General features: G+C 41.9%; 3 protein-coding genes and 1 non-coding gene across 4 annotated transcripts; 2 read left to right on the forward strand and 2 right to left on the reverse strand.

The window, feature by feature from the left end:
* Positions 1–63,344: 63,344 nt before the first annotated feature.
* LOC126163182 (uncharacterized) lies at positions 63,345–96,803 on the reverse strand. Its single transcript, XM_049920133.1, has 4 exons — positions 96,625–96,803; positions 88,336–88,475; positions 75,448–75,547; positions 63,345–65,229 (listed from the first exon to the last, which is right to left on the reverse strand). The coding sequence occupies exons 1-4, from the start codon at positions 96,779–96,781 to the stop codon at positions 65,087–65,089; spliced, it is 540 nt and encodes a 179-aa protein (XP_049776090.1). The 5' UTR covers positions 96,782–96,803; the 3' UTR covers positions 63,345–65,086.
* A 41,283-nt stretch (positions 96,804–138,086) lies between these two features.
* LOC126163181 (DNA replication complex GINS protein SLD5) lies at positions 138,087–139,126 on the forward strand. The gene has a single exon (XM_049920132.1). The coding sequence runs from the start codon at positions 138,214–138,216 to the stop codon at positions 138,841–138,843; it is 630 nt and encodes a 209-aa protein (XP_049776089.1). The 5' UTR covers positions 138,087–138,213; the 3' UTR covers positions 138,844–139,126.
* A 31,523-nt stretch (positions 139,127–170,649) lies between these two features.
* LOC126163184 (ATP-binding cassette sub-family C member 4-like) lies at positions 170,650–463,655 on the reverse strand. The gene is made up of 25 exons (XM_049920135.1): positions 463,573–463,655; positions 439,171–439,281; positions 399,163–399,300; positions 348,833–349,037; positions 332,860–333,085; positions 323,311–323,467; positions 312,459–312,597; positions 312,256–312,366; positions 305,145–305,342; positions 284,839–285,125; positions 279,678–279,861; positions 277,039–277,194; positions 265,982–266,181; positions 257,371–258,161; positions 246,724–246,803; positions 246,072–246,222; positions 242,858–242,964; positions 225,456–225,579; positions 216,500–216,670; positions 202,915–203,042; positions 187,124–187,369; positions 186,862–187,022; positions 184,756–184,885; positions 171,736–171,846; positions 170,650–170,765 (listed from the first exon to the last, which is right to left on the reverse strand). The coding sequence occupies exons 1-25, from the start codon at positions 463,647–463,649 to the stop codon at positions 170,715–170,717; spliced, it is 4,440 nt and encodes a 1,479-aa protein (XP_049776092.1). The 5' UTR covers positions 463,650–463,655; the 3' UTR covers positions 170,650–170,714.
* On the forward strand, positions 352,763–352,837 carry Trnas-cga (transfer RNA serine (anticodon CGA)). Its single transcript has one exon. It is a non-coding gene; the product is annotated as a tRNA-Ser (tRNA).
* Positions 463,656–574,574: the final 110,919 nt, after the last annotated feature.

A 574,574-nucleotide genomic window follows, 5' to 3' on the forward strand; every position in this document is an offset into this window, starting at 1 on the left:
CTATATCTAACTTTAACCTATCTATTTCCCTTTTTAAATTTTCTAACCTAGTTGCCCGATTAAGTCATCTGACATTCCACACTCCGACCTGTAGAACGCCAGTCTTCTTTCTCCTGATAACAACGTCCTCCTGAGTGCTCCCCACCTGGAGATCCGAATGGGGGACTATTTTACCTCTGGAATATTTTACCCAAGAGGACGCCATCATCATTTAACTATACAGTAAAGCTGCATGCCCTTGGGAAAAATTAAAGATAAGAATAATATAATAAATGTCAGTAACACTAGAGAGAAATATAGCAGTAATGACGATGGCCCCCATAAAAAAAATTACTCACCAACTTTGTGTTTCAAGATAGGTTATCTCAATATTGAAAGTATAAGTGGGAAACACGTAATTTTAAACGAATTTGAAAATGAGAACTTATTTGATGCATTATGCTTAAGTGAGCACTGGTGTAAAGGAAATGGAATATCTTTTCATGTACTAGATGCTTTCCACTTAGCAAACAGCTTTAGCAGAGAGCAGTATATTCGTGGGGGTGTATCAATATACATTAAGAAAGGATTAATAAATTGTAGTAATGAACTAGATCTAGGATTTCTGTGCAGTGAGATACATTTTGAAGCCTCACGTGTATATACGGATCATTTAAAAATTCCTATTATATCTCTAAATAGATCACCTGATGGAAGTCCAATAATATTTTTAGAAAAACTTGAGACTTAACTAAATTTCTTTCTAAGCAGGGATGGCTAGAGGATAAATGTAAGGATGTAGAGGCTTATCTCACTAGGGGTAAGATAGATACTGCCTACAGGAAAATTAAGGAGACCTTTGGAGAAAAGACTTGTATGAATATCAAGAGCTCAGATGGAAACCCAGTTCTAAGCAGAGAAGGGAAAGCAGAAAGGTGGAAGGAGTATATAGAGGGTCTATACAAGGGCAATGTCCTTGAGGACAATATTATGGAAATGGAAGAGAACGTAGACGAAGAGGAAATGGGAGATACGATACTGCGTGAAGAGTTTGACAGAGCACTGAAAGACCTGAGTCGAAACAAAGCCCGAGGAGTAGAAAACATCCCATTAGAACTACTGACGGCCTTGGGAGAGCCAGTCCTGACAAAACTCTGCCATCTGGTGAGCAAGTTGTAGGAGACAGGCGAAATACCCTCAGACTTCAAGAAGAATATAATAATTCCAATCCCAAAGAAATCAGGTGTTGACAGATGTGAAAATTACCCAACTATCAGTTTAATAAGTCACAGCTGCAATATACTTACGTGAATTCTTTACAGATGAATGGAAAAACTAGTAGAAGCCGACCTTGGGGAAGATCAGTTTGGATTCCGTAGTAATATTGGAACACGTGAGGCAATACTGACCCTATGGCTTATCATAGAAGCTAGATTAAGGAAAGGCAAACCTACATTTCTAGCATTTGTAGACTTAGAGAAAGGTTTTGACATTGTTGACTGGAAAACTCTCTTTCAAATTCTGAAGGTGGCAGGGGTAAAATACAGGGAGCGAAAGGCTATTTACAATTTGTACAAAAACCAGATGGCAGTTATAAGAGTCGAGGGACATGAAAGGGAAGCAGTGGTTGGGACGGGAGTGAGACAGGGTTGTAGCCTCTCCCCGATGCTATTCAATCTTTATATTGAGCAACCAGTGAAGGAAACAAAAGAGAAATTCGGAGTAGGTATTAAAATCCATGGAGAAGAAATAAAAACTTTGAGGTTCGCCGATGACATTGTAATTCTGTCAGAGACAGCAAGGGACTTGGAAGAGCAGTTGAACGGAATGGATGGTGTCTTGAAGGGAGGATATAAGATGAACATCAACAAAAGCAAAACGAGGATAATGGAATGTAGTCGAATTAAGTCAGGTGATGTTGAGGGTATTAGATTAGGAAATGAGACACTTAAAGTAGTAAAGGATTTTTGCTATTTGTGGAGCAAAATAACTGATGATGGTCGAAGTAGAGAGGATATAAAATGTATACTGGCAATGGCAAGGAAAGCATTTCTGAAGAAGAGAAATTTGTTAACATCGAGTATAGATTTAAGTGTCAGGAAGTCGCTTCTGAAAGTATTTGTATGTAGTGTAGCCATGTATGGAAGTGAAACATGGACGATAAATAGTTTAGACAAGAAGAGAATAGAAGCTTTCGAAATGTGGTGCTACAGAAGAATGCTGAAGATTAGATGGGTAGATCATATAACTAACGAGGAGGTGTTGAATAGGATTGGGGAGAAGAGGAGTTTGTGGCACAGCTTGATTAGAAGAAGGGATCGGTTGGTAGGACATATTCTGAGACATCAAGGGATCACCAATTTAGCATTGGAGGGCAGCGTGGAGGGTAAAAATCGTAGAGGGAGGCCAAGAGATGAATACAGCAAGCAGATTCAGAAGGATGTAGGTTGCAGTAGGTACTGGGAGATGAAGAAGCTTGCACAGGATAGAGTAGCATGGAGAGCTGCATCAAACCAGTCTCAGGACTGAAGACCACAACAACAAACAACACCATTCCAAGCGATTTTTTACCAGGCGTTCTAAAGTTTTACCGATACAGGAAGAAGTAGAAATAGATCTATCTTATTTGGCCTGCCCTTCATCCTTATGAGGTTTCAGTATAGGTACCACTACTTGAGTTGTCCAATCTTCTATTAGTGTGTCATTGAACCATATTTGGTTAAATATCTGTAACAGTTTTCTGAGTGCTATATCTAGGAGATTTTCTATCATCTGATAGTGTATATCGTCCTTACGGGGTGTGGAAGTTACGCTCTTTTTAACACCATTCATCAGTTCTTCATACGAAAACGGTACCATGAGCGGATGATTGTAATCCCGTTGCTCCGGGAGGCAATATGGTTGCTCGGCTACAAATGCTGGTGAGATTAAATTCACTAAGTGTTCAAGCTATGCGTCAATTAATGGCTGATGCATAGTGGAGTTTTTGTTTTTGAAAAATATTTTTTTCTGCCAAACCTCAGCGATACTAACATTGTTATTTAAATTTCACAGAAATTTTGTCAGCTATTCTTTTTACAGTCTTTTACCGCCTTCTAACCTTCGCTGCTATTTTCTGACATGCAATGAAGTTTTCTACATTTTGTTGTTTACAGAGGTTTCTGTACGCAAGTTTGCGCTGTGCTATGGCTCTAGAGCACTCTGGTGTCCATCAGACTGGGGGACGTTGTTTCAAAACGATAACTTCCTTTTTTCTTGGAATGGAAATTATTGCAGCGTCTTCAATAATTGAAATTAGCTGTTGGTAGCCTCTTCCGGAGCTAACAAACTGTTAAAAGATTGAAACTTCACCTGGACTGTGGCAGTATACTTTGGCCACTCAGCATCCTTTATTTTCCACCTGATGATTGGGTAGATAATGTCTACTTTATTTATGGTAAGTCTATTGTGATTTCCAGAGGGAAATGAACTGAACCAGGAGGGTCTCGTTTGACCGTCCACTCTGTTACACGGCTGAAGTCAACAGAGCACAATGTCAAATCGACGGCCGACGGTCGTCTGTTGGGGTTATGTATCATAGTAGGGGAACCATCATTTAGAGGAATCAAATGGAACTTTTCAAAAAGTGTAACTAACTCTCTGCCATCCACGTCATCTGTTACACAACCCCATAGTGAGTGGTGTGTGTTGAACTCTGCACAAAGGAGAAATGGCGTTTGAAGTTGGGCTACAATCTGATCCAGTGAAAGATCTTGTATTTTACACTTAGGTGGTTTATAAATGGTGACGATGGTGAATGCGCCGTTAGGAGTGTAAATTACAGCAGCAACTTCCTGGCGTTATGTTGTCCTAATACTGATGTCCAATTTTTTTTACTTAATCGTTTCTGTGATCAACATGGCTGCTCCTCCTCCTTTTCCGTCGTCTCTGTCGTTTCTGAGAACAGCATATCCTTTGAATTGCATTCGTTGGGTTGGCTGAAACCAATTTTTCCAAATACAAGCTACCGGTATGTGGTTGCTGCTAAGCTCCCGATAAAGACTTTCTCTGTTCGAGATGCTGACCGTGCATTCCACTGGAGTATTTTAAAAGCCATTGTTAGATTTGCAGAAGTCTTCAACAGCATTACGTATAAGAGCCTGTGTAGTTACCATGTCTGTTTCATTTTTAAGAGAATGAAAGATCTGCATTATTAAAGCACAAAGGCTGTTAATAGTAGTTTCTGGACCAGTATAAGATGTTGCCAGAGGAGTGGGAGGGTATTGATTGTTCTGTATTGAGTTCTGTGGACCCTGAAATTTGTATAACATATCAGAATAACCCTGCTTGTATGGACTGCGAGTAAATGGTTTATTTTTGTAAGACGTGGGAGCTGGAGCCGACATAACTGCATACTTAGGTCCCTGTTATAACCTTCTGTCCATCATGTTCAAACCTTTTAGTTTCTCGCATATTTTAGGCCAGTCACTAGGAGAGAGCTCTCTTGTAGAGACACCGACAGTAGTCTGCGCAAATGATGGTCGCGTTGACGAGATGGCAGTTGCGTAAGAAGTGCCATAGGCTTCGCTGCTGATAAATTGGGCAACAGCGATCAGTAGCGGGGTGGTTTCCGTTGCAATGCAGACACCTGGGCTCTCCAGCATGTGAGCACTGTGAGGTCTCGTGGGCTCCCTTGCATTTGACACCGACAGTAGTCTGCGCAAATGATGGTCGCGTTGACGAGATGGCAGTTGCGTAAGAAGTGCCATAGGCTTCGCTGCTGATAAATTGGGCAACAGCGATCAGTAGCGGGGGGGTTTCCGTTGCAATGCAGACACCTGGGCTCTCCAGCATGTGAGCACTGTGAGGTCTCGTGGGCTCCCTTGCATTTGGCACAGAGGACACTACTACGACATTGCAAATTTAAATGGAAATATAATTATGAGATTCAAAACTGACTGGACACACGGTGCAACAGGGCACCACACACCACACAAATATACATACTGGGGAAGTTGTTGAGATTTAAATGTTACAACACATTTCAGTGTGGAAAATACTTTCAACTCTCCATTTTCTATTACTTTCTTTGTGAACCTTCAGACGTTGGTTACTAAAAATTCTGTCTTTATTTCCACAAGGATGCTTTGGTGGGATAATGCAATATCAACATCACAGATAACTCCCCTTCTCTTTGTTAGGAAATTTGGAATATAAACCTCCATATTCTTCAGCTGAAAAACATCAAGCAACTGCAACCTGTTTGCAGACTGCCTTGTTTTGGTTTCAATTTTATACCTGTTTTCTACCAATACCTGAGATATTAACTATTTCATGTCTTAATTTATTACTTCCTGTAAACAACATTCTTCCAAGAGCCATCGGATGTAACTTTCCTATATTACCTCTCTCTACAAAGACGACGTAGGGACCCATGTCTGTTGATTGGTATGTATTATCTTTACTAGCATATTTGTAGTTACTAGGAAACGTGTTATTTCCTCTAGGAGGTACCGTTATGATCACTGAATTGTCCAAGGTTTTACGACTAATAGACTTTTGGGAAGCACTCTGGTCACGTCCCCTTCAACATTACTGTAGTGCTTTTCACTTTCCTTTGCGTTCTTCAGAGCATTTGCATCAGGAGATACTGCCTGTTGGGGTGATGGTGACTGGTGTCTTGCCTGTTGTCGCTGGGTGTTGTTTGTCCGACACTGCGACAAGACAACCGAACTTGATGAATGCTGATCCACCTCCATCTGATCATTCTGAGGACAGTGATCTTGAGAGCACATTTCGATGGCACCCAATTGATGCTTATTTGTAATTAACACTGTTGAAGGAAGGTGCATCATGACAGTCTCGTTGTTGTGACTCGTATGCAAAGCGATAGCCGACCTTTGGCCGGTATCGACTGGGATTTCGTCATTAGTTTCCATTTTGAAAATAGCCGCTGAGAGAAATCTCTCAGCGACGATATCTGACACTTGTTACTAACTACTTGTAGTTAAAATATACAGTAGACTACACTAAAAAACTTGATAACAGTTCCACAAAACACCTGCTGGAGTCGGTGCCGGCCGCCGCACGAAACGACTGCTCAGCGCGGCTACAAGCAACAGTTTGTCGTTACCCGCTCGTCGAAAAGTTTTTCACTGCAGACAACACAGTTTAGAGTCGAACTGTTAGTAATTAATCATCCTTTCTCAATATTCTTGAGAGCGACTTGAAGAACAGCGTTGTTTATTTCGTTGCTAACCGAAGATTCTCGTAACTGAAAGTAGCAGTCACAGTCTAGACCACAAGCCTACACCTCAATGTGAAAGGGAAGGGTAAACTGGCAGGGTTGTTAGCGAAATCCATAAGAGGGGACACTAGTACTCATGGATGTAGCTCTTTTTTAGACTAATATCAGTTTCCAATGAGAAGTTCAGGCAGGCAGGTGCTAAAGAGGTCCAAAACTCACAAAATTCTCACAACAGGAAAGTAAATAATAATGTTACGATATTTAACCAAAATATTGATGGATTAAAGAAAAAAGTAGATTCTCATCAAAGTAAAGTAAAAAATAATGTTACCATTTTTCACCAAAATATTCCGGGACTGAAGAATAAAGTAGATGAGCTCCTGGTTTGTTTAGATGACATTGAATCTGATAATGTAATAAATATACTATGCCTGTCTGAGCATCACATTGTGTCTGATATGGAAAAGGTAAATATCAGTGGTTATAAACTAGCTGCACATATGAGTAGACAGAATGAGGTGAGAGGAGGAGTTGCCATATATGTCAAAAGTTATCACCGTGTAAAAAGCTTAGATAGAAAAAGGTTTTGTCTAGAGCAACATATAGAAGCATGTGCCTGTCAACTTAAACTGAAGGAGGGCTCTTTAATAATTCTAACAGTATATAGGTCCCCTTCAGGAAACTTTCATTTATTCCTGGAAAACTTGGATGCCTTGTTGTGCTATCTGTCCGATAGGGGATAGCAAATTATTATTTGTGGGGACTTCAGTGTTGATTCACTGAAAGAGTGTAATAGGAAGAATGACCTGGAAGTCTTGCTCGGTTCTTTCGATTTGACATCTGTCATTAATTTTCCTACTCGGGTAGTAAAGGACAGCAGTACATTGATAGATAACACTTTTATAGACCAAGATAAGTTTAAAAACATAAATTCTTGGACTGTTGAGAATGGCCTTTCTGATCAGGGTGCTCAGCTAGTTGCAGTATATGACATAGCTCCATTCAGTAATTCAAAACTACCCTCCAAAGTTGTGCGTTCAATTAATGACTCAACAATTAGAAATTTCCGAGAAAAATCTTCAGCAGTTAGACTGCGATGAGGTGTACAAGGAACCCGATGCTAATTTAAAATATAACTTATTTCATGATACACTTGTAAGATAATTTGAAAACTGTTTCCCCAAGAAAGTAGTTAAATCTAATTATAAGAAACCATGAAAAAAACCTTGGCTTACTTAAGGAATAAAAATATCTTGTAACCACAAAAGCGAACTGTATTTAACAACAAGGAAGGGTAATGATCCAGAAACAGCCAAATATTATAAAAACTACTGTGCTACATTAAGAAAGGTTATTAAAAAGTCCAGAAGCATGTGGATCATGTCTGAGATTAATACCTCTGATAACAAACTCTAAACAATTTGGAATATTATTACAAGGGAGACAGGGCAACCAAGAGTACAGGATGACAGTATTACCATCAAAGCGAATGGAAACTTGACAAACAACAAGCCGATAGTCGAAAACATTTGGAATAATCATTTTTTAAATATTGTAGAGAAAATAGGATCTAAATGTTCATTAGAAGAAGCAAGGCAGTTAATGGAAGAGGCCTTACCTACACCATTTGATACAATTGAAATTCCATCCATCTCTCCTTCTGAAATTAGGAAGATAATAAACTCTCTCAAGAATAAAAGCTCACATGGAATTGATGGCATTTCCAGCAGGATAATAAAAGCTTGTTCCCAAGAGATAAGTGGGATTCTTAGCCACATAGTAATAGCTCTCTGAAGCAGGGTATTTTCCCAGATAGACTGAAGTATGTCATTGTTAAACCACTGGATAAAAAAGGGGATATAGCTGATGTCAACAACTACTGCCCAATCTCTCTTGTGACTGACTTATTAAAAATTCTTGAAAAAGTAATGTATTGTAGAGTAGCTTCACACCTTTGTAAAAATAAAGTTTTAACAAAATGTCAGATTGGTTTCCAGAAAGGTTTTTCAACGGAAAATGCTATATATACTTTCACTAATGAAATATTAAATGCTCTGAGTAACCGGAAGTCACCCTTTGGGATATTTTGTGATCTCTCAAAGGCTTTGTAAATCATGGAATACTTCTAGATAAGCTCAAGTACTGTGGTATGAATGGGACAGCGCTCAAATGGTTTAAATCATACCTAACTGAAAGAGTGCAGAAATTTGAAATAAGCAGTTCACATAATATGCAAAAAACTTGTGATATTTCAATCTGGGGAACAATCAAGAATGGGGTGCCACAACGTTTGGCCTTGGGTCCTCTGCTGTTCTTAATATATATTAATGACTTGCCATTCTATATTCACGAAGATGCAAGGCTGATACTTCTTGCCGATGATACAAGTATAGCTATCACACCCAACAGACAAGACATAATTGGTGAAATTGTAAACGATGATTTTCAGAAAATCATTAAGTGATTGTCTGCAAATGGACTCTCATTAAACTTTGACAAAACACAGTACATACAGTTCCACACAGTAAATGGAACGACACCCTTAATAAATATAGACTTCGATCAGAAGTCGGTAGCTAAGGTAGAATATTCAGAATTTCTAGGTGTATGCATTGATGAGTGGTTTAATTGGAAAAACACTCTGAGGACCTGCTGAAGCGTTTGAGTTCAGCTACTTATGCTATTAGGGTCATTGCAAATTTTGGCGATATACATCTCAGCAAATTAGCTTACCACACCTATTTTCATTCTCTGCTTTCATATGGCATCATTTTCTGGGGTAACTCATCATTGAGTAAAAGAGTGTTCATTGCACAAAAGCATGTAATCAGAATAATTGCTGGAGCTCATCCAAGACCATCCTGCAGACACTTATTTAAAGAGCTAGAGATCTTCACTGTAGCCTCACAATATATATATTCACTTATGAAATTTGTTATTAACAATCTGAACGAATTCAAAAGTAATAGCAGTGTACATGGCTACAACACTAGGAGAAAGGATGATCTTCACTACTCAAGGTTAAATCTAACATTGGCTCAGATGGGGGTAAATTATGCGGCCACAAAAGTCTTTGGTCACTTACCTAATAGCATCAAAAGTCTGACAGATAGCCATATAGCATTTAAAAGGAAATTAAAAGAATTTCTTAATGGTAACTCCTTCTACTCATTAAATGAATTTTTGGATGTAGTAAGTGGGTAATTTCCCCAACCCCCACCAAAAAAAGACGTAAGTGTCATGTAATATTTTGTGTAATGTAATATCCTGTTTAGACACCTTTTATTAACCTGACATGTTCCACATCATTACGAAGTGTTGTATTCATGATCTATGGAACAAGTACTAATCTAATCTAATATAATCTAATCTAACAGTCTGGCATTACAGTAACGACACTTCGCCTCGATTTTGTTGCCTGCTGCACCAGTAGCGCGCCAAGCGACCAGTAAGTTGAACTGTTGAGATTGGCGCGATTGTGAAAGCGAAAGCGAATAGTAGTTGTTTTTATGGTTTGCACAATGGCTTTTACATATGTGAGCGTAGCGTAGAGCAGTAGATTGCAAGAACAACAACAAGAAGATACCACATGTCTTTTTTTAGGTTTGCAAAGGTCCCTGAGAGGTATATATCATCATGTTGCTAAACTGTATCGTCAGGATTCGCTTGCAAACTACGTGTATATTGATGATTACTGTTTCGTTATAGGAGCAGAATATGGCTAGTGAATAGCACACAAGAAGATCTCTATGCTTCTGTGATTCTGGAAAACCACTACTGGTGTAGCAATGACTTATGGCTTGATGACTAGATGCCCAGCCAAACCAGCATGCTACACGTTCTCGTCATACAGTGAACTTCCCAAACAAATACCACAAAGTTATCACTGGGAAGTGAGTAGTATGTGGTTCTTACTGATGCAGTGAAACAAGCTCTGTTAAAAATATCGCTACACTTCGGAGTAGTTAGTCTTTTGTTTCTGTGTATCGTATCCACTGTCAAAATGTACGTGCATATATTATGGTTTAGTTTTTGTGGCGCCATATAAGTAGTTGTTTTAACTAGGACCACTGTAGCTAAGGATATGTCTATTAGATTTTGTTTTATTCATGTGAGAGCAAACAGTAAACTCTACTAGTTTTCATGTGAGTGCACTCGAAAATATTTTTTGCACTTCACATACTCATTCGGATCGGATTTTATTCTTGTTTCATAAACTGAGAAAGTACATAACAATTTAGATCCAACTGGTTACTAAGGCTCGAGGCAGATTTATACTAGACGTCTGCGTAATGGAACGGCCCGGCAGGCAATATTAAAAAAAAAAAAAAAAAACTGTGGTGTGTTCACATTAGACAGAACGTCAGTTCAGCGTTACTTCACTTACCCGAGAAAGATGGAAATGAGGTTATGTGATACCATTTGTGACACAAATATAATATCAGAATAAAGAGACACGGTTGTTCTTCCTATTACAGAAGTTTATTCCACCGGATCGCATAAAAATACACAATGGTTACTAGTTTCAGCGAAATTAAATAGCCGTCTTCAGATCATTTGCATAGAGAAAAACTTTTACAGGGCCAATCCATTTCGTCGTCTGTTCACATTAATTGGACACAACACTAGAGGAAGTTGATTGGACTAGTAAAAATTTTTTTCCATCATATGGTTTGAGATGGAGATTTAATTTCGCTGAAAGTAGTAATCATTGTGTATTTTTATGCGATCTGGGTGAATAAACTTCTGTAATAAGAAGAACAACCTTGTTTAGATTCTGAGATCGCCTCCAATACAGATGGAAATGTCAGGAAAAAAAAATCGGGAAATTTGTGGTACGGGCTGTGGGACCAAATGGCTGAGGTCATCGGTCCCTAGGATTACACACTAATTAATCTAACTTACGCTAAGGACAACACATACACCCATGCCCGAGGGAGGACTCGAACCTCGGAGGGGAGGGGGGGGGGCGGGGTTGAGGGAAGGGGCGAGCAGCCGCGAGAACCGTGACAAGACGCCCCAGACTGCACGGCTAGCCATCGCGGCGGAAATGTCAGCTAATCATCATAAAATTAAGCCGCTAATAACAATAAAGTTTATTCATCTCCGAAGCAAACTCTAAAACAGATGTTCTAGATAAAGTTTCTACGATAAACTGTTGATAACTGTAACAAACGGGCTCTGATCACTATGGGACTTAACATCTGAGGTATTCAGTCCCCTAGAACTTAGAACTACTTAAACCTAACTAACCTAAGGACGTCACACACATCCATGCCCGAGGCAGGATTCGAACCTGCGACCGTAGCGGTCGCGCGGTTCCAGACTGAAGCGCCTAGAGCCGCTCGGCCACTAACAAACAGGAAGTGTCATCAAAACTAGTGGGGTTGTGCCAGTCTCGGGCCACTAGGCATCCGGACTGGCTGAAGTATCTCGACGTAGAAGTTTTTGACGCAAGTTTCTGTAATATGGGTTTCAGTACACTTGACTGGAAGGGCCGCATTTTTCCTACACTGGTGCGAGTACAGCGATGACTGCTTAATTTTTCATTGGAGAAACGAAAACGTTACTTTCTAATTGGCAGTTGCTGCTCGAGACGTGAGGAACGTCCGCAGAACTGACTTGCTCTGCGCTTTTAAGTTCACTCTGGAATTTGCTCCGAGTAGAGAGGGGAGAGTTTGGCCTCTGTCTGCAGCAGAGTCACTCAGCGCCTGTACAGACACTCCGGGTTCCTGGCACCCCTTGCGGTCACGCTGCTCCAGGAGAGACTCGGCCAGCAGGCCGCTGGGTCAGACCTCGTCCACACAGCGGCGCTCGGTGGGCCATCCGCGCCCCCCGCAGCCAGCGCATTCGCACTCCGACGATGGCGAGATTTCCATAACCGTCAATAATTTCACAGATAGATTCTTACCTGGCCACTGGGGCAAGCACAGCTCCTCGACAACTTCACACACATTCCACCGAGTATGAATACAAATCACTATTGTCGGGTCGCGGATCTGAGTCAGATTTGCTAATATGTTAGAAAGCTGAACTTACCATCACATGCTTCCCTTCCTGACCTTTGCCAACCGTAAGTTGTAATGTTGATGCATTAAGTTGTTCTGAAAGTGGTGCTGATATTCGAGACAATAACAGCAGGTTAAAAGCCGTAAGCTATCTGTGGACCCGAATGATCTTCTGAAGCTGAAAGATGCATCTTTCGACACCCGTTTATGCATTATCTGTCTTCGCGAGCAGTCGTTTTGCTCTGCTTCCACGCTGCAGTCCCATGCACAAGTCTTTGCTGCCTGTCCCCCGCTGTGGTGGATGAAACGGACCCGCTGCCGCCAATTTCCTTCGTGCAGCCGGTTTTCCCGCACACGACGGCAGCGATCACTCTGACTGTGCGGGTGTGTGTACGGCACTCCTCCCACTTTCCAAGTGGACACGGGGTCCTCCACCACCATGATCTATGGGGGTTCCCTCCATCAATTGGGTTCAGCGGCACTTCATTTGTTCCATACTTCACTGAAGAGCTACAGCAACCGTGTCATCCGACTACAGGGGTGATTCTTGGCTCAAATCCAGTACCTCACACAAGGTTTTTACCAAAAATGACCTGCTGAACGCCTACCTCCAGTTGCCATTGGACAAGTCATCGAAAACGGTCTCGGTAATCAGTACTCCTTTTAGGCTCTTCCGTTACAACCGCTTCCCATTCGGAGTCGCCAGTGCTTCGGACATCATCCAGTGCTATTTGGAAACATTGATGACAGACATTCCAGGGACGGCTAACTACCTCGATGACATCTTAGTGGCTGGCGTCTCCACCCTGGACTTGGCCTGTAAGGTCCAGCACCTCTTCCATGTCCTTCAGGTTGACAGCTTATGTTGCAACACGGTGAAATTTTTTGTTCCTCAGGTGACCTACCTCAGCCATATTTTGAGCGCTAATGGCATTCCACCAATGTTCCGGTATGTAGAGGCTATTCAGCAGCTGTCGCCCCTGAAGGACGTCTCCCAGCTCAGTTCAGTCCTGGGTCAACTCAATTACTACCGCCGTTTTATCCCACATGCTGCAGCTGTGGCGGAACCCTATCACTGCCTCCTCCATAAGTATGTTACCTGGGACTGGTCGCCAGCTTGTGATAGGGCGCTCCGCCGTCTGAAGTCTTCTCTCCTGACACCAGCTTGCCTTGTCCCTTATGACCCCACCAAGCCTCTCATCTTGGCTGCCAAAGCGTCAGACTACAGTGTGGGGGCCGTCGTGTGTCGTATCATCGACAGAGGCGAGTGCCCGGTGGCCTTTGTCTCCAAAACACTATACCCGGCTCGGCATAACTACAGCCAAATTGAAAAGGAGGCCTTGGCCATCATCTTTGTGTTTAAGAAGTTCCACGATTTCATCTACGGACGTCGCGTCATCTTATACACCGATCAAAAGCCTCTGGTCTCGTTGTTCAGCGCTATTTCCGCCATCCCCACGAGGGCTGCTCGCTGCCTACAGCACTGGGTCTTGTTCCTCACGGGATATTCCTACGAGATCCATTTTTGGGCCACAGCTCTCCATGCCAACGCAGATCTTCTCTTTCGTCTCCCAGTAGGTGCTGAACCTGAGTTCGATGCTGGCCCGGTTGCCTGTTTCCACCTGGATGCTGCTGCTGCTGAGGCAGTGGCTGATTTGCTGCTGGATGCCAAGCTAGTCGCACATTGCACAGCAGACGACCCAATCCTCTAGGCGCTGATGCACCACGTTCAGCATGAGTGGTTGTCAGACCCTCATCAGCTGCCGCAGCCAGAGGTCTGGGCCTACTGGTACCACTGCCAGGACCTGTCTGTCAGAGATGGGGTCCTCCTCATCTTCAATAATAATGATTCTTGGCAGGTTGTGCTGCTGCCCTCCCTCCACCAGCGAGCCTTGGAACTCCCACACGTTCATCATTGGGGGATTGTCGTGACATAATGGCTTGCCTACCAGCATATCTACTGGAGGTGGATGGACGCTGCCATCACCCGCATGGTAGCCTCACGTCTCTCTTGTCAGCGGCACCAGTCAGCGCCCCCTAGCCGCCTGTTCCTGTGGCCTCCTGCTCCTTCTCCTTGGTCCTGTTTGCACTTGGATTTCACAGGTCTGTTCCTCAGCTCCTCCTCGCTTATCCTTGTGGATGCGTGCAGTGGGTTTCCTTATGTCACCCACATGTCCTCCACAACATACACCCATACCATCCAAGCTCTTTCCCACATCATTGCCATTGAGGGTCTTCAGGATATGTTGGTGGCCGACAACAGCCCTCAATTTACATCTGCTGAATTTACGTGATTCTACACCACCCTGGGCATCCAGTTGATTCATACCACTCCCTTTCATCCTGCATCTAAAGGATTAGCCGAACGATTTGTCTGTACATTCAAAATCCAGATGTCGAAATTGCGTCCCCAACACACCCTGGACTACGCCCTTACCATCCGTCTTTCCTCCTACCGGTCCACTGTTCAGGATGGGTCATCCCCAGCTGAAAAACTTCACGGCCACCCTTATCAGTCCCCCTTGTCTCTCCTGTTTCCATCTTCTCCCTGCCCAGCTCCTCTGCTTTCGGCATGGCCCCGATTTCCTCTGCAGGATCCGGTCTGGGTGATGGTGTTCTACTTTGATACACCAGGCACGTGATCGCAAATGGTTCCGGCAGATACACCCGACAAACGGGCTTTACAGGGCGGCGCACCGCCGGCGAAGGGCATTTCGACGCCTGCTTGGAAGTACTTGTATACAGAGCTACCACCCCGGCAGCCACGGCCAGACACCTCTTCCAGCTGGCCAATCTCTTGCAGATGGACTTGGTATAGTTGACGAACATCTGGATATTGTAGAATTGTTTGATTGTGATTTCTCCCACTGAAGAGTCGGTTCTTTTCTATTGTTATTTGTTATTTTATGTTTGTGAAGATCAGCATTGGGATCGACTCTGTTGTTCTTTTGGATATTGAATTATTGTTTCGTTTTGGTGAGTCCAATAAATTGTTCCGAACTAGTGTTTTCCCCATTTCTATTCTGCTAGCGTAGATACTTCAATGATCCTACTCAGCTCGTCCTGATGACTGCAATAAACTCCCTTCCTCTTCAGAGGCAATTGTTATTAAAAGTTAAAACTCAAGATGTAGGTACAGAGTTCAATACAAAGTTCTCCTTTAAAACAATGATTGTACACTAATTCAACTTACTTCATTGTCATAGACAACTCTTCTTCCTGTATGATACAGCTGTGAAAATATGTCCTGTTTTGAAATTTTTGTCACGAAATGTATTCTTACTCATTCTGCAATATGAATAAAAGATTTTCAGTAACTTTTTCAAGTTCTTTATGGAAGAAAAAAACTGTCCCAAATGTCAGTCACCATTCATGGTGTGGGTCCTTAAGCACACATTTCTTATGTGCTTCTTGCTGCACTAGTGTTATCTTAGACCGTCAGCTGCTGAGTGAGGATTCGTTGTTGCTGGCGAGTATCCCACCACAGGGGGGGAATGGAACCACACAGGAACAGAAGCAGACAGTGGCACCAACATCTCATCCCTTAAACTGGTTTGAACTACATCCAACATAACAATCGACAGTAATTCGTTTACCTGTTCTGCAGTGTTTGGGGCTGCGCTGAGCCCATGCATTTTTCTTTCAGTTTAAGTAGAATAATCGAACTAGAAGCACCTTAAAGACAAAGAGCACTTAATAATTTTGTCATCGAATGATCCAGCAAAACGTCCATTGAAATGCAGTTCTATTTAGCCTTGATTCCATTACATTTAATTTCATAAAATAAATACTACTAAGAAGAGCTATGCAGGTTCTTTGAAAGTGGGGCTAAGGCCGATCTAGAGCATGTATTTTTTGCACCTTGTGGTACTATACTTTCCCAGAAGAATGAAAGTGAAAATATAAAAAATGAACATCTTTCATGCTACTCAAACTAAAACATAGAAGCATCTATAAACGTAATTATATTTTTAATCATCTGCCATTTTTCATCACCAACTACAAAGGCATTACGTAAAATATTGCAAGCTTTTATTTCCGACCATCCACAGCAAAGTCTCATTTAGACTAAATATTACTTCTCTTCTGGTTCCAAATACGAAATGTACATTCTATTAATTGTAGTATGTGGGCACAGAGTAATCGTTCGCCTTTTATAATGTAAAGTGTGGCGCATTGTAAAACCATAGAAGATGATTGTCCAGTACAATCAAGCATCGTCGACGGAAAAATTAGTGTGTATTTGGATTTTTCTAGACGTTTGTCATTAAAATAACACGAGAGACAGACACAAGGCCTGCACTGATCGCTTATATTTCGTTCATTTTCCATCCTGCAGTGTTGACACTACGCTAAATCCGCAGGAACTCTGTAGGTTTCTGATCGCCATTCACGCATTTATTGTGAATGGCGACATACGAGGTATCTCAGTCTATTGGTTCAAATTGAAACAGGTAATAATGGATCCATAACCAGTTATATAGAGATAGGAAACCAATGGTTGGAAACGCATGTTTATTGTGTTACAGGTGTACACAGCTACTGCATAATTATGCCGATTTGCAGTGATCTTCATGATACTGGGAAGCGCAGATGCAATTTGAAACGACTCACAACAATGATAGACAATATGTTGTAATGTTTGAGAGCATAAGATCCGACGATGACAGCATAACTCTGCTTGGTTTGTGAGGTTTTCTTCAGTTACCAAATACTAATTGTGTGTGTTTTACTTATTTTGCTTTGGGACAGGTATCGGAATCCTGCTCCACACGGCATTGTGTCTCCCATTTTGTAATATGAACTCCAATGACTTCTTAACTTTTGAATACACCTTCCGTCTCATTTTCTGTCAGCGCTATTGCACATTAGCACTATTGCACATTCATCATTCTCATTGTCAATTAAATTTATGCCATTAAGATTAGATTAGATTAGATTTACTTTCATTCCAATTGATCCGTAGTGAGGAGGTCCTCCAGGATGTGGAACATGTCAGAAAAACAACAATACAGGACAAATATTTACAACTAAAACAAATAAGCTAAAGTACCATTCCACAGGTCCCAAGTGGAATGATCGCCATTTTTAATGAACACTAACAGTCATTTTACAAATACTAATGCACTGAATTTAAAATAAAAAGTTTTTTATTTATTTATAAGGTAATAAATATGTAATATAACTACTGTAATACTTATTTACAATGAACACATTACTGCACTGAAATGGTGCAGAAGTTAGATTATACTTACACACACACACGCACAAATTTTCAATGAACACATTACTGCACTGAAATTGTGCAGAAGTTATGTTGTACTTATATACAAATCAGTTGGTTTTACTAAGAAATTCATCAATGGAGTAGAAGGAGTTGGCCACCAATAAATCCTTTAGGCTTCTCTTAAACTGAATTTCATTGGTTGTTAAGCTTTTTATGGCTGCTGGCAAGTTATTGAAAATGTGTGTTCCTGAATAATGCACACCTTTTTGTACAAGACTAAGTGACTTTAAATCCTTGTGAAGATTATTCTTATTTCTAGTATTGATTCCATGAATTGAGCTGTTGGTTTGAAAAAGTGATATATTTTTGATGACAAATTTCATTAAGGAATAAATATATTGGGAAGCAGTAGTCAGTATCCCTAGTTCCCTAAACAGGCTTCTGCAGGATGTTCTTGAGTTCACACCACATATAACTCTTACTGCACGTTTTTGCGCCCGGAAAACTTTGGCTTGGCTTGATGAATTACCCCAAAAAATAATCCCATATGACATTATGGAATGAAAGTAAGCATAGTATGCCAGCTTTTTCATTTTTATATCCCCTATGTCAGACAAAATTCGCATTGCAAACAGAGATTTGTTAAGACGCTTCAGCAGTTCTGTGGTGTGCTCCTCCCAGTTGAATTTATTATCAACCTGTAATCCCAAGAATTTAACACTGTCCACTTCTTCTATCTTCTTGTCTTCGTATGTTAGACATATACTCTTGGGACACCCCTTACAAGTTCTGAACTGCATGTAGTGTGTTTTTTCAAAGTTAAGTGACGAAGAATTGGCTAGGAACCAGTGATTAATGTCCACAAGTATTTTATTGGCTGATCTTTCTAAGACTACACTTGATTTGCTATTTATTGCAATGTTTGTATCATCGGCAAACAAAACAAACTTGGCATCTGGTAATGTTACTGATGAAAGGTCATTGAATTACACAAGAAAAAGTAAGGGCCCCAAAATGGAACCTTGTGGGACCCCACATGTAATTAGTTCCCAGTTGGATGAAGCCTGATAGCTTGATACATGTCTCTTTCCTAATAATAGCCTTTGTTTCCTGCCAGAGATATAAGATTTGAACCATTTTGCAGCATTTCCTGTTACACTATAATATTCTAGTTTACTTAAAAGGATATTGTGATTTACACAGTCAAATGCCTTTGACAGATCACAAAATATACCAGTTGCCTGCAATTTTTTGTCTAATGAATTAAGCACATTTTCACTGAAAGTGTAGATAGCCTTCTCAATATCAGAACCTTTTAGAAATCCAAACTGTGACTTTGACAGTATGTTATTTGAGATAAGATGGTTATAAAGACGACTGTACATTACTTTTTCGAAAATTTTTGAGAATGCTGGCAACAGTGAAATTGGACGGAAATTTGATGCTATTTCTTTATCTCTTCTCTTAAACAGTGGCTTAACTTCAGCATATTTCAGCCATTCAGGAAATATTCCACTGATAAACGACTGGTTACACAGATAGCTTAATATGTTACTTAGCTCAGAATCACATTCTTTAATTAACTTTGTTGATAATCCATCATACCCACTAGATGTTTTTGATTTTAAAGATTTTATGATGGACATTATTTCTGTTGGGGTAGTGAGGGTCAAATTCATATTATGGAAGTTACTTGAAATGTCTGGTCTAAGGTAATCCATAGCAGCATCTACCGAACCTGACAACCCCATCTTTTCAGTAACAGTTATAAAATGTTTGTTAAAAAGTTCTGGAACACTATACACATCTGTCACCAATGTATCATTTACTCTTAATGGTATTTGTTCCTCTTCATGTCTGGTTCTACCGGTCTCCTCCTTCACTATATCCCATATTCTCTTTATTTTGTTATCAGATATGACTATCTTTTCCTTGTAATATATTTGCTTTGACATCCGTATTACAGTCTTTAATATTTTGCAGTATTTCTTATAATGTGCTATAGCATCAACATTGGAAATGTTTTGGATTGACAGATACAGTTTTCTTTTTGTTTTACAAGATACCCCTATTCCTTGAGTAATCCATAGCTTCTTTGTAGACTTTGCTCTAACCTTGGTAAGTTTTGGGGGAAAGCAGTGTTCGAATAAGGTAAGCACTTTATTAGCAAAAATGTTATATTTTTCATTCATGCCATGAGCACTGTAAACATCAGTCCAGTGAATGTCTCTGAGGAGTGTCCTAAAATAATCAATTTTTGGCTTACTGATTACCCTCTTGAGCTCAGATTTAACAGATTTTATATCCTGTTCAGTATTAACATTTAACAGAAGGAACTGCATGTCATGGTCTGAGAGGCCATTGACTATTGGTTTTCTAAAATAATTTTGTTCATTGGACTTTTCTATAAAGATATTATCAATGGCTGTTTGTGAGCAAGTGGCTATCCTAGTGGGGAACCTTACAGTGGGAATTAAGTTGAATGATAGTGTTACTAACTCAAATAAGTTCTTATTGGGAGAGTCTTTAAGGAAATCTACATTGAAATCACCAGCAACCACTATTTCTTTGTTTTTGGTTGTTAAATTGGCCAGTACAGCTTCAAGGTGGTTTACAAATAGATTAAAGTTACCTGCAGGTGCTCGATATACACTTAATATTATGAAGGATTTTTTGTGAATTCTAATTCTGTTGCACATGCTTCCATATGCCGTTCTAGGCAAAAAATTTATGAAGTCTATGTTCTTAAACCCCCCATGAACCATGGACCTTGCCATTGGTGGGGAGGCTTGCATGCCTCAGCAATACAGATGGCCGTACCGTAGGTGCAACCACAACGGAGGGGTATCTGTTGAGAGGCCAGACAAACATGTGGTTCCTGAAGAGGGGCAGCAGCCTTTTCAGTAGTTGCAGGGGCAACAGTCTGGATGATTGACTGATCTGGCCTTGTAACATTAACCAAAACGGCCTTGCTGTGCTGGTACTGCGAACGGCTGAGAGCAAGGGGAAACTACAGCCGTAATTTTTCCCGAGGACATGCAGCTCTACTGTATGATTAAATGATGATGGCGTCCTCTTGGGTAAAATATTCCGGAGGTAAAATAGTCCCCCATTCGGATCTCCGGGCGGGGACTACTCAGGAGGACGTCGTTATCAGGAGAAAGAAAACAGGCGTTCTACGGATCGGAGCGTGGAATGTCAGATCCCTTAATTGGGCAGGTAGGTTAGAAAATTTAAAAAGGCAAATGGATAGGTTAAAGTTAGATATAGTGGGAATTAGTGAAGTTCGGTGGCAGGAGGAACAAGACTTTTGGTTAGGTGATTACAGGGTTATAAACACAAAATCAAATAGGGGTAATGCAGGAGTAGGTTTAATAATGAATAAAAAAAATAGGAGTGCGGGTTAGCTACTACAAACAGCATAGTGAACGCATTATTGTGGCCAAGATAGACACAAAGCCCATGCCTACTACAGTAGTACAAGTTTATATGCCAACTACCTCTGCAGATGATGAAGAAATAGATGAAATGTATGACGAGGTAAAAGAAATTATTCAGGTAGTGAAGGGAGACGAAAATTTAATAGTCATGGGTGACTGGAATTCGAGTGTAGGAAAAGGGAGAGAAGGAAACATAGTAGGTGAATATGGATTGGGGGGAAGGAATGAAAGAGGAAGTCGCCTTGTAGAATTTTGCACAGAGCATAACTTCATCATAGCCAACACTTGGTTCAAGAATCATAAAAGAAGGTTGTATACCTGGAAGAATCCTGGAGATACTAAAAGGTATCAGATAGATTATATAATGGTAAGACAGAGATTTAGGAACCAGGTTTTAAATTGTAAGACATTTCCTGGGGCAGATGTGGATTCTGACCACAATCTATTGGTTATTAACTGCAGATTGAAACTGAAGAAACTGCAAAAAGGTGGGAATTTAAGGAGATGGGACCTGGATGAACTGAAAGAACCAGAGGTTGTAGAGAGTTTCAGGGATAGCATAAGGGAACAATTGACAGGAATGGGGGAAAGAAATACAGTAGAAGAAGAATGGGTAGCTCTGAGGGATGAAGTACTGAAGGCAGCAGAGGATCAAGTAGGTAAAAAGACGAGGGCTAATAGAAATCCTTGGGTAACAGAAGAAATATTGAATTTAATTGATGAAAGGAGAAAATATAAAAATGCAGTAAATGAAGCAGGCAAAAAGGAATACAAACGTCTCAAAAATGATATCGACAGGAAGTGCAAAATGGCTAAGCAGGGATGGCTAGAGGACAAATGTAAGGATGTAGAGGCTTGTCTCACTAGGGGTAACATAGATACTGCCTACAGGAAAGTTAAAGAGACCTTTGGAGAGAAGAGAACCACTTGTATGAATATCAAGAGCTCAGATGGCAACCCAGTTCTAAGCAAAGAAGGGAAGGCAGAAAGGTGGAAGGAGTATATAGAGGGTTTATACAAGGGCGATGTACTTGAGGACAATATTATGGAAATGGAAGAGGATGTAGATGAAGACGAAATGGGAGATAAGATACTGCGTGAAGAGTTTGACAGAGCACTGAAAGACCTGAGTCGAAACAAGGCCCCGGGAGTAGACAGCATTCCATTTGAACTACTGATGGCCTTGGGAGAGCTAGTCATGACAAAACTCTACCATCTGGTGAGCACGATGTATGAGACAGGTGAAATACCCTCAGACTTCAAGAAGAATATAATAATTCCAATCCCAAAGAAAGCAGGTGTTGACAGATGTGAAAATTACCGAACTATCAGTTTAATAAGTCACAGCTGCAAAATACTAACGCGAATTCTTTACAGACGAATGGAAAAACTGGTAGAAGCCGACCTCGGGGAAGATCAGTTTGGATTCCGTAGAAATGTTGGAACACGTGAGGCAATACTGACCTTACGACTTATCTTAGAAGAAAGATAAAGAAAAGGCAAACCTACGTTTCTAGCATTTGTAGACTTAGAGAAAGCTTTTGACAATGTTAACTGGAATACTCTCTTTCAAATTCTGAAGGTGGCAGGGGTAAAATACAGGGAGCGAAAGGCTATTTACAGTTTGTACAGAAACCAGATGGCAGTTATAAGAGTCGAGGGGCATGAAAGGGAAGCAGTCGTTGGGAAAGGAGTAAGACAGGGTTGTAGCCTCTCCCCGATGTTATTCAATCTGTATATTGAGCAAGCAGTAAAGGAAACAAAAGAAAAATTTGGAGTAGGTATTAAAATTCATGGAGAAGAAGTAAAAACTTTGAGGTTCGCCGATGACATTGTAATTCTGTCAGAGACAGCACCGGACTTGGAAGAGCAGTTGAAAGGAATGGACAGTGTCTTGAAAGGAGGATATAAGATGAACATCAACAAAAGCAAAACGAGGATAATGGAATGTAGTCATATTAAGTCGGGTGATGCTGAGGGAATTAGATTAGGAAATGAGACACTTAAAGTAGTAAAGGAGTTTTGCTATTTAGGGAGTAAAATAACCGATGATGGACGAATTAGAGAGGATATAAAATGTAGACTGGCAATGGCAAGGAAAGCATTTCTCAAGAAGAGGAATTTGTTAACATCGAGTATAGATTTAAGTGTCAGGAAGTCGTTTCTGAAAGTATTTGTATGGAGTGTAGCCATGTATGGAAGTGAAACATGGACGATAACTAGTTTGGACAAGAAGAGAATAGAAGCTTTCGAAATGTGGTGCTACAGAAGAATGCTGAAGATAAGGTGGGTAGATCATGTAACTAATGAGGAGGTATTGAATAGGATTGGGGAGAAGAGACGTTTGTGGCACAACTTGACTAGAAGAAGGGATCGGTTGGTAGGACATGTTTTGAGGCATCAAGGGATCACAAATTTAGCATTGGAGGGCAGTGTGGAGGGTAAAAATCGTAGAGGGAGACCAAGAGATGAATACATTAAGCAGATTCAGAAGGATGTAGGTTGCAGTAGATACTGGGAGATGAAGAAGCTTGCACAGGATAGAGTAGCATGGAGAGCTGCATCAAACCAGTCTCAGGACTGAAGACCACAACAACAACATGTTCTTAAATTTATGACAGTTCCTGATGAATGTGGCAACTCCTCCTTTCTCCATTTCCGACCTACAAAAGTGAGATGCTAACCTAAACCCTGTAACACTTAAAAGTTCTATACCAGTGGTCACATGATGTTCAGAGAGGCAGATTATGTCAGCTGGGTTTGAAGACTCTAATTCATCTATGCAGATAGTTAATTCATTAATTTTATTTCTCAGTCCTCGAATATTTTGATGCAATAAAGATAGCTGACATTTCACATTGACTGAGTTAAAATTGGGTGGAGTTAAAATATCTGCTGACAGTTGAAAATTCTTAACCAATGGCTGTTTATGCTGATGTAATAAGCTGGAATTATGTTGTTTGATTTCTTTCTCAAACTGAAGGTTTGTCTCAGTTCTAACCTCTCTTAAAATTTGTTTTCTAACTGTCCTCCCTACCCTAAAAAAGGGTCTTTTCTGAATCCTATAACCACTGCTATTTTACCACTCATGACAGTGCCTCCCCCCTTTAACTTTCCTGCTATTTACCCAGACAATTTACCCTTCCCCTTCCTGTTGAGGTGAAGGCCATGCCTAGTATAATCCCACCTACTCAGAGAATCAACATGAACCACACCAATGTGTGACCCTGCACCTGACATAAGCAGCTGTTCCAACTCCAAATTAACTTTCTTGACAGAAGAGTTCAAATGAGGTCGGTCATGGCGCCCAAGAACAGATACAAACTCAACACTAGTATGCTTCGATGCTGATGCAATCTTCACCAGGTCACACTCTATACTGTACCCAGGATCTCTGTCAATACTGTTACCTGCCCCACCCACTATAACCACGGTGTCTTCTTTAGTGAAATCTTTGCAAAGTGATCCTAAATCCTCTGTCACCTGCTCCAGACCAGCACTAGGTTTAAAAAAATTGGTGACCTGGTATTCTGATCCTAGTTCATCCTGCAAAAGTTGGCCAATACTTCTTCCATGGGAACTACCGAACAACAACACTTTCTTTCTCTTTACTGATTTCCCTACATTCTTACTTTTCAATTTGCTGCTGAAAGTTTGTTGTGCCCTGTCTACACCTGCAACTGCTTGAGGCTCACCAGCTTCTAACTGAAGCAACAGGTCAAATCTATTTTCCACATTCACCATAAAGCTGTCAGACAAAGTTCTAGGCCTGTTCCTCCTGTTGCCTGTTGCCACTTCCCACCTCTCTTTACCCTTCTCCCTCCTTAACCTGTCAAGATCTCCCTTGGCCTTGTCTAACTCAGCCTGAAGGGCGGCAATTTTCCTCTCCTGTTCTAGTATCTTCCTATCTCTACTACAAATCCTACAAAACCACTGATGAGTCTCATTTACTTCCCCTAATCCCACGCCTCTACAGTCACCCACATGGAAAAAACTACAGCACCCATCACACCAAAGCCCCGACCTAACAATTCTACGGCAAGTCAAGCACTTTTCACTCGTGACAAACGTAATAGTTTATTAAGAATAAGTCAGTTAAATTACAGATAAACACGAAAATATGGTTACACAAATTTGGCCTATACGCAACTGTGTGTAAACAAAAACAAAAGTGCAAAGTTTCTGAAGCAACAACTTAAACTTCACGCTACTTTCCGGAAATGGCTGGCTCTGAGCACTATGGGACTTAACATCTATGGTCATCAGTCCCCTAGAACTTAGAACTACTTAAACCTAACTAACCTAAGGACAGCACACAACACCCAGCCATCACGAGGCAGAGAAAATCCCTGACCCCGCCGGGAATCGAACCCGGGAACCCGGGCGTGGGAAGCGAGAACGTTACCGCACGACCACGAGATGCGGGCTTCCGGAAATGCTAGTTAAATAATGAAGAGGTACGCTAAGTTAAATTGCTGGAGAGAGCAAGGAACAACTAAACGAAATTCTATAGATTTGCTGCTGCAGAACGTAAACAGAAAATACGACTGTACGGTCTTTTCGCGTTTTCTGCTATATTACGTAAAGAAAAATGAAACCTTTAATGGTACACTTAAACGGCACACTAAACACCAAGTTGTTGCGGCTTCCTGCGAAAGTATTCTCCGTCATCACTTTTCGTGCTCACACAGCGTGGTAGCAAATACCAGCGTATCGAAGATCAGTATCACCTGTATGCTAGAGAATTCTGTCATGTTTGTTTAAGCATGATGAATGCAAATACAGACACTGCTTCTCCCTTTTCCTTGTCTCGTAGACTCTTTTTCAAGAAATGATGATGGAGGGCTGTCTTTTCAAACTGGCGAAAGTACTCGCAGAAATGTCCATGTTAAAATGAATGCTTGTTATAGTTTCATTGTCTCTCTGTTTTTTTATTTCGTTCCACCTCTGAAGGAGATGGTTCGCTGTAGGAGATCGTAGCCCCTTTTAGCCACTAGTGCTAATTTATGCCGTTGTAACGGAATTTATTTAGGACAATTGAGTGCTTATTTTATTTTGCAGGATTAGTAACTGCATATAGATGGACAGTTGAGAGGAAGATGTTATTCATTAAGTCTCCTTCATTTCGAATCCTGGCATTTGCCTTACGCTCGAAGGAAAAATCTCTTGGACGAAAAAACCTCAGCTGGAATTGCTTGGCTGTTGTTCAACTTATGCATCTTCATATTACATCAGTGGTCTTGATAATGTGATATTGTGATCTTGGAATTTTGTTGATGCAGAAAATTTCCGTCTCATTCTGTAGAAGATGAAAATCTGAAAATCTAGTCGATCTGGAGAATATATAGTCTTCTTTTATAGATGATGACTGAGGTACTTTTCTCTATAAGTTGTTCTTTCTGTGTTAGTCTGCTACATCATCCGTACTGCTTCGAGAATAATGCAGGGAGGAAATGCATATTTGAATTTCGGAAAATTAAACGTTGTAAAATTATGCTGCAAGAGTGATTTTGTAAGTCTATCATTACGTAGTCTGTTGAGGCTGCATCTGATGATTGTTCTTTTATTCTGTCTAGCTTGTTCCTGGTATTAAGTGTGCCGTGAAGGGAGATTGTTGGGAAGTCATAGCGTAAATCTCCAGTTATTCGAAGCATCCTCCCATCAGCAGATGGAATTATTTGTTTGTTTGGATAGATGACATAATGTGTGCTTGATATTCATATTCACGAATGGGTCGGACAAATATTTTGTATGTAAGAATGGCAACTGGTTGGTCCACTCCAAGTTTTCGATAGTTCATGAGACGTAATAAATGAAGTCGGCTTTAATCTTCCTTAATCTTTTCAGTCGTATTTTTCTGTCAATTTAAGAGACCACCTAGATAGATTACAACATATTTGACATCTGATTTCTGGAGTAATTTCTTGTCGCTAACGTCGAATGTTGAGTTTGTGCCGATCCTGTTGTTGACGAATAGTAATATTTCTATGTCTGAACATAATAATCTGACTTTTGGTTGGATTAGGTCGGATTCTCGATCTACTGAACCAGGTGTCAAGTTTGCTTATGTGGCTGCTGACTTGTTCATTGATTGCATTGCAGGTGGGTGGTGTCATCCGCGTACACTTCACTTCACCACCTGGGTCTTTTTATGTCAGCTGTATATGTCGTATATAACAATGGGGAGACGACGGCATCCAGAGGGACTCCAGCTTTTGATGTGAACAGGGACGATTATTGATCCCCAACTCGTACTTGTACTTATTTTAAATGAGGTTAGCTATTAATTGTATTATTTCAGGCGGGAAATTATATTTGGTCCCGGTGGAGGTTCGAGTCCTCCCTCGGGCATGGGTGTGTGTGTTTGTCCTTAGGATAATTTAGGTTAAGTAGTGTGTAAACTTAGGGACTGATGACCTTAGCAGTTAAGCCCCATAAGATTTCACACACATTTGAACAAATTATATTTTAGCATTTTGTGAAGAAATCCTGCGTGCCATACCTAATGTTAATGATGGATCAGCGGTACTGTGGCTGGTTCTGAAACCATCTTGTTCATGTAATACAATGCTGTTGTCTTCTGCATACTGTTGTAGTTTTATGTTAATTATTGTTTCAAAGGTGTTGCCAATTACTGGAAGTAGTGCGATATATCTGTATGAATTACGGTTGTTTTAGGGTTTTCCGGGTTTCAGAATCATTCTTTTATGAGCATGTTTCCTTTGGGATGGTACAGTTAAGGCTGAATTAAATAAAGGTTTTAGTGTTCGATCAAGTCCCTGTGATGGAAGCGATTTGAGATGAAATCGTCTGATGCCGTCTTTTCCAGGAGTTATATTTCTGCCGCTAAGTATGGCAGAGGCTATATCATATTCAGTTATTTCCTCAGTAGTGGATGATCGGCTGGTATGGTAGTTTTGTATAGAAGAGAGTGAAGCTCCCTACTAATAATTTCCTCGTGGTTGTCGTCAAATTTGGGGTCCTGTGGATGATAGTGTATTTTTTCGAATAAATGGTGAAATATTTCAGCCTTCTTCCTTTCTTCCGCCGTGACGAATTCATTGATTTGTAAAGAGGTCCTTCGGTGATGGTCTTCCCCATGATTCTCTTGAATCTGTTCCAAAAGACAGTGGGGCTACGTGGGTCAAGTCCTTGAACTCACATTTCCAACAGTTTGCTCTGAATTGGCGAATCTCTGATCTAATTTGATTGTTAAGACGGTTCCATTCCATTTTAGCCCTTTCATTAGGATGTCTTTTAAATTGTCTATATGATTTTCTTTTTTCTTTGATTAGGTTAAGAATATGTGTAGAAAGTCGGTCCTTACGTCCTGTGATGGTTTTCTCTGGTGCATTGTGAAACGTCCCCTTAGGACAATTATACATGACTGTGCTTAAACTGACACACAATATTTTTTAGCGCAACGCAATCTGACTTTCAATAATCCCTACAAAAGAATGGCCCTGACTAACATTAACCTATACCTTTCACAAATCACTTACCTCACAAAAATCTTCGTTACTCGAACTACTGCAATACAGCGAGCGCCACTACTGCCAGCTAAATAAAAGATTCAAACTACGGAAGGCACTAACTACTGATACGGATAGTTAGCAAATGAAAGATTTTAATAGAGAACAAACAAATTATTTACCTTAATAGTCATAATATATATAGCAGTTCATGACATCCAGTCTTACAAATTTCAAAACTCCGCCATCTCTCTCCCTACATCCACCACTGCTGGCGACTTACCTCCAACTGCGCAACGCTACGCACTGTTAACAGCCAGCTGCCCAACACTACAATGGCAGACAACAATGCAAACTAGCCACAGACTACACACAGCACAGACAGTGATTTTCATACAGAGCGCTATGTGGCGTTACCAATAAAAGAACCTATACAGTCTACTTACATAGCCCCCATGCTCCCCACAAAAAATTTTACAAATTGGTTTGGGCACTGGCCAATAATCTACATCTACATCTACATTTATACTCCGCAAGCCACCCAACGGTGTGTGACGGAGGGCACTTTACGTGCCACTGTCATTACCTCCCTTTCCTGTTCCAGTCGCGTATGGTTCGCGGGAACAACGACTGTCGGAAAGCCTCCGTGCGCGCTCGAATCTCTCTAATTTTACATTCGTGATCTCCTCGGGAGGTATAAGTAGGGGGAAGCAATATATTCGATACCTCATCCAGAAACGCACCCTCTCGAAACCTGGACAGCAAGCTACACCGCGATGCAGAGCGCCTCTCTTGCAGAGTCTGCCACTTGAGTTTGTTAAACATCTCCGTAACGCTATCACGGTTACCAAATAACCCTGTGACGAAACGCGCCGCTCTTCTTTGGATCTTCTCTATCTCCTCCGTCAACCCGATCTGGTACGGATCCCACACTGATGAGCAATACTCGAGTATAGGTCGAACGAGTGTTTTGTAAGCCACCTCCTTTGTTGATGGACTACATTTTCTAAGGACTCTCCCAATGACTCTCAGCCTGGTACCCGCCTTACCAACAATGAATTTTATATGATCATTCCACTTCAAATCGTTCCACACGCATACTCCCAGATATTTTACAGAAGTAACTGCTACCAGTGTTTGTTCCGCTATCATATAATCATACAATAAAGGATCCTTCTTTCTATGTATTCGCAATATATTTCATTTGTCTATGTTAAGGGTCAGTTGCCACTCCCTGCACCAAGTGCCTATCCGCTGCAGATCTTCCTGCATTTCGCTACAATTTTCTAATACTGCAACTTCTCTGTATACTACAGCATCATCCGCGAAAAGCCGCATGGAACTTCCGACACTATCTACTATGTCATTTATATATATTGTGAAAAGCAATGGTTCCATAACACTCCCCTGTGGCACGCCACAGGTTACTTTAACGTCTGTAGACGTCTCTCCGTTGATAACAACATGCTGTGTTCTGTTTGCTAAAAACTCTTCAATCCAGCCACACAGCTGGTCTGATATTCCGTAGGCTCTTACTTTGTTTATCAGGCGACAGTGCGGAACTGTATCGAACGCCTTCCGGAAGTCAAGAAAAATAGCATCTACCTGGTAGCCTGTATCTAATATTTTCTGGGTCTCATGAACAAATAAAGCGAGTTGGGTCTCACACGATCGCTGTTTCCGGAATCCATGTTGATTCCTACATAGTTGATTCTGAGTTTCCAAGAACGACATGATACTCGAGCAAAAAACATGTTCTAAAATTCTACAACAGATCGACGTCAGAGATATAGGTCTATAGTTTTGCGCATCTGCTCGACGACCCTTCTTGAAGACTGTGACTACCTGTGCTCTTTTCCAATCATTTGGAACCTTCCGTTCCTCTAGAGTCTTGCGGTACACGGCTGTTAGAAGGGGGGCAAGTTCTTTCGCGTACTCTGTGTAGAATCGAATTGGTATCCCGTCAGGTCCAGTGGACTTTCCTCTGTTGAGTGATTCCAGTTGCTTTTCTATTCCTTGGACACTTATTTCGATGTGAGCCATTTTTTCGTTTGTGCGAGGATTTAGAGAAGGAACTGCAGTGCGGTCTTCCTCTGTGAAACAGCTTTGGAAAAAGGTGTTTAGTATTTCAGCTTTACGCTTGTCATCCTCTGTTTCAATGCCTTCATCATCCCGGAGTGTCTGGACATGCTGTTTCGAGCCACTTACTGATTTAACGTAAGACCAGAACTTCCTAGGATTTTCTGTCAAGTCGGTACCTAGTATTTTACTTTCGAATTCACTGAACGCTTCACGCATAGCCCTCCTTACGCTAACTTTGACATCGTTTAGCTTCTGTTTGTCTGAGAGGTTTTGGCTGCGTTTAAACTTGGAGTGAAGCTCTCTTTGCTTTCGCAGTAGTTTCCTAACTTTGCTGTTGTACCACGGTGGGTTTTTCCCGTCCCTCACAGTTTTACTCGGCACGTACCCTTCTAAAACGCATTTTACGTTGCCTTGAACTTTTTCCATAAACACTCAACATTGTAAGTGTCGGAACAGAAATTTTCGTTTTGATCTGTTAGGTAGTCTGAAATCTGCCTTCTATTACTTTTGCTGAACAGATAAACCTTCCTCCCTTTTTTTTATATTCCTATTAACTTCCATATTCAGGGATGCTGCAATGGCCTTATGATCACTGATTCCCTGTTCTGCACTTACAGAGTCGAAAAGTTCGGGTCTGTTTGTTATCAGTAGGTCCAAGATGTTATCTCCACGAGTCAGTTCTCTGTTTAATTGCTCGAGGTAATTTTCGGATAGTGCACTCAGTATAATGTCACTCGATGCTCTGTCCCTACCACCCGTCCTAAACATCTGAGTGTCCCAGTCTATATCTGGTAAATTGAAATCTCCACCTAAGACTATAACATGCTGAGAAAATTTATGTGAAATGTATTCTAAATTTTCTCTCAGTTGTTCTGCCACTAATGCTGCTGAGTCGGGAGGTCGGTAAAAGGAGCCAATTATTAACCTAGCTCGGTTGTTGAGTGTAACCTCCACCCATAATAATTCACAGGAACTATCCACTTCTACTTCACTACAGGACAAACTACTACTAACAGCGACGAACACTCCACCACCGGTTGCATGCAATCTATCCTTTCTAAACACCGTCTGTACCTTTGTAAAAATTTCGGCAGAATTTATCTCTGGCTTCAGCCAGCTTTCTGTACCTATAACGATTTCAGCTTCGGTGCTTTCTATCAGTGCTTGAAGTTCCGGTACTTTACCAACGCAGCTTCGACAGTTTACAATTACAGTACCGATTGCTGCTTGGTCCCCGCATGTCCTGACTTTGCCCCGCATCCGTTGAGGCTGTTGCCCTTTCTGTACTTGCCCGAGGCCATCTAACCTAAAAAACTGCCCAGCCCATGCCACACAACCCCTGCTACCCGTGTAGCCGCTTGTTGCGTGTAGTGGACTCCTGACCTATCCAGCGGAACCCGAAAACCCACCACCCTATGGCGCAAGTCGAGGAATCTGCAGCCCACACGGTCGCAGAACCGTCTCAGCCCCTGCTTCAGACCCTCCACTCAGCGCTGTACCAAAGGTCCGCAGTCAGTCCTGTCTACAATGCTGCAGATGGTGAGCTCTGCTTTCATCCCGCTAGCGAGACTGGCAGTCTTCACCAAATCAGATAGCCGCCGGAAGCCAGAGAGGATTTCCTCCGGTCCATAGCGACACACATCATTGGTGCCGACATGAGCGACCACCTGCAAATGGGTGCACCCTGTACCCTTCATGGCATCCGGAAGGATCCTTTCCACATCTGGAATGACTCCCCCCGGTATGCACATGGAGTGCACTTTGGTTTTCTTCCCCTCCCTTGCTGCCATATCCCTAAGGGGCCTCATTACACGCCTGACGTTGGAGCTACCAACTACCAGTAAGTCCACCCTCTGCGACCGCCCGGATCTTGCAGACTGAGGGGCAACCTCTGGAACAGGACAAGCAGCCATGTCAGACCGAAGATCAGTATCAGCCTGAGACAGAGCCTGAAACCGGTTCGTCAGACAAACTGGAGAGGCCTTCCGTTCAGCCCTCTGGAATGTCTTTCGCCCCCTGCCACACCTTGAGACGACCTCCCACTCTACCACAGGTGAGGGATCAGCCTCAATACGGGCAGTATCCCGGGCAACCACAGTCGTAGTCCGATCGGGGGATGCGTGGGACGAGCTGGCCGTCCCCGACAAACCCCCATCCGGACCCCCACAGCGATGCCCATTGGCAACAGCCTCAAGCTGTGTGACCGAAGCCAACACTGCCTGAAGCTGGGAGCGAAGGGATGCCAACTCAGCCTGCATCCGAACACAGCAGTTGCAGTCCCTATCCATGCTAAAAACTGTTGTGCAAAGAACGTCTGAACTAATCTACAGAGAGCGCAAACAAATCGACACAAAATTTAAACGATTATTAAAATACAAGATTGCCTAGTAAATGCAGTAATGCTGCCACTTGTGCACTGCTGACACACTGCTCGGCGGCGGAAGGAGACTACGCGATTTTACACTATTCAGGTACTAAAACGCGATGCTACTCTCTCAAATACTATAATACGCCCGAAATTTATTAATTAAACAATGCAAGTACCAAAAACACGCAAAGAGATTAAGAATTAAACTATGTAACAAATGAGAGAGCTAGGAGTATACGAAATGCTGCTGCAGCTGCTTATCCAACGGCGGCAGGGAGCATAATGATTTGATAAAATTTTTCATAATTACAATAACAAAGATATCAAATGCACACACTTATTGATACAATGTTGGTCAAAAGCTATAATTTTCTCACAGTCCCATAAAGACAGTCCTGATCATTCATCACAGTAAAATTACAGTGTTTTTTTTTTCTCAAAGTCTGAGTAGTAAAAGAGAATGCACACGGAAGTAGTGGATTTCCATGCCATCTTGAAGAAGTAGTGTTGTCCTTCCAACGGAAAGACAGTGCTGCCTCTTGCATGCTGACAGGTAATGGGCCACAACAGAGCAAACCCACAGCAGAGTCATTCGACGTTTTGAAGAATATTGGTAGGTAGGTCATCACAGAGCAGACCCACTGTAGTCCTGGTAGAGATTACCGTATTGGTGGGCCACCAGAGATGCAGACCCACTGCAGTCCTTGTAGAGATAATGATATTGGTGGGCCATCAGAGATGCAGACCCACTGTAGTCCTTGTAGAGATGGCCAGCAGCAATCTGTTGTGACTGTGTGGGTGCACAATCAGCATTGAAGAGTCTTGCAGATAATATAGCAAGTCCATAACCACCACTTGTGCACTCACAAAGTTTTTGGAATTGTCCTTAGAACCAGCAATGCTGTTATCCAGTCCCTTGCTGAATTATTAACACACGTGTAAACACTAACAGTCCCAACTTCTCACATATTGTCCATATACTACGACCAACAGAAACGTGTGCAGTGAAATGTAACTTACGAGTTAATAATATGATGAACTGGTGTCAATTACAATTTTATAACAATAGAATACAATTACAAAGGTACAAAATACATCGTTAAAGAACATAACAATACAGATAACATTTGTAGTACAGGCTTTCCAAAAGAATCGAAATAACATATACATAAGTGTTACAGGAATTATGACGTGAGTACATACATAAAAGATCAGAATAACTTTCGAAACATCAACTTCACACATGAGCATTAAAACAGAACAGAATAAATAATGTCTAAACATCTTTACAAAGAAAATAACATAGTATTTGAAAAATTCTACAACATAAATCTTATTAGCTAAACACACAAACACAGGAAAAAGACAAATACACAAGGATACATAAACACATAGCGGAATAATACGAAAGGAAAGACAGGGTTCGTTTTCAGGGTAACATTTGGTACTGCAGTCCAACCCAAAACTCCATTCCATAGATCTTTCGTCTTATTTCAACATTTGTTTCCAGCAAAAAAAAAAAAAATCCTATCCAAGCATGCTTTCTGTATTCTGTTCACATCCTCTTTCAAAAATAGTTTTTCTCCACTGTGCACTACTTTTTTGGCCAAACTATTTTCTTATAGCTTCTCAATGCTTTTCTTCCAATTCATCGTAGTTAGTTTCTTATATAGTCTACCCCCTCTTAAGCTAACTTAAATCTACTGAGCTCAGATATATATACCAAGGGACGAGCTAATGCAGCAGCACATAACAAATTAACACAAACAGCAAGGACAAAAAAAATACAAATTGGCAAAGTAAGCAACAATATTACAACTAATATAAGGCAATGAGCAGCAAACAAGAAAAATAAATCAGTCGTAAACTGGCTTAGCAGAGTAACACAAAGTCAAATTCAGTAACACTATGCCTGACAAACAGCAGCAGCAAATGAAATAACTTATATCTAAACATGACATAGCTCAAGCAGAAAAAATATTACAGTAAAAATGGCCATGTTTAATACCTATGTCACATCTTAACACTAGGGTGATGCATCACCTTAAATTACACTACTAAATAAGTTACCCAGTCATTGACAAAAATTATGTATGCAATTCCTGTGAAGGGAATGTCTTTTTGTGCTCTCTCGTTTTTTTGAAGTTGATTATAAAATGGTTATTTACTGGATCTGTAGGCATAAAATATCTATATTAGTACATCTATTAAATTTTATTTTAACCAATGCTGTAGTGCAGCTAGAAGCTAGATATTAAACAAAATGAGCAATCTCTCAACTAGAAAGACAATAGATGTAAAATGTTTCTCATCATTTCATTAGGCATTTTAGTAAATATCATAAATTAAGAGCTCCACAGTGTAATCATATATTTTCAAGTTTGAGCGTGTCGTATTTGCGATGCTTTCTACAAAGGAATGTTAACAGCAAGGATAATGGCTACTTTTTTTTACCTGTGCCTCTGAAAAGGCACCCACTAATGGCTTTTTCACCAGGCGTCTGACACAGCTGGCCGCTCAAGACGCATTATGTCAAGGTCACTTAGCTTTCTTACCGAAATATTTACGACAGCAGTTTCCGCTACAGTGACAGTCTCATATACAAAATTTCACGGGTCGAGAATTTGCGTTGCAAATGTGTAGAAACAAAATCTTATGAATATAACAGTGTCTAAAAAATTTTCGTCGGCATTGTAATACATTCACGCATTTACATACATTTCATAACTCTTAAAGTACGATTCTTGGTTTCCAACAACCTTTTTCACAAACCAGAGTCCCTAACCACTATTCATTACTCCTTACCTTATTACACATATATATATATTCGTCGACACGTCGATCTTGCGACGACACTTCAATATTTCATCATACATATCATAATCAAATTCCTCATATAGCATCAGCTTATTGATCATAAACATACCGCAACAGCATAATACACATAGTCATCGTAATAATAACATCATAACACCTCAGTCAACTCTCAAAATCGTCGTAGCTTCCTCCAATAATTAAAAAAAATTCTCTGCTCATGTCAAAAGTGTCATCTGCCTCAAACGTACTTTAAAAATCATGATCTCATACCAAATATATCATTCAAAGTTTTCATAGTATCACAATGGTTCCAAAAAAATATGCACAGTTCACAAAGTACAGACAAAATACAATTTCCTAAGTGTGAAGTTATCCAACGGTGTAATTACGTAAACATCTGTCACTGCCGTAGTAAAAAAGTTTGTCTCTCTCAGTTAAATGATCAGATAGCTGTGTAATTATGTGTTAGAGAAATATGGTACCGATTGGTAAAGTTGTGTAAGCAAATACCATATTAGCTAGGGCTCCTTGTGCTTGCCAAACACATGAAACACAAAGTAAGCGTGTACCCCCCTGAGGATTAATGTAATTATACCCTCAGGTGTTACAGATTACAACAATGGAATGAAATGTATTATGGAAAACCTTTGTATCATTGTACTTCAAATATCTTTAAAAATAAATGATTTAAGTACAAAATTAATCACTCAAATACGTGTCCTATAGTGCTAAATGTGCGTCTTGCTGTAAGATAATCTCTGTGGAAGTGTCATAGTTATCGTCCTCCGAAAGCTAAGTTCTGCAGAAGCCAATGTACTTACCTCATGATAAACAAAAGTGAAATGCTTTGCGTATAGATATCTTAGTTATTTCGCTTATTGCCGTGATGAAGAAAGTACTGTGCTGTAACGTGTTGTTGTGCTACGGAAAAGGCTGTCTCATTGTAGCTATACCACAAAAGTTACTACTAAAACATGTTTTACTTTCCAGAATAATTCAGAAAAACTGTGCAGATATAAAACAGAAACACCACAAAAGCAACATTGTAAATTGTCACTCATTAGTAGTGTCGTGATAAAATCGTGTAGCTGTCACATAAACTAACCACTGTGTCATCTGGTATCTCACAGAAAGTACTTTAAATCCAGAATGTATTTTCAAGTAAATGAAAATGTTGCATTAAAATCTCATTAGCAGTACTGGTAAATGTTCTAAGTATGTGAGCCTTATAGTCGTTATGTAATCGTGCATCTAACAAGCAAGAATGTACACACACAATAACACTGTGTCGTCTGTTCACAATAACAATGCATTCGTAATTTCTGTTTAAATAAGTTCTCTTGGTTCTTGACTGGATATTTAACTTCAAACATTGTTGCATGGTAACAGTTTCTAAGTCTGACAATGCATACTAGAAATGTGAAGTGAAAAGTTTTATGGAAAAGACAAAGTTAAAAAGCAGACTATCTTTCAATAAACGGTTTTACATGTGAAATGTGGTGTAATCCTTTACTCTTCCTAGTACGCAGAGTTTCGACTTGAACGCAGTTATCATGCGGTATACGTTGGTAAAGAATACTGGAATTTTTCTCAATGTTAGCGTCTATGCTACTTTTCTCTGAGCCAGCCGGCGCACGTGGCTGCCTGCGGTGCGAGTCATTGTCTGCTATCTCTTTGTTGGCGTGCGTCGTTATTGGGATTAGGAGACCTAACTTCTACAAATTCATCTTGACGAGAAGGCCCTGCCCTGTTTGAAGCTCGCCAGTTCTGCTGGAATTCAGGTCTGTCGTTTTGTCGGTAGTTTACATAGCTTCTTGTTTGTCGGTCATGTGATAGAGAATTTCTCCCGGAATCGTAACTGCATGGTGGACCATTGCATCTGAAGTTATTCTGTCTCCCGTGATAATAATAGTTCTGGTTGCCATATTGTCTGTTTCTATGATTGTCTCTGTCATATTCATTACTACGGAAATTCAATCTTTCTCTGTAATTATTACTACTCTGCCAACGGTTATCATACGGGTGGTGTCTGTTTTGGTCACGATTTGTGTTGTGAGAATAGCCTTGTCATGTCCAGTTATTATTTCTTTAATCGCGGAATTGCAATGGATGTGACCTGTAATTGTTGTGTTCCTGTTTTCGCGTTCCGCGATTGCCAGTGTCAATTTCTAATTCTTGTAAGAGTCCCTGAAAAGCTTCAATGTCGTCTTTTCAACGCCCTGCCAAAATAATACACTCCTGGAAATTGAAATAAGAACACCGTGAATTCATTGTCCCAGGAAGGGGAAACTTTATTGACACATTCCTGGGGTCAGATACATCACATGATCACACTGACAGAACCACAGGCACATAGACACAGGCAACAGAGCATGCACAATGTCGGCACTAGTACAGTGTATATCCACCTTTCGCAGCAATGCAGGCTGCTATTCTCCCATGGAGACGATCGTAGAGATGCTGGATGTAGTCCTGTGGAACGGCTTGCCATGCCATTTCCACCTGGCGCCTCAGTTGGACCAGCGTTCGTGCTGGACGTGCAGACCGCGTGAGACGACGCTTCATCCAGTCCCAAACATGCTCAATGGGGGACAGATCCGGAGATCTTGCTGGCCAGGGTAGTTGACTTACACCTTCTAGAGCACGTTGGGTGGCACGGGATACATGCGGACGCGCATTGTCCTGTTGGAACAGCAAGTTCCCTTGCCGGTCTAGGAATGGTAGAATGATGGGTTCGATGACGGTTTGGATGTACCGTGCACTATTCAGTGTCCCCTCGACGATCACCAGTGGTGTACGGCCAGTGTAGGAGATCGCTGCCCACACCATGATGCCGGGTGTTGGCCCTCTGTGCCTCGGTCGTATGCAGTCCTGATCGTGGCGCTCACCTGCACGGCGCCAAACACGCATACGACCATCATTGGCACCAAGGCAGAAGCGACTCTCATCGCTGAAGACGACACGTCTCCATTCGTCCCTCCATTCACGCCTGTCGCGACACCACTGGAGGCGGGCTGCACGATGTTGGGGCGTGAGCGGAAGACGGCCTAACGGTGTGCGGGACCGTAGCCCAGCTTCATGGAGACGGTTGCGAATGGTCCTCGCCGATACCCCAGGAGCAACAGTGTCCCTAATTTGCTGGGAAGTGGCGGTGCGGTCCCCTACGGCACTGCGTACGATCCTACGGTCTTGGCGTGCATCCGTGCGTCGCTGCGGTCCGGTCCCAGCTCGACGGGCACGTGCACCTTCCGCCGACCACTGGCGACAACATCGATGTACTGTGGAGACCTCACGCCCCACGTGTTGAGCAATTCGGCGGTACGTCCACCCGGCCTCCCACATGCCCACTATACGCCCTCGCTCAAAGTCCGTCAACTGCACATACGGTTCACGTCCACGCTGTCGCGGCATGCTACCAGTGTTAAAGACTGCGATGGAGCTCCGTATGCCACGGCAAACTGGCTGACACTGACGGCGGCGATGCACAAATGCTGCGCAGCTAGCGCCATTCGACGGCCAACACCGCGGTTCCTCGTGTGTCCGCTGTGCCGTATGTGTGATCATTGCTTGTACAGCCCTCTCGCAGTGTCCGGAGCAAGTATGGTGGGTCTGACACACCTGTGTCAATGTGTTCTTTTTTCCATTTCCAGGAGTGTATTTCTTAAATGTTCAGGCAATTTCATTAAGCAAATGCGGATGAGTTCTGAAGGGCTGTATGGGTTTGAAAGATATTGATTCTTGTGCAACATGTCTTCAAAATATTTGACAAGACTGGAAAATTCAGATTGTTCAAAGTGTTTCATCATCATGATGCTATGTTTTACTCGGTCTTGTGTAGCTTGAGACCAATATGCTGAGAGGAAGGCATGGTAAAATTCTCCTTCACTGTGACAATCGTGAATGACAGATCGCATTCTTACAGCTGGTTCATTCTCTAAATAGCCACACATACATTCTAATCTGTGCTCTAATGACCAGTTGGGAGGAAAACAACGAGAGAATTGATGGAGCCACGCTTGTGGATGAATGTCGTTGCCAGAATTCTTAAATGTTTTAAATTTACATGTAGTAATGAACAGCTTATAGTCAAAATCATCATGTCGGCGAGTCGCATATCGGTCATTGTTACGTCGTTTCGGCGGTTCCATTTCAAAATTCGGTGCACCTTGCCAATTTCTTCCATAATTTCAGAAATGCGCTGTGTTATTATTTTGTGGCTGTTCCGTATTTCTATGTCCCTCTTCCCGTATTGGGGCACGAGTGTCCTCTGAAATACGTAATTCTTGTATTACCTGTGTCAGCTGATCTTGTACTTCCCGGATTTCTCTTTGGTGTTGCGTATTAATTTGATTCTGATTTTGTTTGAATTTCCTAATTTGTTCACACTCTTCTGTGTCATTAAAGACTACCGGTTTTGTGTCATTCAGATTATCATCTACCTTCGTAGATAAATTATTTAGCGGATCCGAAAGTTCAACTACTTTCTCTGATAATGAACTAATTTCCTCCATGTGTCTTTCTGAACCAATTTTCAGAGTATCTACTGTGTCCTTTAAGTTTTCCTGAGTTTTTGCAAGTTGAGTAACCGAATCGGTAGATGCAACTGAGTCAATTTTAGTTTGCAAGGTCTCATGATTTTCATGAACAATACTTTGCAGTTCTTTTATGGCTGCTTCGTGATTCTGTAATGCATTTTCATGACGCGAAAAAATTGGTTGGAAATGCTCACAAATTTGTGTTTTTACGTCATTGCAGACTTTTTGACATTTCGATTCAATGTTACGTAACTCAGCAGTTAAATCTTCACGTGTTTGTTCGAGAGTTTGTTCCAATGAGTCTAACTTTTGAAGCTTTTGCTGTGTTTGTCTCTGATTTTGTTCCATTGTATGTAACTGTTGCTGTGTTTGTCTCTGGTGTTGTTCCATTGTGTCTAACTTTTGAATATTTTGTTCCATTGTGTCTAACTTTTGAAGCTTTTGTCTCATTTGTTGCATTAATTGTAATAACAATGCACTGGTGTCTGAAACATGTTCCTCAGTGCTATTCGGCAATGCATTTGAACCGCCATTATTCGCATTTTGAAAAGCAGAAAATGTGTCTTGACTAATTTGAGAAAACGGCGAGGACGCAAAACCTGAATCTACAGTATTTGCAAGATTGTGTCCTGTCATTTCAGATTCCTGAGGCAAGCTGTTGCCGACCGATCGATCGATAATGCTTCCCTGTTCACTAATTGTTTCACTGCCTACACCATTATTTGCAGCCCGCTCCATTTCCCTATGTACAATTACCAAATTACTACTTTGAACATTAGTTAATTCATTACACAGTGGCGCTAACACACTGCTTTCGTCTTCACTGTCATTTCTCAGTTTACTTTGGAGCCTAGTATTACGTTTTTCACACGCCATTATTGTCACAATATTTCACACGATAACACAGAAAAGCACAATTTGAAGAGCAAAAATAAGAGAACACATTAACATAGCACTGAAAATAATATCTAGTTAATTGCAGCTGCGAAATACTTGGTGCAAATCTACATGCATGCCACAACTGTTTTACTGTACAACAATAAAAGACTGCAACTACAAAGGAGATTTTCTCTACAATTACGCGCTAGCAATTAACAAAAGCTACACTAATTACACAAACTACAAGAAAAAATCAGAAGATTCCAGTGAGGTATCCTCGGCTAAGGGTCGACATATGAAACATCCCCTTAGGACAATTATACATGACTGTGCTTAAACTGACACACAATATTTTTTAGCGCAACGCAATCTGACTTTCAATAATCCCTACAAAAGAATGGCCCTGACTAACATTAACCTATACCTTTCACAAATCACTTACCTCACAAAAATCTTCATTACTCGAACTACTGCAATACAGCGAGCGCCACTACTGCCAGCTAAATAAAAGATTCAAACTACGGAAGGCACTAACTACTAATAGGCATAGTTAACAAATGAAAGATTTTGATAGAGAACAAACAATGTATTTACCTTAATAGTCATAATATATATAGCAGTTCATGACAAATTACAAAACTCCGCCATCTCTCTCCCCACATCCACCACTGCTGGCGGCTCACCTCCAACTGCCCAACGCTACGCGCTGTTCACATCCAGCTGCCGCTGCCCAACACTACAATGGCAGACAACAATGCAAACTAGCTACAGACTGCACACAGCACAGACAGTGATTTTCATACAGAGCGCTATGTGACGTTACCAATAAAAAAACCTATAGAGTCTACTTACAATTGTTAGTGATAATGGATTGTATCGTTTGTACGATTAGCTGGTTATAGGTGTCAAGGTCTTCTGCGGTATTAGTGGCTGCCGTGTTGGGCTTTTTCCTTAAAAATTCTGTTCTGTGGCATTCTGTATTAAGTTTTTTGGGGCTGATGAAAGTTTTCATATGGTGGTTTTCATTTTCGACGTGGGTAATAGCCGTTGTTTTTGTGCCAATTGGAAGGTGGTCGCTAAAAATGCTATCACCTATCAATGGGTAGAGTTATGCAAGATGGTATGAGAAATATAGCAGATAGTTTTGAATTAATCTAGATATGCCAATGTGAGCAATGCAACAAAATAATGGGAGTCCATATTATAGATGAATTTTGCATTATGAGTGACAAATTAGTTGTACTGTCAGACAGGTATGTTTCAAGTGAATGAATTATACATAGTGTAATTAAAATTGCGAAATGAACGTTTCGATTATGATTGAAGAGAATTCAGTTTCAGTGTCATGTATTTTGTTAGACCACAATGAGTACAATTTCGTGGGAACACAAACAACTATTTGGTAAGCTTAGCTATCATCTAGCTATATTCAGTAAAGCAATCGCATTAATAATTGGACTGTGAATTATCGGCAGTACTACTCCACTTTCTTATCATGTTGCTAGTCTTCATAATGTTTCAATTGGAGCTGTAACTTTCATCTTTAACATTCCACACCATCAAGAGGTTCAAATGGCTCTGAGCACTATGGGACTCAACATCTTAGGTCATAAGTCCCCTAGAACTTAGAACTACTTAAACCTAACTAACCTAAGGACATCACACACACCCATGCCCGAGGCAGGATTCGAACCTGCGACCGTAGCAGTCCCGCGGTTCCGGACTGCAGCGCCATCAAGAGGTAATAAGGCCTCAGAGGACATTCACCCTTTGCATTATCAAAGGTGATCAACAATCACTAGATAGCCACGTTATTGGCAATACTACTTCACTTTCTTTCCGTGTTGTCAATTCGCCCTCTGCTCTCATTCTGAACTATGCCTGTCACAAATCACATTCTTCACTACTGGGAAGAAGTAAAGCGTCATCGCACGTGCATTATTTCAGTTTCAGCTGTCTGTAGGTCACCACTTGCCCAAGTTATTGACTACACTTCTTCACTTTCCTTTCAGGTTGACAGCCTTCCTCTTCTGACAGTCTGAGCTGTATCTTTCGTCTTTAATGCTCTTCACTACTGAGGAGCGGGCAGGATATGTGGATGGGAAGTGAGCTACAAAGCGTAATTGTGATCATATGGGAGAAGGTGAATTGATTTGGGAAAAAGAATAAAGAGAAGAAATCGTGTAACAGAGAAAAAGTTGTGCAGTGATGAGTGGGAAGAAGTGATAAGTACTGAGGAGTAGTATTGTACGGTCATGTGTAGTAGTTCTCGGAGTGAGAAGACTAGAAATTCGCTCACTGGACCTTTATGAGAATTAGCAGAACGAAGCTATATACGAGGGTCGTCCACAAAGTAAGTACCGTTTCTATTTCTATCCGCGGCAGCGCTACGCTCGCAGTTCCGAGCATGCGAAGCAGTTACTCTGACTCGAGGAGAAGACATGTATGCCATTTTCAGATCGCTGCTGCCAACGTGTGCTTTGTAGTGCTTCTTTATAATGTCAGCGGTAATTGAAAATGCCGCCGGGTGTGAAATCAGATCTGTGATTCGTTTTCTAAATGCAAAGAAAGTTAAACCAAAGGAAATTCATTGGCAAATCTGCAAGGTTTACAGACTAAATGCTATGAGTGATTCAATGGTTAGAAGATGGGTCAGACTGTCCAATGAAGGACGTGATCAAGTGTACGATGAGGAACGAAGTGGGCTCCCGTCTGTGGTTACTGATCAAATGGTTCACACAACTGAAGAGAGGATTAAGCACAAACGTAAGTTTACACTTAGTGCCCTTGCTATGGAAGTTCCGCAAACCTCATGATCACTAATTCATGCAACTGTTACTGAAAAACTGAAATTTCGAAAACTTTTCTCACGTTGGGTACCCAAAATTCTTACTGAACAACACAAAAACAACGGATGGGCAGTGCACTTCAGTTTTTGACACGCTGCAATGAAGAAGGCCATGGATTTCTTTCTCGGAAAGTCACGGGGGATGAAACTTGGGTATCATACGACACCCCAGAAACAAAACGGCAATCAGTGGAATGGAGGCACACTTCATCCCCAACGAAGGTTAAGCCTAAGCAAATGTTGACGACTCGAAGAATCATGTACGCCGTTTTTAGGACAGAAAAGGCATTTTGCTGATTGATTTCCTACCACGAGGCCAAACAAACAATGCACATGTTTACTGCGAGACCATTAAGAAATTGCGCCGCTCAATACAGAACAAGCACCGAGGATTACTGTCAAAAGGTGTTGTCTTTTTCCACGATAACGCCCGACCTCACATGGCGAATGTGACCAAACAACTCTTACGGGAATTTCACTGGGACACCTTTGATCATCCTCCGTACAGCCCGGACCTCGCTCCTAGCGACTTTCATCTCTTCTTACACCTGAAATCTGTCCTTGGTGGTCAGTACTTCAACGGTGATGACGAGCTGAAAGAACATGCTACAACATGGCTGAATACACAGGCGGTAACCTTCTATGAAGAAGGTATACAAAAACTTGTGCCACGATATGACAAGTAGCTACAAAATTTCAGAAGCAATGTAGAAAAGTAGTTTAACAGTTGTAGACTTTTGTACAATAAATATTTTTTCTGTATCTGTACACGTTTGTTTTATATAACCAAACGGAACTTACTTTGTGGACGTACCTCGTAAATATTTTGAGCCACTAAGCAGTGTGAAGCACCTAAAACTTGCACCGCAAATATTACAGAAATGGAAAGCGCTGTTAATGTGCGATTTTCACAGAATGAATTGATCGTGAGAGGCTCATACTGTTAGCCAATAAACAGAGTGTAATAATACACACATCAAAAACAGTTTTGCATCACCTCGGTTCCAAGAGTTCCGGAACCTGCACAGAAAACTGGAATAGAGATCAACATAAACATCATTTCTGCCCCTTTTATTGCTCATGAAAACCACACATTGGATGTTGTACCACCATACAGTGAGACACTCAGAGGTGGTGGTCCAGATTGCTGTACACAGCGGTACCTCTAATACCCAGTAGCATATCCTCTTGCATTGATGCATGCCTGTATTCGTCGTCGCGTACTATTCACAAATTCATCAAGGCACTGTTGGTCCAGATTGTGCCTCTCCTCAAAGGCGATTCAGCGTAGATCCCTCAGAATGGTTGGTGGGTCACGTTGTCCACAAACAGCCCTTTTTAATCTACCCCAGGCATGGTCGATAGGGTTTATGTTTGGAGAACATGCTGGCCACTCTAGTCGAGCGATTTCGTTATCCTGAAGGAAGTCATTCACAAGATGTGCACGATGGGGTCGCGAATTGTCGTCCATGAAGAAGAATGCCTCGTCAATATATTGCGGATATGGTTGCACTATCGGTCGGAGGATGGCATTCACGTATTGTACAGCCGTTACGGCGCCTTAAATGACCACCAGCGGCGTACGTCGGCCCCACAAAATACCATCTTAAAACAGCAGGGAGCTGCACTCGCTGGGTAGTGTGTCTAAGGCGTTCAGCCTTACTGTGTTGCCTCCAAACACGTCTCCGACGAGTGTCTGGTTGAAGGCGTATGCAACACTCATCGGTAAAGGGAAGGTGACGACAATTCTGAGCGGTCCATTCTGCATGTTGTTGGGACCATCTGTACGGCACTGCATGGGCATGGTGTCGTCGTTACAAAGATGGACCTCGCCATGGACGTCGGGAGTGAAGTTACACATCATACAGCCCATTGCGCAAAGTTTGAGTCGTAACACGACGTCCTGTGGCTGCATGAAAAGTATTATTCAACATGGTGGCGTTGCTGTCAGTGTTCCTGCGAGCCATAAACCGTAGGTAGCGGTCATCCACTGCAGTAGTAGCCTTTGGGCGGCCTGAGCAAGGATTGTCATTCACAGTTCCTGCTTCTCTGTATCTCCTCCATGTCCGAACAACATCGCTTTGGTTCACTCTGAGATGCCTGGGCGCTTCCCTTGTTGAGAGCCCTTCCTGGCACAAAGTAACAATGCGGACGCGATCGAACCGCGGTATTGACCGTCTAGGCATGGTTGAACTACAGACGAGCCGTGTACCTGCTTCCTGGCGGAATGACTGGAACTGATCGGCTGTCGGACCCCCTCCGTCTAATAGGCGCTGCTCATGCAAGGTTGTTTACATCTTTGGCGGGTTTAGTGACATCTCTGAACAGTTAAAAGGACTGTGACTGTGATAACAACATCCACAGTCAATGTCTGTCTTCAGGGGTTCTGGGATCTTGCGTGATGGAAAACGTTTTTCAACGTGTGCACTTAGAAAGTGTACTTTTTGTACGAACATACATTTTTTTAAAATAGAACATTGCCTATTGATATTAACAAGCTAAAAGTATGGTAAATTAGAGTGTCAGGGGTGTTTACTGCAGGACTGTAATGCTAGTCCTTTACGAGATATCGTTTCCTTAGCGACATTTCTTTGTGGCATTCAACCTGCATAGTTGCTAGGTACGACGGTGTTACCTTTGTTTGCAGTGTGCTTAGTGACCCCTTGAGTGCATTGCGGCTTGCTGGTCAGCGTGTGGCAGTCCAAGCTGCAGGCCGTGAGTGGGCGATGGGATTTATCAGTGCAGAAAATGCCGACATGCTCATGTTATATGGAGAGAGTAGGAACAATGCAGTTCGTTCTTGTACGGTGTATGTATGGAGCATGATATCCCAACAGACGTCAACCATTTCGGCAACTATTTATCAGCTTCTTCAAATAGGTACATGAAAGTGGTAATATAACTCCTAGACTACGTAACAGAAAGAAAGAAGTAACGACGGAAGAGCGGGAAATTAATTTTCTTCTGCTGCTGCAGTTGATCTGCACATTAACTCCCGCGCAATCACACGAGGAAGTAACATGAGTCAGGCAAGAGTTCTACACGGTCTCCATTGGCATCCTATTTTCTCTCTATCCATCAAGAGCTGCATGGATACAATTACGAGAATGCTTTTAACTTCTGTACCTGAGTATTAAGACAGAATACTCCATATGCATCATTATCTTGTTTATGATCAAGCCACATTTACCAATCGTGGCCAAGTAAAGAGACGAAACATGCTCTATCGGTCTGCTGACAATTCCTGTTGGCCTCGTCAGGTGGAACGTCAGCGTCCATGGAGTGTAAACAGGTGGTCTGGGATAGTGAACCATTAGCTTACAGGCCCGTTTCTCATAAATGAAACACTGAACGCCCAAAGGTGTCACAGCCTCCTAACGGACCTTCTTCCATCGAAGCTAGAAAACGTTTCTCTACAGACTAGCAAGAACATGTGGTACAAACATGATGACTGTCCAGCCCATAGTGCACGAAGTATTACAGCATAGTCTTCACGAATTGTTTGTGAATCGCTGGACTGGACGCAGAGGACCTAAACTGTACCTTAGCCGGCCGGTACCCTGCATTTGACGCCTGAAGACTTTTTTCTGTGGGGAAAGCTGACAGACGCTGTCTACAAGAACATACCAGCTACATCTGACGGTATACAACGATGTATTATTGAAGCCTGCTGGGACATCTCCACTGAAATGCTACCACGTGTGCAGCAGTCGTTCAACAGCAGATCTGAAGGGTGTATCGCCACTGGTGATCATTTGGAACACAGCCTGTGATGGTCAGCTGTCTCGTTATTAGTCAGAATCTATATAACTAGCGTAAGTACTTGAGCTGTTTTTTAGCATTTGCTATCACAGATATTGTATAAGTGTCGATGTGGGAAGTTTTCAAAATACAATGTCTCAAACGACTCGTACTGAAATCATGCAACAAAGACCCCTGACATTCTGATGTACGCTACTTTTAGTTTGTTAATGTCAGAGGGCATTGTTCCATTTAAAAAGTGTATGTTTACACAAACACATTTTGTAATAATTATTATTACAATCTGGTTATTGACTAACAATACGAGCCCCTCAATACCAATCAATTGTGAAAACCGTACATCAATAGCACTTTCCATTTCCACAATATTTGCGGTGAAACTTTTAGGTGATTCACTCTGTATAGTGAGCCGCATATGTGATGTTCTCAGACTACATGATAAAGAGTCTTTTGAAGACATAACCAGTGTTTGTAAGTAAAGCAGGTAATGGTGAGGTGAGGAGGTAAGTTGTTACAGTAATAACAGCAGAATATTACACTTTTATTAGATGACGTTGTCGTTGATGGTTCCGGGATAAACTAGACAGAAAATAGGAGTTTCTATTTTATTGACATAAACTACATGAGTACGAGAGTGAGAATGAGAAAAAAACATGGTGGAATTTTTTGTAAATATTTATGTTTCCGTGTGTTTACCGTACGTCTGTCTCAGCTGAAAACTTACAAAGATGATGGCAGTTAGGCGTTGTCGTCTGTCCACCATATTATGTAACTGCGCATAAGTTAAGAAAAGGAACAGGAATCATGTGGTAAGTATGTTGTACTTTATTTGTTTAAATGTGTGATTTTTCTTGGGTGCAATCTTTGTGCAGAACTATATAAAGAAAGTATTCAGAGCTAGTCAAATAAGAGCAAGGAATCCTTTCATTATCACCCTATTTTTGCTAAAGTTGTTTGCATTCTCACTCTCAGAATGATACTTTCAAGTACCGGTAACTCCTATTTGCGTGCCATGTGGGAGCACCAGTAACTGAAACTCTCTGTTAATTCATTTTTCTTGAAAACCATTGTAGCAGTAGTAATATTAAATTTTAAAAACAGCGGAATACGTTTTAGAGATGTGGTGTGTACTAAACCTGATTTTACTGGCTGTATAGTAGCTAATAGTGGTCTCGAACTATACTGTGTTTGTCAGAAAAATGTGTAGAAAACTTGATATAAACCTTTATGGACTTCATACAAACAGTAGGTGCCAAGAAAAATGTAATGAGAATTACAATCATGGATGTAATAAAAAGGAAAAGGGATCTTATGGATGACAAGAACAGAATAGTGCTAAACGATCAGTAATGTATTTAGAGAGGAAAAGAACATGGTGGAAGCGCCTCTTTAGAAGTAGGACCGAAAGGTCGGGCATTATTAAAGCGTGTTCGGCTGCTCACCACAGTGATGAGATAGTGAAAATAACGCAGAGGCTTAAGGGGTAACAGTAGTTAAGGGAATGAAGAACTAATCTTCATTGAAAATTGGTATCGGAAAGGCAGCTTAAAACTAAAAACCTTGTTTACTAAACGTGTGTAATAACGTACTAATAAGAAATTTAGCTTTGTTTCAGTAGGCCTTGTTACATAACGTAACAGAAAGATTTGGAAAAAAAAGTGACTCTGTAAAAAATATTAAAAAGTTTTGTTAAGTGTGCGACCGTTTTAGTGTGTAGAGCTGCTAAGTATCGAGTACAGATTTTGTTTCGAAACAATTTTTTTTCTTTACCTATAATTTGCAGTCTGAAAGTTATGATGTTCTGTGTCATTTGCGTAATTGACGATGAGAAATTTAGGAATACCAGGGGTTGTGTGGTGTGGTGAAGCGGGAACGTGTGGCGTCTCCGCTTACAGTCACTCGCGTGCAGTGAACCGGCTTTATCGCCGCGCCCACGCACTATGCTCAAGGGAGAGGCTCGGTGACAAAAAACGACTAAAGCTGTTTCGGGTCAGGACACATTTATTCTTCCTAGCGTTACAATAAATGCCAAATACCATTCGTCGCTACTGTCCGTCCGTACAGGTGCGTTGCACTGGCGGCACGGCTCTATCACCGATCCCGGAGGGTGTGCACTCCAGTGACGAGCCGCGGCGCGACCCCGTGGACCGAGCGAGGCATAAAAGGCCGCGTCACAGAATGCTCTGCTCCTGGCGCGACTGGGGGCGAAAGACACTTTAACAGTATGGTGCACACTGCGGAACGGCGACTGCGCTTACGACCGCGCGTACGCATTTACGGCAAGACTCAAGTTTCACACGGAATTTGCGGTCTCCCCTCCACAACGGCCACGTGATTCCACCTCCACGAGGCGGGGCGTGACTGCCAGCGCTCCTGGTTTTACTTGAGTGTACTATGTTGCCTTTCCCGCCAGAAAACAAACACTATCGCCTGCTTTGTGTCTGTAATAGAGATGGGCAAACTGAAACACGTAACAGTTCCGAAACAAATGAAACAGTACAATGTAATGTTCCGATACGCTGTTTCGAAACAGTGAAACAGTTTGTGTTTTGTAATCTAATAAACCTACACATTTTATCATCTTGAATGTCTACTGTATAAGTATGTCCATATAAACACAAACGAGGTGCGAGAGCGCTATTCATGTAGCAGAAAGTATGAAACTATCACTTGGGCGTCTTGGCAGTTTCGTACTTCCTGCAGCAAATGCGCTGCTTTCGTGCCGCGTGACTTACATACTTTTCATTTGGCTGAGGACAGCCATAGCTGAAGACAGAAGAACCACCACGATCGGAACTGGAGATGAGGGCAAACTGCAGAAACAACGGATATTCTACCGGGAGTCCCACATTCCGTTAGTATGGGTAATATACCCATCCTGCTAATTTCCATCTACACAAAGGGAATCATTGTGGATAATAGGCACAGTGACTATAGACTCACAAATAACGCCAAATAATTCGAATAAATAACAAAATATAACAGAAAATTTTTTTGTCTTTCAAGGTGTTTCGAACCGTTACTATAAATTCGCCATGCTTCCCAGCCCTTCCCGTACACCATTACACTACCAGTGATTTGTCAAACAGATTGCTTGCAATTATACCTACATCAAATTTATGCATATGTCTAATAACTGTCACTCTACGCCTTTTTTTATTCAAAATGTTGTATGCTTACTTGCGTTTCTTAATATGATTACTGTACATGAGCAGAGAAGCGTATGTTATAAAAAAAGTGTAATTTAACTGAATGATTTTCACATATTTATTATTTTGAATGTGAATAGTATGCGTTGTTTTATTGTTTGGTTAGTGTTTATAAAGCAGATGTTACGCCATTTCGAAACAGGACAGTCAGCTAGAAACGAAGCTTTATTTTCGGATATCTTAAGCTTCATGCTATTGCTTGTCAAAAAGATTTCGACACTCTTGAATGAGTTTCAGGAAGTGGTATGTTGTGTTTCAGTACCTGTACCGAGCCCGAATCTCGTCCGACACAGAGTGGAATGAAACATCACTGTTTCGATACAATTAGTCCGTTCCAGGCACAGGTGGACTGAAACAGCCTTATTTTGAAACAACGATAGAGTTTCTGTGTCTGGCTCGAGTGTGTGTTATTAGTTTCGGAAACTTGTTCTTTTGAATAACATTGCACAGAAGTATGTTTCTAGTACACACTTATATTTATCTAAAGCAACGAAAAATATTGGTGGCCACTACATGAAATTCAAATAGCAAATGCGCTTTAATAACTAATTTCTTCTGGACGGATTACATTTAACAAAGCAACTAGCCCAAAAGAATGTGGACTTTGAAGCACGAATTCTTGCCACTGCCCTTCAACAATACATTTTCGAAGTTTAGTAAACGCCTATACAAGTTAGTACAACCATCTGCACGAACAGTTCGACGACATTACCCTTGACGCTGCATCACAGACAGGAACACCTGCGATGGTGTACTCAACATAGTACACTCAAGTGAAACCAGGAGCGCTGGCAGTACACCCCTCCTCGTGGTGGTGGAATCACGTGACCGGCCTTTGGCCGTTGTGGAGGGGAGACTGCAAACTCCGTGTGAAACTCGAGTCTTGCCGCATTTACGGCGGAGTCACGTTGCCTCGACGCACGTGGTCCGCGGCGGGAGAACTGAGAGACGTGTGTCGCGTCGCGTCGACTAGCTCGCACCGTCCGCCTGCTTTTGTCCCCGTGCGGTCCGGTGTGCGACGCACCGTTGCCGAAATCCGGCGTAATGGTACAGCTGCCCCTACCTGTGTCGGCAGTGCCGTAGTTCAGCCCTTCGTGCGTTGGACGGTGCTGCCGCCACAGTAGTAATATGCATTGACGATTATGGAGCTGTAAGATTTTTCTTGCTGCTGTTCAGTGACCTACAGAATGTGTGCCAACGTTGGAAAATTTGCCCTTGTCTGTGCTTGCTTTTCATTAAAAGAAACATCGTGACAAATTAATACGTGTTTGAAGATATATCAGGGTCTAGTTTAAGTTAAACACTTCCTCGTTGTACAATTAATTAGAAAGTAGATTTTTATAACAGTAAAATTTACGTAATGTTTCAGTTTTCCAACAGTAATTACTATTTTTTATTTCTCTGACATCGTTAATTTCATTTAGTATGATGTCAGATTGAATCAGGTGGCGAATGTAGCGTGTTGTGACACATAAATCTTGAAATTTATTAATAATTAATGATGAATGAGAGTGTGAATCATATTGTGTAACAATCAGGTAGCCGCGTACATGGTGTTACGTGCTTAAGGCAAAGTAGCCTGCGAAATCTTTACTTCTGTCCTTAAGACTATCAAATATAAAATTATTTTCAGTTTATTTTCTTTTCGCAAAATACTAGGAGTTCAAAATGCTTAAAGTAAATTCAAAGTTAGGGGTTCGTCAAGGAGGGAAATAAAGTGCTGTCTGCGAATATCTTTGTAGCTGATTGGAGCAGTATGTAGCAGACAATCAGAGCAGATAACGGTGTTCCGTGAGGGAGAGAGATTTGTTGCCACTCATCTCGAGAAGAAATTTTGTAAAAATGTTTCTAGTTGCTGCGACGGAGAAGCAGATGATTTCGATAAATGACAAGAATCTGGGATAAGCAACGTTTCCATAACTTTTGAGAATTACAGAACATTTTATAAACTTTACATGGGCTACCAAAATTCTGCGTCAAGATTCGGAAATTTCAGATGACTGAGTAGTGGTGAACTGTGCAGTATTGAGCGAGCATACGAAATTTGATAAAAAGTTGCGATAAATTTTCAAACTGTTTACTGGTCAGAAAAAGCTGCAGTTCTTGAGACCGTACGTCACAAGTTCAATAAGTAAGCTGGCTACTACTGAGAGAATGTGCTATGTGCATCAACTTTATAGTACAAACCAAGAGCATGTATATGAAACTTCATGGCAGACTAAATCTGCGTGCCAGACCGAGACTCGAACTTGTGAACTATGCCTTTCACGGGCAGGTGTTCTACCAACTATTTTTAATTTTTTTTTTGGTAACCACTTCTTTAGATGCTCTATTCGAATTTTTCTTTTTTTATTTTACTTTCGCGAGCAGTCACCTTATCACTTTTTATTTTTTATTTTTATTTTATTTTTTTTACCCAGGATCGCAAAATTGTTGATCCATCTTCTAGACCATTTTTCTGCATATAGTTTTTTAGTGAAAAAAGGGGAGAGAGGTTTTGTTTGCTTGATGGCAAAAATAATTGCTTCATTTCTTCTACCTCATGTATACCGAAACTGAACAGTAAATTAAAAACAAATACATCGTCTGGGAATCGAACCCGGGGCGCCTTCCAAGTGTTAGGCTGGCAGGCGTCGAATTCCGAGCCGTGGCGACGATGTCTCCCTCCTCCTACCACCGAAGAGCATCATCACATTTTTTTGAAATATAATAAGCAACAAAAACAAGGGAGCCATACGTCAAAAGTTATGACGATAATGTGAACTAAAAAGGGCCATCTTGCTCTTGCTGGGATCACCTTATCGAAGCGGGCGGCTATTAAGAGGCAGTCGTCATTACAGTGGGCATCAGCAGTCATCAACTGTCGAAGCGTCCGGGGCTGCTGCACACAGTCGGACACTGTTTCTGTTACCGTAGGGGAATCTTGGAAAGCCGGCCGCTGTGGCCGAGCGGTTCTAGGCGCTTCAGTCCGGAACCGCACTCCTGCTATGGTCGCAGGTTCGAATCCTGCCTCAGGCATGGATGTGTGTGATGTCCTTAGGTTAGTTTGTGTGGTGTGCATACTGTAAGACCTTCAGTACACACACCATCAGATTATTTGAGTTGTCACTCTAACGAAGTAGGCGAGTGTCAGCAATATATCTCGTGGTCTTATCGTGGCATGTTAATCTTCTGCCGTTAAGTCAGATGATAGAAATGCCACTTGCACGTTTAGAGTAGCAGATTGACAGTGACCAACTTTAAACAGAACTTGATTAATTTTCACACACATTTATTAAAATAATAACAAGCCTTCAGAATACTTAACTTGGGTCTGGATGCTATTTACAATTGACAGTCTGAAGTTTCTTTGGTATTGGTACATTAATCTTATTCTCACAAATACCTCTGATTCTTGACAAAAGTGTCTATACATTTATCTTCATGGCTATGTACAGGAATATGCTAATCTTATTAGGGGCAGACTGAAACTTGATTATAGACTGGTACAGACAAATGTAGAACTCGTGCAGACTGGTACAGACTATTGCAGACTGGTACAGACTGGTGCAGACAAATGCAGACTACTAATTGGAGGTCTGTACACTCGTAATAATACCTCACGCGTTCATGTATCATTGCGTGAGTGTGATCCGCGAGGAGAAAACGTTCTACGTTGGCAGCAATCTCATTGGCTGCGTTACATATTAATAAGCGGATCGGCGGAAGCAGAATTTGGTCCGTCTCTATGGCAGCGCCATCTCGTAGTTCGGAGACGGACGAGCGCTGCTCCTGCTCTGTTGTGCTTAGCAAGGCGCGCTCAAGTGGGAAAGTTGTGTACGCGCTGACTACGCGGAACTATGTACACGACAGTTAGGTTAAGTAGTTCTCAGTTCTAGGGGGCTGATGACCTCAGATGTGAAGTCCCATAGTGCTCAGAGCCATTTGAACCATCTGAATCGTGGAAATATCACGTCTGCAAGTCAACTTCTTCTCACACCCGGCACACCCCAAATTGTTTGCGATAAGGTTCCGGTATCGCATTCTGTTTGTTAAGACCAGGAACTCGCCGAAAATGTATTGCCACAAATCGGGAACTTCCTTTTCGCCGTCGCGGTACATGTAGTGTATCACTATTCATCGTATCCAATTGACTACATTCATCCGGATCATCGGGAAATAGACTGCGTCGGGATGAAAGAAGTCCAGGGGCACAATCGAAACGTAAGGGCAGCGTAGTAGCAAAGCCCGTATCTGGCGGATCAGTTTCCAGCACTCGCGTGTGGGGCAACAGTTCAGTCTGTGTTCGTCCGGGTCCACCTTCGCGCAATGGGGGCACATAGGGTCGTCAGTCGGGTGAATGGTATGTAGCCTTCGTCGGGTCGGAAATTTCTCGTTAGCGACCACATACCACGCCGACTGCACTGAAGTTGACAGGAAGGGCGAGTGGATGGCTGGTCAGATCATCGTCCAGTCGACCATGGGGTGGCGTCTGTAACGCTGGAGATGCATATCCTTCTATTTCCATCTATTGTACTATAGATTTTTCCTTATTTTGTCACCTGAAGATATGACATTTCTGTGTCTTTACATAATGTAATTGTTTTACTGTTTGTGTATATATATATATATATATATATATATATATATGCATTTATGTTGGTTTGTTTTGTTAATATTATTTGTATTTATACGCTGGGTCTGGCCTAGGGAAAACTATGCTATCGAACGAATACATCGATAGGTCGTGTGGAGAACCAAAGTGTTTAAGATCTTTGGTAGTGTTAACTCTGTCACGTGGAGCGCGGGCAGAGGGAGAGTCTGGCTGGAGTAGTGCAGTGGAGCAGGTGTGTTGTGTGATGCTCCCGGGAGTTGCCGCGCTTTCGGGGTTTGGCAGCATGTAATTGCGCTCGACTTGCTATGATACTTTCTGAAACGGTGTCGCGGACGGGAAGCATTAGCTGGCGCACATCAAGAGTCCGTTTCGTCTTGTGACCGTGTCGAGAAGAAGGCACGCCAACATCCAGCTTCTACAACAGCAACGGCCGACAATGAGTGACTGTCGCCACCTCCTCGATCGACGGCTTCAAACCTTCAATCAACCAACAAGGAAGACTGGAAGCACGTAAAGTTTTAGAACTGTATGGCAGACCTCGGCTTTTCAAACTTTTAAAATTGTTGCATCACAAAATTACAGCAACTTAGCATGAACGTTTGTTGTTCATTGTCCCAATTGCATTACCAAGCAGGGTCCCTTCCTTTTCCGGAATGAACCCGAGTGTCGATGAAATTCAAACGCCAGCATCATTCGATTTCTCTGCTTTAATTTCAAAGTTCAGTTAAGGTATTCATAGTTGGCTACAATATTTAGATTACACAAGCACAAATTAAGAGTGCAAGTTTTGTTACCGTATTTTAGCTTACCTGTGACTGCAGCTCAGCTTGGTACGTACTAAATTTTACTATTGTTAATTGTTCAGAATCATTTAATTCAAGTTCAAAGTTAAATCTCTTATTTCTAAATTGCGTAGATTCAAGTAGCTTTTGAAATGATCGTTGAGGTAGCCCAAGACTAACCATATTTTACTGAATTTCGATGTGCTTCAGAAAGAAAGCTCACTATTAATTTCAGTCACTAAATTAACTTTCGATTTTCCGGTTTTATTAATTCTTTGCTAAATTAAGTCAGAGTGTAGCGAAATTTATTACTTCTGACAAACTTTCAGTTTTCACACTACACGTGTCAGCCTTCAGTTGCCAAGCTTCTAGTGCTAATTATATATGTAATAACCTTTCTTTTTCAGTTACTATAGTAATTGTCCTTACGACTGGCGACCGTAATTTCCCCCAAATCTCAAATATCTAATTACCGCTAGTTGATTGTTAACGTAATGGCCACACATTTACTTTCTTTATTAACTTTACCCCTTTTGAAAATTAATTTCCACCAGTTTCATTAGCATTTTTCCTTTCATTTAGATGTAACCCTTTCCTCCCTCTTTACTGACAAATTAACTTCAGTGACGACTGCTTTTCCCAAATTTCCATTAGGTACACGCAGTTTAATTTTTCACTGTCATTAAGGTCGATAAGTGAGGGGGAGGTTACACGTTGTACAATGTCGCTAGCCGGATTCCAGCGTTGGAGGACACTATAGTAAGTTTTTGCTGTCGGATTCCGTGTCTCCTGTATAACCCCGAACATGTAACTGTGCTCCACGAAAAACTTCCTAATATGTGATAGCGAGGGCGATAAATGTCCAACAGGTACGGGTGGGCACAGTGTGTGTGGGGCCACCTATGATATCGGGAGGCCAGGTAGGCGGTCTGCTGGTGAAAGACAGAGTCGCCGCACGGAGCGAAGGTACAGCGCCAACACCCTGTGCTTGGCGTGAGTGAGTCGGACACCTCCTTCGTGGAAGGGTAAAGTAAGAATAACAAACTGATCTTAAAAACTGCACCAGCGTTCACCACATATCCAAACAATGCCTGCATCCTGGAAGCTATTGTGTCTGTCATCGGTAAAACGTGGGCGCAACGGTTAACGTAAGAAGCCATGTACACATTGATATATTGAGCACCTTACAAAATGTCCAACAATCTGAATTTATTGACGCGAGCCCCTATGCGGATTCATCGTAAGACCTTACGATACGTAAAGGCGGCACAGTACGTTGTATTTGTCGATGGAGCTATATCCCTAAACATTTGAGCATTGGGACCTTTGTCACGGGTACATCCAGTTCTGCTGGCATGCCTCGTCCCACCTCCATGTAGCGTGATTTCCGGAGGTTTATCACACTGCCGGCCACTGCCCCACACAGTTGGAGCCAGGAAAGCGCCTTTCGCCATGCTAAGAACATCACATCATCGGCGTATGCACCACATAGAAAGTTCGCGGAGTGGAGGCTAACACCTTCCAAGCGTCTCTGCAGTCTGTGAAGAGCTGGTTAGAGGGCAATGGCGAATAACATGACAGAAAGGGGACAAACCCGTTTGATGCACCTGTCGATATGGACGGGGGCGGACAAATAGCCGTTTACCATAATTCTCATGACCGCTCCATGGATCGAACGAAGCACAACACTTGTCATCATGCATGGGATACCGATGTGTTTCATAACTGCAGGCAGGAAACCGTGTCCGACGCGATGGAAAGCGTTGTCAAAATCCAGTTCAACAAATGCGCCTGGAGGCGCCATGTTTGCATCACCGGCGCCACGTCTTTATACGTGCTCGAAGTCGTAAACACATTAGTGTTGCCTCTGAGGCAGGTGTGATCAGTGTGAATGGCCGCCATTACCGCAGATCTGAGCCTCTCTCGGAGGATCCGTGCCAACAGCTTGTAGTCTGTGTTTAGCATTGTCAATGGTCGGCAATCAAGTGGGCCATAGCCTCCTGCAGGTTTGGGCATCGGAATCAAGAGGCCCTCATTGAATTCAGATAGTACTTGAAAACCGGGGTTCAGGAGTTCTCTGTACATCCTGACCCACACTGGACCCATAAGGTCAAAAAACCTTTTGTAAGTTTCAAAAGGGAGTCCGTCAGGGCTCAAATGGCTCTGAGCACTATGCGACTTAACTTCAAAGGTCATCAGTCGCCTAGAACTTAGAACTAATTAAACCTAACTAATCTAAGGACATCACACACATCCATGCCCGAGGCAGGATTCGAACCTGCGACCACAGCGGTCGCGCGGTTCCAGACTGTAGCGCCTTTAACCGCTTGGCCACCACGGCCAGCGGAGTCCGTCAGGGCCTGGCGTTTTGTTGGGGGCACCACACAATATAGCCTCTCGCAGTTCTTCCAAAGTCACATCCGACAAGAGCGTAGCATGATCCTGCGGGTTCCGAGAGAGGGGTAGGTCGGACAGGACTTCCCTGACTCCTACATCCAGGTTGTACTCTCGCTCCTAGAGAAGTGTATATGACTGTGTCAACGCTCGGACGATGTCCATTTGCGTTTCAGATCATCGTTCATCCTCCGTATCGACATCCGTAATGAGCTGCCTCTTGCGTCTTCTTCTATCTCGAATGATATGGTGGAGGGAAGGTCGTCCTCCTCTGACATCATCAGTTGACCTCGCCCCCACCCGCAAAACGTACGGCGGTGATACGTAGCAACTGCGCCTTAAAGTCATGTTCTGCCGATTGTCGTTCCGCTCACAGCGGTTGCACAGTCAGTTCGTGGAGCGCAGTGTAGTAGAAGCCATTGGTCGCGGTATACCAGCTCGCTCTATCTCGTCCATAGCTGGCTAATGTTCGGCACAAGACGGGCTTGACACACCATAAGCACCACTGAAGTATGGAACCGTAGGTGGGTAATCGCCGGTGGCATTTGCTCCTTCTGGACTCAGTTTCGTGCCTCCAGTTCACCTCATCAAGAAGGGCCATTGGCGGGGGAGGGTGGGAGTACACACATACGCTAGGTGGTCCGTGTACGCTGCCGGCCACGTCTTTGCGTCGACAACTGCAGGTCGCGTGTGACGAAAACTCGATCCAAACGGCTCCCGCAATGACTAGTAAATTAGGTGTACGCCTCTCGGTCGCCGTGTTTTGTACGACCCACGTGTCCGACAAAGCCAGGTCATTTACAAGCGCCTGAAGTGCTGGCCATGTGGTATAGTGTGGCATCTGGTCGGATGGTCTGAGCACACAACTGAAATCTCCGCCTATTATCAAGTGGTCGGCATTGCCTTGAAAGAGCAGTCTTCGGCAAAACAGGTGCGACGTTCTCCCCTTCTCTCGGTGCCTGAAGGAGCGTACAGGTTCACCAAATGAACTGTACCAACCGTGAGTGCGACCCCCTGGGCCGACGGTAAATAAAATACATCAGTTACCGTAATCCCTTCCCTGAGCAGAATAGGAGTACCTCTTGCTCCCCCATCTGAAGGCACAGCGTAGCCGTCATATCAGTAGGTGACGATACAGAGTCCTGACGGGCTTCTTGAAGGAAAACAACGTCCAGACCCGCAGCTCGTAACCTGTCTTGCAACATACGGGTTTTGAGATCAGAAGTAACGCCATTGACATTGATTATGGCGTGGCGGTACGCCTGTTATATCGAGTCGTGGGGGCTGTCCTTCGAATTACAGGTTGGCAGTAGTCGCAGTGTGGAGCGTTTCCATGGCATAGATATGGGAGGCGACTTGTGTGGGTCATGCCGGTCTAGGCGGGGCATCTCCCCCTCCTGTGCCCAGTCTCCCAAGGATGTCGACACCACTGGATCTCGAGTGGCAGACGTAGTCGTGGGTGCACGCCCGGGGGCGGGGCTTCGGTGATCTCCCACATCCCCACAGCGCGCGGACCCACCGGCAGTCGGAGGAGGCAACGAACCGTGTGATACGTCAGTATCGGCCGCGTCGGATCGGTTTATCGGCTGACGCACCTCGTCTTCCATAGCTGCTTCCTCGGGCCTTTCTATTCTGTCGGTTGTTACGCGCCATTTCTTATGACGCTTCGGCGATTGCTGTTTACGCTGTCTCTCCTCTGTGTCCGGCGCAGGGCAGAGGGTGGACGCGCCATCCTGTTCTTCAGCTTCCACCGCACCGTCGGCTTGTCGTCGTAGCGGTGCGCCCGGGCTCGACGGTAGGCCAACAGAGGCATCGGCGCTGGAAGACGTTGGGGGCTCCTCAGGAACTGTTGCAGGGACCTCCGAGGCTTGCACCAATATAGAAGGGTCGTCATTAACAGCTGGTGTCCCCCGTCTCGCCACCTCAACATAGGTCGCTATCGACGGTCGAATCTGATCGGATGAGGGCGTCTGCACGAGACGGAGTTGCAGGCCTTCGGTGCGCATGTGTCCTACCTGTCCACATCCGGAGCAGGTCCTCGGCTGACCGTCATAAATAATTATCGCCCGGTAACCAGCGATCGTGAGATACAAAGGTATATGGCGGTGCAATTCGATACGGACCTGCCGCACCCCGTTAAGGACACGGTAAGTTTCGAAGGTCTTCCATTTTTCGGCCATATGGTCGAGGTCTGTGCCATAGGGTCGAAGAGCAAAGGTGACCAAATCCGCTGGAACTTCAAATGGTAGCTCAAACACGAGCACGTTTTGTATTCCCAGTCCAGCACGTTCGAGCGATACCACACTCACGTTTCTGTCAGAATGGCAGAGCCTATAACCTTCCGTCGAGGGTCTGAGAAGTTTGTCTCAGACCTCATCGTCAGTGAACTTAAGGTTCACAACGCTGGAGACGATATATAAATGGATATCCAGCAGCTCTTTCCGGTCAACATGTATCACGTCGCGTAAAAATCTCTCTACTTCGTGGGCCTTGGGTCTAGAGCACGTAGTGTCAAACTGCAGCTTGATCGTGCCTTTCCGATACTAAAGAGCCACCGGTTGTCAGGAACGTAACTACGACACTCAACGCTGGCGCGGTGGCGCGGCAAACAACACCACACCTAGAAACGCGGCACAGAGCGGCCGGGACGTACCGCACCGCTCCACAGCCAAAGGCCGACTGACCATCTGAGCTACCCAAGCACGGCTCAACACCCGTCCTCGCAGCTTTACTTCCTCCAGTACCTCGTATCCTACCTTCCAAACTACACAGCAGCTCTTCTGCGAACCTTGCAGAACTTGCACTCCCGGAAGAAAGGATACCGCGGAGACATGGCTTAGCCACAGCCTGGGGAATGTTTCCAGAATGAGATTTTCACTCTGTAGCGGAGTGTGCGCTGATACGAAACTTCCTGGCGATTAAGACTGCGTGCCAGAACGAGACTCGAACTCGAGACCTTTGCCTTCCAGGAGCAAGTATACGTTTTTACGTCAATAACGGCGTGGAAGGTTTGTCCTTGCAGCAACATGTGCATTGTTAAAATCAGACTACAGCACAACTTGTTTTTTTCAGTAGCCTCAGTTACACTTGTTACATAAAACCCTCTTTGCAGCAGAAAACTGAATGTTTTATGCACTCTGCTGTCGCACATAGTACAATCTGTCTTTCATAAATATTTTCCCCGTTGGACCACGTTAGACGTTACTTCGGGGCAGACCGTAGTTCCAAGAAACTCACTAAGGTAAATGAGTAATGTTCCATTAAGCAGAACGACTCCACACCGCCGCAAACAATACGGATCTTAGTTGCATAATTTTAAGTAGCTGATATTAAGTACTGTTAAAACATTATTTTTTGTATTCCTTCAGCCAGTTCAGAATACGAGCTGTTTAAATAAAGTAGTGAGACTGGTAGCGTTGTGTTGGGTGCTGCCACACCAGCGATGCCGGACGTGGACGGAAAGGTGAACACGTGATGCCACATCAGTTTACGTTAAACAGCGCTAGTGTTACACTCGCTGTCTGTAGCACTTTTTTGTGAAGAACTCTTTAACACGAATTGTGATGGTGTGAGATTAGATTTTACTTCAGACTTGGACACAGAACGAGGGAAACATTTGCAAAACCTTGGCGGGCCTACGGAGACAGCGCTTTGTCAAGAGTCCAGGCGCTCAGTAATTCCAGGCGTTCGTAGAGGAAAGACAGTCAACTGGGGATGCACTTCATAGTCGAAGGCCCTCGGTTTCAAGAACTTATGTAAATGCCGACAGAGTCCAGGATCTTGTGAGTGCAGATCATCAGTCAGAATGATTGGGGTAGAGTTGAATTTGAGTAACACCACCGTTCGCCAGATATTGATCAATGAATTACGGACGGGAAAAATCTGCTCAAAATTGGTTCTGAGAAACTTCACACAGGACCAACAGGACATGAGAAGGGACGAGTGGGTTGACTTTTTTGGAATAGAATGGAAATCCCCCCCCCCTCCTTTTCCATTTTTTTAAAATGTCTCATTAGTGGTGACGAGATAAAGGTGTGTGGATACAAACCGGAAGCCAAGCTCCAGTCCACCGAATGGCACATTCCAATCTCTCCAAGGTCAAAGAAAAGCAAGAACGTAGCCAAGGAATCGTTCATAAGGAGTTTGTGCTTCAAGGCCAAGGGATTAATCAACATGTTTACCAAGAGATTCTGAAAGACTCTTTCAGTCATGCGTGTGTAATCAAACATCAAAAACAATTTTGTGTTGCATTATGGTAATGCGCCTAGTCACAAAGCGATTTCAGTAAGCAGTTTTTGGGCCATATGGACATTTCTGTTGTTCCACAGCCTTCTTTTTTACCCGAGTTGAGTCCTTGTGACTTTTTTTTATCTCTCCGAGATTGAAAACACGCCTCAAGGGACGTCGGTTTGGGACCCTGGACAATGTTCAAAAGGCTGTAACAGATCAGCTGTAGATTATTCCAGTATCCGAGTTCCAGCACTGTTATGAGGAGAGGAATAAGCGTCTCCGACGCTGTGTGACTCCTCAAGGTAAGTACAGTGAGGGGAATAAAGATCTACTGTATCGTTATCGGAAACAAAGCAGGTGGAAAAAATCACTCTCATTATTTTATTTACATACCTCATGTCTCCCGCCATCATGTTAACTCCACGATTCTTTGAGTCCATTATGTTTCTGTAAAACATAAACTTTCAGAATACTACAGCTTCAATTGGCGCTTTGCAAACTGTGTTTTAATATGCATTCGACTAGTCATTATACATTGGTGAATAATGATGTACATTGTTGTTTAGAAGTTGTTACACGTTATCACTTCCTATTTTCATATATACTTGCTTTGCAGTACTCCTTTGATCAACGTTATCTAAGTGTTCAACATTGAAACAATACTGCATGAAAAATTTCTCTGTAATTGCAAAATTATCTGTTTAGATTATTCTTTAACAAAGCAAAATCTGTGAACAGTGCATGAAGTGAACTGTTACAAAGTTTAATAAATTTCAGTTCATTACTCACATGTTATATATTGTAGTTCATCATTCTTGTATTAATGTCAGTATTATTTATTTAAAAGTGTGTACTGCTATATTTTGAATCATGTAACTACAACATATAATACATCTTTCAAGTGATACAATAACAGTAACGAGGCACAAACATTCCTGTCGGTGGAACAACCGCTACTGAGCACTGTAGCAGAGGTTGAAAATACCGCTTCAGTTGTATGGTTCTTTTTATTTAGAACACAACCGGTTTCTGGCTCTTTTGTGTGTTATACTGAAAATAAACAAGAGACCGGAGCTAATAATAGTTTTTACGCGCAGCAGTGCACATAAAAAAGCAAAAATGTATTCCATGTAACATTTTAGAAACCATTATTTGGGTGGCCCTTAATTAGGATTAGCGAACGTACGGCATACAAGTGTCTCCTATAGTGAGATCTGCAAGGTCCACCCACATTATTTTACATGGCTGTAAAATTTCCTCTTTTAGTAGGAGTTTGCTTGTTTTTCATTTTTTATCCTGTGACTGTGGCGCATTGTTGTGCGTCATTATCGGTATCCTCACTAATTTAAAATTTACCTGTCTTTCATGATGTAAAATTTGTCTCAGGTCTTATCTTATGTAAACCTTGTTTAGTCGTCGACTTTTAGTTAGCAGGTTTAAAATTGATCCTACTTTTAATGTGTCCCTTTAGTGCTTTGCTGCTAGCTACTAGGTGGCATAGTAGTTTTCGACAGTGTCGACTGTAAGGTTTTGCTACCTTCCATGTTGTACAATGACGAGATGGTTTTTAATAGTCATGGCACAGGTTCATGTTGTTTTAACTCATGGCTGTGGCGCGTTGTTCGACGTCGCCTACATATCCCCAGTAAATTAAAAGCTTGAATGCCACTCGCCGAAAGGGAAAAATTTTCATTGTGTTTTACGGTTTATACACAAATTTTATGTCGCCGGATTCTAGTCGGTTTTACTACAGTTCCGTTCTGCCCAGTTCAGTATGTTCGTTTACCACTCATAATGTACTTTAAACGTTTTTCATGTAACATTCTATGTAATGATTTTTTTGTCACTTTGAATGTAAATCACTAATTCAAATCGTGAACGGCTAGGCATTCTTCTTCCTGTCAACAGATGGCGCAAAGTGTAAGTGTCCTGGTGTTTACTGCATATTTCTTTACCCTGGCAGTCGTCTGTAGTGTTATCTGGTGTCACTTCACCATTCACTTATGTTTGACAGGACCTACCCCGACCGCTAGTTTCCAAAATGTTATATGGAACTACTTTTTAGCTTTTTTTATGTGTACTACTGCGTGTAAAAGCTATTATCTCCGGTCTCTTGTTTATTCTCAGTGTAACACCTGATACTGGGCATGTAAGAGTCCGAAACCGGTCGTGTTCTAAATAAAAAGAACCCTACAACTGAAACGGTATTTTCAACCTCCGCAGTACCTAAACAATTAAACAGAGTTAATATGATTATCAGTGACCTTTTCATAGAAAAACATGATGTCATCTGGATACACGTCCCCTTCATGCATTTTCACAACAACACTCTTCAAATTTTCTCCGGCAGCCAAAAAATAGTTTCTCTTCCGTAAACCTAAAAACAAAAGCATTATGCAAGAATTTAAAAAAATCTTGAGATGAATATCTCTAAGAATACCAAAGGTCGTTAAAACGTTAAGTCTCTTCAAAGCTACTTAACAACATATAATTTGAGAATCCTCAAAACACTAAATGTTATTGGTGGAAAAAATGATTTTCATTTTATGATTAACACGTAACTTTTATGAAGGTTCCTCACAATTAAAATCGGTCATGTGCAAATGCTGTTAATATAGTTACTTCTTATTACTTAACAATATTCCTAGATTCCAGAAAAAGATGCCAATGAACAAAAGTGTAATGTGTAACTCGGCGATGGCTGAAGTGTGTCATTACATTTATAATTCAGTTTGACAGTCTTCTTCATTTATATTTCCTAGCCTCTAAAGTACTTTATTCTGGTAGGCATCCAACTTCTCCTTCTTAGGTCTTCAACCGTCAGACAGTGTAGCAACACCATGCTTTTCTTCCCTTCAGCTTTTTTTTTTTTTGAGAGCAGTATAGGTGGTGCATCTCGTATTCTCCGTGATCTGGTTGACATACTACAGTTTCAGTCTGCCTGTCGTGCTTTCCCCTCTACTGCCCCTTCAGTGGCACCATCACGTCTCAGTAGATGGCAGCCACGTGGCTCTTCAGTGCGGGATAAGCTGGTACGGTTTCTCTTCCTCCACTCTATGGAGCACATCTTCATTTGGTAGCATATCTCCCCAGGAAATCTTCAGCGTTCTGCGGTAGCACGGCAGGTCGAAGTCTATTATTTTGTGTTTTTCTGCTTCTCCGAGTGCCCATGTTTCACTCCTGTACAGCAGCACACAGCAAACAATGGTCTTTATGGCGACTTTCCTGAGATTTTAGTCTGTGCAGCTTGATGTCAAAAGGCTTCTCCTTTTGTTGAAAGCAGCCTTTACCTGGTAGCTTTGACTTGCAAGAGTCTTATTTGGTTTTCCAGCTTACGTAATTTTACTCCCTAAGTAGGCGAAGTATAGCCTCCAGTCGCTCATTGTTAAGTGAGTACTGAGCAGCGGTTTTCTTCTACTCATCGCTAAGATTTTTGTGCTAGCTGTATTCATTTTCATAATTTAGCAGGAGATGAGGGTGTTTTCTATGTGGGGCTGCACTGCTTCTAGTTGTTCCACGTCTTCACTTAACAATGCAATATTATCAGCAAATCTCAACATGTCTGTTTTCTTACTACGGACATTAGTTACTTCTGTAGCTCCTAGTTTCTCTCTGACTTAATCTATTGCCTTCTGAATGTATCCACTGAATAAGGCAGGAGCGTACGGGCAACCCTGTCGCACACCTTTCATTTTGATATTCTCCATATCTTATCACATCCACCTCTTCTCTAGACAGACTCTGCACTGTTCTTCTGCCCTTATGCTTTATGCCACTCTCTCTCAGCGTCTCAAAATCTCTCGCCATGCTTTTACTAAGTCAACGAAGGGAATATACACTCCTGGAAATTGAAATAAGAACACCGTGAATGCATTGTCCCAGGAAGGAGAAACTTTATTGACACATTCCTGGGGTCAGATACATCACATGATCACACTGACAGAACCACAGGCACATACACACAGGCAACAGAGCATGCACAATGTCGGCACTAGTACAGTGTATATCCACCTTTCGCAGCAATGCAGGCTGCTATTCTCCCATGGAGACGATCGTAGAGATGCTGGATGTAGTCCTGTGGAACGGCTTGCCATGCCATTTCCACCTGGCGCCTCAGTTGGACCAGCGTTCGTGCTGGACGTGCAGACCGCGTGAGACGACGCTTCATCCAGTCCCAAACATGCTCAATGGGGGACAGATCCGGAGATCTTGCTGGCCAGGGTAGTTGACTTACACCTTCTAGAGCACGTTGGGTGGCACGGGATACATACGGACGTGCATTGTCCTGTTGGAACAGCAAGTTCCCTTGCCTGTCTAGGAATGGTAGAACGATGGGTTCGATGACGGTTTGGATGTACCGTGCACTATTCAGTGTCCCCTCGACGATCACCAGTGGTGTACGGCCAGTGTAGGAGATCGCTCCCCACACCATGATGCCGGGTGTTGGCCCTGTGTGCCTCGGTCGTATGCAGTCCTGATTGTGGCGCTCACCTGCACGGCGCCAAACACGCATACGACCATCATTGGCACCAAGGCAGAAGCGACTCTCATCGCTGAAGACGACACGTCTCCATTCGTCCCTCCATTCACGCCTGTCGCGACACCACTGGAGGCGGGCTGCACGATGTTGGGGCGTGAGCGGAAGACGGCCTAACGGTGTGCGGGACCGTAGCCCAGCTTCATGGAGACGGTTGCGAATGGTCCTCGCCGATACCCCAGGAGCAACAGTGTCCCTAATTTGCTGGGAAGTGGCGGTGCGGTCCCCTACGGCACTGCGTAGGATCCTACGGTTTTGGCGTGCATCCGTGCGTCGCTGCGGTCCGGTCCCAGGTCGACGGGCACGTGCACCTTCCGCCGACCACTGGCGACAACATCGATGTACTGTGGAGACCTCACGCCCCACGTGTTGAGCAATTCGGCGGTACGTCCACCCGGCCTCCCGCATGCCCACTATACGCCCTCGCTCAAAGTCCGTCAACTGCACATACGGTTCACGTCCACGCTGTCGCGGCATGCTACCAGTGTTAAAGACTGCGATGGAGCTCCGTATGCCACGGCAAACTGGCTGACACTGACGGCGGCGGTGCACAAATGCTGCGCAGCTAGCGCCATTCGACGGCCAACACCGCGGTTCCTGGTGTGTCCGCTGTGCCGTGCGTGTGATCATTGCTTGTACAGCCCTCTCGCAGTGTCCGGAGCAAGTATGGTGGGTCTGACACACCGGTGTCAATGTGTTCTTTTTTCCATTTCCAGGAGCGTATATGTTATGGGTCTTCTTTATTATCTCAATAATTACTCGTAAGCCGAGTATCGCTTCTCGTGTATCCGGACCTCTTCTCAAATGAAACTCGTCGTCCAGAATCACTGCATCTATCCCGCCTTCGATCCACCACAGAATGATAGAGGTCAAACCCTTGGAGGAGATGTTACCGTACTGAGGATCCTACTGGGTTACATCTGTTTGCATTCTGGCACTGTAATACATTTTTTTCAAGTCGGTTGTGAGCTCCATTGTTTCGTATATAACTCGAATGAGATGGAGCAGTTCGTCACGTAGCTGTTGTCTCCAGCAGGTTGATGAGTCCTGCTGGTATATCATCAACTCCAGCGGCTTTCGCAGGGTTTTGATGCCTGACTGCCAGGTCGAACTCATAGCAGAAAATATAGTCTCCCTTGTCTTTGGGATCGACTTTCCCAGTCTTCTTCAGTTTCTGAACTTCATTATTTCCCACATACAGTTTTTCTGCTATGTCTTTCCGCTCATATAATACCATTCCATTTTCCTTTTGAACTGCATTGCATTTTATTTATCTATTTCTAAAGAACCATTTAAGTGATTAATATGCACATTAACTTTCTGTACCTTGAACGTTTCATTAAATCCTTTACTTTGGCCCTCCAAAAATTGTTGTTTAGCCGTTCTTGACTCTCGATTGATTACATTTCTCAACGCTCTGTATTGCCTTCGTCCTTCCTCGTTGTTGTTTCAGCAGACGCCTTAAATTTATTATTGTCATTATTCTTAATGTACCCCATTCTTGTTTATACTTAAACTTTTGTCTGCTGACTACTTCATTTACTGCTTGTTGGATATTGCTTTTCAAGGACTACGAGTTTTCTTCAACATTTCTGTTGTTGTCCATAACTCTATGCACGTTTACTTACAAAACTGTAATTTATAACTTTGATAAAGTAATAAGCTGTGCAAAAGCAATGTAAAATTACTAAAGATGTGTCTTCTGGGAACCCCTTCAATACTTAGAATTTGGAATGTGTTCCACAGTTTGATCTTATAGTCATATGAGAAGCACATTGACATGGCATGAGAGACAAGAACATTTTTTATATAAACTATGTACTACTGAACAACTGAGTGGAACAAATTTTATGAAAACAGATACAGGAAATAATGCTGGGTAGACATACATTTAGAAATATTTGAAATTTATAACTTATCAGCCAGAACTGCTATAAATTACGAAAATACATGATATCCATAGCAGCCATCAGCCTTTGTTGGTGAAGCACCAAGAGACTAGCGTGTAGCATATTTAACTTTTTTGTTTGTTTCCGCACCTTAATTCATAAATACTTTGCATGTTACTGTGTACTTGTAAAATTTAATTCTTAAATTCATTGTGTACTTTTGTATTTCAGAGGTACAGTATCGCATTTTAATACCGCTAACGTGTACATTCGCGCAGTCTACAGCGCAGCAGCCATTTGTTTGTTTGCTTTGGACGGCCTGTGATCTCTGATCACACCTCATTCAGCTGGCAGTCTCCATTGACGAAGCACGAGGAGACTTGCAAGTCACACGTTTAGCTCTTCCTCCTTGTTTTTTTTTTTTAAATTTGTAGTGCCAGGATGTATTATGTGTGTGCCTGCTGTGTGCGGACGCAGGAGAATGTGGCCACAGTTCGCAAGTAGCTGAAGACGCTTATGCCCACGGTCAGCCGTCTGCAGGCTGCTGCCTCGGAGTGTGGCGGCAGCGGAGAAGCTGGTGCATCGCACGGGACACGTCCAGCGTCGCTCGTTTCGCCCACGGGCTGTGCTGTCGAGACATCTTCCAGCATACCCGACGAGGGGGATCGCGCTCACTGGCAGAATGTGTGGCGGGCTGTTAGCGGCCGCGTGGCCCGAGCTGGAGAATCAGTGTGAAGGCCGATAGTCTCGCGTCGCCCATTCACTTTGTGAGTGGACAGGTGGCCGCTCCTTCAGCAGGGTCCCTGCAGGCCAGACACACGGGGAGAGAGGGGGCTACCAGTCATCTGGAGCTCCAGTGCTAGTCGCGTTATGGAACGAACCCCTTAGGGAAATAGTGTCCAGTGGCGGAAAGAGTTCAGTGTGCACTCGGTGTGTCTCCTGGGTGGGCCTCATCTGAGATGTGGAGGAGGACCTGCCTGCTGCTATCGAGAGTGCAGGATGCGAAATAAGCAGACAAGCTTCAGCTGTCAAAACTTTAGCAGTAAATTGTCCAAGTATTCGTTCCAAAGTTTCTGTGCTTACTGCCCTCCAGGGAGGTTGTCGCACTTAAATTACTCTCGGATCCGGGAGCTAGCTGAAACCTGAATAGAAAGCTCCAAAATATTTAGCAACATAGTCTAGGTAAGATTATGGTCAGCACTACAGACAGATGGTGAAAGATGTTGCCTCAGTTCTTTCACAGCCCAAAATAGGGAGCACCTGTCCTCCATGCAATGTCCATAAGGCACTAGTTTACTCTGAATTCTTGACTAAGATACACAAGAAGAGACAAGAATGCAGCTTGTGCATCGCGATTTTGGGATGTGTTTCTCTGTAGCCACCCCAAAGGTCCGACATGAGTCACGCCGTGGCGTCTAAATATATGCAGAAATCACAATCATTTGTAAACAACTGGGTAACACGCTATAAATTGGTTAGAAACGTGGATGACGTTGAAGAACGTGGCTCAATCGGTAAAGTCACCCCAAAAATAGAAAAAATTATTATTAACCGTTTTTCGGAAAACCTATTCTTAACACTGTGTCAAACGCAAGCAGAATTCACTTTGAAACAGCTCTCAACGCAAATTCGACGCATTTGCAGGTCATTCCCACGTGAATATGCGGAAAAGTTGGTTTCAAGCATGGCTCGGACTGTTGCGGGTGACTGGACGTAGTATTAATTGAAATTACATATTTGGTTTGTTAATATATGACGCATATGTATGCTTTAGTTTGTTGTCAAATACATGTTTCTACTGATTAACCTAACAACGATCTTACTTAACTGGCTGTGTATCCTAAAGACATATCAGACGCCACAGGAGGGGGACTGTTCATTGCTGTCTATCGAGGTCAAAATTGAGTCTGACTGTGAAACTATTTGGACTTGAGCACCACGTCTAGGTGAACTCAGGTTGTTCCACAAAATTTCTGGCGAACTGGCGGATGTTTGCAACTTCCTGCCACAATATTTCGACGCAGCGTCTTCTGGCCATCTTCAGGTGATACTGGCGAAAACTCCCTGAGTTCTGGTATCTTTCACCACCCTGCAAAACTTTCGTCGCTGTTGGGATATGTCAGACGCGACGCAGAGCTGCTCAAGGCAGGTGTTTACACGATTCCGTCTGAATGCGGCAAATCTTATACAGAGCACACGACGCGTACTGTGCAGGATTGCACTGTACAAGAGTAGCGGCATACTCGCCTCCTTCAGCCTTGTAAGTCTACCATCGCCGAACACTGTATTTTCACTGGTCATGCCATGAATTACAATGAGACAATAATTGTGGCCCATACGTCTAACTTTTGGAGTTCTATTACTAATGAATCCGTGGAAATACGGCTGTCTGACAGTGAGTCTCTTATTAATCGTGACGGCGGTTACCAATTGAAATCGGCATGGAATCCGGTCGTCTAAGAATTTCGTGTCCTCCGTAGTCGCCGTAGTTCTGTGATGGAACCGCGGCAAGACAATCGAATTGATATCGATGCGGCGAGTTTTCACCACGGAAGGCGCGCGGCGCAGCAGAATCGAACGCGCTCAAGTAGCGCACACGCAGCGCCAAGTGAATCCACCGCGCATGTCCTGGAGGGCCCTTAAATACCAGAGTTATCGCCAGTATCACCTGAAGATGGCCAGAAGACTGTGCGCCGAAATATTGTGGCAGCAAGTTGCAAACATCCGGCAGTTCGCCCGAAATTTTATGGAACAATATGTACGCCGGGAAAATTTGAAATCTGAACTCAGGTTAATTATGGGATGTTCTTACCAGCCAGCCGATTCTACCGGAACCGTTGTAGAATCATTCAGAGAAAGTATAACGGACATCTCCTGATCATGCATTATTAATTGGAGGCGACTTCACTATGCCGAGTGACGTCTGCGGATTCATTGCAGATGGTATGGACAGAAAGCCTTGTGAAGCGCAGAGCACGTTTTCCAAAAACTGTCTTCAGCAACTGGTTAGACAACCCACACGCAATGGAAATATTTTAGATCGTGTAACCAGAGGCAAACTTGACGTTGTCGGCAGTGTCAGTATAGAGGCACGGCTTACTGATCATGATGTCATCACAGCGACGATGGTTCCTAAAGTTAATAAATCTGTCACGAAGGCAGATTCCACATTCCTAGATTTCCATAAAGCATTTGACACGGTGCCACCACACTGCTGACTGTTAAGAAAGGTACGAGCATACGGAATGTGTTTCCAGATACGTAAGAGGCTAGAGGACTTCCTGAGTAACAGAACCCAGTACGTCCTCGTCGACGGCCGGTATTCGTCGAATACAACGGTATCACTAGGAGTGCCGCAGGGACGCGTCCTAGGACCACTCGTTTTCTGTGACAGACGCAGTGACCGGCAACCCGCGGCTGTTTGCTGAGGACGCTGTGGTGTGCGGAAAGGTGTTGTTGTTGAGTGACTGTAGGAGGATGCGAGATGACTTGGACAAAATACGTAGCTGGTGTGATGAATGGCAGCCTTCTCTAAATATAGAACAATGCAAGTTAATTCAGATGAGCAGGAAAAACAATAGAGTGATGTTCGAATACAGCATTAGTGGCGTACTATTTGACACAGTCACGACGATTAAGTACCTGAGTGTAATGTTGCGAAGTGATGTGAAATGGAACGAGTACGGAAGGACGATAGAATGGAAAGCGAATGCTTGACTTCCGTTTATTGGGAGAGCTTTAGGAAGTGTAGCTCATCTACGAAGGAGACCACGTATACAACACTAGTGCGATCCATTCTACATCTACATCTACATCAATACTCCGCAAGCCACCTGACGCTGTGTGGCGGAGCGTACCTTGAGTACCTCTATCGGTTCTCCCTTCTATTCCAGTCTCGTATTGTTCGTGGAAAGAAAGATTGTCGGTATGCCTCTGTGTGGGCTCTAATGTCTCTGATTTTATCCTCATGGTCTCTTCGCGAGATATACGTAGGAGGGAGCAATATACTGCTTGACTCTTCGGTGAAAGTATGTTCTCGAAACTTTGACAAAAGCCCGTACCGAGCTACTGAGCGTCTCTCCTGCAGAGTCTTCCACTGGAGTTCATCTATCATCTCCGTAACGCTTTCGCGATTACTAAATGATCCTGTAACGAAGCGCGCTGCTCTCCGTTGGATCTTCTCCATATCTTCTATCGACCCTATCTGGTACGGATCCCACACTGCTGAGCAGTATTCAAGCAGTGGGCGAACAAGCGTACTGTAACCTACTTCCTTTGTTTTCGGATTGCATTTCCTTAGGATTCTTCCAATGAATCTCAGTCTGGCATCTACTTTACCGACGATCAACATTATATGATCATTCCATTTTAAATCACTCCTAATGCGTACTCCCAGATAATTTATGGTATTAACTGCTTCCAGTTGCTGACCTGCTATTTTGTAGCTAAATGATGAAGGATCTGTCTTTCTCTGTATTCGCAGCACATTACACTTGTCTACATTGAAATTCAATTGCCATTCCCTGCACCATACGTCAATTCGCTGCAGATCCTCCTGCATTTCAGTACAATTTTCCATTGTTACAACCTCTCGATACACCACAGCATCATCTGCAAAAAGCCTCAGTGAACTTCCGATGTCATCCACCAGGTCATTTATGTATATTGTGAATAGCAACGGTCCTATGACACTCCCCTGCGGCACACATGAAATCACTCTTACTTCGGAAGACTTCTCTCCATTGAGAATGACATGCTGCGTCCTGTTATCTAGGAACTCCTCAATCCAATCATACAATTGGTCTGATAGTCCATATGCTCTTACTTTGTTCATTAAACGACTGTGGGGAACTGTATCGAACGCCTTGCGGAAGTCAAGAAACACGGCATCTACCTGTGAACCCGTGTTTATGGCCCTCTGAGTCTCGTGGACGAATAGCGCGAGCTGGGTTTCACACGACCGTCTTTTTCGAAACTCATGCTGATTCCTACAGAGTAGATTTCTAGTCTCCAGAAAAGTCATTATACTCGAACACAATACGTGTTCCAAAATTCTACAACTGATCGACGTTAGAGATATAGGTCTATAGTTCTGCACATCTGTTCGACGTCCCTTCTTGAAAACGGGGATGACCTGTGCCCTTTTCCAATCTTTTGGAACTTTACGCTCTTCTAGGGACCTACGGTACACCGCTGTAAGAAGGGGGGCAAGTTCCTTCGCGTACTCTGTGTAAAATTGAACTGGTATCCCATCAGGCCCAGAGGCCTTTCCTCTTTTGAACGATTTTAATTGTTTCTCTATCCCTCCGTCGTCTATTTCGATATCTACCATTTTGTCATCTGTGCGACAATCTAGAGAAGGAACTACAGTGCAATCTTCCTCTGTGAAACAACTTTGGAAAAAGACATTTAGTATTTCGGCCTTTAGTCTGTCATCCTCTGTTTCAGTACCAATACTACTCGAGTGTTTACGATACCCACCAGATCGGACTAAACCGAGACATCGAAACAATTCAGGTTACCGGTAGGTTCAATCAGCACACGAGTATTACGAAGATGTTTTGTGAATTCTGATGCGAATCCCTGGAGGGGCTACTGAGAAAATTTAGAGAACCATCTTTTGAGGCTGACTGCATAACGATTCTGCTGCCGCCAAAATACATTTCGTTTTAAGGATCACGAAGATAACATAAGAGAAATTAGAGCTCGTCGGAGGCATGTAGACAGTCATTTTTCCCTCGCTCTATCGGCGGGAGGAAGAGGAAAGGAAATGAGCACTGGAGGTACTGTGTACCCTCCGCCATACATCAAACAGCGGCTCGCGGGCAATCTTTCTATATGTAGATGTAGAATAATGAAGTTCTCTTTTACTTACAAGTGTGGAAATATACATTTATATGTTTGCGTTGTTCTCATAAAAGGAAATGACAGCGAACGTTGTTAATTTTCTATTTAAAACGAAGGTATTGATACAGAGGTACCATTCATTTCTCCACATTTAATTCATCCATGAAACTGTCACTGTTTTCCTCGCAAAACAGTGTGTGGTGCCTGTTTCTTGGCGTATCACTTAATGTAAGGCTGTGACGCCCAGTCACATTCAAAACTGTTGCGCAGCACAGTATATTAGTTCCAAAGGAATTGCTGCTGACCTAAACAATCGACTTACCATTCATTCCCTCTAACAATACCCTTGTGGCGTCCCCTTCAGGGAATTTTATGTAGAAGAACCTGTTGTCAGCTTCCTTTAATTCCTCTGGAGAACGGGGCTGTAAATTGAAATATATACACAAAACCAATCTCCTTGACGCCAAAATTAAGTACACAGCATATGAACTACAAATAACCTGCAAAATTAAATAGTAATATTATTCATTTCAGTAACTTGCCATTTATATTCACAATTTCACAATATTATTTTCCCTGCTTACAAGCACAAAAACATAATCGTATGTACACGAGATTAAATGTGCCGTGGCTTCCAGCAACATCAGCCGTTCCCTCTCACTGTGCGTTGCTGTTCCTTTCACTTTATGATTAGGCCTACTGTGTTGTTCATTTCTGACTTTTGGATACTTTTCTTTTTCTTTATTGTGATTTCATTTCCCTGCCCCATATGGGCAGGGGAGGCCTCGCAATGGCACAGTCCACCGCTCTTCAGCCAATTGGCTTTACAAAAACAGAGAAGGGGGATTACATAAAAAGGGGGGCATAAAAAACACAGTAAATGGAGATCATAGGAGTTAAAATATACACTAAGGTGAGGACATGCACTGGGGGATAGTTAAAAAGTTGACATAAAGTTAAAAGAACACAGCCGGCAAATCAAAGTGCATTATAAAAAAAAAAAAAAAACACTGGAGGCAAACACAAGTTAAAAGTCTGTTACAGGATAAAAATCACACAGAGCACGAAAAATCACTGGAAACGACAGAGCACACGTGAAGGGAAAAAAAACCGCTGGTAAGGACCTGCCGAGCGACTGGAGGCTGGAGAGGAGGGAAAAAGAGAGGAGGAAGGTGCGATGGGGAGAGGGGGGGACTGGGGGGGAGGAACAGGAAAAAAAGGGGGCAGGAGACACACCAAGGGGCAGGAAAAGGGCAGGGCAGGAGATGAAGAAGGAACACAAGGCAGGAGGGAGTGCAGAGACACTGAAGTGGAGCACAGGGGAGGGAGGGGTGTAGGAGGGGGGGGGAAGCCGCTCAGGAGAAGGGAGGAGGAGGAGAGGGAGCCCTGAGGAGGAGGCAGGAGGAAGGTGGGGCTACAATTGGTAGGAGGGGTAGATGTCAGTGCGAAGTTCATCATCTGGAAAGGGTAGGAGCTGGAAGTTGTGTTGGGAAAGGAGGTGGAGGGTGTGGAGATGGAGAGAGGGCGGGACACAACGGTCAAGGCGCGGCAACAGGCAGGGGGTGGAGAGGAAGGGGGAAACCAGTGGGTGGGGGAGGTCGAGTCGGTGGGCAATATACAAGGTGTGAACATGTTCAAGGAAAAGGAGAAGGTGGGGGAAAGGGATGAGGTCATAGAGGATGCGTGTTGGGTATGGAAGGTGGATACGAAAGGCAAGGCAGAGTGCATGGCACTTGAGGATTTGGAGGGCGTTATAGAACCTGGGAGGGGCACAAATCGAATCAAAACTGGCATAACAAAGGATGGGGCAGATCAAAGATTTGTAGTTGTGAAGGATGGTGGCAGGATGCAGTCCCCATGTCCAGCTGGACAGGAGTTTCAGGAGGCGGAGTCTGTGGTGAGCTTTGTGTTGGATTGTAAGGAGATGGGGAGTCTGTGTCAGATGACGGGCGAGGGCGAGGCCGAGGTGTTTGAGGGTAGGAGCGAACTGGATAGGACTGCCATAAATGGTGAGGTAGAAATCATATTTTGGACACACGCAATCATAGATATACAGCTCTTCTTTGTATCCTCAATTAACGAGTATGGAATATCAAAGCCGTCTTTTCAGCACTTTCAAGAATTAATACATGGAAAGGTACACTGTTCTACAATTTACCAGAAGAGTTATTACAGGTGATGTTTTCAAACCATTCGTAATACAAGGATGTTACAATTTATCAGACCTGATAAACTCTTAGATTAGCTGGATCGAGAACATACAGGAAATTCCTGTTACAGACTTCTAGAACTTATAGACGAGAGACTATACATGATATTTTGAATAGAAATCCATGTGCGGAAACGCACCGTTTCCGTGCTACAGCCATTTGAAAACATGTTTGCTAGGTAGGTATACAACATGTTGGTGGTGAATGGTTACATCGGATCGGCTGATATAGCCCGTGCACAGTGACCAGGCTTCGTCCAAAGCGCTGGGCGAGTTCATCCGCTTGTTCAGAAGGGGAGGCCGATAAGGGTTTTCCCACCTTTCGGCCGGTCGAGGCGTGCACGCTGCAATCTTTCTCAAACGATTTTACAGAAACTATTTGGTAAAAAAAATAATTTTTGCTTTGCTTGTAACTTTATGTGTCAGGTTCATGATGTTCAAATCATTTCGTTAATGGTCATAGTTATTGTGAAATTTATGTGAAACTAAGACACTGCGCGAAGTTCGGAAAAGTGTATGGTGAAAAATAGAGGTCGCTGTGATTTTGCGTTTGGTGCATATACAGGGCTATTACAAATGATTGAAGCGATTTCATAAATTCACTGTAGCTCCATTCACTGACATATGGTCACGACACACTACAGATACGTAGAAAAACTCATAAAGTTTTGTTCGGCTGAAGCCGCACTTCAGGTTTCTGCCGCCAGAGCGCTCGAGAGCGCAGTGAGACAAAATGGCGACAGGAGCCGAGAAAGCGTATGTCGTGCTTGAAATGCACTCACATCAGTCAGTCATAACAGTGCAACGACACTTCAGGACGAAGTTCAACAAAGATCCACCAACTGCTAACTCCATTCGGCGATGCTATGCGCAGTTTAAAGCTTCTGGATGCCTCTGTAAGGGGAAATCAACGGGTCGGCCTGCAGTGAGCAAAGAAACAGTTGAACGCTTGCGGGCAAGTTTCATGCGTAGCCCGTGGAAGTCGACGAATAAAGCAAGCAGGGAGCTAAACGTACCACAGCCGACGGTTTGGAAAATCTTACGGAAAAGGCTAAAGCAGAAGCCTTACCGTTTACAATTGCTACAAGCCCTGACACCCGATGACAAAGTCAAACGCTTTGAATTTTCGGCGCGGTTGCAACAGCTCATGGAAGAGGATGCGTTCAGTGCGAAACTTGTTTTAAGTGATGAAGCAACATTTTTTCTTAATGGTGAAGTGAACAGAAACAATGTGCGAATCTGGGCGGTAGAGAATCCTCACGCATTCGTGCAGCAAATTCGAAATTCACCAAAAGTTAACGTGTTTTGTGCAATCTCACGGTTTGAAGTTTACGGCCCCTTTTTCCTCTGCGAAAAAAACGTTACAGGACACGTGTATCTGGACATGCTGGAAAATTGGCTCATGCCACAACTGGAGACCGATAGCGCCGACTTCATCTTTCAACATGATGTTCGGCATTTCTTAAACAGGAGATTGGAAAGCCGATGGATCGGTCGTGGTGGAGATCATGATCAGCAATTCATGTCATGGCCTCCACGCTCTCCTGACTTAACCCCATGCGATTTCTTTCTGTGGGGTTATGTGAAAGATTCAGTGTTTAAACATCCTCTACCAAGAAACGTGCCAGAACTGCGAGCTCGCATCAACGATGCTTTTGAACTCATTGATGGGGACATGCTGCGCCGAGTGTGGGAGGAACTTGATTATCGGCTTGATGTCTGCCGAATCACTAAAGGGCACATATCGAACATTTGTGAATGCCTAAAAAAACTTTTTGAGTTTTTGTATGTGTGTGCAAAGCATTGTGAAAATATCTCAAATAATGAAGTTATTGTAGAGCTGTGAAATCGCTTCAATCATTTGTAATATCCCTGTGCTTTACTTTATATGTGGCAAGGGCCTTATCGACCATACGCCTGCACTATAAGCCTCTTCCACTTCTGCCTGTCCAATGCGCTGTTTGTCCAGTTGCTGTTGCTGTTCATCCTAGTTGTGTCCTCCCGAATGTTATCCCGCCATCTGATTCTGGGTCTCCCTCTTCTTCTCGTTCCTTCTATTGTTCTGCGGAATGCCATTCTAGGTAGTCTATTCTCTGTCATTCTTGCTATATGGCCTGCCCAATTCAACCTTCTCCTCTTGAGCACTTCGACGATGTTACGGTGTTTGTACGGCGCTCTTAATTCTTCATTTCTTCTTATTCTCCATTCCATGTTATTTTCGTCGTATACAGGTCCAAAAATTTTCCTTAGTACTTTTCTTTCGAATATTAACAGTTTTTCTTCATCTTTCTTTCTAAATGTTAATGTTTCACATCCATATAACATCACAGGTATAATGGTCGATTCATATAAGCGGATTTTGAAGTTACTGCTAAGTGATCTTTTTCTTAGAATTTTGATGAAACTAAAAAGTGTCTTGTTTGCTGTTGATAAACGGGTATCTATTTCTATATTACATATTGAATTTTTCTTTAGACTTGGTAGAGGTATCTATGTGTCACCAATCACAAGAAAATTGATCTGATGTAGCACACTCATTGACTATCGCGCCGCGCGAGCGATAAAGCCAGTGTGAAATATCCATAATATTCAAAAATGGCTCTGAGCACTATGGGACGTAACTGCTGAGGCCATCAGTCCCCTAGAACTTAGAACTACTTAAACCTAACTAACCTAAGGACATCACGCACATCCATGCCCGAGGCAGGATTCGAACCTGAAACCGTAGCGGTCGTGCAGTTCCAGACTGTAGCGCCTAGAACCACAACATTCCTCATATTTCATAAACGGTTTCAGATATCGAAACGAGATTTTGGCAAATGATAGCACGCAAAGAGGAGAGTATTTTACCATATCGTTATTATGTCAAACTTCATTATCTACCACGTTATTCTAATTGGGTTTTGGAACATATGTTAAGACATTACACATTTTTTTTTTTTTAAACTGAGGATGTGCTTTTCCATAAGCTACTGACTTTACCTTTCCTCAGTTCCTCACTTAATAAACCTCTGTTTCAGAATTCTTTCGCAGTCGCCGACGCACGACATGTTAGTGAGGTGAGCCTGTAAACTCCCCTGTGTTTTCGCAAAAGAAGCAAATTTTAACATGGCAACCAAAGAAATGTATAGATTTTAATCAAAATTCGCCACTCATGGCGCTTCTCTGAAAGTTACAAATCGTTAACAAGCCAGGCGAGAATAAGTCGCTGCGTTTTCGGTGGTGGTGGTGGTGGTTAGTGTTTAACGTCCCGTCGACAACGAGGTCATTAGAGACGGAGCGCAAGCTCGGGTTAGGGAAGGATTGGGAAGGAAATCGGCCGTGCCCTTTCAAAGGAACCATCCCGGCATTTGCCTGAAACGATTTAGGGAAATCACGGAAAACCTAAATCAGGATGGCTGGAGACGGGATTGAACCGTCGTCCTCCCGAATGCGTTTTCGGCGGAATTCTTTTTATATACTAGCGAAAGCAGAGGTCACAGTACATCTTTTTGAATGACCACCATGCATGTGTGGACGTGAAGAGGACTCACTTAATATTTACAAAAAAAATTGAGCGTAGGGTTCGTTTTAGAACGGCACTTTCCCCTCCATCGTTCAGCATTTCCCCTACAGCGCTATGAGCGACCCCCCACCATCGCCCTCTCCCCATTCTTCCCCAGCCGACTGCACATCTAGCGGCCACGGCATTTTGCGCGCACTTTATCATTTGATCTGAATGCTAACTCTCTGACCTGGTTCGAGACTCGGTGACGTATCTGTGAGTGTTAGAGCAACATGGCTCAGTACCCGTTAGCAGAGTACACCGACATGATCCTTCTCAATGGCGAAGCTTACGGTTTTTGAAGAGCTGCTCGTTGCCTTCTTTATCACGATGGTTCTCCACAACGTTCGACTCCATTGTAGTACATCCTTTTCGCCACAATTACGTAACAGCTTCGAACAGGGTCCCTCCTTCGTCAGCAGCCGACACCCGAACTGGAAGACGCCGTACTGCATCAGGCTGAAGACAACCCGTCAACGAGTATACGAGCAATTTCTTTGGCTATTAATTAGTCGAAGTGTAAAATAATTGATGTACTGGGTCACGCCTAATCAGTTACTTGTAAAACTAGTCGCTTTACCAAAATATTTTCAAATGGTCGTGGCACAGAAACGGTACGTTTCCGGACATGACTTCTAACTCAAAATATTATCTATTTACTCCCCTCTACAACACCTAGAAGTTCATAACAGGGACTTCCGAACACGTTGTATATTTATACTCTATGGCTAACACATAACACACAGGTTATAGTGCTCCTTGCGGCGACTGGTGTTAACTCGACCGCTATTTCCACAGTGGTTAGAACATTAAGAGCAGTCCAACGAGTTAAAACAAAGCTCGCCAATTCCTGCTTTTCATTAAGTCCGCAGACACCAATGGATCCTAATAATTTCTATTTTTATACATTAAAAATATTAGTATATCCTTGTGGTGGAATTTCGTGAGCAAGTTACCACCCTAAGGGTAATGCCTCAAGTTGGCCTGATTTGTGGAAGCTTTAAGGTAAGAGTAGTTGTCTCTTTTGCTCCAACTCTTGCAAAATGTGGTCCCCACAGCAGCGCTCTATGTTTTCTTCTGCTTTTTTCATTGGATTTGTCAACAGCTTTGAATGCAACATTTTTTGAACATATGATTCATTGGCAGAGCTATCCAGTTATTTTAAATTGACACGGCTGACGTTGGCACACATATGGTTGTGCATCTTGAGATAATTAAAAGCGACTTGCATGATTTTTCATCGAATGTCGAACTTCCACTCCGTATTAATCTAAGGCAACACTTGTTCGGCCACGATGATGTCAGCACCCATAAGACTGCTTGACCATTGCTCGAATACATCCTCCATGATTTATGGAAAGTGACAATGAACCCAATTTTGCTTTGTTTGAAATACTCAATGGCACTTTATGATGTTGATAAAGGCGTGGAATAATGTCGGAAGATGTTGTTCTGTGAATGACAAGTCAGTGAAGACAGAAGGTATATATTCCAGTCCCATTCTATTGCACTTTGCTCGAGAAGGAGTGCTATGACCGATCAATGATTCACAGTGTCTTGCACATAATTTTCCGTCGTCATTGACAAGCATATTGTTATCTCTCAGCAACTTACGGATCTTACTGTTATCTGCACGCCATAACAAAAGATTTGGGAGCATTCGGCAATAGCAAACGCAACAAGATTGGGTGGCGAAGTGTCAGTGCCCGCAAAGAACTTTCTCGCCACTTTTTCAGGAAATTCCGCTCTCCTGTACGATATTTTCCGTTCTCGGTCTTTCTCACACGCTTCGTAGTCGGCCATATTTGGGCACCTCAGGTGATGCTTGAGACATCCTGCAGTCGAATGGATGTAGGAAATTCCCTGAAAGCTATGGGCGCTGTCGCCAGCTTTCAGTTGTGAGCCGCTAACAGATCCATCTCCTCCACCTGCTCCTACTCCTCTCCTTACTAACAGCCCTAACTGTCAGTTGGTTTCTCGGGGTATTTCCTAAAGTTGTTTAGTTTGGCCTCTCAATTTTTGTGTGCCGCCTTTACTTTAGAGTAAGCGTTTTGCATACTGTTTTACTGCCACTACAGCTCGGGAAATTTTATTTCCGGAACAAGAGCAAACAGCTCCAGGAGAAACAGTATATAGCTGCGACAATATGCAGGCGTTACCACAGAGACGTTTAAAAAATCACTCTCCTGCTGCCTATTGTCCTCGAAATGTTCTGAGTTTAGTAGCTGATTCGAAGGAAGCCACTTCGGCAGTTACATACCACATCATTGCAAATTTTTATGCCTGAAACAGCTGGGCCTCGAAGAGATGAACTTTCTGACACCTCATTTGCCTTCCTAGTTTCTTCTGGTCTCGAAACGCCCCAATTTTTGTACTTGATTCGAAGGAAGGCTTTTTGGCAGTTAAATACCACACAAATTGTAAGTAAGCTGTTTAGGTTTTTATGTTGGTAACGCATGACGCTCTATATGAAAATCACTGACTGTGCTGTGTGCAGTCTGTGGCTGGTTTGCATTGTTGGAATTTGCTGTTGTAGTGTTGGGCAGTTGGGTGTTAACAGCGCGTAGCGTTGCGCAGTTGGAGGTGAGCCGCCAGCAGTGGTGGATGTGGGGAGAGAGATGGCGGAGTTTTGCGAGCGGATGATCTAGACGTGCGTCCATCAGACACAGTAAATTTGTGAGACTGGATGTCATGAACTGATGTATATATCGACCTTTGAACACTATTAAGGTAAATACATTGTTCGTTCTCTATCAAAATATTTCATTTTGCTAACTATGCCTATCAGTAGTTAGTGCCTTCAGTAGTTAGAATCTTTTATTTAGCTGGCAGTAGTGACGCTCGCTGTATTGCAGTAGTTCGAGTAACGAAGATTTTTGTGAGGTAAGTGATTTGTGAAAGGTATAGGTTAATGTTAGTCAGGGCCATTCTTTTGTTGATGCCGAGTGCTCGAACGCTATCGAAGATAGAAAATTAGCAAGGGAAAAATTCCTACAAAAACCAATAACACAAAACAAACTTATTTTTGAAGAGAAACAGATACTTGCCAGGAAACTCATTAGGAAAAAGAAAAGGGATTTTATGAATTACAAATTAAAAAGAGCTGAGAATGACCGTACCACAGACTCCAGAGGATTTTTCAAGAGCATAAATATGTTTAAAAGTGGGAATATAAAAAATTATGGACAGTTCATAACAGACCCAGATGGCTCCTTGCTAACAGAAAGAAGTGACATTGCTAACAGATGGAAGGAATATTTTAATGAGTTACTAAATGCTCCAACTATAAGCGTCTCTCAGGAAGATGACAATGAATATCTTACTGCTGACCCATCGGACGAAGAGCCCAGCTTAGCAGAAATTAAAGAAAGCATCAAGAGGCTGAAGAGACATAAAGCTCCTGGAAGTGATGGTATAGACACAGATATATGGAAGCTCAGTAAATTTCCTTTTGTAAACTGCTTACACAAAATCATCACCAACATCTGGAAGCAGGAACAGGTCCCACATGATTGGAAAGAAGTAGTTGTGTGCCCTATATACAAGAAGGGGGACCCAACAAATTGTTCAAACTACAGAGGAATTGCGTTACTAAACACAACATATAAAATTCTGACAAATATACTGTTAGCAAGGATAAGCCCTTACGTTGAAGACTCCCTAGATGATGCCCAATGTGGATTTAGACCTAACAGATCGACTATTGACAATATATATGTCCTAAGGATGTTGGGTGAAAAGAAATATGAATTCAATCAAAATGTACATATGCTTTTCATTGATTTTAAAAAAGCTTTTGACAGTATCAACAGGGAATATTTATGGAAGTGCATGAGGCAGATTGGCATCCCTAACAAATTGATAAATTTAATAAAAGCTTGCACTTTAAACTCAAAATACAAAATAAAAGTAGCTGGCAAACTTTCTGAAGACTTTGAGGTTAAAACTGGAGTCAAACAAGGGGATTCACTCTCACCAGTTCTCTTTAACATAGTAATCAATAGAATAATCCAAAAAGTAAAGCTACTACAAATTGGAGCACAACTGGAAAGCAAAATTAACATTGTAGCATACGCTGATGACATTGCATTATTATCTGACAGTGAGAATGATTTGAAGCTTCTTACAGCACAATTAATTAAAGCCACAAATGGCACAGGCCTCCAGCTGAATACAGACAAAACAATGTACTTTATCTTATCCCGCTATCCATCAAATAATAATGTACTGCAAATTAATAACACAGCTTTCACAAAGACAAATGAATTTAATTACCTTGGTACAATAGTAACCTCTGACAACTCCATAAAAATTGAAATAGAATCACGAATTCAGAAGGCTAACAAATGCTACTATAGTCTCTTGACAGTTTTCAAAAGCAAGTTAATATCTAGGAACACCAAACTACAAGTATACAAATCATTGATTATACCAGTACTCACCTATGGATCTGAAACCTGGACTCTCACAAAAAAAGAGGAAAACAGATTAAGAGTATTTGAACGAAAAATTTTGAGAAAAATATTTGGACCCATAAGAGATAGGATCAGTGATGAATGGAGATTGCTAAATAACAATGAAATTTACAAATTATATAAAGACTCCGATATAGTGGCCAAAATTAAAGCCAAAAGACTGAAATGGATAGGGCATGTCATCAGAGCACCACCAAACAGGACCATCAAGAAAGTGACTGAAGAGATTCCCACCGGAAGACGACCTCTTGGACGCCCACGCATGAGATACTTGGACAATATTCAAGACGATCTCAGAAAACTAGGACATGACAGACAGTGGCAAATTACTTGTAAAGACAGAGCAAAGTGGTTCAACATTGTCCATTCTGCAGCAAAAAGCCTTCATGGATTGTAATGCTTAATAATAATAATAATAATTCTTTTGTAGGGATTATTGAAAGTCAGATTGCGTTGCGCTAAAACTATTGTGTGTCAGTTTAGTGTTGATCAGAATAAGTAAAGAGAGAAATGTCTGAGTACGTTCAGTTCTGCTCAGCTGTTTGAAAATCAAATAACGTAGAGGTTTATCAGCACAGTAATTAATTAATTTTTCTAAGGGGACGTTTCAAAATGCAACTTTTTATGTGCAAAATGGCTGGGTCTTGAAGAGGTGTCCTTTTCGACACTACAATTATATGCACTGGCGTCCACCATTAAAGCAAAAAACGGTAATTTTGCAAAGCTGCGTTTATTTTGCCTCAAAACACTATAAACAGATGATAGTAAAGTGGAAACAATGTAAAGAATACAGAACGTAAACAACTGCAACATGCATAACGCTAGACAAAAATGTTCTTCGTTTTTTCCAACTTAACGGATTTGCACCCACATTTCGGCAACTGGTGAATGTGCTGAGTATGGGGTATGACAAGCTCTGGCAGCAATACAGGCCTGACAGCGAGCAGGCGTGCTGCGAATGACGTCATCAGTCTCGTGTTGAGGCAATAACGCCCATTCTTCCTACAGAGCTACTCGTAGCTTTAAAAGAGTGTTTGGTGGATGCTGACACGATGCTAGCCGTCTCCCCAGTGCATCCCAGACATCCTCTATGGGATTCAAATCGGGAGAGCAAGCAGGCCACGCCATGCGCGCAATATCTTCCATTTCCAAGGAAACATCAACCAACCGTGCTCTAAGAGGTCGAGCATTACCACCCATCCGCAAAAACAACATTGCCCCCCCCCCCCCCCCCGTGCGACCGCCCCACTCCATCCTAGACGTTCCTTCTGTGAATATGCGTCAGCGGTAGACATGTAGCAGGTCTCTGACAATAAAGACCACTCTGTCGAAGCCTTCTGCACAACGTTTACCTCGACACGACACGTCCAGTGTATGCTGCGAGGTCAGATGCCAGTTGCCATGCAGGACTAATCCGGGACTGTCGTGCCCTTATAGCCAAATAACGGTCCTCACTTCGGAAGTCACAAGTGGGGGGATCTCGGCTCTGCCCTGGTACTCGAGATACAGTTTCGGTCTGTGTACACTGTCGCCACATCCGAGAAACGACAGAACGATTCACACTAAGCTATCGGGCCACATCAGTTTATGACTGTTCTGCTTCCTTCCTGCCTCTGGCCCTCAACTGCAGAGAATCTAACAGGCATCTTCTCTGTGCCACACAGCACCGTCTGTGTCGGTGTATCCGATGAACGCTACCTCGTTTCACAGGCGCACTGACGTCATCGTTGACATGGTTTTCCGTTGACCGGAATGCCATCTTCCGCGCAAAATACGATCGAACGGACATGTGGCTGACAGTTTTTGCGATTATGTCGTGAATTATACACAGGACGGGGAAATAGCGGTTTTTTGCTTTAATTTTTGACACCAGTGTAGATAGCAGCAGACGTTCGTGAAATATTTTAATTATCCCTCAAATCAAGTTTCTCTCAATTGCCCTGATTTCTTTCGAGCAGTTGAACCCTTTTCTGCAACACTAGACACCTCAGTCATCAGTTTGATACCTCATTTGCCAGTTTCCCACTCTTCGTTTGGCTATGAAAATTCGGCAAAATCTTTCCCTTGTATCACTGTTTAAGGGTTTCTAAACTACTCCGATTACATTAAATCAAATAAACCCTTGTTTGCGAAACTGGTCATCATTCTGGTCAGTCTGATACTCCATTTCTCCATTTTCTACTTTTCTTTTGCGTAGGACGGTTCAATCCCGTCTCCAGCCATCCTGATTTAGGTTTTCCGTGATTTCCCTAAATCGTTTCAGGCAAATGCCGTGATGGTTCCTTTGAAAGGGCACGGCCGATTTCCTTCCCCATCCTTCCCTAACCCGAGCTTCCGCTCCGTCTCTAATGACCTCGTTGTCGACGGGACGTTAAACAACACTAACCTAACCTAACCTCTTTTCGTATGAAAATTCAGACAAGAAACTGTCTAGCAATTTACATGGAGTCGTGTTTTCTTTACATTCGGGTATTTGCCGGCCGGAGTGGCCGTGAAGTTCTAGGCGCTACAGTCTGGGACCGAGCAACCGCTACGGTCGCAGGTTCGAATCCTGCCTCTGGCATGGATGTATGTGATGTCCTTATGTTAGTTAGGTTTAATTAGTTCTAAGTTCTAGGCGACTGATGACCTCAGAAGTTAAGTCGCATAGTGCTCAGAGCCATTTGAACCATTTGAGCCATTCGGACATTTGACCAAAAATGGGTACCACACAAGAAAGTACTACAGTTAAGAACTGGATCACTTTATACTTACTAATAATAACACAACTATAAAATCAATACTGGAACAAAGTGTAGTTAAATTGCAGAGTTGCTATTATTTTCATGGCAGCTCAGTTACGCACAGTTCTATTAACAGAGAATAATTCTTCAATACTGTACAAAAGTTGCTCTTTCAATTTACAGTGTTTAACGGAATATTTTAATTGTCTCTATCAATTATAAACTGGATTGGCTTAAAACCAGATACATGTGATCTTACCGTCTCATATGGATCATCTTTAAGATTTAGTCTGTATTTCTTGTCCATGCTTATATATTTCTGGGTAGCTTCATGTCTTGGTAGAACAAGCTGCGTGTCTTCAATGTCAGCTGTTCTATAGAAATGAAATTTGAATGTAACTGCAAAGTAAAAAAAGAAAAAGAATTCAGTCTCAAATTAGTGAAATAATCAGGGAAATTTGTCTCTCTTCAAAAATTGATGTAAGTAAGCCACTTAAAATGTTGAGACAATGTGGCGTTAATGTAATGACAGCGTGACTCTTTAGCTTTATCCATTTTACTGGACACAAGGTCGTTGTAATGTCAAGTTTTGAAAGTTATTTAAATCGACATCAACCACAGTGTCTAATAATCCTAGTTACATATTGAAACGGACGTCTCAGGAAAAAACTTAATTACGAATTGTAGCGTAAAACGCAAAATGAGTAAAAATACTTCACCTATTCTATAAACTATAACAATAATTGTCTTAGTCTTATATACGAGGCTGTAAGATTCCTGCCATATTGTCACACTTCGCTGATAATTATTCTTCTCTTTGTCGATAAAGCATTGTTTCAACATTAGTATTATTTAATAATCGGTTGTGTGAGGTTCATTAGACACAATGGACTTAGATAACACTCAATAGTTTATTATATCATTTGTCAAAAGATATTACTGAATGAAAGTAAATAAAATCAGACGAAGAAATTCGAATAAAAATTCGTCTTTCGTGCATGCTTCAACACTGGACAGCGTTTCCTATGTGCAAATTACTATTCAATGTTCTTCCAACATACAACCGTAAAATTCGGTTCACTACTTGGTTTTCTACATCTGAAGACTTCACATTAACAACTGCAATACTGATGAGCGTTCAAAAACAGCAACCGTAAAACTCATTGTAGAGCCCAGAGCGGTTACACTCCACAGCGATCGTGTTTTTTTTTCTCGTACTAATCGAGCTGCAGCAACAGTTGTTACCTCAAAAGCTTGAGCGCTGCTAAGACACACTGCACTCGCATTTAGGAGGACGGGGTTCAGATACACAGCCAGTCACCCAGATATAGGTTTTCCAGGTTTTCCTAAGTCTCTTAGTGCCATGGCGTTCCCTCTGAAAGCGATACGGCCAATTTCCTCCCCCATTTCGAATGTGTTCCACATTTAATGACCTCATCAACAGCGGTAAACTAAACCGTAATAGTGTTGTGCCTGCCTGTAGTGTCAGCTTTGTCATAATACCACCATATTTATTCTACTACACGGTCTTCAATGTAAACAATACTTTATAATTTTTTTAAATTTTTTCCATGCTCTTTACTGAGAAGTTGTGTGCCATTTTTCAAGCAGACCTGTATTTACTTGTCTTAGCTCACAAGTGATGAGTCGGAAAGACAAAAATCCAACGAATTCACACTCAAATGGTTACATTACGAAAGTTTTAATGTGCTTCTTCATCGAAACAAAGTGCATAGTGCATATAATGCACCAAACGTTGAGTAGTGAACCAAGAAAAAGTGTAACTTTGGAAACCCCTCATGTGTGTGAGTAAAGTTTGTCGTATAAAAACTATTTGTGATACAGACGCACCCATGAGACCCAGTGCTGGAATAAATGTACTCAACGAAATGATTAGCGCTATGAAAGTTCGTAGCTCTAGCAGTGATCCTTAAGGTGGGGAATATGCGTTTTATCATTGAAAAATACACACATCAAAAAACTTTTGCATCACCCCGGCTCCCAGAACTCCTGGAGATAGACGTTGACTGTGGGTATGGTACCACAGACACAGTCCCTTTGGCTGTTCAGAGATGTCACTAAATCCGCTCAAAGATGTGAACAACCATGGACCATGCATGAGCAGCGACTATTAGACGGGGGGGGGGGGGGGGGGGGGAGTTCGACAGCCGATCAGTTCCAGTCATTCCACCTGAAAGGAGGTATACGGCTCGTGTTGTCTGTAGTTTAACCATGCCTAGACGGTGAATACCGCGTTTCAATCGGGACCGAATTGTTACTTTGTGCCAAGAAGGGCTCTCAACAAGGGAAGTGTCCAGGCATCTCAGAGTGAACCAAAGCGATGTTGTTCGAACATGGATATGGAGAGGCAGGAACTGTCAATGACACGCCTCGCTCAGGCCGTCCAAGGGCTACTACTGCAGCGGATGACCGTTACCTACGGATTATGGCTCGCAGTAACCCTGACAGCAACGCCATCATGTTGAACAGTGCTTTTCGTGCAGCCACAGGACGTCGTGTTACGACTCAAATTGTGCGCAATAGGCTGCATGATGCGCAACTTCACTCCCGACGTCCAAGGCGAGGCCCATCTTTGCAACCGCGACACCATGCGGGGCGGTACAGATGGGCCCAACAACATGCCGAATGGACCGCTCGGGATTGGCATCACGTTCTCTTCATCGATGAGTGTCGCATATGCCTTCAACCAGACAATCGTCGGAGACGTGTTTGGAGGCAACCCTGTCAGGTTGAACGCCTTAGACGTACTGTACAGTGAGTGCAGCAAGGTGGAGGTTCCCTGCTGTTTTGGGGCGGCATTATATGGAGCCGACGTACGCCGCTGGTGGTCATGAAAGGCGCCGTAACGACTGTACGATACGTGAATGCCATCCTCCGACCGACAGTGCAACCATATCGGCAGCATATTGGCGAGGCATTCGCATTCATGAACGACAATTCGCGTCCCCATCGTACACATCTTGTGAATGACCTCCTTCAAGATAACGACATCACTCGACTAGGGTGGCCAGCATGTTCTCCAGACATGAACCTTATCGACCATGCCTGGGATGGATTGAAAAGGGCTATTTATGGACGACGTGACCCACCAACCACTCTGAGGAATCTACGCCGTATCGCCGTTGAGGAGTGGAATAATCTGGACCAACAGTACCTTGATGAACTTGTGGATAGTATGCCACGAGAAATACAGGCATGCATCAATGCAAGAGGACGTGCTACTGGGTATGAGAGGTACCGATGTGTACAGCAATCTGGACCACCACCTCTGAAGGTCTCGCAGTATGGTGGTACAACAGCAACGTGTGATTTACATGAGCAATTAAAAGGGCGGAAATGATGTTTATGTTGCTTCCTATTCTAATTTTCTGTACAGGTTCCGGAACTCTCGGAACCGAGGTGATGCAAAACTTTTTTTGATGTGTTTATTAGATATGACCAGGGAGAAACTATCTACTCGAATCAAAGACATGATTTAAGTGAACCTTTAAGTTTATTACAAAAATGCATGAGAATGAACAAGCATCTCAATAAGTCATCAAATTACGAAAATTACGAACATAGAATATTAAATACAAGATGTAGGTAAGTGAACTATCTGTTGGCAAAGTTACTTGGTAGGGGTCGGTTTTAGCTCATGATCATATACCTGAGTTCGTGAAGGTTAACTCGAGCTAGCTCCACATCTGTTAGAGTGATTGTCAGTAAAATTATTGAGTATATGTGAGTGCATTTTAAGCAAAACACCCTGAGGAAGGCCATTTGCAACAGTGGCAGAAACCTGGAATAATTTTACATATTGAAAATACAGACACATACACAGAAGAATTGTATTGACGGTGACAACTGACTCGGAAGCCTGCGCTTGTAATTACGGTGATTATTCTGACTGGTGAAACCGAGAAGCCCACGCAACGGAGCGTGCACTTGCGAACGTGGTAAATTAAATCGGAACACGATTCTGAATTTCTAGTTCATATGGTCCTAACATGCCAAAGATACAAATTATGTTGAACATCTACGTCGGTGCGATAGGAGCAGATCGGTGACAGCTACTACGGCCATCAACTACGGCACTAGAACAGCTCTCCCGAGGACTCGAACATTGGACCTCACACAGGTAAAGGAGTCTGTTGTTCCAGTTGAGAGAGAAGCCAGCGGAGTGCCCACACGTTTAGCTAACTGTCCAGAGACAAAGTCTTTAATTTGTGGTCAGTAAAGAACTGATTGCTCACCTATTTCCGTCAAGAATGTCGGCGACCAATCAGCTTAAAGTTATACCAGTCCGCCGATGCTGTAGTTGTTTCTTTGTAACTATATCTGCCACAAAGATAGGCGAATCGTTAAAAACCAATTGTCTCGATTTCCTGCCCACTTTTGCCAAAACTTAATATGTATGTATACAGGATGGTCCACTGATCGTGACCGGGCCAAATATCTCACGAAATAAGCGTCAAACGAAAAAACTACAAAGAACGAAACTCGTCTAGCTTGAAGGGGGAAACCAGATGGCGCTGTGGTTGGCCCGCTACATGGCGTTGCCATAGGTCAAAAGGATATCAACTGCGCTATTTAAATAGGAACCCCTATTTTTTATTACATATTCGTGTAGTACGTAAAGAAATATGAATGTTTTAGGTGGACCAGTTTTTTCGCTTTGTGATAGATGGCGCTGTAATAGTGACAAACATATGGCTCACAATTTTAGACGAACAGTGGGTAACAGGTAGGTTTTTTAAATTGAAATACAGAACGTAGGTACGTTTAACATTTTATTTCGGTTGTTCCAATGTGATACATGTACCTTTGTGAACTTATCATTTCTGAGAACGCCGGCCGGAGAGGCCAAGCGGTTCTAGGTGCTTCAGTCTGGAACCGAGCGACCGCTACGGTCGCAGGTTCGAATCCTGCTTCGGGCATGGATGTGTGTGATGTCGTTAGGTTAGTTAGGTTTAAGTAGTTCTAAGTTCTAGTGGACTGATGACCTAAGATGTTAAGTCCCATAGTGCTCAGAGCCATTTGAACCATTTGATTTCTGAGAACGTGTGCTGTTACGGCGTGATTACCTGTAAATACCACATTAATGCAATAAATGCTCAAAATGATCTCCGTCAACCTCAATGCATTTGGCAATATGGGTAACGACATTTCTCTCAGCAGCGAGTAGTTCGCCTTCCGTAATGTTCTCACATGCATTGACAATGCGCTGACGCATGTTGCCAGGTGTTGTCGGTGGATCACGATAGCAAATATCCTTCAACTTTCCCCACAGAAGGAAGTCCGGGGAAGTCAGATCCGGTGAACGTGCGGGCCATGGTAAGGTGCTTCGACGACCAATCCACCTGTCAGTACCGCTTCAACCGCACGCGAGCTATGTGCCGGACATCCATCATGTTAGAAGTACATCGCCATTCTGTCATGCAGTGAAACATCTTGCAGTAACATCGGTAGAACATTACGCAGGAAATCAGCATTGCACCATTTAGATTGATACCGATAAAATGGGGGCCAATTATCGTTCCTCCCATAATGCCGCACCATACATTAACCCGCCAAGGTCGCTGATGTTCCACTTGTCGCAGCCATCGTGGATTTTCCGTTGCCTAATAGTGCATATTATACCGGTTTACGTTACCGCTGTTGGTGAATGACGCTTCGTCGCTATATAGAACGCGTGCAGAAAATCTGTCATCATCCCGTAACTTCTCTTGTGCCCAGTGGCAGAACTGTACACGACGTTCAAAGTCGTCGCCATGCAATTCCTGGTGCATAGAAATATGGTACGGGTGCAGTCGATGTTGATGTAGCATTCTCGACACCGACGTTTTTGAGATTCCCGATTCTCGCTCAATTTGTCTGCTACTGATGTGCGGATTAGCCGCGACAGCAGCTAAAACACCTACTTGGGCATCATCATTTGTTGCAGGTCGTGGTTGACGTTTCACATGTGGCTGAATACTTCCCGTTTCCTTAAATAACGTAACTATCCGGCGAACGGTCCGGACACTTGGATGATGTCGTCCAGGATACCGAGCAGCATACATAGCACACGCCCGTTGGGCATTTTGATAACAATAGCCATACATCAACACATGATCCGCTACAGCCGATTTATCAATATGTCCCAGGCGGCAGTTGCTTTTATGTTCGCCCAGACGGGTGTTTACGCTTCTTTTTACTGTACCTATATAGACCTGTTTCAGGAAGGTGATCATGAAATTAAGTTTAGTGGGACGACCGTCATAGCAAAGACGTCGCTTTACTATGCGCGAATGTACAGAGAGGCTATTGAGATTGCCAAACACGGCAATAATTTCAATAGAAAAGATGAAGGCATGAAGCTGGATAAGTTATCGATGTCAACATTGCAGCAAAAGCGTGACGATCGATTAATTTCAATTGAGAAAGTTGGCAATATCGGAGATGAAACTTCCTGGCAGATTAAAACTGTGTGTCGGACCGAGACTCGAACTCGGGACCGTTGCCTTTCGCGGGCAAGTGCTCTACCAACTGAGCTACCCAAGCACGACTCACGCCCCGTCCTCACAGCTTAACTACCTTCCAAACTTAACAGAAGCTCTCCAGGAGAACTTCTGTTAAGTTTGAAAGGCAGTAAAGCTGTGAGGACGGGGCGTGAGTCGTGCTTGGGTAGCTCAGTTGGTACAGCACTTGCCCGCGAAAGGCAAAGGTCCCGAGTTCGAGTCTCGGTCCGGCACACAGTTTTAATCTGCCAGGAAGTTTCATATCAGCACATACTCCGCTGCAGAGCGAAAATCTCATTCCGAATATCAGAGATCATAGCACAGCCGACGTCACGTGATTGACAGCGGCGCCCTCTGGATGGCTTATATAAACGGCGCTCAGTCGCGCTCTCGTTGCAGTTCGCCGCTTGTCCTCGGAGGATGCCTTCCGCAGTCGAAGGCGAAACGTCAGGGGAGAGTTTTACGTATGGACCACGGCATCTCAGCCCGGAAGTGGTAAGTGATGACAACACCTGCCGTGAAAGCCTTCATGCTATGATCAATAAATTATGGTCGGAGTCCACATCTGCCCCTGAAATGTCTTACAATTCAATGGTTCAAATGGCTCTGAGCACTATGGGACTTAACATCTATGGTCATCAGTCCCCTAGAACTTAGAACTACTTAAACCTAACTAACCTAAGGACATCACACAACACCCAGTCATCACGAGGCAGAGAAAATCCTTGACCCCGCCGGGAATCGAACCCGGAAGTGGGAAGCGAGAACGCTACCGCACGACCACGAGCTGCGGACTCTTACAATTTAAAACCTGGCTCCTAAATCTCTGTCTTACCATTATATAATCAATCTGAAATCCTCCAGTGTCTCCAGGCCTCGTCCCCGTATACAGCCTTCTTTCATGATTCTTAAACCAAGTGTTAGCTGTGATTAAGTTATGCTCTTTGCAAAATTCTACCAGGCGGCTTCCCCTTTCATTTCTTGCCCCCATTCCATACTCACCTACTACTTTTCCTTCTCTTCCTTTTAGTCCCCTATGACTATTTAATTTTCGTCTCCCTTCACTACCTGAAAGATTTCTTTTATCTCATCAAACATTTCTTCAATCTCTTCGTCATCTGCGGAGCTAGGTGGCATATAAACTTGTACTATTGTGGTAGGCGTGGGATTCGTGTCTATCTTGGCTACAATAATGCGTTCACTATGCTGTTCGTATTAGCTTACCCGCGCTCCTATTTTTTATTCATTATTAAACCTACTGCTGCATTACCCCTATTTGACTTTGTATTTATAACTCTGTATTCACCTGACCAGAAGTCTTGTTCCTCTTGGCGCCGAACTTCACTGATTCGCACTATATCTAACTTCAACCTATACATTTCCCTTTTTAAATTTTCTAGCCTACCTGCCCGATTAAGGGATCTGACATTCCACGCTCCGATCCGTTGAACGCCAGTTTTCTATCTCCTGATAACGACGTCCTCTTGAGTAGTCCCCGCCCGGAGATCCTAGTGGGGGACTATTTTACCTCCGGAATATTTTACCCAAGAGGAGGCCATCATCATTCAACCATACAGTAAAGCATGCGCTTGGGAAAAATTACCGCTGTAGTTTCCCTTTCGTTTCAGCCGTCCGCAGTACCTGCACAGCAAGGCCGTTTTGGTTAGTGTTACAACGCCAGATCAGTCAGTGATCCAGACTGTTGCCCCCGCAATTACTGAAAAGGCTGCTGCCCCTCTTCAGGAACCATACGTTTGTCCGGCCTCTAAACAGATACCCCTCCGTTGTGGTTGCACCTACAGCACGACTATCTGTATCACTGAGGCACGCAAGCCTCCCCACCAACGGCAAGGTGCATGGTTCATGTACGCATAGCTAAAAACGAGATTGGGCAACAGAACTAACTTAAGAGTTATTTATGTTTTGCAAAATCAGACGGAACCGAAGTCTGTAGTTTGAATATTATAAATTTTAAGACCCATTCCGAATATTGAACGCTACCCAAATTCATTTTATACTGGATTACTTAAAGCTTTCGCACATACCCTCTTCGTCGTCGAGCACGTGCAGCGGCTTCGCCTCCAGACTGTGTTTCGCCCCCACCGAGCGCACGCACACGTAGTGTTGCGTCTTGACGTTCTTGAGCCTCACCGCCTCACTCCTTTCGAACTGGACTTCGGCAAACTGACTTGTGGCCGACATACTTGTGGTGTTCAGCACGGGACAGTCGCTCCGGTCAAATTATTTAAGGCTGTCCATCTATCACTCGGATGCATCGCTTCCTGCCACAGCATGCAGGACATCCTCATTCCGCTTCCTTCCAAGGGAAACCGTGATGTAATGTGTGTACGGTTGGCTGTACTCGGAGGAATTACTTCGCCACACACTTCTTCTTTTTTAAACTTCGAAACGCCAGGGAGTCGAGGGGCTGTTACCTCTTATTACAGATCTTGACATGCAAAGAAAAATTCTGTGCTCCTCATCAGAACAAACAGATATGGTGTTCTACCAGGTCATGTCATATATTATTAGATTTCTTAACTACGTAGATAGGACCACCACAGACTTCGAGAAGAGCGTAATAAATCCACTCCACATAAGACACGCACTGTCAGTTGGGAATATTACCGAACCAACAGTTTAGTAAGTCATGGTTATAAAATACTGACTCTAAGTATTTAGAAAAGGATGGGGAAAATGGTGGAAGACAACATCGCGGAAGATCGGTTTGGGTCCCCGATAATGTAGGAACACATGAGACAATACTGACCCTACGACTTACCTTAGAAGACAGAATGAAGGAAGACAAACCTACATTTGTAGCTTTCGTCGATTCAGAGAAAGCGTTTGACAGTGGTGAATAGAATACATAGAACTGAAATATTTTAAGTAGCAGGGATAAAATACATGGAGCGAAAAGTTATCTACAACTTGTAAGACTACGGAAATCGGACTGCACTTACACTACTGGCCATTAAAATTGCTGCACCACGAAGATGACGTGCTGCAGACGCGAAATTTTAACCGACAGGAAGAAGATGCTGTGATATGCAAATGATTAGCTTTTCAGAGCATTCACACAAGGTTGGCGCCGGTTTCGACACCTACAAAGTGCTGACATTAGGAAAGTTTCCAACCGATTTCTCATACACAAACAGCAGTTGATCGGCGTTGCCTGGTGAAACGTTGTTGTGATGCCTCGTGTAAGGAGGAAAAATGCGTACCATCACGTTTCCGACTTTGATAAAGATAGGATTGTAGCCTATCACGATTGCAATTTATCGTATCGCGACATTGCTGCTCCCGTTGATCGAGATCCAATTACTATTAGCAGAATATGGAATCGGTGCGTTCAGGAGGGTAATACGGAACGCCGTGCTGGATCCCAACGCCCTCGTATCACTAGCAGCCGAGATGACAGACATCTTATCCGCATGGCTGTAACGGATCGTGCAGCCACGTCTCGATCCATGAGTCAACAGACGGGGACGTTTGCAAGACAACAACCATCTGCACGAACAGTTCGACGACGTTAGCAGCAGCATGGACTATCGGCTCGGACACCATGGCTGCAGTTACGACGCTGCATCACAGACAGGAGCGCCTGCGATGGTTACTCAACGACGAACCTGGGTGCACGAATGGCAAAAGGTCATTTTTTTCGGATGAATCCAGGTTCCGTTTACAGCATCATGATGGTCGCATCCGTGTTTGGTGACAGCGCGGCGAACGAACATTGGAAGCGTGTATTCGTCATCGCCATATTGGCGTATCATCCGGCGTGATGGTATGGGGTGCCTTTGGTTACACGTCTCGGTCGCCTCTTTTTCGCATTGACGGCGCTTTGAACAGTGGACGTTACATTTCAGATGTGTTATGACCCGTGGCTCTACCCTTCATTCGATCCCTGCGAAACCCTACATTTCAGCAGGATAATGCACGACCGCATGTTGCAGGTCCTGTACGGGCCTTTCTGGATACAGAAAAAGTTCGAGTGCTGCCTTAGCCAGCATATTCTCCAGATCTCTCACCAACTGAAAACGTCTGGTCAATGGTGGCCGAGCAACTGGTTCGTCACAATACGCCAGTCAGTACTCTTGGTGAACTGTGGTATCGTGTTGAAGCTGCATGGGCAGCTGTACCTGTACACGCCATCCAAGCTCTGTTTGACTCAATGCCCAGGCGACTCAAGGCCGTTATTACGGCCAGAGGTTGTTGTTCTGGGTACTGATTTCTCAGGATCTATGAACCCAAATTGCTTGAAAATTTAATCACATGTCAACTGTAGTATAATATATTTGCCCAATGAATACCCGTTTATCATCTGCATTTCTTCTTGGTGTGGCAATTTCAATGGCCAGTAGTGTATAAGAGTCGAAGGGAAGCAATACTACTGAAGGGAGTGAAACAAGATTGCAGCCTCTCTCGGACGTAATTCGTCTCTGCGCTGAGGGAGCAGGTAAGGAGAAGAAGCAGAAATTTAGAAGAGGAATTAATGTTCAGGGAGCAGAAATAAAAACTTTCAGTTTACAGATGACATTGTAGTTGTGTCAGAGATGCAAAGGACTTGTAAGTGCAGTTGGAAGGAATGGATGGAGTCTTGAAGAGAGGTTACAGCACGAACATCAGTGAAATTAACACAAGAGTAATGCAATGCAAATGAATTAAATCAGCTGATACCGATAGAATTGGATTAGGAAACGAGACACTAAAAGTAGTCGATGACATGTTATTTAGGCAGTAAAATACAGTCTGCACCAAAAAAGACTCAGCGCGAAGGAGTTATACAAGTTGGTGGGAAATTCATACCCACACAGATATAGATGGAAAATGTGAAGCTGTAAACTTTGGTGAGAGAAGAGTGAATGTGTGGCGCGTGCTGCGCAATTTCATCGCGCTGCTGTCAAGGATAGTAAACAAGGGATCTGTGGATACCAGGACAAAAAATATTTGCTAATTTCATACCGTGTACTCAGTTGGACGGTAGCAAAGCGTCGCTCACTGGCGCTTTGACGATATATCCAGGTATCAGCGTTTGAGTGAGGACTTGTAGTTGGGCTCAAAGAAGCCGGTGGAGTATTCGGCGAATCGCTCGATATTTGATCTGAAGCGATGTCACTGTTCGACGATGTTGCCACGAATGGGTGAACTATGGCCGAGAAGAGCGTTAAGAAGGAAGCGGTCGACTTAGAGAGACGAGAGAACCCCAGGAAGGAACAGTTGCCAGTGATGCACTCAGAAGACTAGATTCATCTTTCTCACTGGGCCGGCGTGCAGCTGGTGCTTCAGTGACCACGAGGGTAGTTGATAGGCGGCGCACAGACAGTGGGCTGAGCTCATGGCGCCCGTTTTGCGCAGCGGTGCGCCGACGATATTCTCCTTCCAGTTTTGTTGCCACTCGTGGAAAGCCTCCCTGGGATTGCATTTCAGCAAGATAATGGCCGCCCGCACACGGCCAGCTTCTACTGCTTGACAAACCCTACCGTGACCAGCAAGGCTGCCGGGTGTCTCCCGAACTGATAACGTTTGGACCGTTATGGACAGGGCGCTCCAGCAGGCTCGGGATTTTGACGTCTTACTGCGCCAGTTGGACAGAATTTTGCACGATATCTCTCTAGGGGACATCCAACGACTCTGTCAGTCAACGCTAAGCGGAGTAACAGCTTTCACAAGGGCCAGAGATGGACCAGCGCGTTATTTATTGCTCAATTTCTGAAACACTTAGTCTCGAACAAATCGTCCAGTTTTTCTGAAATTTGTTTGTTTGTACGTGTACATCACTTCTACCGATTTCCGTCCCATTCGGATAAGTCTTTCGTTTTTTATTTGTCTTAGAGTGTCACTGACTATGGTGACGTTGTTAGAATATAAAATATAGACTGCCAACAGCAACAAAAGTACTTGTGATGAAGAGAAATACACTGAGGCGACAAAACTCGTGGGATACCTCCAAATATGCTGTGGTACCTCCTTTTGCCTGGGGTAGTACAGCAATTCTAAGCGACATGGACTCAACAAGTCGTTGGAAGTCCCTTGCAGAAACATTGAGCCACGCTGCCGCTGCAGACACCCATAACTGTGGAGGTGTTGCCTGCCCAGGATTTTGTGTACGAACTGAACTGTCGATTGAGTCCCACAAACGTTCGATGGGATGCATGTCGGGTGACCCGGGTGGCCAAATCATACGCCCAAAATGTCCAGAATGTTCTTCAAACCAGTATCACACAGTTGTGCCCTAATGACATGGACCATTGTGATGAAGTCCAGGAATGGTTGCAAATGGTCTCCAAGAAGCCGAACACAGCCATTTGAACCGGTCAATAAGAGGTTCAATTGGACCAGAGGACCCAGTCCATTCCACGTGAACACAGTCCACGCCACCATGCTTCCATCAGCAGCTTGCGCAGTGCCTTGTTAACAACTTGTGCCCATTGCTTCATTGGGCCAGCTCTTCCAACTGAAATCCGGACTCATCTGACCAGGCCAATGTTTTCCATCATCTAGGGTCCAACAGCTACGGTTACAAGCCAAGGAAAGACGCTGCAGACGACGTGGTTATTAAAGTCACTCACCTTGGTCGTCTGCTGCCATTGCCCGTAAATGAAAAAATTTCGGTGCACTGTCCTAACGGATTCGTTCGTCATACGTCACACGTTGATTTCTGCAGTTGTTTTATGCACTGTTGCTTGTCTATTAGCACTGACGACTCTACGCAAACACCGCTGCTCTCGGTCGATGAGTGAAGGCCATCGGCCACCGCGTTGTCTGTGGTGAGGGGGAATGCCTGACATTTAGCATTCTCAGCAGACTCTTCACACTGTAGATCTCGGAATATTGAATTCCTTAACGATTTCCGAAATGGATTGTCGCATGCATCTATCTGCAACTATCATTCCGAGTTCAAAATCTGTTAATTCCTCATGAGTCACTCGAGTGCAAATGACACCTCCGCCAATGCGCTGCCCTTTTGTACCTTGTGTACGTGTATGTGGCAATACCGTCATCTGTAAACGTGCTTATCGCTATCCGATGACTTTTGTTACCTCAGTGTATTTTAACATGCAAAATAAATTTAATTTATAAATGATAGAGCGCAGCAATCAGAAGTCTTTTTTTTTTTTTTTTTTTGCAGGTTTTATTGCGCAAATCCAGATTTCGGCTAGTGCCTAGCCATTATCAATGCACTATTTTTTTAAACTCGATGCATGTTAGTTTCCTGTTCTACGGGCGTCAGTCACAGTTCTTTGAATACTACAGTAGTACTTAACACAGTATATACGTGCACACCGTCGGCAGGTGTGTAAATGGGTAGAATTGCAATTCTTTGCCACAGGTAGAGCGACCACGAGAGTGCATTAGTGGTATTACTTGGAGTGGTAGACTGTATAAGAGGCTTGAAGAGCGCCAGATGTTGGTTACCGTGAAGTACGTGGAAATGCCGCGTACTCGTTTGAGTCATATATCAGCATTTGTCAGAGGCCGGCCCGAGTGGCCTAGCGGTTCTAGGCGCTACAGTCTAGAACCGCACGACCGCTACGGTAGCAGGTTCGAATCCTGCCTCAGGCATGGGTGTGTGTGATGTCCTTAGGTTAGTTAGGTTTAAGTAGTTCTAAGTTCTGGGGGACTGATGACCTCAGAAGTTAAGTCCCACAGCGCTCAGAGCCATTTGAACCATTTGTCAGAGTTTGAAGGGGGCCTCATTGTGACTTGAGTCGTCGGCCGGTCAAATCGCGCAATATCCAGATTTGTGGGGCATTCAGATGTGAGAGGGGCCACGTGTTGGACTGCGTGGGAATGTGAGAGCAGCCACATTTGTAGTCATGGTTCCAGTCGACCACGGCTAACCACCACAAGGAAGGATCGACGTGTTGTGCGACAAGCACACCGTAACCTCCTCTGAGCTGCGCCTGACATCTGAGAACAAGTAATGGACGCCTCGCTGCACAATTCTGTGTCGTTCTGCGCGATTGGTTGGAGACTGGCAGCAGCCTGCTAGGGAAACATCGTCACATGTGGTGACTCCCATTAACACCACAATACGATTGGCTGTTTTTGGAGTGGTGCAATGACAGCAATGCATGGCATTCTGATGAATAGCCTCGCGTTGTGTTCACCAGTGAATCGTGGCTATGCATTACATCGGATGACCAGCGTCAGCGAATATGGTGGCGACCTGGGGAGAGGCCCCATTCTTCCATTCTGTTGGGGACGCTCAGCCACGTTACTCCTGAGTCGTTGAGTGGGGAGCCATCAGACATGACTTGGCTCACGGATGGTATTGACTGTGGAAACTCTGACGTTGCAAAGCTATGTCACAGACATCCCGAGTCCCTGTGTTGTGCCTCTTGCGATAGTGTTGTGGTGCCATTTTTCAACAGGACAATGCTTATTCACACAAGTCATGTATTTCTATCAATTGCCTACGTGACGTTGAGGTATTCCTGTGGCCAGCAAGACCCCAAGATGTGTCACTGATGGAATGTGTGTGGCACCGACTCAGGCGTCAGATCTGTACCAGTGCCAGAGTCCAGGATATCAAGGCCCAATAACAAAACAGTTTGCGCCACTTGCTTCAGAAGGGATACAGCGATTTTTTATGACACCGTTCCCACCTGAATCAGTGCATCCAGGCCAGAGGGGTGCAGCTTCATACTGATAAGTGGGTTCATACTGCCAAGTTCTTTGTAAATTTGACACGAGTTTGTAATTACTGAAATAGCATCATACGAGGTGCATTCAAAGTTCTAAGGCCTCCGATTTTTTTTCTCCGGACTGGAAAGAGATAGAAACATGCGCATTGTTTTAAAATGAGGCCGTGCTCATTGTCAATATGTCCCAGAGATGACAGCACCGTACGGCAGATGGAATTTTTACCGCCAGCGGCGAGAAATGAGAACTGTTTTAAATACTTAAAATGGCGACGTTTTCCCTACTTGAACAGCGTGCAATCATTCGTTTTCTGAATTTGCGTGGTGTGAAACCAATTGAAATTCATCGACAGTTGAAGGAGACATGTGGTGATGGAGTTATGGATGTGTCGAAAGTGCGTTCGTGGGTGCGACAGTTTAATGAAGGCAGAACATCGTGTGACAACAAACCGAAACAACCTCGGGCTCGCACAAGCCGGTCTGATGACATGATCGAGAAAGTGGAGAGAATTGTTTTGGGGGATCGCCGAATGACTGTTGAACAGATTGCCTCCAGAGTTGGCATTTCTGTGGGTTCTGTGCACAGAATCCTGCATGACGACCTGAAAATGCGAAAAGTGTCATCCAGGTGGGTGCCACGAATGCTGACGGACGACCACACGGCTGCCCGTGTGGCACGTTGCCAAGCAATGTTGACGGGCAACGACAGCATGAATGGGACTATCTTTTCGTCGGTTTGTAACAATGGATGAGACGTGGATGCCATTTTTCAACCCAGAAACAAAGCGCCAGTCAGCTCAATGGAAGCACACAGATTCACCGCCACCAAAAAAATTTCGGGTAACCGCCAGTGCTGAAAAAATGATGGTGTCCATGTTCTGGGACAGCGAGGGCGTAATCCTTACCCATTGCGTTCCAAAGGGCACTACGGTAACAGGTGCATCCTACGAAAATGTTTTGAAGAACAAATTCCTTCCTGCACTGCAACAAAAACGTCCGGGAAGGGCTGCGCGTGTGCTGTTTCACCAAGACAACGCACCCGCACATCAAGCTAACGTTACGCAACAATTTCTTCGTGATAACAACTTTGAAGTGATTCCTCATGCTCCCTACTTACCTGACCTGGCTCCTAGTGACTTTTGGCTTTTTCCAACAATGAAAGACACTCTCCGTGGCCGCACATTCACCAGCCGTGCTGCTATTGCCTCAGCGATTTTGCAGTGGTCAAAACAGACTCCTAAAGAAGCCTTCGCCGCTGCCATGGAATCATGGCGTCAGCGTTGTGAAAAATGTGTACGTCTGCAGGACGATTACGTCGAGAAGTAATGTCAGTTTCATCGATTTCGGGTGAGTAGTTAATTAGAAAAAAATCGGAGGCCTTAGAACTTCAATGCAACTCGTGTACCTTCTCACGCACTCGTTTCCTCCTCCCCTGCTGCGTAGTGTTATGTCAGGCAGTATAGTTCTTGGCAATTAATTGTAGACACAGCATTAATTGCATTGGAAACTTGCAGACGTGCATTTAATTTGTAAGGTACCAGAAAGCAGTGCCTGGAAAACCAAAAGGGTGTACATAGCAAAGTTTCGAAACAGCCGTCGTACTAACTCGAAAAATATTAGCACAGTGCATAGAAACTTACGAAAGACAGTGTCGTTCAAGGCACAGATATACGGCCAAGGTACTGTGATGTATAAAGCAGGACGGGCCGTCGTCACTTTGAACAGTTGCTGTGAGCTTCAGTTGTTGCTAAAAGGTATAAGATACTGAAGTGTAAATCGTTTACGCCAATAAAATACTACACTGTATATTCAGTTTCTCACATTACAGTAGAGCTGCTCATCACATGCGGTTAAGCAGCGAAGAAGTCGGAATTTCTAAGGTAACGCCCGCGGCTTAGAAGCAAACAGAGCGAGTGTAGCCAGTCAGCGAGCCTCGTTAACTGGAGAGTAAGTCGAAGCCTCCGCTTAGTACGCTTCCTCTGTTTATTTACGTACAGTGCTATCGTAGAACTTGACGAGGAAATGGGTGAATCGATAATTCGACGAAAGAGACCTGATGGACATTGACACTGTGTACTCTAATAGACTTTATGTGTCATAAATACTGAGATGACAAAATTCAGGGGATAGCAACTTGTAGACATACAGGTGGCGGTAGTATCGTGCACAGAAAGTACAGGGTTATTACAAATGATTGAAGCGATTTCACAGCTCTACAATAACTTTATTATTTGAGATATTTTCACAATGCTTTGCACACACATACAAAAACTCAAAAAGTTTTTTTAGGCATTCACAAATGATCGATATGTGCCCCTTTAGTGATTTGGGAGACATCAAGCCGATAATCAAGTTCCTCCCACACTCGGCACAGCATGTCCCCATCGATGAGTTCGAAAACATCGTTGATGCGAGCTCGCAGTTCTGGCACGTTTCTTGGTAGAGGATGTTTAAACACTGAATATTTCACATAACCCCACAGAAAGAAATCGCATGGGGTTAAGTCGGGAGAGTGTGGAGGCCATGACATGAATTGCTGATCATGATCTCCACCACGACCGATCCATCGGTTTTCCAATCTCCTGTTTAAGAAATCATGATGGAAGTGCAGTGGAGCACCATCCTGTTGAAAGATGAAGTCGGCGCTGTCGGTCTCCAGTTGTGGCATGAGCCAATTTTCCAGCATGTCCAGATACACGTGCCCTGTAACGTTTTTTTCGCAGAAGAAAAAGGGGCCGTAAACTTTAAACTGTGAGATTGCACAAAACACGTTAACTTTTGGTGAATTGCGAATTTGCTGCACTGATGCGTGAGGATTCTCTACCGCCCAGATTCGCACATTGTGTCTGTTCACTTCACCATTAAGAAAAAATGGTGCTTCATCACTGAAAACAAGTTTCGCACTGAACGCATCCTCTTCCATGAGCTGTTGCAACCGCGCAGAAAATTCAAAGCGTTTGACTTTGTCATCGGGTGTCAGGGCTTGTAGCAATTGTAAACGGTAAGGCTTCTGCTTTAGCCTTTTTCGTAAGATTTTCCAAACCGTCGGCTGTGGTACGTTTAGCTCCCTGCTTGCTTAATTCGTCGACTTCCGCGAGCTTCGCGTGAAACTTGCCCGCACGCGTTGAACCGTTTCTTCGCTCACTGGAGGCCGACCCGTTGATTTCCCCTTACAGAGGCATCCAGAAGCTTTAAACTGCGCATACCATCGCCGAATGGAGTTAGCAGTTGGTGGATCTTTGTTGAAGTTCGTCCTGAAGTGTCGTTGCACTGTTACGCCTGACTGATGTGAGTGCATTTCAAGCACGACATACGCTTTCTCGGCTCCTGTCGCCATTTTGTCTCACTGCGCTCTCGAGCGCTCTGGCGGCAGAAACCTGAAGTGCGGCTTCAGCCGAACAAAACTTTATGAGTTTTTCTACGTATCTGTAGTGTGTCGTGACCATATGTCAATGAATGGAGCTACAGTGAATTTACGAAATCGCTTCGATCATTTGTAATAGCCCTGTATAAAAGGGCAGTGCCTCGGCGCAGCTGTCATTTGTACTCAGGTGATTCATGTGAGAAGGTATCCGGCGTGAGAATGGCCCCACGTCGGGGATTAGGCTTTGAACGCTGAATGGTAGTTGGAGGCAGACGTATGGTACGCTCCACTTCGGAAATTGCTGCGGAATTCAATATTCCGAGATCCGCAGTGTCAGGAGTGTACCGAAAATACCGAATCTCAGACATTTCCTCTCACCACGAACAACGCAATGTCCGATGGCCTTCAGTTAATGACCGAGAGCAGCGGCGTTTGCATAGAGTTCTCAGCGCTAACAGACAAACAACAATCCACGAAATCAATGTGGGACGTACGATGAACGCATCCGTACCCGTTAGGGCATTGCGGCGAAACGTGGCGCCGATGCGCTATGGCAGCAGACTAGTGACGCGAGTGGCTTTGCTAGCAGCACGACGCCGACTGCAGCGCCCCTCCCGGGCTCGTGACCGTGTACGAGGTGTGGCTAGAAAAAAACCGCACTAGTACTGGTGAAACAATAAAACGAATGCAATAAGGCTGAAAGTCGCGTGGCCTGTCACGTGACTCTCGCTCCGCCTACTGCTGGAGTTTCATCTGCCTCCTGCACTCAGTCTGCCCGTGGCGTCTGTTTTAAGTAGTTGACGTTTTGTCTGTGCGTCGGAAAATGTTGAGTGTACAGAAAGAACAGCGTGTTAACATCAAATTTTGTTTCAAACTAGGAAAATCTGCAAGTGAAACGTTTGTAATGTTACAACAAGTGTACGGCTATAATTGTTTATCGTGAACACAAGTGTTTGAGTGGTTTAAACGATTTAAAGATGGCCGCGAAGACACCAGTGATGACACTCGCACTGGCAGACCATTGTCAGCAAAAACTGATGCAAACATTGAAAAAATCGGTAAACTTGTTCGACAAGATCGCCGTTTAACAATCAGAGCAGTGTCTGAGTTAACACGAGTTCACAAGGAAAGTGTTAGGCAGATTCTTCATGAAAGCTTCAACATAAACAAAGTGTGTTCAAAAATGGTTCCAAAGTGTCTCACAATTGAACAGAAGGAACACCGAAGAATGATTTGTTCTGACATCCTGGAAAACATTGAAAGTGATCCCACCTTCTTACAAAATGTTATTACTTGCGATGAATCGTGGTTTTTTACTTACGATCCCGAAACTAAACGCCAATCGATGCATTGGAAAACTGCTGGTTCTCCACGACAAAAAAAAGCACGAATGTCAAAATCGAAATTCAAGGCAATGATGATTGTTTTTTTTTTGACATCAAAGGGATTGTGCACATTGATTGGGTACCAGAGGGACAAACAGTGAATCAGCATTACTACATTAGCGTCCTGGCTACCCTACGTCAGCGAGTACGGAGAAAACGGAACGATTTGTGGAGAAAAAAGTCATGGATCCTTCACCAAGACAATGCCCCAGCTCACAGTGCGTTGTCAGTGAAGACGTTTTTGGCAAAACACAACATTCCCATCTTAGATCATCCACCCTACTCACCTGATTTGGCCCCCTGTGACTTTTTTCTTTTCCCTAAAGTCAAGTCAGCTTTGAAAGGAACTAGATTTGAGACTGTTGAAGCAGTAAAAGAAAAAGCGACGGAAGTAATGTATGCACTTACCGAAAATGATCTGCAGCATTGCTATGAACACTGGAAAAATCGTATGGAGCGGTGTAGAGACCGAGGAGGAGAGTACATTGAAGGAGATAACATGAAATTGTAAATAATTGTAAATAAATGTTGTTTTCCAGCATCAGTCCGGTTTTTTTCTAGCCGCACCTCGTATGTTGGATCGCAGACAAATGGAAAACTGTGGCCTGGTCAGGTGAGTCGCGACTGCAGCTGGCGAGCGCCGACGGTTGGGCTCGAGTGTGGCGCAGACCTCACGGAGCCACGGATCCGAGTTGTCAACAAGGCGCTGTGCAAGCTGGTGGTGGTTCCATGGTGGTGTCGTCTGCCTTTACACGGAATGGACTGAGTCCTTCGGTCCAATTGAATCAATAATTGACTGGAAACGGTCATGTTCGGCTACTTGAACACCATTTCAATCTACACTCCTGGAAATGGAAAAAAGAACACATTGACACCGGTGTGTCAGACCCACCATACTTGCTCCGGACACTGCGAGAGGGCTGTACAAGCAATGATCACACGCACGGCACAGCGGACACACCAGGAACCGCGGTGTTGGCCGTCGAATGGCGCTAGCTGCGCAGCATTTGTGCACCGCCGCCGTCACTGTCAGCCAGTTTGCCGTGGCATACGGAGCTCCATCGCAGTCTTTAACACTGGTAGCATGCCGCGACAGCGTGGACGTGAACCGTATGTGCAGTTGACGGACTTTGAGCGAGGGCGTATAGTGGGCATGCGGGAGGCCGGGTGGACGTACCGCCGAATTGCTCAACACGTGGGGCGTGAGGTCTCCACAGTACATCGGTGTTGTCGCCAGTGGTCGGCGGAAGGTGCACGTGCCCGTCGACCTGGGACTGGACCGCAGCGACGCACGGATGCACGCCAAGACCGTAGGATCCTACGCAGTGCCGTAGGGGACCGCACCACCACTTCCCAGCAAATTAGGGACACTGTTGCTCCTGGGGTATCGGCGAGGACCATTCGCAACCGTCTCCATGAAGCTGGGCTACGGTCCCGCACACCGTTAGGCCGTCTTCCGCTCACGCCCCAACATCGTGCAGCCCGCCTCCAGTGGTGTCGCGACAGGCGTGAATGGAGGGACGAATGGAGACGTGTCGTCTTCAGCGATGAGAGTCGCTTCTGCCTTGGTGCCAATGATGGTCGTATGCGTGTTTGGCGCCGTGCAGGTGAGCGCCACAATCAGGACTGCATACGACCGAGGCACACAGGACCAACACCCGGCATCATGGTGTGGGGAGCGATCTCCTACACTGGCCGTACACCACTGGTGATCGTCGAGGGGACACTGAATAGTGCACGGTACATCCAAACCGTCATCGAACCCATCGTTCTACCATTCCTAGACCGGCAAGGGAACTTGCTGTTCCAACAGGACAATGCACGTCCGCATGTATCCCGTGCCACCCAACGTGCTCTAGAAGGTGTAAGTCAACTGCCCTGGCCAGCAAGATCTCCGGATCTGTCCCCCATTGAGCATGTTTGGGACTGGATGAAGCGTCGTCTCACGCGGTCTGCACGTCCAGCACGAACGCTGGTCCAACTGAGGCGCCAGGTGGAAATGGCATGGCAAGCCGTTCCACAGGACTACATCCAGCATCTCTACGATCGTCTCCATGGGAGAATAGCAGCCTGCATTGCTGCGAAAGGTGGATATACACTGTACTAGTGCCGACATTGTACATGCTCTGTTGCCTGTGTGTATGTGCCTGTGGTTCTGTCAGTGTGATCATGTGATGTATCTGACCCCAGGAATGTGTCAATAAAGTTTCCCCTTCCTGGGACAATGAATTCACGGTGTTCTTATTTCAATTTCCAGGAGTGTATTCGTGAACCTCATGCTCTCAAACAACGATGGAATATTTATAAATAACTATGTGCCGTGTCACTGGGCCATAGTTGTTGGTCGGCTTTAAGAACATTCTGGATATTTCGAGCGACTGATTCGGCCGCCCAGGTCGCCCAACATTAATTCCAACGTGCAATCGAGAGCTCAGTCCGCGCACAAAATTCTGCATTGCAAACATCTTTCGCAATTATCGACGGCTATGGAGGCAGCGTGGCTCGTTATGTCTGCATGGGACTTCCAACGACTTGTTGACTTCGTGCCACATCGAGATGCAGCACTGCTCCGAGAGAAAGGAGCTCTGACATCACAGTAGGAGGCGTCCCATGTAGGTGTCATACAGAGAAGCAGGTATTACTCTCCTGGTACCAGTAGCCGCCACGCGGGGTAGCCACGCGGTCAGGGCTGCCCTGTCACGGTTCGCGCGGCTCCTCCCCTCGCGCATGGATGTGTGTGTTGTCCTTAGCGTAAGTTTGAGTTACATTAAGTACTGTGTAAGCCTAGGGACCGATGACCTCTGCAGTTTGGTCCCATAGAAACTTACCACAAAAATAAAAAAAAACGCTAGCCACTGTTGTTTTTTGACCTCGTCGAATAACTAGCCTCCTCTAAAGCGTTGCGTCCTTGGTATCTTTTTCCCTTAATCCATCTATCTGAAGATCCTTAGCGACAGGATTTCTTCATCTAATTTTCTGCCTGCCTACAGGTCTGAAATGTAGATTAAAACTGAAGAAACTGCAAATAGGTGGGAATTTAAGGAGATGGGATCTGGATAAACTGACTAAACCAGTGGTTGTGCAGAGTTTCAGGGAGAGAGTAAGGGAACAAACGGCAGGAATGGGGGAAAGAAATACAGTAGAAGAAGAATGGGTAGCTTTGAGGGATGAAGTAGTGAAGGCAGCAGAGGATCAAGTAGGTAAAAAGACGAGGGCTAGTAGAAATCCTTGGGTCACAGAAGAGATACTGAATTTAATTGATGAAAGGAGAAAATACAAAAATGCAGTAAATGAAGCAGGCAAAAAGCAATACAAACTGCTCAAAAATGAGATCGACAGGAAGTGCAAAATGGCTAAGCAGGGATGGCTAGAGGACAAATGTAAGGATGTAGAGGCTTATCTCACTAGGGGTAAGATAGATACTGCTACAGGAAATTTAAAGAGACCTTTGGAGAAAATAGAACCACTTGCATGAATATCAAGAGCTCAGATGGAAACCCAGTTCTAAGCAAAGAAGGGAAAGCAGAAAGGTGGAAGGAGCATATAGAGGGTCTATACAAGGGCGACGTACTTGTGGACAATATTATGGAAATGGAAGAGAATGTAGATGAAGACGAAATGGGAGATACGATACTGCGTGAAGAGTTTGACAGAGCACTGAAAGACCTGAGTCGTAACAAGGCCCCCGGAGTAGACAACATTCCATTGGAACTACTGACGGCCTTGGGAGAGCCAGTCCTGACAAAACTCTACCATCTGGTGAGCAAGATGTACGAGACAGGCGAAATACCCTCAGACTTCAAGAAGAATATAATAATCCCAATCCCAAAGAAATCAGGTGTTGACAGATGTGAAAATTACCGAACTATCAGTTTAATAAGTCACGACTGCAAAATACTAACGCGAATTCTTTACAGACGAATGGAAAGACTAGTAGAAGCCGACCTTGGGGAGGATCAGTTTGGATTCCGTAGAAATATTGGAACACGTGAGGCAACACTGACCCTACGGCTTATCATAGAAGCTAGATTAAGGAAAGGCAAACCTACATTTCTAGCATTTGTAGACTTAGAGAAAGCTTTTGACAATGTTGACTGGAATACTCTCTTTCAAATTCTGAAGGTGGCAGGGGTAAAATACAGGGAGTGAATGGCTATTTACAATTTGTACAGAAACCAGATGGCAGTTATAAGAGTCGAGGGGCACGAAAGGGAAGCAGTGGTTGGGAAGGGAGTGAGACAGTGTTGTAGCCTATCCCCGATGTTATTCAATCTTTATATAGAGGAAGCAGCGAAGGAAACGAAAGAAAAATTTGGAGTAGGTATTAAAATCTATGGAGAAGAAATAAAACCTTTGAGGTTCGCTGATGACATTGTAATTCTGTCAGAGACAGCAAAGGACTTGGAAGAGCAGTTGAACGGAATGGATGGTGTCTTGAAGGGAGGATATAAGATGAACATCAACAAAAGCAAACCGAGGATAATGGAATGTAGTCGAATTAAATCGGGTAATGTTGAGAGTATTAGATTAGGAAATGAGATGCTTAAAGTAGTAAAGGAGTTTTGCTATTTGGGGAGCAAAATAACTGATGATGGTCGAAGTAGAGAGGATATAAAATGTAGACTGGCAATGGCAAGGAAAGCATTTCTGAAGAAGAGAAATTTGTTAACATCGAGTATTGATTTAAGTGTTGGGAAGTCGTTTCTGAAAGTATTTGTATGGAATGTAGCCATGTATGGAAGTGAAACAGGGAGGATAAATAGTTTAGACAAGAAGAGAATAGAAGCTTTCGAAATGTGGTGCTACAGAGGAATGCTGAAGATTAGATGGGTAGATCACATAACTAATGAGGAGGTATTGAATGGAATTGGGGAGAAGAGGAGTTTGTGGCACAACTTAACAAGAAGAAGGGATCAGTTGGTAGGACATGTTCTGAGGCATCAAGGGCTCACAAATTTAGCATTGGACGGCAGTGTGGAGGGTAAAAATCATAGAGGGAGACCAAGAGATGAATACACTAAGCAGATTCAGAAGGACGTAGGTTGCAGTAAGTACTGGGAGATGAAGAAGCTTGCACAGGATAGAGTGGCATGGAGAGCTGCATCAAACCAGTCTCAGGACTGAAGACCACAGCAACAACAACATACAGGTCTTCGTCCTTTGGCTCTCTTTTCTGACACTTCTCTCATTACTGATCGATCCTCTCATCTGTAGATGTATCTGACTTTTCTCAGTCTCCTTGTTTTGGCTTCCGAAACAACAACTGGGATATAATGCACTGACGGAAAAAAATCGCAGCACTAAAATGTAATTAATGTAAAGTAATGAACTTCTGGGAATACATTTGTCTAGGTAACATATTAAAGTGATAAACATTGCAAGACCACAGGGTAATGTAAACGCAAGATAAACCATTGCAAATGTGAAATGCTGGTACGTCCATAACGGGTGTAACCGCCAGACTGTTGAATGCAAGCATGCAAAAGTTTAATGCTGTTTATAAATAACGCTGGATTTGTCGTTCAATGATGTTCCGTATTTACTTGAATGGAGACAGATCTGATGATGTAGCAGGCCAAGGCAACATGTCGACACTCGGTAGAGCATGTTTGGTTACAGTAGCGGTATATGGGCGAGCGTTATCCTGTTGGAAAACACCCCCCAGAATGCTGTTAGTGAATGTCAACACAACAGGTCGAACCACGTGACTGACGTACAAATTCACTGTCACGGTGCGTGGGATGACACGAGAGTGCTCCTGCTTTCAGGCTAAATCACACCCCAGACCATAATTCCAGTGTGCCTAGCACGCGGACAGGTTGGCTGAAGGTCCTCAACTGGCCTCCATCTAGCCAACACGTGGCCGTCATTGGCGCTGAGGAAGAACCAGCTTTCAACAGAAAACACAACAGGCCTCCACCCTGCCCACCAGTGAGGTCTCTCTTGACACCAGTCGAGTCTAAAGTGCCAATGGACTGGACGCTACACGGCGTATTTGCAACAGTTCGTTGTGTCCGTGTGGTGCCAAATGCTGCTCAGAGCGCTGCCTCTGCAGTACATTCTCGTCACCGCCGCTCTCAACATCTACATCTACGTGATTATTTCGCTATTCACAATAAAGTGCCTGGCAGAGGGTTCAGTGAACCACCTTCGAGCTGTCTCTCTACCACTCCACTCCCGAACGGCGCGCGGGAAAAATGAGCACTCAATTTTTTTCTGTGCGAGCCCTGATTTCTCTTATTTTATCGTGATGATCATTTCTCCCTACGTAGGTGGGTGCCAACAGAATCTTTTCGCATTCGGAGGAGAAAACTGGTGATTGAAATTTCATGAGAAGATTGTGTCGCAATCAAAAATGCCTTTGTTTTAATGATTGCCACTCCAATTCACGTACCACGACTGTGGCACTATCTCTCTTTTTTCGCGATAATATAAAACGAGCTGCCCTTTTTTGTACTTATCGACGTCATCCGTCAGTCCCACCTGATGCGGACCCCACACCGCACACCAATACTCCAGAATATGGCGGACAAGTGTGGTGTAAGCAGTCTCTTTAGTAGACCTGTTGCACCTTCTAAGTGTTCTGGCAATGAATCGCAGTCTTTTGTTTGCTCTACCCACAATATTATCTATGTGATCGTTCCAATTTAGGTTATTTTTAATTGTAATCCCTAGGTATTTAGTTGAATTTACAGCCTTCAGATTTGTGTGACTTATTGCGTAATCGAAATTTAGCTGATTTCTTTTAGTACTCATTGAATAAATTCACACTTTTCGTTATTCAGGGCCAATTGCCACTTATGGCACCATAGAGATATCTAAATCATTTTGCAAGTCGTTTTGATCATCTGATGACTTTACAAGACGGTAAATGACAGCATCATCTGTGAACAATCTAAGACGGCTACCCAGATTGCCTCCGATGTCGTTCTTTGCGGGGCGCCGGATATTACTTCTGTTTTAATCGATGACTTTCCGTCTGTAACCTCTCCCTCTCTTACCGACCTTAATGACAGTGAAAAATGAAACCGCGTGTACCTAATGGGAGTTTTGGAAAAGCAATCGTCACCGAAGTTAAGCTGTCGGTAAAGAGGGAGGAAAGGGTTACATCTAAATGAAAGGAAATGTGCTAATGAAACTGGTGGAAATTAATTTTGAAAAGGGGTAAAGTTAATAAAGAAAGTAAATGTGCAGTCGTTATGTTAACAATTAACTAGCGGTAATTAGGTATTTGAGATTTGGGGGAAATCACGGTCGCCAGTCCTAAGGACAATTACTATAGTAACTGAAAAAGAAAGGTTATTACACATATAATTAGCACTAGAAGCGTGGCAACTGAAGGTTGACACGCATAGTGTGAAAACTGAAAGTTTGTCAGAAGTAATAAATTTCGCTACACCCTGACTTAATTTAGCAAAAGAATTAATAAAACCGGAAAATCGAAAGTTAATTTAGTGACTGAAGTTAGTAGTGAGCTTTCTTTCTGAAGCACATCGAAATTCAGTAAAATACGGTTAGTCTTGGACTACCTCAACAATCATTTCAAAAGCTACTTGAATCTACGCAATTTAGAAAGAAGAGATTTAACTTTGAACTTGAATTAAATGATTCTGAACAATTAACAATAGTAAAATTTAGTACGTACCAAGCTGAGCTGCAGTCACAGGCAAGCTAAAATACGGTAACAAAGCTCGCACTCTTAATTCGTGCTTGTGTAATCTGAATATTGTAGCCAGCTATTAATGCCATAATTGAACTTTGAAATTAAAGCAGTGAAAACGAGTTAGCTATATTACTTTAATGCTGGCGTTTGAATTTCAACGACACTCGGGTTCATTTCGGAAAAGGAAGGGACTCTGCTTGGTAATGCAATTGGGACAATGAGCAACAAAAGTTCATGCTAAGTTGCTGTAATTATAGTGACGAAAATGGAACAGTTTGAAAAGCTGAGGTCTGCCATACAGTTCTAAAACTTTACGTGCGTCCAGTCTTCCTTGTCGGTTGATTGAAGGTTTGAAGCCGTCGGTCGAGGAGGTGGCGACAGTCACTCATTGTCGGCCGTCGCTGTTGCAGCAGCTGGATGTTGGCGCGCCTTCTTCTCGACACGGTCACCAGACGAAACGGGCTCTTGATGTGCGCTAGTTAATGTTTCCCGTCCGCGACACCATGTCAGAAACTATCATCGCAAGTCGATCGCAACTACATGCTGCCAAACCCCAAAAGCGCGGCAACTCGCGGGAGCGTCACACAACACACCTGCTCCACTCGCTGCTCCAGCCAGACACACTCTGCTCAGCCCGCGCTCCACGCGGCAGAGTTAACACTACCAAAGATCCTACACACTTTGATTCTTCACACGACCTATCGACGTAATCGTTCGATAGCAGTTTTCCCTAGGCAAGACCCAGCGTAAAATACAAATAATATTTACAAAACAACCAATTATACATCGACATAAATGCATAAATATATATATATACAAACAGTAAAACAATTACAATATATAAAGAGACAGAAATGTCATATCTTGAGGTAACAAAACAAGGAAAAAAATTACAGTACACTAGATGGAAATAGGAGGATATGCATTTCCGGCGTTACACGTCTATTACTACGAACTGTGACATTTCTGACAGAAAATCACGAATCTAGTCGCACAACTGAGGCGATACTCCGTAGACACGCATTTTGGTTAGAAGACGCTTGTGAGGAACGGTGTCGAAAGCCTTCTGGAAATCTAAAAATATGGAATCAATTTGATATCCCCTGTCGATAGCACGTATTACTTCATGAGTATAAGGAGCTAGTTGTGTTTCACAAGAACGATATTTTCTGAATCCGTGCTGCCTATGTGTCAATAAATCGTTTTCTTCAAGGTACTTCATAATGTTCGAATATAGGATATGTTCCAAAACCCTACTACAAATCGACGTTAGTGATATAGGCCTGTAATTCAGCGGATTACTCCTACTTCTCTTTTTGCGTATTGGTGTGACTTGAACAATTTTCTAGTCTTTAGGTATGGATCTTTCTGTGAGCGAGTGGTTGTATATAATTGCTAAATATGGAGCTATTTTATCAGCATACTCTGAGAGGAACCTGACTGGTATACAATCTGGACCGGAGGCCTTGCCTTTATTAAGTGATTTAAGCTGCTTCGTTACACCAAGGATATCTACTTTTATGTTTCTCATCTTGGCAGTTGTTCTTGATTAGAATTCAGGAATATTTACTTCGTCTTCTTTGGTGAAGGAGTTTCGGAAAACCGTGTTTAATAACTCTGCTTTAGTGGCACTGTCATCAGTGACTTCACCGTTGTTATGGCGCAGTGAAGGTATTGATTGCGTCTTGCCACTTGTGTGCTTTATCTACGACCAGAATCTCTTTGGGTTTTCTGGCAGATGTCGAGACAGAATTTCGTTGTGGAAATTATTAAAAGCATCTCGCATTGAAGTGCGCGCTATATTTCGAACTTCTGTATAACTCTGCCAAACTTGGGGATTTTGCGCTCTTTTAAATTTGGCATGCTTTTTTCGTTGCTACTGTAACAACGATCTGACCCTGTTTGTGTACCATGGGGGATCAGTACCATCACTTATTAATTTATGTGGTATATGTCTCTCAATTGCTGTCGGTACTATCTCTTTGAAATCATTCCACAACTTTTGTCCACTTACATGATCAGATCGGAAGGAGTGACGACTGTCTCTTGAAAAGGTGTTAACAGTGTTTTCATCAGCTTTCTAAAATAGATATACTTTGCGTTTCTTTTTGATGGTTGTAGGTGTTACGGTATTCAGCCTAGCAGCAACTGCGTTGTGGTCGCTAATCCCTGTATTCGTGACAATACTCACTGTTTGTCCAGGATGATTTGTTGCTAAAAGGTCAAGTATGCTTTCGCAACCGTTTACGCTTCGAGTGGGCTCATGAACTAATTGTTCAAAATAATTTTGTGAGAAAGCATTCAGTACAATTTCGGATGACGTTTTATTCCTGCCGCCGGCTTTAAACGTATAATTTTTCAGGCAAATCGAGGGCAGATTGAAGTCACCACCAACTATAATTGTATGAGCGGGGTACCTATTTGAAATGAGACTCAAGTTTTCTTTGAATTGTTCAGCAACTATGTCTTCTGAATCGGGGCGGGGTAAAACGATCCAATTAATAGTTTAGTCCGATTACCAGGTATAACCTCTACGCATACTATTTCGCACGAACTATCTACTTCAATTCCGCTACAAGGGAAACTACCTCTGAAGCAATAAATACTCCACCACCAAATGTATTTAATCTATCCTTTCTGAACACTGTTAGATCGTTTGAAAAAATTTCCGGCTTTAGCCAGCTCTCTGTACATACAATTATTTGAGCTTCAGTGGTTTCTATTAGGGCTTGGAGCTCTCGTTCTTTCCCAACACAGCTACGAGAATTTACAACTACAATACCAATCGTTTCTACAACTACCTTACTGTTTTTTACCCGCCCACTTTTAGATGGACGCCCCTGAGACCCTCTAACCTAAAAAACCGCCCAGTCCCTTCCACACAGCCCCTGCTACCCATGTAGCCGCCTCCTGTGTGTAGTGGACTCCTGACCTATTAAGCGGAACCCAGAAACCCACCACCCGAGCCGGCCGCGGTGGTCTAGCGGTTCTAGGCGCTCAGTCCGGAACCGCGCGACTGCTACGGTCGCAGGTTCGAATCCTGCCTCGGGCATGGATGTGTGTGATGTCCTTAGGTTAGTTAGGTTTAAGTAGTTCTAAGTTCTAGGGGACTGATGACCACAGATGTTAAGTCACATAGTGCTCAGAGCCATTTGAACCATTTTTGAACCACCACCCGATGGCGGAAGTCAAGAAACCTGCAGCCTACACGGTCACAGAACCGCCTGAGCCTCTGATTCAGACCCTCCACTCGGCTCTGCACCAAAGGACCACAGTCGGTTCTATCGACGATGCTGCAGATGGCGAGCTCCGCCTTAATCTCGGAAGCAAAGACTGGCAGTCTTTACCATTTCCGCTAGCCGCCCGAAACCAGACAGAATATGCTCCGATCCAAAGCGACACACGTCATTGGTACCGACATGAGCCACCACCTGCAGTTGGCTGCACCCTGTACTCTTCATGGCATTGAGAAGCACCCTTTCCACATCCGGAATGACTTCCCCCAGAATGCACACAGAGTGCACGCAGTAGAGGTGTACAAATTCCCCTTGCAGCCTGCTTGCCCCTAGCTCCTCTGCAACCATTCATGCAGGCCAGCCTGCCGCGACGTAAACACAAGAGTGCGCGTGTACTGAGGCACAGTGGGTAATGCGGCCGGCACGGGCTCCCGCAAGCCCGGTCTACCTGGGTTCCCGCAGGCCTGCCAAGCTTCACGGGACCCGCTCAGCTTGCTGCGCCTGACAACAGGTTGCGCTGTCAAGCTACCGTGACTAGAGTAGCCAGGTAGTTAGTCCGCAGTTCATTTATCGCAACGCTGGGGACAGCACAATGAATAGGTCGAACTTTAGTGAGATTAAAAAAAAATTGACAACTGGCGAATACATGCTGGTAACGAAACAGAGTACAAGTGCCGCATGGGAAACGTTGTCGTGTGTTTATGAGGCCGCTTCAAATAAATCGGTAGGTGTGTCTCAATGCAAACTATGTCAAAAGGTCTTAAGTACTTATTCGGGAACCTCGAGTATGTTACGACATGTGTGCAAATTTTATTTCATAAAAACCTTGTCCTGAGAATCACGAACACAGAAAAAAAAAATTGCCGAATTGGTCCAGCCGTTCTCGAGTTTTACGCTTATCAACACATTTGCCAATTCATTTTTATTTATATAGATAATAAGCCCGAAATATACGCGTAAAGGAAGAATGTACAAATAGAACCCAATATTTTTTGACATGAGATTAATATATATATATATATATATATATATATATATAATGTTGGGGTTTGTCTTTTGGTGCTCAGGTAAAATAAAAACTTTTAATTAAGGTTCATAATACGACAATGACGCGCGCAGTCTAAACGGCTGCGTAGCGCAGCTCAGCAGTAATATGGGCAGGCAAGCAAGTTTCCCGCAGCCTGCCCGGGTTGGGTTCTGCTTGGCTTGGCTGGGAGTGAAGCAGCCTGCCCGTTCTGTTGACAACGCGCGGCGGCCTGCCCGCCTGGCCACCGGGCAAGCATGGGCGGGTTAAAAGCGGAACATGTACACCACTGGCACGCAGGCTTCCTTCCCCTCCTTGGCAGCCATGTTCCTAAGGGGCCCCGTTACGCACCTAATGTTGGAGCTCCCAACTAGGAGCAAACCCACCCTCTGTGAATGCCCAGACCTTGTGGGCCGAGAAGCTTCCTCTGGAACAGGATGGACGAATGCATCCGGCTCAGAGACATCGTCAGCCACAGATAACGCCCGAAACCTGTTCGTCAAACGAGCTGGGGAGGCCCTACTATCGGCCCCTCGGAAAGTTTTTCGCTGCCTGCCAGACTTTGGAATGATCTCCTACCACGCGTGAGGGGTCAACCTCAGTGCAGGCACTACCCGGGGTGGTCACAGCAGTGGACTGATCGGAGGACACATGGGACGTGCTCGACGTCCCTCGCATCCCCGCGTTCGATCCCCCACAGTGACGCCCCTTGGCAGCAGCATCAAGCTGTGTGACGGAAGCCGAACCAGCCTGGAGCTGTGAGCGAATGATAGCCAACTCAGCTCGCATCCGTACACGACAATCACAGTTCCTATCCATACTGCAGTCGCTCCTGTTTGAAGCTCGTAAAAATACGCAACAAACTAATGGTGTACTCGCCTTATTAGCAGCGGCAAATCGAAGTGCTCTCTGACTGACGGTCTAACCAACACTGAGCTGTTCTCACCAAACAAACAAAAGCCTGTACGATACGAGGGTCGATACAACGGTCGATAGCAACGGCCGTATTTTACACTACACTGTTATTCAAATAAAAGATTGTGCATAGGAAGCACTCAAACACGCAAGAAATTACAAAAATAAACTAGTAACTACGCAGATAACTGAAAATAAGTCGCTCCTGTTTGAAGCTCGCAAAAATATGTAACAAGCAGCATATGTAACTTGTTAGTAGCAGGAACTAGCAGTGCGCTCTCGCTGACGGTCTAACCCACAATCATTTACAGTGGCTATATTCCTGCCAAATCTTTCTGCAGTATTGCAGAAGGAATATCCAGGTTCTCTTAGCCCTGTTACACGTCCTCGTTCAGACTCAGTGAGGTGTTTGTTGGTAATGGCGTCTTTCTCACCTTAAAGGCATTCTTGACTATCATCAACTGATCACGTCCAGTCTCAAAGGCAACTAACGCTCACGACCATTACAGTGTGTATTTAAAAGCAAACCTGATGTGCGTCCCCATAGAGGCACTGCTCACGCCCCTGTTACGCGAGTTGTGCGAAATTTGAGCAGGCATAATCTTTGACATGTAGAAACATGTCTACCAACTTTCGTTTGCGTTGCACAACTCCTCCTTGGCGAGGCGATTTTTTTTTCCGTCAGTGTATATCTCCCTCAGCTCCCTGTTCTTTCTTCGACACCGATCTTCTCCCTCACAAATTGGTCCAAATATGTCTGCAGGATTTTGTTTCCAAAAACCTTTATGTTTCTCTCTGTGTGTTGATTTATTCTCGATATTTCTGCCCCATATACACGTAACGGTCTGATAATAGTTTTATATATCCCTATTTTGGTTCCTCTTCAAAAAATTATGGATGACAGTAATTTGACGAGTGAATATGGCGCTTTGGAGGCCCCTTTGATCCTCGCTTCCGTTTTTTGTTTCGCATCATTTCTGTTATTTTCTACCATCCCCAGATATTTAAACTCATCTTCTTCTTCAAACAGTTGGCTATCAATCTGCACAGTTTCCTGCCTCTTTCTACCTTCATGAATTTTGTTTTCTTGTCATTTACCTCTAATCCAACTTCCTCTGCGTTTTTAAATAGCTATCTTGCCAGTATTTTCAGGTCATTTAGATTTTCAGTCATTAATGCTACATCATTTGCAAAGACCAATACATTTCCTTTTATTTATATGGCAATTCTGTCTTGCACGTCACTTGCTGTATTCAGTGGCTTCTGTATTATTGTGTTGAACAACAGAGATGATATTCCATCTCCATCCTGACATCTGTGTTATGTCAGAAGCCATCCATTTTTGCCATCCCTTTCGAGTCTTCCAGTATGACTTTTTCATGATTTGTAATCTTCTCTGATATTCCAAACTTCTGCATTTTCTCCCACAAATTTTCTCTGTTTATGCTATCAAACAGTTTCTTAAGATCAACAAAAATATTGCCATTGTTTTGTTGTATTCCCACTGTTCTGATATGGCTTCTTTCATTACAAATGTCTTGCAGCCCGGCGACTAGCGCGAGTTTTGGTGTTCTCGTAAAGATAAGTCATTTTAGATTATAAAACATATAGATTAGTACTGATTACGTGGTAAATAAGTGTATTAGTGTGCTGTTTAAGTGTACCATTAAAGGTTTCATTTTTCTTTACGTAATATAGCAGAAAACGCGAAAAGACCGTACAGTCGTATTTTCAGCTTACGTTCTGCTGCAGCAAATCTATAGAACTTCGTTTAGTTGTTCCTTGCTCTCTCCAGCAATTTAACTTAGCGTACCTCTTCATTATTTAACTAGCATTTCCGGAAAGTAGCGTAAAGTTTAAGTTGTTGTTTCAGAAATTTTGCACTTTTGTTTTTGTTTACACACAGTTGCGTATAGGCCAAATTTGTGTAACCATATTTTCTTGTTTATCTGTAATTTAACTGGCTTATTCTTAATAAACTATTACGTTTCTCATGAGTGAAAAGGGCTTGACTTGCCGTAGAATTGTTAGGTCGGGGCTTTGGCGTGATGATTCTAATTTTAAGATTTATCTTTTAACTTTTATTTTTTGAATATTTATTTTGGTGATATTATTTTTCGTTTACTTAAATAGCTTATAATTAGAGCGTAACACTGTAGTTTTTTCGACGTGGGTGACTGTAGTGGCGTGGGAATAGGGGAAGTAAATGAGACTCATCAGCGGTTTTGTAGGATTTGTAGTAGAGATAGGAAGATACTAGAACAGGAGAGGAAAATTGCCGCCCTTGAGGCTGAGTTAGACAAGGCCAGGGGAGATCTTGACAGGTTAAGGAGGGAGAAGGGTAAAGAGAGGTGGGAAGTGGCAACAGGAGGAACAGGCCTAGAACTTTGTCTGACAGCTTTATGGTGAATGTGGAAAATAGATTTGACCTGTTGCTTCAGTTAGAAGCTGGTGAGCCTCAAGCAGTTGCAGGTGTAGACAGGGCACAACAAACTTTCAGCAGCAAATTGAAAAGTAAGAATGTAGGGAAATCAGTAAAGAGAAAGAAACTGTTGTTGTTAGGTAGTTCCCATGGAAGAGGTGTTGGCCAACTTTTGCAGGATGAACTAGGATCAGAATACCAGGTCACCAATTTTTTTAAACCTAGTGCTGGTCTGGAGCAGGTGACAGAGGATTTAGGATCACTTGGCAAAGATTTCACTAAGGAAGACACCGTGGTTATAGTGGGTGGGGCAGGTAACAGTATTGACAGAGATCCTGGGTACAGTATAGAGTGTGACCTGGCCAAGATTGCATCAGCTTCGAAGCATACTTGTGTTGAGTTTGTATCTGTTCTTGGGCGCCATGACCGACCTCATTTGAACTCTTCTGTCAAGAGAGTTAATTTGGAGCTGGAACGGCTGCTCCTGTCGGGTGCGGGGTCACACATTGGTGTGGTTCCTGTTGATTCTCTCAGTAGGTGGGATTATACTAGGCATGGCCTTCACCTCAACAGGAAGGGGAAGGGTAAATTGGCTGAGGAAATAGCAGGAAAGTTAAAGGGGGGAGGCACTGTCATGAGTGGTAAAATACCAGTGGTTATAGGATTCAGAAAAGACCCTTTTTTAGGGTAGGGAGGACAGAAAGAAAGCAAATTTTAAGAGAGGTTAGAACTGAGACAAATCTTCAGTTTGAGAAAGAAATCAAAAAACATAATTCCAGCTTATTACATCAGCATAAACAGCCATTGGTTAAGAATTTTCAGCTGTCAGCAGGTTTTTTAACTCCACCCAATTTTAACTCAGTCAATGTGAAATATCAGCTATCTTTATTGCATCAGAATATTTGAGGACTGAGAAACAAAATTAAGAAATTATCTATCTGCATAGATTAATTATTCTTCAAACCCAGCTCACATAATCTGCCTCTCTGAACATCATGTGACCACTGGTATAGAACTTTTAAGTGTTACAGGGTTTAGGTTAGCATCTCACTTTTGTAGATCAGAAATGGAGAAAGGAGGAGTTGCCACATTCATCAGGAACTGTCATAAATTTAAGAACATAGACATTCATAAATTTTGCCTAGAACAGCATATGGAAGCATGTGCAACAGAATTAGATTTTCACAAAAAATCCTTCGTAATATTAAGTGTATATCAAGCACCTGCAGGTAACTTTAATCTGTTTGTAAACCACCTTGAAGCTGTACTGGCCCATTTAACAACCAAAAACAAAGAAATAGTGGTTGCTGGTGATTTCAATGTAGATTTCCTTAAAGACTCTCCCAATAAGAACTTATTTTAGTTAGTAACACTATCATTCAACTTAATTCCCACTGTAAAGTTCCCCACTAGGATAGCCACTTGCTCACAAACAGCCATTGATAATATCTTTATAGAAAAGTCCAATGAACAAAAGTATATTTCAAAACCAATAGTCAATGGCCTCTCAGACCATGACATGCAGTTCCTTCTGTTAAATGTTAATACTGAACAGAATATAAAATCTTTTAAATCTGAGCTCAAGAGGGTAATCAGTAAGCCAAAAATTGATTATTTTAGGACACTTCTCAGAGACATTCACTGGACTGATGTTTACAGTGCTCATGGCATGAATGAAAAATATAACATTTTTGCTAATAAAGTGCTTACCTTATTCGAACACTGCTTTCCCCCAAAACTTACCAAGGTTAGAGCAAAGTCTACAAAGAAGCCATGGATTACTCGAGGAATAGGGGTATCTTGTAAAACAAAAAGAGAACTGCATCTGTCAATCCGAAACATTTCCAATGTTGATGCTATAGCACATTATAAGAAATACTGCAAAATATTAAAGACTGTAATATGGATGTCAAAGCAAATATATTACAAGGAAAAGATAGTCATATCAGATAACAAAATAAAGACAATATGGGATATAGTGAAGGAGGAGACTGGTAGAACCAGACATGAAGAGGAACAAATAGCATTAAGAGTAAATGATACATTGGTTACAGATGTGTATAGTGTTGCAGAACTTTTTGACAAACATTTTATAACTGTTACTGATAAGATGGGGTTGTCAGGTTTGGTAGATGCTGCTATGGATTACCTTAGACCAGACATTTCAAGTAACTTCCATAATATGAATTTGACCCTCACTACCCCAACAGAAATAATGTCCATCACAAAATCTTTAAAATCAAAAACATCTAGTGGGTATGATGAAATATCAACAAAGTTAATTAAAGAATGTGATTCTGAGCTAAGTAACATATTAAGCTATCTGTGTAACCAGTCGTTTATCAGTGGAATATTTCCTGAATGGCTGAAATATGCTGAAGTTAAGCCACTGTTTAAGAAGGGAGATAAAGAAATAGCATCAAATTTCCGTCCAATTTCACTGTTGCCAGCATTTTCAAAAATTTTCGAAAAAGTAATGTACAGTCGTCTTTATAACCATCTTATCTCAAATAACATACTGTCAAAGTCACAGTTTGGATTTCTAAAAGGTTCTGATATTGAGAAGGCTATCTACACTTACAGTGAAAATGTACTTAATTCATTAGACAAAAAATTGCAGGCAACTGGTATATTTTGTGATCTGTCAAAGGCATTTGACTGTGTAAATCACAATATCCTTTTAAGTAAACTAGAATATTATAGTGTAACAGGAAATGCTTCAAAATGGTTCAAATATTATATCTCTGGCAGGAAACAAAGGGTGTTATTAGGAAAGAGACATGTATTAAGCTATCAGGCATCATCCAACTGGGAACTAATTACATGTGGGGTCCCACAAGGTTCCATTTTGGGGCCCTTACTTTTTCTTGTGTAATTCAATGACCTTTCATCAGTAACATTACCAGATGCCAAGTTTGTTTTGTTTGCTGATGATACAAACAATATATTGCAATAAATAGCAAATCAAGAGTAGTCTTAGAAAGATCAGCCAATAAAATATTTGTGTACATTAATCACTGGTTCCTAGCCAATTCTTAGTCACTAAACTTTGAAAAAACACACTACATGCAGTTCAGAACTTGTAAGGGGTGTCCCAAGAGTATATGTCTAACATACGACGACAAGAAGATAGAAGAAGTGGACAGTGTTAAATTCTTGGGATCACAGATTGATAATAAATTCAACTGGGAGGAGCACACCACAGAACTGCTGAAGCATCTTAACAAATCTCTGTTTGCAATGCGAATTTTGTCAGATATAGGGGATATAAAAATGAAAAAGCTGGCATACTATGCTTACTTTCATTTCATAACGTCATATGGGATTATTTTATGGGGTAATTCATCAAGCCAAGCTAAAGTTTTCCGGGCACAAAAACGTGCAGTAAGAGTTATATGTGGTGTGGACATCCTGCAGAAGTCTGTTTAGGGAACTAGGGATACTAACTACTGCTTCCCAATATATTTATTCCTTAATGAAATTTGTCATTAAAAATATATCACTTTTTCAAACCAACAGCTCAATTCATGGAATCAATACTAGAAATAAGAATAATCTTCACAAGGATTTAAAGTCACTTAGTCTTGTACAAAAAGGTGTGCATTATTCAGGAACACACATTTTCAATAACTTGCCAGCAGCCATAAAAAGCTTAACAACCAATGAAATTCAGTTTAAGAGAAGCCTAAAGGATTTATTGGTGGCCAACTCCTTCTACTCCATTGATGAATTTCTTAGTAAAACCAACAGATTTGTATATAAGTACAACGTAACTTCTGCACAATTTCAGTGCAGTAATGTGTTCATTGAAAATTTGTGTGTGTGTGTGTGTGTGTGTGTGTGTGTGTGTAAGTATAATCTAACTTCTGCACCATTTCAGTGCAGTAATGTGTTCATTGTAAATAAGTATTACAGTAGTTGTATTACATGTTTATTACCTTATAAATAAATAAAAAACTTTTTTATTTTAAATTTAGTGCATTAGTATTTGTAAAATGACTCTTAGTGTTCATTAAAAAATGACAATCATTCCACTTGGGACCTGTGGAATGGTACATTAGCTTATTTGTTTTAGTTGTAAATATTTGTCATGTATTGTTGTTTTTCTGACATGTTCCACATCCTGGAGGACCTCCTCACTACAGATCAGTTGGAATGAAAGTAAATCTAATCTAATCTATTAGTGGTGGATCAATTCTTCATAAATCCCTCTTGTTTCTCATCTTTTGCCTCTTTTAAATATGCTTCCAATCTTTTCTGGAGTATCTAGGAGAACACTTTGTAGGCTGTAGTAATTAATAAGATGTCTATACAATTTCTGGTTTCTTATTTATAGTCCTTTTTATGGTCTGGTACTATGATGTTACTCTTGAAACTTATGGCTGCTGCAGTCGCAGGTTCGAATCCTTCCTCGGACATGGATGTGTGTGATGTCCTTAGATTAGTTAGGTTTAAGTAGTTCTAAGTCTAGAAGACTGAAGACCTCAGATGTTGAGTCCCATAGTGCTTAGAGCCATTTGAAGTTATGGCTGTTTTGAGCTTGTTAACACCGTAAAATTTTGTATCAGTAGTTTTTTTTACACCCATGCAGAGCGAGAGAATAACCACATTCAATCTGCTGAAATAAAATGTTTTATAGTTAATCTGAGGTGAACAAAAATGAATTAGATAAGAAATGAAAAGTGTTCAATGGATGCAGTTGTAAAACTTGATGCACCGGGAAAACTCCACCAGTACAGTGGTCATGTGAAGCTGATGGAAAAAACCAGGGTAGTCGAGAAATTCCTTGAAAAACTATACATGATAAAAGATATATTGGGCGGCCAAGAAGGTCATGGATTGATACAGTTTAGAAGGACGTCGTCAAAACTGGCCTTCTTTGGTTCTTTGGGATAGGATCCATGTGGAAGAACTGTACAAGGGTAGAGGATCATCAGTAGCACCCGGGGAATTGGAGCTGCGACCTGGTTATATTCAGTATGTACAGGGTGTCCTTACTAAGCGCTGTCAGGCGCGATTTCTCTGGTGTTTCGAGAGACAGTTGCAGTTTCGCTTTTGCTATGTGTAACTGGAGTCGGCCCGGACATTTACAGCTCATCAAATCTTTTATGTGAAGTCCAGCTTTGTCGGAAAGCGTCGATTTGTTTCCCATAACCAACAAAATTATTTTTGAAATGGAATTTTATGTACCCATTGGATACAGCGGTCCAAAATTAGTCTACTATAATATTCGCTTGTTGATATATATGAACAAGGACAGTGATGATGATGATGATGATGATGGTGTCGTGTGAAAACACAAAGAATAACCAACACTCCAGCCAGCTGCAACAGTGCCTACCTTGCTCATGCTGATTCCTACTGCCACGCAGCAGAACTGCTCAGTTGCTGCTTCAGTACTGGTCATTCTTCGTGTTTTACTGTCTTTGTTAACACATATCAGTAAACGAATATCACACTAGAATAATTTGGGACCACTATATGAAACATTACACTAGACGAATTTGAGATCACCATTACAAATAATCTTTTGCCAAAGTTTTAAATAATTGTGGAAATTAGAATTTCTTCCACTTGTCACACTGAGTCGCTCACATAAGTTGCATATAGCTTGCTTTTGGTTCTCTGCCCTTTTAGGAAACTGCCGCTCATCTGATTTCTGCTGCCACTCTTCTCTAAAAATACTTACTTTCTGATTAGAAATGTAATGATGTTCTCAGATAAAGGATTATTTGGAAAAATCATCCGTCAACCTCTGTAAATTTCAATGTTCCTGCTTCTCTGTTTGCCATTATACTTCAGAACAAATGGAACCCAACCTCGACATTGAAGGCCAGTTGGGAATAATAAAAACAGGTGTGGGAGAAGCAGCAATAGTACTGTGCGAAAAAAGAAAAAGAAAAAAGAAAAATCCATGGTTCTCAAGAATGAGAGCAAAAAGTGAAAAAATAAATAGTAGCAAGGGAAAAATATTTACAGCAAGATTCGAACGAAAGCAAAGAAATTTTATGAAAATGCTCGTAGGGACACCAAAAATATTCGCAGAAGGGAAAAGAAAGAACATGTGAAAGCGTAATTAAAGGAGGACAACAGGACAAATTTACGCGGAATGCAGCAGATTTTTGCAGGTCTGTTAGGTTGTTCAGAAGAGCATAAAAATAGCAGTACAGTTCTAGAAAGAACAAAAGGTATTAGAATTTCAACGGAATATTTTGAGAAGCTGTTAAATGTTGAAGATGGAAATACAGAAGTGGAGGAACAGCACAAATATCAGAGCATAGATCCGTTATTTGCACCGCCGACTATGAAAGAGACAGTGGACGCAATTAAAATACTAAAAAACTAGCAAAGCACTAGAGAGGACGAAATAAAACTCATCTGCTTAAAAAGAGAGGAGATATACCAGTTTCCTCTTGGTCTGGTTTAAGGGATCTTATTTCACTAGGAAGGCCATCAAGTCTTTGAAACGCGACCTGATCTGATGACCGCCTCCCTGGAAATCGCTCTGTGTACAGGCGCCTTGGTGCTTGACTGTTGCATCGTACCTCCCCACAAATGAGGTGCGTTCCAGCCAAATCAGTTGGTGTGTAATCAGCCATCAAGAACCTGTAAACATCAGTAACATTCATGGAGACACACATAATGTAAAGAATAGTAATGTAGTTGTTTGCTCAGAGATGTGGAAACTGCTACCAATAATGGAAACTTAACCTTCCTAGCATAAGATGTGCATTGAAAACAATTATGAAAATTGGTCTAAGGGGAGTCCAGCATCAAACACTTCAATGCCCCTAGTGGGGAAACAGCGCAATTGTAACATTTATGTCACATAACAGAAGTATTTATTTTTGTCTCCTCTAATAACTCTAGCTATTCATATAAGTAGTTTTTTACAGCCTGTGTATGCAGTGGTGCTCAAAACTTAAAGATAAAAGTAAGTTTCACATGATGTGTCAATGCCAAGTAACATAGTTCGATGAAACTTGGATCATACAAAGAAAGAACTACCGCAGTTTAGTACAGATGGTGACTGAAAATAATACACAATGAGATGAACAGAAATAACACTTTTATTCAAAGACTTCGCTCGGAGTGGTCGCGCGGTTTGAGGCGCCGTGTCACGGATTGGAGGTTCGAGTCCTCCCTTGAGCACGGGTGTGTGTGTTGTTCTTAGCATAAGTTAGTTTAAGTAGTTGTAAGTCTACACACCGATGACCTCAACTGTTCGGTCCCCTTGGAATTCACAAAAATTTGAACATTTTATTCAAAGACAATAATTATACTGAAGTCACTGTGATTTATCATGGTCCCTGCATATTACAAAAGGCGGGCCATGGTCCTTAATAATGTGTGTAAGCACCACAGATGGGAAAGCGGGCTCTGCAACATGTCCACGTGCTGGCTACAAGATTGATAGTGAGCTCTTGTGGTGGGTTGTTGCCTTTCTTCACCAGTGTGGTTGACAAACCTCTCCCAACGTGTCTCACATGTGCTCAATGGTAAGTCGGAAGAACAGATAGGCCAGTCCATTCGTTGAATATCCTGTCGTTCTTAGACCTCCATCACCTGCACATTTCAATGCAGTCATGCATTGTCATCCACAAATAGGGGAAGTCAGGGCCAAATGTACACTGGAAATGACGCGCATGGGGAAGGAGTATAGTGTAACGATTGAACTGAGTGGTGAGTGACCTGTGTTCAAAGATTCGGAGGTCAATACGCTCATGCGACATTATGTCTCCCCGTACCATAACATCTGGGGAACACCAAAACGTCATGTTCGACAATGGACAATGCTGTACATACCCTCACTTGGGGAGAGTTGGGAACAGTTAATACACCCAGGAACATTGTAGAACGTGATCGTTTTGACGGTCCAGGTGTGGGGAGGCAATATGGTTCAAATGGCTCTGAGCACTATGGGACTTAACATCTATGGTCATCAGTCCCCTAGAACTTAGAACTACTTAAACCTAACTAACCTAAGGACAGCACACAACACCCAGCCATCACGAGGCAGAGAAAATCCCTGACCCCGCCGGGAATCGAACCCGGGCGTGGGAAGCGAGAACGCTACCGGACGACCACGAGATGCGGGCCCGGGAGGCAATATGTTGTGTGGGTGTGTACTAATCTCCAAATCTTTGAACACTATACACTCACTGGTCAACGTTATTGTGACACTGTACCCCTTCCCCATGTGCGTCTTTTCAGGGGTGCACTCGGCCCTGATTTCATCTTTATGGATGACAATGTGCTGCCGCATTGAACTGGGCAAGTGCTGGAGATCTTGGAACGACAGGATATTCGACAAATGAACTTGCCTGTCCGTTCCCCCGACTTAAGCCCCATCAAGCGCAGGCAGGACGTGTCGGGTAGATGTACTGCAGCACGATCACGTGCGTCAAGGATCGTCCAGCGCTGGTGGGGAAATGGAAGGCCCTACCACGAGAACGCCTTGTCAAGCTTGTGCCCAGCACGGGAGAACGTTGCAGACCATGTATTGCCATCAGTAGTGGACACACACCCTATTAAAAACCATGGCCCGTGATCTCCAGGGGATCATTATACGAGTAAATCGGAGTGACTTCAGTGGAATTGTTGTTTTTGAACAAAAGTGTCATATCCGCTCGTCTCGTTACGTATTTCTTTCAATTACCTTTTGTGTCGATTCCTTCATGTAGGATGTGAGTTTCATTGAGCTGTGTTACTTGGCAATGACATACCACGTGTAAGTTATTTCCGTCCTTACGTTTTGCACACCAGTGTATATAGTGTTCCGTTTATCTTGACCACTTCAAATAACTTTTGGTACAGAGTCAAAATAAAAAATAAAACAATCAAGAAAATATTGTTTAATTACCAGTGGAACATTAATGAGCATGCTTACCTTTCTCATAATTTTTGTTCGTTATGATGATATGAACAGCAGCATATCTTATTCAAATAGCACATTACACTTTTTAAACCCTCCTGAAAAAATGCTCAGAAAGGGCACACAGTATACCATTCAGATAAACATGATGTTATTAAAAACGTACATAAAACCGACTTTGACTCTTCTGTACGAAAAAATGCTACTCGTTCACCTGCTGGAGTTGACAGCAATACTCAGCATAAGTAACGCCACGCGGAATCTCAGTGGTCGCATGCGACTTGCGTACAAGAGGAAATACATCCTCAGCCACGCAGGATCTGACAGTTACCTCACATGCCTTAGTCTGAAAATAGACTTGTTTCCAGCATGTCAAGTACTTCTGAGCACATGTTATTGACACACTACTCTGTTGCACTAAATGCTGCAACTATTTTCTCTGACTTCCTTCCAACGCCGCTTCTATCTGGTCTAGTTCCGTTAAAGCTGATACGCCACCTGCCAAAATCCGAGGAACTGGCTGCAGAGCATGCAGTAATCAGAGCCCGTCACCATGGTGTTCGTTTCTCGGGCAACACCAAACACAGCATTTGCGACACTCATAAAACTCACTCTGTTTTACAGAAAACAAAGTTTACGGTAACATGATGACATTACAGATTGGTCATTTCGTCCCTTGCCTCTCAGTCGGCCTAACTGTTTACAAAATTTTTAGTTGATAGTGACAAACAAAAAGCATCCTTCATCTGGGATATCCGTTATCTGAGCTGTCATAGTGTATGCAGTTTGTACCATCAAAGTTATCTAGGTGGTGGAGATGGTTGCCAAGACAAACATGTTCTGTTGTACTTTGAAATTTTGTAACAGCTAGTGTCCTGGACCGCTGTGGCGGTGCAGAGTGTAGAGCACCTTCCAGAGGTTTATCCTTCATTAACACCTCCATAACTGCTCATCCGACAGTTCATATTGGCGGCTGGTATTATATTTGCCTTAAAGAGGTGGATTTCTGTTTCTTTCTTAGTCATTGTAGTTGCCAATTTGTACGCTATAATTATACAGGGTGAGTCACCTAACATTACCACTGGATATATTTCGTAAACCACATCAAATACTGACGAATCTATTCCACGGACCGAACGTGAGGAGAGGGGCTAGTGTAATTGGTTAATACAAACCGTAAAAAAATGCACGGAAGTGTGTTTTTTAACACAAACCTACGCTTTTTAAATGGAACCCCGTTAGTTTTGTTAGCACATCTGAACATATAAACAAATACGTAATGAGTGCCGTTTGTTGCATTGTAAAATGTTAATTACATCCGGAGATATTGTAACCTAAAGTTGACGCTTGAGTACCACTCCTCCGCTGTTCGATCGTGTGTATCGAAGAGCACCGAATTACGTAGGGATCCAAAGGGAACGGTGATGCACCTTAGGTACAGAAAAGACTGGAACAGTTGTTAGTATATAAACAGTATTTCAGTATTAGTGGAGCTGTTGTCTGACAGGAAAGATCTGTGTCCTAATGTCCTGACAAATTTCGTTTTTTAAAAATAATTGTCAAACATGATAAACTACATTCACATACTTTTTATCAAGTAATTAATTTGATACAACCACATTGAATTTATATAATCATCCACGCACACAAATACCTCCCACTGTATAAATGACCCATAAACATAAGTGAAGCATACTCTTCTACATTCCTTAATGTTGCATTTCTCCTTGAATTGTCTAGCCAGTTCCATCCTCAATTACGTTCCCACTTTGCGTCGCTATTTCTTGATCGCTCAGAAAGCTGAGGAATCAAAATACCACGAACTTGACTTATAAATTTCGGGATACACGGCGCCTGATTGAATAATTTCATTACTTTGCTTAGCTCTTTGCTGTAAACAGTCCCCAACGAATTTGTTTTTTTATTATCGTTCCTGTTTGCTTTAGGGCCGACCGCTATTTATTTATTTATCTTACAGCTCGAAACATGTATTTAACATGCATGTAATTTATCTATTAAAAAATTTCAAGCAGATGCCTTCTTATCTCGATCCCTGTATTCTTCGCTTTCAATTTCTCACAAACATACATATGTCCTATACATTTCAATGAGTTCATCAATGAACTCACTAGAGTACTAATGCGTATCTGCCATTTTAAAATTCACTTTGCACACACAGACGAGAAACGCGATAAGTTTTCGCGGCGAAACTTTTGAGAACGAAAGGATGCTTGCCTTTCTCCTTCATTTTGACCATCGTGAGGGCAGGAGAGGCGAGGGGAAGACAGCGTTGGCTGTTTGCTCAGTACTAGCACCGTTAACCTAACAATGTGCACAGCAATACTTCGTATTAGTGATGGGCTAAACTGCGATTTTCCGATATCAGTGATTTCTGTGAATGCTACTTTTCAGTATCTGTTATTCTTAACTGTGATTTGTCGCAGTTAAGAGTCGCAGTTAAGGAACATAGGTCGTGTATCCCTCCGCCATTGCTATTTCTGCGACTTCTGCTACTTCCGCGATTTCTGCTACTTCTGCGATTTCTGTGACTTCTGCTACTTCTGCGATTTCTGCTACTTCTGCGATTTCTGTGACTTCTGCTACTTCTGCGATTTCTGTGATTCCTGCGATTTCTGCGACTTACCACCGTATGAAAAAGTTACATCTGTCACCACAGAAAATTGCATCTCAACAAACCTGTCATTGGCAAGTATGTTTTACGTTTTTTCTTCCGTTGGCTTTAATTTTGTATTAAAGAAACAACTGCAAAATATTAATAGTGTAATTAATATGTAAGTAGCCGTACAGTACCGTAATAGTTCATATTTAGAAAATGAATTCTAACATATTGTTATGTTCACAGGTACCTGAACTACATTTCAGTCACTCAGTAAAGTGATAAAATACCATTGTCAACAGATCTGAAGAAATTGCCACTGCGTCTTTAGACCGTTTTCGTCAGACGAGAGGTTAGTTTCTAAGCGTTTCGATGGACTTAATTACTTCAGTGAGATCGTTCTTGCAAATGTGATATTCATTATAGCAAATATTAGCAATCTACTCTGTCAATTATATTGCTAGTAATTAATGGCAGCAAAAATTGTTTAATTATCCTTGCGTTTTTGCAGACACAGTTCTGACCCTGATTACTGGTTGCTGTACGTATCTATCCACATCAAGGCTGTTTTTGAGAGAGACTTGTGAAGATTCAAGACAGCTCTTAGAGGATTTGCAGTTTAAAAGTGAAATAATTGTGAAATAAGTGTGTGAATGATTAAACTGTGTTTTATTGAAGTTGTTGTGCGATTTTGAAGGAATAATAAATGTCAAATACAGTGAGTGAATAATAAAAATCTCATTTTCCACATGTTTAAGCCGTCCTATACCCATAATTTTCCGCCACTTACTTATTGGTAAACACTTGTTGGAGAGTGACATGCCGCCCCCCCCCCCCCCCCATTTCTCCACAATCTTGGTGTGACACTGACCTGTAACTTATCCCGAAGTCTACAATATGCATTTTGAGGCTGTTGATATGAAGGTGGGAAGTACAGATCTTCCAGTTAAATCAGGAATAGCTTAAGTGCATTACTTGAAAGTAACACAGGAAAAGCTTACTTATGTAGGTGGTAGTAGTGTCGGCAAAAAGTTATTGTGTGTGAAGTTGCCATGTAGAACACCAGGTGTAAAACTTTTCTCCCGAGTCTTGAACTGTGTCGGAACAAAAGTGAGGCATTCATATGACTGTTTTCGTTTCTCTACACTTATACAGACGTCTGAGTTCTGCTGTGTTAACATTGCAAAGTCCTGTAGGCATGTGGAGTATTAACCAAAACTGTCATATTGGAAGCAGAATCAAACACATTTGTTACGTTACTTAATATTTTCAGGAGAAAAAGGCAATGTTGTTTCTTATTAATATAATACATTCAGAGTCACAGCAGTATTTGACCAACCATAACTGATGCTGAATGTGCATGTCGTCATATAATATGCAGGGCTTATTTCAATAGTGGTACAAGTCCATTACCTCTACTTTTCTGTCTATAATGCTTCTGAAATTAGTGATCCAAACAAACATAAATAAAGGTTCATCTCTAGCAAGAAGCCATATGCTTGAATATTTCTGGTATCTCAAATGCAGATTTGTCAGCGCTCATTTAACTTTACGACTCTGTATCTCAAAATGAACAAAAATGGACTTGTACCACTATTGAAATATGCCCTTCATATGCACACGCAGCAAATCGATCTCGTGAGGCACAAGGCTCTCATAACGAAGTACGTACGTTGGTCAACAGATGACACTAGGAAAAGTATGTTAACTGCGCTTTTTAGTTGCTACTTGCGACTCTTAGTTGCGATTTGTCACAGAAATCGCAGTTTGACTCGGTAGCGAATAGCCTAGTATGAACTTTGCTCAACAGATGGCAGTGCTAACTGTGCTTTTTAGTTGCTACTTGCGACTCTTAGTTGCGACTTGTCACGGAAATCGCAGTTAGACACGATACCGTATCGCAGAGATGGACGTAGTACGAACTTTGGCCAACAGATGGCACTGTTAACCGCGCTTTCTAGTTGCTACTTGCGACTCTTAGTTGCGACTTGTCACGGAAATCGCAGTTAGACTAGATACCGTATCGCAGAGATGGACGTAGTACGAACTTTGGCCAAAAGATGGCACTGTTAACTGCGCTTTTTAGTTGCTACTTGCGACTCTTAGTTGCGACTTGTCACGGAAATCGCAGTTTGACTCCATAGCGTACCGCAGAGATGGACGTAGTACGTACTTTGGTCAACAGATGCCACTGTTAACCGCGCTTTTTAGTTGCTACTTGCGACTCTTAGTTACGACTTGTCACTGAAATCGCAGAAAGCAGTGCTAAATTCGACCAATAGATGGCTCACGTCTTTGAATGTGAAATACTACTTGCGACTGCTAACTGTGACTGAAATCGCAGTTAGATTTTGTAAAGTTGCTACTGTGATATCTGTGACTTCTCAGTCACTGCGATTTCTAACAGATACGCGATTTCCTGCCCACCACTACTTCGTATCTAGAGGCAGCTTAATGTTGGCGGCGTTCGGAGGTAAATGAATGTCTTTCAACCAGAGCCGATTTTTCCGCTTCTGGCAGGATCAGTAAAGTCGTCAAGTTATCGTGGAGAAACAGTGCTTTGAGAAATGCATTTATACACACTGTGTTCCTTACACTACATTTATTCACTGCCGGTTTCTATCATGGACCATCATGACAGTGAAAAATATCTATTGTAATAACTTCACATGGCATGTGGCACATATGATGTTTAACCAGGAAAGATACGCCACTGCTGACTTGACAACGTAAGATTTATACTTAACGCGCTAATACGGGCGTAACGAGGTAGAAAACATGAAAACTTGGAAGAGCAGTAAGTGCACAGCACTATTGGTCAGGCACAACAGTAAATCAATGTTGTTGACAGGTGCCTGAAAATTTTTTTTTGCATGAACAATAGGCTGAACCAACAGCTGATTCGAACTCATTCAGCATGGCAGTTTTATGGTGATCTACTGCCCAAAAGCTATTTTTTTTCTGCGTCCAAGTGGTTCGTGCCCACAGATTAGAGTAACTATCTGTCTGCGCAGATGTGTTGTGCGCCGTCTCTAGACAGATAGTTGCGTATGGAGGGGCTTTTACTCTCCATCGACCAACGTCAACATATTCTTCTAGAGAAACTTTACGTTATATCCCGTTCCGTTCTGTTTCCGTCCTCTGTGAATGCCGCCATTTGAAATTCAAAGTGGAACGTTTTGATATTCTGGTTCATCAAGTGTGAATCCACCTTAATTAATAACTTAAGTAAACTCACGAAGGTTATTGCGTGTACTTGTGGCAACCGATTTTATTATGAATCAGAATTCGTACCAAGGATGTTAGATCCTTGATTCTATACAGTTTCACATGTCGTGTGTCAGTTTGTCGGAGTGCTTTGGAAAAGGCGGGAAATAATGTTTTCATGGCTTGTGTGACATTCGTATTATGTTGTGTGACTTGATATTTTCTGATTTTAGCATGTAAAGTGAGAAAGTGTGGGTGTTAATTCCTTACTACACAATATGGAAATTGACAGTGATATATCCTCTGGCGAGGAGGAAACTTTGACAGCTGGGGAAGTGCTCCAAATCTTAGAAGAATCTTGGCTGAACGAAAAGTTTAGTCCAGAAATTTTACCACACCGAAACGAAATGGTTGAGTGTATGCTGGAACAAATTAATCAGATGGAAGAAAATTTGAATAAACTTAAAAAAGGTGATTTTCGTGTTATAGTTCATCAAATGGAGCTAGATAGGATACGCTTCATCATCACTAGCTATCTAAGGATACGTTTATCAAAAATTGAGGAATTTACCGTTCATATTCTGAGCGAGGAAAGTAGGCGCGATCATGCATCTAAATATTTGTCACCTGGTGAATACAAATTCGCTACCGAATATGTTCGCCACATGGAAAACCATTTTCATCTGCTAGCCTTTCGTCACATGCCCGGAAATTTTCAGGAATTCAATAAAACTAAGATGGTTGTTGTCCCCAATGTGTCAAGTCATGTATTCATTCGTGCCAAAGAGAACATTGCAACAGTAGTAATAGATGACGAAGAAATAGATCTGGAAGAAAACAGTCAGCATATCCTACCGTATTCATCAGTGATGGAATTTGTTCGGAGTGGGTCAGTCCAGCTCATTTGAGGACCAAAACTGTGCGCTGCTGGTGTTATTGCAATGTGCAACTTCAGCCCATTAAGTTACAGGGCCTATGGACTGAAATTCTTAATTAAGCTAATATGATTTAGATGTGTGCATTGAAGTTAAGTAATATCATGGTAGTTGTGCTTTGTGTCATGTGCCAAAGTAATTCCCAGATAGCAGATAATGACTTTTTTTAAAGATCAGACATTTTACAAACCATTAATCTACAATAGTCTTGAACACACAAGAATAAAATTATTTATTTGATTGAATTAATCACCAACTTGCTTGTTTGATTTGGCTTTATCCACTAATCCCAGTCCACTGTTGTCAGTAGTAGGCATATGTGTTTAATTCATGTTTTCATCCTTTATGCAAAAAAAATTAACTATGAAACTTCATTCCATGGCATAAAGTAAAGTAGTCTGCTGTTGCAGATATTGTTCTCCAACCAGTTTTTGTTTTCACCTATGCTGCATTCAGTATCATGCATCATTGATACAGCTACAAAGAACAACATCCTTCTAAGTGGTGGAGTTTAATTTAGTTGAGTTGCTTGTCTCATGGGTTTTATTCATGTTCTGGAACATATTAGTAGGTTTACAAATAGGCCAAAAGTAAATTTTTGTGAAAACCATTGCTGCATGGTTGCCATTTATGCAACAGTATTTTTTCTGTTTTGTAGAAAAAATTGCAAAATATGATTCATCTACATAATTATTGTCAACTCAGAAATTTATCTTTGGAGTAGTAGTAGTAAAGTAGAAATGACTTCAGTTTGTCTTTAAAACTCTGCCAGTTTCTATAAGTCATAAGGTAGGTGGTCGGATATTTTTGTGGTTTTATACGTTGTTCCTTTCTGTAGAGTAAGGTTAAATTGTGGAGCTTGGAGGAGTTGTTAACAAAAAATGTTTGTTTCAGATTTAAAACGTCCTTTGCTACCTGTCAGACATTAAATGTTATTGGGCAAATGTGCAAACATTTTTGTTGATGAGTATTAAACTCCTTTCCGAGCCCCTGACAGCTTAATTGTTTTATTATTTTTTTATTTTCTCCTCCTCCTAATGTTGTAGGTATGGACAATTATAGTCTTTTAAAATAGTGGACTATTTATGATTAATTTCATTAGTGAATATGTGTAGTGTGGGTGAACACATTTTTCTACTGCTTGTTTTTGTACAATCAGCCCTAACTTTTTATGTGATGAGTTACTGACATTAGGCCTATTGAGTGGAAAACAAAACATTATGTACTGTTGAGTCATTTATTACCAAGACTAATACTTACATGAAGAGCAAAAGCCTTCAATTATTTGGGGAGCTCACTAATAGGCTTAATTAACAAATGGCATAATGCAAATTGATTATTATTAAAACTTATGTACTGTTGAGTCATTTATTACCAAGACTAATACTTACATGAAGAGCAAAAGCCTTCAATTATTTGGGGAGCTCACTAATAGGCTTAATTAACAAATGGCATAATGCAAATTGATTATTATTAAAACAGTCATTAGACACAGTTAATACTATTCAGTATGTCTTATAGGTAGTCACATGTACCATAGATCATTTGAACAATTTTTCTCATTGAATTTGTGTGTAAGAAGTCAGTTTAACTGTCGAGTGTGTGAACCGATTTTCGTAACTCAAGTGGGTGCATGGTGTACTTTGTACACATGTAAACAATAGCTGTCTTTGCTACCAAGGTAAACATGTAGAACAAAATCATAGTGTAATTGAACAGCAATAAAATATCCTTACAAAATATGTGCTAAAGCACTGTTTACTGAAACAATAATGAAATAATCTTTCATTATACCTGTTACCGACTGGTAACAACCCAATCGAGGCATTAAACAGTGCAGTTGAATCAGGTCCCAGCCAGCCATTTATTCCATTACTCAGCATCTCTTAGACAACTGTGCTGCTAGCTCATGATTGTGATTCCTTTTCTTGCACGGATTGTAATTTTTTGTGACCTAGCTCACTGTTACTGCTGCTCACTTAAATGTATGACAACAGTTAACACTGTGTTTATCGAAACAGTAACCAAGTAATAGATATGGGCTCAACATTTGGAAACAACAATGCAATGATGAAAAACAATTATATTTGTTAAAATTTTGTATTTGTGGGGATCCACAGCTTCCAGATGCTTAATAAGTCACTGTAGTGTGGCTCCTTTCGTCAAAAGACTGAATATGCCATTTTTTGTCTGCAGCTGAGTGATTTGAAAATGACATGAAATACAGATGTTACAAATGTGCCTGACAATCATTCTTGGTTGAAATTAGCTAATTGCATGGTTAAATAAACATCGCGCTCGCTCGCTCATATTTTTACATCTAATAAGCTTACCTCAATTTTAAAATCCTGCATACTGATACTCCTTATACTCCAGGTTTCTCTTCTCTACTCTTCGAATCTACCTGGCCTGTATTTACAGGTAAGACACTGACCTGTTAGCTTCATTGACCCTGCCCTTGTTGACAGTGTAAAATGCTTTTGTTGTAAACACACCAGGATTTACACCAACTCTCAGCACTTCAATTCTGCCATTATTTCCGTTGTTGTAACATAAAACTGCATCATAGACACTATTTTGAGTCCTTCAAGTCCACAGAATGTCCTTTTTGAGCATCTAATCCAAATTAAATTATTGAGGCTTTCATTTGCATTTTGTGTCTTTCCGTGAAGACACTTCTTCATTAAATCAGGGTTCACAAGAAACCTGAATATGCATTCATAACTGGTTCTGGTAATCGATGTTTATGTGAACACGTCTCATTTTTGTTGTTGAACTTACACCAATCATCTTACGGACACAGATTGTGCATTGGTGTTTGGTCAGTGGATAGTTTGTGGAAAAAAATTGCCTACACAGCACGCCTAATTGCCTCTAAATTATGTGTGTTTTTCCTGATAGCTGTCCCATAAAATAACTGAAGAAAATAAATTTCTTTCAGAGTAAGCCTGCCTTTTCCTCCTAGTGGTTTTCCATCCTTAGGAACTTTAGTAGTCTTTAACCGGTGTTCTTGGTGTTTTCTGGTGAAATAATTTCAGAAGAAATTTTTGGGAACTGTTTTCAGTTTCGTTACTGTGTCATTAGATGTTTGATTTTCTTTCTGTGTTAGTCTTTTGTTATATTCTCATTTGCTGTTGAATAATACTGCTAATTACAGTAGTTACTTCCCTTGTAGAGTAAGTTTGTGATTATTGTAGTCAGTTTTTTAACATCTTCTTATTGTAGTAGCAGAACTTAAAGTAGTTTTCTTGTTTCAATAACTGTAAAATTTTACCATGAGTGAGAAGTGTGGGATTTGCTGTAGGTTCTTGAGTAGTGGATTGCAATGTGAGACTTGTTCGAAGTATTTTCACTGGGGGGGACTGCAGTGGGGAAGCCAGTGGGCATTCTGGTGAGATCCTCTCCCGGAACTGCAGGTTATGTAGCAAGAGTAAGTTGATAGAGGAGAAGGAGCGTAAGATCTGTGCCCTTCAGGTGCAGTTGAAAAACGCACAGGAGGAGCTAGATAGGATGAGGAGGGAGAAGGGGGTTGGGGAATGGGAGCTGGCTGTTGGCAAGAGATCTGCTAGCAGAAGGAGATTTTCAGATAGTTTTACTATTGGTGTTTGTAATAGATTTGACCAACTGTCAGAGTCTAGTGGAGAGGAATCTCTAGTAGCTGTAGATGTAGGAAGTATGCAGCAGACCTCAGCAGTTAAGGTGGCTAGGACAGTGCAAAGTCTAAGAGAAAGAAGAAGGTTCTGCTGTTAGGTAGTTCTCATGGCAGAGGTGTAGGCCAGCAGTTGCAGGAAGTGCTGGGGAGTGCGTACCAGGTCACCAGCATTGTGAAGCCTAATGCAGGGTTGGCTCAGGTGACTGTTAACATTGGGGGGTTATGTAGGGATTTTACTAAAGAGGATCAGGTAGTGATTGTGGGTGGGGCTGGTAATAGTATTGATAGGGATGGGAAGTATAACATAGATGGTGACCTGGAAAAGATAGCCACTCAGACTGGCAACACGAATGTGCATTTCGTGGAACTGTTTCAGCGTCACGATCGGCCTCATCTTAATACAGCCGTCAGGCGTAATAACATGAGACTTGGGGGTGTGCTGATGACAGAAGGTACGAGTCACATTTGAGTGGTGTCGGTGGAGTCTATCAGCAGGACGGGTTTCACTAGACATGGCCTGCACCTCAACAGGTGTGGAAAGGGTAGGTTGGCAAAGATTATAGGTGACAGCATAGGTGGGGGTGGTGGGATCACTCATGGGAAAATTCCTGTACTAGTGGGTGTTTTAGAGCTGCACCTTTTTTAGATTGAAGTCAGCTGATAGGTATTCCTGCTTAAGGGAAGTCTCTCTAACAAAGAAACCACTTTAGACAAAGCTTAGGTATCCGAGTAATGAGGGAATTAGTATATTTCGTCAATATATACAAGGTATTAGAGATAAAGTTAGTGAACTGCTTATAGATGTTGACTCTGAAATTATTGGTATATGTGAACACTTTTTAAATAAGGAGATAATTCAGAGGCTTCCTTTACCAGGATACAGGTTGGCTGGCAGCTTTTCTAGGAGCTCTTTGCAGTGTGCGGGAGTAGCCATGTATGTGAAAAACGGTATCCCATTTGAGTCAATTGATGTTTCAAAGTACTGCACTGAAAAGGTGTTTGAATGTTGTGCATGTGTGGTTAAATTTAATGGAGTTGTTGTTATTTATAGATCCCCAGACTTTGATTTCATATCATTTTTGCTAAAGCTAGAGGAGGTTCTTGGTTCACTTTATAGGAAATACAAAAAGTTAGTTATATGTGGTGACTTCAATATTAATTGTATAAGTGATCGTGCAAGGAAAAGGAGGCTGGTAACTCTCCTTAATTCATATAATCTTATGCAAACCGTATTCTTTCCAACGAGAGTGCAAGGGAACAGTAGAACAACCATAGACAAAATTTTTGTTCATTCCTCATTACTAGAAGGGCATTCTGTTAGCAAAAAGGTGAATGGCCTTTCAGATCATGATGCACAAGTTTTAACTCTAAAAGATTTTTGTGCCGCAACACATGTTAAATATAGTTATCAACTTTTTAGGAAAGCTGATCCAGTTGCTGTAGAGACCTTTGTAAACCTTATCAAGGAACAAGAGTGGCAAGATGTTTCTAGTGCTGATACAGTAGACGATAAATATAATGCTTTCCTCAAGACTTTTCTCGTCCTCTTTGAAAGTTGCTTTCTGTTAGAACGTTCGAAACAGGGTACTAGCACAAACAGGCAGCCTGGGTGGCTGACTAGAGGGATAAGAATATCCTGTAGAACAAAGAGGCAATTCTATCAAAACGTTTGAAACAGTCAAAATCTAAATGCAGCAGCCCATTACAAACAGTATTGTAAGGTGCTTAAAAAAGTTATTAGGAAGGCAAAAAGTATGTGGTATACAGATAGAATAGCTAAGTCTCAGGATAAAATTAAAACCATATGCTCAGTTGTAAAGGAAGTGGTTGGTCTGCAGAGACAGGTCGAGGATATAGAATCAGTGCGTAGTGGGAATGTCTGTGTTACTGATAAGTCGCATATATGTACAGTATTTAATAATCACTTTCTGAATATAGAAGGTGAACTAAATAGAAACCTAGTCCCAACAGGGTATCATATAGCGCTTGTAGAAAAAAGTGTTCCGAGACTGTTACTTGAAATGCTCCTCCATGATACTGACAAGAGGGAGATTGAGTTAATAATTAAATCACTAAAGACCAAGAACTCTCATGGATATGACGGGGTATCTAGCAGAATACTGAAGTATTGTTCTATGTATGTTAGCCCAGTACTTAGCCATATATGTAACTTTTCCTTTAGGAGTGGTCGGTTTCCTGACCGATTAAAGTACTCGGTAGTGAGGCCACTTTATAAAAAGGGAGACAGGGATAATGTTGACAATTTTAGACCTATTTCTATGCCATCGGTGTTTGCTAAAGGTTGTATATACAAGGTTACTGGAGCATTTACATTCACATAATTTGCTGTCAAATGTACAGTTTGGTTTTAGAAGCGGTTTAACAACTGAAAATGCTATATTCTCTTTTCTCTATGAGGTTTTGGACGGATTAAATAAAAGGTTGTGAATGCTAGGTGTTTTCTTTCATTTAACGAAGGCTTTTGACTGTGTTGACCACAAAATATTACTGCAGAAGTTAGACTATTATGGAGTAAGGAGAGTAGCTTACAATTGGTTCTCCTCTTACTTTAAGAACAGAAAGCAGAAGGTAATTCTCCGCAATATTGAGAGTGGTAGTGATGTTCAGTCCCAATGGGGCACTGTTAAGTGGGGCATTCCCCAAGGGTCGGTGCTGGGACCACTGCTGTTTCTTATTTATATAAATGATATGCCTTCTAGTATTACAGGTGATTCAAAAATATTTCTGTTTGCTGATGACACCAGCTTGGTAGTGAGGGATCTTGTGTGTAATATTGAAACAGTATCAAATAATATAGTTCATGAAATAAGTTCATGGCTTGTGGAAAATAATTTGATGCTAAATCACAGTAAGACTCAGTTTTTACAGTTTCTAACTCACAATTCAACAAGAACCGATATTTTGACCAGACAGAATGGGCATATTATAAGCGAGACGGAACAGTTCAAGTTCCTAGAAGTTCGGATAGATAGTAAGCTGTTGTGGAAAGCCCATGTTCAGGATCTTGTTCAGAAACTAAATGCTGCTTTATTTACCATTAGACCAGTATCTGAAATAAGTGACAGTTCAACATGAACAGTAGTCTACTTTGCATATTTTCATACCCTTATGTCATATGGTACTATTTTTTGAGGTAATTCTTCTGATTCAAAAAGGGTATTTTTGGCTCAAAAACGGGCTGTTCGAGCTATATGTGGTGTAAGTTTGAGAACCTCTTGTCGACCCCTATTCAATAGTCTGGGAATTCTGACATTGCCCTCACAGTATGTATTTTCTTGAATGTCGTTTGTTGTTAGCAATATTAGCTTATTCCCAAGAGTTAGCAGCTTTCACTCAGTTAATACTAGGCAGAAATCAAATCTGCATGTGGAATGCACTTCCTTGACTCTTGTGCAGAAAGGAGTGCACTATTCTGCTGCATCCATTTTCAATAAGCTACCACAAGAACTCAAAAGTCTTAGCAGTAGCCCAAACACTTTTAAGTCTAAACTGAAGAGTTTCCTCATGGCTCACTCCTATTCTGTCGAGGAGCTCCTGTAAGAGCTGAAAAATTAAGCAAATTCCAGGGTTACATTGTTGATTTTCTTTATTTAAACTTACGAATTGTCGCCTGAATACGTTTCTTATATTTCATTTTATCTGTTTCTCCTATCATGTTATAATTTCATGTATTGACTCGTTCCATGACCGTGGAGACTTCTCCTTAATTCGGTCCCACGGAACAATAAATAAAAAATAAATACCACCAACCTCTTTTGGATGTGGCCAACACATTCCAACTTTTCTGTTGTTGTATTGTATGGATTTGTATCTGTTAGGGCTTTGAACGAAGAGGAGTCTCCATCACCATGGTATTTAGTATATCTAACACTATATTGGCAGCCAAGTCTGGAGAACATCCTCACAACTGCAGCAGCCTCCATGCCCCCACTTAAGCCACTATAATTTTTAGAGCATGCAGCTGCATGCTCTTCTTGCCACAGTTTCTCACTGTCTTCATTGTTGAACATTTTTCTTGTTGCACTGGTGGCAGTATTTAGACATAATTCCTACATCTGAAACTTTACCCGAGTAAATACCAATAACAGATGCAACTCCATAAAGAGATGTGTGACCCCTTTAAATCCAGGCCCCATCTACAGTCACACACAGGTCAGTAGGAGATTCACTGTCATGAATACTTACCCCAGGATCTATTTCTACTTGGTTTATCACCACCAGTTCCTCCACTGCTTCCTTCATTGAAACTTTTGGCAGTATTGCATACAGCATCAGACATTTCTTTATTTGTTTTTTCAAATCTTGCACAAAGTGGAAGCATGTTCAGAAAACCACATAATAAATTACCTCCTTCCCTGCCCTGCCCAAGGCATCTTAGAGCATATGCTAACCTAAAATTGATTTCATAGATATCAGTGTCAGGTTTTTGGAGGAGGAAAGTGAAAATTCATAGCCACGTGAATTACAAATTAATTTAAAGTCACAAACTTTTCCCACTCCTCTTTCTTCACCAACAATCATGCATTCCATATTTTTACATCTAACACATGAACATGAAAACTTTATAGCCTGTCAGAGAAACTCTAAATCAATAAGTCCGATCCAGTGGAATCCAACTCAACTTGTACAATACTCCTGTCCCAAGTTTCAATGCTGAAGCTGACTGCTCTCTCTCTCTCTCTCTCTCTCTCTCTCTCTCTCTCTCTCAACAAGTATTTAAGAAGAAATTAAAAGAATTTCTGTATGACAACTCCTTCTATTCCATAGAGGAATTTTTAGATATAAATTAAAAAAAAAATATTAAAAAAAATAAAAATGAAAAAACACAAAAAAATGAAAAGTTGTTATATTAACTTAAGTATGTTGTTAAATTAACTTAATTATGTCATGTATTGGAAAATTTGACTCGTTCCACATCATTACGAAATATCGTATTCATGATCCATGGAACTAGTATTAATCCAATCTAATCTAATCTCTCTCTCTCTCTCTCTCTCTCTCTCTCTCTCTCTCTCTCTCTCTCTCTCTCTCTCTCTCTGTCTCTCTCTTTTTTTTTTGTAAACTGATGTCCATGAAACCTCTGTTCCCTAAACAAACTTTTCCACTACCCATTGTGAATAAATCTTGACTTCCACATAAAGGTTTACGAATTCAGCCTTCCCCCTGCTAATATGTATTAGTATTTTCAAAACAGAAATCAACCACATGCAAGAAAGTTTTCAGCAAAGATACAGATGTCAGCCAGAGATATTGAAAAAATAGCCTACACCCTATGAAAAATTCCACTGAAGCAAGCAGTTTCCCAAATGTCGGAAAATGTGGGAATGGCCACCAGTGCAGAGTTAAGGCATTTCTGAAGCTGCTATAACGATAAGATCCACACACGACATAGATTAAACAGTGTAGACCAAGAAAACAGTATTTTTGAAAAATTGATTTTTTGGACCAAAATCCAGTACATCCCCAATTAAGGCTTGTAATATTTGGTGTATAAATACCGGTCACATTTCAGCAACTTTTCTGGAATTCCAATTGTGAATTGCCTAGTAAATTGTTCATACTTCAGTGTGTGTGACTACTCTTGAGTACATTACTTTTTCAAATATTTTGGAGAAAAGATGACAGTAAGGAACCTGGAAGATAACTACATAAGTCTGTCTTGTCACCTTTCATAGAAAGAGGTACAACAGTTACATATATTAATCAGTCTGGAAAAAATCCATGTTACGTTTTTGTATTACATGTATTACTGAAGACTACCTATTAAATTAGAATAACTTATAAGAAACTTGAAATTCTAACAACGCAACAGGAGCTTGTTTTTTAATTATTCTATTTGTTTCAGTGAAGGATTTTGGTGCTACTTCTAGTTACTGTACGTTGTGTGGAATGCATTTTTGAGTATACTCTTGCTTCTTCAACTGAACTATTTATTCCATTCTTTGCTGCTACATTTTGGAGTGATTATTATAAAATACTTGCAAATTGTCATTTAGTTGCTTACATATGTTGTACACTTACTGAATGTCCTGTGCTGTGTTTCACATAGAATACAGACTAATGTGCAAAGATTTAAGTTTGGCTTCTGTATAGAAAGAACTGTTGCAGTATAGTACGGAAGGTAACTGAAAGAAATACACAATGAGACCAACAGAAATGACATTTTTATTCAAAGACAGTAATTACGCTCATGTCACCACAATTTATGATGGTCCCCAGAGCTTTACAAAAAGCAGGATGTGGTTCTCAATGGGGGGTGTAATAATGGATGGCAGTGCATGTTCTACAATGTGTTTCCTTGCTGGGCACAAGGTTGGTAAGAAGTTCTGGTAGTGGGGTGTTCCAGTACTACTCCAGTGCAGTTGACAACTGCTGCGTGGTCATTGTTGTCTGTGGGTGTGCTGCGAACTCTCCCCAATGCATCCTACATGTACTTGACAGAATTTAAATCACGTGAATGGGCAGTCCACTCCAATAATCCAGTATCCTCTTTTTCTAAGAGCTGCTACACCTGCACTGTTCAATCTGGTCACGCACTGTCATTCTTGAAAATGAAGTCAGGGTCAAATGCAGCCCTGAAAAATGCACATGGAGAAGGGGTACAGTGTTAAAATTATTTTGACCAGTGTTGTACCATGTCCAAAGAGACTGAGGTCAAGTATGCCCTTACGACATTGTGCCTTCCTGCACAATAACACGTGGACCACCAAAACAATCACATTCCACAATGTTTATGGCTGCATTACATGTTCTACACTCTTGCCATATGAGCTGTACGTCCAAATTGTTAAACCTTCTGTACAATACTGTAGCAGTCCTTGCTATATACGGTCAAGTTTCATAGAGTTACATTGCTTGGTGGTGACACATCATGCAAAAGTTGTTCTTCTGCACATCAGTGTAGTTTTAATTTTATCATCAGCTTTATTCATTTCTGTCTGGACATACATATCTCTGGCTATTTTGTGTGTTATTAATTTTGGTCAGAACAGCTGTATTTCTGGCCATGTTAATGACATTCCTTAAAATATTACAGTATTTTTTGTAGAATACAAGTAATGTTGGATCTTAATTTATTCTGGTTGTTACATAAAATGTTCCTTTTCCACTTACATGAGACTTGATCCCTTTCATTACAAATCTTTTTAGTGGATTTTAGAGACAACTTTTTATGTAAACCACCTTCAAATAGTGATGCAAATTTACTGTGGAATATATCAAATTTCACATCAGCATCTCTTCCTGTACTGCATCCCATACCACCTCTTTTAACTTATCTTGCAGTATTGTACCATGTTCTCATTAATAAGCCTCACTGCTTCGTATGAACATGCCTCAGAGCTGTAAGGTGCTACATTTATTGTACATTATGATCAAACAGCATATTAGCAATTGGGTACATATTAATTGCTGCAGCCTATGCACTAGCTGTAAAAATATGAATCAGGGTCGTGCTATCTTTTTGCATTCAAGTCAGAAAATTAACAACTGAAATCAGATTGAAATGAGAACTTTCCCCCCATGTCTTACACTGTCTGGAAAGTCATTGATATATATTAGGAACAGAACTGGATCCAATATGCTACCCTGAGGAACACCTATTTTATATGTTCCTTGTCTGATAGTTGTTTTGCTAAAAACTTATCAGCAGACGTGTGTGTTATCTCCACCTTTTGCACCCTGTTTTCAAAGTAAGACTGGAACTACCCACTACTTTCTATTCCTCTTACAGCTAGTGCTTCTAGCTTGCTTAGTAGTGTGCCAAAAGTCTTGGACAAGTCTAAGAAAATGCTTGTAAAGTAACTCATCGTAATCAAGATGTTTGGTGAAATCTGTAATGGCCAATGTTGTATTTCTCTCACTTTGGAAACCAAACTGTGCTTCATTAAAAATATTGTACTTATTTGTGTAACTTATTAGTCTCCTTCATGATTGATTCCATTATTTTTGAGCATGAAGATAGTAGTAAAACTGGCGTGTAGTTTTCAATGCTTTCCATTATCTTTCTTTAGTAAGGGCACCTACTGCTCAAGCTTTAGGTACTATGGGAAAGTAGCTGAGCTAAAGTTCTCATTTATTATGTGTGTTAACAGAGCATGTATGCTGCCTATGTATGCCTTCAGAACAGACAGGAACCTCATCTATGCTTGCTGATGTCTTATTTTTTGATTGTTTTATTCTCTTGTGAATTTCAATCTCTGTTGGAAACATTATTGTGCTTGTTGTGTAAGTCAATTTGGGTGCTACGTATGTTTTATGAAGATTTTGCTGCAGCTTCTCTACAATACCAGAGGAATAATCATTTACAAAATTTGCTGTTTCTGAGGACTGTCTTTTTTCCTGAGCCCCATCTTTGATTTTTATGCGACTATAATTGTGTGCCTTTTCTGATTTCTTGTTTCATAACATCCCATACTACTTATGTTTCTTTTTCCCCTCCAGCAAGCAGTACATTTTGCTAATTTTTTTAATACTTATTGTAGTACTCTAGGAATTGTGGCTTAGTATACAACTTTTGCAAATAACTGAGAGACTGAAGTGTATAGGACTTTCTAATTCCATTATCCATCCTTTTTTTCTTAGCCACTAAAGAAGTAACTACTTTTGGAAACATCATCTCAAAATTTAATTTAACCATTGTGCAGAATTTAGGGAACTTAGCATCTACTCTGTTTCCCATATAAACTTCAACCCAGGTTTGATTTGCCATTGTCGTAGAAGTAGTACATGTCTTATGTTCCAAGAAAATTCTTTTGTAGGCCTGTACTTTGGCAGGTTTACCAAGCCCATCTCTAGCTTTATTATGTGACAGTAATAGTCGGAAAGTGTACGATCACTTAAAAATAAATGCTTTACAATTTTCCATCTAATGGACATTTACAAATTTTCACAGAAATGCAAGAAAATACTCTTTCTGGTTACGTCAGTACTGCATGTAATATCCATAATGACTTAACAAAAGCAAGACACTGTCAAATTAATATGCTAAAGAGAAAAGAGAACATGCGCCAAAGAACTGGGGAATATTTAAAATAGATTTAGTACCCTTTGAGCATTTTGTATGCAATAGTTGTTGTCAAAGTTTATATGCATCTACACTTACAGAAATACTCCCAGTTTACGCATCAGACTTTACACATTACATTAATACATTTACAAGAATTAATTAACAAGTGTTGGAAAAGACAGATTGCTACTAACCATAAAGAAGAAATGTCAAGTTGCAGACAGGCACAATAAAGGACACTTCATATGGGTCCCAAGCCTTTGTTGCATCTTTTCCCTTACATGCTGCATGTCTATCCTCTTGCTATTCTTTTTCCCTTCCCTTGGGGAATATGTCTGGGATATGATTTTGGGAATGTGTTCTGCATCTTCAGTAGTCAACATCAGAACAGTCTGAGACCTTAACTTTTCCCGGCGAATCGAATGTTCAAATATCTTACGGGTTTGCTGCCGGGTGACGTCGAAATATCAGCAGTGTTCGACGACATCACCTTGCAGAAAAACCCGTAAGATATTTGAACATCAGAACAGTTTTTTCATTGTTTTTCATTCCTTTTTTCTTTCTTCATTGTTGTTCTTATATTTTCCCCTGCTTTGGCTTTTAAGGTTCCTTTTTTCCTTCCTCCTCCATGTGCGTAACAGGTGACCGGATAATGTGTAATTCCCAGCCCCGGATCGACAGGTAGGGTTCACATGTACCCCTTGGTATAGGCCAGGCCCAGGGAGAGGTGATTGTCTAATCTGCTACCTTCCCAAATTGTCAACTGGTCCCTCTGTCAGGTGTTCAGGAGGTGTGAAAAATCACCTAAGGCGGTGTGCCTCTGAGCAACCCCTCCCCGCCCCCCCACCCCCCCACTCCTCCAGTTGAAAGGATCACACAATCTGAGATGCTGGCAATGACAGGAAATTTTATTGCATCTAGCCAATCATCTTTACAGTCAATTTCTGCTAAACGTAAATGGAAGGAGGCTCACAATTCAAAGACCCTCTCAGCAGCACCATGGTTCCTCATGGTTTCTAATTCTGAAGACAGTCAGTCCTTTGCTACGGTAAATCCGTTTATTATCCAGAAAGGTGTTGATGCAGTTGCCGGCCCTGTGAAATCCTTTGTTTTTGGACTACTTCAGAGTCTGAGGCACAACAACTGTTTGCAGCTTTGCTCCTTCATGGCTATCCAGTTCGTGTTAAGGTGTTATTTACACTAGGCTTCTCAATGGTTTGACTGAGGCAGAAATCCAAACGTACCTCTGTGATCAGAGCATTATTGCTGTCCATCAGGTGACAAAAAAGGAAGAAGCATCCTCAGTGCCAACGCGCACTCTTTTTATTAGTTTCGATAGAATGGTGCTTCCATCACAGACCAAAGCAGGCCATGAAGTTATCACAGTCTGATCGCACATTCCGAATCTGATGCACTGCTGCCAGTGTCGTCGTAACAACCACACTCGAGGGTTCTGTCGACACCTGGCCAAATGCGTAACCTGTGGTAGGGGTAGGTGTGGGTGATTGCCTCCTCCTCACTGTATTAATTGAAATGGCGTCCATGCATCCTCCTCCAGAGATTGTCCCGTGTATCTCGATGAGCGGGCTGTCCAGGAGATTCAGATGAAGGAAAAAGTGCCTTACCCTGCCACTTGCAAGTTGTTGGCTGTTCAGAAACCCTGTGTTCTACTGTAAGTCACTTACATCCTGTTCTTGCTACATCTTGCTCCACAAAGGATAGATATGCAACCTCAGATTCAGCACCACAGTTGTAAAATTAGCTAGTGTCATGTTAGCATCCCTGTCTCCTCCTCCAGCTGTGAAACAAACCACCAAACTTTCACCTCACGGGGCGCAGTCACCTGCTACACAATCAGCAGGCCGGAAAGGTCAAAAGGAATACTCTCGCGAAGACCTTTTGCATCCCTCCAGCCAACAAACATCTGATTATTCCTCTCCCACCGGAAACGTTCCAAGAAACTGAACAAAGGCAATAGTCTGCTTCTTCACCAACTCTGAGATCATCTTCAATTGTGTCACCATGGGGTACCTTCATCCAGCTGACCTCAGTGTTGCTGGTGGGCACCATCAATCGTTTTTTGCCCTGGTCTCTGCAGACTGAGTAGAATGCAGATGCCTCTGGTGAACTCGTGGAACAGTATTCTTCAGCCTCTGTGCCCTGCAACAGTGAGTCTTGGAAGGCTGACTTGGCAGATGCTGAGGTGACCCTGCTACGTTTTATCCCTCATTCCCTTGTCATGACTCTCCTCCAATGGAACATTCGCAGCCTTAGATCCAACAAAGAACAATTATGGCTGCTCTTGGAATTGTAGTGTCCACTTGTTCTCCACCACCAGGAAACAAAATTGCATCCTCACAACTGCTTTGACCTCTCACATTTCTTTCCTGGCCGTTTTGACATCCCCCCCCCCCCCCCCCCCCCCCCGGATGGCATTCCATCTCTTGGGGGGAGTAATGCTGTTCATTTGGGATGACATTCATAGTAAAACCGTCTCTATGACTACCCAGCTTCAGGCTGTTGCAATCTGCATTTTCCTTTCTCACTTCACCTTTTCCATTCGTTCTGTTTACATCCTTCCGTCATTCGGTGTCACCAAGGCAGACTTCCTCCAGCTTATTGGGCGACTCCCTCACCCCTTCCTGCTTTTCGGTGACTTTAATGCACACCATCCCCTTTGTGGTTCTCCCAGAACCTATCCAAGAGGTGCCTTCTTGGCAGACTTTCTCAATCACCTTGACCTCATCTGCCTTAACACCTGAGCATCCACGTTCCTTGCAGACTGCATGCACACCTACTCCCGTTTGGACCTCTCCTTCTGCACTGGCCAGGTTGCCTGTCATCTCAAGTGGTCCATTCTCTCTGACATGTACTTCAGGAACCATTTCCATGTACTGTCCGTTTGTTGACTCTTACCCCACATACAGCAAGCCCAGATGGAAGCTTTCTACGGCTGACAGGAGGCTTTACTCCTCCTTGGCGACCTTCGACAAACAACATTTCCCCAATTGTGATGACCAAGTAGAAAATCCTACAAACATTATCATTCCCGCCACAGAACATTCCATTCCTCAAACTTCATCTTTACTGCGTCGTGTCTCAGTCCGTTGGCAGACTGAGGCGTGCAGAGACATGCTCTCTGCATATTTAACTGTCATCCTACGATGGCGAACTGCATTCGTCATAAGCAGATGCTTGTCCAGTGTCGTCGCGTTCTTCGGGAAAGCAAACCAGCTAGCTAGATTTCAGGTACTAGTTCTTTTAACAGTTCCCCTCCCTATTGCATCATGTGTGGCAATCTCTGATGGTTCTCTGGGACCAAGATCTATTCCCCAAATTCTGGCCTGACTGCAGCAGACGACGTCATAGTGGACCCTATTGCTATATCCAACACCTTGGGCTGCTATTTTGCAGATATTTTGAGCTCTGCCTTCCTCCATTGGAAACAAATATATTAGGCTTGGGCAATACCCTTCGCTTCTCAGAATCGTGTGCGCTACAATGCCACCTTTACTGTGAGGGAGGTGGATCGTGCTCTCCCTTTATCCCGGTGCTCCGCCCCAGAACAGGACGATGTTCACATTCAGATGTTGTGGAACCTTTCTCTTGCAGACAAACGCTTTCTCCTTCATACGTACAATCACATCTGGGCGGGTGGCACGTGTCTCAGACTCTGGCGTGACGCCATTGTCGTGCCCATACTAAACCCGGTAAGGACAAATACTTTCCTTCTAGCTACTGCCCCATTTCTCTCACCAACTGTAATTGCAAGGTGATGGAACATATGATTCACTCTCGGCTCTTATTATGGTGGCTTGAGTCTCACAATTTTCTAACCACTGCACACTGTGGATTTCGAATGCGCCATTTTGCAGCTGATCATCTTGTGGCTTTGTCAACCCATGTAATGAATGGTTTTCTGCAGAAGTACCAGACTGTGGCGGAGTTTTTCGATTTAGAGAAAGACTATGACAACTGCTGGAGAACTGGTAACTTCTGTATTCTCTACACATGGGCCTACCGAAGCTGCATGCCCCATTTCCTTGAAGAGATTTTAAGAGACCAAGTTTTCAAGATACGTGTGGGAAACTGTGTGCCTCAGGGTTCTGTCCCGAGTGTCATCATCTTTGCTATCGCCATTAACCCTATTATGGCTGGGCGGCGCAATTGGTTTCTTCCACCATCTTTACATCTTGGGTCCGTTGCTCTTCCATTTGTGGAAACTACAAAATTCCTGGGGCTCATGCTCGATAGGAAACTTTCTTGGTCCTCCCACGTGTTTCACCTGGCCACCTGCTGTATGCAGTCCCTCAATGTCCTACAGGTCATCAGTGGTACTTCCTGGGGAGTGGACAAGACCATTCTCCTCCATTTGTACTGGTCCCTTGTCCATTCGAAACTAGACTATGGGTGTTTTATTTATGCATCTGCACATCCCTCCATCTTATGTCGTCTCAATACAATCCACCATCATGGTATGCGTTTGGCTACTGGTGCCTTTTACACTAGATCAGTTGACAGTGTGTGTGTGTGTGTGTGCAGAAGCTGCTGAACTACAGCTGTCATACTGGCGTGATTTTCTCCTCAGCAGATACACATGCCGTTTGTCTGCCTTGCCTATCCACCCATTCTATACCGCCTCCTTCGATGACTCCTTTGATTGCCAGTACGGGGCACGTCCCTCTTCTCTGTTACCTCCTGGAGTTCATTTTTGGCTATTACTCCAGCAGCTTAACTTCATGCTACCTGCCACTTTCCCAATGGATGTGAACCCTTCACCACCATGGCTTCGCACGTTGGCCCGTGTTCACCTTGGACTTAATTTGCTTCCTAAGGACACTACTCCAGACTCACTCTATTGCCGTTAAGTTTCTCGAACTTCGCGATGGTACCTTTGTGTACACCGATGGCTCTCAGACTGACCTTGGCATCAGGTAAGCTTTAGTCATTAGTACAGGTGATTTTCTGTATCAGCTTCCGGGACACTGCTCAGTATTTACAGCAGAGCTCTTTGCCCTGTATCAGGCCACACACTACATTCAGCAACACAAACTTTTTTAATTGTGTAGTCTGTTCTGACTCTCTCGGTGCCCTTCAGAACCTCTATGTGCTGTACATTGTCCATCCATAAGTGCAGAGGGTCCAGGAAAACTTTCGCCTGATCACCATTGATGGAGCCACTGTGATGGTTATGTGGGATCCTGGCCATTAGGTCTGATGGGAAACGAGGTTGCCAATGCTGCAGTCCTCGTATCTCGGCCTGAAAAAGTTAGCCTGCGTATTGGACAGTCTTTTCAGCCATTGCCATTTGTTAAGTAGTGATCCTCCACCCCCTTGTACTCACTGCACTTAACCTCTAACGGTTCACCATTTCCTGACGGAATGCCCTTTTTTTTTAACTACTTACGTTCTCATTTATGTTTGCTGTCGGAGTTATGCCATTGTACTGAACGACCCGCACAGGCTGTTGAAAGTGTTTTACTTTTTATCCGTTGTAGCAATATGGCATAGGACATTTAATCTTTAGTTCGGGATCTCTGTTGTCTGTATGGTGTATGTTTTTAATTGTCTTTTCTTCTGTTGCTTGGACTTAAATTGCAGTCATTTTTAACTCCTTTTTTGTCTTAGTGTTCTACGGTTCTGATGTGGGCATGTATGACACTAGTTGTCTTTGCACCCTAAAACAAAACAAAGGAAGGGATAGTAGTGTGTGGGTGGGGAGGGAGACGAACGCTGTCTGGTGGAGTGTGTAGCAACTAGACTGCACTGCTAGCAGGCACAGTGTCAGGAGGCTAGGGGAAGGGAAATAGAGAAAAAAATGAGAAGTTGGGGAAAAAACTGGCTGATGCGTTGTCAGAGGGCTCAAGTAAACAGGTGGGAGATTAGAATGGGGAGGAAATGATAGGTCAGAGGGATTAGAAACTGTTGGGTGGAGGGTGGGGGACAGTATGTTACTGTAGGCTGAGGCTGCGATAGTTATGGGATCAGAGAATGTGTTGTAAGGATAACTCCCGTCTGTGCAGTTCAGAAAAGCTGGTGGTGCAGGGAAGCATCCAGACGACTCAGCTAGTGAAGCAGCCATCGAAATCACGTGTTCAGCTGCATGTTGTGCCACGGGGTACTCTACTTCGCTCTTGGCCACAGTTTAGCAGTGGCCGTTCATCCTGACGGACGGCTGAATGGCAGTCATACCAATATAAAGAGCTGTGCAATGATTGCAGCAGAGCTGGCAAATTGCATGGCTGCTTTCACAGGTGGCCCGGCCCCTGGTGGGGTATAGTAAACCTGTGACAGGACTGGAATAGGAATCGCTGGGTGGATGGATTGGACAGGGTTTGCACATAGGTCTTCCACAGGCGTATGATGCATGTGGCAAGGGGTTGGGATTGGGAGTGGCATAGGGATACCCTAGAATGTTTTGGGGCCTGGGTGGATGATGGAACACAACTTTAGGAGGGGTGGGAAGTATCTCGGGTGGGATGCTCCTCATTTCAGGGCACGATGATGGGTAATCAAAGTCCTGGCAAAGGATGCGGTTCAGTTGTTCCGGTCCAGGGTGGTACTGGCTTATGAGGGTGTGGCTGGTTCTTGGCAGTGGTGGGAGGATTGGGCATGCGAGAGGAGATATGTTAGCCGACTACATCTGGTGTAGTGCCTGTCTGTGAAGGTCTGGGTGAGGCCCTCAGCATATTGAGCAAGGGAGTTTTTGTCACTGCAGATACGCTGTCCCCCGGTGCCCAGGCTGTATGGGATGGATTTTTTGATGTGAAAGGGATGGCAGCTGTCAAGAAGTGGATTGTATAGAAGGTGTTGATGTTGTGAAGGAATGAAGATAACAAAGATCTTCATGATCTAGACGCAGGGCCAAGACACCTCATCTTCGTTCTTGCACAACCTCAACGCATTCTCTCCCATCCACTTCACGTGGTCCTTCTCAACCCAGTGTGTCACCTTCCTAGATGTTGACCTCCTCTCTGATGGCTCCATCCGCACCTCTGTCCACGTTAAATCCACCAACTACCAATGGTTACTGCATTTTGACAGCTGCCGTCCCTTTCACATCAAAAGATCCCTCCAATACATTCTGGCCACTGGGGAACGGCGTGTCTGCAGTGACAAAAACTCCCTTGCCTAGTATGCTGACGGTCTCACCCAGGCCTTCGCAGACAGGCAGTATTCCCCAGAGCTAATTTGCAAACAGATCTCTCAGCCATTTCCCCTCACACCACCAATCCTTCCACCACCCCCAAGAACCAGCCACAAAGGAGTGTCCCCTTCATAACCAAGTACCATCCCGGAATGGAACAACTGAACCACATTCTTTGCCAGGGCTTTGATTACCTTTCATAGTGCCCTGAAATGAGGGACATCCTATCCAAGATACTTCCCACCTCTCCTAAAGTGGTGTTCCGTCACCCACCCAACCTCCACATCATCATAGTTCAGGGCTTAACAACTGGCCAGTTTTGAGCGCGAGTACTCTCGTCTGCTCAGGCACGTGCTCGCGAGCAGCTGCAAGGTCGTGGAGTAGGGAGGGAGGGGAAATGCGCGCGCACGTTTGAATAGGGCCGCAGCCGCAGCGTGCCTATTGAATTCGCGCCGACTGTGTAACGTTTAAATTACTACGATCAGCTCTTAACGGTCACTTTGATGGTTAAGAATCATGTGAAGTCGCCGTTGTGTAACCCCAACCATGCTTTCGCAGTTCAACCCCCATTGGGAGGAATTGTATCTGTTTACAGAAAAAGATGGTGTTGCAAAATGTTTAGTATGTCACAAAATGCTGAATTCTTTTACGAAATTTAATTTGCAGCGACATTATATGTCGTACCACGCGAAAGACTATGGGCGTGGAAAATGTGATTGACCAGATCGTGCACAGGAAGTTATTAAAGGAAGCTATCCGAAGAAGATCTGGACGACGAAGAAAGATCAACTGAGGCAGCTCTCAGAGTGGGTTACAAAATTGCTTTGCTTTTAGCAAAATCCCTGCGCCCCTTAACTGATGGCGATTTAATAAAAGAATGTTTGATAGTTGCAGCGGAACATTTGTGTCCGTCTCAAGTTGAACAGTTTCGGATTGTGCCAATAACTAACATGACCATTATTGCGTCGCATACAGGACATGGCAGACGACGTCCAGAGCCAGCTTGCAAATATCTGTAAAGATTTTATGGTGGATTCTCTAGCTCTGGACGAAAGTGTTGATATCTCTGGAACAGCGCAGCTTGCCATATTTATTAGAGGTGTTAATAGAGATCTTCAGGTGAAGGAGGAGCTCCTCGATGTAGTAGCCATGAAGAACACTACAACCGGAGGTGATATTTTAAGTAGTGTTGAAGAAAGTGTTGAAAATATAGGATTGTCGTGGAATTCTTTAGTTTGAGTGTCTACAGATGGTAGAGGCATACACTAAGCTAATAAAATTATGTGGCACGTGTACATTCTCCTTTATTTGTTTCATTTGTCACAGTAATAATTCGTGAGTGACATGCCTGCAGATGGCTGCGGATTTACATCGACTGGCGGCAGCTGTTGTGTACCCCACGTGACTCTCCCCACTCTCCGCTCTGGTCCGGTAGTGGGGGTAGCGTGCTCGCACTGCTCCGTGCTCGCGCCTTGCTGCTCACAGCTTGCTCCGCGAGCACGTATGTTGTGAAGCCCTGTCATAGTTCATCCCAATGCCACTCCCAATCCCAGTCCCTTGCTACAAGTACCATATCCCTGTAGAAGACCCAGTGCCCTGTCCACCCACCCAGCATTTCCTATTCCAGTCCTGCCACAGGAAAGCAGCTACGTCATTTACCATCTCTGCTGCAGTCATTGCACACCTTTTCATATTGGTATGACTACCAACCGGCTGTCCACCAGAATGAACGGCCACTGCCAAACTGCGACCAAGAGCAAAGTAGGCCACTCTGTGGCACCACAACATGCAGTTGAACATAACACACTTGATTTCAATGGCTGCTTCACTACCCAAGCCATCTGGATCCTTTCCCCCACAATCAGTTTTTCTGAACTGCACAGATGGGAGTATCCTTACAACACTTTCTCCACTCCCATAACTATCCTGTCCTCAATGTATGGCAACATACTGTCCCCCTCTTCCCAACAGTTTCCACCTCCACTGTCCTGTCATCTCCTCCCCATTCTCATCTCCCATCCTGTTTATTTGCAGCCCTTTGCCAATGCATCTTCCCGTCTTTACCCGCTCCTCTCCTTTCTTCCACACCTCCCTGCCCCACAACCTCATGACGCTGCACCTGTTGGCACATTCCACCAGACAGCGTTCATCTCTCTCCCAACACATAAACTACTATCCCTTCTCCTTCCCAACTCTCTCCAGGTTGCTCTTGCATCCCACGTGATAGTTGCATTCTAGTCTGAGATGCTGGAGCTGGTGGTTGTGTGTACATGAGGTGTGCTTGCTTTTGTGTGTGTGTGTGTGTGTGTGTGTGTGTGTGTGTGTCTTTTACTGATGAAGGCTGTGGCCAAAAGCTTTGTGTAAGTGTGTCTTATTGTTCTTGTCTGCAACTTGAGTGTATTCTTTACGGTAAGTGGCAGTGTGTCTTTTCCTACATTGTTGATATTCCTGCATGGACTTTCCAATAATTAATTAAAGAAGTTACATTGTGTTTGCGCACTACTCTTTGCACATTACATCTTCTTTATGTTTGATTTGTGAATGCTACAGAAGTAAAGGAGTTCACTTACCAAAAATCAGAAGCATTGAGTCACCAACAGGCAGACACAAAAAAGAAAGATTAAATTGCTAGTTTTTAGAGTAAATCCTTTCTCGAGCTAGAGCATAAATATACACAGAAGGCGTGCACACACACACGCAGCTACGCCACTGCGTGGTTCAAGCTGGACACACAGTGCCAGTTATGCAGTTGGTTGGGATGGGGTTTGTGTGAGGTGGGGAGAGAGCGAGATTAGGAAGAGGAGCTGGTGGTGGGCGGCAAGTGCCTCAGAGGGAGGCAGCCAGTTTTGTGGCTAGGAGTGCAGGAAGGATGAGTGGCAGGTGCATGGGCTAGGCACACGATGCACAGGTGTCCGAGCCGGTTGGGTGTGGCGCATGCTGAAATGTTACGTGGGTATGTCAATAGGGAGGGGGTGGTGGCAGGCAGAGCATGGGAAAACTGTTGGATGGTGGGTTTGGAGACAGTGGTTATTGGAAATTGAGGCTAGGACTAACACAGGAGCGAAGGATGTGTTGCAAAGATAACTTCCCCTTTCGTAGTTCAGGGAAGCTGGTAGTGTAGGGGGGGGGGGGGGGGGATTCATATGACCCAGATTGTGAAGCAGCCATTGAACTTGAGCATATTTTGGTCAGCTGCACCACTGGTTGGTCAACTTTGTTCTTGACAACAGTTTGGCAGTGGTCATTCATCCTGGTGGACAGCTTGTTAGTAGTCATACCAACATAAAAAGCTACGCAGTGTTTGCAGCAACATTGGTACGTGACATGGCTCTTTTCACAGGTGGCCCAGCCTCTGACGGGTGGAACAGTCCTGCGACAGGACTGGAGTAGGGAGTGCTGGATGGGTGGATTCGGCAGGTCTTGCATGTAGGCCTCCCACAGGGAGTAGGGAGTGGAGCTGGTATAGGGGTGGATCTGGATGTTGAGTAGGTTGGATGGGTGACAGAACAGTAGTTTAGGAAGTTGATTAGTTTAACATTAAGTATTGTACAATATATGTGTTATTGTTCTAAACAGCTTATCATCATGAAAGTATCTTCTACTGTACTGTTTTGAAATTCTGCCACTGTGTAGTATTTTTTACTTTCAGTCCTATAATTGAAGTTATTCATACACACAGTGTGTGCACTTTATGCAACTTTAACTGATTTTTATAGTTGCGATGGATCTGTGCTAGTTTGGTGTATGGCATGCCAATTGCACATGCAGTTCATGTGTCATGCTAGTGTACAGAATTCCTAAGAATAAACTGATTTGCATTTGCTTAGCATGGACCAGGCACCTATACATACATCAACTTGGTACTGTAATAGTATTAAGTTTCTAAAAGTAATTCATACAAGTTTCTTGTGGTGGAAGTCTGGCAATACATCTAACCTCATTTTTGAACATTTAAATATTACTTTTGCAGCATTGGAATTTCCCCATAACAGAATTCCATTGATCAGATGTGAATAGAAGAAGGCAAAGTATACATATAATAACATTTTGCTGATACGACCCCTCTATTTGTGCAGCAAGTATACTATCTGAGATGTTGGGTCGCAAAGTTTCTCCATAGGAGTATGCTGTTGGTCAATGTGAAAAACAAAGTTTGTCCTGTTCTGGTGAAATTAAAGTGAACAATGTATCCTCAGTTTTTGTATCATTTACCTGAAGTGAATTTGCCTTCAACCATGTGCTTCAAATGTCTACTGCTGTTGATACATTAAGTTTTACTTCACACAGGCTGCTATCTTGTGCAACTAGTATAGTGTTATTGACGAAGTGTACTGTTCGATATATGGCTTTGTCATATAAATTATAGCTATTTATATTTTTATGTAGGATATACAAACATTATAAACAGAAGGTATTGCAAGAATCTTCCATGAATGCTTCATACTAAATTACAAATACACTGAAGTGCGAAAGAAAATGGTATAGGCATGTGTATTCAAATACAGGAGAGATTTAAACAGGCAGGATACGGCACTGGAGTCAGCAATGCCTACGTAAGATAGAAAGTGTCTGACCCAGTTGTTAGGTCAGTTATTGCTGCTACAATGGCAGGCTATCAAGATTTAAGTGAGTTTGAACGTGGTGTTATAGTCGCCGCACAAGCGAAGGGACACAGCATCTCCGAGGTAGCGATAAAGTGGGGATTTTCCAATACGACCATTTCATGAGTGTACTGTGAATATCAGGAATCCAGTAAAAGATCAAATCTCTGACATTGCTGCAGGTGGAAATAGATTCTGCAGGAAGAGGACCAATAATGACAAGAGAATCATTCAATGTGATAGGAGTGCAACCCTTCCACAAATTGCTGCAGCCTTCAATGTTGGGCCATCAACAATATCAGCATGTGAACCATTCAACGAAAAATCATCGATATGGGCTTTTGGAGCCGAAGGCCCTTGCATGTACACTTGATGACTGCACAACACAAAGGTTTCTGGGCCTGTCAACACCGACATTAGACTGTTGTTGACTGGAAACATGTTGCCTGGTCAGACAAGTCTCATTTCAAATTGTCTCGAGTGTATGGGTATGGAGAAAACCTCATGAATCCATGGACCCTGCATGTCAACAGGGGACTGTTCAAGCTGCTGGAGGCTCTGTAATGGTGTAGGGCGTGTGCAGTTGGGATGATATGGGACCCCTGATAATATCTAGATATGACTCTGACGGGTGACACATATGTAAGCATCCTGTCTCATCACCTACATCCATTCATGTCCTTTGTGCATTCCAATGGACTTGGGCAATTCCAGCAGGACAATGTGATACCCCAAACGTCCAGAATTGCTAGAGAGTGGCCCCAGGAACACCTCTGAATTTAAACACTTCTGCTGCCCACCAGACTGCCCAGACATCATTATTGAGCATATCTGGGATGCCTTGCAACGTGCTGTTCAGAAAAGATCTCCACTGCCTCATACTCCTGTGGATTTATTAACGGGTCTGCAGGATTCATGGTGTCAAGTTCCCTTCAGCACTACTTCAGACATTAGTCGAGTCTGTGCCATGTCACGTTGTGTTGCAGCACTTCTGTGTGCTCACGGGGGCCTTACACAATGTTAGGCAGGTGTACCAGTTTCTTTGGCTCTTCAGTGTAGTTGGGGTTGGTCAGGTTTGAATTGCAGTATGCACAGCCAGTGATGCTACCTGCTATGCCACCCTACAGCCACTGGAGCTTGTGGCATTATGCTCTGGTATACTGTAGAAAATGCTTGTGTACCTATATGTCTGGCTCCTTTTTTGTACTGAAGTTCATTCCTTGAAGTCACTGTGGAGATTGATTTGCTCATAGTATTGCAATAATTTAATGCACAATTTTTTGACAAAAGATAATAAGGTATCTTTGTTATTACCAATATTTATGTACTGCGAAGCAGCTATCAAAATAAATTCTTTAAAAGAGATTGCTGGTGAATGTCTTAGAACTAAAAAAAAGATCTACTGCATTTTTAAAATGTTATGAGGGATAAGTCAGAAGATGTGAGTATTTTTAACAGTTACTTTTTAATTATAGCACCAAAAATAGGATTAAATGGTCCAGTTGAAAAAAAAAAAAAGGCGAGAATATATTACTCTGCAAAAACCTTAAGCAACTAGAATTAGGAACCAACATCCTTTACTGAAAGTAATAAAATAATACAAGTTCTCAAAAAACAGCAGCTCCCACAGTGCTGATAAATTTCAGAGAGAATTCTTGAGTTGTTCTGATTTAATAAATAATGTCCGTAGTGATAGATCTAATGCATCACTGGCATGACAAATGGTGGTGGTTAAACCATCTTACATGAAAGTTGACAAGAAAGACTTACATACGTATTGTCCAGTTTCTTTAATGACATATTTTTCCAAAATAATTCTAAAAGTAATGTGCTAAATTATAATCTCACATAGAAGTAGGAGCAATTGGCTTAGCACTTCACAGTTTGGATTCCTGAAGGTTTGCTTGACTGAGAATTCCATTTATACATTCACTCACCAAATATCACAAATGTTAAATAATAAAATGTCACATCGGTATGTTTTGTGATCTATCCAATGTATTTGATTGTGCATATCATGTCACTCTCCCAGAAAGTTTTGTGGAACTGATGGTTTTACAAGCAGATGAATTAAATCATACTTAACAAACAGATTGCACAAAGTTGTGCTGAAGAATTCAGACAATGTTGAAGGAACAGAAAATGTTAGTGCATGGAGAGAAATAGTGAGAGGGAATTCCACAGGGTTCAGTTTTGGGTCAATTCTTATTCCTTATAAACGTGAAGGATTTTCCATGTAACAATCAACAAGTAGAATAGATACTTTTTGTGAACACCACTAGTGTCATAATAAATCTTATTGGAAAGATAGCCACAGAAGAATTTGTTAATGATGTTTATCAAAGAATTATTTAGTGGTTCTGTAAAAATTTAGGGCTACTCTCCCAAAATTTTGAGAAAACACACTACATTCTGTTTTGTATAACATTCATACCAAAAATTGCTTGCAGCACTTGAACAGGAGTCAGTAAAGAGAGTAGAATACTCCAAATTTTTCAATGTACGTGCTGAAGAGAACTTTAATTGGAAGAAGCATATTATTGAGGTGCTCAAACCATTCATGTACAGCTGCTTTTGCTCTTTGCATAATTACTAGTCTTGGAAACAAACGAATTGATCTCCAAACATATTTTGCGTATTTCCAAGATGTCTTAGAATAAGTTATAGGGATGACACATCACTAACAAAAGGAAGTTTTTATTGTACATAAAGACTAATATGAATAATATAGTTGACTGAACACAGTCTAGGGCATTCCTGTGGGCGCGTGTGCGTGCGTGTGTGAGTTGGTGAGCGAGAGCATGCACATGCTTCTCCCACAGCTTGAGAAAGGAATTTTATTCTGAAAGCTATAAAAGCAAAGCTCTGTACCTTTTGTTTGAGTACCTGTTGATGGTACAGTGTTTCTGCCTTTTGGTGAGTCATCTGCTCTATTCCTAGATAATTCATTATCCTCAACCAGAACTTTCCGTACATTATAATATGAATAATGCGTGGTGTTCATGTGCCATAATCATGTAGGCACCATTTCAAGGAGTTAAGCAGTTTTAATTGCACATTCACAGTACTTATATTTTCTAATAAAATTCCTCATAAATAGTCAATCACAATTTTAGAATAATAGTGATGTCCATACCTACAACACTAGAAGAAAAAAATGAGTATTACTAAAGCTGTCAGTGGCTCACAAAGTGGCTCAGTACAACAAACAAGTCTTTCGCCACTTTCCCAATGACATAAAAAGTCTTGACAGGTAGCAAAGCAAGTTTTAAATCTAACCCAAAATTATTTCTCCTGGACCACTCTTCCTATTAGGTAGACAAATTTTTATTTAAAAGCTGTTAGCCTGTAAAAAAGATTACTGAAATTTTACATGTTCTGATACATCACAAGTGGAGAATTGTTTATGTACCTCAGAAACCACAAAAGATCCAAAATAGAATACTTTGGCACACTATGTAAATTTGCTTTAAAGTTTGAGTACCTGTTACTGTGTGATCGAGAAGATAATGGTTCACACTGCTTTCTGCTGGGCAGGTAAGATGGAAAATCCTGAATCTGCTATTACATATTATTTTAACAATTGTGTGAACTTATAAAATCAAAAGCCTTGGGTAAGTTACAAATAATTCCCAATGGCAATAATTTTGGATTTATTGGTTGGAGTATATCATCGTCTAGGTAAATATAACAAGCTGGCAGTCCTTAATGAAATCCAAACTGTGGACTTCTGAGATTGGTTTTCTGCACTAAATGTTCATGAACCCTTTTGTACAGGAAACTCTTAATTTTTTTTAAAAAACTGCCAGCAGTAATAAGACGGTGGTTTTTCTGTATTGTTTTGTCCCTTTATTGTGGAGTGGCTAGACAACAGCATATTTGTTATAGTAAAATCACTAGAAAGACATTATGTTAACATTTTACAAAGTTCAACTGAACATCATTTGATTGTTTTACAGTTGGTAAGGGTGAAAGATTCTTTTGAAGATGTAAATTGTCATAGAATTTTGTCATATTTGTTTTGGAAGTCTTTTTGTTAGAAACTAAGCTGTATATTAAGAAAGTGTTTAAACCTAAGTTATAAGCTACTGACAAGAGTCATTAAAATTGGAGGCTTTGATCTGCTCATTGTTGATCATTAATGAAAATTTCTCATATTCTTCATTTAGTTTTCATGTTTCATACTTTATTACGTTGTAAGTAGTTCGTATTTAGTTGATGCAGGGTATTTCTTTTCCTTTGAAAATACATTTGGATGCTCTGTTGACTGTAACTACAATTTTACAATGTATAACAATAATTTAAATTCCTGGCTGGAACAGTATGTAAAATAAGAGGAAGGCAGTAGATAGATGCTTGGAGCGCAATAATCAGCAGTCACACTAGCTTTCAGGCGGGAACACACATATGTCGTCACAGACATCCAAACTCATACTCCCATGGTCACTGAGTTTTCAGAGGAGCCTGTGTGATGTTAAAGAATATACTGGTTTTATTTTAGGCCAGGTAGATCTATATTTCACATTTAAGCACTAAGTCCTCAGTTTTTTAGTAGTGATCCACACATCAGGTGTAGACATTAAGCTTCATAAGTGCCCCACCCCCTCCCCAATGGTATTAATCAATCTATGTAGGCTATTGGACTGTTGTGTCACCAGGTTTCTTCTTCACACTCTCAACATAAAACACTAGGCAGTTCATCAAGGCACAGCATTCATACTTTGTGTAGGAAAGATACAAATGTACACTGAAATTTCAGTTTAAGTAGCCAAACTAACCATCTGGTCCTTCCAGCCAATAATGCTGTATGACAAGTCATCTAGTTCATAGCTTGCATCTCGTGGTCTAGTGGTTAACGTTGCTGCCTCAGAAGGAGCCCTGGGTTCAGTTCCTCATGAGGTCTGAGATTTTCTTTGCTTGGAGACTGAGTGTTTGTGTTGGCCTAAACCTTACCTTCATTGGTGCACAAGATGGCGTCAAATAGATTGCCTTGCATCAGGCAGCTGAACTGTCCCAGACAGGGTCTCCCAGCCAACAACGCCAGATGATCATTTTGTTTACCAGTCATAATATTTTGTGACTGTTAGTAATTTTTGTTTCACTGCCACACCCTCCACTGTATTATGTTTCCTTTTCCTTAGGAGGAAGTGTTTTGCCCCAGCTGATAAGACTACTTTAAATTTAAAATTGATTAATTGAGTTGCTGGTTGCTTGCAGCTCATTGTTACTCTTAAATTTGAACTGTTCTGTTACAGACATTTTTTATTTGTAATTGTTGAACTAGAATAGTTTGCCTTTCCCTAGTCCAGAGGAAGAAGCAAGTTTTCCATTCTCACTTTATCCCTGCTAATTTCTGTTCTCTTTGTATTTCTGATGGACTTTTTTCCAAGTGAAAGAACTGTTTACAAAAATCACAAAAGCACAATATTCTGCATCTTATGTGTATCAATGGACACCTTTGTCAGCCAAACTGTGGCTGTCTCATTCTGTACAATTGTTGGTGTTGTAACTGAAACTATCAGAGTTAAAAAAAAAACTGTCTTAAAACTGAAACTGACTGAATATGTTGTATGTCTACTTCTACAACAACATAGATTTTATTAAGCACAACTTATTTGCAATTAAATCACAGAAAGTAATAATAGAAAAACACAAGACAAAATGCATTAGAGGTTGGTACCTCATGGTCAGTACTGTATTCTGAATGTTTGTTGAGTAACTCACATGACAATGCTGAAGAACACTGTACAACTGACTGGGGAACACTCAGGTATGAACCACACTCTTGGTGCACCCTTATTTCATTAGTTCATTCACTGAAAGCACCAGGCTTTGTTGAACAGTGAATGAAGGCAGTCCTGCTTTAGTTAGACATACAATTAGATATACTAGAAAAATACCATTGGCAAGTAACAACAAAGCCCAAATTACAGTCCTGGAGAAAATATGTATCAAAGGGTTGTCATCAAAAGATACACCAGGGAGTTTGCTATAAGTATCAATTGATTGACAAGCGAAGCTGTGGCAGTCGATGGCAGCCCTTAAACTAGCCACGAGTGTTTTGCCATGTGACCTAGTACCAGAAGGGTGTATCTTCACATGCTGCACCTAGTATCATATTTATATCAATTCATCTGTTGATAAATCCAGAGGGATTACAAGAGATTATGCATGCTTTCACCCTTTAACTAGACTTGGTAGTAACTGCTCTGTGAAATACACAATTTCACTTCCTGTATTAAGTTTCTTAATGGAGTTAATGTTTTATCAACACTTGACACATTCCTTGACAACATGGTAGCATCTGACACAGAGGCAACCTGTTAAAATCAGTTTTCTAATAAATTTTCATAGCAATACAATAAGATTAGATTTCCCATTAGTTCACTTCTCTCATATTTATAGGTTTCAAATCGATAAGATTAAACAGTTGTAAAATCCGGGATGGAATAACAATATGAATTGAAACAGATTGCTACTCCCTACACAGAAGAAGCACTGAATGTGAGAGTGGCACATTTAAAAGGAGGCTGTTAGATACACTTTTTTATCTATTTAATGAAGTCCATCATATGAAGAAAAACACATATACTGGGCTGCTGTTGTCTATTTTTTACCAACTGAGGAGCTCTACAATTATGTCAATAAATTATTACAAGCATGAATAACTGACTTCCAAATTAATATAGTTTTCTGTGGTGATGATAAGGAGGCTGCGACTTAAAATTCTTAAATAAACAAATATACTTATAGTTTTTGAACATGATTTATAACGGACATTTTTGTCAAATCATTTGGCAGAGAAACACAAAAGAAAAGAAATTCCTTTAAAAAGTTATTGTAATCTGTCAGACATAAATACAGTGTGAAATAGTGTAACATTTATGTTAATTATTGAGCAAATATCTTCATTATCTCATGATCACACAAAGTTTTGAACATTGTATAACAGTAATAACTTAAATAAATATACAGTTTTCTGACTAGATAATTAAATTAATGCACAATACAAATGTATGTTGATGACATCAAGTACTAAGTACATTTGTTGCAGAGTTATACAGTCTAGATTGCAGCTTGTGAATAAACTGTAGTCAACCTACTTGTACTTTTCAGGAAGGAAATTCTTTCATTGCAATTTTATTAGATTTTACTTTCATAAATACATTTTTAGGCCTAATTTGTGCATAACTCTTTCTGTGGCTGTGAGTTTTGTTTTTTTTTTTTTTTTTTTTTTTTTAAATATCAGAAGAAAATGTCCTCAAAGCATCCTCCTTGAAAACTAATGCAACACTTTATGACATTTTGTCTGGTGAACATGACACCCGAAAACACACTCCCCCCCTCCCCCCTCCCCTCCCCCAATCTCCCTTCCTTTCAAGTTGTCAACATGACTCTGTCTTCTGGTATTCCCATTTATTTAACTGCTTCAACTTCTTCTTTTGTGGAATGTTTACTCTTGTAGTTCTGAAATAAATTATTTTGAAGTGAGAATAAATTTATTTATTGAGTAATGAATAAATATTAATATGAAGACAAAAGTTAATAAAGTGATAAAAGCAATAGCAATTAAAGTAATAAAAAGGCACAAATATATGACTGGAGCTTGAAAATTTCTGCCACAGCAGTATTTGGACCTGTTTATTGCAAGCAAGCCTTACAAACACTACCACCAGTCATTATTATTTTACATAGCAGTAGTCGTAAGCCAAAATTTTAAAGCTGAAAGAACATTAAGTGCAGAGCAATATGTAAGTCATGGTGAGGAATTGGAATAATTTGGTAATGTTATACTAAAGTTATTATAGCTGCCAAATTCCTACCTTTTGCACACTGCCAAACTTTTTACTTCAGAACTGTTCATTTATCTTTGCACAAATTTCTCAGTAGTTTCAAAACAATATTTTTTAACACTTTTGTTAATACAGTGTGGTAACCTATTGGCAGAGTAATAGGGATCTGTAGGCAGACTGGTGGTAGGAATGAGTAGCTACATAGTAGATAGTATTGATGTAACTTGTAACAGTGAGGTTGTCATCCTGTATTCAAAAAGTATTGTTCATGTACAGAGGTAATAACAGTTAACACAGCTGTCAGAATCAGTGAGGAAATTGGATTTAAATTTTAAATAGCACACATGTCTCTCAAGTACACATACTCATAATCTGTCTGAATAGAACAATTTAAAACTTCTGGGTATTACAATTTTAATGACAAATTGCATCACAGTTGTTCTGTTTTTAATATTAATGATGTGTTTTGTGCACAATATAGGCCTGCAATGAATCTATGAGTACAACATTGGAATTCACATTTATTATTGGTTCTGATAATGATTGTGTTGAGCATATGAGAATTCTCTTTTCACATAATGGAGGTGCTAATACGGTATTAACATAGTAACAGCTTATTTATAGAGAAGACATATTCTATTTACCTCTTCTGCAATTTGTGTCAGCTGCAGTGCCATTGCTGTCCCTGTCTGCTGGACCATCTTGTAAAAGTGCCCGTCAGAATTTTGCAGAAGTTCATAGGGATGAGCAAATTCCTGAAAAGTGAACAATTTTGTGTACCCTTTTTATTAACTAATTATTGTTGAGTAACAAGGGATGTCAATAATTCATCAATTATAAATTTAGCTAAATAATTTACGAAGCAGGAAAGATTACAAAGTAGAGCTTTGGGTGTTGACTTTCCTTTAATTAAACCTTTGGTTAGAGGTAGAAGAATAGTGTCATACCATTACTTTAAGTACTGCAATTCATGATGCAATGCTATTTTGTAAACATAACTGTGAAGAAGAAATTCAAACTTGTGAATGAAACAGTGGACAAGAGCTGCTGGCTAAAGGGAGGGGGAGTAGAATAAAAGCGAAGAATGAGTGATAGAGGTGGAAGATCTCTCTCTCTCTCTCTCTCTCTCTCTCTCTCTCTCTCTCTCACACACACACACACACACACACACATTATAAGGATGATTCAATTCAAAATTCCTATAACATAGTTATAGATGTTGCAGAAGGGACTCATGACAGCAATATCTGGTGATAAACTCATGTCCAGAAATGCGCTGTTTGGAAGATAAATGACTTTGAATGATAGGAGGCAATACGCATTGACAGAGGTCAGTGTCTCGTGTCACATGTCGTCACGTCAGGTGTCTTGAGAGAACAACACAGTGACTTGAAGTGCTTGTACATCAATTGCCACTGAGTGGTCAAGAAAGATGGTGCATTACATAACGGCAGAGTCCACGTGTTCCGAATGAACCGACATGTTGCTCATCTAAGGTGAAAGTGGATGATATTGTAAGAATGCAGCGTCTCATGGTGGTGACACTAAGTAAAAAGTTCTCGGATTTCCAGTCACGTCAGGTGATTGCAAATACATGAATATTCCCCCAAGCACTCCTTGGCCATTGTCAAGTGGTATGACTGTCAGTGAGTTGTTGGTATGCCCCTTATAAACACTAGCTGGCAGCTGTGATGTCACTGATGCCTGTGGCACTGCCATATGCAGGCATACGTTGACTCAAGTGCTCAATGCACCCACTTCAACCACGTGATCACTAGGTCCCATGTCATGTTGAGCTGCAGGCAACTGTCTCTATTTAGAGTGTTATCAGTGATTTTTTTTATTTCAATGGCTTCTTTAATTACTCCATCCACAAGCCATCTGTGAAAGCCACGATGGATGTTTCATCAAATTTTATCCAGTGTCTATTTTCTAAAGCATGCTCAGCTAAAGCAGATGCGTAGGCAATAAAAGCTCTCATCCACCTTCCTATGTTGTTTCACAGTGTGTAATGTTAGTCTGACGTAAGAGTGGCCACACTTGCAAGGTATTTTTTAGATTCCACATGTTCTGTGTCCTAGTGTGTCTTTAATTGGTCACAGTAATTGACAGATTTTTGTTGGAGGCCTGAAGACCTGATTTGATCATGCATTGTTTTGGCAGGTGGCTTACCTCACCCAACACAAAGCCACAAAATGGCAAGAAAGCAAGTTTCTTTCCCTGTTCCCTGTTGGTGGTCGTTCTGTGAATCTTGCTTCAAATTACTTCATTTATTTGGTAGATGTTATAACCATTGTTCCTGAAGACCTCGTGTAGATGGCTTAGCTCATGACGGCAGGTTATCAGTGTCTGATATCATTTGTGCACAATGCACCAAGATTTGTAAAATAGACATGGTTTTATGTATATAGACAGAAGTGGCGGGTGAAAGTTTGTACCGAGGCTGGGAACTGAACCTGGGTCTTCTGCTTACTGTACAGGTGAGTTGAGGTGTGTTGGGATAATACGTGCAGCTACGTGGGCCGGAATGTCAAGGCGGCTTAATGGCTAACTCACCTGCGTAGTGAGCAGAAGACCCAGGTTCAATTCCCAGCCTCGGTACAAATTTTCACCCACTACTTCTGTCTATATACATAAAATCATATCTGCATGGGAACAGTAAAGTCTCCGCAATTGCATGATTTCTTTTGTAAAATAGAGCTCTTCTGTGCTGGGTCATGATTTTTCTATAGATGCTGTAGTCAAGGCATCCATTTCGTTTGCAGCAGATGAGGACGTTGAGCAATTGAAACCCCGGTACAGCACAATTGGATTGTGAGTAATTAAATACTGACTTATGGTAATGGTAGTTTTTTAAATGTCAGCGGAAGACAGGACTTGCTCAGTAAAGTAAAATTACTAACGGCATTCCCTGTTTCAAAGGAAGGAAAAGAAATAGAGTTCCATGTCCCATCAATCAAGGCCATTAGAGACAATACATGGAAGAACCATAGATAGTTTCATACAGCTAATTATAATGAGACACAGCACGACACGTTACTGTCCTGGCCGGGCTCAGTTCCGAACATATTACTCCGTAATCTCTTAAGAGAAGGAAAAGCATAACTTGAACAGATTGTAAAATATGCTGCTGGAAGTTTGCAATTTATTGACTCAACATACATCAATCAGGGAGGAGAGCAGCAGTCATGTCTAACCACTGTTAAGCAGGGCAATGAGGTATGGACACAGGACAACTGGAGTGTGCAGATTCTAGGTCCCAGAGAGAGGGTGAAAAGAAGTCTCTCGAATGTTCCAGAACTTTGGCATAAAAATACTTTCATAGAAATTAAAAGGTACAACACAGTTTGAAAGAAAGATACACCTTGACAACAGCAGGATGAAGTTGTACAATCCATCAATAAAAACACGTTTTGTATGATACAGATTGATCCAAAAATTATCACAAAGTGGTCTCCAAGTGAGTAGAAACATTGGTTACTGTTGTGGCTTGCAGAATTAGCTTAATTGTGAATATTACTAAATGGACATGTCTGATGTCACAGGCTGAGCAAAAATTGCCAATAGGGGTAGTGTTCCCTTGTTCTCAGGCAGATTGTGATGTCTGCTGGCTTAGGTCAGATCATATAGCTGGCTAAAGGTCACCTCAGCATCACAGTAAGATATATTGTTAGGTCATCTATATGTTTGCAAAGTAGAATCATATACAGTTGGGTAGGAAGTTACTTTGATTGGTGCTCAGAAGGTATATGATAATAACCAGGTTTAGATGTGGTTATATCAGAGATGAGCAAAGCTTATGTTGTGCTTTTACTTCATGGCTCACACTGGCACTGGTAAGTTGTTGTTGTTGTTGTTGTTGTTGTGGTCTTCAGTCCTGAGACTGGTTTGATGCAGCTCTCCATGCTACTCTATCCTGTGCAAGCTTCTTCATCTCCCAGTACCTACTGCAGCCTACATCCTTCTGAATCTGCTTAGTGTATTCATCTCTTGGTCTCCCTCTACAATTTTTACCCTCCATGCTGCCCTCCAGTACTAAATTGGTGATCCCTTGATACCTCAGAACATGTCCTACCAACCGAACCCTTCTTCTAGTCAAGTTGTGCCACAAACTCCTCTTCTCCCCAGTTCTATTCAATACCCCCCTTAGTTATGTGATCTACCCATCTAATCTTCAGCATTCTTCTGTAGCACCACATTTCGAAAATTCTCTTCTTGTCCGAAATATTTATCGTCCACGTTTCACTTCCATACATGGCTACACTCCACACAAATACTTTCAGAAACGACTTCCTGACACTTAAATCTATACTCGATGTTAACAAATTTCTCTTCCTCAGAAACGCTTTCCTTGCCATTGCCAGTCTACATTTTATATCCTCTCTACTTTGACCATCATCAGTTATTTTGCTCTCCAAATAGCAAAACCCCTTCACTACTTTAAGCGTTTCACTTCCTAATCTAATTCCTTCAGCATCACCCGACTTAATTCGACTACATTCCATTATCCTCGTTTTGCTTTTGTTGATGTTCATCTTATACTCTCCTTTCAAGACACTGTCCATTCCGTTCAACTGCTCTTCCAAGTCCTTTGCTGTCTCTGACAGAATTACAATGTCATCGGCGAACCTCAAAGTTTTTATTTCTTGTCCATGGATTTTAATGCCTACTTCGAACTTTTCTTTTGTTTCCTTTACTGCTTGCTCACTATACATATTGAACAACATCGGGGAGAGGCTACAACCCTGTCTCACTCCCTTCCCAACCACTGCTTCCCTTTCATGTCCCTCGACTCTTATAACTGCCATCTGGTTTCTATTCAAATTGTAAATAGCCTTTCGCTCCCTGTATTTTACCCCTGCCACCTTTAGAATTTGAAAGAGAGTATTCCAGTCAACATTCTCAATAGCTTTCTCTAAGTCTACAAATGCTAGAAACTTAGGATTGCCTTTCCTTAATCTTTCTTCTAAGATAAGTCGTAGGGTCAGTATTGCCTAATGTGTTCCACCATTTCTGTGGAATCCAAACTGATCTTCCCCGAGGTCGGCTTCTACCAGTTTTTCCATTCATCTGTAAAGAATTTGCGTTAGTATTTTGCAGCTGTGACTTATTAAACTGATAGTTCGGTAATTTTCACATCTGTCAACACCTGCTTTCTTTGGGATTGGAATTATTATAATCTTCTTAAAGTCTGAGGGTATTTCGCCTGTCTCATACATCTTGCTCACCAGATGGTACAGTTTTGTCAGGGCTGGCTCTCCCAAGGCCGTCAGTAGTTCTAATGGAATGCTGTCTACTCCTGGGGCCTTCTTTTGACTTAGGTCTTTCAGTGCTCTGTCAAACTCTTCACGCAGTATCATATCTCCCATTTCCTCTTAATCTATATCTACATCCTCTTCCATTTCCATTATATTGTCCTCAAGTACATCGTCTTTGTATAGACCCTCTATATACTCCTTCCACCTTTCTGCTTTCCCCTCTTTGCTTAGAACTGGGTTTCCACCTGAGCTCTTGATATTCATGCAAGTGGTTCTCTTTTCTCCAAAGGTCTCTTTAATTTACCCGTAGGCAGTATCTATCTAACCCCTTGTGAGATAAGCCTCTACCTCCTTACATTTGTCCTCTAGCTATCCCTGCTTAGCCATTTTGCACTTCTTGTCGATCTCATTTTTGAGACGTTTGTATTCGTTTTTGCCTGCTTCATTTTCTGCATTTTTGTATTTTCTCCTTTCATCAGTTAAATTCAGTATCTCTTCTGTTACCCAAGGATTTCTACTAGCCCTCGTCTTTTTACCTACTTGATCCTCTGCTGCCTTCACTATTTCATCCCTCAAAGCTACCCATTCTTCTTCTACTGTATTTCTTTCCCCCATTCCTGTCAATTGTTCCTTTACGCTCTCCCTGAACCTCTCTACAACCTCTGGTTCTTTCAGTTTATCCAGGTCCATCTCCTTGAATTTCCACCTTTTTGCAGTTTCTTCAGTTTTAATCTACAGCTCATAACCAATAGATTGTGGCCAGAGTCCACATCTGCCCCTGGAAATGTCTTATAATTTAAAATCTGGTTTCTAAATCTCTGTTTTACCATTATATAATCTATCTGAAACCTTTTAGTATCTCGAGGGTTCTTCCATGTATACAACCTTCATTCATGATTCTTGAACCAAGTGTTACCTATGATTAAGTTATGCTCTGTGCAAAATTCTACCAGGCGGCTTCCTCTTTCATTTCTTAGCCCTAATTCATATTCACCTCCTACGTTTCCTTCTCTTCCTTTTCCTACTGTTGAATTCTAGTCACCCATGACTATTAAATTTTCGTCTCCCTTCACTACCTGAATAATTTATTTTATCTCATCATACATTTCATCAATTTCTTCATCATCTGCAGAGCTAGTTGGCATATAAACTTGTACTACTGTAGTAGGTGTGGGCTTCGTGTCTATCTTGGCCACTATAATAATTCACTATGCTGTTTGTAGTAGCTTACCTATTTTTTATTCATTATTAAACCTACTCCTGCATTACCCCTATTTGATTTTGTATTTATAACCCTTTATTCACCTGACCAAAAGTCTTGTTCCTCCTGCCACCGAACTTCATTAATTCCCACTATATCTAACTTTAAGCTATTCATTTCCCTTTTTCAATTTTCTAACCTACCTGCCCGATTAAGGGATCTGATATTCCATCCTCCGATCCGTAGAACACCAGTTTTCTTTCACCTGATAATGACATCTTCCTGAGTAGTCCCCGCCTGGAGATCCAAATGGAGGACTATTTTACCTCTGGAATATTTTACCCAAGAGGATGCCATCATCAATTAATCATACAGTAAAGCTGCATGCCCTCGGGAAAAATTACGGCTGTAGTTTCCCCTTGCTTTCAGCCATTCGCAGTACCACAAGAGCAAGGACATTTTGGTTAGCGTTACAAGGCCAGATCAGTCAATCATCCAGACTGTTGCCCCTGCAACTACTGAAAAGGCTGCTGCCCCTCTTCAAGAACCACACGTTTGTCTGGCCTCTCAACAGATACCTCTCCGTTGTGGTTGCACCTACGGTATGGTTATCTGTATCGTTGAGGAACACAAGCCTCCCCACCAATGGCAAGGTCCATGGTTCATAGGGGGAAGCACTGGTAAGTAGGGCTACGCTTATTATCTCACTGTGTGTTGTGGTAGACAATCACAGATCACTTACTGGTTGCAATTGAGTGGCTGGAGAATCTTATGGGGTTTGGCACTAGACAGTATCATTATTTATAAATGGTATCTGTTCTTTCTGACATGTCTGACGGAATCGAACACAGTCTCTTATTCAGCAGCCTTTACGTGACACTTAATCAAAGGAATAATGACATTAGTTGGTAGTTGACACAGGATTAAATCAATGAGGAAAGTCAAAAATTTGTGCCACAGCAGGACTCTAACCTGCATTTTTCTATTTCTCACGAAGGGTTGCTTTGATGCCTCGGCTATCTGGACACAGTCCCTGACCGACCCAAGTTCCCATGCTGATGTAACTTCTCCTGCTCATTATCTTCATTACTCGCAGCAATCACTGATTTCTGTAGGACCTCAGGCTTGTTTGTGCATATGGACAGAAAGAATCATTCGGTGACCATTCGTGAGAGATGGAAAAATCCACATTCAAGCCCTCATCTGGTTCAAATTTTCAACTTTTCCCATTCATTTAATTCAATACCTACTAGCAGTTAATGTATAAGTAAAAAAATAAAGTAAAGTAGTAGGTAATGTTATTATTCCTTTGATTAAGTGCCATTATTATCCTAGCTTTTCATGTATAAAGTCCCACGTAGTAGCTTATTTTTGATGACTATCCCAACGGGTTTGATAATTTGTCAAAGTCCTGCAGTGAAGACAAATGCTTTTAATTGGTGGTTTCTGGGAAGGTTCCTTGAATTATGATGTGATGCACATTTCTCTTCATTTTGACATTGATACTGATGTACACCTATTTAATCGGAGAGCACAGGGCCTTAACAATATAGTCTGTTTTTACCAGATGTATTATATATTTATTTTTTGGAAGCCCCGCCTCTTCCCAGGTCCAGTATTTCATTCAAAAGTTATTTCATTCAAAAGTTATGCATGCATAGTTTGTGTCTATCATCAAGCATCTGCTGGTTCAGTTTTTTCAGCATCTTCAATGTTAACTGAAAGACGAAGTACCAACTATTACTTCATATACAGTCAGTATGTCCTGTTCAGAATGGTTGCCACACGCTTGAAGTATTCTACGATATGTCGCTCGAATGTTTCGTAAGCAATCTCTTTCGTAGGATGATTGCTTTTTCTTAGTATCCTACCAATAAAATGAAGTATGTAAGTGATAATTCTGTTTCATAGTACTACAAGTTGATACACTTTGGCATTTGACTGATTCCAGTTGTCGGTCTCTGATGTTGTAGTCATAGGATACAACATTTTTTTGTTTCATGAAGTGCACAACATCTCATAGCTGAATACTTGAAGCAAGCCGCCCAAATTTTGCGCACTTCAACATCTTATCAAGATCTGAATGATACCTGTGCAGACTCTTTTTGTGATAATACTTCATTATTTATAACTGTGTCAGGTACAAAATGTTTCAGGTTACTGTTAATTTTGTCTGCAATGTTATTAAAGCAAGGGTCCCAACAAACTTACCTGAGGCATGTCTGAAGTTATTTCAAAATCTGTCAACGACTTTCCACCCAAGATAACATGTTGTTTCCTCCCTACCGAGAAGTTCTCAATCAAAAATTTCAACTGATACACGATTTGATCATACTATTAATAATACACACAGCCATGGCACTGATTTAGATGCTTTTTGGAAGTCAACAAATAGTGCATTTTCTGGCTGCATTGACCCATGGCTTTAAGATATCTTGTTTGTTATTACAATATTGGTCTGGGTGTAGTTTTAATAATTACAATTCATTTGAAATTCTGAGTCTCACTTCTTAAGGATTCAGGATCATGCCAAGATGTTTACAAAGATCCATAGTTTTAATAATTATCAAACATTTGAGATTATGAATCTCACTTCCTATGCATTCATATGCCCAAATAAGTAGCCAGTTCTAGATGGAATCTCAGTTTGGTTGTACGAAGAGTACTCTACAACACTGACCCTTTACTAAGCTTGCATTTATTTCGGATCTCTCACCCAGCACAAAGCCCAAGCAACTGGAAAAAAGTACAGGTGACTCTTGCACATAAGACGGGCAAAGAATAGGACCTGCAAAATTACAGACCAATATCTTTAACATTAGTTTGCTGCAGAATCCTTGAAAATATTCTCAGTTCAAATATAATAATGTTACTTAGAGAGAAGAGCTTCTGTCCACAGATCAAAGCAGTTTTAGAAAGCATCACTCATGCAAAACTCAGTTTGCCCTTCTCTCGTATCAGATCTTGCGAACCACGGATGAAGAGCAACAGGCAGATTCCACATTCCTAGATTTCCGTAAAGCATTAAACGCGGTGCTACAATTCTGACTGTTAACAAAGGTACAAGCATGGGGAATATACAAGCATTTGCAATAGGTTCCCAGGTATGTGAGTGGCTTGAAGACTTCTTAGATAACAGAACCCAGTATGTTGTCCTCGACAGCAAGTGTTCATCAGAGACAATGGTATTTCCAGTAGTGCCCCAGGCAGTGTGATAGAACTGCTGTTATTTTCCTTATGCATAAATGATTTGGCAGACAGGGTAAGCGGCTGTTTGCTGTGGTGTATGGGAAGGTGTTGTCGGTGAGTGACTGTAGGAGGACACAAGATGTCTCGTATAAAATTTTTAGCTGGTATGATGGGTGGCAGCTAGCTATAAATGTAGAAAAAAAAGTAAGTTAATGCAGATGAGTATGAAAAACAAAACCATAATGTTCCAGTACAGCGTTAGTAGAGTACTGCGTGAGACAATCACAATATAGGAAAACATATAGGAAAATACTGCTTGCAGCAAAGAGAGCTCATAACTCCAAAATAGTGCATTCTGCTGAAAACAAAAATAAGGCAGTATGGAAGATTGTGAAGCAGGAAACTGGTACCAGGAAAATGAATCTGTCAAACTTGAAAATCAAAGAGGAAGGGACTCTCATAAAAGACCCAATGTATTTGGCAAACTATATTAATGATTATTTTAGTAGCATAGGAATAAAATTACAGGAAAATTTTCTAACAGCCCCTCAGGTCAAAATGCCAAAAAATGATGTATCACACTCAATGGTGTTATTCCCTACAACACAGGAAGAAGTCTATAAAGCAGTCAGCAAACAGAAACAAAAACTCAGCTGGTCTGGATGAAGTCCCCATTTTTATAATTAAGGACTGTATCAAGAGCCTACTTCCACCTTTAGTTGATATTATAAATAAATTTTTCAAGCAGGGCTACTTTCCAGACTATTTAAAATATGCGAAATTACTACCTCTCTTCAAAAAAGGTGATGCAGGAATAATTGAAAATTATAGGCCAATTTCTCTACTATCATGCTTTGCAAAAATATTAGAAACTATTATGAAAGATAGGCTAATGAATTACTTAAATAAATACAACTTACTGTCTGTTGACCAGTCGGATTTCGATCAGGGAAAAGCACAGAATAAGCAACAGCACACCTCACAAAACACATTCTAGAAGCATTAGATAAAGGGAACTACACAACAGGTATATTTCTTGATCTAACTAAAGCGTTTGGTACAGTAGACCACAACATACTGTTAAGTAAGTTAGATGAACTTGGAATAAGGGGACTTGTGAACAAATGGTTCCAGTCATACCTAAAAAATAGAAGACAGATAACTGAAATCTCACATATTTCAAGTTGCTCAAACTATATTGTAAAGTATACTTCAGACCCAAATTATGTAAATATAGGTGTCCCACAGGGTAGTGTCCTTGGCCCAGTACTATTCCTCATTTACATAAACGACTTCCCACAGAGCATCAAGCATGGACAAACAATATTGTTTGCAGATGACTCAAATGTTCTAATCAGTGACAAATCACCAGATGCACTAAAAGAAAAAGCCAAACAAACACTAAACAGTATACGTGAGTGGGCATCCAATAATAAACTAACACTAAATCTTAAAAAAACAAATGCTGTTAACTTCTATGTCTGCAAAAAACCACACTATAACAACTTTAAGTTAAACAATGAAACTATAGAATGTGTAGACTACACAAAATTTCTTGGTATGCATGTTGACAGTCAGTTAAAGTGGGAAGAACATATTAAAATACTTAGTAACAGAATCGCTACAGCATGCTATGCTCTTAGAATTATGACTGCAGTGTGTGATACTACATGTGTCAGATCTGTATATTTTTCTTATATCCACTTTGTTATTACCTACGGAATAATATTTTGGGGAGTCAACAGTAAAAATATTCAAATAGTTTTCAAATTACAGAAAAGAGCAATTCGTATAATAACCAAGAGTGGCAGTAGGGCTCACTGCCTTGAACATTTCCAAAAGCTGGAAATCCTAACTGTCCCCTGTGAATACATTTTTCAAAGTGTTATGTACATAAAAAAAATATTGACTGCTATATGAAAAATTCTTTAGTACACAGCTATGAAACTAGAAACCAATACAATCTGCATCTAGAGAGGAAAAATAAAGTTAAAACTCAGCAGAGCTTGTTGTACAATGCTGTTAAATTATATAATAAATTACCCCAAAAAATAAAAAATATTGACACAATCGGACAGTTCAAAACAAAACTAAAATTTTTTTTATTAAATAAAAGTTATTACGCAGTAATGGACTATCTGAATTAAAACATGTAGTGTAATTAAAGTAGCCTGCATTGTAATACATGAAGAAATAATTATAATATGAAATCAAAAATTGTACAGTACTATAAGAAAATTACAAATTACACAAGGATATAAAACTAATTTAAGATACCTCAAAAATGTGTGTAAATACAAATTTTATGTGTATAATTGTAGGTATATTGTATTGTATATGATTTTGCTGACGAAATACACACAATGTAAATTGTTACATGGATTAATAAAGAAATCAATCAATCAATTAAGTATCTAGGCATAATGTTGCAAAGCAATATGAAATGGAATGAGCATGTAAGGATTATATTAGGGAAGGTGAATGGTTGACTTCATTTATTGGGAGAATTTTAGGAAAGTGTTATTCACCAGCAAAGAAGACTGCATATAGGTTGCTAGTGCAACTCATTGTTGAGGAGTGATTGAATGCTTGGGATCTGCACCAGGTTGGATTAGAGAAAGACTTTGAAGCAATTCAAAGGGCTGTTAAGATTTGTTACTGGTGGATTCAAACAACATGCAAGCATTATGAAGATTCTTCAGGAACTTAAATGGGAAGGTTATGTTCTTTTTGAGCAGCACTACTGAGAAAATTTAGAGAACCAGCATTTGAGACTGACTGTAGCATGATTCTATTGCCGCAAACATACATTTCGCGTAATGGCCATGAAGATAAGATTAGAGATATTGGGCTCGTGTGAAGGTATACAGACAGTCATTTTTCCCTTGCTGTAGTTTTGAGAACAGAAAAGAAAACGACTGCTAGTGGCACAGGGTACGCTCCACCATGCATCATATGGTGGCTTGGGGAGTATGTATGTAGATGTAAATGTAGAAAGATAATCAAATACATTATGGATGCCTCAGTCTTAGAAAACACATGTTACACTACTACTTTCCATGTACAAAAGTGAATTAGATTCTGCACAGTGACATGCAATATCTTCGGTAGGGTTTAGAATTTCTTAAAACGCAAAAGGCACAAGTTGTGTCATCAATAAGTCTCAATAGAGACAAAACCCACAGACTGGGCACAGTGATAAACATGACGACTGCCGCAAGGCCACTGGCAGCGCTGTGTGCCTGCCAGCAAGCACAACAGTCCTCACACCTAACACTGTGAGCCTGGCCTGGTCTGGTCTGATGGTGAGACATCCACTGCTATGTGTGGGGCAGTCAGTGTTAAGAACCGAGCTCTAGTATGTGTGAAACAGGGTTAAAAGCTCTATCCTGCAACTGTGATTAATACTTTCCTATTTTTTCTAAATTTCTTAAGGCAAATGCTAAAATTGTTTGAAGACCATGGTCTAGCTTAGCTTGTGCTTTTCTTGTAGTGGCCATTATGTCAGTGGGGTGTAAAATTCACATTTTCCTTTCTTTCCCAAAAACAGGGAACTAAAATGTCAGATATGTTACAGTGCGACCAGGTTAGTACCACAGGTGACTTACGAGGCAGCATTAGTAGTAGCCCCATAAAGCTCATTAATGATGAGCTAGTTAATTCACAAAGTAAATTGGTGTTTTTTAACCCAAATTAACCAAACTAAAAAGGGGGAGGGGGGGTTTCAGATAACTACTTCTTCGGTTAAGCCTGAATGTTTAATATGTGCTACAGTATTTTGCATTGTGTAAATTTTTGAAAGCCTTGATGGTCAAAATAACTCTAAAATCTCTCCGTCGGCTACATTTATATTCTCTGTTTATGTTAAAATTACAGTTTCAGGTTTACAGTACATTAATATACAGCACACATGAACTATTATTTGGTCAGCCTTAGTTGGAACAACTATGATTTTACTTGGTATGAATACTGTCAATATTTATATTTTCTATTCACGAAACTATACTCTGCCTTACCACCATAGTGCCTGCATCCATGACCAGCACTTTGTCCGAGTCCATGATAGTATTCAGGCGGTGAGCAATTGTTAGCACCGTACAGGTTTTGAACTTTTTCCTAATTGTTTGTTGGATCAGTGCATCTGTTCTATAAACATAGAAAAAAAAAACACATTTTAAGATTATAAACTGGCTACCTCTACATTTGTGCATTATTTAATGAGAGATTTTGCGAAACTACAGTAAATGACTAATTGCAAAATTAAATACAAGAAGGTACCCAAAATAAACCAAACTTGCCATTTTTTTTTCTTTTTTCTTATTTATTCGCATTTTAAGCACAAACCTTCAATCCTCTTTGAGAAACTATCCACCTGCACTAATACACTAAGCTTGACAGTGCCTCCGTCATTTTTTCTTCACCTCAGCAACATCAGAAAAACACTTCCCTTTCACATCTCTTTACATTCTAGGAAACAAAAAAAAGTTGCACAGGGCAAGGTCGTGAGAGTACCGAGTGGCCAGGGGGGGGGGGGGGGGGGGGTGAGAGACGAGTCATCACATTTCAGGTCAAGAATTTTTTTAGAGACATGGCTGGGCTGCGTTAAGAAGGGGTATTGTCGTGATTGAAACATCAATCACCCAACTACCACAAATCAGGTGCTTCTGCCACATACCACTGCAGAATCTTTTCAAAACTTCCAAATAGAAAGCCTGGTTAACTGTCTGATCCTGTGGAACAAACTCTGAATGGAGGATTCCTCTCACATCGAAAAAATAAATCAGCATTGTGTTAATGTTTGATTTCACGTGATGAGCTCCCTTGGGGTGAGGCAAACTTGGAAGTCTTCGATTGAGTTGGTTGTTGGTTTTATTCAGAATTGTAAGCATAGCACAAAGTTTTGTCACCTGTGGTTTGAAAGAAGGTTTGGATCATTTTGGGACTCTTGCCTCGAAGCACAGCATGCTTCCGTGTTACCTTGTTTGAGTTGAGCAGTCAGCAGTCAGGGCACAATTTGGCAGCCACCCTTTTCATTCCCAAATCTTCTGTCAGATTTCACTGCACTGAACTCCAAGTCACTCCCGACAGCTCCACAATTTCGTCGCTGATCTTCATTGATGACGGCACAGATGTTTTCAACATTTTCATGCGTTCAGTATGTGGAAGGACAACCATAACAAGGTTTGTCATCAGCTGACATTTATGAAATAGGAAAACCACTCAAACACTTGAAGTTTCACCACAGCATCAACCTTGTACACTGTTTTTAACATTCCACGAGCTTCTGTTCCACTTTTTCAGAGCAAAAAGCAGAATTTCACCACCATACAGTGTTCACAAAAATCAGCCACTGCAAAAACAACGATCACACAAACAGTTGTAATTACGAACTCTGCTGAAACCAATCCTGACCTCCTTCAGCAATGGCACTCGGCTTACTGACTGTGGAATGTTCGCTCTAAAAAACATGGTATTTCAAAAGCTCTGGCCACCCAACAATTAGTTTTTTTTTTTAAAAAAAAGCGGAGTGTGTGCTGATATGGAACTTCCTGGCAGACACTCAAACTCGGGATCTTTGCCTTTCGCCTTGCTCTTGCCTGCGAAAGGCAAAGGTCCCAAGTTCGAGTCTCGGTCCGGCACAGAGTTTTAGTCTGCCAGGAAGTTCATGGAATTATTGCTGGAGTTATTAATGTTAACTACTTGCAACAAATATGAAATAGTAGAAGCAAATAAAAGTAGGAATTTGACAGATAATGTTTCAGTTTATGTCGTTTAACTTTTATCTTGTCTAACGACAATGACACATTGTTAGAAGTTCAAAAATACTTAAAGCTCAAGAGAAGCGATTTGCTGAATAGTTGGAGTAAGGCTTACAGATACAGGAGATTAAAAATGCTATGGATTTTTAGCTTTAGACATTAAAAAATTCTATATGAGAAAAAATGGAAAAAATATGCACTTTCCCTTAACTGCTAATTAAGAAGTGGAGATCATGCACTGGATCAGAAGTAGAGAAGATGAAGGGAAGATTCAGATATGATTATAGACTAACAATCAAGGTTCTATTTCAAAGTAAGACCTATAACTTTGTTTAGTGTTAAAACAATAAGAATCGGACTTACTGTGGATCAACATTTGCTGTGGCCTCATCAAGTACTAGTATGTTGTTGTTTCGCAGAATTGCTCGTGCTAGACAAACAAGTTGTCTTTGGCCAACACTGAAATTGCTGCCTCCTTCACTGACTTCAAAATCTAGTCCATCAACAGCTTCTTTAAGTTTCACCTGCAGTTAGTGTTAATAAGTTAAGTATATATTTACTATTATGTGTAGTACTTAAATGTTATTGTATTATGTTAGAAGCATATTTTCCCTAAATTTATTACCTCTTCTAATACTTCATAAAGTCTATGATCAGGAAATTCACTGAAAGGATCCAGGTTGTATCGAAGTGAAGCCGAAAATAATACAGGCTCTTGAGGAATGATAGATATCCTTTTCCTCAAATCATGTAGGCCAATTGTCTGTGTATCTATGTCATCAATATAAATAGCCCCTTCAAGCTCTGCTAGACGAAACAGTGCTGAAATGAGTGAAGACTTCCCTGCTCCTGTTCTGCCAACTATTCCAACCTAAGGATATAACAAAAGACATCATTGTAGAGAAGTTTTAAATAGCTAAAAGCTTATTTAAGTATCATGTGGATTAATTTTTTAGTTTGTTTATCTCAGTAGTCAGGTTACATACCATTTACACTTTTTCCTGGTTATTATAATGTCACTATCTTTCAAAACAGTGGTTACAGTGTGTGTTTTATTTCAAATGGAATGCTTTCATAAACTCACTCTCAGAAAAATTGTGTATACTGAAACAACTATAGGATTTGGACGGAGTTAGGGTATTCCGACAGTGTAGACTAGAAAAAAACTTACTCTAGCTGTGAATTAGAGAAGGGGAAAAGCTCAGCAGCATGTAATATGACAATTCATTTCAACAATTGCTGGTTTTTAGATTGTATCATGAACAGTCGAAAACCAATGTTACATTAAGTATAACAAACAGGTCATTTTAAGATGAGGCATAGCACCTTTACATCAGGCCTATAGCAGTTAACAATAGCAAGCAGCCTCATGCAGAGATGAGATTATTTCTAAATATTAATAATAATAATAATAATACTTTATTTGACACTGAATGATTCATTGCATTTGTATAAAAACAGGTTACAATTCTTGATATATGGCACAATTATACATTCTTCTGAGTATGTCACTGATTAAAAAAATGATTAAATTACAAATATAATGGTTTGCTTAACACTGTTTACATATTTTTTCGAAGCATTTCTTATTCTGCATGTAAGTATGGTATTCTTCTGATGAGTAAAATGGATTTTGTAGCAGGAATTTCTTTAGCAGAAATTTAAGCTACATTTTGGGTAGGGTAATAACTTAACTGGGCAGTGCATTGGCTAATTTTAAATCAGCATATTGTGGACCCTTTCATAGAGTGTTGTTCTGTGGCTGCTGATGTAAATTTTTTTTCTTTATTTCTGGTACTGTACTGATACAAATCATAATAAATGTTAGGCTGCAGTCTTTTAACAAGTAATATGTCTTTTAGAATGTACATATTTACTATGCTTAGTACATGAGTTTTTAGAAACAAGCCATAGCATGATTCCTTATATTTTGCTCCTCAGATGATTCTTATAGCCCTTTTTTTGAAGTAGCAAGAGCTTATTTAGATTTGCTTTGGTTGTTACCTGAGCTATTTTTAGTCTCTCTGGGAAGGTGCCTGATTCTATTATATTATTTACTGCTACAGACAGAGGTACAGAGACATTTTGTCTGCGCACTTCTAATACATTTATACTGAGGCCATCGTGCTCTGCAGAATTGCAAGATTTTAGAGAGCTAATGATGTTAATTATTTTTTTGCAATTTGTGGGGGCTAGATACATGTTATGCTCAGATGGATTGCCTTTAAAATTATGCTGCAGATTTTTATGTTTATCATTGACAGCTTCCCCTACTGAAAAAAGATATTCAATTGAGTATACACACATCAAAAAAAGTTTTGCATCACCTTGGTTCCGAGAGTTCCGGAACTTATACAGAAAACTGGTGTACAGTTTAACATAAACATCATTTCCGCCCTTTTTATTGCTCATGAGAACCACACATTGCATGTTGTACCAACAAACAGTGAGACCTTCAGAGGTGGTGGTCCAGATTGCTGTTCACACCAGTACCTCTAATACCAAGTAGTACGTCTTCTTGCAATGATGCATACCTGTATTTGTCGTGGAATACTATCCACAAGTTCATCAAGGCACTATTAGTCCAGATTGTCCCACTCTTCAATGGTGATTTGGCATAGATTCCTCAGAGTGGCTGGTAGGTCACATCGTCCATAAACAGCCCTTTTCAATCTATCCCAGGCATGTCTGATAGCGTTCATGTCTGGAGAACATGTTGGCCACTCTAGTCGAGCGATGCCATTACCGTGAAGGAATTCATTCAAAAGATGTGCATGATGGGAATATGAATTATCGTCCATGAGACGAATATCTCACCAATACGCTGCCAATATGGCTGCACTATCTTTTGGAGGATGGCATTCATGTATCGTTAAGCCGTTACAGCACCTCCCATGACCACCAGCGGCATACGTCAGTCCCACATAATGCCACCCCAAAACAGCAGGGAACCTCCACCTTGCTGCACTCGCTGGACAGTGTGTCTAAGGTGTTCAAGGTGATGAGGTTGCCTCCAGACATGTCTCCCATGACTGTCTGGCTGAAGACATATGCAACAATCATCAGTGAAGAGAACGTGATGCCAATCCTGAGTGGTCATTCGGCATGTTGTTGGGCCAACCTGTACCGCACTGCATGGTATTGTGGTTGCAAAGATGGGCCTCACCATGGATGTCGGGAGCGAAGTTGCGCATCATGAAGCCTATTGCACACAGTCTGAGTCGTAACACTATGTCCTGTAGCTGCACGAAAAGCATTATTCAACATGGTGGTGTTGCTATCAGGGTTCCTCCAAGCCATAATCCGTAGGTAGTGGTCATCGACTGCAGTAGTAGCTCTTGGGCGCCCTGAGCAAGGCATGTCATCAACAGTTCCTGTCTCTCTGTATCTCCTCCATGACCGATGAACATCGCTTTGGTTCACTCCGAGACGCCTGGACACTGCCCTTGTTGAGAGCCCTTCCTGGCACAAAGTAACAAATTTTGTCACAAACGAAATGCAATATCGACTGTCTAGGCATGGTTGAACTACAGTGCTCATGCGTGGTTGTTTAAATTTTTGGGCGGGTTTAGTGACATCTCTGAACAGTTAAAGGGACTGTGTCTGTGATACAATATCAACAGTCAATGTCTATCTTCAGGAGTTCTGGGAACTGGGGTGATACAAAACTTTTTTGATGTGTGTATTAGCAATTTAAAGTTGATCTTTTACTACCATCCCATTGCGGGATGTCCCTACAGCACTTGTCTCTGCCTGTTCTAGAACTGTTTTATCAGTCCTCAGACACCAGTAGTAACACAGTGTAAAGCCTGAAGCTTGTTTGCAACATTGCTGCTCCTGGTCTGTATTAATAACTCTTTATGGTATTCTTGATAAGTTCTGAAGCCCCCCCCCTTAGCTTGAAATTTTGTCTACTATTCAACATTGCACTATGGAATAAATTTTTAATTTTTCCCTTGCTTCAATGACATCATTATTTATCCAGATACTTTTGTTTATATTTTTAGTTTGTTTAACTTTGGCGAGTACAACTGGGCATGTGGCATCAGAACAGTAGTAGAAGTCAGCACCAAAGCAGTCATAGGAAAACCTATCATTCTCAAACCATGGAATGTGTCCTAACATGCAGTTCAGTATATTGATGTTATCATTATACGTAATTCTTTTGCTTACATATAGTTTCTTTTTAGTGACAAAGGGCATCTAATATGCCTCCCATTGTAGCTGTACTGAGTGGTGATCAGAGATGACTAGTTTTAGAACATCTGTACTGTAGGAAAGATGGGTCACATTTGGGATTATATTATCCACACATGTTTAGCTGTTGCCAATTTCTCTAGTTGGCTCATGGATAACTGGGTTCAGATTGAATTCATTGAGTAGGAGGTGTAGCTTTTAGTTATTGGCATCATTGGTTAAAAAGTCTATATTTATATCCCCTGTTATTATAGTATTTACATGGCTATTTAACCTGGAAAATGTACTGTCTCCATGTATCAACAAGTCAGGTAGATTTTTGAAAAATGTACCCATACATGCTCCAGGTGGCCTATACACACTGATAATTGCTATATTTTCTCTACCCCATTTTAGAGTCATTGCAGCAAATTTTGTGATTCCTTCTATGCAGAATGTACTTATGCCAACAACACTGAAATTACTTGCTTTAACAGTAAAGATTGCTATGCCAGCCCCAGACTTGTTTTTCCTACTACAGGCAGAACAAAATTTCATGGAGAGTGGTTGACTATTGCTAATTAGATCTTCAGTGCCAGTGTTTAGTTATGAAAAAAATATCAGGTTTATCAAGACATATAATAATATCCAGATCATTGTGCTTGTTTTTAAGACTGCCATAATTCTGGTGTATGACATTAAGTCTGAGTTTCTCCTGCTGGACTATACAAGAGGATTTAGGGCTACTAAACTGTCCATCAGGCTTTACAAGTTTCCCAGGTTTGCCTGCAGTGGCTGTTTGTGTGGCACTTTCTGATTTGGTGGGTTGTGCCATTCCATGGCAATGCACTTATTTACACTACTTTGTGGAGAATTTCGTCTAAGTTCCTAAACAATTAATTTACTGACTGTCTTTTTTCCTCTTTTATTCATGTGCATACCATGCATTGTCTGCAGGTCTCTTTCTAGATTGCTGACATTAACTGGGGATACATGGTGAAATTTATTATATATTGCTTTAAGCCTATCTTTTGACTTGTATGATTCACCAGTTTATAGTACTGGGGAAACAAGAAACATACTCGGATAATTTAGGTAGTAATAACACGAAGTTCCCTTCTTTACAAGAGTTTTCTAACATTGCTCTGAAAAGCTATTAAGTTGCGATTGGCTCAGGATAAAAGATGCATGATAGTGGATTGACTACAAGAATTCACAGCCGATCAGAAAACAGTATGTTCACACATATTTTGTGGGCTCTAGAATACTTTAGGGAGACTAGAAAAAATGTGGAGCTTAACCACCATGTATAATAGGAGCACTGCAAAGAGGTGTCATTTTGTGGAATTATTAGTGAAAATTTATCATGTAATGTTAGAAAGTGTTTTCATATGAATGAGAAATATGAAAGTGCGAAATTTTGGTTTTTCAAAAAAACAAAAAAACACGCAGAACATCTGTAAACTTTCTAGTAACAGGCTCACTTGAATACCATAAGCTGGCTACTATTCACATTAGTACAGGCTGATGGTGAACTTATAACAAACGATTGACAATATAGTGAAGTTTTATGTAAAGTCTATATTTCATTCCATAGTTCATTTAAATCTGTTACTAGAGAAACTTCTGACGTGCCCTGCAGATACAATTAGTGCGGCTGGTTCTACTACAGCTTGTTCAGTCGAGCAACATTGATTTGTTTTCTAACAGGGAAGACTTGTGAGAACTGCAGAAGAAGACAAGCCCACTGAGATGTGAGTGTACAGTTTTTTATAGGTGAAAAATGTAACTGCGTCACCGTGAAGGCTATATAAGTACTTCAGTAAATAGTAAAATCTATATGATTAGTACTATTTATACCAATTTGCTTGAAGTTGGCCAGAGAAGTTAGTACATGGGGCCAAAGAACAGTTTTGTTGATACATGGGCATAACAGTGGTCACCAGAATACTAATGATTTGGTGTTGAAATCACAGTACTTACTGGTTTGGCAGTTTATTCCATGCTGAAGTGCCCTGAATTGGAGAAGCAGAGTGCGCTATGGAACAGCACCATTGTTGACAATGAGAGCGATATCACAGAAGAAAATGCTGGATTTTATTTTTCACAGCAGAACAAAACCATTGTGTATCAGTGTTATACAGAGTGTATGTAATGTCATTACTCATATATGAAGTCACATCCTTATGAAGTGTTATCGCAGTGTCCCCGGTTCAATGATTTTTTTTGTTCAAAGACTGGGATTGTGTACTGTCCTAACTATTTCACTTCATCTTCATTGATGCACAGGTAGCTTGAAAGAGTTGCACCAGGTGATCAAATACTGTCAAATAAGGTCTCCTGACTAATAACGCCATACAATCATTTCATTTCATTTTTTTTTTTTTAGCATGGAGGGCTTTCTATTAAGTGGTAGAAAGTGAAAAGTGGATAAGAGTTTAAAGATTTCTAGTACATATACAGTTTCTACACAGGAGAAGTCTTCAATAAGCAGAATTACATGGTTATTCTGAACATTAAATCAAGAAACTGAAAGGTAAGACAATCATAGCGTAAACTCAATATACCCAGATGAGGTAACATTTTATTCTGGTGACTGTGACTGTACATTCAATTTGACATTCAACCTGCAAGAAATTGATAATCTCCACGAAGTTATTAAACTCAAATTACGCTACGCCACTTGGAAATTCTAAGTTACATGCATTCCACGACAACTACATTCTGGTACCCTATTGAAAGGAACCAAAATACTTCTGTGGTGAAAAATCAATGAAGTTTTAACAAGAACGTTAGCTAACTAGCTATTTAATAACATTTAAGAAGAAACTGACATTTTTTGATGGGAATATTCATCAACAAATAGTGCTATTGTCCAGAGCAATGTGGCTAACACCTGAAGTTCTTCCACAGTCCAAAAGCCATCACCAGCACTGCAGTTAAAGAGATTTAAGGAGGATTGATTGGTTGATGAGTGATTATAAAATTCAGCAGCAACACTTAAGTCAAAGAAGAGGTTAAAAAGGCCAAGAGTCGGAAGACTGTTTGCTGCAACTTGGACGACGATTGTTTCATCAATCCACAATGACGTCCCAACAGCCAACAGTAATAACATTTGCTACCTGTCTACCTACAGCAACAAAGTAAACTCTGCACAGCGATCAGCATTGTAGCGCAGTGAGATTCTCAAACGTTGTTTGGTGAGCTGTGTTAAATCCAATCTGTTTTTCCCTCCCCCTGTGGTGGTGCAGCATTGTGTAAATAGTTAAAAATGTATTAGTGATTGAAAGATTGTTGTAACAGAATTAACTTGTAGGGGTCATAATCCATAGCAGAAGAAGATGAATTTTTACATTAAATACTGTGAGAATTGTATGCCTGTACTGATTCAGAACAAGGAGCAACATATGGAGGAATTTGTGACAAGCTGGAGAGAGGACTTTAGTAGACAATTAGGCACAAGATCAGATAAACTAGATACTAAGCTCAGTGCAAATAAGGCCAAATTAAAAGTAAATCCAAAGCAGTTAAATACTGACTTCACAACCTAACATTATAAATAAAGGCTGAAATACAAGCAACTAAACCAACAATGAAAAACAGATCACAGAGTTGTTCAAAGAAAAATTAGACAGCGATCAAAAGATTTATCAGTTACAAGTTCCAATGTCTAATTAGGCAGAAAAGATACATTGTGATGTAATTAAGTAATGTGACTTACTGAGAAATGAAGTCAATGAACTGTTTATAAAAATATAAACAAGGATTTAAAGCAGGTTAAAGACCTAACTGAACACAAATTTATTGAGGTACACAAACAAACTTCAAACACAAGTGTCAGTCTAGGTAATAAAAAAATGCAGATTTGTGACAATTAGATATCTTTTGCTCTGCTTTGACTCCTCTGGAGGAGTGTAGTGGTAATTTATTGAAATAAAGGTGCAACAAGATGGTGAATAAATCATTAGCACAAATCCTTTGACAGAAGTTATATCTAATACAACTATCTGGGAAATATTATCTGATTTTGATGCACAATTATGATAACATAGGTGGAACACTTATTGACAGATTTTGTCAACAACTTCAGTGTGATTGTTTTCATATTTGCTGTCCTGTGGTATGTTGTGTCCATTTTCTGAGGTGCCTGGTGGCAACCCAAGATTATTTACAGATGTTTCCTTAGGTCTCAGTACAAATGAATTAGTATTAATTTTTAGTACCTACAAAAAGGATGGAGTCAAGTTCAGCTATGCATTACATGTAAAAGTCAAAGACATTTTAAATACTCAAATAAAGTTAAAAGAAGGTGAACAGGCAGCTTTTAGATGAAAGGTCAACAGCCATATGCCTGTGTTAAGCAAGCTGAAGTAAGGGAATCAATTAGGGATACCCAGAATAGCATCTTGAGTGTTCATTTTTGATGCTACGAGCACACAGGGACAATAGATATGTGACTTTGACTTCGGGGGGGGGGGGGGGGGGGGTCATGTTCTGTACAAACATGCTGAGTGAAGCCAGCAAGGCACCCAGTGTCTGCTACATGTCTTCCGATTTATGTTTCTATATAGCGGTCTGTTCTTCTTATGCAAGTACTATCATCTTTAAAGTTACATTTTTCTTTCGCTACCCTATGTGTGTCAGTTCAGTGACATATGTTAAGATAGTGAACTCTATGGTCAAATCTTTTTAGGGTAGCTGCACTGTATGATCAAAAGTGTCTGGACACCTGGCTGAAAATGACTTTGTGGTGCCTTCCATCAGTAATGCTGGAATTCAGTATGGTGTTGGCCCACCCTTAGCCTTGATGACACCTTCCACTCTCACAGGCATATGTTCAATCAGGTGCTAGAAGGTTTCTTGGGGAATGGCAGCCCATTCTTCACAGAGTGCTGCTCTGAGGAGAGGTATCGATGTCGGTCGGTGAGGCCTGGCACAAAGTCGGTATTCAAAAACATCCCAAAGGTGTTCTACAGGACCCAGGTCACGACTCTGTTCAGGCCAGTCCATTACAGGTATGTTGTTTTCGTGTAACCACTCTGCAATAGGCCATGCATTATGAACAGGTGCCCAATCATGTTGAAAGATGCAATTGCCATCCCTGAATTGCTCTTCAACAGTGGGAAGCAAGAAGGTGCTTAAAACATCAATGTTGGCCTGTGCTGTGATAGTGCCACACAAAACAATAAGGGGTGCAAGCCCCCCCTCCCCCCCCCCCCCCCACCCCCCCCCCCCCCCCAATGAAAAGTACGACTACACCGTAACATCACCTCCTCCGAATTTTACTGTTGGCACTACACACACTGGAAGATGACTTCACCGGGCATTTGACATACCCACATTGTGCCATCGGATCATCACATTGTGTACCGTGATTTATCACTCCACACAACGTTTTTCCACTGTTCACTCGTCCAATGTTTACACTGCTCACACCAAGCGAGGCATCATTTGGCATTTACAGGTGTTGTGTGTGGCTTATGAGCAGCCGCTCGACCATGAAATCCAAGTTTTCTTACCTCTCGCCTAACTGTCATTAGCACTTGCAGTGGAACCTGATGCAGTCTGGGATTCCTGTGAGATGGTCTGGATAGATGGTCTGCCTATTACACATTACGACCCTCTTCAACTGTCGGCGTTCTCTGTCAGTCAACAGACGAGGTCGGCCTGTACGCTTTTGTGCTGTACATGTCCCTTCACTTTACTGCCACATCGGAAACAGTGGACCTAGGGATGTTTAGGAGTGTGGAAATCTCACGTACAGACATATGGCACAAGTGACACTGAATCACCTGACCACGTTCGAAGTCTGTGAGTTCCGTGGAGTGCCCTATTCTGTTCTCTCACGATGTCTAATGACTAATGAGGCCGCTGATATGGAGTACCTGGCAGCACAAAGCACCTAATATGAAAAACATATGTTTTTGGGGGTTTCCGGATACTTTTGATCACGTAGTGCTTATACATAACACAGTATACACAAATCTCGTATAAATACACAACGAAATATGATATGAGACTATTAACAAATGTGAATCACCACTTGTGTCAAATCTGCAGAAATTATGTAAAAGGGCACAGGCCATAACTAACAAAAGTTACAGAGATTTGTGTGTATGATGATGGAGCTAAAATGCCATTCTGCTTAAGAGCAATTGTGTGTGTGTGTGTGTGTGTGTGTGTGTGTGTGTCAAATGTTACACAAATCTGTATTTTTTTAAAAGTTAAACAAATTAATACTGACTGTAAGCAACGTCACACTGATGGGGGGAAGAAAGGTACCCTTATGTAGTATCAACAGATGTGCTAACATCTAGGTAAAATACAGATGGAATCCAGATGAAAGCTGAACAGGGACATTATAAGCCACATCAGCAAGATATGTTTGTAATAAACGAAAATTATGAGTTTTGGTAACAATGTGTTGAATGGAGAGGAGTATAATTTAAAAGAAATGAAAAAGAAAGTTGGAGGGGGGGGGGGGGGCATGATGAAGAAGATCAGTACAGGTTCTGGGTGCAATAGAAGCAAGATACCAGAAAACATCGAAGGATGGTGGGAGGTGCATAATATACTCTAGGATATATGTGTAAACTGTGTAATAAACTGGTAGGTGGACCAAAGAAAGGATGAAGTACATCCGGATGGAGGATAATGGAGATACCTATAGGCACACTGTGGAACAGGGATGGTTCTTTTAAGGAGTATTCTTCTGCAGAAGGAGGTGTATTTCCTAGTTTGTACAGAAATCAGATACCATTGTTTTTGGGGCTTACTCCACAGTGGCAAAGTAAAAGAGCCTATCTTTGTTGTCTGGTTGATTTTGTATACTAATTTATTAAGGGAATAACATGGACACACATGTCTGAGCTAGCTTCATGAGTTGTTCACAATATAGGAAATAAAGAGTAAAGAAGTATAGTATGCAAGGCAACAAAAGGTTGCTAACTGTTTGGCAAATGTAGCTCGCCAAAGTGACTGAATGCATCCACAGACCAAAGATGTATGCCTATTGTGCAACAATGACTTAGCATGTTTTGTAGAGTTTTGTGTACTTTTCTAATGTCTGGTAGTAGCATTGTTTGCTAACAGTTTTGTACTACAGAGATTTCTATTCTTTTTGATGGTATACATTGTGTGGTTGGGTTTGTACAGATTTTATTGGGGAAGGATAGCTGAAATTAGAGTCAGCTGCTTAGCTTACTTTATCTTATTTGAAAACATCGTACAGCAAGTAAGAGATACAGCTCCTATGCCAGAGTTTCCTTAAAAGTTTAGTTTGTTAACAGGATGATGGCTACTGTTTGTTATGCTGCTCTCTCTCTCTCTCTCTCTCCCCCCCCCCCCCCCCCTCCAGAGGCTGTCAGTAGTAGGATGTTAGAACCAATTTTCCAGGCTTGTTAAGATGAAGCCAGTGGTGACCATTCTGTAGGACTGGCAAACATCTTCGTCCCTCCGGTTCACCAGTGAAGAACCTCCCAGGGAGAGATCTTTGGGGAGGGGAGTGAGATTGGTATCTGTCTCTGTAGTCCATCATCTTTCTTTCTCAGTTCTAACATTCCTACTCTTTCTTTTCCTTTCCTTTCTTCTCTGCCAGGAGTACAAGGTCCATCCTCTCTCCTTCCACATTCCGTAGTTTCCAGTGTGAAACCCCTACTTTTATCTGTGTATTAGAACCTGTTTTCGCAGTATTGCCAGCAATGTAGTGCATGCACCAGTGGCTTTTGGACAAAATTACAGCAATGATCAACCCATAACATGAACTGATAATTATTTCCTGTGCAATGAGCATCATTAAGTGATAAATATTCATTATGTACCAATACCAGAGAAGGAAAGTTGCTACTCACCATATAGTGGAGATGCTGAGTCACGATAGGCACAACAAAAAGGCTCACACAATTATAGCTTTCAGCCATAAGGCCTTTGTCAGCAACACACACACACACACACACACACACACACACACACACACACACACGTCTGCAGTCTCAGAGAGCTGAAACCACAATACTCATTATGTTTAGATAAAGAATTGATAATTAAACTAGAGGTGCAACTGATTTACCAGTACCCTTTGTGGCTAGCCCACATGCATAGAGAAAGAGAAACAATGTAAAAAAAGTGTGTATGTTCGTAAAATGTTTGGACCATAACTTTCACGAATTTAAATTTGTTTGTATAACCTTTATCAAAGTACTTCAAGATTAGGTGTATTGCAATGATAAGTGTTACTTATTCTTTGTGGGGTAATCCACAGATAAAAATAAGTAACATTAGGACTGTGTCTTGACTAAAGACATCTTAAAATGGAATTATATAAAGTAGTACTTTGACAAACACCACTGTGGTTTTTAGTTTCCACAGTTTTAACTAAATGTAATTTGTGAAGGCAAAAGTGTGTTCTGAACTACCAGTATTATTTACCTGTGTATGTTCTACAGCCATAATGACATCTTTCATCTCAGGAAGGGGATATGTAGCATAGCATATCGCTTGCGCGAAGTGATGTGCTGCACGATATCTACCGAACTGACAACTGATGATCTTCACTGTGAAAGTTTTTTGTTAGCTTTTTAATCTAGAATAGCATACTGACTGGAAGTTTATGACTGTCTGCGCATGTACATTGGTATGGACGAATGCCGCACATCTGCAAGGTGGGGCGATGGTAGCAGCTTTACTACACTTCACATTACTTACTGGTTTGGTGGTTTATTCCATGCTGCAGTGTCCTTCCTCGGAGACACGAGGTGCACTGTGGAAACATGCCTTCTATGACAATGACAGTGACACCATGGAAGAAAAGAAATTGGTTTCCATTTGCTAGATTGGAACAGAATTGTCACATATCATTGTTTATGTGTGAATTCATATCCTTATGAAATGTTATCTCTGTGTTTGAAGGAGGAATGTAATTGGGTTTAATACAAAGCACTTTCTATTAATTGTAGAGAGTAAAAAATAGATAAGAGTTTTTAAGATTTCCAGCACAGATACAATTGCTATCGAGAAGTTGTTCTCAGTAAAATGAACTATATGGTTAGTCTGAACCTCCCAGGGAGAGATCTTTGGGGAGGGGAGTGAGATTGGTATCTGTCTCTGTAGTCCATGGCAGTTCAGAATTGAAAGATAACAGCAATCGTAACCTATACACAATATACTCAAATGAGATAACATTAACGGCAGTAGTACTGCAGATCATCTCAGTACTAGGACATCAAAAATTGAGTCCAGCACTAGTATGTCATCTGCTGGCCTAATCCTGTGATATTACGGCTACGCGTTCTCAAGGAAAGTATGCTTAACCATAGATGCTGAAACATCACAAGGCATTAACATTTCATGTTTTTCCCTCTGCTAACAAGATTACTAATGAAGGCCACAGTAATGTGTTAATGACAGAACATGTGAAGATCAATGAGGAAACAGAGCTATCTATGCTATGGATTTGTTCATATCTCTCAAGAAACAATTCTGTAATTAATGTGCTATGCTGCCCCTCAAGTACCTGCAATGGCTTTGTTCCGGGTTGTGGCTTAAATGAATGACATATGAAGTCGTACAAAGGATCTCTAATAAAAACTTAACCATTTGCTAATGTAAATATAACAATTATAAGGAAATCCAAGCTAACAAAAATGTTTTGCAGGACCCAGAAACAAATATAATTAGTAAATTACTTGATGTAACTTCACATGTAAACAACCGAACATACTAAACGCGCAAACAAAGTTGACTCTGGCTGATGGGAGCGGCCATAAATGGGAAATGCCTTTGCAGTCGCTCCCATCAGCCACCGCGCTAAGTGTTTGCACATACAATACACTTTCTTGGTGTCCAGGCAAATATTAAAATTTCAGCTAACTTTTTGCTTTCCGCTGTATCGTTTGTTATTCATTCATTCACACACACATCATGCATAAATCTCATTACACACTATGTAATCAAAAGTATTCGGACACGTGGCTGAAAATGACTTGCTGGAATTCAGTATGCTGTTGGCCCACCCTTATCCTTGATTACATCTTCCACTCTCGCAGGCATACGTTCAATCAGGTGCTGGAATGTTTCTTGGGGAATGGCAGCACATTATTCATGGAGTGCTGCACTGAGGAGAGGTACTGATGTTGGTCGGTGAGGCGTGACACAAAGTCGGTGTTCAAAAACATCCCAAAATGTGTTCTATAGGATTCAGGTCAGTTTCCATCCCCAAACTGCTCTTCAACAGTGGGAAGCGAGAAGGTGGTTAAAACATCAATGTTGGCCTGTGCTGTGATAGTGCCACGCAAAACAACAAGGGGTGCAAGCCTCCTCCATGAAAAGCACGACCACACCATAACACCACCATCTCCGAGTTTTACTGTTGGCACTACACACACTGGCAGATGACGTTCACCGGGCATTTGACATGCCCACACTCTGCCATCGGATCGTCACATTGCGTACCGTGATTCATCACTCCATACAACGTTTTTCCACTGTTCAGTCATCCAATGTTGACGCTGCTCACACCAAGCAAGGCATCATTTGGCATTTACAGGCATTAATTATATGGGGCTTATGAGCAGCCGCTCGACCATGAAATCCAAGTTTTCTCACCTCCTGGCTAAATGTCATAGTACTTGCAGTGGAACCTGATGCAGTCTGGGATTCCTGTGTGATTGTCTGGATAGATCTCTGCCTATTACATATTACGACTCTCTTCAACTGTCGGCAGTCTCTGTCAGTCAACAGATAAGGTCAGCCTGTACGCTTTTGTGCTGTATGTGTCCCTTCACGTTTCCACTTCACTGTCACAACGGAAACAGTGGACCTAGGGATGTTCAGGAGCGTGGAAATCTCACGTACAGACATGTGACACAAGTGACACCCAATCACCTGACCACGTTCGAAGTCCGTGAGTTCCACCGAGCGCCCTATTCTGCTTTTCTCACGATGTCTAATGACTACTGAGGTCACTGATATGGACTACCTGGCAGTAGGAGGCAGCGCAATTCACCTAATAAGAAAAACGTATATTTTTGAGCGTGTCCAGATACTTTTGATCACATAGGGTATAGTAGAGCCTTAAAAAATGTGTAACCAGTTGGGCTATTTTTGTAATCTATACTATCAACTAATTACAAAGATTGCTAAACTACTTACACAGTTTGAGAAGATCTGAATAAAACAGTTTTAGATTTGAGGCTGCAGTTTTTTCTAAAATAACTTAAAATTGATGTTTCAACAGTCTTTGCAGGGGTCCTCTTCCAGATGACTAAATTGTTGAGTTCTGGACGTGGTATGCCCAATATACCTTTCTGTTTTGTTTATTACATGACAATTTCATTATGACAGAGTTGAGCTTGAAAACAAACCATGTGAAAATAAAGCAGTTTATAGATACTTGAACTTAGCGTTAACACAAGTTCTGGAAGCTGTTTTTGTAGAAAAAGGCTGAAGATGGTGTTATGTGCAAAATTTCAATTCTGATGTGAGAAGAAGGATAACTCATTGTAAAGAAACAAAACATATATGATGACAGAAATATGAATCTTGCAGAAACATATTAAGTGGAGATACTCTTTCAGCAGTAGGTAGGAAGAGACCACAGATGCAAGTGACGACTGCACTTCTCAGAATCTTAAACAGAAAATATTAGAACAACAAATTGCTGTTTCTGCTCTCCAAAACATCTGTGAACTGCATCAAAATGACAAAAAATTTGTTGTTTCCAAAGCATCTTCATGTAAATAATAATTGTCATTGAAGAAGCTTGTGATTATTGCTGATAGCCTCAGACGTGTTGGTGGAGAATCAACTGTGGGATCTGTGAATTACGTGATGCTTGGGGCTTTCCTGCTGGTAGTTCATTTTAGACTTCCTTCTTGTCCTTATCCGCTGTCTCCTTGGTCTGGATGAACTCCGTACTTAATTTATAAACTGTCCATTTTCCTTCTATACATTTCTCTGTTCACCCCAATTAAATTACCTGTCTGCTATGGTCTGATAATAATGAACTATTTCTCTCTTTATCTCTTCATAATTTTATATTGAAAATACTTGTTTTGTGGTTTCAGTTGTACTAGTTATTCATTATTTATGGTTGAAAAATATTACAATCTTGTTTTACCTTGTATTCATGTCACTTAAGAGTTATGTATTATTTTTGTTCCAGTGATTCATGCAATTTCCTTAATGTTCAGTCCATATTACTCCCTAATAATCATCTTAATAAAACAATCGTAGTATGTTTACCTTTTCAGCAGATTTTATAGTAAAATGGAGATCTTTTAGAACTGGAGGATCTGATGCAGAATATCGTAAATATGTATGAACAAACTGTATGACTCCATCATCTGGCCAGACTTTTGGTGGTCTCCTGCCTGTAATAAAGCTCCATTAGTTTAACTCACATGATATCACTTTATGTAATATGTTTCTAATGGTGAACAAAAAGTGATTAGCAATGAATATGGAAGTCAGTATTAAAGCATCATTAAATATGACCAATCTGACAGATGCTATGCATGAACACACACAGCTGGTTGCCAAATTGTATCATCAAATATCTCAAACACTATCAAGGGCAGAATAATGAATCCACAATTAATCAGTAATTAAAACAATGGTAGATCCAGAAAATACAAGAACATGAAGAACTATTGTGACAAGATTAATAAAAAATAAGGTACCATACTGAATATAGAAAGACAAAAGCAAATACCAATCGATATAAAAGACATCAGCATCTCCAATAAATTGGAATTAGAAATGCATTCTCATACAATTAGAAGTTTGTAGATCATTAGCAAGAAATACCCTACAGTTTCGTCCTCATCTAGAAATAGTCTTTACACAGTTTAACAATAAGAAGAAGAAAATTGTTGTTTATTGAGAGGTTAACATGGACTTCTAAACAATGGCAATCTTAGACAGTTACTCTAATTTCAACTTATGCCCTATGGCGTCATTCTCAGTCAGAGTAGATGGTAATAGCAAGACTACTATTGCCATATTGCCACTTTCTTCTTAGGCCCCACATATTATAGTGATGTAGGGACCACAATAAATGGTGTATCAGATCATGACGATCAAATAATAAAGTTAAAATATACCAGCTGCAAAATAGTAAATGATCGTACCTAAGTTACATGTGTTAGAACAATAATATGAGACACCAGAAAATCCTGGGTGTAATACAAATAATGGAAGGAGGCACTGACTGATTGACAGGTGCACAAAAAAGGTTGAAATGGTGCTGAGTGTACAGATAATGTCCTCGTCTGGAGCTAACTGATACAAAACACGCAGAAATGCTCAGGGCTATGTTTTCCCCTCCCAAGTACATTGTCCTGGCAGTGCAGTCCAGTTAGAGAAAGTGGTCATGTAGCAGGTGAGAGGTGATTGGGAAGAATAATGGAGGTGAGGGAAAGAGGAGATTGAGTTGCGGAGGGGCAGGTGGAGTGGGGAGGGGGGAGGGGGGGGGGGGAGAGAGAGAGAGAGAGAGAGAGAGAGAGAGAGAGAGAGAGAGAGAGAGAGAGAGAGAGAGAGAGAACAGGATAGGCATGTGATTCCAGTTAGTTCACCCTGCCACAGGCAGAGAGAATTGTATGTAGCACTTGAGAAAGCAAATAAAATGCATACGGATGAAGTAGGAGGGCTGAGGTCAGGAGACTGATTCCAGGAGGATAGTGGGTTCAGAAGTTGTGTGTTAATGATAAATCCCAACAATGCAATTCAGGGCAAGTGATATTGGGGGGATCCATACATCACAGGTTGCGAAGCAGTCATTTAAGTCAAGTATGTTGTGCTCAGTAGCATTTGCTGTCACTGGGTTGCCAACTCGGCTCTTGGTAACAGTATGCAGGGACCATCACTTGGTGGACAGCACATAAAAGGCTGCGCCAAAGCTAACAACAGAGTTGCTATATGACATGACTGTTTTCACAGGTGCCACAGTTACCAAAAGGGTACGATATGCCTGTGGCAGGACTGGGATACAACGTAGTAGGTAAATGGAAAGAACATTTCTTGCACCTATGTCTTTCACAGCAATACGACCATAGCGACAATGAGTTGGAACAAGCTGTGTCATAAGGAATGGAACAGGTGTTTTGCATATTGGGACAGAGGAATACTACTTTCAGAGAGGTGGGAGGGATGTTACTCATTTATGAACACGGCGATTGATAATAGAATCCCCGACTGAAACAACTGGACAACTTTCTTCTCCAGCGCTTCAACTACCTATTGTAATGGATCTGGGAGATGTGTTATTTTCTACCAAATTTGTCGATACCAAATCTAATGAGGGAGGTTGTAAATGTTTTCTTATATTTTTGTCAGAATATTTTATGTGAATTGTAATTTGCCTTATTTTATGCTAATTTGCTTATATGTTCGAGAGTGACAGCATATTGATTAATATTAGTAGATGTGACGAATAATATCAAAGAGACTGGTTAGAAGTGGAAGCTTGTGTGTTGTCTGAAATGTCTTTGATGTTGGAGTCGTCTTTGACCGTAGTCAGTCAGCAGTGAACACTCGGTGTGTGACGGTAGAACAATGTACAGGTCCCCATTATAATAATTTGCAAGTGACCAGAAAAAATGAGTTATTCTACTACTTTTTTCATATAAACATCAAGAAGGAAGTACATTCGGAAAAATGGTATTTGAAGCATCAAAAATGAGGCAAACGCATTGAACCAGGACATTTCCGCAGCCGACAAAACAGCATTATGGAATCATACTTTTACTAGACGACTGAAGCCAACACAAAAAAGTCAAATATCATCTTATAAACATCCAAGGAAAAGTGAGTACTGTCATGAAATATGCTAAATTCAAGTATATAAAAATAGTGAGAATATTTCACTATGAATCTCCCAATCTACTCATCCACTTCAATGTATGCAACATACAATTCCAGCAGCCAGTGCCAGGGTAGGCTCACCAGTGCTGCCACATCCATAACCTGTTGTCTGGCTCTCTCCCCCTAACAGTGCTCAGCCACCCTTCCATCCCTTCCCTTCTGCACTTCATTCTTCTTCTCACCCACTCCATCCAATGCAACACCTTACCCCAAATCTGCTGCAGTGATGATACAACACAGCTGGTCCATACAATGTAGACATGTACTAGTCTGCTGCAAAGGAGGGTATAGTGTGAAATCCCAGCAACATTTCAATCTTTTTTATGTTAAAAGTACATTATGAAAGGAAAAGGGAAATGTATCTTTTGGTAAAAATAAGTAGGGATCCTGCAGTACTTGCACACTGCAAAAAGTACTCAAAATTACTACGGTTATTAAAAAAAATCAATGAACATGCACATAATGTCACAAACCAATACTGCTGACAACAGACTTAGGGCAGCATGGAATGTAGTGAAATGAGAGACAGGACAACCAGTCACAGAACAGCACTATTGAACTGAATGGAAGGGATGTGAGCAATGAGTCACAGGTAGCAACTGATTTTAATAATAATTTCTTTAATATAGTAGAATAGTTCAAGAGCAAAATCACAGTGGTATGTTGAAAAAGTATCTTTGATGAAATTCTATCATATGAATGTATCACCAGCTTCTCCTGAAATTAAGAAAACCATACATTCTCTCAAAAATAAAAGCTCACCTGGCTTTTCTGGTGTCTCCAATAGAGCATTAAGAATTTGTTCCCGTATAATATGCCCAGTCTTATACATAATGCATCACTAACTCAAATCATTTTTTCAGAGAGACTGAAATATGCCATTGTTAAACCCCTCTTTCAGAAAGGTGTTTTACTGCTGACATCATTCTCCAAAATTTTTGAGATGACGATGTATTCTAAAATAGTATCTCACCTTAGCAACAATCGTGTCCTTAGCAGATTAAAGTTTGGGTTTCAGAAGGGTTGCTCTACTGAGAATGCCATTTACCTGTTCAGTCACCAAATTTTAAAAAGCATTAAATAATAAAACAGCACCAGCTGGTATTTTCTGCAACCTCTCTATGGCATTTCATTGTGTGAATCACAGTATTCTCCTAGAGAAATTAACATTTTATGGGATTGATGGTATAGTCAACCAACGGATAATGTCATATCTAACCAAAAGAATGGAGGAAGTTGTATTCAGTAATTCAAGCAATATAGTCCACGGACGTAATTATGATGGGGGAGAAATCATGTACGGGTTCCATAAGGTTCAATCTTTGGTCCACTACTGTACCTCATATATGTAAATGATCTTCCACCTAGAATACAACAAGTAGAATTAGTTCTTTTTGCAGATGACACTAGTATTGTAATCAATCCGAGTATATGTACAGAAACAGAAGTGATGGTAAACAAAGTTCTTAAAAGTATCATTGACTGGTTTTCTGTGAATGGTCTCTCCCTCAATTTTAAGAAGACCCAACATCCTCAGTTCTGCTCATCTGGAGGTTCTACACCAGTGATAAGTGTAACATATGGTGAGGAAATAATAAATAGAGTGGAACCTTCAGAATTCTTCGGGGTCGATATTGATGAGAATAAATTGGAAAAAACACATTTTGTAACTCCTAAAACAACTTAGTTCAGCTACATTTGTGCTTAGAATCATTGCAAACTATGGCGAGAGACAAATCAGTAAGTTGACATATTTTGCATATTTTTTTATTCAATAATATCATATGGAATAATGTTCTGGTGGAACTCGCCTTTAAGCAAGAAAGTCTTCATTGTGCAAAATATGGTCCTCACCCATGATCATCATGTAAACACCTGTTTAAAGAGTTGGGCATTCTGACTACTGCTTCACAGCATATTTATTCCCTCATGAACTTTATTACAAATAATCCACTACAGTTCAAGAGGAACGATGAGGTTCATAATTACAACCTGAAGGAAATTTGATAACAAGCCCAGAAAGTTTCTCCTTGACAACTCCTTCTACTCTACAGAAGAATTTTGATTGTTGTAATGTGTAAAAGGTAGTGGGTAGGAATAACTAACTCACATATGTCTGCCAGTTTTTCTTTTTGTATAAGAGTTAGGAATGTTCAGAATGTAACCATATGCACACATTAATTTGTGGTGTGAATGTATAGTGTGACTCAGTCCACATCATTATGATCTGTCATGGAAAATTATCAAATGAACATGCTACTAACTGACCAACCAACCAACCTGTTGATCACTCAATCCATTACTATATGGTGACTGGTTATCTTTACTCCTGTTATTTACCACCAGAAAATATTTATGAATTATCTCCAATAAGAACAATAGGAGGAAATTTTCTTTTTTACTTAATTTTTGAACTTATATCCCAAAATCCAAAGCCAGCTTCCCTCAAAGACAGGTAAAATGAAACTAAGGTGAAGAAAACAAAATAATTTGTTAAGAATTAGGACTAGAATATATCCTGTAAAGAGGGAATTTTACCCATTATAAAGAGCTCTTACAGCAAAGTAGCAAAATTATACTACAAAAGATATCAAAGAATTTTAAACTTTGTTAACAGGAAGTCAAAAAGCATAAATTGTGAACAATTTAACAGGCAAAATAATAAAGCAAAAACCATAGAACATGGTAAGGTTTGTGCATCTAGAAATGTAAAAGTAGAGATGCTACATTTCTCTGGCAACAGGACAGACAAAAATAATTTGAGAATGGCAGCTGTGGCATTCATGATTTTTTTTTTTTTTCATTCAATGATTTTTTTTTTCCTTGCTGTATCTGGAAAGGGGGGGGGGTACCTCCACAGCACTCAGTCTCCCACAGAAGTTACAGAGCTGCATAGCCACATACAACACAGGGTTTTGTATACTTTTGGCATGGTTAATGAAATGTGCAGGTCCTTAGTAGAAATCAGACGTTCGTGAATCTTTTTTACGGGTTTAATAGATCAAACAGAGAGTTTTCTAAGAACTGGAACTTTCCAAATAAGGAAACTATGCAACTGCACACTCTAGAATATGCACAGAAGACAAAGTAGTAAAATTAAAATAATTATCCAAACACAAAGGCAATAAATTTACATACCAGATTGAATCTGACGGTAAAGCACTTCAACCTTATAAAGTGATAACTCATCTTTCTATGGTGGTGCATAGAGAAAATATAAAATATACCCATATTTGGTAGGTTCTGTCCTGCACTATTTTTTTAAATTAGTTTAAGTAACAAGACAGACAAATCATGGCAATTTACGCATTGGCTGTTGATATACTTTCCGGGATGTGAGGTCGTGGTCCAAGAACTTTTCTGCTCCTTACGTTTCGTCCAGAACTGCGCTGGACTTCCTCAGAGGCGCTGCTCCACTGAGTCTTGCCGACTGGAGCAGCGCCTCTGAGGAAGTCCAGTGCAGTTCTGGACGAAACGTAAGGAGCAGAAAAGTTCTTGGACCACGACCTCACATCCCGGAAAGTATATCAACAGCCATGTCACTCGGTCGTGAAAGCCTTCATTCTACAATTTACGTATTTCTGAAAAGGTAGTGAATGACAGAATTGCTGCATATTTAACAAATAAAACCTTCATTGTAATGTCTCAGTTTGACTTTCTTAAACGTTAACTTAAATTGTCCATATATGCTGACTCCCATGCAACACTTAAAATGCCAAATATTTGGCTTCAATAAGGCTTATAAATATAATATTTCTTGTTCAACTAATCATTAGAGAAGCCAGGTGTGGTATGCTCTTGCAAGAAGTATACAGAACTCTTTTAACTATTGTACAAGAAGGTGCAAATTATTTTGCAGATTTCATTTTCAATATGCATGATATAAACCACAGATTTTCAAATCTAAATGAAGAGCATCACTTGTAGCATACTTCATTCCGCATGGGATTTCCCTGCACTGGGTATGAGTCTTGTAGTATAATATACATTGTAAATACTATTGTAAATCTTTTTTGTGCCATCCTTTTTGTTGTTAAGGTCTTTAATTGGCTTTCTGTGAATTATATAGTGGTCTTTTCCATGACCAAGTAGCTTTGTTTCTTACTGTTTCACAAAACATTACACATAATATTAAATTGAAACTTATCTGATTTTTGATGAGATAGTCTCTGATTTATTCTGAAGGAGAAATAGAAATCTTTAACTGTGTACCATGTGCTGAGAGAAAAAACAATCAATGTGAATCTGACTCTTGAGTTTAAAGTAGTATAAGTAGTAAAAGTAACTACTAACTATGTACCTGAGGCATTTAGTGATCAAAATGCATAGAACCAACTGAAAACATTCAAGATTTAGAAGAACATTCCACATCAGAGAGAGAGAGAGAGAGAGAGAGAGAGAGAGAGAGAGAGAGAGAGAGTTGGGGGCAGGGAGCACCGTTTCCCAGAGCTGTGGCCAGAGTTGGAATCATCCAGAATGATTTAGCCACATGTGGATGTGTGTTGGGAAAGGTGGGCATGCATGTCAGGAAAAAAGAACACTCTAGGACAGTTTCCAAATTCACCCAAACTTTATTGTACAAACAATACATGTAGGATACATAAAATTATTAAATTTGCAGATCAAGATCTCAAGTGTTTCTGTGAGATAGCAAACTACTGTTTTGGGATACACCAGTCCACACCACCTTGACCTGGATGGTATATTTTCCAAGTTCATTAAATAACTAGGAAAAGCACTACAATAGTCACTACAATTTTACAATGTAAAAATTATTGCTACATTTACGCTCTTCTTTAGATCAAGCAAACTATTGTCCATTTGTGGTACTAAGTGTGTTACAAGATGCTGCAAGGACTTCTGTATAACAGAATACTTCCAACAATTTGAGTTGTAACACCTCCTACCCACTCCACACCCCATGTCAAGCAGGATTTCATCCAGACTGAAGATACTGCAACAGGTTCTCACCCTGATGTCCTTTATAGAAGTGGGCTTCCGAAAGACAAAGACAACATCAAAGGTATTTATTGACCTCACAGCAGCATCACACCATGTGGATGATGTTTCAATGCATAAATGAAGTCAAACCATTCCAAGTTCAAAGATCATAGCACTAATGGAAAACAGGCTTAAAACTGCTCTTTTAAAATTAACATTGGAGAACCTACAAGTAAATTCTACACTGTGAAGAATAGTCACCCACATAACTCAGTTTTGGGCCCACTTTTATTTAACATCTACACCACTGACATAGCACCACTGACTCTGAAAAGTTTAGTTATGCCCAACTCAAAGCAACACATTCAAAGATTGTGAACAAGCACTCAGTAACAACTTAGGAAAGCTTGACCAGTATCACAAAAAATGGAGACTCTGTCTGACCTCTAATAAAACAGAAGTTAGCTCATTCCACCCAACCAACAGAATGTATTCTTCTGCAATGAAATATTAAAACATAGTTGACACCCCAAATATTTTGGTGTGACTGTCAACAGATCCCTGACATTTAGGAAACAGGACAAAAGCTAATTTTTTTAAGGTAACTGGCTGGTGCTAGCTGGGGATCTAATGCAAAGACCTTGAGAACTACAGCACAAGCACTTCTGTATCATGGTGCCGAATACCGTTCTCTTGTTTGAAGCAGAAGTAGTTGTATCAGTAAAATAATAGATATATATCTAAATGATGCAATGAGGATTGTGACAGGAACTATTAAATACAAATCAGTACCATGGCTGTCAGTATTCGCCAATATTGCGCCATCAAATCTGATGACAACACTCGGTAATAGTGCTTTATTGTGAGTGGAATATGATCTTGAGTTATGCATGCTTGTAGTCATACTGTTAGTAACTGGTTTGCAACAGTTCATGTTGACTCTTCTGGTGTCACATTTCCTCCTATCTGTGCAATGGAAACTATACAGTTCGACACTGCTGCCCTTACAACCATTAGAGTGGGCATCTATGCTGCATGAAATCTAGAACCTCATCCATGTATGTGAGTATGTCCAGTCATCAGCATTAGTGTATGATTGACATGGCACAAAAAAGTGCAGATAACAACAGTATATGCTTCCTATATCAGACATTCCTTTAATCTAATTGACAAGCAATATTTTAATGGTTTTGTCACTAAGTCATATTCTGATGTTCCATGCGGTTCATATAACTGCCTCTGCTGTTTTACAGATAAATGAAACAAATGCAACAATCATCTTTTCTACATCTGCACCATCTTCTAATCATACCCAAATAAAGGCAAAAATGAATGAAGAAAAATTGAATCAAAATCCTTAGCAACACAAATGTGTCATTTAAGATATTAACAGTTCATGAGTTAAAGCCATGGGCTTAACAGGTTACCAATCTCTTCAATCCTCCTCCAACTACCTTCAAGACTACAGCAGTGTGAAAACATCACAGACAAATACCTCAAAGATTCAAGCCAACAAGATGCAGAGAACAATTCATGCTTTAGGTAGAAATGCTAAAGGTTCAACACAACATTATGACTTTTGGATTAAAATGGACCACTCACTGAAAAGCATAAGCATTGAATCGTTGATAGGAACACACACAAAAAAGAAAACTTGCTAGCTTTCAGAGTTACCCTTTGATGAGCTACAGTAAACCTCTCTCTCTCTCTCTCTCTCTCTCTCTCTCTCTCTCTCTGTGTGTGTGTGTGTGTGTGTGTGTGTGTGTGTGTGTGTGTGTGTGTAAGGGGGTGCTTTTTTTTTCTCTCTTTTCTTTGAAGTCTACTGACTATTCTCCAGGTAGCAGCACACTGATAGTTCTGCAGGGCAGCCAACAGATAGACTAGATTTTAGACCTTGATACTCTACCAAATAGAAAGGTTCTTATCTCTTTCAAATCTGTCCTTTGCCAGTGTCATTGGGTCAGAGATCAGGAGAACGCATTAGCCAGGGCAATAGGCAAACACCCTCTGTATCGAGGTACGTCACAAGAGCATGGGCAACGTAAGGTCTTGTGTGATCTTGTTGAAATATTATGTAGCAGAAACACTGATGATAGGGTACAGCTACTGGCCTAAACACTTCATAAATGTAACACCTGCACTTTAAATTACTGGCTATTCAAACCAGAGGTTATCATGTTGTGTAACCAATAGTATGCCATATTATCACACCAGGCCTGTATGAACATGGCAAATGCAGTCTGACAGACCCTCATGCCGTGTGCCCACCAGTGGCCATAGCAAAGCCTCACATCTGATGCCATGGCCTGGCCTGTTGGTGAAACATCCGTCACTATGTGTGGGTAGTCAATATTTTAATAGACAACACTGTGACACTCCTGTGTCCACTGTTGTTGTTGGGTGCCTCACTGTTAGCACACCTCTCTGTGCTACCAAGTCAAGGGAAAGCCACAACAATGGTCACAGTGCTCGCAATCCGTGGTACCCCAGATGTTACCACACTATCAGTGTGGGTACTTGTCTTGCTGCAAACAAGCCCAATTCGTGACTCAAGGTAAGTGATGTGGCTGTACGATACTACAGAGACAGGCGAACAACGTCTCCTCTGAAGTGCAAGTCATATGGGGCTGTTGAGATCCTCAATGGTGTTGAGTATGGCTCTCTGGGATCCATTAATTCCATATTCATGTGACACCAATGGGATGTTGACCAACATGAGCAGCAATATCAACAATTTATAAAATACAGTCTTGATGGGGCATGACTGTGCTGCTGTCAAATTCCAACACATGCAGACAGATATTTATTCTTCTTATTAGTGGCGTAACGTGATCTTCTCACAAACAAACTAATATTCAAATGTAGTATGAATGAGAAACATGCTGGAGAATCTTTTCTATATACAGCACGTAGATCGTGCTACCCCTATCTATTTTGTTAAGTTATGTCAAAAGATGCATCATTTAGATATCCAAGTACACAGTAAATTTCATGCCAATTTCACCTCCATTGCATACCATCTTTAGGGTGTTGCAACTTTAATGGCCAACAGAATACACACACTGCCCAGCCAGAACATTATGACCACTATCATTATAAACCCGTCCTCAAGATAGCAGGAATGACTGCTTGTCAGACACTCACACAGTGCTTGTAGCGTCAGTGAGAGTGCTGTCCATGACTAAAACGGGAAGGCTTGTGATCTATCAGAGTTTGACCGCGGACAGATTGTGATAGCCCATAGGATCACCAAGAGCATTTTTGATACTGCATGACTTTTTGAGTGTTCAAGAAGCACTGTGGTGAGAATCTCCAACACATGGCAAAACCAAGGTGAAACCAAGTCCAGATGTCATGGGGTTGGGCGGCCACCCTTCATGACAGACATTGGACATCATAGGCTGGGCAAACTGGTAAAACAGGTCAGGAGATAAACTGTGGGGGAATGCTGGGCAGAGTAAAGTGTGTCTGAATAGACTCCTAATGATGGACCTCTGCAGCCAATGACCCGTGCATGTTCCACTGTTAATGCCATGACATCAGAAATTACAACTGAAATGGGCATGTGACCATCGGCACTGGTTGTTGGTGTAGTGGCAGAGCATTGCATTGTCTGATGAATCCTGATACCTTCTTCATCATGCTGTCATCTTCCAGGGGAACAGCTCCTTGACACCTGTACTGAGGGGCAAAGGAGAGCTGGTAGTGGATGCAGTATGCTCTGGGGAACATAGCGAGAGAAAAATGACTGTCTGTATGCCTCCATATGAGCCCTAATTTCTCATATCTTATCTTCGTGGTCCTTAAGCGCAATGTATGTTGGCAGGAGCAGAATCGTTTGGCAGTCAGCTTTAAATGCCAGTTCTCTAAATTTTCTTAACAGTGTTTCCCAAAAAGAATGCTGCCTTCCCTCCAGAGATTCCCATTTGAGTTCCTGAAGCATCTCCATAACACTTACGTTTTGTTTGAACCTACCAGTAACAAACCTAGCAGGCCTCCTCTGAATTGCTTTGATATCTTCCTTCTATCCGACATGGTATGGATCCCAAACACTTGAGCAGTATCCAGAATGAGACTTTCACTCTGCAGCAGAGTGTGCGCTGATATGAAACTTCCTGGCAGATTAAAACCTTGTGCCGGACCCAGACTCGAACTCGGGACCTTGAGCAGTACTCAAGAATAGGTAGCACCAACATCCTACATGCAATCTCCTTTACAGGTGAACCACTCTTTCCTAAAATTCTCCCAATAAACTGAAGTCAACCATTTGCCTTCCCTACCACAGTTTTCACATGCTCATTCCACCTCACATCACTCTGCAATGTTCACCCAGATATTTAAACAACTTGACTGTGTCAAACTAGACACTAGTAATACTGTATCTGAACATTATAGGTTTATCCTTCTTACTCATTTGCATTAATATATATTTTTCCACATTTAGGGCTATCTGCCTCTCATCACACAAACTGGGAAATTGGTCTAAGAGGTCTTGTATCTTCCTACAGTCACTCAACTTTGACACCTTACTGTACACTGCAGCATCATCATCAGCAAACAACCGCATACTGCTGCCCACTCTGTCTGCCAAATCATCTACGTTTATAGTGAACAACACCGGTCCTATCACACTTCCCTGGGGCACTCCTGACAATACCTTTGTCTTTGATTAACACTCACTATCTTTATTTACTTGCTTCCAATAAAGAAATTACATAAAATGAATATATTCTTGCAATTAATATTGTAATTGATGATGATAACAATTATTTATCTTTTCTTTTCCTTCAGTGTTTGTCCTATCTGTGGCATGGTCTGCCAACAACTGGCTATCAGCCAAAAATAAGTTGGTAATTATTTATGTTATATATTGCAATTTATCCCAAAGAAGGGAAGTATTGCACATACACTGTCTGTGAATATATAAACTTTATTCTGTATGCATCCATATTTTGACTGTTTGTGTGCTACTGCAACAGAGATGGGTGCGTAGGCTATAACTTGTCAAGACAAGTGTCAAAAACCATCTAAAAGACATATACAGAATAGCTAATGAACCAAATGTAAGGTATATACTACGGTGTCCAGCTTCAACCATGTCACCATCTTATCTTGCACCAGGTTAGTGTTTACATTATCTATGAGTGAAAGAATCAAATGAGGTAGCGAGAATTTCTAGTTGCTGTGATGAATGACAGCTTGCTCTACATGTGGAAAAATATAAGTTAATGTGTTGTAGACGAGTAGGGGAAAAAATCCTGTAATGTTTGAATATATCGTTAGTAGCATGCTGCTGGACACAGCCACATCGATTAAATATCTAGGCATAACATTGCAAAGCGATATGAAATGGAATGAGCATGTGAGGTAGTACATAAGGTGACTGCATGACTCAGTTTTATTGGGAGAATTTTGGGAAAGTGTAGCTCATCTGTAAAGAAGATGGCATATGGAATGCTAGTGTGACTCATTCCTGAGTACAGGTAACTGTTTGGGATCCCGCCCAGGTCGGCTTAAAGGAAGATACCAAAGCAATTCAGAGGTATGCTACTAGGTATGTTTCTGTTAGTATTATGGAGGTGTTGTGTGAATTCGAGTGGGAATCCCTGGAGAGAAGATGAAGCTCTTTTTGCAAGTCACTATTGTAGAAATTTAGTGAAACAGCATTTGAGGCCAACTGCAGATCGATTCTGCTGTTGCCAACATACATCTTGTGTAAAGACTATGAAGATAAGATGAGAGAAATTAGGCTTCTAGAGAAGCTTATAGACTGTCGGTTTTCCCTCATCCTTTTTTCGAGTGGAACAGGAAAGGAAATGATTAGTAGTGGTACACTGTACGTGCAGTATGTACGCAGGTGTAGAAACACTCTGTCCCAGTTAATTTTACAGTGGTCATACTGTTTGCCCTTCCTATGAAGAGAACTTGTTCACTACTGACTTAAGCTGCTTATGCACCTGCAAATCTGCAGAACTTCAATAGGAAATTCAGAATGTATAATGGTTAACAATATTAGACGAAATACCTGTTTCAGACTCAAAAGGTGGTTCTCTCTCAATGTCATTGTATTGTAGAATTCTTTCCACTGATGTCATCTGACTGACAACTTCCGTTGTTTCTCTGATTGCTATCTGTAGCATTCCTGTCAACATCAGAGATTGTGCAATTGCAAGGCCAACATATCCCCCTAGAACACCTGCAATTAAATAAACAAAATAATTACATTAAGAAACCAGTCACCAAAATCACACAAGTCAAATATTAACAAGTAAAAATTCTGGTTACCAGGTGAAAACAGAAACAGACATTTAAAAAAAATCACAAAATGCTAGGTCTCAGGACAACATGTTATTTCTCTGGCAAAACCACTTGTCTTTTAACAGAAATAGATTTACTGGTTCCAAAACTTTTGGTTTGTATCTTTATCATCGGCCAGCTGCTAAGTAGTACAGTTACTCCACTCCACTTAATTAAAACAGGGATGTGTGAATTAGAGATGAGACACTGTGGATTACAGTTAAGCTTCTGTGGTTGTAATGTTCCCATGAGAAGCATGAGGTGAGGGGAATGTAGTAAGTTATTATACACACTATTTAGTAATGAATTTGAGTACTTCTAACTACAAAGTTTTATACTTTGTACCTTCCAGCACTGATACAGATCCTCTTCCCCCCCCCCCCCCCCCAGAAGTGTTAGTTCAGCATAATATTTAGAAGAGCTTCTGTGAAGCTTGGAAAGTAGGGAGAGGTACTGGCAAAATTGAAGCAGTGATGGCAAGTTGTAATTTGTGATGGTACATCTCAGCAGTAGAAAAGCAGTGTTACAAGTTTGAGCCCTGGCCCTTCACACAGTTTTCATCTGTCAGCAAGTTTCAAATGAAGCTTTTATTGCAAACTCACTTTACCTCTCTGTTGCTACTGTTCTGTTGAAAACTAGAAGGGCAGGAAGAGAGAGGTAAAGCAAACTTCTGCATTTTACTTCTAACCTCTGGTAATAGTAAGACAGCTGCTTGGCAAAAGGTAAGAAGTTAATGTCATATATTTGCCATAAAAATAATTTGGAATGAATATTGCAGACAGATACAACAGACATGTATCTGAAGTAGGTAAGGATTGTGTCACTTCCAAAAAAATGTGATGCAGAAGATAGAAAACTAGAAGCCTAGTTGTCTGCTGTAATCACTTTTAAAATTATAGAATCCATTACAAAAGGCAGACCAATGAATTGCCTGAACAAATACAACATTCTCAGTGAAACTCAGTTTGTTTTCCAAGTAGTAGAAACACATAATCAGTCATATTGTAGTTTACAAAAGTGGTACTTGATGAACTACACAAGGATGAATGTTTCAGAGGTGTATTTTTACATCTATCAAAGGACTTTGATGATGCTTGACGTAGAATTTGGCTAAAAAACTAAAATTGTTGGAGCAGGAGGAACTGCAAATCAGTGGCTCTGATCAAATCAGAAAAAAGAGGCTACAAAAGGTAGAGGTAGCACAGGCTCCAAATACATTAAAATTTTTAGTGAAACTTGCATCAAATCAAAAATATATTTATACAGGAATGCCTTAGAGCAGCAACTTAGGACCAATATTGTTTTTAATGTATACCAATAACTTTACACACAATGTTAGACCCACGTAGAAAATTATTTTTGTTGATGACAGTAATATTATAAGCACAAATAAAACACCAGAACTTATAGTATAAATAAGCAAATGAAACCCTAAATAACATTTAGAACTGGTCTTCATGCAACAAAACACACTGAAAATAAAGAAAACAAACAGCATGAATTTCTGCAGAAAGAGGGAAAATAATTCTGTAAAGTCAAATTTGGATGAAAATTACAAACAGTATATTGTACAGACAGCAAACTCAAAATTTTTGTGTAGTGGGATGCACATAAATACACTAGGGAAAAAAGTCATCAGCATGCTATTCTGTTAGGGTACTGATATCAGTCAGTAAAATCTTCTCAGTTTACAAGCCACATAATCTTGAATAAAATGCTCAAGCTTTCAATAGCTGTCTCTGTCATAGTCATCACAAGGTGACTGCCAATAGCAGTGTCTGGAATCTTCCAGAGAGGGCCGGAGAGGTGCATGCGTGGAAGCCAAGTCAGGCAGCTCCTGGAGGCTCTGTCTTACTGTGGGACCGAGTGACATTACAACATGGTGCAAGCAGCCTGTGCCACGTGACTCTGATGACACTGACATCAGGGTGTAACAGACAATGCCTTATAGTTACATACTATTCCTACATGAACTCCATCTTTAGTTAGGGATCATTTTTCGGGGGTCCCATACACAAAATGTGGACACAGTCTTCAAACTACAGAGAAGGGCTATTAGAATTAATAAATGACAATAGTATCCAAGTTTCCTGTAAAGATCTGCTTAAACAGCTCAGGATTCTGATTACACCATGTGAGTACATCTACGAGTACTAATGTGTTATTCATGTCATTATTTATTTATTTTCAAGTGCCACTGATTCTTAATGTAAGTGTATCACTAGACTGTAGAACATGTTAGATTATTACAGTAATAGCCAGATGTAAAAGTTTATAAAGTTTACAGTCTAAATCATATGTAAACACAGCAGGGAAAGTTTTGGCTGAATGTAAATACATTGGAAGTAAAGGAGACCAGTCCCTGAATAGCGGAAGTGTTGAGTTCTTGTTAGGCACATGCAAAAGAGAAAGAAAAGGAAAACTTTATATCTTTCGGAATATATCCTTTGCCAGGATTGCATTTTGACAGATGGACTAATGTCAGGTTGGGATTGTATCATGTGGGGTGGATAGTAGAGAGAGGGGAGAAGTTAACGGCTTTGAGGGAGGCATCAGGTTTACTGGTTAGGAATGTGGGAGAGACAGGTGATACGCGCTCGAGCTAGGCATGTGATACACAGGTACTGAAGATGGTTGGGTGTGATGCATGGGTGAAGGTGATGCAGAGAGGTGGATTGGGAAGGGAGACAGGATGGAGGAAGGGGAAACTGTTGGGTAGAGGGTGTGGCGATAGTAAGTTAATGGATATTGAGCCCAGGAGGGTTACAGTAGTGAAGGATATGTTTCAAGGATAACTCCCATCTGCATAGTTGAGAAAAGCTGGTTGGAGGGACAGGTACAGATGGCCCAGATTGTTCAGCAGCCATTGAATTCAAGCATGTTGTGCTCAGCTGCATGTTGTGCCACTGGCTAGTCATCTTTGTACATGGCTAGGTTGTGGTGGCCATTCATTCTGGTGGACAGCTAGTTGCTTGTCGTACTCACATAAAAAGGTGTGCAGTGATTGTGGTCAACAGCTTCACCCAGTTATCCCACAGTGTGATTTAATGAAATTAAAAGAATGATCTTCTTCATGAATTGATTCCAACTCATCGATAAGCCTGTATACAATGGGGATTTCAGTCAAACAGGTGGTAAAATTTTGAAGTACTCTTAGAGAAGATAAAGAATCACTGAACAGGAAATATAGAGATGCTGTCATCGGTGGGGAGAAACGAAGTGCTTCTAGTATCGGAACGAATTTTGTGGCCATGCTATTTGCCTGTGCTGGCAATTTGAATAGCCCAGACTTCTTCAAACATGGTATGCAGTACGTAATTCCAACAGAGTCCCTGGCTCTGGAGCATCAGTACAGATGAATACTGCCTTAAAATACTGTCTTACAAACTGCAGCAAAGTTTTGTTATTAATGTGAGCCACATGGTCACAGGAACACCAGTTATTAAGTTCACAATTTGAATGGGAATGGGATGCTAAAGCTATTTAGTCTAGGTGCTCTTAAGATTTTCCTTGAAATCTCCTGAATATCTAAATGTGCTTAGCCTAAGGGATGAAGAGTTCTAGTGATCCAGAAGTATCCAGCAAATTATTGTAAGGTTAAGTTCGAGGTGACTGATTTCAGATTGTAAGATTCATATTGGACTCAGTTTGGCACAGAGATACTGCTGGCAGGGGTGGAAAGTTTGTTCATATGCATCAAGCAAGAATGCATTGGTAATGTGAGCCTTTTAGGTTAGCTTACAGACGATGAAGAGCCCCTGGTATTTGACTACCATCTTTGAAGGGATGTGGTACAGGTATATAGTTGCCATGGCTGAATATTTGCTCTATGCCTCGAGAACAATACTACTTTTGATTTATCTGTGGATACATCCAGTCCATTTATTGTGAGTCACTGTTGGCGCTTGAGCATTGTGGCTGTCAGTTACAGTTTCCTAGGGATGAACTTTCCATGTAAATACTTACATTGTTTGCATACTGCTAAACCTTCACCTCCTCCAGCAATAGCCTACTTAGGTGAGCATTGCGGATATCAAACAGAATAGTCCCAAAACAGGTCCTTGTGGCAACGCCATAGTTCAGGTTCTTATAGTAAGTCCTTCATGTCCAACTAGTAGCAACTGATCAGAGAGGTAGGGAAACATATGAAGTGACAGCATTTTGATTATGTGCAGTACATATATCCATCAAACTGGACTCTTTGCTAGTCACCACATAGCCGAGATGCTGAGTCACAGAAAGGCATAACAAAAAGGCTGACGGAAAGTTATCTTTCGGTCAACAAGGTCGTTGTCATGAACAGACAACGTACACACATGCGCATGCTCACACAAATGCAACTCATGCACACATGACCACAATCTCTGGTAGCTGGAGGCAGACTGCACAAGCAGTGGGGCATTATCGGAGAGGCAACCACGTGGGGAGGGAGAGGGATAGCAGGTAGGGGTGGGGGATGGTAAAATGCTGCTGGGAGCATGTAGGGACAAGGTGGAGCAGCTAGGTGCAATCAGGGGGTTAGATGAAGAGTGGGGGAGAGGGGGGGGGGGGCATGGAGGAGAGTTAGTGGAAAAGGAGTAAAATAAAAAATAAAAAGACTAGGTGTGTTAGTGGAATAGAGTGCTGTGTTGTGCTGGATGGAACGATGACAATGACTAATGAAGGTTGAGGCTAGAATGGTTATGGGAATGTAGGATATATTGCAGGGAGAGTTCCCACCTGTTCAATTCAGAAAAGCTGGTGTTTGTGGGAACAATCCAAACGGCAAAGGCTGTGAAGCAATCATGGAAATGAGTCCTTCATTTCAATGAATGCTTCACAGCCTGTGCCATCTGGATCCTTCACACTAACACCAGCTTTTCTGAATTGCACAGCTGGGAACTCTCCCTGTAACATATTCTAAGATCCCGTAACCCTCCTGGCCTCATTCTTTGTTAGCCATTGTCTATTAACCATTGTCCTTCCTCGTCTAACCCGTTCCCTGTTTCCATTCCAGCATTACACAGTGCTCTATTCCACCAACACACCCAGTCTTTTGACTTTTTACTTCTCTCCTTTTCCACTAACCCACCCTCCATCTAACCTCCCGACTGCATCTAACTCCCCTGCTCTCCACCTCGCCCCTGCATGCTCCCAGCAGCACTTCACTGTCCCCCACCCCTACCTGCTATCCCTCCCCCTCCCTGCCCCAGCCTCCTCCTCACCCCTACCTGGTTGCCTCTCCCATAATACCCTGCTGCTCACAATCTAGCTCCAGCTGCCAGAGATAGTGGTCATATATGTGTGAGCTGCGTTGCGTGAGCGTGTGTATGTTGTCTCTGCTAAATTTCTTCTCCATAATGCGATAGAAAGTCTTTAATTGCCAATCTGAACTCCACACTATCCTCCTAAAACTTCTCAGCATTTTTGTGTGTGTCCCATTTTCTTACCTTGACTCCAGTGCCCTCTTTTAGTGTGGCAACACTGCTTGAATGTTCTATTGTGTTGAGTTACTCAGTGACATGAAGTTCCATCTGACTGTTTGACTGCATCCCACATATATCCGAAATCCTCCTAAATATTGCCCTTGAAGTTGAACACTGCACTCTCCCCTCCCTCCCTCCCTCTCCCTACTGACATATCTCTTGTCACAACAATCTCCCCCTAATCTTCGATAAATTATTTTTATTTTGAAAGTCTCTTTTATACCAACAAAAAATGGGTGTAACTTTTTAAAAATCTTACTATGTTACTATTTATTGACTGAAACAACTTATTATTCTGTATCTGTGCACTGAAGTTATCATCATTGTTTTCATGTTAGAACAACATTATGATATTATCTGCACTACTTTTCTGATGCTAGTTAGCTGATTTTGCTTCATTTTATTTAGTGGAGGTACATTTTTTGTCAGATATTCTCGCATATTCTAGTTAGTGTGTACTGATCGCACACTTTTACTTGGCCCCTGAGTGGAGAGTGCTAGGAGCAGAAGCTTGTGATCAGCTCATAGCACACTGGCCGCTGAGGCGGGCACTGCTTCCTCCTCCCAGAGCAGCCACCTCATAGCTTTTTCAAGAAACAAACATGTAATGGGTCAGTGCATCACACATGTAACCTGAAAGTTGAGGCGAGTCACTAGAAGAACCAGGTATAGCCTCTTAGCTCATTTTTGTAAATAATGTTAGCAATCACTATGCACAATACCGCACATGGATCAACACTATCTTCACAATGGCTACTTATTGTTATGGTGCAGAATACTGTTAAGTAGCTAAGGGTTGGCAACCGGTGTAAACATTCTGGAGCAGCAAGAAGTCAGGTGACTCCCATTGATGACAGAGGGGCCAGGATGAAATGTGCAACCAGTAGGTGAGTTTTAGTGTTTTTGTTGTTGTTATTCTTATACTGGCTGTATTGTATGAGGCATGTTTAAATTCTGAAGTCTCCCAGTAACACTCCAAAGACTGGAAGCAGATACAAATAACTGATCACGGTGCGTGCACGTGTATACAGACAGCAGCACAGAGTGGCATGCAGAACTCTAGCATATCCAATGACAAGGGCAGTTTTTATACTCAAAATGGTGATATTTTACTAAAGGAATAGTAAGTAATCATTTATTTTCTCCACATGTGTTTTGAGTTCCTGTTGAATTCGTCAGCAATTGAGTGATACAAGGGGGGGGTAATGGTGTCTTGAATGTATAGAATGTATATTTGTGGGTGTGACAGTTCAAAGATGACAAAACTTCATGTGATGACAAATCAAAACAATCTCAGCCTTGAACCAGACAGTCTGACAACATACTCACACATGCAGAGACAGTTGTTTTGGAGGATTATCAATTGAATGCACAAAATATCACATGCATAATCAGTACTTTTATGGAATCTATAAGCACAATTCTGCATGACAGCCTGAAAACATGGAAAGTACTTCAAGTAGGTGCCACGAGTACTGGCAGTTGACCTCAAGGCTGCATGAGTGGCAGTTTGCCAGGTGATGTGGACAGAAAGAATGAGACTTAGTTTTCAACAACTGTGATAACGGATGGGACATGAATGCTGTTCTCCAGTCCTGAAATGAAGTACCAATCAGCACAGAGGAAGAACACACACTCACTGCCTAACGAATTACAGTGGCCATGTTTTGAGACAGTGATGGCATAATCCTTACTTAGTGTTTCAAAGGGCACTATGGTGACACAAGCAAGCTACCAAAATGTTTTGAGAACAGGGTTCTTCCAGCACTGTAAAAAATATGGCTGGCAAAGGCCAGATGTGTGCTCTTCAACCAGGACGATGCAGCAACTTATCAGGCAAAAGCTGTGCAAGAGTTTCTTCATAAAGACAACTTTGAAGTGTCTTCTCTAGATCCTTCCTCATCTGACCTGACTTCTAGCAATCCCCCCCCCCCCCCCCCCCCCGATAAACGAGACACTCTATGGTAACACATTCTCCGGTCAAGATACTACTGTGTTGGTGATTTTCCAGTAGTCAGAAACAGATTCCTAGAGAACCATTTGCAACAGCCAAGGTATCATGGCACTGACACTGTGAAAAGTGTGAATGGCTACAGGGTGGTTATGTTGAAAAATGACAGAAGTTTCAAATTTTTTTCTGACAATTTTGCTACAAGAAAACTGGAGATCTTAGAGTGGAACACATCATATATAATTGGTATTAGTTTTTTTTTCTTTTGGTCAGATTTCTTCCATCCATGTCACATTCCTTTGTTAATTTCATTTTATTATTATTATTACCACTTTATTACCAAATCTTCAATTACTACTCTTACCAAACAGACTGCATCAGGCTTATATTTGATAAACATACACAATAAGGTAGAACTACATTAATACAAATTATGAGACTTTTGTAGCTTCATAGTGAAAATAGTAAGCACTGAATGGTGTCCCTAGTTAAAAGTGGCAGCTACTTAAATTAAGATATATAAAATTAGGCAGAATATAAATAGTACTATCAGACTTAGTTTCAAGCTCGAACCATTCCACTCATCTGCTCCATAATATCAGCGCTGAAAAATTCAATAACTGAATGCATAAGTATTTTTCAAGCTGTCATGTGCTTTAAATCAATGACATTTAGGAATGTCTGTATCTTTTCCTAGTATATTAACTGTTGATTCTTTGTCTCATACTACAGTATTTATGTGTTATGTCTATGTTGTCATACTTGTGTGCTACAGAATATTTTGCCACAATGAGCAACTCTTTTGGTCTCATGTTCCTCAAATTTTTGAGAACAAGAGACTTTTATTTCTTTTGTTCATATTTATGTATATAAACATAACATTTTTCTCTCAGTATTGTAATATATAAATAAGGTGGTAACAGTTACACTACATTTAATCAAAATTGTGACCATTAATATCAAACTGATTTCGAGAAATCTTAAAAGAAAACCAAAGGCTAATATAACAGAATTTTTTAAAGACATTACAGTCAGAAGGAAAATAGATTAGTGTCAATGTTGTATATAGTGTGAATTGGAACAGCAATTTGCATTATGTAATTTATATAAAATTGCTTGTCCCTATGACCCAAAAATCAGTACATCCAAGATACAACTGAACAATTTTAACAAGAGATGAAAATGGAAATGAGAAGAAGAGTGCCTTAAAAAAGTTCAAAAAGACATTACATTTCCACAACACAATTACCAACCAATTGTTTTATTACCTGTATCTATAATCACGAAGCTCAGAACAACAGATGCAACAAATGTGAAGCTTATTAAGTCCAATGACAGTGCAAATGCTGCACTGCATGCCAGAAAAGTGTACCACGACGAAGTGTGCACATCCTGTGAATTTGAAAAAAGTTGCATAAAATATGCACGTCAATGGTAATAAACTGCCATAAACAATTCAGATATTTATACTATAACTTTTAAAGGAACAAAAATCTATACAAGTACCAACTGTTTCTTTGCTTTTGTCACATCTAAATAAAACGTTGAAGTTGTTTATTAATTAACGTTTGATCAGTTTGTTTGTATTTACCTTGTGGACATTCTTTACTGTATGTGTCTACTACCATCACTGAAGTTTTTCCTGCAATTTTGTGAGCACACCTATTCCCATTTGACCTATCCTTCCACACTGCCCAGCTTGCCCACTGTCTTGAGTGGTCTGTTCTTTCTGACACCTACTCAAACGACCATTTCCCGTGTGCTATCCGTTTACTGTCTCCTACCCCATCCGCACGCACACCCAAATGGCAGCTTACTAAGGCTGACGCAGCTTTACTCCTGCCTGGCGACCTTTGAAGAACAAGATTTCCCAAGTGGTGATGACCAGGTGGAAAGGAACGTGGGTGCTGCAGTGTTAAGGCAGAAGAGGTTAAGTTGGTTAAGAAGGTCAGCCAAGATGGCACCTCTCTGACAGGTCCAGGAAGAACCCCAGAGGGGATGATGCACATTAAAGTCACCGAGTAGCAAGAATGGGGGAGGTAGCTGCCCAATATGCTGACAGAAGTCCACCCTGGTGACACTGAATGACAGAGGGACATAAATGGTACAGAGGGAAAAAGTCATGTGGGGAAGGAAAAGGCAACCTGCAACAGCTTGAAGGTGGGTGGGTAGTCAGGGAGATGGGTTGACTACGATCATCATCCCATAGGAGCAGCATGATGCCACCATGAGATGGAATGCCGACCTCAGTGGGAAGGTCAAAATGAATCGGTAAGAAACGTCAAAGTTCAAAGCAGTCGTGAGGGTGCAATTTTGTTTCCTGAAGGCAGAGTACAAGGGGACGCTGTGATGCTAAAAACAGCCATAAATCCTATTTGTGGGACCAAAGGCCGAAAATGTTCCATTAGAGAAGAGTCATGATGAGGAAGAGATGTAGTGGTGTCACCTAGGTGGCTGATGAGTGACAGCCAGTGAAGAGTTGCAACTACAGGGCACAGAAGCAGAAGGATCCTGCTCCATGGGGCCCACAGAAGCATTGCCTTGCTGGTGCAGTCGGTCTGTGGAGTCCACCGCTGAAAAATGGTTGGCACTGCGCACAGGCGACACGGAGGCCGGCTGGGCTAAGTTATCACTTGGCGACACCATCAAAGAGGATCTTCGAGTTGGTGAATGTGAAGAGCATTTGCCTTTGGTGGACTTCTTCAAGCCTTTCCAGTTAGAGGAAGACGCAGGTGTTGTTCGGCTGGAGGGACAGAGGAAGTCTGCATGGGAGTGCTCCCTCTGTCCTTTCTGGCCTACTGGCTGTGTAGCAGATGGCTTTGCCCCTTCAGGCGAGAGACTGATGGCTTGTTGCACAGCTGGATGGGGGGTGCTGATGCTACATTGACACAGGGAGACTTCACAACCTCAGAGCTGAATGGAGGTCGCATGTCTGCATGCCCAAGTCCTTCATGGAGTGAGGGGTAACAAGAAAGAACAGAATTATAGGTGCATGAGAGAACACAGGGTTTGCAACTAGCCAGTAACTTGAAAGCGACTGGGTAAGGCATTTTTTTCTTTACCTAGATCTCTTGGACAGCCTGCTCATCCAAGATACACAGGAAAATCCCGAGAGGAAGCGGCATGGCTGCCACTGCAGTTGATACAACACGGAGAAGGAGGCAGACATTTGTCCTCATGCGCCTCCCTACCACAGTTACACATTTAGCTGGGTGTTGACAAGTCATTCTAGTGTGGTTGAAACGATGACACTGGTAGCAGAGGATCGGGTTCAGAATGTACGGCCGGACTGTGATAATTTCATAGCCTTCTTTGATCTTGGACAGAAGCACCACTCTATCAAAGGTGAGAAAAAGAGTGCGGGTGGGCACTAAGGAGGAATCTACCTTTTTCATTACACGATAGACGGCAATGATACCCTGATCAGAGAGGTAAGATTGGATTTCGGCTTCGGTTACACCATTGAGCAACCTGGTGAATATTACGCCATGGGAAGAATTCCAATTTCTATGGGCCTCAACATGAATAGGGTAGCCACGGAGCAGCAGCATCCTCCTACAGGCCAACAGCAAATTAGAACAGCATGCCACCCTCCACCACAAAAAACTATCCAATCTCCTGGTTTCCCACCTCCGGAAAGGCAACTCACTCACCCTAAACAACCTTTCCAACAAACCTCAACCTCCTCTCATTGCACACAGACCCAGTCTCTCCCATCTACTCAATCTCCCACTCCCAGCTTCACTCACCCCAACACCTCAAAATTCTAGTCAACACAATCTGGAACCACAACACCCCAATTCAGTAGTTAACCTTTCCTCCAAACCTCTCTCCCAATCCGAAACCTCTGTCCTATCCAAAGGCCTCACCTTCAGCCCCACTCCCAGATTCAACCAAACAGCCCTCGTCAAAGATTTACTGTCCTACACCCGCACTCTCTGCTGGAAATATCACTTTGCCACGAAGAAAAATGATCCTAATCCTACTCCTAATGATCCAACTCCCCAAGACACTATCCAAATTGAATGCTGCCTGGGACAGTTCCATCCTCTGTCACAGCGAGACCCACCTCCTCTTCCTCAAAGTCACCCTCTCCAAACCTTCCAGGAATTTCTGACTTCCAGCCTCGCCTCTCAGTCCTTCTTAAAAAACCTTAATCCTACTCCCAACATCACCACTGCTGAAGCCCAGGCTATCCGTGATCTGAAGGCTGCCCAATCCATCGTCATTCTTCCGGCGGACACGGGTTCCATGACCGTGGTACTTAATCGTCAGGAGTATGCGGCTGAGGGACTGCGTCAGCTTTCAGACAACGCTACTTACAAAGTTTGCCAAGGTAATCCCATTCCTGATGTCCAGGCAGAGCTTCAAGGAATCCTCAGAACCTTAGGCCTCCTACAAAACCTTTCACCTGACTACATCAACCTCCTGACCCCACCAACACCCCGCACATCTACCTTCTACCTTCTTCCTAAAATTCACAAACCCAATCATCCCGGCCGTCCCATTGTAGGTGGTTACCAAGCCCCCACAGAACGCATCTCTGCCTACGTAGATCAACACCTCCAACCCATTGCATGCAGTCTCCCATCCTTCATCAAAGACACCAACCACTTTCTCGAACACCTGGAATCCTTACCCATTCTGTTACCCCCGGAAACCATCCTTGTAACCATTGATGCCACTTCCTTATACACAAATATACCGCACGTCCAGGGCCTCGCTGCAATGGAGCACTTCCTTTCATGCCGATCACCTGCCACCCTACCTAAAACCTCTTTTCTCATTACCTTAGCCAGCTTCATCCTGACCCACAACTTCTTAACTTTCGAAGGCCAGACATACCAACAATTAAAGGGAACAGCCATGGGTACCAGGATGGCCCCCTCGTACGCCAACCTATTCATGAGTCGCTTAGAGGAAGCCTTGTTGGTTACCCAGGCATGCCAACCCAAAGTTTGGTACAGATTTATTGATGACATTTTCATGATCTGGACTCACAGTGAAGAAGAACTCCAGAATTTCCTCTCCAACCTCGACTCCTTTGGTTCCATCAGATTCACCTGGTCCTACTCCAAATCCCATGCCACTTTCCTTGACGTTGACCTCCACCTGTCCAATGGCCAGCTTCACATGTCCGTCCACATCAAACCCACCAACAAGCAACAGTACCTCCATTATGACAGCTGCCACCCATTCCACATCAAACGGTCCCTTCCCTACAGCCTAGGTCTTCGTGGCAAACGAATCTGCTCCAGTCCGGAATCCTTGAACCATTACACCAACAACCTGAAAACAGCTTTCGCATCCCGCAACTACCCTCCCGACCTGGTACAGAAGCAAATAACCAGAGTCACTTCCTCATCTCCTCAAACCCAGAACCTCCCACAGAAGAACCCCAAAAGTGCCCCACTTGTGACAAGATACTTTCCGGGACTGGATCAGACTCTGAATGTGGCTCTCCAGCAGGGATACGACTTCCTCAAATCCTACCCTGAAATGAGATCCATCCTTCATGAAATCCTCCCCACTCCACCAAGAGTGTCTTTCCGCCGTCCACCTAACCTTCATAACCTCTTCGTTCATCCCTATGAAATCCCCAAACCACCTTCCCTACCCTCTGGCTCCTACCCTTGTAACCGCCCCCGGTGTAAAACCTGTCCCATGCACCCTCCCACCACCACCTACTCCAGTCCTGTAACCCGGAAGGTGTACACAATCAAAGGCAGAGCCACGTGTGAAAGCACCCACGTGATTTACCAACTGACTGCCTACACTGTGAAGCTTTCTATGTGGGAATGACCAGCAACAAACTGTCCATTCGCATGAATGGACACAGGCAGACAGTGTTTGTTGGTAATGAGGATCACCCTGTGGCTAAACATGCCTTGGTGCACGGCCAGCACATCTTGGCACAGTGTTACACCGTCTGGGTTATCTGGATACTTCCCACTAACACCAACCTGTCAGAACTCCGGAGATGGGAACCTGCCCTTCAGCATATCCTCTCTTCTCGCTATCCACCAGGCCTCAATCTCCGCTAATTTCAAGTTGCCGCCACTCATACCCCATCTGTCTTTCAACAACATCTTTGCCTCTGTACTTCCGCCTTGACTGACATCTCTGCCCAAACTCTTTGCCTTTACAAATGTCTGCTTGTTGCTGTGTATGTGTGGATGGATATGTGTGTGTGTGCGAGAGTATACCTGTCCTGTTTTCCCCCCTAAGGTAAGTCTTTCCGCTCCCGGGATTGGAATGACTCCTTACCCTCTCCTTTAAAACCCAAATCCTTTCGTCTTTCCCTCTCCATCCCTCTTTCCTGACGAAGCAACCGTTTGTTGCGAAAGCTTGAATTTTGTGTGTATGTTTGTGTTTGTTTGTGTGTCTATCGACCTGCCAGCGCTTTTGTTTGGTAAGTCACATCATCTTTGTTTTTAGGTATATATATATATATATATATATATATATATATATATATATATAATAGAGGGAAACATTCCACGTGGGAAAAATATATTTAAAAAGAAAGATGATGAGACTTACCAAACAAAAGCGCTGGCAGGTCGATAGACACACAAACAAACACAAACATACACACAAAATTCTAGCTTTCGCAACCAACGGTTGCCTCGTCAGGAAAGAGGGAAGGAGAAGGAAAGACAAAAGGATATGGGTTTTAAGGGAGAGGGTAAGGAGTCATTCCAATCCCGGGAGCGGAAAGACTTACCTTAGGGGGAAAAAAGGACAGGTATACACTCGCACACACACACATATCCATCCGCATATACACAGACACAAGCAGACATTTGTAAAGGCAAAGAGTTCGGGCAGAGATGTCAGTCGGGACGGAAGTACAGAGGCAAAGATGATGTTGAAAGACAGGTGAGGTATGAGCGGCGGCAGATTGAAATTAGAAATTAGCGGAGATTGAGGCCTGGTGGATAGCGAGAAGAGAGGATGTGCTGAAGGGCAAGTTCCCATCTCCGGAGTTCTGACAGGTTGGTGTTAGTGGGAAGTATCCAGATAACCCGGACGGTGTAACACTGTGCCAAGATGTGCTGGCCGTGCACCAAGGCATGTTTAGCCACAGGGTGATCCTCATTACCAACAAACACTGTCTGCCTGTGTCCATTCATGCGAATGGACAGTTTGTTGCTGGTCATTCCCACATAGAACGCTTCACAGTGTAGGCAGTCAGTTGGTAAATCACGTGGGTGCTTTCACACATGGCTCTGCCTTTGATCGTGTACACCTTCCGGGTTACAGGACTCGAATAGGTGGTGGTGGGAGGGTGCATGGGACAGGTTTTACACCGAGGGCGGTTACAGGGGTAGGAGCCAGAGGGTAGGGAAGGTGGTTTCGGGATTTCATAGGGATGAACTAAGAGGTTACGAAGGTTAGGTGGACGGCAGAAAGACACTCTTGGTGGAGTGAGGAGGATTTCATGAAGGATGGATCTCATTTCAGGGTAGGATTTGAGGAAGTCGTATCCCTGCTGGAGAGTCACATTCAGAATCTGATCCAGTCCCGGAAAGTATCTTGTCACAAGTGGGGCACTTTTGGGGTTCTTCTGTGGAAGGTTCCGGGTTTGAGGAGATGAGGAAGTGGCTCTGGTTATTTGCTTCTGTATCAGATCGGGAGGGTAGTTACGGGATGCAAAAGCTGTTTTCAGGTTGTTGGTGTAACGATTCAAGGATTCCGGACTGGAGCAGATTCGTTTGCCACGAAGACCTAGGCTGTAGGGAAGGGACCGTTTGATGTGGAATGGGTGGCAGCTGTCATAATGGAGGTACTGTTGCTTGTTGGTGGGTTTGATGTGGACGGACGTGTGAAGCTGGCCATTGGACAGGTGGAGGTCAACGTCAAGGAAAGTGGCATGGGTTTTAGAGTAGGACCAGGTGAATATGATGGAACCAAAGGAGTTGAGGTTGGAGAGGAAATTCTGGAGTTCTTCTTCACTGTGAGTCCAGATCATGAAAATGTCATCAATAAATCTGTACCAAACTTTGGGTTGGCAGGCCTGGGTAACCAACAAGGCTTCCTCTAAGCGACCCATGAATAGGTTGGCGTACGAGGGGGCCATCCTGGTACCCATGGCTGTTCCCTTTAATTGTTGGTATGTCTGGCCTTCAAAAGTGAAGAAGTTGTGGGTCAGGATGAAGCTGGCTAAGGTAATGAGGAAAGAGGTTTTAGGTAGGGCGGCAGGTGATCGGCGTGAAAGGAAGTGCTCCATCGCAGCGAGGCCCTGGACATGTGGAATATTTGTGTATAAGGAAGTGGCATCAATGGTTACAAGGATGGTTTCCGGGGGTAACAGACTGGGTAGGGATTCCAGGCGTTCGAGAAAGTGGTTGGTGTCTTTGATGAAGGATGGGAGACTGCATGTAATGGGTTGAAGGTGTTGATCTACGTAGGCAGAGATGCGTTCTGTGGGGGCTTGGTAACCAGCTACAATGGGACGGCCGGGATGATTGGGTTTGTGAATTTTGGGAAGAAGGTAGAAGGTAGGGGTGCGGGGTGTTGGTGGGGTCAGGAGGTTGATGGAGTCAGGTGAAAGGTTTTGTAGGGGGCCTAAGGTTCTGAGGATTCCTTGAAGCTCCGCCTGGACATCAGGAATGGGATTACAATGGCAAACTTTGTAAGTAGTGTTGTCTGAAAGCTGACGCAGTCTCTCAGCCACGTACTCCCGACGATCAAGTACCACAGTCGTGGAACCCGTGTCCGCCGGAAGAATGACGATGGATTGGTCAGCCTTCAGATCACGGATAGCCTGGGCGTCAGCAGTGGTGATGTTGGGAGTAGGATTAAGGTTTTTTAAGAAGGATTGAGAGGCAAGGCTGGAAGTCAGAAATTCCTGGAAGGTTAGGAGAGGGTGATTTTGAGGAAGAGGAGGTGGGTCCCGCTGTGACGGAGGACGGAACTGTTCCAGGTATGGTTCAATTTGGATAGTATCTTGGTGAGTTGGATCATTAGGAGTAGGATTAGGATCATTTTTCTTCGTGGCAAAGTGATATTTCCAACAGAGAGTACGGGTGTAGCACAGTAAATCTTTGACAAGGGCTGTTTGGTTAAATCTGGGAGTGGGGCTGAAGGTGAGGCCTTTGGATAGGACAGAGGTTTCGGATTGGGAGAGAGGTTTGGAGGAGAGGTTAACTACTGAATTGGGGTGTTGCGGTTCCAGATTGTGTTGATTGGAATTTTGAGGTTTTGGAGGGAGTGGAGCTGGAAGTGGGAGATTGAGTAGATGGGAGAGACTGGGTTTGTGTGCAATGAGAGGAGGTTGAGGTTTGCTGGAATGGTTGTGAAGGGTGAGTGAGTTGCCTTTCCGGAGGTGGGAAACCAGGAGATTGGATAGTTTTTTAAGGTGGAGGGTGGCATGCTGTTCTAATTTGCGGTTGGCCTGTAGGAGGATGCTCTGAACAACCGGTGTGGATGTGGGAGAGGAAAGATTGAGGACTTTTATTAGGGACAGGAGTTGATGGGTGTGTTGATTGGCTGAGTGGATGTGTAGGTGAAGGTTTAGGTGGGTGAGGGCAATGGATTGTTCGGTTTGGAATTGGTATAGGGACTGATGGAAAGAAGGGTTGCAGCCAGAGATGGGAACTTTAAGTGTGAGGCCTTTGGGGGTGATGCCAAATGTCAGACAAGCCTGAGAAAATAAAATATGGGAGTGTAATCTGGCTAGGGCGAAGGCATGTTTGCGGAGGGAATGTAAATAAAACTTAATGGGGTCGTTGTGGAGATGTTGTGAGGGTGACATGGTACTAGAAGGTGGAAAGTGGAACACGAGGCTGAAATGAAAATGAAAATAAATATAAAAATATATGGGGAGAGATAAAGGTAAAACTAGAAAGCAAATGGAGATCTGGCGTGAAAAAAGGCGAAAAAGGGTTGGTTAGAGCTGGGCTATGTTGATCCTATGGTGAACTTGTGTAGGTAGATAATGATGTGCATAAAGGTTAGGTGGTTGTGTTGCCGCCAAAACACGTTAGAGGGTGGAGAAATTCGGGAAAATTTCGAAAGAACTACGTGAGGATGTATTAAAAGGGTGGTTTGGTGGTGGCAGATTATGGAAATGAAGCTAACAATTGTCTGATGAAGAAATAATGACGTTAAAACCTGTGGCTAAACATGATCGATGATGTGAGAAAAACGGAAATGGAAATAAAGCAAAAGATATTAAAACTGGCCGAAAAGGTTGTTTAATAGCTGAAAGGAACTGTTTGTGAACTGGAAACGGCGGATTTTATAGCAGCGGTAGTGTTGAAAGCGGGGAAAAAAAAAATTGTTAGCTTCATTTCCATAATCTGCCACCACCAAACCACCCTTTTAATACATCCTCACGTAGTTCTTTCGAAATTTTGCCGTATTTCTCCACCCTCTAACGTGTTTTGGCGGCAACACAACCACAACCACAACCACCTAACCTTTATGCACATCATTATCTACCTACACAAGTTCACCATAGGATCAACATAGCCCAGCTCTAACCAACCCTTTTTCGCCTTTTTTCACGCCAGATCTCCATTTGCTTTCTAGTTTTACCTTTATCTCTCCCCATATATTTTTATATTTATTTTCATTTTCATTTCAGCCTCGTGTTCCACTTTCCACCTTCTAGTACCATGTCACCCTCACAACATCTCCACAACGACCCCATTAAGTTTTATTTACATTCCCTCCGCAAACATGCCTTCGCCCTAGCCAGATTACACTCCCTTATTTTATTTTCTCAGGCTTGTCTGACATTTGGCATCACCCCCAAAGGCCTCACACTTAAAGTTCCCATCTCTGGCTGCAACCCTTCTTTCCATCAGTCCCTATACCAGTTCCAAACCGAACAATCCATTGCCCTCACCCACCTAATCCTTCACCTACACATCCACTCAGCCAATCAACACACCCATCAACTCCTGTCCCTAATAAAAGTCCTCAATCTTTCCTCTCCCACATCCACACCGGTTGATCAGAGCATCCTCCTACAGGCCAACCGCAAATTAGAACAGCATGCCACCCTCCACCTTAAAAAACTATCCAATCTCCTGGTTTCCCACCTCCGGAAAGGCAACTCACTCACCCTTCACAACCATTCCAGCAAACCTCAACCTCCTCCCATTGCACACAAACCCAGTCTCTCCCATCTACTCAATCTCCCACTTCCAGCTCCACTCCCTCCAAAACCTCAAAATTCCAATCAACACAATCTGGAACCACAACACCCCAATTCAGTAGTTAACCTCTCCTCCAAACCTCTCTCCCAATCCGAAACCTCTGTCCTATCCAAAGGCCTCACCTTCAGCCCCACTCCCAGATTTAACCAAACAGCCCTTGTCAAAGATTTACTGTGCTACACCTGTACTCTCTGTTGGAAATATCACTTTGCCACGAAGAAAAATGATCCTAATCCTACTCCTTATGATCCAACTCCCCAAGATACTATCCAAATTGAACCATGCCTGGAAAAGTTCCGTCCTCCGTCACAGCGGGACCCACCTCCTCTTCCTCAAAATCACCCTCTCCTAACCTTCCAGGAATTTCTGACTTCCAGCCTCGCCTCTCAATCCTTCTTAAAAAACCTTAATCCTACTTCCAACATCACCACTGCTGACGCCCAGGCTATCTGTGATCTGAAGGCTGACCAATCCATCGTCATTCTTCCGGCGGACAAGGGTTCCACGACTGTGGTACTTGATCGTCGGGAGTACGTGGCTGAGGGACTGCGTCAGCTTTCGGACAACACTACTTACAAAGTTTGCCATGGTAATCCCATTCCTGATGTTCAGGCGGAGCTTCAAGGAATCCTCAGAACCTTAGGCCCCCTACAAAACCTTTCACCTGACTCCATCAACCTCCTGACCCCACCAACACCCCGCACCCCTACCTTCTACCTTCTTCCCAAAATTCACAAACCCAATCATCCCGGCCGTCCCATTGTAGCTGGTTACCAAGCCCCCACAGAACGCATCTCTGCCTACGTAGATCAACACCTCCAACCCATTGCATGCAGTCTCCCATCCTTCATCAAAGACACCAACCACTTTCTCGAACACCTGGAATCCCTACCCAGTCTGTTACCCCCGGAAACCATCCTTGTAACCATTGATGCCACTTCCTTATACACAAATATTCCGCATGTCCAGGGCCTCGCTGCGATGGAGCACTTCCTTTCACGCCGATCACATGCCGCCCTACCTAAAACCTCTTTCCTCATTACCTTAGCCAGCTTCTTCCTGACCCACAACTTCTTCTCTTTTGAAGGCCAGACATACCAACAATTAAAGGGAACAGCCATGGGTACCAGGATGGCCCCCTCGTACGCCAACCTATTCATGGGTCGCTTAGAGGAAGCCTTGTTGGTTACCCAGGCCTGCCAACCCAAAGTTTGGTACAGATTTATTGATGCCATTTTCATGATCTGGACTCACAGTGAAGAAGAACTCCAGAATTTCCTCTCCAACCTCAACTCCTTTGGTTCCATCAGATTCACCTGGTCCTACTCTAAATCCCATGCCACTTTCCTTGACATTGACCTCCACCTGTCCAATGGCCAGCTTCACACGTCCATCCACATCAAACCCACCAACAAGCAACAGTACCTCCATTATGACAGCTGCCACCCATTCCACATCAAACGGTCCCTTCCCTACAGCCTAGGTCTTCATGGCAAACGAATCTGCTCCAGTCCGGAATCCTTGAATCATTACACCAACAACCTGAAAACAGCTTTTGCATCCCGTAACTACCCTCCCGATCTGGTACAGAAGCAAATAACCAGAGCCACTTCCTCATCTCCTCAAACCCGGAACCTTCCACAGAAGAACCCCAAAAGTGCCCCACTTGTGACAGGATACTTTCCGGGACTGGATCAGATTCTGAATGTGACTCTCCAGCAGGGATACGACTTCCTCAAATCCTGCCCTGAAATGAGATCCATCCTTCATGAAATCCTCCCCACTCCACCAAGAGTGTCTTTCCGCCGTCCACCTAACCTTCGTAACCTCTTAGTTCATCCCTATGAAATCCCCAAACCACCTTCCCTACCCTCTGGCTCCTACCCCTGTAACCGCCCCCGGTGTAAAACCTGTCCCATGCACCCTCCCACCACCACCTATTCCAGTCCTGTAACCCGGAAGGTGTACACGATCAAAGGCAGAGCCACGTGTGAAAGCACCCACGTGATTTACCAACTGACCTGCCTACACTGTGAAGCGTTCTATGTGGGAATGACCAGCAACAAACTGTCCATTCGCATGAATGAACACAGGCAGACAGTGTTTGTTGGTAATGAGGATCACCCTGTGGCTAAACATGCCTTGGTGCACAGCCAGCACATCTTGGCACAGTGTTACACCGTCCGGGTTATCTGGATACTTCCCACTAACACCAACCTGTCTGAACTCCGGAGATGGGAACTTGCCCTTCAGCATATCCTCTCTTCTCGCTATCCGCCAGGCCTCAATCTCCGCTAATTTCTAATTTCAATCTGCCGCCGCTCATACCTCACCTGTCTTTCAACATCATCTTTGCCTCTGTACTTCCGTCCCGACTGACATCTCTGCCCAAACTCTTTGCCTTTACAAATGTCTGCTTGTGTCTGTGTATATGCGGATGGATATGTGTGTGTGTGCGAGTGTATACCCGTCCTTTTTTCCCCATAAGGTAAGTCTTTCCGCTCCCGGGACTGGAATGACTCCTTACCCTCTCCCTTAAAACCCACATCCTTTCATCTTTCCCTCTCCTTCCCTCTTTCCTGATAAGTCAACAGTTTGTTGCGAAAGCTTGAATTTTGTGTGTATGTTTGTGTTCGTTTGTGTGTCTGTCGACCTGCCAGCACTTTCATTTGGTAAGTCACATCATCTTCGTTTTTAGGTATATATATATATATATATATATATATATATATATATATATATATATATATATATATATATATATATATATATATATATATATATATATAGTTATAATAGAAGGAAACATTCCACGAAGGAAAAATATACTTAAAAACAAAGATGATGTGACTTACCAAATGAAAGTGCTGGCAGGTCGACAGACACACAAACGAACACAAACATACACACAAAATTCAAGCTTTCGCAACAAACTGTTGCCTCATCAGGAAAGAGGGAAGGAGAGGGAAAGACGAAAGGTTGTGGGTTTTAAGGGAGAGGGTAAGGAGTCATTCCAGTCCCGGGAGCGGAAAGACTTACCTTAGGGGGAAAAAAGGACGGGTATACACTCGCACACACACACATATCCATCCACACATATACAGACATATACAGACACAAGCAGACATGTCTGCTTGTGTCTGTATATGTGTGGATGGATATGTGTGTGTGTGCGAGTGTATACCCGTCCTTTTTTCCCCCAAAGGTAAGTCTTTCCGCTCCCGAGACTGGAATGACTCCTTACCCTCTCCCTTAAAACCCACATCCTTTCGTCTTTCCCTCTCCTTCCCTCTTTCCTGATGAGGCAACAGTTTGTTGCGAAAGCTTGAATTTTGTGTGTATGTTTGTGTTTGTTTGTGTGTCTGTCGACCTGCCAGCACTTTCATTTGGTAAGTCACATCATCTTTGTTTTTAAGTATATATATATATATATATATATGTCCATTAGTGAAACATTGATATTCATGTGTTGATTTTTTAGAATTGTTCTTAAAACCAACCAAGTATATCAAAGTTTGCATGTCAGTTGTTACAGCAAATGTTGAAAAAGATTTTCTAACTACAAGAACCAAGTTGTCCAACAGATGTTTCCTCACTTTCGAGACCTTCTGCATGCTGTCGTATGCTGCAATAGCTCTAAGATGGTTATAAAATAATTTTTGTAGATCTTCAAAGAATGAGGTTTCTTGAAGAAAAACATTAGGATTTTAAATAAATTAACCATTTTGTAATTTTAGTTCCAACCTCCTGTAAAGGTTTTCATTACTCTAGTTTATTTCATAACTCATTTACGTGTGTTTTATATCATTTTTCTGTCATGTTATTGATATCTTAAGGTCTTTTTAGAGACAAATTTTTCCATGTATTTTAGATCTTAAAAGGCTGGCCCCTGCGGTTACAGGCACTTTTTCATATTCGTACACTAAATGTAATCTTGTAATCGAACAAGGAGCAATGGCCCTCACTCGCCCCACTCTGCAGCTGCCTCTGATCCAAACTCATAAAAAATTCTGTGACAAATTTATTGGTTGTGGATATAGGTTATAAATCACTATGTTTTACCATTGAGCAAAATTGCCTACTAAACTGCCAAAAGGCATAAAAGACATAAAGGGAATATCTATGTTTTATTGCTTTGTTAAAGTGTATTTACCGAATAATAGCTCTTATTCAGTTAAAGAGTACATGCAATAAAAATGTTGATCTTTTAAATGCATATTAACGATCATTATTAAGAAGTGTCCAAAATCTACACGTGAATAAATAAATAAAATAAAATGTTATCTTGTGTCTATATATACAGGGTGGTCCATTGATAGTGACCGTGCCAAATATCTCACGAAATAAGCATCAAAGGAACAAACTACAAAGAACGAAACTCATCTAGCTTGAAGGGGGAAACCAGATCTATCACAAAGCAAAAATAGTGGTCCAACTAAAACATTCATATTTCTTTACATACTACATGGATATGTAATAAAAAATTGGGGTTCCTATTTAAAAAAAAATGTAGTTGATATCTGTTTGACCTATGGCAGCGCCATCTAGCGAGCCAACCGTAGCGCCATCTGCTTTCCCCCTTCAAGCTAGACAAGTTTCGTTCTTTGTAGTTTTTTTGTTTGACGCTTATTTTGTGAGATATTTGGCCTGGTCACAATCAATGGACCACCATGTATATTAAAGAAGCCACATAAATGTGTTTACTTTGATAATTAGAGAGACATTCAATACATTAGAGAGATATTCAAGACAAAATTTGATCTTTCACAATGATCTCTGAAAACATGACTGTAATGTACTGTAATGTAAAGTACTGTTGAGAGGATTTACAGCAACCAGTCATAATTCTTTTTTTCTTTTATGTGTCGTTAGCCTTCTGACAGAATAGCACTTGCAACCTACATCCTTCCTTATTTGCTAGATGTGTTCTCCTACATTTTTGTCCCTCTACAGCTCCCTTTAATACCATAAAGGTTATTCCCTGATATCTTAACACATGTCCTAACATTCTGTCCCTTCTTCTTGTCGGTGATTTCCTTATCTTCCTTTCTTCACCAATTCTGTGAGGAACTTCCCCATTCCTTATCTTATCACTCCATCTGATTTTCAGCATTCTTCTGTATCACCACTTCTCAAATGCTTACATTCTCTCCTGTTCCAGTTTTCCCACTGTCCGTGCTTCACTACCATACAACACTGTGCTCCAAATGTAAGCTCTCAGAAATTTCTTCCTCAAATTAGGGCCTATGTTTGACACCAGAAGACTTCTCTTGGCCAGGATTAGTCTCTCTGCCTGTGCTAGTCTGCTTTAATATGTCCTCCTTACGTCGTGTGTCACAGGTTCTTCTCCTTCCAAGCTAGCAGAATTTTTGACTTTGTCTACTTCATGACCACCAATTTTGATGCTGAGTTTCTCGTTGTTCCCATTTCTCATCACTTTTCTCCTCTTTCAGTTTACTCTCAACCTGTATTCTGTACTCATTAGATTGTTCATTTCATTCAACAGGTCCTGTAATTCTTCTTCACTTTCATTGAGAATATAAACGTCATCAGTGAATCTAATAGCCTTTCACCTAGAATTTTAATCTCACTCTTGAACTTTTCTTTTATGTCCATCATCGCTTCTTTGATGTATAGGATGAACTGGAGTAAAAGACTGCATCCCTGTCTTACACTTTTTTTAATTTGAGCAGTTTGTTCTTGGTATTCCAGTTTTAATGTTCCCTCTTGGTCCTTACACATATTGTATCATCCATCTTTCCCTGTAGGTTACTCCTATTTCTCTCAGAATTTCGAACATCTTGCACCATTTCACACTGTTGAACATATTTTGTAGGTCTATCTGTCCTATGAGTATATCTTTCTTTTTCTACAGCATTGCTTCCATTATCAAGTGAAAAGTCAGAAGTGCCTCTATGGTGCCTTGATCTTCATCATCTAAGTGATCCTCAGTTTTCTTTTCCATTCTTCTATATATTATTCTTCCTAGCAACTTGGATGCCAGAGATGTTAAGCTGATTGTGTGATAATTTTCGCATCTATATGTCCTGATATCTTTGCAGTTTTATGGATGATATTTTTCTGAAAGTGTGGCGGCACATCGCCAGTCTCACAGATACTACACACCAACATGAACAGTCATGAATGGTTCCAATTTCCCCCAACGATTTTAGAAATTCCTAGGGAATATTATTTACGCCTTCCATTTTATTTGATCTCAAGTCTTCCAGAGCTCTTTTAAATTCTGACTCTAATATTGAATCCTCTATATCTTCTTTATTGCATCCAGTTTCTTCTTCTATCAAGTAATTATACAAAGTCTCCCTCACATAGAGTCCTTCAATGTGCTCTTTCCACCTATCTGCTCTTTCCTCTGCATTTAACAGTGGAATTCCAGTTGGACTCTTTAAAGTTACCACCCTCGATTTCAATTTCACCAAAAGTTGTTTTGACTTTTCTATAAGCTGAGTCAGTGCTTCCAACAATCATTTCGGTTTTTCTTTCTTCACATTTTTCCTTCATCCGTTTTGCATTGGCTGCCCTGTACTGCTTATTTATTCCATTTCTTGGTGATTTATATTGCTGTATTCTTGTCTTTCCCTGAACATTTTTGTACTTCCTCCTTTTGTTGATGAACTGAAGTATTTGTTCTGTCAACCAAGGTTTTTCCGAAGTTACCTTCCCTGTACCTATGACTGACTGTCCAGCATCCACGACAGCCCTTTTTAGAGATAGTCACTCATCTTCAACTGAACTGACTACTATGATATTCCTAATCACAGTATCCACAGTATTTGAAAGTTCAAGGGCATCTCATCATTCCTCAGTATCTCACTTCCTTCCACACTGATTCCTCTGTTTCACTTTCTTAAACTTTAATCTACTCCTCATTGTTCCTAAGCTAGGATTCAAGTCTATATCTGTTCCTGGGTATGCCTTTCAATCCAAAATCTGATTTTGGAATCTCTGTCTAAGCATTACATAATCCAGTTGGAATCTTCTCATGTCTCCGGGTGTTTCTTAATGCAATGGTTTCCACTGCCTTCTTCATCCTCACTGCATTGATAATTGCTGATTCTTCCACCTTTTGGGATCAGTTTCCCATTCAAAGAGCAAGAGAGTGCCCTGAACCTTTGCTGTAGTGCCCTGAACCTCTTAACGTCCTATGCCGGAAGTCTTTGGCTGCCCTTGCTGATGATTTTGGCTCAAAATTTAAACAATGGATGGATTCGAACCCAGGACCCAAGTTTTGATTACAAATCAAAGACGCTACCCCTAGACCACTGGCTCATCATTATTTGGGTTTTCAAATTTAATCTGAAAATTGTCAATAATTTTTGTCAATCTTCTAAGTAGTTTTAGGTTTCTCTCTAAAGGAAAACTTAAAATCCAAAAAGATACTGGTCTCCGTAAATACTTACAACAGAAAGACACAATTTATTCACAATTCTACTGAGTACCTAATGTCATGCAATTACATAGAAAAATTAAAGCCCTACCTGTAAAGAATCATACTCCTTCATCACCATTTCTTGGTTAGCAGATGATCTTATAGTTGTCAGACCATTCAGAGAAGCAGATAGGTATGAGAATACAGGACTTTTTGCTGAAATTGTAACACACATTTGTCAGCACATAACCAGCAACAGCAAAATATTGTAATATCATAAATTAATTACATGTTCTTCAATTATTGTATGATTACACAGAGATTTTGCTCAAGTAATGTTAGTTTATTTTATCATTCTTTAATTAAACTAAGATTAAACTGTAATTTTATTTTATTGTTGTGTAGTTAAACTGAGATTGAATTCTGAGGCCGGCCAGAGTGGCCAAGCAGTTCTAGGCGCTGCAGTCCGGAACCGCGTGACCGCTACGGTCGCAGGTTCGAATCCTGCCTCGGGCATGGATGTGTGTGATGTCCTTAGGTTAGTTAGGTTTAAGTAGTTCTAAGTTCTAGGGGACTGATGACCTCTGAAGTTAAGTCCCATAGTGCTCAGAGCCATTTGAACCATTTTTTTAAACTCTGATTTTGTTCATACATGTTTACCTTGGTAACATAAAGATAGCTATTCTTTACCCAATGTACAAAGAGTGCCATGTGCCCACTCATGTTATGAAGAATGGCATGCCCACTCGAGGACTAATAATGTCCTTGTCTTATTTGAAAACTGCCCCCCCACCCCCCACCCCCAATCCCCCGAAACTATCTATCAGTCAGAAATAGCTCTTATGTTGATGCTATAGCTCATTACAAATTATACTGCAAAATATTAAAGATAATAATATGGACATCAAAGGAAATGCTTTACAAGAAAAAAATAGTCACAGCAGACAACAAAATAAAGACAATATAGTGTAACTTCAGTAGTATGAATATGATTCTCGCTACACCAGAAGTAATGTCCACCATAACATCATTAAAGTCAAAAAATTGTAGTGGTTATGATAATATCTCAACACCGTAAATTACAAAGTGAGCTTATTTGTGTAACCAGTCACTTATGAATGGAACATTTGCCGAATGATTGAAATATGCTGAAGTTAAGCCATGAGATAAAGAAACATCATTAATTTTACATCTGGTTTTAATTTTGCCAGCATTCTCAAAAATTTTAGAAAAGGTAATATTCAACTGGCCTCTTAAGCATTTGTCAAAAAACAATGTATTGCCAAAGTCAGACAGTTCAGATTTCTAAAGGCTTCCAGCATTGAGTGAGCTACCTACACATACAGTGAGAATGTACATAATTCATTAGACAATAAATTACAGGCTACAGATATATTTTGTGATCTGTCAAAGGCATTTAACTGTGTAATCCATAATATCCTTTAAAGTAAATTAGATTATTATTGTGTAAAAGGAAACAAAGGGTGTTAATAGGAAAGACATGTATTAAGCAATCAGACATCATCAAATCGGGAATTAGTTACATTTGGTGTCCCACAAGGTTTTGATTGAGTACATCAATTATCTTTCATTAGTAACATTACCAGATACCAAGTTTGGTTTGTTTGCAGATGATACAAACATTGCAGTAAATAGCAAATCAAGTATAGACTTTGAAACATCAGTTAATGAAATTTTCATGTACAATAATAAATGCTTTGTAAGTTACTCCTTGTCACTAAATTTTGAAAAAGTGCACTATATGCAGTTCAGCAAATATGACAAGTAGATAGAAGAAGTTGAGAACATCAAATTCTTGGGATTAGGGCTACAGCCTCATTACAAATTCAACTGGGAGGAGCATACCACAAAACTGCTGAAGTGCATAAACATGTCTCTATTTGCAATATGAACATTGCCAGGCAAAGGAACACAAAAATTTAAAAAAAGAGCTACTGTACTTTCATTCCATAATCTCACCAGGATTCCTTGGGGGGGGGGGGGGGGGCAAACAGGCCATGCTAAATTTTACAGAATCAGAAAACAAGTATTACAAATTGTGTGTGGTGTGAACTCAAGAATGTCCTGCAGAAGTCCATTTAAGGAGCTGGGGATACTAACTAGTGTTTCCTTAATGAAAACTGTCATTAGAATATCAAAGCTCAATTCATAGAATCAGCAATAGAAATAGAATAATTTCCACAAAGTTTTCAGGTGACTTACTTTGGTCCAAAAAGGTGTCCATTATTCTGGAACAAACATTTTCAACAAACTGCCAGCAGCTATAAAAAGTTTAACAACAATTCAGTTTAAGAGGAGCTTAAAGGATTTATTGGTGGCAAACTCCTTCCACTCTACAAATGAATTTTTAGCAGCACCAACTGATGTGCGTATATTACTAATAATTTCAAATAACATTAGTATTAGGTACATATTATGTACAATATGATTTCTTTACAAATCCAGTGCAGTAAAACAATCATTGTAAATAAGCGTTGTCAAAAGATTTTTCTATTTGATGATGCATGGCTACAATAGTTTAGGTCCGATAATACGCACCTTAGTACACTGAACATTAACACATTTTGTGATGTTACCTTTTAAATAAAGATATGTTTAAGTATTTGTTGACCTATTCCACATCCATGAGTGCTATTTCTGTTTTCTTTGTCAATATTTATGGTGTATTCTTGATTACTGTCAGCTTTTATATCCTCGGGGACCTCATCACTACAGCTCATTTGGAATGGAAAAGACATCTAATCCACAAAGACACAAAACTGACCAAAAAACTTCATATGCCATTAGAGTTAACCAATAATCAAGTATACACTGCTAAACAGCTATGGCTGTCAACCGCATCACATACATGTCAGCATGCTGCGGTCAGGAGCATCCACAGCATGGTACACTTTGACTACTGTGGTTGTCAGACACAGTCAGTTGATTAACAAGGCAAAAGAGATGTAGGGTGGCAAGGAGTGGGTAGGGAAGCATTGGGTGGCAGGAGTTTTCTTCCATCGTTTTCGATTTGTTAATTTTATTTTACAACATTGTAATAATTTTCAGTTTGTTTTACTGCAGTACAGTAATGAAACTAAGTAATGTTTGTGATTCACAGCAGCAGCACAAACTAATAATGTATTTTGTAACAGGCATGGTTATTATGTTTAAGCGAGTCGTCCAAGTTAATTCCGTATGTCATTCTTCACATTACCGAAATCACTGTATGTACATAATCTGTTACACTCCCGAATATAGTAGTAATGGGTCCTTGATTAAAAGAATCTATGACAACTGAAAACTTACAAAGTTATACTTACTAATTCCTTCCAGCCTCTTGACAGCTTGTCCTGTGCGCAGGTATATGGACCGTATTTTGTAAAACAGAAATCCAAAAATTAGCATCGGGAACACAAAATAGTAATTTGCGATTAACACCATTGTAAGGATACCAGCCATAACAAGAAGTTTCTGTGAAGAAGAAGAAGAATAAGTAGTATGGCATTATTTGTGAACCACATACTGCATCAGTTCTGATATTCTTATGAAAATAAATTGTCCCTAAAAACTGTGCAAGTGGGAAATGCCTTTCCAATAAAACTTGAGTTCTTTGAACCTCCTGGACATTTACTTATATTATTACTAATCCACTGCATCTTTCTCTACTCTACTTTGGTCTCCTCCATGGCCCTATATCTTTTCTTTGCTTTATTTTAACTTAATTTCCAGATCTGTTTTAATATTCATTTCTAGTATATTCTGAACAATTTTCCAACTGTAAAATCTATAGTATAATCACCTTTACTAAATTTATGCTTTGAAAACTAGGCTGATGCATTAATTAAGTGCTTCTCACATTATTAGATAGTTACTCAACTGTAATAATATTATTTTCCCTGACAAGTGCTGAATATGAAAAAAAAAAAATGCAAAATATAAGACAGAATACATCTGTTTACTGAATATAATTACCGTTATTGCATCCAACATTACTTTTGGCAGTAGTTCATCAACAGCTCCAACATCTTTTGAGAAACGATTCAGAATTCGGCCTAACAAAACAAAAATTTTAGGAAAATAACATAAAAATAGAGTTACACAATGAATTCCACTTAATAGAATAGAATGAACTTGTATACATTAAAAGTAATTAAAAGTAACTGTAGCATAGAGATATCCCAAAGAGAATTAAGTGAAACCATCAAAACTGAATAGATTAGTTTTTTACTATTTCAATGATCAGTTGTTCGTCAGAAATTGATTGACTGAAAGGGCAGGGCAACATCATCTTGCAATAATTTTCCTCTCAATTTCTATACATGGGGTTTCATTGATCCTGATCCTGTTAAGTTGCTTCCCAAACTATTAGTAATGTACAAAAGAATTGTAGAGCACCTCACCATTCACAACATCCTCAACAAAAATCAATTAGGCTTCCAAAGAACAGATTTTCTCTCACACAAATGAAATTCGTGTGTCACTAAAAAACAAAATGTCACCTATTGGAATTTCCTGTGACTTGTTAAAGGCCTTTGACTGTGCTGACTTCACTTAAAGAAGACCAATTTTTATGGTTTGAATGGTAGTGATGGTACATGAATTGAATTAATCTACACAATAGGAAGCAGAATGTGATACTAAATGGTTTTGATGGCTGTCCTGTCTCAATGACTGAGGCACATTAAAGTGTGGAGTGCCACAAGGATCCATTTTGGGGCCTTTACTGTTTCTTATCTTTGTCAATGACCTCCCATTCTGTACAAACACTGAGAGTAAATTTACTCTTTTTGCTGATGACACTACTATTATGCTTGAAAGTCAATTGATCAGTGAGCTAATAAATAAATGTAATGCTGTACTTGTAGATGTCCTACATTGGTTTAAGTCTGATGAATTAACTTGAATATTAAAAAAAACACAATATATTCAATTTCATGCATCACCGCAAGAAAATGAAGCAATCAACATACGTGGTGGCAGTCAACATATATTATTGTGTGCCACCTCTAAGTTTCTGGGTATTATAACTGATAACAAGTTAAATTGGTCTGGGCATATTCTAGATCTTCATAAAAGACTAAGTGTATCAACATATGCTCTGCGTGTAATTACCCTTGTTGGTGATATGAATGCTATTAAAGAAGCTTACTTTGTCGATTTTCACTCCATCATTCATACGGCATAATTTTTTTGGGTAATAATCAACTTTAGCCAAAAAGATCTTTACTGCACAACAGAGAGCAATTAGAATCAAGAGTGGTGTTCATCCACAATGTTCTTGCAGAAACCTGTTACGTAAGCTCCAAATATTAAACACCACATGTCAGTACTTAACTTTGATTATTTTTGTCTTGAATAACCTTTCTCTTTTCACATCCAATAATGCATACCATGATCACAACAGAAGGTCTAAAAATGATTTACACAGAGATGTAAGACAGCTAAGTATCATACAAGGTGTTCATTATCCTGCCACAAAACTCTTCAATTATCTTCTATCTGATGTCAAAGCCCACATTAATTCCTATATTTAAATTTAAATTAAGAAAATACCTTATTGATAAGTCCTTCTACTCTCTGGGTGAGTACCTGTAGAGTAAGCATAATCAGTGACTGTCTTTGTAATTTTTTATTGTATTTCCTATGTGTATTCTAGTCTCTGTTTATATTATGTTACCTGTAATTTGTCTTCGCTGCCTAAGATGAGTTCTGTATGAAAAGTTATTTTCAGTAGTTTTCGTCATATTTATCTGAACTGTATCTATTTAATTTTAATTCATCCTTTAAGCTTATATCACCAGATTGCTACATTCTTGTCACTGGACTAATGTTTGTTGTATATCTATAAAGATGTAAACCTGACTCATTTCGCATCCTTGTAGTTCATCACTATATGGATTCATGGAATTTGAAATAGATAAACAGGACCTCATCTTAATGACATTGCTTACTGCCTGGAAAATTCCCCTAAAAAGTCTCTTAGACATCTTTCACAGCACACACAAATTTCTTGCACCTCCGTACGAAGAGCTGCTAAGTTACTTCGAATATAAAGTAACAGCAGTGCAAGAACCTAACCTGGTGAACATAGGGTTTGGTTATGCAAAAGGGTTTTGAAACAAGTGCACAACAGTGAAATGGATCCTTACTTCATTCTGTTTGCAGACGAGGCTTGGTTCCATTTCCCAAAACTGACAACATCACGATCAATAGGAATGTTGTGTGCAGTTACTGATGAAAGAATAATACAGCCACTTTTTTAAGGACACAGTTAACAGTGAAAGATATGTGCGAAATGTTTTGCAACCATTTTTTAATAAACCAAGAGAATTAAGCTTCGTTTTTTCAAAAGTACTTTGAAAGGGCTCATATGCCTAATGTTCGTACACAATTCATGATGTGTTCCATGACAGAGTCATAAGCAACAATATCTGACTCACTGGAAGTCTCGATTTAACCCCATGTGACTTGTACCTGTGGGGAGCACAAAGGAATGAAGTTTACACAACAAATACACCCAAGTTACAGGAACTCAAGGACAATGTCCGTTAGTATATTAATTCAGCCCTCAAAGAGAACTCACAGTGTGATGAATAATTTCTTGTGTAGCTGCCAGAAAAGGATGTAAAACAATGGAAGGCAATTCCAGTATCTCATTGCATGACACGGGTGAGTACAAAATGTATTTGCATGTATTTAGTATTTACTACTGCGGTAATGGCCAGGTGACACAGCATCTGATTCGCTGGGTAACGGAGCACTTGCTGCCTGCCGTCTACTGCATGCAGTCGTCAGATAAATTTTAATCAAACTACTGCTGTCCGTATGAGCCTTTGTGTTTAATATTGTTACTTTGCTGTTAACAAGAGTTTTCAGCTTTTAAATCTAGACGGTCAAATATTTTGTAAAAATGTTATCAATAGTGCAATTTAATTTTAAACTTAATTTCTTGATTTATGTCTGATGGGAGATTGATAAAGATTTGCTCTAGGATATAGAACATCACTGTAAACCCTATGCAAGGGGGCAAAGTGAACAAACAAATTGTCATGTCTCGTATTGCAGTTGGATTTTGATTCATCTGAATTGTAGTGTCAAGATAGTGTGACAATTTCAAGGTTCTCAATAAGGCCTCTGAAAGATATGCACTTATCTACTTGTTGCTGACTTTTTCTGAATAAATGCTTCACTTAAGCTACATTGCCCCAGATGATAATTCCCTTGGCATCAAGGAATAATAGTATTTAAAGTTAGCTAGCATCCTTGTCTTCAAGTCAACATAACATAAACTGAGTTTCTTGATTACTTTACCTGTGTCTTGACCCAATTTTCATGTCCAACTGGAGCTAAAAAAGAAAGTTTATAAGTAGGTTTTCATTTTGTTTTAGCCATTAATGTCTATTTAGAGTACTGACAAGTCCTTTTTGCTGCACAATATGAATTTTTAATGATTAAGACATAGTATGTTCACTTTGAAAAAATTATTGGTCTGTGCAGCTATGGTCTGCACTTTGTTTAGTGCAGTTAAGTTTACACCGTTGTTTAGTTTCCTCGTAAAAAGTACGGGACATTTAAGTTCGGAGTAGGAACAGATCCAGCAATGAAACTTGGGGACTCCACACTTTGTGTTTCCACATTCTGAGTTAGAGTTCATTCCTGTTACACAGCCTTTCAGTATGATCCACTGCTTCCTGGTATGAAGATATGACTCCATTTATGCAAGAAGGTTGTTATTAATACCATAATATTTTAATTTTGCAGCAGAATTTTGTGGTCTACACAATGAAAGCATTCAAATCAATCAACGGAAAATCCACGAGTGCTTGTGAGTGTGAGTGCAGCGAGTGTGGGTCCTGCACACGTGTGTGAAGCCTCCGCCGCCCCACCTGCTGGAGACGCGCACTTATATATGTGTGGACTGAGGCTCTCTATGTTGTTCTAGTTTGCATCCGGCAGATCAGTTGTTCTGTGTCCTGTGGAGTTCTGAGAGGCTATTTCCATATTGTTCAGAGGTTACGAATAAAGCCATATTTATGTGACTCGGATCTGGTTTGTGTGTTACTCGGTTACTACAAAACTGGCAACGAGTTCGGAACATTTTTCACACGTGCAGTCTTTCAGTGCAGTTTCGTCCGGTTTATCCATTACGGACGCCGTGCTACCGGTTCTGATTGAATGGCTTACTTCTGCTGTGAACACTGTCAGCTTCCATTAACAGACAGGGTACTGTTCCACTGGTCCATCTATACACTTGTCCTTCATACGATGATTCGAGCGAGGATTGGGAAGCTTACAAAAAAAAAAAAAAAAAAAAAACACTCGGACAGCATTTTTTTGCCTTTCAGTGTGACAGACCTGAACTTGTACAAAGCCTTCTTCCTCTCGTGGATTCCATCTGATGTATACCAATTGCTATGTTAGCCTGCCCCTTTACAAAAACCGGCACCTGCAACTTTTTATCACAAGTGCAGTTTATTGACCAACTACTATCATTAATTATGCACGTCATAGCAGCATGAGTTGAATTCTATTGATACCACAAGAAAACGAACCAGCCACACGGGGCCCCGGCAGCCATATTTTGAGGTCTTAGCCGCAAGTGTCAATTCGTTACCGATGCTCGTAAAGACTCTTATGCGGGCTCTGCGGCGTGCAATGCAATTACCTGTTTAGCTCCGCACGTCCTATTCCCGCCACCTTGACAGATCGAGTGAAAGCAGAAATGGACAAGTTTCAATCTCTAGGGGTGGTGTAACCTGTTACGGCTTGCGAACGATCGTCTCTGCTGATCGTAGTTCGGAAGCCATCAGGGAAACTTCATCTCTATGGCGACTTCAGTGCAACTGTCGATGCACAGTCAATTGTGGATAGGTATCCTGTCCCGTGCTAGGAATGTTGGTGAAAATATTGTGTGGTCAGCACTTTTTAAAAATTGAATGGCCTGAAGTGTATCAGTAGGCTCCTGTGGACAAAGCGTCTTGGTGAGTTCTGGTTTCGAATACTCCTTTTGGTCTGTATCAATATCTGTGCCTTCTTTTTTGTATGGCTAGCACCCCTGCTATTTTCCAATGATTTTTAGAGCAACTGACTGTGCCTGTCCTGTGTCGCATTAATTACCTCGATGATATTGTTAACAAGGACTCATCCACAGCTGATCACTTGAAAAATTTGCACACTTTGTTTTCTGTCTTGTCTGCAGGCTTACAGTGTAACCTTGCGAAATATCAGTTTCTTTCAACCTTTTACTATTTATTTGGGGTTTGAGGTCTTGCAGGATGAGGTTTGTCCTCTGCCAGACAACATCTCCACTGTTACCTCTATGACTCTGCTCTTGTCCACAAGTGAGCTTCAGGGCTTCCTACAGAAGATAGCCTGCTACCATAAATTCCTGCTGGGGGCAGCCACATTTGCCCACCTGTTGCATGCTTTACTATGAAGAATGTACCTTTCTGATGGAGCCTCGATTGTGAATGTACTTTTCAAACATCGAAATCCAAATTACTCTCATCCCCTTGTTTAACTACACTCTCTCCGGACAGCACATAGTTTTGGGGACTGATGTCTCACAGTACAGCCTCGGCATGGTCCTAGCACACTGATAAGCCAATAGCTTTGAACAACTTGCTGCTTTCACTTCTAGATCCCTAACTCTGGCCCAACAGCATTACTCTCAGGTGGGAAAAGAGGCTCTTGCCATACTCTATGCTCTCCAGAAATTTCATGTTTTTTGTATGGCTTCAAGTTTCACGTTATTATTGACTACAAATGCTTGGTTTCCTTGTTCAACCCTCACAGTTCCTCGAATGACAAGGCAACACACTGCCTACAATGCTGGACACTGTTCTTGTATTGCTACAATTAGGAAATCCATTTTTGAACTACGTGATATGCTATTGCAGTGCCTGTGGTATTCACAGTTATGATGCAAAGTTTCTTCTCGAATGCATACATGTCTGAAGGAACAGGCACTGCAGCAACTACTGCCATTATGAAATGTATTCACAGTTGCGAATATGGACAATCGTCAGATGTATATTGGAATGATGAGAATGAAAACTTGTGACAGACCAGGACTCAAACCCAAATTTCCTGCTTATTGCGACCGATCGCCTTACCATTTGGCTATCTGAGCATGACTCACACTTAGGCCCAAGCTTCCTTATATAACCTGTTGTCATACATTCATTATTTATATTCTTGCCCAGGGGAGAAATTTTACTTGAAAGTTGCTTGCTTATGAACGTGATATTGCAGTTCTCGTGTTATTATGAATTATGATGCAAAGTTCCTTCAGATATGCACATATGTCGAAAGGAACACTGCATTTTGATTAGGAATAATGCATGTCTGAAGGAACTTTGCATCATAGTTCGGAATAACACAGGCACTGCAATATCATATTTATCTGCCGACACTGGGCAAGTGACTTTCAATGGATATACTTGCAGACACTTGGCTGTCGACATATGGAATTTTTGGCCCGGCTATGCATCGTGCTCATATAGCCAATGGTAAGGCGCCCGCTCATGATAAGCGTAAAATTCAGGTTCTTGTCCCGGTCCGGCACACTGTCGTCATTCCATTATACAGCTGATGGTTGTCCATATTCGCATCTGTGAATACATTTCATGTATTTTCAACAGTCGTGTACACATGCCAATGCGGACATCTTGTCCCACCTTCCTGTGGGTCATGACCCTGACTCTGATCATGAAGAATTGCTTTGCTTCCATTTTCATATTGAAACGCAGGCCATACTTGAGGGTTTCCAAATTACGAGTTCACGCAAAACAGCTGCCATTACTGCTGATCCAGTTCTACGACATGTGGTTTGGCTCGTTCAACAAGGCTGGCCAGATAAACTGCCATGTCTGGGTTTGGACCCTCTGCACAACTATTTTACCTTACAGTACCACCTCTCTGTTTTTGAAGGTGATATGCTGTTGTCTGTGGATGACTAGCCTCCCAAAGTAGCCATCCCACCAGATTATGCCGCGAGATTCTATGTCTTCTTCACCAGGGCCATTGGGGAGTTTTGTGAATTTCATTGTTCTCTAAGAGACATGTTTTTTGGCCAGTGATTATGGCAAAATTGTCCGTTTTGTCGTGGCTTGTGAGCAGTGTGCCCGACAAGAGGCAGCTCCTATGATATCTCTGCCCCATGGCCCGCTCCACACCATGGGAACGCATTCATGTAGACTTCATGGGTCCGTTCTTGGATTTCTATTTGCTCTTGGTTGTGGATGCATTTTCGGGGTTTCCTTACATTTTCCGGAGTGCGTCGATGTCAGCTGAGGTCACAATTTGTACGCTTTTGAGGGTTTTTCTACGGAGAGCTTGCCTTGCACCTTAGTTACCGATAATGAGCCCCAATTTGTTTCTCACACCTTTCAATTATTTTGTTCCCATCATAGCAGTCATCACGTTATGGCTCCATCATTCCACCCTAAATGAAATGGCTATGCAGAACGACGTGTACATATGTTTAAGCCCCAAATGAAAAAGTAGTTGTGGATTGTTCACCACACGGTGCCATTCTCCATTTTCTGAGCACATATTGCTTCATGCTTAGAAGAGAGCCTGTCTGAGTTGCTTCATGGCCAGCAGAAACGCTTGCTGCTCCATCTTCTGCGGCCAGCGCTGTACCTGCCGCAGTTGGGTTCATCTGCCCACTTTGTGCCAGGATCGCCAGTTTGGGCACAGAGGTTTGGTTGCAGACCCAAGTGGATACTGACCACTGTTGTATCCTACTGGGGATGCTGTCTTTATGACTTGTGTACTGCTGATGGGCTGGTGGCACACCACTTTGATCAGTTGTGTCTCTGCTCACCACCGGAAGCTATCAGTTTGTGGGTGTGGTCCCTACTGCCGCAGACAGTCCCGCGCCCTCCACCTTGAGCCCATCATCACCTGCTATGAAGGGGCCCCCTTCCCACTGGCTGCCTCTTCCGGGTTGCGGTGCCCTGGGGGTTCCAGCTTCACTGTGCCAAGCACCAGTCGGTCACTGGCCTCAGGTCCATTGCCACTTCCTGCTGTTCCGATTGGACTGCCTTCACCAGCCCCTCATCATCGTCACCAGTAGGTCCAGCCCTGTCTCCTCCGCAAGGCGACTTGCCTGCTGATAATGATGCAGAAATGGCAATGGCAACCTCCTCTCTGGTGCTGTCGTCGGGTGCCAGGCAGGCCCACCATCCTCGGGTGTGCCCGCGTCTCCACGTGGTCTGGTCCTATGCTGTAGCACTGGCCCAGCATATCATCCCATCCCTTCCATCAGGACCGGCTGCCACCACTCTGGATCCGATGGATGTGTCTCTCGTCAGGCCACTGGTGTACCCTCCATCACCTGAGCACCCACTCTGCACAAGGGAGAGGTGTGCTATACCTTGCTACTAGTGGGTGCGAGTGTGAGTGTGCGTAGTGTGGGTCACTAAGCATGTGCACTTGAATTGGCCATGAAGAGTATCAGCGTGGGCCAACCGCTGGAGGCCACCTGCGGAAGACGTACCTGTGGCGCAGTCTCCACCGCACTGTCTGCCAGCAACACACACACACACATGTATGCAAGGAGTAGAGCTGACTGAGGATCTCTATGTTATTCTAGAAGGTATACAACTTTGCTTCCGCTGTTTTTTCCCCAACATTTGATGCTTCAATGAAACAAATTGGTTACACGTGTATCATTCAAAGTATTTTCCAGCGCTGGCCACTACTTTCTCCCAGCTTTTGGGCAGTGTACGAATCCCAGGGCGAAAAAATTGTTCATCTTTTGAAGCGATCTACGAATTGATCCAATTTGTGACTTCTTCATGAGATCGTGCACCATTGATCTAAACAGGTGATAGTAGGAGGGAGCAATGTCTAGAGAATACGGCGGGTGGGGCAGGACATTCCATTTTAACGTTTCCAAGTATGTTTTGACCTCTTTTGCAATGTGGGGTCAAGCGTTGTCGTGCTGCAAAATCACTGTATTGTGCCTCTCACTGTATTGCAGCCGTTTGTCTTTTAATGCTCTGCTCAAATGCATTAATTGCATTCGATAACGAGCACCTGGGAGTGTCTCACTTGGTTTGAACACCTCACAGTACACGACGCCAAGCTGGTCCCACCAAATGCAGAGCGTGATCTTGGAGCTGTGAATATTCAGTTTGGCTGTCGGTGTGGAAGCATGGCCAGGATATCCCCATGATTTTTTGCTTTTAGGGTTATCATAATGAACCCATTTTTTGTCCCCGGTCACAATGTGATGCAGAAATCCCTTCCATTTTTGCCTCTGAAGCAACTGTTCACAAACACAGTTCAACGTCTCTTAGTTTCAGCTCACACGGAACCCAAGTTCCTTCTTTCTGAAACATGCCCATAGCCTTGAGACATTTTGAAATGGCTTGATGTGTCACTCCCACAAATCATGCCAAGTCTTCTTGAGTTTGACGTGAGTCTTCACTCAGCAGTGTCTCCAATTCTGCATCGTGAAAACATTCTCTCTTCCACCACTATGCTGGTCTACAACGTTAAAATCACCGTTCTTGAAGAATTGAAACCACTTATGACACATTCTTTCACTAATAGCATCCTTACCATACGTACTTGAGAGCATTTGATGAGACTCAGCTGCTGTTTTATTCATATTGAAACAAAACAGTAATACCTCCCACAGCAAATGACAAGAATTAGACTTATAAACTGACATTTTCAATCAAGAGCAACTTTATGATGCAGACACAAATCGACTAATGTTTGAATGCGGTCATGTTGACCGAGGTCCAAGCTAACTGCCTGATGTCTACAGTCTGTTTCTTTTGACTGCTACTTACTGTTGTCGGCACCTAAGGGCAAATGGTGGACGCAAAGTTGTATACCTTGTAGTTTATACTGTGAGTTGTGGAGTCCCAAGAGGCTATTTCTGCAGTGTTCAGAAGTTACGAATAAACCATATTTGTTTGACTTGGATTCTGTTTGTGTATTACTTGGTTACTACAGTGTGCTTTTGAAACTAACAGCTGTTGTTGGAGTTCATTTTAATGATATACTGCTTTTTCGCTGCAACGATATTTGTTGTCTAATATCTCTCACTGAACAGGGATAATGCTGAATGGTATCTTTTGGATGGAGCAGCAATGGAAATGAATACAAAGCAATTACTGACCCCCCTCTCCATTTCTCTCTCTCAGGAGGAGGAAAACAAAGGAAAAAAATAAAGTATTCTTACTGAACCAGGATACAGTAGGACCAGATGCAGCACCAAACTATATTATGTGAAATCTGGCACAATTGATTATCATCACATTGACAAAGGTGCTAGTAGTGCTTTAAAAATTGTGGTTATAAATTGGTTATTAGAATACAAATGCACAATGAAATGGAAAAACAATTCTGTAGAACATCTGGAAGCACAAAATTAATCGAGCATGCCAAGAAAACCTGAGGGATCACATCACTTTAATAGATTGGCATTTAAGTTTACTTAGAAGGGCTCACTACTATTCCAGAATGATTTGTAGAAATGGGATGCACATATATATGGATCTTTATTTTGCAGTTTAATAATAATAATAATAATAATCATAATAATAAAAGATTTGTTAGTCTTTATTCAGGAATTGTAGAACAGTTTTCACTCACCTGAAGGATTTGTGTCAAAAAATCTCATTGTTCCTTTCAAAACATTGTTGAACATTCTATTGTGAAGGCCCTGTGATGAGTTTAAAGCAACCTTGAAGAACAATAATGCTCTGATGGTTGTAAGTATGATACAGCCGGCTATGCATGATGTGTAAATCAGAATGTACTGGTCTCTTGTAAAGAATGTGGACTGATCATATGGTTCAGAAATTTCTCTTTTCTTTCTGTAGCTGGCTGCATTGATTTCTTGTGGAAATTTGTATGTTGTTACACCTCCAGTACTTATTTCTGTGGTAGTGAGATCTGATGCCCCATAAGCATTCTGATCACTTGATACATTGTACCTTTGCAATGGAGTAGATGTAAATGAACTGCTTGACATTACACTTTCTGTTATCTGCATAACACTTGTGACTTCTCCTCCATCCAGTGGTTCACTATCAGTTTCTACTGTATTTTCAGATACTGTGTAATTACTTACACTGGCATGTGAAATATTATCAACACCAACAGTAGCACTGACTGCATCTGAATTTTCTATATGTGTTCTCATAGAACTGTTTAAGTTCATCATGTTCCTATTAAAGTTATTAGAATTGTTTTCAACTAAACGAAAAGTAACATTTTTCTCATCAGATTCATTAAAGGTGTGTGACATTTCTGTTACTGGCAGAGGGATCACTGATGAAGATGCAGCATATTTTAAGGTCACATTGTTACTTATATTAGACATGGCCAGCTTATGGAGGTAATCGTCCTCCAACTGCAATCTCATTTGCTCCTGGTTTGTCCTGTAACAATAAAGACAATCCACATATCAATAGTAGTAATGTATATAGATTGCAACATCAGTTTTGCCACTCTATACATCTGTTTGCCTTATTAACTGAACAATGTAATGGATATATCATTTAACTTAGACAACAATACATTAAGATGTACATTTGCATGTTTTTTTTTCCAATTTTGCCAAATTAGTGCAGTTTCTGTCACTCCGACAGATTGTATAGTGTCCAAATCAGAAACACAGCCAGCCTACTGATACTGCTGTATGAGATGCAGATGATACAATATTATCCACTAAGATCTATGCTTGGGTCCCACTGTGCCACACAGTTTCAATCTCTCAGGAAGATCAATAATAATAATAAGTTCTTGACTACTGAGTAAGAAATAAGTCCCACACAGGATGATTTCTAGGATAGGCTGTGGCTTAGACTCAGGTGTTTGCAAAGTGTGTTAAAACTGCTGCTATATTTCAAAACTCATTTAGAAATGGGATATACCACGGAGGAGAAAGTTTCTCTTTTCCGGTTTGCGATGAGGGCAGATTAACTACAATGCTCTTTAATAATCTTTCACAATGACTGAAAACAGCTTATTAATTTTCTTCAAGTTCCATGGGATCTTGTGAGTCAAAGGTAGTAAGACACTGAATGGGCCACTACAGTGAATACAGAACGCTAACAATTAAAAAGTTAAATAAAATCATGAAAACAAGTGTTTCTGTATAGTATATTTACAAGTAATGCATTATAGTGAAAGGCTCTAAACACTAAGAGAAACTGTGTGCATAATAACAGGCATATGCCACAATAAAGCCTTTCCATTCATATTTGGAAATCTACTGGAAGCATATCTAAAACTGATTCTACACAACATTTCTATACCCCATTTAACAAAGTGTTATCAAAGTGCAAATTGTTTTTTGGTGTAGTTGAGTGAATGATGCAGCACTTTTGAAATGAGTCCATATTATTAACTACAAAACTCATAAAGGAGTATGTGTACAGGAATGAAGCGGCTAAAATTTCAAGTCACTTGAGCAATGGTGTGCAGGAAGTACAGAAGTCATTCTGACCACTCTTTTCTGGGCAAGGAATATTGTTTGTTAATAAACAAAAAGTTTTCTCAAAATATGGTACCATACGAGACGCAGAGCATAGTAAACAAGCTTTAGTGTTTCAGTGTTAACAAAAATGGAGATATTCTTATAGCCAAGTTGACAACAATTAGTTTCTGAACATGATCACAAACACAATACTTCAGAGAAAGCTTTTTAACTATTGTCAGTCATAATAATTTAAAATATTTAACTTTCCTACATTATTTCAGAAACTTGCAATTACAAAATTTCACTTTTACCAGAGTTCTGTGTCAGAAATAGTTTGCACTGTGTTTGTTGCAGTTAAGTAACAATTTGTTCTCCCTAAACCATCAGCTGTTTGTCAAATTGCATTGTGTTGATACAGTCTTCAGTCTGAAGACTGGTTTGATGAAAGTCTCAAAACTAATCTATCATGTGAGAGCCTCTTAATTTCTGCACAACTACTGCAACCTGTATCCATCTGAAATTGCTTACTGCATTTGAGCTTTGGTCTCACTCTACAATGTTTTCCCCCACATTTCCTTCCATTGCCAAACCAACTATTTCTCGATGCCTCAGAATGTGTCCTATCAACTGATCCCTTCTTTTAGTTAAGTTGTTGCAAGAATTTCTTTTCTTAATAATTCAGTTCTTATTAGTTGCTTGATCCATTCATTTGTTTTCCAACCTTCTTTGGTAGCATAACATTTCAAAAGCTTTTATTGTCTTCTATGTTTCACTTCCTGTATTCCACATTAACAAAATTCTCTTTTTTTTAAGAAACGCTGTTCTTCTTAATTCCATTTTTTCATCTAATAATTTCTTTTCGTCTGCAGCTCATGGTCTCGCGATAGCGTTCTCATTTCCCGAGCATGGGGTCCTGGGTTCGATTCCCAGCGGGGTCAGGGATTTTCACCTGCCTCGAGATGACTGGGTGTTGTGTCGTCTTCATCATCATCATTCATCCCCATTACAGTCGGAGGAAGGTAATGGCAAACCACCTCCGCTAGGACCTTGCCTAGTACAGCGGTGCGGGTCTCCCGCATCGTCCCTTACACTCTGTCAAGGAGTATGGGACTTCATAATGATAAATTTCTTTTCATGATCACCATCCATTCCATTTAACTGCTCTTCCAAGCTCTTTGTGTCTCTGACAGCAAAACAATATCACTGGAAAACCTTAAAGATTTTATTTCTTGCATCTAAACTTTATAATTCTCATCAGGGATAGGTTGCAACATTGTCTCACTCCCTTCTCAACTATTGCTTCCCTTTCATGCTACTTAACTCTTTATCACTGCAATCTGGTTTCTGTACAAGTTGTAAATAAACTTTTGTTCCCTGTATTTTATCTCAGGCCCCGTGAGTAGACAACAATCCATTAGAACTACTGATGGCCTTGGGAGAGCCAGTCCTGACAAAACTTTACCATCTGGTGAGCAAGATGTATGAAACAGGCGAAATACCCTCAGACTTCAAGAAGAATATAATAATTCCAATCCCAAAGAAAGCAGGTGTTGACGGATGTGAAAATTATCGAACTATCAGTTTAATAAGTCACAGCTGCAAAATACTAATGCGAATTCTTTACAGACAAATGGAAAAACTGGTAGAAGCCGACCTCGGGGAAGATCAGTTTGGATTCCGTAGAAATATTGGAACACATGAGGCAATACTGACCCTACGACTTATCTTAGAAAATAGATTAAGGAAAGGCAAACCTACGTTTCTAGCATTTGTAGACTTAGAGAAAGCTTTTGACGATGTTGACTGGAATACTCTCTTTCAAATTCTAAAGGTGGCAGGGGTAAAATACAGGGAGCGAAAGGCTATTTACAATTTGTACAGAAACCAGAAGGCAGTTATAAGAGTCAAGGGGCATGAAAGGGAAGCAGTGGTTGGGAAAGGAGAGAGACAGGGTTGTAGCCTCTCCCCGATGTTATTCAATCTGTATATTGAGCAAGCAGTAAAGGAAACAAACGAAAAATTCGGAGTAGGTATTAAAATCCATGGAGAAGAAATAAAAACTTTGAGGTTCGCCAATGACATTGTAATTCTGTCAGAGACAGCAAAAGACTTGGAAGAGCAGTTGAACAGAATGGACAGTGTCCTGAAAGGAGGATATAAGATGAACATCAACAAAAGCAAAACGTATATAGTGGAATGTAGTCAAATTAAGTCGGGTGATGCTGAGGGAATTACATTAGGAAATGAGACACTTAAAGTAGTAAAGGAATTTTGCTATTTGGGAAGCAAAATAACTGATGATGGTCGAAGTAGAGAGGATATAAAATGTAGACTGGCAATGGCAAGGAAAGCGTTGTTGAAGAAGAGAAATTTGTTAACATCGAGTATAGATTTTAAGTGTCAGTAAGTCGTTTCTGAAAGTATTTGTATAGAGTGTAGCCATGTATGGAAGTGAAACATGGACGATAAACAGTTTGGACAAGAAGAGAATAGAAGCTTTCAAAATGTGGTGCTACAGAAGAATGCTGAAGATTAGTTTGGTAGATCACATAACTAATGAGGAGGTATTGAATGGAATTGGGGAGAAGAGGAATTTGTGGCACAACTTGACAAGAAGAAGGGACCAGTTGGTAGGACATGTTCTGAGGCATCAAGGGATCACCAATTTAGCATTGGAGGGCAGTGTGGAGGGTAAAAATCCTAGAGGGAGACCAAAAGATGAATACAGTAAGCAGATTCAAAAGGATGTAGGTTGCAGTAAGTACTGGGAGATGAAGAAGCTTGCACAGGATAGAGTAGCATGGAGAGCTGCATTAAACCAGTCTCAGGACTGAAGACCACAACAACAACAACAACAACCATATGAAATGAAAGAATGTATTCAAGTCAACATCCTCTTTTTTCCCCTCTACACCTACAAATGTAGTTTTGCCTTTAGTCTATGTTCTATGATAAGTTATTGGGCCAACATTGCCTTCCATGTTCCTACATTTCTACAGAATCCAAATTGATGTTCCGTATGATCAGCTTCTACCCTTCAACCAGGCCTGCGATGCATTATGTGGGAGTTTTGAAGCCTGCTACTTTAGGATGGCTGGGGTGGTTCCTTTTGTGTGTTTTGAGAGTGGAGATGTGTGAATCAGGAGGGTGTGGAGTTCTAATGAGGCAGCTGTGAGTCCTCATGAGGGGTTTCAGGTTTTAATTATGTTCTGCAGCTCAAACTGGATGGAAAGAATGGAGTAATTAAGAACAGTTTTGTACGCCGAAGTTTGCAAGACCTGAAAATGAAAGAGGTTGATTTCGAGGAAGAGGAGGAGAATCCCTCTGGGATTTGGACTGGAACTGCTCTAGGCAGGGTTTGACACTCACTCTCTTGGTTGCGAGTTGGGACTGAGTGCTGGATAGTATTTTCAGTTGAGGTTATGGTTAATTTTTTTATTTATATTTTTAATTTATTTTATTTGTTTATTTTGACTCACTATTTCTTTATTTTCTTTCTGCTTTTACTTTTCCATCTTTGCTTCCTCTCTGCGCACACTATCCTTTCTCTATCTTTTTGTCTAGTTGTTATTTGCCTATTCATCTCTCTGCCTCTCAATCAATTTTTTCAGTACTTTTCTTTCCTGGACTGACGCTAGCAGTGCTTATCTATGTACTGTCTTTAACCTCCTACTCTCTTCAGTGCTCCCGACCCATTTCATCTTAGTCTCTACTCACCCTGATAATAGCTTGGTTCCTCACAAACAGAGTCAGAGTGACCTCTGAAACTATGCTTACCAATGTATTATCTTGAACCTCCTACTCTCTCTAAATCCTGCTCTCCACTTTGCCCCTTTCAATCTTCATCTCCCCTTGTCCTCTCAACATCTGGGTCCCTCCCATAGTGGGGTCTGAGTTATCTGCACTTTCTTTTTAATCTTCCTCAGCCTATCACTCTCTCATCCTCGAGGAAGAAACGATGCGTTACAAAACTAGGATACTTTTATATGTGTCTGTTTCCAGTATTGACATTTTAAATTCAATATCTCGTGTATCCTCCAAGGATTCCTAATGGGCATAGTCTTTTTGCCAATTTGATCTTCTGCTGCCTTCACTGTTTCAAATCCAAAAGCTATCCATTTATCTTCTATTGTATTCATTTGCCTTGTTTCAGTCAATAATTGCTTAATGATATATTTGAATCTGTCAACAACCCCTGGTTACTTAAATCACGAGGGCATCCTGAAAGGTAATAACTCTGAATTTCTAACATGGAAACTCTTAAAGCTTTTTAAATAAAGCAAACAATATTAACATCCATCTTTATTTTCATGTCTACATATTTATTTCTCAAAATAATCACCCTGGCAATGAATACAATTTTCCCAATGAGAGAGCAGTTTGTTGATACTGTCATTCATTGCAGAATGTTTGACTTTGTTGATGGAGTCACAACCTCACCTCTGCTTGCATTGTTTCATCACTATCAAAGTGAAGTCCTCAAAGGTGTTCTTTTAAGTTTTGCCACCAGATGAAAATTGGATGGGGCCAAGTTGGGACTGTATGGAGGATAATCGATGACACTGAACCCAAGGCATCTAATTGTTGCAAATGTTGCAGTGTTCATAAGTGGTCTGGACAGCATGCTGTTTGTGATGCACCAATGTAAATAATGTTACAAACAGCCATGCTGCAAGCTACAATTCAGCACCCTCTGGGGCAGTGGCCTGCATATATGACACGACATGACATGAAGAATAAAAATTTAAAATGTTAATAATGTTTGTTTTATTCAAAAAGCTTTACGAGTTTTCACATCAAAAAATTGGGGATATTACATTTCAACATGCCCTCATAGTTCCCTTTCTGTAATTTCTTCAGATTTAATCTGTTGTTCAAAACCAATAACTTATGGCCCGTGTCTATATCTGGCCCTGGAAATGTTTTACATGTAAAAATCTGGTTTTAAAAGCTGTCTGGATGCTACAAAAATTTATAAGAACCCTTCTGGTGTCTCCACATATACAACTTTCTTTCATGATTTTTAAACCAAATGTTAGCAATGATTAAATCATGCTCACTGTAAAACTCTACAGCCATCTTCTCCTTTCATTTCTTTCCCTCAGTCCAGTTCTCTAACTACCTTTTCTTCTCTTCCTTCTCCTATCATTGAATTCCAGCCCCCCTATCACAATTAAATTCTGTTTCCTTAATGAACTGACTCATCATACATTCTTTCAATCTCTTCATCATGTACAGAGATGACAGATTTATAAATTTGTCCTGCTGTGGTGGTTGTTGGCTTCGTGTGTATCATGTGTATGAAATGTGTTCACTATCAGTTCATAGTAGCTTTCTTGTATTCTTGTTTTGTAATTCAGTATTAGGCCTGCTTCTGCATTAGCCTATTTCATTTTGTGTTGATAATTATGTATTTACCTGACCAGAAGATCTGTTCCACCTGCCACCACACTTCACTAATTCCCACTATATCTAACTTTAATTTATCATTTCTCTTCTTAAATTCTCTAACTTACCTTCACAATTGAATGGCCTGATATTCAAAACTCTTGCCCATAGACAGCCTGTTTTTTTATTCCAGTTGACATCCTCCTGAGTACTCATTACCGCAGATTAAAAGAGGGGACTATTTTACCACTGGAATATTGTACCCAAGGGGATTCCCTCACTGTTAAGCCATGTAGTGGAAGCTACATGTCCTCAGGAAATATAACAGTTCTACTTTCCTCTTGCTTTCAGCTGCTCACAGCACTAACACAGCAAGTCCATGTTTGCTAATGTTACAAGGCCAGATCAGAAAATCATCCAGACTGTTGTCCAGCAACTATTGAAAGGCTTCTGCCCCTCTTCAGGAACCATATGTTAGTCTGATCACTCCACAGATACCTCTCTATTGTGATTGCACCTATGATAGGGACATCTGTATCACTGAAGCATGCAAACCACTTCCAAGGTTCATGTGGGTTCCTATTCATAGCTTTTAGTAAATTTTTGACAAGTGGCCATTTCAATTGTTTTCCCAAAAAAATATTTCTTTCCTCATTCAAGGTTGCACATTTTAATGTATCCTAGATGTGAGGCTCCAAGGAAATTATTTCCTCCATTCTCCCTCTATCTCTTCCGTAGTGTGACGAAGGATTAGTGCCCCTCATTTATGTAACAGATTACAAAAGGCGTTAAATAACTTTCAAATTAAATGTGGTTTATGGCACAAAGCAAGACACAAAACTAGTTTCTACGGAGACTTTGCTTCTTTGTGTAGGGGTTCAGAGTGGAATTCTGTTTTCCGATTTAATGTTCTTCAACAAGATCTCATCTACTATGAAGCATTTGTCTCTACAAATTTGACACACAAATATGAACCACACATTTATAGATACTTTTTCTACAGATTATCTTGTTAAGTTGAGTGAAAGACTGAAGATTCACGATGGCTGTATAACAAGTAACAATAATGACTGTACACAGACCTCTGTTGTAACAGCCTGCAGTTGGCTGTTATTTTTGATAAATATCTGTGTACTCTATAAATAATAAGAAAACATTACAAGATAAGCAAATATAACTGAAGAAGCAGCAGATATTGAGAAGTAACAGTTTCAGTACTGATTTTGCTATAGGCCTCTTAAAGTTAGGCTAAATAACACAAATAGTTTAAAGCAGTTTAATTACTCTTAACAATTAATGCAGTTTGTGTGGAAATCATGGCTGACTGGATCAGTATTCAATCTGCTTACATCCATTTACTCATTGAAACTTTATGCCAAACAGAATTACCAATAAGTTATCCAATAATCTGAGCCACTTGATGCTATTTGGCCTAATATAAGAAATAGGGCCATTGTGGATATTAATAAATAACTTGAGCCAGCTGTAAAATAATCTCTGTAAAGAGTATTTTTAAGTTTCCCTTTGGCAATCATTTCTGTATTTTCATTTGATTCTTCTGCCTCAATTTCATTATCAGGAGAAAAGCTCTGCAAGAAAAGAAAGAAAGAAGTACCAGTATTAGCAAATGAAATAAAATGTTAAATAAATCCTGAATCTACTGAAGACAGTAAATGACACCATTTTTGATGAATGCAGATTGTTTATAGAATACAAACAAAAGACAAATCCAATGACAGTTCTGGGCTTCTCAGTCTATCAGCAGTAACTGAGTGTGAGCCATATAATATTTTATACAGCAAAATCAGTTTTACTGATGAACAAACACAACATCCAGAGTGTATAGTATTTTAGTTACATTCAGTTGTTATATAGAATATCACTGAAATTAAGTTTTCAGGCTTTTGATATTCAATTAGAATATATGTCATGTAAGAATTACCTTCACTCTATATATTTTGTTTTGTAAGCATGATGAAACACTTCAGACCTTCAAAATCAGGAATGTTACAACCAATTTTAAGCAAATCAACTGCTCATCAGTAACATCATCATGATTAGCAATATCAGAAAATGCTTGACACCAACTGTAAGATAAATCTCTCCTTCCAGACTTCTCCATGAACAGTAATAAATGGTGGCATTCAACTGTATTTCTATCTTGAACACAGCATTTCAAGAGACAATGTTCTCATCACCAGGTTTGAAAAGTTTAGCTCCTGAAGACTCTGAAGAAGTGTCAACTTGACACTCTTGAAGCCCACAGCAGAGCAGTGGCTTGGTGATGTATAGAATACGGCCTGGTGCAGTGCAGGCTGTGAGATGGGATGAGTGCTGACAGATGTCAACGCTTTTAATGTAAGATGAAGACCCACAGGCCAGTGTGTTTTATTATACTTGATGTTATGAATGCCACAATGATTATTGTTGACAGATATTTTTAGTACTTTAACATCATGAGCTAAATTAAACAAGCAGCTGATGAGAGCATTGTCTCTCAAAACAAGTTGCCGAGCTGTGTGTAGGACAGAAGTATGGTTCAATGCTGCCAATTACTACAGTTAAAACTTGACAACAATTTTGTGCATCTGTAATGGATAATATTAGATTCTCCATGGACTAATGTCTCACCTATATGATCATCTATGTTAATCCTGCATGTTTGTTATTGTCATACACTCACTTTCTATTAGGTTATCTTCTCTACCTTATCTCTTGGAAACCACCAACATACTTTCTTGAACCACAGAAAATCACCTGACCTGCTTTCATTTTCATTTCACTAATAATTACATATTCCACTTCAAGCTCCTCCCTGGTGCATCTCTTAGTAATTCCTTAATGACATCCTACCATTTCTCACTGAACAATTCTCAGTTTGAGAATGATTCTGCTTAAAGAGTCCACATGTCCCTGCCAAAAATGAAAAATGGTAACACACGGTGTGTGTAAACTTTCTGTTTCAGCCACATTCTTCTTTTTGATATATCTCCAAAGTTTACCAAAAGAACTCCACATCAGTTTTACCCTTTTGCATATTTCTTTTGCTGTTAATTTCCTTGTCATCTTCAATTGACTTATACAAATGCCCACGAGCTGCTTCATGATTCATTGCTAGTTTATACTATTTTCTTATTTATATGTTGGTTAAATAAAATTTAAATTATAGTATAATTGACTTTTAAGCCTACTGCCAAACTTCCATTAATAATAAGTCCTGCCATTCTAAAGTTTATCTGGACTAGAAGCAATATTACATGCCAGCCGCAAAGTGAAAGTAATTCAGAGATGCTGAATTGAAATGTAATTCTCCTTTCCTTTTCCAGTCTAAGAATCTGAAAATTTGATCCAGGACTTGAAATGTAGCAAGGTGGGATGGTTCCACTTGCTATAACATTATTCCCCATATACTTTTCTTTCTTTTCTACTCTTTGTTGCATATATAGTACAAGGCCTGTTCAATAAGTTTTACTGCCATATGTTCTCGCATTAATTTAATCTTGTGATGTTCTGTTAGCTTAATGTGTAACAAACAAACATACTAATTTCATTGTTGGCATGCCTGTGAGAGGTAAGCAAGCTGAGCTACGTTCTGCCTCACATACTGCAACAATGGAGGTCACGGGCAATGAACATTGTGTGGCTTTGAAATTCTGTTTTTGTGTAAACAAATCTTCAGCTGAAACCTATGCAGTGTTACAGGAGGTCTGTGGAGAGTCTGTTCTTCCCTACAGTGCAGCTTGAAGATGCTTTGAATTTCTTTAAGGGAGACAATCAGTTTCAAAAAATGTGTACCCAATACTTCTCTTACGGAAGAGGACATCAACACTTCTGCTGTCCTTGTGAGAGAAGGAAATGAATAATCTGATGAACACATTCTAAAATACTGAAAATTTCATTTGGTGCTAGACACATGTCAGTGACAGAAAATTTACTCATGAGAGACCTTTGTGCATGGTGGGTTCCAAGACTGTTGATTCCCAAACAACAGGACATTTGTGTGCAGGTCTGCATGCAGTTGAAGTTGATGTCAGAAGAAGATCCATAGTTTCTTTCAAAGGTAATCACTGCTGATGAAACTTGGCTGTATCATTTTGATCCTGTGAGCAAACAGCAAAACTCGGGTGGGAAATCTCCTTCGACACCGACCCCCAAGAAGCAAAAGAGCTTGCTTCTGATGAGAAAGTTATGATCCTCTCATTTTATGATGTTCTTGGAATGGTTTATCAGCACATTTTACCTGCACACACATCAGTAATTGGACATTTCTACAGGGATGCCCTGAAAACTTTGCGAGTCCATGTCAGGCGCAAAAGACAACAAACACACGAAGCAGGATGGATGGCTGCACCACGATAATGCGCAGCAGCATATTGCAAATGTTGTTACTGAATATCCTGCAAAAGTCAATGTGAAGTGGATCCCTCACACTCTCTATACTCTGCATTTAGCCCTGTGTGACTTTCTTCTATTCTCTAATCTGAAGAAAAACCTCCATGGGAGGCATTTTCCATCATCAGAAGCAGCAATGAAGGCTGCAGAGGGGATTCTGAAGAATATTTCAATACATGGTCTCCAGCATGTCTCTGCAGACTGGCAGAAATGTTGGGACTATTTTGAGAAGAACCATCAAGTTTATGTGGATGATTGAACGAATGTTGCAAAAAAGAAATAAATAAATAAAAGAAAGGACAAATCACACAATAGAAAATCCAGGATGGAATGTAGCAATATTATGAAAAGGATAGTTGCTACTTACCATATAGCATAGATGCCAAGTCACAAATAGGCACAACAAAAAGACTGTCACAAAATAAGCTTTCGGCCAACAAGGCCTTTGTCAAAAATAGACCAGCTGCCAGAGACTGTGGTCATGTGTGTGTGTGTGTGTGTGTGTGTGTGTGTGTGTGGTGTCTATTTTTGACAAAGGCCTTGTTGGCGAAAAGCTTATTTTGTGACAGCCTTTTTGTTGTGCCTACCTGTGACTCAGCATCTCTGCACTATATGGTGAGTACTAAATCTCCTTTTCCTAATATTGCTAAAAGAAAGGAAAATGTTTTCTTAGAAAGCTCTCAGGCATACGCAGATGAACCCAAACGTTATGGTCATATGCTTATAGCTTGTTGGCCCACCTTTGCAATCTAGTATAAAAGCAGTTCTGAATGGCAAGGATTACACAAGCCCTTATTGAAAAATCTCATTTTCTTCATTCTAAAGAACATCTTAGCTTTTCTAAAAACTATGTAACTAAACCGTTGATTTCTGGAATGTTCAAATCTTACAATATAATCCTTTCTGAAAATCCAGTGTCAAAGTACTGTAGCACAAATTTTTCTATTCCGAGAAATACATAATTTTAATGGATCATCACATTAGTTAATAAAATAATTCATGTAGAAAACATGAGTTTCCAGAAAATTCTTGGCACGCTTTTCTATATCCCATGGATGAACAAGCACACTCGAAATTTCATTACATACCATAGAATCTATTTTTTACGCAATATGAAGAATATCCAACTTGTCGTTAAACAAAATGGAATAACTGTCTAATGTAAACTTTTGTATACATTGACTAATATTCCTGTCTTTTAAGTTACTACTGAAAATGTAATAACTCCATACTTTATCATTTTGTAAAAACAGTCTTATGTGCACCTTGAAATATGTGCTGTGGATGAAGCTGCAATCAGTCCCAGTGTCACATTCACTGCCTTGTATTCAGTCAGTCTTGGATACACTTTCATTGTGTGCAGACACTACTTTTGTTGTGAAAATGGCTTTATGTAACACCATAAACTGCTGTTTAATTTAATCTGTATTGTGCACGTGGTTTCAATCAAAGACCATTGTGCACTTCATGAAAACAAGGAAGTGAAAAGCATATTTGGAAAATGCAGCCAAAATACAAAAAAATGAAAGTTGTTCTCAGCCGTAGTTACGAGAGTAGGACTAAAAATAATGTGTTCATTAATGTTAACACTAATCATGTATACGTATCTTGTAAATTGTCTTGAGCCGCATCATTTCTACAGAAGAACCAATGTTCAAATGATCTATGGAACATGTAACAAACTAACTAATTATATGCCACTGTCCTAGTATCAGTCAATTAGCCCACATGACTGGTATTAACTTTGTAACAAGATATCACAAAATTTTTCAATATATTTTTGTGTTTTGGTTCATGCTGTTCATTTACAATGGAGTTTGAGATCTAAATATCTCCCTTTGTCTGCTTTACATAAAATAATTTTCAATTTTATTTACTATATGCTTTTCATATCTCAAATGCATGCAGCAAATGTCAATAGATTGCTTTCTCAGTATTACAACATTCTTTGTATTGTGTACATATTTCTCTACCCACTTGTCTACCGTAATATTTATTGAAACAATTAAAATGCATTTTATATATGTCAAAAAAAATCTGTAAATATTTTTGCTTGTGTTTTTACTACAGTTTTCAAATATCCTTTTCACCTGAAATTTTCCTGTATCCACGACCTGTGTACGATGGTTGCTTGACAATGGCATTTGAGTGAAATCAGACACACATAAGGAATAAATTAAACAGCAGCTTCTGGTGTTACATAATGTCACTTCTACAACTTATCAAAACTGTGAAACCCAACTGGCAACGAAAAATACTATGTTAGTCAGTCTGCATGCAACATTCCAAGAGTAAAGTTAAAGTCTTGATAGTCGCTGTCCATCAGTATATGAGGTCTGCCTGGCCTTGGTAGTTGTTCCTCTGCATTTCTGCTTCACAGTCTCATCATCATCTGTCCACTTGGTCAGCTTTACGAGTGTTGAAATGTCCCCGATGCGTTTGTTACTCAGGCGACGTTCAAAGTCGCTGAGCTCTCCTGGCTGGCCCATTCTCAAATTCTGCTGTTACTGCTTCTCTACTGACAACATAATACTCCCCAGCTACTTTCATACTGGTGGGTTCATCTCTCATGACAACTTGTGGTCAATTCTGCACTACATAGGGTTTTCTGGATACTTTTGGCCTGATAGTGTGCACACTCATACTACTGTGGTGGGTCATGGCTTGACGATTTATTCACCATGCAGGTTATACTAGTTCACCAACACTTCCGTTTTCTTGTTCATTATTGCAACCACTCCAACATGAACTCAATTTGATTTTGTACTGATAACTATGTATTAACCTAAACAGAAACGATCTTCTGTCTGCCCATCACTAAATTCCAATATACACTATATGGTCAAAAGTATCCAGACACCTGGCTGAAAATAACTTACAAGTTCTTGGCGCACTCCATTGGTAATGCTGGAATTCAGTATGGTGTTGGCCCACCCTTAGCCTTGAGTACAGCTTCTACTCTCACATGCATGCATTCAATCAGGTGCTGGAAGGTTTCTTGGGGAATGACAGCCCATTCTTCACAGAGTGCTGCAATGAGGAGAGCTATCGATATCAGTCGGTGAGGCCTGGAACGAAGTAGGCATTCCAAAACATCCCAAAAGCGTTCTATAGGATTCAGGTCAGGGCTCTGTGCAGGCCAGCCCATTACAGTGATGTTATTGTCATGTAACCACTCCACCACAGGCCGTGATTCAGGAACAGGTGTTCGATCGTGTTGAAAGATGTGATCATCATCCCCGATTTGCTCTTCAACAGTGCGAAGCAAGAAGGTGCTTAAAACCCCAATGTAGGCCTGTGCTATGATAGTGCCACACAAAACAACAAGGGGTGCATGCCCCCTGCATGAAAAACACGACCACACCATAACACCACCACATCCATATTTTACCGTTGGCCCTACACACACTGGCAGATGACATTCATCGGGCACACCTTGCCAATGGATCACCACATTGTTACCATGATTCATTGCTCCACACAACGTTTTTCCACTGTCAATCATCCAATGTTTACACTCCTTACACCAAGCAAGATGTCGTTTGACATTTACCGGCGTGATGTGTGGCTTATGAGTAGCTGCTCGACCATGAAATCCAAGTTTTCTCACCTCCCGCCTAACTGTCATAGTACTTGCAGTGGATCTTGATGCAGTTTGGAATGCCTGTATGATGGTCTGGATAGATGTCTCCCTATTACACATTACGACCCTCTTCAACTGCCTGCGGTTCTGTTAGTCAGTAGATGAGGTCGACCCGTACACTTTTGTGCTGTACGTGTCCCTTCACATTTCCACTTCACTATCACATCAGAAACAGTGGACCTAGGGATGTTTAGGAGTGTGGAAATCTCGCCTACAGATGTATGACACAAATGTCACCCAATCACCTAAACACGTTAGAAGTCCATTGAGTTCCGTGGAGTGCCCAATTCTGCTCTCTCAGGATTTCTAATGACTACTGAGGTTGCTGATATGGAGCATCTGGCAGTAGGTGGCAGCACAATGCTCCTAATAAGAAAATCCTATGTTTTTGGAGGAGTCCGCATACTTTTGTTCACATAGTGTATCTACCTTCAGTCTATCCATTTATCTTTTCAAGATCTGTAACCTATCTATAGATTAAGAGATTTAAAATTCCAATAACTTACTTCTTGTTTGAGTTTTAATGCAACTTGGTTGCTTCAAATCTTGTTATACACATTTTCTCTCAAAATAATATATTCAAGAAAAACATTACACTTAGGCAAATTCTATAGTTATTTCTAGTAGTATACCCAAAATTTTCCACTGAAGGTTAATTATTTAATTATTTTAATAATCATCAGTTCTGCATTCAGGCTGACTGGATCAAAAAGGCAAAATTCAGACATCAGGCAAGGAACGACTTTATTACTCATATGATGCATTTCAGAATATATACACCATCAGATATCTACAAAAAATCAAATAATACAAAAAAATTTATAAACACAGTAATGGACAACTATAGAACTCCACTTGACTGAAATCGCTTGGCACAAAGTGTACTACATCCACCCAGGGGCAATTGCTGCATGTAGGTATGGTGTTTCAAGTTGTAAGGGTGTATGAACACTTGCAGACAGCAGACAGATTAGATTAGATTAGATTAGATTAATACTAGTTCCATGGATCATGAATATGATATTTCATAATGATGTGGAACGAGTCAAATTTTCCAATACATGACATAATTAAGTTAATTTAACAACATACTTAAGTTAATGTAACAACTTTTTCGTTTTTGTGTTTTTTATTTTTATTTTTTTATTTTTTATTTTTTATTATTTTTTTTTAATTTATATCTAAAAATTCCTCTATGGAGTAGAAGGAGTTGTCATTCAGAAATTCTTTTAATTTCTTCTTAAATACTTGTTGTTCTGCAAAGTGCAAGAAGACATTTTTGCCACCAGGTGGCACTACAAAATGTACAGTGCACCAAGGTGCATCGACTGACGTACATTTATTATACCATGTGTCTGATGGCTGTGAACAAACTTATTTGAATTGACAGAAAAACATATTTTCTTTAAACAAATAGTGAAAATATTATGAAAAGGATAGATTACTACTCACCATATAACAGAGATGTTGAATTGCAGATAGGCACAACAAAAAGAGGTCGAACATGTAAGATTTAGGCCAGAAAAGCCTTTATCTGAATTAGGCAACCTACACTCATGCACTCACGAAAATGCGTCACACAAACACACTCACAGTCTCTGGTTTCCAAGGTCATATTGTGAACAGCAACGCATGATGGGAGAAGCACTCTGGGTAGTGTGGGTAAGGAGGAGGCTGGGACAGGGATGGTAAGGGATAGCAGGGTAGGGGGTGGGGTATGGTAACACCAAGACCAGCTTTTTTGAACTGTGCAGATGGGAAATCTCCCCGCAATATATCCTCCTTGCATCAACCTTCATTAGTCATTGTCCTACACCCACCTACCCCTTCCCCTGTTCCCAACCCAGCACTGCACAGCCCTCTATTCCACCAATGAACCCACAGTCTTTTTACTTCCCTCCTTATCAGCTGTCCCACCCCCCCTCCCCGCCCTCCATCTAATCTACCAACAGCACTTTACTGTCCCCACCCCTACTCTGTTATCCCAGACCCCTTCCCACTCCAGCCTCCTCCTTACACCACCATCCAGATTGCTTCTCTCATTATGTGCTGCTGGTTGCAATCTTCTGTTTCTGTTTAATTTTCATACAGTGCATCTCCTATGCCCCCCCCCCCCCCATTTCTACCATCTGTGTTTTATATTTTATGTTTTCAGATGTATGATTACACTACATACTTTATACTTTGAGTTTATAACTATTGTTGGGCCTCACAAGTCACTAAAATTTTAATGTTTGATGGTGCATGACACCAAGTAATATTTCTTAGTTTTATATGGTCATGACGTATTATCTCCCGTGACTGACTTTAGTTTGTGCTAAAGTATTTCCTGTCTGTTCTAAGTAAACAGGCTGTGCTCATCAGCAGAAAAGGGTTCTTGTATTTGAAATAAGCACTATTTTTACTGTCTATATTTAACTTACAGGCATATGTTTGCTTTGCTATTTTATTTTTTGAATTTATGTCTCTTGTCATATCAAACAGTTGTGATTGTAGCTTTCTACAGTGTATAGCTTTCTACAGTGTATGGTGCCATGTATGCCTGAATTTAAACAAATATTTTGTGTACCCTTTAATCACTACAATTTTGTCATTTCCAATAGTATAAAGAAAATTTCTCTTACATCAGTTACAATAGGTTGGTTCACAGCCATCAGACTCATAGTATAATAAATGTACATCAGCTGATGTGCCATAGTGGCACTAAACATTTTGTAATGCCACATGGAGGCAAAAATGTCTTCTTGGTCCACACTCTGAAGAACTGTCTCTGTAGATTGCAAATTTCATTTCCCAGACAACTTAAAATGCCATATAAACAGCAATCACACTTGGGTATGTGTAGTACAGTTTGTGTTAAGTGATTTCAATCAAGTGCAGTTCCATAGCTTTCCATCAATGTGTTTTCTAAAATTTTTTGTATCTGATTTTTATGTAGATACTTGATGGATAAATTCTGAAATGCGTCAACGAGCAATAAAGTCATTCCTTGCCTGATGTCTGACTTTTTCCTTTGTCACCCATTCAGTCTGAATGATTACTGATTATTATAATAATGGTCACCAGCCTCCTCATAACTTTATGTCACATTTATATTATTTAATTATTGTCTAACTTCACCATACTGTTGTCATTTTGTAGCATGATTTGCTTACATTTATTAATTGTATGATTCTCTATATTGGTCTTCTCCTTCTTTATCAGAATGTGATCTTTTCGATGTATAAGCTTGAATTATTACAATGGCAAATATTTTATTATTATTCACATTTGTGCCCAACTAGACCACATGATCTACAACAAGAGATACATTATTTTTAAATTATTATTATTATTAAAACAAGTCTTGCTTTATTGTCTGAGATTTCTTCAATGTCTGTATTTTTTTTAATTTTTTTTTTATTTTATTTTTTTTTGTCTGAATTATTTCTCTATCTACTGTAACGAACCCATGTCCTGATTTAATTTGGGATGGGTCTGTTACTGTTGCACTTTTTATAATTTTACTTTATCCCATTTCAGCTTATTTAACTACTTTCCCAACTCCATTTACCTAACTTGTGAACTTAAGATGTGCAATATTTTTCCATAATTAAAATGTGAAAAAGAAGTTGGATGTGTAATTTCCACAATACTGTCCATTCAACTAAACTTTATTTAGGAAAGTACAAGTGTATATAAGTAGCTGTGTGCACCCCATAGCATAAAACACCTGTTTGAGCTCTATCAGAGCATTGCCCTCAATGTTCTTTCACCTAGTACACAGTAACAAATCACATATGACAGTAGGACCTCCTACAACCCTATCCATGACAGAATAGTCTGTCAACATCAGCAGAAGAATTTGGCAAGGGATGTCAACAGAGCTAAACTTTCAGAAAGCTATACTCAGAGCACTCTTATCCCAGGCCCGAGTGCCTCTGAATCTAAAAAAATGGGATCAACACAACCAGTTCACATGCTGATCACATGACAATGAAGTCCTCACATTTCCTGTCAATATTTTTAATTAGCAGTCAGGCTGTCTTTGCATGACTCATTACCCATCCAAGTCTAATATCAACCATTGTAGACATTGCCTTACGGCGCCATCTGTAATGCCATTTGGTGAACAGTCTATGTATATTTGTTTTCCATAAAGGAATCCACCAATATGATCAGCTTATGTGCAATAATAACTGCATTAAAGAACATCTGGACTGGAAGTTTGAGGCTACCCTGGTTGTTTCCCTTAACCCTCATAATGATACAATTAAAGCTTCTACTCCCAGTCCTTAGTAGTCAGTCACTTTTTGTACCCTATCAGAAATACGACTTCCACTATAATATTTCAACAACTTTTTTTCATTCAAAAATTAAAATGACAACAACATGTTTGATTAGTTCAGTAAGGAACATGTACTGTACTTACATCTACAGATACCACTGAAACTTGTGGTTTCATATTTTTATCTCTGGAGACTTGTTTTTTAGTATCGACATCTTCTTGGTTGCTTGCCAGCATGTCAGAAAATGCAGTTTTATTGTTCACCAGTTCACTGAATGTTCCTTGAGCTTCAATTTTGCCCTGGAGAGTATTGCATTTGTACATTAATATTGTATCTTGTAATATTTGCATTTGTATATAATAGTGTATCTTCTAAAATTGTTTTTTATATTCTATTCTATTTATTATGTAATTGTATATATATATATATATATATATATATATATATATATATATATATATATATATATATATATATAATAGAAGGAAACATTCCATGAAGGAAAAATATACCTAAAAACAAAGATGATGTGACTTACCAAATGAAAGTGCTGGCAGGTCGACAGACACACAAACGAACACAAACATACACACAAAATTCAAGCTTTCGCAACAAACTGTTGCCTCATCAGGAAAGAGGGAAGGAGAGAGAAAGACGAAAGGATGTGGGTTTTAAGGGAGAGGGTAAGGAGTCATTCCAGTCCCGGGAGCGGAAAGACTTACCTTATGGGGAAAAAAGGACGGGTATACACTCGCACACACACACATATCCATCCACACATATACAGACACAATATATATATATATATATATATATATATTTAAAAAGAAAGATGATGAGACTTACCCAACAAAAGCGCTGGCAGGTCGTATATATATATATATATATATATATATATATATATATATATATATATATATATATATATATGGTTATAATAGAAGGAAACATTCCACGAAGGAAAAATATATCTAAAAACAAAGATGATGTGACTTACCAAATGAAAGTGCTGGCAGGTCGACAGACACACAAACGAACACAAACATACACACAAAATTCAAGCTTTCGCAACAAACTGTTGCCTCATCAGGAAAGAGGGAAGGAGAGGGAAAGACGAAAGGATGTGGGTTTTAAGGGAGAGGGTAAGGAGTCATTCCAGTCCCGGGAGCGGAAAGACTTACCTTAGGGGGAAAAAAGGACGGGTACACACTCGCACACACACACGTGTGCGAGTGTGTACCCGTCCTTTTTTCCCCCTAAGGTAAGTCTTTCCGCTCCCGGGACTGGAATGACTCCTTACCCTCTCCCTTAAAACCCACATCCTTTCGTCTTTCCCTCTCCTTCCCTCTTTCCTGATGAGGCAACAGTTTGTTGCGAAAGCTTGAATTTTGTGTGTATGTTTGTGTTCGTTTGTGTGTCTGTCGACCTGCCAGCACTTTCATTTGGTAAGTCACATCATCTTTGTTTTTAGATATATATATATATATATATATATATATATATATATATATATATATATATATATATATATATATATATAAAAAGATGCTGTAACTTACCAAACGAGAAAGCGCTGGTAGATAGACACAATAAAAAACACACAAACACACACACAAATTTCAAGCTTTCGCAACCCACAGTTGCTTCATCAGGAAAGAGGGAAGGAGAGGGAAAGACGAGAGGATGTGGGTTTTAAGGGAGAGGGTAAGGAGTCATTCCAATCCCGGGAGCGGAAAGACTTACCTTAGGGGGAAAAAAGGACAGGTATACACTCACACACACACACACACACACACACACACACACACACACACACACACATATCCATCCACACATATACAGACACAGGCACACATACGTAAATGCAAAGAGTTTGGGCACAGATGTCAGTCGAGGCGGAAGTACAGAGGCAAAGATGTTGATGAATGACAGGCGATGTACGAGAGGTGGCAACTTGAAATTCATTAACTTATCCATTTGCTGTTGCTACCTCATTTTATTGTGCATCTGGAAACATAAGAACCTCACAAACAGAGCCTTACCCAATGTGAATTAATTTTGACCTATCCCATTAATCTCTGTGGGTGGCAAGATGTATCTGGGCAATTTTTCATTATACAACTCTAATCATCAGACATCACATTTTTTGAAAAGTCCTCCAATGAACCAGACAAATTGTTTATGTAGGTCAAGAAGAGGAAAAGACCAAGCTCCAAACTTTGAGGGACATCACATCTAATGTTTCACCACTGACTTTTTTTTTTCTTTTAGATATGGTTCCATGCATACAACAAGAATCCCTTAAGACAATACCAATTAATTTCCCTAATAAAATTATAAAATCCACAAAATCAGTCCTAGACAGGATTAGAGAAAATGCCCATAGCATTTTTTTTCTTGTTTAGTTCTACCAGAAATAAGCTTTTGACATCATATATTGCTTTCTCTGTAGGTGAGCCCTTATGAAAGTAAAACTGAGCTGTCATTAAAAGGTTAATGTCAGAAAGGCAGTTCCATATTCTGTTGTATTCTATACTCTCAAAAAAAATTTGACAACACAGCTAGGAGGGAGCTGGGTATGTAATTAGATGTCAGTGTCCTATCTGTAATTTTATAAGTGTTACTACTGAATGGTTTAGCCTTTCAGAAAATGTGGCATGACTCATCTACTAATTACAGAGGATTATGGATGTTAGTGTACACACATTACTAGTTTACCTGTTGACGAGGGCAACTTAAGGTCTTAAACTGATAGTATGTTAATCAGCAGAAACAATCTTACATTATTAAGAATAACAATGATGTCAGCTTCCTTCAAGTACTGCAACTGATGAGTAACTAAAACTCTTGTCTTTGTACACAAATATGAACTTATGCATTCCTCAAAAAGTTGCTTTCCAACATGTGTATCAACAGCTGATAAAGGGTCATCCAAGAGGTAAATATCAGCTTTACGGTACACAGCCCTGAAACACAAAACAAACATGTAGAAAAATATATTGTACTGGAGGTTCCATATATTAATGACTTTATCTTTTTCTAATAAACATATACAAAATAAAAGGGTTGCTCCAATATCTAGGGAACATGGAAAAGACTTCTTGTGACTAGATTAAGTCCATTAATTCTTTTCTTGATTGTTCTGTGAGATGTCCGAATGTCAGGAAAATTGATTTGATGGAAACATGGGGTTCAATGGAGTGATCTAAAATATTAGCTACATGAGCATTCATCAAGAAAGGATTACAGCAACTTGGTGCAACTTCATAAACCTCAATATTGTCAAATCTAAAGGAAAATGATAAATAAATTGGAACTACAATCAAATAAAAAAGGTACACACAAATACCAAAAAAACTCTGGATTTCATCTGGCAAAGGAAAGCAGAATCCTTGAGGAGGAAACTAAAATAATCAAGGAGTACACGGAAAAATTTTCCATGGTTCTAGTTATGAGAAACACAGCTGCACAGAAGAAACAGAAACCATCAGTCACAGACACACAAACTCACAGAAAAGCATTAACTGTAGGAAAAACCTCTACATCTACTGGCATGGCAGTGCAAGGAAGTCCACAAAAAAAAATGTGAAATCGATGTTGTCTACTCATCACTGATTCTCGAAAGAGGTCTTAAAGTTTTCCAAATAATTCCAAAGTGCTCAAGAACTTAGGAAATAAGATGAGCTAAGGTATTTACATTACACTGATTGTAGCAAATTGCAGAACAGTGGAAGAACTAGGAGAAAAAATTAATTACACAGCATGCAGGAAAACCGGATAAGAAGTTAAGCTGGAACAACGTGTTTGCAAATGGCAGTAAGATGGATCAGTACTAATAAAACAGCTCCAGCTGAAGAAATTAATCTCAGGATAGATGACTCATTTCTGAAGTTAATACATAGCTACAAATTGTTAGGCAGTGTGATAGACTGATAAGTGACAAGGGAATCACACACTGAAAAAATTGCTCAAAAATAAGCTCTAATACATACTATCTGACCAAAAGAATTTGGACACCTATTAGTGGACATTAACATGGAGGGTGTCCACCCTTCCTCTTTAAGGTAACTTCAACACTGCTGGGGATGCTTACAATGAGGTGTCTGAATACCTGTGGAGAAATGGCAGCCTATTCTTCCTCAAGAGCCAAAACCAGAGAAGGTAGTGATGTTAGACACTGGGGTATGGAGTGAAGTCACACCTCTAACTCATCCCAGTGTTGTTCCATTTGGTTCAGGTCATATCTCAAGAAGTAACTTGAAACATTTAAGCCTGGGTCGAAGCATGTAGAGGAAATGTTGCTGAAGTTTAGAAGTATAGTTGACTAAATACTGGAGGGTTATGTACCTAGTATAACTGTTCATGGTGGGAAGGGCTCTCCAGTCTTTGTAAAGAAATTTCTAAAGAAACAGAGAGTACTGTATAATTATTGTAAAACTAAACTTAGGCATATAATAGATGGAAACAACTGAACTCATTTTGGGTGTATAATACATGAAGACTTCAATAACTACCATAACAGAATTTTATCCAAAGATGTTTCGTAAAACCCAAGGAAATGTTGGTCTTGTGTAAATGCTGTCAGTGACATCCGTGTAAATGTCTACCCGCCCAAAGATGACACAGGAACTGAAAATGAGGGTATCAAACAACAAGAAGAGATGCTGATCTCCATATTCCAATGTTATTTCAAAAGGAACATCAAGGAATACTGCCTCAGTTTGATTACCACACCACTGAAAAGATGAGGGATGTACGTATTAAGAGTAAGTGATGTGGAGAAACATATGAAGTTCCTAAAATTGAACACAGCACTAGGGCCTGATGGAAGTCTTGTAAGATTCTATTTGGAATTTTCTTCTAAGCACCAGTGCCCTGAGACTGTGCTCACGTGTGTGAAATTTGTGCTTGTGTGAATGTGTGTGTGTGTTTCCTACTACAGTAGAAGGACTTATTCAAAAACTTTAATATTTTAGCAGTCTTTTTCATTGCGCCCATCTGCAACTCAGTGCCTAGTCTATGTGGTCAGTAACAATCTATCCTTTCCTTATTGTTATTCCATGCTTAAAGAGACATACTGGGATTATTTCTGTGGTAGCTAAAAGCGGGTATTTCCATTCAAGAATGCATATTAATTTTAACATAAATTGTGTTCCCTTATCTGTCACTCTCAAGCATCATGAATGAGATACCTTTAAAAATAGGTTTTCTAATATATAATACTTCATTTAGCATAGATTCTTATTACATGAATTATAATGTAATATGAGCATGTTTTTGAGGAACGTTGAGGTTGTCACAGTATTTTCTGGTGGCTTGGGAGGAAGAAGTATTACATTGTAGTGTACTTAACAAAGAATAATATTCCTTTATTTTCCACATGTCATGATCTATGCCTTACCTTCTTTCTACACATTTCTTGCTCTTGGAAATGTAACTTGTGACTCCCAGAACTCAATACTCATTATTCTACATCTACACCCATACTCCGCAAGCCACCTGACGGTGTGTGGCGGAGGGTACCTTAAGTACCTCTATCGGTTCTCCCTTCTATTCCAGTCTCGTATTGTTCGTGGAAAGAAGGATTGTCGGTATACCTCTGTGTGGGCTCTAATCTCTCTGATTTTATCCTCATGGTCTCTTCGCGAGATATACGTAGGAGGGAGCAATATACTACTTGACTCTTCGGTGAAGGTATGTTCTCGAAACTTTGACAAAAGCCCGTACCGAGCTACTGAGCGTCTCTCCTGCAGAGTCTTCCACTGGAGTTTATCTATCATCTCCGTAACGCTTTCGTGATTACTGAATGATCCTGTAACGAAGTGCGCTGCTCTCCGTTGGATCTTCTCTATATCTTCTATCAACCCTATCTGGTACGGATCCCACACTGCTGAGCCGTATTCAAGCAGTGGGCAAACAAGCGTACTGTAACCTACTTCCTTTGTTTTCGGATTGCATTTCCTTAGGATTCTTCCAATGAGTCTCAGTCTGGCATCTGCTTTACCGACGCTCAACATTATATGATCATTCCATTTTAAATCACTCCTAATGCGTACTCCCAGATAATTTATGGTATTAACTGCTTCCAGTTGCTGACCTGCTATTTTGTAGCTAAATGATAAAGAATATATCTTTCTGTGTATTCGCAGCACATTACACTTGTCTACATTGAGATTCAATTGCCATTCCCTGCACCATGCGTCAATTCGTTGCAGATCCTCCTGCATTTCAGTACAATTTTCCATTGTTACAACCTCTCGATACACCACAGCATCATCTGCAAAAAGCCTCAGTGAACTTCCGATGTCATCCACCAGGTCATTTATGTATATTGTGAATAGCAACGGTCCTATGACACTCCCCTGCGGCACACCTGAAATCACTCTTACTTCGGAGGACTTCTCTCCATTGAGAATGACATGCTGCGTCCTGTTATCTAGGAACTCCTCAATCCAATCACACAATTGGTCTGATAGTCCATATGCTCTTACTTTGTTCATTAAACAACTGTGGGGAACTGTATCGAACGCCTTGCGGAAGTCAAGAAACACGGCGTCTACCTGGGAACCCGTGTCTATGGCCCTCTGAGTCTCGTGGACGAATAGCGCAAGCTGGGTTTCACATGACTGTCTTTTTCGAAACCCATGCTGATTCCTACAGAGTAGATTTCTAGTCTCCAGAAAAGTCATTATACTCGAACACAATACGTGTTCCAAAATTCTACAACTGATCGACGTTAGAGATATAGGTCTATAGTTCTGTACATCTGTTCGACGTCCCTTCTTGAAAACGGGGATGACCTGTGCCCTTTTCCAATCCTTTGGAACACTACGCTCTTCTAGAGACCTACGGTACACCGCTGCAAGAAGGGGGGCAAGTTCCTTCGCGTACTCTGTGTAAAATTGAACTGGTATCCCATCAGATCCAGAGGCCTTTCCTCTTTTGAGCGATTTTAATTGTTTCTCTATCCCTCTGTCGTCTATTTCAATATCTACCATTTTGTCATCTGTGCAACAATCTAGAGAAGGAACTACAGTGCAATCTTCCTCTGTGAAACAACTTTGGAAAAAGACATTTAGTATTTCGGCCTTTAGTCCGTCATCCTCTGTTTCAGTACCATTTTGGTCACAGAGTGTCTGGACATTTTGTTTTGATCCACCTACCGCTTTGACATAAGACCAAAATTTCTGAGGATTTTCTGCCAAGTCAGTACTTAGAACTTTACTTTCAAATTCATTGAACGCCTCTCGCATAGCCCTCCTCACACTACATTTCGCTTCGCATAATTTTTGTTTGTCTGCAAGGCTTTGGCTATGTTTATGATTGCTGTGAAGTACCCTTTGCTTCCGCAGCAGTTTTCTAACTCGGTTGTTGTACCACGGTGGCTCTTTTCCATCTCTTATGATCTTGCTTGGCACATACTCATCTAACGCATTATGTACGATGGTTTTGAACTTTGTCCACTGATCCTCAACACTATCTGTACTTGAGACAAAACTTTTGTGTTGAGCCGTCAGGGACTCTGAAATCTGCTTTTTGTCACTTTTTCTAAACAGAAAAATCTTCCTACCCTTTTTAATATTCCTATTTACGGCTGAAATCATCGATGCCGTAACCGCTTTATGATGGCCACTTATACCACTTTATATTTATATTTTTGGTATGACTTTAGCTAGTACCTATTCTGGAACCCAAAATTATAACTACTAGCATCAGTAGTTCCTGAATGGTCACAGGGATTACTGTGTTCATTACTGTACCTGTTGCAACTTTCAGATTCAACATCAGAACTGGCAATCTGTATTAATTTCATCACTTGTATCAAAGGTTATTTATAATTATATTATAATATATTATAAATAAACATTAATAACAAAAGTCATGTTTTAAATATATCAGAAAGATTTGTTTATATGAAACATAAGCCACAGTTTCAAACTAACCTTGCTAGGTTAATGCGTGCTCTTTGTCCACCACTTAGTGACACACCACGTTCTCCAACAATTGTTTTGTCTCCTTGTGGAAATAGCTCAAAGTCTCTTGTAAGTGCACATGCTCGAACAACTTCCCGGTACCTTTTAGGCTCATATTCTTGTCCAAAGAGTATATTCTGTCTCACTGTGCCTACAAAGAGCCACGGATCTTGCGATGCATAAGATACATCTCCACCAACTGCCACAGTGCCTCCACTAAGTGGCAATTCTCCAAGAAGGACATGAAGCAGAGAACTCTAAATAGGAGAAAGAACTGTTACACAATTTGTATTCCAGCACTTTAAACATAATATAAATATTGGTCTTGTGAAGCAGGTATGATGTCGTCTGTTATACAAAAAAGAAACGCAAAATGATAACCTAAAATGTATTGGATAATAATTCCTCTGCACTCATATAGCAGAAGTCTGTAACTAAGTGAGAAATATTTTAAAGAGTCGAATAAATACATAGTTATTGGGTTCTCTCTGAATTATGTTAGGTAAAACCCACAACATTCCATTAAGACAAGTGCCAGATGTCTTGTTTGTTTTCGGTGACTGCTGACAAGTGGCAAAGGCCACTGTCCAAGTAGGGGCAGATGTGCATACATGAAGGTGGTGTTATCAGACAGATGACAGCAGCTTGTCGAGAGCCTTATACTGGGGAATGAGATTTTCTGCACAAGCAGATCTCTGTAGCAGGCAGAATGACATTATCTCATAACGTATCCATTTATTGTTATTGATCTTGATGTAAAAAAAATAACTCCTCACCATGCTGCTTTAACATACTTCTTCTTCCCTTTATCTACTTAATATGATCTTCAGAAGTGCCTGAATCTGATGTTTTCTTTTTTTAAGTCTTCATCTCGCATTATTGTACAGTAAATATCACAAATCACTTTTTCTCATTTTCAGCCAGCATTATGACCCATGAGCAATCCCAACAACTGTTCTTAACCGAATTAATAGAAGGAATTGTGCTTCTCCATTTTAGTTTTCATAGGACTCATAATTACATCTCCACTCTAGTCTGTTCTCTGATTCATTTATTTGGTTTCCTGTCTTTGTAATAAGTAAATTCTCAACTTGCCTCTCTCAATTACTCACCACATGTCAAAACTTATAATTCACACTGACTTAAACTTTCCATTTCAGGCAGATTACTTTTGAAAACTTTTCAATTTCCCAAAAGTGCTTCAGGCAGTTTTACTCTTTCCATCTGTTGTCTTCAACTGTCTTACTTTAAAAAAAAAAAAATAAATAAAATAAAATAAATAAATAAATAAATGTTCCCTGTTTTCATTCTTAATTTGCACTTTTTTTTCAGTATGTTGGTAACAGAACCGGGAACACGTTGCGTAAAAGTGTGGCTACCATACATCTGGGATTAGCTTGGATAGTTATAGTTCTTTTAGTTCTGTGCAGGGTAATGTCCAGGGCACCAAAAATGTCGAAGGTTTGAAAATTTTATGACAGGTGAGTTCTTTTTTTAAATTTTTATATATTAGATACATTATGTTCAATATTTTGTTTTTAAACATTCTCTTATGGCTGTCTATCTCTCTTTTCACCTTGGAACAAGTGTTGATGTTGAAGGGAGGCATTTCTACCAGTTCTGCCACAATGTAATTTGGTAACACAAAAAAAGTAATGTGTTTATATTGTTTTTGTGTGTGAAATAAAATGATGAAAAACATGTAGATAAGTTAATCTCTATTTGAGAGTAGGAAAAGGGAGAGAGGTAAACATAGTAAGTGAATATGGATTGGGGGTAAAAAATGAAAGAGGAAGCTGTCTGGTAGAATTTTGCACAGAGCATAACTTAATCATAGCTAACACTTGGTTCAAGAATCATAAAAGAAGGTTGTATACATGGAAGAATCTTGGAGATACTAGAAGGTATCAGATACATTATATAATGGTAAGACAGAGATTTAGGAACCAGGTTTTAAATTGTAAGACATTTCCAGGGGCAGATGTGGACTACTCTGACCACAATCTATTGGTTATGAACTGTAGATTAAAACTGAAGAAACTGCAAAAAGGTGGGATTTAAGGAGATGGGACGTGGATAAACTGACTAAACCAAAGCTTGTACAGAGTTTCAGGGAGAGCATAAGGGAACAGTTGACAGGAATGGGGGAAAGAAATACAGTAGAAGAAGAATGGGTAGCTCTGAGGGATGAAGTAGTGAAGACAGCAGAGGATCAAATAGGTAAAAAGACGAGGGCTAGTAGAAGTCCTTGGGTAACAGAAGAAATATTGAATTTAATTGATGAAAGGAGAAAATATAAAAATGCAGTAAATGAAGCAGGCAAAAAGGAATACAAACGTCTCAAAAATGAGATTGACAGGAAGTGCAAAATGGCTAAGCAGGGATGGCTGGAGGACAAATGTAAGGATGTAAGGGTGTAGAGGCATATCTCACTAGGGGTAAGATAGATACTGCCTACAGGAAAATTAAAGAGACCTTTAGAGGAAAGAGAGCCACTTGTATGAATATCAAGAGCTCAGATGGACACCCACTTCTAAGCAAAGAAGGGAAAGCAGAAAGGTGGAAGGAGTATATAGAGGGCCTATACAAGGGCAATATACTTGAGGACAATATTATGGAAATGGAAGAGGATGTAGATGAAGATCAAATGGGAGATATGATACTGCGTGAAGAGTTTGACAGAGCACTGAAAGACCTAAATCGAAACAAAGCCCCCGGAGTAGACAACATTCCATTAGAACTACTGACGGCCTTAGGAGAGCCAGGCCTAACAATACTCTACCATCTGTTGAGCAAGATGTATGAGACAGGCGAAATACCCTCAGACTTCAAGACGAATATGATAACTCCAATCACAAAGAAAGCAGGCGTGTTGACAGATGTGAAAATTATCGAACTATGAGTTTAATAAGCCACGGCTGCAAAATAATAACACAAATTCTTTACAGATGAATGGAAAAACTGGTAGAAGACAACCTTGGGGAAGATCAGTTTGGATTCCGTAGAAATGTTGGAACATGTGAGGCAATACTGACCTTGCAACTTATCTTAAAAGAAAGATTAAGGAAACGCAAACCTACGTTTCTAGAATTTGTAGACTTAAAGAAAGATTTGACAATGTTGACTGGAATACTCTCTTTCAAATTCTAAATGTGGCAGGGGTAACATATAGGGAGCAAAAGGCTATTTACAACTTGTACAGAAACCAGATGGCAGCTATAAGAGTCGAGGAGCACAAAAGGGAAGCAGCGGTTGGGAAGGGAGTGAGACAGGGTTGTAGCCTCTCCCCGATGTTATTCAATCTGTATATTGAGCAAGCAGTAAAGGAAACAAATGAAAAATTCGGAGTAGGTATTAAAATCCACGGAGAAGAAATAAAAACTTTGAGGTTCGCCAATGACATTGTAATTCTGTCAGAGGCAGCAAAGGACTTGGAAGAACAGTTGACGAAATTGACAGTGTCTTGAAAGGAGGATATAAGATGACCATCAACAAAAGCAAAACGAGGATAATGGAATGTAGTCAAATTAAGTCGGGTGATGCAGAGGGAATTACGTTAGGAAATGAGACACTTAAAGTAGTAAAGGAATTTTGCTATTTGGGGAACAAAATAACTGATGATGGTCGAAGTAGAGAGGATATAAAATGTAGACTGGCAACGGCAAGGAAAGTGTTTCTGAAGAAGAGAAATTTGTTAAAATCGAGTATAGATTTAAGTGTCAGGAAGTCGTTTCTGAAAGTATTTGTATGGAGTGTAGCCATGTATGGAAGTGAAATGTGCACGATAAATAGTTTGGACAAGAAGAGAATAGAAGCTTTCAAAATGTGGTGCTACAGAAGAATGCTGAAGATTAGATTGGTAGATCACATAACTAATGAGGAGGTATTGAATAGAATTGGAGAGAAGAGGAGTTTGTGGCACAACTTAGCAAGAAGAAGGGACCGGTTGGTAGGACATGTTCTGAGGCATCAAGGGATCACAAATTTAGCATTGGAGGGCAGCATGGAGGATAAAAATTGTAGAGGGAGACCAAGAGATGAATACACTAAGCAGATTCAGAAGGATGTAGGTTGCAATAAGTACTGGGAGATGAAGAAGCTTGCACAGGATAGAGTAGCATGGAGAGCTGCATCAAACCAGTCTCAGGACTGAAGACCACAACAGCAACAACAACATTCAGTTTTTGTCTCGCTGTTTAGCAATGGGCAAAAGGAAGTGTGTGTTTAATGTTAACCTGCAACAGAAAAAAAATTTTGAAAGTATGTAATGGCAGTAACATTGCAGTTCTAGTGTGCTGCTAAAGGGGCTACATCTACATGCCGCATTGCTAGATGTAACCTCAGTTTCAAAACATCAGACTGCACATCCAACTTGTTAAAAAGTTATATTACCCAAAATTTTCATCTGCCAGAATAAAAACAGAGGTAGTTATTGTAAACATTATTTTGCCATTTGTATTTGATAATGTGTTGCATTCTCTGGAAAACATCAATTATGTAATAGTTATGATGGATACCTCAAACAGAAGTGAAGTAAAACTTTTTCTCGTTGCTGTAAGATATTTCAGTCTGGAAGAGCAAATTCAGGTTAAACTTTTAAAGTTCAATGAAGTGTCAGGTGAAGGAGTTCAAATTTTGACTCAGAATCCTTTTCCACCTGATAAGAAATAAAAACTTGAAGAAAAAATTGTTTGTTGTAATGCTGATAACAATTATGTGGAACATTTGGGCTGCAGGAAGGTGTAAACTTTTTCAGCATCTTCTGTTAAACATTTGCTAAATGTTAAAATTAATTCAGAATCTTCTTGTTGTGAAGTTTTCCATGCATTTAAAACAAACAAACCATTTATGAAAAAAGTCATGTCAAGTGGAAAATACAACTGAATAATTAAAGTTTAATGTTTTAGTAAACTGCTAGATACTGTTGTGGCATAGACGGCCCTAAATATCGATATTTTTTCAGTGCGTAAGTGTGCTATCTTTGAGGAGAGGGCTTTGGGCAGGATGTTGGACGCTAACAGCAGTTAGCCTCCGGACTTGTATCTGTGTAGAAGCTAAGTGTGAATAAATCTGTATCTGAGAGAATTCTAGTTGTTTACCTACAACTATTCCATATTCCCTCACTGATGATCCCGTTTTTTGTGTAATACGCATCCGAGTTACCGCCCGAAGGTTATTTACGCACCTACCGCGTCGGGTTTCTCCGCGATCGCGAGGGCCTTTGTTCAGCTCCAGACAATGGCCTTTCAGCACTCACTGCCGCCCGGATTTCAGCAACATCTCTCCAGCACTCCTGCCGTCATAGTGGACATGCCGCAAGAATCTTCGGAATCCTTCAGCCAGAACATGCAGTGGAATTCATCTAGTGCCGCCAGTTTCTTCCAACCGGCAACAGTCGTGGACTCTGGCTTTGTTAGCCTAGACCTTCCCACGTGTTCTCCACAGAGTGTTGGTCGGAACATTCCTACTCCTGTGTCAAACGCACAATTCAATACAGTTCGTGGCGTTGAGTGAGGTTTTGCTACTTTGGAAAATCCAGTAGTAAATTCAAACTCGAACCAGTTCCCGCCACGTGTGTATCCTTCCACGCCGGCTAGTCAACAGGTGTTCAATGCTCGCCAAACAGCAAATATCACACCGAGTGTGCATCCTAGTGGACGTGTGTGGGATCCTTGTGTTGCTTCTAATCAAGTCAACAATTCTGTGCTGGACAGTAATTACTCCGACATCTACAACCAGCCCCACCACTCATGGTTGAGTGAATACTGTGTGCATAACGGACATTCACCGGCGTACTTAAGCACTTGTGGCTTCTCTCCAAGCTACCACGTCAATGAGAATGCACATTTTGACTACAATCCTCACACCGTTCGAGCGTCCGTCGCTTCTCAGCCAACCCCCCGGCGTCAAGTGAATTTCGCAATTCCCGCATTACGGGACGCCAATAATTCGGACTCGCAATCTTCTGCATGCTCTACTCCCGTCCGAAGTAATAGGCGCACCTCCGCAGTGACTGCAGAGCCGAATCTGCCGAAATTACCAGACTTCAAACCCGCTCACCCGGAGTTCTGGTTTAACCTGGTTCAGCAAACATTCAATGTCTGTGCTTTGGACGACAACGCACACTTCGCCTGCCTCATGAACTATCTTCACGACCGCGTCGATTTAATTTACGATCTGGTCAAAGCACCCCCCCCCCCCCCCCTTGCAGGGAAGTATGCTGTGGCGAAACAGACGATACTGGAGCGCGTCTCTAAAACCAGGACAGAAAATGTGCGACAGCTCATCTACGAAGAGCGTCTCGGCTACAGGTCTCCGTCCCAGCTGTGGCAGTGCATCTGTCTTCTCGTCGATGAGCAAGTTATGCCTGATGACATGCTCACAGAAATCTGGACTGAAAAGCTGCCTTTGCCTGTCCAGACTGCAATCTCTGCGTATGAAGATAGGCCAGTAAATGATCGTTTACGTGCCGCCGACAGAGCATACTCCGTCAGGCAACGTGAGCTCCGTGCACTGCATTCTGGACGTGACCACACTAAGACACTTTCTGATGCCACGCTCTTGTCTGGTGCTGCTAATAACAAGTTCGTTAAACTAGCCGCCCTGCCTGCACCTTCAACTCCCTGCAACGACAGTGCATCGGCCTCTGTGGAAGACTCTGGGGCACATACTCTGTCACCTAGCAACTACCCACAGGAGCACAGGCCCGCCCAACCTTACTGTTTCTTCCACGCAAGATTCGGGGAGCAAGCTCGCAAATGCCAGTCACCGTGTTCTTACCCAAACTCCAACCGCAGGAAGGCGATGTAAACAACGGGCACCATCCCACGTTGCACTCCGTTTCGGACAACAACAGTAAGTGTGGTCGAGTCTATGTTCGCGATTTACGATCAGGTGTATGTTTTCTGGTAGACACTGGTGCAGACATCTCTTTGCTGTCGGTTCGCCTAGCAACCAATAATGTGCAACCACACAAAACAGTACTTCATGCAGTGAACTTGTCTACCCTACAGTGTTCAGGTTCCACTTTGTATACAGTGAAACTTTCGCCCGAGTGCAAGCTGGAGTGGACGTTTCTAGTGTCAACAATTGAAGAACCTATTCTCGGAATTGATTTCCTCAAGCACTATCACTTGTCACTAGATTTTGTGCAAAATACAGTGTTTTACCCCCCCCCCCCCCCCTAACAAACATGTTCCTTTCGCTCCGCCGAGTGACAGTTCGGCTAACACCAAACATGTGTGCTGTGCTAAGAAGTGTGTAAACCTATCCTTGGAGCTGCAATCTTGGACAAACAAGTGGCTAGTGGAGTGCGCCAAGTCTTCGAAGTTGTGGATGGAACGTTGGGAAATGCTGCTGCATCTCCGCGACATACAAACCGAGTTGGCCTCCACACAACAACGCCTCGCAGCACTACAAGCAGACGACTCGTCGGCTACAGACAAGGTCAGTCCGTGCCAATCTGGTGTTCCCATGCCCGCGCACATTAACGACAATGTTGTGAACTCTGTAAACTGTGTCAGCACCCCCTTTTGTAATGATAGGGTATGCCCGAGTGCTCATGCTCCTTGCGTTCCGAATGGACAATTAACTTGCCAAGCTCGTGGCAATGAACTACGGCCATCTGCTGTCCGGCCACGCCCACTCGTGCCTACAGCGCACGGAGCGGCACGGCCCGCTACCAAGAACCAGTGTACCAACCTCGCCCATGTTAACACGTGTGTGGCCTTTACGCAGCCTACGAGCGGGTGGCACACCTGTACTTCCGTGCCCTCAGTGCCACAGCTTGGCCCGTCCGCCACTGCCTGCTCCGCTTCACGGACATCTGACTGTCGTGCCACGCCATGTATTGCAGTAGTCACTAACAGCACAGTTCATCGGTTACGTCTAACCGATGGGCCGCCCATATCGCAACGCCCACGCCACCTCAAGCCAGAATTTATGAAAATTGCAAAAGAACAATTGGATGATCTATTACAAAGGGAATAATTGAACCTTCTTCCGGTTGCTGGGCTAGTCCTATCCTGTTTGACCAAAAGAAAGACGGTACTTGGCGTATGGTCGGAGACTATAGGCATTTAAATGCCCGCACCATCATTGATAAATATCCGGTCCCACACATTGCAGACTTCAATCATGTGCTCACAGGTGCAAAGTACTTCTCTGTTTTGGACTGTAAGCACGCATTTCATCAGATTCCTATGGCTCCGGAGGATATTGAAAAGACTGCCATAACCACTCCCTTTGGGGTGTTCCAATACAAATTTATGCCGTTTGGGTTGAAAAATTCCCCCCAAACGAGGCAGCGTTTCATCAGTCAAACTTTATCCCATCTAGACTTTTGTTTCGTATACGTGTACGATATATTGGTTTTTGCTTCTACTTTGGAACAGAGCGAGGAGCGTGTTCAAGTCGTGACAGATATTTTAGCGGCTGCTGGTATTGAACTGAACAAAAAAAAAGACTCAATTGCACCAGTCATCCGTCACATTCTGAAGTTATGTTGTGTCATCGGACGGTCTGACACCACTGCAGGACAAGATCAAGCCTGTTGTCAAGATGCTACACCCTCAGACCTATAGGGAATTACGCAGGTTCATCGGAACAGTTAATTATTACCGAAAACATTTGCCAGCCGCTTCTGTGGTGCAGGCTCCTCTCACAGATGCTCTCGCTGGCCCACAAACTTCTGGCACCTGCCAGGTACCACGGACACCAGACATGGACAAGGCATTTAACGAACTCGAACAGCTGTTGGCCTCCGCTGTTACTATCGCTCACCCACGTGCGGACGCCACAATGTTTATCACTACTGACGCTAGTGACAATGCTATCGGCGCAGTACTGAGTCAGACATACAACGATGTTACGATCCCCCTGCAGTTTTTCTCAAAAAAGCTCAACAACGCGCAGAAGAAATACTCAGCATTCGACAGAGAATTACTTGCAGTTTACGAGGCCATAAGACACTTCAGAACTGATGTTGAGGGACGAGATTTCTATGTGCTCACTGATAACAAGCCGTTGGTTCCTGCCATAAAAAATCCTGCGGCTGATCCACCCCCATGACGCTTTCGTCACATCAATTACATCTTGCAATTTACAAATGACATTCGCTACATCCGAGAAGCGGACAATGTGGTTGCCGATTTTCTCTCGCGTGTTGGTGCTGTCACAACCTTAATTGACCTAACGGACCTACCTCGGTTGCAATCGGCAGAACCCGATACCATGCAGTTAATTTCGGACCACAGCTCCTCCCTCCAACCGGTACGCTCTACTTTCCCTGGCATATCTGACTTAGTGTGGTGTGATGAATCGACTGGTATGTTGTGGCCATTCATTCCTAAGCCCCTTCAACGCCAGGTCTTTGACAAACTACACCCCGGTGTCAAAGCTTCCACCCGTCTGGTAGCTGAATGGTTTGTCTGGAGAGACACGCACCGTGACTGTCAGTCTTGGGCAAGGGCATGCATGGTGTGTCAACAGAACAAAGTTTCCAGGCACACTTCCCCACCCCTTGGCTGTTTTGCCCAACCACCAGGCCGGTTTCACCATGTTCATGTCGACCTCGTAGGCCCTTTGCCCCCCTCCGAGGGTTTCCGTTACTTGTTCACAGCTATTGACAGGATGACTCGGTGGGCTGAGGCTGTGCCTATTCCGAACATTACCTCTGAGACAGTAAGTCGAGTATTCTTAGATTCGCGGATCTCTAGATTTGGCTCACCTGTTTACCTCACCACTGACCAGGGGCAACAATTCGAGTCTTCAGTTTTCTCTGACTTATGTAAAATGTGTGGTATTGTCAAAACTCATACTTCTGCATACCACCCCCAAAGCAATGGGCTTGTCGAGCGATGGCATCGCACCTTAAAGTCTGCCCTGCGTTGCCATGACTCAGTATGGACAGAGGCACTGCCCTTCGTGCTTCTTGGCCTTCGTGCGACTTTCAAGGAAGACCTCAAGGGTTCCGTAGCTGAGTTTGTGTATGGCTGACCTCTGGTTTTGCCTGGAGAATTAGTCACTCCGTCTCCACTTCCACGGCCCTCTGAACTCCCTTCACTTCCCGAGCGGGTGCGCTTGCACTGCAGCAAAATTCAGCTGCCACCTCCGCGCGTGTACGTACCGCACACACTAGACTCTTGTGAGTACGTGTTTCTCAGAGACGACTCAACCGAGTGAAACCAGCTTTCATTGAGCCTCAGGTGAACCTCCCTGATTCTGCCCCTATTTCTCCCACTCCTGCTTCGAGCGGCCATCCATCTTCCCACACCATGCATTTGGGTATCGATTCTCCACAGTGTGTTTCTCTGCCGAGCACTGCTCCTTCTCCGCGTTCATCTAATTCGAGTGGCCAATCTTTTCGGGGCTTCACTCCTCATAGCCCTCGCAGTCGAACTGCCAACCACTCGGATTCTACCATTGTGTTGCCATCTTCGTGTGGCAGCTCTTTGTCACGCCGTTCAAGCCACGCTGGCTCCTCGTTGCCTTCGGTCACGTTCCCTCGTCTGTCAGCTGATCGCCCGAGGTTGTCTGCTGCGCAGTCCAGTGCACCTGCCACCCCCCTCTTAGCAGATGCTTCCCCCTGCCATGGCTTTCCCACACCTCCCTGCCTCCCTACTATTGCTCGTATAGGTGCCACCCGAGAATTCACAACACATGTACACCCTGATGACATACATAAATTATCTGTTGTCGTAGATGGCGATACGGTGTGTGTGGTACTCGTGTGTGACAATGTTGAGAGAGGAAGTGCAGAATCTCGTGTGGTGCGCCGCTTTAAATTGAGCAGAAGTGCTGCGTGTGGCAATTTGCGTGCCTTTGTTAGGCCTTCTGGCAAGGTGATTCTCCGCCTGCCGGCTGACAAAGTGCTACACCTCCACTCCAGGACGGGACGTCGTCTTCAGCCGCCGGCGTCGCTTGCTGACTTCGCCGTCAACGTACCGGGTTTCACCCCCTGCTCTCCTACCAGTCGACCGCTTCCGCCTGACGCAGAAGAACTGTGCGTTACCTTCCTAACTTCTCACACCCCCCCCCCCCCCCCATTCACAGGGACGTACTCCATACTGTAGGTGGGGGGGGGGGGGGGGGGGGGCTATGTGGCGTAGAGCGCCATAAATATCTATATTTGTTCAGTGCGTAAGTGTACTATCTTTGAGGAGAGGGCTTTGGGCAGGATGTTGGACGCTAATGGCAGTTAGCCTCCGGACTTGTATCTGTGTAGAAGCTAAGTGTGAATAAATCTGTATCTGAGAGAATTCTAGTTGTTTACCTACAACTATTCCATATTCCCTCACTGTGATTGAAATTGGATTTTCACTTAAAATGACGATCTTCTAACTGTCTTAAAGTACTGTATGGGACTTCGTCTTTCAAATGATGTATTGCTTGTGGTTGTATTTCGAATGTAATCATATTAATGTATCAGTTTTCTGAGTTGGTACACCCAGTTTTTGTCATGGAAAACTATTATGGCTACCTGGAAAACTGTCAATCTTTCATCACGATTTCAAGACTGCTACTTTCAAGTGATTAGTTTGTGTGGTATGTGACATAATTCTGGAAAATATGCTCTCTTGTTCTCTGTTTATATCTTTGACTACAGTGTTCATTTATATGTGGTGAATACAATTGTTATATTCACACTTAAAGTTTGTATTTTTATCTGATGATTGCATGATGAGAAAGCTCTTGTAGATGCAGGAAGTGAAATTAGTGCAGTTTCAGAAACATTTTTAACTATATATAGAGTATGAGGTTATGGATATACCTTTGTGCAGATAAAAAATTGCAGGAGCAACACATAGAAAAAAAAAATTTGAGTCATCAAACAATATGACGCAATACCATTATTTCAATTTTGACAGTACATGTATGAGGATAAACTGTAAAAAAATTAGCTCTTTAGTTAGAACAGATTCTGAAAAAGATACCTTTATACCACATAAATTTTACATTGGGAAGTTGTCAATTCCATTACCGCTTAAGAAATTTCAGAAATATGTCCTGGTTGAACCCATAAAAATGGTAATATGTCCTGGGTTGGACCCTAAAAAAATTCATTAAACTTAGTAAAAGGTACAGTGTTCCTTTCTTAAGGGACAACCTTGGCAGAAACTTAACAAGAACTTTACAGAACAATAACAAATATTTCCAAGCAATGGGTTTGGTGAAACCAAGATCAAGTAAGAAAACTGTTGCCAAAGTCAACCATGAGGGAAAAATGGAAGGCAAAAATGAATGTCTCGTGTGCTAAACTGGTGCCAACAACATCACAAGAAACAAGACACAAAATTGTTTCAGCAAGTCTGACAAAATTCTTATAAGTTAATAAATCTCAGAACACAGTAACTGCAATGCTACCTCATAGGTATGACTTAATATACAATTTCAAACAATGGAAAATCCAGGATGGAATGTAACAATATTAAGAGAAGGAAAGTTGCTACTCACCATGTAGTGGAGATGCCGAGTCACAGATATGCTCAACAAAAAGACTCTCACAATTATAGCTTTCGGCCATTTACACACCTAATAAGTACCTCCCTCTGCCATGGAGAACTCTCTAAATTCTTGAAAATCACTGAAATTCTACCAGTGTATAAGAAAGGAATAAAAATTGACACAAAAAACAACAACATAACCTATTCAACAACCTACAGAATGGTTTTACAAAAGGAAGATCTACTGTAACAGCAGTAGCAAATATTATACATGAAACATTGAACAAGCTGGAGAAATGAGACAAGGTAACTGGCACTTTTCTAGGTATTAGTAAAGCTTCTGATACGATACTGTGAATCGTACCATTTTATTGCATAAATTAGAACAACATGGGATGAAAGGAGCAGCCTTAAAATCACTTACTTGCTATTTAACAGATAGGAAACAGTCTGTCAAGCTAATTTATAAAAGGATCGAATAGTTGTATACAACTAAATCAATCTACAGGACGCTTCAATGCGGTATGCTTCAAGAAAGTACATTAGTACCTTTACTGTTTCTTGTGTTGTTAATTATTTAACTGAAACCCAAAACTGTAAAGTCACAAGCTACGCAGATGAGACATCCTGTGTCAGCTGGGGCAGTGATATGCAAACTGTTGCCAACAGTAGTGAAATCATTTACAACATTTTTCATCTTACCTTGTTGTAAATAACAACATTAAGGAAAAGATAGACTTCTGCTCAACATAAAGTTGACACACCGAGTTGTGGATAGGCACAACAACAAGATGCTTACACATTAACTTTCGCCAAAGCCTTCTTCAGAAAAGGAAACACACTCTCACTCTCACTCTCTCTCTCTCTCTCTCTCTCTCTCTCTCTCACACACACACACACACACACACACACACACACACACACACACACACACACACAGATTCATTCACTTATGCAAGTACACTTAATGCACCATGACCAGCATCTCCTGCAGCTTAGGCCAGACTGCAACTGTCATGTAGAACGGAAGCAATAATCTGGAGGGGATGGGGAAGGGGAAGGGATAGCAGGATGTGGATAGGAGAAGAGAAGAGAGTTGTCTGGCACAGCACGCAGGGACTGGACTGCCAACAGGCGCAGCTCCTGGAGGCTGCGATGCAGGGAGGACGGGACGCGGGTGAGGGTGAGGGTGAGGGGTGGGGAGGACGAGAAGCAAAAAAAGAAAGGAGCAGTGAAGGGGAAAGACAGGTGGGTGCTGACAGAACACAGCACACACAGAGGCTTACTGCAAATAAGCTACTTGTAAATAAAGAGAACACAACAACAATGCAATTCCTGCTTAAATATAAATGTTAGACCTTTCACACCTCCACTGCCACTTAGTTATACATTTTTTGTATTATTGTGGATGAACACCTGTCATGGGAAGACACAGATCATATCTGTCAGAAAATCAGCACCACACGAATATGTATTTACTGAAATGGGCTGCAGCCTTCCTGGGCCACGACACCTTAAGGCAAGTATATTTCGGTCTGATACATCCACAGGACTTGGAAGAGCAGTTGAACGGAACGGACAGTGTCTTGAAAGGAGGATATAAGATGAACATCAACAAAAGCAAAACGAGGATAATGGAATGCAGTCGAATTAAGGCGGGTGATGCTGAGGGAATTAGATTAGGAAATGAGACACTTAAAGTAGTAAACGAGTTTTGCTATTTGGGGAGCAAAATAACTGATGATGGCCGAAGTAGAGAGGATATCAGACGTAGACTGGCAATAGAAAGGAAAGCGTTTCTGAAGAAGAGAAATTTGTTAACATCGAGTATAGATTTAAGTGTCAGGAAGTCGTCTCTGAAAGTATTTGTATGGAGTGTAGCCATGTATGGAAGTGAAACATGGACGATAAATAGTTTGCACAAGAAGAGAATAGAAGCTTTCGAAATGTGGTGCTACAGAAGAATGCTGAAGCTTAGATGGGTAGCTCACATAACTAATGAGAAGGTATTGAATAGAATTGGGGAGAAGAGGAGTTTGTGGCACAACTTGACTAGAAGAAGGGAGCGGTTGGTAGGACCTGTTCTGAGGCATCAAGGGATCACCAATTTAGTATTGGAAGGCAGTGTAGAGGGTAAAAATCGTAGAGGGAGACCACGGATGAATACACCAATCAGATTCAGAAGGATATAGGTTGCAGTAGGTCCTGGGAGATGAAGAAGCTTGCACAGGATAGAGTAGCATGAAGAGCTGCATCAAACCAGTCTCAGGACTGAAGACCACAACAACAACAACAACAACAACATCCACATCTTCAGTATGCTTTTCAGATCTGGAGTGATGCACCACTTGTCTATACAGCCAGGCTTTATGAGGGGGGAGGGGCAAACAGGGGGGGGGGGGGGGGCACAAGTAAGAGTTGTAGCTAGGGTAAGCAAGATGTGGTGGTGTGTTGAAGCAAGAGAGAGCATTTAGAGAAATTTCAGGAAATTTAAAATACTTAGCCTCTATTCTGTGTACATTCTGCAGGCAATCATGTTTGTGAAACTAAATACAGAACATAATGCAATGAACAGTAATACATGTAACTACAACACACAAGGAAGGGAAAACTTTCACAGAATTACAAGAAATAAAGAGGTTTCATACAGCACTCCACATGCAATGATAACTTTTTTTTTACAACAGATTACCAGCTTATCTGAAGATAGCTAATTTAAATATATTAAAGAATGAACCCAAGTGTTTATTAATACAGAAATACTGTTATTTAATAGAAAATTTCAAATGTAATGTTTCCTTGTAAAACTGTTAGTGTGTATAGCCATAAGTTTGTTTTTGGAACAAAAAAACTGATAATCTCTTATCTTCACTTTTTATATCAACACATGCATTTACCTTTCACTGGTATGAGAAGGATAATCAGTACAACCTTGTATCTCAATGTATATGTGAACTAAATCTATGACAATGTCTGAAAACAGATTGTTATGCGGACAGTAGTTTAATTAGTTAATTAAGGCTAATTATTGCAAATGAAATGACATGCTTTTGTGACAACATTGATAAACATGTGTGGCTGGAACATTTTGTATATGCTAACTGTTAGCAGCCATATTGCTGTAAGAGTATGGTGAAAGCTTTTGATAGGTTAGTTTCATTTTTTGGGAGTCATCGGTCTTCTCCTTTGTGTCAACTCCACAGTTTCACAGTAACATATACACCCAACATCCTCAATTATTTGTTGGATATAACATCTGTTTTCCTCTAAGGTTTTTGCCCGTTTGTCTCACTCAGGTTCCACAGAAGTTATGTTCTGTTGTCCTCACACGTCCTATCACCATTTTCTTTCTTGTAGCCAATGTTGTTTTCCATATATTCTTTTCCTCGCATATTCTGCAGAGACAATTCTCATATCTTATCAGTCCACTTAATTTTAAGTATACTTCTGTAGCATTACATTTCAAGTGCTTTGATTCAGTTCTGTTCCAGTTTTCCCACAGTCTCTGATTCACTTCCATACAATGCTGTGTTTAAGATCTACGTTCCCATACATTACTTCTGTAAATTAATGCCTACATTTGATCCTAGAAGACTTCCTTCAGTGAGAAATGCCATTTGACCTGTGTTAGGTTGTTCTTATATCCTCCTTGCTTTGTCCATCATGTGTTATCTTTCTTCATTTTGGTCCCCAATTTTGATGTTAAGTTTAATCTTAATTCATTTCCACTGCTCCTCATTACTATTGTCTTTCATCAGTTTACTTTCATCTGTATTCTGTACTATTCTGTGCTCAGTAGATTGTTAATTCTATTCAACAGTTCCTGCAATATCTGTCCTCATTTTCACTGAGGATAGCAACATCATCATGAAATTTTAATCCAACTTACAATTTTTATTTTATTTTCATCACTGTTTCTCCGATGTACAGTTGGATAGTAAGGGAGATAGATGATTTCACTGCGCTGTGATGTTTCTGATCTGTATGCCACCTTCAGCATGTTTTATTGTGATTGTCCCATCTTGGTTGTTACACATCTACATCTATACACTGCACACAGAGGGTATGTCCCTTTGTACCAGTTATTATGGCTTCTTCCTGTTCCATTCATGTACAGAACACAAGTAGAATGACTGTTTGAATGCCTCTGTGTGTACAGTAATTATTCTAATCTTATCCTCATGTCCCTATGTGAGTGGTATATACTTATACCTAGAGTCATCATTTAAAGCTGTTTCTTGAAATGTTGTTAACAGACTTTCTTGGATAGAATACATCTATCTTCAAGAGTATTCCAGTTCAGTTACTTCAGTACCTCTGTGAGACTCTCCCACGGATTAAACAAACCTGTGACCACTCATCCTGCCCTTCTCTGTCTATGTTCAATATCCCTCGTTAGTCCTATCTGGTATGAGTTCGACACACTTGACCAATATTCTAGAAGTGATCATATGAGTGATTTATAAGCAATCTCTTTTGTAGACTGATTGCACTTCTCCAGTATTCTACCAATAAACCAAAGTCTATCACTTGCTTTATCCACGACTGAACCTATGTGATGATTCCATTTTATATCCCTACAAATTGTTACATTCACATATCTGTTTGAGTTGGCCAATTCGAACAGTGACTCATTGATATTATAGTTATAGGATACTACGTTTTTCATTTGTGAAGTGCAAAATTTTACAGTTCTGAACATTTAGAGCAAGCTGCCAAGTTTTGCACCACACTGAAATCTTATCAAGATCTGAGTGAATATTTATGCAGCTTCTTTCAGATAGTTCTTCATTATAGATAACTGCGTGATCTGCAAAAAGCCTGATTTTACTATTAATATTGTCTGCAAGGTCATTAATATCTCTGTCCTCCCTATTGAAAAGTCCTCAATTCAGACACAAACTTCACTTGATCCCCATTTGATCATACTTTTGACAATAAGCGTAGTTGTGGTTCTGAGTCAAATACTTTTTGTAAATCAAGAAATACAGCATATACCTGATTGTCTTGATCCAAATCTTTCAGTATATCATCTAAAAAAGAACAAGTTGGGTTTCACATGATAGAAGTTTCTGAAATCCATGCTGGTTGGCACTGAGCAGGTCATACTTTTCAAGATAGCTCATTATGTTTGAGCCCACAATATGTTCTAAGATTCTGCAACAAGTCAATGTCAAGGATACTGGATGGTAGTTCTGTAGATCACTTCTACTACCCTTCTTGTAGACGGATGTGACATGTGCCTTTTTCAAAGACTGTTCGAGGGATCTAGAACAGATCATAGTTAGAAGAGGGGCTAACTCAGCCGCAAATTCAGTATAGAATCTGACATGGATTCCATCGGGCCCTGGAGCTTTGTTCAATTTGAACGATTTCAGCTGTTTCTCAATACCACTGACGCTAATACTTTATTCATCTTTCCAGTGGTATGGGGATTAAATTGGTGCAGTTCTCCTGTGTTTTCCTCTGTAAAGGAAAATTTGAAAATGGAGTTAAACATTTCATCTTTTGAAACTTCCTGGCAGCTACCAAAGCACGACTCACGCCCCATCCTAAAAGCTTTACTTCTGCCAGTACCTCACCTCCTACCTTCCAAACTTGGTAGAGCACTTGCCCGCGAAAGGCAAAGGTCCCGAGTTCGAGTCTCGGACCAGCAGACAGTTTTAATCTGCTAGGAAGTTTCATATCAGAGCACACTCCACTGCAGAGTGAATATCTCATTCCAGATTTCATCTTTTGCTTTGCTACCCTCAATTTCAGTTGCTGTCTCATTCACAAGCGACTGGACCTAACTTTGCTGCCACTAACAACCTTTACATATAACCAGAATTTCTTTGGGTTCTGTGAAAGATCACTTGATAATATTCTATTGTGGTAGTCACTGAAGGCCTCATGCAGTGCTCTCTTGACAACCAAACACATTTCATTCAGCATCTCTCTATCTATAGCTGTACGCTCTGTTTTACACCTATTATGCAGTAATCTCTGTTTCTTTAGAAGTTCCTTTACAGTGACTGTATATACCCCGGAGGTTCCTCCAATTATAAACTGTTCTACTCAGTACTCATCAATCCAGCTCATGGTCAACTATTCTTTTAAACCTGAGCCAGAGTTCCTTTACTTGCTCTCTGTGCTGCAAGTTTCACATTCTTCATTGATATATGACAGTACTGGTTTTTATCTAGTTTACTGAACATATGTATATCTTTCTGCTTGTTTTCATTGTCCTTTGTATTTTGGTAATTATTGTTGCCACAACAGCATCATGGTCACTGATACCAGTTTCAATGTGGACAGTCTCAAAGAGATCAGGTCTATTTGTTGCCATTAGATCCAATATACTTCCATCACGAGTGGGGTTCCTAACTACCTGTTCTGGGTAGTTTTCAGAGAAGGCATTTAGCAAAGTTTCACAGGATGCCTTATCATGCCCACCAGTAACAAAACTGTAATTTTACCAATTATTTGTTGGATAATTAAAGTCTCCACTGATGATTACAGTATGATTGGGGAACTTATAAACAAGTGAACTGCAGTTCTCTTGAAATCTTTTGGTTACATCAGGAGATGAGTCTGGTGGGTGATACAAGGATCCAACTATTATTTTATGCCCACCCCTGATACTGAGTCTTGCCCAAACAGTGTAACATGCAGCTTCAATTTCAACCTCAGTGGATTCGAGTATCTTGTCTTCTGCGACAAATACACCACTTTCATTTCCCAATTGCCTGTCCTATCGATATACATTTATTTTTCCCAAAAATCTCACTGCTGTCAATTTCAGGTTTCAACCAGCTTTCTGTACCTAGTATTAAGTGAGCATTGCTGCTAATGAGTGCTTCAAACTCCTGCACTTTGTTGCAAATGCTTTGGCAATTTACCATTAGGATTTTAATACGCTTATTTGTGGGATGCGTTTCTTTCGATCTTACACTGATACATCTGAGTTTCCTACAGCTATTGTTATCTGGATTGGATGGAGTGTCACCTAACCTAAAAAAAAAAACCTTGTATGCATCCCACACACAGTCAGCTACCTGCATAACAGTCTCTGATGTATAGTGCACACCTGACCCATTTAGGGAGACCCTACAGTTCTCAACCCTATGGCGCAAGTCCAGGAAGTCGCAGACTAGCCTGTCACAGAACTTTAGCAGTCTCTGATTCAATCCCTCCACTCGACTAAGAACCAAAAAGCCACATCAGTTCTGGGCACAATGCTGCAAATTGTGAGCTTCATTGAAACTCCATCTGTAAGGCTGGTCTTTTCAACCTTCTCTACTGTTCGCTGAAATGACCCAAGAATGACCTCAATGTCCAGACAACAGGCATCATTTGTTCCAACATGCGTCACAATCTGCAGTTGGTTGCACCCTGTTCTCTCAATGGCAGCTGGAATAGCCTCTTCAACATGTTGAATGAGGCTGCCAGGCTTCCGCACTGAATGCATCTGATGTCCTTTCCAGTCCCTTGCAACCATTTCCCTAAGGAGTATCTTCATTCTCCGTACATTTGAACTGCTGACAATTAATAGACAACTGCCCGTTTGCATTTGCTTCCTCCTGACACTGGACAAAACAGGTTTCCTCAAAACAGTTGGAATGAGTCCCACTGGCTCCATTTCATTTCAGTGAAAGACAGCACGTCAAACACGTATATAACCCATCTTTCCATAAATCTTATTTCTTTGCCACATTTTATGGTGAGTAAACTTGTCAAGACAAAAAGAACTCTCTCAGATATGCATAATGAATCAAAAACAATAAAATAAATGCAAGTTTTTGGTAATGAAGTATAATTTTTCAAAAAGTTTAATATTCAGGAAATAATTACCTTTCCAGATCCAACAGGACCAACAATAGCACAAAGCTTGCCTGGAGTGACTAGTAAATTAATATTTGATAATGTCTCAGATATATTTGAAGGACCCCATCGTGCACTTGCATTCTGTAGCATTATTCCAACTTTCTCAGTCTTCTCTCCTGAGGGCATCAAAGATCTAGGGACATGCTCCTCCAGCAGTAGAAATACCTAAAAAAACTGATCAGGTTAATCAGGTAATTATAGATTTTTTGGTTCAATGCAAGTAATTAATAACTGAAAATATTTTCAAGCATGCATTTATTAAAATAATGGAAATCACATGACGGAAACAATAAACAAAAAATGAAATACAGCCATTCATCCATAGTTAATCAAAGAGATGCACATTTAACCTTATTAAGTAATTCATTCATTCATTGACACATCATGTTCCATAAATGCCATGATGAAGTGAGCTTTCTGAGATGTGGAATGAGGCAACTTATACATTAATAGTGAGAAGAATCCCCTACATGCTATTTCTGTTAAGTATACTAACAACAAACTGTGATGAAATACACACCACAAACTGCTGTTGATAAAAAGTGTGACAAGGATTATGTCTGCATTCAAGAATACGGCAAAAGAAATCAGCAACAGCAAACAATTTGTATTCACTCATTTACAAGGCAAAATCTGGACCTCTGTATCACAAACTTTTGATAAATGAACTTTGGCTCTTGGCCCACTGAGCCATCATAAAGATACCTAGAGATCACAATTTAATATAACTACCACTCAATTGACTATTTTTATGTTGCAAGAATGCGATGACATGCTACAGTGCACGATATGTATTTTTTTATTATTATCAGTAACACCGTTGTGAAAGGTAATTATAGTAGAACATGGCAAACATTTTTCCGTGAAGACAGCATTGACAACCTTGTCTCAAAGTTCGATAAATGTATTAAGAGTTATGGTAATTTACTTTTGAAATAATAAAGAGTTTACTTATTTTTTTCTATCTGTCTTGTTTTCATTTGACTGCCCCTTATACAACCAAATTTAAAATAAAACAATGGAAACTCCAGGTAGGAATATCAACAATGTAGGAAAGATAGATTGCTACTTCCCATAAGAAAGACACGTTAAGTCGCAGACAGGCACAATTAAAAGATGCTTACATAAAGCTTTCTGCCACAGCCTTCATCAGCAAAAGACAAATACACACCATTCATACACACAAGCAAGCACACCTCATCCACACATGACTGCCAACTCCAGCAACTTGGGCCAGAATGCGGAATATCTTTTAATTGTAGCTGTCTACAACTTCACATGTCTTCTTTACAGTAAGTAGCAATTTGTCTTTTCCTAAATTGTTCAAATTTAAAATAATGCACTTGTCACAATGTGGTTTCAGAGAAGTGGAGGCAACAATAATGGCACAAATAGATTTAGCTGAGCATGTTCTAAGCTCACTTGACACAAAACAGTGGAATTGTAGGATCTTCATGGGCCTGTCTAAACCATTTGGCTGCGTGAATCATTCCAAATTTGTGGAGGAACTGTATGAGATTCAAGGAAAATGCAATGACATAACACAATCATACATTCACATCCAGGCGAATCACTCGCATGTACGGATCCATGGAATACGCATACCAAATAAAAATAAAAAAATAGAAATAGAAACAGTGCATAGAAATCAGGCATACTAGTGGGGAAGATGTAATCAAGCTACAAACTGTCCAACATTGTATAGTACAAGGTCCTGTACTTGGACCAACACTATTTATTACCTATATATATGATTTCACAGACAATGTACATCAGAAACTTACACTGTATCCCTATAACATGACAATTATCTGTGAAGCTCAGACAAAGGAGGAAGCTGAAAAGCAATCAATCATGATGTTGAAAATGCAAGTAAGTATCTACTACAAAACAATCTTTTTAAAATTCCATCAAAACAAGGTACAACAGTGTGCTGAAAAATATTCCCCTGAATATTATGTAAAAACTCTTAACGCTTTTTAAGGGGAGCCGGAGGTGCCTATGCTGCCCATGTTAAAATCACTAAGTTTGAGGAAAATTTATGAATAAACTACCAAATAGAAAAATTTGAATTTTTTTTACATATAGAGTGGTTTAGTATTGCAGTTATGACAGAGGGATTTTGGAGTATCTTTCCTAGTTTCCATCCAATTATTTTTTCTATTAATGACCCAAATTTTTTTACAAATAATTGCTTTATAATTAAACTGAAATGAAACTACTGAACATATTGCCAAATGGCTGTGTTACAATGTAAGTTTGACCACTAGGAGTGCTGTATAAAAATTTCATGTCTCTAGCTTGAGTGGATTTTGAGAAAATGTTCCTTATATTCGAAAAATTCTAATTTATGGGAAATGGCTATCAAAGTTTCTCAATACATTCCTGCACTGTAGGATGGATTATCAGGGTCTTCTTCTTCATCCTCCACAAGCTTCCTCTTCTGTCTTCTTTTCTGGCCTGTTGTTCCATCATACGTCATATGCCTTTCTCTTCTTTCTGCTCCTCTTATCCTTTCTCTGTCAATATTTCGTAGTGCTCGTACAGTGTTCACCCCAGCTGCAAATCCTAATGCCTTCAGAACTTCACACTTCACACTGTTCCCTTGGTTGTAGGTTACTACTGCATCATAAATGCCAAAGTGCAATGTTTTTATGCTTACAAACACCCTTTTAGGAATCACTTTCCAAATCAAATTGTTTACGCTCTCATTAGGATTCTGCGTCTTTCCGTGTAGACATTTGTGTAACAATTCTGGCTGCGCTAAGTCATGAAAAATTGGTTTTATTGTTCCCTCCTGATTCTTGTACATACTGCATATTACCCGCTTTACACAAGAAGTATAATACTACCAATAAAAGGCGCAACACTGAACTAATTCGAAACAGTAAACAGCAAAGAGACGATGTTCCACGCTCTTATTCATTGTAGTATCGCAACTTGGTATTAGTGTTAATTTTCTTTTCCCTACGTTCTTCCTCTTCTTATATACACGATTACTAAAACGTGGCATCGTAACCAGAACAAAAGTGTACGACAATATTAAATGGAGCAAGATGTTCGAAATTCTGAGGAAAATAGGAGAAAGCTGTAAGGAAATACAGGTAATATTTGTCACAGAAAACAATGTAGCCAACCCTTGCACACTCGCTGTATGCATAACATAAGGCGCTGTATGCATAACAGGCCGAGAAAATCCCAAGCAGTTCGCCAGGAAGTCACGAGAGGGTGTTAGATGCATTCAGCGGCCGTCCATTTCCTCTGCAGGCGTGGGGGAAAATGGTAATAACTCCACCTCTAGGGTGAGTAGAACAATTTACATTAAAGAGGAATGTTCCAATTAATTTTCGGTAGCAAAAAAAAAAAATCGTAATTTTTTTGATTTGACCACCTCCGGCTCCCCTTAAATAAAACACATGTTATTAGCTTTCTACATATTTATTCTACATATCTGCACCCTGCTGCCATTAGAGGGCTCCAAGTTGTAGCGTGCAACATGGTGGCATGTAGAGTAACTATGCTGATGTGTGAGCAACAGCATGCTATAATCAAGTTTTGAATTGGAAGAGTTCATCCACACATGGAGCACCCTCTTCTACACCTTGACAATGCCAGATCACCTGTGACATCTGTAACAATCCATTGCCTTGGGTTCACTGTCATTGATCAACCACCATACAGTCCTAACTTGGTCCCATCCACTTTTCATATGTTTTCAAGACTTGCGGAACACCTTGAGGAGCTTCACATTGATGGTGATGAAGGGGTGCAAGCAGAGGTGAGAGTGTGGCTCCGTCAACAAAGTCAAACATTCCACAGTGATAGTATCAACAAAATGGTCCCTTGTTGGAAGAAATGTGTTTGTTGCAGGGGTGACTATATTGAGAAATAAATATGTAGATATGAAGAATAAAGATGTAGTATTTTAATAATGTGTGATTCATTTACAAAGTTTTAAGAGTTTTCATGTGAAAAGTTTGGAGGTATTACTTTTCAGCACACACTAGTATGTATTGTTAAAATAAAACAAACAGAGTAGAATATATAACGTACAAATTAAAATAAATAGAGAAGAAATTAAAAAAGTAAGTAGCACAAACATCTGAAGAATTATTATAGGCAACTGTCTGACCTGGAGGTATCATATAGATGTGCTCTGTAGAAAGATAAACACAGAGGATTTTCTTGTAAGCAAAAAAAATAAATGTTGTGGATGAGGAAGTTTTCACGATAATATGCTATGGACTCATGTTCCCAAATTATCATATTCGGTTCATACATGGGAAAGTGCACGAGTTGCCTACTTTAAAAGAACATTTGTAATTCAGAAAACAGCAGTAGGTGTGTAGCAAACAATGAGTGTAGCAAGTGAAGCAAGCAGCAAAAAGGTTTTTTTAACAAGCTGCCTAACTCAGTTAAAAAATAAAAGGAATTAAAATCTTTGAAAAATGGCTTAAAAGGGTATCTCACACAGAAATTTGTATACAGTATGAGTGAGTATCTAAAATTAAACTAAATTTCAGTTGCTACATTATAACAGAAAATATACAAGGGTGGTTTGAAAAGTTCTCAGAATCACCACAAGGGGCCAGTGCTAGCGGAACGAGTTGTTCACGTGATATTCATTGGACTGTTGACTTTAAACATATGCCACATTAGTGCTCTTGGAAGAGAGCTGCGGCAGTGATGTGGCTCTGTTGTTTTTCCCGCACAGTGATTTGCGAAGGTGGACAAAATCGAGATTCGAGCAGTGATTAAGTACTTCATAAAGAAGGTATGAAAGCCAAGGACATTCATGCCGATTTCCCGAGTACACTGGGGGACTCTGCTCCTTCATATTCAACTGTTGCCTAGTGGACAAATGAATTTAAATTTGGTCAGGAAAGCTTAGATGATGATCCACGCAGAGGTCGGCCAAGATGTTTCACTACTCCAGAAATCACTGCAAAAGAGCATAAAATGGTCATGGGAGATTGCCGATTGAAAATGCATTAAATTGCTCATGCTTGCCAGGCGTCATCTGAAATGGTATATCACATTTTAACTGAAGAATTAGCAATGACAAAATTATCTGCAAGATTGATGCTGTGACTCTTGATGCTGGACAATGCGCGCCCACACACATGTGTCGTCGCTATGGCAGAATTACATGAACTAAGATATGAGTTGTTGCTACACCTGCCTTATTTAACTGATATGGCTCCGTCAGACTTCCATTTCTTCCAAAAACTGAATATTTTTCTTGGTGGATGAAGATTCACTTCAAATGAAGAACTGATTGCCAGAGTTGACAACTATTTTGCAGTCCTGGAGGAAATTCATTTTCAAGGTGGGATGAAGGCACTGGAACATCGTTGGACCAAGTGCATTGATCTACAAGGAGACTACATTGAAAAATAAAAAAAGTTTCAGTGATGTAAGTACTTTTTTTCTATTCTGTTACAAGAACTTTTCAAACCACCCTTGTATATTAACCTTTTATGGGTCTGTAAAATGTGATTTTGTTTTATATTATTGTACACTGATTCCATCTTCATTTCAATTAAGCCTTGGTGTAGTTTACAATGCTAAGGACAGTCAAAACTCAGATTTTACATCTGCTGTGGATAACGTGGCAAGACACACCCAACACTCCCACCTGAAAATTATCAGTTAGAGTCCACAGGCAAAGAATAAATACACAAATATCCATGTGAAAGACCCAAGTGCAATACCTGTCCCAAGCATTACCATTAATTAGCACTCCACACGAATGAATGAGCATTATCAAACTGTGGCCAAGAACAAAGCATTCAGCTGAGCATAACATGCTCAACTTTGGGGCCACTACACAGTGTACATGGATTCTGCCACTCCCCCCCCCCCCCCCTCCCTTTCCACTGAATCAAATAGTTGGAAATTGTCCCTACAACACATAATTCAATTCGGTAATCTCGCTGGCATCAGTCTTTGCTAGTATTTGCCCTAAACGCACTTCCACCTTTGTTCCTGTTCCTCTCCCTTCCATTTCCCCTCTCCTCCACCCTTTTCCAAGAGCTCCCCATCATTTTACTTTAGTTCAATTCATCAGTCTACTAATATATACCCTTGTGTTCTCTCCATGGTCTCTTTCTTCCTCTGTATTATTCTTAACTCACACATTCTATTTCATCATGTTCCCCCATCTCTTTCTTGTTCCTCTCCCCTGCAGTGCTGAATACAATGTAAATGTATATGTATGTGTGTATCTGTGAATTCTGAAGAAGAACATTGGCCAAAAACTAAGCTACAAATTAAAAAATCTCTTTTTTTATTTCTTTCTTTTTACCTGCCTACTGCTCAACACATGAACTATTCAGTGAAGGGTTATCTTTATTCTTTCGTCCGACTCCGTAGTGCAGCGGTAGTGTTACCGCCTACCATGCAAGGGGGCCTGGGTTCTATTCCTGGCATGTGAGTGGGTGTTGTATGTCCATCATCATTTTCATCATCATTGACACGCAAGTCCCCAAAGTGGCATCAACTAAAAAGACTTGCAATACGGCGGCCGAACCCCGAAGGGGATATCCCAGCCAATAAATGCCACACAATCATTTCATTTCATTTATTCCTTCTATTGACAGTAGCCAGATAGTTCCTTTCACATTTAGATTTATTCTGTCCATAACTGGTTTTCAGCTCAAGTCCTATTTTTGATGATGTCATAGAGTTATTTTTATGTTAAGATAACATTTGACTCACTGTTGTCTTTCAAAATCATGAAAAGTAAGTTTGTCTTTCAAAATCATGAAAAGTAAGTAGGAAAAAAATCATTAAATGTATTGTTAAAAATAATAATATACTGGAATGAGACAAAAAAATGTACAGAGAGCATTGTTTAGTTGATTTAATTATAATTCTGTGTGTCACAGTCATGAAAACCACGTTACACAATATAGGCTCAACAACAGCATGACAACTACATCTACATTTATCTGGTAACTAAAATATGAATTTTGGTGTAGAAAAGAATTCACAAGATGAGATTCATGTAGATTTTAAGATACCTGATGGAAAACAGTACAAAACAAGAAAGAGAAAGTATGTCGTGAGTATTTACCTCTAACCGCTGCATGGACACTTTTGCTTCGGCATAAGACTGAACTGCTGCAGGAAAAGCAATGGCCATTGAGAACTGAATAATGTTGAAGAACTGAGCCAGTGGGAATACCTGGAAAAACACAGTGCAAAATTCATCACATAATTCTCACACAAGGCATCTATTTATTCTAACTAGTCATTCCCAATCACCATAACTCATACCTTATCAGCTGTGACAGTATTGCCAAGAAGTGCATAGGCCACCAGTGTAACATATAAGGAAGTTCTTTCAGTAAAGACACCAAATGCTGACTGCACACCTCTAAGGTACGAAGCTCCTTTGAGAACGTTTACCTCTTTTCTGCAAGTTCAACGGTTGTCAGTGTTAACAGAATCTACTTTATGACTATTATGCTAAAAGCACGGAAAACATTGAAACTACTCAAAACATATGTTGGCTCTACCACACAGGCAAACTAGGCAGACACACAGGGCACAAAAATGTATGAGCAACAATATTTTTTATGGAAATCCAGAAAATATCAACACACTGGTTTTCCTGTCTGCTTGTGTTGTGTTAGTGATATACTTCCTGACTAAATACTAGTAAAAACTTCAGGCCATGACATCTATGTCCCCTTAATGCGAGAAAAGGCAGTATGATATTCTGACAATTCTCCTTTCCCCCTTCTTCAAAGACCTGATTGTTAACTTTACAACATTCTGGCAAGGTTCTGTTTTATGACTAAATCTTGAAGATTGTTACTAAACAAACTTCTGATACACTACAACAGTTGCAGTTCTCACTCAAACACCTTTTTTTCTTTTTTATTTGGGGAAGGGGGGGGGGGGTATGTGAAGATTGGACAAGAAGTAAAAGACGGAGCACTTAGTGGGGATATGGTGTTGTGACATTACAAGCGGTGTGTCTGCTAAATACAAAGTATTCAAAAACAGCAGGTTTGACTGAGTGATATGTGGCTGGTAAGTTGCAAAGTATTGGCTGAGCCATGCAGCTAAGTGGGAGCCGTCTAGAGGTTCAAATCATTCCAGCAAGCCAGCGAGGAAGTGGGTTAAGTATCCAGCAGGCCACCAAGATGATGCAACTTGGAAGTTCCATGTCGGTTAGATACACTGTATCACAGCATGCTTCTTAATGCTGAGTAAATAATTCCAAAGTGTGACTGTGCTGAAACTAAGAGCATCGAATATTCACAGAGTTGTCACAACTTTCCCCAGGTGAAATTCCCTGATTTCCAGAAAAGTTTTAGCATTTTTCCCCAACAAATTTTGAGATCTTAAGGGTAACCTAAGACCTAAGTACGTAAGTTGGCAATCTGTCTTTGGAGATACGGTACAAGAACAGTAGTGCAAATGAGGAAATATTTAAAAAATAAAAAAAAAAAAAACCTTGCAAGCAGATGACATTTCCTGATGTGAGCAAAAATCTTAGGTACTAACATCAACATTTTTCATAATGAACTGTTTTTCAATGGAGAAAGCATGTCAAATGGTATGTGTGTTTACAAAAATACGCATTTCCTTGGGTCGCAAGATAGATTTAAAATATCTTCACTGATTTCAGAAATAACCTCAGATAAAAAGTAGGCCTCTTGAAAGAAGTGTGTCAAGCAGGGAAGAAGTTTCTAACCCAACACTTTAGGACCAATAAAATGATGGTTCTACTATGATTGTTATTGTCAGTTATTACCTACAGTATTATATCTACTATTTTACAGGTATTTTGTGATTTTTCTTTGGAGAAATATATGAGTACATAGCGTACAAACTGCCAGCAACTGAGACAACTTTCTTCTTTTTGTCGTCTATACTTTTTAATATATAAACTAGTTCTGAAGTGCCAAAATGTACTAGAACAAATAAAATGTCTATAAAATGCCACAGTATACAACATACTTGCAGTGAGACAGTCGCAATTCCTGAAATCCATCACCCATGGCCTCTGGCCTCCTGAAGAGCACTGCAGTCCTGAGTCCATGAACAAACCATGAAAATCCACTGCATTACACCACACACACCCAGACCTGGTCTGTGGGCAGGTTAGTGAGACTAGATCTGACAGGCAGGGCCCGTACATTAGTGAGAACTGAATAGCTTTGGATTGGCAGGCCCAATCCATTACAGATACACACAGAAACAGCTCATCATGTAAATCCACTAGTGTGGCCAGCTATCCATGAGCCACAGACATGTTGATGAAATGAGACCACAGTGATCATTTCATGCCACAGATAACTTGTTCAAATACTCTGAGAATCAATAATAATGAGGGTATGTAGCAACTCACCAGAAAGATGATTGATGAGCTGCAGACAGCCAAGTAGAAAAGACAATCACCCTCTCACAACTAAATTTTCAGCTATAGTTTTTGTCAGGAAATGAGAGCACACACACACACACATTCACACAGTCACTCAAACACAACTCATGCTCACATGACCACTGCCTCCAGGCGCTGTGCCTACGGTCTCTGGAACAAACCACTCCTCATGCCTCCCTGCCTCTCATCGGCAGCTGCTAGGTTAGTGGCAAGAAGTAGTGGCAGCACTGACTGCAAGCTCAGGGAAGTGATAGGAAGAGGAGAAGTAGCAATGAGGGAGTAGTGAAGAAGCACACGTACTAAGCTAGAGATGATGCATGATGGAGAATGTGGCGAAGCCATGACACAAGCAAATTAATACAAACTCTATTGGCTCATCGCCAAACTGTTGTGGCATAGCAAGACAGCCACGCCACCGCGGAAATTCTTTGCATGGCCAACAGCCACTTCCCCTTGGCAACGCTTACACATAGATTTTGCTGGTCCATTCTGGAATGCTCGATGGTTGGTTCTGGTCGATTCCTTCAGTAATTTTCCATTTGTTGTCCGGATGTCTTCCACGACGTAATCTGCCACCATCCAAACGTTGTCTGCTATCTTTTGCATTGAAGGTCTTCCACAGACTATTGTTTCCGACAATGGCCCAGTTGTACGACGACTTTGCTAGCAACTACACTGACGAAGCCTTTCTCTCATTTGCTGAGAGATAGTTAGAATAGCCTTCAGCTAAGTCCAGGGCTACGACCTAGCAAGGCGCCATTAGCCTTACAGTGCTTGTATTTAAAGAGTCTCACTTGTATCATCAAGAATGCTGTATACAAATGATGGATTAAAGTTAAGTATTCCTGGAGCTACGTACTTTTCTTTATATCATTCATTACGTATCCTGTTTCAGACCTCACGCCCATCTGCGTGAGCGTAACGCGTGCATTTCGGCTACTTCCGAGTGGCGTGGCTGTCTTGTTACGTCACAACACATGATACCTCAGTAAACAAACCATTTCATCTAATGAGACAAAAACAAGATTTTTCCAGTGTTTTTTCAAATTTTCCTAATATTTTACAGATTTCCCTGAAGTGTTTGAAATTCCCTGATATTGTGTGATTTCTAGAACCTTTGGCAACCCTGGTTCCATCAAAAGAGAAAACCACATCCAGACATGCTACAGAAAATCTAACGACAGTGTTAAAGTTGCCATAAAGAGACAAATTTAATAAAATTATTACGAAGGCTATTAACATTTACACATAAAATTGTTTATAACAAGAGTAACAAGAGCTATGGAAATGCTACATATGCCTATGTCACACCGTTGGACTGATCTTGAAGTCAGCTATAAAATGACCATGTTTGTGATAATAAATGAAATGCAGCTTGTTATAAATGATTTATTGAACACGTGTTAATGGAGTGCCTGAATAATGAGTTCTTCACAGATACAAAACAGATTAACATCAGCAGAAACAATTTATCCTGTTATTCCTACTTTCTGATGTTTGTTTAACAAGAATCTTTATGGGTCAACACTTGTAAGGTAGATGTTTGAGTAACATTGTATGGACGTGGCAAGCTGAATAAAGTTATGAGTTTGACTGGCACATGTCGTTCTGTTTCGGAATGTATAAAATACAAATGACAGCTGATTATTCTACAATGTTTAATGAGTAATGAAGTACTATCTGTCTGCAAATTGTCTAAATATGGATATAATATATGTTTGAAATGTGTAAAATTGTAAAACTTGTACTCAAAGACAAAGGGGGCCAAACTTCATGATGACCAGTTGACTGTAGTTGTCCATCACATGGTAGATGTAGATAGGTAGGCAGAGCATGGTTTAGTGTCTTTTGATGCTCATGTCTGGTTGGGTAAAGTTGTTGGTTAGGTTTGAATGGTCAATGAGTATTTACGCGATAGTCAAACGACAGAATTGCACACCAATAGCTCAATAAACAGAGGATTAACTGCTGATTAAATGTATGTGTTTTATAGTTGATCTGTTCTCCTTTAGTATTTTTGAATTACTGATTTTCAGAATTTAAACATATTAGCATTGCCCCTAAATCCTTAAATGAACAATATTGTAAGCTATGTGTATTTCTTAATATTTGCTGTTGTCACCATACAATAAATTAACAGTTCAGTGATAGGAATATTTCCATGTGCATCTAATCAGAACTTAGTATTTTATTTGGTGTAACAGTTTGGGACTTAGAAAATGTTTGAACAGTGAGTGCTAGTATAGATATCAGTGACTGAAATTTGGCATGCTGAATGAACTTACTGAACTTCAGGAAGTTTATTCAGTTTCATTGGTTTGGTGCACCACACAATGTCTTCGGCTCACATTCTACATTGCCTGCAAACGTTCTTATTGCTCTGCTAGGTCAATTATTCCATATCTTATTGCTTCACCGTGTTATAATACATGCCTGTGGAAGACTACCATTCAAAGTAACTTGTATTTGACCTGAATGAATTGATACTGAACTCTGATCCTGGGGTTGAGCTAAATCATTATCCTGATACCTTTCTTATCTCCTTTATTTAATAATCTGTTCATTAATTTACCTACTTTTTAAACTATTCACAGATTGTACATTAGGCACGGCATGTGAACATTCAGTGCTTTTATAAGGGCTTAAATCAACAGCGCTCAACTGAACCACTATTTTTCCAAATGGGGCCTATAAAGATTTCAGTTTCTGTCCTCTCCCTCTGGTGGTTATGTAGCAACAAACTGATTTCAACTGAAACTGATTTCAGCATATTTATCAGTTACTGTAAACCTCCAGTATCATCACAACTATTTGCTCTTGTCCAGGTCTAAACAGTTTTAGCCAGACTCGTTGAAGAGTGCCATATACATTACTTGCCTAGGATGCCAAAATATGTAGAATTAGTCGTGTCCAGAAACAACTTAAAATTTTCAAACATCTATGAGATTATAAAAAAACTTTAACCTCCAACTATCAAAAGAAATTAAAGTAAAACAGAAATGTTGAAATATATCAAATCATGGGGAAAGGACCATATAATAATTAAATTTTTAAAGCAGCTGGGAAAAAGGCTACACTTAGTATTCAAAGAAGTATAATAAGTATAAGAAATGGATTCATATGAATGGGAACTTACTTTAATAGATATCTGACTGACCAAAAAAGTGAAGCACCCAGAAGATACGGCCAGATGTCAATGTAACTTTGTACATGAATTTTGTGTGTATGTTTGTGTTTGTTTGTGTGTCTATCGACCTGCCAGCGCTTTTGTTTGGTAAGTCTCATCATCTTTGTTTTTAGATATATAACTTTGTACATGTACACACAACAGGTCGGTATGTAAATGATTAGAGTTGCAATTCCCCGTGACATGTAGAAACGCTGTCAGAATGCATTAGTGTTTTTAACAGGCCTAATAAGACATATAAGTGTCATGAACAGTGCCAGATATTGAGTGCTCACTGTGAAAGACACAGAGCTGCCATGTACTCACGTACAACAGCTTCACCAGCAGCTGACGGAGGCTGAAAGAAGTCTCGCTGTGAGTACCCACTGGTATGAGAGGAGCTCAGTGTTGGGCTAAATGGAAATGTGAGAGCAGGAATACTCTTCATCAATGTTCTGGACAACCACATCTGACCACCACAAGGGAGGATTGCCATATTGTGCACCGGGCACATTGCAATCCCTCCACGACTGTGCCTGTCATCCAAAAATAAATAATGAAATCTCTGCAACATTCTACGTCATCTTGCACCATTGGTCAGAGACTAGGAATAGCCAGACTAGAGAATTACCAGCCCCTGACAGGATGCCATTAACACAACAACACAAAAGGCTGTGTTTGTAATTGTGCTGTGACCAGAAAGGGTGGACTGCTGATGAATGGCGCTGCACTGTGTTCAGCAACGAGTTGCAGTTCTGCACTGCCACAAATGACCATCTACAGGAGAAAGGTGGTGATCTTAGGAGATGTGTCATTCTTCCAGGTTTTGTAGAGGCACAGCTTTGTTACTCCCGACATCACGGTGTGGGGAGCCATCGGGTATGACTTCAGGTCATTGTTGGTAATGACTGAGGGAACTCTAATGGCACAATGATACATCAAAGACATCCTGCATCTTTGTGTGTTACCTATCATGTGACAGTATCATGGTGCCATTTTTTAACAGGACAATGCTCATCCACATATGGCACATGAAGTGTCTGCCTAATCATGAGGTACTCCCATAGCCAGCAAGATCCCCACATCTATCCACCAGCTCAGATGTCAACTCAGTTCCAGTGCCAATATCTGGGATATCAAGGAAAAGTTGCAGCAGTGGTGGGACAGCTTGCATCGCAAGAGGATTTTATGCCAATTGAATAATGCATGCATCCAGGGCAGAGTGGTTGCAACATCATACTGATAATTGCTAGATGCGTGAAAGATCTCTTGCGCGCGTCGTTTGGTGATGATCATGTGCCCAGCCGCCACTTTCGTCATGCTTGGCCTCACAGGTCCCCAGACATCAGTCTGTGCGATTATTGGCTTTGGGCTTACCTGAAGTCGCAAGTGTATCGTGATCGACCGACATCTCTAGGGATGCTGAAAGACAACATCCGATGCCAATGCCTAACCACGACTCCGGACATGCTTTACAGTGCTGTTCACAACATTATTCCTCAACTACAGCTATTGTTGAGGAATGATGGTGGACATATTGAGCATTTCCTGTAAAGAACATCATCTTTGCTTTGTCTTACTTTGTTATGCTAATTATTGCTATTCTGATCAGATGAAGTGCCATCTGTCGGACATTTTTTGAACTTTTGTATTTTTTTTTGTTCTAATAAAACCCCATGTCATTCCAAGCATGTGTGTCAATCCAGAAAGGCTGAAAATTTCAAAAGTGAAGCCATTATTTAAAAACGGCGACAAGTATAAGGTAGAAAACTACCGCCCAATATCTCTCCTCCCAGCATTTTCAAAAATATTAGAAAAACTGATGAAGCACCGAATCAACAAATATCTAAATGACCATAATTTACTTAACAGAAATCAGCATGGCTTCCAAGCACGTAAAAATACCGAAACAGCAGTAATGTGCTACACTGAACAAATAATCAAAAATCTAGAAAAAGATTATAGTGTAGTAGGAGTAAATTTGAACCTCTCCAAAGCTTTTGACACTGTGATCCAGGACATTCTTTTAGAAAAATTGGAAGCGTTGGGTATACATGGGATAGGAAAAAAAATGGTTTGAATCATACCTAAAAAACAGAACACAGGTTGTAGGACTGACATCAACTTATTCCAACCACAAAATAAATTCAGTATTAGAGGCAAAAAATGTAGAAGTAGGAGTACCACAAGGCAGCATCCTAGGGCCCATATTGTTTCTTGTCTATATAAATGATTTCCACACCTCAGATGATGCAGCCAAAGCAATTATATTTGCAGATGATACTAGTGTGATAATAAGTGCACCAAAGCAATTGCTACCAACAACTGCTGATAAAGTTCTAAATTACATCCACTCTTGGCTTAATGCAAACAGATTGACATTGAATGTAAATAAAACAAATTATATGCAGTTTGGGAAAAGATGTCAAAATGTAAATCTCGATCTGGTGTGGGGTGACAAAAGCCTTAGACAGAGTGACATCCACAAAATTGCTGGGGATTCATGTTGATGAAAACTTAAATTTTAATGACCACGTAATAAAACTTCCACAGAAACTTAATTCAGCCTGTTTTGGCCTCAGAATTATTGCAAATGTTTGTACCTCAGAGGGTGCCAGAATGGCATATTTCGGCTATTTTCAATCTCTTGCCACATATGGAATAATATTCTGGGGTTCCACAACAGGGCACCTAAAACAAATTTTTTTGTTGCAGAAGAGGGCCATCCAAATAATAACTCACAGTCATCCACAGACACACTGCAAACCCATATTCAGAAAGCTTAGAATACTTACTATACCATCATTATACACTCCTGGAAATTGAAATAAGAACACCGTGAATTCATTGTCCCAGGAAGGGGAAACTTTATTGACACATTCCTGGGGTCAGATACATCACATGATCACACTGACAGAACCACAGGCACATAGACACAGGCAACAGAGCATGCACAATGTTGGCACTAGTACAGTGTATATCCACCTTTCGCAGCAATGCAGGCTGCTATTCTCCCATGGAGACGATCGTAGAGATGCTGGATGTAGTCCTGTGGAACGGCTTGCCAGGCCATTTCCACCTGGCGCCTCAGTTGGACCAGCGTTCGTGCTGGACGTGCAGACCGCGTGAGACGACGCTTCATCCAGTCCCAAACATGCTCAATGGGGGACAGATCCGGAGATCTTGCTGGCCAGGGTAGTTGACTTACACCTTCTAGAACACGTTGGGTGGCACGGGATACATGCGGACGTGCATTGTCCTGTTGAAACAGCAAGTTACCTTGCCGGTCTAGGAATGGTAGAACGATGGGTTCGATGACGGTTTGGATGTACCGTGCACTATTCAGTGTCCCCTCGACGATCACCAGTGGTGTACGGCCAGTGTAGGAGATCGCTCCCCACACCATGATGCCGGGTGTTGGCCCTGTGTGCCTCGGTCGTATGCAGTCCTGATTGTGGCGCTCACCTGCACGGCACCAAACACGCATACGACCATCATTGGCACCAAGGCAGAAGCGACTCTCATCGCTGAAGACGACACGTCTCCATTCGTCCCTCCATTCACGCCTGTCGCGACACCACTGGAGGCGGGCTGCACGATGTTGGGGCGTGAGCGGAAGACGGCCTAACGGTGTGTGGGACCGTAGCCCAGCTTCATGGAGACGGTTGCGAATGGTCCTCGCCGATACCCCAGGAGCAACAGTGTCCCTAATTTGCACTATGCATTTAAAATAACAATCAGGGATGTATACAGGCTATATTAATTTCATTGTATTATTATTAACTTCATTGTATTATTTTGTTTTGTACTTATATATTGTTTGTGTCCCATTTCTTTGAAATGGCTTACATTTACCCTTGACAACATCCATACAATATTTATTGTCAACGGATGGATAAATAAAATAAATAAATAAATTTGTACCTCTCTATCTACATTATCCCATGATTTATTCAGTTTTCAAATTTATACTGACTTTTTGATCACCCGGTATATTTATCTTCAAAATTACATCCTCACTTATTCTTTTATATTTTAATGTGAAATTAATATGATGACTAGCTTCGAAGAATATAATGTTAATATGTTGTGACTAACAAGAAAGTTAATGTTCCCAGAACGAAATTATCACTCTGCAGTGGAGTGTGCGCTGATATCCCACTTTCTGGCAGATTAAAACTGTGTGCCGGACCGAGACTTGCACTCTGGACCTTTGCCTTTCACAGGCAAGTGCTCTGCTAACTGAGCCACCCAAGCATGACTGACAACTTGTCCTCACAGCTTTACTTCCACCAGTACCTCATTTCCTATCTTCCAAACTTCAAAGAAGTTCTCCAACAAAACTTGAAAGACTAGCACTCCTAAAGGAAAGAATGTTGCACAGGCAATTGCCCAGGCTGTGGCTAAGCCATGTCTCCACAATATCCTTTCTTCCAGGAATGTTAGTGTTGCAAGTTTTGCAGGAGAACTTCTGTGAAGTTCGAGACGAGGTACTGGCAGGAGTTAAGCTGTGATGACGGGTCGTGAGTTGTGCTTTGGTGGTTCACTCAGTAGAGCATTAGCCCATGAAAGGCAAAGGTTCAAGTTCAAGTCTCATTCCTGCACACAGTTTTAATCTGCCAGGGAATTTCATGTTCATGTTAATTATAAACAGTAAACAAAATTGTTGTTTCTGTATAATCTCAAATGTATCATGTGTTTCATCAGAAAACATGTACTGAACATTACAAGACTGAAACAATATCAAGCAATACAAATCCAAAACTGTTATCAATATTTTCATTTTGTTATTCTGGCTCAAATCTTGGTACTTTCACATGTTCTCCGATTCAATTTTTTCTCTGCTACTTTTTCCGTACTCCCTAAATCTCCTGATACATGATATTTTCATGGTAGTGCATCTTCTATTTGTAAAGAAGTTTAATTAAAATGTTTGTTGATAATTCATTAAGCACCTCATTAATGATGTACCCACAATAACATAAACCACTGATGTTACTTTAGATTGAGGTGCAGTCTCTAATAGTTGTCTTATTCTACTGTGATTCTTCTTGACTCATTCAACACCCTTCTTCACAGTGGGGATGTGAAAAACATGTTGTGTGAGTATTTCTGCTCGCTATGGTCCTTTTTATATACTGGATTGTCATCTACATTTGTTCATTTATTCTTCCCGTCCTATTTGGTGACCCCTATATTGTCTCTCATTGTCAACCTTTCAACCAATGATTCTGTCCTGTCTCTTACTTATGTTTTCCTATCAAGATATTTTTGATTCATTTATCATTGCTTCTGAATTAGCTATGTCTTCTAAGTAACGGGGAATGATAATCTGTATTTCCAACTGCCACATATTTTCCATTTAAGACTTCTTACTCTCATTGTTACAACTCTGTTTACAGAAAATGCATCCATTAAATCACACATCTATACCACAATAAGTTTGTGTTATGAGAGCAGAAATTAAAGTACAGTACATATATAGTAACATTACTCTGTGTGTGAAAAAAACACTACAATAAATACTGGTTTAAAATTATACTAAATAATTATTTCATTTTATTTACCTTCGAGCTATTTCAACAACTTTTTCAAAGGGTTTCTCCCAAGCATACATTTTAATTACTTGTATCCCAGACACTATTTCAGTCATTATACGAACTCTGTAATCTGTCCGCACAGCTATTTGAAGACGGAATTTTGATGTCAGCTGACTCATATAACCTGTAAAGATTTAAATGAATTATTTGATGGCTTTCTTTCTGCTGCTAGCAGCATTATAACACTGAACATTTAGTAATACCTGGTACTGTTTTAGGGCATTTAGACCAGAAATTGGTGACAACACAAATACATCATAATTATAAAGCCCATTTAAAAAATTGGTATTTGTAAATGGCTAAACATAATGAAACAAACAATACAGTCTGTGAAAAACAAACTCCGAAAGTTTGTTTTGAACATGATGCCAACAAGTTAGTATGAAAATGGCAACAGGGGCACCACCAACTGCAACTGCTGAAAATGGCTGTGAATCAGGCAGAGAATGCATTTTACTTGCTACAATTTGCACATTGCCAATCAGCAGAGAGTGTGCACAGAGTTTTTCTTGGCAAGTTTTATACGACACATCCAGTTCACAACAGCATAATGAATTGGTACAGAAATTCGAGGATCCTCCTTCTTTGCTGAGAGAACTGTCAACGGAATCACCTACTTTGACTTGCTGCAGTTGTGTCATGTCACAACTTGAAACTGTTAGCAGGGATTTAATCTTTCAGTAATTCACAATTGTGAATGAGGTTATGTGAATGAGATGTTGTCACATTGCTGGATAGGCCACAGCCACCTGGCTGCCACAGTCACCAGCCTTGATGTCTCACATTTTTTTCTTGTGTGGTTACATCAATGGTGGTGTGTATGCTCCACCAGTACCGCAGAACCTCAAAGACTTGCAGCACAGCAACACAGCAACTGTTCCTACTGTCACTCCTGATATTCTGTGTCAGGTAGGGGCGGAAATGGACTACAGATTAGATTTATGGCACATGATAAAGACTAGACACATAGAATAAAATATATAAACATTGTAAAAACTCTGACAATTTGCCTTTTTCACATTGTATAATTTGTTACATTGTTCTTGTCCATTTATCTGTATCAATTTTTTTGAAATTTTTCACAGGCTTTACAATTACCTTGTACTTCTGGTGTTATCCTGAAACAGCCATAAGTTCCTCAAGAGTATCTTAGTTATTTATAACTCATAAGCTATGTAGAATAAATTTACAAGAATTGTCGAAGAGTTTGTCCCAGCAGCCATTGAGGGAACAGGTTGGAACAGCAGCAAATTGTAGCACATGTTGGAAAGAATGATACCTATCATCCAGGTTCTAAGGTAAAACTTGGATTATTCCGGCAACTGACAGAGAATGTTGAGAACACCACTCTTGTTCAGAGAATTTAAAGGAACCTCACAATCTGCAGCATTTTCTCTGGAAATGATCATGGCCCCTGAATCTGAATTGAGCAGAAAGCTTGAACCAGAGACTGTGAAGATACTGTGACATTCTAGGCAGGAACTTCCTAGACTTGTGTGATAAGTTTGAGAACTGCAGGGTCTCCCCAAGTACAAAAGCACTGCACCACATATCAGAGCTGCTAATCAGGTACGTGGCTGTGTGGGATGCACAAAAGACTTTTTTAGATTAGGCAACTCCCCATCCAATCCACAGAATAAAGATAGCACTAGGGAAGTAGAAGGTATTAGTGTAAGATCCAAAGAAATTATCCCCATAGATGAGACTATGAAAATTCTAGTGATCAACTGCAAAAGCATTCAGATCAAAGTGCCAAAGCCTGAAACACTTTCTAACAGCACATAATATTAGTAACAAAAAGCTGGCTAAATCCTAGTATTGTCAGCAGTGAGATCTCTGAGGTAAATCTAAATGTATGTTTAAAGAATACATTAATGAGAGATGGAAACAGAGGAAAGTCCACTGGACCTGACGGGATACCAATTCGATTCTACACAGAGTACGCGAAAGAACTTGCCCCCCTTCTAACAGCCATGTACCGCAAGTCTCTAGAGGAACGGAAGGTTCCAAATGATTGGAAAAGAGCACAGGTAGTCCCAGTCTTCAAGAAGGGTCGTCGAGCAGATGCGCAAAACTATAGACCTATATCTCTGACGTCGATCTGTTGTAGAATTTTAGAGCATGTTTTTTGCTCGAGTATCATGTCGTTTTTGGAAACTCAGAATCTACTATGTAGGAATCAACATGGATTCCGGAAACAGTGATCGTGTGAGACCCAACTCGCTCTATTTGTTCATGAGACCCAGAAAATATTAGATGCAGGCTCTCAGGTAGATGCTATTTTTCTTGACTTCCGGAAGGTGTTCGATACAGTTCCGCACTGTCGCCTGATAAACAAAGTAAGAGCCTACGGAATATCAGACCAGCTGTGTGGCTGGATTGAAGAGTTTTTAGCAAACAGAACACAGCATGTTGTTATCAACGGAGAGACGTCTACAGACGTTAAAGTAACCTCTGGCGTGCCACAGGAGAGTGTTATGGGACCATTGCTTTTCACAATATATATAAATGACCTAGTAGATAGTGTCGGAAGTTCCATGCGGCTTTTCGCGGATGATGCTGTAGTATACAGAGAAGTTGCAGCATTAGAAAATTGTAGTGAAATGCAGGAAGATCTGCAGCGGGTAGGCACTTGGTGTAGGGAGTGGCAACTGACCCTTAACATAGACAAATGTAATGTAATACATAGGAAGAAGGATCCTTTATTGTATGATTATATGATAGCGGAACAAACACTGGTAGCAGTTACTTCTGTAAAATATCTGGGAGTATGCGTGTGGAATGATTTGAAGTGGAATGATCATATAAAATTAATTGTTGGTAAGGCGGGTACCAGGTTGAGATTCATTGGGAGAGTCCTTAGAAAATGTAGTCCATCAACAAAAGAGGTGGCTTACAAAACACTCGTTCGACCTACACTTGAGTATTGCTCATCAGTGTGGGATCCGCACCAGATCGGGTTGACGGAGGAGATAGAGAAGATCCAAAGAAGAGTAGCGCGTTTCGTCACAGGGTTATTTGGTAACCGTGATAGCGTTACGGAGATGTTTAACAAACTCAAGTGGCAGACTCTGCAAGAGAGGCGCTCTGCATCGCGGTGTAGTTTGCTCGCCAGGTTTCGAGAGGGTGCGTTTCTGGATGAGGTATCGAATATATTGCTTCCCCCTACTTATATCTCCCGAGGAGATCACGAATGTAAAATTAGAGAGATTAGAGCGCGCACAGAGGCTTTCAGACAGTCGTTCTTCCCGCGAACCATACGCGACTGGAACAGGAAAGGGAGGTAATGACAGTGGCACGTAAAGTGCCCTCCGCCACACACCGTTGGGTGGCTTGTGGAGTATAAATGTAGATGTAGATGTAGAAACTCAAACCAGCTGAGATACGAATTGAATCTGAATGTGAGATAGTTCGAGCAAGGACAGTATCGAGGGCAGGCACACACTTGTAATTAGATCCCTTCAACAACCATCAGACTTGCCCTCAGACATAACCAAAACATTTAGGAGAAACTTAAACTTCCTTGTGCAGATGTTCCCCAATCACACTGTCATCACTGGAGGAGACTTTAATCGTTGAACAACTGATTAGGAAAACTACAGTTTTGTATGTGGCTAGTGTAACAAGACATCCTGTGAAACAACGCTAAATATTTTCTCTGAAAATTACTTGTGGCAGATAGTTTGAATGCACACTCATGAACTCATGACAGAAACATAAAAGATCTAAAGTCAACAGATGGACTTGATCTCTTTGAGATTTTTGCTAACCATGGGAGAGCTGCAGCATCAGTGATCATCAAAATACAAAGGGCAACTAAAACAAAGAGGAGGATTCATATGTTCATTAAACTGGGTGAAGAAACAGTAGCATCTCATATGAAGAAGGTATTCTAAAATTTAGGGATGTTGAAGTCCACATCCTTATGCTCTTTTATAAAGATGGGTCCAGGAGGACAACCACAATTTGACTCTTGCACCACAACTATGAGGCATGTTCAATAAGTAATTAAACATATTTTTTTCTCAGCTGATGTAGTTGAAAATGCAGAATTTGCTGTGGGACATTGCAGAATATTCCTGCTTCAGCCCATACAGTTTTGTGAAGTTTCGATATGTGATGGTGCCATACACAGCCTCCGGAATGGCATCTATGGAGGTGCACTCCAAGCAAAGAGATGCAATTTTCTTTTGGCAGAAAACCAGAGCATCACAGATTTTCATAGGTGGTTGCTGAATGTCTATGGAGACACGACAAAAGCACAGTGAGTCACTGGGCGAGGCATCCACCATCGTCACAACAAGGTCGTGCAAACCTGCCCAATCTCCTGCGTGCTGGCTGGTTGCACACAGCTGTGATTCCTGCAGTGTTAGAACATGCAGACGCTCTCACTCAGTGGATCACAATGAAACACAGCACAGCTCAAGTGGACATCTCTGTTGATAGCGCTGACACACTCATTCACTAGCTGGGGTGCTCAAAGGTGTGAGCCAGCTGATGTCCTTCCTGCCTAACAGAGAACCATAAAGAGCAATGAAGGACTATCTCTGCAGAATTGCTTGCATGTTACGAGATTGATCATGAACATCATTTTGTCGACCATCGTCACAGGTGATGAAACATCGGTTCATCACTTTGAACCACATACAAAATGACAAACCGTGGAGTGATGCCACACAACCTCTCCTCTGAAGAAAAAGTTCACAGCCGCACCCTCAACTGATTAAATCCTGGTGATTGTCTCCTGGGACTCTGAAGGGGTTATTCTGTTTGACGTCTTCCTCCATGGAGCTATGAGCAACTCTGAGGTGTATTGTGCTACCCTGAGAAAATTGAAGAAATGACTTCAGTGCGTTAATTGCCTCAAAAATGTAAATGAACATCCCCTTCTCCATGACAATGTAATGCCTCAACCAAGTCTACACTTCAGAGAGGAGCTCACAAAACTTTACTGGGCTGTTCTTCCTCATCCACCTTACAGCCCAGATCTCACACCTTCTGACTTCATCTGTCTTTGGCACAATGAACGATCTACTCTGTGGGTAGCAGCACATGAATGATGAGGAGGTTATTGCTGCAGCAAGACATTGGCTCTGACATCAATCAGTAGAATGGTATCATGCGAGCATACAGGACCTCTCTGTAAGGTGATGTAAGGCTGTCACATTGAAAGAAGATTAAGTTGCAAAATAGGGCTTTGTAGCCAAAGAGTGGGAAATAACATGGTGCACTGGAATCCTGAATAAAACCAACCTGCTTTAAAAAACGCTCCTGACTTTATGTCACTGAAATTGTACAAGTTGCCATGGCCTCATGCAACCCCTGTCAGATTCCATATAGAATTTGCAGTCGAGTTACCCACTATTTGTAACTATAATATATCATAGGGGGCTCAAAGAACAAGATGAGCCCTGCAGTTAAAAGGAAGCATAGGTTACACCCATCTCAAAGAAGGGGAGCAGGAGTCATCCCCAAAACTACCATCCAATATTATTGAAACCATGTGTTGTAGAATTGTAGAACATATTCTGAGCTCAAATGTACTGATGCACTTTCAACAGAATGGCCTCCTTCATCCCAACCAACATGGACTCTGGAAACATCGGTTATGCAAAATGCAACTCACACTTTTCTCAATACAACTGCCTGAAAGCCATGGATCAATGGTAATAATGTAGATGTAGTATTCCTCGACATTCAAAAAGCATCTGACTTGGCAGCATATCAGTGTGTATTAATGAAAGTATGGTCATATGGGAATCAAATGAAATTTGTGCCTAGTCAATGCACATAAACAAAAGTGTAGCCATATGGGGATTAAATGAAATTTGGGAGTAAATTAAAAATTTATTGGTAGGGAGGATGCAGGATGTTATCTTGGATGGAGAGTCATAAATGAATGTAGAATAACATTCTGCCATGTTCAAAGCACTTAAGCCACTCACAGCACTACATGTGACTCATACTGTCCTCCTCAGTTAGTTTATGTTCTAGGAATCACTTGTACAGAAAAAATATACAGAACTGAGTTGGTAATTTTTACTCACCACTCTTTACACATTAGAACAACAGATACTCTTCTGCACAATAGAAGGAAGTTGGCAAAGAGAAACTTTTTCTGATTGTTTTCAAATTTTACTTTAGTGTCTGTCAGGCATTTTATATCAAAGGCTAAGCTATCAAAAATTTTAGTTGCAGAATAGTGCACCCCTTTTTGTACTAGAGACAATTTTAATGTGGAGTAATGAATGAAATTTTTCCTTCCAGTATTGTAATTATGTTCATCACTGTTCCTTTTGAACTGCATGGCTTATTTACAACAGAGGGGATAAATATACAGTGAAGCAACAACCACATGCCAACTCCTTAAATAAATATCTGCAAGATGATTGTAGGTGAGCACCACATATTTGGTCAGATATGACACTGTCCATTGTCACACAGTTAAATGACTTACACTGATCACAGAAAATACCAGTTGACACCATTTTATTACTTAATGCTTGTAAAATATAGTCAGTGAACATGTAAATGGCATTCTCAATAGAAAGTAATGGGATAGATAAAAGATTGACTCACCATGTGGCAAATGAGAACGTACACATAAAAAAGGTTTTAGTGACATATTAAGAAGGGTGTCAAATCAGATCCTGCAAACTACGGACCAATTTCACTAATTCCAGTACTAGGAAAAGTCTTTGAAGGCATAATATATAAGCAGATGTATGAGTACCTAGAACTAAATGGTATGTTAAGTGTATCACAGTTTGGTTACAGAAAAGGAAGGTCAGCTATACATGCCATAGAGCTCTTAGTCAGAGACATTCTAGCAGCATTTGAGGACCATGCGCACACACAGGTAACCTTATGTGATCTGAGCAAAGCTTTTGACTGTGTTGACCACTCACTTCTGCTCTCTAAACTTGAGTACTATGGAATATGTGATAAAAGTTTAAAACTCATCAAATCATACCTCAATAAAAGGAACCAGGTGGTGAGTTCAGGAAGTCATCTGTCAAACATACTCGAGGTTCATCACGGGGTGCCACAGGGATCTAAATTGGGACCACTTCTTTTCCTTGTACACATAAATGACTTACCAGGAAATATAGATGTAAAGACATATATGTATGCAGATGACACAACTTTTCTATCTGTAAACTATGTACTTGATAACCTTGTAAGTTATATGAAATTGGCAAAAGAAAATGTAACATCATGGTTTAATGCCAATAGTCTGCTATTAAATGAGGAAAAGACCCAGAATATGTGGTTCAGTCTATCAAAGACTACAAAAATAGAAAAACAAAAGGCAAAGTTTTTAGGTATTGTACTTGACAACAGTCTAACATGGAACTCTCATGTTGATCACATAGTGGTTAGGTTGTCAAGAGTTATATATTTTTTGAAGAGACTGATGTGTTGTGTGACATTTGAGTATGTAAGGACAGCGTACTTTGCCTTTTTTCAATCTGTTTTAAGGTATGGGTCAATACTCTGGGGAAACAGCAGAAAAATAAATGAAACTATGGTGATCCAGAAGAAAGCAATCAGAGTAATGGCTAAGGTAGATAATAGAACACATTGTAAACCATTGTTCATTAAATATAGAATTTTAACAGTAATTAATTTATATATTCTTGACAGCGTTAACAACATACTTGCTGAACTACCTAATTTAAGTGTAACAAATGAAAGGCATGGCTACTATACAAGAACGTGTACTTCTCTGCTGTTGCCACAAAATAGATTAGCTACAACTAACAATAGTTATAAGTATATTGCAATTAAAATATATAACAAATTGTCTAAAAATGGGTCAATCAAGCCTGACGAATTATTTAAAGACAATGTTCATAACTTCTTGTTAACTAATCCATTCTATTCATTAGAAGAATTTTTAGAAATGCCCAATATCAACTTAAATATGTAAAAATTTATTTTGTAAAATTAATAGGTTAAGTGAACTGACGAAGTCTATTGCATGTAATAATGCTGAATGACTAATAAAGAATCTGAATCTGGATGTAGGCCCACATGTTCCTTGATTTTTTTAAATAACTTTTACTAGCAATTTTGAGTAGTTTTTGTAGTGTTCAACTACTGCAGAATCTATACACGTTCTTTTCAACAGATGCATTCCATTTTCCTTTCACAAGATACTTTAATCCCTCAAGTTATCTGTGGTTTTTTTATATGGTTGTTTAATGTCCATTCTGGTTAGTTACCTTATGTATCCTGACTATGTGTGCATCATGACCAGAGAGAGCATTTGTTACTGTGGATACAGTTATTTTCTTGCCTTAAGTTCACCAAAGGAAACGTTATCAATTAGGGTCCTACTTTCTGTACCCAACAATGCTGGAAAGGTGATTATTGAGATCAAATTGTAGGATCCAAGTAAGGTTTCCAGGTCATTTTTCCTATCAGATAGTAGAGTAAGGAATCCAGATTACTCACAAAAAGGTCAAAATTTCTCAGTGTGGATATGTATATAGTTATAATTAAAAGTGAACTAATTTTCAGTATTAATTCACAAGCACACCCTTCTATGCGCTGATCACTACAAAATCTACTTATCTCAATGTTTTTGAACTTGTGTTCTCTCTCTCTCTCTCTCTCTCTCTCTCTCTCTCTCTCTCTCTCTCTCTCACACACACACACACACACACACACACACACACACACACACACACACACACACTATTTTTCAAGCTCTTTCACTGTCACATTGACACTATTCCGAAGAACAGCTTGTTCAATGACTTACTTCAGCAGCTGCAACTCGGCAACTAATGGTCATAGTAAAACAAAGGTAATGGCAATTTGCTGCCAACGCGTACCACTAGGTACACTCAGTATGTGCAGCACATTTCCTTTGCCAATTTACATGGTACTTCAAAGTTCAATCTTTTTTTGAACACCTCTCATGTACATAACATTAATTCTATGTTGAAACTGACTCCTACATCTCTTCAGTGCAATATATGTAAGAAATTACTGTACTTTGTCTTTTTATAGTGCTTCGCTACAACAGCTTAGGAATGATCTCATGTAAATATACATTTTATGTATTTGTGTCAAATTTTGTATAAATTTATAAATGAAAAATCTGCTAAATATTTTTGACTTATTCCATACAGTTAAGAGATATTTCAGTTAGAACATGTGGGAGGAACATAAGAACATTAACTCTTTTGAAATGTTTATTGCCTGTCTTTATTTTTCTGACATGTTCCTCATCCTTGAGGATCTCTGCACTCTGGAACCATGGGAGGAATAATATGACTAATCTAACATAAGAAATGAGATTCCATTTCCTAAAAAGGTTATTATGTGTTTGTATGTCTGTCTTCATTATTCCTATCTTTATTTTGGCAGGAAAATTGAAGTTATGTATTTTTAATATAGTCTGAAGTATATTCCCTTCTTTTAAACAATTTTTCTTGAGATTTGAGATCCCATTGTTATATCACAGATAAAAAAAACTGTGCAGCTGACAACAATAATACTCACTCTGTACAGGGACAGTCTGAAGAAAAATTCCGACTATTCCAATAACGGATGCCCATCCTACAGCCTCCCATATGAACCAAGCAGCAATAATTGTCTGCAGTGGTGTTATCCACACAAAATGGATAAACATGGGTACCATATCAAAGCGACTGACATCATTTGAGAGAAGATTTACCATCTGACCTGCACCAGTTTGTCCAGCTGCAGTCTTACTCAGCCGTATCACCTAGAAACATAACATAAAAAGCAATGCTTATACTGACAAAAAAGTAAAACAACTATTTCCTCTGCTTGTTTTCTGAAATTTGTTTTGCTTTTGTTCTTTGGTATTACTGAATACAAAACAATACATATATTAATTCACACAGTCACACAAAAAGAACTGAAACAATACTTTAATTGGATAGATAAACAATCTACTCACCAAGCAGTGGCAGAACACACATGAAAGACTGTTGTAATTGGCAAGCTTTCAGAGCCAGTGGCTCCTTCTTTTCTTCAGGCAGAAGGGTTGAAGGGGAAGGAAGAGGGGCGAAGGAAAAGGATTGGAGAGGTCTAAGAAAAGGGGTAGATTTTGGGAAAGTCACCCAGAACCACAGATCAGGGAGACTTACTGCACAGGATGAGAAGGATAGACCAATTGTTGGGGACTGCATTGGATGAGATTTGGAAACCTGAGAGCTTAGAAGTGGAAGAAGGGTAATATGCAGACAAAGATTACTGCTTAAATATCATGTATGAGTTAATAATAGTGGAAAGCTAAGTGCATTGTGCACAACAGAGGTTGGATGGGGGGTGGTGAAAAATAGATGGGTAAGACAATGAAAGATGTAAAAAACTAAAACAGAGTGAAGCAAAGAGTAGTTACAGTGAAGGAATGCTGAGACAGAAGAAATTAATGCAAATTAAGGCCAGGTGGATGGCTAGAACCAAGGTCATGTTGTAGTGCTAGTTCCCACCTGCGGAGTTCTGTGAAACTTGTGTCTGGGGGAAGAATCCAGGTGGCACGCGTGGTGATGATGGCGACATGTTTGATCGCCGAAATATTGTGCCCGTTGGACACTATAGACCGGCAGCATACCCGTGGATATTTTGAAGATAAAAGTTGTTTTCTGCTAACTAATGTTTTTAGTTTCCTTAACAAAAAGACTACTCTAGAAAGTCTGGTACATAACAGTTCCGTGTGGGTGTTCCATGTTAATTTCGGGTCCAGGTGGATTCCTAGAAGTCTTACAGAGTCAGACTCATTTAATTTTTCCTGTAGATTGTGCAAGAAGAAATACATAGTTTCTGTCTTGCTACTGTTGAGTATCAGCTTGTTACTGTGGAGCCATATGGCAGACTTTTCAAGCATTGCTTTTGTTTGTTTCTTCACTTCCTCCAATTTGTTATCTGAGGTAATCAGGGTTGTGTCGTCAGCATATATTATTGACTTGTGAAGCATGAAAGTAGGCAAGTCATTCATGTATACCAGGAAGAGAAAAGGTCCAAGCACTGAGCCTTGTGGCACGCCTCTTACAACTGGTAGGGCATTTGATTGCTGGCTATTTACTATAACTACCTGAGTTCTGTTTGTCAGGTATGATCTGATTAATGCCAGTTCGTTATTTTTTACACCATAGCACTCTAGTTTATTTATTAGTATTTCGTGGGATACAGTATCAAATGCTTTACTCAGATCTAGCAGTACAGCACAAGTGATAGAATTGTTCGCAAAGCCATCAAGTATGTCTGTCACAAGAGTTTCTACTGCATTTATTGTAGACAATCCTGGCCTAAAACCAAAGAGCGAGGAGGAAAAAAGATTTTGTTCAGCAAAGTAGTTGCAAAGTTGTGCTTAGTGTGTACTACCATAAAAGAACTCAATATTAAGTGTATCCAAAGCAGGTAGTGCATTTGTTAAGACTCTGGCCTCAGTCTATGGAAGATGGAAGCTCATGTTCTCTTGGTTTTGGATTTCTGTGGTTTTCCTAAATCACTTCAGACAAAAGTTAGGGCGGTTCCTTTTACAAGCCACTGCCAACAGTCTGTCATCTCCTCATTAAACACAAATGTATATTCATAATGTCTGTATATATGCCTTACATTTTCCTTGTATTCAGCTGACAGATTCTATATCATTGAAAATGATCCTTCTATGAATAAATTACTACTACTAATAACTGGTGCACTGTTCCACAGAATAACTAGTCATGCTGGAAAATGAGAGATCTGAGACTTATGAAAATTAACAAAACAGGGATACAGTAAATAAATAAAGAATACAATTAAAACAAGCAGTAGCAACAAAAATTAAATTAAGATCACAATTCCTGTTTATGTCTTCATTTTTTGCTCAATGTTACCAAACATTTTCATTTTGAACTCACTTCTCTTTTGAGGATTTAATAATTAAAATAACTTGGGAAACAGATAAGATATAACATATGATGCAGAGATAAAACTTCAATTTGCTCTGATAATGTTTATAGAGGATGTACTTTCAGATACTGAACAATGTGCACGAATAAAGTAATATAAATCTTCTTTAATTCTGGGCTATGTGATTTAGTTACAATATTTCCATCTACCCTTGAGTACTATACATGCTATTAACATTTTTGTAGATGGACAAAGTAAATGATACACTGTAGTAAAGGAAGAAATGTACGGCAGATAACATTAAATGTGATAGTAAAAATAACAATAAAATATACAAATTAATAAACAATAAAAGTCAAAAAGTAAGGAATTGAAAATCTTTTTTCATTATTGATCATTTACAATTAATTTGGCGTTGCCACAGACATACAGAGATACATATGAATTTAGTAATATCATGCAGACACTATACACATCAAAGAGTTGTAATCATAAAATGTATTTTCTGACAACCAGTTATGCAATTTAATTTGAAATAATATATAAAATATGAACTCAGCAAAAGAACACAATTTATTACAGATTTTTAGACAGTTGTCTTTAGATGAGATGTTTGCTTTTATGGCCTGGTCTCTTGGAGAATCAGTTTTCATTTTCTTTCCAGTACTATTCTGAAAAATATTCTGCCGTATGTCAAATTCCATTGTTTTCAATTTGCGTATACTGCTATGATATAAGTAAACTACAGCTTTACAACTGTGAATATCCTGAGTTTGCTAAAATTACTAATATGCAACTCTATTAGAGAAAATTCTAAATCTCTACTGACAACATTCAACATTTTATATACCAACATATTATGTGCCACAGAGTCAAATACTCTGCTCAGATCAATAAGCAGGGCTTCCACATACGGTTTTGAGTCATTGGCGCTAAGTAAAGTTCAAAAATTTTCAGTAGCTTCTACTGTTGATGAATTACCCATAAAACTGCACTGAGAATCATTCAGAGTAGTATTTTGAGAGAACTGTTTATATATTTGTTAGTACAACATATGTTGTTTATATATTTGTTAGTACAACAGATGCTCTACTATGTTCTTGTAAAAGAAATACTTGGGTAAAAGAAATTGGAAAGCAGCTATTATCACATGACCTATCATCTTACTCATCTAAAGGAATAATTACTGCAATCTTTAAACAAACTGAAAAAAAAAACATCTCATACGATTTCAATTTCTCAGCATACAAAGTGGTTGTCACTTAGTAGTAGTAACTTCTGCATACTCGAACACAGATGCTTTTCTGTCAACAATCAGCTTGTTATATTCAATGTTATTATCATTCACAACCTCACCTTTATTATTCGTTAATAATGTGAGCATGCCAAGCACATACATATGTTCACTCTGAGACATTAAAAATATACCTATACCTTCAGTTTCTTTGTCATCATCATTACTATGTCATGTTTGGTTTCTTATAAAGAGCATTTGTGTCATTCAACTTTGAGCTTACTTCACTCTGTGATTTTCTGCTAACCAAAATGACTGACATCAGGTTATGGCGACAGAAAATCTCGTACACATATATTTTGTGAATTCAGTGTTCAGTTATGGTTTTATTCAAGGGATATGTGACACTCAAGTTTTGATGTTAAAATTCTTTTGTGAAAAACTTTTGTCACTATTCTGAACTAAAATTCCATACGTCTCAATATATGAAAAGAATAGTTGCAACTCACCATATAGAGAGATGCTGAGTCACAGATAGGCACAATAAGAAGACTGTTGCAAAATGAGCTTTCAGCCAACAAGGCCATTGTTGAAAGCAGGCAACACACACACACACACACACACACACACACACACACACACACACACACACAAACTCGCGCACGCAAACACAACTCATACATACATGATCACAGTCTGGACTGTGGTCAAGTGTGTGTGTGAATTGTATTTGAGAGCTTGTGTGTGTGTGTGTGTGTGTGTGTGTGTGTGTGTGTGTGTGTGTGTGTGTTGCCTGCTTTCAACAACGGCCTTGTTGGCTGAAAGCTCATTTTGCGACAGTCTTTTTGCTGTGCCTATCTGCAACTTAGCATCTCCGCTCGTTAAATGGTGAGTAGCAAGTATCCTTTTCATAATATTGTTACATTCCATTAATGATACTGTAAGTCTGAACAAATTGAGGTATCCAGATACTTGGTATTAAGAGTTTTCATTTGTGAAAATATCAGTTGCTAATTATTTTTCAGGCTGAAAAGTCGTTGATATCACTAAAGTCATGCAGCTAAATCAAAATGAGGCTGGTGATATTCAAACAGGTTGGGATGACTTAAATGCAATCTACTGCAATGGAATTTGACCAATTGCAATGTGTTATGATTTGTGCAGATGCAGCTGTTATGTGGGTCAGCCTAAAGATAAACAGAAATTTGCAGTTAATAAAATGGCCTTGAAGAAGTTTTTGATCATATTATCTCCCAGTAAAGTTGAGTCATCAATACAAGCATTACCTGATACTGATGATACCTGTTACAGAAGTAGACAAAACATTAAAATTTTGAGGATTCTACCAAACAAATTGAGAACTTTTTTTTGACTGCATGCAATTTGTGCTGTATATCAACATATGCTTGATAATTTGATTCCAAGGTTATTGAAAAAGGAACAAAAACTTTTAGAATGTGATGAAAAGTCAATTATCTTCACAGCAATTACTGTGAACAAAACAAGTAAATCCAATTCAAAGAACAAAAAATCATCTAACATGGTTGGTGAAAAACATATTGAATGACAATATTGTCAAAATAGGAGACATTTTAAATCTGTGTGCATAAAACTTTTAGCAAAACTCAACACAAAGAAATAATTCTGAGCACCAGACTTTTGAGTGCAGAAGAAGCAAATGTTTCTGCTCCAGGTCGTGACAACATTTGGTTAGCTGACAGTTCTGCATCAAAACACATGACATCACACAAGGATTGGTTTAACACTTTTAAGCCAACTCAGACATTCAAACTGCAGACAGCTTAATTGTTAAAGCCAACGTTGGAGGAAAATGACACTCTAACACTTCGGAAAATACATTATACATTACTAGGCTAAACAAAAAGTATTTTTTGTGGAAGTTATCACAAAAAGAAAAATGTAAGTTTTATTGATGACAAGAGAATGGAAATTTGCAGTTCAAGTCTAGCTGCAGCAAGAATTAAGACAGATAATCAGTGTTATCAAATGTTTTTCAAATGTCTATATCTGCTACAGGTGTGTCCTGCTTCATTAAATTCCATAACGATCTGGCACAAGAGACTTTGGCACAATCATTCTGTGACTGAAATCTACATAAATCAGCAAGAGTACATCAGTTGTCTATTTTAGAAGTTCGGTATGGATTATTCGAAATGAGATTCCACCTTTTTTGATCCTGGGACTATGTGTGCACAGTGGTCAATCTTCTGTAAACCAATGTGAGGTAAAGGAGATGGACAAAAAGTCCCACTTCAGGCAGTAGGTAGCTTAATGTTTGCAACAACTGTCTCATAGACTGACATCATGTTCCCTATGAGCATGGTGAGTAGGTTTTTGCATAACACAAGTCTTGAACACTGGCGTGCTGTTAAAGGGATTATGAAGCGACCTGACCACTCACCAGCCAGAAACGGGCACCTGGACCTGTGTCATGGTGTTCATATTAGCAGAAATGGTAACAAGACCACAACTGGAGGCTAAATACATACCAGATTCAGATGCTACTACTGTAGTAATTTACTGGCATAGTTTTCTCAGTGAACTTGGTTTTCAGTTAGAAAAATCAACCACACTCTGTGTTGAAAATTGAAGTGCTATTAACTTTATTAAAAAATATGTAACATCACAAATGTACCAGACACATAAACATTAGCACCAAACACATAAACATTAAGTATGTTTATGTAAGAGAAATGTAGGGTCCCCCTGAATAGGTCAGGCGTGCACTACATGCAGGAAGCGGCTACAAGGGTAGCGGAGTACATGTGGAGCACACATGTGGGTTTTTTAAGTTGGAGAATTCCCTCCCTAGGCCGGACAAGACACCTCCTGAGATGCAGCAAGGTAGGAGTAGGCAAAACACAACAGGGAATAACAATATTAATCTGCTAATAGTAAACTGCAGGAGTGTCTATAGAAAGGTCCCAGAACTGCTCTCATTAATAAACAGTCACAATGCCCACATAGTACTAGGGACAGAAAGTTGGCTGAAACCAGACGTAAACAGTAATGAAATCCTAAACTCAGATTGGAATGTATACCGCAGAGACAGGCTGGACAGTGAAGGGGAGGCGTGTTTATAGCAATAAGAAGTGCTATAGTATCGGAGGAAATTGACGGAGATCCAAATTGTGAAATAATTTTGGTGAAGGTCATGGTTAAAGCAGGCTCAAACATGGTAATTGGATGTCTCTATAGGCCTCCTGACTCAGCAGCTGTTGTGGCAGAGCACCTGAAGGAAAATTTGGAAAATATTTCGAGTAGATTTCCCCGTCATCTTATAGTTCTGGGTGGAAATTTTAATTTGCCAGATATAGACTGGGAGACTCAAACATTCATAACAGGTGGCAGGGACAAAGAATCCAGTGAAATTTTTTTAAGTGCTTTATCTGAAAACTACCTTGAGCAGTTAAACAGAGAACTGACTCGTGGCGATAACATATTAGATCTTCTGGTGACAAACAGACCCGAATTATTTGAAACAGTTAACGCAGAACAGGGAATCAGTGATCATAAAGCAGTTACTGCATCAATGATTTCAGCTGTAAATATAAATATTAAAAAAAGGTAGGAAGATTTTTCTGTTTAGCAAAAGTGATAAAAAGCAGATTTCAGAGTACTTGACAGCTCAACACAAAAGTTTTGTCTCAAGTACAGATAGTGTTGACGATCAGTGGACAAAGTTCAGAACCATCGTACAACATGCACTAGATGAGTATGTGCCAAGCAACATTGTAAGAGATGGAAAAGAGCCACCATGGTACAACAACCGAGTTAGAAAACTGCTGCGGAAGCAAAGGGAACTTCACAGCAAACATAAACATAAACATAGCCAAAGCCTTGCAGACAAACAAAAATTACACGAAGCGAAATGTAGTGTGAGGAGGGCTATGCGAGAGGCGTTCAATGAATTCGAAAGTAAAGTTCTATGTACTGACTTGGCAGAAAATCCTAAGAAATTTTGGTCCTATGTCAAAGCGGTAGGTGGATCAAAACAAAATGTCCAGACACTCTGTGACCAAAATGGTACTGAAACAGAGGATGACATACTAAAGGCCGAAATACTAAATGTCTTTTTCCAAAGCTGTTTCACTGGGGAAGACTGCACTGTAGTTCCTTCTCTAGATTGTCGCACAAACGACAAAATGGTAGATATCAAAATAGATGACAGAGGGATAGAGAAACAATTAAGATCGCTCAAAAGAGGAAAGACCGCTAGACCTGATGGGATACCAGTTCAATTTTACACAGAGTATGTGAAGGAACTTGCCCCCCTTCTTGCAGCAGTGTACCGTAGGTCTCTAGAACAGCGTAGGGTTCCAAAGGATTGGAAAAGGGAACAGGTCATACCCGTTTTCAAGAAGGGAGGTCAAACAGATGCGCAGAACTATAGACCTATATCTTTAACGTCGATCAGTTGTAGAATTTTGGAACACGTATTATGTTCGAATATAATGACTATTCTGGAGACTAGAAATCTAGAATGAGATTTTCACTCTGCAGCGGAGTGTGCGCTGATATGAAACTTCCTGGCAGATTAAAACTGTGTGCCCGACCGAGACTCGAACTCGGGACCTTTGCCTTTTGCGGGCAAGTGCTCTACCAATTGAGCTACCGAAGCACGACTCACGCCCGGTACTCACAGCTTTACTTCTGCCAGTACCTCGTCTCCTACCTTCCAAACTTTACAGAAGCTCTCCTGCAAAACTTGCAGAACTAGCACTCCTGAAAGAAAGGATATAGCGGAGACATGGCTTAGCCACAGCCTGGGGGATCTTTCCAGAATGAGATTTTCACTCTGCAGCGGAGTGTGCGCTGATATGAAACTTCCTGGAAGATTAAAACTGTGTGCCTGACCGAGACTCGAACTCGGGACCTTTGCCTTTCACAGGCAAGTGCTCTACAAATTGAGCTACGGAAGCACGACTAGAAATCTACTCTGTAGGAATCAGCATGGGTTTCGAAAAAGACGGTCGTGTGAAACCCAGCTCGTGCTATTTGTCCACGAGACTCAGAGAGCCATAGACGCGGGTTCCCAGGTAGATGCCGTGTTTCTTGACTTTCGCAAGGCGTTCGATACAGTTCCCCACAGTCGTTTAATGAACAAAGTAAGAGCATATGGACTATCGGACCAATTGTGTGATTGGATCGAAGGGCTCCTAGATAACAGAATGCAGCATGTCATTCTCAATGGAGAAAAGTCTTCCGAAGTAAGAGTAATTTCAGGTGTGCCGCAGGAGAGTGTCGTAGGGCTGTTGCTGTTCACAATATACATAAATGACCTTGTGGATAACATCAGAAGTTCACTGTGGCTTTTTGCAGATGATGCTGTAGTATATCGAGAGGTTGTAACAATGGTAAATTGTACTGAAATGCAGGAGTATCTGCAACGAATTGATGCATGGTGCAGGGAATGGCAATTGAATCTCAATGTAGACAAGTGTAATGTGCTGTGAATACACAGAAAGATAGATCCTTAATCATTTAGCTATAATATAGCAGATCAGCAACTGGAAGCAGTTAATTCCATAAATTATCTGGGAGTAGGCATTAGGAGTGATTTAAAATGGAATGACAATATAAAATTAATCGTCAGTAAAGCAGATGCCAGACTGAGATTCATTGGAAGAATCCTAAGGAAATGCAATCCGAAAACAAAGGAAGTAGGTTACAGTACACTTGTTCGCCCACTGCCTGAATACTGCTCACTGGTGTGGGATCCGTACCAGATAGGGTTGATAGAAGAGATAGAGAAGATCCAACAGAGAGCAGCACGCTTCATTACAGGATCATTTAGTAATCGTGAAAGCGTTACAGAGATGATAGATAAACTCCAGTGGAAGACCCTGCAAGAGAGACACTCAGTAGCTCGGTACAGGCTTTTGTTGAAGTTTCGAGAACATACCTTCACCGAGGAGTCAAGCAGTATACTGCTCCCTCCTATGTACATCTCGCGAAGAGACCATGAGGATAAAATCAGAGAGATTAGAGCCCACACAGAGGCATACCGACAATCTTTCCTGCCATGAACAATACGAGACTGGAATAGAAGGGAGAACCGATAGAGGTACCCTCCACCACACTCCGTCAGGTGGCTTGCGAAGTATGGATGTAGACGTATTCACTAAAATCAGTTTCATTTGTCATGTGAAGATACTATTTATCTGACACAATACAGAATGGTTAACTGCATCAGGTACCAGTAAACTGTTCAAAGTTAAGATACAACATGAATGATCAAATAATCTACAGAGTATATAAAACATAATTGATTATTTACTGTCCACAAGAATTTGGTGTTGGTGAAATGTTTCTGAAGCATATTTTTCTCCTCTTCAATTCTCGTTCTGAAATACTGCTGGGAGATGATGGTTTAAGTACAATATATTTGCTACGCAAATTCTATACAAGTGCCATAGGATATCAGTCAGGAAAAAGACTGGCTGTGCAATCTGAGAAATGCTAAAGTGTTGATAGCATTTTTTTTCACTAACTGAGCTCTCTGGCATTAAAATTGACAACTGTGTACCCCTCATCAGAGGAGGAGGAGCTGCTCCAATTAGCTTCACACTAGGGAAAGCGATTGAAGAAGTAAAGCACAACTTCTTACAAAATAAAACTTTAAAACTAATTATAAACTGTGTTTAGCAGTCACCAAATATACTAAGGATACCACTTTATAACATGTTTCTTCAACATACTTAACTGTGGAGTATAGTTTATGTGAGTGGCGTGTATATTATTTGCAGGTAATGTTCAGAAATATTTGAATACCTTCTATACTAACATTTTAGTAGTCTTTGACATGGGCTTATAACATGAGCAGAAACATTACAAATTGAAGGTGCAACAATACTGGTAGCTTTTAGAGCCCAGTTTCAAGTAGTAGTGGTATACTGTGAAGATCAATTATTTTCTCAAACTGACACTGAATTGACAGATCTGTGGGGTAGGGCAGGATGTGAGTTTGGTTCATAAAGATCATTTTTTTCCCCTGTCAAGGGCAAAAGCAAAACAGGGGAGAGGAACACATCTGGCCTTTCCACTCTTTTGCAGCACATGACCTTGCTTCAAGACACAAAAATATCCCAAAAATGTATCAAAGTGTCTTGACTGATCTCCAGATTGTTTTCACCAACATAAATCCAGTACCATTCCACAAATGCTTCATCTCCAGTCTGGGTGCATGTAGTTTATATTCCCATATAGTTAGTTATATACCTAAAAACAAAGATGATGTGACTTACCAAACGAAAGCGCTGGCAGGTTGATAAGACACACAAACAAACACAAACATACACACAAAATTCAAGCTTTTGCAACCAACGGTTGCTTCATCAGGAAAGAGGGAAGGAGAGGGAAATACGAAAGGATGTGGGTTTTAAGGAAGAGGGTAAGGAGTCATTCCAATCCCGGGAGCGGAATGACTTACCTTAGGGGGAAAAAAGGACAGGTATACACTCGCACACACACACATATCCATCCACACATACACAGACACAAGCAGACATTTGTAAAGGCAAAGAGTTTGGGCAGAGATGTCAGTCGAGGCAGGAGTACAGAGGCAAAGATGTTGTTGAATGACAGGTGAGGTATGAGTGGCGGCAACTTGAAATTAGCGGAGGTTGAGGCCTGGTGGGTAACGAGAAGAAAGGATATACTGAAGGGCAAGTTCCCATCTCCGGAGTTCTGACAGGTTGGTGTTATTGGGAAGTATCCAGATAATCAGAGCCACTTCCTCATCCCCTCAAACCCAGAACTTTCCACAGAAGAACCCCAAAAGTGCCCCACTTGTGACAGGATACTTTCCGGGACTGGATCAGACTCCCTCCGCCACACACCGTTGGGTGGCTTGCGGAGTATAAATGTAGAAATAAATGTGGCTCTCCAACAGGGATACGACTTCCTCAAATCCTGCCCTGAAATGAGATCCATCCTTCATGAAATCCTCCCCACTCCACCAAAAGTGTCTTTCCGCAGTCCACCTAACCTTTGTAACCTCTTAGTTCATTCCTATGAAATCCCCAAACAACCTTCCCTACCCTCTGGCTCCTACCCTTGTAACTGCCCCCCTGTGTAAAACCTGTCCCATGCACCCTCCCACCACCACCTACTCCAGTCCTGTAACCCGGAAGGTGTACACGATCAAAGGCAGAGCCACGTGTGAAAGCACCCATGTGATTTACCAACTGACCTGCCTACACTGTGAAGCTTTCTATGTGAGAATGACCAGCAACAAACTGTCCATTTGCATGAATGGACACAGGCAGACAGTGTTTGTTGGTAATGAGGATCACCCTGTGGCTAAACATGCCTTGGTGCACGGCCAGCACATCTTGGCACAGTGTTACACTGTCCGGGTTATCTGGATACTTCCCACTAACACCAACCTGTCAGAACTCCGGAGATGGGAACTTGCCCTTCAGTATATCCTCTCTTCTCGTTACCCGCCAGGCCTCAACCTCCGCTAATTTCAAGTTGGTGCCACTCATACCTCACCTGTCATTCAACAACATCTTTGCCTCTGTACTTCCGCCTCGACTGACATCTCTGCCCAAACTCTTTGCCTTTACAAATGTCTGCTTGTGTCTGTGTATGTGCGGATGGATATGTGTGTGTGTGCGAGTGTATACCTGTCCTTTTTTCCCCCTAAGGTAAGTCTTTCCGCTCCCGGGATTGGAATGACTCCTTACCCTCTCCCTTAAAACCCACATCTTTTCGTCTTTCCCTCTCCTTCCCTCTTTCCTGATGAAGCAACCGTTGGTTGCGAAAGCTTGAATTTTGTGTGTATGTTTGTGTTTGTTTGTGTGTCTATCAACCTGCCAGCGCTTTCGTTTGGTAAGTCACATCATCTTTGTTTTTAGATATATTTTTCCCACGTGGAATGTTTCCCTCTATTATATTCATATAGTATGTGCGGATGGATATGTGTACACCCGTACTCTCTGCTGGAAATATCACTTTGCCACGAAGAAAAATGATCCTAATCCTACTCCTAATGATCCAACTCCCCAAGACACTAACCAAATTGAACCATGCCTGGAACAGTTCCGTCCTCCGTCACAGCGGGACCCACCTCCTCTTCCTCAAAATCACCCTCTCCTAACCTTCCAGGAATTTCTGACTTCCAGCCTTGCCTCTCAATCCTTCTTAAAAAACCTTAATCCTACTCCCAACATCACCACTGCTGAAGCCCAGGCTATCCGTGATCTGAAGGCTGACCGATCCATCGTCATTCTTCCGGCTGACAAGGGTTCCACAACTGTGGTACTTGATCGTCGGGAGTATGTGACTGAGGGACTGCGTCAGCTTTCAGACAACACTACTTACAAAGTTTGCCAAGGCAATCCCATTCCTGATGTCCAGGCGGAGCTTCAAGGAATCCTCAGAACCTTAGGCCCCCTACAAAACCTTTCACCCGACTCCATCAACCTCCTGACCCCACCAACACCCCGCACCCCTACCTTCTACCTTCTTCCCAAAATTCACAAACCCAATCATCCCGGCCGTCCCATTGTAGCTGGTTACCAAGCCCCCACCGAACGCATCTCTGCCTACGTAGATCAACACCTTCAACCCATTACATGCAGTCTCCCATCCTTCATCAAAGACACCAACCACTTTCTCGAACGCCTGGAATCCCTACCCAGTCTGTTACCCCCGGAAACCATCCTTGTAACCATTGATGCCACTTCCTTATACACAAATATTCCGCATGTCCAGGGCCTTGCTGCGATGGAGCACTTCCTTTCACGCCGATCACCTGCCGCCCTACCTAAAACCTCTTTCCTCATTACCTTAGCCAGCTTCATCCTGACCCACAACTTCTTCACTTTTGAAGGCCAGACATACCAACAATTAAAGGGAACAGCCATGGGTACCAGGATGGCCCCCTCGTATGCCAACCTATTCATGGGTCGCTTAGAGGAAGCCTTCTTGGTTACCCAGGCCTGCCAACCCGAAGTTTGGTACAGATTTATTGATGACATTTTCATGATCTGGACTCACAGTGAAGAAGAACTCCAGAATTTCCTCTCCAACCTCAACTCCTTTGGTTCCATCAGATTCACCTGGTCCCACTCCAAATCCCATGCCACTTTCCTTGACGTTGACCTCCACCTGTCCAATGGCCAGCTTCACACGTCCGTCCACATCAAACCCACCAACAAGCAACAGTACCTCCATTATGACAGCTGCCACCCGTTCCACATCAAACGGTCCCTTCCCTACAGCCTAGGTCTTCGTGGCAAACGAATCTGCTCCAGTCCGGAATCCTTGAACCACTACACCAACAACCTGAAAACAGCTTTTGCATCCCGTAACTACCCTCCCGACCTGGTACACAAGCAAATAACCAGAGCCACTTCCTCATCTCCTCAAACCCGGAACCTTCCACAGAAGAACCCCAAAAGTGCCCCACTTGTGACAGGATACTTTCCGGGACTGGATCAGATTCTGAATGTGGCTCTCCAGCAGGGATACGACTTCCTCAAATCCTGCCCTGAAATGAGATCCATCCTTCATGAAATCCTCCCCACTCCACCAAGAGTGTCTTTCCGCCGTCCACCTAACCTTCGCAACCTTTTAGTTCATCCCTATGAAATCCCCAGACCACCTTCCCTACCCTCTGGCTCCTACCCCTGTAACCGCCCCCGGTGTAAAACCTGTCCCATGCACCCTCCCACCACCACCTACTCCAGTCCTGTAACCCGGAAGGTGTACACGATCAAAGGCAGAGCCACGTGTGAAAGCACCCACGTGATTTACCAACTGACCTGCCTACACTGTGAAGCGTTCTATGTGGGAATGACCAGCAACAAACTGTCCATTCGCATGAATGGACACAGGCAGACAGTGTTTGTTGGTAATGAGGATCACCCTGTGGCTAAACATGCCTTGGTGCACGGCCAGCACATCTTGGCACAGTGTTACACCGTCCGGGTTATCTGGATACTTCCCACTAACACCAACCTGTCAGAACTCCGGAGATGGGAACTTGCCCTTCAGCATATCCTCTCTTCTCGCTATCCGCCAGGCCTCAATCTCCGCTAATTTCTAATTTCAATTTGCCGCCGCTCGTACCTCACCTGTCTTTCAACATCATCTTTGCCTTTGTACATCCGCCCCGACTGACATCTCTGCCCAAACTCTTTGCCTTTACAAATGTCTGCTTGTGTCTGTGTATATGAGGATGGATATGTGTGTGTGTGCGAGTGTATACCTGTCCTTTTTTCCCTCCTTTTTTCCCCCTAAGGTAAGTCTTTCCGCTCCCGGGATTGGAATGACTCCTTACCCTCTCCCTTAAAACCCAAATCCTTTTGTCTTTCCCTCTCCTTCCCTCTTTCCTGACGAGGCAACCATTGGTTGCGAAAGCTAGATTTTGTGTGTATGTTTGTGTTTGTCTGTGTGTCTATCGACCTGCCAGCGCTTTTGTTTGGTAAGTCTCATCATCTTTCTTTTTAAACATATAGTTAGTTAGTTAGTTATGTGTTCCATTTTTAAGCTTAAAATTTTTATTGCCTACCCCATTTCCTTAAATGGCACAAAATGCATATATTATACCTATAGATTTATTTATTCCTATTCAAGAATTCATCTATGGTATAGAAGGGGTTGTCAAGGAGATATGATTTCAATTTATTTTTGAAACTATTACTTCTTTGGGTCATACATTTTATTTCATCTGGTAATTCATAAAAAAAGTTTTACAGCAGCATATTTCACCACTTCCTATGCCGAATATAGGTTAAGTAGAGGATAGTATAAGTCTTTCTTTCTTCTGGTATTATAATTATAAATGTCACTGTTCTTTTTAAAATAGTCCATGTTGTTGAGTACAAATTTCATTACTGAGTAAATGTACTGTGAGGCTGTTGTAAGAATTCCTAACCTTTTAAACAGATGTCTACAAGATGTGTGACTATGACCTCCACACATATTTTCTTGAGTCTTCATGCACTTTTATATATGTTAGTTGTTGTTGTTGTGGTCTTCAGTCCTGAGACTGGTTTGATGCAGCTCTCCATGCTACTCTATCCTGTGCAAGCTTCTTCATCTCCCAGTACTTACTGCAACCTACCTCCTTCTGAATCTGCTTAGCTCTTTTATGATGGTATCTACTATTATTAGCATTTATTTATTTTTCAGTAACACAGATCACAATTTTAAGTTCAGATGTAGTTTGGCGTGTGTATCTTAATTACACTAGCCATAGTAATGTTGCTTTTCACCTGCCAAGAAACTTTTAGTCCATCACATGTGTAGGTTTATATCTCTCAGTAAATAATTTTCCTTGTTATTGTTAATTACATTCCATCATAAATCTCACATCCTAAAATACATAACTAAGGCGCTTACCTTCCTGTAAAGGAGCGAACAACATGCTACTCGGATTCTCATGCCAATTCGTTGTGATATAAGAGAGGCATGATGCATTATGAAAATATTCAGTAAGCTGCTCAGTAGTAGAATAGCAGCATACAAAAATGCTTGGTCCTTTGACACTTCTGTCTCGGGATTGAAGTACGTTAGTAGCAATGCCATAAATACTGGAACTAAAATCCTGCAATAAATAAAACATAATTTAAGAAAATATTTTATGTTCACTGGTTTGTACATTTGTGTATGTGTATGTCAGCACCAGAAATATACCACTATGCCTATATAACAGAATTATTGCCATAAGGTGACCATTTTGCAAGCTAGTTGCTTACAGAAGCTGAAAATCTCATTTGCAAAGATATAAAATGTGTGTTGTAATAAAGTTCACATAAACCATGCCTTGTGTCTACGGTTCAAATTAGGGTTCCACATTCTGGTACAAATTCCATCAGCATGCTCTGTATGAATTTAAAGCATAAAAAAATAAATAAAACTGAGAATTCCTACAAATTCAAAAATAATTGCAAGCTTACCCTTGAGTCACATTTTCCCCAAATCATACAACTATCTACAATTAAAAATGAAAGCTGCTGTTAGCTTGTGTGGCAATGTTTGTTACACTTCAGTGATAGCTATTTTATTGTGAATACCAATGTAGTCTCCAGCTTTCAGTGTTACTGTGTTAAATTTAGTTCATGCAAACACAAGCAGTTTATAGTAGTTTATCAAATATTAATTATTTATGCAGTTTTTAACAGTTGCTTCACTTTCTTAATATGTACCATAAATGCCTTCAGCCCAGCATCAACTTCACAATAGTGAATGAAAGCTTCCTTCTGTGAATGGAATGATCCACAGGAAAGATGACTCTGGGACAAGGTGTTTATAAAAAACCAGCACATACAGACCTGTATCTATATGTGATATGTTGTCATCCACCATACCAATGCACAGGGGTCCTGGGGATGTTGGCAAGGTGGGCTCACACCATCTCTGATGCAAAAACATTGATACGAGAACCAGAGCACCTTTCAAGCTCGTTTTTTAAGCAGAAAAGCTATGCTGATGCACAGATCCATTATGCTTTGGAGTTTTAACCTTCCTCAGAACCAGTAGACGATGATTGTAGATCAGTTGTTTTCTACCACATGCTGGTAATGTAGCTTCAAAGATAATGAAGAATTTCACAATGATATACCTAATATTAGGAGTGTGTTGTGCTCACCAGCCATGATTAGAGCTCTCCTTGGCACTGTGAAAGATGATCTGGGGCAAAGCAAGCCTGGTGTTTACAGAATCCCTTACCGTTGTGGGAAAACATATACTGGCCAGAAAATTAGCACCAATCATGAGAGATGTGTTGAGCAGCATTGCCACATGCTGTTACCACAACCTGAGAAATCTGCAGTGGAGGGGCACAATCTAGCTATGGAACATAGAATGATGTATGTTGAGGCACAGATAGGGGTTCCCGTGTCTCAGTATTAGGGCTATGTTTTAAAAGAATCAGTTTAAATTAGACTGGCAGATAATACTATAAAGAGAGACAAAGCCTATTCTTTAAGTGAAATGTGGAATCCTGTTTTATCTGACACTTGAAAAAAAGTCAAGAGACACACACTCTGTGATGATTGATTGTTTCTACCAGCTTTCACTACTGGGGCATTGTAATTTCACTTAATATTAAGGAGCAACAGCAACGACTTCTTGCTAAGGTACTTTTGGTTTCCTGGTGTATAAAAGGACTCCACTTGTGGTAGGAATCAGTTCTGGCCCCATTCCTGGCCTGCTGGGATATTTGGCTGAAAACAAAATGCTCAAAAAAGAACAAACAGCCCACCCATCTCTCACACTTGACAAGAATTATCTCAAACTTCCTGGCAGATTAAAACTGTGTGCCAGACCGAGACTCGAACTCGGGACCTTTGCCTTTCGTGGGCAAGTGCTTTACCAACTGAGCTACCAAAGCACGACTCACGCCCGGTACTCACAGCTTTACTTCTGCCAGTACCTCGTCTCCTACCTTCCAAACTTTACAGAAGCTCTCCTGCGAAACTTGCAGAACTAGCACTCCTGAAAGAAAGGATATTGCGGAGACATGGCTTAGCCACAGCCTGGGGGATGTTTCCAGAATGAGATTTTCACTCTGCAGTGGAGTGTGCGCTGATATGAAACTTCCTGGTAGAGCACTTGCCCGCGAAAAGCAAAGGTCCCGAGTTCGAGTCTCGGTTGGGCACACAGTTTTAATCTGCCAGGAAGTTTCATATCAGCGCACACTCCGCTGCAGAGTGAAAATCTCATTCTGGAAACATCCCCCAGGCTATGGCTAAGCCATGTCTCCGCAATATCCTTTCTTTCAGGAGTGCTAGTTCTGCAAGTTTTGCAGGAGAGCTTCTGTAAAGTTTGGAAGGTAGGAGACGAGGTACTGGCAGAAGTAAAGCTGTGAGTACTAGAGATGGGGGATCCGCTCTTGAACTAATTCATAGAGTTGAATCTTTCAAAGGAGTGAACAATCAGTGATTCAGAAAAAAAGAACGGTAGCTGCAAATGTTTCCCACGGCAGAGAGAGAGAGAGAGAGAGAGAGAGAGAGAGAGAGAGAGAGACGGAGCATATCAGCAGTGCCTCTGCTGGTCAGAGCACAGTGCACGCCACACAACACAGCCAGTGCCGGCCTCTGCCCTGCTTCTACCTTGGCTGCCTGCATTGTGCAGTGCCCCATTGGATTTTGTGTTTCACATATGCCGTGCCGTCTCTGTGCGTCGTCTGCCGTGTGCAGTGTCTGGCGCAGCTTAACTTCGCATCACACTCTGTCGGCGAACGTTTCAGTCGCACGTCCTGCCCTCTGGGCAGTTGATGCGAGCAACAGGACAGAGAGCCACCTAGTGGATAACATAGGAACTACTTGCAAAAACCTGCTCGCATGGGAACGGACGATTTGTCTCGGAGCGGATGAGTTCACCGCTTCCCCCACCCTCGGAACTCGCCCGCTCAACGCTCACCCCACCGTCTCGACTCTATCCAGAGCGTTGAGCAAAGCGACTCAGGTGTCACTCTGGTCTCTGCGGTCTCAGCTCATGCAGTAATACAGCTCGCGGCTCGACCTGCACGACTCAGCGCCTCTGCATCGGAGTTCGTCCCCACTGGATATTGTTCTTCGTAGTAATACCGCTATGTATATTACATTATTATGTTATGTATACATCAATTGTTTTTATTTTATTTTTATTTGTTTAAACTGATTAGATTAGGTTTCTGATGACTCCTCTTACTATAGGATTTTTATTATGGACACTCGAATTTACGCTTTAATTACGAGCGAACCGATAAACGTATCGCAAAATGTGATACACCAATATTTTCCTTGTTTTATTCTGCGTAAGGCTATATGCAGCACTTTCGTTTTACAGTCAAATTTAAATTTTTTTTTCTTATTCTGGTACGGATTTTGCGATTTTAGGCATCTTCGGAAGGAAACGTTCACTTTAAAAATATATGGCTTGCGATGTATTTGAATGAGGTTAATGAAATTTTAATACATTATAGCCAAATATATTTTTAATGTAAATCTCAAGTTACAACATTTTCTGATCACCCAAAAAACCACGATAGTGCAAAATAAATCAATAATCAAAAACTTTGTCATATCGTGGAAATTTCAATAAACAATACAAAATTCTTACTCATTATCTGTGTTACTTCAAAATAGGATCAAATAAGATCAAAATACAGGTATAGTACTGGAATAAACCAAGTTTAAAGGGCATTGTGCCTTCCATTAATTTTCTATTGTAAATGAGTGGTGAGTCATGAAAAAGAGCTAATTCATTTCAGGGAGTGAACAGTTCTGATCCAATCTCTGAAAAGAACAGTTTTGCCCATCTCTAGTGAGTACTGGGCATGAGTCGTGCTTCGGTAGCTCAGTTGGTAGAGCACTTGCCCGCGAAAGGCAAAGGTCCCGAGTTCGAGTCTCGGTCGGGCATACAGTTTTAATCTGCCAGGAAGTTTCATATCAGCGCACACTCCGCTGCAGAATGAAAATCTCATTCAAGAATTATCTCTTTTGCTCTTGTCAATAATTCAGCAGTAATAGACCCTTGCAACCCAAATGACTTTGAGGTTTTCGGCATTTGGGTAGCATTTCAACCTGCATAGGGGTGAATGCCTGCAACTGATTGCAGAATTACACTCATTACATGAGGGGGCGAGCAGTCTATGTAGATGGCCTGAAGGCTGTTGTACAGAAACATCATTGATGTGGTGGACTACATTTGTAGTGTGATATATGTTTTCCCGTCACTATACTGAAACGCAGCCTGCTGACTGTACAGCAACCTGTTTTTCTTGCTCATCATTCTTTCCAGTAGTTTTCTCTCAGCCACTACCAAATCTTCTACCTATATCCACATCAGGAAGTGGTCGTGCTGGGTAATTTGTTGGCCACTCCACACTAAGTTGCAACTGTGAGGGTGGAAGAGACCCCACACTATTGCCAAAGCGTGTGCTTCGGCCTGCTCGATGCCAGAGGCAATGCACCTCATAGCATGTGGTGCACATTAAAATCTCAATACAGAACAGGCTGGGAAAGGTGTGTGATGGGATCATAGAAAGCCTCACTGTGTAAAGCCTCATGTGATGGCAAGTAAAGGAGGTATACATTCCTGTGGAGACTGTCACCCACATTGTTTTAAATAATTCTTACAGAGTCAAAGACAGAAGGGTGAAGGTATACCCTGCACAAGCAGCAGGTCAAACTCTCATCCTGCCCCTGCCCCCTCCCTCCCTCCACACGCACCACACACACACACACACACACACACACACACACACACACACACACACGGAGAGAGAGAGAGAGAGAGAGAGACAAACGTACAAATCAGTATCAGTTGGAAGAAAGCCAGAACGTGTGATGGAAACTGACCAGTAGCAAGTCTACCCAGAGCCATTTGTTATGAAATTTCAAAGCTACTTTGCTTTTCAGTGTGAAACTAATATGAGCTACCCTCCCCACTGCAGATCCTGTGTGTGCCCCTATACTCGGGCCTTGCCTGTACTAAGAGTGACAGTTCAACCGTGCGAATCTCGAATCCACTGACTTATGAGAACTATTTTATCAATGGGAATGGTCAATCCGCTTTTCTTACTAATTACTTCAAGAATGTGTGTTAATTAAAGGTTGGGTGGCAGAGTACATTCTTATTCTCTCACGAATCATTTTATTCCCATAGCTTCAACAGAAAGATTATCATCAGATTAACCAGGCAAAACAAGCCCCGGATGGACTGAAGGCTTTGAACCCTTCTTTCTCTACTACTGATTTCTCTTTTGATGGCAAACTTGGTGTATTTCATGATACGGTATACATTTTTTCACTGACTGCCTACAATTTCTACTTGGTTGGTGGGGTATTATGCTTCTACATATTCTTTTTGTGTTTGCACTAATTGCATGAATCCAAAAAGAGATGATAACTTTCAGTATCTCCATCTGCATCTATACTTCTCAAACCCCCATCACAGCAGAGTATACGTCCTATTGTACCAGTTATTAGGGTTTCTTCTTGTTTCATTCACCTATGGAGCATGAGAAGAATGAGTGACTTAACACCTCTGTACGTGCTGTAATTATTGTAATTTTGTCCTCATGATCCGTATGTGAGTGATACATAGGGAGCTGTAGTATATTGCTAGAGTCATCACTTAAAGCCAGTTCTTGAAACATTGTTAGTAGACTTTCTCAGGAAAGTTTACATCTGTCTTCAAGTGCCTGCCAGTTCAGTTTCTTCAATATCTCTGTGACACTTCCCCATGGACCAGACAAACCTGTGACCATTCGTGTTGTTCTTCTCGCTATACGTTCAATATCTCCTGCTAGTTCTATCTGGTATGGGTCCTACACACTTGAGTAATATTCTAGAAATGGTCGCACAAATGATTCATAAGCAATATACTTTGTAGACTGATTGCACTTCCCCAGTACTCCACCAACAAACCAAAGTCTACTGCCTGCGTAATGAGATCATACCATTCCATATCCCTACAAAGTGTTATGCCCAGGTAGCTGTATAACTTGGTTGATTTCAATAGTGACTCATTGATATTATAGTCATAAGCTACTAATTTTTTTTTTTTTTTTGTTTTGCAAAATGCACAATTTTACATTTTCAAACATTTAAAGCAAGTTGCCAGTCTTTGTACCACTTTGAAATCTTATCAAGATCTGACTGAAAATTTATGCAGCTTTTTTCGGGCACTACTTCATTACAGATAACTGGATCATCTGCAAAGAGTCTGAGGTTTACTATTAATATTGGTCGCAAGGTCATTAATGAATAACACGAACGACGACGGTCCCATCACACTTCGCTGGGGCACACCCGAAGTTACTTCTGCAGCTGATGATGGCTCTCCATCCAACATAACATGCTGCATCCTCTCCACCAAAAAGTCCTCAATACAGTCACAGATTTCACTTGATAGGCTACCCCAATATTCGTATTTCTGGCGATACTGATCTTTTTTGCAATAGAAGGGAAGGAAGCTGTAGGCCTAAGGCAAACAGCAATAAGGCTTTAATGTGCTTTCTGTCCATCAGACAAAGGAATTTGTTTTATCACTCCTGTCTCTTCCATCTTTTTAACTTCAAAAATACTCAAGGATCATGATTTCACTCAGTGGGATTGTCCCAACAGTTTATGCAACCCAGCAGTAACAAACCAGTGGGTAAGCCTATTCACTCATGGCTTGCCTAGTCGCATCTCACTTTTTACTTCTACTATTGCTGCTGCTGCTACTTCTACTACAATGACGAAAACTACTACTACTACTACTACTACTACTACTACTACTGTTAATAATAATCATAATAATGCATGCAGCTCTCCTGTATGGTTAAATGATGATGGCATCCTCATCAGTAAAATAGTCCCCCATTTGGATCTCCGGGTGGGGACTATTCAGGAGGATGTCATCATCAGCAGAAACAAATCCAGCAATCTACAGATAAGAGCTTGGACTGTCGGGTCCCTTAATCGGGCAGGTAGGCTGGAAAATTTAAAAAGGGAAATCAATAGGTTAAAGTTAGATATAGTGGGAACTAGCGAAGTTCGGTGGCGGGAGGAACAGGACTTCTGGTCAGGTGAATACAGGGTTATAAATACAAAAGCCAATAGGGATAACACAGGAATAGCTTTAATAATGAAAAAGAAAATAGGAATGCGGGTAAGCTACTATGAACACCATTGTGAACACATTATTGTAGCCAAGACAGACATGAAACCCAAACTCACCACAGTAGTACAAGTTTATATGCCAACTAGCTCTGCAGATGATGAAGAGATTGAAGAAGTGTATGATGAGATAGGTTAAAGGAAATGATCCAGATAGTTAAGGGAGAAAATTCAACAGTCACAGGGGACTGGAATTTGACAGTAGGGAAAGGAAGAGAAGAAAAAATAGTAGGAGAATATGGACTGGGGGAAATGAATGGAAGAGGAAGCCACCCTGGTACCATTTTGCAAGAAGGCTGTACGCGTGGAAGAGATCTGAGAACACCGGAAGGTTTCAGATTGATTATGTAACATGGTAACACAGAGATCTTGGAACCAGATTTTAAATTGTAAGATGTTTCCTGGGATAGATGTGGATTCTGTTCAGAATTTATTAGTTATGAACTGTAGATTAAAACTGAAGTAATTTCAAAAAGGTAGGAAATTAAAAAGATGGGATCTGGATAAGCTGAAAGAACCAGAGGTTGCCGAGAGTTTCAGAGGGAGTATCAGGGAACGGTTGACAAGAACAAGGGAACGGAACATGGTACAAGGATGGGTAGCTTGGAGAGATGAAAGAGTGAAGGCAACAGAGGATCAAATAGGTGAAATGATAAGACCTACTATAAATCCTTGGGTAACACAGGAGATATTGAATTTAATGCATGAAAGGAAAAAATATAAAAATGCAGTAAACGAATCAGGTGAAAGGGAATACAAAAATTTAAAAAAATGAGATCGACAGGAAGTGCAAAATCACTAAGCAGCAATGACTAGAGGACAACTTTGAGGATTTAAAAGCATATATCACTATTGGAAAGATAGATAACATGTACAGGAAAATTAAAGAGGCATTTGCAGAAAGGAGAAGCAGCTATATGAATACAAGAGCTCAGATGGAAAATCAGTCTTAAGCAAAGATGGGAAAACTGAAAGAAGCATATAGTGTGTCTATACAAGGGAGATATACTTGAGGGTAAAGTTAAAGAAGACGAGAAGGGGGGATATGATACTGCACGAAGAATCTGACAGAGCACTGAAAGACCTAAGTCAAAACAAGGACCTGGAGTAGACAACATTACGTTAGAACAAGTAATGGCCTTGGGAAAGCCATCCATGATAAAACTCTTCCATCTGATGAGCAAGATGTAGGAGACAGGCGAAATATCCTCAGACTTCAAGAAGAATACAATAATTCCAATTTCAAAGAGAGGATGTGCTGAAAGATGTGAATACTATCGAATTACCAGATTAAGAAGTCATAACTGCAAAATACTAACACAAATTCTTTACAGAAGAATGGAAAAACTGGTAGAAACCAACCTTGGGGAAGACCAGTTTGGATTTTGGAGAAATGTAGGAACACAAAGGCAATACTGACCCTTTGGCATCTCTTAGAAATTACGTCAAGGAAGGGGAAACCTACATTTATAGCATTTGTAGACTTAGAGAAAGCTATCGAAAATGTTGACTGAAATATTCTCTTTGCAATTCTGAGTGTAACAGGGCAAAATACAGGGAGCAAAAGGCTATTTACAATTTGTACGGAAACCAGATGGCATGAGAGACAGTTGCAACCTGTCTCCTATGTTATTCAATCTGTACATTGAGCAAGAAATAAAGGAAACAAAAGAAACATTTGGAGTAAAAATTAAAGTCTGGTAGAAGAAATAAAAACTTTGAGGTTTGCTGATGACATTGTAATTCCATCAGAGACAGCAAAGGTCTTGGAAGAGCAGCTGAACAGAGTGGACAGTGTCTTTAAAGGACATGAAATCAAATGAGGATAATGGAATGTAGCTGAATCAAATCCGGTGACGCTGAGAGGATTAGATTAGGACATGACACACTTAAAGTAGTAGACGAGTTTTGCTATTTGGGCAGCAAAATAACTGAGAATGGCCAAAGGAGAGAGGATATAAAATGTAGACTGGCTATGGGAAGAAAAGGGTTTCTGAAGAAGAAAAATTTCTTAACATTGAGTATAGATTTAAATGTCTGGAAGATTTTTCTGAAAGTATCTGTATGCAATGTAGCCATGTATGGAAATGAAACATGGGATGATAAACTGTTTGGGCAAAAAGAGAATAGACACTTTTTGAAGTTTGGTAGTACAGAAGAATGCTGAAGATTAGATGGGGAGAGCATGTAACTAATGAGGATATACTGTAATAAATGGAACTGAGGAACAAAGAAATTTGTGGCATAACCTGACTAGAAGAAGGGATCAGTTGGTAGGTCACATTGTGTGGCGTCAAGGGATCACAAAATTAGTACTGGAGGTAAGTGTGTGTGTGTGTGTGGGGGGGGGGGGGGGGGTAAAAATCGCAAAGAGAGACCAAGAGATGAATACAGTAAGCAGATTCAAGAGCATATAGGTTGCAGTAGTTATTCAGAGATGAAGAGGCTTGCTCAGTTTAGAGTAGCATCGAGTGCTGCATCAAACCAGTCTTCAGATTAAAGACCACAACAACAACAATAGTAAAATAATGATACTCACTTATATTTACAAACCAACTGGTAGAGTGGGAGTTCGAGTGTTGTTACTTGTACAACAAGTTAACTCGACGATCCTTCTTCGCGAATCTCTCAATGACATCATCATACCACGTAGCTCGGCTTTCAAGTACCCGCAGTACTGGTTTTTCAATTGAGGTACAAGCAAGAGCTGACAGGAGATCCTGGGCCATACTTTTCCTCAAATACACTTTTACTTGTTCAATATTAGAAAAAATCCTGTCAACTGAAACACTTGCAGGAATGGTAGCAATCAGACAAAATAGTTTGAAAGCTTCCGGAAGAATCTGGTCCGTTTCATTCTCAATCATCCTTTTGATAACGTCGCTCAAAAGGAGAGTGTGAAATGTTTCTTTATGCTGGGAAGAATATACGATTTCCAGTTCTACACGCAACTGTGAGGGATTGAAGGACGCGCCATACGTTTGTAATAATGAATCCACACCGTCTACAGGGAAATGCTGACCATAATTGGCGAACTGAGTTGTATCGCCCAATTTCAGAAAAAGCAGTTTATCACACTGTGAAAATCTCGTTTCCAGTTGCGTTACAATATTATCCAATACCTCGAAGTACACTTGTCTGTATTTTAACATCAATGGATTGCCAATGCATCCATCCATCAGGTCAGCTCTATTTATGGAAGATTCAGCTTGTGAATTAGCCGAGCGTTTCGTGGAATCTAAAAATTCGATCAATTTATCTTCCTTTCTTAAGTTCATCATGTAAGCTATGCAGTCTGAGACAGCTTTGTTGCCAAACTGTGCGTCATTTTTTTTTCCTGAAGAATGTTGAAAAGCAGTTCAGTCTTTATAAATATGGTTTGAAAAACAGAGAGAAGAAAAACAAAGTCAAAGTCTAGAAGGCTATTTTTGAAAACACCGGCTCCTCTTGTAGTCGTTGCACTAGAGTCTGCAGTCTCAATTATTTTATTTAAAACTTCAATTAGCCCCGAACGGTTTTCGTGAATGGCAGATATTATTCTGGCGTTACAGTTCCATCTCGTTTCAATGTTCAGCAGAATGTGTTTACCAACAATACTGTCGAGAATTGCTGTGCGTTTGGAAGACCGATGGAAGAAAGCAGGTATACCCTGAAGCGTGGAGAAAAAAATCCTTACCGGTTTCATATAAGAACAACTCTGTTGCAAAACTAAATTTAAATGATGTGCAAAGCAGTGAGTAAAAACAGCTTGGGGGGCAACTTCACGGACCTTAGCTAGCATGGCATTTAATTCTTCCGTCAGAACGGAAGCACCATCATAGGATTGGGCCACCAGTTTGTTCTTCATATCAAAATTCCGAAACACCCCGCTCAGTACAGTGCATAAAGCAGCTGCAGTTCTAGTTTCGCTAACATCATGAAAACCAAGAAAATGTTCTTGTATATCGCCACTGGAGTCCACTAGTCTCACAATAATAGAGCATTGTGACGTGTCTGAAACATCTGTTGCTTCGTTCACAATGCAGGCATAAAATGAGGTTCTATCCAAACTTGAATGAATATATTTACAAATCTCCTCGTTTATACATTCAATCAGGTCGTTCTGTACAGTTTTTGAAAATCCCCGGAAATAGTCCATTTTCTTCCAGTATGCTTTCAAATCTTCGTTTCTGCTCAATACAAGTTTAAAAATGGCTCTGAAATTTCCGGGATTCTGGGCCTCGCCTGTCTCATTATGACCTCTGAAAGCTAGCTCCTGCTTACACAAAAGACACGTTACGTCAATTAGAATTTTCATGATGTCTCTGTTAGCTTTCACTTCATTGTTGTGTCTGCTTTTCATCAGACTGTGATGTTCGTCAAGTTGCTCTGCAATACTTTTGACTTGCCTGGACAGTACTTTATACGAAATAAAACTGCTCAGATGATCTTTAGAAGAAGCGTGTCGCACTAAACCTCTGGACAGGTTTTTCAGATCGTCGAAACCCTCAGCGGACCATACACTTTTTCTGGTGCTTAAGAGCAAACATGGCCAGCAAAATAATTTTCCTTTTGTAGGGCTAGCACACAACCACTTGTGCTGCTCATACCACGAACTTTGGAATGCACGTGTTTTCAACTTGTCTATCTGAAGAAGGTGTAGTGCCGGTGTTGGGGGACCTTTCTTCAAAATTTGGTGTCGTTCAGTTTCACATCTCCTCGAAAACGAAAGCTCCTGCAAGGAAGTAATGATGTCCTCGCTCGAAAGCGTTGCATCAGTACTTAAACAAGACTGCGCTTCATCCAGATTCATCGCACACGAGTCCACCGCTTCACACGGTACAAGTGACGCAAGTCGGCCTCCACAGGGAGGCGGCACCCCTGCGACTGGCCTCCCGCGCCAAGAAGCGCGCGGCAACATGGCTAGCACGGCGCGCACCGACACCCCCGGGATAACAAGGCCGTCCAGCAGTGTTGGTGACGTCACACTAAGCGGCCCATAGCCGACGCAGCAGTCCACGGACACCTCCGTACAGACGCGCCTGATACTAACGATCTTCTGTCCGTCATACAGAAAGGAGCGAACTATAATTCGAACCAAAGACTAAATTATATATATTCTTGTAAACAGCATGAAGGTTCATAACGAAATACCGATTACATATACGGGCAGGAATAAGTTTAATCGATTGAGGAACTTCACCACTATTTTATAATTGTCAGAACACTATTTAGCTTTAAAACTCGCATACAGGTGGTGACAAATGCCAACTGACAGCAGGACTTAACATTTTCAAGCTATTACACTGAAAGTAAATTATCTTAAACACTGTCATACATAGCAAAACCCTCACAACTTTCGTTTACAATAAGGTAACAAGAGTTCGCTTTATCTCATAAAACACATGACTATTGTGAATTTACTCATATGTTCATGGTGACAGCTCTTTTCAAGAATTTTTACAAGTGTATCCCCAGTAATAAAGAATGGAAACAAAAGATAGATACAAATATTCTCCTTTTAACATAGACATCACTGAACACAAGATTCTGTCTTGCACTGTGATACTAAGGGACTGCTGTTTCCTTTAACAAAAGCCTGACAATTTGAAGTTCACTCTGCTATTGAAGATACACTTCTTGAAACAATATTAGAAATATTATGAAAGGTAAGGAAATGAAAAACAACCAAGTGCATTACATGTAAGAATGTGAGCAAAAGGCTGAGGCTCTCTTTACTTACCATTTTCAATCTCTGTACAGATTATTTCCTTTTCCACGTAGAAATCACCAACTGCAAGTCTCATTATTGCTGTCTGTTACTAAAAAAGTGCTTTTCTATTTAGAAAACCTAACAATTTGATGTTCATTCTGGTACTGAAGATAAACACTTTTCAGAGGAGTTCTAGAACCTATTCCTGCCCGTATATGTAATCGGTATTTCGTTATGAACCTTTATGCTGTTTACAAGAAAATATATAATTTGGTCTTTGGTTCGAATTATAGTTAGCTCCTTTCTGTATGACGGACAGAAGATCGTCAGCATCAGGCGCGTCTGTACGGAGGTGTCCGTGGACTGCTGCGGCGGCTATGGGCCGCTTAGTGTGACGTCACTAACACTGCTGGCGAGCCGCTATGGATTCCTGTAGATTATTTAGTACCAACCTTACTACCTGGATCAGAGGGCCTCACACACTGGGTGCAGCAGCTAAAACGTCACTGCACAAATATACGTTGCCCGCCACCTTCTCGCCATGGTAACCGTAAGGTGTTTGTGCACAAAGACTTGTACAATTGCTCTCACGTAATGTTGCGAACAGACTCAGTCAAATCGCCTTTACAACCACTATATACGGGCCCATTTCAGGTGCTGAGTAGAAATAAGCATACCGTGGACATAATGTACAATGGTGTTCCGACAAAGGTATCGATTGAACGTGTCAAGCCAGCATGGGTTTTACCCTCTCCGACCTCTGACACCACGCCTGTGCACAACACACGATGGACGCAGACCATACCCAAACACCGCTCAGTACATCGTCCGAGACAGGTGAATCACCACCACAAACAACAACGTCACCGCCCCCGAGACACCCGACGCACACCAGAGCTGGACGTCGAATAAAATTCAAGTATCAAGATATCCCTGGGGCTCCGCACTTTAAGGGGGGGGGGGGGGGGCTGTGTGGCAGTGATATTTTTCATGTCTAGTGCAAAGTGAGATCAAAAGTGCGCGAGAGTTTTTTTTGGTCATGTGTTGTTTTTTATCTTTGCCGTAAGACTATAGAATCTCCTAGTTTTTGTTACTTCTCTGTTGTTTTCAGTTTTCTTCTCAGTGTGAGTTTTCACGAATAAATAGTACTCCGTTAACTCATTATACCGGACGGCTATGCAATTATTTGTTGTAGGCAAGTCGCCTACATGCTTCTTCCAAATTATTTTCTACTATGTACTGAATAAGTTGTTTTGCGTTTTTGATGAGTACTGTAAGTTAGATTTTAAAAGCTGGAGTTCCTCATAAAGTACGAAAGGCTGTATGTCGCTGTTTTCGCCTTCTCGAAGTATTGTGCCCAAATCATTACAATGTTTGCGAAACTCGTCCTTGGACAGCGATTTCAAATAATTCATATGGTAAATAAAACCAAATCGTTCAAAATATTCACTGAGCACTTGGAAACGACATTCAGTAACGACTATTTTAGTGTCTATCATTGTGTTAAAAAAGCTAATTCTGTACTACATATCAGCACATTGTATACGTGCATCAATTTGTTCATAACCGAACATTCATTTTTTCTATGCTATTCTTTTTTTAAAAACTGAGACTCAATTTCGTACAAACAATCGAGTCTCTGCTACGCATGTTTCAAATCCTGTGTTATGGATATCTTGAATCCAGTCACGAAATGAACATTAAGTATCAAAGCGACTTTCAAGTTCAGTTGAACCGATTGCCATAGTTTACTTATATTGTTGATACGCAGCAAAATCCCAATGAACTCAAAAGTTAACATTTCTTTCAAGGCTGCTTCACACTCGCTAAGAGTTTCTGAATCATCAGTTCTATTTTTCAGATCACTCACACTTTCGATGACAGCATCAAATTGCAAAAATATCGCTTTTACAGCTCCGATTCCACTTTCCCATCGTATTTCAGACAGAGGACCCAATGTCAATTTCAATTTAGTTTTTATAAGATCCCAACGCTTGCTTGATTTTGTAAAAAGCACATAAACTTTATTGATGAAGCCGAAAAACGTTTTAGCTGTTATAGAAGTGTAAGCGACATCTAGAAAAAGCAAATTCCAACAATGGCATCCGCACGGCCAGAACAACGCTCGTGGATTCATATTCAGTATTTTTGTTGTAATGCCTGAAGGTGGTAGGGGTAAAATACAGGGAGCGAAAGCCTATTTACAATTTGTACAGAAACCAGATGGCAGTTATAAGATTCGAGGGGCGTGAAAGGGAAGCAGTGGTTGGGAAGGGAGTGAGACAGGGTTGTAGCCTCTCCCCGATGTTGTTCAATCTGTATATTGAGCAAGCTGTAAAGGAAACAAAAGAAAAATTCGGAGACAGCAGAGGACTTGGAAGAGCAGCTGAACGGAATGGACAGTGTCTTGAGAGGAGGATATAAGATGAACATCAACAAAAGCAAAACGGGGATAACGGAATGTAGTCGAATTAAGTCGGGTGATACTGAGGGAATTAGATTACAAAATAAGACACTTAAAGTAGTAAAGGAGATTCGCTATTGGGGAGCAAAATAACTGATGATGGTTGAAGTACAGAGGATAGAAAATGTAGACTGGCAATGGCAAGGAAAGCGTTTCTGAAGAAGAGAAATTTGTTAACATCGAGTATAGATTTAAGTATCAGGAAGTCGTTTCTGAAAGTATATGTATGGAGTGTAGCCATGTATGGAAGCGAAACATGGACGATAACTAGTTTGGACAAGAAGAGAATAGAAGCTTTCGAAATGTGGTGCTACAGAATAATGCTGAAGATTAGATGGGTAGATCACATAAGTAATGAGGAGGTATTGAATAGGATTGGGGAGGAGTTTGTGGCACAACTTGACTAGAAGAAGGGATCGGTTGGTAAGACATGTTCTGAGGCATCAAGGGATCACCAATTTAGTATTGGAGGGCAGCGTAGAGGGTAAAAATCGCAGAGGGAGACCAAGAGATGAATACACTAAGCAGATTCAGAGGGATGTAGGCTGCAGTACGTATTGGGAGATGAAGAAGCTTGCACAGGATAGAGTAGCGTGGAGAGCTGTATAAAACCAGTCTCAGGACTGAAGACCACAACAACAACAACAGCCTTTATTACTGCCAGTCATATTGGCACAGTTATCATATCACTGTCCTCGACAGTTTTGGATGTCTAGGCCATTATTTTATAGTCCCTTTAAAATGACTTTTCTTAAGTACTCTCCATTTGTTTCTGCGACGACAATAAACCCAACGAAATGTTACTCATCTCTCTCGAGTTGAGGAATTACAAAATCTTAATACTATTGACAATTGTTCCACACGGCTCGAATCCCTGGTGCAATCGAGCATGAAGGCATAATATTTTGCTTGTTTCACTCTGTTTATGACTTCGTTGATAACAGAGTTGGACATTAATGTAATTAATTCTTTTCGTATGTCGTGGCTCAGATAATGCTGACAAAGTTGCTTTTGGTTAATATGTTGCACGTGCTCTTTTAGTGTTAGATCATATTTGGATAACACTTCAAACAGCTGTATAAAATTTTCACTGTTTCCGCTATCGTTCGGGTCAAAGGGTTCTCGATCCCCCCTAAACGCCAGGTTGAGGGAAGCTATGTGTTTTACGATTTAAGAACCAGGTTTTGAATTGTAAGACATTTCCAGGGGCCAATGTGGACTCTGACCACAACCTGTTGGTTATGAACTGTAGATTAAAACTGAAGAAACTGCAAAAAATGGAAATTTAAGGAGATGGGACCTGGATAAACTGACAGAACCAGAGGTTGTAGAGAGTTTCAGGGAGAGCATAAGGGAACGACTGACAGGAATGGGGGACAGAAGTATAGTAGAAGAAGAATGGGTAGCTTTGACGGATGAAATGTGAAGGCAGCAGAGGATCAAGTAGGTAAAAAGACGACAGCTAGTAAAAATCCTTGGGTAACAGAAGAGATACTGAATTTAATTGATGAAAGGAGAAAATACAAAAATGCAGTGAATGAAGTAGGCAAAAAGGAATACAAACGTCTCAAAAATGAGATCGACAGGAAGTGCAAAATAGCTAAGCAGGGATGGCTAGAGGACAAATGTAAGGATGTAGAGGCATATCTCACTGGGGGTAAGATAGATACTGCCTACAGGAAAAAGAGAACCACTTGTATGAATATCAAAGAGCTCAGATGGAAACCCAGTTCTAAGCAAAGAAGGGAAAGCAGAAAGGTGGAAAGAGTATATAGGGGGTCTATACAAGGGCGATGTACTTGAGGACAATATTATGGAAATGGAAGAGGATGTAGATGAAGATGAAATGGGTGGTATGATACTGTGTGAAGAGTTTGACAGAGCACTGAAAGACCTAAGTCGAAACAAGGCCCCGGGAGCAGACAACATTCCATTAGAACTACTGACAGCCTTGGGAGAGCCAGCCCTAACAAAACTCTACCATCTGGTGAGCAAGATGTATGAGACAGGCGAAATACCCTCAGATTTCAAGAAGAATATAATCATTCCAATCCCAAAGAAAGCAAGGGTTGACAGATGTCAAAATTACCGAACTATCAGTTTAATAAGTCACGGCTGCAAAATACAAACGCGAATTCTTTACAGACGAATGGAAAAACTGGTAGGCCGACCTCGGGGAAGATCAGTTTGGATTCCATAGAAATGGTGGAACACGTGAGGCAATACTGACCCTACGACTTATCTTGGAAGCTAGATTAAGGAAAGGTAAACCTACGTTTCTAGCATTTGTAGACTTAGAGAAAGCTTTTGACAATGTTGACTGGAATACTCTCTTTCAATTTCTGAAGGTGGCAGGGGTAAAATACAGGGAGCGAAAGGCTACTTACAATTTGCACAGAAACCAGATGGCAGTTATAAGAGTCGAGGGGCATGAAAGGGAAGCAGTGGTTGGGAAGGGAGTAAGACAGGATTGTAGCCTACCCTGATGTTATTCAATCTGTATATTGAGCAAGCAGTAAAGGAAACAAAAGAAAAATTCGGAGTAGGAGTTAAAATCCATGGAGAAGAAATAAAAACTCTGAGGTTCGCCGATGACATTGTAATTCTGTCAGAGACAAAAAGAAAAAGATTCAAATGGCTCTGAGCACTATGGGACTTAACATCTGAGGTCATCAGTCTCCTAGAACTTAGAACTACTTAAATCTAACTAACCTGAGGGCATCACACACATCCATGCCCGAGGCGGGATTTGAACCTGCGACCGTAGTGGTCGCGCGGTTCCAGACTGAAGCGCCTAGAACCGCTCGGCCACCGCTGCCGGCTGTCAGAGACAGCAAAGGACTTGGAAGAGCAATTGAATCGAATGGACAGTATCTTGAAAGTATGATATAAGATGAATATCAACAAAAGCAAAACGAGGATAATGGAATGTGGTCGAATTAAGTCGGGTGATGCTGAGGGAATTAGATTAGGAAATGAGACACTTGAAGTAGTAAATGAGTTTTGCTATTTGGGGAGCAAAATAACCGGTGATGGTCGAAGTAGAGAGGATATAAAATGTAGACTGGCAATGGCAAGGAAAGCGTTTCTGAAGAAGAGAAATTTGTTAACATCGAGCATAGATTTAAGTGTGAGGAAGTCATTTCTGGAAATATTTGTGTGGTGTGTAGCCATGTATGGAAATGAAATATGGACGATAAATAGCTTGGACAAGAAGAGAATAGAAGCTTTCGAAATGTGGTGCTATATAAGAATGCTGAAGATTAGATGGGTAGATCACATAATTAATGAGGAGGTATTGAACAGAATTGGGGAGGAGAGAAATTTGTGGCACAACTTGACTAGAAGAAGGGATCAGTTAGTAGGACATGTTCTGATGCATCAAGGCATCACCTATTTAGTATAGGAGGACAGTGTGGAGGGTAAAAATCGTAGAGGAAGACCAAGAGTTGAATACACTAAGCAGATTCAGAAGGATGTAGTTTGCAGGAGATACTGGGAGATGAAGAAGCTTGCACAGGATATAGTAGCATGGAGAGCTGCAGGAAACCAGTCTCTGGACTGAAGACCACAACAACAACAAGTGTTTTATGATACTGATCAATGTTTCAAACAAGTTATACCAATACTTTTGTGATTCCCTTAGCAGTCTCTCGTTTTCCTTGTCTATTGTTTTTCCGTATTTGATTCCTATTCAGAATTTCATCCATCTAATCATGCACTTCATGTGTCCCTGACTTTGTTCATGCCTTTGCATCTTTGGGGTAACTTTCATCCGATTTCTCTTGGTTTTTCTGGGGACCATTTTGAATTAAATCGTGGCGCTGCAAATCTGTTGCTGGAAATGCCCACCTTCCAGGATCTAATTCTATAAATGACTCTCTTATACGAACGGTTTGCTCTTGATTATCACTGTTGAAGTCTTTATTCGGCTCAAAATCTCGGATCACAGCAGTTTCACCCAACTCTGATGCTGTTTCAGAAAGGGTAACACACTCATCCGACTCTGAAGCTGGTTCTATTTCAGATACTAAAGACACTGGGATAAGAGCTTCATTGGAGACCTCTGGAGCTGTTACACCTGAAGTTTTCTTAAGAAATTTTATAGTACTCGAACTCATAGCTTGGTTGGATATAAACATCTCAGCCTTTCTTTTTCTTTTTGATGCACCGGATTCCCATTTTCACCCTATGTCTCTCTCTGTCTCTTGAGGGTGCTCCAGACATGATGATCTAAAAAACTTTGTGATAAGTACAGTAGATTACTTAAAGTACTCAATGTCATATTATAGAACGAATAGGCTGTGCGATTATCATACATGGCAGCATTCTTTTTATTCAGTCAGGTATGATAGCAGCGATTTAAATACGCCAAGATATGTATTTGTATACTGACTTACCATACGATGGGGTTCCTTTAGTATGTGTGGCTGAAACTGGTACAACCACACCTTCAGAGATAAAAGACATGTTCACTTGTACCAGTTCAATAAGTTGGAAAAAGAGTGATCAAGACAAAGCTCCTGCCTGTGTTGTCTCTTCCACAGAGCATTGCTGTATTGTCTTGTTGTTGGATCGGAATGTCAGTTCGGAAGAACTGTGCATAGCAAGCGGGTGGTGAATATGGCGTAAAGAAAAGTAAGTGCATTTTCCGTTTAACATGCATCTTTCTTTAACATGGCCATCAGCTTCCTCTCTAAGTATATAATTTAATAATTTATTTTACAAAATTTTTTTAGTCTGTATGAACGACTTTGCAACAAAGCAGTCTCCTTCGATTTCCATGCATTACTGCCGTCTAGTGCGCATGCGCTGATTCTTGACAGGTATATTCCGCACGAATCGTGTGATGTAAGAGGCCTACCAGAACCAGTCTGCAGTCCCAAACTTGTACCTCGGCGCGCTGCCCCATAGGTGTACACCTTAGATGCATCTTGTAATGGGACTTAATTGTCTTACTGTTGCCAGACGATCCTAGATACACTATGTGATCAAAAGTATCCGGACACCTCCAAAAACATAGGTTTTTCATATTAAGTGCATTGTGCTACCACCTACTGCCAGGGACTCCATATCAGCGACATGAGTAGTCAGAATGGGGCGCTCCGGGGAACTCACAGTCCCCGAACGTGGTCCGGTGATGGCGCGTCACTTGTGTCATACGTCTGTAGGCGAGATTTCCACACTATTAAACATCCGTAGGCCCGCTATTTCCGATGTGATAGTGAAGTGGAAACGTGAAGGGACACATACAGCACGAAAGCGTACAGGCCGACCTCCTCTGTTGACTGACAAGAGACCGCCGACAGTTGAAGAGGGTCGTAGTGTGTAATAGGCACACACAAATTCCAAACTGCGTCAGGATCCACAGCAAGTACTATGACAGTTAGGTGGGAGGTGAGAAAACTTGGATTTCATGGTCGAGCAACTTCTCATTAGCCACACATCACGCCAGTAAATGCCAAATGGCGCCTCGCTTGCTGTAAGGAGCGTAGACATTGGACGTTTGAACAGTGAAGAGACTTTGTGTGGAGTGACGAATCACGGTACACAATGTGGCGATCCGATGGCAGGGTGTGGGTATGGCGAATTCCCAGTGAACGTCATCTGAAGCGTGTGTAGTGCCAACAGTAAAATTCGGAGGCGGTGGTGTTATGGTGTGGACGTGTTTTTCATGGAGGGGGCTTGCACCCCTTGTTTTTCGTGGCACTGTCGCAGCACAGGGCTACATTGATGTTTTAAGAACCTCTTTGCTTCCCACTGTTGAGGAGCAATTCGGGAAAAGTGATTGCATCTTTCAACACGATCGAGCACCTGTTGATAATGAAAGGCCTGTGGCGGAGTGGTTACACGACAATAACATTCCTGCAATGGACTGGCCTCCACAGAGTCCTGACCTCAATCCTACAGAACACCTTTGGGATGTTTTGGAACGCCGACTTCGTGCCAGGCCTCACCGACCGACATCGATACCTCTCCTCAGTGCAGCATTCCGTGAAGAATGGGCTACCATTCCCCAAGAAACCTTCCAGCACCTGACTGAACGTATGCCAGCGACAGTGAAGCTGTCATCAAGGTTAAGTGTGGGCCAACACCATACTAAATTCCAGCATTACCGTTGGAGGCCGCCACGAACTTTTAAGTCAGTTTCAGTAGGTGTTCCCGATATTTTTGATCACATAGCGTAAATACGGAAATAGAGACGGACGACTAAGTACCGCAGCTAAAGTTTTAACAGCTTGGACAACTTCTCTGCGAGCCCTCACTGGCGCGGGGCCGTCAGCGGTCGCCGATGCCCAACGCCACCACTGCATTCTGGTTGACTTTAGACGAGTCTTTAAAAACATTATAATTTTCTTATATCTAATGCTCTGAGTAAATTACATCATGTCGAAAGCAAATCAGGTGTTAATAAGGAATAAAAAGAAACAGTGTTACTTCAGTATTGCAGGTTTACTTTGAAATACACTCCTGGAAATGGAAAAAAGAACACATTGACACCGGTGTGTCAGACCCACCATACTTGCTCCGGACACTGCGAGAGGGCTGTACAAGCAATGATCACACGCACGGCACAGCGGACACACCAGGAACCGTGGTGTTGGCCGTCGAATGGCGCTAGCTGCGCAGCATTTGTGCACCGCCGCCGTCAGTGTCAGCCAGTTTGCCGTGGCATACGGAGCTCCATCGCAGTCTTTAACACTGGTAGCATGCCGCGACAGCGTGGACGTGAACCGTATGTGCAGTTGACGGACTTTGAGCGAGGGCGTATAGTGGGCATGCGGGAGGCCGGGTGGACGTACCGCCGAATTGCTCAACACGTGGGGCGCGAGGTCTCCACAGTACATCGATGTTGTCGCCAGTGGTCGGCGGAAGGTGCACGTGCCCGTCGACCTGGGACCGGACCGCAGCGACGCACGGATGCACGCCAAGACCGTAGGATCCTACGCAGTGCCGTAGGGGACCGCACCGCCACTTCCCAGCAAATTAGGGACACTGTTGCTCCTGGGGTATCGGCGAGGACCATTCGCAACCGTCTCCATGAAGCTGGGCTACGGTCCCGCAAACCGTTAGGCCGTCTTCCGCTCACGCCCCAACATCGTGCAGCCCGCCTCCAGTGGTATCGCGACAGGCGTGAATGGAGGGACGAATGGAGACGTGTCGTCTTCAGCGATGAGAGTCGCTTCTGCCTTGGTGCCAATGATGGTCGTATGCGTGTTTGGCGCCGTGCAGGTGAGCGCCACAATCAGGACTGCATACGACCGAGGCACACAGGGCCAACACCCGGCATCATGGTGTGGGGAGCGATCTCCTACACTGGCCGTACACCACTGGTGATCGTCGAGGGGACACTGAATAGTGCACGGTACATCCAAACCGTCATCGAACCCATCGTTCTACCATTCCTAGACCGGCAAGGGAACTTGCTGTTCCAACAGGACAATGCACGTCCGCATGTATCCCGTGCCACCCAACGTGCTCTAGAAGGTGTAAGTCAACTACCCTGGCCAGCAAGATCTCCGGATCTGTCCCCCATTGAGCATGTTTAGGACTGGATGAAGCGTCGTCTCACGCGGTCTGCACGTCCAGCACGAACGCTGGTCCAACTGAGGCGCCAGGTGGAAATGGCATGGCAAGCCGTTCCACAGGACTACATCCAGCATCTCTACGATCGTCTCCATGGGAGAATAGAAGCCTGCATTGCTGCGAAAGGTGGATATACACTGTACTAGTGCCGACATTGTGCATGCTCTGTTGGCTGTGTCTATGTGCCTGTGGTTCTGTCAGTGTAATCATGTGATGTATCTGACCCTAGGAATGTGTCAATAAAGTTTCCCCTTCCTGGGACAATGAATTCACGGTGTTCTTATTTCAATTTCTAGGAGTGTATCAAGGTATTTGCATCGCTCTGGGATTTTTCAACTCAAATCACAGTTGGCAGAAGCTTTCTTCAGAACCAGATTAAAGATCAATTACAAACCTAAGAGCTTGTAAGAAAGGGGAAAGACAGCTGAAATATAATGCAAATAAGTGGACCACCACTCATTTTAAACAAAAGCAGTAAGTGGTACAAAGATACCATGACTGGTAAAAATTTACCCTGATTGGCTCGACCAACGAGATCGCATCACGCAACACATTTCTAGATGTAAGCATCAAAGGAATAGGACTTTTCAGACAAAGAGATTAAGCCAAGGTCTGTTACGAAATGCATCTGAGCAAGGTTCTCTAAAAACCCAAAATTTGAAGGAATGCAACACTGATTTGCGTTCAGCTCTTGCGGGAATTCCACTTAATAAGGTGAACCATCCAGCCTTGAAAGGATTTCTTCAAAAATACACCAACATATCAATGGCTGTTGAAAGTACTGTAAGAAAAAACTACATGGGCCCTATTTACCAATGAACCATAAGTGTCTGATTGTGATGTGGGTATCATTCTAGATGACTATGACGCGGTCTTGGCAACAATGATTACCAGTAAAAAGGACAACTAAAACAAGCAGTAAGATATATATGTCCAGTAAACTAGATAAAAAATCAGTAGTGTCGTATCTCAGTGAGGAACTCAAAACTTTCAAAACAGGTCAGCAGCATGTAGAGGAACTCTGGCTCAAGTTTAAAAGAATGACCACACACTGGATAGGTATCTACCTAATAGAATAGTTCATAATGTGAGAAAACCTCCAAGGTATACAGTTACTGCAAATAAACCTCTAAAGAAACAGAGATTACTGCATAATATGTGGAAAACAAAGCGTAGGGCTACAGATAGCGCAAACGAGGAAAAACATCAAGAGGAGCTAAAAACCTTAGTAAAATGAGATAGAGCGATGCTGAATGAAGCGCATTTGGCTGTCACTAGAGCAATGGGTGGTGCCTTCAGTGACTGCCGTAGCAGAATATTGACAAATGACGTTTCACAAAATCCAAAGAAATTCTGGTTGTGCGTGAAGGCTGTTAGTCGCACCAAAGTTAGTGTCCAATCCCTTGCGAATGAGACAGGAACTGAAATTGAGGGCAGCAAAGCAAAACCTGAAATGCTTAACTCCGTTTCAAATGTTCCTTCACAATGGAAAACCTAGAACTGCCCCAACTTAATCCCCGCACCACTGAAAAGATGAATGACATAAGTGTTAGTGGTGTTGAGAAACAGCTGATTCGTTAAAACTGAACAAAGCTGCAGGCTCCGATGGAATCCCTGTCAGATCCTACACTGAATTTGCGGCTGAGTTAGCCCCTCTTCTAACTATTATCTATCGCGGGTCCTGCGAATAAAAAACCGAGGCAACTGTAAAGAGTGTGATTGTGCCGTATTCTTTAGACAGCATGAAGATCGAACTTAACGATGTCCCATTTATCAGTATATGTTTCACACCATAAAGACGTCAAAATATTTCCAATAATAGTGTGGTACTTTCATCCTGCAACTGGAATTAACGTCCAAATATTAGATACCATGAATTTACTTGGCGAAACTGCAGTTATTATATATGATTCTTTAATAGACATTCCTGAAGAGCACGATCTTAAACAGAAAGTGATTGGAGTTTGTGCTGATACTTATACCAGTACAAATTTTGGTGGAGTACAACGTGAAGGATAATGTAACGTTTTCTTCAGACTACCGGTGGACGTCGAATGTATTGTTAAGAAGATATATTTGTACTTTTATATTTGCACAGTGCTTGTAGAAGCTCTCAAAGATTTTTGCGAATAGGTAGAGATGCAGTGTGTGACGAAACAAGCTGGGATAATTTTAATTCCCCTCTTGATTTGCTATTTGCCCCCTTAAATTCGTTTTTTCAATTTGCACTAATTACCATTAGTTTTATGTCTGTAACTGAGTTTCTAATAGATTTTGAGTATGCCTAGTTAGTATAGCAGTCGCTCGGCAACAGCTACAGCAAATAACGTTGGAAAAAAAAAATCACGAACGTCCTGTGTCGTGACGTGTCTGTTGTGTGTGGAAGCGCAGTCAGAGATGCAGTGAGCTATTGACTTTGAAAGCCGCTGCGCGAAAGGCGGACAAGAAAAGAACACCTTTACACATTATTTTGATGTACGAGATATTCTCGATAAACAGTTACTCACTCTTCTGTCTCTTGTAATTTGGGTCGGACACGCATGTCTTGCCACCGTACTGTTATTATTTAAAAACATTATTTTAGTGTAATGTGAAAGTGCCATACTGCATTGCAGTAGATTAATGTAAGAAGCTATATTGTGCGACGTGTATCTGGAAATGTCAAAGGATTTATTTTCATTATGAGAAGTGCCAGTCGAATCCTTCAGAGCATTGTAAGTTCGTTATCTATTGATTGCCATAAATTCAAAGTTAAATGGAGCTTGTCTACGGACTATTTATTTATAACAGAACGTATGTCTCACTACTTCATGACCATACGTATCTGATTTTCTTTTATGTTTCTGCAAAGTTTGATGGCTCACAGTCACGAACTGTTTCGTCGAAATCGGACGGAAGTTGCATACGATGAAATATTTTCTCCTCACTTTATTCTTCTGGTAAATGCATGATAAACTTCGGTCCGTTAGGAAATTCATGTTGAGCTATCCAAAAACAATTACATTTTCTATAGCCATTTACTCTCCTCTGCAAAGCAACTTCTGACTGATCGGACGATTCTACAAGAAACAGCCGCTCACAGTCGGCGTAAAATTCCTGACCAGTAAAGGTACATTCAAAACTACTACAATAACTAGTTTTGTCTATTGGCCTAAAATACAATATATACCATTATGTGCTTTTCTCTGCAAATATATTCCCACCGCCGATTATAGCTGTATGTTAATGCACAAAAGTAAACATATTGTTATAGTTTGTTATAGGGCGAAATCAGTAACTGTTCATCATCATCATTTAAGACTGATTATGCCTTTCAGCGTTCAGTCTGGAGCATAGCCCCCCTTATACAGTTCCTCCATGATCCCCTATTCAGTGCTAACATTGGTGCCTCTTCTGATGTTAAACCTATTACTTCAAAATCATTCTTAACCGAATCCAGGTACCTTCTCCTCGGTCTGCCCAGTCTCCTCCTACCCTCTACTGCTGAATCCACGAGTCTCTTGGGTAACCTTGCTTCTCCCATGCGTGTAACATGACCCCACCATCTAAGCCTGTTCGCCCTGACTGCTACATCTATAGAGTTCATTCCCAGTTTTTCTTTGATTTCCTCGTTGTGGACACCCTCCTGCCATTGTTCCCATCTACTAGTACCTGCAATCATCCTAGCTACTTTCATATCCGTAACCTCAACCCTGTTGATAAGGTAACCTGAATCCACCCAGCTTTCGCACCCATACAACAAAGTTGGTCGAAAGATTGAACGGTGCACAGATAACTTAGTCTTGGTACTGACTTCCTTCTTGCAGAAGAGAGTAGATCGTACCTGAGCGCTCACTGCATTAGCTTTGCTACACCTCGCTTCCAGTTCTTTCACTATATTGCCATCCTGTGAGAATATGCATCCTAAGTACTTGAAACCGTCCACCTGTTCTAACTTTGTTCCTCCTATTTGGCACTCAGTCCGTTTATATTTCTTTCCCACTGCCATTACTTTCGTTTTGGAGATGCTAATCTTCATACCATAGTCCTTACATTTCTGATCTAGCTCTGAAATATTACTTTGCAAACTTTCAATCGAATCTGCTATCACAACTAAGTCATCCGCATATGCAAGACTGCTTATTTTGTGTTCACGTATCTTAATCTCACCCAGCCAGTCTATTGTTTTCAACATATGATCCATAAATAATATGAACAACAGTGGAGACAGGTTGCAGCCTTGTCTTATCCCTGAAACTACTCTGAACCATGAACTCAATTTACCGTCAACTCTTAACTGCTACCTGACTATCCATGTAAAGACCTTTAATTGCTTGCAAAAGTTTGCCTCGTATTCCATAATCTTGTAGAACAGACAATAACTTCCTCCTAGGAACCCGGTCATATGCCTTTTCTAGATCTATAAAGCATAGATACAATTCTCTGTTCCACTCATAACACTTCTCCATTATTTGCCGTGAGCTAAAGATCTGGTCCTGGCAACCTCTAAGAGGCCTAAACCCACACTGATTTTCATCCAATTGGTCCTCAACTAATACTCGCACTTTCCTTTCAACAATACCTGAGAAGATTTTACCCACAACGCTGATTAAAGAGATACCTCTGTAGTTGTTACAATCTTTTCTGTTTCCATGTTTAAAGATTGGTGTGATTACTGCTTTTGTCCAGTCTGATGGAACCTGTCCCGACTCCCAGGCCATTTCAATTATCTTGTGTAGCCATTTAAGACTTTCAATTATCCTGTGTAGCCATTTAAGACCTGACATTCCACTGTATTTGATGAGTTCCGACTTAATTTCATCCACCCCAGCCGCTTTATTGCACTGCAATCTATTGACCATTTTTTCCACTTCCTCAAATGTGATCCTATTTCCATCATCATTCCTATCCCATTCTACCTCGAAATCTGAAACATTACTGATCGCATTTTCACCTACATTGAGCAACTCTTCAAAATATTCCCTCCATCTGCCCAAGGCATCCACAGGATTCACCAGCAGTTTTCTGACCTGTCCAAAATACTTGTCATTTCCTTCTTACCTCCCTTTCGAAGACTGCTAATTACACTCCAGAATGGTTTTCCAGCAGCTTGACCCATAGTCTCCAACCTGTTTCCAAAGTCTTCCCACGATTTCTTCTTGGATGCTGCAATTAACTGTTTGGCTTTGTTTCTTTCTTCAACATAACTTTCTCTGTCTACCTGGGTTCTGGTATGTAGCCATTTTTGATACGCCTTCTTTTTCCTTTTACAGGCTGCCTTGACTGTATCATTCCACCAAGCTGTTTGCTTCATCCTACTTTTACACACTACTGTTCCAAGACATTCTTTAGCCACTTCTAGTGCTGTGTCCCTGTACCTTGTCCATTCCTTTTCCAATGACTGTAATTGACTACATTCAACTAACTGGTACCTTTCTGAGATCGCTGTTATGTACTTGTGCCTGATTTCCTTATCCTGAAGTTTCTCCACTCTTATCCTCCTACATATGGACCTGACCTCCTGCACTTTCGGCCTCACAATCCCTATTTCACTGCAGATTAAATAATTATCAGTGTCATCAAAGAATCCCCTGAATACACGTGTGTCCCTCACAACCTTCCTGAATTCCTGATCTGTTATTATATAGTCAATGACAGATCTGGTTCCCCTGCCTTCCCAAGTATACCGGTGAATTTTCTTATGTTTAAAAAAGGAGTTTGTGATTACTAAGCCCATACTGGCACAGAAATCCAAGAGTTGTTTCCCGTTCCTGTTGGCCTCCATATCCTCTCCAAATTTACCCATAACCTTTTCATACCCGTCTGTTCGATTTCCAATCCTGGCATTAAAATCACCCATGAGCAGAACACTGTCCTTGTCCTTTACTCTAACAACTACATCACTGAGTGCCTCATAAAAACTATCCATCTTATCTTGATCTGTCCCTTCACAATGCGAATATACTGACACAATCCTAATTTTCTTGCTAGACACTGTCAAATCTATCCACATCAGTCGTTCGTTTACATACCTTATTGCAACTACGCTGGGTTCCATTTCTTTCCTGATGTAAAGCCCTAAACCCCATTGTGCTATTCCTGCTTTGACTCCTGACAGGTAGACCTTGTATTCTCCCACTTCCTCTTCTTTCTCACCCCTTACCCGAATGTCACTAAAAGCTAAAACGTCCAGCCCCATCTTACTTGCAGCCTCTGCCAGCTCTACCTTCTTCCCAGAGTAGCCCCCATTGATATTAATAGCTCCCCATCTCATTACCATTTGTTTGCCAAGTCGTATCTTGGGAGTCCCTGGTTTGTCAGTTAGAGGTGGGACTCCGTCACCTCCAAAGGTCCGAGGCATTTTGCTCTGATTGTTGCCAGCATCATATTTAAAGTACCAGGGAAGCAGGTTGCTAGCCTTACTTGCCCTGAGTCCCATTGGGTTTTACCCCTAACGGCTGAGGGACTAACCGGTAGATTTGGTAGTCTTTGCTGTATGAGCACAAAGGTGACCATGACTCAGAATGTGTCCGAGATGCCCAGCCTTATTCCAAAGTAACTGGTATCCCGACTGTCGGGGCCACTTACTTGGCCACTCATACGTTGCCCGTGGTTCATGAACTAGGACATGACTACAGGAACCCACACCATGAACCACCCAGTAATTGTTTCGTAACTTAAATTCTATTGTTGACTTATAAACAAATATAAATTGTGTGCTAGTTATAAACATTTGGAGGAACACCTAATAGTATTCTTAAATTATTTATTTGGCTGTATTCGATAACATGTTAGCAAAACCAGCACTTCATTAATTCCGAAGTAATTAACAGTTTTCAAATGGTTCAAATGGCTCTGAGCACTATGGGACTTAACATCTAAGTCATCAGTCCCCTAGAACTTAGAACTACTTAAACCTAACTAACCTAAGGAAATCACACACATCCATGCCCGAGGCAGGATTCGAACCTGCGACCGTAGCGGCCGCGCGGTTCCAGATGAAGTGTCTAGAACCGCTCGGCCACTGCGGCCGGCAATTAAAAGTTTTGTCAATAGTATTGTTTACGTAACTATATATGTTAATTTCAACATTTAAACAAATAATTCGGCCTAAATCTTGTAGTGGAAGAAACTGTTAAAAAGAACCAATCTTTCGATGTATTCAGTTAATTTGATGGAGTAAGTTTTAATCGTAATTTCTGTAAATTAAACTACGAATAATGTGTAGTTTCAACACCTGTTATTGTGATGATAAATAAGGGCCCGATTTTTGTACACGCGACAGTCAGCCCACGGCCGAGTTTCAGACGAGGAACCTGTGTTGGTTAGATTGACAACAATGCTTCAAATTAACAGTGTAATAAGTGTTAAACAATTAGGCCACGTGTAAAAACAGTGACAGTGTCTCCTCCATACGTACCTGATTATTCTTCAAGAACTGTGAACTTTGTGGTTATGTTTTAGCTGCCCGTAGATGTTTAACAGAAAACTATTGTAGCAGTATGAGGATGTTCGCCTACAAACTATTAATGAGGATTATCGAAAGTTATAACAATAGTGCGCTGGCCATATACTGTAACTGTGTATTATAAGGGGGTTGTGAAAAGTGAAATTAAAGTATTGTGAAACGCAACTGTACACCAGTCGGCTACATTATTTGCAGTAGTCAGTGTCGGAATCCACAACCGATTTTTCATCCAGTGTAGCAACGCAGTAAGTCGACACGGAGGAGAACAAACGAAGGAATAGAGGCAGGAACCGCTACAAGTACAACAGAATTTTAGGATATAGTAATACAAGATGGCTTGAGAGAATCATGTACCACTGAAAGCTTACTTTTTATCGCAAGAAAAATGCCCAGCTGTACTACATCCATTCTTCTCTAATGATCGCTCGGAGCTGGGGCTAAAATTCGTACATGTCCAAGTTGCATTATTTAATGATTCCGTGAAAATGAAGGAAGCAGGCAGAATTAGCTTCACTGAAGTTTTTCACTTGTTTGTGGATCTCAAACATAAGAACACAAACCGCCTAGAAAACGATTGTAGTGCTCTGAACATACGAAATGAGTTAAAAAACCTTGCTCAGAACGGGCGAATTGTCAAAAATTATTTTGGGGGCGTATACGTAACTTCTAACAGCTGCATCCGGTACCTACAGAAATACAGAGTATATCAAAAGCAATCATCCGATCTAAAAAATCATTATTTGAGATATGTGTGCGGACAACGTACTGTCGGAAACGGCAGACGCTCGAGTTTTACATAGTTCCCGCTAGGTAGCAGCAGTGTGCGCCCTCTTCAGTTCTAGTAAAAATGTTGTCGGGACAAAATTTGGAAATTTGTGGTAAGGTCTTATGGGACCAAACTACTGAGGCCATCGGTCCCTAAGCCTACACACTACTTAATCTAACGTAAACTAACTTACGCTATGAACAACACACCGTGACAAGACGCCCTAGACTGCGCGGCAATAGAAAGCATTTTGTTGTGTTCTACATTTTGCACAGTTTGGGTCAGTAATAACTGTTCAGCGTGACTTTCGTGCTAGGTATCGTGTGGGTTCTCCTACAGCACAGCGCATTAGATGATAGCATGAACAATTTCGAGAAACAGGTTGTTTGTGGAAAGGGAAATCACCGGGGCCGTCTCCGAGTGTCTGACACAGACATCGAAGGCATCCGATATACACTCCTGGAAATGGAAAAAAGAACACATTGACACCGGTGTGTCAGACCCACCATACTTGCTCCGGACACTGCGAGAGGGCTGTACAAGCAATGATCACACGCACGGCACAGCGGACACACCAGGAACCGCGGTGTTGGCCGTCGAATGGCGCTAGCTGCGCAGCATTTGTGCACCGCCGCCGTCAGTGTCAGCCAGTTTGCCGTGGCATACGGAGCTCCATCGCAGTCTTTAACACTGGTAGCATGCTGCGACAGCGTGGACGTGAACCGTATGTGCAGTTGACGGACTTTGAGCGAGGGCGTATAGTGGGCATGCGGGAGGCCGGGTGGACGTACCGCCGAATTGCTCAACACGTGGGGCGTGAGGTCTCCACAGTACATCGATGTTGTCGCCAGTGGTCGGCGGAAGGTGCACGTGCCCGTCGACCTGGGACCGGACCGCAGCGACGCACGGATGCACGCCAAGACCGTAGGATCCTACGCAGTGCCGTAGGGGACCGCACCGCCACTTCCCAGCAAATTAGGGACACTGTTGCTCCTGGGGTATCGGCGAGGACCATTCGCAACCGTCTCCATGAAGCTGGGCTACGGTCCCGCACACCGTTAGGCTGTCTTCCGCTCACGCCCCAACATCGTGCAGCCCGCCTCCAGTGGTGTCGCGACAGGCGTGAATGGAGGGACGAATGGAGACGTGTCGTCTTCAGCGATGAGAGTCGCTTCTGCCTTGGTGCCAATGATGGTCGTATGCGTGTTTGGCGCCGTGCAGGTGAGCGCCACAATCAGGACTGCATACGACCGAGGCACACAGGGCCAACACCCGGCATCATGGTGTGGGGAGCGATCTCCTACACTGGCCGTACACCACTGGTGATCGTCGAAGGGACACTGAATAGTGCACGGTACATCCAAACCGTCATCGAACCCATCGTTCTACCATTCCTAGACCGGCAAGGGAACTTGCTGTTCCAACAGGACAATGCACGTCCGCATGTATCCCGTGCCACCCAACGTGCTCTAGAAGGTGTAAGTCAACTACCCTGGCCAGCAAGATCTCCGGATCTGTCCCCCATTGAGCATGTTTGGGACTGGATGAAGCGTCGTCTCACGCGGTCTGCACGTCCAGCACGAACGCTGGTACAACTGAGGCGCCAGGTGGAAATGGCATGGCAAGCCGTTCCACAGGACTACATCCAGCATCTCTACGATCGTCTCCATGGGAGAATAGCAGCCTGCATTGCTGCGAAAGGTGGATATACACTGTACTAGTGCCGACATTGTGCATGCTCTGTTGCCTGTGTCTACGTGCCTGTGGTTCTGTCAGTGTGATCATGTGATGTATCTGACCCCAGGAATGTGTCAATAAAGTTTCCCCTTCCTGGGACAATGAATTCTCGGTGTTCTTATTTCAATTTCCAGGAGTGTAGTTTCACAAGAGGTCCGCAGAAATCCGTTCGAGCTGCCCCCGATGTCCGCTTGGCGTGTGTCGCGTCGACGTTTACACATGAAACCATACTAAATTCAGTTGCTGCAAGCTCTTCGTGAAGGTGACAAACAACAACGTGTGGAGTTCTGTAATTTCGTTGTTGACAAGATGGAGAATGACAGTTTTCTTCCAGGCTTAGTGCCCTCTCCGTAGCGTAGCAGTAGCGTTTCCGCATACCACGCAGGGGGCCCGGGTTCGATCTCCAGCAGGGGACTGAGTGTTGTGTGTCCTTCATCATCACTGACCCGCAAGTCGCCGCAGTGGCGTCAACTAAAAAGGACTTTCAATACGGCGTCCGAACACCCCCGCATGGGGCCTCCCGGCCAACAATGTCATACGATCATTTCATTTCCATGCGTAGTGTTTAGTGTCGAGGCAACATTCCATTTAAATGGAAAGGTGAACAGTCATAATGTGAGAATATGAGGTTCGGAAAAACCACATGAAGGTTTGTACATGAGAGCAACTCTCCAAAATTTAATGTGTTTCGTGCAGTTTCATGGGAAAAGGTGTATGGTACATTTTTCTTTGCCGAGAACATTGTTACAGGAAGGACATATCTCGATATGCTTGAGAACTTTCTTTTCTCACAGTTGGAGAATGAATTCGAACGACTTCATTTACCAACAGGATGGGGCACCACCACACAGGCATCTGGGAGTGCGGGAATTTTTAAAGCAGAGGGTTTCTGAACGATGTATCGGTCGCACTGGGCCAAATGGTCAGCCTTACATTACTGGCCTCCAAGGTCACCAGACCTGACTTGCAGGAAACAGGCAAAATAATGTGAACGGTTTATTAATGGGAATGGTTTATTAATAAGGGGTTGGACCCCATTTGCTCGTAATACAGCTGCGATTCTTCCTTGAATACACGCATACAATGATCGTAAAGCCTCCAGGGGAACGTTATGCCACTCTTCGATCGGAACGTCTTCTGACCTCGGTAGTGGCGAGGGATGCGGAAATCTGCTCCGGAGTCTGCACTCCAGTACCGCCCACAAGGTTTCGATAATGTTCAAGTGTGGGGACTGTGCTGGCCAGGGAAGACGCTGCAGTTCAGTTGCATGCTGTCCTGTCTGTGTGCATTATCGTCCTGAAATATGGCAACATGGTTGGGGAACAACATTTGAGTCATGGGGTGCACTCGATCACCTAAAATGTTCACATAATCGTTGGCTGTAACACGGCCTATGAGAGTAATGATGGGACCAACAGAATATCATGATATGGCTGCCCACACCATCGCACTTCCACCTGCATGTTTAACGTTTGGAATAAAGCAATCAGAATAGTAGGCTTCTTTTGGCGCTCCCCAGACATAAAGCTGACCCGATGTTGGAAATAACGAAAACGTTGACTTGTCGGAACATATGACGTGTTTCCACTGACCAGTCGTCCAGGATTTGTGTTCCTGACGCTTCTTTGCGTTGGTTGTCGTCGCTAATGGTTTCGCTTAGCAGCTCGTTCATAAATATTTGCTTTATGGATTTCTCGGCGGACAGTGTCGATAGATACGGGTATCGAAGATGGCTATTGAGCTCTGCAGTCACTTGAGCCGCCGTAGTTTTGTGTTGTTTTGACACTTTTGGTGTTAGCGTACGACGATCTCTGTCATTTAGTTTTGCTTTGCGCCCACTATTACGTTTACACGATGGTGCCTCTCCATGATTTGTGTAGGCTGTCATGCCTGTTGAAACAGTTGCTCTTGAAACATTCAATAAGTTGGCTGTCTTGGCTACTAATGCTCCAGGTAATCGGACCCCCACAATCTGTCTCCTTTGTAACTCTGTTAGGTCTCTCATTGCACGTCGATCTCGGCCTCTGAATGCAAATATGAAGTGTACACTAGAGTTGTGGCGATTGGTGAATGAGTCGTTCTTTTGAACGACTCTAAATAAAGAATCGTAAGAATCGAATCGTGATACGGACGAATCGTCGTTCAAAAGAATCGTAAGAACGATTGCGTGTTTCCGAGTCGTGACGATTCCAAGTTCCAACGATTCATCGATTCTTAGTACGCTATGCTTCGAAGGTAACTTCCGAATCATGCAGATTGCAGAGTTGTGCCGAATGATTACGACCGTCAGATGGCAGTCAAGTGGAGGAAGCTCGGAACGAATAAACGAAGTTCGTGGGCCGTAATATTACTCGCGGAAAAAAAAGAGAGAATATAGACCCTATAGCCAATATGCCTACCTTTCTTGGCGGATCGCCGTGTAATACCGTCTTTAAACAGAAGCTTTTTAATTAATAATTTCAAGTTCGAATTTTCGAATGTTATCGTGTCCAGATTCATATTAAATTTTAGTGAAGTAATGTCGCTGTATGCGATTGAATCCTACTGTTTAGAATTATGTCGTCTTCTCACGCAAATAATAGTGACAGCGGCAGGTTCTCAGACAAATTAAAAGGAAAATACCTATGCTTAGTATTTAGAAGAAATGAAAGTTACGCTAAATTTGCTGTGTGGGAGGGCTGTCAGCTGCGTTATGAACTACAAGGGTGATGTGGACTTGGAAAGACATCTTAGCACAGAAAAACATAGGATGATATGAGCCAAACCACGTCTGCCTCGCTGCTAGATTTTGTTACTATAAAACAGACGTCTGTATTTAGATATGTCTGTATTTAGATAAGCCACACAACCAAACTGGCATACCACGTAATTTTGCACCACCTTTAGCACAAATCGACTCCTCTTTCCTGGCATACTGAAATAAAACAATAGATGCAATCAAATCAAACGTGACCTTTCATCAATTAAGGCATTACACGTATAAATCGAGAATTACACTTGTAACGTCATATGCATGTTTACTCATAAATAAACTATTTCTGGAATATCTTATCATGACAGAGTTCGATTCTAACCCCATTAACAATTTCAAACATGTCCTGCCATCTGTGAGTAAGATGTAGAACTTTATGCATTCCGTAAGAATCGTGCCATCGCAGACTAGAATGGATCGTGAACGAATCGTAGGAATCGATTCGCAATGTGAGATTGAATCGTAAGAATCGAATCGGAAAAAAGAATCGTGTTGCCCAACTCTAGTGTACACTACTCGTAAACAGCCTGCACTGTTGCCTAGTCCGTACTGAACACGCACAGTCCAGCGCGACACGTGTCTTACCTGCTTTGTTGACCGTGGGGTTTATGAAAGACTGTTTGTGCGCCTCCGCTACCAACAACAATGAGTGAACTGAGACATCGCACAACAGCAGCTGTGGAAGCTGTAACTCAAGACATGCTCGATGGAGTGTGGGTACAATTTGAATACCGCACTGACATGCCGTGTATCTGAAGGGGGGCGTAAATGGAAATGAGCGATTGGCGTCATTGGCCGGGAGTCCCCTTGCAGGGCAGGTCCGGCCGCCCTGGTGCAGCTCTTACTACAGTCGACGCCACACTGGGCGACCTGCGCGCCGGATGGGGATGAAATGATGATGAAAACACACAACTTCCAGTCCCTGAGCGGAGAAAATCTCCGACCCAGCCGGGGATCGAACCCGGGACCGTAGGAATGCAATCCGTCACGCTGACCACTCAGCTATCGGGGCGGACAAGGAGGGGGGGGGGCATATATTGAACACCTGTGAAAAGGTATGAAAAAACTCTTTGAGTTTCCAGTTCATCAAAAATCAAAATTCATTGTATATGTTTATTCAGAAATATAGACGTGCCAAATCGGATGATTCTTTTTGATACACCCTGTACATTCATCAGTATGGTGAAATCGAAACATATAATTGGATTGAACTAAAACAATGGCTGAATGGGCTGACGTAGTGTAGACTTACCAACAGAGGCGCAGATGCCTGCCACGACAACGACAGTAGCAGAAGGCAAGTTATTTGACGAAGTAAGATACGTCTCGAATTACGTGGGCCCCAGTGCTATGAAGAGCAGTACAGAGCAACGATGGTTAGAGGTGTTCGAAAAACCTTATGAGTAACAAATACCACATAAAAATTGTCTGACCATTGTCCAGTACCTACTTTGTTTACCTGGGACGAATGCACCTACCGAAAGAGTATTTTCGTTGATGAATGCTATCTGGATATCGAAAAAATCGTCACTTAGAAACGCTACGTGCAATGACCATTGTAAAATTTAACATGGGAACTTGTAAAAATTTTTATGAAATTCTAAATCAAAACCCAGAATTAATCGAAAGATATCATTCGCGTCAGAAATATGAATTTAAAAAGAAATGAACACATTAGTAACTTACGTTTCATTTCTAATTTCGGCCCATACGATACACTCAGCCACTTATCCTCATTCCCCACACACATCTACAAAATGTCCCGCATTGAATTTTCGTGAAGTTGGCCGCTTTACTGTAATTGTTGGGGCAAGTAAGCCAGTTTGAGCCAGATGACTTAGGGTTTTCGAAGTCTTTGACCTGGGTCAGCAATTTAGGTTATGTCAGGCTTAAGAAATTACAGCACCACAACGCTCTTAGGTCACTGAGGGTGGCAGCAATTTCAAACAAAGAACAGTCGACACTAAGTGTTCTGAATGGAGCCGGCTTTTAACGAACTGTACTAAGGGACCTGCGGCCAACTTATCGCGTCCTTACTACAGTTGGTCTTCTGGGGGCTCGTAACATACTAATTTATGTAGGTTACCAATTCATAATAAGACTGGATCATGTGCTACCCGGGATGCCGCCCCACAATGTCAGTATTGGCTTTTGAGCAAAAATGTCTGACGAGCGCTGCTGTAAAGGCACACTGTGGCCGACTCAAAATTAGTGAAATTAATATAAATGTGGATCACAAAAACATCACAAAGTGAGCTAGATTGTCACTAAATTTAAACGGTTAGCTGTCAGACTCTGGGAGTATTCTACCCGTCCGATTGTTTCGCTTAGCGACCTACGTTGTTTAGCGTGATGCGAATGTGTACATGAACAAAAGGTTTTTAGATGATCTTTGATAACAGGAAGCAAACAATCTCTGCCGACAATTAAGGGCCATATTCGTAAAAACGCATAGCAGACTAGAGTAAAACAAAACATGTGAATAAAACTGTGCCAATTTGTAATATGTTAAATCTGGTTTAATAAAGTAGAATTACGACGAATTTAGTCTTGAAATGTTCAAATGTACGCACAAGCTTATATAATCATCTATATTTTTAGGGCTTTAAAAATACTGCACAGTCATGCAGACATAATCGCGTACAATACAGTCGGACGTCTTGACTGGCGTAGCGCCACTAAATTATAAACACAAAACTTCCTCGTGAATTACTCTATTAGTGAAAACAGTATCAAAATGCCTACAGTAGTACCCGATATTAACCTTTATATACAGACGGATAAATGCGTTGGAGGCTTAAATTTTTAAATTTAGTGATAATTAATTTAAATTCAAAACTGCTAACTGCTAATTTCCCCCCAAAAATGCTGGGCAGTAGGTTTGCAGTGTGTCTGCAGACTAAGTTGGTGGGGGGAGTTCCCCACAAACCAAAGGACGATGTGTATTCACCGTGTTCCAGTAAAGTCATGACACTTTTATGACTGTTAGTTTGTCAGATATGATCACGAATATGATGTTGTTAGCTGTAAAGGAGCTGAACCAGTGAGAATACCAGTGGTCGAGAACCAGGCCAAGCTTGCAGCAAGTACAGCGCTGACTGACCAAGGACGCTCAAAGTTTAACATATTTTGGCAATCGCTCTTAACTCGCGAAGTCAGAGAATTCGTGGTGGAACCTCGGTGAAGGCAGACGGGAGGTTCCGTGGCATCACTGAACTTCGTAATCTGACTTCATATTTTAACACAGGCGTCCTTGATCTTCGGTTACGCCTTTGCTGCAGTGTCTGCTTCCGTAGCCGGGTGGCCAATACAGATGGCTGCCATACGGATGACACGGGTTCGATTCCCAGCACTATCAGGGAATTTCCCCTGGTGGGAGTGCTGGAACGGGATACACTCCAGTCCCATGATGCCTGCTGAGCAGATACTTGATGGAGTAGCAGCGGCTCCAGGCGTGCTAACTCGGCAACGGCCAAGAGAGTGGTGTGCTGACGACACGCTCCTCCTAGTGACGCCATTAGCTGATGGACGACACGGTGGTCGGTCGGCCCCGCTTGGCTCGTCTGTAGCCATAACAACGGACCTTTCTTGCTGCAGCAATGACTGGTAAGTAGTTGTGACTTTCAAAGTGTATTAGCCCAAACCACTGTTATTATTTGGCGACAGTTTTGTTCTTTGATTCGGGAGCTAATAGCTTGCCTGAAGGGGTACTGATCTAAGAAACGAACTTTACGAGGATTATTAGAGTGTGAACAAACCACATCGTTTCGTTGAAAATCGGAATGTTTGGTGCTGACGTACTTTCTGATCTGCATATCGCTGATCTATTATGCCGAGAAATGTTGCTTTGTTGAAATTGTCGAGAACTCTGCAAAGAGACGAAGGTTAGAGGCGACTCGTAAGCTTTCTGTTTTTCCAGTTCATTGGTCGAAGCCTGAAACTTACCTTGCTACGTGCAGAGTCAATAGTGTCTTTTTAACCTTCTTATTCCCTTCATAGTGACGGAGATGGTGGGAATATCTAATGATAATAAGGTCATGGAAATATGGCAGATAAATATTTTTTATTCTCCCTTATTTTTCCTTATCCACTCAGCTGCATTTATTGCTTTCAATTTCGCGTGCTATCAATCTCAAAGCGGTGTGGGCCCCTGTTCATGCGGCGTACACCGATGCGGTAATCACGTTCATTGGTAGGTAGGTAGATTATCCGGTTATTAAAACGTGTGAAAACTATTTTCCATGTGTCGACAAGATCGAATACACTTCAACTGACCGACGTGCCCACAAGCCAAATACAATTCTCCAGAACACTCATTTTCCTCCACGAAGTTCTTAAACGTATCTTGTAGGTTAAGGCGCTGATATCAAGTTATCAATAACCAAAACAGAGAAGCGATTACAATAACCGAAGCCGCTGTTTACATTTACCTATACGGCAGACCTCGGTGTGACAGGGTCTTGGAACGCTCTCTATGTGGCGTGTGTCACGTGAAGACTAAACAATTCTTTATTTGCCAAGCGATTATCACAAAATACGAACGTGCACTTGCAAATCATTAAATGAGTATTTCAATTTTAAAATTGTACATTAAAAACGCCTAGAAAAAAAAGGACAGTATGTACATTTCCCCCCTGTCCTTTTTTTTTGCTATGTGTTTTTTAATGTACAATTTTAAAACTGAAAGGCACTATGACAGCTGCGGTTTACGTGAACATCATCGCTGACTCCTAGGTGTTCCACCGTTGACGCAATGACATAGTCAGTCACGGCCACAAACCACTAGCCTATGACGTACGGGAACTGCGTTGATATCATCCAGAAACCTCTCAAAAGTTGGTCGAAATCGTGCCATGCTCAACCGCTCCTATATTGCGTTCCCAAGTTGAGCCAAGAAGCAATAATGTTTTGGCTCAGCAGTGCAATGAATGGTGCAGGCCAATCGATTAACATCCCCCCCCCCCCCCCCGCCCGATGTGACGTCAAATGAAATAAGACTTGAACTGAGCGGCCGAACTTCCCCGTATGGGGTCTCCCGGCCAACAATGCAACACGATCATCTCATTTCCCCCCGACAGTACAGCAATTTTGTCACCTTGTCGCAATGACTTGGTGCACGTGGACTAAGGACCCGGCTTGCTTCCGCGACGCCCACAGGACACCACAGGAGTAACACATTGGTCCTTCAGGCTTTTTCCAGAGAAATTCGTAGTTTAATAAAACTTTACGAGTTTACAGCTGAGTTGTCAGTTCCTCTTTAAACGATATTTCGCCAACACTGTTCGGTTGAAGTTCAAAAAGGGGCTACAAAATCTGCGCTCGACGTGTAACGAAGGCAGCTAGGGAAGTTGCCGAAATATCGCGTAGGGAGAAAGTGACAACTCGCCTGCAAACCCAAAAATTTGCAAACCGAGAATAAGACTGCTGTAACAGCTGCTACAAACTTTATTGTAAAGGTAGTTGTTTTCTCCAACCCGCAATACACTATTCTCGTTGTACACTACCGGAACAAACGTAGCCTGAAGGACAAGGTCATTTTACTGACAAATGACTGAGTTGTAGTTCAGAATTGTGTGAGTATATGAAGCACACACGACACAGTGAGTCGCACCAGTGCACAGTGTAGACACACATCCCCTTGGAGGCAACGCAGGCGTGTATTCTCGCACGCAAACAATCATAAAGTTGAGGCGTGGCATCCTGCGATAAACTGTCACAAGCACCCTCCACCCTTTTGTTGTAGTTCGGCAACGGCTCTTGCAGCCCCTGCAGAACGAGAAGCTCCCGCTTCATCATGTTCCATACGTGTTCGATGGGTGAGAGATCTGCTGATATCGCGGTCGTTATTAGGGGAAAGAAAACTGGCGTTCTACGGATCGGAGCGTGGAATGTCAGATTCCTTAATCGGGCAGGTAGGTTAGAAAATTTAAAAAGGGAAACGGATAGGTTAAAGTTAGATATAGTGGGAATTAGTGAAGTTCGGTGGCAGGAGGAACAAGACTTCTGGTCAGGTGACTACAGGATTATAAACACAAAGTCAAATAGGGGTAATGCAGGAGTAGCTTTAATAATGAATAGGAAAATAGGAATGCGGGTAAGCTACTTCAAACAACATAGTGAACGCATTGTTGTGGCCAAGATAGATACGAAGCCCACACCTACTACAGTAGTACAAGTTTATATGCCAACTAGCTCTGCAGATGACGACGAAATTGAAGAAATGTATGATGAAATAAAAGAAATTATTCAGGTAGTGAAGGGAGACGAAAATTTAATAGTCATGGGTGACTGGAATTCGAGTGTAGGAAAAGTAAGAAGGAAACGTAGTAGGTGAATATGGATTGGGGCTAAGAAATGAAAGAGGAAGCCGCCTGGTAGAATTGTGCACACAGCACAACTTAATCATAGCTATTACTTGGTTTAAGAATCATGATAGAAGGTTGTATACATGGAAGAACCCTGGAGATACTAAAAGGTATCAGATAGATTATATAATGGTAAGACAGAGATTTAGGAACCAGGTTTTAAATTGTAAGACATTTCCAGGGGCAGATGTGGACTCTGACCACAATCTATTGGTTATGACCTGTAGATTAAAACTGAAGAAACTGCAAAAAGGTGGGAATTTAAGGAGATGGGACCTGGAAAAACTGAAAGAACCAGAGGTTGTACAGAGTTTCAGGAAGAGCATAAGGGAACAATTGACAGGAATGGCGGAAAGAAATACAGTATAAGAAGAATGGGTAGCTTTGAGGGATGAAGTAGTGAAGGCAGCAGAGGATCAAGTAGGTATAAAGACGAGGACTAGTAGAAATCCTTGGGTGACAGAAGAAATATTGAATTTAATTGATGAAAGGAGAAAATATAAAAATGCAGTAAATGAAGCAGGCAAAAAGGAATACAAACGTCTCAAAAATGAGATCGACAGGAAGTGCAAAATGGCTAAGCAGGCATGGCTAGAGGACAAATGTAAGGATGTAGAGGCTTATCTCACTAGGGGTAAGATAGATACTGCCTACAGGAAAATTAGAGAGACCTTTGGAGATAAGAGAACCACTTGTATGAACATCAAGAGCTCAGATGGAAACCCAGTTCTAAGCAAAGAAGGGAAAGCAGAAAGGTGGAAGGAGTATATAGAGGGTCTACACAAGGGCGATGTACTTGAGGACAATATTATGGAAATGGAAGAGGATCTAGATGAAGATGAAATGGGAGATACGATACTGCGTGAAGAGTTTGACAGTGCACTGAAATAACTGAGTCGAAACAAGGCCCCCGGAGTAGACAACATTCCATTGGAAGTACTGACGGCCTTGGGAGAGCCAGTCCTGACAAAACTCTACCATCTGGTGAGCAAGATGTATGAAAAAGGCGAAATACCCTCAGCCTTCAAGAAGAATATAATAATTCCAGTCCCAAAGAAAGCAGGAGTTGACAGATGTGAAAATTACCGAACAATCAGTTTAATAAGCTACAGCTGCAAAATACTAACACGAATTCTTTGCAAACGAATGGAAAAACTAGTAGAAGCCGACCTCGGGGAAGATCAGTTTGGATTCCGTAGAAATACTGGAACGCGTGAGGCAATACTGACCTTATGACTTATCTTAGAAGAAAGACTAAGGAAAGGCAAACCTACGTTTCTAGCATTTGTAGACTTAGAGAAAGCTTTTGACAATGTTGACTGGAATACCCTCTTTCAAATTCTAAAGGTGGCAGGGGTAAAATACAGGGAACGAAAGGCTATTTACAATTTGTACAGAAACCAGATGGCAGTTATAAGAATCGAGGATTATGAAAGGGAAGCAGTGGTTGGGAAGGGAGTAAGACAGGGTTGTAGCCTCTCGCCGATGTTATTCAATCTGTATATTGAGCAAGCAGTAAAGGAAACAAAAGAAAAATTCGGAGTAGGTATTAAAATCCATGGAGAAGAAATAAAAACTTTGAGGTTCGCCGATGACATTGTAATTCTGTCAGAGACAGCAAAGGACTTGGAAGAGCAATTGAACGGAATGGATGGTGTCTTGAAGGGAGGATATAAGATGAACATCAACAAAGGCAAAACGAGGATAATGGGATGTCGTCGAATTAAGTCGGGTGATGTTGAGGGTATTAGATTAGGAAATGAAACACTTAAAGTAGTAAAGGAGTTTTGCTATTTGGGGAGCAAAATAACTGATGATGGTCGAAGTAGAGAGGATATAAAATGTAGACTGGCAATGGCAAGGAAAGCGTTTCTGAAGAAGAGAAATTTGTTAACATCGAGTATAGATTTAAGTGTCAGGAAGTCATTTCTGAAAGTATTTGTATGGAGTGTAGCCATGTATGGAAGTGAATCATGGACGGTAAATAGTTTAGACAAGAAGAGAATAGAAGCTATCGAAATGTGGTGCTACAGAAGAATGCTGAAGATTAGATGGGTAGATCACATAACTAATGAGGAAGTATTGAATAGGATTGGGGAGAAGAGAAGTTTGTGGCACAACTTGACCAGAAGAAGGGATCGGTTGGTAGGACATGTTCTGAGGCATGAAGGGATCACCAATTTAGTATTGGAGGGCAGCGTGGAGGGTAAAACTCGTAGGGGGAGACCAAGAGATGAATACACTAAGCAGATTCAGAAGGATGTAGGTTGCATTAGGTACTGGGAGATGAAGAAGCTTGCACAAGATAGAGTAGCATGGAGAGCTGCATCAAACCAGTCTCAGGACTGAAGACCACAACAACTGAAAAACACGTCACCTTTCTGTCGTTTAAATGAGACACGGAGATAATAACCTGTGTAGTGTAGGGGACACTGGTTACTTTACCCTGCAGAAATATCAAACGAAATCACGAGCTGTAATTGATGCCCTCACCCTCGACATACGCACAATGCAGCTGCGGGTGGCACCTGAGTGTCGTGGTCGAATACGTACTGGAATCGGCAGCTCACCAGACCTACGTCCATCACTCACACACAGACAGAGACTACTCTCATCACTCACACCATTCCGCTCTCTTCTCAGAGCAGCCACACTTGGCGGTGTCGTGGTGTCTGTGATAGTTTGGCCAGAGGAACATGTCACCTTAATCCTGCTGCAAGCAGGCGGATCACAGTGGTCCCTGATGACACTGCAGGTACAACTAGTGTCCGGAGTTCGTCCCTGGATGACGTTCGGTCTGCCACCGCTGCTCAAACATTGCGTTGACCTCGACACGATTCCGTAGTCCGTGGACGTCCAAAACCCTGTCTACAGGTGTGGGAGTTTTCCGCAGACCACTGTTCAAAGCATCGATCCACCACCGATACATTGTGCCCATCAAGTGCAGCAACACCTCCAGCCAACTCAGCTTGCTGCAGGCCCACAATGCAACCGCGTCCAAATGGCTGAAGCTGTTGAACAGGAGTACATACTTGTCGGCAGGGCTCGGTTGTACCGTAGAACGAGTGTTGCAGACACTGTTCACCTCTATACCCGGCACAGTTACTGCCTAGCCGGCCGCGGTGGCCGTGCGGTTCTAGGCGCTCCATTCCGGAGCCGCGCTGCTGCTGCGGTCGCAGGTTCGAATCCTGCCTCGGGCATGGGTGTGTGTGATGTCCTTAGGTTAGTTAGGTTTAAGTAGTTCTAAGTTCTAGGGAACTGATGACCACAGCAGTTGAGTCCCATAGTGCTCAGAGTCATTTTTTGAAGTTACTGCCTGATGAGTCAACACAGAGGATGCACACACAGGCCTCCAGAACGCCACCTGATCGTCGATGACCGTGACAAATCAATCACTAACATTTGGATCCCCTTCATTATGCACATATTATGCCCTAGTGCAGCCGAATACTGTCCTTACCGAGCGAGGTGGTGCAGCGGTTTGCACACTGGACTCGCATTCGGTACATCTACATCTACATCTACATCTACATGGATACTCTGCGAATCACATTTAAGTGCCTGGCAGAGGGTTCATCGAACCACCTTCGCAATTCTCTATTATTCCAATCTCGTATAGCAGGCGGAAAGAATGAACACGTAGATCTTTCCGTACGAGCTCTGATTTCCCTTATTTTATCGTGGTGATCGTTCTGCGCTATGTAGGTCGGTGTCAATAAAATATTTTCGATTCGGAGGAGAAAGTTGATGTTTGGAATTTCGTGAGAAGATTCCGTCGCAACGAAAAACGCCTTTCTTTCAATGATTTCCAGCCCAAATCCTGTATCATTTCTGTGACACTCCCTGCCATATTTCGCGATAATACAAAACGTGCTGCCTTTCTTTGAACTTTTTCGATGTACTCCGTCAGTCCTACCTGGTAAGGATCCCACACCGCGCAGCAGTATTCTAAAAGAGGACGGACAAGCGTAGTGTAGCCAGTCTCCTTAGTAGGTCTGTTACATTTTCTAAGTGCCCTGCCAATAAAACGCAGTTTTTGGTTAGCCTTCCCCACAACATTTTCTATGTGTTCTTTCCAATTTAAGTTGTTCGTAATTGTAATACCTAGGTATTTAGTTGAATTTACGGCTTTTAGATTAGACTGATTTATCGTGTAACCGAAGTTTAACGACTTCCTTTTAGTACTCATGTGGGTGACCTCACACTTTTCGTTATTTAGGGTCAACTGCCACTTTTCGCACCATTCAGATATTTTTTCTAAATCTTGGGACGACGGTTCAGACCCGCATCCGGCCATCCACCTTTAGGTTTTTCCTGATTTCCCTATATCGCTTAAGGCAAATGCCGGCATGGTTCCTCTGAAAGGGCACGGCCGATTTCCTTCCCCATCCTTCTCTAATCCGATGGGACCAAAGAGTCGCTGTAACCAGCTTCTTGGATGAAACGTGCTCTTTGCTGTCACGTTGGTGTTTCAATAGCTGAGTGCCGTTACGGTGTCTTTTAGTACGTTTTACCTCATCTGTTGCTGTTCCTTGCGATTTTTGAACACGTAATGGTGCCAACTACACAAACGTCACTCCTCATCTTTTTCTGCTAAAAATACATGTAGGCGTTAACGTTTCCTCAACGCTCTCCCAAACAATTGGTAGTTACGGTTTTTAGTTCTTAAGTATAAATTATACTAGTATTGGTAGTATTTTTTACTACTGCAAGAGTCCATTATTTGGAGAGTTAGTTGGGTCGCAAAACTGGGCAAATGCCGACTTAATGGAGCTGCGAATACGGAATGTGTGTATTCTTGTGGAGCGGAAAAATGCTTGATTTGAATGTAAGATTAGATTAGATTAATACTAGTTCCATGGATCATGAATACGATATTTCGTAATGATGTGGAACGAGTCAAATTTTCGAATACATGACATAATTAAGTTAATTTAACAACATACTTAAGTTAATATAACAACTTTTTCATTTTTTTGTGTTTTTTATTTTTATTTATTTTTATTTTTTAAATATTTTTTTATTTATATCTAAAAATTCCTCTATGGTGTAGAAGGAGTTGTCATTCAGAAATTCTTTTAATTTCTTCTTAAATACTTGTTGGTTATCTGTCAGACTTTTGATACTATTTGGTAAGTGACCAAAGACTTCAGTGCCAGTATAATTCACCCCTTTCTGTGCCAAAGTTAGATTTAATCTTGAATAGTGAAGATCATCCTTTCTCCTAGTATTGTAGTTATGCACACTGCTATTACTTTTGAATTGGGTTTGGTTGTTAATAACAAATTTCATAAGAGAGTATATATACTGAGAAGCTACTGTGAATATCCCTAGATCCTTAAATAAATGTCTGCAGAATGATCTTGGGTGGACTCCAGCTATTATACTGATTACACCCTTTTGTGCAATAAATACTTTATTCCTCAGTGATGAATTACCCCAAAATATGATGGCATATGAAAGCAACGAGTGAAAATAGGCGTAGTAAGCTAATTTACTAAGATGTTTATCACCAAAATTTGCAATGACCCTTATTGCATAAGTAGCTGAACTCAAACGTTTCAGCAGATCATCAATGTGTTTCTTCCAGTTTCATCTCTCATCAATGGACACACCTAATGATGGATGAGCACGGGTGATGCGTTAAAAAATTATTTTATAGCTGAAATATGAACTCTAAGATGAGTAAAGTCTTCAGGGTGCTAACAGTCGACCACATCTCGAACGGTTACATTAATCACTGCAGCAGTAAAGACTGAAATGCGATTTTTTTGAGGCCAAGTAATTATTTAAATCACTGCAGTAACTTTCTACCCGAGCGAACAGTGACAAAGCTGGGGAGCAGTGGGCTCATGACAGCAGTGTGTGTGGCCGCGCCTTTTGTCACGGACTCGTTGGATGGTTCATGGGGGTCGAAGGGACCAGACTCGTGTCGCGGACTGCGCGGCCCCGCCTGCCGGAGGTTCGAGTCCTCCCTCGGGCATTGGTGTGTGTGTTGTTCGCAGCATAAGTTAGTTTGAGGAGTGTGTAAGTCTAGGGACCGATGACCTCAGCAGTTTGGTCCCTTAGGAGTTCACACACATTTGAACAGCAGTGTGTGGTAGACTCGTTATATAACGCGGTATCTTGATTCTTAATGAACATTGTGACTGTTGGAGAAGGAGAAAAGCAGGACAGCGACATAAATCACGGCACACAGTTGTATAAATACACTCCTGGAAATTGAAATAAGAACACCGTGAATTCATTGTCCCAGGAAGGGGAAACTTTATTGACACATTCCTGGGGTCAGATACATCACATGATCACTCTGACAGAACCACAGGCTCATAGACACAGCCAACAGAGCATGCACAATGTCGGCACTAGTACAGTGTATATCCACCTTTCGCAGCAATGCAGGCTGCTATTCTCCCATGGAGACGATCGTAGAGATGCTGGATGTAGTCCTGTGGAACGGCTTGCCATGCCATTTCCACCTGGCGCCTCAGTTGGACCAGCGTTCGTGCTGGACGTGCAGACCGCGTGAGACGACGCTTCATCCAGTCTCAAACATGCTCAATGGGGGACAGATCCGGAGATCTTGCTGGCCAGGGTAGTTGACTTACACCTTCTAGAGCACGTTGGGTGGCACGGGATACATGCGGACGTGCATTGTCCTGTTGGAACAGCAAGTTCCCTTGCCGGTCTAGGAATGGTAGAACGATGGGTTCGATGACGGTTTTGATATACCGTGCACTATTCAGTGTCCCCTCGACGATCACCAGTGGTGTACGGCCAGTGTAGGAGATCGCTCCCCACACCATGATGCCGGGTGTCGGCCCTGTGTGCCTCGGTCGTATGCAGTCCTGATTGTGGCGCTCACCTGCACGGCGCCAAACACGCATACGACCATCATTGGCACCAAGGCAGAAGCGACTCTCATCGCTGAAGACGACACGTCTCCATTCGTCCCTCCATTCACGCCTGTCGCGACACCACTGGAGGCGGACTGCACGATGTTGGGGCGTGAGCGGAAGACGGGCTAACGGTGTGCGGGACCGTAGCCCAGCTTCATGGAGACGGTTGCGAATGGTCCTCGCCGATACCCCAGGAGCAACAGTGTCCCTAATTTGCTGGGAAGTGGCGGTGCGGTCCCCTACGGCACTGCGTAGGATCCTACGGTCTTGGCGTGCATCCGTGCGTCGCTGCGGTCCGGTCCCAGGTCGACGGGCACGTGCACCTTCCGCCGATCACTGGCGACAACATCGATGTACTGTGGAGACCTCACGCCCCACGTGTTGAGCAATTCGGCGGTACGTCCACCTGGCCTCCCGCATGCCCACTATACGCCCTCGCTCAAAGTCCGTCAACTGCACATACGGTTCACGTCCACGCTGTCGCGGCATGCTACCAGTGTTAAAGACTGCGATGGAGCTCCGTATGCCACGGCAAACTGGCTGACACTGACGGCGGCGGTGCACAAATGCTGCGCAGCTAGCGCCATTCAACGGCCAACACCACGGTTCCTGGTGTGTCCGCTGTGCCGTGCGTGTGATCATTGCTTGTACAGCCCTCTCGCAGTGTCCGGAGCAAGTATGGTGGGTCTGACACACCGGTGTCAATGTGTTCTTTTTTCCATTTCCAGGAGTGTATATAGGCAATGCGGAAAAAAACCTTGCCTATTTCCTACACCGAGTCCTCTTATTGTAACGGGGTGTTTGTATTTGTGGCGTTACGAGCATCTAAATAAACAACAGTCGATGCAGGCAGCACCCTGCCATCTGGACAAGCCTAATGAAATTGATGTGCAGCATTGTGGTTGCCCACTAATGACTGGTTTGGTCGTGACCCACTAATACCATTGACGCACACCCCACAATGAACTTTTGTTTCCACCACCCCTGCGATTGAGACGATTAAGCAAGATTACTGCACTCTTAGGCACTCAACGTTCTGGCCGTCATAACCAGCAGTGGTCGCTGAATAATGCTCGGAGTTCACAGTATCGGAAGATTGGCACAGTTGAGAAGGCCACAGTTTGTGCTCCCAGACGAGAACTGTACCCAGCTATTTGCAGCCTGTACCTCCTCATGTGTATGTGAATGAATGTGTGTGAATATGAGGCGTAGGGGAACGGTGGGGGGACGAGGGAGCTGGAGAGGAGAGAGGTCAGAGGTCAGTGTGGGACATTACACAGCTTCGTCACTACACAGTACACGGCTACATCCAGAATGATGTACATCTGAGCTGTATAAAATACCAATAACTAAACTTTCATAACTCACCTTACGACGAGCTGCTGGATTCCTTGCATGACGCCTTGTAGAATGAACTGGTTTCTGAACGTCTTGATGATCACTCTTCTCAGGCTTGGACTTCTCTTTTCTTTGCCTTCACATTTTGCAATTTCATCTCTCCAGTTTCTGCAAGGAAAGAGGACATATTACTTAATTTTTGTGTTACAAAAGTAGCATTTCGTAGCCATCTGAAAAACATTCCACAGCAGCTGTTACGTTATTTGCTTTACTATGAACCGAGCATCGCACTTGCTCTCGTATGACGGAACAACTGAAAATTGCAGGAGAGGCGCTGCAGGCGACGTCCTGCTGTCAGCAGAGGCACTCGCGTCGGTCGTCTGCTGCCACAGTCAATTTGTAACCTCCCCCTCACTTATCGACCTTAATGACAGTGAAAAATTAAACCGTGTGTACCTAATGGAAGTTTGGGAAAAGCAATCGTCACCGAAGTCAATTTGCCGGTAAAGAGGGAGGAAAGGGTTACATCCAAATGAAAGGAAAAATGCAACTGAAACTGGTGGAAATTAATTTTGAAAAGGGGTAAAGCTAATAAAGAAAGTAAATGTGCGGCAGTTACGTTAACAATTAACTAGCGGTAATTAGGTATTTGAGATTTGGGGGAAATTACGGTCGCCAGTCCTAAGGACAATTGCTATAGTAACTGAAAAAGAAAGATTATTACACATATAATTAGCACTAGAAGCGTGGCAACTGAAGGTTGACACGTGTAGTGTGAAAACTGAAAGTTTGTCAGAAGTAATAAATTTCGCTACACTCTGACTTAATTTAGCAAAAGAATTAATAAAACCGGAAAATTGAAAGTTAATTTAGTGACTGAAGTTAATAGTGAGCTTTCTTTCTGAAGCACATCGAAATTCAGTAAAATACCGTTACTCTTGGACTACCTCAACAATCATTTCAAAAGCCACTTGAATCTACGCAATTTAGAAATAAGAGATTTAACTTTGAACTTGAATTAAATGATTCTGAACAATTAACAATAGTAAAATTTAGTACGTACCAAGCTGAGCTGCAGTCACAGGTAAGCTAAAATACGGTAACAAAACTTGCACTCTTAATTTGTGCTTGTATAATCTAAATATTGTAGCCGGCTATGAATACCTTAACTGAACTTTGAAATTAAAGCAGTGAAATCGAATGATGCTGGCGTTTGAATTTCAACGACACTCGGGTTCATTCCGGAAAAGGAAGGGACCCGGCTTGGTAATGCAATTGGGACAATGAGCAACAAACGTTCATGCTAAGTTGCTGTAATTTTGTGATGCAACAATTTTAAAAGTTTGAAAAGCTGAGGTCTGCCATACAGTTCTAAAAGTTTACGTGCTTCTAGTCTTCCTTGTTGGTTGATTGAAGATTTGAAGCCGTCGATCGAGGAGGTGGCGACAGTCACTCATTGTCGGCCGTCGCTGTTGCAGAAGCTGGATGTTGGCGCGCCTTCTTCTCGACACGGTCACCAGACAAAACGGGCTCTTGATGTGCGCCAGCTAATGCTTCCCGTCCGTGTCCGCAAGTCGAGCGCAATTACATGCTGCCAAACCCCGAAAGCACGGCAACTCGCTGGAGCTTCACACAACACACCTGCTCCACTGCACCACCCCAGCCAGACTCTGCTCTGCCCGCACTCCACGCGGCAGAGTTCCCACTACCAAAGATCCTAAACACTTTGGTTCTCCACACGACCTATCGATGTATTCGTTCGATAGCATAGTTTTCCCTAGGCCAGACCCAGCGTATAAATACAAATAATATTCACAAAACAAACCAACATAAATGCATAAATATATATATATACAAACAGTAAAACAATTACAATATATAAAGAGACAGATGTCATATCTTCAGGTGACAAAATAAGGAAAAATCTATAGTACAATACATGGAAATAGAAGGATATGCATTACCGGCGTTACACGTGCCCCAAATTGTCTGAGGATGTTCGTGTAACGTAAACAGACTCAGAAAATGTCCCAAAAAGGAAAAAAAAAAAACAGCGGAAATGGATATGCTCAAAACATCAAGAAAATTTAGCATTAGGCTAATTAACCATAAACCAATTTTTAGACCATAATAATTGAGTGGAGGCACTCCTAATCTTATTCCACTCTGTCATCTTACACAAAAGAAAAACAGGTTGACAACATATTAAAATTCATAGAAAACATAGAAAATGGTTTAGCTATTCTAAAATCATCAAAATTCCTAACAGTATCAAGAAATGGAATTCTATTTACAAAATTAACCAGAGTACATGGTCATAAAAACAGGTATATTAAAATACGCAAATTAATAATTAATTACATAGAATACACATTTTATATAACCTTTTCATAATTAATATTCTCGTTATGAGAGTCCACTTAACGCTAAACAAGAAAATAATATACAGCAGATCGACAAAAACATAAATATTGACAGCAGAATTCTTTCACATCAGCTGTCTGGGAAGAAAAACAACTCCGCCTTCCGTACTCGCAAGTACAAAGAATGCCGACAGCGGCACAAGAGCCGACAGCGGTTCCGCCTCGCCAGTATTGTTGCGCCCGCATGTGCGGCACGCTTGATCTCTCTCGCCCTTGTAACGGCGTTTCCAGAACGTCCGTTTCACTGAATTCTTTAGGAAAAACTCACTCCCGAGTAATCTCAAGGAGTCCATTAACACTATCACAGTGGATAACTCGACACTGTCCATCATCACACGCATGTACTAGCCTGAAACTTAAAACAGCGTCTAAGTACATCGACAATGACTAGTGTAACACACATTCATGAAATCTTACAGCTAGTTACAAAATCATATTTACATTGCTTCATCTACTGTGACTCAGCTGAAAACTTAAACTAGTAGCTTGGTTTTTTCAACTGACAAATAATCACTCTCTCTTAAATCATTTAGTAAAATTAATTACTTATTAATTACAACTTCTTTAATGTCCTCTTGGTCAGGCAAAAGCATGGCAATCTAGCAAATCGTTTAAATCTTACACTCTATATTTACATACTGTACAAATTACCCTTCTGTGGTATTAATCAATCCTAGGTTGGTACAATTTCAAGTCTACAATGTTCCGTATACCTAATAGTTTTCCAGAGCTTGGATACTCTAAGCAATAAGCATTTGTGTGAGGTATACTAATGACTTTATATGGTCCATTATACACAAACTTAAATTTAGAGATTTCATTGTCTATCTCGCTCGATTTCTCATGAGCTTTTACAAGTACTAAGTCTCCGATTGCAAACTGAGCAAAACGCGCTTTAGCGTCATGACGACGTATGCGAGCATCGGCTTTTAGCTTCATTATTTCTCGCAAACGATCTTTTTTCACACCAATACTAATGTCAATCCGTGGAGGGAATTTGATTATCTCTTCCACTAAACTTTTACTTCTGTCATCTAACAGGATTTCCTCTGGAGAAAATCCCGTAGACTCATGTGTCAAGGTATTCATAATTATCTCAAATACTGCTACGTATTTGCCCCATGCCCTATTGTTGTGATGGCAATAGGTACGGCAAAGTCGGCCTAGCTCGTGCGTATACCTCTCAGCGGGATTTCCAGCCGGACAGTAAGCTGAAATATGGATCACTTTGACCCCATTACTTGCCATACCTTCATTCCACAACTTAGAAGTAAATTGTGCCCCATTGTGTGATAGAATCGCCTTGGGCTTGCCAATATGAGCAAAATAATCGTTCACAAGCTTGCTATAGACCGCTTTGGCTGTAGCTTTCCTAATCGGGTATAGTTTGATGAACTTGGAAAAAGCTTCTAGCACTACTAAAATGTAAGCAAAGTTTTGTGATGACTTGGGCAAAGGTCCGTACAAGTCCACGCACAGTAATTCAAAGGTGTCGTTAGGCCTTATACTTTGCATAGGACCACGACTCGTACAGTTGGTAACCTTCACCTTCTTACATAAATCGCAAGTTTTCACTCTGTCAGTAACGCGTTTTAACATGTTGTTAAAATGCGCTACTTCACTCAGCTTTTCCGTACATTTCTTTGGTCCACAGTGACCATACGCCAAATGGTAGTAGTCTATTATTTCCGTGACGTATTTGGTGGGCCAGCATACCCACCAAATATTACTATCTTCACCCTTACGTATGTACAAGATATGATCGTATATCTTGTAACACTTCCTTAATTTCTCTCCTTCTGGACTCCTTTCGTCATATCGGGTTTTCACTATATTTGAACAACCGTCCTCGTTCTGATGACGACGTAGATTCTTACAGATGTTCATTATTAATTTACGTCCCTCAACTTCTTTAAAATAGTATAATTTGACCACTCCATCTGCCTCATCTTTCAATAGATCTTGATTAGACTCGGGCAACCGCGACAGCGCATCCGCTACGCAATTGTCGGTCCCTCTTACGTAACAGATGTCATAGTTAAATTGCTGTAAATACAGCAACCACCTACTCAGTCTTTCGTGAAGTAGTTTACAATCCTTCAGATAAGTGAGCGCCTTATGGTCCGTATGAATAATCACCTTACGGTCCCGTAGGTAACCCTTGAACTTCTTGAATCCCCACACGATAGCGAGACACTCTTTCTCAGAAATCGTGTAGTTTCGCTCACTTTTTGATAAAGTTCGACTCGCGAACGCTATCGTCCGGTGTTCCTTATCCTCTCCTTTACCAACTTCTTGGAACAGTTCTACCCCCACCCCGTAATTCGACGAATCCGTTCCCAGATGGAAGGGTAGCGATAAATCAGGATGAAATAGTATGTTAGATCTTAACAACTCGTCTTTTAATCTCTCGAAAGCTGCCTGACACCCGTCAGTCCACACAAACGGAACATTTTTGTGGAAGAGGTTATTCAAATTTTCATCATTAAACCCTTGTCCTTTTACAAATTTACGGTTAAATCCTCTGAGCCCTAGAAAACTTTTTAACTGTTTCCTAGACTTGGGTGGAGGACAATTCCTTATTGCCTCTAGTTTCTCTGGGTCTTTCGTAATACCAGCAGTGGTAATTACATGCCCTAAAAATTTCAGTTCCTGCTTCACGAATTCGCATTTCTTTAGCTTTAGAGTCATTCCGCCATGGCGCAATACTCTAAAAACTTCATCTAACAGGTCACAATGGTCATGCCAAGTGGCATTGGCCAACAATAGGTCGTCAACATATACAGTTAATCTTGAACTCAAAGCCGGTCCTAGCACTTTATCTAGGGCCCTGATGAATACGGACACAGATATATTAAGTCCAAACGGCAGTACTCTATACTGATAACACCTGCCTGCGAACAAGAAGGCGGTGTATGACCTAGATGATTCTTCTTCGAGTTCTATTTGCCAGTAACTAGCCGTCAGATCGAGGCTAGTCATGAACTTAACGTCATGAAAACGTTGCAAAATCTCCTCCATACTCTCTGGTCTGTCTGTTTCGCATTGAACGACCCTATTCAACGTGCGTGCGTCAATCACAATACGCACACTACCATCCCGTTTTGCTACAATGACCAAACCGTTATTGTATGGACTCGTACTTCTTTCAATCACTCCCCATTCGATCATCTTATCTATCTCCCGTTGCACTGCTTCCCTTTTGGACAGCGGTATAGCATACGGTCTCACGAAGAATGGTTCGTGCGGAATTACATGCAACTTGCATTTATATTCTTCCACAAGACCCGGTTTGTCTGAAAACACACTCTTATTCCTCATTATCACTTCATACAGGCCTCGTCTTTGTTCGTGTGTTACGTTTGACACACCGTCTACAATACTTTCCAATTCATTTTCTACACTATTGTCAATGTCGAGATTCCTCACATTACAGTAGTTCAAATTCATACCTACATCAATACCATTCGGCCAGTTAACAATGTGTATAGGCTGGTATTGCCTATGCACACCGTCTCCTGCCTCGTCAAAACTAACTACTATTGTTTTATCTTGTGACGTACATGTCAAAGTTTTCCTTTCGCAATTAATCACTGCACGGTACTTTAATAGCCAATCTAACCCGATAATTACTTCCGTAGTTAAGTCTGGCACGACGACAAACTCTTGTTCAAATCGTGCCCCACATATCTCAAAGTTGACAAAAATCTGTTTTGTGACCGGTTTACTGGCCTTCCCAGTAGCACCGATAATTTTCACTCCTGTTACTGGCATAACTACAATGCCGGGTCTGTCTTTCAGTAACTCAAATATTTTCCCAGATACAGCACTCAATTCTGCACCGGTGTCAATCAACACGTTTAGTTGTAGGTCGTGCATATTAACAGACACTACTATCTGCCTACACTTGTCTTCGACTGTTTCTTTATTTTCTCACAATAAATCCTCGTCTATATCCAGGTCATTCCAGAAAAAACCATCCGGCTTTGATCCTAAAACCGGCTTATCTGGCGGCTTTTTCAGGCTCTGTTCACATACAGTTTTAATTTCAACACGTTTGTCCTGAGGTTTAGTCTGTAGCTTCACCTCAAATACCGAAATCTTTTCCTGTATCTCGTCAACTAGTGAGTGTTGCTTTGCTATCAATTCACTAATTGTCACCTTCGTTGATTCCTCTTTGGTCAGATTGATCTCATCTGCCAATCTACCTGGAGGAATGTGCCCAGTAGTATCTGCAATTACTTCCTCTAGATCTGTGCAACCCACACTGCTATCGTCTGACCGTATCATGTCAGCTCTAACCTCATACACGCTGTAATCTATGTGCTTTTCTACCAATCGTGTCCGGCTATCACTAAAATTTTCGCAATCTTTCTCCTTAATACTCTCGCAATGTTTAAACTGGAGGTTTGCGTCGGATGGGTCGTCTACTTCTACCACTATAACTTTCGGTAAAATCTGCCGGTTAGGGCCAGAAGTTTCCGTTACTACTTCAACATCCAACTCCTGCGGGACGAAACACGACGAATATTGCTCGTGCTCCCCATTAACATCAACTATTTCTAGTAAAGTCTGCCGGTTAGGGCCAGAACTTTCTATCACTTCACAAATACTATCTTCCTGTGGGACGAGACGCGGCAAATCCTGCCCGCGCTCCCCATAAACACTTCTCCCGTACAGCCCCCTATAATCTCTTAGTTCGTCGTATAAGCGACCGAACTGCCTTAACCAGACCTCATCCCTCTCTGCATCCCCTCGCTCAATGACGAACGTGTTATCCGACATCTGATCTTCTCTCAACGATTGCGAATCATTCTTAAACTCAATCTTCATTTCCGCTGTGGGTGTTACAGCTGCCACTTTATAATCGTTTTCCGGAACACTACTTAAATTGTTCTCACTGACAGTGAATGTATTTTCTACCGCCGTGTCTACAGCTGATCTACTACTTGTGGGCGCACTCCTTTCTCCTAACACTGGCACACTCTCCCGCCGTTGAATATTCCATACGGAATTTTCGTAACGACGACACCTGGGTTTTCTCCTGTTATTGGGCCTCCAAAATTTCTCCACGCCCGGTCGGCCCCTCACCGGCGCGGCTAATGGTTTCCCTGTCTCGTCCCAGGACATACGCTCCCCGGATGCTGCTGAGGCGGCTGATCACACCCTCTGCCGTTATTACTATTCTGCGAAGCCCGTATCACGCTAGTATGATACTGGTTTCCGTCATTCCTGTTATTATTTGCATTGTACCGATTGTCATTACGGCCCGAACCACTATTGTTATTGCTGCCAAGATTGTGGTATGCATTATTCCCATAGTTATCATTGTTGTGGTTGCTGTGGTACCCGTTGTTGTTACCACGGCCTCTACCACTGTCGCGATAATTGCGCCAATTGTCCTCGTCCTCAACTCTTTCCAGGAAATCATTGATTGTCTTGTAATTGCTTCCTACGTAGCGTTTTGTATCACCTGGAAGCTTCTTGTAGAGTTCCCAGACTATTTCGGATTCCGTGCGGCGATCACGCAAATATTCCAACTTGCGGATCCAGCCCTCACAAAACTCCCTCATCGAGCCGCGCGAATTCGCATCGTAAGACCTCGATACGACAAATTCGCGCCAGACACTTTGTTGTTTTTGCTCTGATCAGTATTCTGCCAGAAACAAATTTTTTAACTTGTCAAAAGACAGGTTCGTAATGTTGAGGTTTAGGCCCCAACGCTTGGCATCACCAGCTAACACGTCAATAACTGCATTAATTTTTCTCTCATTAGTCCATGATCTGGGTAAAACTCTTTCACAATTTTTAATGAAATCCGTCGCGTGTATACCGCCTTTTTTCAAGGGGTCGAACCGCTCCTCTTTCGTCAACAATTCCGAACTATGTGCACAGATTGGCACATAGCTCTGTTTTTCGTCAAGTTTCTTTTCTAATTCCGACACTCTCGTAATTACTTGGCAAGTGGTTGTCGCAAGCGTTTCTACTTCCCTTTTTTTTTCTTCGCAGCTATTAGCCTGCTTCGTCACTTTGGTATATACTTCTGATACTAAAGCCTCTAAGGTTTCCATGTTCTTTTCTTCCTCTTTTTTCACTAATTGAATTTGTTCCGTCACCTGATTCTCGATGATCGGAGCAACTGCTTCTCCTACACTTTTCTCGATTCCGCTAATTTCGGAATAAAAACGAGTATTTATGCTCGCAATTTCCGCCTGAACGCCTATCATTTCCTGTTTAAGATTACCGATTTCGGTATTAATCACAACAATATCTTCTTTGATTTTATCAACTTTTGTGTTAACAACTCCAACATTGTTGTTAACAACATTAATAGCTTTGTTCTGATTGTCTAGCTTTCGTTCAATTTTTTCAGACTGAGCTTTAATTTCTGCCGATTGACTCTTGATTTTGTGAATCAAACAATTCAATAAATCAGTTAAATTCCCGGAAACTACCGGTTTTACTTCCGTAGCGGCTTCTTGTTTAATTGTCCCCCCGTATTCGTCATCAAGGGATTCAAATTTGATTTTCACTTCCGATTCCGAAACATTTTCTAAAGTTTGGAATTCCATTTCTGCTCTTTGTTGCGTTTCGGCGGTCGCGTCTTTCATGCTAGCCGCCTGCCCCTGAACAATGGGTTCCGCGGTGCGCGTTTCCCACTGTTCGACCGATTGTTCCGTACCCAAGTCTACCAGATTTTGGTAATTGTTGCCTTCACTCATTTTAATAATTTTCAATATAAATGCCAAATCTCAAAGTTCCTCCCACTACTTATTCTCGCTGACGTAAAGACCTGTTCGTAACAAGTACTTTGTTACGAGATTTGCACAATGCAAAATTCGTGTCCAGAACAACCTCAAATCCGAAGATTGATCTGTCACTAGGTCGCCACGTGTAACCTCCCCCTCACTTATCGACCTTAATGACAGTGAAAAATTAAACCGCGTGTACCTAATGGAAGTTTGGGAAAAGCAATCGTCACCGAAGTCAATTTGTCGGTAAAGAGGGAGGAAAGGGTTACATCCAAATGAAGGGAAAAATGCAAATGAAACTGGTGGAAATTAATTTTGAAAAGGGGTAAAGTTAATAAAGAAAGAAATGTGCGGCCGTTACGTTAACAATTAACTAGCGGTAATTAGGCATTTGAGATTTGGGGGAAATTACGGTCGCCAGTCCTAAGGACAATTGCTATAGTAACTGAAAAAGAAAGATTATTACACATATAATTAGCACTAGAAGCGTGGCAACTGAAGGCTGACACGTGCAGTGTGAAAACTGAAGGTTTGTCAGAAGTAATAAATTTCGCTACACTCTGACTTAATTTAGCAAAAGAATTAATAAAACCGGAAAATTGAAAGTTAATTTAGTGACTGAAGTTAATAGTGAGCTTTCTTTCTGAAGCACATCGAAATTCAGTAAAATACCGTTACTCTTGGACTACCTCAACAATCATTTCAAAAGCCACTTGAATCTACGCAATTTAGAAATAAGAGATTTAACTTTGAACTTGAATTAAATGATTCTGAACAATTAACAATAGTAAAATTTAGTACGTACCAAGCTGAGCTGCAGTCACAGGTAAGCTAAAATACGGTAACAAAACTCGCACTCTTAATTTGTGCTTGTATAATCTAAATATTGTAGCCGGCTATGAATACCTTAACTGAACTTTGAAATTAAAGCAGTGAAATCGAATGATGCTGGCGTTTGAATTTCAACGACACTCGGGTTCATTCCGGAAAAAGGAAGGGACCCGGCTTGGTAATGCAATTGGGACAATGAGCAACAAACGTTCATGCTAAGTTGCTGTAATTTTGTGATGCAACAATTTTAAAAGTTTGAAAAGCTGAGGTCTGCCATACAGTTCTAAAACTTTACGTGCTTCCAGTCTTCCTTGTTGGTTGATTGAAGGTTTGAAGCCGTCGATCGAGGAGGTGGCGACAGTCACTCATTGTCGGCCGTCACTGTTGCAGAAGCTGGATGTTGGCGCGCCTTCTTCTCGACACGGTCACCAGACGAAACGGGCTCTTGATGTGCGCCAGCTAATGCTTCCCGTCCGCGACACCATGTCAGAAACTATCATCGCGAGTCGAACGCAATTACATGCTGCCAAACCCCGAAAGCGCGGCAACTCGCGGGAGCTTCACACAACACACCTGCTCCACTGCACCACCCCAGCCAGACTCTGCTCTGCCCGCGCTCCACGCGGCAGAGTTCCCACTACCAAAGATCCTAAACACTTTGGTTCTCCACACGACCTATCGATGTATTCGTTCGATAGCATAGTTTTCCCTAGGCCAGACCCAGCGTATAAATACAAATAATATTCACATAACAAACCAACATAAATGCATATATATATATATATATATACAAACAGTAAAACAATTGCAATATATAAAGAGACAGAAATGTCATATCTTCAGGTGACAAAATAAGGAAAAATCTATAGTACAATAGATGGAAATAGAAAGATATGCATTTCCGGCGTTACAAATTAACGCCGCATTTCGCCGCCCTGTCCCAACAGATATGTTCGTCTACGCCCCACATCGATTTCTACGGTTATGTCAAGCAGTGTCGCTTTTTTCTCAGCTCTGATTCCTCTACACAAAAGCCGTTGGGCACTGCATTGTCCACGGTTAGAGGTAATGTAAGCCTGAAATTTCGTATTCTCGGCACGCTCTTGACGCTGTGGATAGCGGAATACTGAATTCCCTAACGATTTCCGAAATGGAATGTCCCACGAGTCCAGCTCCAATCACCAACTCGCTTCCAAGGTCTGTTAATTCCCGTCGTGCGGCCATAATCACGCCTGACACCTTGCCACGTGAATCAGCTGACCGCAAATGAGAGCTCCGCCAAAGCACCGCCCTTTCATACCTTGTGCGCGCGATGCTACCGCTATCCGTGTACGTGCATATCGCTATCCCAGGACTTTTTTTCACCTCAGATTACGTCGTGAACGGTATGCGTCACTGTCAGTTTTGTACGAAACAGTTAGCGGTCGGAGGCTTCTTAGAAAGAAAATGAACTATATGTGTACGCTCAATATCCTCTGTTATCCGTCTTTGGTATGGGTCCCATACACTTAAGCAATATTCTGAAATGGGTGAAACGAGTGTTTCGTAAGGAATCTCATTTGTACATTGACTGCATTCGCCTAATATTCTATCTATGAAACTAAGTTTACAATGTGCTTTACGTACAACTGACCCCAGGCTATCGTTTCATTTCATATGCTTACAAACTATTTGTATGAGTTGAGCGGTTACAATGGCGACTCGCTACTACGTTTTTCGTTTTGTGAAGTGCAAAATTTAACATTTCTGAACATTTACACCAAGTCGCCAGCCTTTGCACCACTTTGGAATCGTATCAAGATCTGACTGAATAATTTTATCAGACAGAACCTCATTATTTATAACTGTATCATCTGCGATAACTATTAATATTGTTTGTAAAGTCATTAATATACAACATGAAGTGGAATGGTCCCACCACACTCCTCTGGGGCACACCTGAAGTTACTTCTACAGCCATTGATAACTGTCCATCCGAGATAACATGCCTTGTCCTCCGTACCAAGAAATGCTCAGTGCAGTAACAAATTTCATAATCCCCAGATGACGATACTTTCATTAACAAATTTTGGTGTGATACTGTGTAAAATGCTTTTCGGAAGTCAAAAAACACTACAGCTACCCTATTAGATTTGATCCATGGCCTTCAGGTAGTCATGTTGAGTGAAGCGCGAACTAACCAGTGTTTTCGGAATCCGTGCTGACTGGAACGAATGAGCTCATTCTGCTGAAAGTGCCTCGATACATTTGAGCTCAGAATACGTTCTAAGGTTATACGGGTGTCAAGGATACTGGACGGCAGTTTTGTCGATCACATCTGCTCCTTTTTGTACATGGATGTGACATGTGCTTTCTTCCAACTATCGTTGGATCGGCGCAGATGATAGTTAAAAGAAAATCACACTAAATCAGCAGAAAATTCGATATAGAATCTGGTAGGGATTCCATAGGCCCTGGATGATTGATTTTAGCGATTTCATTTGCTACTTGACACCACTGACTGTAATATCTATATAACCCATCTCTGCAGTGCTGCAATAATTAAACTGAGACAGTACTGGTGGATTTTTCTTTGTAAAGGAACATCTTAGTTCAGAATTTATGCTTTTGCTTTGCTACTCTCAGTTTCACTTCTTATCTCGTCCATAACTGTCTGGACATTATGGTACCATTAACAGCCTTTACATATGAAGAGCTTTTCTTTGTTTTTTGTGAGAGATCTTCCGATAATAGTCTGCTACGGTAATCTTTGAAGGCAGCACACATTGCACTCTTGAGAGCTAAATGCGTTTCATTCAGCACCACTCTGTTTATAGCCCTGTTCTCATTTTATACCTACTATATAGCAGCTTTTGTTTCTTTAGAAGTTTCTTTACAGTGACTGTGCATTATGTAGTTTCCCTTCAATCACGAACTAGTCTACTAGATGCATATCTATTAAGTGCACAGTCAACCAGTCTTTTAAAATTGAGCCACATTTCTTCTACACGGCCGGCCGGGGTGGCCGAGCGGTTCTAAGAGCTACAGTCTGGAACCGCGCGACCGCTACGGTCGCAGGTTCGAATCCTGCCTCGGTTTGGATGTGTGTGATGTCCTTAGGTTAGTTAGGTTAAAGTAGTTCTAAGTTATAGGGGACTGATGACCTCAGAAGTTAAGTCCCATTGTGCTCAGAGCCAGTCTTCTACATGTGCGCCTCTCCTGAGCTAAATATGTAGAGTTCTTTATTGAGACATGTCACATTGCCTCTTTATCTAGTTTGTTGAACATACAGGTCCTTCTACTCACTTTAATTGCCCTCTGTACTTTAGTAATCATGCTGCAACTACCTCATAGTCACTACTACCAGTTTCAATGTGGACTTTCTGTTGTCCATCTGTTGCCATTAAATCCAGTACATTTCCATCATGAATGGGCTTCCAAACTAGCTGTTTTAGGCAGCTATCTGAAGAGGTGTTTTAGTAATTTTTCGCGGGACGTTCTTCTGATATTCATCACTATCAAAACTTATTTTCTCAACTGATTGTTACATGATTAAAGTCTCCTTCGATGACGGAAGTATTACAGCGGAAGTTAGGTCCTAGTAAACTTGGGGTTTCTCCAGAGTTTTCGGTTTCATCTGGAGTTGAGTCTGGCAGCTGATAGAGGAATCCGACTATAAGTTTATGCTTACCCTTAATACTGAGCTTTGCCCGAACAATCTCACTTGCGGCTGTAATTTCTGTCTCACTGCTGTCAAGTCTGGGTTTTAACCAGCTTTCTGAACCCTAGTACTTAGTGAGCTCCAATGCTTTTCAGGAACACTTCAAACTCTGCCACTTTTTTGCGTATGCTTTGGCAGTTAATGACCAGAATTTTAATACTCTCGCCAGTTGGGGGCATTTCTCTGGATCTTATAACGACACTTCCGGGTCTTCAGTATCTACCCTCATCTTTATGTGACCGGCAGCAGCTCTTGTGCGCGCTCCACACACAGCAAGCTATCTGAGTAGATGACCCTGATGTGTGGTGCACATCTGACCGATTTGGGTGGACCGTATTGTTCTTAACCTTATGCCTCAAGTCTCGGACAGTGCAGAACTTTTGAAGTCTCTGGTTCAAGCCTTCCACTAGACTCATAACCAGGGATCCACGATCAGCTCTATGGACAATGCTGCAAACTCTGTGCCTCATTGAAACTCTTTGAGCCAGGTCGACCTTCTCAGCCAGCCGCTGTAATGATCCAAGTATGAGGTTGGAGACCATACGACAAGCATCGTTCGTTGCAGCGTGCGCCTTAACCGGTTGCTGGAATAGCCTCTTCAAATGTTGAATGAAGCCTCCAGGAATACACACTGAGTGCACCTGGTGTTACTTCCCATCCCTCGCTGCCATTTCCCTACGAGGCACTATTATTCACCATGCATTTGAACTGCCGACGGGTGACAGACCCTCTAAACTTTTGCGTCTGCCTGTACTAGAAACGGGACATAGCAGGTTTCCCAACAGGTGAAATGTATCGCACTTGCTTTGTTTCAATGGAAGACACGACCTCGAACTTGTTGGTTATGGGGTGGATGTAACACCCAGAGATTTCGTTGGTCCCTGTTCCTGTCTCCCGCGTACGTACCGTGAAGTGGACCGTTGCTGACAGATCCCAGAGTTCGTAACTTCGGATAGAGCAAACAGGAGAGGTCAGTGCTCGAGGTGCCTATGGTATCTTTGGTAAACCACTCTTTGGATCCATCCCAACACACCCATTCGCAGCGGATTCCAATAGCTCGACAGTCCTAACTGCTTATGAATCGCATCCAACTCATCCTATGTTTGACAACGGCCTACGTAGTGGGACTGCATTGTATCTGGTACAATGTTTTGTAGAAAAGTAAACAAATATGTGAATGTAGGCTTCCCCGGTGTATACTGCTGATGAAATCTTCTAGGGCTTCCATCCGGGTAGCTGCGTCGAAAACTTGCGACATTTCGACGAGTGTCATTCTCATCATATTCTTCTTCTGGCGAAGAAGATGATGAGAATGACACTCGTCGAAATGTCGCGGATTTTCGACGCAGCTACCCGGCTGGAAGCCCGAGAAGATTAAATAAGTTAAAAATAAGCTTGCTGACTGTCTTTGACTTTCTGGATCTGCTAAGCTTAAAATTTACTAATTCCCTTGAAGAACATGCAATTATTGCGCACAGTGGAACAGAAAAACGAGGAGTAAAAGTTACTAATTCTTTGAAACTTTTTTAAGGCTGTGGTCGCTAACAAACTAGAAAATAGCATTGTTGTTGTTGTTGTGGTCTTCAGTCCTGAGACTGGTTTGATGCAGCTCTCCATGCTACTCTATCCTGTGCAAGCTTCTTCATCTCCCAGTACCTACTGCAACCTACATCCTTCTGAATCTGCTTAGTGTATTGATCTCTTGGTCTCCCTCTACGATTTTTACCCTCCACGCTGCTCTCCAATGCTAAATTTGTGATCCCTCGATGCCTCAGAACATGTCCTACCAACCGATCCCTTCTTCTAGTCAAGTTGTGCCACAAACTTCTCTTCTCCCCAATCCTATTCAATACCTCCTCATTAGTTACGTGATCTACCCACCTTATCTTCAGCATTCTTCTGTAGCACCACATTTCGAAAGCTTCTATTCTCTTCTTGTCCAAACTAGTTATCGTCCATGTCTCACTTCCATACATGGCTACACTCCATACAAATACTTTCAGAAACGACTTCCTGACACCTAAATCTATATTCGATGTTAACAAATTTCTCTTCTTGAGAAACGCTTTCCTTGCCATTGCCAGTCTACATTTTATATCCTCTCTACTTCGACCATCATCGGTTATTTTACTCCCTAAATAGCAAAACTCCTTTACTACTTTAAGTGTCTCATTTCCTAATCTAATTCCCTCAGCATCACCCGACTTAATTTGGCTACATTCCATTATCCTCGTTTTGCTTTTGTTGACGTTCATCTTATATCCTCCTTTCAAGACACTGTCCATTCCGTTCAACTGCTCTTCCAAGTCCTTTGCTGTCTCTGACAGAATTACAATGTCATCGGCAAACCTCAAAGTTTTTACTTCTTCTCCATGAATTTTAATACCTACTCCGAATTTTTCTTTTGTTTCCTTTACTGCTTGCTCAATATACAGATTGAATAACATCGGGGAGAGGCTACAACCCTGTCTCACTCCTTTCCCAACCACTGCTTCCCTTTCATGCCCCTCGACTCTTATAACTGCCATCTGGTTTCTGTACAAATTGTAAATAGCCTTTCGCTCCCTGTATTTTACCCCTGCCACCTTCAGAATTTGAAAGAGGGTATTCCAGTCAACATTGTCAAAAGCTTTCTCTAAGTCTACAAATGCTAGAAACGTAGGTTTGCCTTTTCTTAATCTTTCTTCCAAGATAAGTCGTAAGGTCAGTATTGCCTCACGTGTTCCAACATTTCTACGGAATCCAAACTGATCTTCCCCGAGGTCGGCTTCTACCAGTTTTTCCATTCGTCTGTAAAGAATTCGCGTTAGTATTTTGCAGTTGTGACTTATTAAACTGATAGTTCGGTAATTTTCACATCTGTCAACACCTGCTTTCTTTGGGATTGGAATTATTATATTCTTCTTGAAGTCTGAGGGTATTTCGCCTGTTTCATACATCCTGCTCACCAGATGGTAGAGTTTTGTCATGACTGGCTCTCCTGAGGCCATCAGTAGTTCTAATGGAATGTTGTCTACTCCCGGGGCCTTGTTTTGACTCAGGTCTTTCAGTGCTCTGTCAAACTCTTCACGCAGTATCTTATCTCCCATTTCATCTTCATCTACATCCTCTTCCATTTCCATAATATTGTCCTCAAGTACATCGCCCTTGTATAAACCCTCTATATACTCCTTCCACCTTTCTGCTTTCCCTTCTTTGCTTAGAACTGGGTTGCCATCTGAGCTCTTGATAGTCATACAAGTGGTTCTCTTCTCTCCAAAGGTCTCTTTAATTTTCCTGTAGGCAGTATCTATCTTACCCCTAGTGAGACAAGCCTCTACATCCTTACATTTGTCCTCTAGCCATCCCTGCTTAGCCATTTTGCACTTTCTGTCGATTTCATTTTTGAGACGTTTGTATTCCTTTTTGCCTGCTTCATTTACTGCATTTTTATATTTTCTCCTTTCATCAATTAAATTCAATATTTCTTCTGTTACTCAAGGATTTCTATTAGCCCGCGTCTTTTTACCTACTTGATCATCTGCTGCCTTCACCACTTCATCCCTCAAAGCTACCCATTCTTCTTCTACTGTATTTTTTCCCCCATTCCTGTCAATTGTTCCCTAATGCTCTCCCTGAAACACTCTACAACCTCTGGTTCTTTCAGTTTATCCAGGTCCCATCTCCTTAAATTCCCACCTTTTTGCAGTTTCTTCAGTTTCAGTCTGCAGTTCATAACCAATAGATTGTGGTCAGAATCTGCATCTGCCCCAGGAAATGTCTTACAATTTAAAACCTGGTTCCTAAATCTCTTTTTTACCATTATATAATCTATCTGAAAGCTGTCAGTATCTCCAGGCTTCTTCCATGTATACAGCCTCCTTTCATGATTCTTGAACCAAGTGTTAGCTATGATTAAGTTATGCTCTGTGCAAAATTCTACAAGGCGGCTTCTTCTTTCATTCCTTCCCCCCAATCCATATTCACCTACTATGTTTCCTTCTCTCCCTTTTCCTACTGACGAATTCCAGTCACCCATGACTATTAAATTTTCGTCTCCCTTCACTACCTGAATAATTTCTTTTATCTCGTCATACATTTCATCTATTTCTTCATCATCTGCAGAGCTAGTTGGCATATAAACTTGTACTACTGTAGTAGGCATGGGCTTTGTGTCTATCTTGGCCACAATAATGCGTTCACTATGCTGTTTGTAGTAGCTAACCCGCACTCCTATTTTTTTATTCATTATTAAACCTACTCCTGCATTACCCCTATTTGATTTTGTATTTATAACCCTGTAATCACCTGACCAAAAGTCTTGTTCCTCCTGCCACCGAACTTCACTAATTCCCACTATATCTAACTTTAACCTATCCATCTCCCTTTTTAAATTTTCTAACCTACCTGCCCGATTAAGTGATCTGACATTCCACGCTCCGATCCGTAGAACGCCTTAGGTACAATAAATGCACATAATAAGTACTCTTGTTGAAGAGGAACATAAACGTAACATGATATGTTCGTTGTAGCCACTATGTGCTGCAGTATGTATGAATCACAAACGCCGATTTACTACGAAATTGATTAGGTACAACACTCGTAACTTCTCAAACACCTCAAAAATACACATTTATTCAAGTAGACGCACACTGAAGTTCATGCAGAAAGATTTTTTTGAACGAGGATACTACTGGTAAAACCGTATAAAGCGCAGATGTTGTCTACAGCTTATGCTAAAGCACGAAATACGTTCTTCGCGGCACTCAGCCCTCGAAAATACACAGTGTCACAACTCACACAAATTTTGATACAATTAACACGAAAATTACGTTCAAATTTTACGATAAGCTTTTAACCTAGGTTTTAGAAGGAAATATATCTGACATGCGTGATTTATTTGGACACAAACGAAAAACCAGAAGTGGTCTTATACCTGTATACGTTAATAAAAGTAAATAAACGCAATAAAAGTAAATCTATCTATATCCGGATCCCGCTCCAGCTACTGCCGGGTCTGGGTGCTGACGAGTCCTCTCCATCTGGCTCGGTCCTCCCACCACTTTTCTTCCTCCACTTGCTGCCAGGTCACACCTCTCCTTTCAACAGATATTCTCCCTCCCATTTTCCACCGTGTTCTTGGGCGCCCTCTAGGTCTTTTCCCATCCATCTTTAGTTCTTCCATAATTTTGGGGAAGTCTCTGCCCATGCATCCTCTTAACATGCCCATACCATCTTAATCTCTTTCTTTCAATTTCTTCTCTCATACTTTCTTGTTTGAGGTCCTTTCTAATCTCTACATTCCTTACTCTGTCCATTCTTGTTTTTCCCTTAACTGCTCTGAGAAATTTCATTTCCCCTGCTTGCAGTCTGCTCCAGTCCCTTTCTTTCATTGTCCTTGTTTCTCCACCATAGGTGACAATAGGGAAGTAATAATTCTTATACATCAGGAGTTTTGCTCTTTCTGAAACTTCGTTATTCCAAATCAGATGTTTTATTGTTTGGTAGAAATTGCCTCCCTTCTGTAACCTCCTATTAATTTCGTTAGTTATTCTTCCATCCCTAGATATTTCACTCCCTAAATAAATGAAACTTTCTACCACTTTGAGGGGTTCTCCATTCAAGGTAATATTTCCATTGATTCCTTTCTCTCTTCCAAATACCATTACTTCACTCTTATCTTTATTTATTTTTAATCCATACCTTTTCATTATTTCCTGCCACGCATCAAGCTGTAACTGTACATCTACCTCTTTATCACCCCATATTACCATATCATCTGCAAAAATCATCTTTTTGTCTTTTTCTTTTACTATATCTTTAACTGCCCTATTCATTCCCTCCATCACAACATTAAAAAGCCCAGGAGATAGAATACGTCCTTGCTTAAGTCCTTGTCTTATTTCGAAGTATTCAGAGTTCCCCAATGGTGTTCTAATTCTACAATTGTGGCCTCTGTACATTGTCTTTATAACATTAATGTATCCATCTTCTATATCTATCTTCTTCAGTTCTTCCCAGAGTCTTTCCCTGTCAACTGAGTCATATGCCTTTTCTATGTTTATAAAAACCATTATCACCCTTTTGTTATACTCCCAACTTTTTTCCATCAGTTGACGGATAGCATATATCAGGTCGATTGTGCTCCTTCCTTTCCTAAACCCATGCTGTTCTTCACTCAGCTCCTTTTCTATCTTTTCACTTATTCGATTTAGTAAAATTCTTTCAAAAATCTTGGCTGTATGACTCATGAGGGTTATTCCTCTGTAGTAATAAAAGTAAATAAACGTGCGAAATGCATTTAGCTGATTTCTTACACTTTTTACACGATCGTGCGAAAGATGAATTCTGTACCATTAGTATATCTCTCAAAAACGACATGAAATGAGGGACACAATAAAACACTACCGTTGGCGACTAATAATGCTCATTCGCTACACGAATTTTTCCCGAGAATAATTTAATGACGCCGACGAGTCCGTTTCTCTTCTCTGGTGGTTGTACGGCTTCACTGACGGTCACTCGCTGGCTTCATGTGTTCCTAGCACCATTGGCCTTGTTGGCGCATCGTAGGTCCTGTTTGTTGCCAAGTGTGGCATCGTCGATATCCACTAACACGAATTGCTACCTCAAGAGCCAAATTGTGATGCCAGTTTGAACTGGACTGGATGCCCAAACGAAGTCCTACTGCTGATAAATAGGGAGCTAATTGCTTCCGTCATATCAACGGCGAACCTTATCTTGATCTTGCAGCGAGCCCAGTCGAGGTGATTTGACAAATTCCTTTGCCCAATCTAGTACTTATCTGTCTGATGAAATCGTCCTCTTCATTGTCCACAAGATAAGGCAACATTGTCGCCAGCGTCATCTTCATTCCCTCCTGAGATCAAGAAGAAGCATGGTGTTTGATAGTAGCTGTAGGAACCACATGCCCATTGCTCTACTTCAACATACTTAAGTTCTACTAAAAATTCCATAAACCTGTTTGGTGATACGTTATACCTAGATGTCTGGTAATCTTTGTTCAAGTTTGGACTGAATAACTTCCCGACATTTATATTTACAGAGAGGTTCCATAATTCGTAAGAGTGTACCGCACAGTAGATTTGGCTACTCTTATTTTGAGTAGAAACATCAGCAACGGATCCAACATTTTATTTAATCTACGGCTTCGTTTGAAACAGAGGGGACATTTATTTAGGCGTTTTTCCCAAATAATCTTAAACACTTAAAGCTGTGAACAGTTCAGATATTGCATATATATCGTCTTTTTCGACTATAATAAAAGTCTTATTTAGCATTTTAAAGCATCTGCAGAATTCCTTTCAGATAAATCGAAACGCGTTTGATCTAAATAAGACGTTTATTATACCTGCAGAAAACAGCATACATAGTATATTACTCGGAAACTGCGACTGTGGAAGAGAGACCTAAAAATGAAAACATCAACTTCAGATATTTTCTCAACTGTCTTAAACGCTACAAAAATGTTTCTGTAAGGGGTGCAGTATAACTCCGCCATTACCGGTCCCAAGCCCGGATGAGAAAGTAGGAGGGTTAGAGGATGGGCCAAAAAAAAGAACCTGGTTAAAGAAAAAGACAAAAGGAAAAGCCACACAGACCAAAATGTTGACAAAACTGAGTATGTAAATGGATTCTCTGGATTTAGAATTGGAACATGGAATGTAAGGTCAATCATGACGGAGGGAATGAAACAACTGTGAAAATATCAGTGCCTAGTGACAGCAATCCAAGAAATGAGACTTCCTGAGGGTGTTATGGAGATTGGAGACACCCACACGTTCTTTAACAGCAATGAGCAAAGTCAGGCCTGGACTTAAGTGGTTGGATTTTCTGTCCACAGTAAAATGATATCGGCTGTCAACAAATGGGCTCCAGTAAATGACCGCATCTGTTGGATGATTTTAAACGCTAAACCATATAAGATCTGCCTAGTGAACTGTCATGCTCCATCAGAGGATGCTGACGAGGAAACAAAAAACGATTTCTACCTTGAAGACAGACTACCAAGATATTCAATTCACTTGATAATGAGAGACTTCAACGCCCAAGTGGGAAGAGAAGTACAGTATTGTCCAACGATTGGTCTTGACAGTATCCACGAAACAAGCAATGAGAACGGTAGAAAACTAATAAACTTCGCCGAGACAAGGAGAATGACCATTAGAAGCACATACTTTCCCCGCAAAGTAGTACATAAAGTTACCTGGATATCCCCAGATGGAGGTACGATGAATCAGATTAACCATGTCTTGTTGACCGAGGACACCGTGGCAATGTCGAACATGTGCGATCCTTCTGCGGGGCACATAAAAATTCCGATCATTTCTTGGTGGTAGTCAAACTACGTCTGAAACTGTCTACCAAGTGGCGAAGAAATCCTAAAAAGATAGCCCGCTTTGACAAGGACAAGCTGGAAGATGTAGAAGTGAGACAGCGCTATCAAGATAAAATTGCAGAAAACCTCACAATATCAGAGAATCCTGCTAACGTGGAAGACACATGGTTGGTGTTGAGAAATACAGTGTTACAGAGTGCAAGAGGAAAACTTGCTTGCCATTCAAAACGCAGAAGTAAACCCTGGTTCGATGGAGAATGTCGAGAATCTGTTGGGAAGAGATCAGCGAAGAAGATACAGTGGTTAGAAAAACTCTCAGAAGAAGCAGGGGTAGTCTACTGTGAAGCGAAGCGTAACACGGACAAACTCACGAGGAAGAAGAAACGGGAACACCATAAAAGACTGTTGAAAGAAGTAGAAGAAGCAAAGTCATCACGCTCGTTTTCCAGGCCTCAAGATTTGCCAGAGGTGTCTACCGACAATCACATTGGTTCTAACGAATGAGACGGGTAAAGTGGTACCGCCGTAAGCGTAGGCAAACCTATTTAAAAAAAACATTTTGGGAACATATTGAATCGGGACGTTCAACTGACGGTGGCAACTCACGGTAGCCCGTTTTGGTAGAGCAGAAGTCCCTGAACCATCAGAGGAAGAAATCAGTGTCGCCCTAAAACTCCTCAAGAACAAGAAGGCCCCAGGAAGCAGTGGTATCACAGGTGAGAAGCTTCGCTTGGGAGGACAACCACTGACGGATGTATTGAAACGATTGATATCCAGCATTTGGGCAGCAGAAATAATTCCTGGAGATTGGAAGGGAGCAGTTATAGAAGGGTGATGCCACCCAAGTATCCGACTAGAAGACGAATTTCACTTCTAGAAATTGGATACTAAGTCTTTACAGCTCTGCTCTGCTGCGAAACCACTGGTTAAAGGAATTGTAGGCACATATCAATGTGGGTTTGTCTCCGGACAGTCCACCATTAACCACATATTTACTGTGAGGCAACTGATAGAAAAATTCTATGAGTTCAATCGGGAATTATACCTCACCTTCATCGATTTTCGTCAAACTTATGACAGCACTGACGGCGTCACATTATGGGATACGTTAGAGGAACTTTGCATCCCATCCAAATACATCCGTCTAATTGCACTTTGCTACTCCCAGTCAACTTCTGAAGTACGGTTTGGCAATCAACTATCACCACCTTTCACTATCCAAAATGGATTGAGACAAGGAGATCCACTGGCGCCAGTATTATTCAACTTGGCCTTGGAAAAAGCAAGCCATGGCACTTGCCGAACCAGAGAAATGGAGATGGTGGGAGCAGACACAATTCTGGCATTTGCTTACGATGTTATGATCTTTGGCGACACTCTAGAGCAAATGTGTGGTGATATTTCCCGGTTCGTCCAAAATGCAGAGGAAATTAGGTGGAGGTGAACAGGAGAAAACTAAATATCTTGGAGTATCAGATAGTCGAGTTCTCCCTCCTTCCACTGTTGTAGACGGGCATACCTTCGAACGAGTTGAAGAGTTCAAGTACCTGGGCTCAATATTAACCAACAAAAGCGAAGTGACGAAAGAAGTACATCAACGCATAACAAGTGCTAATCGCTTGTTCTTTAGTCTGAACAACCTTCTTAAATCTCGTCTCATGTTTCAGAAGAACAAAGTCCATCTGTACACGACACTACTGAAGCCAGTACTTTTATACGGTTGTGAAACTTGGGCAACATCAGCAACGACAGAACATTCAATACGTGCGTTTGGAAGAAAGGCACTTCGGAAGATCTATGGACCTGTCTACAATAGCGTGGAAGGTATATTGAAAAGAAGAAAGAAAGAAGACCTGTACTAGGGGTTTGGAAAGCCACACATTGGACGAATATTGGGACAGAGGCGACTACAATGGTTTGACCACTTCTTACGAGCGGACTGATCCATTTCTGAGAGAGTCCTCCATTCTGAAGCCATGGGATGTCCAGTTCCAAGAAAAACTTTTTAATAAGCATTACTTGTCAGATCAAATGAAAGGAGACTGCACCAAGAGGGGCGGCCGGGGTGGCCGAGCGGTTCTAGGCGCTACAGTCTCGAGCCGCGCGATCGCTACGGTCGCAGGTTGGAATCCTGCCTCGGGCAGGTGTGTGTGTGATGTCCTTAGGTTAGTTAGGTTTAAGTAGTTATAAGTTTTAGGGGACTAATGACCTCAGAAGTTAAGTCCCATAGTGCTCAGAGCCATTTGCACCAAGAGGCACAATCTCTGACGCTAAAGGAAGCTTTCCAGTATACGTAAGTGGTAACATCGAGTGGAAACCTATAAGAGAAATCGAACATTAAAGTGTTTCCGTGTCGAAGGAGCCAGCTGATGGAAATATCCCGAACGGCTATTACAGAAGGTCAGCCTCGACTTAGAACGGTATACAAGCCAGAGATTCTGAGAGAGGATTCAGAGGGAGAGCAGTAGTGGTCGCTTTGAGGAGCCACCGTGTAGCGACACCAGGCAGCAGCAGCAGCAGCAGCAGGAGAAGAATGCAGAAGTAATAGTCTCAGCGAGAAGTCAGTGATCAGATCTGGTGACACGCACGTCAGCTGCAAGATAAGTAATCATTATCTATGCTGGGGAATAGCTTTGAGCATAGACGCTCTGTCTTTGCCTCAAGGATTAGATAGCATTTGTAGTTTCGTAATTAACAAGAACAATTTACGGAGTAGTAATTGTCTCCTGTAAACGTAGGCAAGTGGCCTGTTGATAAGAATAAATTGAGTCTGACATTTATTAAAGAAGGGGTTAGGAACTGGCACCTCTTTCATAAGTTATCAAAGAGATAATAAATGAATTACTTAAATAAATACTGAACTCTTCAGCATACCTATTCTGCCATTAATCCTAAAAGATTACCACTGCAACCAATAACAACCAGTTCCATCTCGGAGAGCTTTCTCCCTCTCATCTCCGACAACCCTCAGATTGCCGTCGAGGTTCCTGTTGCACTACAAGACTGTGCTGGGACGCGACAGGGAAAACGCCCGAGAGGACGCCCAAGGACGCGATGGAAAGTTTGAGTGACGACGATCCTTCAAGGAGTGGAACCGGCGGCCGTGGAGGGTGACGCTGGAGGCCGAAAAAGATGGAGTTCCGCCTGCAGCAAATACCTGCTCTCCTGTGACTGACAGACATCCCTTTTATTGGGGTTTTTGTGTTTGTAATGTTTTTTTCCTATTGTTCTTCTGCTGTAGGCCTCAAAGGCCCGTTAATGCAATAAACGATGATGATGAATGATGAAGGACTGCAGTATAGTCTAAATGAAATTGATCCTACGGCGTTATTGGACAGGAGAGACACGCCTTAAACCTTTGTTTTCGCTCTTCTGAAGGTTGCTAAAACTGTATTTTACGCCCACATAACTTTTATTAAAACTGAAACACCGATAAGGCTCTACGTCCTTAAGCTGTGATAAAAAGTTCATTTCAGTCACATGAGAAGACAAGTAATCAGTTTTTGAGAACTATGCGTGATGTGTGACTTGAAAGAGGTTTCTTTGTGAGTTCACAAAGCATCAAAAGTATTCGGTTGGTGCATGAGTTTGTAGCGTTATATTTTGCGTGTTAGTATTCTAGTTGCTACGGGTTTATTTGTCGATTGTCGCTTTTTTACTTGTAGTTCACTGTTGCTATTTCAGTTTACGTATTTTTATTTTGTTATTTAGACATAGTGAGTGGTCAGTCTGGTACAAAACTAGTTCAAATGGCTCTGAGAACTATGGGACTTAACTGCTGAGGTCATCAGTCCCCTAGAACTTAGAACTACTTCAACCTAACTAACCTAAGGACATCACACACATCCACGCCCGAGGCAGGATTCGAACCTGCGACGGTAGCGGTAGCGCGGTTCCAGACTGAAGCGCCTAGAACCGCTCGGCCACAACGGTCAGTCTGGAACCGCGTGACCGCTACGGTCGCAGGTTCGAATCCTGCCTCGGGCATGGATGTATGTAATATCCTTAGGTTAATTAGGTTCAAGTAGTTCTAAGTTCTAGGGGACTGATGACCTCAGATGTTAAGTCCCATAGCGCTCAGGGCCATTTTTGAACATAGAAAGTGGGTGTTTGGACGCAGGAAATGGAGTGCCAAGAGGCGAAATCGGAACATTTGCGACATATTCTTCTGTTTGAGGTCAGTGGAGGGGTGACAGTACCGAAGATACCCAGAAACATTTGCGTCGTGTATGGAGACAATGCCGCTGAATAGAGCACGGCAGGAAAACAGTTTTCTCGTTTTAAGGACAATCATTGTGACATCGGCGACTCTGCACGTTCAGGAAGACCTTCGAGGTTTCATGAAGAACGTTTAAACGCATTAATTCACAATGATCTACAGGGTTATTACAAATGATTGACGCGATTTCACAGCTCTACAATAACTTTATTATTTGAGATATTTTCACAATGCTTTGCACACACATACAAAAACTCAAAAAGTTTTTTTAGGCATTCACAAATGTTCGATATGTGCCCCTTTAGTGATTTGGCAGACATCAAACCGATAATCAAGTTCCTCCCACACTAGGCGCAGCATGTCCCCATCAATGAGTTCGAAATCATCGTTGATGCGAGCTCGGAGTTCTGGCACGTTTCTTCGTAGAGGAGGTTGAAACACTGAATCTTTCACGTAACCCCACAGAAAGAAATCGCATGAGGTTAAGTCGGGAGAGCGTGGAGGCCATGACATGAATTGCTGACTATGATCTCCACCACGACCGATCCATCGGTTTTCCAATCTCCTGTTTAAGAAATACCGAACATCGTGATGGAAGTGCGGTGGAGCACCATCCTGTTGAAAGATGAAGTCGGCGCTGTCGGTCTCCAGTTGTGGCACGAGCCAATTTTCCAGCATGTCCAGATACAAGTGTCCTGTAACGTTTTTTTCGCAGAAAAAAAGGGGCCGTAAACTTTAGACTGTGAGATTGTACAAAACACGTTAACTTTTGGTGAATTGCGAATTTGCTGCACGAATGCGTGAGGATTCTCTACCGCCCAGATTCGCACATTGTGTCTGTTCACTTCACCATTAAGAAAAAATGGTGCTTCATCACTGAAAACAAGTTTCGCACTGAACGCATCCTCTTCCATGAGCTGTTGCAATCGCGCCGAAAGTTCAAAGCGTTTGACTTTGTCATCGGGTGTCAGGGCTCGTAGCAATTGTAAACGGTAAGACTTCTGCTTTAGCCTTTTCCGTAAGATTTTCCAAACCGTCGGCTGTTTAGCTCCCTGCTTGCTTTATTCGTCGACTTCAGCGGGCTTCGCTCACTGCAGGCCGACCCGTTGATTTCCCCTTACAGAGGCATCCAGAAGCTTTAAACTGCGCATACCATCGCCGAATGGAGTTAGCAGTTGATGGATCTTTGTTGAACTTCGTCCTGAAGTGTCGTTGCACAGTCATGACTGACTGATGTGAGTGCATTTCAAGCACGACATACGCTTTCTCGGCTCCTGTCGCCATTTTGTCTCACTGCGCTCTCGAGCTCTCTGGCGGCAGAAACCTGAAGTGCGACTTCAGCCGAACAAAACTTTATGAGTTTTTCTACGTATCTGCAGTGTGTCGTGACCATATGCCAATGAATGGAGCTACAGTGAATTTATGAAATCGCTTCAATCATTTGTAATAGCCCTGTACATCAGTGAACTCGACAACTGGCAAATGTGATGAACTGTGCGACATTTGCATGCAATGGGGAAGGTTCAAAAATCGGGTGTGTGAGAACCGCATGCTTTAAGCCAAAATCACAAAAATCAGTGGGTGGCGATAGGTGCATCTCTGCTTGCCCGTCTTCAGTTGCCTCCTGAACAACACCGACCATTCCTATCCTGTATCGCTGCTGGTGACGCGAAACGTTTTGTTTATACTAACATAGGGAAAAGAAAGGAATGGCTGAGTCCAAACAAAGCAGCAACTCCCCCTACAAAGAGCGGCGCGCGTCCACAGAAGCTAATGCTGTGCAGCTCGTGGAACGGCGGCGGTCTGGCGAGCTACTAATTGCTTCCCTGAGGTCTAACCGTCACTGCTGAAATTTACTGCCGTCAATTGAGACGTCTTTCAGACGCAGTCCAAGAAGTGTGACGGCGAAGACTGCGCGAAGTGATGCCGCTACACCATAACACCCGTCCGCATTCTGCTAGACTAACAATAAGCACCATACAGAAGTTGGGTTGGGAACTCGTTCCGCACTCATCTTATTCACCCGATCTTGCGTCCTCATATTTTCACCTTTTCCGTTCTCTGTCTAACAGCCTTCAAGGAACTTCGTTCTCGGATGAAAATGCGCTCCGAACGTGGCTCGACGAGTTCTTGCTGATTTCAGTAGTCGCGGAATCGAAAAGTTACCCCAACTATGGCAGACTGTAGTAAATATTGGAGTATTGGTGACTAAAGTCTCTGTTCCCTGCCAGTTAGCCGTTAGGTCTAGCGCACTGCTTTCCGGGCGGACACGAACCCGCCCGGCGGATCGGTGTCGAGGTTCGGTGTGCCATCCAGTCTGTGCGGTGTGGCATCCGCATCAGGTGGGACTGACGGAGGACATCGAAAAAGAACAAAGAAGGGCAGCTCGTTTTGTATTATCGCGAAATAGGGGAGATAGTGTCACAGACATGATACGTGAATGGGAGTGGCAATCATTAAAACAAACGCGTTTTTCATTGAGGCGGAATCTCAAGAAATTTCAATCACCAGTTTTTTCCTCCGATTGCGAAAACATTATGTTGGCACCCACCTACATAGGGAGAAATGATCATCACGATAAAATAAGAGAAATCAGGCCTTGCACAGAAAAATTTAAGTGCTCTCGTTTTTCCCGCGCGCCGTTCGAGAGTGGAATGGTAGAGAGACAGCTTGAAGGTGGTTCATTGAACCCTCTGCCAGACACTTTATTGTGAATAGCAGAGTAATCACGTAGATGTAGATGTAGAAAGCGGTTTTCCATCTACCTCGGCGAATGCGAGCTGGTTCCCCTTATTCCACCTCAGTTACACTGTGTCGGCAACTGCTGTGCAAGCACTGTCTCCACGTAGGCGTACACCATAATTACTCTGCCACGCAAACATTGTGGTTACACTCGTCTAGCGTGAGACGTTCCCGGGGGCAGGGTAGGGGGGAGGGGGGGGGGGGGGCTCCACTGGGGTCAAACCGCACAATAGCCCTAGGTTTGTTGTGGGGCAGTGGTGGGGTGGGTGGACTGCTGTGGCCTGTTGTGGGGTTCTGAACCACTGAGGGCTACGGCAGGGACGGAGCCTCTCCGTCGTTTCTGGCTCCCCAGTTCCATACAATATAATACAAGTCTCTGTTACATATATCTGTTGTATTTATTAAACTTAGGGAAAAACTAAACGAGTTTTGCTATTTGAGGAGCAAAATAACTGATGATGGTCGAAGGAGAGAGGATATAAAATGTAGACTGGCAATGGCAAGGAAAGCGTTTCTGAAGAAGAGAAATATGTTAACATCAAGTATAGATTTAAGTTCAGGAAGTAGTGTCTGAAAGTATTTGTATGGAGTTTAGCCGTGTATGGAAGTGAAAGGTGGACGATAAATAGTTTAGACAAGAAGAGAATAGAAGCTTTCGAAATGTGGTGGTACAGAAGAATGCTGAAGATTAGATGGGTAGATCACATAACTAATGAGGAGGTACTGAATAGAATTGGAGAGAAGAGAAATTTGTGGCACAACTTGGCTAGACGAAGGGATCTGTTGGGAGGGCATATTCTGAGGCATCAAGGGATCACAAATTTAGTATCGGAGGGCTGCGTGGAGGGTAAAAATCGTAGAGGGAGACTAAGAGATGAATACACTAAGCAGATTCAGAAGGATGTAGGTTGCAGTAGGTACTGGGAGATGAAGAAGCTTGCACACGATAGAGTGGCATGGAGAGCTGCATCAAACCAGTCTCTGGACTGAAGACCACAACAACAACAATAGGGAGAAACGGTACGAACTTATGCACCTGGAGAGGCATGATGAAAAGTTTCCTACTAACCATATCTGTGACATGTTAGACGCTCGACACGTTATGTGCACGTCTGCGGCAGAGGAGACTTCCGGAAGGCGTTCGATACAGTTCCGCACTGTCGCCTGATAAACAAAGTAAGAATCTAAGGAATATCAGACCAGCTGTGTTGCTGGATTGAAGAGTTTTTAGCAAACAGAACACAGCATGTTGTTCTCAATGGAGAGACGTCTACAGACGTTAAAGTAAACTCTGGCGTGCCGCAGGGGAGTGTTATGGGACCATTGCTTTTCACAATGTATATAAATGACCTAGTAGATAGTGTCGGAAGTTCCATGCGGCTTTTCGCGGATGATGCTGTAATATACAGAGAAGTTGCAGCATTAGAAAATTGCAGCGAAATGCAGGAAGATCTGCAGCGGATAGGCACTTGATGCAGGGAGTAGCAACTGACCCTTAACATAGACAAATGTAATGTATTCCAAATACATAGAAAGAAGGATCCTTTATTGTATGATTATATCATAGCGGAACAAACACTGGTAGCAGTTACTTCTGTAAAATATCTGGGAGTATGCGTACGGAACGATTTGAAGTGGAATGATAATATAAAATTAATTTTTGGTACGGCAGGTTCCAGGTTGACATTCATTGGGAGAGTCCTTAGAAAATGTAGTCCATCAACAAAGGAGGTGGCTTACAAAACACTCGTTCGACCTATACTTGAGTATTGCTCATCAGTGTGGGATCCGTACCAGGTCGGGTTGACGGAGGAGATAGCGTTACGGAGATGTTTAACAAACTCAAGTGGCAGACTCTGGAAGAGAGGCGCTCTGCATCGCGGTGTAGCTTGCTCGCCAGGTTTCGAGAGGGTGCGTTTCTGGATGAGGTATCGATTATATTGCTTTCCCCTACTTATACCTCCCGAGGAGATCACGAATGTAAAATTAGAGAGTTTCGATCGCGCACGGAGGCTTTCCGGCAGTCGTTCTTCCCGCGAACCATACGCGACTGGAACAGGAAAGGGAGGTAATGACAGTGGCACGTAAAGTGCCCTCCGCCACACACCGTTGGGTGGCTTGCGGAGTATAAATGTAGATGTAGATGGGAAAGGGTGGTTTCATTGACGCCCTTCACGCCACTCCCTGAGGTCTCTTTGTATCGCTTCTGTGTTGCGGTGTGCCTGAAATGTTTTCCTCTGCCACCTGCGTCGTGTTTCGAAAAAATGGCCCTTCAGTTGTGTTGCGCAGGGACCAAGATGAGAAAGATGTCCGCAGAAATCTTTTTTTTTTTTTTCAGTGTACTGCTTGATGGAAGTGAGAGCTGGGTATTGAATAATAAACAACAGGTACGGAAGTGTTGCTATGAAGGAGAATCTTCAGAATGAGCTCAACACAGAGAAAAAAATGGCGAGGACTTAAAAGAAATAAACGAGGAATGACAGATAATAAGACACATATAAAGGTTCTGGGTCATGTACTGAGGTATAACTGATGGATGAAAAACCTTTTGAAGGCAAAATAATTGGCACAAAGGGCAGAAGTAGACCCAGGAAACAGTTCTTCGAAGACCTGAAGCGGACACTTCAATGCGAAAACTGTGCAATAATGAAAAGTAAAGCAAGAGGACAAACAAAGTAATTTATAGTGACAAGGCTCAGCGTTTATGGAACGATAAGAACAGTGATAGGTCTGACTGTTTTCTTGTTCTGTGTTTATGAGATGTCCATTGCCTTGTCCCGCGGCAAGTGCTACTTAGCTGATCGCATTTACTTACAGCAAAGTGCGAGACCGTGGATTGCTTTCCGGTAGTATGAGTGGAGTAGTGCACGTTGTATTTGCCAGAGGCGAAACTACGTTCACGAGCGTTCGCTGCAGATTGGAGTGCCAGGAGAATCACCGTGCTAGTTATCCCGTCTCCCGTCCTATAATGGCGTTTCTCCTACAAATCACGAAAAATCTGATGGATGTAATTCGTTCTCCTGAAGTACGACAAAATGCTTATAAGATCGACTGTATCTCTTTATTTAACCGATGCTTGTAATCAACACTTCCAGTAACATCAAAATTACCTCTTATCACTGTTAGCATTAGCTACCCCGTTCGAAACATTTCGCTCGAAATATAAACCGTAAATTTGGCACTACCTCTGACCTGATCGGGCAGTTTCGGCCACCGCAGCTGTCCTATGAGTATTAAGTTGTTTCGTTAGATGTTGATATCAGTTAGCAATTTATTTTCCGCAGTGGACATCCTAGATGCGGTTTCGAACATGTCTCTCGTCTGAGCTTTATTTTAAATACGTGTGTTGGAACTTAAATAGTGGCAACTATTTATTCACAACCGATACAAAAGAGTTACATGTTTTCACCTGTTACTGTCTTTCAAAGTAGTCAACAGTGTCGTGTTGAAGCCGTTGCCAGCGATGTGGAAGGCGTAGTATACCGTTAGCAGGGCCTGTCCTGTTGATGGTGCGAATGGAGCGGTCTAAAGTTATGGCGATTCTCGTGTTCGACTGTGATGGTGTTATCCTAACGCATTGCGTTCCTCCACGGCAGACCGTCAGTGCACAGTATTACTGTTCGTTTTTCCAGCATCACCAGCGACCAGCTTTGCGAAAGAAGCGGCGACACTTTCTGCGCAACCCACCCATCATTTTGCACGACGATGCGCGGGCACATACAGCGCAAGCTGTGGCTGCTCTGTCCGGTCGATGGGTCTGGGAAGTACTGAACCATCCACGATAGTCCCTGGACTAACGTCCTTGTGACTTTGATATGATTCCAAAGATGAAGGAACTACTTCGTGGCATTCGCTTCAGAACTGTTCCACAGATTTGACAGGCAGTAGACCGGTCCAATCGCACCATCAGCATAACTCTTTTGTATCGGTTGTGAATTAATAGTTGTCACTATTTAAGTTCCAACCCTCGTACTTTGTATATACGTCACACTTTGGTTCGTTAACACGCGCTGCTATCGTTCCCTCACTAGAAACTTTACTGTTGGTTACCCGTCTTGGCACACAGTTATCGACGCGTAGCATGAAGTCTATGTGGCCACGTGGCCTGCACCAGACACGGCAGGTGCGTGCGTGCGTAAGATTTTTGCAGATAAAACTTCCTTCTCACAGATGTGTCATCTTAAGCTACAAATTGTACGTTAACATCTCACGTCAATACAAATAATAAAATAAATATCCTCTGTCGAAGGACCAGCAACAAAATGTTAACGTTGACTTATGTGCCTAGCCACCATGGGCGCAGAATATAGATTTGAAAAGCAGCGCCGAGCGGGATTAGCCGAGCGGTCTAGGGCGCTGCTGTCATGGACTGTGCGGCTGGTCCCGGCGGAGGTTCGCGTCCTCCCTCGGGTATGGGTGTGTGTGTTTGTCCTTAGAAATATTTAGGATAAGTAGTGTGTAAGCTTAGGGACTGATGACCTTAGCAGTTAAGTCCCATAAGATTTCACACAGATTTGAACATTTGAAAAGCAGCCCGTCTAAAAATCAAATAACTTTAGTTGTCCTTGTCACGCCTCAGTTCCTAGAATCTTTTTTACTCTTAATATTAATCTCCTCTGCAGGACAAAAAAAGCTCACACAATCGCAGGTACTTCCAGTCCTCAGTTACGGTTGGGTTATTCTGCAAGGAAGTTCACATTTTGGCTTAGAGCAGTTAAGGCTGTTGTTGAAAGCTAAATGCGATACGACGCTCTGCTTTTCATCTACAACACTTCATCCAACGCCAATTAGCTGGACTGCATACGGATAAACGTAGAGATTAAAATAATCTCTGTTTCATTTGCTGTCTGCCCAGTTTCTGCAGCCATTCTAGGTTACCTCCGTGTTTAGGACTTATTTCGGTACGTTACAGAAGAATTAATAATTATCATCATCATACACTCTTCACTGCACCACTTCATAACAGTCACTTCTCCAAAATCTTCATACGTATTGGGAGTCTGGCTCTGGAATTTGTTTTGGGAACCTGACTGTGATGAGTTACACATATTTCCAGCTTCAAAACGTCGTTAAACGTCCACCGGGTATCGCGACAACAATTTCTTCCTTAAACTTGTCTGCCGGCCACTTTACTCTGAATAGCCTCAGTCACCATCGAGCGTCTCCGTTCTCTCCTCCGACCACTTCTGCTTTATACCTTAAAACTGTCCCATTTTTAATTACCTATTTCTCAAAATTTGTCTTTCTAGCACTTCTTTCTAAATATGCCTGTCTATTTAATACATATTTCGGACATGCTGAGTTTCAGATAGGCACAACAAAATGACTGTCACAGATAAAGCTTCCAGCCAGTAAGGCGTTCATCGGAAATATCCCATCAAAGGCAGGGCTACCTGTGAAACCAGTCACGTGGTCTACAACCTAAGCTGCAACCACTGTGCTTCATTCTGTGTGTGCGTGACAGCCAACAAGCTGTCTGTCCGCCACCGACGAAACAAGTGGACCATCCTGCTGCTGACTGTGCTGCCAATCGTGACATCCTTCGTCTCAGTGCCTGCTTCACAGCCTGTGCCACGTGGCTCCTTCCCTCTAACACCAGCTTTTCTGAATTGCGCAGGTGGGAACTTTGCCTGCAATATATCCCGCGTTCCTGTAACCCTCCCGGCCTCAACCTCCGCTAGTCACTGTGCTCACCCATCCAGCCCTTTCCCTGTTCCCATTCCGGCACCACACAGCCCTCATTCCACCGTCGCACGCAGTCCTTTTACTCCTCTCCTTTTCCGCTACCGCTCCCCACCGCTCCCCTGCTACCTGTCTAACCACCCGACTGCACCCAGCTGACTGACCACCCCCTCTGCACCTCGTCCCTGCAGCACTTCACTGGCCACCACTCCTACCTGACTACCCGTCTCCCCCTCCCCGCCACAGCCACCTCCTTACCCCCACCCAGTCGCCACTCCCTCCATGGGCTATAATCCATTCGTCATAAGAAGAAACCCGATGTAAACATTGCACTGTGTATTCTTCCGCATTTGCTGGAACCTCATTGGATTTCCTTTTCACGTGGGACTGCAGCCAAGCTGTCTCGAGGACTGCCAAGTACGATAATAAGGCGACGTTTTGTGCTGTGCGTTACGCTCACATCGACTTAGCGATAGTACGGGACAATAGCGTTGCCGGCGCATGTAGCTTGGACGGCACTGGCCAGTCAGCTGGTACAGCTAGCATGCAGTGACGTGGCCAGCTGCAGTTCACAGCAATACAGCTTCGAATGCCATTTAATTTTTAAGCAGAATCTCCCGCAATACGCTCCTTAGACGACTATACGAAAACTGCAACATGTTATCGTTTTTAGGTAACGTACTATTGTAATTATAAACATGCAGCAGCACTCCGTCGTCAGGCCACAAGTGGCCCGTCGGAACCGTCCTACCGCCGTGTCATCCTCAGATGAGGATGCGGATGGGAGGGGCGTGTGGTCAGCACACCGCTCTCCCGGTCATTACGATGGTTGTCTCTGACCGGAGCCGCTACTGTTCGGTCGAGTAGCTCCTCAATTGGCATCACGAGGCTGAGTGCACCCAGAAAAAATGGCAACAGCGCATGGCGGCTGGATGGTCACCCATCCAAGTGCCGCCCACGCCCGACAGCGCTTAACTTCGGTGATTTGACGAGAACCGGTGTATCCATTGCGGCAAGGCCGTTGCCTAATTATAAACATGAATAATGATAATTCCTGACTTAACCACAGGATAATTTTTCTGCATAAGTTGTGTGTAACGTGAGAGACTACTGAAGGATTTCACCGTATAGCTAAATACTGAAGACACTGAAAGTATTAGTTACAGTCAGTCGTCTGGTAATCGCTTAGCTCCTTCATTATCCGAATCCAAGAAATACATTTCAGTTCTGGAAGTGTCACCTGCTACGTTGTTAACGTGCCTATCAACAACAGAATCTACGAAGCCAACCAGGCGCCGCATTTTCTCTTCTTTTATGACGAACCGATCTACAGGCTGTTACAAAAAGGTACGGCCAAACTACCAGGAAACATTCCTCACACACAAAGAAAGAAAATATGTTATGTGCACATGTGTCCGGAAACGCTTACTTTCCATGTTAGAGGTCATTTTATTACTTCTCTTCCAATCACATTAATCATGGAATGGAAACACACAGCAACAGAACGTACCAGCGTGACTTCAAATATTTTGTTATAGGAAATGTTCAAAATGTCCTCCGTTAGCGAGGATACACGCATCCACCCTCCGTCGCACGGAATCCCTGATGCGCTGATGCAGCCCTGGAGAATGGCGTATTGTATCACAGCCGTCCACAATACGAGCACGAAGGGTCTCTACATTTGGTACCGAGATTGCGTAGACAAGAGCTTTCAAATGCCTCCATAAATGAAAGGCAAGAGGGTTGAAGTCAGGAGAGCGTGGAGGCCATGGAATTGGTCCGCCTCTACCAATCCATCGGTCACCGAATCTGTTGTTGAGAAGCGTACGAACACTTCGACTGAAATGTGCAGGAGCTCCATCGTGCATGAACCACGTGTTGTGTCGTACTTGTAAAGGCACATGTTCTAGCAGCACAGGTAGAGTATCCCGTATGAAATTATGATAACGTGCTCCATTGAGCGTGATTGGAAGAACATGCGGCCCAATCAAGACATCACCAATAATGCCTGCCCAAACGTTCACAGAAAATCTGTGTCGATGACGTGATTGCACAATTGCGTGCGGATTCTCGTCAGCCCACACATGTTGATTGTGAAAATTTACAATTTGATCACGTTGGAATGAAGCCTCATCCGTAAAGAGAACATTTGCACTGAAATGAGGATTGACACATTGTTGGATGAACCATTCGCAGAAGTGTACCCGTGGAGGCCAATCAGCTGCTGATAGTGCCTGCACACGCTGTACATAGTACGCAAACAACTGGTTCTCCCGTAGCACTCTCCATACAGTGACGTGGTCAACGTTACCTTGTACAGCAGCAACGTCTCTGACGCTGACATTAGGGTTATCGTCAACTGCACGAAGAATTGCCTCGTCCATTGCAGGTGTCCTCGTCGTTCTAGATCTTCCCCCGTCGCGAGTCATAGGCTGGAATGTTCCGTGCTCCCTAAGACGCCGATCAATTGCTTCGAACGTCTTCCTATCGGTACACCATCGTTCTGGAAATCTGTCTCGATACAAACGTACCGCGCCACGGCTATTGCCCCGTGCTAATCCATACATCAAATGGGCATCTGCCAACTCCACATTTGTAAACATTGCACTGACTGCAAAACCACGTTCGTGATGAACACTAACCTGTTGATGCTACGTACTGATGTGCTTGATGCTAGTACTGTAGAGCAATGAGTCGCATGTCAACACAAGCACCGAAGTCAACATTACGTTCCAGAATGAGATTTTCACTCTGCAGCGCAGTGTGCGCTGATATGAAACTTCCTGGCAGATTAAAACTGTGTGCCCGACCGAGACTCGAACCGCCCGGTCTCATAGCTTTACTTCTGCCAGTATCTCGTCTCCTACCTTCCCAACTTTACAGAAGCTCTCCTGCGAAGCTTGCAGAACTAGCACTCCTGAAAGAAAGGATACTGCGGAGACATGGCTTAGCCACAGCCTGGGGGATGTTTCCAGAATGAGATTTTCACTCTGCAGCGGAGTGTGCGCTGATATGAAACTTCGCAGGAGAGCTTCTGTAAAGTTGGGAAGGTAGGAGACGAGATACTGGCAGAAGTAAAGCTGTGAGACCGGGCGTGAGTCGTGCTTCGGTAGGTCAGATGGTAGAGCACTTGCCCGCGAAAGGCAAAGGTCCCGAGTTCGAGTCTCGGTCGGGCACACAGTTTTAATCTGCCAGGAAGTTTCAACGTTACCTTCCTTCAATTGGGCCAACTGGCGGTGAATCGAGGAAGTACAGTACATACTAACGAAACTAAAATGAGCTCTAAGATGGAAATTAAGCGTTTCCGGACACATGTCCACATAACATCTTTTCTTTATTTGTGTGTGGGGAATGTTTCCTGAAAGTTTGGCTGCACCTTTTTGTAACACCCTGTATATCCCGCCAGCATTTGTCAGTCACGTGAAAAAGCTGTGCGCGTTAGTTCCACTATGCCTGACACTCAACAGTCTCTTTACTTCTAGCGCCAAATCCCGCAACTTGGATCCAGATCATCAGTTCTGTTGGGTTCATGTTGTAATGGTACAGTAGCAAATGTAAAAATGCAGCATTTGTATGATACGCTCGATGCTGTGAAAATGATTGATTTTCATGTTACTGCGATACTTCTTTACCTCTGTGCTACAAAACGATGGTCATAGTCCGAATAAAGAGGATTTGGTTTTTCATTTTTGCCTCACAAAATTAAATTATGTTTCCTTAATTTAAGCAAGTTTTATGAACAGTCTTACATAAAACATCGATGATTAAAATTTTGATTTGAAATAGAAACAGGAATTTCGCGTCCCATATGTAATTAAAAACAAGACGACGTGCATTGTTCATAAAAATGGTGATAAGTTTCTATTATTACGAGATTTAGGTATTTCAAATTGAACGAGAAAAAAAAAAATAATACTAGAAAGATTTGAGATAACGAACTATTACCTAAATTTAGTCTTATTCAATTACGCTACACATTTGTTGTTCGCTTGGGTCTGAACTGAAAAACATAACAGCGCTGGGAAAACTTCAGAGCCCATTGTCTCTGTGAATTTATGAAAAACTTTAAGAACAGCCTATTTCTCGGCACTTTTTAGCCGCGTTCCACGCGCGTGTTTCACTACAGAACAGAAAGCAGCCTCAGCATTTTCATGCTGCGCATAAACAGCGCGACAATCAGAGCACAAAGCTGCAGAGGCTGTGACTATACACGATTTTTAAAATAAAAACTACTTATCTAAAGCGTGATAAAGAAAAACGTTGATGGCTGTTAATACTTTTGAATATCTTAAAGTTTCATTTAACGGAACGTAATAATAAGCTATCTGATACGTAAGAAGGGCCTACTTACAAGAGCGTAACAACACCAGTGAACGTATCCTACGGCTTCGGACCAATCATCGCGTTTGTGTTTGTTTACAACAGGTTTATTTTTATGATGAACGGATTATAGTGCTGCTGCTCGCATTGTCGCTGCAATTTCCTGAGACTGCAGGAATGTTTGTGTGTGTTGCGTTTGCGTGCGTGTGTATGTGTGTGTGTGTGTGTGGGGGGGGGGGGGTCTGGTTTTGGCGAATGCCTTAGTGGCAGAAAGCTATATTTGTGACAGTCATTTTGTTGTGCCTATCTGCGACTTAGCATCTCCGCTACACGGTGAGTAGTAACTTCTCTTTTCATAATATTGTTATATTCCGATCTGGATTTTCCATTGTTTAGTACAAATTTCTCAAACCTATTTGAAAACATATTTGCTTGCCATAGCATTAAGGTACTATTTTTAATTTAATCACTATTTGTATTTTCAATTACAACTACAGTCACAATTATTTGTCACGAGTTCACGTAACTGAATCACAAGAATTCATACAAGTTGTGTAGCCTGAGATGTTACGCAATATATTGTCTGGATAAGACTCGTGAGAAAGTCTGAAGGCGAGTGGTTAGGTTGAACTATTCAAAAAATAAAGTTGCGCGAAAGCGTTTCTTTATTATATGAAAAAATACGCGATGTGATGTTATTATCTGTAATTCAAGAGCGATGTTATCGTTTTGTTCTTATGTTAACGACTCTGATTTACAAACGGAAAAGTGACTGACCTTTACTTTCGAGGGTGGTGTTCTCATCATTATTCGATCTGTCATTAATTGACGTTGCACGAAGTGAAGTGTGCGGTTGGTGCTTTGATTTAGTTGAAACGCATACACTGCGTAGACAAAATGACGAGAAATATACATATACTAAGGAAAAGGGACGTTGCCTAGTCGCTAGTGTTTAGGAGCATCGCCAACTGCGGTAGCAGACGATACCAGTCCACCATATTAAATAGCCGACAGATAAGAGCAATACTTACCGTTCGAAAGTATCTCCTAATTTCGCTGACTGATCTGCTTTCAGGGTATCATACAGGTCCTCGACCTCAAGGTCCTTCTTCGATCCTTTGACGAACAAGTCTTTCAGCCACCTGAGAAGAAACGTATTTGATTAATTACACGAAGATACCAGTCAGCAGTATTTTCACTAAAACGAGGAGAAAAGTTCTCCTCCCATCAATCCATAATAAAACTAATTTCTATGCAAAATGAAACATTACTTCGCGAAACGTGTGGAACTTCGTAATTGAATCAAACGCTGAAACCTATCGACACTTTAAAGTACTCGTGACTGTATGTGTGAGTTAGTGCATATGTTTGTTACCCCTTCACGATGAAATGGCTGGACGGAAGTGGATGAAATTGGGAATAGAGATATATTATACCTTGAATTAACACTTATGATATCTTATATACATCTATCTATCTAAGGGATGAGGGAGAAAAAGTAGTGCACTTCACGATGTGTGAATACACATACTTCATTCATCCACAGCTCGTGGTCTTGCGGTAGCGTCCTCGCTTCCCGCGCACGGGGTCCCGGGTTCGATTCCCGGCGGGGTCAGGGATTTTCTCTGCCTCGTGATGACTAGGTGTTGTGTGTTCTTCATCATCATTGACGCGCAAGTCGCCGAAGTGGCGTCAACTAAAAAGGACTTGCAATACGGTGGCCGAACTTCTCCTAATGGGGCCTCCCGGCCAACAATGCCATACGATTATTTCATTTCATTTCATTTCATTCATCCAGTGCTTGAGAATGAGACCACTTAGTGACTTGTAAGAATTTTCACACATAATATCAAACCTGTTTAAAACATTTCCTCGCTGACAACGCCAACAAAATGTTGAAGGAGAAAACGTTTATTGTTTACTACATTTTCGCCGTTCATGCAGTAAAACTGCCTCTGGAAGCATGACGTTTAAATATATTATTTCTTTACTACTAACTGACTTCGCGACACATTTTGAAGACAGCATTCACATGTACCATTGAATGTACCAACAAAACTATATCATTGTGTGATACATAGTTCAGGAGACGACGTCAAATACGGACATGCATGAGAAACTGTAGCATCAGGTATGACATTTTAATTCATTACTTCTCTACTACTACATCTATTCGTAATACGTGTCGCAGACAGGAGCCACGTATACCACAGGATGCAGCTGCAAAATTATATCACTCTACGACACAAAGTTCAGGAAATGCGATTTGATGAACATTGAGCTGTGTAAAAATGAAACTGCAAGGCGAAATTCGCTAAAGGTGAAATATGTGTACAAATACGTGAGAAATATGTTAAACACATGTGAAATATATGCGTTATGTGCGTATGTGGTCAATGTCATGGGTAAAAAGCTCATCCTAGAACCATGGAACAATTTTAACCAAATCTGGTACACTTAAAAAGATACCATGGCGGTAAGAACCACCTGCCTCCTATATTGGAGTGGGGGCGATAAAGTGGAGAGAGAATGGGGGAGGAGGAGTTGGACAGACATAGAGGGGAAGGAGGAGATGGATAGAGAGAGGGGGAGGAGAAGTTGGACAGAGAGTTGGGAGTGGAGGAGGTGGACACAGAGAAAGGGCGGAGCAGATGGACAGAGAGTGGGGGGAGCTGGAAATGGACAGACAGAGCGGGAAGCAGGAGACTGACTAATACAAGATTGGAACAAATACGTACAAGGGCATTTTTTAAATATAAATAACAGTTTAAGCGCAGCTAACATCGCATGGTGAAACTAGTTTCTGATAACAATACAGAGCGATATTGAATCTACTTCCGAACAGTTGCGCCAAGAACTATAGCAATCGTGATGTTTACACTCCTACGACTCTCGTCCCAATGAGCGAAAATAGTTCGAGATGAGTCGCATTGGAATAATCAACGAATTGCAGGCTTTCGAAAGTAACTACGGATCCTCCGACTCAGAGTTCCAATATTAAAATTTTTGGTTGGTTTCGTTGTCTAGGGGCTGGGATACGTAGTTGCCGCATTATAGGCCAAATACTGCTGAGTCTACAGTATACGATAAGAATACACAAATGAATCGAATGGTCGAAGGTTCCTATCACTAGGCAAATGCGAATTTTATAAATGAAAGATTGCAATTAAATAAAATCTGCAGGTACTGTCTTAACGACTTTAAATGATGAGTACGATAGTAGAAGTACTTTTGGGAATGCGGTATATTTCTGCAAAACACTTCTTGGTGTATATGGTCCAGCAATTAAATAAAATACAAGTTGAATTACAGGGAAACAATACATTCCTACCGCACGTAATTAGTTATGAACAACAACACAGCTCGCGAGATATTCACTTCTAAACGCACACTACGTCTTCACTGCAGAAGCCACGGAAATCACACAACAGCACAGGTCGGCACTCCGAAGTATTTCTGTCTCCCGCGACTACGCGCAGACTGCTCCACTGTCCAAGTCTTTCCCGCGACTGTGCTTCCGCCGCGCCGTCCAGCACTTTCCGTGTCCTGTCCCGTCCTCTCGAATCCGTTGTCCCCTCCGGAAACGATGCTCCCATCCAGTCTTCACATTCACGAGCGCTGTCATTGGCTAAAGATCTCGCACCAAGTCTTCAAACTAACGCACACTCACAAACGTAATGCAAGATATTTGAAATCCTGGATTTACATTTAAATCCTTGAAATTAAATAAATATTCTTACGGCTGGATCATAAACACGCTCTAACACAGATTATTAAATACATAAACATTTAAATAAACATATATCAAAGGAAAAGAAGGAAAAGATAGACCAGGAGCCTAATATCTCTGTGCTTTCTAATACACAGTAAATATTTGACCTGTTTGTTCGTGAATAGCATACATCGGATATTAACAAAGATATGGATGTTGTTGTTTTTGTGGTCTTCAGTCCAGAGACTGGTTTGATGCAGCTCTCCATGCTACTCTATCCTGTGCAAGCTTCTTCATCTCCCAGTACCTTACTGCAGCCTACATCCTTGTGAATCTGCTTACTGTATTCATTTCTTGGTCTCCCTCTACGATTTTTACCATCCACGCTGCCCTATAGGACTAAATTGATGATCCCTTGATGCCTCAGAATATGTCCTACCAACCGATCCCTTCTTCTGGTCAAGTTGTGCCACAAACTCCTCTTCTCCCCAATTCTATGCAATACCTCCTCATTGGTTATGTGATCTACCCATCTAATCTTCAGCATTCTTCTGTAGCACCACATTTCGAAAGCTTCTATTCTCTTCTTGTCTAAACTATTTATCGTCCATGTTTCACTTCCATACATGGCTACACTCCATACAAATACTGTCAGAAACGACTTCCTGACACTTAAATCAATACTCCATGTTAACAAATTTCTCTTCCTCAGAAACGCTTTCCTTGCCATTGCCAGTCTACATTTTATATCCTCTCTACTTTGACCATCATCAGTTATTTCGCTCCCCACATAGCAAAACTCCTTTACTACTTTAAGTGTCTCATTTCCTAATCTAATTCCCTAAGCATCACCCGACTTAATTCGACTACGTTCCATTATCCTCGTTTTTCTTTTGTTGATGTTCATCCTTTACCCTCCTTTCAAGACACTGTCCATTCCGTTCAACTGCTCTTGCAAGTCCTTTGCTGTCTCTGACAGAATCACAATGTCATCGGCGAACCTCAAAGTTTTTATTTCTTCTCCATGGATTTTAATACCTACTCCGAATTTTTCTTTTGTTTCCTTTCTCAATATAGAGATTGAATAACATCGGGGAGAGGCTATAACCCTGTCTCACTCCCTTCCCAACCACTGCTTCCCTTTCATGTCCCTCGACTCTTATAACTGCCATCTCGTTTCTGTACAAATTGTAAATAGCCTTTCGCTCCCTGTATTTTACCCCTTACACCTTCAGAATTTGAAAGAGAATATTCCAGTCAACATTGGCAAAAGCTTTTTCTAAGTCTACAAATGCTAGAAAAGCAGGTTTGCCTTTCCATAATCTTTCTTCTAAGATAAGTCGTAGGGTCAGTATTGCCTAACGTGTTCCAACATTTCTACTGAATCCGAACTGATTTTCCCCGAGGTCGGCTTCTACCAGTTTTTCCATTCGTCTCTAAAGAATTCGCGTTAGTATTTTGCAGCTGTGACTTATTAAACTGATAGTTCGGTAATTTTCACATCTGTCAACGCCTGCTTTCTTTGGGATTGGAATTATTATATTCTTCTTGAGCTCTGAAGGTATTTTGCCTGTCTCATACATCTTGCTCACCAGATGGTAGAGTTTTGTCAGAGCTGGCTCTCCCAAGGCTGTCAGTAGTTGTAATGGATTGTTGTCTACTCCCGGGGCCTTGTTTCGACTTAGGTCTTTCAGTGCTCTGTCACACTCTTCACGCAGTATCATATCTCCCATTTAATCTTCATCTACATTCTCTTCCATTTCCATAATATTGTCCTCAAGAACATCGCCCCTGTATAGACCCTCTATATACTCCTTCCACCTTTCTGCTTTCCCTTCTTTGCTTAGAACTGGGTTTCCATCTGAGGTCTTGATATTCATACAAGTGGTTCTCTTTTCTCCGAAGGTCTCTCTCTAACTTTCCTGTAGGCAGTATCTATCTTACCCCTAGTGAGATAAGCCTCTACATCCTTACATTTGTCCTCTGGCCATCCCTGCTTAGCCATTTTGCACTTCCTGTCGATCTCATTTTTGAGACGTTTGTATTGCTTTTTGCCTGCTTGACGTGCTGAATTTTTTTTTTTTTTTATATACTGTGGAGTACTTATGGCCTGACGCTGTCGATAGTAATCAGCCACTTTGACCTCCAATAACTCATGTACTATTTAAGTTAGATTTCTGCAATTCATACCAATTTGGGTTTACGCTAATAGCTTTCTAACGACACGGCGATCGACGAAATCGGATGAAGCGTTTATATTTTGGAAATTTGTTGCTGGGTGTTACTTGTATAATTTACCGTCAGATACTAAACTTTGAACTAATAAGGATATTGAAAATTTGATTACACCATCAGAATCGTCGTGCAATTAATGGTAATGTACATGTTTCTTTTTGAAGTATCATGATTCATCTGGGTACTATTAATTTCTGTACGAACTGTGAAATGTCTGCCATTAAGGTTTCACAGAGTCCGCCATCTTTGGCACTCCCAGCATAGATATCGTCTTCATCGACACAGAGCACCGTCCTCGTCACAGCGGAATTCCCAGCCACGCGGCTGGTCCGCCTAATGTTTGCCACCTCGTGTTTGCAGCAGGGCCCTGGCTTTGACGAGCGTCCAGTGCGGCCACGCCAACTTAGAATATTTTGAGGGCGCCACAACTCGCCCGTTACCTCACAGAATCGATCGACATTTGAATAGGAGCGATGCGACTGTTCGACGATGTTGGCAGGAACGGGTGAACCACGTCCGAACACGGCGTCAAGAAAGAAGCGGTCGACCTAGAGAGACGACATAGCGGGAGGAAACGCCAGAGAGGCACTCAGAGCCCCAGATTCACCATCACCGTCGATCTGACGTCCAACTGGTGCTTCGGTGACCACAAGGACCACCAATAGGTGGCACACAGGAAGGAGGCTGTTTTCAAGCCGACCCGTACACCGACCACCATTGACGCCTCTACATCAACAAGCCCGTTTACAGTGGTGTCAGGTGCATTCGGCCTGAAATCTCACTGACTGGAGTGGAACTGTCTCCAGTGACGAGTCCCGCTTCGAGCTGAGCCCCGATGACCGGCGATGGCGTGGCCAGAGGTACCCCGGGCAGCGGTGGGGTGCCAGCCCTACTGTCGCCCGCCATAAGGTGCGACAGCCGTGAGCGACGGTCTGTGCTGCCACTTCGTTTCATAGCAGGACGCCTTCGGTTGTGATCCGCTGCATCTTGACAACATAGCGGAACGTCGACTACACTCTACACTGCGTTTAGTTGCCCTTCATAGCGAGCCATTCTGTGCTTACATTTCTGCGAGTTAATGCCCGCCCGCACGTGCGAGAATTTCTGCTGCTGTCTTGGTGCTCCGCTAAACCCTGCCTTGACTACCGAGGTCACCGGCTCTCTCCCGAACCAAGGACCTCTGGAACATTGTGGTCAGGCTCCTGCAGCCACCTCGGGATTTTGACGACCCGACGTGCCAGTTTGACAGAATTTGGAATGATATCCCTCAGGACGATATTCAACAACTGTATGAATCACTGCTAATCCGAATAACTGCCTGCATAAGAACCGTACATGGACCGACGCGTTATTGACTGGCTCCATTTGTGAAGCTCTTTCTCTTTAATAAATCATCAAATTATTCTGAAACTGTAATGATTTCTTTGTCTGTATACGTGTACATGACAGCTACTGATTTCCGTTCCATTCGGATGATTCCTTTGTGGTACGTCGTTTTTCTTTTTCGGCAGCGTATTACTGTTTTAGTTACTGTTAGAAAAAAGGAACGAAGGTGTAATTAGACACAGCACCAGTTCAGACAGGAGAAGGACAGGGAAAGAAATCGATCGTTTCCGTTTCAAGGGAACGACGACAGTATTCGCCTTAATAAATTTAGAGAAAACACAGGGAACCTAAATCTGAAAGACTGCGTGGAGTAATAACAAAAAAATGGTTCAAATGGCTCTGAGCACTATGGGTGTTAACATCTGAGGTCATCAGTCCCCTAGAACTTAGAACTACTTAAACCTAACTAACCTAAGCACATGACACACATCCATGCCCGAGGCAGGATTCGAACCTGCGACCGTAGCTGTCGCGCGGTTCCAGACTGAAGCGGGAGTAATAACAGAGACTACTAATGACTAGCACTGCTACTGCTAGTAGTGGCAGTACTAGTAACAACAATCGTTTTCTGCTCTCGGGAAATTAAACTGCAGTGATCGGAAAAGTAAATTATGTCACATTGGTGACATCTATTTTGTTCAATCCAAATTCTCGAGAAATTAGAGAGTAAAGAGAGGACATGTAAATTATGGCAGATGTGCGCATCGTTATGGCTCATTTCAAAATTATCCATGTTCGAAAAAGAATTCTTTGTCTGCAATCGTATGCCCAGATTTTATATCTGCAGTTTCATGTGCTCCACATAATGTTCATCACGCCCGGTAAAAACTCATCACGCCCGGTAAAAACTCTTAACTCCTTAGCGGAGAAGTTGTAGTGGGAATACCCGCTTTATATCTATGAGGTGAGTGTGTCGCATGCGTATCTAATCGTGAGTGGGGATATGTAATCAAATATTTCTCAAGTTTACACAGACAGATAACCGGCATCCTCTGTAAAATGCCGCAAAGCAGGCCGACATAAAAGGTGCTGGAGGAAGTTCTTCCTCTGCAGTTGCTCTAAAAGCAGTCGAAGTACACTAGATGGAAAATAAAATCAAGTAACTCTTTGTTTAAACGAGGTACCAATAGAGAGCGGTAAAGGCAGTAACTTAGATTGCCTTCCTGTGATAGGAGTAGGGACGCCGCCCTTGAAATGCTGAGCCTGTAAGAACTGTATTTGTCTTTCTGAAAGGCTAGTTTATGTGTTGACCATTTACCACGCTGTGATTCGTTGGGGGAATCTTAAGGAAACGGAATTCGTCTGAAAAAGAAACGGCTTATAAAACACCATTCGGCCGATTGTAGTGTATTTCTAGTCGGTCTGCTATCCTTGCTGAGAGGTAGTAAAATTCAGGTCGTAGTGAATGGATAAAGGTGAGCAGCGCATATCGCAAGTTCGTTTGGTAGCCGCGAGAGGGCTACAGAGGCGCTCGTCACACTCCACTGCCAGGACCCCAAACAGCGTTACTGTTAAGTTTTGAAGAGCGTTCTTTCCAAGAAGATTTAGGATACCTGTTACTTCCGTATAAATCTCACAAACCGTCGCTGTGGAAAAATCGTAGCAATTAGAATAGAACTGAGGGAAGAGTTTAACAACAGTCGCTCTTCGCAAGCACCGTTGTTGAGCAGAGCAGGAAAGAAGGGAAATGTTAGCGGTCCGCCACACACCGTAAGGTGGCCTACCGAGAATAGATGTAGACATCTGGATACAGCTAATCAGCTAAATGTCAGTGATAATGTTCTGCGATCCAGAAGGAGGCTGTTCGGTGCTCCAGAAGAATTTCCCAACGTGTTGAACATGAGATGCGATTAGTGACTAATTGTCGTAGTGATGCAAAGAAGATGCGTGCATCGTCAGACTCCTGCAAGGCAGCGGCAAATAGACTCATGCGTGGACCAATGTACTGGGTAAGCAGCCACCGCTATTCGCATGATCACCGTGCAAAAATAGTGCGACCAGTGATGCATCCAGGTATTGTTGTTGTTGTTGTGGTCTTCAGTCCTGAGACTGGTTTGATGCAACTCTCCATGCTACTCTATCCTGTGCAAGCTTCTTCATCTCCGAGTACCTACTGCAGCCTACATCCTTGTGAATCTGCTTAGTGTATTCATTTCTTGGTCTCCCTCTACGATTTTTACCCTCCACGCTGCCCTATAGGACTAAATTGATGATCCCTTGATGCCTCAGAACATGCCCTACCAACCGATCCCTTCTTCTAGGCAAGTTGTGCCACAAACTTCTCTTCTCCCCAATCCTATTCAACACCTCCTCATTAGTTATGTGATCTACCCATCTAATCTTCAGCATTCTTCTGTAGCACCACATTTCGAAAGCGTCTATTCTCTTCTTGTCTAAACTATTTATCGTCCATGTTTCACTTCCATACATGGCTACACTCCATACATATACTTTCAGAAACGACTTCCTGACACTTAAATCAATACTCGATGTTAACAAATTTCTCTTCCTCAGAAACGATTTCCTTCCCATTGCCAGTCTACATTTTATATCTTCTCTACTTCGACCATCATCAGTTATTTTGCTCCCCGCATAGCAAAACTCCTTTACTACTTTAAGTGTCTCATTTCCTAATCTAATTCCCTCAGCATCACCCGACTTAATTCGACTACGTTCCATTCTCCTCGTTTTTCTTTTGTTGATGTTCATCTTATACCCTCCTTTCAAGACACTGTCCACTCCGTTCAACTGCTCTTGCAAGTCCTTTGCTGTCTCTGACAGAATCACAATGTCATCGGCGAACCTCAAAATTTTTATTTCTTCTCCATGGATTTTAATGCCTACTCCGAACTTTTCTTTTGTTTCCTTTACTGCTTGCTCAATACACAGATTGAATAGCATCGGGGAGAGGCTACAACCCTGTCTCATTCCCTTCCCAACCACTGCTTCCCTTTCATGTCCCTCGACTCTTATAACTGCCATCTCGTTTCTGTACAAATTGTAAATAGCCTTTCGCTCCCTGTATTTTACCCCTTCCACCTTCAGAATTTGAAAGAGAGTATTCCAGTCAACATTGTCAAAAGCTTTCTCTAAGTTTACAAATGCTAGAAACGTAGGTTTGCCTTTCCTTAACCTTTCTTCTAAGATAAGTCGTAGGGTCAGTATTGCCTCACGTGTTCCAACATTTCCACGGAATCCAAACTGATCTTCCCCGAGGTCGGCTTCTACCAGTTTTTCCATTCGTCTCTAAAGAATTCCCGTTAGTATTTTGCAGCTGTGAATTGTTAAACTGATAGTTCGGTAATTTTCACATCGGTCAACACCTGCTTTCTTTGGGATTGGAATTATTATATTCTTCTTGAAGTCTGAGGGTATTTCGCCTGTCTCATACATCTTGTTCACCAGATGGTAGAGTTTTGTCAGGACTGGCTCTCCCAAGGCTGTCAGTAGTTCTAAAGGCATGTTGTCTACTCCCGGGGCCTTGTTTCGACTTCGGTCTTTCAGTGCTCTGTCACACTCTTCACGCAGTATCATATCTCCCATTTTATCTTCATCTACATCCTCTTCCATTTCCATAATATTGTCCTCAAGTGCATCGCCCCTGTATAGACCCTCTATATACTCCTTCCACCTTTCTGCTTGCCCTTCTTTGCTTAGAACTGGGTTTCCATCTGAGCTCTTGATATTCATACAAGTGGTTCTCTTTTGTCCAAAGGTCTCTCTCTAACTTTCCTGTAGGCAGTATCTATCTTACCCCTAGTGAGATAAGCCTCTACATCCTTACATTTGTCCTCTAGCCATCCCTGCTTAGCCATTTTGCACTTCCTGTCGATCTCATTTTTGAGACGTTTGTATTGCTTTTTGCCTGCTTCATTTACTGCATTTTTGTATTTTCTCCTTTCATCAATTAAATTCAGTATCTCTTCTGTTACCCAAGGATTTATACTAGCCCTCGTCTTTTTACCTATTTGATCCTCTGCTGCCTTCACTATTTCATTCCTCAAAGCTACCTATTCTTCTTCTACTATATTTCTTTCCCCCATTCCTGTCAATTGTTCCCTTATGCTCTCCCTGAAACTATGTACAGCCTCTGGTTCTTTCAGTTCATCCATGTCCCATCTCCTTAAATTACCACCTTTTTGCAGTTTCTTCACTTTTAATCTACAGTTCATAACAAATAGATTGTGGTCAGAGTCCACATCTGCCCCTGGAAAAGTCTTACAATTTAAAACCTGGTTCCTAAATCTCTGTCTCAAAACAGTGCAGACTCTTTACTTGGATGAAAATTTCCTTTCCATGCATTCAAAAGAGAATCATCTCATCGACACCTCACTGGCTACTCAGCATTATCAGCAACTTCTTCTTCTTCATTTTCTTTTTCCTGACCTTATCCCTTGTCATTCACATGGTCAGCATGTTCATCTACATCCATACATTGCAAGCGCAGGGTACCTTGAGTACCTCTATCAGATCTCCCTTCTATTCCAGTCTCGTATTGTTCGTGGAAAGAAGGATAGTCGGTATGCCTCTGTGTGGGCTCCAATCTCTCTGATTTTATCCTCACGGTCTCTTCGCGAGATATACGTAGGAGGGAGCAATATACTGCTTGACTCCTCGGTGAAGGTATGTTCTCGAAACTTCAGCAAAAGCCCGTACCGAGCTACTGAGCGTCTCTCCTGTAGAGTCTTCTACTGGAGTTTATCTATCATCTCCGTAACGCTTTCGCGATTACTAAATGATCCTGTATCGAAGCGCGCTGCTCTCCGTTGGATCTCCTCTATCTTTTCTATTGACCATAGACCCTATCTGGTACGAATCCCACACCGGAGAGCTGTATTCAAGCAGTGGGGGAACAAGCGTACTGTAACCTACTTCCTTTGTTTTCGGATTGCATTTCCTTGGGATTCTTCCAATGAATCTCAGTCTGGCATCTGCTTTACCGACGATCAACTTTATACGATCATTCCATTTTAAATCACTCCTAATGCCTACTCCCAGTTAATTTATGGAATTAACTGCTTCCAATTGCTGACCTGCTATATTGTAGCTAAATGATAAAGGATCTTTCTTTCTATGTCTTCGCAGCACATTACACTTGTCTACATTGAGATTCAATTGCCATTCCCTGCACCATGCGTCAATTCGTTGCAGATCCTCCTGCGTTTCAATTCAAGTTTTCATTGTTACAACCTCTCGATATACTACAGTATCATCCGCGGAAAGCCTCAGTGAACTTCCGATGTTATCCACAAGGTCATTTATGTATATTGTGAATAGCAGCGGCCCTACGACACTCCCCTGCGGCACACCTGAAATCACTCTTACTTCGGAAGACCTGTCCATTGAGAATGACATGCTGCGTTCTGTTATCTAGGAACTCTTCAATCCAATCACACAATTTGTCTGATAGTCCATATGCTCTTACTTTGTTCATTAAACGACTGTGGGGAACTGTATCGAATGCCTTGCGGAAGTCAAGAAACACGGCATCTACCTGGGAACCCGTGTCTGTGGCCCTCTGAGTATCGTGGACGAGATCGGGATTTGCCATTGTTGGTCGTAGAGGGTGGCCAGATGCCTTTTCTGTCTCCTGACCCCGCTGAACAAGATTTTTACTTACAGACTATGTGAAACTAAACTATTTATCGTACGCCTTTTCGGTACATAATGTAGAATATAATTCACCGGGGGTTTCTCTTAAGGCAGCGTTCCAAGTGGCTCCGATATTGGTGGGTTCCGCCGTCAGTCGACATCACCCGAAAACGGCCGACTTTTCAAATCAGTATGCCATTACGTGCACGCTCACAATGTTGCCGATCTCATCATCCAAACGTATAGACTTCGGACGACAATCGCTGAAATTCAAATCTGTTTGTTGTCTTCGGTCAAATCAACCGACGTTCTCACGCGCGAAATATGGAGTATGAAACGCTGATAAGTTTAGTCCAAGAATGAGTGAGTTTGTGGCATCCTTGGGTTGTAACATGTCAGATGCTGGCTGTATTTCCGAATCTACCGACTGAAATCGCAGGTTTATTGGAAACGCAAGGTTTATTGGTACGCAAAATCTTGATCGGATATTTTAGGAATAAACTATGGCCTCAAACAACGGTTTGTTCAAGTGCGAATTGCGGCCTTTCTTGTGCTCACAGTTACTGTGGAGGATCTTTTTTTAGCGTTATGGAAGGTGGATTTCACCTGTCGATGTTATTATGCCTGCTGACGTTTTTATGCCAGCAGCGTTGCCATTGTGTTATATGATCTGTTTTGCAAATGCAGTATCGGTATATGTTTTTCAGCTTTACAGTGCGTTATGTGTTAAGAGTATCTTATTCTGAACTTTATGCTTGTCTATCACACGTTCGCTAAATAACAGTCGTTGAAGGTTAAAAAATGGTTCAAATGGCTCTGAGCACTATGGGACTTAACATCTGAGGTCACCAGTCCCCTAGAACTTAGAACTACTTAAACCTAACTAACCTAAGGACATCACACACATCCACACCCGAGGCAGGATTCGGACCTGCGACCGTAGCGGTCGCGCGGTTTCAGACTGAAGCGCGTGGAACCTCTCGGCCACAGCGGACGGCCCAGACAGGTTAACTGACGTATGGCTGCACAACTTCAAAAAAATACAGCAAAACAGAGTATTTCTAACCTTGCTTTCAAGGTCACAACGAATCGTCTCGAGTATGTAGCGGAACGTTTCCTCCTTTATCTAATATATTCGTATAAGCTGTCTGGTTTTTCCGATAGTGTACAGTACTCGGGACGTTCTTTTCGAGACAGGTAGACTCGTACTTTAGCTCATTCACATGCATCAGCGTCTTTTTGATAGCAAAAGCCGCAATGTAGCAGTCGTGTCCAAGGACAGAGGTGTAGTGGTATCCGTCCCGCATTTGGAGATTAAAATCTAACCTACCTCATACACAGAATAGGTTCTAACCTAGCCTAACTTCCTTAATATCACCAAAAACTGACGAAGTGTATCGGACGCACCGTGACCAAGCTGTCTGGCGACCTCTGGCGACGGCATCTGACGGCTGTTTTCGGCGGTTCTACGAAGGCATCGCAAGCAGTAAAGGAAACAAAAGAAAAATTCGGAGTAGGTATTAAAATCGACGGAGAAGAAATAAAAACTTTGAGGTTCGCCGATGACATTGTAATTCTGTCAGAGACAGCAAAGGACCTGGAAGAACAGTTGAACGGAATGGACAGTATCTTGAAAGGAGGGTATAAGATGAACATCAACAAAAGCCAAACGTGGATAATGGAATGTAGTCGAATTAAGTCGGGTGATGCTGAGGGAATTAGATTAGGAAATGAGACACTCAAAGTAGTAAAGGAGTTTTGCTATTTGGGGAGCAAAGTAACTGATGATGGTAGAAGTAGAGAGGATATAAAATGTAGACTGGCAATGGCAAAGAAAGCGTTTCTGAAGAAGAGAAATTTGTTAACATCGAGTATAGATTTAAGTGTCAGGAAGTCGTTTCTGAAAGTATTTGTATGGAGTGTAGCCATGTATGGAAGTGAAACATGGACGATAAATAGTTTAGACAAGACGAGAATAGAAGCTTTCGAAATGTGGTGCTACAGAAGAATGCTGAAGATTAGATGGGTAGATCACATAACTAATGAGGAGGTATTGAATAGAATTGGGGAGAAGAGGAGTTTGTGGCACAACTTGCCTAGAAGATGGGATCGGTTGGTAGGACATGTTCTGAGGCATCAAGGGATCATCAATTTAGTCCTATAGGGCAGCGTGGAGGGTAAAAATCGTAGAGGGAGACCAAGAGATGATGATTCAGAAGGATGTAGGTTGCAGTAGGTACTGGGAGATGAAGAAGCTTGGACAGGATAGAGTAGCAGTCTCAGGACTGAAGACCACAACAACAATGTAAGCAGCCAAAGAGTCGCCAGGCGTATTGTTTCTGATGTCTCGGCAGGTATTTGCAGTTTTGTTTTTGCAATGTGTAGCCGGAGACAACGCAAAGAAATACTGCTCATCACATGTTTCATGCAGCACTCAGTTGCAACTTGAAGCGTCAGTTTGTTTTCCCGTTACAGACAATATTATTTTTAAATGCCCATTCGATAAAGTGATCTCAAATTGGCATAGAGCAATATTCGTTTTATCTGTACGTAAAAACAGGAGGAGTAACCAGTATTCGAGTAGTGACACCGGGGCCCTGCCCTTCGCTGATTACTACCGCCACACAGCAGCGCTACTCTTTAGCTGCTGTAGTACTGCTTACTCTTCCTGTTTAGCTGCCCCTCTTCACACGCATTCAGTCCTCAATTGGTGTCGCAGAAAACATGTGATGGGCAGCATTTGTCTGGACTGACTGCAGTTGTGCACTGCAAAACAAAACTGCAAATATTTTCCGAGACACGAGAGAAAATGCGCCCGATGACTTTCAGGAGAGACACCCCGCACGTAATACTGAAAGTTGGAAGCAAATATCTAGGGTATTTGTGTGATCTATCGACTTGGGACCTGTCAACAGGAAGTCTTCTGGTCTACCATTGTATGACATTGTGGAGCGTTCTTCTGTGATGTGTCGGGTGGTCTGTGATTCTCCGCAATCACAAAGTGGGACTATTGCATACCCCACTTATGTAAAAAAAAAGAAAGTCTACTCATCTGCCACGTTCGGTTCTAATTCTGTCTAACACTGACGAAGTTTTGCGTGCCAGGGCAAATTCCGTTGGCCTTTGGGTGATGAATGACATATTATTATTTTGTTATCCAGTCCATGCATTGGTAAGGTTGAACTCACCTTCCACAGAGAGTCAGTGGTCGTCTAGAATGGAGTCGATTGTCAATTATGGTTTGCAGGGGACCGTGCCTACTCGTCATAACCGAGTTCGTCCAAATTTATAGTATATGCAGGCTTGGCCAGAAATGCAAGTGACAGAAATGGGAGCTCCAGCTGGCCAAGCGTTTAGAAAAAAAATAGAATTTTTGGCGTGGGTCGCGTGCATCTTTAGCCAGTTATGTTACCGCGATTTCCTGTATTTGGCTCTGCGGAAAAGGTACAGAACAGTAATTCGCGAGTCATTGGGGCGAGTTCCTAAGATTACTTTTTTTAATTTACGTTTTTACATCACATTGAAAACAGATGGAAATAATGCTCAGTATACTGTTTTTATTAATATTTTCATGAAAGGCATGAAAATGAAAGGAGAAGACAAATTTGGAATTGCAAGTAAATTTCCAGGAGTACACGAGAACTTCGTATGTAAAATTAGATGCTATTATATATACATGGAGTGAAGCGGCGGGTGACAAGTTGTACCGAGGCCTCCTACTCAGCAGGCAGGTGCTTCAGCCACTAAGTCACCCTCGCACGGCGGCTCACACAACAGCACGGACTACCGTTGCACGCCATCCTCCTCGATCCAAATGCTCACTGCTGCTGCAAGCCACTTTCAATTCCCCCGTGACACACGAACAGAATTGCCGAGCCTCTCCATGTCCAGGAATAGCACCCCAGCACCGAACGTAAATGGAGACATCCAGCCTGATACCCAGGTGCACATACTCACACAGAAGAAATGGCGCAGTTTCAGAGACGTTATTGGTCTCGTACAGATATGACTATATATATATATATATATATATATATATATATATATATATATATATATATATATATATATATGGGGTGTCCCAGCTGTCTTGTCCACCCAAAATATCTCTGGAACAATAACAGCTATTCACCGGTATCAATGTAGGGCTGGGGCCCATGAATGTACATATTTGGAAACATTCAAAAACGAAAGCATATGTGTTTTTTAACACAAACTTATGTTTTTTTAAATGGACCTCCTATATTTTTTCTTCAGCAATCCATAGCATGACAATGCACATACACAATGGCGTTGGTTGCATCGCAATATTCCCATTACATCCCGAGATATTGAGACGCGAAGTTGGCGCTTGAAACACCCGACATACGCTGCTAGCGCACGTCCTGAGGCTCAGGCGTGAACCCCATGTTGCCCGTAATCGCGATGTGATTGACATGTGTAATCACACTTCCATACTGATCAAGAGGTCCGAAACGAATAATACGGTCTGCTGCCATCCTGCATTTACGTCGTACATTCCAGCAGGTATTTATCCCATAGGCTAGGGGTGATGCGGTTCTGTAACATATCTGTGTACCGCAACGTTAGTCACAAAGTTATCTTCGCTTATCGTTAATCCGTTACTAAAAAGGTAATGTCGTTCAACGTTAAAACTTTACTTTACTGTAGATCTAGCGCAAGTGACAGTTAATCATTCACTCGTAGTAGTAAAATTCATGTTGATGGTTTTAGTGAAACGAGCAAGTGGACTAAAAGTTTTGACGGCAGCAGACCGTATTATTCGTTTCGGACCTCTTGATAAGTATGGAGGTGTGATTACACATGTCAATCACATCGCGATTACGGGCAGCATGGGGTTCACGCCTGAGCCTCAGGACGTGCGCTAGCAGCGCATGTCGGGTTTTTCAAGCGCCAACTTCGCGTCTCAATATTTAGAATGTTTCCAAATATGTACAATCATGGGCCCCAGCCCTACATTGATACCGGTGAAAGTCGTTTTCCAATAGCTGTTATTGTTCCAGTGATATTTTGGGTGGACAAGATAGCTGGGACACGTTGTATATATATATATATATATATATATATATATATATATATATATATATATATATATATATATATATATATATATATATACAGGGTGTTTCAAAAATGACCGGTATATTTGAAACGGCAATAAAAACTAAACGAGCAGCGATAGAAATACACCGTTTGTTGCAATATGCTTGGGACAACAGTACATTTTCAGGCGAAGTTTTCAACGGAGGTTTAATGTAACCAAAGGACCGAAAAGCGATACAATAAAGGATCTGTTTGAAAAATTTCAACGGACTGGGAACGTGACGGATGAACGTGCTGGAAAGGTAGGGCGACCGCATACGGCAACCACAGAGGGCAACGCGCAGCTAGTGCAGCAGGTGATCCGACAGCGGCCTCGGGTTTCCGTTCGCCGTGTTGCAGCTGCGGTCCAAATGACGCCAACGTCCACGTATCGTCTCGTGCGCCAGAGTTTACACCTCTATCCGTACAAAATTCAAACGCGGCAACCCCTCAGCGCCGCTACCATTGCTGCACGAGAGACATTCGCTAACGATATAGTGCACAGGATTGATGACGGCGATATGCATGTGGGCAGCATTTGGTTTACTGACGAAGCTTATTTTTACCTGGACGGCTTCGTCAATAAACAGAACTGGCGCATATGGGGAACCGAAAAGCCCCATGTTGCAGTCCCAATGTCCCTGCATCCTCAAAAAGTACTGGTCTGGGCCGCCATTTCTTCCAAAGGAATCATTGGCCCATTTTTCAGATCCGAAACGATTACTGCATCACGCTATCTGGACATTCTTCGTGAATTTGTGGCGGTACAAACTGCCTTAGACGACACTGCGAACACCTCGTGGTTTATGCAGGATGGTGCCCGGCCACATCGCACGGCCGACGTCTTTAATTTCCTGAATGAATATTTCGATGACCATGTGATTGCTTTGGGCTATCCGAAACATACAGGAGGCGGCGTGGATTGGCCTCCCTATTCGCCAGACATGAACCCCTGCGACTTCTTTCCGTGGGGACACTTGAAAGACCAGGTGTACCGCCAGAATCCAGAAACAATTGAACAGCTGAAGCAGTACATCTCATCTGCATGTGAAGCCATTCCGCCAGACACGTTGTCAAAGGTTTCGGGTAATTTCATTCAGAGACTACGCCATATTATTGCTACGCATGGTGGATATGTGGAAAATATCGTACTATAGAGTTTCCCAGACCTCAGCGCCATCTGTTGTTGAAAATTGTAACTACTGTAATTTCGAAAGTTTGTGTGCCTGAAAATGTACTGTTGTCCCAAGCATATTGCAACAAACGGTGTATTTCTATCGCTGCTCGTTTAGTTTTTATTGCCGTTTCAAATATACCGGTCATTTTTGAAACACCCTGTATATATACACTCCTGGAAGTTGAAATAAGAACACCGTGAATCCATTGTCCCAGGAAGGGGAAACTTTATTGACACATTCCTGGGGTCAGATACATCACATGATCACACTGACAGAACCACAGGCACATAGACACAGGCAACAGAGCATGCACAATGTCGGCACTAGTACAGTGTATATCCACCTTTTGCAGCAATGCAGGCTGCTATTCTCCCATGGAGACGATCGTAGAGATGCTGGATGTAGTCCTGTGGAACGGCTTGCCATGCCATTTCCACCTGGCGCCTCAGTTGGACCAGCGTTCGTGCTGGACGTGCAGATCGCGTGAGACGACGCTTCATCCAGTCCCAAACATGCGCAATGGGGGACAGATCCGGAGATCTTTCTGGCCAGGGTAGTTGACTTACACCTTCTAGAGCACGTTGGGTGGCACGGGATACATGCGGACGTGCATTGTCCTGTTGGAACAGCAAGTTCCCTTGCCGGTCTAGGAATGGTAGAACGATGGGTTCGATGACGGTTTGGATGTACCGTGCACTATTCAGTGTCCCCTCGACGATCACCAGTGGTGTACGGCCAGTGTAGGAGACCGCTCCCCACACCATGATGCCGGGTGTTGGCCCTGTGTGCCTCGGTCGTATGCAGTCCTGATTGTGGCGCTCACCTGCACGGCGCCAAACACGCATACGACCATCATTGGCACCAAGGCAGAAGCGACTCTCATCGCTGAAGACGACACGTCTCCATTCGTCCCTCCATTCACGCCTGTCGCGACACCACTGGAGGCGGGCTGCACGATGTTGGGGCGTGAGCGGAAGACGGCCTAACGGTGTGCGGGACCGTAGCCCAGCTTCATGGAGACGGTTGCGAATGGTCCTCGCCGATACCCCAGGAGCAACAGTGTCCCTAATTTGCTGGGAAGTGGCGGTGCGGTCCCCTACGGCACTGCGTAGGATCCTACGGTCTGCCCGCATCTCGTGGTCGTGCGGTAGCGTTCTCGCTTCCCACGCCCGGGTTCCCGGGTTCGATTCCCGGCGGGGTCAGGGATTTTCTCTGCCTCGTGATGGCTGGGTGTTGTGTGCTGTTCTTAGGTTAGTTAGGTTTAAGTAGTTCTAAGTTCTAGGGGACTGATGACCACAGATGTTAAGTCCCATAGTGCTCAGAGCCATTTGAACCATTTTTTTTGATCCTACGGTCTTGGCGTGCATCCGTGCGTCGCTGCGGTCCGGTCCCAGGTCGACGGGCACGTGCACCTTCCGCCGACCACTGGCGACAACATCGATGCACTGTGGAGACCTCACGCCCCACGTGTTGAGCAATTCGGCGGTACGTCCACCTGGCCTCCCGCATGCCCACTATACGCCCTCGCTCAAAGTCCGTCAACTGCACATACGGTTCACGTCCACGCTGTCGCGGCATGCTACCAGTGTTAAAGATTGCGATGGAGCTCCGTATGCCACGGCAAACTGGCTGACACTGACGGCGGCGGTGCACAAATGCTGCGCAGCTAGCGCCATTCGACGGCCAACACCGCGGTTCCTGGTGTGTCCGCTGTGCCGTGCGTGTGATCATTGCTTGTACAGCCCTCTCGCAGTGTCCGGAGCAAGTATGGTGGGTCTGACACACCGGTGTCAATGTGTTCTTTTTTCCATTTCCAGGAGTGTATATATATATATAATGTAGATAGAGAGGTACAAATTGACACAGATACTTAGAATGACATGGGGTTCAAAGTAAGACAAAGCAAAGATGATCTTCTTTACAGGAAATGCTCAATATGTCCACCATATATATATATATATATATATATATATATATATATATATATATATATATATATATATATATACTGGGTGATCAAAAAGTCAGTATAAATTTGAAAAATGAATAAATCACGGAATAATGTAGATAGAGAGGTACAAATTGACACCCATGCTTGGAATGACATGGGGTTTTATTACAACCAAAAAAATACAAACGTTCAAAACATGTCCGACAGATGGCGCTTCATCTTATGAGAATAGCAATAATTAGCATAACAAAGTAAGACAAAGCAAAGATATGTTCTTTACAGGAAATGCTCAATATGTCCACCATCATTGCTCAACAATAGCTGTAGTGGAGGAATTAATGTTGCGAACAGCACTGTAAAGCGTGTCCGGAGTTATGATGAGGCATTGGCGTCGGATGTTGTCTTTCAGCATCCCTAGAGATGTCGGTCGATCACGATACACTTGCCACTTCAGGTAACCCCAAAGCCAATAATCGCACGGACTGAGGTCTGGGGACCTGGGAGGCCAAGCATGAGGAAAGTGGCGGCTGAGCACACGATCATCACCAAACGACGCGCGCAAGAGATCTTTCACGCGTCTAGCAATATGGGGTGTTTTTTTTCTTGGGTTCTAATAAAACCCCATGTCATTCCAAGCATGTGTGTCAATTTTTACCTCTCTATCTACATTATTCCGTGTTTTATTAAGTTTTCAAATTTATACTGACTTTTTGATCACCCGAGATATATATATATATATATATGTATGAGGCCAGTAAAGTCTCTGAAATTGTGTAATTTCATTCCTAAATTAGGTGCCTTTATCATTTTACAGTTGCTGATTCACACGTGCTGGCGCGGTGTTCATTGTGAAAACAGGGAAAGCAATAATTTTTTCGGCATCTTGCACACGTTATAAATGCAGCATTCTTACAACTACACGGTTGTTTGAAAGCGTCTAGAGAAAAGCAGACTAGATCTACATTCATGAAAGGTGCTCTCTCATCGCACAGTTCGACAGAAAACCACTCGAAACGCACCACTTCGCCAGATATTGGCGAGAACAGCTGCTCACGAAGAATGGAGTGTGTTTTCATGCAGTCCACTCCGGATGTGGATTTCCTGTGAGATACGAGAGCAGTTTTGAAAGTTTCTGATCAGCTTCTTTACCTGACGATAAAAACAGACATTGCAGGGTTGCACTAGCGGAGAGCATTTCGGGGTAATCACTTCAATACTGCACGATGGCAGTCTTTCTTCATCTAGCAAAATTTCGTCGTATAATAGTGGAGTTGTCTGTCCTCGCCAGGGGTAATTAACAAAACAAATTTGTTCTCCTACACGTAAGGCTTCATCGCATCGTTCAAAAATTTTTTTAAAAGTACTGGTAGTCTTTGCGAAGGGGCTGATTTGATAATACCAGCCAATTTGAGAATGCTTTTGTGAGGTTTCCCACATTCATTTAGTCGTCATTGGCCCTGGGCTATACTTTACCTAACGGACCCAAAAAATGTCGCTATCATAGCACATTTTGTTCAATTGCAGTTATGTCAATCGATACTAAAAAGTATAAATCAAGGAGGTAATGCAACAAACCGAGTAATGTGAGTAGACGCGAAGTTTTTTAAGCAAACGAAGTGTTATAGATGACATCACAGTTGAATAAGCTTTTTCTGAAGCTTATACACTATTTCTCCACGTCGAGGATTACAAACGTGAAAATTTGGAAATTTGTGGTTAGTTCCTATGGGACTAAAGTGCTGAGGTCATCGGTCCCTAGGCTTACACACCGCTTAATCTGACTTAAACTAACTGGCGCTATGGACAACACACACACACTCATGGCCGAGGGAGGACTCAAACCTCTGACGGGGGGCAGCAGAGCGAACCGTGACAAGGCGCCTGACACCGAACAGCTATCCCGCTCAGCTTTGAACGCGTCATTGTGGGTGTTGATAACCTGGACTTAATAATGTGAAGATGTAATTTCATATCGTAGACTCAAAAAAAGTACCGTCCAAATTCCTATTACTAACATGGAAATATGAAATTTGCGTGCACTATTGAAATACCATCACCGTTTAGGTGCCAAAACGATACCTTAAAAGTACTAAATAGAAAACTATCAATCTTTTGATCTGTATGCTTCTTGTCAAATTTATTACTTGTGGACAATGTTTACAAACTCACCGACACAGTTATATCAAAAGGAGCAAGTTTTGAATCTAGGGCCGGCCGCTTTGGCCTAGCGGTTCTAGGCGCTTCAGTTTGGAAACGCGGGACTGCTACGGTCGCAGGTTCGAATCCTGCCTTGGGCATGGATGTGTGTGATGTCCTTAGTTTAGTTAGGTTTAAGTAGTTCTAAGTCTAGGGGACTGATGACCTCAGATGTTAAGTCCCATGGTGCTTAGAACCATTTGAACCATTTTTTTTAATACTTGCCCCCTCTTGGGAAAATTTTTGCAGACGCTCACGATTATAAGTCTGTACGAATTTTGATGAGGAATGAGTCCACAGTCTTCGTCAGATTTTTGAATGAAGTAATTTCGCTTTAGGCCGTTGAAATATTATTCACCGCAATTCCAATTTCGACACATGGTCATTATCAAGCGTTTTAGGATGTTGCAACCCAGTCAGTAACATAAAGCTGTGAGATGCTGGAACATTGCTCTCTGCAGTGTAAAAGCAAATGCAACACCATTGCACACGTTAGAAAGCCGATGAAATAACAGCAGATATATTGAATGTGATCCGTCCACCACGCTTGCCGAACGAGATTTTGACTTGTGTTTATCATATTTACTATTATTTCACCAGCTTTCTAACGTGTGCACTCATGGTGAACGGAACGGCGAAAAAGTTACACCACCACGTGCATTTTCTGTTACACTACTGAGAACTATGTTCTAGCATGTCACATATTTATGTTATTAAGTGGGTTGCAATATCCCACAGTGCTTGATAATGACCATGTGTCAAAACTGCGATCGTGGTAAAGAATATTTTTACAGCCTAAAGCGGACTGACTTCATTCAAAACGTCTAGATGAGTGTAGAAGCTTAATTGCGGTGTCTTTTCATTAAAGGTGTAACCGGTCTTTTTCGATTCCCAGCGGGGTCAGGGATTTCCTCTGCCTCGTGATGACTGGGTGTTGTGTTTTGTCCTTAGGTTAGTTAGGTTTAAGTAGTTCTAAGTTCTAGGGGACTGATGACCATAGATGTTAAGTCCCATAGTGCTCAGAGCCATTTGAACCATTTTGTAACCGGTCTTAATACTGCTACTTGAAGAAATTTTCGGTATCTCAATTCGTGTAGGAGCAATATACAGCTTATAATCATTAGAACCCCCACTAACGCCATCCGTTAATTTCCTAACGCAGACGCTTCGACGGGATTAGATTCACTGCGTGCTGAGTTTTATATTCTACCGTTCCCTTGTTCTCGCACTTTGCTGTGAACACGATGTAACGTGACCCACAACAGGCACACTATACCACTGAATACGTGCATTCACTTAACTGGTAGCACAGCATTGGTTACTTATCTCAGAGCTTCTATTTCTTGATATTTCTTCATAACCCAGGAGCACTATATATTATAATCAACATAGAACTTTGTAATGCGGGCAGTCACAGCGGTTAAACTTCATAATGAAAGTTAGTAAAATAAACCGCAAGGCAGCAGTAATTGGTGATTTCTTCATTGTCGAAACCGACTTCGCTGCGTTAAAACAGCATCCTCAGATGAAAATAGTGTCACATTAGCACGCCGAGCTCGTAGTCAAAAATCAAACCTCTGAAGAGGAGAAGTCGTCAAAATAATGGCTTTCCGATGTTCTGTTTTATTTATTTTCACGACTTCCCCTCTTCAGGGGTTTGGTTCAAAACGGCTCTGAGCACTATGGGACTTCAGAGGTCATCAGTCCCCTAGAACTTAGAACTACTTAAACGTAACTAACCTAAGGACATCACACACATCCAAGCCCGAGGTAGGATTCGAACATGCGACCGTAGCGGTCGCGCGGTTCCAGACTGAAGCGCCTAGAACGGCACGGCCACACCGACCGGCCTCAGGGATTTGGTTTTTGACTACGAACCATGGGGTCGTCCCGGTGCACTCATATGACACTGTTTTCACCTGACAATGCTGTTTTAATGCAGCGAAACCGGTTGTGACAATAAAGAAATCACCAATTACAGCTGTCCTTCGGTTTATTTTACTTCCATTCGTTATAGCCAACAACTGCGAGTCGTTGCCCGAAGTAAACAAGTGTGGACCGTGAAACGGCAGGTACATACCAAAAGAAGAGCACCGAGACGGGGTTGGCTGTGGCACGCGGGTTGGGGTTGGCCCTGCTCTTGGATGAGGTGTCCATGGCGCACCCCCGTGTCCTCTCGTGGTCGCCGAGCTGCTGCGGATCGTCGATACGCGATACCTACTCGACCTGGCTGCACGCACGCTGTATAACATCGGCGGTCGGGGTGGGAGGCCCTATCCCCCTCCACGGTCTCTCACCGGTGACAAACTGCTAATAACAGGGTTCCTTATCTGTCACGTCGCTATCGCACTGCAGATGCGGCGCCTGTCGAAGTGACATCCTGCAGAGAAAGTGAGAACATCATTCACGCAATCCAGAGAATTAACTTTGTAGATGTCACAACACTCGATACTTGAGTTGAGGGTGAACTGGCGAGTTTCAGCCTGATAATCTCGCTTCAGATTTTCTGTGTCCGAATGCCGCATGGGATCAGCTAATAACTGACTCGGCTTCGCATCCCAATTTTCTCCTTGCATTTCCATCTTACCCACCGACTCCGCGCCTTCGCCCCATACTTCCTCTTTCTCCTCCTCATGCTTCTACTACCCCATCCTGTACCCCAAGTACCCCCACACTCTCCAAGGAGTTTCTGGTTTCGATGACAACATATGGATGTCCTTCCATAATACAACATTTGTTTCGTTACGAGAGGTCCATGGTGTAGTGACTTGACACTATAGCGGAATCTTACAGAAATGATGAAACTAACTCTTTAGTTATTTTCATCATTTAAACACAAAGACAACTCAAACTTCACCTATTCATTTATTACTCACAATATACGATCCCAACGCAATCTGACTGCTATACAGTGAAAACATGACTTCCAATAACTAACACAAATGAATGGCCCTGAATTGCAAGAAAACCTAACAAAAAATGTGAAATTAAAGAAATGCTAGGGTTGGAACTTAAATAGTGGCAACTATTTGTTCACAACCGATACAAAAGAGTTACATGTTTTCAGAGAAGTTACAGCAAAAATTCCCCCAAACAAATATAACACCTGGAAATAATGTTGCACTAAATACAATATTGTTACTTCCAGCCACAGAGAATAAAGTCAGTAAAACAATTCAAAAACTAAAAAATAAAAAGTCAGTAGGCTTAGATGAAGTTCCAATGCGTATACTGAACAATGCATAGGTCTTATGCAGGGCCCCTTAACAAATATAATAAATGAATCCTTCAGATCAGGGACATTTACAGAGCAGTTAAAACAGACAAGAGTTGTACCTTTGCTTAAGAAAGGTAATGCAGAAGACAAAGAAAATTATCGGCCCATTTCCCTGCTGTCACCATTCTCAGAAATAATAGAAGCAGTTATGAAAGACAGATTAATGAATTACCTGAATAAACACAATCTTTTAAGTGAATCACAGTTTGGTTTCTGTAGTGGCAACAATACGGAGTGAGCCGTAGTAGAATTCACTTAAGTTGTACTTGATGCTCTTGATAAAGATGAGTGTGTCACAGGCATATTTTTGGATCTTTCTAAGGCGTTTGATACAGTCGACCACAAGATTCTATTAAATAAATTAGAAGCATTAGAAATAAGAGGGGTAGCTAATGACTGGTTTAGATCATACCTAACAGATAGGGTACACAGAGTAGAGATAACACATATTTCAAATAGATCTAAACATTTAGTAAAACACTTATCAGAATCAAAATACATTAACATAGGGGTTCCACAAGGCAGCATATTAGGACCAATACTGTTCCTGATATACACTCCTGGAAATGGAAAAAAGAACACATTGACACCGGTGTGTCAGACCCACCATACTTGCTCCGGACACTGCGAGAGGGCTGTACAAGCAATGATCACACGCACGGCACAGCGGACACACCAGGAACCGCGGTGTTGGCCGTCGAATGGCGCTAGCTGCGCAGCATTTGTGCACCGCCGCCGTCAGTGTCAGCCAGTTTGCCGTGGCATACGGAGCTCCATCGCAGTCTTTAACACTGGTAGCATGCCGCGACAGCGTGGACGTGAACCGTATGTGCAGTTGACGGACTTTGAGCGAGGGCGTATAGTGGGCATGCGGGAGGCCGGGTGGACGTACCGCCGAATTGCTCAACACGTGGGGCGTGAGGTCTCCACAGTACATCGATGTTGTCGCCAGTGGTCGGCGGAAGGTGCACGTGCCCGTCGACCTGGGACCGGACGGCAGCGACGCACGGATGCACGCCAAGACCGTAGGATCCTACGCAGTGCCGTAGGGGACCGCACCGCCACTTCCCAGCAAATTAGGGACACTGTTGCTCCTGGGGTATCGGCGAGGACCATTCGCAACCGTCTCCATGAAGCTGGGCTACGGTCCCGCACACCGTTAGGCCGTCTTCCGCTCACGCCTCAACATCGTGCAGCCCGCCTCCAGTGGTGTCGCGACAGGCGTGAATGGAGGGACGAATGGAGACGTGTCGTCTTCAGCGATGAGAGTCGCTTCTGCCTTGGTGCCAATGATGGTCGTATGCGTGTTTGGCGCCGTGCAGGTGAGCGCCACAATCAGGACTGCATACGACCGAGGCACACAGGGCCAACACCCGGCATCATGGTGTGGGGAGCGATCTCCTACACTGGCCGTACACCACTGGTGATCGTCGAGGGGACACTGAATAGTGCACGGTACATCCAAACCGTCATCGAACCCATCGTTCTACCATTCCTAGACCGGCAAGGGAACTTGCTGTTCCAACAGGACAATGCACGTCCGCATGTATCCCGTGCCACCCAACGTGCTCTAGAAGGTGTAAGTCAACTACCCTGGCCAGCAAGATCTCCAGATCTGTCCCCCATTGACCATGTTTGGGACTGGATGAAGCGTCGTCTCACGCGGTCTGCACGCCCAGCACGAACGCTGGTCCAACTGAGGCGCCAGGTGGAAATGGCATGGCAAGCCATTCCACAGGACTACATCCAGCATCTCTACGATCGTCTCCATGGGAGAATAGCAGCCTGCATTGCTGCGAAAGGTGGATATACACTGTACTAGTGCCGACATTGTGCATGCTCTGTTGCCTGTGTCTATGTGCCTGTGGTTCTGTCAGTGTGATCATGTGATGTATCTGACCCCAGGAATGTGTCAATAAAGTTTCCCCTTCCTGGGACAATGAATTCACGGTGTTCTTATTTCAATTTCCAGGAGTGTACATCAGTGACTTTCCCAGTAGTGTTATTCATGGTGAAAAAATCCTCTTCGCTGATGACAGCAAAATTACAGTCACTGAGAAAACGAGAACTTCTTGCCGAGAAAGCAAATGAAACTCTCAAAGAAGTTTATGATTGGTCAATAAGTAATAAAGTGACACTGAACATAAAGAAAACTAATGCCATTAATTTCAGTTTGAAGAGGAAAAATGTCAATGTTAAATTAAATGTAGATGGCACTTCTATAGACTGTGTAACAAATGCAAAATTTCTAGGAATGAATATTGATTCTCAGTTGAAGTGGTGTGAACACACAAAGGTACTTGCAAACAGAATGTCATCAACATGCTATGCCCTTAGAATCCTATCATCAGTGTGTAACATGCGGTGTTTTTTAGTTGCATATTATTCATATGTACACTCAATTCTTAGCTATGGCATTCTTTTTTGGGGAACAAATGCGCAAATTAAGAACACAGTTTTCAAACTCCAGGAAAGAGCCACAAGAATAATAACCAAAAATACTACTCAAGCTCATTGTAAAGATCTGTTCAAAACCCTGGGGATTTTAACTGCTCCATGTGAACACATTTACCAGTCAGTTGTACACATCAAAAATAACATTGGTAATTACTGCACAAACAGCTCTGTCCATGAACGTGCAACAAGAGATAGACTCAACTTACATTTATCAAGAAAAAAATAAACATAAAACTCAAAACAGCATTTTCTACCAAGGAATATAACTGTAAAATAAATTACCAAAAGGAATTAAAGAAATTGCAAAAATAAACTTATTTAAAAAGGCAGCTAAAAAGTACCTGTTATGCAATACATTTCATACATTGAAGGATTACGTAGCTAAAACAGAGTGGGGGTTTGGTAAAAAATTTTATACAAGTAAATAATAATAATAATGATTATAAAATATCCAACATTCCACATAACACCTTCACTTTATGACTTTTTCCTTCTTTTTTCCTTTCTAGAAATACTTACCCCTTCCTTCTGAGCTCAGCTTCTCACTCATTATGTAGCGATGCTGACTCAGTTTTTCAGGATAGCAAATGGGAAGTTGCAGCACAGAAAATGGCTCAGAGATAACCAGTGTTTGTGTGTGTGTGTGTGTGTGTGTGTGTGTGTGTGTGTGTGTGTGTGTGTGTGTGTTTGTAGTGAGTGAAGTGTTATGAAACAATGTTTGTATAGTGTGTGCAGTGACTGATAGTGAGATATGAGTGAACAGTGTGGCATTACATTGTTTACTAAGTTATTTGTAAAAAAAAGTATTGTATACCAGCAGTAAATCTAATGATCGTCTCTAACTAGAAGTCTGTAAATATATGTGTATACCAATTAGCTTATTTTAAATTAATCTAAATTTGTAAACACGTTGACATGTTCTATATCCTTGTAAAAAGAGATCTACAGATGAATAAAGCTACTACTACTACTACTACTACTACTACTACTACCTGTTACTGTCTTTCAGAGTAGTCACCAGCGTTGTGTAGAACCCGTTGTCAGCGATGTGGAAGGCGTAGTATACCGTTAGCAGAGCCTGTTCTGTTGATGGTGCGAATGGACCGGTCTACTGCGTGTGGAATCTCTGGAACAGTTCTGAAGCGAATGCCACGAAGTGTTTCCTCCATCTTCGGAATCACATCAAAGTCACAAGGACTTAAGCTCGGGGAGTATGGTGGATGGTACAGTACTTCCCAGTCCCATCGACCGGACAGAGCAGCTACAGCTTGCGCTGTGTGCGCCCGCGCGTTGTCGCGCAAAATGATGGGTGGGTTGCGTAGAAAGTGTCGCCGCTTCTTCCGCAAAGCTGGTCGCAGGTGATGCTCCAAAAACGAACAGTAATACTGTGCTTGACGGTCTGCCGTGGAGGAACGCAATGCGTTAGGATGACACCATCACAGTCGTACACGAGGATCACCACAGCTTTAGACAGCTCCATTCGCACCATCAACAGAACAGGCTCTGCTAACGGTATACTACGCCTTCCACATCGCTGACAACGGGTTCTACGCAACACTGGTGACTACTTTGAAGGACAGTAACAGGTGAAAACATATACCTCTTTTGTATCGCTTGTGAATAAATAGTTGCTACTATGTACGTCCCGACCCTCGTATGAAACTACCTCCAACGATGTTAATTGCCTAAACTCATTTCAGTCACGAATGCTGATAGTGGAAACCCCATTTTTATTTCATAAGTCACTTACCTCACAGAAAATCTTCACTACACGAACTACAGCAATTACAGTAAGCAGAAACTACAACTAGCTAAATAAAAATATTCTAACTACTATAGATACTAACTACTAGGAGGCATATGGTTAACAAAAGAAAGATTTAGTTGAAGAGCAAACAATGTATTTAGAAAATTTTACCTTATTCATGTGACATCCAGTTCCAAAAATTGTATGGTTGTCAATAATTTCACTGCTCAAACATTACCAATCACAGATACATCATCATATATTTCCTTCCGTCACTTTACAATGCATGTCCTACAAACACAGTCTCCACCAAGAATATCATGTCCATACACTTCCCTATCCACTCGCTAACTGCTAGTCCGCCCGACCACAGAATCTCTTGCCGAGGGCGCAGAGCCCTGTTAGCACCATTAACACAGTCTACAGCGCTGCCAACATGCAAACAGGCTGCTTAACACTAGCCGGTAATCCCCGTCCCCCTGCACACGGGGACGTGCGTGCAGACTGCGCTTCCGTCACCCACCTCTACAAGGTGCAAAAGTTTTGATGGACAATGAAGTAACACTAGCAGACAGACGTTCAAAAAAATACAGTCAAACAATGCTACCCTAGAACAGCTGAATATGCCCTGCGTATCTTCATGGCCACTGAGATTTGAAGGCCACCGCAAGATCTGGTTTCCATCTCAACAGAATAAGGGTACGTGAACCAAAGACATTAAAAAAATGCCTCGAGGAATTCATACGTCTAAAAGAAAAGGTTAAATCCGACACACACTTGAGCAGGTCTGGAACCGTCTTCAAATATGTTAAAAATTTGTCAGCCGAAGTTGATCAACAGAAACTGATTCTCATGTTGATGCAAGGAATGATTTAGAAAATATCAGCACATCTTCAGAAGACAACAGTGACAATACAGAAATGGTGATAACCATGAAGAAGGTGAATCAGACAGAAACATTGAAAACGACGTTACTAATACCGATAATGTCACTGCTATCAAAGACTATAACTATAATAATAAGAATGAATCTCGTCAGGCTTGAAAGATGTCTGTCATTGGAACATACCCGTTCCTGATAATGTTCGCATGCGATCATAAAGAAAGGAACATATCCAAAACAGAAAGGACATTTGGTGCTTTATTTAGGCATGGATCAGAAACAAAAGGTGATGGGCAGTATCTTTCAAAAGAATGTTTTTGTAAGTTGGTGCCTAACGGTGAAAAAATTCTGCAGACTTGGACGGTTTACTCCCCTATAACCAACAACCTGTAGTACCCTTCTGCTGTCGTTTATGTGATGCAAGATATGGATTCCAGAAATGTTGGAAACTGAATCCTAAAGGGGTCCACCATGTACAAATGAACATCTCGAAAATCTTGAAAAGTGGAAAACTTTGGAAATGAGCTTAAAATTGCATGAAACTACAGATGAGGCAGCCTTGTAATTAATGGATACTGAGAAACTGAAACGGAAGCATCTTTTATCTAAATTATTGGATGTAACTTTGTTTCTGACAAAACAAAACCTAGCATTTCGTGAACATGTTAAGGACAAGGCTATACAAATCAAGGTAATTTCTTTGAACTATTGATTCTTCTCTCGAATTATGGTGGAGTTTTGAAAGAACACATCTTGAACTTGGAACATGGTAAAACACATAACGTATCATATTTGTCACAAGAAATACAGAATGAATTTGTATATGTTTTAGCGAACCACGTAAAATCTGAACTTGTCAACGAAATTAGATCGGCTAAATATTTCGGCATTATGTTTGACTAGCATAACGCCTGGAGTTTTCATGTTGTCCACAAACTGCAGAACCGTCTAAATTTTTCACGCCAATTAAGGTCATAGAAACATGGTCTTTTCCGATTGTATTTATGACCAAGAAACAATTCTGGTAACTGGAGTCCAAGGATTTTGTTAATCATGATTCTTCTTTATATCTAACCGAAAAGAGAAATACCAGTTTTAATAAATTTAGCTTTAAAAATTTCTTAATATAAGGAAATAGTTCCTAAAACTTTTCATTGCCTATTTCAGCACCTCAGGGGTTGAATTTTCAAAACACGAAGCCAAATAGAAATGCTCATCTGTTTCATCTCCATAGGGTTTAAATTTCCAAAAGTGCTGAACACGCATTTCTTTATTTCTGAACCAAATAATAGTTTTCGTAGGTCTAACTTCAAAATTGCCTTAATAGCGACATATTTAAAAAAAAATCTTTCCTTCCCTTTTCACTCCCTTAGGTGTGGTATTAAGAAAAATCCCTTCTTAAACGACACCTGCAGTACAAGGTCAACACCCTCTGCAAACTTCAAGTTTCTGTCCTTAATGGTTTTGGTTGGGCGATGAGTGAGAGAGTGTGTCAGTCAGTCGGGACTCTCTGCCTCTTGTATACGGTGTAGAGGTGCCGCAGCTGACACTTCACGTCTTGATCAAGTGTCCGAAGTGATTCGTTTTGTGAAAACTGGTAATGGAAAAGTGAAAGTAAAAGAAGTATTCCTTAGATTTTTCCCCTTTAAAAGGACACACTTACGTGAACAAAATACATCTTGTGTAACTTTTTCGGAACAGTAGACACAATTTTTACGTTTTTTCTGCTTCCACTATTAAACATAGCAAAGCATCTGCTAAAGGACTCTTGACAACGCGCTGGAGTGCTCATATGCTGTAGTAAAAGTAATGGCTGAAAATTTTGATGGGATTGTCGCTGAACAAAATCTTATGTCTACTGTATGCAATTTCACATAGCTTATGTTTCTACTTTTGGAATTAATGTACTAAGAGAAGTAAACTGTGCTCAGGTTGCATTGCAGAGTGAAGGCTTGAGTCTTGATCAATTAGTTATAAAAATACAGGCGCTTTGTCTTTATTCTGAACGAAAACGTCGTCATATTGTAGAAGACGGAATAGATCTTAAAAAACTTAACTTACACTGGCCACACAAACCGCAGCTGGTCAAATGGCTCTGAGCACTATGAGACTTAACATCTATGGTCATCAGTCCCCTAGAACTTAGAACTACTTAAACCTAACTAACCTAAGGACAGCACACAACTCCCAGCCATCACGAGGCAGAGAAAATCCCTGACCCTGCCGGGAATCGAACCCGGGAACCCGGGCGTGGGAAGCGAGAACGCTACCGCACGACCACGAGACCGCAGCTGGTCCTTGCCCTCACTCAGTCCAGCCTTCCACACTTTCCTCTCTTCTGCATCTTCAGTATCTGCGTGTCTCCCATGGTATTATCCTCCCATCTCATTCTCGGCCGTCCCAGTGGTCTCTTTCCTTCAGCTTCTCTATTCATTACAGCCTTTATTACCGTATTCTCCCCTCTCCTCCTCACATCTCCGTACCATCTTAGTCTCTAATTTTCACACCTGCTATGACGTCAGGCACTGTGTATAATTGTCTGAGTTCTCTGTTTTTCCTTATTCTCCACTGTTCATTTTCTTTCACGGGTCCATATATTTTTCGCAGTACTTTATTTTCAAAAGTTATGAGTTTTTTCTCTGTTTTCTTTGTCAGGGTTCATGTCTCACTTGCATAGCACACTGCTGGCTTGATGATGGTCTGATATATCCTTATTTTAGCATGCCTAGATAGTAACTTCGATCTTATGATGTTGTGCATAGCTCCTAGACATCTTCCCCCACTTGAATTCTTGTTACTATCTCTTGTTCTATAAGGTTTTACTGGTTGATGTTGACACCGAGGTATGTGAATGCGTCTGTCTTCTGTATTGTTAGATTTACGATTTTTGAATGGTTTGATCCCAAATGAGTTCTTCTTCCTACTACCATGAACTTTGTTTTACTTTCATTTATACTTAGACCTACTTTCTTTGCCTCTTCCATTAGCACAGTCCCCATTTTCTCCAGTTCTTCCATGTTCTTTCCTATCAGCACGATATCATTCGCAAAAGCCAGGACATTCATCTTTTTTCCTGTCGTGACTCCTGCACTTTGATATGTTACTCTCCTGAGGGTGTTGTTGAGGGCCAAATTGAACAGGGTTGCTGATAAAATGTCTCACTGTCTCTCACTCCTGCTTTTACTTCAATTGCTTCTGAGAACTCCCCCTGTACTTTCACTCTACACTTTGATTCCATCGTCCGCAGCTCGTGGTCGTGCGGTAGCGTTCTCGCTTCCCGCGCCCGGGTTCCTGGGTTCGATTCCCGGTGAGGTCAGGGATTTTCTCTGCCTCGTGATGACCGGGTGTTGTGTGATGTCCTTAGGTTAGTTAGGTTTAAGTAGTTCTAAGTTCTAGGGGACTGATGACCATAGATGTTAAATCCCATAGTGCTCAGAGCCAGTTGAACGATTTGATTCCATCACACACATTTTAGGTAGCTTTATCAGCTTGTCAGGTATCCCATACTCTGCCATTATCCTCCACATTTCCTCTCTTACTATGCTGTCATATGTTTTGTTGAAATCTATAAACAGGCAAAAAGTATCATGGTTGTGCTCCCAGTTCTTATCTAATATTTGTCTTAGTGTGAATATTTCGTCGATTGTTGATTTACCTTTTCTGAATCCTGATTGTGCTGTGTCTAATGTTTCCTCAATGTATGCCAGCCTGTGTGACGGAACGGTTCTAGGCGCTTCAGTCTGGAACCGCGCGGCCGCTACGGTCGCAGGTTCGAATCCTGCCTGCGGCATAGATGTGTGTGATGTCCTTAGGTTAGTTAGGTTTAAGTGGTTCTAAGTTCTAGGGGACTGATGACCTCAGATGTTAAGTCCCATAGTGCTCAGAGCCATTTGAACCTCAATGTATGGGTTGAGCCTGTTCAGTATAATTCTTGATATTACTTTATAGCATGTGCGTAGGAGAGATATCCCTCTGTAGTTCTGTGTCAGCATTTTGTCTCCTTTCTCGTATGTGGGACATACAGCAGCAGTTTTCCATTCCTCCGGCATTACTTCTTTTCTCCATACCTCTTTTATCAGTTCGGTTAACCATTCTTGTATCTTCTCTCCCCCTTGTTTGATGAGCTCTGCTGATATCATGTCTATGCCAGGGGCCTTCCCATTTTTTACTTTTTTTATTGCCTCCTTCAACTCCATCAGAGTTGGTTGTTTGACTGATGGTTGTACGTTCTGATAGTTTTCTCTCGTGTTTTCATTGTTGTAAGTATCTGCCGGGTTGTTCGGCAGATCTCTGAAGTATTTCCTCCAGTTCTCTAAATTTCCTTCATTCGTAGTGATCAGTTTTCCATTCTCGTCCTTCATTATTACAGCCTTAGCTCTGTACTCTTCTCTATAGCTATTCATTGTACTGTAAAACTGTTTACTATTTTTCTGGCTATAGTCCTCCTCAACCTTCTCTATCTGTTTATATATGAATGCTCTTTTCTCTCGCCTTATTATACTCTTCATTTCTCTCGTGGCTTTCCTGTATGTTGTTTGGTTTTCATGGTTGGTATTGTTCATCATTGCCTGTCTGCCTTTCTTCCTGTCCTGTACTGCTTTTCTACGTGTTTCATTGAACCATGATTTGCGGTTTATATTGCTATTATTATTATCATCTCCTAGTAGTTCATGAGCTGTCTCCCTCATAACTGTTGTCATCTTGTTCCATTTTGTGTTGATATCTTCATCTTCTTTTCTATTGTTGTCATTTTCTAATTCAGGGAATCTATTTTTAAGCTTAATCCTAAACTGTTTATTCACCCCCTCCTCTTTTAGCCTACTCACATCTACTCTTTGGGATCTTTTACCACTGTTGTTCTTTCTTGGTGGTTTTGGTAATTATCGTTTCATCTTTATTAGTGAAAGACAATGGTCTGATCCTATCTCAGCCCCTCTCATTGTCTTAACATCTGTTATTGCCTTTTTTTCTCTGTATCAAAACATGATCAATTTTGTTCTTAGTTAATCCATCCGGTGAGGTCCATGTTGCTTTATGTATGTCTCTATGAGGGAATGATGTACTTGCTATTTTCATGTTTCTAGCTGTGGCGAAGTTGACAAGCCTTATACAGTTATCATTTGATTCCGTGTGAGGCCGTACATGCCTATATATGGTTTCCATTGCTGTTCTTGTCCTAGTTTGGCATTTAAGTGTCTAAGCACAATTTTGATGTCATACTTTGGTAATCTGGAGTACATCTGGTCTAAGATGTCCTAGGATTCGTCTTTTATTCTACCTCCTTGTCCTCGGTTGGGGTGTGGACACGTATTCAAGAGATGTTTCTTAATTTGCCTTTGACTTATGATGTAGCATATTCTTTCGTTGACATTTTCTAGTGTCATCACATTGGCCATTATTTTATTCTGAACCGCAAATCCTGTCCCAATGGATATGGTCGTGCAGTTTCTCTCTCTGTGGATAACTTGTCCAGGCCATCTTAATTCCTGCAGGGCTGTAATATCCATCTTGTACTCTGTTAGTTCTTCATCAAGTATCTTTGTCTGTCCTGCAGCTTACAGTGTTTTTATGTTCCATGTACCTACTCGTAGTCCTTTTTTCATAAGCTTGGGTCATTTTCCGTTAGATCCATCCCAATCCGAGGCTCAGTGTGAGTGTGTAGGAACCCGTCAGTTTTTTACTATGTTGGGTAGTTAGCACAACGATTAACCCTCCCACTTATTCCGGGTTTGGGACCGGCTGGAAGGCTAGTTTTCTTCCAGGTGTGGTCACGTAATAGGTATTGCTGCAAAAAAATTGGAGTACTGTGACATTCCAATAGAAAGACGAATTCATCGTAAAAAACTAATGTCTGGGGAATTGGCTACCGGCGTACGACTCACGTTGAGAGCAGAACATCAAATGGATCTTGTAATGCCACAACGAAGCATAGCCAAGGCGCAGCAATTGAATAAGTGAACGCTCATACCATCTGTTCGATAGTTGTGCAAACAAAAGCACAGGCACTTCCGCCTGGTGGCAGTCAAATGAAATACCGCTACAAGTAAGACAGTATCTGAATAGTGCTGCGCTCGGACGACGAAATAAAGAATTTAATATTAGTTATATATATATATATATATATATATATATATATATATATATATATATATATACAGGGTGTTTCAAAAATGACCGGTATATTTGAAACGGCAATAAAAACTAAACGAGCAGCGATAGAAATACACCGTTTGTTGCAATATGCTTGGGACAACAGTACATTTTCAGGCGGACAAACTTTCGAAATTACAGTAGTTACAATTTTCAACAACAGATGGCGCTGCAAGTGATGTGAAAGATATAGAAGACAACGCAGTCTGTGGGTGCGCCATTCTGTACCTCGTCTTTCTGCTGTAAGCGTGTGCTGTTCACAACGTGCAAGTGTGCTGTGGACAACATGGTTTATTCCTTAGAACAGAGGATTTTTCTGGTGTTGGAATTCCACCGCCTAGAACACAGTGTTGTTGCAACAAGACGAAGTTTTCAACGGAGGTTTAATGTAACCAAAGGACCGAAAAGCGATACAATAAAGGATCTGTTTGAAAAATTTCAACGGACTGGGAACGTGACGGATGAACGTGCTGGAAAGGTAGGGCGACCGCGTACGGCAACCACAGAGGGCAACGCGCAGCTAGTGCAGCAGGTAATCCGACAGCGGCCTCGGGTTTCCGTTCGCTGTGTTGCAGCTGCGGTCCAAATGACGCCAACATCCACGTATCGTCTCGTGTGCCAGAGTTTACACCTCTATCCATATAAAATTCAAACGCGGCAACCCCTCAGCGCCGCTACCATTGCTGCACGAGAGACATTCGCTAACGATATAGTGCACAGGATTGATGACGGCGATATGCATGTGGACAGCATTTGGTTTACTGACGAAGCTTATTTTTACCTGGACGGCTTCGTCAATAAACAGAACTGGCGCATATGGGGAACCGAAAAGCCCCATGTTGCAGTCCCATCGTCCCTGCATCCTCAAAAAGTACTGGTCTGGGCCGCCATTTCTTCCAAAGGAATCGTTGGCCCATTTTTCAGATCCGAAACGATTACTGCATCACGCTATCTGGACATTCTTCGTCAATTTGTGGCGGTACAAACTGCCTTAGACGACACTGCGAACACCTCGTGGTTTATGCAAGATGGTGCCCGGCCACATCGCACGGCCGACGTCTTTAATTTCCTGAATGAATATTTCGATGATCGTGTGATTGCTTTGGGCTATCCGAAACATACAGGAGGCGGCGTGGATTGGCCTCCCTATTCGCCAGACATGAACCCCTGTGACTTGTTTCTGTGGGGACACTTGAAAGACCAGGTGTACCGCCAGAATCCAGAAACAATTGGACAGCTGAAGCAGTACATCTCATCTGCATGTGAAGCCATTCCGCCAGACACGTTGTCAAAGGTTTCGGGTAATTTCATTCAGAGACTACGCCATATTATTGCTACGCATGGTGGATATGTGGAAAATATCGTACTATAGAGTTTCCCAGACCGCAGCGCCATCTGTTGTTGAAAATTGTAACTACTGTAATTTCGAAAGTTTGTCCGCCTGAAAATGTACTGTTGTCCCAAGCATATTGCAACAAACGGTGTATTTCTATCGCTGCTCGTTTAGTTTTTATTGCCGTTTCAAATATACCAGTCATTTTTGAAACACCCTGTATATATATAAAATTTAATATATTATATAATATTAATTTAATATTATATATATATATATATATATATATATATATATATAATGACTGCAATTGAATATGGTAATGTTATGGTATGTCCATTTGTAAATAGGGAACTTGGCATAGTGTAAATTAATGTTTAAATGTGAGGGAAATCCCCAAGAACGCGGACAATGCAGGTTGGCGCGTGAATTTGGCAGTAGAGAGAGATGTATTCTGGAACTGTTCAGATGCAGAACAGAGATTACGCGGCGCGAAAGTGACGGTTTTAGTACGGTACGGTAACGTTGCTTGTAGACAGTTAAAAGTGAGCTTACAACAAACACAAACTGTATTTATGGTGTGTCAGCAAGTCAAATGGACAATAAGGCTTGCAGGATGCAACATTTCGACGGAGACGGCTTTTGAGCTATATAGTTGCTGTTCCCGCTCAAAAAGCACATGTCACGACTTGTGGAAGTCTGCGTAATTTACGACGGACTGCAGCGACAAGCAGCAAGGTATGAAGTGACCAGTGTCTGCAGCTAATGTTGCAATGTGATCTTACTACCTTATGAGATCCATCGATGAGCTCACGCCAGCACAAGCAACGAACTAGTAGTTATCGTACGACAGTGTTTTTATGAACAGTGCATTTTATACCGCCGCCATAACAAGTACTTTTATCCATAGCGAACCAGTTTATGTTTTTATCAAGTTAAGTTCTCTACAGTGTAATGTCTGAGTGAAATAATAAGTTTGTGATTCAAAGTGCATTCCACGAGTGTCATCAATTATTTACAGAAAATAGTTCATTATAATCCCAAATCCATCACTGTGTGTGCAGCAATACCAGTAAAAAGGCTATATGACGTGAGTATCGGCGTATTAATGCAACAAGAGGATATAATCGGAGTTAACGCCGAAAATTTCCAACAAACGGATTATACAACTGACAAAAGACGCCAGGTACTGTGCCACATTAATTACAGTTCAACTCGATGTGGTGGCTTTTCAGTACATTATGAACGTAAAAACTCTTTCAGTTTCATTAGAACAAAATTATTCTAAATTAATGTTTTTAACATCTCTAGTAACCATCATTTCTGTAGTGTTCATTGATTATTCAATTAAAGAATTTATCGCCACCACAGTACTCATTGTACCTTCAGTACAATGCAAATTCGGTAACATTAAAATCAGTACTGACAGTTAGTGTAGATCAGTCTAACTTACAGCAAGTTCAAGTGTTTATCATATGTGTGTGTATATTGTGTTACATAAATGTTGTTCGCCTACTAGGCGTGATTAACGTACACCTGTTAGTGCATTCGGTTCAGTCACTTCAAATAGGTTATTTTTGTTAATGAAAATCAGAATTCATTTAACTTTCGATTTCTTGTACGCTGTCGCCAATATTTATTCAGTAATTCCGTGTAGTAGTCTGAACTACATAGCAAAGCTATTCAGGCTTATTACACGCGATAGCCGCTTTCCAGACGTCCGATGCCACATGGTCTAAAAATATTACAGTACATTCGGATAGTGGCATCGCAATCTGTTGGAATGTTTTGACCATTTCAGCACTGAACTCCAAACCAGATCAAAGTCTATTCAAGATGTCGCCTCATTGTTCGAGGTTGTGCAGTCAAATATTTTGCTTTTGGGAAACAATGAGGAGTTGAAATTAGCTGTTTCATAATTTACTGGTTATTATGATGAGATATCAGAAGTAGAATACCTCTTTGAGAGTCCGAGACTGACTGGTCTGATGCGGCCCTCCACGAATTCCCATCCTGTGGCAACCTCTTCATCTCTGAGCAGCACTTGCAACCTATATATTATTTGTATTTGTTGGATATATTCCAGTCACTGTCTTCCTCTGCAGTTTTCGCCCTCTGCAACTGCCTCTAGTACTATGGAAGCTGCTCCCTCATGTCTAAACAGGCGCCCTACCGTCCCGTCCCTTCTTCTTGTCAGTGTTTAACACGTATTCCTCTCTTCACCGATTCTGCGGAGAACCTCCTCATTGCTTACGTTATCGATCCACCTAATTTTCACCCGTCTCCTGTAGCACCACATCTCAGATGCTTCGGTTCTCTTCTGTGCCGGTTTTCCCACAGTCTACGTTCGCATCCACATAATGCTACGCTCCAGCCGTACATTCTCAGAAATTTCTTCCTCAAGTTAAGGCATACGTTCGATACCCTTGGCCAGGAATGCCCTTTCTACCGGTGCTGGTCTGCTTATTATAACCTCCTCGCTCTGTCAGTCATGGGTTACTTTGCTGCCTAGGTAGCAGAATTCCTTAACTTTATCTGTTTGATGATCACCAATCCACATGTTAAGCTTCTCACTGTTCTCATTTCTGCTACTTCTCATTACTTTCGTCTTTCTTCCATTTACTCTCAGTCCATATTTTGTATTCATTAGACTACCATTCCATTCAGTAGATCTTCCATTCAGCAGATTCTTCTTAGCTTTCACTGAGAACAGCAATGTCATCAGTGAATCTCATTATTGATATCCTTTCGCCTTGAATTTTAATCTCGCTCTTGAACCTTTCTTTTATTTCCGTCATTTCTTCTTAGTTACGTAGATTGAGCAATAGGGACGAAAGACTACATTCCTGTCTTACATCCTATTTAATCCGAGCAATTCATTTTCGTTTTTTTTTTTTTTTTTTTTTTGTTCTTAATGTTCCCTCTTGATTCTCGTACACATTGTATATTACCCATCTTTCCCTACAGCTTACCCATATATTTCTCAGAATTTCATACATCTTGCACCATCTTACATTGTCGAACACTTTCTCAGGGCGACAGATCCTATGACTGTGCTTCCAGATTTCTTTAGTCCTGCTTCCATTATAAACAGCAACGTCAGAAGTGCCTCTCTGGTGTCTTTACCTTTCCTAAGGCCAAACTGATCGTCAGTTTTCTTTTCCATTCTTCTGTATAACATTCTTGTCATCAGATTGGATGCACGAGCTGTGAAGCTAATTGTGCGATAATTCTCTGACTTGTCGACTGCTGCAATCTTCGGAATCATGTAGATGATATTAGTCAGATCATATATCGCCAGACTCATACATTTTATATATCAACGTGGATAATCGTTTTATTGACACTTCCTCTAATGATTTTAGAAATTCCGATGGAGTGCTATCTATTCCTTCTGTCTTAATTAATTGTAAGCCTTCCAAAGCTCTTAAATTATGATTCTAACTGGATGCCCTATCGCTTCCCTGTCGACTCCTGTCCAATAGACCAGTTTTCCCATATCATAGTGGCCTTCAGTGTACTCTTTCCACATATCCGCTCTTTCCTCTGCATTTAACAGTGGCTTTCCCAGTTTACTCTCAATGTTACCGCCCTTGCCTTTAATTTCACCGAAGACTGTTTTGACTTTTGTATGTACTGAGTCAGTCCTTCCAACAATCACTTGCTTTTAGATTTCTTCACATTTTTCAAGCATCCATTTCGTCTTAGCTTCCCTGCACTTCCTATTTATCTCATTCCTAACTGGCTTGTATTACTGTATTCCGGAATTTCCCTGAAAGCGGGAAGTGCTACATTTTCCGCTTGGGTATGTCTAGGCATTTTCAAATCTATCGTGGGATGGGATTTTGCAGACTCTCTTCTAAGGCTTATACTTTACGTATCAGCTGCTTCATGTGAAAGGAGCTTTAGTGAATTAAAATTAATTAAAAACTACTTACTGCCAACAATGAGCAACACGAGACGAAACGATCTTGCCATGTTAACTATCGAACTTGAGGCAACGCAAACCATTAATTTTGAAGATGTGATTTCAGGGTTCACAGCTGTTAAGGCCAGAAAGAAATTCCAAGTATCTGTATCCGTCTTTAGCAGTTAGTCTTATGAAGAACCTCTACTCGTGTGTAGTATCTACTGCTATGTCATAATGCACAACACTGAGTATGTAGGACTCTCACAACAGAGAGGCGTGATAATTAATTTAGAGAGATCCGCTTCAGGTTACTGCAACTGAAGTGGGCCTCTCTAAGTTAATTATATAATAACGTATAACGCATAACAAAAGATTAGTTTTATATTATATAAGGTGTCCCACATAAAACGGGCACGTATCACGCCCGAGATAAAAATAACAGTGAAGTAACTAAAAAAGAACAGATAATAGTAAAGAACACATAGTTGCACTCAACTTTCCCATAAAATGCAGTGTAGACCAGATTCAAGACAATGCTGCCACTTCACAAGCAATTCGACTTGAGATGATTAAGCGGTGTGTGAGGCGTATCAGTTTTATGTGGGATATCCTGGATATCAGGGAGTCACACCTAGTGATACGTGTCTGGCGACCACGGGGCCCGAGCTGAGTCCTGGCATTGCTTCCACTTACTTACGCAAGGCTCCTCACTTTTATCTTTCCTATCTGGCCACCCTCGGCCAGCTCTTGTTCCTTTCCGACCCTGACGCTATTAGGTTTCGAGGGCTAGGGGTCTTTCATTTTCCAACCTATACTTCTCATGCAGCGTCTGACCCGGAGCAGGCGGCTGCAAAAGGCGTCTGTATCCCATGTTAGGGCAGGCCTCCAGAACTGCGGAAGGCAACGGAGTACCACCGCAGATTATCTTCCCTGCATAATGCAGTCTCCGTTTTATGCACAAAAAATGGCTTCCTCTCATGTTAAATCAGTGTCCGGAGGTAAAATAGTCCCCCATTCGGATCTCCGGGGGGGGCGGGGGGGGGGGACAACTTGAAAGCAGGCAAAAAATCAAAACGAGAATTGGTACCTGGAATGTCAGAACTCTGCTACAAGCAGGAAAACTAGAAAACCTTAAAAGAGAGATGGAAAAGAATCATATGGACCTCGTAGGAGTTGCTGAGGTAAGATGGAATGGACATGGAGAGTTGCAGTCAGATGAATATGTATTCTACTACTCAGGTGGAGAAGTAAAAGGAATTAATGGAGTAGGAATGATTATGACAAAGGAATTGGCTAAATGTGTGGAATATGTAGACTATGCAAATGACCGGGTTATTGGTGTAAGGCTGAAAGGAGCACAAAAAGATTTACTGATTGTCCAGGAGTATATGCCAACTTCAGAACATGATGACCAAATTGTGGAGGAAACGTACAATGTAATAGAGAGAATAATGGACGAAAATAAAAAATGCTGCAAAATAGTAATGGGAGACTGGAACGCCATTGTGGGAGAAGGGAAAGAGGGAAACATAGTAGGCAGTCATGGTCTTGGAAAGAGAAATGACAGAGGTGAATGGTTAATTGACTTCTGCAGGGAAAGACAACTGATAGCGGCAAACACATGGTTCAAGAACCATAAGAGGAGGCTCTACACTTGGAAATCACCAGGGGATAAATGCAGAAACCAAATCGATTTTATACTGGTAGAAGAAAGATACAGGAATGGAATCAAGAAGGTGCACACATTACCAGGTGCAGATATTAATAGTGACCACAACTTACTTATGGCAGAAATAGAAATAAGAATGAAAAAACTGAAAAAGGCGACAATGGTGAAGAAGTGGGATCTAGAGAAGATAAGGTCTAACAAAGAACAAATTACAGAAATGCTGTCTCGGGACTTTCTAAACACTATACGAGACAAAGAAGCACCTGATAATGCCAACGAGTACTGGAATATGCTGAAAGAAGGAATCATTAAAGCAGGACAGCAAAATATAGGATATGTAAAAGGGAAAAGGTCAAAAAAACCATGGGTCACACAAGAAATGATTTCCAAGATGGAGCAGAGAAGAAAATTGAAAAACAAGAACACTGAATATGCAAGAAAGATATACCGAAGGTTAAATAACGAACTGCGAAGAGAAACAGAGCAGGCTAGGAAAAAATGGCTAAAAGAGGAATGTTATGAAATTGAAGAAGTGGACAGGAAGGGAAGATACGACTTACTATACAACAGAGTAAAGACTATGACATGGGAACAAAACAGAGCAGGAAGTGCTACTATGGAAATTTTGAGTAAAGACGAAGAGGTAGTATACAAAGATCGTGACGATGTCCTCCAGAGATGGGAAGAATATATAAAAGAGCTATATGACACAAATAGCAAACCAGAAACTCTGGAGCTTGAATCACACAACAGTGTAAGTGATGAAGAGAAAGGACCGACCATCATAATGGAAGAAGTAAAGGCTGCCATTGCTGCAATGAAAAATGGCAAAGCAGTAGGTACAGATACAATACCGGGAGAAATACTAAAATGCTTGAACCACAATGGAATAAGAGAAATATTGAGGTTATGTAATAAAATATATGACAGTCGTGAATGGCCTGAGGACTTTTTGACAACAGTAATGATTCCATTATCTAAAAAACAAGGAACCAAGAAATGCAGCGAGCACAGGACAATCAGCATCATTTCACATGCAGCCAAAGTGATGTTAAGAATAATTAATAAAAGACTTGAAAAAGTAATAGAGGAGAATCTCGGCGAGGAGCGGTTTGGCTTTAGACGGAATACGGGCACCAGAGATGCAATAGGGCTCCTACGAATCTTGGGAGAAAGGTTTATTGAAAAAGGAAGAGACCTATATATGTGCTTCATCGATTTAGAAAAGGCATTTGACAATGTGGTTTGGGACAAGCTGGTGACTATTATGAGGGAAAAGAGAGTGGACTGGAAAACCAGAAGACTTATAAACTCATTATACATTAATCAAAAAGTTTCAGTTAAAGTGAGAGGAGAAAGTACAAACTGGATCAGACTAGGGAAAGGAGTAAGACAAGGATGCTGTTTATCACCAACTCTTTTCAACCTGTGCTTGGAAAATATGATTGACCAATGCTCATTAGATGACAAAGGAGTAGAAATTGGAGGAAGAAGAGTAGGGTGCTTGAGATTTGCTGATGACATGGTCCTTCTAGCCACAGGGGAAAAAGAATTACAGGATTTGGTGGACACCATTGCAACTAACGGAAAAAATATGGAATGAAAATTAACACAAATAAAACAAAAGTATTGGCAATAGGAGGAAATAAGGAAACAAAAATTGTGCTGCATGGAGAAACACTAGAACAGGTGCAAAATTTTAAGTATCTTGGAAGCAGGATAGACACCGACTGGAAGTGCACCACAGAAATTAAAACAAGGATAGCAATGGCAAAAGAGTTGTTTTATAAGAAAAGGAGAATCTTCTGCAGCGGTCTGGACAGAGAACTCAGAAAGAGACTCATAAAATGTCTTGTATGGAGTGTTCTTCTATATGGCGCTGAAACATGGACTATGAGGAAAAAAGACAGAGAAAGGCTGGAGGCTTTTGAGATCTGGACATGGCGGAAGATGGAAAGAATAAGTTGGATGGATAGAATAAAAAATGAAGAGGTACTGAGAAGAGTAGGAGAGAAAAGACAGTTACTAGATGTAATAAAGAGAAGAAAAAGAAATTGGATTGGGCATATATTAAGAAAGAATGACGGACTGATAAAAACAGTTTTAGAAGGTTATGTAGAAGAGAAAAGGAAGCGAGGAAGGAAGAGATTCCAGATACTGGATGACATGATGGACGGTACAACATACAGCAGCCTTAAGAAGGAAGCAATGTATCGCAGAAAATGGAGAGGCAAAGGACCTGCTAATATAGCAGATAACTGATGATGATGATCCTGGATATTGCAGTTTGATTATTAATGAGTCTAATGATTTCCATTTGTATTATTTAAAATCATACCTGTCACGTATCCAGTTTTATTTATTCTAGGAATATCTATTCGTGGGGAGACAGCCAATATTCGCCCCGGATGTCACCCATGCTAGCTACTTCACTGGCGTTTTTTGTTGGGTCTTGTTCGTTGCCAACGTTAAAAGGCTTCTTCCACAAGAGGCTTGGCGTGCAAAATGGCCGTCATTACGTTGACTACTGCGAACGGTAATCAGGAAAAGAAATTTAGTCAGAAAATTAGGAACGGCTCATGCACGAAAAGATTTTTGAAAATGCGAGTACTGTGTGCAGAGACTGAACGACTGCTAAATAGGAAAATCTTGACTCATTATATTCCAGCGACGGACGTCATCGTGGTCTGAATTATCTCGGAAATGCTCGTCCTTTCTGGATGCTTGGTTTATTTGCTTCCTCTCGTGAGCGGTCATGGTTAAACATTTCATTCCATGACACAGAGAAAGAATACATGTGTTAGTACACAATAATTACAGTCGTTTAAAAGGTTCCAGCGAGGCGTCTCCGTAATAAAAATGAATAATTTAACATAATAGAATAATTCAGTTAAATGTAAATAATTAATTGATGTTGAGGTAATAGATTATTTGAAATGTAAACCAAATTAAAATCCTATTATTTTACATGTACGCTTGGCACTGTAACAATATACGCAATCTTCAAGGACAAAAAGCCACTTCGGTGTGCTCTGCTTATCGGTTCTCACAACTGCTTAAATCCAAAGCTCGCGGAAGGCTGCAACAGTCCTCAACAAGAAATAGACATCAATCAGCAAGGAGGATACTAGATTCAGGGCGACGCCAATTTTGCATGAATTGTTACCTGCCACATACAACAACAAATAAATAAACATGTAGTAATTAGATAATAAAGAAATACTGACGAAACAAAACGCGGTCGCAGTCGCTTCGGAACAACAGATTGCAACTGGCGGACGGCAATGAGCAGTCCAGTACTCTGGGCCGATTTTGTCGTGCGCCTTCCTGTACAAATGAGAAATGCGTACACGTTATTTTACCTTAATTTTAATAACCCAATAAATCCGTCAACATAATGTTACTTAAATCGTTGCTACCGTCTCGTACCGGTACCAACACGGGACTGAGTAAAAACAGAAGACTAAAAACTCGGACATTGTCATACACAAATAATACACGACATTCGATCTGCGATGTGGTATAAAGAGTTCTAGCAATTTCTATGTTCAAAGATTAATTACAGGATAAAATTCATTAATACTCGACAAAAACAGTAAATCATGCTTTAGATATTTCAGGGGGCGTGGATGCCATCCTGGTATTCATCTAGTCGGCTGTGGGAAACCGCCTAATAACCACATCGACACAGGTCGGCACACGGTCATTGTCGTTTAATCCGTCGGCCGGAATCGTTTCGCGGCCAATGGGCTGAAAGCGATTTGAAGAGTAGGGTTTATAAAATATTCCAAACGGCAATTTACACAAATGCAGAGCAACTGACAGAGAAAAAAAAATGAATGCAGACATGTTGGAAATCCATTGACTGAAGGAATGCATCCTGTGCTGAAGGGTTCATTTTGTCACCACAACGGCGGTGGACTCGGCCGTTAAAAGCGGAATTGAAGCCACAGAAACAGCAGACTCGATCACAAATTAGTGAATGATAATTAATTTTAATTAAAAATAAGTTAGTGTTCGTGCTTGGACGAACTTGAAATTATTCTGTTTCGCCGTAAGTGAATCTCCCTCTAAGAGAGAAGTAAAGATGTTAGTATCGTTTACTAGTGTCCGGACTTCCCAAACGAGTGAATTATCGTTTGATTACCGATATGGAATTAACAGCAGAAGGCGTGGTGGATGACATCATTGGCACCTGCTAGGAGATTGCTTATCTTCGGAATTACTGAAAGCGCCAAAAATGGTAATCGGGCACAGGTAAAAAAATTTTATATCGCATATTTTGAGGCAAGTAGAGATTGCGGGACACATTTCGGATAGAAAGTCGCTCTACGCATTTTTCCTCAGCGGTCTCCGACATATAGGCATATTTACATTATTCAGTCGTATCGTTTCAGACAACTGCTAGTGGTTTAGATTACAGTTAAGAACTTCCATGTTGCTTGTAAAAGAGCCGGTAAAACGTCAAAGAAATAAAATTGAAAGAAAATTGAACATCCCAGGAGCCGAAAGATCAGTTTATCGCATTTCATATCGGTTAAGTGAAGTAAGGAAAAGAGAATTTGCATCGTAATGCTTGCACCTGATATCGTACAGTTTTTATCGCAGATACGTTAGTTAAGAGCATGATGTCATTAAGATGTTCTCCCGGAGTGCTGGAGTCCAACGTTCGTTCTTCTTCATTAAGTAACTCATAACGCAGAGTTTTAGTACTAAGTTATTAATTTTGTGGTAAAATTTATGTCTACTAACTTAACTAGAGGAGAAAACGTAACAATAAAGAAAATGAAGTAGGTAAGTATGAATTCAGGCGTCTAAACATGAACGTGACAAGAAGTGCAGAACTGCAAATCAGGAACGATTGGATGTGAAGTTCAAAGCTGTAGAAGCTTGCATGTCTATGAAAATGATAGATGCTGCATACAGGGCAACTGAAGAAACGTTCGGAGAGAAGAGATAAAATGAGAGGAACGTATAAAACGGCTACGCAAGCTAAATGAACTTGAAGATAAAATTATAGAAAGGTAAGAAGAAGTAGATGAAGATGAGAGAGAGGATGCGATACTGCGAGAGGAATTTCCTAAAGCACAGAAAGACGTAAGTCGAAACGCGAAATCTGCAATAGACGAAATTCCGTCAGACTCATTAAGATCTCTAGGAGAAAGAACCATGACAAAACTATTACGCCTAGGTACACATGAAATAGGTGAAATACTCTCAGACTATAAGAGGAATATAACAATCCCATTTCCAGGGACGTCAAGTGTCTGCGATATTACCGAAACATTGGTTTGTTAAGCCATACTCGGAAAATAATAACGTAAATTGTTTACAGAAAAACTATTACAAGATGACTTCAGGAAAGATCAGTTTGGGTTCCGGGGGAACGAGTGAACACGCGGCATTACTGACCCTGAGGTATACACTCAAGCGCCAAAGATACTGGTATAGGCAAGCGAATTCAAATACAGAGATATGTAAACAGGCAGAATGCGGTACTGCGGTCGGCAACGCCTATGTAAGACAACAAGTGTCTGGTGCAGTTGTAAGATCTGTTATTGCTGCTACAATGGCAGGTTATCAAGATTCAAGCGAGTTTGGAGGTGGTGATGTAGTCGGCGCACGAGCGATGGGATACAGCATCGCCGAGGTAGCGATGAAGTGGGGATTTTCCCGTACGACCATTTCACGAGTGTACTGCTACTATCAGGAATCTGGTAAAACATCAAATCTCCAACATCGCTGCTCCTGGAAAAATATCTTGCCAGAACGGGATAAACGACGACTGAATAGAATCGTTAACGTGACAGAACTGCAACCTTTCCGCAAATTGCCGCAGATTTCAATGCTGGGCCATCAACAAGTGTCAGCGTGCGAACCATTCAATGATACATCATCAACAAAGGCTTTCGGAGCCAAAGGCCCAGTCGTGTACCCTTGATGACTGCACGGCACGAAGCTTTACGCCTCGCCTGTGCCGGTCAGCACTGACATTGGACTGTTGATGACGGGAAACACGTCGCCTGGTTGGATGAGTCTGCTTTCAAGTTGTATCGAGGGGATGGACGCATATCGGTATGGAGACAACGTCATGAATCCATGGACCCTGCATGTCAGCAGGGGACTGTTCAAGCTGGTGAAGGATATTTAATGGTGTGGGACGTGTACAGTTGGGGTGATACGGGACCCCTAATACGTCTAGATACGACTCTCAAAGGTGACACGTACGTAAGGATCCTGTCTGATCACCTGTATCCATTCATGTCCATTGTGCATTCCGACGGACTTGGACAATTCCAGCAGGACAATGCGACACCCCACACGTCCAGGATTGCTACATAGTGGCTCCAGGAACAGTCTCCTGAGCTGAAACACTTTCTCTGGACAGCAAGTTCCCCAGACATGAGCATTATTGAGCATATCTGGGATGCCTTGCAATGTGCTGTTCAGAAGAGTCTCCAACCCCTCATACTCCGACGGATTTATGGACAGCAGTGCAGGACTCATGGCGTCAGCTCCCTGCAGCACTGCTTCAGATATTAGTAGAGTCCGTGCCACGTCATGCTGCGGCACTTTTGCGTGCTCGCGGGCACCCTACACGATATTAGGCGGGTGTTCCAGTTTCGTTGGCTCTTCAGTGTATATTGAAAAAAGGCAAGCATACATTTACATCATTTGTTGATTTAGAGAAACCACTTGGCAAAGTTAACAGGGAGACGCTCTTTTAAGTATTGAATGTATCCCATGAAGTTTCAAGATTGGAGCCGGATGACGTCAACAACTTGCCATGATATTTCAGCTAACAACCATTCAACCTTAAGGTGGGTGTTTTAGACTGGAGACTGACCGACTGACTCCGCATTCTTTTCGTTTTATCTTTTGATGTAGTCTTCATCGGAAGGCGTTTATTATTATGTTCAGGATTAGGAGAGGTTGTGTAATCTTCTCTTTATTATTGCATCGTCATTGGGGCGGAAAATAAGTTGTGGATTTTACTTCTTTTTGCTTACTACGCGTGTAGTATGTCTATTGGTCTTTTGTAGCGACCTTGGGCTGTTTGTAGATTCCCAAGGTCCCTGATTAGAGGATTCTCTAAATTTGACGCTTCTCTGTACTGTGTGGCAGCAGTCTTCTTGAAGCAGTCCAAGACTTCCTCGTCCTGTGCCGCTTCATGGGCGTACTTAGCTTGGAAGTTGTATGGCAAGTGATATATCCTTCTCAAGGCGTTGCTCTGCTGGGTCTGCAGCTTTTAAAGACGTGTCTTTGCTGCCGTACGCAATACTGTACAGCCATAATCCATTACTGGACGGATAAACGTCCTGTAAACTGAAACTATCTGGTAGGTTAAAACTGTGTGCCGGACCGAGATTCGAACTCAGGACCTTTATCTTTCGCAGGCAAGTGCTCTACCTACTGAGCTACCCAAGCACCACTCACGACCCCTCCTCACAGCTTTACTTCCACCAGTACCTCGTCCCCTGTAAGTTGCCATCCTGTCTTCGTGTGGTAAGTCAGACTGTACGTTAAGGAATGGGTACAGTACATCCAGTCTCTGCATGATTTTCTGGCGAATGCCTGCGGTGAGACGTTGTCAGGTAAGCTTGCTGTCAAGTATGACACCGAGGTACTTTGCTACGTAGCCCATTCTGTAGGCACGTTGAAGGGTAGTAGCCGAAAAAGGTTTGGTGTTCTCCTTTTGGTATAGATGACAGCATGGCTCTTCAAACCGTTGAAGGAAATTGTCCATCCAGTTGACCATCCTTCAAGTTCTTGGCACGCTCCCTGCGCAGATGCATGGGCTGGGGGCCATCTGCTCCCTGTATTAATCGCAGTGCCATCTGCATACGTGGCGCTTTCTACTCGTGGAGTCCTGGGGAGGTCGTATGTGTAGAGACAATGCAGGGTCGGCTCAAAGATCGATCCCAGCGGAAGTCCTGCACGAATTCTTCTTACGATGGACAGTTCTTCGACACCACCACAAAAGCACGAACTTCTAAATATGAGGCGATCAGTTTAACGTAAATTCCAGGGAAACCGACTTCAGTTAACTTCCTAAGCAACCCCTGGTGGCACAGTGTCGAAGGCTTAGAGTATTGCTCCACATTATTCCTCGCTTTTGTAGGCTGTGGCGATTTCTCCACGATCTGTATGAGTTGTTGGGTGGTTTAGATCCTTGACGAAACCCAAACTGTTCAATGCACAGCAATCCTCTGTCATCGATGTGTCTCCTTAATCTTCTCAGGAGTAGCCTGTCGAAGACCTTAACCGAGGCAGGAGGCTTATTGGCCTACAACTCTTTGGGTCCCTGCCAGACTTCCCACGTCTGGGTAGTGCAGTCACCACTGCATGCTTCCAGCTGCTTGGATACTTTTTGTGACTGATGGTGTTGGCCAAGACATCTGCCAGGTCGACGTAGGCTTCTTGTGGAAATTCCTTTAATGCTGTTGCTGGAGTCTCGTCTAGTCCTGGAGCTCCGCTGTTTGGTAAAACTCTTTATAACACGAGTGACGTTTACTGCATTGCCGGGTGGGATGTCCTCTTCATCGTCACTATTCACCGCCCTCGGTAACATCATGTGTGTGCTGTCGGTCTTGGTGGTCTTCAACTGGTCTGAAGGTATCCTGAAAAACATCAGGAAGGGCGTTCGCTTTTTCTTCGAGCCGGTAATGTGCCGCAGCTGCGGTTTCCAGGGGCAGTATTCCAGCGGCGTTGGTGAAAATTCTGAGTGCGTCCCACACGGAGGTGTCAGATTGTAGCGAGGAGAGTCTGTTAGCCCATTACTGGTGCTGAAGACTGGAGAGCGCCGCTTAAGTTGCCTCATAAGCAAATTAATTCCTCGCTTGGCGCTGGGGTCTCTTGTGAGGCGCCAATCCTTGCAGATGCGACTCTCCTCAGTAATAATTTCTTGAAGTTCCCTAGGCAAAGTGGGGACTGAGAGCTCTAATCTTCGCGGTTGTAACGCCGGAAATGCAGATGCGACTCTCCTCAGTAATAATTTCTTGAAGTTCCCTAGGCAAAGTGGGGACTGAGAGCTCTAACCTTCGCGGTTGTAACGCCGGAAATGCATATCCTCCTATTTCCATCTATTGTACTATAAATTTGTTTTCCTTATTTTTGTTACCTGAATATATGACATTTCTGTGTCTTTACATATTGTAATTGTTTTACTATTTGTATATACATATTTATGCATTTATGTCGATGTATAATTGGTTTGTTTCGTAAATATTATTTGTATTTTTACGCTGGGTATTGCCTAGGGAAAACTGCTATCGAACGATTACATCGATAGGTCGTGTGAAGAATCAAAGTGTGTAGGATCTTTGGTAGTGTTAACTCTGTCGCGTGGAGCACGGGCAGAGAGAGAGTCTGGCTGGAGTAGCAGGTGTGTTGTGTGAAGCTCCCGCGAGTTGCCGCGCTTTCGGGGTTTGGCAGCATGTAATTGCGCTCGACTTGCTATGACAGTTTCTGACACGGTGTCGCGGACGGGAAGCATTAGCTGGCGCACATCAAGAGCCCGTTTCGTCTGGTGACAGTGTCGTGAAGAAGGCGCGCCAACATCCAGCTTCTGCAACAGCGACGGCCGACAATGAGTGACTGTCGCTACATCCTCGATCGACGGCTTCAAACCTTCAATCAACCAACAAGGAAGACTGGAAGCACGTAAAGTTTTAGAACTGTATGGCAGACCTCAGCTTTTCAAACTTTTAAAATTGTTGCATCACAAAATTACAGCAACTTAGCATGAACTTTTGTTGCTCATTGTCCCAATCGCATTACCAAGCAGGGTCCCTTCCTTTTCCGAAATGAACCGAGTGTTGTTGAAATTCAGACGCCAGCATTAAAGTACAATATAATTCAATTTCGCTGCTTTAATTTCAAAGTTCAGTTAAAGTATTCATAGCTGGGTACAATATTTAGATTACACAAGCACAAATTAAGAGTGCGAGTTTTGTTACCGTATTTTAGCTTACCTGTGACTGCAGCTCAGCTTGGTACGTACTAAATTTTACTATTGTTAATTGTTCAGAATCATTTAATTCAAGTTCAAAGTTAAATCTCTTATTTTTAAATTGCGTAGATTCAAGTAGCTTTTGAAATGATTGTTGAGGTAGTCCAAGACTAACCGTATTTTACTGAATTTCGATGTGCTTCAGAAAGAAAGCTCACTGTTAGCTTCAGTCACTAAATTAACTTTCGATTTTCCGGCTTTATTAATTCTTTTGCTAAATTAAGTCAGAGTGTAGCGAAATTTATTACTTCTGACAAACTTTCAGTTTTCACACTACACGTGTCTACCTTCAGTTGCCACGCTTCTAGTGCTAATTATATGTGTAATAACCTTTCTTTTTCAGTTACTATAGTAATTGTCCTTAGGACTGGCGACTGTAATTATCCCCAAATCTCAAATATCTAATTACCGCTAGTTAATTGTTAACGTAACGGCTGCACATTTACTTTCTTTATTAACTTTACCCCTTTTCAAAATTAATTTCCACCAGTTTCATTAGCATTTTTCCTTTCATTTAGATGTAACCCTTTCCTCCCACTTTACCGACAAATTAACTTCGGTGACGATTGCTTTCCCCAAATTTCCATTAGGTACACGCGGTTTAATTTTTCACTGTCATTAAGGTCGATAAGTGAGGGGGAGGTTACACGGTGACGGAGTAGAAGCAGTTAGGACTTCAACAACGGTGGTACCGAAGATTCTTTTTGATACCTGCGGTCACGAGATGCAGTCCATTCTGAATATGATAGGCAGATGATCAGAAGGCAAGGCTTGTAGGACATCAACTATAATAAAGTTGTCGATACCTTTTGTGATGGCTGTATAAATGGCATCAGGACGTTCTCTGTGTGCGTGAGACGTTTGTTCAATCGGCCCACAAATGTTGCATAAAGTTGCTCAGCCACTTGCAGAAGGCACTTTCCATTGTGTTTGGTGGTTATCGAGTTCCATGATGTGTGCTTCAAGTTGAGATCACCGGCCACAAATAGTTACCCTCTGTGTTGTAACATCTGTCATGCGTAACCTATATCGAGATGGCGGCCTATAAGCTTCTATGAATGTAACGTTTCCTGAAGTGATCTCAACAGCTGCTGCCATTTTCTCAGTCGTCTGTAGTTTTCTTTCAGGTGCAGCAGATTTGCGGATATATGCCTTTATGTAGTAGGCTGTGCCATCATCAGCACTCAGCTGATGAGTCCCGTAGGATCGACAGTTAGCTATCTTTGCCCTCAAGGCTGGGCTTCAGGTGAGTTTCAGTCACTATGCATATATCGACGTTTTCGTCTCTCAAAAACTCTTAAAATTGTAAAAGAATAGGAAATAGTCCATTGGCGTTTGTACATTCCTCTGGTCGTGGCCATATTGAGCTGTTGATGTACGGCTTCCTGCAATGGTTACTTTTCTGATGCCTGCATCTACTGCTGCAGTTAAGGTGCCAGGTAAACTGGCTAGCGCTCTACTGATGTCATGAATTGCTACTGTCAGGTTCGTGAGTTGCTTGGCGATGTATGCAAGTTCTAGTTGGGCTGTCTGCGGTGACTGCTGTCGGCTGTCTTCACTCCAGAGGTGACTTGGTTGATGTTGCTGACATATTGGCGGAGCAGGAAATTGTGCTGTCTGTGTGATCCGGGCTTATAACTCCCGCCACCAGACTACGACGAATCTTTGCCGTTCGTCGTTCCATCAAGTGTGGTCTGTGTTTATGTTTATTCTGCTGCGCCGATATATTAGTTTTCTTCGGTGCTGTGACTGGTAGTCGTCGCTGCCTTCTGCTGGCTTCCTTGTGCTTCTGGCACCTTCTGTAGGTTGCAGGAAGGCTATCCCCACAAAGAGCGCCCTTAGCAGAGGTTCCCACGCGTGTGTGCACTGTCTACAGCCGTGTGGTCCGCTGCACTTGAAGCAAACAGGTGGCATAGCGCAATGGCGTGTCACTTGGTTAACTCCTCGGCAGCAGTAATGTTGTGTCAGCCTACACGAAGGTCTCAGCTTGTCAACTTTGACGACTAGCACGCAGAGCCTCGTCATTTGAAACTTTTGTCGATGTTCTGCAGTGTCTTAAAGTACAACGGCTCCTCGCGGCGTCTTCCTCTGTGTACCTGCGTAGTACAAATAGTCCACCACAGTAGTCACGAAACCAGCAACTTTAAGTTCTGCTTTTAGTTCTTCGTTGGCCATCCTGTTATAGATGATGTAGATAGCTGTCTTCAGTGTCTGCGATCTCACCATGAGAAACACTATCGCTGCTCCTGTGTCCATGACTCTCACGTAATCTTCTGTCAGCTTCAGATTATTCTCACTCACTTATCTGGCGGTGAAGGGATGTTTGCAATTATTCTTTAACCAGCGATACAGCTGTTTGTATGTCCTTGGGTATTTCAACACGATAGGAGGCATCTTCTGCTGCTTAGGCTGTGGCCGACGATCAGCTGCGCCTTGATTTGCTCGAGTGTCTTCCTGAATTGCTTCAGATCTGTTGTTCGTCTCCGCATCTGGTACCTCCGTGACTTGTTTTTGTATGTCCGTCTTTCTGATTAGAGGTTTGAGGGACTTGGGCCATTCACTTGTGTAATAAAATGGACGTAAGGGCGGCTGTATCTGTTCCATTTTATTACATCCGTAACTTGTTTTCCGTTTCGCCTGCCTCTTCTCGGCGAGTTAGTGAAGCCTTCTTCATGAGCGACAGCGGACGGCTGTCTGTTGCCCGGCGTGGTACTGTCATCTCTTCTTTTTGGCCCGTAAGTCTCCACAGGTGCAGGACTCTCACATACCGTTTCCTCTTCGCTGGAAAATTCCGTATCGCATGCCCTCTGACAGTCCATGTACGCTGTCCGATCTGTCGTTATCATTCTGCCTGCCGCCGCAGCCACAGCAATCGTAGCGGGAGCCGGTGGGGCGGACTCATCTGGACGACTCTGTTGCGGCCACACAGACATGCATTACTAGACTGGCAAAGATGCATCTCTTGCTGAAGCCTGGCGTTTGGTGAGGTAAGATGGTGGCGTCAGCAAGTTTCTATATTGTACTACCAAGATTTTCTGAAACCAAATGGCGTTGTAGCCTTGACAAGGTGGTCTAATGAAGTTTAGCAAATATTTGTATATACGTTGAATCATACATTGGCTCAAATGGATCTGAGCACTATGGGACTCAACATCTTAGGTCATAAGTCCCCTAGAACTTAGAACCACTTAAACCTAACTAACCTAAGGACATCACACACACCCATGCCCGAGGCAGGATTCGAACCTGCGACCGTAGCAGCCCTGCGGTTCCGGATTGCAGCGCCAGAACCGCACGGCCACCGCGGCCGGCTGAATCATACATTGTAGAAGCGTGTTACGTCAAGTTGCATATACATGGGTTTAAAGCAGACGGTATTTTTCATAAGAACGCTCAAATAGAGATAGACACTTGTTCTCAACGACAAATAGCATCTTCTACTAATTGGAGCACTTCCGTAAGGAGTGTACTATTTGTAGAAAAGCCAAAGTTGATCATAACTGATTAAATGCGTATCATTAACCTACATCTGTTAATACTATATTTATGTAACCCTCTAAAATGTACATAAACTATTTAATTATTGCCAGTATTCCAGATAAGACAAACTGTAGTGTAGTTATTTAGGATTACATACAGCACAAAAGCAATAATACGTAAGATGGTTCTAGCTAGTCTTGCATTGTGACAGGTTCCTTTCCTTGTATCTTCCATCTGCTGTACGTGAAACTACAACCGAACACGACGTATGTAATAACCATTTTGTCAAAACTCTAAAGATAACATACAATACATCAGTTTATCCCCATTTCTTACAGCTGTTTTACCAGTAAATAAACAGATTTTTACGCGTCCTTTGCGCTCGCCCCCATATTGGTATACTAAAGTGCTGGCTCCAGTGTCGCCGATGATGTATGTATCTGTGTACTGAACTGGGGAGCTAGAAACGACGGAGACGCTTCGTCCCCGCCGTAGCCCTCAATGGTTCAGAACCCCACAACAGGTCACAGCAGTCCACTCACCTCACCACTGCCCCACAACAAACCCAGGGTTATTGTGTGCTTCGGCCCCGAGTGCAGCCACCCAGGGAACGTCTCATTCCAGACGAGTGTAACCACAATGTGTGCGTGGTAGGGTAATTGTGGTGTACGCGTACGAGGAGACAGTGTTTGCACAGCAATCAAAACTGTTCAAATGTTTGTGAATTCCGAAGGGACGAAACTGTTGAGGTCATCGGTCCCTAGACTTACACACTACTTAAACTAGCTTGAGCTAACTTATGCTAAGAACAACACCCACACCCACGCCCGAGGGAGGACTCGAACCTCCGGCGGGAGGGGCCGCGCAGTCCGGTACATGGCGCCTCAAACCACGCGGCCACTCCGCGCGGCACACAGCAATAGCCGACATAGTGTAACTGAGGCGGAACAAGGGGAACCAGCCCACATTCGCTGAGACAGATGGAAAACCGCCTCAAAAACCATCCACAGACTGGCCGGCACACCGGACCTCGACGCTAATCCGCCGGGCGGATTCGTGCTGGGCACCGGCGCGCCTTCCCCCTCGGGAATACAGCGCGTTAGACCGCTCGGCTAGCCGGGCGCGCTTATCACTGACGATACTGTATCCGGTATTGCCGGTCTATTAATGGTTTGTCAGCGGTTGCGGTCGAGGCAGCTGCCTCAGCCGCGCGGGTAAACACGTCCTCTCGCCTTGACATGGCGCACTCGAATACTGACTGCTCAAACTGGAGACCGCTACTACACGCCGCTCATTTTATTCCAAAAACTGGCCCGGAGACGCGTGCACATAAGGCAGCCGCTACGTGAGCGTCCACTGTCGCATTTGGCGCCCTCTTCGAATATTGCTCCACTATGTCGCACAGGCGCATGCATCGTGGCGATACTATAGGTGCCGGCCGTTGTGGCCGAGCGGTTCTAGGCGCTTCAGTCTGGAACCGCGCGACCGCTACCGTCGCAGGTTCGAATATTGCCTCGGGCATGGATGTGTGTGATGTCCTTAGGTTCGTTACGTTTAAGTAGTTCTAAGTTCTAGTGCTCCGAGCCATTTTTTGATACTACACTACGAGGTGCGGCTAGAAAAAAACTGGACTGATGCTGGAAAAAACATTTATATACAATTATTTACAATTTCATGTTATCTCCTTCAATGTACTCTCCTCCTCGGTCTCTACACCGCTCCATACGAATTTTCCAGTGTTCATAGCAATGCTGCAGATCATTTTCGGTAAGTCCATACATTACTTCCGTCGCTTTTTCTTTTACTGCTTCAACAGTCTCAAATCTAGTTCCTTTCAAAGCTGACTTGACTTTAGGGAAAAGAAAAAAGTCACAGGGGGCCAAATCAGGTGAGTAGGGTGGATGATCTAAGATGGGAATGTTGTGTTTTGCCAAAAACGTCTTCACTGACAACGCACTGTGAGCTGGGGCATTGTCTTGGTGAAGGATCCATGACTTTTTTCTCCACAAATCGTTCCGTTTTCTCCGTACTCGCTCACGTAGGGTGGCCAGGACGCTAATGTAGTCATGCTGATTCACTGTTTGTCCCTCTGGTACCCAATCAATGTGCACAATCCCTTTGATGTAAAAAAAAACAATCATCATTGCCTTGAATTTCGATTTTGATATTCGTGCTTTTTTTGTCGTGGAGAACCAGGAGTTTTCCAATGCATCGATTGGCGTTTAGTTTCGGGATCGTAAGTAAAAAACCACGATTCATCGCAAGTAATAACATTTTGTAAGAAGGTGGCATCACTTTTAATGTTTTCCAGGATGTCAGAACAAATCATTCTTCGGCGTTCCTTCTGTTCAATTGTGAGACACTTTGGAACCATTTTTGAACACACTTTGTTCATGTTGAAACTTTCATGAAGAATCTGCCTAACACTTTCCTTGTCAACTCCTGTTAACTCAGACACTGCTCTGATTGTTAAACGGCGATCTTGTCGAACAAGTTTACCGATTTTTTCAATGTTTTCATCAGTTTTTGCTGACAATGGTCTGCCAGTGCGAGTGTCATCACTGGTGTCTTCGCGGCCATCTTTAAATCATTTAAACCACTCAAACACTTGTGTTCGCGATAAACAATCGTCGCCGTACACTTGTTGTAACATTACAAACGTTTCACTTGCAGATTTTCCTAGTTTGAAACAAAATTTGATGTTAACGCGCCGTTCTTTCTGTACACTCAACATTTTCCGACGCACAGACAAAACGTCAACTACTTAAAACAGACGCCACGGGCAGACTGAGTGCAGGAGGCAGATGAAAATCGAGCAGTAGGCGGAGCGAGAGTCACGTGACAAGCCACGCGACTTTCAGCCTTATTGCATTCCTTTTATTGTTTCACCAGTACTAGTCCGGTTTTTTTCTAGCCACACCTCGTATATGTATGTCCTCCGTCAGAATGTCGGTTTTACGGATAAAGTTTTGGACAACGTGTCGCTAGCAGTGCTTGGGAAAGGCTTCAGCTTAGCCATGTCTCTGGCGCTACTTCATCTTCTTTGGGGAAGGTAGTTCAAAACAGCGATTTTAAACAAAACTGCTGAGGTCATCGGTCCCTGGGCTTAAGCACCGCTTAATCTAACGTAGACTAACTTACGCTAAGGACAACACACACACCCATGCCCGAGGGAGGACTCGAACCTCCAACGGGGGCAGCCGTACAGACCGTTACAAGGAGCGCAAGACAGCACGGCTACCTCGCGCGGGAAACAACAAATGAAAGATAGAATGTACGGAGATAAATTAAAGAAAAATAGATCGTGAATTGAAAGACAAGTAACCCTGCCTAAAGAAGATGGAGTAGCAAGGAAAATCAAATACGTTTCAGTACCGTACATTGCTAAAATCTCGGATAGAATCACGGCGGTTTTTTTTAAAAAAAGAAAGAAAGTAAGTATTAAAGTAACTTCCGGGAATTCAGCCAGGTAACACTTTCAGCGACCGCCCATAGTTCGGCGGGAGAACACCCCGTCATTTCCAAGGCAAACTGCAACGGACAGGCAAACTTAAAACCTCGGTTCTCGGACTGAAGCAGGGAAGATAACACACACATTGAACACTAGTGCCACCAAAGATGACCAAAGTCAGAGCTGTCGATAGTGGGACTACGAACTCGCAGCTGAGGAAGCACTGACTCTGTCCCTCTGTTTTTTGACAAGGGAGAGAGCCGGATTCCAAACAGAGTTTAAACAAAAACCTCCATACCTGTTAACGAGGTTGCTCGCTAATTTAATCTCAACTGCCTCCTTAATAACACTGTCGCAATAGCTGGACGTGCATGCCAATATCTCGGTGTTATTATATAACATGGGGCGACCAGTATCAAAGCAATGTTCGGCAAAAGCAGATCTACTTGGCTGCTGCAATCGTGTGTGCCGTTTATGCTCAGCACATCGGTCCTCATTGGTCCTGATAGTTTGACCAATATATGCCATGCCGCGGCTACAAGGAATGCGATATACACCCGCCTTACGCAGACCAAGATCATCCTTAACAGAACTCAAAAGTGCTCTAATTTTAGATGGAGTCCGGAAGACACATTTCACATCGTATTTCCGTAAAATACGATCGATCTTGTTGGAAGTGTTTCCTACGTAAGGCAAAAAGTCAGTAGACTTAGGTGTTGACTCAGAATTATCATCAATCACCCGATGTACAGTTGGTCGATAGCTCAACGCACGTTCAATCTGTCTATCACTGCCGGTCTGGGTGGCCGAGCGGTTCTAGGCGCTACAGTCTGGAACCGCGCGACCGCTACGGTCGCAGGTTCGAATCCTGCCTCGGGAATGGGTGTGTGTGATGTCCTTGGATTAGTTAGGTTTAAGTAGTTCTAAGTTCTAGGGGATTGATGACCTCACAAGTTAAGTCTCATAGTGCTCAGAGCCGTTTGAACCGTTTTTTGTCTATCACTGTAACCATTTTGACGAAACGTAACTTCATCTTTGGTGGCACTAGTGTTCAGTGCGTGTGTTATCTTTCCTGCATCAGTCCGAGAACCGAGGTTTTAAATTTGCTTGTACGCCGCCTGTCCGTTGCAGTTTGCCTTGGAAATGGCGGTGTGTTCTCCCGCCGAAATATCGGCGGTCGCTCAAAGTTTTACCTGACCGAATTCCCGGAAGTTATTTGAAAGTTGTATACGCCAGGAGAAACTCAGGTCTCATAAGTAAGTTTTAGTTTTCGTACTGAGCATACACTGGATGGATTTACATACCAGAACCCAGGTAGACAGAGAAAGTTATGTTGAAGAAAGAAACAAAGCCAAACAGATAATTGCAGCATCCAAGAAGAAATCGAGGGAAGACTTTGGAAACAGGTTGGAGACTATGGGTCAAGCTGCTGGAAAACCATTCTGGAGTGTAATTAGCAGTCTTCGAAAGGGAGGTAAGAAGTAAATGACAAGTATTTTGGACAGGTCAGGAAAACTGCTGGTGAATCCTGAGGATGCCTTGGGCAGATGGAGGGAATATTTTGAAGAGTTGCTCAATGTAGGTGAAAATGCGATCAGTAATGTTTCAGATTTCGAGGTAGAATGGGATAGGAATGATGATGGAAATAGGATCACATTTGAGGAAGTGAAAAAAAATGGTCAATAGATTGCAGTGCAATAAAGCGGCTGGGGTGGATGAAATTAAGTCGGAACTCATAAAATACAGTGGAATGTCAGGTCATAAATGGCTACACAGGATAATTGAAATGGCCTGGGAGTTGGGACAGGTTCCATCAGATTGGACAAAAGCAGTAATCACACCAATCTTTAAACACGGAAGCAGAAAAGATTGTAACAACTACAGAGGTATCTCTTTAATCAGCGTTGTGGGTAAAATCTTCTCAGGTATTGTTGAAAGGAAAGTGCGAGTATTAGTTGAGGACCAATTGGAAGAAAATCAGTGTGGGTTTAGGCCTCTTAGAGGTTGTCAGGACCAGATCTTTAGCTTACGGCAAATAATGGAGAAGTGTTATGAGTGGAACAGGGAATTGTATCTATGCTTTATAGATCTAGAAAAGGCATATGACCGGGTTCCTAGGAGGAAGTTATTGTCTGTTCTACGAGATTATGGAATAGGAGGCAAACTTTTGCAAGCAATTAAAGGTCTTTACATGGATAGTCAGGCAGCAGTTAGAGTTGACGGTAAATTGAGTTCATGGTTCAGAGTAGTTTCAGGGGTAAGACAAGGCTGCAACCTGTCTCCACTGTTGTTCATATTATTTATGGATCATATGTTGAAAACAATAGACTGGCTGGGTGAGATTAAGATATGCGAACACAAAATAAGCAGTCTCGCATATGCGGATGACTTAGTTGTGATGGCTGATTCGATTGAAAGTTTGCAAAGCAATATTTCAGAGCTATATCAGAAATGTAAGGACTATGGTAAGAAGATTAGCATCTCCAAAACGAAAGTAATGTCAGTGGGAAAGAAATATAAACGGATTGAGTGCCAAATAGGAGGAACAAAGTTAGAACAGGTGGACGGTTTAAAGTACTTAGGATGCATATTCTCACAGGATGGCAACATAGTGAAAGAACTGGAAGCGAGGTGTAGCAAAGCTAATGCAGTGAGCGCTCAGCTACGATCTACTCTCTTCTGCAAGAAGGAAGTCAGTACCAAGAATAAGTTATCTGTGCACCGTTCAATCTTTCGAGCAACTTTGTTGTATGGGAGCGAAAGCTGGGTGGATTCAGGTTACCTGATCAACAAGGTTGAGGTTACGGATATGAAAGTAGCTAGGATGATTGCAGGTACTAGTAGATGGGAACAATGGCAGGAGGGTGTCCACAATGAGGAAATCAAAGGAAAACTGGGAATGAACTCTATAGATGTAGCAGTCAGGGCGAACAGGCTTAGATGGTGGGGTCATGTTACACGCATGGGAGAAGCAAGGTTACCCAAGAGACTCATGGATTCAGCAGTAGAGGGTAGGAGGAGTCGGGGCAGACCGAGGAGAAGGTACCTGGATTCGGTTAAGAATGATTTTGAAGTAATAGGTTTAACATCAGAAGAGGCACCAATGTTAGCACTGAATAGGGGATCATGGAGGAACTGTATAAGGGGGGCTATGCTCCAGAATGAACGCTGAAAGGCATAATCAGTCTTAAATGATGATGATGATGATGATGATGAGCTACCAAAAATTTTGTCTAGGTGAGATTCAACAAGCACGCCAGGTTGACCGAGACCAATAATTCTGCAGTGGTAGCACGTCTGAGAGAGACCGGCCTGACTGTCTCAGAGGACGCCTGCTCAGCATGAGTTCTACATTAAAGCAGGAAAGGAACCATTATGAATGGACTGGATGAGACAAATTCACACGCATACTGAATGGAAGCGCGATGATGTGCTAAATGAATAAACAGAAAACTGGGACGATGTGCTTAATGAAAAAAAAAAAAAAAACTACATAGCTTACCTGCTGAATTTTAACCATGTGTTTGACGTGGTAGACGGATGTGAAGGTTGCGTATAGTGCCCAGTTAGTCTGTAATTACTATTGTATGACAATTTACAGTCTCATTAAGCGCAAAAGTTTTTAAAATTCAAAGTTTGATAACGTCGGTTTTAAAGTTTGATTGTGTTATATGAAGACTTTCCGTGGAACAGAACGTAAGCTCGAACCTGTTTGTATATGCAAGATGGAATATGTACAATAATTTTAAACACATCAACAAAGGATAAAACAGTGACGGATGATATCCCCGATATAGACTGATAGGCGTGATCAGCTGGTCACTGGTGACTGCCTGTCAGTATGCATTTGACCAGTTTTTTATTGGCATATGGCGAGTGTCCCATTAATCCGGGGAGTGTGATCTTACTCAAGTAGCATGACGATTTTTTTATTATTTTTTTTCTATGTATGACACTGCACCAATGGTTATTTTAAAGTGTTGTTTGTTCTCGCTTGTGTCTTCATGAATAGTGGGAGTATTCACTTGAAAATGGCTAATGGCTAAAATCAGCTGATAACAATGTAAATAAGAGTGGCTATATAACAGCCAAGGTGGAAATTCGAATTTCCCTTCAATTGAGTAACAACTCTCAAAGCGTGAATATGTCAAAACATACAGCCCAGTAACGGCTCCCCTCCTCAATGCAGGTGGTGGTGTTAATACACTGAAGCGTCAAAGAAACGGGTAAAGGGATGCGTATTCAAATACAGAGGTATGTAAACGGGCACAATACGGCGCTGCGGTCGGTAACGCCTATATAAGACAACAAGTGTCTGGCGCAGTTGTTTGATCGGTTACTGCTGCTACAATGGCACGTTTTACATTACATTTATCGTCTTCCAAGGATCCCTTGGAGAGGAGTCTCTGGGATGTGGGAAGAGTCAAGATTTAAGTGAGTTTGGAGGTGGTGTTGTAGTCGGCGCACGAGCGGTGGGACACAGCATCTCCGTGGTAGCGGTGAAGTGGGGATTTTCCCGTAAGACCATTTCAAGAGTGTACCGTGAATATCACGAATGCGGTAAAACATCAAATCTCCGACTTCTCTGCGGCCGGAAAAAGGCGACTGAAGAGAATCATTCAACGTGACAGAAGTGCAACCCTTCCGCAAATTGCTGCAGATTTCAATGCTGGGCCACCAACAAGTGTCAGCGTGTGAACCATTCAACGAAACATTCGATATGGGTTTTCGGAGCCGAACGCCCACTCTTGTACCCTCGATGACTGCATGAAACGAAGCTTTACGCCTCGCCTGGGCCCTTCAACACTATCATTGGACTGTTGATGACGGGAAACATGTTACCTGGCCGGACGAGTCTGCTTTTAAATTATATCGAGCGGATGGACGCGTACGGATATGGAGACCATCTCATGAATCCATAGACCCTCCATGTCAGCAGTGGAGAAGGTTCTGTAATGGCGTGGGGCGTGTGCAGTTGGAATGATATGGGACCCCTGATACGTCTAGATACGACTCTGACAGGTGACACGTACGTAAGCATCCTGTCTGATCACTGTACCCATTCATGTCCATTGTGTATTCCGACGGACTTGGGCAATTCCAGCAGAACAATGCAACCCTACCACACGTCCAGAATTGCTACAGAGTGGCTCGAGGAACACTCTTCTGAGTTTAAACATTTCCACTGGCCGCCAGACTCCCCAGACATGAACATTATTAAGCACATCTGGGATGCCTTACAACGTGCTTTTCAGAAGAAATCTCCACCTCCTCGTACTCTTACGGATTTATCTTCCAGGATTCATGGTGTCAAAAAATGGCTCTGAGCACTATGGGACTTAACTTGTAAGGTCATCAGTCCCCTAGAACTTAGAACTACTTAAACCTAACTAACCTAAGGACATCACACACATCCATGCCCGAGGCAGGATTCGAACCTGCGACCGTAGCGGCCACGCTATTCCAGACTGTAGCGCCTTTAACCGCTTGGCCACACTGGCCGGCTTCATGGTGTCACTTCCCTCCAGCACTATTTCATACACTAGTTGAGTTCATGCCACGTCGTACTGCGGTACTTCTGCGTGCTCACAGGATCCTACACGATAATAGGCAGGAGTACCAGTTTTTTCGGCTCTTCTGTGTACAAGAAGTATGTGACCATAAATGTGAGTCTTCTTCCTGCAAGTGAGGTGAAGTAGCCTCTGGACGTCAAAATTATGCTATGTAACTCTACCTCAAACTTAAACACCAGTGGCAGACCACGTGCCAGTGCAGGTATGACCTTCGCTCACGAGTTCTGCCCAGTGGTGACTTTCGAAAATTCTCAGTATAGTGGTGCCAAAGTCATATTATCCCTAAATGAGTGGGTACGTCTATGTGTAACTTCAATGCAGGTTGCTGCCAAGTTGAGTGGTATTATTCAGGCTTCCCCAGTGATACTAAGGGAACATATGGTCACCTCAAGGGACTTTCCAGGGACTACTAAAATTTTTAATGTAAAGGAAAGCACTCATCTGCAAGAGTAGACATTTAAAAGTTTAATGTGTGGCAGTCATGTGAGCCAGTATGTTCTAGACAAGCAGCTGTGCGGGCAAGCATACATGTATAGGTTCTACGACAAAATGTGGACTAATTTGAGGGAGTTAGTGTGCGAAACTCCTAATCTGTCGGAAGAAGTCATCAGTCAACTCTATGAGACATGCTGTGTATTGATACATGAGAATATGTATTGATCAGCCATGCCTGATGTAGCTACTGAACTATGGCAGTACTTAAGCATGTACATTTACACAGCTTTGTATGAGAGTTTATAAGTAAAATAAAATTGTAAGAGCCATATGTGATTTCTTTCTCTCTCCCACATGCAGATGTAAACCTGTAGTTGTCGATATGGCTGAGACGATGAAACATCCTCGTCACAAAAACTTTCTGGTAACAAACTGGTCTTGCATTGATGCTGAAATGCTGAAGAATGAGAAGAAGAACAGATCGCTCCTACCCCAGAATGTAGGTGCTAGTATTGTTGACCTATCGGTCTCTGGCCAGACCAATATTATCCTGTCATTGCTAACACATACTCATGGTATTCGCTTCAAGCATGTACATGTATTCTTAAAAAGATTATTTCAATCCATATACCTACTTCTACAGGAGATACTGTTGCACATTTACAGTGTAACATGCATGATATTCAGCAAAGGCAGTGGTATACCACAACCAGAAAAAGTGAATCCTAACACTGTGTTTACACTTGATGGTGTAGCTGTGCAGAATCAGAATCAAAATGGAAATATTTTTTCTGTTTTGTCTGTCATATTGGTGTCGATATCTTTTATCTGAGGCAGACATATTCTAGGATTCCAAATCTGTTGATAAGGGATAGTGCACACATTATTATTGTCTACAAACTGGACAAAATGTAATTAAAACATAATTATCAAGCACACGTAGGAAAGGACAAGACAAACAATGATTTTGTAGACATATGTGCGAATTGCTGGAATCACACATAGTACAGGTTTTTAGTTATTGATTAAATGAGAAAATTGTATGATGGGTGTTATGGAACAAACTTTCAGCACTTTCTGCTTCAAAGTTACTTATAATGTCTGCAGATAATGCTGTCATTCACCGTCTTGTAAAGTTATCATATGATCAAAACCAATTACAAAATGATTTAGACGAGATACTGTATGGCGCTAAAAATGGAAATTGATTCTAAATAATGAAAAGAGTGAAGTTATCGACATAAGTACTAAAACGAATCCTCTAAATTTCGATTACATGTTAAATCACAAAAATCTAAAGGCTGTGAACTCAGCTAAATGCTTAGGGATTACAATTACAAGTAACTTAATTTGGAACGATCACACAGACAATGTTGTAGGGAAAGCGGACCAAAGACTATGATTTATTGGCAGAAGGACTGTAATGAAGTTTACAGCAGCCGGGGAAGGCTACATCTTCATAGAAATTGCTTCATTTACACGGTAAGTACATGCGAGGACGTGAAAGAAACGAAGTGAACTTTCTGTTAACGTATTTATTGTTAGATCCGCTTATTTAAAGCACATTTGCACTTTTTGGCAACGAAGAAGAGTTAAGTTCATAAAGTTTTTGTGAGCCACAAATAACTACAGTTACAAACAAGTATTAACTACTTTAAAACCAATTTGTTGTAATAAATAATAATACATTGTTGAATAGTGAAAGTATAATTGTTTCTTCACTATTTACATAAAACTGTTGAGATATATGTGTTGTTAGTAAGCTGTTAAACAGCAGAGAAATGGCGCCTGCCGAACCGTATTCATTTTTAAATTTTTTCCTCATTTGACGGATGTCACAATTTGTTAACTCCGACGATTATAATCACTTTTGTCAACATAGGTTTGAACAAGGCGCTATACGTTTCACGACAAGCGTCTTTTCCGATTTATTGTGGAAGAAATACTAGGTCATCTGCTGAAACGCTGTCTTACATCATTCTACTTCTACTCTTTGAGCTGGACAAGTAGCATGACGCTACGAAAACTTTATCAGTTATTCCTTTACCAAATAGACTCGTAACTGTCTTTTCATGATTTATTTCACAGATAAAGTGATAACGCTATCTGTCATGAAGTTCTTTAGATAGAAAAAGCGTTTCATGATCTCACTGAAAGGTATTATTCAACTCAGGAAAAACAGGATGGCGAACTGAAATACAGATATGTTACTATCAGCAAAGCCATGTTGCTGTCCAGAAGAAGTTGGTCTCGTAATTAGTGATAGTATTCAAAGGCAGCCCAAGAAACAGGAGCAGTCACCCCAGGCGTTATATAGGGTGATCTTGCTACAGGGGGACAAAGTGCAGGAAACGGTTCCTGAGAGGAAGTCGAGCATTAAAGGTAACATCGACTTCTAAACGGAAATGCGTTCTCAGAGAGGTACACCCTCTTGAAGGTGGAGATGATAGGTCATTGACAGCGTAAGTTGACCTAAGTATTTTTATGGAGTGTAGCCATGTATGGAAGTGAAACGTGGACGATAAATAGTTTAGACAAGAAGAGAATAGAAGCTTTCGAAATGTGGTGTTACAGAAGAATGCTGAAGATTAGATGGGTAGATCACATAACTAATGAGGAGGAATTGAATAGAATTGGGGAGAAGAGAAGCTTGTGGCACAACTTGACTAGAAGAAATGCGTTCTCAGAGAGGTACACCCTCTTGAAGGTGGAGATGATAGGTCATTGACAGCGTAAGTTTTATTGATGGAAGGCACACTTTAGAAAACACCAGGGAAGTAGGAATATTCTACCAGTATCACATAGCTACTGCCTACAGGAAAATTAAAGAAACCTTTGGAGAAAGGAGAACTACTTGCATGAATATCAAGAGCTCAGATGGAAACCCAGTTCTAAGCAAAGAAGGGAAAGCAGAAAGGTGGAAGGAGTATATAGAGGGTCTATACAGGGGCGATGTTCTTGAGGACAATATTATGGAAATGGAAGAGGATGTAGATGAAGATGAAGATGAAATGGGAGATACGATACTGCGTGAAGAGTGTGACAGAGCACTCAAAGACCTAAGTCGAAACAAGGCCCCGGGAACAGACAACATGCCATTACAACTACTGACAGCCTTGGGAGAGCCAGTCCTGACAAAACTCTACCATCTGGTGAGCAAAATGTATGAGACAGGCGAAATACCCTCAGACTTCAAGAATAATATAATAATTCCAATCCCAAAGAAAGCAGGTGTTGACAGCTGTGAAAATTACCGAACAATCAGTTTAATAAGCCACAGCTGCAAAATACTAACGCGAATTCTTTACAGACGAATGGAAAAACTATTAGAAGCCGACCTCGGGGAAGATCAGTTTGGATTCCGTACAAATGTTGGAACACGTGAGGCAATACTGACCCTACGATTTATCTTAGAAAGATTAGGGAAAGGCAAACCTACGTTTCTAGCATTTGCAGACTTAGAGAAAGCTTTTGACAATGTTGGTTGGAATACTCTCTTTCAAATTCTGTTGGTGGCAGGGGTAAAATACAGGGAGCGAAAGACTATTTTCAATTTGTACAGAAAGCAGATGGCAGTTATAAGAGTCGAGGGACACGAAAGGGAAGCAGTGGTTGGGAAGGGAGTGAGACAGGATTGTAGCCTATCCCCAATGCTATTCAATCTGCATATTGAACAAGCAGTAAAGGAAACAAAAGAAAAGTTCGGAGTAGGTATTAAAATCCATGGAGAAGAAATAAAAATGTTGAGGTTCGCCGATGACATTGTAATTCTGTCAGAGACAGGAAAGGACTTGGAAGAGCAGTTGAACGGAATGGACAGTGTCTCGAAAGGAGGATATAAGATGAACATCAACAAAAGCAAAACGAGGATAATGGAATGTAGTCGAATTAAGTCGCGTTATGCTGAGGGAATTAGATTAGGAAATGAGACACTTAAAGTAGTAAAGGAGTTTTGCTATTTGGGTAGCTAAATAACTGATGATGGTCGAAGTAGAGAAGATATAACATGTAGACTGGCAATGGCAAGGAAAGCGTTTCTCAAGGAGAAAAATTTGTTAACATCGAGTATAGATTTAAATGTCAGGAAATCGTTTCTGAAAGTATTTTTATGGAGTGTAGCCATGTATGGAAGTGAAACGTGGACGATAAATAGTTTAGACAAGAAGAGAATAGAAGCTTTCGAAATGTGGTGTTACAGAAGAATGCTGAAGATTAGATGGGTAGATCACATAACTAATGAGGAGGAATTGAATAGAATTGGGGAGAAGAGAAGCTTGTGGCACAACTTGACTAGAAGAAGGGATCGGTTGGTAGGACGTGTTCTGAGACATCGAGGGATCACCAATTTAGTATTGGAGGGCAGCGTGGAGGGTAAAAATCGTAGAGGTAGACCAAGAGATGAATACACCAAGCAGATTCAGAAGGATGTAGGCTGGAGTAGGTACTGGGAGATGAAGGAGCTTGCACAGGATAGAGTGGCATGGGGAGGTGCTGCGTAGCAAACACACTTCCGAGAGTCGCACATGCGCAGTACTGACGAATTTCAAATGTTCCGAATTGGTAACGGCACAGACTAAGTAATGTCATCATTTCAAAACAGTGCGGACGCAACTATTGGAAAACAGTGGACTCAGCTTTTGGCTGTATGAATACTAGTGATTAACTTACAAAGTTGAGGTAAAGGACTTAAAGAAGATTCGTCAAAGTATCTGATATCACAAGGATGCAAATGCAGGGGCTCGGGTTCTATTAACTCTTGTCGCTTAGTTTGTTCTCTCGATACCTCTTCCCACACCAGGTCCTCAGTTACAAATCTGTACTAACTCCTATCTCTTCCAGAATAATAAGTATATTTTCTTTACTAATGCCTCTCGTACGATACGTTTTTGAAGCCCTTCATGTTCATCTTTCCAAGCGCACCTGATTTTGGATACTCCACGCGCCCTCAACCTGTATCTTGTGGAATATGTCTTTGAAATCAAGTATCTCACTTGCCTGCCAGTCCATCTTCTGGTCTGCCATATTGTCTGATGTAACATAACCAGAAAAGCGGAGATGAAAAGCATGTAACTCAAAGTTACGTGGGGCTCCTTTGAGACTGCAGGCGAACGCAAATACGTGCCTTTCGCACTGTTAATCTGAGTAGCAATTTATGCTAGAACACAGACGCTGGAAGAAAATGAAGATGCGTTAACTCTAAAGAGCGTAAATGTTAGCTCAGCAAACTGTCGCCAAACACTGTGTAAAGATCCAAGTATGTCAGAACTAGTAACTATTGTAATATTGTATAAAAGTCCTGAAACAGTTCTGTAATGAGTAGCGTAACTGTAAACGTTTATTGTTGTACCTTGGCGAAGAGGGAATTTTGTAAGCTATTGTCACAGATCCTTACTGATTGAACTGCTAGATTAATTAATTACATTACATAATGTTTGAGTATTCCCTTTTGAAAAACTCTGTTATCTTCAAAATTTTATCCCTATTTATCGTGATGAATTAGTGACAATAGTTGTGTTGTTGTGATCTGACTTAATAACAAACAATTAATCATATAACAGAAGAACAGTGACGTTTTTGCAACTAGTGCTTTAGTAAATTCTTTTTTATGTTTCTACGAGACTGGCCCCATGTGATTTCCAAACAGCTGTATGTCGGATACGGTTAAGAAAAGGGCATATGTTCATTTGATGTTTTTTGTTCGACTCACTAATACTGTCATCCCGCAAAGCATGTACCTTTCTTCCTGACGCACCTTCGTATGTACCTGCACGAATAAAATTGTGATTTAACTTGCCGATTTTTGACCAGAAGTGGTTATTAAATATTATGTACATCTTTGGTGGCTCACCAACAGTTCAATTATCACACAAGAGAAGTGTAATATACGGTACTGAACATCCACATTCTACTCTGGTACGTCTTTCATAACTGATCATATAGATTTAATTCTGTCTTGAGAGATATTTATTATTTTGGTGTATTGCATTGTTTTAGCCTGTCTGATGACTTTCCTCAACATTTTGGAGCATTGTCTGGTGTGAAATTCTGTTTCTTAGCCTTGGCAACAGGCTCTGACGGTAGGAAGAGACTCGACAGGATTTAGCTAATGGCGTTCACACCTGAAGATTTCGGGCGCTGAAATACTATATGAAGATGATTGGGAGATCCGGCTGCAAACACGGCTAGAATATTATTGTTTAACACGCTGAGATTTACGTACTCACATAGCATCGATGGTTTTTTTCTATGACAAAGATTGGTTCTTTCTACATTTCTGTCGTCTGCGTGAGAACAATGTTCTCATAGGTGACAATTTACCTCCACACTTCTAAAAAAATGGTTCAAATGGCTCTGAGCACTATGGGACTTAACATCTGAGGTCAGCAGTCCCCTAGAACTTAAAACTACTTAAACCTAACTAACACAAGGACGTCACACACATCCATGCCCGAGGCAGGATTCGAACCTGCGACCGTAGCGGTCGCGTGGTTCCAGACTGAAGCGGCTAGAACCGCTCGGCCACACCGGCCGGCGCCACACTTCTACTGAGAAACTCCTTCAGCGATGTAAAGAGAAGGATATTTTTTCGTCTTCCAGCCAATGCAACTCGTTCATACCAACCTCATGTTAGCTTTCTGGGCTATTGAGGAACATGTGGAGGAAGTAACAGAAACAGCTGGAAGGAAGACCACACCTAGTCAATTGATTTAGAAAGGGGGTATTTCCAGAATTGTTAAAACATTTGTGTAATGAATCTTCAAATACGCAACAGAACATTGTAAGTGACTTTGAAGCCACAGGAATCTACCCAATAGACATAAATAAGCTCCTGGAGATAAAGCCGGGGAGTGAAGGAATCACACCATCTAAACATCCTGAAGCTCCTAGGATGATTCAGACAAACTTGTGGAATATCCGAGTCAGTAGAGACATCTGCAGAAGTCTTCGTCCGTTAACATAGAGGACAAGGCCAAAAAGAGTCTATTCGTGTTTCCTGGTCATTCAGCTTCAAAAAAATAATGGGTCCTAGCCCATATCCAAAATGTACCCTGGAACAAACAGTGACACAGTCTACGGACAACGTCAAAAACTGTTCAAGAAGAAATGGCACCCGCACAGCATTCGAAAATGGTGAAAGGAAACGGCTGTGTTGTTAGTGAAGTTTAAATCTACAAGGAAATGGAGTGCACGTTGTGTCGATGTGTCTGAAGTCACGAGAAACATAAAATAATGAAAGTTTTTTTTGTTTATGTCAAATTTGTGTGCCACAGTTATAAGGTTGAAGGTGCATTTTACTTCAAAATGTGGAAGAGACTTCTCTCATTAAGGTTAATAAGATAGTTAAGATTTTAAGTGAGGTTTCTACGCCTTAAAATCTTACTTTCATTTTAATTTTGTGTTGGAAGTATACAATGCTCGCTGCAATGTAAAAATGGTACCGCGGGGATGTACTGAAAAGTAATGTCTCAGGTTTTTTATGTCAAAACACAGGCTTTTTAAATGCAGTTTTATTCTTAAGCGATTGATAACCTTGCAGTTTAGTCCCTTTAATCTCCAAACCAACCAACCTTCATTCCTACGTCAACACATTCGCAGATCTCTGCCTCTAGACGGTTCCGAACTGCAGCGTATAACACGGCAGTTTGTGAAGTAACTATGTCGGCGCGAGAGAATAAGTGTTCTGTAATCGAGTTTCGAATTCGGAGAGTTTGTCCAGACATGTAGCTCCCTCTCCTTCAGAATAATAATACCAGACCGCACACGAGTGCTGCGATATATGCAACAATCCGACGCCTTGGGTTCTCGCTCATCTAACATCGTCCTTACAGTGCTGACTTGGCCCCATCCTATTTTCATCATTTTCAAAAACTTCGACGACTTCTTTGACAACGATGAAGTGGTGCAAGCAGAGGTGAGGCTGTAGCTCCGTCTACAAAGTCAAGCGCTCTACAGTGACGATATCAGCAATCTCGTCTCCTGGTCGGAGAAATGTGTTGGTCGCCAGGGTGGCTATTTTGAGAAATGAAGATGCACAGGGGATAAGCAAAATAATGTGAACAGTGGTAGTAATGGGATGGTTGTATTTGACGGTCAGCAAAGCAGGTAAGGCGGATGTTGTAGCGCAGGACTGTGCGTCTTCAGTACGGACTGGGCATCAGTGCATTACGTAGGCTTTCCCGACTTAATATGTCATGAAAGTCTCTTCGGGTTTGCTGCCGGATCCTAAAATGAACTTGACTCGATATTTCGGCGATCCAACTGGTCGCCATCTTCAGGAAAATGCTGCTTCTGCTGATGAGTCCCGTTGAGTCTCATCAGCAGAAGCAGCATTTTCCTGAAGATGGCGACCAGTTGGATCGCCGAAATATCGAGTCAAGTTGATTTTAGGATCCGGCAGCAAACCCGAAGAGACTTTCATCGGTGCAGGTGGTTTACGAGAAGTGCACACTTCGTATTTGCATTTAGAGGCCGAGGCCGACTTCCAGTGAAAGACCTAACAGAGTTCCAAAGAGGGCACATCGTGGGGGCCGATTAGCTGGAGCATTAGTAACCGAGACAGCCAACTTACTGAATGCTTCAAGAGCAAGCGCTTGAACAGTCATGACAGCCTACACGAAACATGGACAGACATTACCGTGTAAACGTAATAGTGGGCGCTAAGCAAAACTAAATGACAGAGATCGTCGTACGATAACACGAATTGTGTCAAAACAACACTAAACTGTGACGGCTAAAGTGACTGCAGAGCTCAATAGCTATCTTCGAGACCCCCTATCTATCGACACTGTACGCCGAGAACTCCATAAAGCTAATGTTCTTGGTCGGTCTTCTATTCCGAAACCATTAGTGACGACAACCAACGCAAAGAAGAGTAAAACATGGTGCCAGGAGCATACACCCAGGACAGCTGATCAGTGGAAACATGTCGTATTATCCGACGAGACTACATTTTCGTTATTTTCAACATCGGGCCGTGTTTACTTGTGGAGAAGCCTACAATCCCGATTCTTGATTCCAACGGTTATGCATGGAGGTAGAAATGTGATATGGACAGCCGTATCATGGTATTGTGAAGGTCCCATCATTACCTTCGAAGGCCGTGTTACAGCCAACGATTATGTGAACATTTTAGGTGATCAGGTGCACCACGTGATTGAAATGATGTTCACCAACAACGCTGTCATATTTCAGGATGATAACGCCCACATTCACACAGCCTGGACAGTACAATCGTTGCACGAGGAGCATGCAGCTGAACTGCGGCGTCTTCCCTGGCCAGCGCAGTCCCCACACTTGAACATCGTCGAAACCTGGAGAGCAGTACTGGAGCGCAGACTCCGGGGCAGGTTTCCGCCTCCCTCGGCACTACAGGAGTTAGGAGACCTCCTCATCGAAGAGTGGCATAACATTGCACTGGAGAAAATACAATCGTTATATGCCAGTATTCCAAGAAGAATGGCAGCTGTATTACGGGCAAATTGGGGTCCAACCCCTTATTAATAAACCATTCCCAAGTAAGTACAGGTATTCACATTATTTTGTCTATCCCCTGTAGTATCTTAATAACGTTTGTTTCTTACTTAAGAGTCTTTTAAGTGCTTTCATGTAAAAAATTCGGACGCATTACTTTTCAGCACGTCGTAGTAGATTCATAGTGCTCTCTTAGGGTGTTTCGTTGTGATAATGTGGTACAACTATTATTTCATTGGTTTGTAATGTGTCTGAAGTCAGTTATGGTACATATTTTTATTTTGTTCATCTTAGAGTAGGATTTCAAATAAATGCATTTTATATTCATTCTGGTCAAATTTATTTTGGTGTCTTACTCAGTGTGACATGAAACATTCGAAAGCTGCACTTTCACATGTTTACCTTCATCCCATAGCTTGTAACCTCCCCACAAAAATAATAAATAATTATTATTTTTAACGATTCTGATTTTTGTGTAACCTCAGAACAAAATCGGTTCCCATTTATAACCTCGCTACAGATATTCATTCACATTTAACCTCCACACACAATTTCTTTCCCATTGAATGTACCCACAAAATTCTTTTCTCGTTTAGTGTAAGCTCGAAACAGAAAAATTCCTAAGCCTCGTAATAAAAAAATAAATTCAGTAACCTGGTAAATTTTGGACGACAGCAGTGCTGCGTCATGGCCCTGTGAGATCATTCTGAATAAAAAAAGGAAAAATTCTTACCTCAATAAAGTACCCGAATATATCTGCTCTTACAATAAATTTTTCCGGTACAGCTCTGTGCAATGCTGGCCGATAGATTGGTCATTTATGAAAGGAAGCAACTGATTTTTCTTTTGCAACAATCGGAATGATCATGGATTGGAGAAATTAGTAAATTCTTTAAATTGAAATGAATGCTTGTTAGTAATTACTTTATATGACAAAGATTATTATTAGGACATTTTTAAAAGATTTACATGGGAGTTCAGATGACATTGCTAGATATGCGCGAGGCTGCTTTTTACCTTATACAATAATACTCAGGCTCCGGCATCGCTGCACCGCGAACGACCAGCCAACACGATACACCAGACCAGGCCAGAGCAGACTCCAGACTAGCGCAGACAAGCCACAACTTACAGCTACAGCTACACAGTTCAGTCAACACTGCTCTCTGGTCAGCGATTCTCTTATACCTTGCATATCGCAGGCAGCGCATGAGCAATACATCGAAATTACGTCTGCTCGGACTTCTTACATAACCCTCCACTGAGGGGGGGGGGGGGGGGGGGCAAAATTTTGTCAGCGATGGTGAGTCAATTGGACTCGCCATGAGCAACAAATTTTTCTTAATTAACTAAGTTTACAGCCACAGAATATATACGTATATACACTCCTGGAAATGGAAAAAAGAACACATTGACACCGGTGTGTCAGACCCACCATACTTGCTCCGGACACTGCGAGAGGGCTGTACAAGCAATGATCACACGCACGGCACAGCGGACACACCAGGAACCGCGGTGTTGGCCGTCGAATGGCGCTAGCTGCGCAGCATTTGTGCACCGCCGCCGTCAGTGTCAGCCAGTTTGCCGTGGCATACGGAGCTCCATAGCAGTCTTTAACACTGGTAGCATGCCGCGACAGCGTGGACGTGAACCGTATGTGCAGTTGACGGACTCTGAGCGAGGGCGTATAGTGGGCATGCGGGAGGCCGGGTGGACGTACCGCCGAATTGCTCAACACGTGGGGCGTGAGGTCTCCACAGTACATCGATGTTGTCGCCAGTGGTCGGCGGAAGGAGCACGTGCCAGTCGACCTGGGACCGGACCGCAGCGACGCACGGATGCACGCCAAGACCGTAGGTTCCTACGCAGTGCCGTAGGGGACCGCACCGCCACTTCCCAGCAAATTAGGGACACTGTTGTTCCTGGGGTATAGGCGAGGACCATTCGCAACCGTCTCCATGAAGCTGGGCTACGGTTCCGCACACCGTTACGCCGTCTTCCGCTCACGCCCCAACATCGTGCAGCCCACCTCCAGTGGTGTCGCGACAGGCGTGAATGGAGGGACGAATGGAGACGTGTCGTCTTCAGCGATGAGAGTCGCTTCTGCCTTGGTGCCAATGATGGTCGTATGCGTGTTTGGCGCCGTGCAGGTGAGCGCCACAATCAGGACTGCATACGACCGAGGCACACAGGGCCAACACCCGGCATCATGGTGTGGGGAGCGATCTCCTACACTGGCCGTACACCACTGGTGATCGTCGAGGGGACACTGAATAGTGCACGGTACATCCAAACCGTCATCGAACCCATCGTTCTACCATTCCTAGACCGGCAAGGGAACTTGCTGTTCCAACAGGACAATGCACGTCCGCATGTATCCCGTGCCACCCAACGTGCTCTAGAAGGTGTAAGTCAACTACCCTGGCCAGCAAGATCTCCGGATCTGTCCCCCATTGAGCATGTTTGGGACTGGATGAAGCGTCGTCTCACGCGGTCTGCACGTCCAGCACGAACGCTGGTCCAACTGAGGCGCCAGGTGGAAATGGCATGGCAAGCCGTTCCACAGGACTACATCCAGCATCTCTACGATCGTCTCCATGGGAGAATAGCAGCCTGCATTGCTGCGAAAGGTGGATATACACTGTACTAGTGCCGACATTGTGCATGCTCTGTTGCCTGTGTCTATGTGCCTGTGGTTCTGTCAGTGTGATCATGTGATGTATCTGACCTCAGGAATGTGTCAATAAAGTTTCCCCTTCCTGGGACAATGAATTCACGGTGTTCTTATTTCAATTTCCAGGAGTGAATAAGTGCAGAACATGAAATGAAATAGAGTACACATGCACTGAGTACAGAACATATCAAGCAATGACAAAATGTATACGCAATGAGTACAAAACATATTAACAAATGACATAAAGTGCATACACACTGTAGTTCAGAACATATCAAGCCATGACAAAATGTATACGCAATGAGTACAAAACATATTAACAAATGACATAAAGTGCATACACACTGTAGTACAGAACATATCAAGCAATGACATAAAGTGCACATGCACTGTATATATTTTTTACCATTTTACAAGAACTAGGATAGAAAAGGGAAGGATTGCATCATGGTTGTAGCACAGTAGGTTGCACGTATCTGCACTGAAAGTCCATATCTCTGTGCAGAAGCACAACACCAAGTGAGACAATCTGAAGTTCTCTTCTGTGAAGTATTAATCAGTGTAGCCAAGACACTGAAATGTCGTATTAATATTCAATGTTATCATTTTGGTAGTACATTAGGTACACCAAACAGTGGAACCATAATAACATCTCCATCGTTCAAGGTGATGGACAGCATGATGTGTCAACACCACACTCTTTCACCAACGTAGAATTAGTGCAAAAACCAAATATGGTGCTCCATGATCATAAGGATGGACAGGACAAATGGATATTGCAGTAATTTCTGATAATTAGGTCAGAAGGTGAAGGACATTAAGTCTTATGCTAGTCATCATTGAGAATTACACTAGTCTATCAACCGATTTGAGTTATTGGTGGAACTCATTGCCTAGTTACTAAACATTTCTGTACTATGTATGAAGTATTACAGAATATTATTCATAAGTCATCTGATTATAGTGAACGTTGGCACTCATTGGCCAGTTACAAACCATTTTATGCATTATTCAAAAGTGATCATTCAAAGCAAGAGTTAATTAATGGCATACCATTTACATAATTCATCTAGTTATAGTAATCATTGGCACTCATTGGCCAGTTACTAAACATGTAGCAAGTATTGAATATTACAAAACACTATTCATAACTCATCTGATTGTGGTAATTATTGGCACTCATTGGCTAGTTATAAACCATTTCTTAAGCCTTATTCAGAAGTCATCATTCAAAACAGGAGCTAATGAGTGTAGAATCAAGCTACTGGTATTCATATATGATATCATGTAAGTGACATAAGACAAATTTAAAATATAAGAAACAGTGGCATTCATTGGCCAGTTACAAAGTATACATATAGTTTTATAAAACATTATTCAGTATTATTCAAAAGTCCTCATTCAAAATGAGAGTTAATTATTGGCATAGCATTCATAGAGTATAACAAAAATATTATTTACAGAAATTATTGGGATAGTATTTATGCATTATTACAAAACATCATTCAGTATTACTCAGAACTCATCATTCAAGTGACATAGGACATATTTAAAATGTAACACACTGTAACTATTACTCAAGGACTGTGGTTAGAAGACATCATTCAGTGTTACTCAGAACTCTCTTAAACTGGTAGCATTATTTGGGACTGGTAATACATTTTTTGTGCTAGCAATGCATTGCGTTGGGATCGATAATTAATTGCTGGGGCATGAAAATATTTGCTTTTGATTTATTGCTGCAAATAAGGATTAGTAACGTCATTCGTCACGAGTCAGCTGTAGCAAGGTTATGAAACAAGTAGAGTATATGTGATCACATTCATGAATGACACACACACAAATGGTTAAAAAAATGCAAGTACTAGAACAGGTTTAGTGACTAACCGCTTATAGCACATTAATTTCATGAATAGCTTCTCCTAGAAAAAATACAAAATGGATTATTAAGCTGAAAGAAGAAACGCATATTATGCTGAAAAGTAGTGAACTTTGAATTAACAGATAATGAAACGTGTACTCAATATGTATGTACTCTAGCTGTCCTTTCCAAAACCTTCAGTCATTATACCATGCGACATAAGAGATACTGTCAAAACGAACCGCAACAAATACTTAAATAACTACATAGCATCTCTTAACTAATAGTAAATATATAAACTTCATCATTATTCTCATCTGCAAGGAAAAACTTCATTATTCATATTACCATAACTTCATTATATCATCACCTGCAAAGAAAAACTTCATTATTCATATTAGCATATTCTTCACATAACTATTCATCATCATTCATAATCATCTGCAAAAAAGACACTTCATTATTCATTATTCATATTACCATTTACTTCATACAACAATTCATAATATAGAGTTTCTTATTTCTAGCAAATTTCATCACTAAAACTAAGATGTGTAGTTCTGTCTGACAGCCTGCCTCAATCGCCTCGTATTCTGAAAGAAAAATAATTAGTTAAGACTGCTATCATACGATGTGTATAGTATATTCTTGTTAATGTTTGTTAATTCTGATCCATTTACTCTTCATGACGAGGTATTGCATCTTCTTTTGTTCATTCCGAAGGTGAAATTCCCATTTCATAGTAATCCACTGTGGTTTGTTTAATTTATTTCTTTTACACGTTATTGCTTTCTGAAAATGATGAATAAGGATTAATATCTTACATTTAAATCATATACCCATTAAATAAAAACTGGTTTCTACAGATATAATTAAGCATACAGCATAGCATGACAGAAAACGTATTATGTCAAAAACATAGACAGTGGTCAGGCGCAAAAATGTACACAGAATATCATAATGTAGTAGCAAAAAAATGTAAAATAGTCACGATGTTGAGATATCATAAGGCAAAAGGTCAAAGTCAACTGGTGTTTGTTATATCTTAAAGATTTCGTAGTGCATACAAACAAAACAAGAAAACAATCATACATACACGAAAATGGATAATGGGCACGGTCTGATATATAACGACAAGAAATGACTTTCTTTGTGTTCAGCTTGTATGTTGCGTGGTTGATAGAGGCGAGAGTTGAAGAATTTAATGGAGATAAAATTAACATGTCACTAGATAGAATTGCATAATTGGTCATAAAATATGTAAGTTTATCCGAAAAAATGTGCATGGTCTGATGTGTAACGACAAGAAAAGCGCCCTGCTAACCTTACCTTGCCGGGCACTTGCCAAGAAAAAATATGATAACCATCAGTACGTAGTCATATAAATATAATTGCATCATTGGTCATAAAATATGTAAGTTTATCTGGAGAAATGTGCACGGTCTGACGTGTAATGACAAGAAAAGCGACCTGCTAACCTTACCTCGCCGGGCACTTGCCAAGAAAAAATATGATAATCATCAGTAAGTAGTCATATAAATATAGTTGCATCATTGGTCATATAAAAATCAGAAAATGGCATTACAGTGTGATAAATCATAAAGTATGTTCATTCAGTAAAGGGTTTAATATTGGAGACATGGTGATTGCCTTTACTTTTTCTGGTTCTCAGAGTTTCGACGTGTACTACATTGGGGTGAGGGATGCTGCGAATTCGATATGGACCTGCGTATAGAAGCTCAAATTTACTACATCTATTCTTTCCTCTGTTGGATAAATAGTGTGTACGTACTAATATCTTCTGTCCTATGTGAAAGTCACGGCGTGTACAAACCTGTTTTTGCTGTCTTCTCCGGCGCTCTGCGGCACGTTTGATGTTGTTCAGCGCAATGTCAATTATTTCATGGTGCCGTAGTCGATGAGATGTAGGAAAGGAGACTAATTCTTTAATTTTGTTAGGTGGTTCAACATTTTTTAATATAACAGTCGGAGATAGCATAGTAGATTCATTTGGTATCGAGTTAATTACATCCTGGAATGACAGTATGTGTGTATCCCAATCAATATGTTTTTTATGGCAGTATATTCTACATAGTTTACCAAGTTCTTTCATTAGTCGTTCACAAGGGTTCGAAGAAGCGTGGTACCTGGATATATAGATCGGAGAAATGTTTCTAGCTCGTAGCATACGTGTCCATATAGCAGATCGAAACTGTGATCCATTGTCGGAAATTACTTTCAATACATGCCCTACATGGAATAGAAAATGTTTTATAAATGGTTTCGAAACAGATTTAGCAGTAGCTTTGCGTAATGGAGTGAAGGTAACAAATTTCGAAGTGAGTTCAACAGCGACAAAGATGTAGCAAAAACCTCTATTAGTTCTGGGAATCGGACCAAAAATATCTACAGCGGCCATGTGTCTCAATTTAACAGGTACAATGGGATATAATGGAGGAATATGTGAAGTCGTATCTGACTTAGCTTTCTGGCAGATTTTACATGACGCTAAAACTCGTCGAATACGCTTCTCCATGTTGGCAAAATAACAGTTCTGTCTCAGTATAAGAAAACATTTTCTGGCTCCGTAATGTGCGTAACTTAAATTAATATACCAAATTAATTTGTTAACAAGTTCGTCAGGAATGCATAGTAACCAGTTGTTGCTGTCAGGGTGAGAGCGGCGAAACAGAATATTATTGCATACAGTGTAATGGTTTCTAATGGTAAAATTATTCCTATCTTGCCAAAGGTGTTTACTTTCTTTCCACACGTTGTTTTTACTTTGCTCGTGTGCTATGTCTCGTAATGACGACGAAACGAAATTTTCAAATGCAACTTGTTGAATATACATGACGCTGAAATTTGCTTTGCAGAAGTTGGTTGCGATGTCTTGCTGATTGTTGCTGAGAGAACGGGATAGAGCGTCTGCTACAATATTTTGTGTGCCGGGAATGTGAACAATTGTAAAATTAAATTCCTGTAAATAAAGTTTCCATCTGCTTTATCTGTCGTGTGTAAATTTAGCGGAAAGTAAAAACTGTATAGCTCTATGATCTGTGTAAACGGAAGAGTGTCCTCCATAAAGAAAATGCCTAAATCTCGTAAATGCCCATACAACACATAATGTTTCAAGTTCTGTAACAGAATAATTGCGTTCAGCAGGTGACAGAATGCGACTCGCAAAGGCGATGTTTTTAATTACTGTACAACCATCTTCTTCAATTTCCTGGAAAATGTGTACGCCTAAAGCGGCGTTAGAACTGTCGGTGGCAATGCAAAAATTTCTAGTAAGATCTGGATGTGATAAAAGTGGTGAATTCAACAAAGCTTGTTTCAGATTAGCAAATTCAGACTATTGGTTTTTCATGTAAAAGTGTGTCTCAGATGTCGTCAAAAGTAATAACATTTTCGTGAACATGATTCTCTGTGTCAAAAGTATTGCTTGCGTTGCTGGAAGATGCAACCTGTACTGTATCTAGTCAAATTCTATCTGACGTGCTATTATTTTCAGGAGGATGCTGTGGCATTTCAACTACACTCCTGGAAATGGAAAAAACAACACATTGACACCGGTGTGTCAGACCCACCATACTTGCTCCGGACACTGCGAGAGGGCTGTACAAGCAATGATCACACGCACGGCACAGCGGACACACAAGGAACCGCGGTGTTGGCCGTCGAATGGCGCTAGCTGCGCAGCATTTGTGCACCGCCGCCGTCAGTGTCAGCCAGTTTACCGTGGCATACGGAGCTCCATCGCAGTCTTTAACACTGGTAGCATGCCGCGACAGCGTGGACGTGAACCGTATGTGCAGTTGACGGACTTTGAGCGAGGGCGTATAGTGGGCATGCGGGAGGCCGGGTGGACGTACCGCCGAATTGCTCAACACGTGGGGTGTGAGGTCTCCACAGTACATCGATGTTGTCGCCAGTGGTCGGCGGAAGGTGCACGTGCCCGTCGACCTGGGACCGGACGGCAGCGACGCACGGATGCACGCCAAGACCGTAGGATCCTACGCAGTGCCGTAGGGGACCGCACCGCCACTTCCCAGCAAATTAGGGACACTGTTGCTCCTGGGGTATCGGCGAGGACCATTCGCAACCGTCTCCATGAAGCTGGGCTACGGTTCCGCACACCGTTACGCCGTCTTCCGCTCACGCCCCAACATCGTGCAGCCCGCCTCCAGTGGTGTCGCGACAGGCGTGAATGGAGGGACGAATGGAGACGTGTCGTCTTCAGCGAAGAGAGTCGCTTCTGCCTTGGTGCCAATGATGGTCGTATGCGTGTTTGGCGCCGTGCAGGTGAGCGCCACAATCAGGACTGCATACGACCGAGGCACACAGGGCCAACACCCGGCATCATGGTGTGGGGAGCGATCTCCTACACTGGCCGTACACCACTGGTCATCGTCGAGGGGACACTGAATAGTGCACGGTACATCCAAACCGTCATCGAACCCATCGTTCTACCATTCCTAGACCGGCAAGGGAACTTGCTGTTCCAACAGGACAATGCACGTCCGCATGTATCCCGTGCCACCCAACGTGCTCTAGAAGGTGTAAGTCAACTACCCTGGCCAGCAAGATCTCCGGATCTGTCCCCCATTGAGCATGTTTGGGACTGGATGAAGCGTCGTCTCACGCGGTCTGCACGTCCAGCACGAACGCTGGTCCAACTGAGGCGCCAGGTGGAAATGGCATGGCAAGCCGTTCCACAGGACTACATCCAGCATCTCTACGATCGTCTCCATGGGAGAATAGCAGCCTGCATTGCTGCGAAAGGTGGATATACACTGTACTAGTGCCGACATTGTGCATGCTCTGTTGCCTGTGTCTATGTGCCTGTGGTTCTGTCAGTGTGATCATGTGATGTATCTGACCTCAGGAATGTGTCAATAAAGTTTCCCCTTCCTGGGACAATGAATCACGGTGTTCTTATTTCAATTTCCAGGAGTGTATTTGTACTGTCCTGTTACTTCGTACTGACGTATTACGTTCCGGATGATACCTACTGTCTGGTTCATTCATGATAATCTGTTGTTGCGGATGATTCTGCTGTTGGTAAGACCGACTGTTACGCTGAAAACTGTGCTCACTACTTCTACGTCTGTCATAATAATCATTGCTATATGGCGCATTGCGATATGAGTTGAAATGGTGTGTTTTCTGTACGTAGTGATTTCCTTGTTGCTGTGCGTACTATTTGGTGGAGCCGACGGTATACGTGTAGGCGGCGAAACATTAAAGCTTGGTTGACCTTGCAGACTACATTGTTGGTTATATATGCTAACCGGCTGGCTTTGATGCTGTTACGGTGAAAAGCCTCTATTGTTACCAAAATGTGTTTGCTGATAATGTTGACGATTGCTCAAAATGTTGTACATACTGATGATTACAATTTTGTCTGTTATTAAAATTACGCCGGTAGTTGTCATTTCGGGAGTGTCTAAAGAAAACTGTCACTTTCGGTAAAACTTGTCGTATCAGGTTTTCTTTACTCATCCTTAATACTAGATAGATCGATAGTTGAAGAGCTGTTTTGATAGATATAAAGGACAGTAAAAGAGAAGGCAGCAGTGCAGAAAACTAAAGATGAAATAGCACTACTACGGCTCGGGGCCCTGTGCACGCTACGGCACATATTCATCGAAGTGTAATGAATCCTCTGAGGTCTATTACGCGCTGCAAATAAATTTTGGTTTCTGTGTTACAGGCAATGCCGGTGAAAATTCAAAAGCAAGTTGTTGTATCACGTAACTCTTCGCAATGCCGGTGAAAATTCAAAAGCAAGTTGTTGTATCCAGTCCAATTCTAGTTTCTGCATTACAGGCCAAGCTGGTGAAAGTACAAAAATAAATTGTCGTGTCCAGTCCAAAGCGTGACTCTGTGTTCTGTCATGATTAAATACTTTAAATTTTCTCACGGATAGAAAGTGCTTGTAATCAAAATTATCGTCTCTGTATATCTGAACAGGTTCAGGATTGTATGATAATCTGTTTGTCTGTGACTGTTCGGAATCTAACTCACGTACTCTCTGTAAATTACCTAAATTACACATGCTGTGTGAGTGTGAGAAATGTTCGGAATGTGGCGCATGCTGTGCCGTGTTAGAGGCTGAAACATTTTTCATTTCTGTCACTTTAATACGTTCGTCATTTTGGCTGATCTGTTGTTCAAATTTCTTATCGACTTCCGTATCCAGAGTGCGTGAAACTTCTGCTGACATTAATTTAAAATCGTCGCGTATCTGTGTTGCGTTTTCAGAACATTGTTCAGTGACTGCACTACTTTCATCTCTAAGTAATTTCGTAGTGGCTACACGTGTATCACGTAACTCTTCGCTACTATTCCTAGCACAAGCCTTTATTTCCTCACGTAATTGTTCTTTAGTATCATGACGTTGCACGGCAACGGCTGTAATCTGTTCACTAAGTTGTTTGTTCTGTTCATTAAGGTTGTCGTGTTTTTCATTCGACTGTTTGGAATTGTTGTCTAGTTTTTCTTTAAGTTGTTTGAAATGGTTGTCGAATTTTTCATTCCGCTGTTTGAAACTTTCATCAAGTTGTTTGCAATGGTTATCTAGTTTTTCATTCCACTGTTCGAGAATTTTATTACGTTGTTTGTACGATTCATTAATTTGTAGCAATACTGCCATAACTTGATCCAAGCCAATATTACCTACTCTATTCTCTGTGCTGTTTGATGGCGTACCTGCAATTGTCACGTTTTGTGTAACCATTTGGTCATTCTCTGATTCACAAAAAGGTTTGCCCATCGGATGTGCACTGTTGGTCGCTAAATCGGAATCAAATAAATTTGACGTACTATGAGTACATTGTTCACCTTCGTTAGAAACAATTATCTGTTCGTTACGTAAATTTTGCAAATCGGGTGTGTCATGCTGGGCAGCGTTCATTGTAATGGAACGTGCCGCGTCATCAATTGTCGTTAAATTAACAGAGGACACAATTGAATTTGTTTGCTCATCATTAGAATTAAAATCATTACTAGCGAACGGTACGTACTTATTGTCTGTAATTAGGGGATCATCATTATTACACTGAGCGTCGCAAGTATTATCGGTCAAATTACTCGAGTCGACTATTTCACTCATTGCACATCGCGATGTACTGTTAACAGTTTTTCACGGCATTTTTCACAAATCAAAATTAACCACAAAATGAAACAAAGACAAAGCGAAATGGAACAAACAATTACAACAAAGAGCAATAAATTGCCGATAATCTGTGAAAGAAAAAGTGACAAATTAGTAAACGCGTTACGCCAGATACAAACTACATTTAAGTAAATAAGAGCAGATATATGACTACTTCTCAGAGATTCACAAAGAAATACGATCCTGGCCGGTTGTCGCCAAATGTAACTTCCCCACAAAAATTGAATAAATAATAATAATAATATAAGGCCAGATCTATATTTTTATTATTAAAGCTTGCTAGTACAGTTGAAGTATACGCTTTTCTGTTTAGTGTCATTTGATATTTGAACATTGATTAATTGTGTTCATGTTAGATATAGGAAGTGTTTTGATTGACCTGTCCCAGTTGCATTAAAAAAAAAAAAAAAAAAAAAGGAAAAATTCTTACCTCAAAAAAGTACCCGTATATATCTGCTCTTACAATAAATTTTTCCGGCACAGCTCTGTGCAATGCTGGCCGATAGATTTGTCATTTATGAAAGGAAGCAACTGATTTTTCTTTTGCAACAATAGGAATGATCATGGATTGGAGAAATTAGTAAATTCTTTAAATTGAAATGAATGCCTGTTAGAAATTACTTTATATGACAAAGATTATTATTAGGACATTTTTAAAAGATTTACATGGGAGTTCAGATAACATTACTAGATACGCGCGAGGCTGCTTTTTACCTTATACAATAATACTCAGGCTCCGGCATCGCTGCACCGCGACCGACCAGCAAACACGATACACCAGACCAGACCAGAGCAGACTCCAGACTAGCGCAGACTAGCAACAACTTACTGCTACAGCTACGCAGTTCGTACTGCAGTCAACACTGCTCTCTGGTCAGCGATTCTCTTATACTTTCCATATCACAATGAGCAATACATCGAAATTACATCTGCTCGGACCTCTTACATAAAATTACATCTGCTCGGACCTCTTACAAGCTTTCACTACCTTCGTAAGCATTAACATTTACACACTACTGGCCATTAAAATTGCTACACCACGAAGATGACGTGCTACAGACGCGAAATTTAACCGACAGGAAGAAGAGCTGTGATATGCAAATGATTAGCTTTTCAGAGCATTCACACAAGTTTGGCGCCGGTGGCGACACGTACAACGTGTAAACACAAACCGCAGTTGACCGGCGTTGCCTGGTGAAACGTGACGCCTCGGGTAAGGAGGAGAAATGCGTACCATCACGTTTCCGACTTTGATAAAGGTCGGATTGTAGCCTATCGCGCTTGCGGTTTATCGTGTCGCGACATTGCTGCTCGCGTTGGCCGAGATCCAATGACTGTTAGCAGAATATGGAATCGGTGGGTTCACGAGGGTAATACGCAACGCCGTGCTGGATCCCAACGGCCACATATTACTAGCAGTCGAGATGACAAGCATCTTATCCGCATGGCTGCAACGGATCGTGCAGCCGCGTCTCGATCACTGAGTCAACAGATGGGGACGTTTGCAAGACGACAACCATCATCACAGTTCGACGACGTTTGCAGCAGCATGGACTATCAGCTCGGAGACGGTGGCTGCGGTTACCCTTGACGCTGCATTACAAATAGGAGCGCCTGCGATGGTGTACTCAAAGACGAACCTGGGTGCACGAATGGTAAAACGTCAATTTTTCGGATGAATCCAGGTTCTGTTTACAGCATCATGATGGTCGCATCCGTGTTTGGCGACATCGCGGTGAACGCACATTGGAAGCGTGTATTCGTCATCGCCATACTGGTGTATCACCCGGCGTGATGGTATGGAGTGCCACTGGTTACACGTCTCGGTCACATCTTGCTCGCATTGACGGCACTTTGAACAGTGGACGTTACATTTCAGATTTGTTACGACCCGTGGCTCTACCCTTCATTCGATCCCTGCGAAACCCTACATTTCAGCAGGATAATGCACGACCGCATGTTGCAGGTCCTGTACGGGCTTTACTGGATACAGAAAATGTTCGACTGCTGCCCTGGCCAGCACATTCTCCAGATCTCTCACCAACTGAAAACACCTGGTCAATGGTGGCCGAGCAACTGGCTCGTCACAATACGCCAGTCACTACTCTTGATGAACTGTGGTATCGTTTTGAAGCTGCATGGGCAGCTGTACCTGTACACGCCATCCAAGCTCTGTGTGACTCAATGCCCAGGCGTATCAAGGCCGTTATTACGGCCAGAGGTGGTTGTTCTGGGTACTGATTTCTCAGGATCTATGCACACACATTGCGTGAAAATGTAATCACATGTCAGTTCTAGTATGATATACTTGTCCAATGAATAGCCGCTTATCATGTGCATTTCTTCTTGGTGTAGCAATTTTAATGGCTACTCGTGTACATAGACACCTTCACGCAAGATGGGGTGAACATACATTTTGTTTTTTACTTACGTTTATTTCTGACATTGAAGTTTCAATCATCAGATTCACATCTTTATTAATATGTTTACAGTGTAAATAAAAATAAAGTGCTAGACTGTACAGTTCAGAAGAGGTAATTTTCACCTCATTTTGTGGTATCGTACAGTAAGAACTCAAGATTACTGACACGAGCAGATTGTTGTCCTGCTATTGCCATCGTCTTCCGTGGGTTTAACGCTTTCAGGCACAAAATAAATTGTGGTAAAGCCATTTCAAGTGTCCAGCAACAATGGTTACCAAGTCGAAACGTGGTTCGTTCCCAAAGAATCTTTCATTCGAGTACCAACTTCACCTATGGGCACATTCACTGACATCAGATGGGAGATAATATCTAAGATCTTATGCAACAGATTTAATATCAGAGAAGTTTGCAATGAAATTCTGACAAATATTAATCGTTTTATTTCCCGTCATTAAGTATAGGTATTCAGTATCTTAAGTGATGGTGGAATGTGATTGTGCCAAACTGACACACAGTTGAAGTACAGCATTCACTTGTAGACCTTCCCAGACTCTGATTGTGTAGAGTTGTCCGTGAGAACAGCCCCAAAATTACAATCATCATTTTTTAAAAATTATAAAATTCTTATCATATGGCATGATTAGGAGCATGTGATTTGTTGTAGTCTGTCCCATCTAAATGACGCCTCGGTCTTGCTAATAACCATAGAGGTTAGTTGTTTCTCCCCTGAATTAGAACATTTATACCTCCCGCACGAAAATTTGTTAGATTCCTGGATCGCCAAAGGTTTTATTGCCGGACTGTGATTTAGGAAGACGTGTACAGATGCTGTTCGCGCAACGAAACGAGATACTGGCGATTGGTGAATGACTCTGTAAGTATATCGCACCGTAAGGAACTAACTTTCCCCAGATGGCAACTGGTGGCTCCCTTGCTTCAGCTATGTTTGGCGTTTGTTCTACATTGAAAAACTTTCAATGGTTGTTCGAACTATTTTGCGGTATTTTAAGATGAGGGACCAGTGATCTACAGTGGCTCGTTACAGACTAAGTACATTTCGTTTGATTTCTTTCCCGCATTTATCCTCGTATCTGTGTTGCACTGAAAATATCCGTACAACAGTACAAATGCTTGCGCCGTCTGTGTGTTGTTTAAAAACAAACTTGTTCCGTTCACTCACAATCGATATTTTTGGAGCCCTGTGGATAGACATTCATGTCATTCGATTTCCTTCACTTTAAGAGGTGCACGCCTGCGTTCGATCATAGTTCCGCAGGCAACCGCAAATATTTTTTCATGAGATCTTTTGGAATGAAAACCTCAAACTCTATATAAGAGTCTTTATTTCGGAGCACAACCGGTTTCGTAGCTTAAAGCCATATCTTTACGTGGGTATAGAAAGTACGTCGTATGAGACCGAAATGTGGGAGTGGATAGGAGCCGCAATGTTCTTCACTGTGCATATAACGTTAATCCGCCAAGTGAGCATACTGTCAAGTTGTAAATAGACCAGATGGCGCCATCAACATCCGCCGGAAATCGAATCCGAACCAAACTTCAGGAACGTGAACACGGCACACCGTATGAACAATAGCAACATGTTATTGTTGGCTCTGTTTTCGGTAGCGTTCGGTACCATTCAGCCTATTTTAAACCTGACAATACGCTCAATTGGCGGATTACTGTCATGTAGAGAATGAATGCTGGGTCTTCTACCCATCCCCGAATTTGGATCCCCTAGGACGTAGTTTCTATATCCAACTAAAGACGTGGCTTTAAGCTACGAAAGCGGTTGTAGTCCCAAAGAAAAGACCTTACATACCGCAATATATGGTTTTGTTTCCGCTAGATTCACATTCAAAGCTGCAGTGTCCCTGAACACAAAATTGTTTGCAACTTTTCCCTGAAGGCATTGAATGTCTTGTCTCGCAGTGAAATGAATTTATTAACGCTTATGGTGATTACTACTGACTGGAATAATCTCTTTCAAATTCTGGAGGTGGCAGGTGTAAAATACAGGGAGCGAAAGGCTATTTACAATTTGTACAGAAACCAGATGGCAGTTATAATAGTCGAGGGGCATGAAAGGGAAGCAGTGGTTGGGAAGAGAGTGAGACAGGGTTGTAGCCTATCCCTGATGTTATTCAATCTGTATATTGAGCAAGCAGTAAAGGAAACAAAAGAAAAATTAGGAGTAGGTATTAAAATCCATGGAAAAGAAATAAAAACTTTTAGGTTCGCCGATGACATTGTAGTTATGTTAGAGACAGCAAAGGACTTGGAAGAGCAGTTGAACGGAATGGATGGTGTCTTGAAGGGAGGATATAAGATGAACATCAACAAAAGGAAAACTATAATAATGGAATGTAGTCGAATTAAGACGGGTGATGCTGAGGGAATTAGATTAGGGAATGAGACACTTAAAGTAGTAAAGGAGTTTTGCTATTTCGGGAGCAAAATAACTGATGATGGTCGAAGTAGAGAGGATATAAAATGTAGACTGGCAATTGCAAGGAAAGCGTTTCTGAAGAAGAGAAATTTGTTAACATCGAGTATAGATTTAAGTGTCAGGAAGTCGTTTCTGAGAGTATTTGTATGGAGTGTAGCCATGTATGGAAGTGAAACATGGGCGGTAAATAGTTTGGACAAGAAGAGAATAGAAGCTTTCGAAATGTGGTGCTACAGAAGAATGCTGAAGATTAGATGGGTAGATCACATAACTAATGAGGAAGTACTGGACAGAATTGGGGAAAAGAGGAGTTTGTGGAACAGCTTGACTAGAAGAAGGGACCGGTTGGAGCACATGTTCTGAGGCATCAAGGGATCACCAATTTAGTACTGGAGGGCAGCGTGGAGGGTAAAAATCGTAGAGGGAGACTAAGAGATGAATACACTAAGCAGATTCAGAAGGATTTAGGTTGCAGTAGGTACTGGGAGATGATGGAGCTTGCACAGGATAGAGTAGCATGGAGAGCTGCATCAAACGAGTCACAGGACTGAAGACCACAACAACAACATGGTGATTAATTTTGTAATAATAAAGAGCTTACAAACTTTTTTCCATCTGTCTCGTTTTCATTTTACTGCTCCTTATACGTTTGGTGACTGTACGCATATTACAGGTTTTTCTCACTGTTGACAAGTTATATTCACAAAAATGTAGACAGTTATAGGCTAACATAGCCAAGTAAATCATAATTAGACTATTATTCAGTAATAAGGCACCGCAGAGCAGGGTTCCCTCACGCCAAAATATTCAAAGAATATCCCCGAATGAACTCGGGAACTTTGTGGAGTTTAGGTAGAGGCAGGCGCCCGTGGCTAAATTGATGTGCCTCTAGCGGACGCTAGTTCCATTCCTGATAGGAGTGCTTCCTGACTACACAGTTCAATGGACAGACGAAGACTCAGGAATACCTTTTTTCTCCCTATTGCCTCCTATAATGTCCAAAAAGTCGCGCGCAAAAAAGCAATTTTTCAGGCGGTCATATCTTGGTTTCAGTTGATCACAGAGAGGGTTCAAGTGTTTTGGATAAGCATTGTCCTAGTGACCATTTGTATACCTATCGAACAGTACAGCGTCAAATTTAAACATTACACACTTTCGCACCCCCAGGCAAACTGAGTAGATCAGTTGGTTCTTTTGCATTAGGTTTGGGGTGGGCCCCAGGCGGCTTATACAAGCAACACTTGTTCATGCGTGGTTCCTAAGACAACCTCGAAAAACCATGATTTTGGATACCAAAAGTGCTAGTTCTGAGGATGGCCGCTGTAATTTCTGTTCATGGCAAATCATAGAAATTTTTAGCTTATGTTCTTAAAATGATGTTCTCGGGGAACCTTGAAATATTTCTCGATATCGTTATCCTTTACCGAGATCCAGAGGTTCAAATTTACCGTACTTATGCACGTAAAATATGAGTGTAGAATCCGGTCTGAGGCGCAAATGTAGTTTTAATTGACGCAGTGAACACATGGCAAGAGTTTTGGCGTTATCGCAAGGATCCTGAACTCACCAAGCTATGTTTTTAGTGGCCATTTTTTCACCAATGAAACTTCATGACGCGCTGTCTCTGTATAACGGGCACCTCACGCCTGCTCAGGCTGTCTTGATCTGGAAATTATTCGGTGGTGCCACCTGGCGGCATAAGTAAGTGAAACAAATTATTTTGTCGTACGAAATTAGTTGTACTTGAAAATTGTAATATTATTGGATTTCAGCTAATTTGCACGTGAGATATTTGTCATAAAAGAAAAGGACAGCCAACGAACTGTAGTTCGTAAAGATGCTAAGCATCACAGCGCGAGAGTAAAGAGACGAAATAAATATATATATATATATATATATATATATATATATATATATATATATATATTTATTTATTTATTTAATGTGCGCCTATACCAAGACGCGCGTCCAGCGTTTAAATACTCTAAATAAACACTATGACCGGCTGGGCGCAGATACTTAAAATCATTGCCGCAGCGCTCGATAGCAAGAAGCTGCAAAGAGAAGAAAGAACAATCCATCTTTTGTTAAGAAATATTCTAGAGACTTCATTATCCCTTGTACTTTTGGTCGCCGACATGTTAAGACGTACCACATAGCATTGCTACAAGTTGGATTTTTATTTTGTGTAAAAACTATGTGAAACGACGAACAAACATTTCGGTAACTCGGGTGAGGATACAATGTACTTACGCACACGCAAGGATATTTAATTTTAAGAAGGAACGTACTGACAAAGCAGCGGTTATTGGATTGCGCCGCATTTATTGTGTATTTGTCAATGTGTAGAAGTTTAAAGTCAATTTGTTGAAAATATATTAATGTTGTACGAAGCAGTAATTTTTTTCTTATTCTTTTCTTTCACTAACCAAAAACGATGTTCAAATTGTGTATGAGCTTTGTTACAGGTTCGCTCTTTATCGCGGTATCTCGATTGTATTTGGGAGACCACTAATGTGTTCACCTTTCGATCTGTTAATCTTTCTCTTACGAAATTCCACTAATTTGCTTTCATGTCCATTTTTATATTCAAATAGGTCCCTTAGGTATTTTCATCGAAGATTCTGATTGCGTGAAGGCAATCCGGGTCAAAAGCTCAATTATTCGCGTAATCAATCCGTACGTCTCCTCAACACAATCGAGAACCGACGCATCGGTGATCAATTAATAATCTCTCTCTCTTTTAAAGTCGTACGAAAAAACGGCCACACAGGATAGCCGCAAGTACGGAATCTAGCGTTAGGTTGCATTTTATCAGCAAATATTACCAGCCAACAGTTACAGAATCACTATTATTAATAAGCAAGTTCCTAACGCCAGAAAATCAAAAGCCCAAATTTTGGGTATACTGTAGATTTAGCTTAAAAATTTTGTGCATTTGTGCATATACACTCCTGGAAATTGAAATAAGAACACCGTGAATTCATTGTCCCAGGAAGGGGAAACTTTATTGACACATTCCTGGGGTCAGATACATCACATGATCACACTGACAGAACCACAGGCACATAGACACAGGCAACAGAGCATGCACAATGTCGGCACTAGTACAGTGTATATCCACCTTTCGCAGCAATGCAGGCTGCTATTCTCCCATGGAGACGATCGTAGAGATGCTGGATGTAGTCCTGTGGAACGGCTTGCCATGCCATTTCCACCTGGCGCCTCAGTTGGACCAGCGTTCGTGCTGGACGTGCAGACCGCGTGAGACGACGCTTCATCCAGTCCCAAACATGCTCAATGGGGGACAGATCCGGAGATCTTGCTGGCCAGGGTAGTTGACTTACACCTTCTAGAGCACGTTGGGTGGCACGGGATACATGCGGACGTGCATTGTCCTGTTGGAACAGCAAGTTCCCTTGCCGGTCTAGGAATGGTAGAACGATGGGTTCGATGACGGTTTGGATGTACCGTGCACTATTCAGTGTCCCCTCGACGATCACCAGTGGTGTACGGCCAGTGTAGGAGATCGCTCCCACACCATGATGCCGGGTGTTGGCCCTGTGTGCCTCGGTCGTATGCAGTCCTGATTGTGGCGCTCACCTGCACGGCGCCAAACACGCATACGACCATCATTGGCACCAAGGCAGAAGCGACTCTCATCGCTGAAGACGACACGTCTCCATTCGTCCCTCCATTCACGCCTGTCGCGACACCACTGGAGGCGGGCTGCACGATGTTGGGGCGTGAGCGGAAGACGGCCTAACGGTGTGCGGGACCGTAGCCCAGCTTCATGGAGACGGTTGCGAATGGTCCTCGCCGATACCCCAGGAGCAACAGTGTCCCTAATTTGCTGGGAAGTGCCGGTGCGGTCCCCTACGGCACTGCGTAGGATCCTACGGTCTTGGTGTGCATCCGTGCGTCGCTGCGGTCCGGTCCCAGGTCGACGGGCACGTGCACCTTCCGCCGACCACTGGCGACAACATCGATGTACTGTGGAGACCTCACGCCCCACGTGTTGAGCAATTCGGCGGTACGTCCACCCGGCCTCCCGCATGCCCACTATACGCCCTCGCTCAAAGTCCGTCAACTGCACATACGGTTCACGTCCACGCTGTCGCGGCATGCTACCAGTGTTAAAGACTGCGATGGAGCTCCGTATGCCACGGCAAACTGGCTGACACTGACGGCGGCGCTGCACAAATGCTGCGCAGCTAGCGCCATTCGACGGCCAACACCGCGGTTCCTGGTGTGTCCGCTGTGCCGTGCGTGTGATCATTGCTTGTACAGCCCTCTCGCAGTGTCCGGAGCAAGTATGGTGGGTCTGACACACTGGTGTCAATGTGTTCTTTTTTCCATTTCCAGGAGTGTAGGTGGAGAGGAAATAGAGCAGGTGAATAACTTGAATTACTTGGGAAGTGTGATAATGGATGATATGTATTGCTCTACAGAAATTAGGGAAAAAATTGCAATGGCAAAAGAAGAATTCAAGAGGAAACAGAAAAATTACTTTGAGGACCACTAAACAAAAATCTGAGGGAAAGACGTGCCAAATGTTACATCTGAAGCGTTGCAGGACTGTATGGTGCGGAGACCTGGAAATTGAGGAATAAACATGAAAGAGGTTGGAGGCACTGGAGATGTGGATATGGAGAAGAATTGAAAGAGTGAAATGGGAAAACCGAGTAAGGAATGAAGAAGAATTAAGACTAGTTAGAAGAATTTAGAATGTTGTGTGTTAAACGAACCCGAATACGTCCTCATGCCAAAATTTTTGGTGAGGAACGCGGAATGAGGATTGACGCAGTTGGTTCGCCACTTTCTTGTTAGAGAGTTTTTTTTTTTTTTTTTTTTTTTTTTGAAAGTGGAGCACATTCGCCTAAATCTTCCGCGCTGAAAATACGTAGTAAACTTCAGTAAAATCAGAGTAGTTGCGCCGAAGATCCGTGCATAAGGAGGCTTTTATTAATTTCACTCAGTGTAGTACGAAACGTAGGTTGGAGAGACGAGTGAGTGTGTCAGAGGTCGCTGCTGCGGCGGGCAGCCGGCCGGCGGATGGTGACTGCCTCGCAGCGGCCCTCGCTGCGCCGCCGCCGCCGCCGCCGCTGGGCGTCGCTGCCGCGGCCGACGCCGGCGCCGACGCCACGCGCCGCGCGGCCGTAGCGGCCGGGCAGCGGACTCCTGCCCCGGCTGCCGCGCGGGTTGCGGCGGCGGCGGCTGGAAGACCGGCCGGGTCTGCTGTGTCTGCCACAGTACAACACACGCGATACTACAGCGCTTCACTTCATTTGGACAACTCGAAGAAACTAACAGGCAAAAGAGAAAGGAACACATCGTGGGACACAGTTTAGCAAACAGAATGCTAAAATACCTATCTACATCTATATTTTTTGTGTTTTTTGTCTTGTTCTTGTCTTAGGGCGCAAAAACACCTAGTGTCATACGCGCCCTTGTCAAAACTGTAAAACACGAAGACAAAGACAGGAGTTAAAAACGACTACAGAAGATGTTGTTGCTGTTGTTGTAGTCTTGAGTCCACAGACTGGTTTGATGCAGCTCTCCATACTACTTTGTCCTCTACAAGCTTCTTCATCTTCAACTAACTATTGCAACCTACATCCTTCTCAGTCTGCTTAGTCTATTCATCTCTTGGTCTCCCTCTACGATTTTTACCCTCCACGCTCTCCACCTACACTGGTGATCCCTTGATGCCTCAGAACATGTCCTACCAACCGATCCCTTCTTCTGGTCAAGTTGTGCCACAAACTTCTCTTCTCCCCAATCCTATTCAATACTTCCTCATTAGTTATGTGGTCTACCCATCTAATCTTCAGCATTCTTCTGTAGCACCACATTTCGAAGGCTTCTATTCTCTTCTTGTGTAAACTATTTATCGTCCGTGTTTCACTTCCATACACGGCTACCCTCCATACAAATACTTTCAGAAAGGATTTCCTGACACTTAAATCTATACCCGACGTAACAAATTTCTCTTCTTCAGAAACGCAATCCTTGCCATCGCCTTTCTTTTGTTGATGTTCACCTAATACGCTCCCTTGAAGACACTGTCCATTCCGTTCAACCGCTCTTCTAAGACCTTTACTTTCTCTGATATGTTTTTATTTCTTCTCCCTCGACCTTAATTCCTACCCCCAAATGTTTCTTTTGCTTCCTTCACTGCTTGCCCAATATACAGATTGAATAACATCGGGAAAAGGCTACAACCCTCTCTAACTCCCTTCCCAACCACCGCTCCCCTTTCATGCCCCTCGACTCTTATAACTGCCATCTGATTTCTGTACAAATTGTAAATAGCCTTTCACTCCCTGTATTTTACCCCTGCCACCTTCAGAATTTGAAAGAGAGTATTGCAGTCAACATTGTCGAAAGCTTTCTCTAAGCCTACAAATGCTAGAAACGTAGGTTTGCCTTTCCTTAATCTCTCTCCTAACATACCTCGTAGGATCAGTACTGCCTCGCGCGTTCCAACATTTGTACGGAAACCAAACTGATCTTCCTCCAGGTCGGCTTCTAACAGTTTTTCCATTCTCCTGTAAAGCATTCTTGTTACTATTTTCCGACTGTGGCTTATCACACCTGTCAACACCTGCCTTCTTTGGGATTCGAATTATTATACTCTTCTCCAAGTCAGAGGGTACTTCGTCTGTATCATACATCTGGGTGAGGGAAGAGATACGTCACGGCTGGCTCTCCCAAGGCTATCAGTAGTTGTAATGGAATGTTGGATACTCCTTGGTCCTTGTTTCGACTTAGGTCTTTCACTGCTCTGTCAAATTCTTTAGGCTGTAGCATATCTCCCATCTCATCTTCATCTACGCCCTCTTCCATTTCCATAATATTGCCCTCAAATACATCTACCTTGTACAGACCCCCTATACAGTCCTTCCACCTTTCTGCTTTCCCTTCTTTGCTTAGAAGGTCAGACAATTAAAAACAGGGACGCGGAGAAAGCTGCATAAAATACGCCGTAGAGAAACGGAGCTCCAGAACTTCGCCATATTGCTACAATGGATAAGAAGTGAAACGCGGTCGACATCCGTGCGCGAAAGCACAAATGATGTTACACGAATGCTGCCGCTAGAAGCCGAAGTACGAGGGTTGGAACTGAAATACTGGCAACAATTTATTCACAACGGATACAAAAGAGTTATCTATTTGTACCTGTTACTGTCCTTCAAAGTAGTCACCAACGTTGCGTAGAACCCGTTGCCTTGCCAGGGATGTGGAAGGCGTAGTATACCGTTAGCAGAGCCTGTTCTGTCGATGGTGCGAATGGACCGGTCTAAAGTTATGGCGATTCTCATGTACGACTGTGATGGTTTTATCCTAACGCATTACGTTCCTCCACGGCAGACCGTCAATGCACGGTATTACTTTTCGTTTTTGGAGCGTCACCTGCGACCATCTTTGCGAAAGAAGCGGCGACACTTTCTGCGCAACCCACCCATCATTTTGCACGAACAGTGTGCGGGCGCATACAGCGCAAGCTGTGGCTGCTCTGTTCGGTGGATGGGACTGGGAAGTACTGTACCATCCACCATACTCCCCGAGCTTAAGTCCTTGTGACTTTGATTTGATTCCGAAGATGAAGGAACCACTTCGTGGCATTCGCTTTAGAACTGTTCCAGAGATTCCACAGGCAGTAGACCGGTCCAATCGCACCATCAAGAGAACAGGATGTGCTAACAGTATACTACGCCTTCCACATCGCTGGCAACGGGTTCTACACAACGCTGGTGACTACTTTGAAGGACAGTAACAGGTGTAAACATGTAACTCTTTTGTATCGGTTGTGAATAAATAGTTGCCACTATTTAAGTTTACTCACACGTGAGCCTCCAGGCGGTGACGATGTATACAGCTAAGCACGTCACAGTTTCTGCGCCACGCTGACAAAACGATTTCGAGAAGAAAGAATGTAGAACATAGCAGCCTGGTGCCAATAACACGCGAGTGAGTGAATTGGCAATATGAACTGAAGCCTTGTCTTTTTGACAGTGGACATCTATCTTGAGGAGTTGTCGGAACTGGGGTGATGCAAACCTTTTTTTGATGTGTGTACAACATTCGCAGGTAAACCTGTACTAGGTCGTAAGTTGGTTCAACGGGGAACAAAGCTTTATTCTCGAAGCGCAGACCTGCCTTGAGGTATACAGCTACGCAGACTGGTCCAGGGCAACAGTTTGGCAGTGTTTGTACCGCAAATGCCGCTTCCGGCCACCGTACTCTGACATTCTAGGACATTTCTCGAATTGTGTCATAACAGGTTTCAACGTCCAAACTACAAACGCTATATCACTGTATTTTTCTTCTCAAGTGCTATTGAATGTAGCTATAAAAAGTATAAAAAATAGTTCAAATGGCTCTGAGCACTATGGGACTTAACATCTGAGGCCATCAGTCCCCTAGAACTTAGAACTACTCAAATCTAACTAACCTAAGGACATCACACACATCCATGCCCGAGGCAGGATTCGAACCTGCGACCGTAGCAGTCGCGCGGTTCCGGACTGAAGCGCCTAGAACCGCTCGACCACCACGGCCGGCCTATAAAAAGTATACACTTCCATTTAAAAAGTACTTACTTCAATAACTCAGTTGATACCAGTGCTGCAAACATTAACCAAACTAAAAATACTTGTCCCTCGACGCTCTAACAATTGCCGAAAACAGCATGTTGATATTTGTAACCGTTCACGAAATGAAAGTGGTGTTAACATCTTACGTGACTCACCCTATATACTCCTTACTAACCAAGAAAGCTCCAGCACCGGTTAACAACACCCGTATCACTGCTGATCTACATCGAAACTCTGAAAACCACTTTGAAGTGAATGGTCAGTTAGAAAGCGTGGCGCAGGGCAATGCTACAGTCTTAACACTGCTATGGGAGTGCTGTTAACACTTTTCACAGCTACGCCAGCATCGTCGTTCGTGTCGCTTATCGCATCTTTATTGCCGATGATACAAACATTGCAATAAATAGCAGATCAAGTGTAGTCTTAGAAAGATCAGCCAATAAAATATTTGTGGACATTAATCACTGGTTCCTCGCCAATTCTTTGTCACTAAACTTTGAAAAAACACACTACATGCAGTTCAGAACTTGTAAGGGGTGTCCCAAGAGTATATGTCTAACATACGATGACAAGAAGATAGAAGAAGTGGACAGTGTTAAATTCTTGGGATTACAGCTTGATAATAAATTCAACTGGGAGGAGCATACCACAGAACTGCTGAAGCGTCTTAACAAATCTCTGTTTGCAATGCGAATTTTGTCAGACATAGGGGATATAAAAATGAAAAAGCTGGCATACTATGCTTACTTTCATTCCATAATGTCATATGGGATTATTTTTTGGGGTAATTCATCAAGCCAAGCTAAAGTTTTCCGGGCACAAAAACGTGCAGTAAGAATTATATGTGGTGTGAACTCAAGAACATCCTGCAGAAGCCTGTTTAGGGAACTAGGGATACTAACTACAGCTTCCCAATATATTTATTCCTTAATGAAATTTGTCATTAAAAATATATCACTTTTTCAAACCAACAGCTCAGTTCATGGAATCAATACTAGAAATAAGAATAATCTTCACAAGGATTTAAAGTCACTTAGTCTTGTACAAAAAGGTGTGCATTATTCAGGAACACACATTTTCAATAACTTGCCAGCAGCCATAAAAAGCTTAACAACCAATGAAATTCAGTTTAAGAGAAGCCTAAAGGATTTATTGGTGGCCAACTCCTTCTATTCCATTGATGAATTTCTTAGTAAAACCAACTGATTTGTATATAAGTACAACATAACTTCTGCACAATTTCAGTGCAGTAATGTGTTCATTGAAAATTTGTGTGTGTGTGTGTGTGTGTGTGTGTGTGTGTGTGTGTGTGTGTAAGTATAATCTAACTTCTGCGCCATTTCAGTTCAGTAATGTGTTCATTGTAAATAAGTATTACAGTAGTTGTATTACATGTTTATTACCTTATAAATAAATAAAAAACTTTTTTATTTTAAATTCAGTGCATTAGTATTTGTAAAATGACTCTTAGTGTTCATTAAAAAATGACGATCATTCCACTTGGAACCTGTGGAATGGTACATTAGCTTATTTGTTTTAGTTGTAAATATTTGTCATGTATTGTTGTTTTTCTGACATGTTCCACATCCTGGAGGACCTCCTCACTACGGATCAATTGGAATGAAAGTAAATCTAATCTAATCTAATCTAATCCATCATAAATACACTCAAAGTCTTATGAACGTCGGACAGCTCACCTCACTGCAGACGCCGGCCGCCGCCCCCGCTGCTGCGCATGCGCAGCGCGCGCAGACCTCCCGCCGGGGCGGGGCGGCGCCAGCTGGTACCTGCCCCCCCCCGCCTTCACCAGCAGCCCCAGCGCGGCCGCGCGCTCCAGCGACGTGCTCACGCGCACGGGATTCCCCTGCAAAGCAGCCGTATTGTTTAGATGTGTTTAATCCACTTACATACAGTAACTTGTTCAGTTTATCAGTTCCTCTTCCTTCCCTTTCCCGTCCAGAATTTCTCACGCCAGTGCTGAAATGCAGCGGCGTTATTTGTTGTAAAACTACCGTGTGTGCTAGCGTACACTACCGTAAGTAATCGTAGACTATGGTAGGTTTCTGAGTAGCTTTGGTCAGTTTAGGTCGTACCCACGTTACCTACACGGTGGATGTGTTGCATACCTATCGGGCGTTACCGCGCAACGATCGCTGTCCTTACGTATGCATTCAGCGTCTTGCTAGGTTCCCCTAAAAAGCGGAAGCGCTGAACCTTCTAGAAACTGAATGAGCATACATAAAAGTCCAGGTAAGTTATTCGTTCTTCATATTTATCGTCCTGTCTGTTACTTAAGAATAAACAGTATTTATAACAAAAATGAAATAGTAAATGTTTAATTCGGATTTTATTGGAAAATTGTTGATTTGTAACGCCAAAAAGAGCCATATTGTAGCAAAAATAAAGAAAACGACAAAGATTTATCATATAGCGGCAGGAAACGCAATTTTCTCAACAAAAATGTAAAATAAAAAAACCGCAAGCAAAAATATATCAAACATCGCTTCAGTACTACGTCGAAATGATATAAAACATGTTTCTGGTATTCATGAACAACTTTTGCTCATATCCATAATAACAGAAAACTTTTGCCTTTCATCACGATAAACGACATTCTGTTGCATACAGAATACGTCTGACTTCGTACGGAGAATTTCTGATGCCAATGTTTCCTGTCTTCAGCTTCTTCCTTCGGTCTACTGTATCTCTTTCCATCTTTCCTGTCATCCAAAAGTTCAGTTCTTCTTCTTCCTCTCCCTACCGTTCCTTTAATTTTTCCCTTCAATGACCTCATGTATGAGACCTCCTGTCTAAGATGTGTCCGACCCAGTTGGCCTTCCTCGGAAGAATTGTATTCAGAATGTCTCTTCTCTCCTACACTTGTCAGTACACCGTTATTCGTCACCCGATCGGTCCACTTGATCTTCTCCATTCTCCTCCAGCACCATATTTCAAAACTTTCAAGTTTTTTTTTTTTTGCTTTTTTCTCATGGTCCACGTTTCTACTCCGTACAGTGCGTTGCTCCAGATGTAGCACATCACCAGTTTATTCCTTAATTCCAAGCTTAACTTGCTGCTCAGCAGATTTCTCTTTTTACTTAATTCAGTTTTGGTCATAGCGATTCTTGCTCGAATTTCACTGGTGCATTGGGCATCGTTTGTCACGAAATTTCCCAAGTACTTGAACTGTTTCACTTCCTCCAGTCCTCGATCGTCGATGGTTATCCTCAAAAGTTTCTTCCTGGTTGATATTCGCATCACTTTTGATTTTTCTATGTGATTTCCATGTCACATTTCCTTCCAGTTTTCCACCAACTGGTTCATCATGTGTCGCAGTTCTCATTGATTTTTAGCAAGCACTGCCAGGTCATCTGCATACTTGATGGCATTGATGAGGCGTCCTCTTATCGTGAAGTTTCCGCGTCCTTTCAAAGCTTCTCTCGCCAGCCGTTCCCCATACAGGCTGAAGAGACTCGACCATAGACTACACCCTTGTCTGACGCCTCTCCCTATTTCCACGCTGCTTGTTTCTCCATAGTTCAGCCGCGCCTTTACTCTTTGTTCCAAGTAGAAGTTGAGAATTAGTCTCCGGTCTCTCCAGTTTATTCCCATCTCCTTAAGCATGTTCATCAATTTTATCCAGTTAGCCGGCCGCAGTGGCCGTGCGGTTCTAGGCACTTCAGTCCGGAACCGCGAGACTGCTACGGTCGCAGGTTCGAATCCTGCCTCGGGCATGGATGTGTGTGATGTCCTTAGGTTAGTTAGGTTTAAGTAGTTCTAAGTTCTAGGGCACTGATGACCTCAGATTTTGAATCCCATAGTGCTCAGAGCAATTTGAGCCATTTGAAATTTGATATTCTCAGCACACTCTGGACACTGTGTCCTGGAATACTGGATTTCGAAATTGAATGTCCCATGCATCTATTTCCAATTACCATTCCAGATTCAAAGTCTTAATTCCCATTGTGAGGCCACAATCACCTTGGAAGTAGCAGGGTAACAGCTGCAGGAGTGCATTTTGTTAGTGCAGCTTGCCCACATTCAAGGACAACCATACATACATTCAGGGGGCAAACCTTTTGTTCTTTTTTGAATGACAGGTCCTTAACGTATGGTTCTGCTAAGTGGATTATGATCGCCTGGGTGTACTCTGTCCTTTCAAGGAACCCCCCCCCCCTCACACCCCCTTCCTCTCCTCCTCCTCTGGAAATTTCCCTTGGCAATACAAGCACACATTTGATATCAAATTAATTGGCTGATTAATTAAATCGACAAATTATATTAAAGCCCTCCCCTTCTGGGACGGTCCCAAGCCCTCCACCCTTCCTCCCTCCCCCCCCCCCCACCCCCCCGCCACACCTGGAAATTGGAAATCGGTGGAAAAAAGAGTCAGTTGATCGGCTATTTGGAGGAGAATCGATTGAACTCTATGTAATATTGTTTAAACAATGCAAGGCAATATGTGGAATATTTTTAATTAAACAATTTATAAGATACAAGGCAGTGTTTGGAATATGGTTTATTTATTTAAAGAATTTGTTGGGAAATTGACTGAACTGTATGGAATACTGTTTATTTAATCATTTTGAGGGCGACAAGGCAGTATGGGGTACTTAAACATGTGTGACACCTTTTCGTACGCCCATTATGCAAGGAATACCATCAACATATCTCATCACACGTAATTACACTGTTAAAAATATTTCGCACCGATCACAGTGCACTGCACACCAGGCTGACCGCTTCGCCATTCTCCCCACACATGCAGGCCGCACTTCACCTGCTCCAGCCCACCCAACCCTTTCATATAGATACCTGTGAAATTCCTGTCGAAAGACATGCTCTCTCTCTCTCTCTCTCTCTCTCTCTCTCTCTCTCTCTCTCTCTCTCTCTCTCTCTCTCTCCTCCCCCCTCACTAAGAGGGCATGTCTGTCACGTTTCTTTGTTTCCTGTTGGCGGATACTAGGACTGGAATACATTGCGGGATTCGACCCTGTAACCACCTGGTTTACAAACCCTACTGGATTTTCCCCCCTTGCCAACTGTCGATGGATACTGGTGCAGTTAGGTCATTTGGTGGGAAGTCCATTACGTTAGAGGCAGCTGAAAATAACAGATTTCAGCTCAGTTGCATGCTGTGTCCTTAAACAAAATGCAGAGGGGTTGGACGGGTGTGTGCGTTTGCAATTCCACTATTGGAAACAATATACCGATCAGTCTGGATTTTGATGTCATGATTGGAAGCAGTACGTAATTTCTCAAAGGGCCCCACTACTTGGGTAGAGTTCACGTCTGCAACCCCCCCTCCCCGCTTCGCACGATGTAATAATCACCGAGAAGTGGAATTAAGTGCGCTACAGTAGCTGCCGTTTGGGGTCTGCCGCGAGTGTGGCTATCGTCAGGGCGCCCACTGCGAATGTCAGAACCGCCCAGCGTCCTAATTAGAGATCACGTTACTAAATGCCACCGACCACTGACCAGATATCGACCTCCTTTGATCTCCTCGCCCCTAAACAACGCATCAACTAGCGGCACTCTGTTGATCGGGAAATTCCAGACTCAGTCCCTGTCTCTGTCTGTCTCAAGAGGCCACACTCTCCCTGTGTGAACGAAAGTGTTCAAACACGCAGACGCGGGGTTTCAGCTCTCCTCATCGTACAGTGTGCTGGAGACAAAGGGAGAGCTCACGCAACTTTGATATCGAAAACAGAGTGAAATAATCCATTCACTCTACCCTACGAAATTAATTGTTTAACAATTTACAGGAGTCAGATGGATAGCTCAAAACATTCGCTTCCATCTTACGATGATCCCTCCATCCTGGGAGGGCCTATATGCCTGTACCACTCCACTGGACAACGTCAGGGCCAAAGTAACCTCCCCACTATCAACTTACTGCTTCTGATTGAGTTCATCCTTCGTTAGGCCAAACTGATGGAAGTCAAAGGTGCAAGATCCGTGCTGTAGGATAGATGAGGGAGAACAGTCCGACGAAGTTCTGTAAGCTCCTCTCAGTTTTGAAAACTTGTGCGAGGCCTTGCGTTGTCATGGAGAAGTTTGCTTGCGTTTTTGTCGGCGATGGATACGCTGGAGTCGTTTCTTCAGTTTCCTAACGGTAGCACAGCACACCCCAGAGCTGACTGTGGCACCACGAGTGAGGACAGCAAACGGAATAACTTCTTGAGAGTCCCGAAAGACCGTCGCCATGACATTAGCGGCTGGCGTGCGGCCTTGAACATTTTCTTTGGAGGAGAATTGGTGTGATGCCACTGCACTGATTGCCGTTTTGCTTTACGTTCGAAGTGATGAAGCCACGTTTCACCGCCAGTGGCGATGTTCGGCAAAACACTGTCACCATCAGCCTCGTAAAGCGCAAGCAGTTCCGCACAGATGGTGCTTCATTTGTCTTGACGGTCTTCAGGTAGGCGGTGTGGAACCCAGCGGCCACTCACATGTGAGCACCGCAACTGGCGAACGAGTGTGTCAGTAGCAACGACACAGACGTCCAGTTGTGCAGCGAGGTGTTCGTTTGTGATCTGCCCGTCACCTCCAATGTGAGTGTCCCCACATCCCGACACCGCAGGATTCGTAGCCGTGTGTGGCCGACTGGCAGCAGAATATCGGACAGGTCTGTGTGACCTTTTTGTAGTCAGGGACGCCTCGCCCAAAGATTCGCCGGCCTTTTGTTCACTGCCAGGTCTCTCTGTACACACATTCTGCGAGCGCCTATGAATAGCTGCAATGGTCCGATTTTTCGGGGAAAGGAACTCAACGACAGCTTACGCATAGCGCCGCACCTATTGGAACTTCATGAAGCTATAGGGGCTGAAGTGCGAATATTCCACGACCTCCCCAAAATAAATTTCGCGTTTTCTCAACTGAAATTGGACGAGAGAAAAAAATGTGTCACATTACTTATTGATCGCCTCCTCGTACAACCAGTAGCAGTATCACACTGTTCAGGGACGATACTGCTGTGTGCAGAAGAGCACCATCGTTACAGGGTCGCAAGGAATGGCAGGAAGACTTCGAAAACATTCTCTCTTTGAGTGATGAATGGCAGCTCTCTTCATATATGAATAAATGCAAGATAATGTATGTAACAAATTTTGCACGTTGGAAATTCTGAGAAAAATAAGAGTAACATGTAAGGAAATACAGGTAATATAGAATGTGTACGAGGAATAAGAGGGAATAATAAGACTGGAAGAGGAAGAAAGAAATGCTCACATTACAATGGGTATAAGACAAGGATGCAGTCTTTCACCTCTGCTGTTCAATCAATACATCGAAGAAGCAATGTCGGAAATAAAAACGAGAGGGATTAAAATTAACGGTGAAAGGATATCAACGAGAAGATTCACTGATGACACTGCTATCATCAATGAAGGTAAAGAGAAATTGCAGGATCTGTTGAAAGAAATCAAATACTAGATGTAGGAGTAAAGAAACTGTTCTCATTCTGTAACTGTTATTGAAAAACTTACACAACTGAAATGTTGTCCCTTCAATTTAGCCCCCTCCCCGATCACTGCACCGCTCCATGTGAATTTCCAATTCTTTGAAAGCAGTGCTGCGAGTCTTTTTCTGTCATACTGTTGAGGTTCGTCGCTTTTTTCTTCAAGACATCCACGGTCTTGGACCTGAGTCCTTTGAACGCAGACTTCAGTTTTGGGAAGAGAAAGAAGTCATACGGTGGCAGGTCAGGCGAATACGGTGGATGTTTCATCATTGGGATGTTCTTTTTCGCCAAAACCCTTTTCACAGACATCGCGTTACGGGTCGGCGCGTTGTCCTGACGAAGAATCCGTGAGCGATTCTTCCACAGGTCTGGTCTCCTCCGCCAAACACGTTCACGAAAGGCCTTCAGAACAGTTACATAATAAAATTGTTCGGCAGTCCGACATTCCGGCACTCAACCGATGTTGTTAACCCCTCGGTTATGTAAGAAAACCACCATAATTGCTTAAATTTTGATGTGCTCATATGTGATTTCTTCTTAGGAGATTGAGGACTGTTCTAACGCTTGGATTGTCGGTTAGTCTCGGGATCGTATTGGAATATCCATGTTTCATGACAGTTACTTTGCTGAGGTAAGCAGGATCATTTTCAGTGTTTTCAATATTGTCAGCACAGCAGTCCGCTAGGAGTTGCTCTTGCCTGTTTGTCAGGATTCTTGGCACCACTTAAGCACAAACCTGTGTCGTGCCCTGATCAGCAAAATCCACTTGTTACCTGACAAATGCAGCCAGCTCTCAAATTGCTCGAGTGCTCAGGCGGCGATCTCCTCGAACGATTCTACTGACCTACTCCATATTCTCTTCGGTTTTCGAAGTAAAGGACAGCCCGATTTCGGAAGGTCTTCGACGGCTTTCCTACCGACCTTGAACCTCTTAAACTACTCTAAAACTTGCAGACGAGATAGACACTGATGACCATAAACTTGTTTCAACAAATCATACCTTCCTGCTGCGGATTTTCCAAGCTTTGTAAGGAATTGATGTTAACATAACACGTTTTTCCACTTAAGAGCGTAGCATAATTCCGACGCGGGCTCAGACACACGGCCCGTTTCTAAGAACACTCGCAGACAGACTAACCACCACAGCAGTGTGAAATTTCGTAGGCGTATCGGGGAGAGTCCCAACGTCTAGAGCACATTCTATCGTTTAGATATTTAGAGGATATACTAAGAAGCTACATATAAATGGACAAATACGAAAAATCAGTGTTAAGAAAGGCGAATGGAAGATTAATTAGGAGAGTCCTCAGAACGTGAAGTCTGTCTGCAGGCATTCTATAGAAGAAGCTTGTATGACCAGTTGTATTGTTCCAGTGTTAGAAGGCCACATAAAGCAATCATGGCAATGACATCGAACAAAATTCATAGTCGCACTCCTAGAATCGTAACATATAGGTACAGCCCATTCCAAAGCGTATATGAGATGCTCAGGGAACTTAAATTCGATTGGCTAAATCTTATCGGCCTTCCATCCAGGTGGCTGCGTTGAAATTGCAGACTTTTTCATGGCCTTCACTCTCGTCACCTTCTGGAGAAACGTTGCGGAATTTCAATGCAATGAAAGCCCGAGAAGATTTCGTCAGCAGTATACGCCGGTAAAGCCTACATTCACGTTTAAGCAGCGTTCTTTGGAAGGTAGGGGGCATAGTTCTCGCAAAATCCTGTTGAGTAAATTTAAAGAACCAGTATTCGGATTGTAAGAATAAGAGGCTCAATGGGGGGATTACTGAAGAGTGGGATATAATCCGTTGGTTGGCCAATGACGTCAGAAGTTAGCAGAGATGACGTATTGCACAGATTTAACAACACAGACGGATGCTGAGGAACAAAGGAATGCAGGGCAGAGAAAAAAAATGGTAGACGTATACTATGTACAAGGCTTCTTTGAGTCCTAGTATCCTATTTTTCGGATCACCTATATAGCTCAACTGAAGAATGGAGCACTAGTGCAGGAAAGAAAGAAAAAAGAGGTATGCGGTAGAAATTTTACAGGTATTGCTTTTTTCGCCTCTGCCACCATAGTATCCTGTTCTCCAGTTGATACTAGTACTAACGAAGGCGAAAAGACCAAAATACGTATAATTTGTATCCTATACTTCAGATGATCTATATAGGTCAACTGAAGAATACGATACTAATGCTAGTGAAGACGAAAAAATGGACGTACGTAACACTGGTATCCTGTACCTTACTTGAACTACGCGAAGGCGAAAAGGCTTCGTTACTTATAGTATCGACTGAAAATTGTCATATTAGTACTAGTGACGGCGAAAAATCCTGCAACAGTAAACTTTCTATCCCGTACTTTGGCTGACCTATGCAGGTCAGCTGAAGAATAGGATAGTAGAGCTAGCGAAGACGAAAACTAGCGACATACATAAAATTTGTATCCCGTACTTCCGTTACCTTTTTAGGTCAACTGAAGAGCAGGATACTACCTTCGTAGTTCAACTGAGGTGCAGCATGCCAGTGTTACGTATGTTGCTTTTTTCGTCTTTGCTAGCACTAGTATCCTATTCTCCAGTTGACCTATATAGGTCAGCTGAAATTCGGGATACAAATATTTTGTATGTCCGTCGCCTTGTCTTCGATAGTACTAGTACCGATTGAAAAATATCATAGTAATACTATTGCTAACGAAGGCGAAAAACAGCGACAGCTGAAAAATTTATATTCCGTACTGCAGTTGGCGAACTCTGCTTCAAGTGTTCCATAGTCATAGAAATAGATAAATCCATAACTACAAACGAAAATCAAAAAGTAAAAATTGCCCAGAATGAAAAACAGTTCTTCTAAAATATCTCAAACTCACTAAGAATGAATTGGGACGAATAATTGATTTAAATGAATACAAGCGACAAAAATCGTACACAAAATGTCTAGCCCTGTCTTTTTAAAACACATTCATTTATTTCAATTCACAATGATGACGCCTCGCCACGGAAGATAACCGAATTATTATCTATGGCTCGAAAATAAAGACGTTAATATCTATGAGTAAACCACGACGTCACTGGTCAAAGCCGACGGGTTTGAAGGTCATATTCCCCCGGTTGAAAACGTGAATGGAAAAATGTCTAGTATTGGAACGAAGCACCGTCTACCGCGCACTGTGCAATCTCTTGTAGCGTGTAGATACAGGACATGGGGTAATTTCGAAGAATGATTGCCTATCGAAGCTGGAGCGCTCCAAACGATACATATCGAAGTTACGATAGTAAATCGATTATGGAGGTCTCATGGCGCGCGTTACGAGTATGCTTGAAGGTGTGACTAGAGAACGGCAAAAGAAAAGCGTTAGAGAAGCACTGGTAAATTGAAAGGAGACGACTTACCTTAGTCGTCGTCGGTGTTATCGTCTTGTGACAATACCCTGACAACGAAACATTTGCGTGACTCCCTTTCTATGCCACCAAAAACCCAAATATGATCTACTTCACTTTTAGTAGTCCGCCCTCTCTGATTCTTTCGCCTAGCAATGTGAGACTCGTCTACTTCCACTATTTTATTCGGTCCACCAATTGGCACACTGTCGTTTGTCACTATGACGTAACACACTTCTCGGCAAAACCCGAAGTAATCACAGACGGTATTCGCCGATAGCACACTTTCTGATGCTGTGGCTTGCAGAGTGTAATCACGAATCCAGCACGACACAAGAATTATGCTGGTCCCAATCGATAATTTAGAGGACTCGAAACACGTATTTTTCGGGATGCTGGTTCGCTTTCCACAAAGACCGCAATGAAATTGCAATGGAATCTCAGTGCCCGCACTCCTCTTACGCAGTTTCACAGACTTGGCAGCACCACAGTCGATACAGTTTCTCGCGTCGTCGTCGGGCAGAAGTGTATATTTCCGGGAAAAAGTCAAACATTTGTCTACACTGCATATGCATGGAATGAGAGTTCTGCATGTGAGGCAATCCGCAGACGAAACTTGAGAAGGAGCACTCATTACATTCGCTATGAAGGGAAAATGTTACGAACAGTTATGGCCGGAACGTAATATACTGAAACCGAAGAAACAACGCAAAACTGATACAAATGACGGGTCTAGTGAAGCAGGGGATTCAACCCGTCGGCTTTGACCAATGACGTCATACATTAGTCATAGATAGTAATGTCTTCACTTCGAGGCATAGATAATAAAACTGTTGTGTGTTCCGGATAAGCGCTATCATTGTACATTAAAATAATTATTCGTAATGATATTGACGTAATTTGGAGTATTAGTTTGTTATTGTAGAACAATTTTTAGTGTCTTATTTTCGTTTATAGGAATGGATTTGTCTGTTTGTGGGTATGTAATTTTCGTTACTGTATGTCTAGGCGAGCTTCGGTTATTCCTCGATATTTCCGTGTGGTAAGTTCACTTTTCCATTTGCTTCTTTCACGGTATTTCACTATTTTGATATTTCACTGTTTTATTCCACCAATATGCGCATTTTCGTGTTGTGAAGTACGTAATAGAAATTTCTCAGCTGTCTATCTTCTTTCGTTTCCCAGCACTAGTATCAGTACATTTTCAAATGTGTACTTGTTATGTAACAGGCGAAACCCCTGACACAACTAAAATTTGATCCCGTCCTTCACTTCGCCTTTACACTGACGACACAACTAAAATTTGTATCCCGTCCTTCACTTCTCCTTTACACTTACACTACATATGTCAAGTGGCGAGCAAGATACAAATGTTGCGTGCAGCTATACAGCTCAAGTAACGAATGAGATACTATTAGCGTCCAAGGCAACAAGAAAACTGTACCCCATAGTGAAGTACGGGATACAAATTGTACATGTGTCGTCTTCTTGTCTCCGTGTAGTTCAATTGAGGTACAAGTTGCAAATGTAACGTACGTCTATTTTCACCTTTTCGTTACCAGTGTACATATATAGAGGTCAACGGAAGTCTGGTATACATATATTACACACGTAGGTCCTTCTGTCATCAGTAGTACCAATATGTAAGTAAGAAAAGACTGTTAGTAATAGCGGAGACGAAATAAACAACACATCTACAATTTGTATCCCGTGTAGCATTTAGGGTTTACTGAAGCGGAGGATACATCGTTCAGGTGAAGAATAGGACAGTGATGGTAGTGAAAACGAAGAAATCGACGTATGCTGAACTTGTATCCCGTACTGCACTTGAACAATACACTTCGAAAGAGTTTCGAGATACAACTGACACACATGTAACGTAATGCATTCTTTGCTAGTAATATATTTCATTCATTTCTTTCCATTGTATTTTGCGGAGAAATACTAAGATACAAACACGCGATATCGTTAACGTGAAAATACTACTGGCCCTTATATATGTGAAGTACAGTTTTTCACTCTCGTATTCCTTTGTTTCTGAATATTCTTCTCAGCTCTTTCGTCTTTGTAATACGTGCTCTCTGATCAGTTCTGACGTCATTTGTCAAAGCCGACGGGTTGTATCCCCTGCTAAACTAGACTACAAATGACGATCACAAGTAATTTATCATAACGCGCGCCACGAGACCTCCATAATCGATTTAGTATCGCAACTTGGATATGTATCGTTTGGAGCGCTCCAACTTCGATAGGCAATCATTCTTGGAAATTACCGAGCATGGGGTTTCCAGGCTTAGACTGCTATTATAAAAGTTGAACTTCACATCGGAGCGGCGGTGCCGAGTGGATGACGTACGTGGCAGCTGTTGTCGTCGGCTGCCAGCCAGGCGCGCACCCGCCGCGCCGAGGAGCCGCCGGGGTCCCGCAGGGCGCGCACCGCCGCCACGACGCGCCGCACCTGCTGCGGCATTCCCCCAGACTGAGCTGCCGTGGGCGTCACCTGCACCAAGGCGGCTGCCACACTGCGGCCCAGACTTCCGACCCTCCACAGCACCGGTCACAGATACCACGCCGAACAAGTTTCCGCGGAAACCATTCTCATTGTCAACCTATTCCGCACCCTTCGTCACCCATTCATACGATGAATGGCGTAATGTACCTCGTACCGGCGTAGCCGCGTTTCCACAGGCCCCCCATCACCACTCACGTAAGTCAACTTCCTCGTGGGAACACCCTACTCGCACAATGTAACGCCGTCTTACGCCCAAGTTACGGAAGTTGAAACGCATTCTACTTTCTTGCACGATGTCGCCTCCTCTCCATCCACCGACGGTCGACAGTTTGTCCGACAGCACTGATCTTAGAACCGTTTGCTTATACAGGGTGGTCCATTGATAGCGACCGCACCAAGTATCTCACGAAATAAGCATCAAACAAAAAATTACAAAGAACGAAACTTGTCTAGCTTGAAGGGGGAAACCAGATGGCGCTACCGTTGGCCCGCTAGATGGCGCTGCCATAGGTCAAACGAAATATCAACTCCGTTTTTTTAAAATAGGAAACCCCATTTTTATAACATATTCGTGTAGTACGTAAAGAAATATGAATGTTTCAGTTGGACCACTTTTTTCGCTTTGTGACAGACCGCGCTGTAATAGTCACAAACGTGTAAGTACGTGCTATCACGGGAACATTCCGCCAGTGCGGACGGTATTTGCTTCGTGATACATTACCTGTGTTAAAAAGGACCGTTTACCAATTGCAGAAAAGGTCGATATCGTGTTCATCTATGGCTATTCGGATCAAAATGCCCAACGGGCGTGTGCTATGTATGCTGCTCGGTATCCTGGACGACATCATCCAAGTGTCCGGACCGTTCACCGGATAGTTACGTTATGTAAGGAAAAAGGAAGTGTTCAGCCACATGTGAAACGTCAAACACGACCTGCAACAAATGATGATGCCCAAGTAGGTGTTCTACCTCCTGTCGCGGCTAATCCGCACATCAGTAGCAGACAAATTGAGCGAGAATCGGGTATCTCGAAAACGTCGGTGTCGAGAATGCTACATCAAAATCGACTGCCCCCGTGCAATATTTCTATGCACTAGGCATTCCATGGCGACCACTTTGAACGTCGTGTAGAGTTCTGTCACTGGCCACAAGAGACGATGACAGATTTTTTGCACGCATTCCATTTAGCGTCATTCACCAACAGTGGTAACGTAAACTGGCATAATATACGCTATTGGGCAACGGAAAATCCACGATGGCTGCGACAAGTGGAACATCAGCGACCTTGGCGGGTTAATGTATGGTGCGACATTATGGGAGGAAGGATAATTGGCTCCCATTTTATCGATGGCAATCTAAATTGTGCAATTTATGCCGATTTCCTACGTAATGTTCTACCGATGTTGCTACAAGATGTTTCACTGCACGACAGAATGGCGATATACTTCCAACATGTTGGATGTCCGGCACATACCTCGCGTGCGGTTGAAGCGGTATTGAATAGCATATTTGATGACAGGTGGATTGTTCGTCGAAGCACCTTACCATGGCTCGCACGTTCAACGGATCTGACGTCCCCGGATTTCTTTCTATGGGTAAAGTTGAAGGATATTTGCTATCGTGATCCACCGACAACGCCTGACAACCTGCGTCAACGCAAGTGCGAACATTACGAAAGGCGAACTTCTCGCTGTTCAGAGGAATGTCGTTACACGTATTACCAAATGCACTGAGGTTGACGGACATCATTTTGAGCATTTATTGCATTAATGTGGTATTTACAGGTAATCACGCTGTAACAGCATGCGTTCTCAGAAATGATAAGTTCACAAAGGTACATGTATCACATTGGAACAACTGAACTAAAATGTTCAAACGTACCTACGTTCTGTATTTTAATTTAAGAAACCTACCTTTTACCAACTTTTTGTCTAAAATTGTGAGCCATACGTTGGAGGCTATTACAGCGCCATCTATCACATAGCGAAAAAAGTGGTCCAACTAAAACATTCATATTTCTTTACGTACTACGAATACGTAGTAAAAAATGGGGGTTCCTATTTTTAAAAAAAACGCAGTTGATATCCGTTTGACCTATGGCACCGCCATCTAGTGGGCCAAACATACCGCCATCTGGTTTCCCTCTTCAAGCTAGCCAAGTTTCGTGCTTTCCAGTTTTTTCGTTTGACCCTTATTTCATGAGATATTTGGCCCGGTCACGATCAATGGACCAACCTGTATACGTGAAAGTCACCGTCATGCCAAGATAATGGGCTTAGTCTTCAACCAAGTAAATAAGTACTTTCTGAAATGGCAAATGTTCTTAAAAACTGAGATAGGAACATTGTCCTAGCACTCAACAACTCTGTAAACCCTCATTTGTAACATAGTAAAACAACATGGTTTTAAGTGACGAAATATAATTAAAAAGTATTATAAATGAGATTTTGTCCCATAGTGGGTTGGGGTTGGGTTGTTTTGTGGGAAGAGACCAAACTGCGAGGTCATCGGTCTCGTCGGATCAGGGAAGGACGGGGAAGGAAGTCGGCCGAGCCCGTTCAAAGGAAACATCCCGGCATTTGCCTCGAGCGAGTTAGGGAAATCACGGAAAACCTAAATCAGGATGGCCGGAGACGGGATTGAACCGTCGTCCTCCCGAATGCGAGTCCAGTGAGCTAACCACTGCGGCACCTCGCTCGGTGTGTCCCATAGTGCTCAGAGGCAAATGAGATTGTGGACTTGGTGAGAATCATATTACTGCAAAACAGTAAATACTGTGCAGGTATTTTTTTATTTCAGTATATTGACAATTTTTTGCTTCAGTTATTCACCGTAACTATTACGGCGAAATTGAAATTTATCTTTGGCTTTAGAGATTTAAAAGTATTCTTGACCCTTATTAAAATCCTATGCAAATATAACAGTGCTGGTATTGGCGCTATCATTGAGTAATGAGTGTTCTGCCCAGTTACGCAAAGTTTGGTTAAAAAATTATCTACTGCACCGGTATAACAAACGTACATTTACAGCAAATGTGGCCTATCAGAACCTTAACTATCACTGAAAACAAAAACAGTGCTCAACTGTTGGCAAAAACTTTACTTCCCGATCTACCTTCAGTCTATCGCTGATAACTCGAAAATTTAGAAACAGTGCTCTTCGCAGTGCGATACATATATCGCAGCGCCTCATTTCGCCAGATATTTCAGTGTTAGTAGTAAGTGATACGACATCTTACATACTTGTGTTAGGTATCTATACAGATCCAGAAATATAGCCCAAAAAGATTTCAAATTTGGTTTTACGCATTCGAAAATTATTTTCGAACAAAATATCCTCCTCGGTAGATAACTCCCTCATTAGCGTACTAGATGTTTCCAAACGATTCCTACAAGATGCCTATTTCCACACCCAACATTTGTGTGTCCGATTTCGTTGATCAACGCCGGGTAAGCTTTACGGCTAAAAGCTGCTAAACTCCAGTACGAATAATTTCACTTGTCACCGTCCTGAAAGTTCCGAAAGTAGTATTTACAGCATCGACGTGTGGATACGTAACGCGTATGTAAGCGAAGTGGTGGGGGATGCACGTGTAAGAGTTTTTATAATATGTAGATAAAGAACACCAGATAAGTAATATTAGTCTCACCCGCAACAGGATAAGCCGGTCGCTTTGCAAAGAAACAGGATCGGAGATAAACGCACTGTCGGCAACGAGGTCATTACAGACGGATTACAAGCTCAGATTAGGAAAGGATGGGGATGAATATAGGCCGCGCCGTTTTCAAAGAAACGATCCCGGCATTCTCACTGAGCGATTTAGAAAAATCACAGAAGAACCTAAATGCAGACGGCCCGATAGGGGTTTGAACCGTCGTCTTCCCAAATGGGAGCCCATTGTTGCTATCCACTGCGCTAGGGACGGGCAAAACCGATACCGGTATTTTTCGGCATTTGTTTGGTGTCGTTTATAACAGGTGCTTCTTATTTCTCGCTAATGACTTGCTAAAAGAACTGAAATATCAATTAGCCGTAGCAGCAGTGCTAAAATTTTTGGTTAAAAATAAACCTTTTGTAATAAATGAGTAATTTTTATTCGAAAAATTTCCATGGCTTTGAAATATTGCGTTGTTATAGAGAATGGGTATAGTGATCAATACTACACTGAAGCGCCAAAGACATTGATTGGTATAGGCATGCTTATTCAAAATACAGCCATATGTGAACAGGCAGAATACGGCGCTGCGGTCGGCAACGCCCACGTAAAACAAATGTCTGGCACAGTTGTCAGATCGGTTACTGCTGTTAACAATGGCAGGTTATCAAGATTTAAGTGAGTTTGAACGTGGTGTTGTAGTCGGTGCACGAGCGATGGGACACAGCATCTCCGAGGTAGCGACGAAGTAATGATTTACCCATGCGACCATTTCACGAGTGTACCGTGAATATCAGGAATTTGGTAACACATCAAATCTTTGACACCGTTGCGGCCGGAAAAAGATACTACAAAAACGGAAACAACGACGACTGAAGAGAATCATTAACGTGACATAAGTGCAACCTTTCCGCAAATTTCAGTGCTGGTCCATCAACAAGTGTCAGCGTGCGAACCATTCAACGAAACATTATCGATATGGGCTTTCGGAGCGGAAGGCCCACTCGTGTACCCTTGATGACTGCACGTTACAAAACTTTACGCCTCGCCTGGGCCCGTGAACACCGACATTGGACTGCTGATGACTGGAAACGTGTTGCCTGGTCGGACGAGTCTCGTTTCAATTTTATCGAGCAGTAGGACGTGTATGGGTGTGGAGACAACCTCATGAATCCACGGACCCTGCATGTCAGCATGGGACTCTTCAAGCTGGTGGAGGCTCTGTAATGGTGTGGGGCGTGTGCAGTTGGAGTGATATGGGACCCCGATACGTCTAAATATGACTGACAGGTGACACGTATGTAAGCATCCTCATCTGCATCCATTCATGTCCACTGTGCAATCCGACGGACTTGGGCAATTCCAGCAGGACTATGCGACAACCCACATGTCCAGAATTGCTACATAGTGACTCTAGGAACACTCTTCTGAGTTTAAACACTTTCGCTGACCACCAAACTTCCCAGACACGAACATTATCTGGGATGCCTTGCAACGTGGTGTTCACAAGAGATCTCCACCCCCTCGTACTCTTACGGATTTATGGACAGCCCTGTACGATTCATGGTGTCAGTTCCCTCCAGCACTACTTCAGACATTAGTCAGGTCCATGCCACGTCGTGTTGCGGCACTACTTCGTGCTCGTGGGGGCCCTACACGATATTAGGCAGGTGTACCAGTTTATTTGGCCCTTAGTGTATTTTAATAACAATGCCGACATAAATGAGCAACAGACACATGGCACAGGAAATGGTAGAGCAGTGATGGGACAATAATGTATTTCTTACCATATCACATGACGCATTAGACCATATACGTGTACGTCCTGTGTTCAAGACGTGCCCCATCTGGTCTATACGGTAGTTTGCCGCTGTAGTCGTCGGACAACAGTAGTATTAGAGAATGACACCGTACCTAGTCTGGAAATATATTACGAAGTGCGGTATCAATTCCATACAATGCTTTGAAAGGTTGAATAGGGCCACAACAAACATGCTACATCAACATAAGAATAAAACTTAACAATTCATTCATGGTTCAAAATAAAAATCGAGAGTAACTGATCTCCTGCTTATATCTAGGTAATATTCGTTTATCTTCCTGTAGCGCATGAAACGGACAAATTGCCGCGAAAAACGGAATTCTTCAACCTCAGTTTTCACCCTTTAGCACTGATTATTCGAAATTCCAAAATAGAGGTATGATACTCTATTACAACATGATTTTTGAGCAGAGATTAAAAAAATTAGAATGAGTAGGAGAATATTGATGATTCTTCGTAGTGTTCAACTACTTATCAGTTTTTGAGAAAAGCAGCAAATGGTAGACGGACTGAGATTTATTTTATTTTTCTGTTTAATTTAATATTTTGATTCTGTGTATCTTGAAACTGAGGGAGACCAAAGTTTTCAATCTTTGTTCGTTTTCTACGTTTATTAAAGAAAATAATACGAGCAAGAAAACGAAAATTAGGTATTCCAGAAATCGGTTGTTTTAAGCGGTTTTACCAGGTTAAACTGGCGTTGAAACATCTGATATAACTGAAAACCGTTTGTTTCGACGGTGACCGGCATGAGTGCTGGCTGCGCCACTGTCGCTTTGAGGCACTGTAAACGGTGGCCGTGTGACCTCCAGCGCTGACTGAGTTCATGTCAGCGCAGTGGTGTGTACGCGCCGTCATATGAACGCGCCATTCCGTTTGTGACCCTACAACTTTAAGCCAGCCTCGCCACGTGTCGAGATTCACAGATGAGCGTTTGCATGATGCCAATCAAGGACAGATCTAGTTAATTAAAATAATTCATATTCCAACGGAATGGATTCCTTCTTTGCAACTATCATGCTGGTAGACTTCAAATTTTCATATTAATATAAGGGGCGTTCGAAAAGAAACGAGCTGGAGGCATAATTACAGAAACTAGTAACTGTATGTTAGAAGTACTGACCCTGGCTGTTGAAACACTTGTCCCACTGTGACACAAGGCGGTGAGAATGGCTGTCTCTTAAAATTCCCGGGGCCGCGATGTTAACCAGTTCCGCACGTACAGCTGGACGTCGTCGTCCGAGGTGAATCGTTTCCCCTAAGAGCCTTTTTAAGGGGACCAACAATGGCGTAATCGCAGGGAAAGAGGTCCGGACTGTATGGAGGGTGGCCGAGACGTCCCATTTCTGCAGCAGTGCCGCGACTGTGTTGGCCGTATGAGGCTTTGCATTGTCGTGGAGCATAATGACCCCACGGGTGGGATTGCCTGGTCGTTCTGATTTGATGGCTTGGCGAAGGGTGGTCAAGGTTTGCGAGTAACGCTGGGCATTCAATGTTGTCCCGTGCTGCAGGAAGGGAATCAGAAGGGGACCTTCTTGGTCAAAGAAGAACTCCTCTGAGGGGCAAAGGATTCACCTCTGACTATAACGTCCAGCTGTACGTGCGGACCTGGTTAACATCGAAGTCCCGGGAATTTTATGAGACAGCCATTCACCGCCTTGTGTCACAGTGGGACAAGTGTCTCAACAGCTAGGGTCAATACTTCTAACATACAGGTACTGGTTTCTGTAATTTGCCTCCGGATCGTTTCTTTTCTAACGACCCTTAATTGCTTCTACATCTGCATAACTTTATACATAGATTAACCCTGTAAGAGAAATGAACAGAAAAGCGACACTGACACATGGATGCCAGTATCTTGGAATCAGATCTCTGATAAATCATTAAGAGGGAAGGGAGACTATTACAATTCGCTAAAAATGTGAACTGTTCTTTCTTCACAGAGGCGCCTTGATACGAGGAAAGTCCACTCTTGCGTCGCTTGACGCCAAGTAAGGATGGAAAACCTTTGACGAACGAAGGTGGTATCTGCTTTCTGTGCCACAGAATGGCAGAACTTGTTCACTGCGCTTCTCAATGGTTGGTAGGAGACATTTTTTGAAGGTGTGTGCTTACTGAGAAGTGGTCACTGCGATGTCATAGAACTCGGGAACAGGATCATCTCAGCTTGCTCTCTCTTCCGACATCAGCAGTCGCAGTTAAACTGTGCGACCAGAAGACACCAACAAATATCACCTTCTGCTCCTGGCATTTGCCACGCAGAATCTCCTTAGGTTTCATTACCTTCTACACAGAACTGTAATGACGCCCGCAATAGAGCGCCGCGGGTTTAAGCCAACAAACTGATTTGAGAACGAGTGCTGTTGCAGCCCGTTGGATGCTTCATACTACCGGGTGATTGTAACTAAGGTGCAGCTACTGACTGAGGATCAATGTGGACTGTAATTGAAGGGATTATTTCAATAGTGGTACAAGTCCATTTTTGATCATTCCTGCTGTGAGGTCTGCAGTTGTGATACGAGAAATATTCAAGCATATGGCTTCTTGCAAGAGATGAACCTTTCTTTCTGTTTGTTTTGACCATTAATTTCAGAAGCATTATAGACATAAAAATGGAGGTAATGGACTTGTACCACTATTGAAATAAACCCTTCAATTATCGTGCGGCACGAAACAAGGTAGAGATGCTAATGCGTTAATACGGTACCGATTTAAGCTGGAAAAAATTCTTCCAACTTCGGCCACCAGGTGCAAATTTGGCACTGTGCACTGTTCGTATGGTGGTATGAAATCCGCGCTGTCAATCGTGCGCTGCTGCTGAAACGATTTTATGTGAACGGCAGCAGTTACAGTGCTGCATTGAGAGAGTACAGCCGACTAAAAGGTCTGAGGAGAGTCCCGATGTCATTAAATGGTTTAAAGAAGATAATGAAATTCGGAAACATGGGTGAGCTTGGTGTTGCTACTGGAAGAGAAAGGCGTTCTGTTCCAGTCGAAGTTACTGACGAGGTTGCTGTTGTACACTCCTGGAAATTGAAATAAGAACATCGTGAATTCATTGTCCCAGGAAGGGGAAACTTTATTGACACATTCCTGGGGTCAGATTCATCACATGATCACACTGACAGAACCACAGGCACATAGACACAGGCAACAGAGCATGCACAATGTCGGCACTAGTACAGTGTATATCCACCTTTCGCAGCAATGCAGGCTGCTATTCTCCCATGGAGACGATCGTAGAAATGCTGGATGTAGTCCTGTGGAACGGCTTGCCATGCCATTTCCACCTGGCGCCTCAGTTGGACCAGCGTTCGTGCTGGGCGTGCAGACCGCGTGAGACGACGCTTCATCCAGTCCCAAACATGCTCAATGGGGGACAGATCCGGAGATCTTGCTGGCCAGGGTAGTTGACTTACACCTTCTAGAGCACGTTGGGTGGCACGGGATACATGCGGACGTGCATTGTCCTGTTGGAACAGCAAGTTCCCTTGCCGGTCTAGGAATGGTAGAACGATGGGTTCGATGACGGTTTGGATGTACCGTGCACTATTCAGTGTCCCCTCTACGATCACCAGTGGTGTACGGCCAGTGTAGGAGATCGCTCCCCACACCATGATGCCGGGTGTTGGCCCTGTGTGCCTCGGTCGTATGCAGTCCTGATTGTGGCGCTCACCTGCACGGCGCCAAACACGCATACGACCATCATTGGCACCAAGGCAGAAGCGACTCTCATCGCTGAAGACGACACGTCTCCATTCGTTCCTCCATTCACGCCTGTCGCGACACCACTGGAGGCGGGCTGCACGATGTTGGGGCGTGAGCGGAAGACGGCCTAACGGTGTGCGGGACCGTAGCCCAGCTTCATGGAGACGGTTGCGAATGGTCCTCGCCGATACCCCAAGAGCAACAGTGTCCCTAATTTGCTGGGAAGTGGCGGTGCGGTCCCCTGCGGCACTGCGTAGGATCCTACGGTCTTGGCGTGCATCCGTGCGTCGCTGCGGTCCGGTCCCAGGTCGACGGGCACGTGCACCTTCCGCCGACCACTGGCGACAACATCGATGTACTGTGGAGACCTCACGCCCCACGTGTTGAGCAATTCGGCGGTACGTCCACCCGGCCTCCCGCATGCCCACTATACGCCCTCGCTCAAAGTCCGTCAACTGCACATACGGTTCACGTCCACGCTGTCGCGGCATGCTACCAGTGTTAAAGACTGCGATGGAGCTCCGTATGCCACGGCAAACTGGCTGACACTGACGGCGGCGGTGCACAAATGCTGCGCAGCTAGCGCCATTCGACGGCCAACACCGCGGTTCCTGGTGTGTCCGCTGTGCCGTGCGTGTGATCATTGCTTGTACAGCCCTCTCGCAGTGTCCGGAGCAAGTATGGTGGGCCTGACACACCGGTGTCAATGTGTTCTTTTTTCCATTTCCAGGAGTGTAACTGACCATGCAGCGCGTGCAGTAAGTAGGGCTAGTGTCCGTGCACTGTCACGAGAATTGCGCATCCCACGGTCAACAGTATGGAAAGTTTTGCGATCTTTATTACACTACTACCCGTAGAAGAGCCAGACGTGCAGCAACAGAAACCTGATGATCCGCAACAACGTTCTGAATTTGCTTTTTGGTTTATAGCACGGATCGAATATCCGATGGAGTGACGAGGCAAGTTTTACGTTACAGCCGGCCGGGGTGGCCGTGCGGTTCTAGGCGCTACAGTCTGGAGCCGAGCGACCGCTACGGCCGCAGGTTCGAATCCTATCTCGGGCATGGATGTGTGTGATGTCCTTAGGTTAGTTAGGTTTAATGAGTTCTAAGTTCTAGGCGACTGATGACCTCAGGAGTTAAGTCGCATAGTGCTCAGAGCCATTTGAACGAATTTTATTTAATTTTTTTTTTTTTTTTTTTTACGTTACAGAGTACAGTGAATACACAGAACTATACTCTGTCCATCATAAGAATAAACCTGATGTAAACTTTACGCCATGTAAACTTCCGCGTTTGCTTGAATCTCATTGCATTCTGACTTTGTGACTTCCCTCACTCTGCGTGACTGTCACTGAAGATGCAGAAATGGAGTCTCCTTTCAGCCAAGGTGGACATTCTCTGCAAAGCTGGTGAAGTGCAAGACTTGGAGGATACGCTGAAATGCCACCTGCTGGTCACATCTTGCACCCAACGCTTGTTGCCTTGTTATTTATTCTAATGTTCCCCTATTCCCACCTCTACATCGCCAGTAGAACTGAAATACATACACAATAACCGTGGATTGTTCCCCAAACCATAATAGCACATTTTGGGAGTAACAGTGTCTTTCTAAAGTTGTGAATCACCTGTGGGATCATGTAGGTGAGAAAACGGATGCACGTGATTGGACAGCGTGTTGCTGTTTTATTCGGCAATGACAGATAGCAGACTAATGAGGATCTAATTCTCTCTCTTGTGAAAACCTCCCGAACGAGAATACCTGAATCAAGAGCTAGAATGGTGCCTTGTCTGAAGTGGGATGCATCGCCTCAAATGGTTGTCGACTTATTCATATCAACTGGTGGTACTGACAAGTATTCTGACTTGTTAGTCCAATGACATTTACGCACTTTCGGCATCATATGGTTGTGTTGCTCCGCCAATGCTGATGTCTCTGTGTGGTGAGCAGAGTTACACTTCATTGTGGAGACTGTTTCTCCTAGAGTGAAGAGTTGGTGTGGCTACTCATTTGATGTTACATTGCGCAGCCAACTGCCAAGCAATTTGCTGAGTGGCATGTGTATCCAGCGCCACAATCCACAGTAGCTGATGACAGCCCTCGCCACTGTCGTTTTTTTGTCCACATGAGTTGAATGTCGACAGTGGCGAACTCTACGAAGGCTATTCATAAATTAAACTCCAATAGGCTTTTAAAAATAAACAAATGATTGCCCCTTCATAGCGCTTGGAAAACTAGACTTCGAAGGTCGTGATGAATCAGTCAGTTCTTTGTTTCGTTTATCAGCATTGCAATGGGACGGCCTATTCCGGGCTGCTACGGGTCAGGATGCGTGAGAGAAATGGTAAGGGAGAGGCAGATTTATGCCGGGGCGTACAGTCAAACAGTGGTAGTACCGACAGGTGTTTATCGAAGCAGCCTGGTACAGAAGCCTGCCTGTCCTCACAGCCGACCGGCCAGTAGGCCGAAGCTCAGACCCGCCGGCGACGTCTCCGCCTCGCAGGCAGATGCTGCCACGATTTTTTTCGGGTTTTGTTTTAGGGCCCAAAAACAGCTGAGGTCATACGCGCCCATGACATAACCTTAGTACAGTAATAAGAAAAAAAAATTAAAGCCGACTAACGTTAAGCCCACTCGACGGAAGGAAAGAACTAAAACGAATGACTTCCTCTTGGAGGAAGGTCCACCAAGTACGCCTCAGAGAGAGCGGAGGTCCCGAACCAAAGGTTAAATGTCCTTCAACCTATTGTTACGACGGATAAAAAGTAAAACTCGGTCCACAGACCGCGTGTCTTTCGCTAAAACGGCCGGTAACTCAGACGGAAAACATACACCTAGAAAGTAAACGATTAAAAACAGGGCATTCGCTAAGGAAATGGCGAACAAAGGTTGACGACAATGAGCACAAAGTGGTGCGGGTTCACCAGTTAACAAATAACGATGGCTAAAAAGACAGTGCACAATAGGCAACCTGGTTAAAATGATGGCGCGACGAGAGGGCCGAGCGCAGGGAGAGGTTTGATTCCCCGGCGCTTCTTCCCGTCTGGAGGAGACCAGTGGCGATGCGGAAGGGACACCGTCTGCCGACAGACGGCAGCACAGAGGCAGCAGGCCGAGGCAGCAGCGCTGCAGCCTCACTTCCCGTCAGACCGACGTGACCTGGGACCCACATAAACATCGCAGAGGCGCCCTCAACAGCGACCAAGCTTTCTTGGACCCATTGCATTAGAGAATGGGGCGTGTACAGCTCACAGAGGCTTTGAAGGTCACTGAGATTATTGGAGCAGATGACGCAGTTGAAAAAACTATGTCGCTAGATGTACTGCACGGCCCTGGTACAAGGCGACGAGCTCTGCTGTATATACTGACCAGTGTTCCGAAAGTTGATACCGCAAAGCGTCAGGCCAATGACGAAGGCACACCAAGGTGCTATCGCTAACATGTGTGCGAAAGTCGAGAAATTTACAGTCATAGCTCGAATCCAGAGTATACTACTGGCCATTAAAATTGCTACACCAAGAAGAAATGCAGATGATGAACGGGTATTCATTGGACAAACATATTATACTAGAACTGACATGTGATTACATTTTCACGCAATTTCGGTGCATAGATCCTGAGAAATCAGTACCCAGAACAACCACATCTGGCCACAATAACGGCCTCGATACGCCTGGGCATTGAGTCAAACAGAGCTTGGATGGCGTGTACAGATACAACTGCCTATGCAGCTTCAACACGATACCACAGTTCATCAAGACTAGTGACTAGCGTATTGTGACGAGACAGTTGCTCGGCCACCATTGACCAGACGTTTTCAGTTGGTGAGAGATCTGGAGAATGTGCTGGCCAGGGCAGCAGTCTAACATTTTCTGTATCCAGAAAGGCCCGTACACGACCTGCAACATGCGGTCGTGCATTATCCTGCTGAAATGTAGGGTTTCGCAGGGATCTAATGAAGGGTAGAGCCACGGGTCGTAACACATCTGAAACGTAACGTCCACTGTTCAAAGTGCCGTCAATGCGAACAAGAGGTGACCGAGACGTGTAACCAATGGCACCCCATACCATCACGCCGCGTGATACGCCAGTATGGCGACGACCAATACACGCTTCCAATGTGCGTTCACCGCGATGTCGCCAAACACGGATGCGATCATCATGATGCTGTAAACAGAACCTCGATTCATCCGAAAAAATGACGTTTTGCCATTCGTGCACCCAGGTTCGTCGTTGACTACACCATCGCAGGCGCTCCTGTCTGTGATTCAGCGTCAAGGGCAACCGCAGCCATGGTCTCCGAGCTGATAGTCCATGCTGCTGCAAACATCGTCGAACTGTTCGTGCAGGTGGTTGTTGTCTTGTAAACGTCCCCATCTGTTGACTCAGGCATCGAGACATAGCTGCACGATCCGTTACAGCCGTGCGGATAAGGTGCCTGTCATCTCGACTCCTAGTGATACGAGGCCGTTGGGATCCAGCACGGCATTCTGTATTACCCTCGTCAACCCAACGATTCCATATTCTGCTAATAGTCATTGGATCTCGACCAACGCGAGCAGCAATGTCGCGATACGATAAACCGCAATCGCGATAGGCTACAATCCGACCTTTATCAAAGCCGGAAACCTGATGGTACGCACTTCTCCTCCTTACACGAGGCATCACAACAACGTTTCACCAGGCAACGCCGGTCAACTGCTCTTTGTGTATGAGACATCGGTTGGAAGCTTTCCTCATGTCAGCACGTTGTAGGTGTCGACACCGGAGCCAATCTTGTGTGAATCCGCTGAAAAGCTATCATTTGCATCGCACAGCATCTTCTTCCTGTCGCTTAAATTTCGCGTCTGTAGCACGTCATCTTCGTGGTGTAGCAATTTTAATGGCCAGTAGTGCAGTTTCCTAGTGAAGCAAATGAAGTGCAGAATAAACAGGGGCTGCTGTTCAAAGCCAAGACAGTGAAGGATTCGTACCCATTGGGAACATGGCATGTAGCGTGAAGTTAAGCTGCTGGAACAGTAGCGGAAAGCGATTTCTAGGAGGCAACAGAGAACAACGGCGGTCAAGAGTGTCATGGAAAAAGAGGGCACAGGATGGGTGACTGGGCATGGCAGACAAATGGCATGTGTATCCGCTGAGGAAAAAAATCACGCTGATATGACAGTGGTAGACTCTCTCAAGCTGGCTAGTGTAAAAGGGCCAATGACGAGACGCATTCGACGATGGTGGACTGTATTAAGATGGTGTAAGATGGACAGACGTGAAGATGAATAAAGGAAACATCCATAGTCTAATTCCAAACGGACTAGGAATGTGTACAAACGGAGGAGGGTGCTCCAATCCGATCCACAGGAAGCGGCCAGGCCAGGTCAGACACGTGGGAGGACCAGTAAAGTTTCCTATCAAGCTTGAGCTCCAGGAGTTTCGTAGATTCAGCGAATAGAAGTGCTACAGGCCGAAGATATAAAGATGGAGGAAGAAACCCACTGAGTCGCCAGAAAATCATACAAACGGTTTTATCAATAGAAAAGCGAAAGCCATTGTCAATGCTCCAGGAGTAAAGACGATCGACACATCGCTGAAGACGCCACTCAAGGAGACAAGTCCGTGGAGAACGGCAGGAGATCAGAAAGTCGTCGACGAAAAGGGAGCCAGAGATGCCTGGCGGGAGACAGGCCGTAATAGGGTTAATGGCTACAATAAAGATGACGGAGCCTTGAGGCACCTCATTCTCCTGGATAAAGGTGTCCAACAAGTCCAAACCGACATGTTCCTTAAAAACTCTGACCTTTAGAAATTCCCGCAGGAAATGAGGCAGACGGGCTCTGAAGCTCCACGAACAGATGATACCAGTCCTCTAGCGGGTGTCGTAGGCTTTGTCCAAGTCGAAAAACACGGCCACAGTCTGGTATTTCTGCAGAAAACCGTTCATGACATGGGTTGACAAAGTGACGAGATGGTCAGTTGCAGAACAGCGCTAGATATCCACATGGTGCAGTGGTTATTAGATTGCAAAACTCGACCCACCACGCCAGCCAGTCATTAATCATACGTTTCACCACTTGCAAACACAGCTAGTTGGAGAAATGGTGTGGTAGCTAGAAGAAAGGTGTTTGTACTTACCGGGTTTAGGTATGGACAGTGGGTTCACGCAGACGTCTGAAAACGTGCCATCTGCCCAAATGCGATCACACACATGAAGGAGAAAGTGCTTTCTTGCAACAGAAAGGGGCTGCAACTTCTGAATGTGAACACCGTCCGGCCATGGGGCGGAAGATCAGGATGAGGTGAGAGCGTGGTCAAGCTCCCTCACAGTAAAGGGGGCATTGTAGCATTCACGATTTTGAGAAGAGAAGGATATCACCCTAGCTGCCTAAACTTGTTCTCGAGGGAGGAAGGCGGGGTGATAGTGGGCGCAGCTCGAAATCTCCACTACACAGCTGCCTAAGGGTTTAGCGATAGGGTCCACAATGGCGTCATCTGCTACCGTCTGGCCAGAAATCAGGGAATGAAATGGGAATTTGCCCCACACAGCGGACAAGGGAGTGAAACTGTTAAAAGGGCTAGTAAATGAAATCGACCTTACCTTTCTTGCTATCTCGAAGAATTCGACGACATTGCGCACGCAGCTATTTATAATGAATACAGTTTGCCATCTTAGGATGACAGTAAAAACGTGGAGAGTACGTCTCCAAGTGCAAGTCGCGTCGCGGCCTGGCTCAGTTCACCAAGGGACCGGGACATGGTGTGGTAAAGATGGAGAGCAAGGTATGGAACATTCTGCAGGGGTCAGGATAACATTCGTAAGGTACTCTAGCTGGTCGTCGCAAATGGGGAAATGATGTTCGTCGAAGGTCGCCATAGAAGAGTGAAGCCTCCAGTTGGTCTTGGAAAGCTGCCAATTGGGTTTACATGTAGGTGGGGCAGGGGTCATCAAATGGATAGTGCATGGACAATGAGCACTCGATTATTTTTCAGAGAGAACAGACTACTCGAGATGACGGGCCAGCTGGGCTATGCACAACAAGAGGTCCAAATGGCAACAGGTGTGTGTGGAGTCTGAAGGGAATGTAGATGCTTCAAGTGCTAAGGCAGATAAGGTTGAATTGACTGAGAAGGTCAGCCAAGAGGGCACCTCTCAGACAGGTTCTTGGAGAGTCTCAAAATGAATGGTGCACAATAGTCACCAAGCAGCAAAAAGGTGGTGAGGGAGTTGGTCAAGAATCTGGAGGAAGTCCGCCGCGATGACAGAATGATGGAGGGATGTGGACGTTACAAAGAGAAAGAAAGGAAAATGTGGACTGCAACAACTTGCAGCTGGGTGTTCAGTGAGATGGTCTGCCTATCAACATCATCCCAAATCAGCAGCATGACTTCCCTACGAGATGGAATGCCGTCCTTGAAGGAAAGGTCAAAGTGAACGAGAAAGAAACCCAAAAGGTCAAAGCAGTCGTGAGGACGCAGTTTCTTTCTTGGAGCCATAAAATAACTGGATGCTGCGATTCAAAGAGCCGCCATAATTCCTCCTTGTTAGATCTAATGCCAAGAATGTTCCATTGGAGAAGTCATAGTGGAGAATGGGGAGGAGGCAGCAAATATAGGGCAGTCACCTCGGCAGCGGTCGAATGCCAGCCTTCAAAGACCTGCCGCTACAGGCTGCAGAAGCTGGAGGGTCCTGTTCTATAAAATCCACGGAGGCGTCTGCATTGTCCCTGGGTCGGCCAGTGGACTCTACGGCAGAAAGACGGTGGGTGGCGCACACCGGGAAATGAAGGTCGGCTGGATGAGGGTATCAAGCAGGATACCGTTTAAGAGATCTCCGAGTTCGGGAAGGAGAAGACCGTTTGCCTTTATTCAATATCCTGGAGCCTTTACAGTTGACAGACAAAAACTCAGATGGTTGTTGGCTAGAGGGATGTAAAAAGTCTTTTCGGGAGTATTCCTTTTGTCCTTTCCGGCCTGCCGGTTGTGTAGCAGGTGATTTCGCTGCCAGGGGCGAAGACATGGTGGCTTGTTGAGCAGCTGAAGGAGAAGGAGACAGGATTGCAGCTGTGATGCTGGCCGATTTTACAGCTGCAGTGCTGAGTTGGAGGTAACGAGTCTGCGTGGCCATGTCGTTTGTGGAGTGACACTCGGAAAGGATGGTACAATAAACGCTGGATGGTAAAATGCACAGCTTTCGACTAGCCAAGATGTTGCAAGTGACAGGGTAAGGTACTCTTTCTTCACCCAGATCTCCTGGACGGCCCTCTCATCGAGATACACGGGACATTCACCTGTCATGGTACTTTTTAAGTAGTGTGGACCAATGGTTTCATCTCCAAGGATTCCACACTACACATTAATGGTCTACTTCCTTTGATGACTGACATGACGTATCCACCTAGTAGCATTTTCTGTGACCCAGTAAAGGATGATATGACAGTGCACTGCATCATGATTTGTGAACATTGCTTCATTAAAGAACATAACACTTTTTAAGGCAACCAGGGTGAACTCATATGCAGTCCATTTGTAGAAAGTAACTCTCCAATTTAAATCATTCCCACACAACTCCTGCGTTAATGACAGGTGGCACAGCTGACATTGCAGTGACTGAAATAGCACCTTGTAAGCTGCCATGAGGATCATGCTGTATTGCAGATCAAACACACACTTCTTATGACATCTCGCAACGCAAACCATGACTCCCTGACTGGCAAAGTGTCAGCAGCTGCGAAGCATCAGAAACATGACATGACGTTATACTAGTTGGATGTATTTGTTCCATGTCAGTATCCGTAGCAGACCAAACCTAATTCATTTATGTATTGTGGCCTGCCTTGTTTACAACAGTGTAAGGATACATTCTACAGTCTAACAAAAGCTGGCACCAGTAACTTTACATCTTGTCTGCAAGTCATTTAGAAGGCATCCCGAGTTGTGTACTCAGGAAAATTGGCTCTCATCTGAACACCTCATTTAAATGAGCATTCTACCACCAGAACTTTGATCTAAACATAGGCAATTACATACAGCACATTGCATCCATCCCTAAAACTATGAATGTTTTTTGCTTCGTAACTAAAACTGACAATTTTATGCGTTTCACTCAAATACATGAAAATTTTGTGATAAACAGCCAGTCCAGATCACAATAATTATTTATTAATTCTGGTAATTATTTCAATCCAAGCAACAACCCTCAGACCAGGAGCTCCTTGAGGGCTTGCGCGCTAGGTCATGGAGCTGCCCTGCAGCATATAAAAAGTACCAACCAGCTCTTTTTTGTTTTGTTTTTTGTTGTCAAGTCCATTTTAAGTTTAGCATGGGATCAATTAAATTATTCGTCGACAAACTTATGTGAACATTTTATACTGACAACAACAAAATTAACATGGTTTTAAGTGGGAATCTAGAATTTTTGTTTAACTGGGTAATTTTCCATTCTCACACCTCCCCCCGCCAACACCACCCAAACATCAGTCCTTTCCACTCACAAGCGCTACAGTTACCCAGGTTGTAACAACAACAACTGTACATATGATAAATTTTTTTTCTTTCTGAATGTTGATAAATTAATGTAAGCAATGTTTTGAATTTCTTTTTCTTTTCGTGTAATGTTAAAGAAACTGTGAGCAACTTTCGAAATGAATATTATTATTTATGTTAGATTTCAAGTAATGTGGTAATCAAAGGGAAGTGTATTTAATGTTAAAACTAATGTAAGATGTGAAAATTGTATTTATACGCTTGGTCCATACGTAGGAAAGGTATTAATATATGTGTAGTAGAAAACCTGTGGTGAATACCCTACCTGTAGGGGAGCGGGAAAAGGTGGAGGCAGGCGAGTGCGGGAAAACGCACACTGGCGCGGTTCGGCACAACGGGCTCAGTATTACAGTCGGAGTTGGGCATCGGTCAGAGGAACACGTACCGTATCGAGGAGGCTATCCAGGAAAAGTGGATTCCATTGAGCCTCGGATGTGCCGATTCCGACAACTACATGGCATGGCTATATTCTTAGGCACAAAATTGGAAAGATTACGACGCTAAGAAGAAGGAAAGTGCCGATGCAGTGAGAGCCTTAGCCGTGCTTGCATGTGTGCTGTGCTTCTCGCTATCTCGCTGCCCGCCATCCGCCGCACCGACGTGCACAGGTCAAACATTTATTTCATCTTTAGAATTGTACCTGTGTGGACCAGTGTCGAAACTGTTTCTAACTGTTCATAACGTGACTTTTACCAGAATTGCCTCAGCCATTACTTATCCTGATCACTGACCTAGACAGGGTCCTTACCACATATTGTGCAACCCGAGTATCCCGAACTGAAAGTTTAAAGTTAGTGTTAACGAGAATTATCAGCAGACAAATCTATGCTATAAAGAAGTTTAAAGTTCTGTGTGTTATTGCAAATGTTGATAAAGAACAAAAGTATGACTAAATTCGAAGACAGTTTTTTTGAATTGAGTTAGCGATGTTATTTAATTAATTTGAGACAGAAATAATGACAGTTAAATAATTCAGAAGTAAGACAAAAGAGTAGTTATCCATAGATTGATAATTTTGAGTGTTACTTAATAGTTTCAGTATAACGACCGTAACAGTTTCAGGCCCCCCCCTCCCCCCCTTTTCTCTTGTCCATTTTTTCAAACCTTGAAGTGTGCTGATCAGATTTGACCAGCAAAGTTAAGTTCCATATTAAACTTAAGTGTATTAGTGTTTATCCATCCTTAATAGTGACATTGTATGTGTACTTTCAAGATTGCTAATTCTAGGGTAATCTATGCCCGATTTCAGTCTGATCAATATACAAAATGCAGTTAGTAGTAATCATTGCTGTGTGGTGTTGTGTAATTTTAGCTCGTCCAAATTAGTACAAAAGAAGAAAACCTTAGTTCAGTAGATTCTTTCTGGTTCCAAATTTTGCCATAAAACGCAACATTACTACGTGTTATTATACTTGTACATGCACCCACTTGTACAAGGAAAAACTCACTCAATGCCTAATTAGGCTGGCGACCGTATTATTAATCATTGGTAACTTCTGCTGTGTGTACTTCTTGTCCGCGCGAATGCAGAATTGTATTTTACCTTTGCTTGACGCATCACTGTAGTTTCCGACTGAGTATAAGTCCGAATTGCTTCCATTTAGGTACACGCGGTCAACTTATGTACTAAAATCCTTGTTTATAAGGTGAAGCCCATGAACTTATTACAGTACAGGCTTTAAAGAGCTAACGTACGCCCGAGCGGGCAGTAGCGTTACAAGGTTGCTTAAATTTACCGAATTATAAGATGAGGTTTTTTCCCAAATTTGTCATTCAAAAAATACAGGATCACAGATTTTAACTACTGCTGCTAAATTTAACTTTTTGCAGCATTTAAACAACAACAACAACAACAACAACAATAGGTTAATGTAGGGGTCTTCTTACATTTACAGATGAGGTTTTGCACAAATTTATTTTGAAGAGTTCCGAAGCATTGAGTTTAGGAAACAATACTTGCATTTGAATAACCTT

Source organism: Schistocerca cancellata, chromosome 2, assembly GCF_023864275.1.
Source record: "Schistocerca cancellata isolate TAMUIC-IGC-003103 chromosome 2, iqSchCanc2.1, whole genome shotgun sequence".
Taxonomy (NCBI): Eukaryota; Metazoa; Arthropoda; class Insecta; order Orthoptera; family Acrididae; genus Schistocerca; species Schistocerca cancellata.

Coding starts and splice junctions, on each gene's coding strand:
- LOC126163182 (XM_049920133.1), bottom strand. CDS start 96,781: ATGTCGGCCACAAGTCAGTTTGCCGAAGTCCAGTTCGAAAGGAGTGAG. Junction 88,476..96,624: donor CGTGCTCGACGACGAAGAGG/GTATGTGCGAAA, acceptor TTTACTTTGCAG/TTACATTCAAATTTCATTTC. Junction 75,548..88,335: donor AAGATGATCCATATGAGACG/GTAAGATCACAT, acceptor TTCAATTTACAG/CCCCGTTCTCCAGAGGAATT.
- LOC126163184 (XM_049920135.1), bottom strand. CDS start 463,649: ATGGACACCTCATCCAAGAGCAGGGCCAACCCCAACCCGCGTGCCACA. Junction 242,965..246,071: donor CAAGAGGCTGGAAGGAATTA/GTAAGTATAACT, acceptor TTACAATTTCAG/CAAAAAGTCCTGTATTCTCA. Junction 171,847..184,755: donor TGGATGCAGGCACTATGGTG/GTAAGGCAGAGT, acceptor TTCACTTTTCAG/GAATTTGCTCATCCCTATGA.
- LOC126163181 (XM_049920132.1), top strand. CDS start 138,214: ATGGAAATTGACAGTGATATATCCTCTGGCGAGGAGGAAACTTTGACA.